This window comes from Hemitrygon akajei, chromosome 23 (assembly GCF_048418815.1).
Source record: "Hemitrygon akajei chromosome 23, sHemAka1.3, whole genome shotgun sequence".
NCBI classification, from domain to species: domain Eukaryota; kingdom Metazoa; phylum Chordata; class Chondrichthyes; order Myliobatiformes; family Dasyatidae; genus Hemitrygon; species Hemitrygon akajei.
This window is the reverse complement of record NC_133146.1, coordinates 50,575,311-51,078,701: the sequence shown is the minus strand read 5'-3', so window position 1 is coordinate 51,078,701 and position 503,391 is coordinate 50,575,311. Positions and strand designations below refer to the sequence as shown.

The window sequence follows — 503,391 nt, the reverse complement described above, 5'->3', positions numbered from 1 at the left end:
TCTTAAACTGTGGCCTCTAGTTCTGGACTCACCCATCAGCGGGAACATGCTTCCTGCCTCCAGTGTGTCCAATCCCTTAATAATCTTATATGTTTCAATCAGATCCCCTCTCATCCTTCTAAATTCCAGTGTATACAAGCCCAGTCGCTCCAATCTTTCAACATATGACAGCCCCGCCAATCCGGGAATTAACCTTGTGAACCTACGCTGCACTCCCTCAATAGCAAGAATGTCCTTCCTCAAATTTGGAGACCAAAACTGCACACAATACTCCAGGTGGGGTCTCACCAGGGCCCTGTACAGCTGCAGAAGGACTTCTTTACTCCTATACTCAATTCCTCTTGTTATAAAAGCCAGCATGCCATTAGCTTTCTTCACTGCCTGCTGTATCTGCATGTTTGCTTTCATTGACTGATGTACAAGAACACCTAGATCTCGTTGTACTTCCCCTTTTCCTAACTTGACTCCATTTAGATAGTAATCTGCCTTCCTGTTCTTGCCACCAAAGTGGATAACCTCACATTTATCCACATTAAACTGCATCTGCCAAACATTTGCCCACTCACCCAAACTGTCCAAGTCACCCTGCATTCTCATAACATCCTCCTGACATTTCACATTGCCACCCAGCTTTGTGTCATCAACAAATTTGCTAATGTTACTTTTAATCCCTTCATCTAAATCATTAATGTATATTGTAAACAGCTGCGGTCCCAGCACTGAACCTTGCGGTACCCCACTGGTCACAGCCTGCCATTCCGAAAGGGACCCGTTAATCACTACTCTTTGTTTCCTGTCAGCCAGCCAATTTTCAATCCATGTCAGTACTCTGCCCCCAATACCATGTGCCCTAATTTTGCCCACTAATCTCCTATGTGAGACTTTATCAAAAGCTTTCTGGAAGTCCAGGTACACTACATCCACTGGCTCTCCCTTGTCCATTTTCATAGTCACATCCTCAAAAAACTCCAGAAGATTAGTCAAGCATGATTTTCCCTTCATAAATCCATGCTGACTCGGACTGATCCTTCTACTGCTATCCAAATGTGTCATAATTTCCTCTTTTATAATTGACTCCAGTATCTTTCCCACCACTGACGTCAGGCTAACTGGTCTATAATTCCCTGTTTTCTCTCTCCCTCCTTTCTTGAAAAGTGGAACAACATTAACCACCCTCCAATCAGCAGGAACTGTTCCTGAATCTATAGAACATTGGAAAATGATTACCAATGCGTCCACGATTTCTAGAGCCACCTCTTTAAGTACCCTGGGATGCAGACCATCAGGTCCCGGGGACTTATCAGCCTTCAGACTCAACAGTCTATCCAACACCCTTTCTTGCCTAATATAAATTTCCTTCATTTCATCCTTTACCCTAGTTCCTTTGGCCACTATTACATCTGGGAGATTGTTTGTGTCTTCCCTAGTGAAGACAGATCCAAAGTACCTGTTCAACTCATCTGCCATTTCCTTGTTCTTCATAATAAATTCACCCGTTTCTGTCTTCAATGGCCCAATTTTGGTCTTAACTATTTTTTTGCTATTCACATACCTAAAGAAGCTTTTACTATCCTCCTTTATATTCTTGGCTAGGTTACCTTCGTACCTCATTTTTTCTTGGTGTATTGCCTTTTTTGTTATCTTCTGTTGCTCTTTAAAAGCTTCCCAGTCCTCCGGTTTCCCGCTCATCTTTGCTATGTTATACTTCTTCTCTTTTATTTTTATACTGCCCTTTACTTCCCTCATCAGCCACGGCCGCCCCTTACTCCCCTTAGGATCTTTCTTCCTCTTTGGAATGAACCGATCCTGCACCTTCTGCATTATTCCCAGAAATACCTGCCGTTTTTGTTCCACTGTCTTCACTGCTAGGGTATTGTTCCATTGAACTTTGGCCAGCTCCTCCCTCATAGCTCCATAGTTCTCTTTGTTCAACTGTAATACTGACGGAGTGGGAAGGCTTGGCCAGGCCACGCCACCTCAGATAGAGTGGAGGCCTCCGAGCTGGCAGCCACTCTTAACTCCCTGGTGGGAGTGGCCGAGAGACCATGGCTGAAGCTGGGGGTGTTCTCAGGAGCCACACCTACTCCGGACGGGGAAGTTGGCTATGAGACCTGGATCAAACATACCTCCCTGTTGTTAGAGGAGTGGCCAGGCTCGGATGAGGAGAAGAGACAGCGATTGGTGGGAAGTTTGAGGGGCGTGGCGGCCAAAGTAGTCCGTGAGAAACTCGTGGCTTCATTGGAGAAGTATTTAGAAGTTTTGGAGGGAGCGTTTGGGTTGTCAGGGGATCCCTGGCTGCTTTTAGCAGAGTTTCAACACATGGTGCAACAGAGAGGGGAAAAGCTCTCAGAATACACATTTTGGCTGGAGAGAATCCTTACAGGGTTGTGGCGCCGGGGGGTAGTGAACGCACACGACATGGCGAGAGTGAGAGTGAGTCAGATATTCAGTGGTTCCCTGGCGTGGAGGTGACAAGGTGTCGTGGAGTCTTCGGCAGTCTTATAAAATAAAAAGGCCCCCCCCCCCATCTCTTGGGCAGCTGATTAGAGAGGTGCGGGAGGAAGAGAGAGCGTTGCGACGGAAAAGGGACTAGGGCCACCGGGAGCGATCCTCAGTGGTACCGGAAGTGGTGGCTGGGTGGAGGACCGAGAAACCCAAGGGGAGTAGGGACCCCCCGTTTGAGGGGAAGGACAGGGAGAGTACCCCCTTCGGGGGATGACCTGCGCAGTGGGCTGGGAGTGGTGGGCGTCCCGGGAGAGGAGGGGCGGCGGGTAGCGTGAGCTATAACTGTGGGAAAGAGGAGGCATTTCCAGCGGGACTGTGACCGGCCAAGTGTGTGTTACAGCTGTGGGGAGGAGGGACACTTTCGGTGGGATTGTGAGAGACAAGGTGTCCCGCGGAGGGCAAGCCCCCGGGCGACTAAGAAGGGAGAGGTGTCGGGAAACCTAGGAGAGACTCAGTGAGGGAACGGACCGGAGTGTCTGGAGGAACACGTTCCCAGAAATCAGCCGGGGACCACCGGGTGCCCACGCCTCTATTCCGGATGGGCTGGTAGGACCCCGTTCCAGCATGTGCCTATGGATAGAGGGAGTTTACGCAAAAGTCATTCTCGACACGACATCGTAGGTTTCTTTATTGTACCGGTCGTTCTACAGCAAATATCTAAAGCACTTGCCAGTAACCCCATTTGACGCACTGGAGATTTGGGGTGTGAGCAAGGGTGATTACCCGTACAATGGGAACCTGTCAGTGAGATTGGAATTCTCGGAGGGCGATGTGGGAGTGCCTGAAGCTATTGAGACGTTGGTGTTGGTGTGTCCGGACCCGGTGGAAACCGGTGGTGCTGCCCTCCTGGTGGGGACTAACTCCCCCCTTGTGCGACGGCTCCTGGGAGCCTGTAAGGAGAAGGCGGGGGAGAACTTTCTGGAGACTCTCTCGGTACACCCAGTGTTTTGGGCGGTGTTCGAAAAAGGGGGCTTCTTCCAACCCCAAGGGCTGGATCCGGAGTGCAAACGAGGGACGGTGTGGTGTACGCAGGCGAGGCCTAAGGTGATACGACCAGGGGAGGTGGCACTCGTGATGGGGATCCCCAGATTCCCCGGAGTGCCAGCGGGCAAAGCCCTGTTAGTAGACGCCCCGGACGATCTCGAGGGGGAGAAAGAGATCACCTTTAAGAGGGGAATGCTGCTGGCACATTTGTTCCCGGTGACGGTAATGTCTGGTGCACTGGTGAGGGCCGCTAAAGGGGAAGGATTGGAAAACAGAGGAAAGCTGACCGCTGAGGCCTTTAACTTTGGGGATTCTCCTGTGCCGCCGGAGTGGAAACGTAGGCTGGTGGAGAAGATGTTGAAGTTGGAAGATGTCTTTTCATTTTGATGTGGGCTGCTCCAAGAGCACTCACCACACCATCCGAGTGACTGAGGACACCCCGTTCAGAGAGAGGTCACGGAGACTGGCCCCTGCAGATGTGGAAGACGTGCAGCAGCACTTGTGCAAGTTGAAGGAAGCTGGAATCATCGCTGAGTCCCGAAGCCCCTATGCGTCCCCAATAGTAGTGGCACGGAAGAAGAATGGGAGGGTGCGCATTTGTGTGGACTACAGGACTTTGAATCGGCGAACTGTCCCTGACCAGTATACCGTCCCAAGGATCGAAGACACACTGGCCTGAGTGGAGCGAAGTGGTTCAGTGTGCTGGACTTAAGAAGTGGGTATTACCAGATCCCGATGAGTGAGGCCAATAAAGAGAAGACAGCCTTTATCTGCCTGCTGGGGTTCTTTCAGTTCGAACGAATGCCCCAAGGCATATCAGGAGCCCCAGCCACCTTTCAGAGGCTCATGGAGAGGACTGTGAGGGATATGAATCTGCTCGAGGTGCTGGTGTATCTGGATGATCTGATAGTGTTTGGATCTACTTTGGAGGAACATGAGGAGAGGCTGTTGAAGGTGTTAAGCTGGCTTAAGGAGGAAGGGTTGAAACTTTCCCTGGACAAATGCCAGTTCTGTAAGTCGTCGGTCGGCTATGTTGGCCATGTAATTTCATGAGAGGGAGTGACTACTGATCCGACTAAGATAGACGCTGTGACCACCTGGCAGAGACCCCAGAAAGTGAGCGCCCTATGCTCGTTTTTGGGGTTCTGTGTGTATTACTGGCGATTTGTGAAAGGATATGCTAAAATGTGTCACCTGTTGACTCAGCTATTGTGTGGCTATCCACCTGCGGGGAAGAAAAGGAAGGGGGAGCGGGGGCAAGACGTGGTAGAATACTGGAACCCGGCAGAGCCTTTTGTATTGAGATGGGATGATAAATGTGAAGAGGCCTTCCAATCTCTGAAAAGGGCGCTGACCCAGGCCCCGGTGTTGGCTTTTGCTGATCCCCAGAAGCCATATGTGCTGCACACTGATGCCAGCCGAGAAGGTCTAGGGGCTGTCCTGTACCAGGAACAGGGCAACGAATTGAGACCGGTGGTGTTTGTCAGCCGAAGCTTGTCGCCATTTGAGAGGAACTATCCCACTCACAAGTTGGATTTGCTGGTGCTGAAATGGGCGGTGGTGGACAAGTTGAGCGACTACCTGTACGGAGCCAAGTTTGAGGTGGGAACGGATAACAATCCTCTCACTTACATCCTGACTTCGGCGAAACTGGATGCCACAGGACATCGGTGGCTGGCAGCTTTATTGGTATATGATTTCAGCCTGAAGTACTGGCCGGGAAGCAAGAATGTCGATGCGGATGCTTTGTCACGTCGGGAGCCTGGGGAACCGGAGACGGACAAGGAGTGGGAGAGCATTCCTGCCCCTGGGGTGAAAACCATACGTCAGTTTGCTATCACCGTGAAGACCGAGGGAAGGGGGAGGCCAAGGCGAGCAGTGGACCCCTGGGGGCTTTTGATGACACCCTGCCCCAAGTTTACTGTGACCTGACTGCACTGAAGACTAAACAGTTGCTGGAACTAAGTCTGGGGGAAGTGGCAGCTGCTCAGTGAAATGACCCTGGCCTTGGCACTGTGTGGAGAGCGGTAGAGAAGGGGGATGTGGCGTTGGCTGAGAAGGCGAAACACCCGTCCATGCCTCTGTTATTGAAGGAGTGGCCTCGGTTAAAGTTGAAGAACCAAGTCTTGTACCGGGTCACGTCGCCTCTGGACCAACCCCGGCATTGGCAGCTGGTCATGCCTGAGAAATATCGGAAGACTGTGCTCCAGGCCCTGCATTGATGATTCCGGGCACTTGGGGGTGGAAAAGACCTATCGATTACTCAAGGACCGGTTTTACTGGCCCCGGATGAGGGGGGAGGCTGAAGAATATTGTAAGAAGTGCAGTCGTTGCATCAGGAGGAAGACCCTGCCTGCGCTGGCGACTCCTTTGTCGCTCTTGCAGAGTGCGGGACCCCTGGACCTGGTGTGTATGGCTTTCCTGTCGATTGAACCAGACACCAGCAACACTGCGAATGTCTTAGTCATCACGGATCATTACACTCGATATGCTCAGGCGTTTCCCACTAAGGATCAGAAAGCGACTACAATAGCGAAGGTGTTTCTGGGAGAAGTACTTTGTTCATTATGGCCTCCCCAGGTGGATCCATAGTGACCAGGGGTGGGACTTTGAGGGCCACCTTATCCATGAATTACTGACTATGCTTGGGGTTGAGAAATCCAGGACCACCCCCTATCACCCGCAGGGTGATCCTCAGCCCGAGAGGTTTAACCGGATACTGTTGGTTATGCTCGGGACGCTGGAGATTGGCCAGAAAAGTAAGTGGAGTCGACACATTGGGCATTTGGTTCACTGTTACAATTGTACTCGCAATGACGCTACAGGGTACTCGCCCTATTATCTGATGTTCAAGCGGGAAGTGAGGTTGCCCATTGACTTTTGTTTTGGGACTGAAGAGGGTGAATTACCTGCGAAGCCATATCTGAAGTATGTGTCCGATATGAGGAGAGAGTTGAAAAGGGCGTACGAGTTGGCCGAGGTGGCGGCCACCAAGCAGAATCAGAGGAATAAGAGGAGATATGATCAGAAAGTGAAGTTCGCTCAATTATTGCTGGGAGACCGGGTCCTTACACGGAATTTAGGACTACCTGGTCAGCACAAGTTGGCGGATCGCTGGGTGGCCACCCCCATGTGGTAGAGAGCCAGATGCCGAATCTACCTGTTTACCGGGTGAGACCAGAGGATGGGAAGGAGCTTGTCAAGGTACTCCATCGGAACTGCCTGCTGCCCCTGGGTCAAGCAGTGTAGGTGGATAAAGAGCCAAAGAGGGAGGTTACGCCTATTACAAGGACTCTGCGAGGGCGCGGGGCGGGAAAAGAGCCCGCTGTGAAGAGACTGGGCCGGTCCTCTCTTCCCCAGAAAGAGATACCGATTCTGAAGATGACGATTCAGATGTGTGGCCCCTGTTTCCATTTGCTAATTCTCCAGTACGGGAAGAAGAGGCTCCTGGCCCTTCCCCCACTGAGATAGGTGAGAGGAGGGAGGGTGTTGAGGGGCAGACTGAGATGCAGCTGGCAATGGGGGGGAGAGAGGGTGGAACCTGAACGCGAGACAGAGGGCTCTCAGGTGAAGAGGGATCCCAGTGAGGGAGAGGGTGAGGGTCTGACAGGTCGATCTGGGGTATCCCCTGTAGTGTCTGAGGCAGAAGGGTCGGCAGAGGGGGTACGGAGGTCTCAGAGAAGTAGGCACCCCCCAGAACGGTTGACATATGCAGTGCCAGGAGAACCGAGTGTGATCACTACCGCCCTTGGCAGTTATGTCACTGCTTTCTGCACCTGGGTTGGGTTTTGTGTTTTGCAAGAAGCATTGGGGAACTCTGTTAATGTCATGAGGGCATGACATTTGTTGGTGAGGAGAGAGTGTACTGTGTATATTAATCAAAATGGCCTCTTTGTTTGTTAGAAGTAAAACTGCTTCTTTGTTATGCTAACTGGTGAGGGAGTGCTTTTCTTGCAGAGCATTCTCGAGGCTTCTCGAAGCTTGTATGGGTTAAAGTTGCTGATAACGGGGTTTGTATTCATTTGTTAACCAATTGGGTTGGATGTTATTTTCTCTTGTGGGTCTGGGAGCTGGGATTGTGCGGTCATTTTGGGAGTCGGGAAGAAGACGGCGAGGAAGGTGGATTGGTGCGGCACTGATGGTCGATCACCGAGGGTGGTCCCAGGTGCGCGGGTCGTGGAGGTCGGCGAAGAGCGAAGAGTGGTCGGAGGGTTTGATGATTGAGCTCCAATGATGTGCACTAATTGACTGAACTCTGATACGTTTTGGCGCCTTTTCTTTATTTTCTTTCCCTTCATATATATTGTATTGTTATTAATCACTTAGTTCTAGTAAGATTTATAAAGTGTATTCTGTAAACGTACCTGGCGTGAGCTTGATATTGTGTGTGCGAGTTTGTATTAGCGTGTATTTCACAGCATCCACGTATACAGGAGGCGGGGTTTGGTGGGTGGACGAATTTTCCCTTAGACATACACCAGCTGGTCGCGTAAGCATTACATTTATTTAACTCTTGAGAGAATAGGGGAGTGTGCCTACAAGGCCAGTTTTCTGTTCTAAGTGTCAGATGTGGGATTTCCAGGAGACTACCAGCCTCCCTGCTGACCATGTCTGCACCAGGAACACCAAGATGCTGCTCCTTAGAGATCGTGTTAAAGAACGGGAGCTGCAGCTCGATGACTGTCGGCTTGTTAGGGAAAGTGAAGAGGTGACAGACAGGAGCTACAGGGAGGTAGTTTCCCCAAGGCCACAGGAGACAGATAAATCAGTGACTGTCAGGAGAGGGAAGGGAGAAAGTTAGATAGTGAAGAGCACCCTGTGGCTGCCTCCATTTTGAGTACTGTTGGGCGTGGATGGGGGGATGACCTACCTGGGGGAAGCAACAGCGGAGGTGCCTCCACCACTGAGTCTGGCTCTGTAGCTCAGAAGGGTAGGGAACTGAAGAGTATGGCAGCAGTAATATGGGACTCTATAGTCAGGGGGACAGATGGACAGATGGGCAATTCTGAAGAAACATGGATGGTAATTTGCCTCCCAAGTGCCAGAGTCCACAATGCTTCTGAACACGTCCACAATACCCCGTAAAGGGAGGGTGAGCATCCAGAAGTCTTGGTACATATTAATACCAATGACATATGTAGAAAAACGGAGGAGGTCTTGAAAACAGAATACAGGGAATTAGGAAGGAAGCTGAGAAGTAGGACCTCAAGAGTAGTAATATCGGGATTGCTGCCTGTGCCATGCAACAGTAAGGATAGCAATAGAATGAGGTGGCAGACAAATGCATGGCTGAAGATTTGGAGCAGGGGACGGGATTCAGATTTCTGGATAATTGGGACCTCTTCTGGGGCAGGTGGGACCTGTACAAAGGGGACGGGTTGCACTTGATTCCAAAGGGGACCAATATTATTGCGGGCAGGTTTACTAGAGCTGTTGGGAGTGATTAAATGAATATGGCAGGGGATAGGAACCAATATGATAGAGCTGAGGATGACCCAGCAGGTTGACAAGTAGATGATTGATATTACATGAATATAACAAAGGACAAGCTAATGATTGGGAATAATGCAGAAAGAGCAAAGAGTTAAATTGTACCACAGAGGCAAAATTCAAAGCATGAAGAATGCAGAACTGAAGGTGTTGTATCTAAGTGCATGTAGCAATCGGAATAAGGTGGACAAACTCATGGCACAGTTAGAGATTGGTTGGTATGACATTGTGGGCATCACTAAGTCATGGCTGAAAGAAGGCCATAGCTGGGAGCTTAACATCAAAGGATATACTTTGTATAGAAAGGACAGAAGGGAAGGCATAAGTGGTGGTGTGACTCCATTAGCAAGAGATGGAATTACATCATCTTGAGAAAGTTGTGACATAGGGTCAGAGAATGTTGAATCATTGTGGCTGAAGTTAAGAAACTGCAAGGGTGAAAAAACACATTATGGGAATCATATACAGGCCTCCACATAGTAGCAAAGATATGGGGTTGAGATTGCAAAGGGAGCTGGAAAAGGCTTGTAATAAGGGTAATGTCACAATTGTAATGGGAGACTTCAACCTGCAAGGGGATTGGGAAAATCAGGTTGGTGTTGTATTGCAAGAAAAGGAATTTATTGATAGCCTATGAGACGGCTTTGTAGAGCACCTTGTGCTTGAGCCTACTCAGGGAAAGGCTATCTTAGATTGGGTGTTGTGTAATAACTCAGATCTTATGAGGGAGCTTAATGTAAAGGAACCCTTAGGAGACATTGATCATAATATGATTGAATTCATACTGTAATGTGAGAGGGAGAAGCATAGGTCAGATGTATCAGTATCACAATGGAATAAAGAGAGGAGCTTGCTCAGGTGGATTGGAGGAGGATACTGGTAGGGATGACGGCAGAACAGAGAAGGCTGAAGTTTCTGGGAATAGTCCACAAGGCGCAGGATAGATAGACCTCACAGAAGGGGAAGTTCTCAAGTGGCAAGGGTAGGCAACTATGGCTGATAAGTGAAGTTAAGGATTGCATAAAAGCCAAGGAAAGGGCATATAAGGTAGCAAAAGTGAGTGGAAAGTTGGATGATTGGGAAGCTTTTAAAATCCAACAAAAGACAACTAAAGAAAACTAAAAGAAGGGAAACGATGTAATATGAGGGCAAACTAGCCAAAAATATGAAGCAGGATACTAGAAGTTTCTTTCAGTTATATATAGAGTAAAGGGAGGTAAGAATAACTATTGGGCCACTGGGAAATGATGTTGGTGAGGTAATAATGAGGACATAAAAAGGGTTGATGAACTTAATAGGTACTTTGCATCTGTCTTCACTGTGGAAGGCACTAGCAGTGTGCCAGAGGTTCATGAATGTCAGGGAGCAGGAGTGAATGGCATTGCTATTACTAAGGAAAAAGTGCTAGACAAGTCACCTGGACTTGTCCACCTGGACAGATGGACTACATTCCAGAGTCTGGAGAGAGGTTGTTGAAGAGATAATGGATACACTGGCCATGATCTTTCAAGAATCACTTTGTTTCTGGCATGGTCCTGGATGACTGGAAGATTGCAAATGTCACTCCGCTCTTTAAGAAGGAAGGAAGGCAAAAAAAAAAAGAAATTATAGGCCTGTTAGCCTAACCTCAATGGTTGGAAAAATGTTGAACTCTATTATTAAGGATGAGGTTTCAATGTACTTAGAGACTAATGATAAAATAAGACAAAGGCAGCATGGTTTCTGTAAAGGGAAATCTTGCCTGACTAATCTGCTAGAGTTCTTTGAGGAAGTAACAAGCAGAGTGGTCAAAGGAGAGGCAGTGGCTGTCATTTACTTGGATTTTCAGAAGGCATTTGATAAGGTGCCACACATGAATCTGCTTAACTTGATAACATCGTATGGTGTTGCAGGAAAGATACTGGCATAGACAGAGGAATGGCTGATGGGCAGGAGGCAGCGAGTGAAAATACAGGGGGCCGTTTCTGGTTTGCTGCTAGTGACTAGTGGTGTTCCCTAGGGGTCAGTCTTGGGACCGCTACTTTTCACATTGTTTGTCAGTGATTTGGATAATGGAATTGATGGCTTTGTGGCAAAGTTTGTGGATGATTATAAAGCTAGGTGGAGGGGTAGGTAATGCTGAGGAAGCGATGCGATTTCAGCAGAACTTGGTCAAATTGAAAGAATGGCCAAAAAAGTGGCAGATGGAATAGTGTTGGGAAATGTATAATAATGCATTTTGGTAAAAGGAACAATGGTGTGCACTATTATCTAAATGGGGAGAAGGTTCAAACATCAGAGGTGCAGAGGGACTTAGGAGTCCTAGTGCAAGACTCCCAAAAGCTTAATTTACAGGTTGAGTCTGTGATAAAGAAGGCAAATGCAATGTTGCCAAGGGGAATAGAATATAAAAGCGAAGAGATAATGCTGAGGCTTTATAAGACACTAGTCAGGCCATGCTTAGAGCATTGTCAACAGTTTTGGACCCTATGTCTCAGAAAGGATGTATTGTCATTGGAGAGAGTCCATAGGAAGTTCATAAGGATGATTCCGGGAATGAAGGGGTTAACACACGAGGAGCGTTAGGCAGATTTGGACCTGTACTCGCTGGAATTTAGAAGAATGCGGGGGGAATCTCATTGAACCCTAATGAATGTCGAAAGGGCTAGATAGCGTGGATGTGGAGAGGATGTTTCCTGTGGTGGGGATATTCAGAACTAGAGCGCACAGCCTCAAAATTGAGGGTGACCTTTTAGAACAGAGGTAAGGGGGTTTTTTTCAGCCAGAGTAGTGAATCTGTGCAGTGCTCTGCCACAGACTGTGGTGGAGGCTGAGTCCGTGGGTATACTTAAAGGCAGTATTTGATAATTTCCTGATAAGGCAGGGCATCAAAGGATATGGCAAGATGTCAGGTGTATGGGGTTGAAGCGGATCCAGGATCAGCCATGATGGAATGACAGATCAGTCTCGATGGGCTGAATGGCCTAAATCTGCTCCTATGTCTTATGGTCTTAGTGAATCAAACATGCATTGGGACTGGAAATTATTTTCAGGGCCAATGGGGAAAGGGTGGTTGTAGAGTGACTGACATGCACAGCATGGAGTCACAGAGTCATCAGAGCACAGAAACAGGTCCTCCAGCCCAAAACGTCCATGCTGACTGCATTACCCAGCAAGCTGGTCTCATCTGCCCTTGTTTGGCCTCTCGCCTTTGATATCTCTCATATTCATGGAAAATATGAAACAAATGGAATTGAAAACTTCTGCCACAGACCTAGCACAACCTTAATGGACTGAATGGCTACACAAAATGACTTCGCTCTGTGTTATAGGAAGTATCAGAAAATATGAGAAAATAGTAAATAAAAAAGAGAACTTCCTAGAATATTTAGTATTTGTTTTATTTCATTTTATTGAGACACAGCCTGGAACAGGCCCCTCCAGCCCATTGAGCCTCGTCACCCAGCAATCCCACAGTTTAATCCAAGCCTAATCGCGGGACAATTTACAATGACCAATTAACCTACCAACCAGTACATCTTTAGACTGTGGGGGGAAACCGTAGTACCCAGGGGAATCACACGAGGTCATGATGAGAACGTACGTGCTCCTTATATTGTTCTTCCAATATTACCAAAATAATATTCAAATGTGGTTTACTTTATTTTGAAGTCTACTAACTTCAACATGTTAAGTAAGTAAAAAGGAACTTGTTTAGATGGATGCTGCCTTTGTGAACGGGTTTCTTTCTGAAGTGCCCTTGATGGTGGGGAGACTTGTGGCCATGATGGAGCAGGCTGAATCCGCGACCCTGCTGCAGCCTGTTTCAATCCTGTGCACTGGAGCCTCTATAACGACCAGCAATCAGTCAGCATGCTGTCCATGTAGGTGCCTGACAGACAGTTGTTCAGAGTAATAGTTCCAAGCATGTGTTCCACGTATGTTTCTCTGCAGAACGTGTATTACTGAGAAGGCAGTAAGAGAGCAAACACTCTTAAGCAGATTATTTGCTTAGTACTGACTTGGCTGTTCTTGCATTGTCTTTTGATTAATGGGTATGTGTGGGATGTCAGTTCTCCCCTTCATCCACTTTGTCAGAACTAACCCAGGCAGTAAAAGAAAGTCAAGAAGAAATCAATTGAAAATTCAAAATAAACTTCTTTACCTTTTGAGTGGTCAAGTTTTGGACTCATTTCCATGGAGAGTAGTTAGAGCAAGTGGTATTTAAGAAAGCTAAATAAGCATAAGAAGGGGATAGGAATAGAGGATTACCATGATAAAGTTTATTGAAAAACTTTGGAAGGAGGCTTGCTTGAGCTAAACTTGCTTGCTTGGACTGGTCAGGTTGAATGGCCTCTTTCAAAGCTGTAAGTTCCTTGGATAATGGTGTAGAGATACATCTTTACCAAAGGAGGTGTAAGGTGCTCCTTCCCCCTGCAAGCCTGCAGATCACCCTTGGGCAATGTGTAGCACCTACTTAGTACCCACCCCACCCCCAAATCAGGGTCATGTGAAACCATGGGAGCAGATAGTCGATGGTCGTATGAGCAGCTGGTGCACGTCACAAGGACTGGCAATGTGACCACTGATGACAGGTGGACAATCTCTAAAGAAGTTTGATAATGGCTGGGCGGGGCGGGGGGGGGGGGGGCGCGGGAGGTTATCCATCTTGTAAAGACACTGTCTAGAAGAAGGCAATGGCAAAATCACTTGTGTATAAAAATTTGCCAAGAACAATGATAGTCATGGGAAAAATATGATTGCCCAGGTCAAGTAGGACACAACACATAATGATAATGATGATGAAATACCTCGTAATAATCTTCTGATGTAGTTTCTATAAATGAAAGTTAAAGGCTACCTTATTTTAGAAGTCTTTCTATCTGGAAAATTAGATATATTCCAGTCTTGCTTGATCGTAGAATTGCTTGAGCCTAAGCATCTTCAGTAATTAAAGACATTTCCCAATTCCCAATATCTGCTCAAATGGTTACATGGCCCAAGAGCCCAATTTGATTCGATCGCTCCAAGCCAAGATCTGAAGACCGACACTCAGCAACTTAGGAACCGTTTCTTCCCCTCTGCCATTAGATTTCTGAATGGTCCACGAACCCATGAACACTTCCTGACTATTCCTCTTTTCCATTATTTATCAGGGAGTCCAGGGAGGGTAGCGCCTCTGGTGAAGGGGCTTGTTGTGCCCATTCTGGGGCAGGTCACTCACCTTTGGTCTCTATGGGACACTCAGCTCTCATCTGTGGTTCCTAGAAACTGTTTGCATGCAACAGCAGCCACACCCTTGTTCACTGCTTCGACAGATGGGCTAAACCAGGTGAGGGTAACTGGCAGCTTCATTCCCCAGTGAGATAGGGACTTGCCTGTCCTAGCATGTGAAGTCAGCTCCAGCGGACAGGGCGGATGAGATCCAACGGCCAGGACGGTGGCACTGTAATGGTCCTTGGACAATGAAGGGCATGACAAGGCACAGAACACATCATGGTCATCCACTGCATCCAAGGAAGACCCCAGTTGGTCATACCACTGGACTTGGACTTCTGAGGTCAAGAGAGTAGAACTGCCCCAGTGCAATGGTTTTTGCTCTTTAAAGACTCTCCTGCACAGGCTTCCTGTCATCTTCCTGACCAACAACTACCACTATTTCTATACTTTTATCATTTGTAGTAATTGTTATGTATTGGATTGTACTGCTGCAAATTTCATGACATATGTCAGTGATATTAAACCTGATTCTGATAATATGTAGCCCTTTAAGAACTTAAGAAATAGAAATAGAATAGGCCATCCATGTCCTTGTGTGTGCTCAGCCATCAATACAGTCATCCTGTACTTTACCAGTGCCGCTCTGCTGAACTCATTTTGCAACCCTTGATTTCCTTAACATCCAAATATCTACTGCTTTATTTCTTAAATATACTCAGTGACTGAGCCCTCACTGCCCTCTTGGTGGGAGAGTTCTATGATTCAGTATCCATCCGAAGAAGAAACGTTTTGTCTTCATCTTGAACAGACAACCTTTGAGATTGTGAACTCTGGTTTTGATACTCCTGCATCCCAAGCCTAAGAATTTTATAGGTTGCAATGAGATCTTTTTCCTCAAAAATGCTTTGACCTCTGAGAGGACCACAACCTTTTTGTGTTTTGCAGAGCTATGTTGGCTGGAGTCACGACTTTATGCTTTGGCTCTTGGTAGCGTCATCCATGCCAAACAGGTCCTAGGGTAGAGGACAAACTAACAGTGGATGACCAATCTTCCAGGTTCTGGGGTTCAGTGAAGGGCTAACAACACTGACTGGTAAAACAAAGCTGTTAGGGAAACAGTGATGAAGAATCCTTCTACCCTGGACTTCCCTGACTGACAGTAGTAAAAACCGAGAGGAAGCTACTGACATGCCGAAGGAAGCCATGACCACTGCCAGAGATGGAGGGCCTTCATTGCTGCCCTAAATGCCAGCAGTATAATGGGCAAAAAAAAGCGTAAGAGCTCAGGGACTAATTGTTCTCCCCTCAACTGACAAACCCGTCATCTCCCAAATCTATCTACTGAACTTCATGGCGTGCCCGCTATCAGAAATATATCCTTCCTTAGGAGGGGAGAATAGACCTATACATAACATTTCAAATGAGTTCTCAACGGTGCATTACATAATTGGAGCAAACTTGTTGTACATAAATCCTCTTGGCCAGCATTCCATTTGTTCGTTGCACTGATTCGAGGTACCTCTGAACATGAACAGCTTTCAATCGCAACATTTAAAAATGCTGCAAAGAATAAAGTATTTAGGTCTAACTGTCACTACTTTTATATCATCTGCTTGGTTATACTGTGTCTTTTTGTAACCAGCAGTTATACCAGATTAAATAATGCAGATTTATATTCTGAAAATAGAGCACCAGACCAAATATCTACCAAAGAATGAACGTAGTCATTGTCGTCACTTGTTCCATGGTAGCGTAGTGGTTAGCACAACGCTTTACAGTATAGGCGACCCAGGTTCAATTCCCACCACGGTCTGTAAGGAGTTTGTATGTTCTCCCCATGACGCTTCCAGCCTCCCACCCACTGAGTGACTTTCCTCCCACAATCCAAAGACAGGATGGTTTATCATTGCAAATTGTCTCATTGTTAGGCTAGGATCAAATCAGGGATTGCTGGGCCGAAAGGGCCTACCTCCACACTGCATCTCAATAAAATAAAAAATTAAACTGTAAAAGCAAACCACTCGTGATACAAGGCATAAATTTACCAGGTGCTGTAGTACTAAAACATGCAGACAGAGAAAGTCACAGCTGGGATCTAATGCTGGCTGAGAGAACAATGGATGAACCAATAGGTGACCCAGCACAACAGGGTTAGGGAGAGATAAATAAAGTTTGATTCCTATCATTGATTGCAATTAGATTTGAAGCTTGCTCCCTGAGAAAAGACTGCAGGGGTGCAGCAAGTATGACAGGGATGAAATCGATGTTTGGTCCAGCTTTTATCATATCTTTTCGATCTGAAGACAATATGGGAATAAAAGGCAGGAAGTAAAAATAAGCAGACACTAGAATGTGGAAATATTGTATGAGAATTTAACTTTCAGTTGAGCTCCAATACCTTCAGCATGAGATGGGTAAGGGGAAGTGTACGGTGAGATGTGTCAATGCACCAATATGACTGATTACTGTGGTTGGGGAGGTGCGATTGTCCTGATGCCCTCCACCATTGTGTGTGTAGGTCTCCGTTAGTCTCGATAGACCACGGATTTGCGCCTTGGAAAGTTTCCAGGGCGCAAGCCTGGGCAGGGTTTTTTTAATGGAAGACTGGCAGTTGCCCAAGCTGCAAGTCTCCCCTCTCCACGCCACCGATGTTGTCCAAGGGAAGGGCATTAGGACCCATACAGCTTGGCACCGGTGTCGTCGCAGAGCAATGTGTGGTTAAGTGCCTTGCTCAAGGACACACAGGCAGCCTCAGCCAAGGCTTGAACTAGATAGATAGATAGATAGATACTTTATTCATCCCCATGGGGAAATTCAACTTTTTTCCAATGTCCCATACACTTGCTGTAGCAAAACTAATTACATACAATACTTAACTCAGTAAAAAAAAATATGATATGCATCTAAATCACCGTCTCAAAAAGCATTAATAGCTTTTAAAAAGTTTTTAAATAGCTTTTAAAACTAGCGATCTTCAGATCACTAGACCAACGCCTTAACCACTTGGCCACATGCCAACACCCTCCACCATTAAAGAGCTCATTAACACACTAAAAGGGTTAACCCCTTGAGGGAAATTATGAAAGATCATGAGGTACCAAGGAGATACCTAACCCCAATATTTTGAACCCCATCAAGGACTTCAAAAAAAGAAATCTAAAAAATATAAACAAAAAACAAGAAAACTTTTATTTTTCCCTTAACATAAATAAAGTATTTATGCACATTTGTATACAGGCTGTATTTTTATTCTAGATGGTTAATAAGTTTTTTTTTCCCAACAGCAAAACAGTGTCACAGTTTGTAAGACAGGAAACAGCAATAAATAATAACTTAAAAGAAAAGGAAGTTGTACTGGATCATTGCATCTACTCATGTCTAAAATATTAAATTTTGCCAAAACCATCTAATGCTGTGTATAGCAAATCATGACAGTTAACTGGGTTAGAATGCCAAATGAGCAATTATAATAAACTAATAAAACTATCTTTCATTCTATAAGTTACTACTTATAGAATTTCTTGCGAAAGGTGGCTGTGAAGGCCAAGTCATTGGGTGTATTTAAGGCAGAGGTTGACAGAGTCTTGATTGGCCTGGGCATAAAGGGATATGGACAGAAGGCAGGAGATTGGGACTGAGGGAAATGGATTAACTATGATGAAATGGCAGAGCAGACTTGATGGGTCAAATTACCTAATTCTGCTCCTATATCTTATGGTCTACTTCCATAGGTAACTGGCTTCTCAAATGCCAAATGAAAGTTTTGTGAACTGATCAAATTATTATTTTTTTAAATAATTAATTTCTTTTGCCAAGGATGCTGAATATTGTCCACCTATCAAGACATGTTATGTTGGCTATCATTAAATTTTAAGTTGGCAAAAATCAGTACAAAAAACTGAGTTGGCTAATGTCCAAAATTTGAGAATGAAATATGGTTTATAGCTTTCAGATTTCCTATGATCTTTCTGATATGCAACATCCATCAAAACAAGCTTTGGCAGACTTTTAACATAGATCAAACAGGATTTCAAAACCAAGGTCACAATCTTCTTGGAGTGAGTGGTATAAATGTGATCTTCAGTTTTAATACTGATGCCCTCCCCAGGATTAACATGAGTTCACAGATTTATGTATTAATAATATTATACCACAAGAGGCCATTAGAGTGCTTTGTAACAGGCGTTTGTGGGGAAAGGAAAAGAATTACCGGTCTTAGATGTTAAGAATGACACAAATCACTTTTATGTTTTGTTTTTCTAACAGTTTTAGTAACAATTTCAAACTTTGTGGAACCATGACATTGATACAAAAATAATCATTTTCACATGTTCACTGCGCACCATGTATAAATAAAAGACAGTATTGAGTCTCGGGGGGGACCAACTGTGGTCTGTTTAAGTAACTCTGGTTCTAGGAGAGCAGTAATTAGGATATGAACACCAGGAGGTGCTTGGGACGTGCTGTTATCCAGCCTCATTCTTTTCGTTTGAAAACCAGCACTGTTATGCTACTTCCAGTTTTTCCACCAAAATGGAATTTAGGCGTTGGTAGTTCCTCCAGCAACTCTAATCCTGTAATAAAACGAATAAATAGACTGTCATCGTACATGGCAGTTACATTACAGATAACTCCTATCCCCAGAGTCACTGCAGCTGTGGGAAACAGATTTCTCCAATGCACACAGCCAGTGGCAAAGCACAAAGTGTGCCTTCAGCACAGCTCCACTGACTGACCTCTGTCCCTGCTTCTGTAGTTTGCATGTTCCCCTTATGACCACGAGCCTTCCCCAGGTTCTCTGCCCCCCCCCCCACATTCCAAAGGTATTATGAGTTGGTGGGTTAATAAGGATCTGCAAATTACCACTACAGTAGTTAGACGGAGTTGATTGTCTTGCGAGAGACTATAGGTTACATGAAAAGAAATGAATAAATAAATAAATATGAATTATATTGTAAGAGACTTTAAACGTTAAATAATTGGTGAGAAACTATCTGGCCCAAACTAATTACAAGCTGTAGGCATTCAAAGTTATTAAAATGTCTTTGCTGGGCTCAGCTTTTATCTGTTTTGGAGCAGCAGATGTGCCCCGGTATAATCCTGAAGTCTCAGCACTAGACCTGTAAATCGTGAAGGGAACAAGTTAACTTTTAACTTCTGTTGGTTTTTCTTCATTTGCCCTCGTGATCATCTGAGAAAAGCTGGTAAGGCCAGATTATGTGATCCAAAGACTCACTTTCAATACTCTTTCAAGTAGTCTTTAGGGGTCAAGTTCTCAATATTAAGTTTTATTTGTACAGTTTGTCTTCTTTTGCATATTGATTCTTTGTCTGTTTATGTATAGTTTTAATTTATATTGTATTTCTTTCCTTTCTGTAAATGCCCGCAAGAAAACAAATCTCTAGTTAGTGTATGGTAACATAGACGTACTTCGATAATAAATTTACTTTGAACTTTTGGAAAATTAGTTGGAGAGCAAAAGAAATGCAATTTAGGAATCTAAGCCTTCCTCAGAATCCGGTTTCATATACTCCTGTTCCAATATTTGTTGCAAGCACTATCTCCAAATCAAGTGGATGCAAGTCCTTTGCAAATAACATTATTACTTTCACAGACAATTAACATCCTAAATTCCAATCCATTTTTCTCGCTTAAACCAATAAATCAGACTTTCAGCTCTCTCAAACTCCAAGATTCCTATCAAACTTACTAATCACATCCCAAGTGACTGTGACATTGATTATCTTTTTACTTTAGCCAACAAACTTTGACATGGTTGACCACACCAGCTTTCTCTAGGTCCTCATATAGTTGGGTGGGGCTGCCAGGTTCAATTCGTATCTGACCTCCACTGCATCCAGGATGTCAGATTTCTTATCCAATAGGTAGGAGCAAAGGTTTCTTCTGAACAAATCTGGAAAGCAGGAGCAACCTTTGGTCCCTGTCACAAACTGTCCTTTAACAGCTGACTCCATTTCCCCCTGAAAACCGCCCAAAACGGAACTGGAGTGCAATCTGAGCATATGACTGCACCATCATTAATTCTGCTGACCACATCACTCAACTCCGCTCAAATGCTACCGGAATCTTCATTAAAACCTTCCTTTTCTCTTTAACACTGGATCTTGCCGTATGCAACATAAACTGCAGGTTATTGCCTGTGTGCTGGTTCATGTGATCTCCTGATCCACTGCTTATCACACACTGAGCCAGGCTGAGTTCACTGGTGGGATGCAGTTCATATCTGGCCTTTCAACTTTACACCACCACATGCACTTAATGGGGCCACTGACCTGGATTAAGATGATAACACAATCTGTCTTTTAAATTTTAATTCAAGCTGAGTGTTTTAAATTAATTTTAGTATTTTTAATTACATATTTTATTTAATATTTGCATGCTTTTAATTGTGTATTTCCATCTATTTCCACTGGTTTTAGATATATGTCATTACCAGAGATATTTTAAAATGGTTGGAGACCTTTGGCAGCAGGCAGCTGGCCAGAGTGGACCAGAGCAGGGCCTCATGATTTGGCCCATTCGTCCAGTATTCACATACAGAATGGTCACAGTGACAAAGCATAGTAGAATTTTAACCCTGTAAAAAGGTCTCATTGGGGAATAACATGGGGAGGTGCTCCTGGTCATCTCCCTTCATGAACTGCAGATTACTGCTACATTCTAATCTGCATGAAGTTCCACTCGCCCATCGACCTGTGCCCTCTGAACTACACAAGTTCCTACTTAAGCAAAGCCTTAAGTTTTAATACTTCTTCACATTCCCCTCTAGACTTATACCGTAAACTTTCTATGCACCTCAGATTTAGTCCTCTTGATTCCCTTTAATTTAGTAGTTCACTATCGGTGATTTCATCTTAATCTTCTAAAGTCTAATGTTCTAGATCTACTTCTCAACCTCTCTTTCTCTTTTTCATCCTTTGAGACACTCCTTGAAACCAACCTAGGAAAGAGTCACTCTAACCTGGACAGCCAATGACATTCATCATCATCATTATGCACTGTGCTGTATGATGTCATCATCATATGCCATGTCATATGACATGGGCGATCATGGTCTATGACAAAATTTTCTACAGAGGTGGTTTGCCATTGCCTTCTTGCGGGCACTGTCTTTACAAGACTGGTGACCTCAACCATTATCAATACTCTTCAGAGATTGGCTGCCTGGTGGCAGTGGTCGCACAACCAGGACTTGCGATATGCACTGGCTGCTCATACGACCATCCACCACCTGCTCCTATGGCTTCCTGTGACCCTGATCAGGGGACCAAGCAGGTGCTATACCTTGCCGGCTTGGAGAGGGATGGTGTGCCTTAACACCACCTTTGGGAAAGACATATCTACAATCCACCACAATGGCATTAGCATCACCAAAAACCTCACCTCCGGTACCCTGATGACTACCATTGACTAGAAAATTAACTGGACCAACGGCTAGGAGAGCAGGTCAGAGGTTGGGTATCTAACAATGAGCAACTCACCCCAAAGCCTAGTCAACATCTACAAGACACAAGTCAGGAGTAGGATAGAATTTTCCCCAAATGAATCCAGCACCAAATTCCTGAGAAGCTCAATGCCATCTAATACCGAGCACCCACTTGATTGGCACACTATGAACCACCTTAAACATTCACTCCTTCCACAGTGACACACTGTTACTGTTAGGGTGTTTTTGTGGTTAGGACATAAAGCGAATATTGATTTCAGTGACCAACCTTCAGATCTGAATATGCATTGAAGATTAAAAGCAAAAATTTGTTACTTGTGTGTATTTGGGTTTCTGTATTATGGGTGCGAAGGAGGGAGGTATCAAAGGGGTGCGTATTTCAAAGGTCAGCATTGTAAATATGAATTTGTTTGAGCTGTCCTGAATTCTTCTTTGAGCTTCAGCACATAAACTGATGTGTAGGGCTGGACCAAGAAGACCTTCCACCGAAAGGGTCTCAATATAATGCATGCTGTATCTTGTTTTGTTGAATAAGGAGGCTGCTTCATACCTACCAGTACTTTTCTCCAGTGGCTTCATTCACACAACAGTCACCACAGTGCAAACTGGCTGTAAAATTACTCACCTTGGTTATTTTAACACCACCTCCCTAATCTGCGGTCTCCACCAGCAAAAAGGACAAACACAGCAGGTACAATGAAACTGCCCACCTTCAGTCTCTTCTCTTTGTCATAACTATTCTAACTTGGAAGCTTATCAAGTGTCTACATCCAGGAACTCCTTTCCCCTCAGCACTGTGGGAGGACCTTCAGCAAAAGGACAGCAGTGCTTCAATGAGCAAATCACCACATTCTCCGTGATAATTAGAGGTGGAGATAAATTCTAGACATGTCAAGAACACCTGTTCCCAAAAATACCATTGAAAGAAAATTTAATAATGCTCTTGCAAAATGGTTTTCAGCAAAAAGTAAAAAGGTCAGATGGATAAAATGTACCTCTGCAGCTGAGGATCCTGCTTTGATACATTCCCGGGCACACTTCCGAAACTGTAGGAACCACGTATCTATTTATTGTCTGTCTATATTGCATTTGTGTTGCACATCCTCTCACTCAGGGTTAAGGCAATTAGTCATGTGGATAGCGAGCGGTGTGCATTGTCGGGTGGTGGTTAAAATAAATGAATATAGTCAGCTGCTCACCTGCTTGGCAGCACGGAGAGGAGGTGAGTCGGTAGAGCATATTTATGTTGACCATTCGTCCTTGTTTGGATTTGATCCAATTATGGAAGAGTCGAATGATTTTGCTATTGGTTTGTAATAAAATTTTAAATGTACTTTTTTGACTTGAATTCAGTTAGTTGGAAGCATATCATATAGTGCGTTACTCCCTCATTTAACCTCTCAGCGACTTTTTGTTTCTTTTTAAGCTGTTGCTACAGAAACTATAAAACTAATCATTTGAAACAACAATAAAATCGGTAAGGAGATAATTTACCTTCATTGAAGTGATTGACAAGTTCTTCTTTCGTCCAGTTACACGATGTTATAAGGAACAGCCCTCCATTCTTCAGAACATTCAACAAGGACTGGTGATAACGTCTCAGTTTCTCACCCGGGTTGTCAAAACTAAGACTAATGGCATCAAAAGTTCCCTTGTCAATGCAAATTTCATAATGGGAAAGATAAGGGGCTGGATTCAAAAAGTCTGCCACCTAAAGGTAAAATAAAGCAATGTTAACTGATTCCTGGATGCTCTTTTTAAAACATTTTATAAATCAGCATGGTAGGTAGAAGGGGAAAAGAGTCTCACACTCACTTGTGAATGTAATCTTGCTTCTCTAGAAATGATCACGATTACAAATTATAAATAAAGTGGATTCTGGTTAATTGGGGCCTCGCTTAATTGGGACAGCTGCTGATTTGGGATAACTCTTAAAGAACAAAGCTAATCGAGAATATAGTCAAGATTCCCTTTGCTTATTTGGGACACTATGCCACAGGAGACTATTGCTAAAGTTTCTAACCAGCACCAGTTGTGTGCACTTGCATGACCGTTGAAGCACTACACCAGCTTTAAAATAGGGTCAGTTGCATGTCTTTTCAAAAATTTAATTTTGTCATTGATAGTTGGTGAGAAATAAGCAATAAGATGATTCAGATCTGTTTTGCTCACTGTGCTTTCAAGTATTCAGGTTTGGAGATGGCTGAGAGTGAAAATGAAACAATTTTACTACTTCGACAAGTTAGGACCTACGAAGAATTTGAAGGCATCGACAATCATCTTGAATGCTACAATGAAAATGAAGATCTGGAGGATGCAACTGTATGAAGGCAGTCCATTATCTCCACTAGGGGTTCACGCTGACTTTATTCATTTGCAGCCAATCAAAAGAACACACCACGTACTATAGATGACTTCCTGTCAATAACTATTCAGAATAACAGTTTTATTGTACAGGCAGTCTCCAGGTTACGTACAAGTTCCGTTCCTGAGTCCGTCTTTAAGTCAGATTTGTACGTTAGTCGGAATAAGTACATCCGGTATTATTTAGCGTCAGTTAGTCAAACGTTTGTCTTAGTATATAGTATATATTTTACCTTTCTATGCATATAAAACACTTAAGAAATGTATGTATTCCAATAATTAAACCACTGCGTTGCTTAGTAATAACTGTAGCTTTCATCGGAGCAGGGCCTTTCACATACTCCACTATTCTCACTTTATCCATTATCCTTTAAAATTGTTCCGATCGTTGACCGACTGTAGCCTAACGATTTTCCAATGACCGATGGTGTTTCACCTCTTTCCAAACGCTTTATTATTTCCACTTTCTTTTCAATCGCAATCGCTTCCCATCAATGGAACAGAAACACTGCGGGCGGCGGGTCCTGAGCTCTGCTGGGTCCTATGGACCACCGCACTGAGACAGGCTAAATGGGACAAGTGGGGGCTGTGCTGGGTTTGGGTATTTGATCCTCCACAATATTCCGCGTGGGAATTTAAACTGGAGGTGGCAGTGTTTCTTTTCACAAGATCGAGTTTCAAGCTCGACATCAACCCGGCACAGGAGCGGTCTGTCACTGGATCGAACTCGAGCCCGGCGCTGATCTCACTGCGGCACCAGCCGACTGGGACAGGGGGGGACAGGGTCAGGGTGAATCTTGCTAAGAAAAATTTAAGCCAAATACAAAGTTAAACACTCAACACAGTGTCAACGGCAATGACTTAAAGTGGCAGATGGTGTCACGATCTGACTTTAAATGGTGGACGGCGTCGCGTTCTGACTTAAAATGGCGGACGGCATCGCGTTCTGACTTAAAATGGCGGACGGCGTTCTCCTTCCTCGGTTCGTAAGTACGAGTTATCCGTAAGTTGGACGTTCGTAACTTGGGGACTACCTGTATTGCAGTGGTCTTATTAGTGTCCTAATTTGTCAGGTATTTTATTTAAATACATAATTTGTTACTCAGTTCAATGGTATTTTGTCTTTTATATGTATTTTTAACTATTTCCATGAAACTTCAGCTAATTTGGTCAGCTGCCGAAATGTACTGATCCTGAAGCATCCCAATTAAATGGAATCCACTGCATTACTAATATTCTAAGTTAATTAATGTGACAGCATTTAATTAATTGACATTTCTGTGGTAAATGTTATAGCTGGTTAAGTGAGAATTCCTTCAATACTTGACATATTCGTGAACAAATAAGAGAAGAGGTTTTATTACAATGACTAAAAATTTGAATTTGAACTGTAGACTACAGATTAAAATTTTATTAACTCATGGTAGAAAAGGAATTATTGTTATATAGTGCAGACACAATATCGGTTTTATTATTGCCAAATTCATCTGAATAAGCAGTTTCAGTATCTGATTTCCATATCATCCACTGCACTTAATAACTAGCATTGCGTTGTCAGGGTATTTGGAACAACTATTTGCTGTCAGAACTATAACATTTTGCATGAAAAGGCATCAAAGCTTTTGCATGGATCAAGGAATTGCAGAGATAAAAATAATCATGACATCAGAACACACCCCCTTCATTCACTGTAACACCAGTCAATTATGCCCACTTAATTATATTAAAAACTGCTCAGCATCATAGCTAATCAGATTGACAAATCCTCCTAAGGAGAGATGTGCAAGCTAACTCCCAGTGCTTTTGAAATCTTCAGACAGCCTTTCCCAGATTTCAGTCTTCCCCAAAGATAAGTGAAGAACTCATTAAAGTGTGATCTAAATACAAGTCTGCCTGCATTGTAGCTGACACTTTACAAAGATAGGTGAAAAAGCAAATTACAAGGTAGATTCAGTCTGCAGAAGGACATTAAAGATTAAATACAAGGGGAATGTCTGCAAATGTAATTCAGTTCTCATGGGCAACGCACACAAAACACAAGTCAACCAGCAGTTGACATTTCGGGCCAAGGCCTTTTATCAGGACTGCAGGGGAAGAGGGAAGAAGCCAGAATATAGAGGAGTGAGGAGATGCTGCCTGACTTGCTGAGTTCCTCCAGCATTTTGAGTGTGTTCTTCAAGATTTCCAGCATCTGAAGTATCTCTTGTGTCAGTTTTCATGGGGTGAGGAAAGAGGTGTAAATAATTAGAGGGAGTGGAGAAAATGTTTGTCTGAGAAAACATCAATAACTAGAGCATAAGACAAAGGAGCAGAACAAGGCCATTCGGCCCTTTGAGTTTCCTCTGCCATTCGACATTGGCTGAGTTATTATCTCATTGTTTGATTTATCCATTATGATATTTTAAATAACAAGGTTTGAAGTGAAAGCTTTGATAAAATCCATACCTGAAAATTCACAGACAATATCCCTTCCTTTTCAGCAACAGCTTTAGCAAGCTCTACAGCAGTGGATGAATTATCAATTCCAGAAAGATTGGTAAACCTAGCTTTTGCCTTAAATAAATAACAAAGTACCAATATTAGTTAAGAATATAATTAAAATATGAAATGGCAGTCTTTAATTATGAACTCTGTTAAAATTACACACATTGATAAATTTTTAGATTTGAGGATTTTCACATTTGACATGTTCTCAAATTTTGATAATTATGGAAATCTCAAACCTATTGTTCCTGCTAATTAAATTATACCCTTCAGCAATGCAACTGCATCCACTGAAATCTTTTGCACGAGACAGCACAACACAACACAAATTTGACAATTTTCAAATTTGACAATTTGAAAATAAGAGCATAATAAATAGACAAAGGAGAAGACCATGTAACGGATGTTTTACTCAGTGCCTCTTCCTATTCCCTGCTTCCCACCTATTAATCAATCCACAGTATTATCTTCGTCTCATATGTTTGAGAGGCATATAGTCACAGCACAGAAACAGGCCCTCAGGCCCACCATCTCCATGACAACCATCAAGTGGCTGTCCAAAATCATCCTATTTGCCAGCAGGTGTGCTCTAGATATAAATGCTTTGGTGATTCAAGTACTTTGTAGTTACTTCTTAAAGGTTGTGAAAAGTCTGGCCTTCCACTCAACAGTGCATTTCAGATTCTAACCCTCTCTGAGTGAAATGATTCTTCCCCTCTAAAACTTTTCCCCACTTCCCTAAAACTAGGCCCCCTAATGTTAGACACCACTGATACAGGAAGAAATTTCCTACTACCTACCCATTCTATCTTATTATCGTCTTTATGTGCCATGTCGTATGACATAGGAGATCAGAAGTCGATGCCCCAGCTATTGAAGGTAAGTACCCCATATGCCTTCCTTACCACTTCAGTCACCACCTTCAGAAACACTTAGACTTGTTCACAGAGAAGCCTCAGGGATTCCTTTATTATTCTTATGTATATCCTGCTGTTATTCATGACTATCATTGTTCTCGGCAATTCTTTCTACAGAAGTGGTTTACTCTTGCCTTCTTCTGGACAGTGTCTTTACAAGACGGGTGACCCCAGCCACTATCAACACTCTTCAGAGATTGTCTGCCTGGTATCAGTGGTTGCATAACCAGGACTTGTGATGTGCACCAGCTGCTCATATGACCATCTACCACTTATTCCCATGGCTTCACGTCACCTTGATCGGGGGGTGAGCAGGTGCTACACCTCACCCAATGGTGACCTGCAGGCTAGTGGAGGGAAGGGGCAACTTACACCTCCTTTGGTAGAGATGCATCTCCACCCCACCACCCAAGTTTGAACGTCTCTGTCAAGTCTTTTTAATCTCTTCTACACCAAGGAAAAGAAATCCTGCCACAGTTGAAAATGTTCCATTCCATGCAACATCCTGGCAAATATTGTCTCTATGTCCAAGTTCAGGTTGAATTATCATTCAACCATGTATGAATACAGCCAAATGAAACAGTGTTCCTCCTGGCCAAGGTGCAAAACTTATTACCAACAGCACACAGCGCATACGATTTCACAAAAATATGCAGTCACAAAGAAAAATAATAAACATAGCCCAAGTCTCTGAGTGCCATGACTGTAGATTTATGGTCCAGCTTGTTCGTCCACTGAGTGACCACTGGAGAGCAGCATGGACAGGAGGGGTCAGCCCACAACTGTTGCGGATTCCACACCGCCTTGGCGTCTCCTCTCCCAGTCGGCTGCAGCAGGCGGCCCTGTGGCACGTGCCTACTCCTTGCGACAAGCCAGGCAACGCGGCTCCCCTGCTAAGGAATCCGTGAACCAGACTTGCAGTGTTCTACGTCACCAATATCTCCAGAGCAGAAGTTCCCAACCTGGGGTCCATGGACCCCTCTGTTAATGGTAGGGGCCCATGGCATAAAAAAAGGTTGGGACCCCTGCTCTAAAGCAATCACAACCTTCCTCACAATGTAATGACCAGAACGGAATGCAATACTCCAGCTGTGACCTAACAAATGTTTTATAAAGTTGGACCGTTACTGTTCTGCGTGTAGTCCATACCCCAGCTCTTCCTCACCACTTCATTTACCTGTGCTGCCACCTTCAGAAACACTTAGACTTGTTCACAGAGAAGCCTCGGGGATTCCTCTATCATTCTTTATGTATATCCTGCTGTTATTAATATTCCAATATGTACCTTGCATTTATCAAGATTAAATTCCATCTGCATTGCTCTGCCAATATAAAAATCAGGAGTGGCATAGCGATAGTACATGCATTCAGTCTTTTTCCCATTGTTCGGATTATCTACCTAATCCATCTATCTGATACAGCACAGAGTAGGCCCTTCAAGCCATGCTGCCCCAATAACCCCCGACAACCCCGATTTAACCCTAACTTAATCATGGGACAATTTACAATGACTAATTAATCTACTCAGTACGTTTTTGGCCTGGAGACTGGAGAACCTGGGGAAACTCAAGCATTCCTCAGGGAGGACGTACAGAGACTCCTTACAGAGGACACCGGACTTGAAATCCGAACTCAGGTCATAGGTTGAAGGTGAGAGGGAAAGATCTATGGGAACTTGAGAGGCAACTTTATTTATATAAAAGATGGTATCTCTGTGGATTGAACTCCCAGAAAAAGTGCTTGAGGCAGGTACAATAACAACTTTTTTAAAAAACTGTGGGACAGGTACACAGACTGGAAAGGTTTAAAAGGTTATGGGTCAGCTGCTGGCAAATGAGGCTAATTTGGATGGGCCATCTTGATCTGCATGGGCCAGATAGGCTGAAAGGCCCAGTTCTGTGCTGTGTTACTCCATCATATCAACTGGTCAATATCATCTTGTAACTTACAACTATCCTCCTGTTTTGTTTAGTCCCCTCCTACGGGGCACCATGTCAAAGCCCTTCTTAAAGTTGAAATACACCCTATTTACCTGCAGCCTCTTACCTGTTCTATTAGTTGCAACCTCAAAAATCTATGGTATTTCTCAAATATGATTTCCTTTACATTAATCCATGTGGACCTTTATTGCTCCAATTCTGTTATTGTTTCCTAATGTCCTATTATCACTTCCTTCATAATGGATCCCAGCATTTTCCCTACTACTGATGTCAATACAAATTGTTTGTCGTCCCCCATTTTTACTCCCCATCCTTTCCTAATACTAGATTAGATCTGTATAATTCTACAAATGTGAATTTTAAATAGTCAAGATGCTTATTCAGCTCCTTAAAATACTATATTAAAAAACCATTTTAGCTACACAAGTATAATTACAGCATGTTTATTAATCTTAGAACATTCTAAACTTGCTTCTAAATTTTAAAGGTACCTAGATTCCAGATGCATCTGCCAATCAACCTGTTTGAAAGGCAGTGGATTCCAGTTAATTGGGCCATCATTTAATCAGGGAAGCGGTTAATTTGGGACAAATCTTAAACAACAGAAACTAATTGGGAAAATAGCTGGAATTCCCTTTGTTTATTTGGGACACTACGCAGATAGGAGACTGTTGCTGGACAGTTTCTAACTAGCGTCAGTCTCATGTCACGGATAGTTGGTGAGAAATAAGGAGTAAGATAATTCAGATCTATTCTGCTCATTGCGGTTTCAAGCATTTAGGCTTGGAGATGTGAGAAACAGCTGGGAGTGAAAATGAAATGATTTTACTGCTTCAACAAGTTAGGACCTACGATGAATTTAAAGGTACCGACAATCACCTTGAATGTTGCAATGAAAATGAAGATTTGGAGGATGCAGTCATTGTGAGCATTGTATGAAGAAAGTTCATTATCTACACTAGGTGTCTGCCCTGATGTTGTTCTTTTCCAGTCAAAGGAACATGGGAGCATACAGTGGATGAATTCCTCTGTCGATAACTATTAGGAACTAATACACAGTTTTATAGTGGGACTGATAGGGTTCTAATTAGCTCCATGGTTCATTTAAATACATAATTTGTTACTTAATTATACAGCAGTTTGTCTTTTTATACCTTTTTTTTACTATATCCATGAAAGATCAACTAATTAGGGCAGCCGAACAATTGGGCCAGAATGTGCTGGGCCCTCATGTATCCCAACTATTAAGAGCCTCTGTATGTGTATATGTACATAGAGTGTTGCAGCCTGAACAGGACTGCCAGATCACATACAATCAGCAAGCTAGAGGCCAAAAATGATTTGGAAAATAGTATTCAATATATTGCAAAACAACGTGCATCTCGATAGAATTCCTAACATACAGAGGTATTTCAAAGCACCTTCCATGACCTCCGAACTGACAGCGAGAGAGGTTTAGGAGGGTTACAGAGTACCATTTTAAGGATAGAAAGCAGAATGTAGGAAAGGACACCTGAGGTGGGCAGGGTAAACACAGTCAAAACGACGACTGTGAGCAGAACAAGGAACAGGAACCAAACTAATACTAAATGATCAGAAGGCAAAGACAAGATTATCCAAGTGTTTACAGCCCCAAAACAACAAGAATAACAGTGATTCAAGATTCAATATTGTTTATATTTGTCATTACTCAGTACATGAATGCTAATAAGAATGAAATTATTATTATCCTGTATCTGAAGCAGCATAAAAAACACAAAATAAGCATAATGAATACAATGAAAATCAAAAAAACACAACAATAGAGATGGAATCCATTAAAATACAATTATACAGTATTGTGCAGAAGTCTTAAGACACACACGAGAGAGAGCGCGCGAACATGCACTAGGGTGCCTTAAGACTTCTGCACAGTATTGTGAATTTGTCGGGAACAAAGGATATTGGGAATGGTGAGGGCAGAGCACCATGGGAGGGGTGTGGGACAGGTGGCAGGGAAGGAGTACCAGGGACAGGGGTTGGGGGGGGGGGGGGGGGGGGTGGCTGACAACAGTGCAGACACACCCAGCCCAGAGACACCAGGGAAGGTCATTTGAGTCAAACAATTGGTTTAGTGATCATTACAGAATGCCTCTCTAGTGCTTCCCACTCCCCCTTTTCCAAACCAGGATTCCCCTCTCCCTGCCCCCTTCCCACTCTCAGTCCACCCATATCAGAATCAAGTTTATCATCACTCACATGTCATGAAATTGTTTTTTTTGTGGCAGCAGTACGGTGCAATATGTAAAATGACTACAATCCTGTGCAAACGTCTTAGACACAAGTACCATGTGTAGACTGGTTTTATGTACATAAAATGATGCTGGGTGTTATTGATTAGTGACTGGAGGTGATGGTCAGCCTGATGGCTTGGTGGAAGCAACTGGTTTTGAGTTTAGGGATCCTGGCGTGGATACTCGACATAACCTCTTCCCAGATGGGAGTGGGACTAACAGTTCATGAGCAGGGTGGGTGGGATCCTTCACGATATTGCTGGAATTTTTCTGGCACCTTTCTGTTCACATGTCCTTGATGGTGGGTAGGCTGCTGCTGGTGATACGTTGGGCAGTTTTAACTGATATAGCTGATTGTAGAGAAGGTCTAATTTAGGCTTTGATTAAATGACATGGCGGCGAGGAAGTCCACCCCTCCTACAAATGACCAGGTGCTGTGTCTCACCGTGGCCAATGTGAGAAGAACCCTGTGCAGGGTCAACCCACGGAAGGCTGCTGGACCAGAAAACATCCCTGGTAGAGTGCTCAGAGGATGTGCAGACCAGCTAGCAGATGTTCTCACTGACATCTTCAACATCTCCGAGCAGCGCCACCATTCCAACGTGCTTCAAGGCTGCCACCATCGTCCCCATGCCGAAGAAGTCTTCAGTGTCCTGCCTAAATGACTACCATCCCGTTGCACTCACATCCATCATCATGAACTGTTTCGAGAGGCTCGTCATGAGGCATATCAAGACCCTGCTGCCCCCCTCACTGGACCCCCTGCAGTTTGTGTACCATCCCAACCACTTAACAGCCGATGCCATTGCCATCACCCTCCACCTGGCCCTAAACCACCTGGACAAAAAAGATACATACATTTGAATGCTGCTCATAGACTTCAGTTCACCATTCAACATAATCATCCCTCAGAAACTGATTGGAAAGCTGAGCCTACTGGGCCTGAACACCTCCCTCTGCAACTAGATACTAGACTTCCTGACTGGGAGACCTCAGTCAGTCCGGATTGGAGGCAGCATCTCCAACACCATCACACTGAGCACGGGGGCCCCCCAGGGCTGTGTGCTCAGTCCAGTGATGTTCACTCTGCTGACCCACGACTGTGCTGCAACACACAGCTCAAACCACATCATCAAGTTCGCCGATGACACGGCCGTGGTGGGTCTCATTAGCAAGAACAACAAGTCAGCTTACAGAGAGAAGGTGCAGCGGCTAATGGACTGGTGCAGAGCCAACAACCTGTCTCTGAATGTGAACAAAACAAAAGAAATGGTTGATGACTTCAGGAGGGCACGGAGCAACCACTCCCCGCTGAACATTGTGGCTCCTCGGTAGAGATCGTTAAGAGCACCAAATTTCTTGGTGTTCACCTGGCGGAGAATCTCACCTGGTCCCTCAACACCAGCTCCATAGCAAAGAAAGCCCAGCAGCATCTCTACTTTCTGCAAAGGCTGAGGAAAGTCCATCTCCCACCCCCCCATCCTCATCGCATTCTACAGGGGTTGTACTGAGAGTATCCTAAGCAGCTGCATCACTGCCTGGTTCGGAAATTGCACCATCTTGGATCACAAGACCCTGCAGCGGATAGTGAGGTCAGCTGAGAAGATCATCGGGGTCTCTCTGCCTGCCATTTTGGACATTTACACTACACACTGCATCCGCAAAGCAAACAGCATTATGAAGGACCCCATGCACCCCTCATACAAACTCTTCTCCCTCCTGCTGTCTGGGAAGTATTCTGGCTCTCATGACCAGACTATGTAACAGTTTCTTTCCCCAAGCTATCAGACTCAATACCCAAAGCCTGGATTGACACCTTACTGCCCCATTGTCTTGTTATTATTTATTGTAATGCCTGCGCTGTTTTGTGCACTTTATGCAGTCCTGGGTTGGTCTGTAGTCTAGTGTAGTTCTTTTTCTGTGTTTTTTTTTAAATGTAGTTCAGTCTAGTTTTTGTACTGTGTCATGTAACACCATGGTCCTGAAAAAACATTGTCCCATTTTTACTATGTACTGTACCAGCAGTTACGGTTGAAATGACAATAAAAAGTGACTTGACTTGATGCTGACTATAAAGACAAAACCAAAGACTTAACTCAAACAAATTAGATTTTACTTACATGTTTTCTTGGATAATGATATATACTTACTAGCTCAACTAAAAGAACTCCATTTCCAGTCCCAATATCCAACATGGCAGCATCTTTTGGAATATTATGCTTTTCTAACCAGTTTAGGATGCGATCCATACTTTCTTCACCAAACCTAGAAGAAATGGGGCTTGTGACATTTGCTGATTAATTAATCCACAATACTAAACATTTGTCTTCGAACATGAAACACAGCCTATTTATCAAACAAGTGCAATCATGGCAGCAGTGAACCACATACACACAAGACCAATAAAATGTCATTAAATAGTAAATACAATAAATATATTAACCACATTTATTGTTGACCAATCCTACAGTTCTTCAAGAGTTTTTAAACTTAAAAGACACTAATTTAAAATATAGCTTTGAATATTTAATCAAACATCATTCTTTCTCTTCCCACCACTAATTCACTTTCCTGAATATATTTTACCCTGTTTTGAAGAAAAAGTTGTCCAAATGAGTCTCAGGCTGTTCTCTGAACCTTTGCCTAGGTTATACGTATTAAACTATAAACCTATAAAGAAAGCATTATAAAGCTATTAAGTAATGGATCAGATCTTGTCTTAAACGTATTTGTGAGATTTCAAACTAAGTTCCAACTAAGAGCACAAAAATGGGCAGCTTTACCCTCCCACTGCTCAGGATTCAGAGCGGGCTGACTGTTTTCTGATCTTCTCTGTACTCAACCGTAAATCACAGTAAAAAATATTTATGTTATGACATAAATATCTCAGTAATATTTTAAAGGATTTTAAAGTCGTCATTAGAATGATGAACATTAAACGTTAACATAAAATTTCAGCATTGGACAGGCTATCATAGAAGAATGGCTTGCTGAGAATATTCCTACTGGGAAGCATTCATAGTGTTCCCTTTGAGTGTGAAGGGAATTTCTAAGGTTTTTAATATTTTTCCATTAACAGTTCAGTACATTTTCAGATGTGATTATTTTGACACAAATGACAGTGTTGGTATTGGAAGGGTACCATTTAGAGAAAACAAGCCAAATCACTATTTTCTGTAACATGACCCCACCATTTACCCATTGAATTCCTTGTTATAAGTGGAAATGATGTTCCTATGCGATACTTTTATTGCATTAAGCCATTTTAACAGTGATGACAAAGATGCCCACTGCCAACGTTTAACAGCTAGGGTCAATATTAAACCAAAGGGATGGACACCGATCAATACACTTCGTCAGCTTTTATTTTTATTCAATACCGTGGGTCAATAGGATTTGGATATGACATCACTACGCTGACTGGGTTGGCAGTCACAACCAAATCCTTCCTTTGCCATGCCCTGTCCAGTCCAAGAGCATGTGAATAGGCAATCCAGATTCCAGCACTGTTGCTCATTGTCTGCAAGGCTCATGGATTATAAAAGGCACATCAGGAAAAGGGATGGGATTTGAGGATCAAAGTACATGGAGTGTAAATGATCGGGGAGGGGGGTCTAATGGGTAAAAGTCCAATGACTTAACAGAAGTGGAATAAAGGCTGTGGGTCTCTTTAAGGACCACATGGCTACTGTGGCTCCCCACAAGGCACCGTGTCAATGAAAATGCACAACCAACACATTTCACTGTATCGTTGATGGATTTTAATATATTTTATCCCATTTTGAAGATTGTTTTCCTTTAACTTAAATAGCTAGTAGAGTTGGTAGAGGGGAAGAGTGGATAAGTATTCCTAATGTCCACTCTATGCAAGTCATGGTGTCCAATTAATTTTGCTTCTTACCAAATCTCACTTGTTTCTCCTGATTCATTGAAACCCTTGAGTTCCCTTTCATAAGCATGGTCCCAACTGCAAAGCAAAAAAAATCTCAGAATTAAAACTTCACATCAATATCTGGTGTGATACAGATCAATAATTCATTTAATTACAAGCCCTTTTATTAAAAAATAAAATGTTATGATTTACTTTTTCTCAAAAACTGTGCTACTCTACTGTGGAGTTTGGACTGTGATTTTGTTTCCAATAATAGTTGTATATTTGGTATTGAGTATTGGATTAAAAGTGATGTTGATGCTTAGTAGTCATTAGATTTCAGGAGACACTAAAACACTCATATCAACATGGCAACTCTGTAATTTGCAAGGATATCAAATTCTTCAGTAGGTGGAAGACACTTGCACATTAAAGTTATACTTATTAATCACCTTACTTTCGCTTTTAGATTGAATTCCAAAATGTATGAAATTGCATAAGTAGTTTGCAGAATATTAATTTTTAATCCATGAAAATTAAGTTCATAGCATTTTAAGAATTTATAGGATGTGTGCAATGATGTGAAGATCTTATTGATTCAGCCATCCATCTCTCATCTTATCTGGAAATTTAAACTGTTGTCATTCCTGGTCATGACAAAAAGTCTTCACTCGGAAACATTAATTCTGCTTTTCATTTCATAGGTGCTGTCTCAATCATATTTCCTGCTTTTATTTTACCTCAGTTTTAAAGTTCACACCAGAGCTCACAATCCCTTCCAAGCACTCCTGTACCTGGTGTTCATTGTCCTTCAGAGATGCTTGACATGATCATCCCAAATATAACGGCTCACAGTTGTACCTTCAGCGCCGAGGCCCCTGAGGAAGTTGCAGTAAGGCAAGGACAGCCTGGGGCAGTTGTAGTTAAGTGAGACTGCTAGAGACCTCTGTTTAGATAGGCTGGGATCACTGCAGCAATGTGTACTCAAGCCAAACAAATGATAGATAGATAGATAGATAGATAGATAGATACTTTATTCATCCCCATGGGGAAATTCAACATTTTTTCCAATGTCCCATACACTTGTTGTAGCAAAAACTCATTACATACAATACTTAACTCAGTAATAATATGATATGCATCTAAATCACTAACTCAAAAAGCATTAATAATAGCTTTAAAAAAAGTTCTTAAGTCCTGGCAGTTGAATTGTAAAGCCTAATGGCATTGGGGAGTATTGACCTCTTCATCCTGTCTGAGGAGCATTGCATCGACAGTAACCTGTCGCTGAAACTGCTTCTCTGTCTCTGGATGGTGCTATGTAGAGGATGTTCAGGGGCCTCTGTAGTGAGATTTTTCCAGTTGTCTTCCTAAAACATAGTGTCCCTTTACATTATAGGGGGTGTTGAAGACAGACAAAAATCAACATAATAGAAGGATGTGAAATAAACCTAACAACTAAAGTTCTATTGTCTTTACTAACTTCAAAATATCATCGTCTGTCCGCTTGAAGTTTCGATTGACTTTTAACTCCTTTATACTATTGACAATGATGAATGTCCGTTTCTGATAAATTCTGTGTAAAATAGCAGTTTCTGTTCAAACTTCAGAACACTGTGGGTGACAGGGGTCATCCTGTTCTTCTGCACAAGTAAAATAAAAGAATGCTTGTGTCGTAAGAGTGCGAGTGTTTGGGGCTCAGCTACTTTAGTTACCTTATTTTATTCTCGGTGCTGACACACCAAATACTTGAATTCCCCAAATATCTTCATCTCACTTTCTCCCTGTCCTTATTTATGAGCTTTATTCCTTAATCTCACCACTTTTAACTAAACTTTTGATTGTTTGCTTCATTATGGCTCAGTGTCATATTTTAAAACTTTTGTGAAGTTTCTGAGGATTGTGTCTCTTGGAAAACCAGTTGAGGCACTGCATTTGGCTACCAGAATCTGTTCAACAAAGACAGACAGACATACTTTATTGATCCCGAGGGAAATTGGGTTTCGTTACAGTTGCACCAACCAAGAATAGTGTAGAAATATAGCAATATAAAACCATAAATAATTAAATAATAAGTAAATTATGCCGTGGAAATAAGTCCAGGACCAGCCTATTGGCTCAGGGTGTCTGACACTCCTAGGGAGGAGTTGTAAAGTTTGATGGCCTCAGGCAGGAATGACTTCCTATGACGCTCAGTGTTACATCTCGGTGGAATGAGTCTCTGGCTGAATGTACTCCTGTGCCTAACCAGTACATTATGGAGTGGATGGGAGACATTGTCCAAGATGGCATGATAGCATCCTCTTTTCAGACACCACCATCAGAGAGTCCAGTTCCACTCCCACAACATCACTGGTCTTACGAATGAGTTTGTTGATTCTGTTGGTGTCTGCTACCCTCAGCCTGCTGCCCCAGCACACAACAGCAAACATGATAGCACTGGCCACCACAGACTCGTAGAACATCCTCAGCATCGTCCGGCAGATGTTAAAGGACCTTAGTTTCCTCAGGAAGCAGAGACGGCTCTGACCCTTCTTGTAGACAGCCTCAGTGTTCTTTGACCAGTCCAGTTTATTGTCAATTCATATCCCCAGGTATTTGTAATCCACACTGACCCCTTGGATGGAAACAGGGGTCACCGGTGCCTCAGCCCTCCTCAGGTCCACCACCAGCTCCTTAGTCACACAAGAAGTTACTGAACCAAATTAGAGTACAGGTGTCCCCCGCTTTACAAATGTTCACTTTACGCCATTTCGCTTTTACAAAAGACCTACATTAGTAACCTGTTTTCGCATTACAAAGAGGATTTTCACTTTTACGAAAATTTTTCCCATATAAATTAATGGTTCTTCGCTTTACGCCATTTCGGCTTAAGAAAGGTTTCATAGGAACTCTCTACCTTTGTAAAGGTGGGGGGGGGGGGGCACCTGTATACACATTGTGGGTTATATCCAAGCATGGACTGACCATCTTGGCATGACAGAATAATAATACACAGTAGGAGGTTATGGGTGAGGATTGGCAGGAACTGGCCAGTGGGATACTTTCCCATCTTCCTGTTGCTTCACACAGTAACACAACCCCAACCTGGCTCAGTCAGGGTGATGATAACAAGCTACCACAGTTTTACAAATCACAGTACCCAGACAAAGACCATTGTTCCTGTAGAAAATGTATCCTTGTTTAAGATGTGATCTACTGGGGAAGAAACATCAATCAGTAGTAAACCCAAGACTTTCCTGAGCATGTCTGACCTGAAGTAGGAAGATTTCATGAGATCTGTAATCAAATGGCCATTCAGCCAACAACAGAAGCCAAAAATTCTGAAGCACAGTAGTGTAGAGCTTTGGCCACAAAATCACCAATCTCATTGGACATTTATGGGAAGAGGAGGACATACCAGTACACCTAAGAAATGCTGTGACAGTGACCATTTTAAAGAAAGTGGAGAAGTCTGATTGTGGTAACTGCAGAAGCCAAAAAGAAAGTCATTGCCAGGGTCCGCAGGAGCCTTCTAGGCGCTGAAGAGCCTAATTCAAAATCACAAGTGGATTGCGTCCACCAGGATGTACATTGGGTGTGATCTTTAACATGTAAAGCCCCCTCACCGGGCTTGTACGGAAACTTGGCTTATTAGCCGGCTCTGCTAACAGCCACTGGGGTCAGCGGAGAGAAGGCCACCTTCCTTAAACAATATACGCCTATGGTCAATGTGATTTGGGTCCAACCAAACTGGAAAGTTGGGATGTTCCGATTAATGAACCCCGATTTGAGTGAATGCAGTGAAAAGACTGCCCAAGCACAGTTATCTGTCAGCAAGAAATTACAGATCGTACATCGCATACAATTATAAAAAGGTGTATTTACTAATTTCAGCTTTATCAACCTGTCACTGAGAGGAAAAGAAAAATACAAAAAATAAAAGGGCCCATTACAATTAAACCAGTCTAAATGTGCACATCGTTGGAGCAGATTGTCCAAAAGCTGGGTATGATCCAGCTCTCAGAGCTGAATCCTCATCAACAATCTCCAGTAGAACTTCCCATCTTGGACTCCTTCAACTTGCGAAGCACTCCTTGCAATCACATCTTCCCATTGGACTGAATCCTGTGGCCGTCTCTCCCAATTCTCTCCTCTCTACATCTTCTGCCAAAAAGACCTCAAATCCCACCTGTGTCCATCACAAATCTCTCTCCACCCAGCTTTCTCTAGAACATTCTCCCAATTCCTCCATCCTGATTGGCTGATTCAACATTCCAAAGTTGAAACATCACAGCCCCTTATCTTTAGCTGAACACCCAAACATGATATCAGCAGGACACACTGCTTCTACAGAAAGCTATTGAATGAAATAGCCTACAGCATTAGCAATACAAATCTAGACAAGGCTTTCTTCAACCTCACTAAAGCCTTTGATTTTACCAGTCAGGAGAAAACGTGGAATACTCCTCCTCAAAGTCATCCGAATTTTACATTTGCTCCAGAATGACATGTAAGCCGTGATTTTTTAAAGACTGGAGTAGAGCCAGGCTGCAACTTTACGCAATATTTTCCTCGATCTTTATTACTGCAACATTTATACATTGAGATACAGTGTGGAATTGGCCCCTCCAGCCCAGCAATCCCACGAGTTAATCCTAGCCTAATCACAGGACAATTTACTTACCAACTTACCAACCAGCACGTCTTTGGACTGTGGAAGGAAACCTGAGGAAACCCCCAGTCACAGAGGAGAAAGTACACTCTCCTTACAGACAGCGGTGGGATGTGGCTCACCTCAGCAAACTAGTTCCCTTTGAAGTGTAGGCGATCTTCAGAATTCATGGAAAACCATTTAATCTATAGTAACTACACTCCACAACATGGGCCATTCAAACCTTATTAGCTGACGTGCCAGTAGGTAATGTCGGTGCTCAGGCGACCTTGAAGACAGCTCCAAATCACTGTCCACTCATTCACTGAGTGAGTTACACCCAACATTAGGAAGGTCTAAAGTTCTCTATTAAACTGTCAGTCACACTGCCCTCCAATAACTGGGGTTTACAACAGAACGCATGAAAGGGCCAGTTTCCGTGTGTCAGGTCAGCTTCTTGGCAAGAGCAGACGTCCATAATGAAGTTTACCACAGTCTTCAATGCAACAGAGAGGCCTCTGGTAAATAAAGGAAAGGGAGATTTTGAGGATCGGGACCTCGGGCACCCAGGAAAGCGCGCTATCATCGGCAGTGGCAAAGGTTGAACTTTTAAATCTTTAATTTCTACCCATCATTGTGCACCTGCGACCGAGTCAACCTGCAATAGGCACTGAATAAATACCAGTTCTGCAAAATTCTCCACAGAATTCGGCAGGTTGTTGTCCGCAATGGAGTGAGGAGCACTTTATAGTATCGGTTAGGCTAAGTTTGTCAAACCTTGTCCTGACAGGGTGCTCGCCGTACTACCGATAGCCAGCATTTTACCAACATACAGTATTATGACTCTGATGATAATTAGCGACCACCGTGCGGCCTCGAACGAAACGGGTCCATCATGAATTAAAACCACACACACAAACCGCTAGCGGAAATGCGTGTGTTGTTTGAATTTCCAGCATCTGCAGATTTCCTCATGTTTCGTGGAAATTGGTTACACGTGGGACTTTTATTCTCCCCACAAGTTGCATGCAGTCGCTCGGACTTTTCAAAATGAATTCCAGCAACTACTATGCGTTACCGTTGTTCAGTACACACAGTCATGCAGCAGTAATTTAACAACCGAAATAATTAACAAATCTAGCAGTAACACATACTACTCTTTCGTTCCTAACTTGGAGGGTTGGAAGTCAACATTGGACGAGGACTGGCTCTCATTACGGTCTCCCTCCAGCCGGACAACACCATGTGAACATCCATCCTCCATGACTTGTTAACAAAGGAAGTACAATTCATTTGACCAAACGGTAAATGGGATGTGACATCTAAGGAGGCTGCCATATTTATGACGGGCGAAATTTATGACTGGCAAAGCTAACACTTTCGGTTCGCCGTCTCCATTGTAACATCATAAGAGTTCAATGAGATATTGCTATCAGAATTGGAAAGTGTTAAAAGCAGTTTAAAAGACCACAGCAGTTGTAAGGAGGGTTCGCATATTCCAAACAAGCTGAAATCCTTTTCCGGGTCACATTTGATATTTCAGCCCTACAAACCTTCCAAGCATCGAATGAAATAAGATTGATTTTTTTGGGGGAAAAATTCCCTATACTTCTTTGAAGCGCAATGTTGAGAAAAGACAATCTAACATTAACTACACACCAAAAGAGAAATTAATCCAAGACGACCCTGTTGAATAAACAATATCTTAAATCATTAGCTTTTGACAGAATGTTTTGAACTCCAAGGCAACACATACACAAAAAGCTGGAGGAACTCAGCAGGTCAGGCAGCAGATATGGAGAGGAATAAATAGTCGACGTTTCGGGCCAAGACCCTTCATCAGGATTTTCTTATATTTGTTTTCAACTCGCTTGCTTTTATTTGAACTTGGGTCCATGACTGGGGAAAAGACAGCAACAATATCTAACAAGAGAAAATCTGCAGATGCTGGAAATCCGAGTGACACACTCAAAATGCTGAAGGAATTCATCAGGCCAGGCAGCATCTATAGAAAAGAGAAAACAGTTGATCTTTTGGCCTGAAACCTCTAATGTTTACTCTTTCCATAGATGCTAGCTGGCCTGCTGAGTTCTTCCAGCATTTTCGTTCCAGGATGAAGGAGATGTCTTCCTTTTTTAAACAAAGGGGCTTCCCTTCTTCCACCATCAACTCTGCTCTCAAACGCGTCTCTCCCATTTTCCGCACATCTACCCTCACCTCATCCGCCCATCACCCCACTCGGGATAGGGTTCCCCTTGTCCTCACCTACCACCCCACCAGCCTCCAGGTCCAACGTATAATTCTCCGTAACTTCCGCCACCTCCAACGGGATCCCACTACCAAGCACATCTTTCCCTCCCCCCCCCCCCTTCTGCTTTCCGCAGGGATCGCTCCCTATGCGACTCCCTTGTCCATTCATCCCCCCCATCCCTTCCCACCGATCTCCCTCCTGGCACTTATCCTTGCAAGCGGAACAAGTGCTACACCTGCCCTTACACTTCCTCCCTCACCACCATTCAGGGCCCCAGACAGTCCTTCCAGGTGAGGCGACACTTCACCTGTGAGTCGGCTGGTGTGGTATACTGCGTCCGGTGCTCCCAGTGTGGCCTTTTATATATTGGTGAGACCTGACGCAAACTGGGAGACCATTTCGCTGAACACCTACGCTCTGTCCGCCAGAGAAAGCAGGATCTCCCAGTGGCCACACATTTTAATTCCACATCCCATTCCCATTCTGATATGTCTATCCATGGCCTCCTCTACTGTCAAGATGAAACCACACTCAGGTTGGAGGAACAACACCTTATATACCGGCTGGGTAGCCTCCAACCTGATGGCATGAATATTGACTTCTCTAACTTCCATTAATGCCCCTCCTCCCCTTCTTACCCCATCCTTGATATATTTAGCTTTTCTCCCCCCTCCTTTTTTTTCTCTCTTTCTGCCCATCACTCTACCTGTTCTCCATCTCCCTCTGGTGCTTCCCTCCCTCTTCTTTCTCCCGAGGCCTTCCGTCCCATGATCCTTTCCCTTCTCCAGCTCTGTGTCCCTTTTGCCAATCAGCTTTCCAGCTCTTAGCTTCACCCCACCTCCTCTGGTCTTCTCCTATCATTTTGCATTTCCCCCTCTCCCCACTACTTTCAAATCTCTTAGTATCTCTCCTTTCAGTTAGTCCTGATGAAGGGTCTCGGCCCAAAACGTCAACAGTGCTTCTCCCTATAGATGCTGCCTGGCCTGCTGCATTCCACCAGCATTTTGTGTGATTTGCAGTGATGTCTGACAAACTTGGATACTATTTATTACCAAGTTATTTGGAGGGTTATGGGCTGAGTGTGGGCCAGTGGGACTCGGTAAGAGTAAGCGTTCAGCACGGACTAGAAGGGCCGAGATGGCTTGTTTCCGTGCTGTAATTGTTATATTGTTATATGGTTATTTAGAGCAATATTTAAAAATAAAAAGTGGAGAAATTTATATTGAAATTATCAATTGAACATCCTGTGAAGAAAGATGACAGAACATTTGAACTTGAATTTGAAAACGTCAATATTATCTTGAAAAGGGATTTTTTAACAATCGTGCCTTTAAGATACCACTTTTTCTGATAAACGAAGATCTTTTTTAAAAAAGTAATTGGAGATCAAACTAAATTGCTTTCCCCAGAGTTAATAATAAACTCCAAAAATACACCATGAAGTGAAATGAGATCCAACATAAAGTGTCTTGGAAGTTCGTGGTAGAGGTTAGGCTGTTCGTAAAACAAAAACCCTTTCGTAGGGCAAACTGACGCCTTTTCCAGCTCGACCTGCTGAGCTCTTCTAGTATTTGGTAATTGTTTTATTATTGTCACATGCACCGTGGTACAGTGACAAATTTTGTTTTGCATGCCAAAAATACACATCACTTCACAACATCAGTGCATCCGGATTATACAAAGTGAAGAGCAATATAGAATATTCAACCACGTGGAATATAGTGACACCGTTATCGAGAAAATGTAGGGCAGGTAACAGGTTCAAGGGCCACGACGAGTTGGATTGCAAGGTCAAGAGTCTCTCTCTCTCCCACCCCCTCTCGCTTTGTGGGGGCGGAAGTGACCCGGCTGCGGGGCGGAAGTTGGATGCTGATAACGGTATCGGTATGAAACGGAAGTGCCCGTAACGCGGGGGTGGGAAGGCTGGAAAAAAATGGCCGCCTCCGTCTCGGGCTATACTTTCAGTTCTTTAGTGTACCACCATGCCAACAGCTCTTCGGACCATGTAGGTATCAGTGATGTAGTAACCGAGCGGGTCTACTGAGAGCAGAGGGCAGGGCTGAGGTGCTGTACCCTTGTGGCCCGTGAGCGTTTTAGTCTGAGGAGAGGCCGAGCCTCTGGTTCCTGTTACCCGGAACCCGGGCCTTGTCCTCCGCTGGAGGTTTCGGTTTGTTCGACGATAAGAGCCGGTATCGAAGCCCCTCGAGTCGGCGACGGGGACAGGTTGGCCAGCCGTCTGCCTCCAGTAAGAGGCCAGCACAGGCCGAACACTGGGGCTGCGAGGGTGAATCCGGTCGGGGAGTCGTTGCTCTGCAGTCTGGGTGGGATGAAGCAGTTGATTTGGATGCGCTACTTTCCGCAGGGCTTTTCTTCTCTGTAAAACTTGCATATGTCATTGAAACCTTGAAATCTTTCTTTTTAGTCAAGGTTTTCGATTAAAAAATAATTTTCGGTAAGATACAAAGTGCATAGAGGACTTGTTATGTTTATTTTTCTGTATTAACTCTAGCTCATGACTCCTTAAAACACTAGTTAGAATAGAGTTAATTTAAAATACAAACCGTTGCTCTGTTTTATGTATATTAGCGTGTTTAGACGGTGCATTTGCGTCAAATATCCACAGAACTGTTGTTATGATGAGTGTGGTGCTAAATGTGCATAACCATGATGATGATGTTTTCCCCACTGAAGAAGATTGAGCTCACCATTTTTAGGCAACTTAATATGCAATGGCTTCACAACTCCATCAGAGGAGTGGTTTCCTTATATCGTGAAATAATACAATTTTATTCTTATTTCGTCTGCACTTTAAATTAATGTTTCGCGTTTTGAATTTGTTTTTCTTTCCGATTACTGTTTTAACTTATTTTTCTACAGGAAGGATTTCTTTTGGGTGATGTAAAACAGCTTGAGACTTTCAGTATTAGTGACTCGCATATCAGTAACACAGAACTGCTGCAAGTTATAGGTAAGCCTTTTGAAATAAGATCAGTTTCTCACTAAAATAAGGACCTGCAATTTGTTTGCACCAAATTTAATGTTTGTGATCTACAATGTTACAAAAATCATTAGATTAATTGCACAGTTGCCAGATTCTAATTAAGGAATACATTTATTTTCAGATTCTAAACAAGTTATAATGAAATGTTGTAAGTTGTTTTCAGAATACATAATTGAAGGTGAGGAGTAATGGATGGCAAAAATGTCAACTGTCAGTTAAACAGATCTGTATTGAAATTTCACTCAGAAGTTAATTCATGTACAATATGTGCCAAATTTGTAAGTAATGTTGAAATTGCATTGTTTATAAGATTATGTAGCAGCAGCAATTTACTGTATTTTCTCCTATAAAACAATTACCAAAATTTATCCAATAAATGTCGAGGATTTAATGAGTTAACATAATGGAAATTAGGATCTGTTCCTAGAATTTGACATTGTTACACTTCTGTTGAAGGTGTCTATTTTGCAAAATATCTCAAATGATTTTTTTGTGGTCAGCTTTATTTAATATTTTCTCAATACATTATTTTGGAAATCGTGTATCTTGCTTACATTTTGCTATACATTAGTCATATAATTAAGGTGACAGATCAAATAGAAAAGACAGGTTGTTTTCATTGCACTAGTGTAAAACATGCTGTACACATGTAATTTTCTCTTAATTCTTTTAAAATTGGGAATAATGTTTGTTAAGATTAGGAAGCATTCTCATCTCCAAAATAGAAAAATCAACCTAAAGTTTTATTTTTTGGGGGCTTGATCTTAAAATATTTGAAAATTTGATTTGAAAATTGAGATTTGAAAATAAGGTCTTAATTTGTATTTTATCATAATCTATGAAAAGTAAAAAGGAATTTGCATTCTAATGCCCTTGATGTAATTTTTGAGATGTTGTTGAAGTGGAAGAGAAAATTGGCTGTACTTCCATTCTTAAACTAACCAATCTAGAATTTAACTGGTTGTTAACCTATAAGAAGTGTATTTATTAGAAAGTTATTTTAGCAGTGTTTAAATGCTTTCTACATCTATTATTTTCAGTCATTGATTTAAAGAATACTGTTAAACAAAAGTGACCATAATGGTAGTATTTATCCACATTTGTAGTACAATTTGAAAATCCAATAATAACTGTCAACAATTCACCCGATGCGCATAAATTATTTACTTAAGTGAATTTGTAAATATTAATGAATTAGCAAAGTAGCTTCCCTGTAAAATTTGCTGGAAAAAGCTATGCCTCGTATGGGGTGCAAGTAATGTTATTAAGAAATGATATTTAGCAGGCTCTCTGAAGTTTTTAAAAAAAAGTCATGTATTGTAACTTACAAATGATGTGATGGGAGAGATGAACTCACAAAACACGCAGATATTCATTTAATCTTTGGTGCACACTTTCATTACACAGCAGGGCAAAAATTAAAGATTGGCCAGTGGCTGAAAGTTAGCTTCTGGGATTACTAATAAAAATGACCAGCATCACGATGCCTGAGACTATTCAAAGCAAACGTAAATTTATTTTGGGCATTTTGATTTTGTGTGGTCTGTTATTCTGTTTGCAAGTCATACTGGATAAAAACATCTTTAAAATTGAATGAATATTAGGAAAATTTAGCAAATCAAGCAACATGAAAGGGACAAGTTAACTATTAATATTTCAGGTTGATGATCTCTTTCATCATGTTATTGACCTGAAATACTCTTTCTCTACTGACGTTCCTGACTTGATGAATATTTGTTGCATTTTCCCTTTTTCCAGATATCTGGTATCTATATTTTTGTGCTTAGAGGTTTAGCTAATGTAACAAGGCTGTGTGGCTTTGAACAAAGAGAAAATGCTTTAGGTTCTTCTTCAATTTTACTTTATTACATATTACTTGTAATATATTATTTGTGAACAGGTTATCCAGCTCAATCATCACCTGGCATCAATATCCAATCTGGACTATGTGAATCTAGACCTGCCCCAATGGTTGCAGATCTATTCTTAACTACCAAGTTAGTCAGTTTTATTCTAATGTCTACATTAAGACAAAAGGCAAACTGGACAGAGTAACCAAGTGACATTCATCTGTTTATTTTCATCCTTTGTTTTAATGTAGATACAAAAGGAATATTTATCACGTGCATATATAGATTAATGACATGAAATTTACCAAGTTCCCTTGTTTTTTGAATTTGGGCATTTGAATGTACCTGCCAGCTTTGTGTACCTTGCTAAAGTCTTCCTTGTAAATGTCTGAGGTCTGGTATCTACATTGGGAGATCTGTCCTACAGACTAATTCAACAATTGGTGTACCCACAAATCACAATTGCAACATGTCCAGCTCCTCCATTTTAAGTCCCGGGTACTTCTGATCCGTCTGTAGAACAACCCCCTCAAGGGTTGCAGTACATTATACTTGTAGCCCAAAGAGTCATCAGTTCAAACATGGGCAAGGAAACTTATTCCTGGTTAACATCCTCCGTCATCGCACAGCTGATCAATCAATTCTTTTTCACCTAGAAGAATCAGTAACAGTAGCGGGGTACAGAGTATACTCCAGGGAGTTACAAGGTCCATAATTAAGACTGCCATGGAAACCACCACCCAATCTAGCTGGAGGTGTAATTGTCAGATTTCTTCTACTACTGTCATACAGATTGCTTTGAGTATTATCTATAAAACGCACAGCATTTAACCATCTGAACTACTCCAAACCCTGACTTCTGTCACCAAGAAGGCCAAGGGCAGCAGGCATTGAATCACCACCTGCATCTTCTCTTCCAATGTCTATACTGTCTCAGTGTTTCATTGTTGTTGGAGTTAAATCTTAGAACTCTCCACCAAACATCATTGTGGAAGTACTTTCTTGTAAAACTCTGCAGTGATTCCAGAAAGTGGACTATCATGTTGAAGGTAATTGGGGATGGAATGCTGATATTTCTTGCATTTGCTAACATCCCAAAAAATGGATTAAATATAATAATTACATATTATTAATTTACCAGAATTGTAGGAGTATACATATAAGACTGAAGACATGTTGATAAAAGCAGTAACGTAGCTACTCAGCTCTATTCTATCATTTGAAGTGATGTTAGCTGTTTTGTGCTTTGCTACCTTTATCATGTTCTGGATTTCAAAAATGTTTCAGCATGGTCAGGAATGTACTCATTATAGAGTAGAGAACTGTAGAATTTACGCTCTGCCATCAGTCTCAAATAACCTAACCTATCTTGAAACAAAAACAGTTTTTCAGGTGTTGAAAACCTGAACAAACAACAGAGGATGCCGTATATATTAATCAGGTCAGGCGGCGCTGATAGTGAAAAAATAAAAAAAGCTAACTTTTCATATATGTGACCTTTCAAGATAATTAAGGAGGAAAGTTAGAAATCTTTTAAGTTGGAGAAAACAAAAGAATGTGCCTGTGGTGGTGAAGACCAGAAGCAGTTATGTGACCCAGTTGTGATGCTGATTAAATGAGTCATAAAGTCATAAAATTGTATAGCACAGAAGAGGTTCAGTATTTATCTGAAGTGGTGAAGTTAATGTTAGTTGGGAGATCAACCCCTGGTCTCCACTCCATCACTTATTTTTCCTTTTGTTCTCTGTAAGTCACATTTTCCGCTCACCATCTCTACATTTTAGAACCTCTTTGTTTACTAACATTGGTCTACTGTTGGAAGGTCATCTATTTAAAATGTTAAGTTTTTCCAGAGATGTTATTTGACCTTGCAGCTTTCTGTTAAATTTTCGGATTTGCAGCATCTATCATATTTTAGTTTTGCTTTTTTTCGAAGAATGCTGTTCTGCAGTTTAAAAAAAAATTAAACCTAAGATCTGGTAACCACATCCAAAGATAATACCTTCAGTAAGGCAACTTCAATAAATTTATGAAGTAGATTGCAAGAGTATATTTTCAGTACACTGCTTAATTGCATGAATCCAGTTATCTATGCATGACATTGATAAGAATTTTAGCCAAAATGATCTATTATCCAGTTTGTTGTTCTTTCATTTGTTATGGCAATAAATCTGATGTCACAAAATTTGGACTGTACTTGTAAATATACAATACCGTGAAAACTTCTCAAGATGTGTCACGGAAGCATTATAAGCCAAAATTTGGCTGCTTGACTTGAGATATGAAAGCAGTTTTGCAAAAGGTAGATTTTAAAGTGTTTAAAGGGAAGCTGATTTTCAAAACCAGAAGTGGAGGAGTGCTGATTAATATAAGGATGGGCAAGAGAATGGAGGGATTTTTTGTGTGAATTGTTTTAGATCTGAGCAATTCTTACTCTGCAGCCGATGTGGGTTTGCACATACAGGAGTGATGGGTGGGTTTAGACCACCCTTTATGCTGAGGGCCCTACCATTAACCAAGGGGTCTGTGGACCCCAGGATGGGAATCTCTGGTTTAGAGAGACCTTTGTAATTAGGTAAAGTAAACCACATAAAGCTGTACATTTAGATGTTTGCTAAATCTTCATTTTTGAAAAACTTTTAATGTCTATTGGATTAACATTGTTTTCATAGCTGTTTTTCTCCTTTTTCCTTGCCAAGGAAGTAAGTGATCCTACAGTGAGGTCTGTCTGAAATGCACTGTGATGATTAAAATAATCCATGAACTGCACCTTTTAAAATAGCATAGGCATTTCACTGACTCAAAATAAATACCTAAAATATCCTGTAATATGAATAGGATGGCAGACATTTCTACTGAAACTGCAGAGCTGCTTCCTGAAGTACAAGTGCAGAATGAAATTCCATGCATTTTATTTTCCAGCAATTTTCTAAAGCTTCAGCAAAATTGTGGTTTAGTCTAATATATTTTAAAAATTAGTCTTAATTTGAAAATGGGCAGCAGAAACATAGTTGTTAAACTCACTGTTCCTTAGATTTAATATTGCTGGATGGTTTCTGGTGGAAAATGTGGAAGTTGTAAATCCAATAATCTTAGGTGTAGTAACTGCTGCTTGTTTCTGTTGGTGATAATCTTCAATCTGCTCTATGATTTATCCAGTCAGTTTAGCAATGGTAAAAATGTTATTCTGTGCAAAGTTTAATAATTTAAGTATTAAAATGTGAATTTACTTTGGTTCTTTTACAGAAATTCATAATCATGAGCCTGGTTATCAACTCTTTAGGTAAGCTAGTGTAATCTGCTTTACTAATTCTTAATAATCATAGAAATTGTGAATAGTTTTGGTTCAAAGGCCAAATTTGCTGGTCATTCCAAATGGTAGATGAATCCTTAAATCAGTTTCTTTTCTTTCCTGTTAACTGCGATATTCTCAATGTTGTTCATCTGCCTTTTTTTTCCCTTGGGTTACAGTATCGAATGTGTTTCTCAGTTGAATTGTTCACTTCTTGTTTCATCATTTCCTCTACTTTTTGTCATCCGGGGGGGCCTGACTTAAGCTCCCTTATCTTTTCTAGGTTATGTACCTAGCCTAACATGCTCTTGAAGCATCTCTTTAAGGGTAATGGTTGTTCTGCTGCAGTTATAAATGCCATTCTTAATTATATCTTTGGCTAGTACAATAGGGACATTTAAGAGACTTTTAGATGGGTACATGGATGAAAGAAAAATGAGTGGTTAGGGGCTATGTAGGAGGGAGGGTTAGATTGATCTTGGAGTAGGCTAAAAGGTCTGCACTTTACTATGTTGTATGTGTTGCTAGCTTTAACAGCTTTCACTCTTTTGGAGATAGTACTCTAATTAAAAGCTCAATTTTAGATTGACACTGTACCCTTTCCATACTAATTCAGCAGTGTTTCCTTTCCTCAGATCAAGTAAATTTTCCTAAATGGATTTCAAAAAAAATCCTGCATGTAGATAGTTGGGATGTCCTTGCATTGTTATTTTCTAGTTATCTGGTATAATTCCTATGCATGTAGGAGAGTTGGGAAACAAATATTTCTGCAGTCTCCACTCCTATTTTCAGCTTTTGAAACCTTATCTGTCTCAATGTGATGTTATCTTCATTTCAACTTCACTAAAACAGATTCTGCTCCTGACCCCTCAGCATTCTCCTTTAACAACACTATACAATTCCTATTTAGTACCTTTCTCCCACTATTCCATCTTTCTAAACACCTCATCCTGGAGTGTTATCCTTATCTTTTCTGCTTTGAGTCTCTTTAGGATGTGTTGATGGCATAAATTGCTTAAATATTATGCAGCCTCATTTCCTTTCCATCTGTTCTTGCAAGGCTTTCTCCTAGAGTTATTCACAATAAACATCATTATAGAACAAATAAGGAGCTTGTGATAAATGATGAGATTTGCTTTACCTTGGGTGCTGAAACATCTTGTTTTGTTTAGTCAGCACAGACCTGGTTTACATGCAGAATCCTCTGTTTGGATGCCCTCCCGTTTCTATTCCCCACTGCTAGATTTCAGGCTATCATTGCTGTTCCACTACCTATTTAACCTAATTAAAAATAAACTGGAATGTTCTGCATTTAGCTGTCAACTCAAATCTTCTGCATTTCAAGTGTTGAAAAGACTAGAGCCATAAGGGATTCCACATTTGCTACTGATTATATTATTCTTGAATACTTATTAGGACCAATCCTTGGTGCAACCTCTACTCTCTAATTTATCCAAACCAGCATAAAATTTTCTTCTTTCTCTTTCACCTTTTCTTATGCCGGTGTGAAGTGTTTCCATGTTGATGCATGGATTTCAAAATAATCATTCTCTAGCCCTGCCCCATTGCTTCCTCCCAACAATCTTCTGTTCCTTCAATTTTAAACTGTTGGAATTCCACTTTCTTTGTTCTACTTTGTATGGCAAAGTTTTCAGTTTCATTTGTACTCCCTCCTCCTCAAAAACCTTTTCTTTCACTTCCTGTGCTGTACCCTTATCATCTGCCTGGATTCAACATGTGAATCTATGGAATATTGTCTTTTGTTGGAGATACTGCATGTCAGATTTTGATTAGGTTGAAGTTAACGTGCTCTCCTTTAAGAAATTAAGTTTCTCCAAGTGCCTATAATTTAGTGTCTTTTTTGTTGTTTCTCAGTGCTTCCTGTCTGTAGATATTGAACTTACTGGCCTATAGGTGCTTGGGATGTCCCTGTATTCCTTTTTTTTAAAGAATGAAACATTTGCCATTTTTTGGCCTTCTGGCATAATTAATTACATCAGGAGACAATTGTAAATTTTGATAAATATATCCAGAATCTTCACAAAGTCCTAGAGGGTACGGTCAGGCTCGAATTCTCAGATGTTCTGACTTGTAAGTTTGGAGAGGGCTAAACAGGGCATTGAATGACATTTGAATGGAAAATGCTGTTGGAGAATAAAATTGATTATATTTGGCATATGAAGGGTAGCTACTCAATGAGGAATGTGAAGCCAGCAGTTAAAACGCCACTACATCTTTTTTTGTTTTATCTTCTGTCTTGCCAATTCAGAAATCTCCAAATAGCTTCACAGCATCAATTAATGACATTCTTGTAAAGAGGTGCTTAAATCAGTAAATGTAGAAGTTTGAAGTGCAAAGACAATTTATTGAAGTTCCCAAATAAATTTAAGCCTTTCTTTCAATAGACTTTTTATTGATTTTTTAAATGCATTTTCTACAACACTACAAATAAAAAAAAAACCCAGAACAAGGTAGAAAATTAGTACAGTGCAAGATAAACATACAATGGTAATACAATACAAAAAAAGATAATTGAGAAAGCACCCAAATTGAAGTCATGTAAAGTTAGTATCCTCCCCAAGCCCCACAACAAAAAAACTCCAGACCAACCAAAACAAAATGTAGAAAATATAAATCAGAACATTCAAACCCCCAAAACTGTAAATACACTTGAAAGCAGAAGATAATAATGCCTACTACCAAAAAAAAGAGCCGAAAGCAAGGGACTGAAAAAAAAAACTTAATTAAGAGGAAAATTATGAAAATACTCAATAAAAGGTCCCCAGACCTTATGAAACTTCATATCCGAATTAAGAATTGAATAATGGATTTTTTCAAGGTCTAAACGGGACATGATATCGTTAAGCCATTGAGCATGCATGGGTGGGGCAAGATCTTTCCATCTAAGGAGGATTAGACGTCTAGCCAGGAGAGAAGCAAAAGATAATATTCGACATTTAGTCGAACTCAAACGTATATCTGTCTCACCCAAGAAACCAAACAGAGCAATTAAAGGGTTAGGTTCTAAGTGGTGATTCAGAATACAGGATAAAGTTATAAAAACATCTTTCCAAAATTTCTCTAAGCTAGGACAGGTCCAGTACATATGAATAAGAGAAGCCTCGCCACTTTTGCATTTATCACAAAGAGGATTAATATTAGGGCAAAATCGAGATAATTTAGATTTGGACATATGGGCTCTATGAACAATCTTAAACTGTAAAAAGCAATGGCGAGCACAAAGAGAGGTTAAATTAACCGATTTGAGAATCGAGTCCCAAACCTCATCAGATAAAGGGATATTTAAGTCATGCTCCCAAGCCATTCTAATTTTATCCACAGGGGCACGCTGTAAGAATGCTAATTTATCACGGATAAATTATATTAAGCCTTTACCCAGTGGATTAATAGAAAGAAAGAAATCCATAGCATTTTTCTTGGGCATTTCAGGGAAGTTAGGAATTAAAGGATTGATAAAGTGTCTGATTTGGAGATATCTAAAAAAAATGGGTATTAGGCAGATTGAACTTAGCAGAGAGCTGTTGAAAGGATGCGAAGCGATTATCGATAAAAAGATCTTCAAAATGTCTAATGCCCTTCCTATACCAATCATAGAATGTTGAGTCATACATAGTAGGTAAAAAAAGATGATTATGTAAGATAGGACTAGAAAGGGAAAAACCATAAAAACCATAAAATTTCCTAATCTGGGCCCATATTCGCAAAGTATGTCTAACGAGAATTAACAATTAGTCTAGACAAACTACTAGGGAGTACAGAACCAAGAAGTGCAGAAATAAATAGATCTTTAGTGGAATTCAGCTCCATTGCTACCCAATTAGGGCACTCAGATTGGCTAGGAAAAAAAGACCAAAAGATAGTGCAACGAATGTTAGCTGCCCAGTAGTATAAACGAAAATTAGGTAAGGCCTTGCCACCCTCTTTTTTAGATTTTTGAAGGTAAACTTTATTAATTCTAGAACGCTTATTCTTCCACAGATAAGACAAAATAATAGAGTCAATACATAGATACAGCAATTTGATCCAAGAGGTAAAACTTTGACCAAAGTCAAATTTTTCTAAAACTGCAAAGAGGTAGTTCCACTCTATACGATCAAATGCTTTCTCCGCATCGAGAGAAATAACGCATTCAGGAATCCCAGTTGAAGGTGAATATAAAATATTAAATAAATGCTGTATGTTAAAAAAAGGAAGACGGTTTTTAATAAAACCAGTAATAGACTTCTGTAGACATGTAGTGTTAATGTGCTATACAAGCAGCTACCTTGATGTGTATTGATAGTTGTAGTTTGCAAAACATCCACATGTGTGTACACTCTCCATATCATACTAAGTGAGCAGAGAGAGAAATCTTTCTAAAACTATTTTCCTAAGCATCCTTTTTTATTGGTACTCTTGGAAATTTGTTAATACTGAAATACTTTGCCAAATCTGGCATTAATATCTTAAATATGTTATTTTCAGTTTTTATGACTATGCAGGAAGAGTTAATGAAGAAAGTCTGGATAGAATTCTCAAAGGAAGGAGAAAAGTAAGTGTTGATTTGTAACTTGCATTTTCTTTCTTTAAACGTTGTAATGTAGGGTTAGACCATTCAGCTCTGAACTACTTACAACAAATATTTTTTTGTTCCATACACAATTTACTTCACTTCGACACGTCATTGTTTCTAGCATCCACAGCTTGTTTTGAGGAGATAATTAAATTACCTCACTATCCTTAATGCAGAACAAATGCTTTCTGATTTTGTGTGTAACCAACATGACTTTAACTTGTTGACATATCTCTTGCCAGAGAACGTAATTCATAATTTGGAACACCTCCATTCACCCCTTGGCCTTTTGAGCTCTTAAAAAGACAAGTCCAAGTTTATATAACTAGACTACATAGATGCCTGATGTTTTGGAGAACCTGCTATATAAGCTTGCTTTCATGGGGTTTTGGACTTTGCAGTAAATCCAGTTCTCCATATAAGGTGATGGTTTGATATAAACAAAATTTTCTTCCTTTCAAAGAAATTTCATGAGCTTTTGGTTTCAATAGGTACATTTAATGTCAGAGAAATGTATACAATATACATCCTGAAATTCTTTTTCATAAACATCTATGAAAACAGAGGAGTGCTCCAAAGAATGAACGGCAGTTAAACGTTAGAACCCCAAAGCCCCCCCCCAGCTCCCCCTCCCACATATAAGCAGCAGCAAGGCAATTACCCCTCCCCACCCCACCAGCAAAAAAGCGTCAGAGCCCTCCACCACAGACTTTGTCTATCCAAGATTTTTTGTGTTGTCTTGTGGAGGATCAGAGAGATCTTGGGGCAGTGAGGAGGATCAAAGAAGTCTATGGTGTGTTGGCATTCATCAACTGTGGGATTGAGTTCAAGAGCCTTGAGGTAATGTTACAGCTATATAAGGCCTTGGTCAGACCGCATTTCAGTTCTGGTCACCTGACTACAGGAAGGATGTGGATTCTACAGAAATAGTGCAGAGGAGATGTACGAGGATGTTTCCTGGATTGAGAATAGGTTGAGTGATCTTGGCCTTTTCTCTTTGGAGTGATGGAAGATGAGAGGTGACCTGATACAAGTGTATAAGATGAGGAGGGGCATTGATCGTGTGGATAGCCAGAGGCTTTTTCCCAAGGTTGAAATGGCTAACATGAGGGGCATAGTTTTAAGGTGCTTGGAAGTAGGTACCGAGGGGATGTTGGGGTTGAGGTTTCACACAGAGTGATGGGTGTGTAGAATGCACTGGCGGTGATGGTGGTGGAGGAGGATACAATAGAGTCTTTTAAGAGAGTCCTAGATTAAGTACATGGAGCTTAGAGAAACAGAGGGCTACACGGTGCGGCAATTCTAGGCAGTTTCTGGAGTAGGTTACATGGTCAGCACAACATTGTGGGCTGAAAGGCCTGTAATGTGCTGTAGATTTCTGTGTTCTATGTATTAGATTCTTTGTGTTGCAATGCAATGAGATTGAACTATAGAACATATAATAGTATAGCAGTATGAGTCCTTCCATCCACCATGTTGTGCCGATGTATATAAACCATAATCAAACTGAATCTTCCCTCCTACGCAGCCCATAACCCTCAACTGTTCTTAAGTCTGTTGCCTATCTACGATTCTTTTAAATGCCCCTAAATGTCTCTGATCCAATAAGGTGCATATATGTGCATAGTTTCCAGACTTGCCTCCTTGGCATGTTGTAAAAAGAAAATCGCGTATTTGTTTTGGTGAGAGCAATAATAATGGATTTAAAAATAAAATGGTTAGCTTCTCATTCAGAACTTCCTGCAACCTTCACTGACGCCTTTTCCTTTCAGATATGTCTATTTTCAGAAATATATTGCACTGTGTTTATTTTAAACAAGTTTCATACCCACAAGTCCTAATTGCTTATTTCCTTTGTAGAATGTTATTGGCTGGTACAGATTTAGAAGAAATACACTGCAGCAGATGTCCTACAGAGAACATATTATCCATAAGCAGCTGACAAACATCCTCGGAGTGCCTGATCTAGTCTTCCTTCTATTTAGTTTCATCTCCACAGCAAACAACTCAACGCATGCTTTGGAATATGTGCTGTTTAGACCCAGTCGCCGGTAATTAATATCATCTTGATTAGTCTAAGATTCATGGATTATTTTTCAGACCAAAAATCCTTTATGATTAAAGATAAATTATTTATGTTTTTAAAAATTTTTTCCAATTTATTCTCTTTTATTACTTCATCTCCATAAACCTATCATCTTCCACATATTGACATGATGGTGGATGTGTACAGAATATAAATAAATATTTAGTGCAGGTCATTCCTAGATTGTGGCATGGTTCTGTTCCTGTAAACTATTCATGACATTAAAAAAATTGCAATTTAAAAATGTGATTTCCCAGGTGGCAGAAGATGCCAAATACATTTGACTGGTTTCCCAAATACTGCTTTTTTTTAAATATATGGACTATATATAAATCAGGCATTTGTGTATTCAGTTTTTTTACTTTTTGTATTAACTCTGTAAAATATTCTACTTTTCATTTGAAGGTATGATCAGAGAGTTTCACTCACAATCCCTAATTTGGGGAACACTAGTCAGCAAGAATACAAGAGTTCCTCAGTGCCAAATACATCATGGAATTATGAGAAGGTTGTTACAGAACATGGGTAAGTAGTAAATAACTTTCAAAATGTTCCAGCAAGTAATACAATGAGAATGTGCAGTGATAGCTTGGCATTCATATTGAAAGTTATTTGATGGTTCCTATTTTCAGGCTCTTAACACTTGCATTCACCATATACAACCCTGAGATTCATTTTCTTGTGGATATAATAAATCTATAGAATAATAGCAATAACAGAATCAATGAAACCCTGCCCAACTCTGGTGTTCAACTAGTGCAGAAGTCAACAAATTGCAAATACAAAAAAATGAAATCATATTGGGAAGATGAAATGAAGTCCTTGAAAGTGCGTCCATTGGTAGTAGGGAGTTATCCCCTTTGGTTCAAGAGCCTGATGGTTGAGGGTTAACTGCTCCTGAACCTGGTGGTGTGAGTCCTGAGGCTCCTTTAGCTTCTTCCTGATGACAACAATGAGAAGAGACCATGATGCAGCCAGTCAATATACTCTCCCATAGGTGTTAAGATGTGTATTAGAAAATAGCTTCAGAAAGGCTTTTCTCTAATTTTGTATTTCAGGACATGGGTGTCATTTTCCTAGGCGGGAATTTATTACTCAACTCTAATTGCATTTGTGAAGATGGTCATGAGCTGTCACCTTAAACTGGAGCGGTCCCATTTCTGGTGTCAATACTACCGTTGTATTATTTGACTAAGAATTCCAGCAATGAAGGAACTGTGTGTTTCAAAATCAAGGTTGCTTTCACTTGAAGGAGAACATGTAGGTGAAGGTGAGAAGTTTTTAAGATGCTGTCAGGTTACCCTAGGAAGAAGCTGTAATGCATTTTGTAGTGGTAGGCATTACAGCTGTGATTCCCTGATAGGGGAGGGAACGTACAGTGGCAAGCAAAAGTTTGGGCACCCTGGTCAAAATTTCTGTTACTGTGAATAGCTAAGTGAGTAAAAGATGAACTGATTTCCAAAAGGTATAAAGTTAAAGATGACACATTTCTTTAATATTTTAAGCAAGGTTACGTTTTTATTTCCATCTTTTACAGTTTAAAAATAACAAAAAAGGAAAAGGGCCCGAAGCAAAAGTTTAGGCACCCTGCATGGCAGTACTTAGTAATACTCCCTTTGGCAAGTATCACAGCTTGTAAACGCTTTCTGTAGCCAGCTAAGAGTCTTTCAATTCTTGTTTGGGGGATTTTTGCCCATTCTTCCTTGCAAAAGGCTTCCAGTTCTGTGAGATTCTTGGGCTGTCTTGCATGCTCTGCTCTTTTGAGGTCTATCCACAGATTCTCGATGAAGTTTAGGTCAGGGGATTGTGAGGGCCATGGCAAAACCTTCAGCTTGTGCCTCTTCAGGTAGTCCATTGTGGATTTTGAGGTGTGTTCAGGATCATTATCCTGTTATAGAAGCCATCCTCTTTTTATCTTTGGCTTTTTTACAGACAGTGTGATGTTTGCTTTCAGAGTTTGCTGGTATTTAATTGAATTCATTCTTCCCTCTACCAGTGAAATGTTCCCTGTGCCACTGGCTGCAACACAAACCCAAAGCATGATCGATCCACCCCTGTGCTTAACAGTTGGAGAGGTGTTCTTTTCATGAAATTCTGCACCCTTTTTTTTCTCCAAACATACCTTTGCTCATTGTGGCCTAAAAGTTCTATTTCAACTTCATCAGTTCACAGGACTTGTTTCCAAAATGCATCAGGCTTGCTTAGATGTTCCTTTGAACCTTTTGAATAGAACTTTAAATAGAACCTTTTAAAGAAATGTGTCATCTTTAACTTTGTGCCTTTTGGAAATCAGTTCATCTTTTATTCGCTTAGCTATTCACACAGTAACAGAAATTTTGACTGGAGTGCCCAAACTTTTGCATGCCCCTGTGTGTTTTAGAATGCTGGATGGAGTCTCAGAAGTGCACTGCTTTGTCCTGGATAGTTTGAGCTGCTTGAATATGGTTGGAGCTGTGCTGAAACATGCATGTAGAGATTATTGTAGTTTTAACTTGGTTGAAAGATTTTGGGGTATCAGAATAAGTTGCTTGTGGTGAGGTACCTAGACTTTGACCTCATTTTGCAACCACGATAGTTCTATGGCTGGATAAGATGAATTTCTAATTGGTGGTGGGCTCTTAAGATGTTGGTGGTTGGTGATGGTAATGCCACTGAATGCCAGGGGTAGGTAGATGTTGGCCTGTCTTTTTTGTCAATTTTCAACTTGCGTGCGAATGTTCTGTGTCTTCATTTTCTAAGCTGTGAACAGTCTACAATCATCAGAGAAGATTTCCACTTATAGCCTTATGATGGCTAATTATGAAATATCGTTGGACCTAGTACCCTGCCCTAAAAGAATACCTGCAGCGACATCATGATGTCATGGTCAGTCATTCCTTCTTCAGCTCAGGAATTCTGCACTTAGGTCCACGTTTACAAGGATATGAGTGAGATCTGGGGCTGAGTAATTCTAGTGAACTGTAAGGGAGTTCATGATCAACTTTCAATTTATATTACTGTTGAAAACGCCGGTTATTTCAGAAGACCAACTGGAAGGCCAGATTGGATTGTTCTGCTGTTTGTGAACAAGGCACTTTTCCATAATCAGGCATATGCTTGTATTGCAACTATTGGAGCAGCTCAGCTAGAGGCACAGCTGGTTTTGTGGTGTAAATTTTCAGCATTACAGCAGAAATATTGTTTGATCTTGTAGCTTTCTCTGTATCTCGTATTCACAGCCATTTTTTATATAATGTGGATGAGTTGAAAGTCAACATCTTATGTTGTGATGTTGATCTTGCAAAGAATCTCAGATTAACGTGTAAAGTCACAGTTTGATTATCTTGCATATCCTGTGTATTACATTTTGTTTATGATGAACTACATGTTATTTGACTGTCTTATCTATTATGAACAGATTAATTATGATCTGTTAGATTGCCTATCTTTTTATTCAGTGTAATTTGAACATGATCTGTAAGTGAGATTTAGAATATAATAATGTAAGATTAAGACTGTAATTGTGTTAGTCAAGTTAAGTAAGTATGAAAACAACACACACTAAATGCTGGTGGAACACTGCAGGCCAGGCAGCATCTATAAGGAGAAGCACTGTTGATGTTTCGGGCCAAGACTCTTCGTTAGGACTAACTGAAGAGAAAGATACTAAGAGATTTGAAAGTAGTGGGGGGAGGGGGGAATGTGAAATGATAGGAGAAGACCGGAGAGGGTGGGATGAAGCTAAGAGCTGGAAAGGTGATTGGTGAAAGTGATACAGAGCTGGAGAAGGGAAAGGATCATGGGACGGGAGGCCTTGGGAGAAAGAAAGGGGGATGGGGGGAGCACCAGAGGGAGATGGAGAACAGGCAGAGTGATGGGCAGAGAGAGAGAGAAAAAAAACAAACAACTAAATATGTCAGGGATGGGGTAAGAAGGGGAGGAGGGGCATTAACGGAAGTTAGAGAAGTCAATGTTCATGCCATCAGGTTGGAAGCTACCCAGCCTGTTGTTCCTCCAACCTGAGTGTGGCTTCATCTTGACAGTAGAGGAAGCCATGGATAGACATATCAGAATGGGAATGGGATGTGGAATTAAAATGTGTGGCCACTGGGAGATCCTGCTTTCTCTAGCGGACTGAGCGTAGGTGTTCAGCGAAACTGTCTCACCGTCTGCGTCAGGTCTCACCAATATATAAAAGGCCACACCGGGAGCACCGGACACAGTATACCACACCAGCCGACTCACAGGTGAAGTGTCGCCTCACCTGGAAGGACTGTCTGGGGCCCTGAATGGTGGTGAGGAAGGAAGTGTAAGGGCAGGTGTAGCACTTGTTCCGTTTACAAGGATAAGTGCCAGGAGGGAGGTCGATGGGAAGTGATGGGGGAGAATGAGTGGACAAGGGAGTCGCGTAGGGAGCAATCCCTGTGGAAAGCAGAAAGAGGGAGGGAGGGAAAGATGTGCTTGGTATGTCTATCCATGGCCTCCTCTACTGTCAAGATGAAGCCACACTCAGGTTGGAGGAACAACACCTTGTATACCGGCTGGATAGCCTCCAACCTGATGGCATGAACTGTGGTAAACTATGTATACCTGTCTGGACACGCCCCCTGTTGACTGCTCCTGTGGCTCCTCCCACAGATCCCTGTATAAAGGCAATTGGGGCACTGCTCCTCCCTCAGTCTCCGAGATGTCGTGCTCCCTTTTGCTGCTAATAAAAACCTATCATTCACTTCCAGTCTCCGAGAGTTATTGATGGTGCATCAGGCATGAACATTGACTTCTCTAACTTCCGTTAATGCCCCTCCTCCCCTTCTTACCTCATCCCTGACATATTTGTTTTTTTCTCTCTGCCTGTTCTCCATCTCCCTCTGGTGCTCCCCCCTCCCCCATTCTTTCTCCCAAGGCCTCCCGTCCCATGATCCTTTACCTTCTCCAGCTCTGTATCACTTTCACCAATCACCTTTCCACTTCTTAGCTTCATCCCACCCCCTCCAGTCTTTTCCTATCATTTCGCATTTCCCCCTCCCCCCACTATTTTCAAATCTCTTAGTATCTTTCTCTTCAGTTAGTCCTGACGAAGGGTCTCGACCTGAAACGTCGACAGTGCTTCTCCTTATAGATGCTGCCTGGCCTGCTGCGTCCCACCAGCATTTTGTGATTGTTGTTTGAATTTCCAGCATCTGCAGATTTCCTCGTGTTTGCTCTTTAAGTAAGTATGTATGTGTTTGAATCAATCCTGAAATAAGGAATGTAGGTGATGTAAGAAGTTTGGTTGTAATTATTTTGGCTTAATTTGATACCTTTTAAATGACTGAAGTGACATTTTGAGGTTACAGAAAAGATTACGAAATTAAATGCTATATAATTTTAAAAAGCTTAGTTGTCAATACATTGTCTTTGACTTTTGAATTTGGTTTAAGAATTTGTAACAGCATTTTCATTTAACCATGAAATGTATCAGTATTTCACTGAAGCCATCATAAAATAAGCTGTTAGATCTTAAATGCAAAACGTGGAGGTTTACTTGGTTGATATACTGATCCATATATAATTTAAATGTTGCCTCTACAGAATATCATCTCATTTCCTAACCAGCATCTCATTTCTACAGTTAAATTTTTAACCACTCATAATGAGAATATAACTTTAACTATTAAACACTGTATATACAGTTTCAAACTTCAGTTAATCTATTTTTATGTTTTTCATAAAGAGCTGAGTTCTTTGACAAAGATGGTGTGATTAAAGATATCAGGGCTATTTATCAAGTGTACAATGCACTGCAAGAAAAGCTGCAAGTAAGTTACTTTCCTAAGGGAATTAAATGACTAAGCCTTAATACGCTTTGTTAATTCATGTTTGGTCTTGTGATGAAGTGTGAAAAAGTACACATTGTTTTAAGAAAAAATCTGCATAAGAACTGTGTATGTTCTTGCTCAAACTTTTGAAATCCAAAGATAGTGCTTTGGAACAAATGGTCTACTCTTATCCTTCCATCTTCCAACCTCAGACTGGAAGTAATCAATCTCTGCTATCTTACATTGATATTAAATTTCCTCTCTAACCCATGTTGCTGGCCTGCACTGTTTATCATCTCCAAATCTAAATTCTTCATTCCTCTCTTTCAGTGCCCTGTCCTGCCTTGGCCTCTCACGCTAATTTTAACATAAAGCCCCCATAACATTGTTTTCATGGAATGATATCCTCTTCTGTATCCCCAGCTTCCTGTTTATGCTATTTGAGCTTTCACCCAATTGACTTAACATTTGGGACTTGCCTGTATTTGTTGCTTGCTTTTTATCCAAGTACAGCTGTAAAGCACATTGAGATGGCATATCAGTTAAATAAATTTAATGTTGATTTAAATTGAACTATGTAGTAAAAATAATCTTTTAACATTTTTGTAGACTGTGTGTGGAGAAGTGGAAAAGAGTGAGCAAACAGTTGAAAGTTACCTTCTAGAAGTGGATAAATTGAAGAAACAAATAGCACGGAGGAAAAGGGAGATTAATGAGGAAAAGAGTAAGTAAATGGCAAGTGTAAATTGCACATAATAGGTATAAATGTTTGTTAAAGAAAGCAATGCCAAGTGGCTTTAGAGTGATAATTTCTTGAACAAATATGAACAGTAATGTGTTACTCTTGCATGGCCAGAAGTATGCTGTCCTGAATAAATCACAACAAATACAGTATATTTGCTGTTTTTTAAAAAACTCAAGCAATCTATTTATCCTGGATATTAAAGGTTTTGGTACAAGTGTTTGCAATTAAAGGGAAAATTGAATCTGGTTTATTCACACTCTGTATGATCCCATGTTCTGTTGTGAATATACAGCAATGTAAATCAGTATGCTTTGATTAAATTTGTAGGTTTTGACAGGTTCACTATCATTCCTCGATTGGTTTCAAAATTTGAAACTAAACATACAAAATCAAATTGCTCACTCTGTGTCCAAAATCAATACATAAAAGATGTCACCAGAACTGTGAGCTGGGGGGTGGGGGGGGGGCATGTTGGAGGTAGTGGAGTCTTGAGTTGCAAGTATAGGTTGGTGCCTTTTTCCCCTTAGTGCATAGAACACTGAGGGTGGCCTTACTGTGGTACAGCTGCAAGAAAAGGTTCATACCTTTGCATTTACCTGGTTTTCTGCATTAGTTACTCATAAGTTGTGGTCTGATATTCATCTAAGTCACAGTAATAGACAAACACAATCTGCCTAAACTAATAATTGTACTTTTCATGTCTTTATTAAACACATTGTTTAATTATTCCTAGTGTTACGTATTCAGGCAACAATAATTATAGATGAGTTAGACGAAGGGTTTTATAACAAATAACACGTTTATTAAACACTGATAACAAACCCCCTTCAAATGTAAACAAACCTAAACAATGATCCGAGCTCAGCTGCTCAAACAGTCCTTAATAGCGTTGCAGTCCCAAACAGTCTTCAAAGCGGTATTGAAAAAAAAATTCTTTAAAGCGATATGCCGACAGTTCAAAACCTCACGGTACTTTTAAAAGGAGAGACTTTTTTAAAGCGATGTAAATTCTCTTCCACGTCGATGTCCTTCGATTCCCAGCGTCGAACTCCCACGTCGAATTTTATTAAATATAACAACTTAAAGTGACTGACCTTCCTTCCACAATATTCTCAATCTCCCGCTTTTTCCAGCGGAGACTATCATGAGAATAGTAAACGAAATCCTTCCGAATGAGGATCACACAAGGTCGAAGTCAATCCATCGAAAATCGATTCTTCTCGATGTCCATCTTCCAAACTTCACTCTCCATCAGCAAAGAAACCGTTGGCTCTGACCTTTTAAACTTTAGGCATTATATAAAACTTCATTTTTAACTAAACTGCGTCATCCCTTTAAATCACGCAGTGACATGAAGTCATCTTGGCAAATCTAGCCACGAACTGCCCCACCTGACAGGGTGGGTCTCCCTTTTATACCCTGTAGAAAAAACCTGTCACATGACCTCTACTGGCGGGAAAATGACATCACTCCACCATTACCTCATGTCCAGTATAACTTCCAACCCCAGTCACGTGACAAGGGTACCACTGTCACGTGTCATGGGTACGTAACACCTCCCTCCAAAAAAAACATTTTTGGTCTGACAAGAACAAAAATTTTAACAATTACTTACAAAAAAAAACCCCAAAAAAAACAAAGGTATAAATTATATAACATACACAATATACAATACAGTAGGAGTGTTACAATAAAAAAAACCACTCCAAAAAAAAACATTGTACATTCAACATCGAGATAGACAATCAGCAACCACATTATCTTTACCTTTAATATGAGTTATCACAATATTGTACTCTTGTAACATCAAACTCCAATTTAACAATCTTCTGTTTTTGTTTTTCATCTTACTCAGAAAAACTAACGGATTATGATCAGTGTAAACAATAAGTGGTTTTTGAGTTGTACCAACATATACCTCAAAATATTCCAAAGCTAAAACAAGAGATAACAATTCTTTCTCTATTGTTGAATAGTTTCTTTGATGCTTATTAAATTTCTTAGAAAAGTATGCTACCGGATGATCAACCTCATCACCCTCATTCCTTTGCATCAATACTGCTCCCGCAGCTTCATCACTAGCATCTACAGCTAATGAAAAAGGTTTTCCAAAGTCAGGTGCCTTAAGCACAGGTTGTTCACATATCATTGTTTTCAATTTTTCAAATGCTTCCTGACAAAACACTGTCCACACAAACTTCACATTCTTCTGCAGAAGGTTAGTTAATGGAAGGGCAACTTTAGCAAAATTCTTACAAAATTTTCGATAATATCCTACCATTCCCAAAAATCTTCTGAGAGTTTTTTTCCCCGTCGGAGTGGGAATTTCTAAAATTGCCTGAACTTTTGCCTGAACAGGAGCTACCTTACCTTGACCCACAACATAACCAAGGTAAGTCACAGTAGCATGTCCAAATTCACTCTTGGCTAAATTAATAGTCAAGTTAGCTTTTGAAAGCTTTTCAAACAATTTCTCCACCGCAATAATGTGTGCTTATTATAATGTGTAGGTTAAGACCTACAAGTATCTGGGAGTACAGTTGGACGAGAAGCTAGACTGGACTGCCAACACAGATGCCTTGTGCAGGAAGGCACAGAGTCGACTGTACTTCCTTAGAAGGTTGGCGTCATTCAATGTCTGCAGTGAGATGCTGATGATGTTCTATAGGTCAGTTGTTGAGAGTGCCCTCTTCTTTGTGGTGGCGTGTTGGGGAGGAAGCATTAAGAAGAAGGACGCCTCACGTCTTAATAAGCTGATAAGGAAGGCGGGCTCTGTCGTGGGCAAAGTACTGGAGAGTTTAACATCGGTAGCTGAGCGAAGGGCGCTGAGTAGGCTACGGTCAATTATGGAAAACCCTGAACATCCTCTACATAGCACCATCCAGAGACAGAGAAGCAGTTTCAGCGACAGGTTACTGTCGATGCAATGCTCCTCAGACAGGATGAAGAGGTCAATACTCCCCAATGCCATTAGGCTTTACAATTCAACTGCTAGGACTTAAGAACTTTTTTTTTAAAGCTATTATTAATGCTTTTTGAGTTAGTGATTTAGATGCATATCATATTATTACTGAGTTAAGTATTGTATGTACAACAAGTGTATGGGACATTGGAAAAAATGTTGAATTTCCCCATGGGGATGAATAAAGTATCTATCTATCTATCTATCTATCTATCTATCTATCTTCCCAAGTATCATTTCCTGTCACTAAATCATCAATATAAGCATCAGTATCTTTCAATCCCTGAATCACAGAATTAATCATCCTCTGAAAAGTACCTGGGGCATTCTTCATCCCAAATGGAAGAACATTATACTCATATAACCCAGATGGAGTTACAAATGCAGAAATCTCTCTACCTCTGTCCGTTAATGGAACACACCAATACCCTTTCAATAAATCAATCTTTGTAAGGAACTTTGCTTTTCCAACTTTATCTACACAATCATCTACTCTAGGAATTGGATATGCATCTGTTTTCGTTACAGCATTCACCTTTCTATAGTCCGTACAAAACCTAATACTACCATCAGGTTTTGGCACCATAACACATGGCGAACTCCAATTCGAGTTAGAATGTCTAATAATATCATTCTCTAACATATATTCAATTTCTTTCTCAGCAAGTTCACATTTTTCCATGTTCATCCTATATGGATGTTGTTTAATAGGTTTGGCATCTCCAACATCTACATCATGTGAAGCTATAGTAGTCCTTCTCGGAACATCTGGAAACAAATCCTTATACTTAAAAATCAATTCCTTCATCTGTTGTTTCTGCTCTAGCTGTAAATGTGCTAATTTCTCATCCATATTTTCCAAAATAGTCGAATTAGGTAACCTAACAGAAACAATGTTAGATTTAGAATGAAAGTCAGATGAATCATCTATCATGTTCCCAGTTAAATCCAACTCATTCTCACTAACCACAACAGTCACAGTATCAGATTGTTTCTCAAAATATGGTTTAATCATATTTATGTGGCAAAGTTGTGTTGACCTTCTACGATCTGGAGTTTTTATTACGTAATCCACATCATTAACTCTAGACACAATTTCATAAGGTCCATGAAATCTAGCTTGTAAAGGATTTGTCTGCACTGGGAAAAGAACCAACACCTTATCTCCAGGCTTAAACATCCTCATCCTAGCTTCCTTATCATACCAAGTCTTCATTTTCTCCTGAGCCAACTTCAAATTTTCCTTGGCTAAGCTACAAGCTTTATGTAACCTGTCCTTAAATTTCAAAACATAGTCCAACAAATTAGTATGCACTTCCTTACTAATCCACTGTTCCTTCAATAAAGCTAAAGGTCCTCTAACTCTATGCCCAAACACAAGTTCAAATGGACTAAAACCTAAAGATTCCTGTACCGATTCCTTTACTGCAAATAAAAGTAAGCTTATACTCTCATCCCAGTCACCTTCATTCTCCACACAATATGTCCTAATCATATTCTTGAGAGTAGAATGAAACCTCTCCAAGACACCTTGTGATTCTGGATGGTATGCAGACGAAGTAATTTGCGTAGCTCCCAATTTATAAACTATCTGTTGAAACAATCCAGACATAAAATTACTACCTTGATCAGTTTGTATTTCCTTAGGCAATCCAAAATAAGTAAAGAATTTTATAAGAGCCTTCGTCACAGTTTTAGCTTTTATATTCCTAAGTGGTACTGCCTCTGGAAACCTAGACGAAGTACACATGATAGTCAACAAATACTGATAACCAGTTTTTGTCTTTGGTAATGGACCAACACAATCTACAATAACTTTAGAAAACGGTTCACCAAATGCTGGAATAGGTTGTAATGGAGCTACTGGTGTAACCTGATTTGGTTTACCCACAATTTGACAAGTATGGCACGTCTTACAAAACATCGCCACATCTTTTCTTAAACCAGGCCAGTAAAAATGTTTTAAAATCTTGTCCACAGTTTTCCTTACCCCTTGATGTCCACCTAAAGGCACACTATGAGCTAAAGTCAAAATCTCATTCCGATAAACTTTAGGAACAACCACCTGGTAAACAACATTCCATTCCTCACTTGCAGGAATTGTAGGCGACCTCCACTTCCTCATCAACACTCCTTTTTCCAAGTAATATCCTACTGACACCTTCTCAATTTCACTACCTAGTAAAGCTTGTTCCCTTAATTTTATAATCTCAGGATCTCTATTCTGCTCTGCTATCATCTCCTTCCGAGACAGAGATAAATCTTCATAGTCAGACTTACTCCCAGAATCTTGTTCAAACAACGAAGGTAAGAAAGTTTCTGACACATCCTCAAAACTCAAATCCTGAGTTGAACAGTCATGAGTAACAACCTCATTCTGCACATCAATTTTTTTAGCCATAGCTCTAGTCACAACACAAGAAGAATCTGTGTTAGAATTCACCTCTGGTTCCTCTGATTCCATTGTCAAATGCACTTCAGGAAAAAGTTGTCCACCTGCCAAGTCATTACCTAACAATAAAGAAATACCCTTCACAGGTAAGCTATGCTGTAATCCTACCTTAACAAATCCTGTAACTAACCCTGACTTTAAATTTACTTCATGTAAATGTACAGGCATAAAATCACTTCCAACACCTCTTATGTAATTTACCTCACCAGTATCACTCTCTTCATTAAACTTCAACACACTATCTAACATCAGTGATTGAGAAGCTCCAGTATCCCTAAGAATTTTTATTGGCACCAGAGTAGATCCTTCTTTCAAGGATACAAACCCTTCAGTTATAAAATGATCATATCCCTTTCTAACTTTGTCAGACTCTAACAAATCCTCATTTGTGTTTACCAAACCCTGTAACTTTACAGGTGCTTCAGTATGTTGCACACAAGCATCTGGAACTGCTTCCTTCTCTTTCTTTTTCAATTTGAAACAGTTAGCTATTACATGGCCAGGCTTCTTACAATAGTTACAAATAAGACCAAACTGTCTTTCCTTCACAGGTTTTCCTTCCTCCTTACCTCTCTCATTAACCTCTGATTTAATTTCTAATTTACCTGGAGTCTCCATATTATTTTTCCTCTTGAAAATTCTACCCTGAGGAAATTTATTCTTATGGATTAAAACATACTCATCAGCTAATCTAGCACAGTCCTGCAATTTATCAGTATCCCTCTCATTTAAGTAAGTCCTTACTTCAACAGGAATGCTTCTTTTAAATTCCTCCATTAAAATCAGCTCTCTCAATGTATCATAGTCCTCATTTACATTTTTAGAAGAAACCCATCTCTCAAAACACATAGCTTTATCATAGGCAAATTCCACATAAGTCTTTTCCACAGACTTTTTCAAACTCCTGAATCTTTCCCTATACGCTTCTGGGACCAATTCATATGCTTTGAGAATATTCGTTTTCACAATATCATAATCTAATGCTTGCGCAGCAGTTAAAGCTGTGTAAACGTGTCGTGCCTTACCTTTGATTACACTCTGTAATAACACTGACCATTTATCTTTCGGCCACTCTGACATCCGAGCAATAGTTTCAAAATGTTGAAAATATCTCTCCACTTCTGTTTCACTAAATGGAGGGACCAATTTAATTTCTTGGCTAGCAACAAACGGTTTTTTAGAATCAGAAGACTGATTCTCAGACCTTAAATTCACCATTGCATATTCAAATTCTCTTTTCTTCTGCTCAGATTCCAATTTACACCTCTCTAACTCTGCTTTACTTTGTTCCAACCTCATTTGTTCAATTTGCAACTGCATCTCCAGATTACTTATTGGAAACGATTCTAAAATCGATTCTTCAAAATGACCCGAAGCCACAAAATGTGATGCGATCTTTCTCTGTATTACAGCTTTTGATGTATTTGGCAAAATCCCTTTAAGATGCAACCGATTAGCAAGTTCAGAGACTTCAGTTTTTTTCGCCTTCGCTAACAAATCCGCGACTGGCGAATCCAGAAACTCATCAATATTCATCGTAGCCGAATACCACTCACAAGCGAATCAAACAAAAAAAAAAATCGAGCAATCCCCGTTACCAAAACACCAACTCAAAATTCAAAAAGCTTATTAAACTCAAACAATTCAATTCCGGACGTAGCCCCCATATTTATGTTACGTATTCAGGCAACAATAATTATAGATGAGTTAGACGAAGGGTTTTATAACAAATAGCACGTTTATTAAACACTGATAACAAACCCCCTTCAAATGTAAACAAACCTAAACAATGATCCGAGCTCAGCTGCTCAAACAGTCCTTAATAGCGTTGCAGTCCCAAACAGTCTTCAAAGCGGTATTGAAAAAAAAATTCTTTAAAGCGATATGCCGACAGTTCAAAACCTCACGGTACTTTTAAAAGGAGAGACTTTTTTAAAGCGATGTAAATTCTCTTCCACGTCGATGTCCTTCGATTCCCAGCGTCGAACTCCCACGTCGAATTTTATTAAATATAACAACTTAAAGTGACTGACCTTCCTTCCACAATATTCTCAATCTCCCGCTTTTTCCAGCGGAGACTATCATGAGAATAGTAAACGAAATCCTTCCGAATGAGGATCACACAAGGTCGAAGTCAATCCATCGAAAATCGATTCTTCTCGATGTCCATCTTCCAAACTTCACTCTCCATCAGCAAAGAAACCGTTGGCTCTGACCTTTTAAACTTTAGGCATTATATAAAACTTCATTTTTAACTAAACTGCGTCATCCCTTTAAATCACGCAGTGACATGAAGTCATCTTGGCAAATCTAGCCACGAACTGCCCCACCTGACAGGGTGGGTCTCCCTTTTATACCCTGTAGAAAAAACCTGTCACATGACCTCTACTGGCGGGAAAATGACATCACTCCACCATTACCTCATGTCCAGTATAACTTCCAACCCCAGTCACGTGACAAGGGTACCACTGTCACGTGTCATGGGTACGTAACACTAGTCCAGACTGGTAAAAGTATGTGAACCTCTAGGGTAATGCCTTCTAAAACAACTGTTTGTGTCAGGTGTTCCAGTCAATGAGTTGAGATTGGAGGTGTGGGTTGTAAAGGTGCCCTGCCCTATGAAAAAGACACAGAAAGTCAGGTTACTGACAGTCCACCCTTCTCAAGAAAGATCGCCAGGCCTCAATCAAAACAATTTTCAGAGGGCCTTAGAAGAATTGTAGAGATGCATGAAGTTGGAAAAGGCTACAAAAGCATTTCTATAGACTTGAGTGTTCATCAGTCCATGGTAAGAGAAATTGTTTACAAATGGAGGAAATTCCAGTACTGTTGCTACTCTCCCTAGGAATGGGAGTCCTGCACAGATCACACCAAAAGCACATGTGTAAGTAATGCAGAAAACCAGGTAATTGCAGAGGGTTCACAAACTTTTTCTTGTAACTGTTTATAAAATCATGGAGCTGGGGGAATAGAGAAGGTGGATTGCCGTGGTTGTCTTAACAGTTAGGGGAGTCTAAAACTAAAGGACAAAGATTTAAAGTGAGAGGGGAAAGATTTAAAAGGGACCAGAGGGGAAGCTTCACACAGAATGTGGTGGGTATGCAGTGCCAGAAAAAGCTATAGAGGTGGGTGCATTTAGAATATTTAAAGATATTTAGAGGTGTACGTCGATAGCAAAGATTTGGTGAGATGTTGTCCACAGGCAGATGGGACTAGCTTGGATAGACATCTTAGTTGGTGTGGAATAGTTGGGCTGAAGTACCATGCTGGAAAACTATGGTTCTATGATTCAATTAAGGCATGTCACTGTGCTTGCTTTTGTATGGGTGCAAGGTGCTCTTTTATTTTTATTAAACCGAGGGTAACCCAGTGCTTAGTGCTGTGCTCTCGAATTAGCAAACTCATTCAGAGAAGGCAAGTGTCACTGGTAAGTTCAACAATTCAGAATCAGAATTGGGTTTATTATCACCGGCATGTGACGTGAAATTTGTTAACATAGCAGCAGTTCAATGCAATACATAATCTAGCGGACAAAAAATAATTATAAATAAAACATAATAATGAACAAGTACATCAATTACATATATTGAATAGAATTTTTTTTTAATGTGCAAAAACAAATACTCTATATTTTTTATTAAAAAAGTGAGGTAGTGTCCAAAGCTTCAATATTCATTTAGGAATTGGATGGCAGAGGGGAAGAAGCTGTTCCTGAACCGCTGAGTGTGTGCCTTCAGGCTTCTGTACCTCCTACCCGATGGTAACAGTGAGAAAAGGGCTTGCCCTGGGTGCTGGAGGTCCTTAATAATGGACGCTGCCTTTCTGAGACACCACTCCTTTAAAAATGTCCTAGGTTACTGCCTGTCTGTGAAGGTCATAGGTGTCTATTGTTGCAAACTGTTGTAATCTGTGGAGTAAACTGTTTCCAAAAATCTCTTACTTAACATCTCAAAACTGAATGAATGACAACATACTTCCTAGTCAGACTAATCTATAGATAAGTAAGGAAACTGTGACATCATTTTTGCTCTTATTGTCATTTGCTAACCTGGGTCTAGGGCTTGAGAGATGACAAGATACTTATGCAACTTGTGGAATTCTGCAGCTACTGCTGGAGTGATTCAGTGTTTAATCTGGTGGATAATATTTTATTAAATCAAATAATGGATGTTCTAGCACAGCTAAGGTTTGTATCCCTTTGGTGGTATAGATGGTGTCCAGAGAATGGTTACTTACCCCAGAATACCCAGCTTCTCAGTTGACCTTTTTCCTTGGTGTTTGAAGTTCTGCTTAGTTCTGAGCCCTAGATTATTAGGAGTGAGTTTGACTACAATGATGAGTTCAATCGAGTGAAAAGAATTCATCTCTCCAAGGGATGAATTGTTTCCTTTAGTGGAGCTGTAAATTGAACTGAAAGCTACAATCATCACTAAATATCCCAACTTTTGATCTTTGAAGATAAGACCATAAGATATAGGAACAGAATGAGATCATTTAGTTAGGCTATCTTAGCCCATTGAGTCTACTCTGGCATTTAGACATGGCTGACTTTTTTTAGGAGCAGTAATGAAGAACTTCCATGAGAAGGTGCCAAAGATAACATGCCTGAAAACATATCCAAGTTATTTTTGTACACAGGCAGTCCCCGAGTTACGAATGTCCGACTTACGGACAACCCGTACTTACGAACCGAGGAAGGAGAACGTTGTCCGCCATTTTAAGTCGGATGGCAACACTGTCTGCCATTTTAAGTAGTTGCCGTTGTCACTGTATTGAATGTTTAACTTTGTGTTTGGGTTAAATTTTTCTTAGATTCACCCTGACCCTTTTCTCCCCCCCCCCCCCAGTCGGCTGGTGGTGCAGTCAGATCAGCACTGGGCTAAAGACCGGAGGCTCCCGAGTTCGATTTAGTGACAGACCGTTCCCGTGTCGGGTTGATGTCGATCCAGTGACTCCCGTACTGTCCGTGCTGGGTTGATGTCGAGCTCGCAATTCGACCTTGTAAAAAAACACTGCCACTTCCAGTTTAAATTCCCACGCGGAATATTGTGGAGGATCAAATACCCAAACCCAGCACAGCCCCCAGTTGTCCCACTTAACCTGTCTCAGTGCGGTGCAGTTTAGCACCCAGGGAATTCAGTGTGGTGGTACTTGGGACCCAGTGGACCTCGGGACCCGCCGCCCGCAGTGTTTCTGTTCCATTGACGGGAAGCGATTGCGATTGAAACTAAAAGCGGAAATAATAAAGCATTTGGAAAGAGGTGAAACACCATCGGTCATTGGAAAAGTGTTAGGCTAGAGTCGGTCAACGATCTGAACAATTCTAAAGAATAATGGATAAAGTGAGAATAATGGAGCATGTGAAACGCCCTGCCCCGATGAAAGCTACAATTATTACTAAGCAATGCAGTGGTTTAATTATTGGAATACATATGTTTCTTAAGTGTTTTATATGCATAGAAAGGTAAAATATATACTATATACTAAGGCAAACGTTTGACTGAAGTTAAATAATACCGGATGTACTTGTTCCGACTTACATACAAATCTGACTTAAAGTCAGACTCAGGAACGGAACTCGTACGTAACCTGGGGACTGCCTGTCTTTAAAGCAGAAATTGATAGGTTCTTAATTATAACCATATAACAATCACAGCACGGAAACAGGCCATTCCGGCCCTCCTAGTCCGTGCCGAACTCTTAATCTCACCTAGTCCCACCTACCCGCACTCAGCCCATAACCCTCCACTCCTTTCCTGTCCATATACCTATCCAATTTTACCTTAAATGACACAACTGAACTGGCCTCTACTACTTCTACAGGAAGCTCATTCCACACAGCTATCACTCTCTGAGTAAAGAAATACCCCCTCGTGTTTCCCTTAAACTTTTGCCCCCTAACTCTCAAATCATGTCCTCTCGTTTGAATCTCCCCTACTCTCAATGGAAACAGCCTATTCACGTCAACTCTATCTATCCCTCTCAACATTTTAAATACCTCGATCAAATCCCCCCTCAACCTTCTACGCTCCAATGAATAGAGACCTAACTTGTTCAACCTTTCTCTGTAACTTAAGTGCTGAAACCCCGGTAACGTCCTAGTAAATCGTCTCTGCACTCTCTCTAATTTATTGATATCTTTCCTATAATTCGGTGACCAGAACTGTACACAATATTCCAAATTTGGCCTTACCAATGCCTTGTACAATTTTAACATTACATCCCAACTTCTGTACTCAATGCTCTGATTTATAAAGGCCAGCGTTCCAAAAGCCTTCTTCACCACCCTATCTACATGAGACTCCACCTTCAGGGAACTATGCACTGTTATTCCTAGATCTCTCTGTTCCACTGCATTCCTCAATGCCCTACCATTTACCCTGTATGTTCTATTTGGATTATTCCTGCCAAAATGTAGAACCTCACACTTCTCAGCATTAAACTCCATCTGCCAACGTTCAGCCCATTCTTCTAACCGGCATAAATCTCCCTGCAAGCTTTGAAAACCCACCTCATTATCCATAACACCTCCTACCTTAGTATCATCAGCATACTTACTAATCCAATTTACCACCCCATCATCCAGATCATTTATGTATATTACAAACAACATTTGTAATGTCACCGGCCTCCATCCCGATAAACAATTATCCACCACTACTCTCTGGCATCTCCCATCTAGCCACTGTTGAATCCATTTTATTACTCCAGCATTAATACCTAACGACTGAACCTTCTTAACTAACCTTCCATGTGGAACTTTGTCAAAGGCCTTGCTGAAGTCCATATAGACTACATCCACTGTCTTACCCTCGTCAACATTCCTCGTAACTACTTCAAAAAATTCAATAAGGTTTGTCAAACATGACCTTCCACGCACAAATCCATGCTGGCTACTCCTAATCAGATCCTGTCCAGCCAGATAATTATAAATACTATCTCTAAGAATACTTTCCATTAATTTACCCACCACTGATGTCAAACTGACAGGTCTATAATGGCCAGGCTTACTTCTAGAACCCTTTTTAAACAATGGAACCACATGAGCAATACGCCAATCCTCCAGCACAATCCCCGTTTCTAATGACATCTGAAAGATCTCCATCAGAGCTCCTGCTATCTCTACACAAACTTCCCTCAAGGTCCTGGGGAATATCCGGTCAGGACCCAGAGATTTATCCACTTTTAAATTTCTTAAAAGCGCCAGTACTTCCACCTCTTTAATTGTCATAGGTTCCATAACTTCCTTACTTGTTTCCCACACCTTGCACCATTCAATATCCTTCTCCTTAGTGAATACCGAAGAGAAGAAATCGTTCAAAATCTCTCCCATCTCCCTCGGCTCCACACATAGCTGACCACCCTGATTGGTCAGGGTGTCAAAAGTTATGGGGAGAAGGCAAAAGAATAGAGTTGAGATGGATAATAAATCAGCCATGATGGAACAGTGGATCAGATTTGATGGGCCGAATGCTTAATTCCACTCCTATATCTTGTGCTCTTATGGTTTAAAATCTCAACCATCTTCCTTTTGTGTATGTAACAATTGTCATCAGAGTTGCCCTTTGATTCTTGATCCCCTCACTTTGGCTGGAGCTCCTTAATATCACACTTAGACATATGTGTCCCCTATCAAAGATGTTATTTCAGGCCTCACAAGATCTCATGTTTATTGGTTCATATAAGCAGAATCCAGGTAATGCACACATGGGTAGATAATTAGCAAGTGACACTTAATATTGCTGATACTTTTAGAGTAAGCAGTTGCATTAATTGGCCTCATTGGATTTTTCTTTTTTGTATACAATCAGCAACCAGTGCTGTCACCTTACTATAGCTTGTACCTGTTCACACTTGTAAAACAATGTCCCAGGGAGATTGAAATTAACCTTTGCTCACATGGGCCTCATTGGATGGTGTGGCCTCATTAGGCCAAAAGAGCCATTTTGCCATCCTGTATCTCTAAATAACAAAGAATGAGTTTAAACATTTCTAAACCTGCAGCAAAGCGTAATATTTAGATCTTGAATAGTAGTGGTATAAGGTCATTTCCTTTGAAACATCTTGATCTGAAAACTTTGCTTTGCTTATAAATTTTTAGTTATATAAAAGTACAGCACAGAAGTAGGCCCTTGGGCCCATCTGGTCTGTGCTGAATCAATTGAAATTGCCTAGTCCTTTTTCTTTTTAAATCTTTTTATTAATTTTAAGAAAAACATAAGTGAAATATGAATATAAAACATTTGAGAGTACATAATTAATAGTTTAAATAGACAATCAGATATGTAATAATCAATATATAAGGCCTCCCAAACTCATAGTATTTGAAATTGCCTAGTCCTATCAACCTGTACCCGGGCCATAGCCCTCCATACCCCTCCTATCCATATACCTGTCCAAGCTTCTCTTAAATGTTGATATTGAGCTTGCATGCACCACTTGCACTGGCACCTCATTCCACGCTCTTACAACCTTCTAAGTGAAGAAGGCTCACACAGCTCTAGTGACCCAGGTTCAGTTCTGATCTCTAGCACTGTGCGTGTGGGGTTTGCATGTTCTGTGGTTGCCTGGTATATTGGTTTCCTTCCACATCAGTTTGTTCGTTATGTGCTGTGTCGTATGACATAGGTGGTCATGGTCTCTCCGTGACCATCTTTGTTCGGCATATTTTTCTAAAGAAGTGATGTGCCATTGCCGCCTTCTGGGCAGTATTGTTACATGACAGGTGACCCCCTCACCCCAGCCATTATCAGTGCTCTTCAAAAATTGCCCCGGCATCAATGATTATATAACCAGGGTTTGTGGTATGCACCAGCTGCTCATACAGCCATCCACCTTGCCCAAGCGTGACCTGCAGGCTAGGAGAGGGAAGGAACACTGTATACCTCCTTTGATAGACATATCTCCACCCTGCCACGTTACCATCAGTAGGTGGATTAATTGCGATCTCAGGATTGTTACCTGTGCCACATGCTAATGAGGTCAGAACTAGGAAGGTTATACGGTTTGACACATGGCTATGAGTTGTTGTAAGAGGGAGGGCATAAGATTTTTGATCATTGTGTTCCCTTCCAGGGAAGGTGGGGCCTGTATAGAAGGGACAATTTGCACCTGAACTGGAGGGGGACTAATATTCTAGTGGGAAGTTTTGTTTATGCTGCCTGTGGGGTTTAAACTAGAGTTGCAGGGGGATAGGATCCGGAGTGCCAGGACATTTGGAGAGTTTGTGAAGGCAGATGTTGGTAAGACCTCAAAGTCAGGAATCAAAGGGTTGGGCATGGTTTGACTAGTGTCCCCAGGTTGTCCATAACATTGTTATAGTAGGTGAGTTTAACTTTCCACATTGACTGAGAATCGCATACTACAAAAGGACTAGATGAGATAGAGATTGTCAAATGTGTTTAGGAAAATTTCCTTTATCAATACGTAGAAGTCCCAACATGACAGCATGTGATACTGGATCTGCTATTAGGGAATGAGACAGGGCAAGTTGCAGAGATCTTAAATGCATTCTTTGTATCCGTATTTACTCAAGAGACAGATAGTCTATAGAAGTGAGGCAAAGCAGCATCGACTTCAGGGAACCTGTACAGATTACAGAGGAAGATGTGTTGAGGCAAATCAGGGCCTGACAAGGTGTTCCCTTGGACCCTATGGAGGCAAGTGCAGAAATTGCTGAGGTCTGAGCAGAGGTATTTAGCGACAGGAGAGGTGCTAGAGGATTGGAGGATAACCAATGTTGTTGTTCTGTTTTTTTTTATTTAAAAAAAGTCTCTAAACATAAACCAGGAAATTATAGGCTGGTGAGTCTGCCATCAGTTGTGGGAAAGTTATTAGAGGGTATTCTAAGGAACCGTATATGTAAGTACTTGGATAAAAGTTGATTGATTAAAGATCATCAGCATGGCTTCGTGCGTGGTAGGTCATGTCTAACCAATCTTACAGTGTTTATCAAAGAAGTTACCAGGAAAGTTGATGAGGGCAAGGCAGTGGATGTTGTCTACATAGACTGTAGTAAGTTATTTGATGAAGTCCTGCATGGGAGGCTGGTCAAGAAGGTTCAGTTGTTTGGCGTTCAGGATGAAGTAGTAAATTGGATTAGACATAGGCTTTGGGGGAGAAGCCAGAGGGTGGTAGTAGGGGTTTGCATCTCTGACTGGAAGCCTGTATGTAGTGGTGTGCCACAGGGATTGGCACTGGGTTCTATGTTGTTTGTCATCTGGATCGATGATGATGTGGTTACCTGCATCGGAAAATTTGCAAGTGACACAAATATTGGGGTGTAGTAGACAGTGAGGAAGGATATCATGGCTTGCAGAGGGATCTGTATCAACTGGAAAAATGGCAATGGAATTTAATTATAAGGAAAGATTGAATAGGTTAGGACTTATAATTTTGTATACCTCTATCAAATCTCTTCTCAATCTTCTACATTCCAAGAAATAAGGGATATAGACAGGGTAAATGCAAACAGGCTTTTTCCATTGAGGTCAGTTGGGACTACAACCAAAGAACATGGGTTAAGGGTAAAAGATGGGAGATCTAAGGGGAATGAACATGAGAGTGTGGAACGAGCTGCTAGCACAAGTGGTACATGCAAGCTCAATTTCAACATTTAGGAGAAGTTTGGATAGGTTTCAGTGCAGGTTGATGAGTAGGCAGTTTAAATGGTTTCAGCATGGACTAATGGACTGAAGCATCTGTATCTGTGCTATACTTCTCTATGATTCTAATTGGACATTGTAAATTGGCCTTGGTGTAAAAATACATTTCACAATAAAAAAAAATTTAAGAGGATCTTTGGAGTACTATGCAGTTTTACTTTGCCTCTGTGAAGTAAATTAATATGTATAATTTTTTTTTCTAAATCTATTTAGAACTTCAAGAAGCTGCACTGAATAGAGGATTAGCTGAAGAAGATTCGGTATGTGTGCCTAATCTGAGGACCAGTCCTGAACAAGTAATGGAAGTACATATGCAAGAACGTTTGGACTCTATTCCTACTCTGTTGCCTAATTCTGATGTCACTGCTAGGGGCAGTTCGCAGGGGATGAGTGGTACTTTGGTGACTCGGTTACAAGGTGTGGGATCTGCTAGCAAAGCTTCAGCAAGCACAAGTGCTCCAAACTACTATGGAAATCGAATGGGGAGTCCCCACTCACAAAAAGCACATGAAGATATTGTTAATAAAGAAGAGGACATTTATGAAAGCTTGCACGAACCTTCAGAAACATCTGACAGTGACTACACTGCACTGGGTGAAATGTGTCCGAATTCACACTCAAATGAAGACACAAATCAAACATCACAAATATAACAGACTCTCGTGGCACTAATTTGTGATGCACATTTATTTTGAAGGATGTGAGGAAGGATAGTTTTCAGCCGAGCAATTGAATCAATGTGTAACAGGAAGGCTTCTGTGTGCAGAAAACATTAATAACCTACTTGAATGTTTATTGCCTTGTGCATAGTCTGATTTCAGATAAATGGGATGTAGGATTTTTCTGTACTCTTAGAAAGGTTCACATGTTGCAGCCAAAAATTGCTTCCAAAGGCACAATACCAACTATAGACACAATGATAGCACCAGAGTTTTTTTTTAAAAGTGGTATCACAGACTTAAATCAATTGCTGCTGGGTCTGTATCCAATGAAGAGTTTGTTTTAATTTGACAATACCATACTACTTGCACTATTTTGTTTTTTGTCTTTCTTTTTTGCAGGTTCACAAAAGGGAACATTGTCAGCGGCCTTCAAAATTCAAAACCCCATTAGGAGCCAAATTAGTGCTTTTTCAAATCTTTGTAACCTATTTGGAACAGAGATTGATTATATAATTGCTTTAGAATGCACGTTGTGAGGTTATGTGACTAGGACTGTAATATTTGGAGGATTTGAAATTTTGTAGTGTAATGTATCACTGCATCTAACATTCAGTCCTTTTTAAAAAAAAAATGGTGATGTAATTTGCCAGTATGTAATCCAAAACAGCTTCGATATCTTCAATTATGTGCCTGACTGGTAGTATAGCAAAATGTGTACATATATATATACATACATATATATATATATATATATATATATATAAAGTAATCTGCTCACTGCTCCTGTTTACTAGAATTATTGCTATATTCCTTTTGGGTGCTATAATTTTCCCCCCAATTCTGTTTGCCAAATTTTAGTTTAGAATTTTTAATGAGGAAAAGTTTCGGTATGTTTTTAAAAAAGAGCCATGGGAGTCAATCAGAGATATAGGAATATTATTGGGGTTAACATAAATCTTGGATGGAATTACAGGAATTAATAATTTAAAGTTAATGGCTTTTGAATATTCCCAAAATGGGACTAAAATTTAAGTCTCATTAAATTTAGTAAATTTGTTTACTTTGGGTTAGTTGTCAAATCTTTGGGTGACAATCTTTTGTACAAACTGGGACAAAGTATTGTGTACAACTTGTTTTTGTTGTAATTCACAGGGAGCTTTTATGTTCGTTTATGTACTCTGTCCTGTACTCAGGAATTGTGTGTGTGTGTGTGTGTGTGTGTGTGTGTGTGCGCATGTGCGCATTTTAATGTAAAATGAATGTAATACATCCTGTCAACTTAAAAGTAATATTAATGACTCCCCAAGCAGATTTGCAGTCTGAAGGCATCAACAATGACTTTTTTTCATTAGGGTTTTACCCAATTCAATATGTTTAAGTGTGTTTGAAGGAAAAGCACTTTGTCCCAAATTTTTGTTTAACCTTTTGATTTATTTTCAAAAACTGTACAACACCAAATATCCTGCAGTTTTACAGTAAGTGGTTTGATATGCTTAACAACTTAACAATTCAGTTTTATAAGAGAAAAGCAAGTATTCTTGAAAATAATTTTGTATAATCAGAGAGAGATCATGTTTAGATTGAACAAGAATGTGAATATTGCTCTTGCCATCAAATGATTATGGGAGTTTGCACAAATTCGTTAAATTAGTTACCATTTATAGAAGAACTTGATGGATATTATTTAAAATTGGGCAATAATAGGTCATAAATTATATAATGTAGCTGTTAAAAATAAAATTATCAGCAGTAAAAAAAAATTGGAAGAAAATTGTTTCAAGCTTCAAAAAATCAATTATGAGATTAATATATGATTAAAATGCATTGAGATGCAGTGGTACTGAAATATTTCATATCAGAAAAAATGGTAAATTGCATTATTCCATTTATTCTCTACATTTCTTGGACAGCTAAATATAGGGTCTACACAATACTTATGGCTATAAAGTTAACTGGTTAGCAACAATGGAAGTGGTACACTGATGTATTTTTTTGGAGTATTCTGAGAAGTTAATTTTCCCTGTTAGAGATGTATGACTGATTATGATTTAATCTCAAGGCATTACTTACTGCCTGTTACACCACTGGTGTTTGGGGCAGCAATGAAGGTCCTCCATCACTGGCAGTGTTCAGGGCTTCCTTCATGTCAGTAGCTTCCTCTCTGTTTTCACTGCTATCAGTCATGAAAGTCCCAAGTGGAGACTCAGGAATACTGTTACACTCAGATGTAGAAGGATTCTTCATTGCTGTTTCTGTAGCAATTTTGTTTTACCAGGGTTGTTAGCCCTGAGGTGAACCCCCAAACCTGGAGGACCTCTTGTCTGTTCTCTACCTTTTGACCTCTGGTATAGGTGGCCTGGCCAAGAGCCAAAGCCAGTCAACATAGCTCCGGGTCACTGAGGTATGCAAGCCTCCCAACCGTGCCGAGATTGTGGTCCTCTTGGGAGAATATCTAGACGTGGAACAGTGTAATGGTATCATCATGCACAAGTGCTTCTGTCAGCACTGTAATCCCTCAACATTTCAAGCACCAAAATTCACAATTACATTAATTCCTGTCAGTTTTAATTTTCAGTTTCAGAATTTTATGTCAGAACTCACACAGACTTGACTAAAATCAATGCTCTCATTACGGTAGTTTAAATTTCCATATCCTCTGGCCTTAAATTTGTTTAATCTGTTTGTGATTGTACCAAATGTATTTTTCAGCATTTAATAACTAGTCTGTGAATCTGTTTAACTCATTAGTTTTGAAAGCCAATCTCTGTGTAGACAGTAACAAAAATATAATGACTAATGCAGACTAATCTAGTCCTATCAAAGCTTGAGAAAAAAAAACTATTATTTGCTAACTGTAATTGTTGCAGTTATGCAACACATTCTAATTTCTGCATTATTGATAGGTTTTCTTAAAATAAACATAACTGCTTTTTATTTGACTATATGCAGTGTCAGTGCTTTTTCAAAACGTATGAAATATTTGGGCTAGATTTGCATTACTGCCTTTTGGGGGTACATGGAATGCAGTATGATTGATACTCAGTGAAGTTTTTGGTTAAAGTTTATTGTCTAAACTGCAGGAATTATATGCCGTTGTTTAGCCACATTTTTCAGCCTGGCATTGCACAGATAATTTCTGCACAGCAAGACAATCATTCTTACTGACCAAATCTTTCTCCAAAATTTAACTCCTTACTGGTTTGAAAATTACTAGCATTATGCTCAATTTATATCAATTGTTTCCATGTGATGAGGGTTAGAAATTGCATACTTGCTCTACCTTTTAATATGTTTAAAAGAATTCCATTAATTTTGACCTAGCCTATGGTACAGAAATACAAGATTACTGATGACAGTGACGGCACTCTTATCCTAATGACACAACTAGAGAGATGATTGAGTTTTGAATACCAGTTGTGGTATTTAGTAAAACATGTTTAGATTAGATTATGAAATATATTCACTGGCAGATTTGAAAGCTGCAGTGAACAAACATTAGCACTGTTTTGTCAGATAAGTATTTGGAGTTGACAAATTAGTGCTAAATGGAAATGTAGAAAGTATGAATATGCAATTATTTTGAATGCATATACACAAATACTGTATGAAAAATCTGTAAAATGAGTAACAGAGGAAGTGACTTAATAGATGTTATCTTCCCTGTCCTTGGAAATAAGCAGTTGAAATAAAAAGTTTGAAATACTGATATATTCCCATCTTGTTCTCCTCCACCTCCCATTTTATCTCCATTTTCTCCCTTGCACTGTGATTGAATTCTCAGGTTTTGTCATTGAAAACAGTTTCAACTGCCAGTGATCTAAAGTTCACTCCAGTGATTTAAATGATTGAAGTTGTGAAACAATGTAATTTTCTGTAAAGTACTTCAGCTGAAATAAAAGTACACGGGTGATGCAGCAGGTATGGAGAATGAAACATTTGTTCAAATGGCAGTTTCCCAAGAAAACCTATTTTAGAATTTTGCAATAGAAATTCCAGTTTTGATTGCACCTATCAAGTAGCCATCTAAATTTTTTGATTGTTTAGTGATGTGAAAAGTTTTTAAAATACTTCGTTTTAATCCAGAAGCCTAATTAATGAGTATACAAGCCTAAACTACTGATTTTCAAAATAATACACTTTAAGCAGATTCACATTTTAATGCTTCCCATAAAAGTTGAATTGTACTAAACAGTAATATTACTGTAATATATGTAAATATTGTAATTATGTAATATTGGTATAGGAAAAGTCTTTTGAGGTGAAAACATCCAAGTATAAATGTAAGTGCATTTTCCCCAAAAATATGGCAAAAATTGCATGAATGGATAGGGCATTTTGCTGTTGTATTCTACATTTAAAATATTTACTGGTAGTTCTATATCTAAGATTTATTTGGCTTAAATTACTGGATAAGAGGTGCAGCAGTAACTATAGTTGTCTCATAGCTCTGAAGATCATTGTTTGATATACCACTTTTCCTGTATTTGTAATTTATGACCTTGCAAATCACTCGGATTTCTCCTGGGTGCTCCCCTTTCCTACGTGCCAAGTATGTGCTGGTAGGTTAGTTGGCCACCATAAATCTCAGTGTAAAAGATTCAAAGGGGAGCTAATAGGCACATTGGTGGCATTTCCTTCCTATAACTTGTTCTCTCTCTTGAGATAGATTGCTTGCTTAAAAGCCAAAGTAAATTTATTATTGTATTACTATATACAACTTAGATTCACAGTAAATTTCAGAAACAGAATGGGTAACCAATGTGCAAAAAAGAATGCAAATACAAGAAAAAAAATTTCAATAAGATGAATTCATGTAAATGAGCCAGGTTCAGTAAGAACAATTCAGTGGTGAGGCAAATGAAGTTACCCCCATGCAAAAATGATTGTGGGGTAATAACCGTTACTGAACCTGTTGATGCGGGTCCTGAGGCTCCTGTACCACCTTCCTGATGATGGCATTGTCTGGCTTGTGTGGGTCTTTGACGATGGATACTGTTTTCCTGCAACAGCACTCCATGTACATGTGCTCAAAAGGCAAGGAGGGCTTTGTCCATCATTGTATCTTGTATGAGTTAAGCACAATTACCTTCATTTGATACCCCAGTACAGATGAAGTGATCTATGTTGGAAGTGGGATACAGACCTCCAATATCAATTACTTTACACTATCAAGTTTGCAGCTCTACTAACATTTCACACTTGTCTATAGCTGGATGAAAAATAGTCCTGGCTGGAATCTACTGATGGTAATATAATTTAGAGTCTCAGTTGTGACTTAGAATTGAACAATTTATTAAATGCAAAACCACTGCAAGCTAAAGATGCATCTTGAAATTTAGAAAGGATCTATCACCATCATATTGAAAGTTTGCACAACTTATACATACAAAAACTGATGCACAGGTTGAGTCTTAAGTATGTATGAAACTGGTTTTATTCCCAAGCAACTTGCCTTGTGTATCCTTCCTTATGATGAATAAATAAATGTCCTAACTACCCCTGGGAAATGTTTCCTCTATTTAAATCCACTTCCAGGAACTTCAAAACAATAATAAATCATCACTGGATTAAAATAACATCTACCTTAGATTCTATTCTTATAAAAGTCCAATTAATTCCAGATAAAGTGATAGGTTTTCAATCCATAAATTTTCCTAAAGACTATTACAGGGTCTTTTGGAATACAACAGCCATTATGGGGTAAAATTGGGTTCTGGTATATCACATCCTGTATCATGGAACTATGTGGTATAAGTGATCCAAATGGTGCACCTTGCTACAGTTGGAGAGAAGGCTGCTTAAAATCAAAACTATGATCTAAATGTTTGTCCCCAAAAAATAGTATTACTTAGAGTTATGAGCCTGGTTACAGAAATATCTCTACAAAGAATAAGTGCTCCAAAAAGTGATCAAAAGTAAGTTCTTTAATTATTAGCCATATGAATTCAACGTAACACAAATCTTTTTTGATAAGTGTTTCTACTTGATTAACAAGTAAATAATTAACAAAAATCTTACAAAAAATCTGTGCAAGGAAACTGATACTTTGAATGCAAAGTAAAAATATAGTGAACCAACGGGAAAACAATTAAAAACTAAGATACAAATTTCAAAAACTTGAACAGTCAGTGATACACAGAACTAAATAAAGACCCTTCAGCTCTACTTGTCTATGCTAAGATCTTAGGCTTCCTTCCTGAATTAGTCCCATTTGCAATTTGTTAGAACTAATATAATCCAATAAAATATGCAGCATACCATGACATATTACTTTCTTACTGATGTATCTTTGAAGATTTTCAAGTTACAGAACTACAATACCCTATTTAAAATATTTTCTAATTCAAACAAAATTCATATTCAGTGCACTTCACAATAAAGGGACTAAAATCAGGATGCACTAGCTATAATCCTCAATGTCTTAAAGGCAAAGGCACATACATTTAGTTAAATGTTCTCCAAAAGGGAAAAATATGGTAAACTCAAATTACATAATTTTACAACAGAAATGATAAGCAAATATAGTATGCATTTATTCATTATGCCTTCACTGATAATCTCTAGTTTGATTCAAATTATAAAACCACAAAGGAAAAAATTAAAAAGGATTGTTTTATGTGCTGCTATTGTGTAAACTGAAAAGCAGTTTTAACATCACTACATGGATAGAATTAATTTCAGTTCAAATGTACAAGAATTTTAAGGTACCTCTATACTTGTTTACTTAATATTGGAGTGCAAGTCCCCTTGCCTCTAGTTCCAACTAAAATTGAAAATTCTATTAATGCAAATCTACATATTTAAACTCTCTAATCTGCACATGTAATGGACTTGCATATCTGGACATGGAAGTTGACTCTACTGCACATCAATAAACCCTGGTTTTGTCCTCTGCTGTAATGTATGGAAAAATGTTTATCAAGCCGGAGTACACAAACATCAGCAAATAGACCATACTAAATTGGAAGTGATATTAGTGATTCTTCTTGACCTGGCCACAGGGAAAGCTCTTCCTCTGAATTGACTGTGGCATCATTTGAATTGTACATTTTTCTTCCAAAATTTCATCTAAAACATGGTACCTGTGGAAATGTAACCTTTCCTCATGGTTCTGATCTATTCCTGAGATTGATGAGCTTCTAACTAAATCTTTTCGAAGTGTGAAAAAGGAATGAACTTTGAAATTTTGCATCAAGATCAATTTGGTAATGTTGTTTCCAACAACATATCTAATTGTTGACTGAGTAGGGGAAAATTATAGAAATATTAACTTGAGATGGTTTAATTCCTAGAAATTGATCCACATTGTGATTTTTCATTTGGCAAAGATACATCTGTGTATATGTCACAAAAAGCAAGATAACTTTTTTAAAATTCTTTTTCCACTCCAACAAATTCTGAGAATGAATTTGATTCTATACCAAATTTTTGGGTAATGATTTGTGAATTCTGTAATGATGAATTTCCATTAACTGAACCATGTAGGATGGTCTGCACATGGCTTTCTGCAAGGACCCATGAAAAGTGAACTAGAGGGCAAAATTCTGAATCCAAATGGATTCAGAATAAACCAAACCAAATGATCTACATTTAAAATATCAAGTAGATTTAAATGCCAAATCTGAAGCACTCGAGTTGGGAACACATATGGAATTCCTTTCTTTCTTTTTAAATCTTTTTATTAATTTTAAGAAGAACATAGATGAAATAAGAATACAAAGCGTTTGAGAATACATAATTAATAGTTTAAATAGACAATCAGATATATAATAATCAATATATAAGGCCTCCCAAACTCACAGTATTTATGTAAAAGAAACAGAAAAAGAGAAAAAAACACCCCCAAAAAAAGAGAAAAAACTAACCAACATGGGCCAATTATATAATGTTAAATACATACAGTAGTGCCAATAACTCCGAACCTCCATCCAAATAATTGAGGATAATAAAAGTAAGGTTTAGGAAAAGAACATTTAACTCATATGAAAATGTTGAATAATCATATGGAATTCCTAAATCTTCCCCAGACGCAGAATATAGAACTTAAATCAACACAAAATAGTACAAGGCCTCAAACATTAAGGATAAAGATTACAGAACTTGATATCTGTTACAGTACATTTATATTTCATATTTAGTACAATTGCACATCTTTGGAAAGCAGATCCTAGGAATTCAATGCCAAAAGCAGGACTGTGGTCTGATAGATTCCAACTGTCACTGAACAGTCCTTCAACTTGAGAGCAAACCTGCATTCCTTGTCAATATTCCCTTTTTGGTTTTATTCTCCTCATGCTGATCCATAGACGTCTGAACAGATTTCCACAGTGCACGGATATTTCCATCTCCAAATCCAGAGGCACCCTTTCGCTCAATGAGTTCAAGAAAAAAAGTCTCTTCAGAAAATATTGGTTTTGTAAACATTTGCATGAGGTACCTACAAAGGAAATTTTGATCATAAATGTTCACAAAAATATCATGAAACTCAATTCTACATGCCAAATCAGAACCTGCCTCGTCTCTTGTAGAAATCAATTTTGCTAATTCTAAGAAGGAACTATAGAAGGGGGCCATGTAAGTAGTGAGCACTGGACGAGAATAATAGGATGAAAACCACCCCTATTCACAAAACCAGCAAGCAACATACATTGTTTGATAATCAAACTTCAAAAATTATTCATTCCTAGTTCTGAAACTAATACTAGGAGAAATAAAATAGCAAACCAGAGAACATTGGAAGGTCTCAGAACAGCACAATTTATAAATGAAATTAGTATGACAATCTCAGAACGAGAATGGCACTTAAAAAAATTATTGAAATGTGTGAGCTATTTTGATAGCTTTTTAAGTGAATGCTTGAATGTAATTCTTAATACCCAAAACTTCTACCGTGATGTAATAAAGGGTGACAAAGACTTTAAAATGCTGCTCATTACCAGCGCCCAAGTACTATACATTTATGCAGGAAATATGCATTTGGAATCTAGCCACAGGAATCTTTGGGGGTAAAAAAAAAACTTTGCAGAGATTAACAAAAACATTACAGGATTTTTAAGATAGTGGAAAATGTCTAGTCTGCTCACTTTCATGCATCATAGTTTTCTAAAATTAACATATTAAACTTCTCTCCTGATAATAAACTAACATTGAGGCATATCCTGCAGTGATACGTGCATAAATGCTGGCACTCCCAGCCTTTTCTTATCAGTTTAGAGCACTGTGGCCCAAGATGCTTATTTGGTTTCCTATTGTTTCAGCAGGGAGTTTCTTTAAACCATTAAGCACACCCACGGGCCTTTCCATTTCTGGAATCTCACAGCCATTGTCTCTGACAGAACTGACAAGTTGATGTAGCTGATCTGAGGAATGGCACATAGTACAACAGATTTTCTGAAAGACAGATACTTAGTTTGGAACCACTCATTTTGGTTTTTGAAACTACTTCCAATCTCAATTGTTTACAAAATTTAATGCAAAGAAGCTATGGAGTCTTGACTACACTTAAAGTAGCATCTAATATGAATGCCAGACAAAATAAAAGTTATGTATGCCTGAATATTGCTGTTGCAAAAGGTACAAGTTTACAGGTTCAGATTGCCATTGGTTGCACTTCTGTTCCTATCAATGTTCCATTGAAATGGTAGAACAACTTGTTTCTGAATCTGAGCCAACAATATTGAAAAGACCACACAGAGAAGAGTTCTTAAAGACAAACTAGGAACAGGCGGAGATCCATGAAGATATGGACTACAAACATTGCACAGCAAAACACATCGCACATACAGGCAGTCCCCGGGTTACATACGAGTTCCGTTCCTGAATCCGAAGTTGGATTTGTATTTAAGTCGGAACAAGTATATCCGGTATTATTTAGTGTCAGTCAAAAGTTTGTCTTAGTATATATTTTACCTTTCTATGCATATAAAACACTTAAGAAACGTATGTATTCCAATAATTAAACCACTGTGTTGCTTAGTAATAATTGTAGCTTTCATCGGGGCAGGGCCTTTCACAAGCTCCATTATTCTCACTTTATCCATTATCCTTTAAAATTGTTCGTATCGTTGACTGACTGTAGCCTAACACTTTTCCAATGACCGATGGCGTTTCACCTCTTTCCAAACGCTTTATTATTTCCACTTTATTTTCAATCGCAATCGCTTCCCATCAATGGAACAGACACTGCAGGTGGCAGGTCTGACCTGCGCCAGCTCCTGAGGTCCACTGGGACCTAAGGACCACCTTACTGAATTCCCCGGGTCCTAAACTCCATCGCACTGAGACAGGTTAAATGGGACAAGTGGGGGCTGTGCTGGGTTTGGGTATTTGATCCTCCACAATATTCCGCATGGGAATTTAAACTGGAGGTGGCAGTAATTTTTTTTACAAGTTCGAGTTGTGAGCTCGACATCAACCCGGCACAGATGGTATGGGAGTCACTGGGTCGACATCAACCCGGCACGGGAGCAGTCTGTCACTAAATCGAACTCAGGAACCTCTGTTCTCGAGCCTGGCGCTGATCTCATTGCGCCACCAGCCGACTGGAACGGGGGGGGGGGGGGGGGGGGTCAGGCTGAATCTTACTAAGGAAAATTTAAGCCAAATACAAAGTTAAACACTAAACACAGTGTCAATGGCAATGACTTAAAATGGCGGATGGCGTCGCGATCTGATTTAAAATGGCGGACAGTGTTCTCCTTCCTCAGTTCATAAGTACGAGTTGTCCGTAAATCGAACGTTCGTAACTCGGGGACTACCTGTAAGTTCAGAAACTTCAGAAAACATGTAAAAAAAACACTTTAGAAATATTCCATTTAGAAAAGGAACGGTGAAACAATCCCAGCACCCCAACAGCAAATATGAATACAGTGCTTTGATGTTTCAATTTGCCCAGATACAAAAAGCATCCAATGACACTGGAACTGATAGTTGACTGGATTTCAGTGACACGTCTTTGTGCTAAAGCAACAGCTTTTTACAAAAGCTACTGAATGTGCTGTAATGGTGCATTCAGTCCATAAATGCTTATTAGCAAGGAAGTTGAAGGATGTGATGTTTGGTTTTGATGCAGATTATAATTCTGAAAATAGTTTTCTTTTTGTGATTTTCCTAATCAATACAGGTCTTTACCAGCTTACAAATACTCCACTTAGGTTCAGCCTGAACGTACAAACAGGCATTTGAGTGAAAGGCAGGGTACATTTGCTGGCTGCTCGGAGGCTGCAGGCATCTCTTCCCATGCGGAAACTATTTTTGGCCAAATTTCCGAGTCACAGACTGTTCAGGTTAGAACTTTTCACAGGAACAGCACCTTGCTGTAACTTTGGGAGGTTCTGTAATGTTTCACATCAGGGTTGAAGGAGGTCGCAATCTCAGAAAGGAAGTCAAGCTTCAGTCTCAGATTCAGTTTGCTGACAGCTGGAGAATGTTCACCATGCTTGCTGCCATAACAACTTGCATTTCATACACATCTTTAATATAATAAAATGGCTCACCTCACCTAGAAAGAATCATCGTGCTTGATAAGTTACAATAGATGCTGGAAGAGCTACTTTTGATAAGCATCTTAGAAGATGTAGGCAGAATACCAGAGAAATTAAGAATTTCAGAGTTTACAAACTAGGTAGCAACAAAAATTTGATTTCCAGAAAAATCAGACATACGTATTTAATTATGGAGATGTAACATGGAATAGACTCTTCCAGCCCTTCAAACCACGCTGTCCAGCAATCCTGATTTAACCCTAGCCTAATCACAGGACAATTTACAAGGACCAACTAACTTACCAACCAGTAGGTCTTTGGACTGTGGGAGGAACCCAGAGCACTCAGAAGAAACACTCACGGCACATGGAAAACATACAAATTCCTTACAGGCAGCAGCGGGAATTGAACCCAGGTCACCTGTTCTGTAAAGCGTTCTGCTAATCGCTACACTACCATGCCACCCCTCTTTCAGTATTCTCCAATTAGAGGATCCTAAAGCTAGGGAAAGTGACACAATACAGTCCAAATTGTTTGGGATTTCTTAAAGGGCAACATGATTCACACCTTGCCAATAATTAGGGCTTCGGTCTCACATCTCAAGATGCAGGCTTGATCCTGACTGAGTACTGACTGCATGAAGTCAGCACATTCTCCACATGAGCATGTGGGTACTCCATATTCTCCTCACACCTCTAAGGCGTGCCTCCTATAAATCAAGTGCTAGTGTAAGTAAATGTCAAAAAAAAAAACAATAAAAAAGGAGGGAATTATTGGGTATGTGAGAGAACAAGTTTGAGAGGGGGAGGTGGGGTGGAGAGAGGAGGATCGATGCAAAATAAGGAGAGAGAATGGGATTGGTAAGTTTTTTTGTGGAGAGCAGATGGATCAAATAGCTTCCTTCAATGTCACAGTAAACAAGAGTGAGATTTTCAAGTCAAAACTTGCCAGACTGCTAAATATCACTGGTCAAAACTTTGAGGTGGATATTGAGTAATGGCCAAGATTGCCTAAACACAATGTCCCTGCATACTTTCCTGAGAGACTGTGGTGGTATTGAGCTGTTCAGGTTACCCTGGTTGTGTTTTTCTCATCAAGATGTAAATCAGAAAGCAGTCAGCAAAGATGATTATTTTATTCAAATTTTTCTTCAAATATTATTAATGACAGAAAACTGACCCAGAAGACTTTAAATATTGTCTCAAAAAACAAACAAACCTGTTTTTGTTATCATCTGGCCTGTGACATTCAGCTTCTTTACAGTGCTCACCATCAACCTCTGAATCGAGGAGAATGCCATATCGTGAAAGCAACTCTGGATCTTCTCCTACTTTCATGATCTCCTGCTGTTTGTCAATCTGTAAAAACATGGCAAAGGCAAAAGAATTTAGTACAAATTTGGTCTACCCAAATAGAATATTAAACTTTTAATACCTTATAATTAAAATACCTAGATATAAAAAACAATCACAAAATGTAATTAAACACTAGTGGAGAAAGTGACTCTATTCAATAATTTATGTCTTTCAGAAACAAGTACTGCAAATTATTTTGCAATTAAGGCCCAGGATCTAAAGCAATAATTGGTCACTATTCGGGGGGTGGGGGGGAATATTAAGAAATGGTAAATGCAATGTTAGATTAAATAGAATCATTGGTAGTCTATTTTTAATTTCATTAATTTTAAGAAGCACAGAAGTTTATGCCAATAAATTGTTGGTGGTGATTAGCTTTATACCGACAACCACTGTGCATACCAAGTGACAGCACAATGCACACGTTCCTCCTGATCAAAAATGATTTAATGTGTAAAAATAACCCAGGTCAGAATTTTGCAATCAACAGCAATGGAATGATACTATCACCCACATACATTTCAGGATTTTTGAGCAGCCAAGTATTTAAGCTTAATTTTCAGCACAACTAACTCTACAAAGGATCTATGATGTGTACAAAGATGAAAAATGATAGTTAGCTCTTCATTCAGACTGCAAATTCCTTTCAAGGAATTAGTGTAGTTCAAGGAAAATGGACAAAAAAAAAGCTTCTGTTTAAAAAAAACATAACGAAGTTATAGAATAATTTAATTTTCATTAAAACTTCTGGAATTAGATTACCGTATATTTGTATAAAACTGGTTTGTGCTCAACTTCAACAATCATGAAGTGCCTTGAGTGGCTGGTAATGGATCATACAAAATCCCACCTTCCAGTTACATTGAACCCTTTCCTGTTGGCCTACTGCTCCAAACAGCCCACTGATTATATAGCCTCAGCCTTTCCCACCTAGAAAATGATGCCACAGGCATCAGTCAGGATGTTGTTCATCGACTTCAGCTTGGCACTTAGCACGATCATCCCTGAGAGTCTGGTAGATAAACTGTCCCAACACCCCTTTTAGTAACTGGATCTTGGACTTCTTGATGGAAAGACACTAGTTAGTCTGAGTTGGCAGCAGTAGCTCAAGCTCGTCATGCTGGTCACTGGTGCTACACACCCCCCCACCCCAGGGCTGTGTGCTCAGCAAGCTGCTGACTCATGACTGCATGACAGATTCAGCTCAAACCTGGAACTGTGCAGTGCCGGATTAGTGATTTTGCTGAATCACAGGTTGTTATGTTAGGATTAAATAAACACCTCTAACCCACCTGATGATCACCTCATCCTACCTTTAAAGTATCCTGTAAATATAACAAGTTGGATAATAAAAAGAAACTACAAATGAAAAGTAAGTAAAATTTACTGAAGTACAGCACAGGCAAAATACCTTAAGACTAACAAGTTACACCTGTGGGTTCCTGCAGTGTTAGAGCAGCCAAACACAGTGATAGGTTGAGAGGGTGAACAGTTTTAAGTTCCTCAGCATACACAGAGGATCTCACGTGGTCTGTACATACCGGCTGTGTGGTGAAAAAAGCACAATTGCACCTCTTTCACCTCAGACAGTTGAAGTAGTTCGGTACGAGCCTTCAAATCCTCAGAACTTTCTACAGGGACATGACTGAGAGCATCCAAACTGGCTGCATCACTGCCTGGTAGGGGGACTGTACTTCCCTCAATTGCAGGACTCTGCTGAGAGTGGTGTGGACAGCCCAACACATCTATAGATTTGAACCTCCCACTATTCAGGACATTTACAAAGAAATGTGTAAAAAGGGCCCGATGGGTCATTGGAAACCCGAGTCACCCCAACCACAAACTGTTCCAGCTGCTACCATCCAGGAAACAGTACTGTAGCACAAAAGCCAGGACCAACAGGTTTTGGGACAGCTTCTTCCACCAGGCCATCAGACTGATTAATTCATGCTGATACAATTGTATTTCTATGTTATACTGACTGTCCTGTTGTACATACTATTTATTATAAATTACTATAATGGAGATGTAATGTAAAGATTTTTACTCCTCATCTATACAAAAGATGCTAGTATTAAAGTCAATTCAATTCAATGATGCAAACGCGAGGAAATATGCAGATGCTGGAAATTCAGGCAACACACCCACAAAATGCTGGTGCAACGCAACAGGCCAGGCAGCATCTATAGGAAGAAGCACAGTTGATGTTTCGGGCCAAGACCCTTCGTCAGGACTAACTGAAATAAAAGATAGTAAGAGACTATTGATACCAGCCACTCAGATGAAACAAAAAAGGGGAGAGGTCCTAAAAAAGAATGCAGGGAGTTTGTTAGGAAGTGAGAAGCAGGACCTCAAGACTAGTAATCTCAGGGTTGCTACCTGTGCCACACAACAGTGAGGATAGGAATTAGAATGAGGTTGCAGATAAGTGTGTGGCTGAAGAACTGGGACAGTGATTCAGATTTCTGGTTAGTTTGGACCTCTCCTGGGGCAGGTGTGACCTATAAACAAAAGGGTAATGTCACAATTGTAATGTGGACTTCAACATGCAAGGGGATTGGGAAAATCAGGTTAGCGTTGGATCAGAGGGGGAATTTGTTGAATGCCTAAGAGATGGCACTTTTAAGAACAGCTTGTGCTCGAGCCTATCCGGGAGAGGCCATCTTATATTGTGTGTTGTGTAATAATCCAGATCTTATCAAGGAGTTTAACGTAAAGGAACCCTTATGAGACAGTGATCATACTATGATTAAATTCATACTGCAATTTGAGAGGGAGAAGCACAAGTCATATGGGCCAGTATCACAATGGAATAAAGGGAACTACAGAGGTGAGAGAGGAGCTTGCCCAGATTGAGTGGAGGATATTGGTGGGGTTGATGGCAGAACAGAGGTGGCTGAAGTTTCTGGAAATACTTCACAAGGCGCAGGATAGATATGTCCCACAGAAGTAGTTGCTCTCAAATGGCAGGGGTAACCAACTATGGCCGACAAGGGAAGTTAAGGATGTTATTAAAGCCAAGGGCAGGGCACATAAGGTAGCAAAAGTGAGTAGGATGCTGGGCAATTGGGAAGCTTTTGAAATCCAACAAAAGGCAACTAAAAAAGAACGAGGGAAAAGATGAAATATGAGGGCAAACTACCCAGTAATATAAAGCAGGATACTAAAAGCTTTTTCAGTTATATAAAGAGTAAAGGGAGGTAAGAATTGCTATTGGACCACTGGAAAATAATGCTGGTGAGTTAGTAGTGGGGGTCAAAGAAATGGCAGATGAACTTAATAGGTACTTTGCAACTGTCTTCACTGTGGAGGGCACTAGCAGTGTGCCAGAGGACCATGAGTGTCAGGGAGCAGGAGTGAGTGTCATTGTTATTACAAAGGAAAAAGTGCTATGTAAACTCTACAGTCTTAAGATGGATAAGTTACCTGAAATGGAAATTATAGACCAGTTAGCCTAAACTCAGTGGTTGGGAAAGTGTTGGAGTCTATTATTAAGGATGAGGTTTTGGGGTACTTGGAGATTAATGATAAAATAAGTCAAAGTAACCATGATTTCTGTAAAGGGAAATCTGGCCTGACGAATCTGTTAGAGTTCTTTGAGGAAGTAACAAGCAGGGTGGAAAAAGGAGAAGCAGTGGATGGCATTTACTTGGATCTTCAGAATTAATTTGATATGGTGTCACACAAGGCTGCTTAACAAGGTAATATCTTTGGTGTGACAGGAAAGATACTGGCATGGATAGCAGAATGGCTGACTGACAGGAGTCAGTGAGTGAGGAAAAAAGGGGGCCTTTTCTGGTTGGCTGCCAGTGATTAGTGGTGTTCCTCATGGGTCAATATTGGGACTGCTACTTTTTAAATTGTTTGTCAATGATTTGGATAATGGAATTGGTGGCTTTGCAGCAAAGTTTGTGGATGATATGAAGATAGGTGGAGGGGTAGGTGGTGCTGAAGAAGCAATGCCATTGCAGCAGGACTTAGGCAAATTGGAAGAATGGGCAAAAAAGTGGCAGATGCAATACAGTGTTGGGAAATATATGATAATCATTTTGGTAAAAGGAACAATATTGCAGATTATCTAAATGGGGCAAAGGTTCAAACATCCGAGGTGCAGAGGGATTTAGGAGTCCTTGTGCAAGACTCCCAGAAAGTTAATTTACATGTTGAGTCTGTGGTAAAGAAGGCAAATGTAATGTTGACATTTATTTCAAAGGGAATCGTATATAAAAGCAAGCAGGTAATGCCAAGGCTCTAGAAGACACAAGTCACGTCACACTTGGAGTATTGTCAATAGTTTTAGGCATCAACAGAAAGGATGTGTGTCATTGGAGAGAGCCCAGAGAAGGTTCACAAGGATGATTCTGGGAAAGCCTTTACTGCAGGAGTATATGAAGAAAGTCTTGCTACAATTGTACAAGCAAGACAATTTCTGAAATAATGTTTGCAGTTTTGACTTTCATGAGTAAGGAAGTATGCACCTTACTGCAACAAAGATTAACTAGATACATTCCTAACATGAAAAGATTACCTCGAGGAGTGATTAAGACAAATTGGCCTATATTCTCTACAGTTTATATAACCTCACTGAAATATAAGAGTTTCCATGGAGGCTTAACATGGTGGATGCTGTGAGACTAAAGGCCCTAGAACCAGACAGTAATTGAGTAAAAGGGGTTACATACAGAGCACATTCTTACCAAAAGTAGTCCATACATCAATGTCATAATAGCCAGAGATATGGAAAAGCAGAGATTTCTTCAGAACAATGCAGTTCTTAAGACAGATGTGAAAAATTCTTCCTTCAATCCAAAAATTTATTTAAAAAGTTGGATGATCATAAGTGATACCTACTCAAGAATTATGCTGAACATAGTTAGTGCAAACCTATTGATGTTTGACTCATTCTTCAAAATAAAGAAAAACACAAACTTAATCTTAAATCCTAGAAGAAACCATTTTATATTACCTTTTGAGATATCGTGTTTTTATTTCTTTTGTAAACTATTTAAATTTTAAGTCAGTACCTCTGTGTAATATGTAGCAGGAGGGGTAAAAAACTGAACCCCAGCATCTACAAGAGATTTGCAGGTGGAAACTATGTCACTGGTGTACAATCCCACATGCTGTATTCCTGCTCCACGGTGCTCCTCCAGAAATGTGTCAACTTGGTTTTTACCTAAGCACATACACAAATTATTTGTAAAAATATCTAATAATTCATTACAATTTTCAACATTAGTGTCAGGCCAGAACATCAGCTGGTTGTGATTAAAATTTAATTTAGTTTAGCAATATTTAATTTTCCATCTTACTTACATAGCAAGATACAAAAGAGAACAAATATCATTTAGGCAATTTGGTGGAACAAGTAAGAGTGGCTAACTATCTGGAATGACAAAGAAGTTGCAGAATAAAATTGAATCTATATCTATTACAATCCTTTAAGAAATTTAATTTCTCTTCTCCTTACACACCATTGCAATCCAATATAGACTTTTCCCCAAATGAGTTATCAACATAATTTAGAAAACATTGTTAAATGCACTTCAAACTACACCAATAAAGTTTGGTTAATTTATAGGACAAAAAAAAAACCTATAATGTTGCCCAAATCTTGGTACATGTTTGTTTAAGTTTGAGATTCAAACTGTTCCAAAGTATGATCACCAGTAAATACTCGGCTAACAAAACCATGAGCTTTATACTTTATTACTTATCTGTATACATAACAAGTACACTGCTTGATTTACTATTTCCTTCTGTTGTCATTTTCAAGGTTGCATCACCACAATTTCCATTTTTGCCCATGGCTGTTAAGATTAGGCATGCTGGATGATTTCAGGCCCAACCTTGGAAATTATGCAACCAATTCTTTGTACTAATACTGCAGATCGAACTCATTTATCTTTGTGCAGAATTTCTCATTTGTGCAGTTATTTCATCTTGTGCAACACTATCACGTTTAATAATGTAAATTTAAATGGATGTTCCCTTTTAATGTATTAAAATAATTTACCTTGATGTGCATTACTTCTCATACTATCAGTACAACACAAAATTATGAAAAGCAATAAGCAAATTTGTTGAGATCAAACTAGCCCACTATCAGGATCATATTAAGAAAATATTTGCATAATTTAAAGTAGAAATATCCACGATCTTTTATAGTGATCACACTCAATGTCTTTACAAAGCAGGAAGTATCTGAATATTAATTCCTAAAGTAAGGTTACAGAGCCATCATTCAACAAATAAACATAGTGTCTATAAAAGTATTCTCCCCCCCCCCCCCCACTTGGCAGCTTTCATGTTTTATTATTTTACAATAATTTCACATTGTAGTTAATTTGGCTTTTTGACGCTGATCAACAGAAAAAGACTCTTGGGTGTCAAAGTGAAAACAAATCTCTACAATGTTATCTAAATTAATTACAAATATATAACAAAATAATTGATTGTATAAGTACTGACCCCCTTTACTATGACACCAAATCATCACTGGTGCAGCCAACTGGTTTTAGAAACCACGTTTTTAGTTAAATGGAGATCTGTGTGTAGTCAAGGTGTTTCAATTGTAAAAATACACCTGTACCTGGAAGGTCCAACTGCCAAGTTAGTATCCTGGCAAAAACTATACCACAAGACAAAAGAACACTCCAAACAACTCCACAAAAAAGGTTACTAAAAAGCACAAGTCAGGGGATGGACACAAGAAAATTTCCAAGTCACTGAATATCCCTTGGAGTAGAATTAAGTCAATCATCAAGAAATGAAAAGAATATGGCACAGGGGTAAACTTGCTGAGAGCAGGCCATCCTCAAAAACATGCAAGTAGGGGACTAGTGAGGAAGGCCATTTATGACAACTCTGGCAGCCAGGCAACTGTGATACAAATGGGATGTAACCATAATAGCAGGTCACAGCAAGTGTATATATCATACTTAGATTTCACCGCATCACTTTCCCCACCAAAGCACAAGTCAGCAGCATGAAAGAATACACTCCATCACCGAGTGTTATCCTCATTGCACTCATACAAGAGGCAACACACCACCACCATTCAGGGTAAAGTAATCCACTCGATCAGTTCTTAAACTACCTGCTTAAAAAAGATTTTCCATCACTATAGGCACACAATGACTTCAGTATGAGCTACCAGCAATGTTAACCAAGGGACCCTTGGCCATATTTCTGAACACCATGGCAAGATGGTACAAAGGCACACCATCATACTGAAAACACCCTGATGTGTACACATCTTACCATTCCTTCAACAGAACCATGTTTAACCTCTAGAATTCCCTACCCAAGAGAAATGCAAGTGTGTTCTTAATGTACCCCCACCATCACCTTTCCAAATACAAAAAGCATGTTTCTTCTCCTGCTTGTCAGACTGAAGTACATACTGAATTTACTTTGTATAGTTATTTAATACTAAGGTAATAATCACTGTACTAGCATCTTCCCCGCCATCTCTCTGGTATTCTCTCACCTCCAGATTTTAAAGCACAGTATTAATGGGATAAAATACAAAAATCAAATCTTCACCAGAACCACTATGGAGGTGCATGTCCAAAAGACTTTTAATCTTCAGAAAACAACAATGTTAATACATAGTCTCTTGTAAAGAAGATTTGCAGTAAATTTTCAAATTACTAATTGAAATGAAGACAATCCACTCCAAGGCCTGAAAGCATGAAACTGGGCCTCAATCCAGTACAGACAGAACCAGTGCTATTTATTATCAAGAGAAGTAACATTGCTGTTCTTAATCATGTTTATCCTTCATGGACACAAAAAAAACAGTACACTGGCTTATAATTTAATCTCAAATACTTAAAGTTCAATAACATGTTTGCACAAATTAACTGCCAATCACTTCCAATTTTGAAGAAAACTAAACACACAAGATGTTTAATTCTTCTTTATGCCCATTTCAAATTCTATTCTGTTATTCTTTCATAAGACAAACTTCTTCCTCCTGAAATGCCAAATATATCCTTCAGTTTTAACTTTGTCTGATTTGTAAATGCACATTGCCTGGCCAATGTTTAAAACCTCAGAACCTCAAAACCGACACTGGCTCCCAACCTGACTGTTTCCAGCAGTTTCCATTTGAATTCCAGATTTTTAGCCTCTAAATTTTCAGTTTCCATTACAGTTATCAGATTAGCAGGGTAGATACTCAATGAACATTTCCTGTTATTAATAACTGTTTAGCAAATGAAGCAGTCCACACTTGCGAGTAATAAGACCTAGGTAGCATTTCAGTATGCACTGATAATGGCAACTAACTACCCCACCAATTCTTAGGTAAAGTGACTGGCAAAAGGTTGGCAGATGGAATAAAACTTGTAGAGTGTAGTTACCACTTTGGGAGGGGTAAAAAACAGAAAAGTGTTGCTTACATGTGAAGTACACAATGTTGCCAACAGGGACCTCATACACAGTACTTAAAATTACTATAGATGTACAGCAAATACTTACGTTAATAAAAAACTAGACTTTGGCTTTTATTGTCAAAGTTGATACACCTTGCTACAACAGTAGAGAACATTAATCAGCTTACGTGTCCTGCAAATAGATTTGGTTCCATTAGTTAAGGAGGAGTGTGGATGGAGACAATTCAAAGACGAATTGTTGATTATCAGTAATGTAGCTGGAAGAACCCGAGCTGGAATTCTGAAAAATGAAAGATGATCTTGTTGAAATATGAACCTGCGGAGGCCTGGCAAGTTAGATGATCAGAGAATATTTCCTCTTGCTTGGTTTCAGAATAAAGGGCAACTTGGTGAGGAGAAATTCCTTTTCTCAGAGAGTCGAGAATTAATTGGTTCTCTATGACAGTTAGAGGGGAAAAGTACTATATGTTCAAATTTGAGACAGTAGATATTCAGCTTATATAGGTTAAGCAAGAATATTAAACAGAGGCCAAAATCTAAATGAAATAGAGAGCTCTGCTCTTTATTTATATTGTTTGTTATTTCTTAGAAGAGTTTCTAACCACATGGCAGATAGTTCTTTTGGAGATGTTGGGGGGTGGGGGTGGGGTTGGTAGTGAAGTTCAACCTCATCTTGAAAACTCTTAACGCCCATCCAGAGGGATGGATCTCCACTGCTCTGGATAAGCACAATTCCAACAGTACTCAAGATGCTGAACACCATCCAGGACAAAGCAATCTAACTGACTTCCTCTACCTTTGGCACAGTGACTACACTGTGTACCATGAACAAAAGGCACTGCAGTTACCTGTTAAGTCTATTCCTCTCAAAACTGATTTCTACCAAGAATAAGGGCAACTTATCATGGGAACCTCATACAATTCAGGTTCCCATCAAGCAACAGACCATACTGTCTTGGAAGTATTTTAGGTTTCCTTCATTATCACTGGAGCACCCTAGCCAACAGCATTATGTACCTTCTATATGGCAGGATTGGGCGACTCAAGGAGTTAGAATGAAGAACAGTATAGCAATTGAAGGGCCCACAACGTTATGCCAACCTTGATGCCAATTTATATTAAATGTGCTCCTCCGTTGAATCATCCATACCCCCTATTCTCATATTCAACCACTTGATTCCACTAATAGCCCAATAAACTATACCAGGCACCTACCACACATGGCACTTTGGAAACTTCAGTTTATCACAAGGGAACACATACAGATCAGATCCTAAACTATCACAACCACCACCGAAATGTATGCAAGAAGAGCTGGAGAGCAGAGAGACACTTCAGCACAGTGGAGCTAAAGGATAAAGGAGAAACATCTCTTTAAAGTATCCACATGAAATGGATACCCAAGTAATGTCATACAAATTTGTCTACGAGGTTGACAACGCACCTGAAAATTACCCATCAAGTTGTTCTTCCATATATTCCAAATATCTTGGAATTTAAGGTCCATTTGCTCCAATTTTGGTCAAACACAAGCCAACAGCCACACTGAGGATACTTTTCAGACCAAAAGAACAAACCAAGGTATTGGACAAGAGCAATGTGGTCTAGAAAATCCAAATGAGGGGACTGCAGTAAATATCATGTCAGCCAAACTGGGAGAAAACTATCCATGATCATCAATTGGCTGTCAAGTAGCGTGACAAACTCTCCCTCTTCTCTACCCATGAAGAGCAAGAGGGGAGCAAATTCGACTGGGTATCAGTGAAAGTCATGATGCAAACATGCCGCATGCAAGAGAATTCCTAGAAGCATGGTTTTCCACAAACAATTCTGTAAACAGACATGAAGCAGATCCTATTCATGAGCCAATGTGAGTAGAATTCCATTCCATAACACTCAAAGCTTGCTACACAACCAATTGGCAATGATACTTCTTCCCCTACATCACAAATGAGTTTCTGTAAGGACAACTAAGCAGCTGATTGACAACTATATAATGGCAAAGCTTTCAGAGGACACAATTAAAAGAGCACTGCGGATGTGTCCTCTTATGGTGACAAAACATTTACAAGTAAATTGCTAAGATTGGAGAACAGCTTGACCCAACCCTTCTCCGCATAATAATAAAAAATGGCCCCTCACCTTACCTTTAAACTTCCCTCAAAGTTCAGCCACTATCCTTTCAAAGACACTTAGGATTGGGTGACAAATGCCTACCTTGATAGTAATGTTATGTTCTAAGAACATCAAGAAATGAACAAAATACAGGTTAAGAACCAATGAACTAAAGATGAAATTGGAAGAACCTTTATCCACAAAGCAATTATAATCTGGCTGGTGGCACCTTATAGGGTGACAGATGCAGATTAGATTGTGATCGTCTGTTTAGTATTTAATAGGGAAATAATGCAAATTTGATTAACTACAGGCAAAATTGACATGACACTTTGATGAAAAAGACACCCAGTGATTCTATTGTTAAAATATTTGGCCAAATAAAAATCATTGGAGATATTACATGGAAAAATATCTGAAACTATGCATACGTAAAATGCAGCTTCATTTAATTTTTTTTTAAAGAAATGACTTTTTTTTAAATATAAACACAGAGTAATGTTTGTTGTACCTTGACAGGATAAGGACTCAGCAATCACAAACTTGCAGTCTGTTTTCTTTTCTTCATTTGAAGAGATTGACATACCAACTTCACTGCATTTCCAATATTCCATAGCAGTCAAGCGCAATCCAATGTCATTCCCTTGAATGACATAACCATTGTCTACACTTTCATTTCTAGAAAAATAAAAGGTTTGACACTATTACAATTCAAATGATCCTAATAGAGACAAGAGGGCATACAGAAGTGAGATATATCAGCTAGTTGAGTGGTGTCATAGTAACAACCTTGCACTCAACACCAGTAAGACCAAAGAGCTGATTGTGAACTTCAGAAGATAGGGCGAAGGATCACAAACCATTCCTCAGAGAAATCAGAAGTGGAGATAGTGAGCAATTTAAAGTTCCTGGGTGTCAAGATCTGAGGATCTAACCTGGCCCCAACATATCAATGCAACTATAAAAAGACAAAGGCTATACTTCATTAGGAGTTTGAGAAGATTTGGTTTGTCACATAAGACACTCTAAAACTTCTACTGATGTACGGTGGAGAGTATTCTCATAGTCTGTAGCACTGTCTGGTACAGGGCAGCTACTGCACAGGTCCAAAAGCTGCAGGAAGTTGTACAATTAGTGAGCTCCATCTTGGGTACTAGGTCCAGTGATGTGAAATCTAATAAAGCATTAATGTTCAGTTGGTTATTCCTAAAAAACACTTACAATCAATTTTTAACTGTAAAAGTTGAACCTTCAACAAATATTTGTATCTATAATGTAAAAATGTTTATTACACAGTGCCTGGGAGAAGTGGATTAACAAAAATAGAAATAAAAACATAATAAAACACACCATGGAGTGGAAATAGGTTTGAGTTCATAAAAATGGACAGAAAAAACACAAGATGTTAAACACAGGTCTTAATTGTCTTACATTAGTACATTGTGCATTGTCCTGAGGTAAAGTCACACGAGAAACATTAACTCCATTTCTAACTCAACTAATTGTTTGAATGGTTCCAACGTTAGTGCTTTGTTTTTGTTGAACTTCAGATTTTTCAGCACCTGTGGTGCATTTTTCATTTGATGTTTGTAATTTGTGAAAAGTCCCGCAGGGTATCATTACTGTTTACAGAATAAACACCAGCACCAAAATTATTGCTCTGACAACCTTGTAAGGTTTCAGAGAGACATAACAAAGACTTTAACGGCAGGACACACTTGTAAACCTGAAGTGAATCCTTAAATGCGAGCAATGGATCGGTAGTTACAAAACACCATCATATTCCCTCCACCGCCATCGCTACATTTCCAAGTAACTTATCAAGTCACAAGGGGAGTGATGGAAACCTTTGCGTTATTTAAAGCTTCTCCATCAACACTCACCGATTAATGAGAAAGCGCTGGAAGCCGAAGCACGTCCGGTACCAGTCCATGATGTAGTTGCTTTGCCCTTGAGGGCACGCATAGGTTATGTGATCAAAATGAGTGATTGCCACCGGACCGCCGGCCTGCTCCGGAGACTGGACGGCAGCTACAGGGCACGGACCGAAACCGGGGAGGAAGTCTCCGAAGTAGTTGCTGCGGTCGATGAGAGTGTGACGGACATCACCTACCACCGACCCCAGCACAGAATAAGTGACCGAACCCAGCTCGTCCTCCACCGGGCTCGGTGGCACTAAAACCTGGCAGCCGAGGCGGCTCAAGCTGAGTGTCGCTCGCTCCACGTCCTTCACCTCGAACGACACGTTGCAGGCGGTGTCCACCACATGCGCCGGAGCCGCGTCGTACAGAAAGCCCTCCGGCCCCGTGCACCGGCCGCCCGCGCTCTCGTTAACGATGAGCGCGGCGGAGCCCCTCCTGAGCAGCGATTGCCGAACACCCGGCGTCTCCCGGCGGCCGCACAACTGGAAACGGAACGCCCGCACCAGGTGGCGGACCAGGCGCCCGCTGTCGCTGACATGGAAAGCAAGGTGACTCAGTCGCTGCACCGGGACCGCCATTAACGAGCATGGAGGGTCAACTGGGACGGAGTGAGCGGGATATCGGGTCAAGGAAACTAATGAATTAGCGAATGGTGGGGAATTTGAAAACAAAGCAGCAAAGACCGGGAATACTCTGCCGGTCAGGCCGCGTCTGTGGGAAGAGAAATCAGAATCACACCGCAGTCTCAGGACACACGTGTGGAGGCGGAGCTCACGTTTGGCCAAGCCCATTGGTCGAAGCTCACATGAGGGTCAAGCCCATTGGTCGGAGCTCACATGAGGGTCAAGCCCATTGGTCGGAGCTCGCATGAGGGCGGATTATTTGCTCCGAGCCGGCAGGTGGGAATGAGCAATGGATGTTTCGGGCCGAGGCTTTGCACCAGTTCATTCCCCCTTTATAGATGTCGCGTCAGTTTCTGAGGTGCTCGAGTGTTTTCTGCGCGCTGCTCGAGATCTGCAGAACGCCTGGTGGTTCGGGGCGCGAGCAGCTCACGGGGGACGGGGCGTGGAGCCAGGGGAGGAGATGATTGGAGGAGGGGGCGGTTCCCAGCGCACACGTGACAGCTGGTCGCGCACGGACGGGAGTCGTTGTCACGTGGGACAAGTGGGACCGCCGCTCGGGCAGAAGGCGGGGTTGTTGAATCACTTCGGACGCGATGGCCCAGCCCCAGGTAACGTAGTAATTATAAATGGGCGTAGACCCTAAGGCGATCTTGGAAGAGCCATCCAAACCCCTGCCTGAAGAAGTGAGTTTAGAGAGAACACGAGGAAGTCTGCGGATGCTGATGGTCTTGAGCAACGCGTACAAAGTGCTGGGGGAGCTCAGCGAGTCAGGCAGCGTCCCCAGAGGGGTAAACGACTCGGGCCGAGAAACTTCATCAAGAGTGGAAAGAAATGGGGCAGAAGCTTGTAATAAGAAGGTGGGAGAGGAGAAGGAGTACGTTGGTAGGTGATAAATGAAACCAGGTGAAGAGGAAGGGTGGAAAATTTTAAAGCGAGACTTTTTAAGTGTATTGGGTGGGTGGGTGGGTGGGTTTGGCTTTAGGTTTTAAGGCCAGGTAACCCAGGCAGCAAAAACACACAATTTATGGATGTAAAGTTTGGAGTCGGATGCGGGGTTCCTGAGAAAGGATTGATCGTGTTGATTCCTGCAGTCAAGCTGGGGAAAGTGATTCAACATGGAAGTGTTCGGCTTCTTTAGCGTTAGTGCAGAAATAAATGTTGGGTTGATGATGGATTTGGGTAACCTGTAGTGGCATTGCTGTCTTTTCTACTGCTTGCATCTTTTCCAACAGAGTCAATTAAAAGTATATGAACTCCTCACCAATAGTTGTAGTTGATTGGGAACCCCATGTTTAAGCTTGTTTCTATCAGTTTATTTATATGAGTAAGTGAAAATGTAAGATATGTCAAAAATATTCCCACTTGATTGTAAATTTATGTTCATGTTTCAATATTCAGATATTTTGTATAATAGTTCAACAGTTACATAATAAAACATTTCTGCTTTTTGCAAGTTCTTTATGATTCACTGTTTAGCCAGTTTGAGCCCTGATGATAGGTCTCAGCCCCAAGCATCAATTGTTTATTCCTTCCATAGATGCTACCTGGCTTGCTAAGTTTCTCCAGCATTTTGTATGTGTCTCTCAAGATTGCCAGCATCTGCAGAACCTCTTGTGTTGAGGAGCCCAGGATTTCTTTTGAAGTGATATCTTTTGAAAGCAGGTAACAGAAGACATATTCATAAAAATGCAAAGACTGCAGATGTTGGAATCTGAAGCAATAAAAGATGAAAAATACTCAGGGTCAGGGAAATGCTGTTTTTTCATCCATTGTGTGTCATTTAATTGTGTGCAAATCTATTGACCTTGGCCCATTGTCCATTGAAGATAATGCAGTGGGTTCTGTTACATGCTCATACATTTTCACTGTTTATGATTTTACTTGTTCTTTTCTGGCATCTTTATGTGTAAATATCCTTGATGGTGGGTATGCCAGTGCCAGAGATGCTTTGGGGATGTTGCCTGATCACCAAGTTCCTTCATTTAGCTTGTTGCTCCAAATTTTCAGCATCCTCATGTCTTCCCCCCCCCCCCCCCAATTCTGATGAAAGGTTATTGAACTGTAAATTTTACTTAGCACTTATTTTCTAACTTGCTGAGTATTTTCAGCAATTTCTCAATTTCAGATTTTACAGTGACTCAAAAGATGTGGAGTTTTGTATCTCTCAATTCCATCTTCCATGTAAAAAGTGAAAACATCTGTGCAAAGTGATCTCAGGTACAAACATAAAACAGAAAATAATTTATTGCATAAGTATTTACTCCCTTTAATATGACAAACCAAATCATCACTGGTGCAACCAATTGGTTTTAGAAGTCACGTAATTAAATGGAGATCTGAGAGTCATGGTGTTCAACTGATTGTAGTAAAAATATATCTGAATCTGGAAGGTCCAACTGCTGGTGATTCAGTTTCCTGGCAAAAACTAAACCCTGAAGACAAAAGAACTCTTCGAGCAACTCAGGAGATGGACAAAAGAAAATTTCTAAGTCGCTGTATATCCCTTGGAGTACAATTGAGTCAATCATCAAGAAATGGAAATAATATTGCACAGGGGTAAATCTGCCTTGAGTAGGCTGTCCTCAAAAACTGAGTGACCATGCAAGAAGAGGACCAGTGAGGGAGGCCACCAAGTGACCTATGACAACTCTGGAGGAATTACAAGCTTCAGCAACTGAGATGGGTGGGACTGTGCCTACAACAACTGTTGCCTGGATGTTCCACCAGTCACAGCTTCATGGGAGAGTGGCAAAGAGAAAGCCAATGTTCAAATAAACCTCATGAAATCTCAGCTAGAGTTCGCCACAAGGCACATGGGAGACTCTGAAGTCAGCTGGAAGAGGGTTCTATGGTCTGATGAAACCAAAATTGAGCTTTTTGGCCATTAGACTAAACACCACACACCATCATAAATACATTCACCCTGCAGTGAAGCATGGTGGTGGCTGCATAGTGTTGTGGGATGCTTCACTGCAGCAGGTCTTGGAAGGTTTGTGAAAGTAGCAAATTGCAGGGAAGTTCGGGAGGAAAACCTGATGCAGTCTGGAAGAAAACTGCGACTTGGAAGATGTTTTTCCAGCAAGTCAGCGGCTACAAGTATAAAGCCAAAGCTACATGGGAATGGCTTAGAAACAACAAAGTTACTGTCGAGTGGCCAAGCCAGAGTCCAGACCTCAATCCAATTGAGAATTTGTGGTGGACTTGAAAAGGCTGTTCACTCATGATCCCCATGCAATCTGGCAGAGCTTGAGCAGCTTTGTAAAGAAGAATGAGGAAAAATTGATGTGTCCAGATGTGCAAAGCTGATGGAGACTTATTGACAAAGACTCAAGGCTGCAATTGCTGCCAAAGGTGCATCGACTAAATATTGACTTGAATGGGGTGAATACTTGTACAATCAATTATTTTGTTTTATATTTGTAATTATTTAGATCACTTTGTAGGGATTTGTTTTCACTGTGACACGAGAGGGTCTTTTTCTGTTGATCAGTGTCAGAACGAGCCAAGTTAAATATGCTGATTCAATGTTGTAAAACAATTAAACACGAAAACTTCCAAGGCTGGATGACTGCATGACTAAGAGATAGTGTTTATGGTTTTTTTTTTTTTGAAGGAGTGAGTGACCATTAAAAATGAGCAGTGACAAAGGATCCAGAAGTGATGGAATCTAAGTAGATTCTAACCTTTTTTATGTCATGATCTAATACCATTAAGTGAGGGGTCAGGAGACTCTGATGTAGATGTTTTCAAGCTAGATGAGTCAAGATAACGTTATCCAGATCTTTTTGAAAGTGAAAATGAGAAAATCACAGAGGATTAACAAGCCTTCACTCCCTTAACTCAGCTGGCACTAACTACCTTTTGTATTTTCCAATCTTTCTTGGTCTTTCTGTTCTATTCCTTGCAATTTCAAGGAATCTAACTTTTCCTTGGTCTGATAAAAGGTAATTGATATGAACTGTTTCTCTCTATATAGATTCTGCCTCACCTTCAGTTTTTTCTCAAGCATTTTCTATTTTTAAATCCCAGACAAATTCGGATGCCAAGATTGTGAAAAATTTAGAGAAAAGAGAAATATTCTGCAACAGAAATTGCATGGTGCTCACTTTGATTTTATCAAAGAAAGATCATTGTAAGAGACCATCTGGATAGCTTCATTTCAGAACTTCACTTTTTATCCCTGCAACTCAGTACCATGCAAAACTCGTTGTGAACCTCACAGATGAGAGGAATCAACAGTTTCTTTCAACAACTGAAATTCATTGAGAGAGCATACTTAATATTTCAGAAGCCTCCTCTGGCAAACTATTGACAGAACACCAACTTCATCACAAATAAAGTGGAAATACGTTCTTAATGACTGTGATTTTTAGGTACAGAGCTGAAACTTGGTAAGCGTATGTGAGATATCTCATGGTACCACCAACAGCTGAAGAACCTTTAACATTTTCATATATGAGAGATTAACTGATATCAGCATACTCTCTAAAAGGAACACATCAAGCATTGAAGTAAAGATTATCTAACATAAGGTCGTTTACATCAGTCAAATCATACAGATACTCAGCTCCCAATTCTTCAAACTAGCTTTTTTTTCCCTCGCAGCTCCATCATGAGGGTTGGGGAAAAAGATCGTCCTGAAGGTGTAATATCAATGCCAACTCATGGACTGTCATAGACTGGGAGCCTGCTGCAAGAATCTCTGCAACTTGAGACCAGGATGGCAACAGGGAATGATATAGAAGGAATCTAAGTTTATCACTATTGGATGAGATCAGCAATCTGCAGACTCCTTGGAATATACCATTGTTGGTGATTTGAGAAATTACATTAGACATAAACCATTATTGTTTGGCAATGCCCTTCAGCCCAAAGTGTTAATTTGCATAGAGGAGAGCAGATGGGCAAGGAGACCTCTGTAATTCTAGGTGAGAAGTTTTTGCTCTGTAACACATCTGCCTGCATCTTTGTAAATTAGAGAGTATGCAGTGTCCATTGGAGTGCTTGAGGCATTTTTGTAACCCTATGACTAGAGTACTGTATAAATTTAAAAACTGAGCATTCATGTAGCAACTGGTAGTGTGAGCAGTGAAACAAATAAAACACAAGGCCTGTTTCAAAGGGAGATAGAACTTTACTGTTGGATGTATGTTGTAACATTGAAGAAACAGATCAAATGAGTTCTTATTCAAAGGCATTGATATAGTAATTAATGGAAGGCAATAAAGACAAGATAAACTTCTGTTAAGTATCACATCAAGCTTTAAGGAATAGTAGGAACATAACTGATTTCATTGTTTTAATTAGGTTGAAAAGTATAGATTTCTGAGGAAAGCAAGGTTGGATTGCTCTGGGCGCCATGCTGATTTGCAGAGCTTGAGAGTGGCTTCAGGCCGAACAGCAAAATCTGGGCCTGGAGTGTGGTCTGTGCTGGAGCCTGGGTCCTAGTGCAAGGTAAAATGTACTCTTCAGACCATTTAAATTGCAGCCCAGATTGGAAGTGGGAGCTGATTTTGCTCACTCTCCGTGATAGTCACTCCTATCTCCAGGACGCGGAACCTTTCGCTGTTCTGTTGTTGGGTCAGTTTAAACATTGGCCCAGATAGACCACAAAGGCAGGGTGTCGGTCAGGACAGAGCTGATTTTGCTCGTTCTCTGCAATGGTCATCTCCGTGATGCTGAAGCTGTGAAGACTGTCTGCTGATGTGTTGAACTGATAAGTGGAACTTCAGGCTTTCTCCAAGTTGCTCTGAAGTTCAGATCTGAGAACACAATTTTGGTTTGGAATGCTGTTTTTCACTTCGATTGTTTGCAATTTTTTTCTTGCATATTGGGTGTTGGTCTTTTATTTTTACTTCTATTCATTTTTTTTCTTTAACTGGGTTCTTTTAGGTTTCTTGCTTTGTGGCTATCTGTGAGCAAGGAAATTTCAAGGTTGCATAATTTATACATTCTTTGATAATAAATGAATCTTGAAATATTACATGTTTTCCCTTTGGTATTGTTTAAATCTCTGAAGATAATCAGGTTAGCTCATTATTCACATATTATTAAACTTGTACTGACCACAATAAATTAATCTATTTAAGAAAATAGACAAAACTGCAGATGCTGGAAGTCAGAAATAGAAGACAGTACAGTGGAGCACAGGTACAGGCCCTTCAACCCACCATGTAAGTGCCCCTAATGCTTGCAGAAAGTCTGCATCCCTCTATTCTCTGGCTGTGCATACTTACAGTATGTCTAAATACCTATTAAATATGATCATTGTGTTTGCTTCCACCAACTCCCTTGATAGTAGTTTCAAGGTACATACCACTCTTGTTTAAAAATGCGTGCCTTACAAAGCACTTTAAAATTTTCCTCTCTCATCTAAAACCAATATCCTCTACCATTTGACATTTCCATCCCAGAAATGAACTCTATCTACCCTGACTATGTCTCAAAGTTTTATATTTCCATCAGATTGTTTCTTAGCATCTGACACTCCAGTGGGGAAAAAAAAATCCAAGTTTGTCCAACTTCTCTTCATATGTAGTACTCTCCAATCTAAGCAGCATCCTGGTGAATCATTTCTGCACCTTTTCCAAAGCCGACAATGTGGTGACCAGAACTGCATCTTCATACCCCATTTGAAGAAGGTAAGCATGCAGTATGTTTTCTTTACCACTCTATCTACTTGTGTTGCCACATTTAGGGAGCTATGAACTTGCAGCCTAAGATCCATCAGTCCAATGCCAGAATGTAAGAGTTCTGCCATTTACTGTACACTTTCCTCTTGCATTTGCCCGAAAATGGAATGCCATCTTTTCCAGATTAATCTCTATCCTTTGGCAATCTTCCTCACTATCCACAATTCCACCGATTTCTTATTTATCACATCTGCAAACTTACCAATCAGACCACCTACATTTTCATCTAGAACATTGGTTGAGCTTATATCACAAACAATAAAGGATCCGGCATTGATCCTTGAAAAACACCACTGGTCACAGTCTAACTAACAGCCCTTCACCACTATCCTCTGTCTTCTATGACCAAGCTAATTTTGTATTCATGTGACAAATTCCTCATGGACCTTGAGTGACTTAATCTTCTTGACTCGCCTTCCATAAATGATCATGTCAAATGCTTTAGTCAAGTTCAAGTAGACAACATCCACTGCCCTACCTTTTGTCAATCATCTTCATCACTTCCCTAAAAACTGAATCAAATTTGTGAGCAGGACTTTGTCCACACAATGCCTACTGACTTTCTCTGATATGTCTATACTTCTCCAAATTTGACTAAATCCTGTCTTAAGAATTTCCCTAGCACAGGAGGTAGGATGTGAAAAAAGTATAGGCTCACTGGCCTATAATTTCTTGGTTTGTCACTATTACCTTCTTAAATGAAGAGAAAAGACATTGGCTTTTGTCCAGTCTTTCAGAAGCTCACCTGTGACAGAGTAGCTCAGTTAAGGCTCCAGCAGTTCCTTCCTTGCCTCCTCAGTATCTTGGGATAGATTGCATCAAATTTTGGAGATTTATCCACTTTAATGTTTTTCAAGAAACCCAACACCTCCTCCTTAATATTGACAGAGTATCAACAGAACTGCCGACTGGTGGCACAGTGACATCAGCGCCGGACTCCAGAGCGAAGGTTCCCGAGTTCCGGGCACGCCTTCCATCTGTGTTGGGTTGAGTGTTGAGCTCGCAACTCGGTCTCATTTTTTAAAAAAACACAACTGCGCTGTGGGAAGGACGTGGGGGACCACTGACAGAATCTTTCCTCCAAGACAACCACTTGGGGGGATAAAAATGGTTGCTGAGGCTCTGGCAGAGTATGGCAAAATAACCCATCCATGATTTCACCATCATCTATCTATGTTCTTTGGTGAGTCCAATACAGTGTACTCATTTAGGACCTTGCCCACTTCCACTGGCTCCTGATACAGATTCCCTTCTTTGTCCTTGTATGGACCAACCCTTTTCCCATCTATCTTTCTTTTAATGTAAATATCAAATAAAAATTAAGAAGTGCAGCAATTACCAGCATATCACACAGTATCTGTGCCAGGGAGCATAGTGGGAATGAGATGGTGAATTAAAGAGCCAAGCAATTGTAAATTCACAGTCATTCTAGCAGACAAAAGCCAGGTGCTTTGCAAAGAAATTTTCTAGTCTGTATTTGCTTTTCCAGTGCAGAACAGAACTCATTGTCAACACCGAATGCAATATACTAGATTGGAAGAAGTGCAAGTGAATTCCTTTGGTCTTTGTATGGTGAGGTGTGAAGAGGTGAAAGAACAATTGCCTGCGGTTGCATGGAAATTGTCCTATTTGGGGAGTGTTTGGTGGCAATAGAAGAGTGACCCAAGGAATTTTGAACCGTTTCTTTGTAATGAAGTTTGAGGAGCTCGAGGCATGGTGCCAGGCTAATAACCTCTTCCTCAATGTCAACAAAACAAAAGAGATGATCTTGCACCACTTACACCCCTCGTTACATTGACAGCACAACCTCTCATTGTCCCATCATATTCAATCAGGGAAGCCTCCACTTGATTGTAAGGAGGCTGAAGAGGGCTAGACTATGCACATCCATACTTGCATCATTCTACATACTACATCATACTTGCAGTAGTGAGCATCCGAACAAGCGGCATCACTGCATGGTATGGAAACTGTACCGTGGTGGATAGGAAGGCTCTACAATGGGTCATCAAAACTGCCCAACGCATCACTGGCACCAGCCTACCCACCACCAAGGACACGTATACAGAAAGGTGCCAGATAAGGGCCAGTAATATCATGAAGAATCCCACCCACCCTGCCCATGGACTGTTTGTCCCACTCCCATCAGGAAGGAGGCTATGTAGCATCTACACCAGGACCCACCAGACTCAAAAACTGTTACTTTTGCCAAACAATAAGGTTATCAACGCCTCCACCTACTTGCACACCCCCAACCACCACTACTTTGTCATTTCCTGTCAGTCATCTTATGTACAGACACACCTGTGCCTATTGTCACTTTATAGACATATAAACAATCTATATACAGTATATAAGCTATCGTATGTATTTATATTTATTGTGTTTGTGTTTTTATGCTGTATTGGAGCATAACAATTATTTTGTTCTTTACACTTGTGTACTGGTACAGTAATGACATAAAACGATCTTGAATCTGAAAGGGGAAAGGAATGTACCTAGCATGGGAAACTTGTTGGAGTCAACAGAAATTCCAAAGAATGATCTGTTGAATGCAGAGGCTGGTAGGGCTGAAGGTGAAGACCAGGAGAATTCTATTCATGCTCTATCCAAGAGAAGGTGAGAGCAGAGGAATGGGAAATAGATGAATTTTCGTAAATCACTCTGTCTGTTAAGGTGAAGGTGATGCCACAGTTCAGGAATAAGAATGGCATTTCAGAGGCACCTGTGTAGAATATCAAATACTTTGAACAAATATGACAGATCAAGGAACTAGTACAATAAAAGGCAGACCTTTCAGAGGGCAGGATGTGACCGTATAGTTCAGATTGCTCTTGGAGTCTATAGATTTGTCATGAATGTTTGCAGCTTACATCTCCTCTGAGAAGGCAATAGAGAGATCTAGAAAGAGTTAGAAGTGAACCATTTGAAGGCTTTTCTATATAGAAGGTGGTGTGGGAGGCTGTTTAGTCAAGATAACTGGAAAATCTGTGGTCTTGTACTGGATGTCTATCCGTCCTTGGCTCTTCCTTGAGAGTACTTGCTGGCTAAACGTGGCCTTACTTTGAAATATCACAATAATTCATTGGTTTAGGAAGGACTGCAACATTAATAAAAAGAGTGGATGACAAGATTAGGAAAATGTACTTTAAGTAATAGGCCAGGTCAAGCTGGCTGTAGCTGGTGACTCTGAATATAACTAATGCCACTTAGAAATTCATTGATAAACAAGTTCCAGATCTATACAGGTCTGCCATAAATCTACCACAAGTGGAGTGGCAGATGCTAATGCATCTTTGCCAGGGCATTATGCCTCTGCAATCCTACAACTGTCAGACCTGATGTAGGATTAAGATCCATATGTTTGAATGAGATTTACTGATCTGAAGATTAAGATAAGGGTAAGTTTAATATTTACTTATAATGTTTTGAAAATTTTTCATTGCTTATTGATGTTTTAATGTTTAAAATAATTTAAATATTTAATTATATAAACATTTTTTAAGGTTTTATAATATCCCTGCATTTCAGAGGGATTTAAAATTTATTATAAAACCTTACAGAGTTTGATAGTGTGGGAAGAAGGGAGCATTCCCACTCCGTTTTCTTTAAAAGTCTGTCAAGTGTATTCTCAAAGCAAGTCTCAACAGTATATTAGCTGAAAGTGAGTTGCACCTTTGCTACCTGACTCTAGGATCATGAGACAAGGATGACTGTACCTGCATATCTGTACCAGGATATTACAGGTAAGAATGCAGGGGTGTTAGTCCAGGCAGTGAGCTGAATCCAGCCTATTGGCTTTTGAGGAGGTTTAAAACATCTCCATTATGTAAATAAACAGAAAAAGACTACAATTTCAGCAATATCACTTGATAAGTTATCTATCTGATGACAGATGACTTAGAAATAATCGTTCTTAACGCTCCTAATCACAATGACGTATGAGAGTTAATATTTCCATTGGTTCGGTGTCAAATTGATGAAACAGTATCAATTACATAAACATCAGGTATAAATGACTTTGGGTACATCAATGCAATTAATCCATTTCCATTTCACTTCTGCATCTGGTTTCTATAGATCACATCATCCCTTAGGATATCATAAAGTGCTTTGCAAAAACAATTAAGTACTTCTGGGATATAATTCAAGCGCACTTAGTTCATTACAGTTCATGACCGAACTTCAGACCTTGGGAGTTGATGCCTTCCTCTGCAACTGGGTTCTTGACTTTCTGTCCAATGGATTACAATCAGCAAGGATAGGCAGCAACACCTCCACCGTGATTACTCTAAACACTGGTGCTTCACAACGTTGCGTCCTAGGGCCCAACTCCCTGTACATTTGTGATTGCGTAGCCAGATTCTTCTCGAACTCCAGCTACAGCAGAGGTTCCCAACCCAGGGCCATCCATGACATAATCCTTGGGAATCTTTGATCTGCAGGTTTGTAGATGATACCACTGTAATGGGCCGCATCTCAAATAGTGATTAGGCAGTGTACAGGAAGGAGATAAAGAGAGATTAGCGACATGATGTCATGGCAACAACCCATCTGGTAATGTCAACAAAAGAGTGGATTATTGACTTCAAAAAAGGGAGGTGGTGCAAGTGCTCCTGTTGATGTTGAGAACTTCAAGTTCCTAGGTCTGAACATCACCTGTCCTAGTCCAACTACGATGCCATGACTAAGAAAATTCACCAACGCCTCTACTTCAGGAGGCTAATGAAATTTGGCAAGTCTCTATTGACTCTTACCAATTTTTATCAATTAACCATATTCTGTCTGGATTCATAGCAACTTGGTATGGCACCCGGAGTACATGTGACTGTAATAAACTGCAGAGAGTTGTGGACACAACAGTAAATCACAGAAACCAGCCTCCTTTCTATGAACTCAGTTTCACATTGTCCATATCTCACTCTTCCTTTTCTTAACTGCTTTATCTCCATCTCACGGTTATGAGAACAATCAATACCCATTACAAACCTAAAGTCTCCTACCCACCCTACTTCTGATAAGATTTCCATTCTATTCTCCCTGTTTCTTTAGCTCTATTTTGTGTATTCTACTAACATTCCACAGCAATAATTTCATGATTTATTCCTTTTTAACCACTTTCTCCATCCAGCATAGTTGGCAGGGCTCACAACACAGCTGTCTATTACACTTCTGCTCTCACACTCTTTATTTACATGCAGAACAGGTGCAGATTTCCCTTTCTTGTCCTTCACTCCAAAATCCACATTCAACAAATGTGGAATCTATGTAGTTTGTACTACTGTCAACATTTTTCCCTTCCCTCTCCTTTCACCACTAGAGAGGAATTTTTCACTCTGTAAACCCCTGGTTTAAGCTCAGTCTTCACCTCTACACCCCAGCTTTGGTGACTACTTTTCAAAAACCCTCTAGGCTGCAAGTGGGTCCTGAGTTTACATTCGCCTGTCACATTTATTTTCTATTGTTATCTTTTGTCTTTGGCTTCTTACACTATTTAAACTAAGTCTAATATGAGCCTAAGAAAGAATCAGAATCAGGTTTAATATCACCGGCATATGTCATGAAAAGTTAACTTTGCGGCAGTAGTACAATACATGATATATATTTAAAATGAATTAGCCGTAACTATATATATAATAGTTAAATTAAATAGTGCAAAAACAATAATAAAAAGTAGCGAGGTAGTGTTCATGGTTTCAATGCTAATTCAGAAATCAGATGGCAAGGGGAAGAAGCTGTTCTTGAATCGCTGATATATCTTTTGAAATAGCACATTGCAACCCTCAGAACTCAAATTCAACACTTCCAGATAATCGGCCTTTTCAGATGACATGGTAACTATTTTACTTTGGAGTTTCAACCCTGTAGCATTTGTACATCGGCTGTGTTTCACTCTCATCTGTTCTTATTCAATTACTTCTGTTTATATCTTCTCGAGACAGATCAGCTGCGATTAACAAGCCTTTACCACCAACACTTGCGTCAATCAGTCTCGCTTCGTTCCCTTTAGCCGAGATTCGCCCGACGCATCGACTCGAAATTTTAACTTCTCTTCATGTATACTGCCTGACCCAAGGAGTATTTCCAGCATTTTATAGTTCAGGTTCAAGTTTAATTGTCATTCAACCATATACATGTATAGAACTCTAGATTTCCAGCATCTGCAGAATCTCGTGTTTAATATTAGCACATGTATGGTTTCAGATTTCAGATTTCAAGTATCTGTAGATTTTTGTTTTGCTGTTCAGACCGATTTTTTAAAATGCTGCTGAAAGTAAATACCGTTGTTGAAATAATTATAAAACTAAATTTAAACTTCCAAGTTATATGATTTCCACTATTCCCGTATCGGGTCAATAACCAAACCGATATGATCGGAACGGATCCGTTGAAATGATGCTCCGTGCGATGCTGGTTAGATTTTAAAGATCCTTCAAGTCAAAAGGCGTTATGATGAGTCAGCCCGGCTAAAGTTCTACAAACTTTCTCACTATTAGTGCGCACAGACTTTCATCAGCTGAGATGCATTCTACGAGACCAAACTGTGTGATGTAATCGTAAGCCAATCAAAATCCGTGAGAGTGAACGTCACGTGATCGACAGCCTGTACTCCCCGACCTCTCATTTTGTTTACGCCTCGTCGTCAGAGCCTGGTTACTTGAGGTGACGTCCATCCCAAAACAGCAAGGACGGCTTTTCCGATTGGTCTTCCGCCTGAGAAGGAGCAAGGTCCAATCAGAGAAGCATGTGAGCGTGAGGTGCGGTGTGACGTTTTAAATATCCCAGCAAACTTTGTCTTATGTTGTCTTTGCCGTCGCCATTAGAGCCGAACGGAGGAGCGAGGGGGAAAAAAATGACATAAAAAAATAAGGAGGTTGGGGGGGTGGGGGGAGCAGGTGGAAGCCGGAGGTCGCCGGTCGGACGGAGCGATGGCTGTGAGCGGGGTTTTTGTTTGACCCAGCCACCATGTAAGGAAAAGAGCGGCGGCGGGGGCAGTGGGGTTGGGGAGGGGGATGTGTGGGGAGCGGATCGACTGGAACGGCGGCAGCGGCTGAGGCGGCGGTGGAGAGACGAAAGAGAGCGAGAGTGCGCGGGGAGAAGGTCTGTTTGTTGTGTGCAGCCCCCTTCTGACCCTAACCTAAGTATGCAGCGGCGGCGGCGTGGAAGTGCAGTCCCAGCGCAGCTGAATGCGAGGCTGGTGCCCGAGAACTGGAATTAGGTAACTGCTGGTCAATCAGTAGCGAAAAGTGAAATCCGGAGCTCAATCGCGCTATTTAAGTACCCTGCGCGATGTGACAGAAACTGATCTCGGCGAGGGGCAGAGTGAGGTCATACCTGCTTAAATCTGATGCTGTTGAAGTTCAGGGAGTATAGGACGGAGCCCGACACTTTTAGCAACTAAATTAAATGGACACGTTGTGCGGACAGGTTCTAGCTAGATCTACTTTTGTGTTTAAGGTTTTGTTTTCAAGTTTTGAAAAGTTTGTGGTTGATGTGTGATTTCGGTTATGATCGTCAAATCCCTGTTTCGCTATTTGTATTTAGATGAGTTATTGCTAATCATTCTTCTGTATCCATAAAATATGCTATACAACATGTGACTATCCATAATTATGAACGTTTTTAAGAGTTGAGCTGCGTCACAGAACGCATCCCATTTTGGCATACTTTTTTCAACTTGTTCTTTTGCCAATTGCATTTGCTCTAGATCAGATGTCACGTTCATTAAGGTTTGCATCCCTCGAATGAATTGCCTAGTGTTTGAAGACTATAGGATCAACAAAAAAAAAGCATTTGTAGACGTTTTGCGGAACATTGCAGTCTTGTTCAGCTGCTTTTACAGTTTGAGGCCATTGTTTAGAAATGCTAGAATAGTATGTACATCTTCAGTGTTTATTTATAACGTTTGTTACATTATATTACAATAAATCATTCTACTTGCCGTGCCAGCCCCTAATCTGCTCCTAAATCCAGTGCTGCAGTTAAGTTAATGCATATCAGCTGAACTGCGAGTGTTACAATATGTTGCTCTCAATTTGGAATTACTTGATTTGCATTTATATCTATTATTGTCATTACTCATTGCCCAATAATTTTAATATAGCAATGTAATTAGTGTAAAATTTTTGACATATTCCTTCAATGTTTTGATCTAGTAGTATTTCTACTAATTAAATGTATTTAATCACACAATATGCAGTTTGTTTAGAAACAGTGCACATAGTAATGTACAAATAGCATTTGAGATCTCTTGTTGAAAAAGGCCAGGCTGTTTTCAGAAACAATAGTCACTTTACTTGTTATCAGTGTTTGAGGAATCCACACTGTTCAGTTTTGTCTTTTGCATTGTATTGTCTACTAATTTGTTTTTCAAGTTTCTAATTTATATAGACATTTACACATAGAAATCCAAATGTCTAGCATCACTTTTCCTTTCTGGTAAAAGGAATAATTTCAGTAAGCTTGCATCTTGGTCAAGCTTAGGACAGATTTGTAGAAATCGATCAGAAATTTTGATATTTTCTGCAGATTCAGAAAAGTTAATCTGTACCTGATCTGATTACCTCCCAGTACTTTGTGTGTGTTAGATTTCTAGCAACTAAAGCATCGCTCATGTTTAAAGTTGGTCTTCAAATTTTTTTTGGAACATGAACATTTTGAGTGTGAACTACATCTTAGAAATATTATGCTCTCATGTACTTCAGTTTCTGAATTACTAGCAGCAGATTGCTTTTGTTGAATTTTTACAGTATGTTACTGAACAGCTGAATTTTGAGCCCACCTGCCTTGTACCATTTTCTACTTGGAATGATGTAGCATGTCTGTATTTGAAAACTAGTTTGCATAAGTACATTTTTTTAAATGGTCAAAAGTAGCCAACTTTGCATGTCAGGTATAATTTCTAGTTTTGTAATAATAAAGATGTGTTCTGTGGTTTTGGTGTAATGAATTGGCAATGTTTAGATGGTTGAGAGTTGTGGAAAAACTGTGAGACCTGTCCTGAAGAAGGGTCCCAGCCCAAAACATTGACTGCATCTATTTCCAAGATGCTGCCTGACCTGGGTTCCTCTAACACTTTTTTTGTGAGTTGCCAAAAAATAATGTTTTAAATAATACAATAAGTATTGCCAGTGGACAATACTTTATACTAAAGTTCTATCCAAATATTCATGTCCAAACTGTAGAAATAATGAGCTAGTTCCCTCACTGTACAGGCTTGCATTATTTGAAATAGGGAATCACTTATTTCATTAAAATAATAAGTTATAAATAACTATTTTGTAGATTTTACAATCTAGCATGAGTAGAAGGGGAATGGGAGTTGTGATCTGAGCATGTCTTAACTGTAAAGTTTCTTTGTACAATTGTTTCTCATCTTGCAATTCATTTTAAAAATTCTGTGTAATAATGTTTGCTCAGTGGGATGGTTGGGGAAGATGTCTGTTTTAATGACAATAGTTAATTTTAAATTTTGCAGCCTCCAGTCTTGCAAAGGAAACTGATGCGAGGTGTAGGCAACGATGACTGAATATGGAATAAAGTGGGCCTGCGAATACTGCACGTACGAAAACTGGCCATCTGCAATCAAATGCACTATGTGTCGTGCACCGAGACCCAATAGCACCATAATAACTGAAGATTCAATCAGAGGCAGCTCAAGTGATCTGAATCAAGATTGGGATACCACAGGTATAGAGAGTAGCAGCAGCCCGCTGATTTGTCCAGACTCTAGTGCTAGACCAAGAATTAAATCATACAATTCAGAGAGTGCAAGCAAGTGGTCATGTCACATGTGTACTTACTTGAATTGGCCAAGAGCAATTAGATGCACTCAGTGTTTGTCTCAGCGTCGGACCAGAAGTCCTGCGGACTCCCCTCAATCATCTGGTTGTATTTCAAGACCAGTTCAGGCTTCTCAGGACCCTTGTGAAGAATACAATGACAGAAACAGACTAAATACAAAAGCACAGCATTGGATTTGTGCAGCTTGCACATATGAGAACTGCCCGAAGTCTCGGAAGTGTGCAGTCTGTGACTATCCGAGGCCTAACAATTTGGAAGCAATTGAATTTGCAGAAGCAGAGGAGGCTTCATCACTAATAAATGAGCAGGACAGGGCTCGATGGAGGAGCAGTGGCAGCAGTGGTAATAGCCAAAGGAGGTCTCCTCCTGTACCAAAACTTGAAACTGAGATGAAAATGGACTTTCAAAGGATTGAGCTAGCACCTGGAGCTGTTTGCAGTAAAGGAGATTTGGAAGTAGATTTTAAAAGACTCAAGCAAATAAAGAACAGAATGAAAAGATCAGACTGGCTCTTTCTCAACGCTTGCATGGGTAGGTCTTTTGTAAACTTCAATTTTGAAATTTGCACTTTATTTGTTGTCAATGGATATAGCTTAATAGAATTCTGTATCTTTGTGAAGGAACATTTTGTGGTGGAGATGTCAAGATGGTATATTTAAAATTGAAAAACTGATGTTTGGATTATAAGTAATGGTTAATTTTGCTGCTTTTGGTTATGAGCACAAGTTTGCCATAATTATTTAATGCAAGTCAATATCAGTATAGAATTCATTTTCCAAAGAAATCAGAAAATCTGAAGTACTGGACTCCAGTGACTCCCAGAGTGGTCATGTTTTTATTAATTTGATTCAGTTTTTTTCTGTTGCAACTAAAATATGATTAGCAGATAGCAAAGCAACACGTTATTCCTTTTTAAATTTGCAAATTTTTTTTACGTCATATGAACAAGGAATTGGTACTGTGCTAATTAAACCATAGCACTGTAGCGGTGTGCTACATGCAGCGCTGCAATAACGACACGGAGTCGGTGAGCTGCAGTTACAAAAGAGGTTTATTCAAACTTTGCGGCCTCGCTTTAAAGCCTTCCTGATCCCACCCTCCCCGGGCAGGAATGCGTATTCACAGTCCCGTCCCGCGCGCGGGCTTTTCCCCTTGCTGGTGAAGCAGGCTTGGCGCCCTCTTTGGGACCTGCCTCAATGCCGGTGCGCGCCGCTTTGTGAGCCGGTTCGAGTGCGCTGGGAAGTGGGTCGCCACATAACCCCACCCCCCCAATGTCCACTGTCTGGGTCGGACTCTGTTTGGGAGGTCTGCCTCTGTGCCACGGTGCCTGAATCTCGACCGGCTGCGCCAAGTCCACATGGGCCGGTTTGTGTCGGTACAACGTGAAAACCTCCTCTTTCCCCCCCAATGTCCAGCACGAATGTGGACCCGTTGTTTCTGATCACCGTAAGCGGCCCCTCGTAGGGTCGCTGTAGCGGTGCCCAATGTCCGCCCCGTCGTACAAAAACGAACTTAACCGGAATGACGGGGCGGGGTTGGCCGGTGGTGACGTCACAGAGTAGGGTCCTCTCTCCTGGGCCTACGGGGAGGTCCTGGAGCTGCAAACTGGAGACTGCAGTCCTGTAACTAGGGTTCTCCTCGTCTGCCTGCTCGTCCTCATCAGGGCAAACAGGGGGCGCATGATTCTGGCAGCTGAACGGAGGAAGCGGTGGTAGGAATTCACCATACCCACGAATTCCTGAAGGCCTTTGATTGTGTTGGGTCGGGGGAAATGGCGGACCGCGTCTACCTTGGCGGGCAGAGGGGTTGCCCCGTCTTTAGTAATCCTGTGGCCCAGGAAGTCGATGGTGTCGAGCCTGAACTGGCATTTGGCCGGGTTGATTGTCATGCCGTATTCACTCAGTCGGGCGTAGAGTTGACGGAGGTGGGACAGATGCTCCTGACGACTGCTGCTCGCTATGAGGATGTCGTTCAAATAGATGAAAGCGAAGTCCAGGTCGCGTCCCACCGCGTCCATTAACCGCTGAAACGTCTGTGCGGCATTCTTTAGGCCGAATGGCATGCGGAGGAACTCGAAAAGGCCGAAAGGGGTGATGAGTGCCGTTTTGGGGACGTAGTCCGGATGCATCGGGATTTGATGGTATCCCCAGACGAGGTCTACCTTGGAGAAGATCCGTGCTGGCACAGGGTAGCGGTCCGGTGTTGTAGCCTCGTTCAGCCTGCAGTAGTCGCCGCATGGTCTCCAGCCCCCTGTTGCTTTGGGCACCATGTGCAGTGGGGAGGCCCGTGGGCTGTCGGACTGCCGTATGATCCCCAATTCCTCCATTCTCTTGAACTCCTCCTTCGCCAGCCGGAGCTTGTTCGGGGGAAGCCTTCGAACACGGGTGTGGAGGGGTGGTCCTTGTGTCGGGATGTGGTGCTGTATGCCGAGTCTGGGCATGGCTGCCGTGAACTGCGGTGCCAGAACCGATGGGAAATCCGCCAGGAATCTGGTGAAGTCATTGTCGGACAGCGTGATGGAGTCTAGGTGTGGGGCCGGCAACTGGGCTTCACCCAGGGAGAACGTTTGAAAGGTCTCAGCGCGGACCAGTCTCTTCCTGGGCAGGTCGACCAGTAGGCTGTGAGCTCGCAAAAAATCCGCTCCCAGGAGCGGTTGGACTACGGCGGCCAATGTGAAGTCCCACGTGAACCGGCTGGAGCCGAACTGTAGCTGCACCGTATGGGTGCCGTAGGTCCTTACTGTACTGCCGTTCGTGGCCCTCAGGGTGGGACCCTATTCTCTGTTGCGGGTGTTGTAACTCATCGGAGGTAAGACGCTGATCTCGGCTCCGGTGTCGACCAAAAAGCGGCGTCCCGACTGCTTGTCCCAGACATACAGGAGGCTATCCTGATGGCCAGCCACCGTAGCCATCAGCGGCGGCTGGCCCTGGCGTTTCCTGGGAACTTGCAGGGCGGGCTACAGCGGCGGGCTTCTGCGCCCCACCGCTGGTGGTAGAAGCACCATTGTTGGTTGGTCGCCTCTCCCCTGCCTCTGGGGTTAGCGGGCTCTGCAGCAGGGCCTGGTCTGGTTTGCTGCCGGGAGCGTGTCCTGGTGATCTGTGCGATGGACGCCCCACTCTCCTTGGCTTTCCACAGCAAGTCCGCCCGGGCCGCCACCTTCCGGCGGTCACTGAAATCCGGGTCGGACAGCAGCAGGCATATGTCCTCGGGCAGCTGCTCCAGGAATGCCTGCTCAAACATGAGGCAGGGCTTATGACCTCCGGCCAGGGACAGCATCTCGTTCATCAAAGCTGACGGTGGCCTGTCCCCCAAACCATCCAGGTGCAGTAAGCGGGCAGCTCGCTCACGCCGTGAGAGTCCGAAAGTCCTTATGAGCAAGGCTTTGAATTCTGTGTATTTGCCGTCCTCTGGGGGCGATTGTATGAACTCCTCAACCTGGGCGGCTGTCTCCTGGTCGAGGGAGCTCACCACGTAGTAGTAACGTGTGGCATCCGAGGTTATCTGCCGAATGTGGAATTGGGCTTCTGCTTGCTGGAACCATAGGTGAGGTCGCAGCGTCCAGAAGCTTGGCGGTTTTAACAAAACTGCATGAACAGATGCGGCGTCGTTCATCTCCAGTCCAAATAGTGTTTGGGCCGTCAGGGTCACCAATTGTAGTGGTGTGCTATACGCAGCGCTGCAATAATGACACGGAGTCGGTGAGCTGCAGTTACAAAAGAGGTTTATTCAAACTTCGCGGCCTCGCTTTAAAGCCTTCCTGATCCCGCCCTCCCCAGGTGGGAATGCCATAGTCACATATTCGCAGTCCCGTCCCGCACGCGGGCTTTTCCCCTTGCTGGTGAAGCAGGCTTGGCGCCCTCTTTGGGACCTGCCTCAATCCCGGCGCGTGCCGCTTTGTAAGCCAGTTCGAGTGTGCTGGGAAGTGGGTCGCCACAGCACAACACTTTCTATTCATTTGTAAGTAAGCTCTATTTTAAATAGTGACATTTTAGATAGATAGATAGATACTTTATTCATCCCCATGGGGAAATTCAACTTTTTTCCAATGTCCCATACACTTGTTGTAGCAAAACTAATTACATACAATACTTAACTCAGTAAAAAATGTTAAATCGATGTTAAACCGATTTTGTAACCACCTCCATTTTTTTAAAAAAAAAGCTCAAGTAATGAATACATTTTTGACGTGCTTTTTAATTACAAAATTAGTATGAACAATGTAAATTCATGAGTTTGAGACTATGTTACCGCATCCATTCACCAAATACTTTTTCACCTTGAGAAATACTTGCTCAGTGTTGGTTCATTTAAACTTTTAGGAAAAGAGGAACTTCATTACTTGTCAAAATGGGTCATTAAGTGGGCTACTCTTGTTTGTCTTGCTGACAATATATGCTCTGTGTATTTATGAATATATGCTTTATATATTTCGAGTTTCAACCACAAAACATAACTTTAGAATTTGCAAATGTGGTAATACTGAGAATAAATTCTTATATTCTCAATTATTACAAGGATTCTTTCTCTTGCTAATGAGATTATTTTGACAGGTTGAGATCTAGAAATAACTTTAAATTGTATAATTTGATATGCAAAGTTTTCATAACATGTTCATAATCCTTTATCTCACTTTGGCAGCAAAGTTTACATTTACATTGAAAGATATATTGATCCATATAAGTCTGTAAACTCATTTTGTTGACAATAGACTTGCAATCAGAAATTGAATTCCTTTTCTATATACAGTGGATTTTGATTAATTAGGACATATTAAGACCAGTGCTTTATGGTCCAATTATGTGGCTGCCCCAGTTAGCCGAAGATTCATAGAAATAGTTAAAGTATTAAACAAAAGGCAAACTACCATTTAACAGTATCTATTGAAGTGAAATATAGAACAAATTAGAACACTACCTATACTACTACAGTATGATGAAATTGTATCAGTTCCTATAATTATCAGTGGAGCAATTCATCTGGTGCACACTGCCATGTTCTTTTGATTGACTGTAAATGAACAAAATTAGTACAGATACCTCATGCAGATAATGGGCTGCCTTCGTACAATGCCTTTGATAATTCCATCCTCCAGATCTTCATTTTTATTCTTTGTTGATAAGGGAAGCCACTATTTGTTGATACTTTCAAATTCTTTCTCATTCCTAACTTGAAGTAATGAAAATGTTTCTACACTTACAGGCATTTCTAGCATCTCAAGCCTCACTGCTTGGAACTGCAGTGAGAAAAACAGTTTTAAGTTGTCTTAGTGCTTATTTCTTGCCAATTATCAGTGACAATGTCACTGCTTTTTGAACATAAACACGCCCAACTGACTCTATTTAAAAACTGTTTGTGCTGAGTATGGTGCAGTGTCTAATGGCCTCAGGTGCACGTGACTGATGCTAGTTTAGAAGCTATTCACAAACAGTCTCCTATCTCAATTAAACAACATGGTGTTTCAAATAATTAAAGGGATTAGTTTTTGTTCTTTGAGAGTTGCCCTAAATGGTGGCTGCCCTTGTTAACCGTTGGCCCAATTAACCGGAGTCCACTGTATTTGTTTTTGTACGAGAATGCATTTAATTTTAAAATTTTATGATTTATTCAGCCAATATGAAAGTGGTTCATTTGTGCCATGCTCTGATTTTTACACTCCTCTTAGTTACAGACTTGGTGATTGATACTTAGTATCTCTGTAATATGGGTTAAAATAACAGACTGTTTGCAACTTTGAGGTGCCAAGGGTTAGAATGTAAAAGTCTCTTACTAGTGGTGCCAATATCTACAAATGGTTTTTATTTTCCAATTCAGAGCAAAGCAGGATAATGTTTTCTGTTCATGGTCCATTGTGTACTTTGACCAAGTGCATTTTGATGATGAGCAGTGAAATAAACTCTTGGGCTTCCTGGTGGGTACAGGTATCACTTTTAACTGATGTTTCGATGACAAACTCTGCAGTCATCAGGGATGATGCCTAGGTATGTCTAATCTGGTGGTGTATTTACCCCATCAATTTCCGGTATCCCACCTTGTTTACAGCCATATTCAAGTTCTTACTTGAAGGGGTCCTTTGGCTTTATTAAAATTCTTTTTCTCTAGTTTTATTTTAATGGCTTACTTTACCTGGCAGTCCAGAACCCATTGGTGTGTGCCATCGAAGTCAATACTATGGACATTGCGAGTGCACTGTTTTACTACCACTAATTTCTCCAGATACATCTCCTGTGGTCCTTGATGCGGGTTTCCACCATGTGCCCCGTCTGGCCGATATATGCTGCTTTGCATTCACATGGAATCCTGTAAATGCCAGCTGTCCTGAGGCCCAGGTTATCTTAGATCTGCATAAGTTGCAAAGTGGGACAGTGGAAACCTGATTGGATGAGGACTAACCAATCAGGAGGAACAAGTGATACCACTGACTAGACATACCTAGGAATGGTCCCTGACAAACGTGAGTTTTGTCATCGAAATGTCATTTAAAATGGATACCTGTACCTGGCTGGAAGCCAGTGAAGAGCTTATTCAACATATACACCGAGAAAGCACAAGATTCTTTTTCAGTATAAGGAGTTTTTAAGTTAAAATGGTACACATCCTTTGTGGATAAATTTAATTGGTATATACACATCAATTGAAAATTAAGCAGGATAGAGAAATGCTGTACAGAAAAATGCCCTATAACCTACTGAGTGTGTGTGGACTATCAGGCACCCGATTTTAAAATAATTTGAATTTAGCTTATTGTATTCTACTTGCAATCCAGTAAACACATCCCAGATTCTACTGGGGCAATTTGTAGTCGTCTGCTAATTTACCAATTTGCACAACTTTGGGATGTGGGAGCACCCAGAGAAAACTTATGGTGTCACTGGGAGAATTATTTTTCTCCAATGGCATTAAAATGTGACAAAATGTAAGATGTCTGTGTTTTACTTTTGTTCCAAGTGTTTGCTTGATCTTGTAACAGTATACTGTTCACTAATCCTTGTGTTGTTGAACTGTACAAGACAATTTGGCAGATTCTGTATCACTGAACACCTACGCTCGGTCCGCCAGAAAAAGCAGGATCTCCCAGTGGCCACACATTTTAATTCCACGTCCCATTCCCATTCTGATATGTCTATCCATGGCCTCCTCTATTGTCAAAATGAATCCAAACTCAGGTTGGAGGAACAACACCTTATATACCAGCTGGGTAGCCTCCAACCTGATGGCATGAACATTGACTTCTCTAACTTCCGGTAATGCCCCTCCTCCCCTTCTTACCCTATCCCTGACATATTTAGTTGTTTGCCTGTTCTCCATCTCCCTCTGGTGCTCCCCCCTCCCCTTTCTTTCTCCTGAGGACTCCCGTCCCATGATCCTTTTCCTTCTCCAGCTCTGTATCACTTTCACCAATCACCTTTCCAGCTCTTAACTTCATCCCACCCCACCCCCTCCGGTCTTCTCCTATCATTTCGCATTTCCCCCTCCCCCCACTATTTTCAAATCTCTTACTCTCTTTCCTTTCGGTTAGTCCTGACGAAGGGTCTCGGCCCGAAACATCGACAGCGCTTCTCCCTATAGATGCTGCCTGGCCTGCTGTGTTCTACCAGCATTTTGTGTGTGTTGTTGTTTGAATTTCCAGCATCTGCAGATTTCCTCGTGTTTGCTGTTTAGATTCTGTATAATGCTTGCATTTAGCTGCTTCAGAAAGAGTTGATTTTCTACTGTTTTCAGCTCTCAGTCATCTGTGTTCCCCTACAATGTAATTCACTGGTCAGTATCGAAGGAAATAGCAAAAAAAAAAGCCTTGGAAATTCTGTGCAAGGCTTTGAAACTTGCAATTCAGGACTTTCTATTTCTTACCATACACCTTGATTGCGGAAGAAAAATGGGGAAGCTCTACTGTTTTCAGGTATTTGTATTTGAGCACCCCTCCCACTTGTGTTATGAAGTTACAGAATGATACAAGGGCACTGTATTTCCTACTGTCTTAAGAACTCTTGTCTCTTGTTTCCAGATGCCTTCCAGATAGCTACTAAAGATGAGCAGTTTAAGTGCCGTGACTAACCTTGACCCTGATTCTGATAGTAGTAAGGAATCAGTGTTTTAAACTTTTGGCTCCAAAACATGGTGATTATTTTCCAATCAAATTATTTTAACAGATACTGTACAGGAAGTTATTCTCGTCTCATTTACAATTTTACATTTTTAAAAAGAGAATTCACTAAACATCTTTTTAAAAATAAAACTAATAATCTGATCAAAGCATTGATTGCTTTAACTGTGTTATCTCATAGGAATATAAATTTATTTCAAGCAAAATAAATGTGTTTTTAAAGGCAACACGAGTGAATCTGCAGATGCTGGAAATAAATGAAAACACAAAATGCTGGCAGAACTCAGCAGGCCAGACAGCATCTATGGGAGGAGGTAGTGACCTCCTCCTCCTCCCAATGATGCTGTCTGGCCTGCTGAGTTCTGCCAGCATTTTGTGTTTTCATAAATGTGTTTTTAATGTATTTTACTGAGTTATGTGATTTACAAACCTTGCATGAGAAGTTTGTAACAATCCTTTGCCTTATTTTCTAGTTAGAACAAAATTTAACAAGAGTGCACAGAATTTAGGTGTGGGAGGGGTGGGAGAATGCTGATGCAAAAGGTAAACATACAGTCCATTGAACTCACTGGTGTAAGCCTTCAGTTTTGGATTTTTGAAAACGGTGACACTGAAAGCTTTTGAGACAAAATAATTGGTAATTGACCCTTCCATCATTGAAAACATCAGATTATTTGATTGAAAATGTTTTCCTGTCTTTAGTGTTTCATCATAAAGATTTTACTTCATTACATGATATAAGTAATAACCAGAAACTGAAATGAGTTATATTATGGAAATTTTCCTCAAGTTTAAATGCTGTAGGAGGAAGTTTATGAACCTTGAAATTAAAACAAGCACTCAGTTATCACTGACAGAAACTACTGATCTTGTTGGCATAAAATTGCTCAAAGAATTAGTTTCATGGAATGGACTCAAACAGTTGCTTTCATTCAATTTAATTATGAGTATATTGTGCATGGAGCGGGATTAAAATAGCTTGTGCAGGCAGTCATGTCACATGTTGCACTTGTTACTTAAATAAATTGTTACCAGCAGTTGGCTACTCTATTTGAGTATTCCATCTTGGGTAATACACTTGTTTAAAAAAAAATTAAGCTTCATCATCTAAATAGTTGGGGAATAGGATCTTTTGAGAATTCTGCTTTTGAATATTTTGTGAATAAATTCTGATCTAAGGGCCTCTTGTATTGCCAAATAAGGAGATTCTCATTCCTTGCTGGTTTGTAACCACTCACAGTCAGCCATAATGTTTACTGCAATGACTTGTGGATTAAACTATGAACACACTTGAGAACTTGGCAGCAGTTGTGCATTTCTTTTCATTTTTATCGAGGTGTGCAAACTCACTTGCATGGGATAATAATTCTTAATAGATTGCTACCTGTATTCTTTGACTATTAGATCAAACAGGTTGTATTTAAACTCTCTGTAGCATGTTAAATCTTTTCATCTGAAAGGAACATTTTAGATTACACTTAACCTTTTTGTAGTACCTGAGATGGAATATTCCAGTGAGACTGGAGGACTGTTTGTAACACTTGTTGTAAGTAATGTGTTCAAAACATGATTATAGAAACTATTTTAATCTCGATCCATGCACAGTGTACTTGAATAAAATTGAATGAAGTCAGTTGATTGGGTCCATTCCATGAAGCCACGTCTGTGAGCAATTTTATACCACAAGATCAGTCGTTTCTGTTGGTGATGACTGAGCGTTTGTTTTAATTTCAGTTTAAACTTTCCCCTACACTATTTAAACTTGTGCGAAATAGTTCATACATTGTTTTTCCTCTCCTCAATATTAAATTTTAAATTGTAAGTTTTATTCCATTTAACTTCTGGACAACTTTTGTTAAAAGGCCATTAGTTTTATTTGACAAGAGAAGAATCCTAAAATATTTGAATACTCCGGTAGAGTATCATCTTTATTCTGAATGCCAATTTCAGATTTTCACAACCATCCACCCTTTGTCAGTTGCCCCAATGTTTGCTGCTCACCAAATCCCTATGGATCCTGCTGAACTGATATTCGTCTCTTCTCATCCAGGATGTCATGTGACAGATCCTTTGGATTTGACACTGGCAATAAAGTCACTGCATGCTAGAAATCCTTTTTATCAACTTAAAATGGTTATTAAGAAATATGAAAAAATATGCAAGGATTAAGCATGACTAAATATTTAAATTGATTTACACCTTGGACACTGAAGTGTTTAATTGCAAAATAAATATAGCAATTCAAATCCAATATAAGTCCAATTATCAAAAGCTAGCAGTATTCTATCAAAGTACAAAACATATCAAATGTACTTTTCTGTGTACTGGATATTCAGAATTAAAATCCTTACATTGTGTGCACTTAATCCTACAGGCAAAACCAAGGTCAGCTCAGTGGCATTGCTCAAATTGAGAGCAAACATATCCTAGCAGCCACAAAAGCCACATTTGATTATTTTCAGCAGTAGGTGTCACAGATTTTGCCCCATGTTTTTACTTTGTGTAAGACAGTGTTGCTCAGTGGCATGTTAGGGGATATAGAGAAGAGCTGGTGAAGAATGGTTTCCCATCATATTTCATCAGACTTGCTGTCTCGTTATTAGCATTGTTATGTATTTAATAATTCAGTAATATAAAAAAATTGATTAAACATTCTTTGTTAAAATAATTCTTTGTGGGTTATATGTAAAAGTGCGTAATGGCATATGACAGCATGTCATGTGCGTGCCTCGCTTAAAGTAAAAACAAAACTAAGATAGTTATTCCCAGCTCCGTTTTTGCTTTCAATTAATTTAATGTTTTGGAGTTTCAAAACTTAACAGTGGCAATGAAGAAGTTTTAAACATACAATTACCTAGAGCAGCGTGAAGTGGTTGAGTAAAATAAAAGCAGATCATCAAGTTTTTATTCTTCACAAGGGGATTAAGTTGTTCAAAGTTTTTTTTAAAAGGGCAAAAAACAGACAAATCACAGGTTCATAAACAGTGAGTACCGGATGATGATGACAAAAAGCAAGCAAAGATGACTGACTGCATCAGAGCAATAGACTCTACATAAGAGACAACTGGGTATTCTCCATTTGTTTTAAAACAAATGAAATTGCCAATGAGAAGTGAGTGCATTGGATTTACAGAAATACAGTTTGCTCCAACCAAACCAGCCAAAATGAGCTTTGCTGATATGAAAGTAAAGCAGGAATATTTAAAGCTGAAACCATTGTTGATTGCAGAATACTTTAGGTTTCATAAGTGGAATCAAAAGGAAGGGGAGTCCATTTCAGCATATGTGCCTGAATTGAAGAAATTATTTGAGCATGGTCAGTTCGGGAATGGACTTAATGATGCATTGAGAGTTTGTGGAATCTTACAAGAAAGCATTCAAAAAGGCTCCTAACTTAAAGTTCAGAAGTACAAAGTTCAAAGTAAAATTTATTATCAGAGTACATAAAAGTCACCACATACAACCCTGAGATTCTTTTTCCAGGGGTGTACTGAGCAAATCTGTAGAACTGTAAATAGAATCAATGAATGAGTAAGTGCATAGAAGGCAACAAAATATGCAAATAGAAGTAAGAAGCAATAGATAACGAGCATGAAATAACAAGATGAGGAGACTTTAAAGTGAAATCACTGGTTGTGGGAATATCTCAATAGATGAGTGTAGTTATCCTCAAATTGTGTTACCATTGTGGCAGTGGCTCACAAAAACCAGACCAATTCAGATTTGAAGGTGAAATTTGCAGGAAATGCAACAAAGGGGACACATACAAAGAGCATGTCTTGCAGACAAAAATAGACTGCACAGCGGAAAAAAAATAAGCTAAGAGGTCAAGTTGTAGTTTCAAAAAGAGCTCAAATCTGCATGCTGTTGATGAAATAAGGGCTATGGAAAAGGATAATGCTGATCTAATTTCTCAATTAGCAAATTTAACAGATACAAGAAAGTAGATGAAGAAAAAGGAAGGTGAGGAAAACAAGACAAAAAGTTGAAAAGACAGAGTACTTTGGGGGGGGGGGGGGGGGGGGGGGGGAGAATGAGAATGTGAGTGGCATTGGGACCATAAGCGAAACCAAGAATAAGGGAACATGACCAGGAAAGGGATTGAGAGCGGTATAAAGAATCAGAATCAAGTTTATTATCGCCAGCATGTGTTGTGAAATTTGTTAACTTAGCAGCAGCAGCAGCAGCAGTTCAATGTAATACATAATCTGGAAGGAAAAAAAAATAAATAAAATCATAGTAATAAGAAATAAATTACAGTGTATGTTTACTAAATAGATTAAAAATTGTGCCAAAAAACATATTAAAAAAGCGTGGCAGCATCTAAGGGTTCAATGTTCATTTAGGAATGGGAGGATGGCAGAGGGAAAGAAGCTGTTCCTGAATCGCTGAGTGTGTGCCTTCAAGCTTCTGTACTTCCTACCTGATGGTAACAGTGAGAAAAGGGCATGCCCTGGGTGCTGGAAGTCCTTAATAATGGGCATTGCCTTTCTGAGACATCGCTCCTTGAAGATGTCTTGTGTACTTTGTAGCCTAGTACCCAACCCTCTGCAGCTTCTTTTGGTCCTGTACAGAAGTGCCCCCATACCAGACAGTGATGTAGCCTGTCAGAATGCTCTCCACGGTACATCTATAGAAGTTTTTGGGTATTTGTTGACATAGCAAATCTCTTCAGATTCCTAATGAATTATAGCTGCTGTCAGGACTGGGAGACAATCGAGGATTGAAGTGGATTCAAAGAGAAACGTCAAGAGAAGGAGAGAAAGGGTGTCCAGAGCTATCAGAAACACTTCCTGCAGCCTTGGAAGTCAACTCCTACAACCATCAGAGGGCCCAGATCCTGAGATTGTTTTCATAGCCACAAGTCTCACCTGCCAAGCAGTGACACCCCGCTCCCCCCACTCTGGTCAGGAAAGGCGTTATTCCACGAGAACAAGAAATCTTTAGGCCTGAATGCAGCATTTTAAAATTTACCTGTATGGATGTGTGTGTGTGTATATATGTATCTATAAAAAAACCTACAGCACAATACAGGCCCTTCAGCCCACAAAGTTGTGCCAAACATGTCCCGACCTCAGAAAGTACTAGGCTGTCCTATAGCCTCTATTTTACTAAGCTCCATGTACCTGTGTAAAAGCCTCTTAAAAGAATCTATCGTATCTGCCTCCACCACCGTTGCCGGCAGCCCATTCCACGCACTGAGTAAAAAAACTTACCCCTGACATCTCCTTTGTACCTACTCCCCAGTACAAACCTCTGTCCTCTTGTGGCAACCATTTCAGCCCTGGGAAAAGGCCTCTGACTATCCACACAATCAAAGCCTCTCATCATCTTGTACACCTCTATCAGGTCACCTCTCCTTCTTCGCTCCAAGGAGAAAATGCCGAGTTCACTCAACCTATTCTCATAAGGCCTGCTCCCCAATCCAGACAACATCCTTGTAAATATCCTCTACACCCTTGCTATGGCTTCCACATCCTTCCTGTAGTGAGGCGACCAGAACTGAGCACAGTACTCCAAGTGGGGTCTGACCAGCATCCAAAATAGCTACAACATTACCTCTTGGCTCCTAAATTCAATTCCACGATTGATGAAATCCAATGGACCAAACGCTTTCTTAATTACAGAGTCAACCTGCGCAGCTAATTTGAGTGTCCTATGGGCTCAGACCCCAAGCTCCCTCTGATCCTCCACACTGCCAAGAGTCTTACCATTAATACTATATTCTGCTGTCATATTTGACCCACCAAAATTAACCACTTCATACTTACCTGGGTTGAACTCCATCTGCCACTTCTCAGCCCAGTTTTGCATCCTATAGATGTCCCATTATAACCTTTGACAGCCCTCCACACCTTTGTGTCATCAACAAACTTACTAACCCATCCCTCCACTTCCTCATCCAGGTCATTTATAAAAATCACAAAGAATAAGGGTCCCAGAACAGATCCCTGAGGCACACCACTGGTGACTGACCTCCATGCAGAATATGACCCATCTGCAACCACTCTTTGCCTTCTGTGGTCAAGCCAGTTGTGGATCAACAAAGCAATGTCTCCTTGGATCCCATGCCTCCTTACTTTCTCAATACCGGCACAGACCTGCCCTTGACAAAGCCATGCTGACTACTCCTAATCACATTATACCTCTCCAAATGTTCATAAATCCTGCCTCTTAGGATCTTCTCCATCAAATTACCAACCATTGAGGTAAGACTCACTGGTCTATAATTTCCTGGGTTATCTCTACTCCCTTTCTTGAATAAAGGAACAACATCTGCAACCCTCCAGTCCTCTGGAACCTCTCCTGTCCCCATTGATGATGCAAAGGTCATTGCCGGAGGCTCAGTAATCTCCTCCCTCTCCTCCCACAGTAGCCTGAGGTACATTTCGTCTGGGCCTGGCGACTTATCCAACTTGATGCTTTCCAAAAGCTCCAGCAATCCTCTTTTTTTTTAATAGGATTAAAAATGAGGATTTTAAAAAATACTACATGCTCAAGCTTTTCAGTCTGCTGCAAGTCATCACTACAATCACTAAGATCCTTTTTCATAGCGAATACTGAAGTAAAGAATTCATTAAGTACCTCTGCTATTTCCTCCGGTTCCATACACACTTTCCCACTGTCGCACTTGATGGGTCCTATTCTTTCACGTCTTATCCCCTTGCTCTTCACATACTTGTAGAATGCCTTGGGGATTTCCTTAATTCTGCCCGCCAAGGCCTTCTCATGGCCCCTTCTGGCTCTTCTCCTAGTAGCCTTATAATCTTCCAGATCTCTAACGTCATCTAGCTCTCTGAACCTTTTGTAAGCTTTTCTTCTTGACTAGATTTATTACAGCCTTTGTACACCACAGTTCTTGTACTCTACCATAAATTCCCTCTCATTGGAACGTACCTATACAGAACTCTACACAAATATCCCATGAACATTTGCCACATTTCTTCCCTGAGAACATCTGTTTTCAATTTAAGCCTCCAATTTCCTGCCTGGTAGCCTCATAATTCCCCTTACTCCAATTAAACACTTTTCTAACTTGTCTGTACCTATCTCTCTCCAATGCTATTGTAAAGAAGATAGAATTATGATCGCTATCTCCAAAATGCTCTCCCACTGAGAGATCTGATACCTGACCAGGTTCATTTCCCAATACTAAATAAAGTATAGCCTCTCCTCTTGTAGGCTTATCTACATACTGTGTATGTTTTCATATTTTGTTGTTTCATAACATTGTATCACAGTGGGTTTAGTTTGGCTTTTTTGGCAGTGGTCACAGGAAAAGACTCTGCCATGTCAAATAGAAAACAGATCTCTACAAAGTGACCTAAACTAATTACAAATACCAAACACAAAATTATTAATTGCATTAGTATTCACACCATTTAATATGACACACCAAATCATTACTAGTGTAGCCATTTGGTTTTAGAAGTCAAATAATTGTTAAGTGCGAGGTCATCCACTTTAGAAGGAAAAATGAAAGAGCAGATTGTTATTTAAATGGTAAAAAAATTGCAGCATGCTGCTGTACAGAGGAACTTGGGAGTACTTATGCATGAGTCACAAAAGGTTGGTTTGCAGGTGCAGCAGGCTATCAGGAAGGCAAATGGAATATTGGTCTTCATTGCTAGAGGGATTGAAATTAGGAGCAGGGAAGTTATGCTGCAACTGTACAGGGTACTGGTGAGGTCGCATCTGGAGTACTGCGTGCAGATCTGGGTCTCCTTGATCCCAGATCTGGTTGATTCCAGAGATGAGGGGAATGTGAAGAGATTGAGTCGCCTGGGACTGTACTTACTGGAATTCAGAAGAATGAGAAGAGATCTTATATAAAATTATGAAAGGGATAAATAAGATAAAGGCAGGAAAATTATTTCCACTGGTAGGTGTGACTAGAACTAGGGGACATAGCCTCAAGATTTGGGAGAGTAGATTTAGGACAGAGATGAGGAAGAACTGCTTTTCCCAGAGAATGGTGAATCTGTGGAATTCTCTGCCCAATGAAGCAGTGGAGGCTACCTCAGTAAATATATTTAAGACAAGGTTGGATAGATTTTTGCATAGTAGGGGAATTGAGGGTTATGGGGAATAGACAGGTAGGTGGAGATGAGTCCATGGCCAGATCAGCCATGATCTTACTGAATGGTGGAGCAGGCTAGACAGGACAGATGACCTCTTCCTGCTCCTATTTCTTTTGTTCTTACAAGTGGAGTTCTATGTGCGTCAAGTTGTTCCAATTAATTGTAGTGAAAATACACCTGTATTGGGCAGGTCCAACTGCTGGTGAGTCAGTATCCTGGCAAAAACTATGCCATAAAGACAAAAGAACACTCCCAATCAACTCCACAAAAAGGTTGGTGAAAAGCACTAGTCAGAGATGGATACAAGAAAATTTCCAAGTCACTGAATATCCTTTGGAGTTCAGTTAAGTCAGTCACCAAGAAAGAATATGGCACAGCTGTAAATCTGCCGAGAGCAAGCCATCCTCAGAAACTGAGTGACTGCATGAGAAGGAGACTAGTGAGGGGGGCCATCAAGAGACTTATGACAGTTCTGGAGGAGTTGTAAGCTTCAGTGGCTGAGATGGAAGAGATTGCATTTCCCCAGTGGCAGCTTTATGGGAGAGTGTCAAAGAGAAAGCCACTGTTGAAAAAAATACTCAAATGAAATCTCAGCTAAGGTTTGCCAGAAGGCATGTGGGAGACTCTGAAGTCAACTGGGAGAAGGTTCTATGGTTTGATGAAACCAAAATTGAGCTTTTTGGCCATCAGACTAAAATTCTAGGTTTGGCGTAAGCCAAACACTGCACATCATCAAAAACATGCCATCCCTACCGTGAAGCATGGTGGTGGTTGCATCATGCTGTGGGGATACTTCAGGCCCTGGAAGGCTTGTGAAGATAGAGGGTAAAATGAATGCAGCAAAATATGGGGAAATCCTGGAGGAAACCTAATGCAGTCTGCAAGAGAGCTGTGACTTGGGAGAAGATTTATTTTCCACCAAGACAATGAACCCAAGCATAAAGCCAAAGCTACAGAGGAATGGCTTTAAAACAATAAACATAATGTTCTGGAGTAGATGTCAATTCAATTCAATGTTCAGATGTCAATTCAATTGAGAATTTGTGGCTGGACTTAAAGGGCTGTTTACCTACGATCCCCGTGTAATCTGACAGAGCTTGAGCAATGTTGTAAAGAAGAATTGGGAAGTAATGCAGCGTCCAGATGTGCAAAGCTGATAGAGACCTATCCACACAGACTCAAGGTTGTAATTGCTACCAAAGGTGCATCTACTAAATACTGACTTGAGTGTGGTGAATACTTAAATGTAATCAATTATTTTGTGTTTTATATTTGTAATTAATTTAGATCACTTTGTAGAGATCTGTTTTCACGTTGATGTGAAAGAGTTTTTCTGTTGATCAGTGTCCAAAAGCCAAACTAAATCCATTGTGAAATTTTGTCAACCAATAAAACATGAAAACTTCTGGGGGGGGGGGGGAGGTGAATACTTATTATAGGCACTGTGTTTGTTTATGTATATAGTATACTGTATATATTCAGTATACTATGCAAGTTGAGATGCATTCCATATTGAGTTGGAGTTTTAGCTAAGCAGGGAGGAGTGTTGCGTGTTTAATATTTCAGTAATATTGTACATGTTGATCAACCATTTAAGTAGTTATTACAGGTTACACGTAAAAGTTTGTAAATGGCACACGTCCTCATGCCACCAGGTCATACATGCGTGCCTTGCTTAAATTAAAAAATGAAGCTAAGGTACATTATTCCTGGCTCTGTGTTTTGTTTTCAATTAGTTTAATGTTTTGGAGTTGCAAAACATAACCATATATCCCTGATGACTGATCAGATTAAAAATCCAGGCTCTGTAGTCCCTTTGAGGTTAAATAGATAAGCACTTTATTGGTAGATTAAAGAAGTTGGTTTGTTCTTTGATACTTCTATAGATAATTTGCAAGTTTCTTGAGGTGTAGGTACTTTTGCACCTCTTCCTCTAAAGCAATGCATTCTTCCTTAATTACAACCAAATCAACATTTCTGACTGTCTTCACTGTATAATCTCTTTGCCTCACAAGAAATAATAACTTTGCCTGTTTTTAAGGTATCCAACCACGAATAATAATTAAACCTTTTTTTTCTGCTTGATATATTGTCTGCCCTGAATAAAGGCAGGCAATATGCAATTCAATATTATCTACACTTAAACAGAAAATTGGATAAGCTACTTTCAGTCATAGGATCCTTCTTCTCAATCTGCACCAAAAATAAAGCAGCTTTCATCCATAAAAGCTGTGTTTAAAGTGGTCTAACCTGTAAGTGGGCCTTGCTGAAATCTAGTTGTTGTCTGTCTATTGAGGATAATTTAATGCACATTTACTGAAGCAACAGCCCAAAATAGTGTTTGGTTTTGACATTTTTGGGGGACTAGTACTGTGCCACAATAGGATCAGTATGATGTGCACAATGGAATAGGGTCTGCATGATCAGGCTCCTCAGTGTTTGCCTAACATTGTAGACACTAGTGTTTACCTAAGATTTAAGTGAAAAAATAATTTTCTAGTCATCCACACCTTTTGTAAATTTTGGGTTAAGTTGCCATGTTTTTAATGGGCAGAAAAAAATTCCGTGACAACTTTGCTTTTTGTACAGTGAGCTTTGAAGTCATTCTGGATAATATTTTTTTAAAAAAGAGTTGATGAGAAGAAAACAGGCACATTTGAGTGTCTGGTATTCCTTATATTTGCCTTCCTCTTTCTCAAGCTCTGCTTCCGTTCCTTAATAAATGGTATTACTAAGAATATGAGAATTAGAAGCAGAAGTGGAATATTTGGGTCCAAGCACTAGTTGCCAATCTTTTACCTGTGTACTACTTCTTCCTGGTCTAAACTTCATTTTTTATTTTTTTATTTTTCCATGACATTTAACTTAATTACTATAATTCAGTTTTTCCTCTATTGCGTATTTCATTGCACTGCTGCTACAAAGACAAAAAATTTCATGATATATACCGAGGATATTAAACATGATTCTGATACAGCATGGAATAGGCCCTTCAGGCCATACTGCACAGCAACCCCTGATTTAATCCTAGACCATTCTCGGGACAGTTTAGAATTAACCTACCAACCAGTACACCTTTAGACTGTGGGAATAAACTACGGTAAATAACCAGGGAGAATGGATGGTTGTGTTATGAACTAAGTGTTGGGATCTGGAATTTTGCATGCATTGGCCTGTGATACAGAATTGTTCATGGAAAACCATGCTTCTAGGAATTCTCTTGCATGATGTATGCTTGCTTGCACCATGATTTTCACTGATGCCCAGTTGAATTTGTGCCCTTCTTGGTCTTCATGGGTTGAGACTAGGGAGAGTTGGTCATGCTGCCATTCAGCCAGTTGATGTTCATGGATAGTTTCCTCCCAGTTTGGCTGACGTAATATTTGCTGCAATCCCCGCATTGGATTTTGTAGACCACGTTGGTCTTGTCTAGTTGGTTGGTTCATTTGGTCTGTAAAGCACTCTCCTCACATTTGCTCTTGGCTTATGTGTGACTGAAATTCTTTGTTCTTGGAGCAGTTGGGCTGTCATTTCTGAGATAGTTCGAATGTATGAAAGCACAACCTGGTTGGTGTGTTGTCCACTCGTGGGCATCTTTGTATGAAGTTCGTGGATATCTGTTTCATGTGACTACTTTAAAGAGATATTCTCTTTATCGTTAGTCAGAACTAGGAAAGTGAGTAAGCAAGTTATTTGCAGAGAAAGTAGAATGGATAAGATAAAGTGAGTATAAGCCCAAGGTTCTGAGGGGTTGAGCTGTTAATGAAGTACTCCTCTTGATTGATTAATGAGGGCAAGTGAGTAAGGTAGCATACATTCTATGACATGAAGTCTGTAGGAAATGTCCTCGGGTCAGAAAGTGCTAATTGAGCAAAACTTCTTTAGAAGAGCTTGGACAGCACATCTTGAAATTCCAGTCTGCGGTGAAATTTCTGCTTGAGGGGTGGTCTTGTATCCTGTTGATATGATCCAGCAGGTGGTAAGAGTGGGCTCCCCCACCTCCATCCCTCTGACTCCCAATACAGGAGCCCCTCAGGGCTGTGTACTGAGTCCCCTCCTTTACTCCCTGTATACCCATGATTGTGTTGCCACCCCCAGTTGTAATTTGATAAAATTTGCCGATGACACTACATTGATTGGCCTTATCTCAAACAATAGTGAGGTGGCCTACAGTGAAGAAGTCATCTCTCTGACACAGTGGTGTCAAGAAAACAACCTCTCTCTCAAGTGTTGCAAAATTAAAGAAGCTGGTTGTGTCATAGAGGAGGAATGGAGACAGGCTAACCCCTATTGATATTAATGGATCTGGGGTTGAGAGGGTAAACAGCTTTTAAGTTCCTCAGCATCCACATCACCAAAGGCCTCACGTGGTCCGTACACACCAGCTGTGTGGTGAAAAAGGCACAACAGCACTTCTTTCACCTCAGATAGTTGAGGAAGTTTGGTATGGGCCCCAAAATCCGAAGAACTTTCTACAGGGACACAATTGAGAGCATCCTGATTGGCTGCATCACTGCCTGGTATAGGAACTATACCTCCCTTAATCGCAGGCCTCTGCAGAGAGTGGTGCGGATAGCCCAGCGCATCTGTAGTGGTGAACTTTCCATGATTCAGGGCATTTACAAGGACAGGGCCCGTAGGATCATTGGGGACCCGACTCACCCCAACCACAATCTATTCCAGCCCTGCCATCTGGGAGACAGTACCACACCATAAAAGCCAGGACCAACAGGATCCGAGATGGCTTCTTCCACCAGGCCATCAGACTGATTAACTCACGCTGATTTGAGAGTACTCTATGTTACATTGACTATTCTATTTATTATAAATGACTATGATTGCACATTTAGATAGATGTAACATAAAGATTTTTACTCCTTATGTATGTGAAGGATGTAAGAAAAAAAAGTCAATTCAATTCTTGCCATGGTGTAAGAATTGTTGATTTGAAGATTAAACTGTCACACCTGCCACACTGACATTTTTAGTTTGGTTGTCTTTCGCCTAGTTTAAGTCCTTCTCTACCTGTTTCTGTTTCAGTTAATCAAAAGATTCAAAGTACTTTTATTATCAAAGTATGTATAAATTATACAATATTGAGATTAATTGTATGTTATACAACCTTTATGTACTTTGAATCAGTTTAGTTCATCAACTCATTAAGTCATTGATCTGTTTGCTATCTTTGTTTAATCATGGGCTTTATACCTACAAAGTAATCAAGTTTTACTTTGATAAGTGGTTTATTACTTAATATGTTACTTTCTTTAATGAAATATAAAAATTTCACTAACATTTAATTTTTTTGGAAAATGAAAGCTTGGAAATCTACTCCTCAGCTTTTTTTTCTCCAGTCCTGCCAAAGGGTTTTGGCCCGTAATGTCAACTGTGCATTTTTCCATAGATGCTGCCTGGCCTGCTGAGTTCCTCCAGCATTTTGTGTGTGTTGCTCAGATTTTCAGCATCTGCATATTTTCACTTGTTGAAATCTAAAATTTGCTCTTTTCTACTGACACACTAACGCAGAAGACAAAAGTAAACATCTAAAACAAAATTTATATAAAAATCTAGCATGCCTAAGACTTTTGCTCAGTGCTGTTATGTGTACTGTGTAATTTATATACTGTATCTATCTATCGATATATATACACACATATACACACATGTCTATATGTATATAATACACACAGTAGTCACTTTGAGGTAGCTCCTTTATCTCATAAAGTGACTGCTTTATTATGCTTGCAGTCATCTGCCACACAACTGCTCACTAGATCTTTATTTGTTTTTGCACCGTTCTCTGTAAACTCTAGAGGCTGCTTTGTGTGAGTAAGTAGACAATCACCCGTATTTTTTTGATTAATTCTAGATCAAACGGGTTGTAACTAAATTCCCTGAAGCATGTTAAAATATTTCTGTCTTGATTGGTTGCAGCAGTTTGATTAGATAACTTTTAAGGTGGCCTGAAAAGAACATTTCAGATGGTGGGGGTTAACCTTTATAAGTGACAGAAGTATAATGTACTTAGTATAAAGTATTCCAATGACAGTAGAAGATTGTAACATATATGTAACGTGACAAGACTGAATGTACAAACTATTTTAATCTTGCTCCATCCACAGTGTGCTTTATAAAAAAAATTGAATGGAAGCATTGATTGGGTCCATTCAGTGTGTGTGAGCAATTTTATACCAACAAGATCAGAAGTTTGCCAGTGATGACTGAGTGCTTGTTCTAATTTGAAGTTCATAAACTTTCCCCTACACCATTTAAACTTGTGGAAGATAGTTCACTGTTTTAGTATTCTCCCTCTTAATGTTGAATTTTAAATTGTAACTTAATACCATTTAACTTGTCTTTTTTAAAAGGGCATTTAACAAAAGTGGAATCTAGCATACACTCAGTGGCCACTTCATTAGGTGCACATGTATACCTTATTAATGCAAATTTCTAATCAACCAATCATGTGGCAGCAACTCAGTACACAAAATCAAGCAGATAATGTCAAGATGTTCGCTCAGATCAAACATCACAATGGGGAGGAAATGTGATCTAAATGACTTTGATTGTGGAATGATTGTTGATGCCAGATGGGCCGTTTTGAGTATCTCAAACTACTGATCTCCTTGGATTTTCATGCACAATAGTCTAGAGTTTATAGAGAATGGTACATGAAGTGAAAACTTCCAGTGAGTGGCATTTCTGTGAGCAAAAATTTTTTGTTAATGAGAGAAGAGTATAACCATACTGGTTCAAGCTGACAGGTTGGTAGCAGTAACTCAAATAAACACGTATTACATCAGTGGTGTGCAGAAGAGGTATCTCTGAATGCACAACAAGTCAAACTTTGAATTGGAAGGGCTACAACAACAGAAGACCACACTAGATTCTATGCTTGTACCTAATAGAGTAGGTTGTGTGTGTGTTATACATTGCCTTGAAAAAGTCTACAGCCTGTAAAACTATTTTCACATTTTACTGTCTCATTTTCTAAATTTAAAATATATTCACTAAAAATTAAAAACCAAAATTGTGAGGCTGAAAAACTACTTATTCTCTTTGTAATTAAGCTAACTTTCCTCAGGTGCAATATGCTATGAACCTTACCAACTCACCCAATTCGTTGATGCAGAAAATTGGAGGATTGCCTGAACAAATACCTCTCTCTGTGTATGGTCCGACAGTATGGTAGATTTTCAATAGACCAAACCAAAATGAAGACAACAGAGCATTCAAGACAAGTCAGGGAAATGATAATAGAGAAGCACAGATCTGGGGAAGAATACAAGAGCATCTCAAAAGCACTAAACATACCTCAGCTCAGTGCAGTGCATTGTGGAAAAAGTGGGAGGGGGAATATGAAGCCACTGCCTAGGTCAGTCCACCCTAGTCGCCAGGAAGAATGGCAAGGGTAAGAGAGGCTACTGTGATGCCTACAGTCATTCTGACTGAGCTGCAGAAGTCAGTGGCTGCAGCTAGAGATGAAGTTCATGGCTCCACAATCTAAGACCTTGCACAAAAAGAATATTTATGGAAGAGTGACAAGGAAGAAACCCTGACTTTAAAAAACCCAGCATATCCTTGCTCATAAAGACATTCAGAAATGTCACTTAGAAGATACTGTAAAGGTGTGGAAGAAGGTCTTGTGGTCGATGACACTGAAGTGGACCTTTTTAGCCTCAACACTAAGTGGTCCATCTGTACCACTTAGCCAGGTAACTTCATCCCTTCCGTAAAGTATGGTAGAGGTAGCATCATGCTGTTGGAATGCTTTTCAGCAGCAGGGACTGGAAATCTGGTCAGGATTGATGGGAAGATGAATGCTGCTGAATACAGAGTGATCCTGAATAAAAACTTGCTAGTCTCTTCCAGAAACCTTAAACTGGGGAGGAAGGTAGTCTTGCAGCAGGGCAACGACCCAAAGCACACTGCCAGGCATCAATGGAGTTGCCTAAAATGAAGAAGAAAATTGATGTCCTTGATGGCCCAGTCAAAGTCCTGACTTTAAGGCGATCAAACATCTTTGGCAAGACCTCAAGGTTGCTGTCCATTGCTGCTCCCAAACTAACCTGACAGAGCTTGAGCAATTTTGCAAAAAGAATGGGTAATTCTTGCTCCATCACATGGTGTAAAGCTAATAGAGACTTATCCAAAAAGACTACCGGCTGTCGTAGCTGCGAGAGGTGGTTCAACTAAGTACTGAATAAAGGGGATGAATACTTTTAAACTGCTGACATTTCAGTTTTTGAATTTTTGGTTTTTTCAAGCTTTACAATTTTCATTGATTTTTTGGGCTTTACTGTGTGGGGAGGAAGGAGCATGTGATTCACACACAAAAAAATTCTCTGTTAAATACTGTAGATCAAAATTCCTGTTCGTAATAATCATTTATGTGAACAAAGGGTTGGGGACTAGTTCAAGGCTCGGTATAATATATAAACTATATTACCGTAGATTCCGGACTACAGAGCGCACCTGATTTTTAGCCGCTGGCACTAATTTTAGAAATAAAATCATTTTTTTAAATGTAAAGGCCGCACCGGATTTTAGGCCGCACCGGATTTTCGGCCGCAGGTGTCCCACGTTGTAATATGAGATATTTACACAGAAAGATATTACACGTGAGGATTTTTTTAACTTTTAATTAAATCCATATGGTAACAAAAACAAATACATATTGCAAATGCTTTTTTTCGAACCGTGCCCGTACGCGGCTACTTTTAAATATACGTTGCGTATACTTCTTTACTGAACAACATTCCAATATCTCCTAACGACTGGTAAAAAATATATATACTGCAGCCTACCAGGAAAAGTTATTGATACCTTTAACTTAAAAGCAGAGTTCGCTCGGATCCAAAGCCGCTCGCGTAATGCCGCTCCCCCCCTCCTTTCCGTTTATCGCAAACGGCATTTAAAAGCAGATTTCGCTCAGATCCAAAGCCGCTCCGCCGCTCGACCCCCTCCTTTCCGTTTCATCGCAAACGGCATTTTCCCACAAGACGCCGCGAAACCGGGTGTGTCGTCATAGCATCCCGCGATGTAGTACAGAAAACAAATATAGTTTAAACTAAGAGGGTAGGTAGCACAATGCTTCGAGTGTTTTCCATGTTGATGAGGGTGAGTACAAATGACTGATTTACAATAATTTAATTGTGAAAGTGCGCTTGATTTATCGTACAATTTCATTGGACCTCTGTGAACTACTCATCAATTTTATTGGTCTACTGTTACGAGGCAAAATGTTTACGAGGCGGCATGAAAAAAAAATGCATTAGCCGCTCCGGATTATTGGCCGCAAAGTTCAAAGCTGTTCAAAATGTGGGAAAAAAGTAGCGGCTTAAAATCCGGAATCTACGGTATACAATTTATTAAATATAATATGTTGTTGAGTGATGCTCTGTGTGTGTGTGTGTACGCGTGAGCCATTTCTATTGGTTACCGATTATGTAATCCGCGATTGGTTCGTAAAAAATCTGATTAGGTGATAATTGCTGAAAAAGAGTAACAATATAGATAACTAATATTTCATTCGAAGTTGCATTGATGATGTTGGCCAGCGGAACAGTGAAATATCTGCAAGCTAACAATCCAGCTTGGCAGCCACTCAACAACAACATCCTCAGCCTGAGTTACACAAATTTTTTCCAATATCTTAAATATAATATATATAATTGGAATAAAATGAGCAAAATAGTGGGGTAGTGTTCATGGGTTTACTGTCTTGGGTGGAGGGGAAGAAGCAGTTCCTAGAACATTGTTCATCCTATCATAATAAATTTACAAATTTTGGTAGAAATGCAAGACAATGAGAAGCGATCATAGGCAGTAAAATGATGCTGTTAGTAGTACTGCTTCAAACCTCCAGTGATCCAAATTCAATGCTGACCTCAAATGCGATTTGTATGAAGTTTTATTCATTCTCCCTGTGACTACTTGGGTTTCCCTCAGATGTTCTGACTTCCTCCCACATCCCAAATGCATGCAAGGTTGCATGCCATGCCACTGTAAATTGCCATAAGTGTGGGGGAAGGGGTTGACGTGGATCAGGAGAGAATAAAATGGGGTTACTATAATTAAATGGTCGATTATCAGCATGAACTTAGGCTTTTGAGAATACTCCACTTAGCACCATGGAGGGTTGCACAGAAATGGGTGCTTTAACTGAATGTGGGCTATTCAATTGGATTATCCTTAAACAAAACAGGAACCAGAAAATAACATTTTGAAGTTTGGAATACTGCCTTAATTTGTGTGTGGGCTGTGAATTGCAAGTTCAGCACACCATGAGACATATGAAGGTATTTTGAGTTGAACGTTGTTAATTCGGCAGAACAGTAAAGTTGAGATGGGCATATTTAATTATTTTTAGATCTCCAAGTGAGCTGCTAATTCCAGATTATTTTGAATATTTTTCAGTGGAGCACATGCTTCCAATTTCTGTTTGTTGCTTGCTTCTAAACTTAAAACTTGGAAAACTGCCATTGTTTAAAAATAGGAAGATGTATGCTCAGGCAGATATCTTGTTTATAATATTACTTAAACTGTACAGGATTTTCAGAAATCCTTCACCCTAACATTCATCAGCTACCTAAGCAAGTTACTGATAAGAACATTTAATGGTTTAAATTGAAAGTGCATTTGTTATTATTAATTTCCAAAATAATATGTATTTTGATTTTGTTAATTTTCCTTTTTCTGTGTAATTGATGATTGTCTGTGGCCACTCGTAATAATTGAATTCCAACTTGATTTTTATAAAAACTCTAACACTGCTTAGCCACCAACGAGTAAAACTTTAGATGTGTGGACAATTTAATATGTAACAAGGTCTGAAAAATATAAGAGGCAATCACCCAATATCTTGAAGCTGTCGTTAAAAAAGAAATAGTGAGGCATCTGGAAAGAAATGGATCCATCAGGCAGTTGCAGCATGGATTCAACAAAGGCAGGTCATATTTGGCAAGCTTGCTGGAGTTCTTTGAGGATATAATAAGCACAGTGGATAGAGGGTAATAGATGGATGGTATTTACTTGGATTTCCAGAAGATGTTTGAAAAGGTGCCACATAAAAGACTTGTCCATAAAATAAGGATGTATAAGAATTGGGGGTAATGTATTAGCATGGATAAAGGATTGGTTAACTAATAGAAAGCAGAGAGTTGGGATACCTGGGTGTTGCTCTGGTTGGCAATCAGTGGTGAGTGGTGTGCCGGAGGGGTCAGTGCTGGGCCCGAAACGGTTCACAATATACATTAACGATCTGGAAGAGGGGACCGAGTGTAGTGTATCTAAGTTTGCTGTTGATACTAAATTGAGTAGAAAAGCAAATTGTGCAGAAGATGTGGAGAGTCTGCCGAGAGATGCAAGTTAAGTGAGTGGTCAAGGGTCTGGGCAGATGTTGATAAATGTGAGGTCATCCACTTTGGAAACAAATGAAAAAACAGATTATCATTTAAATGGCAAAAAAAATTGCAGCATGCTGCTGTGCAGAGAGACTTGGGAGTGCTTGTGTATGAATCACAAAAAGTTCAGCAGGCTATCAAGAAGGCAAATGGAATGTTGACCTTCATTGCTAGAGGGATTGAATTTAAGAGCAGGGAGGTTGTGCTGCAACCGTACAGAGTACTGGTGAGGACGCACCTGGAGTACTGCATGCAGTTCTGGTCTCCTTACTTGAAGTAGGGTATACTGGCTTTGGAGGCGGTGCAGAGGATGTTCACCAGGTTGATTCCAGAGATGAGGGGAATAAGGAGAGATCGAGTTGCCTGGACTCTGCTTGTGGAATTCAGAAAAATGAGAGGAGATCTTACAGAAACATAAAATTATGAAAGGGATAGATAAGATAGAGGCAGGAAAATTGTTTCCACTGGTAGGTGTGACTCAAACTAGGGCACATAGCCTCAAGATTTGGGTGAGTAGATTTAGGGCAGAGATGAGGAGGAACTGCTTTTCCCAGAGAGTGGAGAATCTGAGGAAATCTCTGCCCAGTGAAGCAGTAGAGGCTACCTCAGTAAATATATTTAAGACCAGGTTGGATAGATTTTTGCATAGTTGGGGAATTAAGGGTTATGGGGGAAAAGGCAGGTAGGTGGAGATGAGTCCATGGCCAAATCAGCCATGATCCTATTGAATGGCGGAGCAGGCTTGATGGGCCAGATGACCTACTCATGCTCCCATTTCTTATGTTCTTATGTTATAATTTTAGCTATAATGTTAAGTAGAACAACATTAATTAGTTTCAAGGGGGTTTGCAATTTTTCTGGTCAAAATTTACAAAATAAACAGGTCCAATCACAAATAGAAGTTGAATGAAAGATGGCAGTCGATGAATAGGCAGTCAGAATCTAAAATTACAGCTGAAATGTTCAATTTATGTGACTATTCTTTACTGAATATATGCAGGATTAATTTTACTTTTATTTGTTAATGCTAGATGTCTGATAACAAAGCTTGCTGAGACTCTAGTTGTCTAAACCATTAAATATAAAAATAACTTATACAATTTTACATCGGATCACTTTCACTTTTCCCTAATGACAATTGTATTAAAAAGTTGTGGATATTGTTTTTCAATATACTATGGAGTATTTTGTTTATCATTAAGGTTAATTTAATCTTGGGTGCCACATTCAATTGCATCGCTGTTACATTTTCTCAAACACTTCATTTCTTCTCTGTATTGTACCATCTATTCCTAGCAATATACCGTAGATTCCGGACTACAGAGCGCACCTGATTAAAAGCCGCTGGCTCTAATTTTAGAAAGAAAATCAATTTTTTACTTGTACAGGCCGCACCGGATTTTCAGCTGCACCGGATTTTCGGCCGCAGGTGTCCCACGTTGTAATATGAGATATTTACACAGAAAGATATTACACGTGAGGATTTTTTAACTTTTAATTAAATCCATATGGTAACATAAACAAATACATATTGCAAATGCTTTTTTTCGAACCGTGCCTGTAACGCGGCTACTTTTAAATATACGTTGCGTATACTTTTTTACTGAACAACATTCCAATATCTCCTAACGACTGGTAAAAAATATATATACTGCAGCCTACCAGGAAAAGTTATTGATCGCCTTTAACTTAAAAGCAGCGTTTCGCTCGGGTCTAATGCCGCTCCGCCGCTCGCCCCCCGCCGTCCCGTTTATCGCAAACGGCATTTTTCCCACAAGACGCGGCGAAACCGGGTGTGACGTCATAGCATCCCGCGATGTAGTACAGAAAACAAATATAGTTAAAACTCTTCTAACTTTAACTAGAAAATGAATTACTAAGCGAAAATATTATAAACTAAATAACTGCCATAAAGGCAGCACAATGCTTTTCTTCAAGTGTTTTCCATGTTGATGAGGGTGAGTACAAATGACTGATTTACAATAATTTAATTGTGAAAGTGCGCTTGATTTATCGTACAATTTCATTGGACCTCTGTGAACTACTCATCAATTTTATTGGTCTACTGTTACGAGGCAAAATGTTTTTGGCGGCATGAAAAAAACCATGTATTAGCCGCTCCGTATTAAAGGCCGCAGAGTTCAAAGCTGTTCAAAATGTGGGAAAAAAGTAGCGGTTTATAATCCGACATCTACGGTACTTGCTGTGAGCAATTTGTACTTTAGGAATTCTTTGTTTCTGTTTTTAATTGTAATATCAATTGGTTGCCTATCATCGAGGAAAGATGAATGTTTGATCTAATTTTGATAAATCTTTAGAAATCACTTATCTCTGCTTCTGCTGTCATGCCTGTCATTCTAGGTTCACTTTGTTAAAGGTAGAAAAATTCTAGAAAATAGTTTTTCTACAGCTAGGTTCATTTTTTCCCCGCCATTAATGTTAAGGTCCTGTTGCCCATTTTCGTTTTATGCATATTGCATTTTAGTTACAGTGAATAACATTCTTTAGCAAAGTATTGATCTATTTTTCATTTTCTCCCTCTCCAATTAATAAATGTTGTTTTAGTTTAAGTATGCGTCATCTTGTTAAGCCTTGCTTTGTATTTAACGTATCGAGTATTGTAAATTTTAATGAAGTTTTGAACAATCTTTTTTCTGTTCATGCCTTTCCTCATCCTGAACCCCCCCCCCCCCAATAAAACCTCTGTTGTTAATTGAGTGAGCTGGTTTTCTTTCTTCATTTTCCCAATTAAAGATATTATTAGATTGTTATCAAAGTCTGTCTTTGGCTACCCTACCAGTAAGTGCTCACTAGCTTGTATTTGCTTTGCATTAGTGCCCAATCAAATACTGCCCAAATAAGCAGGTTCAATACACTTTTGCACTGTCATAACACTGCCATATGTGAAACACTTTTTGGCTATTCAACATTTTAATTGAATTGTAAGCTGATTCCTGACCTCTGCAGCATTTTCCGCATTATGCCTTGCTCTCTTTTATGATAGGTTTTTAATGTAATTTCTGTTTTCTAGATCAACTGTTTCGACTTCTGCTTTATCTGAAGTGTACATGTGGAAATTATTTCCTGAATGCTCATTGGAAGTGTGCTTCTTTCTTGTATCTAGTGTTATTACTTTTGCATCTTAATGTTTGTGTCCATTCTTAGTTACGTTTCTGCCTTGCTATCTCCTTCAGATCATCATTTGTGGCCACATATATTGACCTCATCCACTCAATTCAGCCTTGGAAAGATTTTTTTCCTGTACCTGTATTTCCCTGGCCTTCTTTAAAAAAAAACTATCTCTTTTTATGTGCAGGGATGTTTTAATGGCTTTTTAATCGTAATGAGCTATCTGAAGCTATTACTGTGCTATTACTGTTCCCCGTGCGTAATTTTCCATATGAAGTCATTGAACATTTCTGTGAACTAACTCATTAGCAAGTGCGGTACGTGAGTTAACAAATACTATTTTGACACAAAATATTTTAAACTTTTTGCCTTGTTTAAAACAAAGTGAGCTAATCTATTAAATTGAGCGGCAGGCTGCTTTTAGCTTTTTAAAATTAGATGACATTAGTACAACAGTTCTTGGGAAAGAAATAAGTGTAGATGATGTTTGATTTAATTATTTCTTCATTACAGTGAGCTGTGTTTGATTTAAAATGAAGTCACAGCTGCCTTTTCCTAAATTGCCTGTTATGAAACATGAAATAAAAATTCAGCAGTTGACAAAACTTTGCTGAAAAATATGCCGTCATTGATGAAGCTTCAAGATATTTTGCTTGCATTTTAAATGATCTGTGAGATGTATCTTTCCCATCCACAGGTATTCATATTGAACTTGCCTTCACATATCTTCTAATTTTCTGTGATGGGGTAAGCTGCAAGCTTTTTCCACTGTCAAAGAATTTTTATTCCTTCTCTTCCAAGCTCCCATAGTATTTAATAAGTTCTTTTAAAAGCATCTTATTTGCTCTCAATTCAGATTTAACTATGTTATCAGAATTAAGAGTTGAAACACTTTTTGCCATTAAGCAAATATTTAAAGGCAGAATCTATAGGTTCCATTTAGCAAGTTTTTAAAAAAAAAGTTGTCCTTTAACTGTTTATATTTTGAATGATTTCTAATCATTTACTGTTTTCATAGAAATGCGCCAAGTTCCAAATTCTGTGTCTTATGTTGACAAAATCAGTATGTAGCAATATTTAACAGGTATCTTAATTTGCACATTCATTGTATTCTGCAGGAGTAGTAGAGGGGGATCTGGCTGCAGTGGAAGCTTACAAGTCATCTGGAAGTGACATTGCTCGTCAGCTTGTATCCGATGAAGTACGTCTGTTGAATCGACCTTCTGCTTTTGATGTAGGTTACACCCTTGTACACCTTGCTATCCGTTTTCAGAGACAGGACATGCTGGCAGTTTTGTTGACAGAGGTAAGTTGATCAATAAAACTTTTCTGTATTTTAACCACCCACTTAAAATGACCCACATTTCTGTTGGCCAAAACAAGAGTTGATATCAAATGTATTGCAGGTTAAGTCTAGTGAATTTTGTAAACTAAAATAGAGGGAACCAATATAAATTCAAATTACATCTTCTACTTGAGGTACATATTAGTAAGTGTAGCATTCAATTTTTTTTTCACCATGAAATACCATGGCAGATATTTCTGGGAATAATACAGAAGGTGCAAGATCAGTTAATTCCAAAGAGGAAGAAAGATTCTAAGGGGAGTAGAGGGTGACCGTGGCTAACAAGGGAAGTCAAGGACAGTTTAAAAATAAAAGAGAAGTAGTATAACATAGCAAAGATGAGCGGGAAGCCAGAGGATTGGGAAACTTTTAAAGAGCAACAGAAGATAACTACAAACCCCACTTCCAGAACAGTTGGGATATTTTCCAAAATACAATAAAAACAAAAATCTGTGATATGTTAATTCACGTGAACCTTTATTTAACTGACAAAAGTACAAAGAAAAGATTTTCAATAGTTTTACTGACCAACTTAATTGTATTTTGTAAATATACACAAATTTAGAATTTGATGGCTGCAACACACTCAACAAAAGTTGGGACAGAGGCATGTTTACCATTGTGTTACATCACCTTTCCTTTTAATAACACTTTTTAATCGTTTTGGAACTGAATATACTAATTGTGGTAGATTTGCAATTGGAAATTTTGTCCATTCTTGCTTGATATAAGACTTCAGCTGCTCAACAGTCCGTGGTCTCCGTTGTCTGATTCTCCTCTTCATGATGCGCCATACATTTTCAATAGGAGATAGATCTGGACTGGCAGCAGGCCAGTCAAGCACATGCACTCTGTGTCTACAAAGCCACGCTGTTGTAGCCTGTGCAGAATGTGGTCTGGCATTGTCCTGCTGAAATAAGCATGGACGTCCCGGGAAGAGACGTCGCCTTGATGGCAGCATATGTCTCTCTAAAATCCTAATATATGCCTCAGAGTCAATGGTACCTTCACATACATGCAACTCACCCATGCAGTGGGCACTGATGCACCCCCATACCATCACAGATGCTGGCTTTTTGCACCTTTCGCTGATAACAATCAGGATGGTCGTTTTCATCTTTGGCATGGAGAACTCGACACCCGTTTTTTCCGAAAACTAGCTGAAATGTGGACTCATCTGACCACAGCACACGGTTCCACGGTCTTTCGGTCCATCTGAGATGAGCTCGGGCCCAGAGAACTCGCCGGCATTTCTGCATAGAGTTGATGTATGGCTTCCTCCGTGTGTAATACAGTTTCAAGTTGCATTTCTGGATGCAGTGACGGACTGTGTTAAGTGACAATGGTTTTCTGAAGTACTCCCGAGCCCAGGTGGCTATAATTGTCACAGTAGCATGACGGTTTCTTAGGCAGTGCCGCCTGAGGGCTCAAAGATCACACGCATTCAATGGTGGTTTCCAACCTTGCCCTTTACGCACTGAGATGTCTCTGAATCTTTTCACAATATTATGTACTATAGATGTTGAAAGACCTAAATTCTCTGCAATCTTGCGTTGGGAAATGTTCCTTTTGAACTGACTAACAATTCTCTCACGAATTTTGGCACAAAGGGGTGAGCCACGACCCATCCTTGCTTGCAAAGACTGAGCCTTTGATGGATGCGACTTTTACACCCAGTCATGATACCTCACCTGCTACCAATTAGCCTGCTTAATGTGGAGTCTTCCAAACCGATGTTACTTGAATATTCTGTGCACTTTTCAAATCTTATTTTAACTCTGTCCCAACTTTAGTTGAGTGTGTTGCAGCCATCAAATTCTAAATTTGTGTATATTTACAAAATACAATTAAGTTGGTCAGTAAAACTATTGAAAATTTTTTCTTTGTACTTTTGTCAGTTAAATAAAGGTTCACGTGAATTAACATATCACAGATTTTTGTTTTTATTGCATTTTGGAAAATATCCCAACTGTTCTGGAAATGGGGTTTGTAAAAAGGCAATACGGGGAGAAAAGATGAGGTATGAAGGTAAGCTAGCCAAGAATATAAAGGAGAATAGTAAAAGCTTCTTTAGGTATATGAAGAGGAAAAAAATTAGTTAAGACCAAAGTTGGGCCCTTGAATTTATTATGGGGATCAAGGAATTGGCAAATGAGTTGAACAGGTACTTTGGATCTGTCTTCACTAGGGAAGACACAGACATCCTCCAGATGTAATATTGGCCGGAGGACCTAGGGTAACGGACGAACTGAAAGAAATTCACATTAGGCAGAAAATGGTGTTGGGTAGACTGATGGGACTGAAGGCTGATAAATCCCCAGGGCCTGATAGTCTGCATCCCAGGGTACTTAAGGAGGTGGCTCTAGAAATCGTGGGCACATTGGTAATCATTTTCCAGTGTTCTATAGATTCACGATCAGTTCCTGAGGATTGGAGGGTAGCTAATGTTATCCCGCTTTTTAAGAAAGGAGGGAGAGAGAAAACAGGGAATTATAGACCAGTTTAGCCTGACATCAGTGATGGGGAAAATGCTGGAGTCAATTATAAAAGATGAAATAGCGGCACATTTGGATAGCAGTAACAGGATAGGTCTGATCAGGCAGTGAAGAAAGCTAATGGCATGTTGGCCTTCATAACAAGGGGAGTTAAGTATAGGAACAAAGAGGTCCTTCTGCAGTTGTACAGCGCCCTGATGAGACCACACCTGGAGTATCATGTTCAGTCTTGGTCTCCAAATTTGAGGAAGGACATTCTTGCTATTGAGGGAATGCAGCAGCGTAGGTTCACGAGGTTAATTCCCGGGATGGCAGGACTGTCATATGTTGAAAGATTGAAATGACTGGGCTTGTATACACTGGAATTTAGAAGGATGAGAGGGAATCTGATTGAAACATATAAGATTATTAAGGGATTGTACACGCTAGAGGCAGGAAACATGTTCCCGATGTTGGGGGAGTCCAGAACCAGAGGCCACAGTTTAAGAATAAGGGGTAGGCCATTTAGAATGGAGTTCAGGAAAAACTTTTTCACCCAGAGAGTTGTGGATCTATGGAATGCTCTGCCTCAGAAGGCAGTGGAGGCCAATTCTCTGGATGCTTTCAAGAAAGAGTTAGATAGAGCTCTTAAAGATGGCGGAGTCAAGGGATATGGGGAGAAGGCAGAAACGGGGTACTGATTGTGGATGATCAGCCATGATCACAGTGAATGACGGTGCTGGCTTGAAGGGCCGAATGGCCTACTCCTGCACCTATTGTCTATGAGGCTTAACATCTTAAAAAAAAAAGTTCTGCTGCCTGGATGGCTAGATTTACAGATTAAATTTAATCAGAAACTAGCGGTGCTGTGTATTGCTTACCCTGATCACCTGATTAATATTGCACTGTCAAAAGTTACTGCTGTTGAAGAGCTGAGAGACTTTCATCATTGGTTGTGGGGTTGCTTTTAAACATGCAAATAAGCTGAAGGTGTTGATGTACAGTGTGAGAGATTTGCAAAATAGACAAACTTGCTATTGACTTCTGTTATGCTGCATAAGCCGACAATTTGCTCGTCATGAAAATACTGCATTGGTTGCACTAATGAGTCTCCTGAATCATCCTGAATTTGTCAAGAAACTGAAGAAAAATAAACATTTTTGATAGTCCAATTTTACATACCCTGAAGGCATTGTCAAGAATTTGAGATCCTGCTTCCTGGATGGCTAGATTTACACAGATTAAATTAACCAGAAATTGGTCCTGCTCTGTATTGCTTAACCTACTCACCTGATAGATATTGCACTGTCAAGAGTTACTACTGTTGAAGAGCTGAGAAATTTTTCATCATTGGTGTGGGGTTGCTTTCAAACATGCAAAGTAAGCTAAAGGTGGTGTTTTACACATGGAAAGGGCATTAGATTTTTCCATACTATTTGAAAAGTAAGCTAAAGGTGGTGTTTTACACATGGAAAGGGCATTAGATTTTTCCATACTATTTGAAAAGTAAGCTAAAGGTGGCGTTTTACACTTGGAAAGGCATTAGATTTTTCCGTACTGTTGCCACCATGTCTCCCAGTGCACTTATTGGATTCTGGCAATCAAAAATTCCTAATCAAATGCAAAGGCTCTGGAGACTAGAGAATGCAATTGATTCTAGAAAATCTTACAAACTTGGAAAAAGGGAGAATTAGAATAAACTTGCCAATAATTTGGCACTAAATTGAACACATTTAGTGTTCAATGATGAATGAGATAAAGTTGTATCCTGTAACTTCTGATTGTTCATGCTAAAGTTTTTTTTAAATTTTGGAAATATCAGCCAGGTTTTTGACCTCTTAAGGTAAATATTGATGCATACTATCACTAGAGATAAGGCTGATTTATACTTGTGCATCGCATCTATGCAGTCCCTTACGCCGTAGGGTGACATGCACCTCCTCAAAAAAGTAACTCATGCGACATGGCAATGCAGGCCGCACCAACTGTGACTTGTCTGCTTGGTAGCATCGCATTTCCTTCTATGCATTTTCAGTTGCTTCTTCTCCGCCATGTCTGTACACCGATATGAAATAGCTGAACCAAATCGTCAAATCTACCTGCCGACATGCGAAAATGTTTGAAATGCATTTTCTCGACCATGTCTCTCATGAAGAAACTCAACACAGTGGCATAGAAACCCCACCGCCAACTAGTGTTTTGGTGTACACCGATGTTTGCTCGATACGGCGTAGAGCCTACGCAGAAGTGAAAATCAGGGCTACAGCGTAGCCCGTACGAGTGCTTCAGCTGTTTGAAACCAAAGATACAACTTTACATTTCAAAGAGTGTACTGCTGTGGAAGCATGCTTGTGCCTGACAGTGTGAAACAGGATGTGTGGTGGCTTTTAGGAGCAACAACCAAAGCTCACTGCTCAGTTTCAAAGTGATATGGAAAACCTTTGAATAAATCAATGTTCAATGCAGTACACTTATATTTTTTTTTACCTCCAAGAGAGCATTTGTAATCTAGAATTTCTGGAAAAAAGTTACTTGTTTGAGGCACCACAATAACCCTTTTCATTCTTTATTAAAATGAATAATCTGTTATACAGAAAAATTAAGTTTCTTGTCATGAACAAAAACAGGTTTTGAAGTTAACTAGGTAGAAGTTGATTTCAAAACAAAGCTACTGATTTGTGGATAACAGAGGAAACAGATGTTGCAGTGACAGTATAGAAGTTGAACACTGAAGATGGCAACATTTAAATAAGATTACATACAATTCATTATATGACTTAAAAAAATTGCTTCCCCATTGGTTGTGCATTGTGAGTGTAAATAACTTGCATTACATTTAGCCAAGTTCAAAAATGCCTTTCGTAGGCATTTTTAAATCAGTTGGGGAAGATGTCAATTTGGTTGTGGAATATGAAGTGTTGCCTTTTGAAAATGTTGACTATAGCTAGAAGGCTGTTATCCAAACAGTAATGAAAAAAATGTGTTAGAAAATTGAAGTGAACATGTAATACTGAAACCCAGTTTCCTATTACTGAGAAACCTAGTTACAATTTGGATCAGTGACCTGTGATATGATATAAACTACCATTGACCTGAAACATTAGCTCTGAGTGTTGCTAGTATTATCAAGTTTCCAACATCACCAGGGATTAGTTTTTGCTTATTATGTGTTGAAACAATTTAATTTCTGAAGTAATTTAATAATTTATGTCTGTGTGCTTTTTCTTCAGGTGTCTCAGCAAGCAGCGAAGTGCATCCCTGCAATGGTATGTCTGGAGCTTACTGAACAGATACGGCGTGAAATAGCTGCATCACTTCATCAACGCAAGGGAGATTTTGCTTGCTATTTCCTAACTGATCTGGTGACATTTACATTACCTGCAGGTAACAACTATATTCAAAGGGATGTATCAGATGATTTGACTCATAATATGTCGCCTGTTTTAATAACTATCAATCTGAAACTGAAATCAATTGTACATGCTGAGGTATTTTTATTTGAAGAAGTGAGTGTGCATTTGAGGTAGGATGTAATATGTTATCAGTAATATCATCTTTCTCAATGTGAAGTGAGAAATGTGCTCTGAACAGGTGGAATTATAATTGGATGCATTGATTTCCCAACACGCATTAGCACCAAGTCAGACTATGCTTTTTATTTTACAATAGCAATTTATATTCATTTAGTGCTTTTTGTATGTTTAAAAAATTCTTAAGAATTTATGGGATGTAATCAAACAAATATGTCTGAAGGTTCAGACATACAGTAGCTTTAACCATAAGAGATCCCAAGACTGGAACTTTAAAAGGCTATTTAAAGGAGATTTGGGAAGCTGGTAAAGTGGAAGGATTAAGGCACTTCAACCAGGCACATCACTGATGTAAGCAACATTATTTTAGGACTAAGTTAACCATTGGGTTTTGTTTTTTATTCCCAGCAGCTGCACGGGTCGTCCATTCAAAGAAATCTCTGTCATCATTTAACATTTTAAAGCAAATTCTACCTATTGGTTGAATAATATCTGCTTTGATGATTTGGTTGAGTTTGTTCAGTTGCAAGTTGAATCCTGCTGAGATGTAATCCACAATTCAAATTGGCTGGCCTGCAGTGCTTGTCACTGTTTGACCCCAAACTCCTTTGGCAAAAGACAGATTCATCTGGAAATTCTGCTACTAAAGTTCACTGACTTCCATTCTCTTTCATGCAACTATATCCAAAGTTCTGAGCCTGATACATGATTTGACTGTGATTAGTGTTACGGATTCAGCAACAATAAATATATGAGTGAGGCAGGGGTTTTTGTAACAAATAACATGTTTATTAAACACTGAAAAACAAACCACTCACGTAACCGGAAATCAGCTGCTGTGCGGCAGCTTAAACAGTTCTTAAAGCAATGTTGCAAAAACAGTTCTTCAAAGTAGTATTGCAAAAGTTCAAAATGCTTACAGTCCATTTAAGGGAGAGACTTTTTAAGACAATTTAAATTCTCTTTCACGTCGTGTTGTTTCGATTCCCAGTCGAACTACTTCCCACGAAGAATTTAGGAAGATGAAGAATGAAATGGCTTAAAGGCACTGACCTTTACAAAACTGTTCCCAATCCTTTCTGCTATTTACAGGGATTAACACGGGCACAGTCAACGAATTCCTTCCAAATGAGGATCAGACAAGGTCGAACCCGTTTCACCATCGAAATAGACTTTCCTCGATCTTTTAACTCTCGAACTCCAATCTTCACTCTCCACTGATTCTCAACTAGCAGTATTATAAAGAAACTGCTGGCAATGCCCTTTTAAACTTTAGGCATTAAATAAAACTTCCATCTTTCAACTAAACTGCGTCATAACATTAAATCACGCAGTGGCATGAAGTCAACATGGCAAATCCAGCCACGAACTGCCCCTCCTCACAGGGAGGGGTCCTTGTTTTGAACCCTGTAAAAAAAAACACCTGTCACATGACCTCTACTGGCGGGAAAATGACGTCACTCCACCATCACAAAACCATTACCTCGTCCAGTATAGCTTCAACACCTATCATGTGACAAGGGTACCACTGTCACGTGTCACGGGTACGTAACATTAGTTTCTCCAGTATAAACTGATAACCTTATAGTTTGTGGGTATAATTGGCATTGGTCTCATTCTGTAAATAAGAGTAATGTTCCCCTAATCCTAGTTGCTTCAAATAATGCTAGATTTATTTGTGCTCTTACTTGAGACCATTGCAACCTTTCACCTATATCATCATTGCCAGCACAAACAGAATCTGCAATCTTGAATTAATGACTGTCTTCTGTAATCGCCCTCTGTATCTTTAGATTTTTTTCTTGATTTGAAGTTCGACAATGCAAATTATTTAAAAGTGATCTTTTATCTGTGAAATTTGGTTCAAATATTCTTAGTTCAATATTCTTATATGTACTGTAATTGGGTATTTCCATCTTGGGCTTGGTTATTTTCTATAAGAACTTTTATTCCTATGCAGTTTACTGCTGCTGTTTGAACATTCTAACTAAGCTGTACTTTTTTAATCTTTTATTGAATCCCCAATTACTTATCATAAAATGTATATTGAATGTGGATGAATAAGTTGGTATACACCTGTCTACCAATCTCCCTTAAATCCACAACCTGAAGACTAAATGCAATTTTGCAAGCAAAAACAAATTGTAAATTAATCCTATTTTATTTTCCCCACATTCTGTCAGCTTCCCAGGTTCCAGCATTCTCCAACCACACAGTAGGGGAAATCTTGATAATTGTTTATTATTAATATATATTATCTACTGTTAAGTGACTAATTAGGGATGTGAACAATTATCTATTGTTGGAGTAACTGAGTGCAGAAGAAAGGCAAGTTTATGCTTCAGATACATTGATGAAACTACATCTGGAGTACAATATAAGGTATTGATTGTTGTCTTAATTGAACAAAGATGTTAATGCATTGAGAGCAGTTAGTTTGTCTTATGGCTAAGCTTGTATTTGCAGGAGTTTAAAGAAAGAGAGGAGACATGATTGAAACATGAGTGAATTTGAAATGTATTTCCTCTTGGGGGCAGGGGAAAATTTAGAAAATATTTCTGAAGATCATGAGCCTACGTAACTCAATTATAAAAGCAATGTTTCTGAAGATTTTTTTTTCAGCAGAGCTAAACTTGGATATACAGAATACTGCCTCCAATGATATGTGCCAAAATAATAACAGATAGAGTAGGCCTGGCGGGGGTGGGGTGGGGGGGGGGTCTGAGTAACCAATTATGTTCCTGTTTTTTATGTTCATATACTTGCGTGCATCATTTTATTCAACTGAAGTATTGTATTTTGGGAAGTCAAATAAGGGTAGGATTTGTACAAAGTCTGCAGATGCTGGGAACTCAAAGCAGAACATCTTGGGACTAGAAATCAATAAATGTAATACAGGTATCAGCATTTGCATGATTTAACCATGGTGCAAATGTTCAGTGCATTACCTACTTTTTTGGCAAGCTTTATATTATTCTAAGATGGACCTTTTCAACTATGTAACTTTATATTTAACCATAATGCTAGATGTCTTTGCGCTGCTGCATTTTGGGGACAAACTGTGGTTATGCCCCCAGACAACAGGAGCATCCAGTCTGCCTCATATGATTCACTATTTCTTTGATATGCACTTCTGACTTCTAGATTAGATTATCCCATTATTATAAAGAGGAAAACCAAGGGTATTCTGTAAATATTCAGGGGATTTACAGGAGCGTTACATACCAAGACCAGTCATTATAACCATTCAGAATGTAGTGGTGAACCAACTTTCTGACTATTCAAGTCCACCTGATGGATGATTGGGAGTGGGGGGTGGGGAGGAAGCTCATATACAAACTGAGATTGTGGCAAGTTACAATATAAAGCTTGCCAAAAAATGTAGGTAATGCACTGAACATTTGCACCATGGTTAAATCATGCAAATGCTGATACCTGTATTATATTTATTGATTTCTAGTCCCAAGATGATACTTTTCTAGGATGCTCATGCCTCTGAGGAATAAAACAATAACATTTTCAGTGCTAGTAGAATGAGTGATGCCTCTGGGGATCTGTTTAGTTATTTCTGAACTCTGTGGTTACTGAATTCAAAAGTTTATTGATTTAACAATGAAAAATTTTAAATGAACGTCAACATGTACGTGATTCCAGATTTCTGTTTTACTGTTGATTCTGAATTGGATATCTAATGTTCATTCTAGTTTATTGTCATGGGTTTACATATCACTGACCAAATGCCATGAAAATTAGCTTTTTGCAGCAGCACATTATATTACAAATTTGCATAAATTAACATTTGTATATAACTTTCAAGACAAAATAAAAATAAACATTACTAGATTACTGCAAGTTCAATCAAATATAATACAAGGTAGAGTTAGGGCTTTTCAGGCCAGTTCAAGACCCTAATGGCAGTGGGGAAGATGTTGAACCTTGAGGTGAACTGTACCTCCTGTATGATGACACCAACGAGAGCAGAAGGTTTTACTGATGGATGTCGCCTTCCTGAGATGTTGCCTTTTGTAGACGGTGGAGAGAGCCAATGGAAGCTCATCTAGCTATCCAGCATGGTATTTTTTATGGAGGTAGCTTGAGGAGATATTTTTACTTGAATGAACAGAGTATCCCTTAAGGGAGTATCTGATATGCAAGGAACTAACCCAGCAGGTCAGTTGACTTATTCTGTTCAATAGTTGATACAGAATCAGTTGTTATACAGTTAATAAGAAAAATCTGAATCAGGTTTAATATCACTGGCATATGCTGTGAAATTTTTTTTGCGGCAACATAATTTAAAAAACTGAATTACAGCAAATATAACTTGGTAGTTAAATTAGTGCATAAAAAGTAGTGAGGTAGTGTTTATGGGATCAATATCCACTCAGAAATCGGATGGAAGAAGTTGTTTCTGGATCATTGCATATGCATGGCATCATAATATTTTTTTTTGAAAAAGATGAGGGGGCAATGGGGAGCTGTGAAACAGCTTGATATCAATGACAGAATAAATCATGCTAATTCAGGTATTTAGAAATTTTTTCAGTGCCAGTAAAAATGTCTTGTCAAGTTCCTGATGAAATCACATCTGCAGTATTGTGTACAGGTGTTATCTCTTATCAAATGAGCAATGTATTCACAAAGAGATAGTGCAATTAATTTCAGCAGATTTACTTACTGGTGGGGAGTTGATGACAGAGATTAATCAGACTGAGTGAGATATGTCTGTGTTGAAGTGTGCAAAATTTTCAAAACTTGACAGGGTAGATACAATGTTTTATCCTGGCCAGTGGCTCTCAAATTTTTTTATGTATGCCGTGGACCAATATCATTAAGCAAGGTGTCTGTGGACCCCAGGTTGGGAGCCCCTGACCCTAGCTAAGGTATCTATATGTAGTGATCATTGCATCAAAATAAGGAGAATCAACTTCTCATCACAACTGAGATATTGAAATCTTGTTGAAATGAAGAAAATTGCGAACCTAAGGAAACTACTCAAGAGCTGACGAGTATTAGTCACCAACGATGTTACAGACACCAATCAACAAATCATAATTCAAGTAGTATTAAATAATAGGCACTTGCATTTTGAGTTTGTATAAGTATGCTGAAGCTGATCAAACATTTGAAGTTGTTTGAACTGATTCTATTTACCATACTTCACTGCTTTATATAAAGCTGATTTTTTTTTGCACTTAAAAATGCAAGCATTGATCTGCAGAACAGCAGACTGCATAGTACAAGTCCCAGTGATGATGGTTAAGAGGCAATTATTCTACTTTGCTGAGAAGTCACATAGAAATTCACTGCCAGAGCAGTGGCTATTTGTAAAATTGTTAATTAATGTTCTGTGCAAGACTGAGGCAAAATTACACTTTATCAAATTATTTTCAGGAATTTTGAATGACTAAGTAAAAAAAGCCTATCCATTTTCTAAAATCATCTGTACACTCCAGATGAGATTCATAATAGATAGTGTTCCGCTAAGGTTTGTTAATGTTCTAATTTGTACTTACTTAATATAATACTTAATATAACATAATGATTGTATAAAGTAATGCATTAAATAGAATTATAGTTTTACAGCACAAATAGGCTTCACTTTATTGTGCCCATGCATATTTTAAATAAGGATATGTCCATTACACTGAAATGAAATTGTGGATGTAAATTTTGTGGCTACTTTCATATTTTGGGATGTTTTTAAATAGTGAAGGAAACTAGTTTAATATTGACTGAATCTGTAGTTATCAGATATAATAATCCAAAATCAGCAGATTTGATGTTGGGGAAAACTTTGAGTCAGGTTATGCTCGATCAGACTTGGAATCCGGACTTGTCACCTGCTCAGTTTGCCCATCTGGGTAAAGAATTTTGGGTGAAATAAACTCTACATGTGATGAATTGAATTGAGAAGGGTTAAGATTTAGATTTAATTAATTTGGATTCAAATTTAAATAATTAAAAATTAAAATGAATTAATTGAAAACATCTTTAAATTAATAATTTAACAGCATCTAAGATAAAGTAACCTAACAGTCCTGGCATAAAACTTTTTATATATATATTTATATATATATATATATGTGTGTGTGTGTGTGTGTGTATATATGTATATGTATATATATATATATGTGTGTGTGTGTGTGTATATATATATATGTGTGTGTGTGTGTGTGTGTGTATGTATATATATCTTCTCTTCAGCTTTTTAATGCCAAGTTCAGTGGAAATCCACCAGAAAAACATTTCAGCATGTATATTGTATTCATTTCTCTGACATTAAATGCACCTTTGAAACCTTTGAATAAAAATGAGCCATTAGGGTATAGCCACAGAGCAACGTATATGTCATTCAGCTACGTAGGTTTGCAATTCATCATGCAATTTAAGCCCTAAATGATTTATCTTCAACCTGGATGCATCATTTTTACTTCATTTGTATCTTTGAATTTTGAAAGAAAAAGGAACTTAGTTTATGTAATAATTTTGCCTGAGCTTGCCAGTAGCACTTTACATAATGAAAATGCTTTTCTAGATAGCAGCCAAGATACCAATTTTAGTTAAAATACCAGTCACAGTTAACAGTAGTACTTGCACTGATGGTTCTTGGATGCTCTGTTGATCATGAAGCTGTATGATGGTTTTAATCGCTAAATATTAGCTGTTAATCCAAAGGTCAACTGCACTAACCTAGATTCCATTGACACCTCACTGCAAAGGACAAAAATAATTCCTATTTATGGAGGCATAAATTGACAAGGAGCAACTAATGCTGATCAGCTCAAAGCAGATTATGTCTTGAGTTCTTTGAGCGAAAGCGTTAATTAATTTTTGCAAATGTCGCATTCTGAGCACCTGTTTCAAAGCTGTAGGTAGAAACCAGGATATGGTTTATCTTTGATACTTCTAGATATACCTTGTTATGGCTGTGCAACATGACAGCAACTTTCAGGGACACTGATGTTCTCTTTTCTAGGACTGACTCGGACTTTAATTGGATGTGAGAGGCTAGAAGTGGTAAACTTTTCAAAATTATTCTTCAGCTGGTGCCAAATGAATGACAGGTTATGTTTAAAAACAAAGGATCAATATATAGAACCAAAAAGGACTCTGCTTGCAAAATAATAGATCTGAATAAATTGTGTAAAACTACTTGCTGTAGAAATTCACTAAAATGACGTTTGTGTATGTAGCTCATAAGTGGAAGATGTAAAAAAAAATAGTTTTTGGCTCATAAAAATGAGATTTGCAGATTTGAAGGAACATCTTGATCAACACACAATGTTGGAAGAACTTATCAAGTTAGACAGCATCTATGGAGGGGAATAAACAGTCAATGTTTCGGACTGAGACCCTTCATTAAGAGTGAAGAGGAAATATGCACAAGTCAGGGGAGGGGGAGCAGTAGAAACTGGAAGCTTTGAGGTGAAATTGGGTGAAAGGGTGTTGGGAGAAGGATGATGCATAAAACTGGGAGCAGTTGGGTGGGAGAATTAAGCAGAGGTTAATGGGCTGAAGAAGGAATCTGTTAGGAGAGGACATGGAAGAAAGGGGAAGGAGTAAGGGAACCCGGGGCGCTGACAGGCTTGTGAGGAGAAGAGAAGGGATGAGAGGGTTACCAGAATGATGAATTGAAAATGGGAGGAGGGGAAATTACCAGAATTTGGAAAAATTGATGTTCCTGCCATCTGATTGGAGGCTACCCAGATGGAATTTGAGATGTTGCTCCACCAACCTGAGTTTGACTTCATCATAGTATCGAAGAGGACATAGGCAGACATGTCAAAGTAAGGCTAATGAAATGGGAACCTTTCTATATTGGGAGCTAGAGCATAAAGCAGAAATTTTTGTTGTAATTGTATAAAGGTTTGGTTAGACTACCGTAGATTCCAGATTTTAAGCCGCTACTTTTTTCCCACATTTTGAACAGCTTTGAACTTTGCGGCCTTTAAAACGGAGCGGCTAATACATGATTTTTTTCATGCCGCCTCGTAAACATTTTGCCTCATAACAGTAGACCAATAAAATTGATGAGTAGTTCACAGAGGTCCAATGAAATTGTACGATAAATCAAGCGCACTTTCACAATTAAATTATTGTAAATCAGTCATTTGTACTCACCCTCATCAACATGGAAAACACTTGAAGAAAAGCATTGTGCTGCCTTTATGGCAGTTATTTAGTTTATAATATTTTCGCTTAGTAATTCATTTGTTAGTATGTTTTCTGTACTACAGCCCGGAATGCTAGACGTCACATCCGGTTTCGCCGCGTCTTGTGGGAAATGTTTGCGATAAACGCGAAAGTGGGGGGCATTACGCGAGCACATCAGCCGAGCTCATCAGACCCGATCGCATCAGCCGAGCTCATCAGACCCGATTAGACCCGATCGCGTTACGCGAGCTGATTAGACCCGATCGAAAACGCTGCTTTTAAGTTAAAGGCGATCAATAACTTTTCCTGGTAGGCTGCAGTATATATATTTTTTACCAGTCGTTAGGAGATATTGGAATGTTGTTCAGTAAAGAAGTATACGCAACGTATATTTAAAAGTAGCCGCGTTACGGGCACGGTTCGAAAAAAAGCATTTGCAATATGTATTTGTTTTTGTTACCATATGGATTTAATTAAAAGTTAAAAAATCCTTACGTGTAATATCTTTCTGTGTAAATATCTCATATTACAACGTGGGACACCTGCGGCCGAAAATCCGGTGCGGCCTGTATAATTAAAAAATTGATTTTATTTCTAAAATTAGAGCCAGCGGCTTTTAATCAGGTGCGCTCTGTAGTCCTCAGTATTATTACTATGTTCAATAACTTCTTGATAGTGTGACCATTGGAACTCTGGCAACATTTGCAGTGTTGCCAGAGTTCCAATGGTCACACTATCAAGAAGTTATTGAACATAGTAATAATACTGAGGTTTTGGTATTTCAAGCAAATTGAGAAAATGCAAAGAGGCCTTTTCTGCTTACGATGGCAGGGAATATCTGGTCTGTTTCAGAATTGGGACCTTAAAAAAACAAAACTTGGAAATTTATAATTTTGATGCCAAAAGAAGAATTTAAATGTCTGATCTCATTTCTTAGAAAGAAAGTTAAATATACTGTTGTTCTTTATTACAGATGGAATATAGTACAGTGGTGCTAGAAAGTTTGTGAACCCTGTATAATTTTCTCTAGTTTTGCATAACTATGGCCTAAAATGTGATCAGATCATCACACAAGTCCTCAAGCTAGATGAAGAGAACTCTCATAAATAACAAAAAACATTATACTTATTCATTTATTTATTGAGAAAAATGATCCAATATTACATGTATTTGTTAGAATGTATGTAAATCTCTGGGGTAATGCCTTTTACAAAAGCTATTTGGAATCAGATGCTCCAATCAATGAGATGAGATTGGAGGTGTGGGTTGTAGAGGTGCCCTGCCTAATAAAAAAGACACAAAGTCAGGTTACTGACAGAGCCTACTCTTCTCAAGAAAGATCTGTTTATGTGCACTACACCTTGATCAAAGCAGCTTTCAGAGGACTTTAGAAGAAGAATTGTAGAGATGCCTGAAGCTGGAAAAGGCTACAAAAGCTTTTCTGAAGCCCTGAGTGCTCATCAGTCCGTGGTAAGAGATTTTTGTCTACAAATGGAGGAATTATAATACTTTTGCTCCTCCCCCGGGAGTGGGCGTCCTGCAAAGATCACAGCAAGAGCACAACATGTAATGCTGAAAGAGGTAAAAAAAAAAAAAAATCCATGGCTAACAGCAAAAGATCTGCAGAAATCTGTAGAACTTGCTAAAGTCTCTGTTCAAGTGTCTATTGTAAGATAAATACTGAACAGGAATGGTGTTCATGGAAGGACACCATAGAAGAAACCACTGCTCAAAAATGTTATTGCTCTGTGTCTCAAGTTTGCAAAAAGCCACCTGGATGCTCTGCAACACTTTTGGGACAATGTTCTGTGGACAGATGAGACAAAAATTGAACTTTTTGGCAGAAACACACATTGCTATGTTTGGAGGAAAAAGGGCACTGCACACCAACACCAAAACCTCATCTCAACTGTGAGGCATGGTGGAAGGAGCATCATGGTTGGGGCTGCTTTGTTGCCTCAGCTGGACAGCTTGCAGTTGTTGAGGGAGCAATGAATTCAAAAATTGTATCAGGATATTTTTCAGGAGAATGTCAGGGTAGTGTCCATCACCTGAAACTTAAAAGAAGTTGGATAATGCAACAAGACGATCTGAAAGGCGAGAATAAGTTAACAACAGAATGGTTTAAAAAGAACAAAATTTGTGTTTTGAAATGGCCAAGTCAAAGTCCTGACCTTAATCCTGTAGAAATGTTGTGTGGAAGGACCTGAAACAAGCAGTGCATATTAGGAAGCCCACCAACATCCCAGCATTAAAGTAGTTTTCTAAGGAGGAATGGCCTAAAATTCCTCCAAGCCAATGTGTTGGACTGATCAACAGTTACCGGAAATGTTTGGTTGAAGTTATTGCTGTACAAGATGGACACACCAGTTACTCAAAGCAAAGGTCCGTATACCTTTTCCAATGTATACATGTAACATTGGATCATTTTTCTCAATAAGTAAGTGAACAAGTATAATTTTTTGCGTTATTTATTTAATTGGGTTCTCCTTATCTAGTTTTAGGATTGTGTGAAGATCTGATCATATTTTAGGCCATTTATGCAGAAAGAAAAATCTACAGGGTTCATAGACTTTCTAGCACCATTATATAAAAATATCATAATCACTAATGTATTGGTAAGGCCACACCCAAAGTACTGTGCACAGTTTCAGTGCTGGTTTCCTAAGTTGAGGAGTACTGTGGAGGCAGTTAGGAGCTCTCCAGCTTGATGTCTGGTGTAACTGGATTGACAAGTGTGATGTTTGACCAGGCTGTGTCCATACTCATTGGAGTTTGTAACAACTTAAGAGGATGTTGGTGATTTGAAAAAATAATTTGAAGAAGCTTAAGTAAAATGTACCAGAAATTTTGTGTTTTTCCTCATTTTGAAGAAGAGTATAAGCTTTATTCAGAAAATTGCTTTAGTTAGATTTTAACTGACAAAAACTGCTGGGAAATGTAAGCAGGTGAAGCAGCACCTGTGAAAGGAAACTGTTAACTTATCAAATCTTAGATCTTCAGAGTGAGAAGGAAACAAATGAGACTGGGTGACAGAGAAAGTGAAAGGTGGGCAGTAATGGGAATTTCTCTGATAGGGTGAAATATTGTCAAGGAGCTACTGTATTTAATATGTTGTTAATGCTGTAAAGTCTAATGTTGTATAGCAAAAAAACTGCTGGAGGAACTCAGCAGGTCAGGTAACAGTATTGTTTACAGGTCTTAACTGTGGAGCAGAAGGGTGGTCAACACATCAGAACACATCATTGTGTCTCCATAATTTTGTATAGATCGAATCAAGGGCATGTCCAGGAGACCAGACTGTACAAATGAGAGGAGGAGGAAATGGGCAATTGTAGGTAAAAACAGCCAGCCCTGATACAAACGGGAACAAAAGATGGTTGATTAAAGTTTGAGAATTCAGTATTTAGTCTAGTACATTGCAGCGTGCCAGACAAAACATGAGGTTGATTCTTGCTTGATCTTGCATTGGGGCTTAATATAGCAATCCTGGAGGTCCCAGTCAGAGGCTGGAGTTTGAGTGGTAAGTTGAATTAAAGCGGCAGGCATGTGAAAGCTTTGGCTCATTCTAGCAGAATGAGCACAGACACTTAGCAAAGTGAATACCCAATCCCTGGTTTTCCCAATATCCAACGTGAGCGAGACCACATTGTGAACAGTCAGTACTAGACTGGATGAAATGCAAATTAATTGTTGCCTTTTTGGGTAAGAGTGAGACCCTGGATGATGGGAATAGAAGAGGTGAAAGGAGCCTCATTGTTGACTGGATTCAAAAACGGGTTACTGATATTAAGGCAATTGGAATTATGGTGAAAGTCTGGAAAGTTATGTTGAGGTAAGAGATTAAGTGCCAGATGACAAATGACATGGTGCTTTTTCTTCTCTTGTGCATTTTTTAAAGCCAAAATCCATCTATTATCAAGAGCTTAGCAGTTTGAGCACCATTAATGGGGGAGAAGAATTGTTAATACGGGGTTTACACCAGAAACATTTACAATTCCTTTGCCTCCCCCCACACCTCAGATGTGAAACAGATTGCTTCTTGCTCCAGATTCCAGCATCTGCGGTCTTGTATCTCATGTCTTCTTACTTTCCATTTGGGCAGAAACTTTTCTGTGTATTCATTAGAATTCTGAATGCATCTTAGTCTTAAAAATATTTTTACATTTGCATTTAATCCTGCTTCATATATTATCTTTCTACTTGTTCCAAATTTTTATTAATTACTTGTTGCTGATGAGATTAGCAATCCTGAATGTGCAAATGCAACCTGTTCCTGTGTAGAACAAGTTCTGTCAAGTTATTGTTGTTATAATTTTCTATTCCTTTGCAGTACGATTGACAATTCAGATGTGAATTTTATGGATGCTTTCTGAATGTTAGAACATTGATATTCATTTAATTATTTTGTAACTGTAGTCATTGTGGAAGCTTAATTTCCATCAAACCTGCAATATTATTATTGAACCTTTACTTCTAATATATGCCTTAAACATGTGAGCGAGTAAACAAAAGGAGAAAGGGTAGGGGAGGGGACCCAAGGGGAAGTAATAGGCAGATAAGAAGTAAAAGGTCAGAATGGGGAATAGAGGAAGGTGGCCTGATGGTATGAATATAAATTTTTTCCAGTGAACAAAATTCCACCAAGTTCCCCCCCCCCCCCCCCCACCACTTCCGTCTACTGACCATACGTTGAGAATTGGGGATGTTAGCTAATTGCATAATGTTTCTATTCACCTGTATGCAAGAAGTTCTAGATGTGCACAACCTTTATATTCAGTGGCTACTTTATTAGATATCTTCTGTACTTAATAAAGTGGCCACCAACTATAAATCTTATAGATTACATAAACCTTCCTCTCCGTTACCATGTCCCACTGAGCCGGCTCCCAAACTTTAAGGTTTGATGTGTTGTACATTCAGAGATGCTTCTCTGCACACCATTGTTGTAACACTGTTGGCTTCCTGTTAGCTTGAACCAGTGTGGCCATTATCCTTTGACCTCCTTAGCAAGCTGTTTTTGCACACTGGATGCTTTTTGTTCTTTGCACCATTCTCTGCAAACTCTAGCGACTATTGTGTGTGAAAATCCCAGGAGATCAGCAGTTTCTGAGATGCTTAAACTACCTTGCCTGGCACCAGTAATTATTCCACAGTCAAAGTCACTGAGTCATATAACTTCCCTATTTTGATGTTTGGTCTTAACAACAATGGAACCTCTTGACCATGTCCACATGCTTTAATGCATTGAGCTGATGTCACATGATTGGCTGATTAGATATTTGCCTTAACAAGCAGGTGTGCTGGTGTATCTCATGAGGTGGCCACTGAGTATGTAGCAAGTCACAATCAGAGGCCATCTCCAACTCGAGTCTTTTAATTACTAGCCTTTGATACTCAGTGATTTTATCATTTATGAATCCCTCATCACCAACATCCTGGTGGTCACTGTTGACTGGGAAATACGTTTGGACTATCACACCCCCCCCCCCCCCCAAAGCCTGTTCATTATCAGCAGGACTGAAGACGACAGCATGATGGTAAACTCCTTGAGCAATTATGGATGAGCAATAAATGCTGGTCTCGAACATGGAATAGAATGAATAAAAATGAACATATGAAATGGAATTGCATAAGTGCTTTATGGTCCAGGAACTTGCTAGATACCAGAAATTTTACGTATTTGTGGATTGGTGTTAAGAATGAGTGAAATTGTATGATCTGAATTTGTCATTTATTTCTTGCAGATGTTGAAGATCTCCCACCGTCTGTCCAGGAAAAGCTGTTTGATGAGGTGCTTGATCGGGATGTACAGAAAGGTAGTTTTTAAAATTCTATTTAAATTGATAATATTTCTGACGGTTATTAGAGTTTAGTTAAAATTATACACTGTGTATGTCTTCCTTGAATGGTCCAGGATTAATTTGGAGCAGTGCAAAGAAGTGGTCTACTATGTGAAGTAGATCACTACCACCCCACCAGCCTCCGGATCCAACGTATAATTCTCCGTAACTTTTGCCACCTCCAATGGGATCCCACTACCAAGCACATCTTTCCCTCTCTCCCCCCCCCCCCCTTCTGCTTTCCTACGTGACTCCCTTGTCCATTCATCCCCCCCCATCCCTTCCCACTGATCTCCCTCCTGGCACTTATCCTTGTAAGCGGAACAAGTGCTACACCTGCCCTTACACTTCCTCCCTCACTACCATTCAGGGCCCCAGACAGTCCTTCCAGGTGAGGCGACACTTCACCTGTGAGTTGGCTGGTGTGGTATACTGCATCTGGTGCTCCCGGTGTGGCCTTTTATATATTGGTGAGACCCGATGCAGACTGGGAGACCATTTCACTGAGCACCTATCCTCTGTCCGCCAGAGAAAGCAGATCTCTTAAACAGAGTCTGTTACAATGGTCACCTCTTTCTATGTCTTTGGTAGGTCGTATTAATGTTGTTAAAATGTATGTTCTCCCTAAACTTTTATATTTATTTCAATCAATCCCAATTTTCATTCCTAAATCTTTTTTTGATTCCTTAGACTCCATTATTTTGTCATATCTGTGGAAGAACAAGCGCTCTAGAATTAATAAAGCTTATCTCCAAAAATCTAAAAAAAGAGGGTGGCATGGCTTTACCTAACTTTCATTTATACTATTGGGCAGCCAATATATGCTGTGCTACCTTTTGGTCCTTTTTCCATGGCCACCCCGAGTGCCCTAATTGGGTGGCAATGGAGTTGAGCTCCACTAAAGAATTATCTATCTCTGCACTTCTTGGCTCTGTACTCCCTAGTAGTTTGTCCAGATTAATAGTTGATCCTCTTGTTAGACACACTTTGCGTATATGGGCTCAGTTTAGGAAATTTTATGGTTTCCATGGTTTTTCCCTTTCTAGCCCTATTTTACATAATCACCTTTTTTTACCTACTACGTATGACTCAGCATTCTGTGATTGGTATAGGAAGGGCATTAGACATTTTGAAGATCTTTTTATTGATAATCGCTTCGCTTCTTTTCAACAGCTCTCTGCTAAGTTCAATCTGCCCAATGCTCATTTTTTTAAGATATCTCCAAATTAGACACTTTATTACTCTTTTAATTCCTAACTTCCCTGAAATGCCTGAGAAAAATGTTATGGACTTATTTCTTCCTATTAATCCACTAGGTAAAGGTTTAATATCATTTATTTGTGATAAATTAGCAGCCCTACGATGTGTCCCTGTGGATAAAATTAAAACGGCATGGGAGCACGATCTAAATACCTCCCTATCTGATGAGACTTGGGACTCGATTCTCAAATCGGTTAATTCAACCTCTCTTTGTGCTCGCCATGGCCTTTTACAGTTTAAGATTGATCATAGAACCCATATGTCTAAATCTAGATTATCTCGATTTTACCCTAACATTAGTCCGCTTTGTGATAAATGTAAAAGGGGCGAGGCCTCTCTCATTCATATGTACTGGTTTTGTCCTAGCTTGGAGAAATTTTGGAAAGATGTCTTCATAACGTTATCGTATATTCTGGATCACCACCTAGAACCTAACCCTTTAATTGCTTTGTTCAGTTTCTGGGGTGAGACAGATTTACGTCTGAGTTCAACTAAGTGTCGAATATTATCTTTTGCCTCTCTCCTGGCTAGACGTTTAATCCTCCTTAGATGGAGAGATGTTGCCCCGCCCACGCATGCTCAGTGGCTTAACGATATTATGGCCTGCTTAGACCTTGAAAAAATTCATTATTCAGTTCTTAATTCGGATTTAAAGTTCCATAAGGTCTGGGGATCTTTTATTGAGTACTTTCATAACCTTCCTCTTAACTAGGGTTTTTTTTTCGGTCCCTTGCTTTCAGCTCCTTTTTTTGTTGGTAGTAGGCATTAATATCTTCTGTTGCTAAGTGTATTTACAGTTTTGGGGGTTTGATTGTCCTGATTTATATTCCCTATACTGTGTTGTGGTTGGTCTGGAGTTTTTTTTTTGTTTGTTGCGGGGCTTGGGGAGGATACTAATTTTACATGTCCTCAATTTGGGTGCTTTCTCAATTATCTTTCTTTGTATCATATTATTATTGTATGTTTATTTTTGCACTGTATCAATGTTCTTCATTTCGATCTGGGGTTTTTCTATCTGTAGTTATGTAGAAAATGTATTAAAAAACTAATAAAAAGAAAGAGAAAGCAGATCTCCCAGTGGCCACACATTTTAATTCCACATCCCATTCCTATTCTGATATGTCTATCCATGGTCTCCTCTACTGTCAAGATGAAGCCACACTCAGGTTGGAGGAACAACACCGTATATACCGGCTGGGTAGCCTCCAACCTGATGGCATGAACATTAACTTCTCTAACCTCAGTTAATGCCCCTCCCCTTCTTACCCCATCCCTGATATATTTAGTTGTTTTTTTTTTCTCTCTGCCCATCACTCTGCTTGTTCTCCATCTCCCTCTGCTACTCCCCTCCCCGTTTCTTTCTCCCTAGGCCTCCCGTCCCATGATCCTTTCCCTTCTCTAGCTCTGTATCCCTTTTGCCAGTCACCTGTATGGCTCTCAGCTTTACCCCACCCCATCCGGTCTTCTCCTATCATTTTGCATTTTCCCCTCCCCCTCCTACTTTCAAATCTCTTACTATCTCTCCTTTCAGTTAGTCCTGACAAAGGGTCTTGGCCCGAAACGTCGACAGCGTTTCTCCCTATAGATGCTGCCTGGCCTGCTGCATTCCACCAGCATTTTGTGTGTGTTACTATGTGAAGTCCTGGGTTTGCCTTTTTTCACCACACCCAGCCACCAGTCTCTCGCCCTCCTTCTCTTTTTCTTCCCCTGCTCATGTGAAGAAGCAGTTTAATGGTTTTAATTACGTGACATGCTCCAGGGAGTGTATGGCCTATATCTGTCCCATAAGATGTGCAGGAGTGGGTCAGTTTTCTTCATTCCTGCTGTCAGCAGTTAATTGTTTGACCTTTGAGTACAAAAGTCCAATTTATTATCTATTTGAGGATTGACTGTCCGGAGATTTATGAACTAACCCATGCTCTTAAGGTAAGTGCCAACCACTTGCTAACAACTGGAGCATTGAAGACCTTTTTTCTTTAAATAAATCCAATTATTTCATAAGTGTCAATATTGTGATAAGGTATTTTTGATAACCTTTAATTTGCAGATTAGTTGGTTATTTTAAATCTCATATTCTGGATTTGTAGAATTAGAAGAGGAGTCCCCTATTATAAACTGGTCTTTGGAACTTGGAAGCCGTCTTGATAGCCGACTGTATGCTCTCTGGAATCGCACAGCAGGTGACTGTCTGCTTGACTCAGTACTACAAGCAACGTGGGGTATTTATGACAAAGATTCGGTTCTGCGGAAAGCTCTTCATGACAGCTTGCATGACTGCTCACATTGGTATGAGTTTTAACTACAATGTTGATATTTGCAAAGAAAGTTTGTTCAGTTCAATCTATAAAAGTGCTCCAGCAAGTTCTTGTAATTGACTTAAAGCAAGTAATGACACTTCAAACTAACATTGTAATTATTGCTTTTATAAAATTGTTTCTGTGAATTGATATAAGTTTAGAGATTGCTCTTTAAAGTTCAGGATCTTGTTAGCTTGGTATCCTTTCTGTCCATACTGGGACTTGCCTGAGCAATGCAGAAGATTCCAATAATCTATTGTAATAGCCCCCCTCACCCCAAAGTCCAGCAGCATGGCTTTAACAGCTAATGAGGGGCATGCATCAAAAAACAATATATGCTTTCACACACTTGAAAATTTAATTTATTATTCTATAGGCTTCGATGACCTATCAGTCCAGTGATTTTGGCCTATTCCCATATTTCTTTTTACTGAGATTGGTCATATTTGCTGTTGTCCTAATTGAGTCTTAGCATTCTACTTTTCTATACTAACCTAATTCTTGGAGCTGAGAGTTTTTTAAATCTAGTTGCTTGTTGTCTTTCTAACATCTTTTAATATCAACATTTATTTATTGTTTCAAAATCTTGTATACACCAGTGGGTAATGAAAACCAAAGGGTGGAAATTTACAAAAATAATCATGTTCACATTTGCTTTGAATCTGAAGAAATTAATACAGCTGACTTACAGTGTAAATTAGTTTATGCTTCAATCTAATTTCTATCCAGCTGCTTAATAGACATAAAAACTTGCAAATCAAAGTAGGAAGGTTATTCCTCAGTTGTTCAGCACATTAAGGTTCTGAAGCTCTGTGTGCAAATCTTGTCAAATTTAAATAAGAATGTTAATACATAATCTTAATTCATGTACACAGGAATGGGTGGATTTTTCTTATGAGGTGAGGCTATACAGGCTAGGCTTAGATCCACCAGAATTTGGAAGTGTGAGGGATGACTTGGATTGAAGCAGACAAGTTCCTAAATGGTTTTAATGGAGGAGTGTTTCCTCTTGTGAGAAAGTCTAGACTTTAGTCACTGTTTAGTGGCTGCCTGCTCCCCTTCACAGTTCATCTTATATCAATTAGAGTGCTATCAAAATGCTGTATATTAGTGGTGGTACATGGGCTTGTGCATCAATTAACTAGGTTCACTATTAGCTTCAATTAGAATGTGTTTACTGGTGATAAGTTTGTCATATGGATGTGAACATAGCTGAGGTCTGACTACTGTTCATGTGGCTCTTAAAGATGGTATTTTAATGTATTACGTAAGTGCAAGCTTTATGCTTATTCTTTATAGCGACTTTTTTGTTAAACTATTCATTCCTTCCTGATACTTATTTCATATTTAACTCGCCAAGTTGCAGTTTCATTTTTAGTAAGTTGGAATACATAGGATGTTTCAGTACAATCTAGCACCTCCTGCTATATGAGTTTGAAAACTCCCATCTCCTCCATCCTTGCCTGATCTAGCTTGTAATCAACTTGAAACTTACCCTAACTTGAACAACACCACCGTGCTCTTAATGCAATGAGATCCCAGAGAAGAGCTTGCTCTACTAGGTACATTTTGGATTTGTGCATGGTGGAATTTCATAGGTCATTAGAATGGAACAGTATGGTCTCCTAACCACTGATTGGATATCCCTGCCCTAGCTACTTCTGTGTTGAAGAGCAAACTGTAAGGTCAGTGGTACTATTTGCAGACCTTACTTTCATATATACAATTATTGCATCTAATCTTTTTCCTTGTTAGGTTTTATACACGCTGGAAGGAATGGGAGTCTTGGTACTCTCAGAGCTTTGGGTTGCATTTCTCTCTGCGGGAGGAGCAGTGGCAGGAAGATTGGGCATTCATTCTCTCTCTTGCAAGTCAGGTAAATGACATTACTGCTGACTTCAAAAAGACTCAGCATTTGTAGTCATGCTCTTTGGAACTTTTCACCTGCAGTATACCACACCAAAATCGCCAGTTGTTTAACCTCATTCTCTGGTTAATTATGGTGAAGACTTTTACAGTCAGACTTAAAACATTTCAAAAGCAAAAATCTGCAGTTCAGACGTTTTCTGGCAAGCAAGTCTATGACCTTTCTTCAGTTCTGTTTTTATTTTGGACAAGCATGCTCATCTCTCCTACTTGGCCATTTCTTGCAATAAATTTAAATCCATAATTTAAACAGAAAAGAACTTTCATCAGAGTAATTTCAACATTGAATGTCAACTTTATCTTCAAACTTCGGGGTGTTCCCTTCACTTGGCAAGCAAACAGTTGCTGATTGTGGGCCATGGTTTGAATGTCTGGCAATAAAACAAAATATAAGAGGAGGTTGCCCCTCAGGCTACTGTTTGTTTGGTCAGGCTATCATTCTCTTAAGTCTTTTTGTAAAACATAATTTCATAATTTCAGCATGATATGTGCTGTTTATTTGGTGTGTTTTTTTAGTATGATAGTACAAAAGTATGTTACAACTTTTCAATTAATTTTGGTTATTTTCTGTACAAGGCACTTCATCTGCTTCATGTTGACTGTAATGAGGAATTCCATGTTTTGAATGCTCTTTTTTATTTTGTACTGCTTTAAAAATGTTCCACTACAAGGATTCCATTGTACTTAAATTTGTCTGCTTTCCTGGCATTTATCCCTTGCTTACCATCCCATGACCTTCTTTCCCTTTCCTTGGCATGCATCTCCCTCTGCACCATCACAATGTCCAATCTCCTGCATACCGTATTCACTTTGCTAATGTCCTAATTTAATTGATCAGCATTTTTAACTAGCCTTATCATATGGTGTTTACTTATGTTAATTATTCTCACCAGTAGATTGAATTTTATTGTTCCAACTAATTAGGTAAAAATAATTTTTTTTGTTTAAAAAATGCATAACCATAAAAATCATTTATAAATATTTGGAAACTTAACCACACAGGCGCTATAACACACACAGCAGAGTTGAGAAATGCTTCAGATCCTTAGTATCCCAAATTTGAAGTGAGGACAGGAGGTGACAAGTAGTTCATACAGCACTATAATTTGGAAAGAGAAGTGTTGAAACAAGTAGATAGATTAAATCGGATTAACTGTTAACTTCATTTAACAATACCGTGCACAAGAGATAAGGAAATGGGCGCAAGTAATGGATTGTTGAAGTCCAAAAATGGTTAACAAAAGCATTGACTGCAAAAATATTTAGCTGGTATCTTGCATGCACTTAAATCTAGTTAGATACTTTTTACAATGGTTGATAATAATGATTCTTAATTTCCTACAACAGTTCAAAGAATGTCTCTTGAGCAGTGATAATATTTTGTGCCTAATGTGGTAGAAGTATGTGTTAATTATATATAGGTTCTGAAGAGGCTCGGCAATCAGCTGCTTAAATCATTAGATCAGTTTGTTTTTAATATGTGAAAATGAAAGTGAAGGGACTAAAGAGAAATGTAAATTGGGTGAGACTAGTGCTATAGGTCATGGGTTAGTGATGAAAGATGAAATGTTTAAGGGAAACATGAGGAGGACTTTCACTCTGGGTGATGGAAGTGTGAGCTGCCAGTGGATGGATTCCTGTTTCATCTCAACATTTAAGAGACATTTGGGTAGGTACCTAAACTTAGGAGGGGTATGGAGGGCTATGTTCTAGGGTGCAGGTCATAGAAACATAAAGAACCTACAACACAATACAGGCCTTTTGGCCCACAATACTGTGCCGAACGTGTGCTTACTTTAGAAATTACCTTGGGTAACCCATAGCCTTCTGTTTTTCTAAGCTATACAGAACCCTACTGTATCCGCCTCCACCACCGTCACCGGCAGCCCATTCCACGCACTCACCACTCTCAGCGTGATTTTTATAAATGACCTGGATGAGGAAGTAGAGGGATTGATAGTAACTTTACCCCTGACATCTCCTCTGTAACTTCTTCCAAGCACCTTAAAACTGTGTCCTCTCGTGATTGTCATTTTACTCTGGGGAAAAAGCCCTATCCACATGATCAAAGCTTCTCATCATCTTATACACCTCTATCAGGTCATCCTTTGTCGCTCCAAGGAGAAAAGGCCGAGTTCACTCAACCTGTTCTCGTAAGGCATACTCACCAATCCAGGCAACATCCTTGCAAATCTCCACTGCACCCTTTCTATAGTTTCCACATCCTTCCTATAGTGAGGCAACCAGAACTGAGCACAGTACTCCAGGTAGGGTCTGATCGGGTCCTGTTTAGGTGTAACATTACCTCTCGGCTCTTGAACTCAATCCCACGGTTGATGACGGCCGATACGCTGTATGCCTTCTTAACCACACAACCTGCGCAGCAGCTTTGAGGGCACTATGGACTTGGACCTCAAGGTCCCTCTGATCCTTCACACTGTTAAGAGTCTTACTATTAATACTAAATTCTGCCATCATATTTGACCTACCAAAATGAATCACCTACACTTATCTGGTTTAAAATTCATCTGCCACTTCTCAGCCCAGTTTTGCATCCTATTGATGACCCACTGTAACCTCTGACAGCCCTCCACACATATCCACAACACCTCCAACATTTGTGCATCAGCAATTTACTAATCCATCCCTCCACTTCCTCATCCAGGTCATTTATAAAAAGCACTAAGAGTAGGGGTCGCAGAACAGGTCCCTGAGGCATACCACTGGTCCCCAAACTCCATGCAGATTATGACCCCTTTACAACCACTCTTTGCTTTCTGTGTGAAAACCAGTTCTGGATCCACAAAGCAAGGTCCCCTTGGATCCCATGCCTCCTTACTTTCTCAATAAGCCTTGCATGGGTTACCTTGTCAAATGCTTTGCTGAAATCCATATACACTACATCTATTGCTCTACCTTCATCAATGTGTTTAGTCACATCCTCAAAAAATTCATTCAGGCTTGTAAGGGTTTTGACAAAGTCATGCTGACTATTCCTAATCTTCTTATGCCTCTCCTCTCAAGACCTTTTCCATCAACTTACCAACCACCGAAGTAAGACTCAGTGGTCTATAATTTCCTGGGCTATCTCTACTCCCTTTCTTGAACAAGGAACAATATCTGCAACCCTCTAATCCTCCGGAACCTCTCCCGTCTCCATTGATGATGCAGAGATCATTGCCAGAGTCTCAGCAATCTCCTCCCTTGCTTCCCACAGTAGCCTGGGGTACATCTCGTCTGGTCCTAGTGACTTAACCAACTTGATGCTTTCCAAAAGCTCCAGCACATCCTCTTCCTTAATGTCTATATGTTCAAGCATTTCAGTCTGCTCTAAGTCATCCCTACAATTGCCAAGATCCTTTTCCGTAGTGAATATTGAAGCAAAATATTCATTAAGGACCCCCACTACCTCCTCCGGTTCTGTACACACTTTTCCACTGTCACACCTGATTGGTCCTATTCTCTCATGTCATATCCTCTTGCTGTTCACATACTTGTAGAATGCCTTGGGTTTCTTTAATCCTGCTCGCCATGGCCCCTTCTGGCTCTCCTAATTTAATTTTTAAGCTCCTTCCTGCTAGTCTTATAGTTTTCTAGATCTCTATCATTACCTAGTTTTTTGAACCTTTTGTAAGCTTTTGTGCTTGACTAGATTTTCAACTGCTTTTGTACAGCACGGTTCCTGTACTCTACCATTCTTTCCGTCTCATTGGAATGTACCGGTGCAGAATGCCACACAAATGTCACCTGAACAGTTGCCACATTTCTGCTGTACATTTCCCTAAGGACATTTGTTCCCAATTTATGCATCCAAGTTTCTGCCTGATAGCTTCATATTTCCCCTTAGTCCAATTAAACCTATCTCTCTCTAATGCTATGGTAAAGGAGATAGAATTGTGATCACTATCTCCAAAATGCTCTCCCACTGAGAGATCTGACATCTGACCAGGTTCATTTCCCAATACCAGATCAAGTGCAGCATCTCCTCTTGTAGGCTTATCTACATACTGTGTCAGGAAATCTTCCTGAGCATACCTAACAAACTCCACCCCATCTAAACCCCTCGCTCTAGGGAGATGCCAATCAGTATTCGGGAAATTAAAATCCCCCATCACGTCAACCCTGTTATTACTGCACCTTTCCAGAATCTGTCTCCATATCTGCTCCTCGATGTCCCTGTTATTATTGGGTGTCAATAAAAAAAAGTGGAGTTATTGACCCCTTCCTGTTTCTAACTTTCACCTACAGAGTAGACAATCCCTGCATGAGTTCCTCCTTTTCTGCAGCCGTGACATTATCTCTGATCAGCAGTGCCATGCCCCCACCTCTTTTGCCTCCCTTCCTGTCCTTTCTGAAACATCTAAAGCCTGGCACTCTAAGTAGCCATTTCTGCCCCTGAGCCATCCAAGTCTCTGTAATGGGACAACATCATAGCTCCAAGTACTGATCCACACTCTAAGCTCATCTGCTTTGTTGGGACTAGGAAAGTTAATAGTTTGTCATGAACTAAGTGGGCTGAAGGACCTGTTTGTGCTCTACTGTTCTTTGACTATAGCTGAATCATGTGTAGAGTGGGGAAGGGAGAATTAATATTTCTAGGTAAAACCTAATTACGTCTGATCTCATCAGCTGCACGATTACAGATGTATGTATGTTGTATGATGTTTCTTGCTCCAGAGGAACAGCAGAATAAAAAATTAAAGCTCAGAGATTGGGAGAATGTGACATACCTTTTACCAAAATTTCCACATTTGGTATTCCTGGATCTCCCAACAACTCTGATTTAATTTAGTTTATTGGCATATACAACATGCTGCATTGAAATTCCTTGCTCGCATGAATCTCAGAGTAAATAGTATATCTGTGAAAATGAGAAATCTGTCTGTCATAAATGCATGCAGAATTCTAGTCTTAACAAGATTGTATTCATATTTTTCAAGTTGGTCGTCGATTGCATGATTCCCAATTCTCATTTTGTTTACAAAAGATATGTTGGAAACATTTAAAATGTATCTTCTATATCTTTACATAAGAGATCAACCTAATTTGAATTCATTTATTTTTTTCACTTTAGCCTGGAGCCAGTCTAGAGCAGACCCACATTTTTGTTTTGGCACATATACTTCGCCGACCAATTATAGTGTATGGAGTAAAGTACTATAAGAGTTTCCGTGGCGAGACTCTGGGTTACACACGATTTCAAGGTAAGGAGTTAGCAAATGTCAAACTCATTTTGTCTACTGATTGTTCCACACACTGCCTTGCTAATGTTTCTAAAATAGAATGGCACATGTTATACAATTCGATATTATAAACTAGACTTCATAATCTTCTGACCTGAATTGTTCTTACTAAACCAAAGCTAACAGTTAAGTTGGAATATGATTTCCCAGGCTATATAAATGTAAATTTTTGCAATGCCATCAGCCAATCAAATTTGAAAACTGCTATCAGTGTGGAGGACATCATTCTTACTAGCATTGCATATTTCTTAAAGAATACATTATTTTTAACTCCATCATGTTGATAAGATTTCCTTTAAGTAAAAGGAATTCACTGAAAAATCCACGTTACTAACTTTATTTTTACTTTTTGTTGAGTGCACAAGTATTGATGTGGAGATTAATGATTTAAATAGCTTGTTGAAGTTTTGTCACATAGTATGGTGTTTATATTATTAGTAATATTTATTTCAGTTCCCTCCCCACCTGGTTCACTATACACATTACTTCTTTTTTCTGCCTCTCCACACAACACCCCACCTCTGATGTAGTTTCACTTGTTACTTATCAGTCCCTTCCTCAGCATTTACCTCTCAAAACTTGGCTCTATTTGCCTATTCCTACCACACTCTGTCAGGTTCCATATATCTGCCTTGCCTCTCCCTCTCACTTTTATATAGTGGCTATCATTCCTCTACAAATTGATTTGTTAGGTCGTAGGATCACGAAGGTAGCCTATATCATGGAGAAACAATGCTATATAATTGTTATATTCTGTGTTTTAATACTGTTGGTCACATGCTCTAGAATGCAGTGACAAGCCTTGTTTGCAAGTTGTCCTTACAGATAATTTCATAAATCTACTGTAGGTATGCAAAAGATGTACTTCCACTATTTGCATCATTATTTATTAATTTGCCCAACACTAGTTTAAGGAATTTTGTGAATCATTTAAATTGCATATAGTTCATTAAAGCTTTAATTTATAATACTATTATTGAATTTTTAGTGCAAAATAACAAAGGGGCTTTTGTGCATTCATGTAATATGGACATGGAAGGGAGTGCTGCCATCTGTTATCCATTCCCAATGCATCTGAGCTAAGAAGCAGTTAGGAGTCTAAACATCATTGTCTAGTGGCCCAATAAGAACAGCAGATTCCTGAGAAGACTAGTGTTCTGAAGTAGTTTGTACATTTTAATTAAATGTAAAAGGAATATCTTCTTTCACTGTGCAGAATGCCTGCATAATTTGCATGATGTTTATAATCCTTTACAAATCAATATTATGCTTTTCATCATCTTTATGCAAATTGATACTTGGGGATGTGCTCCATCAGTGTAGGTTTTTGTGTAGTGGATTGGTAGTTCGATGCAATCAATCCTTGCATCGGTTCGGTGGAATAAAGTCTTCCAGCTGAGAGAAAAAGACTTAAATGTAGTTTACAATCTAATAACAGTTGGTGTTACTATAAATGGAGGAGATGTGCAACTTGAGGGATGAAATTTTGATTGGTTCATTTAGCCCGATTGTAATCATCTAGTTATAATTGTATCCTTCCCTTCCAGCCCGTTAAGTATTTGACCTTGTGTCCCGAGACATTTTTCAGCTATGTAAGTAGGATTGTTAAAAGAGCAATTAGGTGTTTTTAAAAGATTAGTGGAATTACTTGGATGAAATTTAGAAATTGTAACCTGTTTAATTATTCCACACTTTATATACTTAGAGAAGCACATCACATTGTAATAGATATATAAATAAATTATACACACTAAAATGCTCTGAGAAATAGGCAAGAACTTTAGAAGGTGCATAAGTGCATGCCTGTAATAGGTGGAGCTGAAAGAAAATGGTGCCAGTGATCAAAAACAGTAGAACTATTAGTAAAATTGTTGTTAATTAGCATTAGTATTTGATGAGTTTATTTTCTCCTTCTCAGGTGTCTATTTGCCTTTGCTATGGGAGCAGAGTTTCTGTTGGAAGAGCCCTATAGCTCTTGGGTATACAAGGGGCCACTTCTCTGCACTGGTTGCTATGGAAAATGTTGGCTATGACAATCGAGGTGCTGGCGCCAACCTAAATACAGATGATGATGTCAACATTACCTTCTTGCCATTGGTGGACAGTGAGAGGAAGCTATTGCACATCCACTTCCTTTCAGCTCATGAGGTTTGTTTTTTCAACTTTTATGACACAATTTGCTATAATTCGAACCTGCTTCAGAAAATAGTAAAATTTACCTTGAGCAATTGTAGCAGTTCACTTGTTTGTAGCAGTTCTATGTGATTGAATATTATAGTTGTACATGGAGTTTCACTAACAATTTATAATTATCTGGATCGAATAAGCAGACTCAATAAGCCAAATGGCCTAATTCTGCTATAATGTCCTGAGATCTTTTTGATACTTTTATATAGAATATTGCACTTTACTTAAATAACTTGGTCTTTATGGCCATATTTATAATAGTTAAAAGGGATTTAAAATGGCTAAGATTGATAATGCACTAAGATAATGTTATTTATGTTAAGGCGTAATGCTGAAAACACTGGAGGTGAAATATTGCGCAAAATACTAAAAGTGATCATTGCCAAGACCTTGTACAACTCCAACAAAATACTCTTTATCCTGCACTTGAATCCTCTTATCATGAAAGCTGATTGTAATATTTGCCCTGCTGACTCCCTGCTGCAATCCTATGTTTACTTTCAATGATCAGTGCACAAGGGCACCCTAGGTGTTGTTGCACCTATTTTCCTAATCTTTCACTGTTTCAGGTAACCTGCTTTCTGTTTTTGACTTTGAAGTGAATAACTCATAAGTGAACTTTTCCAAATCACTCTGAGGCTTCTCAGCATCATTAGTGATCAATTCCATCTGCATGTGGTTTGCAAATGTGAAGATATTACCTGTTAATTCTTCATCTAAATTATTAATATAGTTGCAAGAAAATATTTGTGTATCCTTTGGAATTACCTGGTTTTCTGCATTAATTGTTCATAAGTCACAATAATAGACAAACACAATCTCCCTAAACTGATAACATACAAACAATTGTACTACTTGACAATTCTGAGTGCACCATTCAAACAATCACAGTCTAGGTTCAAAAAAAGTATGTGAACCTCTGGGGTAATGCCATATACAAAAGCTATTTGTAGTTCGGTGTTCCAATCAATGAGATGAAATTGAAGGTGTGGGTTGTAGAGGTGCCTTGTCCTATATAAAGAAAGATGTACAGTCAGGTTATTGACAGTGCCTGCTCTTCGCAAAAAAGAGATATGTTTATAAAGGCACCATGCCTTTATCAAGCCAACTTTCAGAGGATCTTAGAAGAAGAATTGTAGAGATGCATGAAGCTGGAAAAGGCTACAAAAGCATTTCTGAAGCCCTGTGTGCTCATCAGTCCATAGTAAGAGATTTTGTCTACAAATGGAGGAATTACAGTACCATTGCTACTCTCCCTAGGAGTAAGCATACTGCAACAATCACAGCAAGAACACAACTTGCAATGCTGAAGGCAGTGAAAAAGACCCAAGGGTAACAGCAAAAGACCTGCAGAAATCTCTAGAACTTGCTAAAGTCTCTGTTCATGCGTCTACTATAAGAAAAGCACTGAACAAGAATGGTGTTTGTGGAAGGACACCATGGAGGAAACAACTACTTTTTTTTAAAAAATTGCTGCACGTCTCAAGTTTGCAAAAGACCACCTAAATGTTCTACAGTGCTTCTGGGACAAAGTTCTGTGAACAGATGAGGCAAATGTTGAATTTTTGACAGAAATGCACCCTGCAATGTTAGGAGGAAAAAGGGCACTGCATACCAACACCAAAACCTCATCCCATGTATGAAGCATGGTTTGGAGCTGCTTTGCTACCTCAGGGCCTCAACAGCTTGCAATCATTAAGGGGGCAATGAATTTAAAATTGTATCACAACATTTTTACAGGAGAATGTCAGGGTAGCATAAGTTGGATGTTAAAACAAGAGAATGATCCAGATCACAAGGGGAAATCAACAAGATGGTTTAAAAAGAAGAAAATTTGTGTTTTGATAACCTGAAACAGTTTTGTATGGAGGAATGGTCTAAAATTCCTCTCCATTGTGCAAGACTGATTAGCAGCAACAGGAAACATTTGGTGGAGGTTATTGCTGCTAAAGGAGGTTCTACCAGTTATTAAGTACATGGGTTCACATAATTTTTCTAGTCTGGACAGAAAGATTAAACAATATGTTCAATAAAGCCATGAAAAGTACAATTGTTTTGTGTGTTATTAGTTTAGGCAGCTTGTGCTTGTCTGTTATTGGGACTAAGATGAAGATCTTACCACATTTTGAGTAATTCATGTAGAAAGCCAGGTAATTGCAAAGGGTTCACAAACATTTTTCTTGCAACTGTATATGACTAGCTCAGGCCCCGGTATTGATTCTTTGATATGTCCTTTAGACATTGCTTGACGATTGGACAAGGACCCATTTATTCAAAACTCTGCTTCCTGCTTACCATCTCTTTATCCATGTTAGTATCCAGTACCCCATTCCCATTTGTTTTGATTTTATGCACTGATCTTAATCTTCTCTGAATTGGGCAGAAAGTGATTCTCTTCGCTTCAATTTCTATGTCCTTATATATGATAGTTGCCCATGTTTCCTTCAAATGAGTGATCCTTTTGTTCCATTTTTGCCCTAGATGTACCATTTCCGATCTATCATCAGAAGTGCTGTTCCCCATTCTACTTCAGCCAAACATTATCCCATATCGTTGTAGTCTTGTGTGTTCCCCAGTTTATAGCGTCTGCTATTTCTGATGCCTTTAGTTTGCTGAGTTATTAATTATTTGAAATGACTTTCTGCAGATTGGTAATGAGGACCAGCAAGAGAAACTACTGAGGGAATGGCTTGACTGTTGTGTCACCGAAGGTGGAATTCTTGTTGCACAGCAAAGGAGCTCCCGTCGACGCAACCATCCATTAGTTACACAAATGGTGGAGAAATGGTTGGACCGTTACCGGCAGATACGACCATGTACTTCACTTTCAGATGGTGAAGAAGATGAGGAGGAAGATGATGAGTGATGCATGGTATCTGATGGAGTCATGGGCATTACTTTGTGCAGAAGCCTCCAGATTGGACTCTTCTAGCTTGTTGTGCATCATGGAAAGTTTGGATACCAAATAGAAGTTCCATATGAAGTCTGATCGTTGGCAACAGAAAGGCTGACGTGATGTGCCATGTTAAAATCAGAACTGGCAAAGTTGGACAATAAACTTTATGCTTAAATTTACTTTAATGTTAAGAGAGCTTTTTTCCCCCCAACCCCCCCCAGTCTGTACATCCTTAGCTATAAATGTACTGCATGTGGTTGTGTAAGAACTTGTGTAACAAGGGGAGGGGGGGAAAACTATACCAGCATCTAAGATAATTGAATTCGTAATGGTTTCCAAAAAAGGGCACTTAAAGACTTTTAGGTTCTGGTTTGTTCCTTCTAGGTTTATTTTATTACAGTCATGTTTTTAAAATGCATGTGCATATGTTCTTTGAGAGAGATTTTAATGCCAAATTATGTTGCAGAGGGCCAGGGACATGCATTGGGATTAGAAGAGATAGGGCATTATGGATGACAAAAACCACCATGAGAACAAGTGCATGAGTGTTCTTTTTAAATTCAAGATTGAATACTATAATGAAGTAAAATCTCTAAGGAACAAAATGGAGATGTTGCGTTGTATTGGAAAGTGTTCACCAAATATTGTCTTTGTTTCCAGTTTTTTTTTTAAAAGACTTGCTCTATTTAGAATAGAGTCAGCTAATTATTGTTTTCAAGTTTGCAGAGGTCATTCATGTTCTCATCTCTTCACTAATGTTCACTACGAAAACCTAGTTTAGACCCGAACTCTGCCATGAATTTTGTTCTGATAAGCCTATTTATTTAAGTGACCTGAAGATATGAGGTGCTTTTTTCCCATAAAATTAAGTTCAGAACCAATTGTGTGGATTTTGTTGATTTGTTTACTCAACCCTGATGAAGAATTTCATGTTGCACAAATACATACTCTTGCTGTGAAAACGTTGCTGAATGTGCTGTTGACTTTTTTTTGTCTATGCAAATGTTGTGCACCACTGCAAAGCCAAAGGTTTCAACTTAACAAGGGTATTATACTGCAGTTGCATGTGTTTCACATAAGTTTTATAATTCTCCTCAGTACATTTTTGAGCTTTACAAGGGACACTTTAAGTAATGTTATTCCATGCATTTTATGCAAATTGAGTTTACTGTGTAATCCCTACAGTACTTGTCACAACAGCAACCATGCAAATTAAATTACATTTGATGTGAAATATTTAGGCGATGAGTATTTAATAAATAAAATTGCATATGTTTAAAAAGACACAAATAGAATTGTAACCAAAGTATACAATAGGCACAAAACATTTCTAAAGTTTGGTGTCATTTTAAAAGTAACTTATGAAGGAAGTTGAATCCAAACATGATATGGTAACTTGTACTAATTCATTGTATGCTTGCAAAATACAAGTGCATATATGCAATCTTTGGTTGAAATGTATGTGCTCACAGGCATGCACATAGCCTATTTAATTGCTATAAATTAATATTTGTTTGCATTGAGATCTGTTGATCTGCAGTACGTATTTGGTGATGCATCTATGTAACTTTTTCAGCATAAGTCAGGATGACTGACTGGATTTTAAATGGAGCATGAAAATGTCCTAATGTTTCTATGTGTAGCTTTAGAGTGCATTGTTACGGTTTTATTTATTAACATGACATATTTAAACAATTATAGAATCTCATTGTAAAAATTCATCCAAATCTTATGACTTACAAGCAGTACTGACAGTAAAGGAATACATACATTTTCAGTATCTGTCATTTTGTGGAAGTGAAGGCCTAATAGTCTAATGTCTCAAGGAATTTTGTACTTTCAAAGGGTATTTTCCCCATTCTGGTTGTGAATTTTTCTCTTATTCAATTTACATAACATTTCCTTGAAAGGAAAAGGAAGCAATCTGTCAGTTTTAAGTGATCAAGTCAATGATTGTGTCTTGGCTCACCTCACAGCATTAAGTAACAGGAAGGTAGGGAGAAATTGGAAAGAGTTGATCAGAAAGTAAATATATGGTAAATACATTGAATAAAGTGATGTATTCAGGTTTGCAAGGAAAACTGTGTTCAGCAATATATTAACAACTAAGAATACAAATATTTTTGAAGCACCAGTGTCAGATTGTGTCTTTAAAAATTAGATTGAAGTTCCATGAAATTTATTCGATTTGAGCTCATAACTATGCTTGTGTTATTTTTCATAAAAGTATTCTAAATTATGTGGCTTATATCTTTTTTTACCTTGTAAGGAAGAAGTGGGGTAGATAGCCAAGATGGTTGAGCATTGAATGAAAGGTATAGGTGCTACTGAGAATGTACCAATGGAAAAAATGATCAGATTTTTAAAAATGTACCATTTAGGGCGAAGAATCATTCATGGCTAGGCCATGAGAAAAATTCTGCTCTTTATGTTGATGACATGAGGTCATGGAGCAAACAAAGTCCCTTTCTAATTTATTATCTGAAAGGTAGCTGCATCTTGGCAAACAAATACTTGACTTAATTTTTAATGCCTTAATTCCTGTAATTAGATTTTAAACCCACAACATGACTTCAGCAATTGTGCTATCAATTAAATCATGGCTGCCTCCTAAAGGCAGAAATCATTTTGATTGATCAGTTTGTTGGTTGTAACACATTTCTTCTGCTGTTTTATTGTAGGAAATTATAAAACTTTTGCATGGATTCTAATGTTAATTTTTGGAAACAAAAATGCCCCATTTGCCCAGTATCACAATGGAAGACAGTTAACTAGTTTTCTTGCTACAAATTAAATCTACTGAATTCCATATGGTTTAAAACAGTGTTTTCTTTTCCACTGTTTTATCTTGATCAATAATTCAATTGGTGGTTATATAACAGGAAAGTGGAAGTTTTTCTAGTTTCATTCTCTAAAATAAATTTGGTGTGTGCTACAGAACAGAGATTGATGAAGGTCAATGGGTTGTTGCTTATTTGCTCATGCTGCTGGTTTGCACAACAGCCATGAAGATCGTATTATATATAAAGATCTGTATTTTGCATATAATTATGATGAAATATCCTAAAAATATAAATATTAAAATGTAACATTCTGGCTCAACCTAATCACGTGAAAAGCACATATTGTACTTCAAATGTCAGTTGGTGAAAGTTTAAAAAGTGTATACATGCCCCAGAGCTACTTTTGTCCTAACAACTTGGTGTTTAGCTGGTTCTTGCAGGCTGATCAGATGCAATTTTTCCTGCTGATGTCTATCTTCAAATTGTAGCTGACTAGAGGAAAAAAAACAAGTTAGAGGGTAGACAATTATCAGAATCTTGTATCAATTATCAGAAGAGTTGCTCCAGACTAGAGTGTACAGTATATTTGTATATAAATATTGCACCTGTATTTGTTAAAAAAAAATCATAGACCATTTATTTGGATTTCTTTCTGCTGGAGCTTACCTGAAGCATTTGAATTTCTTTGAAATATCAGGTAGATCAAACTAATCTTTTGCATGATAAAAGTCAAATTTATTATGTGCATGTCTGAAGTGAATATTGCATTCAATATAAATTAGGTCAAAAGCAAGCAATGAAGTTAAAATTCTCAAAGTTGTCTTTTGAGCAAATGGATTCTTAAATTCCTTGTTTCTTGTGTATTATTCAATTATTCTCACATTGTTAGTTTTAATTTTTGTACTTGGAGCACTAAAATATTAATGAATGTAATAGCTATGCCCAGGGAATTACTGTTTTACAAAATATAAGCATTTATTCTTCCTAAACATTCAGTGTACATTGAAGTTCTACAACACTTATGCCATTTCCATTGGCTACAGTTGGGAATCGCACAGACCCATGATTGTGGATACTTTGTTTTGCCACACCCAAATTTCTACCACTCACCTACACAGCAGATGCAATGTTCACCAGCCAATTAATGTAATCACTCACACCAACTTTGGATGCGAGACAAAATCAGCACCTGGATAGTTCAAACTCCATACAGCACCAGAGGTGACAACTGAACCAGTGTTGCTGGAGCTGAGAGGTAGCTTATCCTTCATTTGTGTTTGTTGCATCCATAACATTCTCAAAGAAGCAGGTTGTGTTACTTTTTTATGTAAAAGAAACTAGAAACCACCCTAAAACTGACTCAGGGAGTAAGTTGTCTTTAAAAAGTGTGGATTGTGAAAAATCCATCTCTGACTAGTACAGGTGAATTTCTTACTGATGAGCGTTGTATTTTTCTATGTTATTGTGGACAGTTGTTAACCATGGATATTACTTTGATCTGTTGTAGTTACTGCCTTAGCAAATTCCTCAAAGCCATCTCCATTCACATACCCCTGCCTTCCCCCAACCACACATTCACTTTTGCTCACTCTTGTAACTCGCTTTGGCATTTTTACCTGGAATCTTATTCATTCTCATCTGCATATTTTATTTTCCTTGTTTTTAATCCCTGTATTAGGGTAGCCTCTTATTTTTCACACAGTGGCCTTTTTCTGATCTGTGTTTCAGTTTTACTTATTTCTACCAAACTTCTGAAATCTTTAGTCTGGTTAAGAAATTAATTTGTCCTGGATAAAGTCCTTCTAGTTTTTCTCTGCTTTGCTTTTTGGGATTAGTTTCACCATTTATGAATGAAAGGAAACCCTTTAATCCCAAAGGATTATTTTCATTGATGAGGATTTTTTTCGTATCTAGACAGTGCATAGTCATTCTCTCTCTCCTTTCTATTGTAGGAACTTGTTCAACCCTAAAGTGTCAGCTTTGCAGATATTACTGTTATTCCGCTTCTGCTTCGGAACTGTAGTGCTCAGTGACTTTTAGGGTGTTACACCACACTAGCAATTTTTCCTAATATAGATTGCTAAATCTGATGTGCCTTGAGTGGGTGTGGTGGTGATAGCAGATTGTTGTATCAAGCAACTTGGAGGTTTTATTGATTTTGAAATGTCTTCAAAAATGAAGGGCATTGCTGAAATAGGGTCCCAAATGGGGATTGCCTGCTCCAGTTTCCGGGAAAGGGAGTTGTCCTGTGAAGTACTTGTAAGAAAGGCCTTTCCTTGCCCTTCAGCCAAAGATATCTTGGACGACTCCTGTTCCAATTCTGGGTTGTGCCATCGACAATATAGAATCTTCTCTAGTTTTAACCAAACTAGAGCAGAAACCTTCACCTCTGGAAATTTTATCTCTAATAGTGGCATTTACAAATTACAATGCAATAATCTAAACCAGTTTCTCCAACTCTATGCAGGTGTGTGACTACCTAAATGGCATTTTTGGCCTGCTTTTCTGATACAAGACCATAAGACATTGGAGCACAGCCCATTCAGTGCTCTACCATTCCATCATGTGATATCCTGTCTGTGGCCCATACCATATAGATAAGATGATGCAATTCAGTGGGGAAGGAATGAAATACTCATTGCACAAGAGCTAATGCCATCACTTTATAATCAGGAAAGGCATACTGTTCAACCATAAACATTGTGAGGTATGTATTAATATTCCCATTAGAAACCTGATTAAGAATTCATACTTTAATCAATGTTTCTGCTTTACAATTGAATTTCCATTCTGTAACTCCAGAATCTTGTCTATTCTTCATGTTACACTGTTTTCTCAAATGCAAATGTATTTAGCAAATTTTTGAACCGAAGTAAAAAGGTCAGCAAATTTAAAGAAATCAACTATATTAGTAATAACATCAATACTAACTTTGAAAGTTTACAGGATCTAGCCAGGATTCAGTCACATAAAAGCATTTGCAGGTGATAGATCACTTCACTTTTACAGAAAATGGAACACATGAAATAATTGCCTTAATATTTTCAGCAGAATCCAGCAAGTCAACATGGAATATTGTCAGTAAAGTCATTTGTACAAGGCCAAAGGCTAGATAACCCTATAGTGATTCTTAACACACACTGTATCTTTCACAGTAAAATTGGGGTTTTAAAATATAACAGCATGCAGCACAGAGCTGCCATTACTTTCCGTACTGATTTTTCTGTACAGGGTGGTGGTGAAGGCCATGGTAAGACCTTCCATCTTAACCCTGTGCACATTCCCACTCCCTTAGTTCATCTTTCCTATTTCCCTCATGGTTTCATCTGCTCAACCTTAATCTGTTGACAGGTTTCACCTCTTATCCACCAGCTTCTGTTTCACCCCTTCCTTTCAGTTATACTGACTATTCCTCTCTACACCAGCCTTTCTCAACCCTTTTGCCTGGAGGAACCCTTGAAATAATTTTCAGTTCTCAGGGAACACTGGCATAAAAATTATTACATCTACAGCTCACAGTACATTAGCATGATCAATAAGTTGCAAGCTCATAAGGTAAACATAAGTCAGTTCTTTAACTGAGATTTATTAAGCTAAAATAATTTTTCTAAAGGTAAGCTTGATAGATTTAATTTCAAGGTTGTAAATTTATTTTAATCAATGCTCTTTACAGCATGAAATTTTATCTCTAATGTTAAGCACTGTCCTGTGATGTCAGGATTTTCTATTTTAACAAGAGAAACAAAACCTCTGATGGAACTAATCACTGAATGGGGAACCATCAGTACAGATACCAACACAGTTCCTCTAAGACCAACCTTTTATTTCCAGATATGAAAACCAAACATTAACTACTTCTTGGCCTTTGCCTTGTTTTGGGCAGTTCTTAGCAACAGAAAAAAAGTTATCTCGAATTTTACAAATGATACATCACATTTATTGGTGAAATCTGTTAACCTGTCAATCTGGATAGAAAAGCTGTTGTTTTTCGGTTTATCACAAAGTCTCTTCAACATCATGTAACATGCCATCAATATGTTGACTTACCATATGGTTTGAGAGTGAAACCTTTTGAATTTCTCAAACTGCGTCTTGTCCTTGCATTTTCCCTCTATAATTTTACATCTGTCATTATTATTTCTCGCCGACTGTGTGACCTTTTCTGGGTAATAAGTTCTAACAAATAACTTGCTTCCTGCGTCTTTTTACTGACTGTGATTTTATTAATGAAAGCTTTATTCTGTTTGAGCTTGCTGTTTAGAAAAATGAGCACTCTTATGTGTCATATGGCTGATTTGTAGTTAAGTGTCTTTTCAATTTTGCTGGAGCTATTGTTGCATTTGTAAGTTGCTTGCCACAACCTAGGTACAATGGAATAGTACTTGGATCACCACTCAATGTAAAACCCATTTGTAAGTAGCTTCCATTGCAAAAAAAAAATTGTATCAGAAAAACGGCATGATAAATAACTAAACAAGAAAACAGCAAAAAATACGAAAACTTAATACAATTCACTTCTAACCTACACAATCCACCTTTTGCAACGCTTACAACAACAAGGTAGCGGCAGGCCAGCAGCTGAACGGCGGCGCGTAAAATGTCATTCTTTAGAATGAAAATTTCCCTCCAATATTCTACTACATTGGTAGCTTGTTCACTCCCTTAAGTCAGTTGGTGACATGTAAAAGTATTTGGGGGAGGTAATTCGAGATGGAGAGGCAGACGTCACAGCCCAAGTTGGGTGAGTCCAGTCAATGCTCGGAAAACGCATTTCTCGTTCCTCATCAGCCTACTGTTCTCCCCTCTACGTAGCATAGCACTCACCAATTATCAATAGCCTTTAAAACTATCTCGCATCAACAACTGAGAACAAATACTGTCCTGCTGTACTCTGTCACACTGGGCTGAGAGACCTCTAACACGCTTGCTAACGGGGCTGTTCGGTCACTGTCCTGCACTGCGAGCACTAGAAACACTGACTATTTTCTTTTAATCACAGTCTCTCATGGAACCCCAGTTGAGAAACCCTGCTCTACACTAACACTCCAAATGCATAGTCTTTACTGGCTCTTTGCCTCTGACCCACTGACTTCTTCCAAAAGTTTTTTTTTTGTGCAAAAGTTTACATGAACTTTGATTTCTCCAGCTTCCAGTACTTACTCTCTCCTTTCTTTTTCCATTCCCCATTCTAGCTACCTTCTCACCCGCTCAGCAGCTTGCTCTGGCTCCCCTCCTTTCTTCCATGGTCCACTGCCCATTCCTATTAGGTTCCTCCTCCTTCACTTTATCCCTTCTGCCTATCACCTCATAGCTTCTTACTTCATCCCCCTTCTCCCTCATCTCCTTCCTCTTCTCACCTTATTCTGGCTTCTGGCTCCTTCCCTTCCAATCCTGATGAAGGATCTCAGCTCTAAACATTGCCTGTTTATTCCCTTTCATTGATCCTACTGGACTTACTCAATTCCTCCAGCATTTAATGTGTTATTCAGGATTTCCAGCGTATGGTGTGGGGTAATGAGGCTGGCCAGGTAACTGACCTTTCAGTGGGAGAGTAGTTAGGAAACAATGAGCAGAAATCCTTAACATTCAGGAGGAGAGTTTTAAATTGGAGTAGGGCAAACTACGGGGCATTAGGTGGGAACTTTTTTTAATTGGGAACACTTTTTTTGGCAAGTCTGCATCAGACATGTGGAAGGTTTTTAAAGATCAATTGTGCAGGATACTGTAAAGGTACGTTGCTGTTAGATGGAAGGACTGGGATGGAATGATAAGAGAACCTAAAATGTCCAGAGACAGGATGAATTTTGTCAAAGAAGAAAGGAAAAGTATGTAAAGCTTCAGAAGTTGGGATCAAATGAAGCACGAGGAATATAAAGAAGCCAGAAAAGAACCAATGAAGCGAAGTAGGAAGGCCAGGAGTGGCCATGAAAAATCCTTGGCAAGTAGGATTAAAGTGAATCTCAAAGCATTCTATACATGGATCAAGAGTAAAAGGGTAACTAGGGAGAGCGTGGGACCACTCAGGGATAAAAGGGGAACATTTGCTTGGATGCCAAGAATTTGAGTGAGATACTTAATGAGTACTGTACTTTGCTTTAGTATTTACCAAGGAAAATGGTATGGACGACCAGGAGATCAGTGCTGAGTGTATAAATATGTTCAGGCGTTTAAAGGTCAAGGAGGACGAAGTGTTGGGCCTCCTAATGAGTACTAAGGTGGATAAGTCCGCAGGGCCTGATGGGACTTACCCCAGGTTATTGAAGAAGACAAGAAATGAAATTGCTAGGGGCTCAACCAGTATATTTGTGTCCTCTCTAGCCACATGCAAGGTCCTGCAGGACTGACAAGTGGCTAATGTTGTGCCTCTGTTTAAGAAGGGAACAAGGGAGAATTATGGGAACTATAGACCAGTGAGTCTCATGTCAGTTATAGAGAAATTGCTGGAGAAAAATTTTAAGGATAGGATGTATGAGCATTTGGAAACCCATGGCTTAATAAATAATAATAATAATAATAATAATAATAATAATACTTTATTGATCCCGAGTGGGAAATTCTTTCATTACAGCAGTAACATTTAAAAGCACACTTAGCAATGTGCAGACTTAACTAATAATAAAGTAGAGAATAATAATATACACAATAATAATGTACCAATGTGCAATAATAATGTATGGATTAATGAAGCAGAGAATATTGTACTATGATGTCACACAGAGATGAACTGTTGTATCTGCTTATTGCATTTGGTAGGAAGGATTAGGGAGAGCCAGCATGGCTTTGTGCAGGGCAGGGTTGTGTCTTACCAACTTGACTGAGTTTTTTGACAATGTGACGAGAGAGATTGATGAGGGCAGGGCAGTGGATGTTGTTTACATGGATTTTAGTAAGGTGTTTGACAAAGTCCCTCATAGGAAGCTAATCCAGAAGATTGAGAAGCATGGGGTCAGCGACGAATTAGCTGTTTGGATTCAGAGCTGGCTTGCACGTAGAAGACAGAGGGGGGTGGTTGAAGGGGCTGAATTGAACTGGGGGCTTGTAATTACTGGTGTTCCGCAGGGATCTGTACTGGGGAGTCTGCTGTTTGTGATGTATATAAATGACCTGGGTGAAAATGTAGATGGGTGGGTTAGTAAGTTTGCAGATGATACCAAGATTAGTGGAGTTGTGGGTGGCGTGGAAGACTGGCAATGAATACAGCACAATATGGATCAGTTGAAGATATAGTCTGAGAAATGGCAGCTGGAGTTTTAACCCAGATAAATGTGAGGTGTCGCACCTCGGTGCTGTGCAATGCTGAAAGTGAGTAGAGAGTAAAGAAAGAAGAATATTTGGTACCCAGTAAATACAGAATGAACATTGAAATAGTAGACGAGCAATGACCTTAATTTAGTATCATTGATGCTGAGTGGGATTTGGCAAGTTAAATGGAAACCAGATAGCTGATCCTGACCCATGTCTGATATAGAAACATGTGATGTAGTGTTGTTAATACAATACTTTGAATTGCTTGCTTAGTGATGTTGATATATTATCCAGATTTAGGTTTTAGGTGCTAATATAGTTGGTATATGAAATCTATGGGTACTATTGATTGTTTTGGCAGGAGTTTTTTTTAATTGAATTTAAGGCACCAACTAACTTGGAATTAGTTTGACCCCCTTCCAATCCCACTATCATCACCTCCCTGTTGAAGGAGACCTACTACACTTTGGCTAGAGTCCAGGGATGGGCCAATTACAACGGAAGTTGGACTTCTTTGACATCAGTGAAATTCCACCTGTTATTCATTTCAGCACGAGTGAGAATCTGTATCATGCTCCCTAGTATCAAATCTATTTACAAATATCTGGCAACATATTAAATGAATTAAGCTGTGAATAACTACCTGTCCATCTGTGACTCTCTATGACAGTCTGCATTAAGGATCTCATTTTTCATTGTGTTGACTAGCTTGTTGACTTCAGTCTGGGAGACTCCATGGACATGTTTAGTATCCTTCAATCTCTTACCAAGCCAAACTGGCAGGGGTCTCTTCAATCCCAGAGCATGTGGTCAGCCTGCATATTTTGTTTGGTAATTGTTTACAAGACAATTTATTCATTGGTATCTTGAAAGGTACAATGGATAAATTGTCCGTCTGTACTGAAAAAATCATTCATTAATTATTGTCATACAGAGTTTGGAGACGAGCCCTTTCTACAAACTTATCCATGCTGATTGTGTTGCCCAGCAAGCTGGTCCCATCTCACCATACCCCCTCAATCTCTCCTATTCAAGTACTCGTCTAGATAGCTTTTAAATGTTGATAATGCGCTTGCCGCCAAGCAGTATTTCTAGTAGCTCATTTCAAATAAGCACCATTGTTTACATAAAGAAGCTGTCATTGATGTCCCTTTTAAATCTCTTGACTCTCATCTCAACCTAAACCCTCCCGTGTTTTTTTTTTGCAACCCTCTCTAACTCAGGGCCCCTGGTAAATCCATTCTGCATTCTTGTTTAATAATACTTCCTACAATGGTAGCCAAAACTGTACACAATATTCTTGTGTGTTGTCTCACCAGCATATTATGTAATTAAACTGTACAACTCAGATACTCTGTCCTGACTGAAGGTCATCATGCCAAATACATTGATCAATCTATCTACTTGTGATGCTGCTTTCAGTGAACTGTGCATCTTCACTCCAAAGTCCCTCTGTCCCATAACACTCCTCAGGGCCTTATCGTCCACTCTGTAAGTCCTATCCTGGTTTGATCTACCAAAATGCAATACCTCACATTTATATCAGCTCACATCAAGATCCTCTGTATTTTTTCCATAACCTTTTCCGCTGTCCACTACACTCATGTGAGTATCATTTGCAAACTTACTAACCACACCTTGCACATTCACATCCAAATCACCTGCATAACTTAAAAACAACAAAGATCTTCGCACCACCCCTCGTGCCACATCCCTAAACACAGGCCTCCAGTTTGAGAAAACAAACCCTTGACCATCACCCTCTGCTTTCGACCACTGTGCCAATTATGAATCCAATGCCCCTTGGATCCCATGTGACCTAATGTTCCAGACTAGCTTACAATGAAGGACCTTGTCAAAGGCCTTGCTAACTTCAACATAGATAACATCCACTGCCCTACCTTCATCTTCCCTCTTGATTACCTCCTTGAGGAAGTCCAAGAAATGTGTACAATATGACTTCTCATGGACAAGCCATGTACAAGTTTTTCAAATACATTTCCGCAATTTCCCATTTTGGCTTAAACAATATTTTGAGATTTTCCTTGAATTTGCAGTATATTTCATAAATGACAGTTTAGTGTCAGTTAATAAATCATTATAATTTCTGCATCTGTTTATGTTTCAGTATAGGAACAAAAATTATTACCTTGTAGGGTCACTACAGCATACAACCAGGCCCTTCAGACAATCTAGTCTGTGCCAAACCATTAATCTGCCAAGTCCCATCGACCTGGACCTGGACAACAGCCTTCCATACCTTTCTCATCCATGTACCAATCCGGTCCAAACTTCTCTTCAATGTTGAAATCAACCCCAAATCCACCACTTGCATTGGCAGTTTGTTCCATGTTTTCACTACCTTTTGAGTGAAGAAGTTCCCCCTCATGCTCCCCTTAAATATTTCACCTTTCACCCTTAACCCATGACCCTTAGTTGTAGTCTCATCCAACCTCAGTGGAAAAAGCCTGCTTACATTTACCCAATCTCTAACCCTCAGAATTTTGTATACCTCTATCAAAGCTCCCTTCAATCTTATATATTCTAGGGAATAAAATTCTAACCTATTCAATCCTTCCTTATAACTCAAGTCCTCCAGTCCAGGCAACATCCATATGAATTTTCTCTTTACTCTTTCAATTTTACTTACACCTTTCCTGTAGGTTGATGACCAAATCTGCATGCAATATTCCAAATTAGGCCTCACCATTGTCTTCTACAATTTCAAAATAACATCCCAACTCCAGTGTTCAGTACTTTAATTTTTGAAGGCTAATGTACCAAAAGCTTTCTTTTCAGTCCTTTCTACCTCTGATGCCACTTTCAAGAAATTATGTTATCTGTATTCCCAGATCCCTCTGTTCTACCACACTCCTCAGTGTCCTACTGCTCTCCGTGGAAGACCTATCCCGGTTGGTCCTCCCAAAGTGCAACTCCACACACTTGTCTGCATTAAACTCCATCAGCCATTTCCCTGCCCATTCTTCCAGCTGGTTCAGACCTCGCTGCAAGCTCAGGCAGTCTTCCTCGCTGTCCACTACACCCCCAATCTTGGTGTCATCGACAGATTTGCTTATCCAGTTTACACACAATCATCCAGACTGCTGATATAAAGGACAAACAACAACAAACACAGCACCGATCCCTGCAGCACTTCACTAGTCAAAGTTGGAGAAGTAGCCATTTACTACCACTCTAGTGTCTAATCCAATTTACTACATCATCTTGAATGCCAAGCGACTGAATCTTCCTGACCAACTTCCCATGAGGGGCCTTGCTAAAGTCCATGTAAATAACATCCACTGCCTTGTTGACATCAGCTTTCCTGGTAACTTCCTCGAAAAACTCTAAGAAAATTGAGTCTTTTGAAAGTGCTGCAGAAAAGCTTCAACACATTAAATGAGCTTTCACATTCACAAAGGACTTGGGTAGAATTATTTTAGATCAGTTTTTTGAATCTCTGAACAATTTTTTAATACTCCAGTACAATCTGTACATTTGTCAATTTCCTTTTAGAGCTGCCAGAGGAAGCTGCAGAGATAGGTACACAGCAGTTAGGGATATTTAGACAAGTAAATGGACAGAAAAGGTTTAGAGCAGAGGGTTCCTGGAATGTATGGATTATTTCTTTTATAGCAACACGTATTGATCTGCTACCTGCACTTGTGCTGTTGACTACGCATGTGCATTGTTCTCTCTCTCATTGCAGTGTGGGAACACCAGTTAAAGCCATCTCCCTCGTGCACTCTTAGTTAATTGATATGTAGTTGTGCACAGACACAACAAATTGGCGACAACTACGAACCTGAATGTCAGAGAATATCATCATCTGCACTGACAGTTATGGGACGAAACAGCAAGAGTTAAACAGCGCGAGAAGGCCGTCACAGACGCTAACAAACGTGCAAGTACAGTGCATAGTAACAGTGAAAGATGTGCTGAATTTGAAGTGAAAATAACTTGGTGATGGCTTCAGTTGGGAAAGTTGACTAATAAAGGCTGGGAGTCATATATCGGGAGGGTTGAACCGTACTGTAATGCGAACAATGCGGAGGAGCAAAAGAAATCCCCTATGTTTCTTAGCTTAATGGGTCCAAGGGCATACATACAGTCTCTTACGCAATGTAGTAACCCTCACAAAGCCAGCAAGCAAGACGTTCAATAAAATTGTTACAATTTTACAAAATCGCTTGAGCCTTAAACCGCCAGCAATAGCTGAGAGATTTCGATTTTACAAAAAGGAACCAGTCAAAAGATGAAAGCATTTCTAAATTCATTGCAGAACTGCACAAACTTTAGAGATGGACTTTCTGATACATTAAGGGACAGTCTTGTATGTGGCAGACATAGTCAAAGCATTCAAAAGAGGCTACTGTCCAAAAATGGAGTCAGACAAAGGTGAACTATCATACCCAGAACTGCACAGTATAACTGAAGCAGATCACACAATCATCTGGATCATACTAGATGAGAACGGTGTAGAAGTGAAAATGGAGCTGGATACAGGGTCAGCTTTGCCCGTAATTCCAGAGGCTGACTACAGCAGACTGTTTTCTAAGATGCCGTTAGAGAAGACCTCGGTGATGCTAAAGACTTCCAGAGAAAGGCAAACTGAAAGTAAGTGTGATGCATGGAGGCCAAACACAGCAGTTTATAGCTTTATGTGTTGTAAAATAGAGGGCCAGCTCTTTTTGGACATGAACATTTGAGAAAAATCCAACTAGACTGGCACTCAATCAAAGCTCTCAGGGTGACATCAACAGGCAACAGCAGCCCAAATGGTAACAATAATGGCACAGTTACTTAATGCTAATGAGAAGATGTTTGAGAAGCAGATTGGTAAACTCAAAGGCACGAAGACCAGAATTGAACTGAATGAAACAACAACACCAAGATTCCATAAAGCATGTCCAGTTCTTTACGCACTGCATCCTAAAGTGGATGCTGAACCACAAAGCTTGGAGGTGTCTGGAATTCTCTCCAAGGTCGAGTGGAGCGATTGAGCCATGCCCGTTGTCCCAGTGATCAAGTAAGGGAAGGCCAGTGCCATTCACATGTGAGATTTCAAAGTGAGTATCAGCCCAGTGCTGCATTCCCTGACAAAAATAGAGGACATTTTTCGGTAGGCGGGGAAGGGGTTTTAAAGATTGACTTCTCACAAACCTATCTGCAAATGGAGATTGAGGAGTCGAGCAGGAAGTTCCTCACAATCAACACTCACAAGAGACTGTTTCAGTATAATTGTCTCATCTTTGGAGCAGCATCAGCTCCAGCAATTTGGCAAAGAGCAATGGACCTAACACTCCAAGATAATCCAGGAACACAATGTTACCTTGATACCTCATAGAGACTGGCAAAAATGATGAAGATTTGAATAGCTCAGCAGAAAGCCGTTGATTAGACAATCAAGATTTGAATAGCTCAGACTCAGCAGAAAGCAGCTGATTGGGCCATTGAGGCTTCGACGAGAAGAGGCTGAGGATGAGCTTCACTCCAAGTGAGGTAAGGCCGGGTAAGTTCCTTTCAAAGGAGAAAGTTTCAAAAGTTGAGGCAAGTATTGGGTAGGTCATGGCAGCTGAGATCAGCCCCGTGATTTGTTCATCCTGCAGCATGTGGGAAATCAGGGATACTTCCAGTGTCCCTGACGACTATGTGTGCAGGAAGTGTGTCCAACTGCAGCTTCTGGCAGACCGCATTGAGCGTCTGGAGCTGCGACTGGATTCATACTGGAGCATCCACGATGCTGAGAAAGTCGTGAATAGCACGTTCAGTGAGTTGGCCACACCACAGGTAAAGGCTACACAGGCAGAAAGGGAAGGGGTGGCCACTAGACAGCGTAGCAGTAGGCAGGTAGTGCAGGAGTCCCCTGAGGTCATCTCCCTCCTGAACAGATATACTGTTCTGGATACTGTTGGGGGAGATGTCTCATCAGGGGAAGGCAGCAGCAGCCGAGTTCATTGCACCATGGGTGGCTCTGCAGCACAGGAGGGAAGGAAAAGGAGTGGGAGAGCTATAGTGATAGGGGATTCGATTGTAAGGGGAATAGATAGGCGTTTCTGCGGCCGCAAACGAGACTCCAGGATGGTATGTTGCCTCCCTGGTGCAAGGGTCAAGGATGTCTCTGAGCGGCTGCAGGACATTCTGGAATGGGAGGGTGAACAGCCAGTGGTCGTGGTGCACATAGGTACCAACGATATAGGTAAAAAACAGGATGAGGTCCTACAAGGTGAATTTAGGGAGTTAGGAGATAAACTAAAAAGTAGGACCACAAAGGTAATAATCTCTGGATTACTACCAGTGCCACGTGCTAGTCAGGGTAGAAATAGGAGGATATTTCAGATGAATACATGGCTTGAAAAATGGTGCAAGGGGGAGGGATTCAAATTTCTGGGGCATTGGAACCAGTTCTGGGGGAGGTGGGACCGGTATAAACAGGACCAATGTCCAAGGGGGAGCGTTTGCTACTGCTGTTCAGGAGGCTTTAAGCTAATGTGGCAGGGGGATGGGAACAAGTGCAGAGAGACAGAGGGGTGTAAAATGAGGGTAGAAGCAAAAAGTAGTAAGGTGAAAAGTAAAAGTGACAGGCAGGCAAATCCAGGGCAAAAAGCAAAAAGGGCCACTTTTCAACATAATTGTATAAGGGCTAAGAGTGTTGTAAAAACAAGCCTGAAGGCTTTGTGTGTCAATGCGAGGAGCATTCGTAACAAGGTGGATGAATTGAATGTGCAGATAGTTATTAATGAATATGATATAGTTGGGATCACAGAGACATGGCTCCAGGGTGACCAAGGATGGGAGCTCAACATCCAGGGATATTCAATATTCAGGAGGGATAGACAGGAAAGAAAAGGAGGTGGGGTAGCATTGCTGGTTAGAGAGGAGATTAACGCAATAGAAAGGAAGGACATTAGCCTGGAGGATGTGGAATCGATATGGGTAGAGCTGCATAACACTAAGGGGCAGAAAACGCTGGTGGGAGTTGTGTACAGGCCACCAAACAGTAGTAGTGAGGTTGGGGATGGCATTAAATAGGAAATTAGAAATGTGTGCAATAAAGGAACAGTAGTTATAATGGGTGACTTCAATCTACATATAGATTGGGTGAACCAAATTGGTAAGGGTGCTGAGGAAGAGGATTTCTTGGAATGTATGCAGGATGGTTTTCTGAACCAACATGTCGAGGAACCAACTAGAGAGCAGGCCATTCTAGATTGGGTATTGAGCAATGAGGAAGGGTTAGTTAGCAACCTTGTCGTGCGAGGCACCTTGGGTAAGAGTGTCCATAATATGGTGGAATTCTTCATTAAGATGGAGAGTGATAGTTAATTCAGAAACAAAGGTTCTGAACTTAAAGAAGGGTAACTTTGAAAGTATGAGACATGAATTAGCTAAGATAGACTGGCAAATGATACTTAAAGGGTTGACGGTACATATATAAAAGGCAAGCATTTAAAGATTGCATGGATGAACTACAACAATTCTTCATCCCAGTTTGGCAAAAGAATAAACCAGGGAAGGTAGTGCACCCGTGGCTGACAAGGGAAATTAGGGATAGTATCAAGTCCAAAGAAGAAACATATAAATTAGCAAAAAAAAGCGGCACACCTGAGGACTGGGAGAAATTCAGAGATCAGCAGAGGAGGACAAAGGGCTTAATTAGGAAAGGAAAAAAAAGATTAAGAGAGAAAGCTGGCAGGGAACATAAAAACTGACTGTAAAAGCTTTTATAGATATGTGAAAAGAAAAAGATTGGTCAAAACAAATGTAGGTCCTTTACAGTCAAAAATAGGTGAATTGATTATAGGGAACAAAGACATGGCAGACCAATTGAATAACTACTTTGGTTCTGTCTTCATTAAGGAGGACATAAATAATCTTCCGGAAATAGTAAGGGACCGGGGGTCTAGAGAGATGGAGGAACTGAGGGAAATACATGTTAGTAGGGAAGTGGTGTTAGGTAAGTTGAAGGGATTAAAGGCAGATAAATCCCCAGGGCCAGATGGTCTGCATCACAGAGTGCTTAAGGAAGTAGCCCAAGAAACAGTGGATGCATTAGTGATAATTTTTCAAAACTCCTTAGATTCTGGATTAGTTCCTGAGGATTGGAGGGTGGCTAATGTAACCCCACTTTTTAAAAAAGGAGGGAGAGAGAAACCGGGGAATTATAGACCGGTTAGTCTGACATCGGTGGTGGGGAAAATGCTAGAGTTGGTTATCAAAGATGTGATAACAGCACATTTGGAAAGAGGTGAAATCATCGGACAATGTCAGCATGGATTTGTGAAAGGAAAATCAAGTCTGACGAATCTTATAGAATTTTTTGAAGATGTAACTAGTAGAGTGGATAGGGGAGAGCCAGTGGATGTGGTATATTTAGATTTTCAAAAGGCTTTTGACAAGGTCCCACACAGGAGATTAGTGTGTAAACTTAAAGCACACGGTATTGGGGGTATGGTATTGATGTGGATAGAGAATTGGTTGGCAGACAGGAAGCAAAGAGTGGGAGTAAATGGGACCTTTTCAGAATGGCAGGCAGTGACTAGTGGGGTACCGCAAGGCTCAGTGCTGGGACCCCAGTTGTTTACAATATATATTAATGATTTAGATGAGGGAATTAAATGCAGCATCTCCAAGTTTGCGGATGACACAAAGCTGGGCGGCGGTGTTAGCTGTGAGGAGGATGCTAAGAGAATGCAGGGTGACTTGGATAGGTTAGGTGAGTGGGCAAATTCATGGCAGATGCAATTTAATGTGGATAAATGTGAGGTTATCCACTTTGGTTGCAAGAACAGGAAAACAGATTATTATCTGAACGGTGGCCGATTAGGAAAAGGGGAGACGCAACGAGACCTGGGTGTCATTGTACACCAGTCATTGAAGGTGGGCATGCAGGTACAGCAGGCAGTGAAAAAGGCAAATGGTATGTTGGCATTCATAGCAAAAGGATTTGAGTACAGGAGCAGGGAGGTTCTACTGCAGTTGTACAAGGCCTTGGTGAGACCGCACCTAGAATATTGTGTGCAGTTTTGGTCCCCTAATCTGAGGAAAGACATTCTTGCCATAGAGGGAGTACAAAGAAGGTTCACCAGATTGATTCCTGCGATGGCAGGACTTTCATATGACGAAAGACTGGATCGACTAGGCTTATACTCACTGGAATTTAGAAGATTGAGGGGGGATCTTATTGAAATGTATAAAATTCTAAAGGGATTGGACAGGCTAGGTGCAGGAAGATTGTTTTCGATGTTGGGGAAGTCCAGAACGAGGGGTCACAGTTTAAGGATAAAGGGGAAGCCTTTTAGGTCCGAGATGAGGAGAAACTTCTTCACACAGAGAGTGGTGAATCTGTGGAATTCTCTGCCACAGGAAACAGTTGAGGCCGGTTCATTGGTTATAATTAAGAGGAAGTTAGATATGGCCCTTGTGAATAAAGGGATCAGGGGGTTTGGAGAAAAAGCAGGTACAGGGTTCTGAGTTGGATGATCAGCCATGATCATACTGAATGGCAGTGCAGGCTCGAAGGGCCGAATGGCCTACTCCTGCACCTATTTTCTATGTTTCTATGAAGAGCACCTCCAGGACCTCGGTAAAGTGCTTACCAGGCTGAGTGATTATAGTCTGCGCACAAAGAGAGAGAAATGTGAGTTTTTTAAGATTAAAATCTCATATTGTGGACGTCATTGACAAACAAAGCTTTCGTATGTCACAAGACTGAAGCACCTAAATCAGAAAATGTGTCACAACTCAGGTCATACTTGGTCCTCGTAAACTACTACCAGCAGTTTCTCCCAAACATTGCGACAGAGCTGCACCAATTGAACACGCTGTTTGCAGACAGGAGCAAAGTGGGAATGGTCAGAAAAAGCATTCAAGGAAACGAGACTAATAACATCTGATGAACTGCTCACCCATTATGACCCATCAGACTGGTGTTAGATACGTCCCCTATGGCATTGGAGCTGTTTTGTCACACATTATGAAGTATGGATCTGAACGCTTGATTGTGTTTGCTTCAAGATCACTGACGAGCGCAGAATGCAACTACACACAAATCAACCGAGAGGCCCTTAGACGAGTACAGGGAATAAAAAAGTTCCACCACTACCTTTGCGGACAAAAGTGTACTCTAGTGACAGATCACTGGTTCCTTGTATCTGTTTTCAATCGCAGGAAGGGAATCCCAGTGATGTCTGCTATCCAGTCACAGCGTTGGGCACTAATCCTCGGAGCCCACTCTTATGACATAGAGTTCAAGGGTACCAAACAACACAGCAACACAGAAGGCTTGTCATGTCTTCTAGTACCGTATTGGCAACTGAAGAAGAAAAGTCTTCTGACCCAACAGAAGTGTTCCACACAGCATTGGTAGACTAGTTGCCGGTAACAAATTCTGAAATACGAAGGGAAACAAGGAATGACCCGACATTCTCAAAAGTCCATGACATCACCATGCAAGGATGGCCAGCTCATGGAACCTTATGTTTCCAGAGTTCTCAGCAAGATGTGATGTCAAAGAATGTTGATGTGTGGATCTTGTGTTGTGGTTCCCTCTACACTGCGCACCAGACTGTTAGAGAACCTGTATGAAGGACATCTGAGTACAGTCAAGATGAAGAGTCTCGCCCGGAGCTACGTCTGGCCGGGATTAGATAAACAGATTGAAGGCTTGGTCAAAAGCTGATCGGGATGCCAAAAAGTTCAAGATGCACTGTTAAAACTGTGGGAGAAGCTGTTGTCACCATGGTAAAGAGTACATATTGAATTTGCTGCACCATTCATGAACTCCATGTTTCTGATTGCTGTGGATGTTCATTCAAAGTGGCCGAAGGTTACTCCAATGAAGTCAACCACGTCAGCAAAGACTGTCTCCACTTTGCCAGAAAATGCTTACCAGAACAAATTGCGAATGACAACAGACCACAACACGTCAGAAGAATTTCAACTGTTCATGAAGAAAAATGGCATCAGACATTTCATGTCAGCTCCTCACCACCCAGCAATGAATGGGTTAGCTGAAAGGTTTATGCAAACCTTCAAGAAGTCCATTAAAGTGATCGACAAGGAAGACTTTTCTCTACAGCACAAGGTGGACAACTTTCTGTTTGTGTATCGGAACTCTGTTCATGAGAGGACAAATCAATCACCTGCAATATTGTCCATGAGCAAGAATCAGATCTTGTATAGGCCTCCTGAAACCAGATCTACAAAGGGAAGTGCAGAATAAACAATTCAGCCTGTTGCCAACTGAAGCAGCAAGGAGCTTCAGGTTTGGATAGTAAGTCCTAGCGCACGACTACTGAGAAGACAAGTGGACACCCAGTAGGTTAGCTACAAGAACTGGACCACTGATGTACACAGTGGATGTTGGAGATCAGACATGGGGATGTCACGCGGACCAGATACTGCATGCTCAACTGAAGAACTCACCTGAGTCAACTGTATGCAACAAGATGGACACATTACAGTCAGCGGACTTACCTCTCACTGATGATGTCACAGTAACGTGATACTGGAAACTGAGAACGTTGTCATAGACAAGACATATATCAAACCTGATACAACTCCACAGATCCAGAGGCGCGAAGAGAACTTTATCATTGATAAGACACCTGATGCCACTCTACAGGTCCAGAGGCGCTATCCTGACAAAAACAGAGCGCCACCCAAAAGTCTGAACCTTTAGCACTGTGAAGTTAATTGTGGACTGTTATTATGAAATCACGTTTATTTGGAATATAGATCTGTGAAAGGGAAATTGAATGTTTTGTACACATACAGTTTAATGTTAATCTAAAGGGGGAGGACAACCGATCTGTTGTCTGCGCGTGCACATTGTGCTCTCGCTCTCTTGTTGCAATGTGAATACACCTGTTAAAGCCATCTCCCGTGTGCATGTTTTTATTTAGTTGATATGTAGATGTGCACAGACACAATTCCCAACCTGGGGTCCATGGACCCCTTGCTTCGTCATATTGGTCCATGGTGTACAAATAAAGGTTGTGAACCCTTGATTTAAAGAGATATGGACCAGTGTAAGCCAGTAGGTAAGTATCTTGCAAGAGCTGTACTGAAGGGACCCTTACTGTGCTGTACACCTCTGGCACCAGTTACTGTTTTACAATATTTGATCATTCAGCTGATGTTTCATCACGTTGTTCACATCCACCTATCTGATTGAAGTTTGAAATGATAAACAGCATGAATGAAATAACAAACTGCTTGAATGGCAATACTTAGTAACACTAGGTCATTAGTTTAGAAGGCACCTAAGATCTGATGCTCCCCCATTTCCCGAGAACTGGTTTTGAACCTGAACAGGCTTTGAAACAAAGGATGATCCACAACATACACACCCTTCATTTTGTTCCTCATGTTACATAATGTTTTACACCTAATGCATTTTTCTAATTTTGAATCATAAAAAAATTATCTGCTTCTAATCCAAATCATTGAAGGCTCTAGCTAAATGATTGATACTGTACTTAAAACATTAAACCTTGTGATAATTGTTGATACAATAGCATTTTACCTTTTCATTAAGTAACAAAAACTTGTCATGGTTACTAACAAGATTATGACTCATCACCCAATATATAATAAATATTATATTGTACAAAGGCTTATCTTTTAAGTGACTGAATTTTAATATTAATGGAATAAATTGTTTTTTTTAAAGTTACTGTATATTCACCAGCCATTGTGTTGGAGCTGCTAATATTAAATATGGGTTTCGAGGTTAGTGAAATACTGCCACCTAGTGATCAAAAACCAACCAACAAGGCAAGTAAAAATCTGTTTTCTAAACACTTTCCCTCTTTTCACCCGCTTTTGCTGTGCTCCCCTTCCTCAACTCCAGGGGGAAAAAAAGCCACACGTAAGATTATTCACTACAACAAACTACACCAAGATAATGTGCCTGTGGGGAAGATACCTTGGCAAGTTTTCTCCTACTGCATGGCAGGCAGCAGCTGTGGTAAGGTGGGACAATGTACTTGGACAGAAATATAAATGTGACTGTGCCTCATTCTGGTGTAACATATTTTTAACTGCAGACAGCCAGAAACGATTTTGAAGTACCATGGATTGATGATCGCTTTGCGGGGCACATGAATTAACTCTGTGCGCCTGTCCCTGAAATTCTAGTGACCTGTATGTCTGCACTGAACAGCGAAAGCCAAACTTGAGGCACATCTCCTCATCTGTTGCATGGGCACCTTCAAGTCACTTTCAGCTTCTGATCTTTCCTGCTCTTTCTGCCCTATACTGCATGTGCAACTGATGAAGGACAAAGTTCTAGGTATTAGATTATTGTTTACCACCCATTTTGACGTGCAGCTCCCAGGTTGTACATAGCAGGGGTACTGCGCCGGAGAATCACCTTTCAAAGGTTGATTGGACGAGGTGGTTTGCAGGCAAATAGCTCACAGGCCTGTGAGGTAGTGGGAGCTCAAGATCTCCATGATCCTGTTAGAGAAAGGCAAGGCAGCTAGGAGTAATGGAGCCTGGATAATGAGAGATTTAGGGACCCTGGCCAGGTTGACTCTGTGGTTAAGAAGGTATACAGTGCATTGGCCTTCATCAGCCGTGGGATTGAGTTTAGGAGCTGAGAGGTAATGTTGCAGCTATATAGGATCCTAGTCAGACCCCACTTGGAGTACTGTGCTCAGTTCTGATCACCTCACAATAGGAAGGATGTGGAAACCATAGAACAGGTGCAGAGGAGATTTACAAGGACGCTGCCTGGATTGGGGAGCATGCCTTATGAGAAAAGGTTGAGTGAACTCGGCCTTTTCTCCTTGGAGCGACGGAGGATGAGAGGTGAATAAGATGATGAGAGGCATTGATCATGTGGATAGTCAGAGGCTTTTTCCCCGGGGCTGAAATGGCTAGCACGAGAGGGCGCAGTTTTAAGGTGCTTGGAAGTAGGTACAGAGGTAGATGTCAGGGTTAAGTTTTTTACACAGAGAGTGGTGCGTGTGTGGAATGGGCTGCCGGCGATGGTGGTGGAGGCGGATACAATAGGGTCTTTCAAGAGACTCCTGGACAGGTACATGAAGCTTAGAAAGTAGAGGGCTATGGGTAACCCGAGGTAATTTCTAAGGTAAGGACATGTTCGGCACAGCCCTGTGGGCTGAAGGGCCTGTATTGTGCTGTAGGTTTTCTATGTTTCTATGAAAAAGGAGGCTTGGGTCAGGGAGAGGCAGCTGGGATCAAGCAAAACCCCAGAGGACTGTAGGGGATGGAGAAGTGGAGGAGTGTACTGAAGAAGAAATCAGGAGGACAAACGATAGGCATAAGACCATAAGGAATAGGAGCAGAAGTAGACCATTGTCTGTTTTGCTGCTCGATCACGGCGGATTTTATTATCTCCCTCAGCCCGGAGAGTGTTGCCAGAGAAGATAATGAAGAATACAAAGAGATTTTATAAATATTAAGGGGGAAGGAGTAACTAGGGAGCATATACAGCCCCTCAAAGGCTAAAGGAGATAGATTTGGAGCTGCAGTTGATAGGCGTGAAGATTTCAGAACCAATAAATTAAATAGGATTGGTCTAACCGGCAGTCTGGCATTACATCTGATACGGATCTGTATATTGGACTGGGCATGGGAAGGGGCAGGGAGAGGGGAATCATGTTTGAGAAAAGGGGAAGGGAGAGGGGAGGGAGAAGGAAGCACAAGACAGACATTCTGTAATGATCAATAAACCAATTGTTAAGAATCAAATAACCTTGTTTAATGTCTCAGGGCTGGGTGTGTCTGCACGTACACCACTCCCTGGTCCCGCACCCCTCCCGTGGCATTCCATCCTCACCATTCCCAACATCCTTTGCTCCCGCCAGATTTACTGAACCGCCCTCTGCTCCAAGTTGACAAAACAGTACTGTGCAAAGGTCTAGGGCACCCTCGCTATACGAGACTTTTGCACAGTCCTGTAGATAAGGTGAATTTCCATTCCCCTCCCAGAGTTGGGAAATCAAGAATTGGATGGCATTGGTTTAAAGTGAGAGGGGAAAGACTTCATGGGAACATTTTATGGAGGAAGAAAACACTTTTATCATTAAACCTTTTTAACTGAATAGTGGTATATATATGGTCTAAGCTGCCAGAGGAAGTGTGATTGAGGTAGATACAATAAGAACTTTTAAAAGACAGTTGGAGAAGTACATAGTTTGGCAAGGTTTAGAAGGTTTTGGGTCAAATTCTGATGAATGAGGGACGAGCTTGGATGGGACACTTTGGTCAAAAAGTACCAGTTGTGCTGAAGGACGTTTCTATGCTGTACAACTCGATATAAATTTAAAGCCAGTGACTGCTGAGATTGCATTGGCTTGTAATAATTGGGCCACTTTCAAGCACTAAGAGAAACATGCAATGTAGCCACAGGTAAAGCCAAGGGGGGGGGGGGGTTTGCAAATATGAAATTGAGGACGACAATTTCTGATGGCTGGATAAGTCCAGTGTGGATATTGTTGTCAAAGTCTTGGAGGCAGCACTGAGGAGTTTACAGCTGGACTGTAGGGGACTGAAGAAGGGGAGAAACAGAAGGACAAGGAGGAAGAAGATATGGAGGAACATGGAAAACTCAGACTTGATCCAGAAAAGGCAGAAATGGTCTGTCTTTGTCAAGAGTTATTACTCTCGGAGTCCACGCTAGAACTTGTGCCCAATGAAAGCTGTGAAAATTTTTGTATAAAGTTAATTTGCTGGCCATTCCCTTTCCAAAGACAAGGGGGAAAAGAAAACTTTAATTATTACATTCTTTAAAATGTGTAAGGAATATCAGGGATAGCAATAGCTTAAAAATGTACATCTGCACCAAGGAAATGTGTGAAATATTTAACAGTTTAAAAATCTGGAATATATTTGAAAGTGTCAGGAAATATTTTGAAATCTGTGTTATTTTCAAGAACTGCTGACAATGAGACACATGCAAACAATAATTGCAATAGTTTTAATTCTTTATATTTTTTCACTGTTAACACAAATTGTTGAAGAAATATAGAAATTGAAAGACTGACTTTAAAAAAATGATTTTCCTGCAATTGGAAACTGTCACTGCACAGCTACCAAAAAAGTTTCAAGTGAAAAAGGCTTAACACTAGTAATGTTAACCCAACATGGCAGCACACATTTAAACAACTGAACAGCAAGTTTATGACACAATTTAACAAACGTTAATAAAGAGCTTTCTAGTTTAAATGAGAACACATTAAGCCGAAAAGAATGTTTAAACAAGGTTTTTCACACACGCATACTTTTGATCTCCATATGACAACCCTTCTTTTAAAAGGGTAGATTAATATCCAGGTACAGCAAGCATCTCTTCCCTCCCCAACTCACAGCAGTGGTATGCGCTTTCCATAGATTCAAAGAAATCACTTGACGATTTGCTTTTCCTGATTTAAAAAAAAATCTTTAAAAACTCCATACAAGAAATGATTGCTAGAACCCTATAAAATAGTAACAGAGGAGAATCACGATAAACACATTTAGCAAAGGTAAAGGTTTGAATCAGGAGTTTGGACTATAATAATGTGCAATACTAAATTCATCTCAATTAGTCTTTCACTCAGCAACTGAATATAACTAAAATAAAACACTAGAGACTTGTTATCTGAAAACAACATTAAACAAAAATTAAGCTTTAATGAAATCTGTTTATGTAACTTGAGCTGCTGTTTTTAAGTGAAATCAGGCGACAGTTTGATAACGTCCAGTGTGTTGAGTGCCAAGAAAATCTTTGATAGTGGAAAAGTTTAGAAATGAACAAAAGCTTTGTGTGGGTAGTGCTATGACCTGGATCAGTTAGAGGAGTGAATGGGAAAGGATTTTAGAATTTGAATCTGTTGTTCCATCTGACTTTCACAGCTAAGTGACCTGCTTAATCTTATACTGAAAGAAAATCTGCTGTAACCACGTCAACCCCTCAAGGTCATGACGAGTTGCAATATCTAGTATTACAGCTCTTGTCTCCTGCATCATTCTCACTGGTAAGAAACTGCATTGATGTATCTGAAAATAAACCTGTTTGATTCATATGATCCACACGAGGTGAGTTCTTATACTAAAAAAAGATTATGACATAGAGGGTTTTTTTTTTGTTCAAGAAATGGGAGACACCTTGAGGAACAAATGATCTGAAGCCAAACTTTCCAACAAATAATACAAAAGGTTTTGTTCCTGAGATGAAGGGAAATGCTTCAAGCTACTTTTATTGAAACTCCACACCTAAGGCTACCATTTTCTGTCAATAGCACATTTCACTCTCTCTTATCACCTATCGAACACTTACTTCAAATTATAAGAAAAAATCTACCCAGTAAAACTTGTGATCAACAGATAAAAGATATGAAGAAACGTGACACACATTTATCAACAGGGACATTTCATCGGAAAACACACTTTGTAAAATACTTCTTAGTTTGTGTTGAGTCGAGGGAATTCTCTTGAGTTTAATGCAGTTTTCAGTCCCATCCTTAGATAACACTGACTTCTCGAGGCTGGTAGCTGTAGAGAGTACAAATTCCTAGAAGAGTTTCAAGTCTCAAATATCCTATAAATATTCCATTTTCATAATGATATTTTGGGTGTCTCTTGGTCCCAACCCTAAAACTGGATGAGCTCTGCATTGTGCTATTGCTCAGTGGTGTGCTCTCTGTCGCCTTCGTGTTTTGTGGGCTGACTGGGGGATGGAGTGTGTGACGGATGCACTACTGCGGGAAGGTTGTGGGAGACGGTCACTCCACCGGGAACCATTCCTTCCATGGACGCTGGGATTCCAGCAGACGGTACACCTACTATACCAGGAGGGTACCTACAAAGGAAGGCAGAATCGAGTGAGTATGCGACCATCAGAAGGAGCAGAGAAGACAGCCTCGGATCTTGATCCTGCTACAGATTAACCAGTCCTCTCTTTGTTCCACCGGCCAATCAGTGACCAAAAACATACCTCAAAGCCTAAAGCTGAGATTTTACTTTTGTGTAGCCTGTAAGTCATGCCAGGCTCTAAGCAGCGTTATGTTCAAGACAAACATTAAATCAGCAGCTGAACAAGGTTTGAAGAAACAGCAACCACAAAAAAAATGCAGGCTTGGAGCAGGAGGGTGGAGGTCAGTTAAGATGAACTTCACTATAATGTCCCACAGATGAAACTCTGCTGGCACACTATCTTTCATTGTCTATGAAAAATAGGCACCTTGTGAATGAGATTACACTTGAATAATCAGCACTGTCTACGGGCTGAATCAACAGCATGAACCAGTACCTTCGTGACTGAAGGCGAGGCAAGGAAACAGCAGGGATTTGGGGGGTGGGAAGGGGAGAGGATAGATAGAGAGACGCTTCACATCACTTCATCTATAAACATATACTTATTTTCCTTACCTTAATGCATTTTATCAGCAGATGATAGCAGCTGCTGGCTGAAATGGTAAACTTCAAATATCAATATAGGAGGGTTTTTGTGAATGAGGAGAGCTCACAACAATTAGTCTTTTCCCTATTGATTAAACAGAAAAGGAGTTTGTTTTCTATTAATGGGCAATGTGCATTCTGCTGCCAAGATGGAAATGCACCAAACTCCTTTTTTGCTGCGTTTAAGCCAGAAGCAGGTAGCCTCCTGTCCATCTCCCAATGACAAAAAACCTTTGACCAATTCTCCAAAAAACTTCAGACTATGAATCTAAAAGCAAATTTTAGTAATTTTAATAGCTATTATGTAAAACCCTCCTGAATCTTGGCTCAGCACCCTGCATTTCATTGGCAAGAAATTAAAACTTCACATGAATAATGACAGAAGTTGAACACATGACAGGAAGAGCATGGCTTAAATTGAAGAGGGGCAACGTTGCTGGGCAAAGTAAGTGAAGCCAACTGAATGCCTGAAGTTGGATATCCTATAACATTATCATTTTCATGACTTGCTAAAATTATATTGCATCACCAGTAATTTATATACAAACATTCAACCATATATGTATAAAATTATTTTGTCCATTGTTCTAACTTAACCATTGTGCAGTCGGTTAAAATACAGAATAACAAATTAATAAAGAGCACAATGTGAAACTTTTGGGCGATTTAGATATCCAGCAAAGGTCATAATATCCAGTGAATGCATCAGAATTTGAATTTGAAGAAAAGACCTTTCATAAGGGACTAGTCAATTAGCAATGGTTAACAGATAATATGTGGTCAATACATGTCTTTAATTATTACATTATAAAGCAATAGGCTTCAGCCTTCGTATAATCTGGTTTTCTAGATTTTAATGTAATCTGTTAGCAACGATACTAAGCAAAATCATAAAGTATCTTACAAATATTCCAACTGTACCTGTGAAATTATGTTAAATCGTAGGGTAAATTGGCATCATTCCACTTCTGCAAGCAATGGGTTTGCCTAACTATTAAAGACAATTTCTCCAGTTCATTGTGAATAATGTTAACTGTGTGACACTGGGACTAGATGATGTTTTGACTGTACTGCTGTGGTGAAGAGGACCTGGTTTTAAAATCTGTTCTGAGAGATGTTCAGGATCACGTGGATGTCTCGTATGTGAACTGAAGTCACAAACCTGTGGCTCATACAGCAGAAGTATTAACTGCCTGTGATGTCAGAGGGCTTAGCTTCTCTAATGATGGAACATTGCCAGGCCATCCTCTCCGGGGTCAAATAAAGATGAGGAAATTTCAGGATCACCTCGGATTAAATTAGGGGTTCACTGGGCAGCTTGGCTCAATGGACCAGAAGGGCCTATTCCATGCTGTATCTCAATAAAAAAAAAATTCATCTTTGGAGCTTAAAACTGCAAAGGTATTCTAAAGCTACAGGTAAAGCATTTCTCCTTCTCAGCAACACTGTTAGCTGGCAGCAGCACATAGAACAGTGTTTTGCTGATCAAGGATAATAAGGAAACTAGGAAGAAAAGTGGGATTGAAATCATCGGAAATCCATGACTCAAAGAGGCCATTCAGTCCGTCATATATAGGGCTGGAGAAGAAAGGGCTTTACCCTTCCCACCCACCTGGTTTCACCTATCACCTTCTAGCTGGCCTCCCTCAGCTCCTTCCACCCTTTTATTCTGACATCTTCTCCCTTCTTTTTCAGTCCTGAAGAAGGGTCTTGGCCCAAAACGTCAACTGCTCATTCATCTCCACAGACGCTGCCTGACCTGCTGACTTCTATCGGAATCTATGCGTGTTGCTTCACGTACGGAATACGTGTTGGCTACATGAGCTACAGATCCCTACCCTGCATTTGTAGCCTTCAGACCGTTCCTCTTCAAGCACACCCCTTAGTACTGTGGCTAAATGGGATCAATTAGAGTGACCTGTGAAACCAGCTATCCATCACAACTATTACCCTTTACTATCTGCCAGTGGGTCACGTTTACTACTCTCCCATGGATCTTAATGGTTTTCTTCTGCAGTGGATGGCCACAACGAGCTCTGAACTCCTGGCTTTAAAACACATGTAAATTGCTTTGTCCTTGTAAACATCATGCTCTTGAAATGTTCAATCTACTTAGCTACACTCAATCTTCTCTTTAAGAAACTGTGCTGACTCGCCATAATTAATCTGTGCTTTTCTGGAAAGTTTGTTGTCCCTTTGAATGCACTCCAATAACTTGTGCACACGCGTTAAACACATTTATCTGTACTTCCTTGCTTTATCCCTTCCTGTAGTTAAATTAGGCTTGAGTATTTACTGCATTAACTAACTTTACACATGCACAATGTGGTTAAATTACTGGACTAATACCCACACTCAAAAGTGTAATTTCTATCATGACTCTTAAGGAATTTAAATCAAGTACTTACAGTGTAAATGGTTATCAGGAACAGTGACTATGAAACTATTAAACGGCTGGAAAATTAGATAGGCTTTTGCATAGTAGGGGAATGAATGGTTATGGGGGAAAGACAGGTAGGTGGAGATGAGTCCATGGCCAGATCAGCCATGGTCTTATTGAATGGCGGAGCAGGCTCGACGGGTCGGGATGGCCTACTCCTGCTCCTATTTCTTAAATTCTTATGTAAATGCCACACCCTCCAGGGCAGGAATTCTGCAGTCTTCACTGTCCAAACCCACCAATGTGGTTGACCCTTGCAGCAAACGCAGGAAGCACTCAGTGGTTCAGAAGGATAGGGCAAAGAGTATCTAACCAGAAACGTTAACACTTTCTCCTTTCACCTCTGCTCTCTGACCCGTATCCAGTACTCTCTGCTTTTTCATTTCAGAGATTTCTATTATTTACATCTTGTTTTTGTTTTTGATTTTGGCTAACTCTTAAATTGCCCCCTGAAATGGCAGGCAAACCACTCACTTCAGGGATCAATTAGGGAGAGGTAATAAATGCAGTTCCTTCCCAATGTTGCCCGTATTCTGTGAATGAATGAAAAGATGATCTGATTTAAAAATGTGCACAAAACATCCTCTTACCTGTAGGTGGCTCCATTGAGCTCTGGGTGGACAGCCTGCTGGTCCATTGTTGGCCAGGCAGCAGTTGTAACAAAGTAATCCTTATTTACACAGTTTCTTAAACTGTCTGGGATTCGACCTGCAGCAATCAGGAAAAAAGGTAACAAAATTAATGAATTACAACCATGCATCCTTGAAGACAACTAACATGATAATTATTTTCCTCAAACTGTCACAGTCTAAGATTAAACAAAAAAAATTGACCAAAATCTGAAAACTGATGAAAATATTTACAATTTACATTGAAGAAGGATACATCATATAATTAGATATATGAGCACCATTATCATTATATTTTCTGAAATTATGGCTGTCAAGTGCTCTCACCTGTAATAGCTCTACGAATCTCAGTGGCAGCTGCTTCTCTCATCTCTAGGGATGCTTGCTCACTGTACCAGGATGTGTGTGGTGTGCAGATCAAGTTGGGCGCATCTTTCAATGGGCCTTGTGTGAAACTGCGTGGGAATAAAAATAAAGAGTCTGTCTGTGCATTCTTCTCACGAGTCCATTAATCCAGCAACTCAAGGCAAAGGTGATGCATGAAAGACAACTACCACATTGCCGCGAGGTTCCCAATGATCAGTGGCAAAGTCAACATAGTGGCTCCAGCAGCACTGATGTTAATGCACCTGTCTCCCTCATTCCCTCTCTCACACAGGGTATGCCAAAGTAGCAGAATATTTGATGGTGACTAATAAGAGAAAGCAAGAATGAGCCACAGGGAGGAAGTTAACTGCAGGGTTAGACCATATACAGAACAGTAAAGCATAGTGCTGGCCCTCTAACCCACTCCCGGATCAAACTAATCCTTCCCACGTAGCCCCCCATTTTCCTACTAAACTTACACTTCGGGTTCTGTTAAAGTCACACCCAAAATAAATACAGAGTGGAGCAGCTTAGGGGTCATGTTGCTGGACTAGCAGTTCATTGATTGTAGAGAAATTTTACTGGCTAATGGTACAGAAATATGTTCAAGTCTCATCAAAGTAGGTAGGGATTTAAATAGTTAAATTATCAAGAAACAGCATGAGTAATAGTGTTTGCATTTTGGTTAGAAAAGAAAGTCCCATCAACTTCACTAATTTGCCTGCATGGAGAAAATCATTTTCTTGCACGACTCGTCTCCATACCATTGATGTTGACTCAGCTGCCCTCTGAACTGGCAAGCACGTATCTCTTGGGCAAATTAGGGATGGGATTAAACTCTGGCTAGACTTCTTTAGGAGTTGGATGTTACCTAAAGATTCTGGCATACCTCTACAGATACACTGTGGGGTGCGTGCCGACTGTTTGCATCATCACCTGGTAACAGAGGCTCCAATCCCCAGGATCGATAAAAGCTGCAGAGGGTCATAGAGTCAACCAGCTCCATCACTTGCGCACTATCGAGGACATCCTCAATAAGGTGGCATCCATCATTAAGACCCTCAGCATCCTCCTCACTGCTGCCATCGGGGAGCAATGATGGCGTTCCCTCCTGCACTCTGACTGGGAAATTTCATCAGCGTTACAATGATAAACCAGCACCAGGGAGCGTTGGGTGAAATCTTCTGAGCCTGAAATGGATATTTCCGTGTCCTGGTAAGGGATCTCAGCCCCAAACATCGACTCTTTACCCTTTTCCATAGATGTTCCCTGACCTGCTGAGTTTCCCCAGCACTTTGTGTGTGTTGCTTAGCATTTTAGGATCAGCTTCTTCTGCTTTCCCATCAGATTTCTGAATGGCCCAGAAACCCTTCCCCACTATTCCTGCATTTTATTTTTATTGTAACTTAGCGTAATCTTTTTATGTCTGGTACTGCACTGCTGTCACCAAACACATTTCACAACATATGTCAGAGATAATAAACCTGATTCTGATTCTTCCCATGACATTCACATTCAAGGAATGAAAGATTAATACATCATATTGAAACTACTTTTTCTAGATTCTCTCACAGTCACATAATAGTGGCAACTCCTACCGCAGTGTACAACCAACAAACAAGTGATCTTTGATGGAAGAGCTGGGGCTGAGAACATCTATAAAATCCTGATTAAACCCATTTATTAGTGGTGCTGTGTAAGTGATATTCTATTCCTTCCCCCAGCGATGAAACACGGTAATAGAGACACGAGGAGATCTGCAGACGCTGGAAATCCTAAGCAACACACACAAAGTGCCGGGGAAACTCAGCAGGTCAGGGAACATCTATGGAAAAGGGTAAAGAGTCGATGTTTGGGGCTAAGATCCCTTACCAGGACACGAAAATATCCATTTCAGGCTCAGAAGATTTCACCCAACGCTCCCTGGTGCTGGTTTATCATTGTAACACTGATGAAATTTCCCAGTCAGAGTGCAGGAGGGAACGCCATGCCTTGTGGACCACTGCAGAGGAACTTCAGGACACCTGCTGTAGGGAATTCCTGGTTTGCGACTTGGTAAATTTGGAAGTTTGCAGAAAAAAAAACTCCATTCTTAGTTCCCAGACAACCCACGTCCTGATCTGTATCCCCCACTTGCCCTAAAGCTGAAAGTATTATGATTGAGGGTCTGAGATAAGACTATAAGCCACTGGTGCAGAATTGGGCCATCCAGCCTAATCATTGTGCTCCGCCATTTCATCAGGATTTATTTTCCTACCTCAATCCCATTCTCCAGCCTTCTCCCCATAACCTTTGATGCCCTTACCACTGAAGGACCTATCAACCTCTGCTTTAAACATACCCAATGACCTGGCCTCCAGAGCCATCCCAAGGACAATGAATCCCACAGATTCACCACATTCTGGATAAAGAAATTCCTCCTCATCTCCATTCTAAAGGGACATCCTATAACTCTAAGGCTATGCCCTCTAGTCCTAGACCCTCCCAATGACGCAAATGTCATCTCCATGTCCATTCTGTCTTGGCCTTTCAATATTTGGTTGGTATCAATGAGATTATCCCCCCCCCCCCCCCCATTTTTCTAAACTTCAGTGAGTATAAACCCAGAAACATCAAACACTCTTCGTAATGACCAAGTACATTAACTACTTGGTCAGCCATTCCCTGATCTTCTTCTGGACACGTTATACTTTATTTTCTTACAACTAACCTCCCTCCCTCCCCATCCCAAAGTTCTCCTAAGTACAGATCTTCCACACCCAACCATAAGGACAGCCCAGCACATAATGTCTTCCCAACAGGAATCGCATCAGTGTATATGTTACAAGTTAAAACTCCAACACAGCAACGTGTTAAATACCGTGTTCTGGCTCTAGCTATGCAAACGATTTCCATTTTGTTTTGAAAAAAATCTTTAAAGAAAACATCACCTGCTGATAATACTGTATGTTTAAACATTCTTGAAAGTTACCCCATAGCTAGGTCACTTGCTGAATGAAACTAAAATTATTTAATAGGGACAAAATACATTTTGAATAATTAAATGTTACCCTTGTCATAAATCATCTATATCATTGAACTTTGACCTCAAGCCATTAACATTACTGACAGTCATTTTGCATGGTAATAAAGCAGCTTATGTGTCCTTGTCTTGAATTTCAGCTTCATATAATTTGCCATATAGTTTCCGATTTTCAGTATCTGTAGCTTTTGAGATTGGTGAGTAGACAGGAAGCCCACATTGCTGTGGAAACTAATTGGACCTGCCACTGTGGCACATCACCACCTGAAAGTGATGTTAGCGATTTACACCATAAAGCTGAAAGGACAGCAGAGAGTTCTGGTCCTGACACTTACGTTCATTCACAAGGACATCAAAATTCAGGAACTACTTGGAAATCCAGCAAAACAAAATTAAGCTGCAGGTCACCAGACTAGATGCTATTCACCGAGATGTCACTAATATGGAAATTCTTGGGCAACAAATGGAATTTGTCTTTATGGGCATTATTTAGTCAATGTTGTCCTTAAGTCAAAATTTAAAAAACACTCACTATGGTAATCCTACCCTCACAACATTGTAATGAACGGCATCAAAAGCACACAAGACTGATAAGAAAGAACAAAAAGAGGAGGGAGAGGAAACTAGTTCTGCTATCCATAGGGAATATGAATGTATACAAGTCTAGTATTGTGGGAGCTTGCACACATGCAGGGGCATTCATCTGTAAACTGCCGACAGAGAAGCAAAGATATTTCAAAATTATTTCAACACAATAATCTGATTAAAGATTTCAGTTAACTCTGTAAGTGTCAAAAGCAGCTGTGCTCTATCACGTGAAGTTTTTGCATAGCAGAGCCAGGACAAAGTTATCTGGTCTTGGTTCAGTTGGGTAATACAGTTCTTTCAGCACAGTGAGGAGTCTGACTTGAAGGCCACAGTAAGGGAAATTATAGAGAACAGGAAAAATTTTTTTAAAATAGTGTTTCTACAATCTATGTCTGATTATGCTTGACTACTTATACCCAACATCACAATGTCTAGTAAGTGCAGTATAGGAACAGCTTCATTTTACTAACAATCTGATGTAATCTCAAAATGAAACCACTTCCTTTCTGGCAGTCCTCTTCTTCATCTTCTTCCTAGGCAGTCTTGGGATCAAGAGTGATTTGCTTCTACGTCCATAGTTTTGTGAGTGGCTGATAATGTCAATATGGAAAAGGCAGATGCTTGCACAGATGGGGCAGTAGGTGGCTGATGAGGTGAACAGGGTGCTGGGCTACTGTGGCACCCTGATATACATATTTACAAAAAAACTGTTACAAAAATTTACTTCCTTTCTATTTTCTCTTTTTTCATTAATTTTGCACAGCATCACCCAACAGACTAAGTGCTGGCAATGAATCACCAGATTATTAATTATTCACATGACATTATAATCTTACATTGGTAGGAATTTCCTATATAATATAATTTCACATGCTACTGTGTGTCGTGGTCAACCATTTCCCATCACAGTTTTACATGGTCACTCTTATAATGATATATAAGGTGGTCATTCAGCCCATCGGTCAATGCTATAAATGGAAGAGCCACCAATTAACAGAACTTCATACTGGATCCTAGCCTCAAACTGAAAATCCCTCCATGTCTTTCTCCTTCCCCATCCCTATAATGTCTGCTACACACAATATAAAAGTAAAGGTAAGATTTCTCTCCATGCCTTGTTTGGAGTATAGGGTGACAATCTTGCTGTTTCTTTAGCATTTGTTTTTTTACGAGGCTGAGTTGCTAGCTTGATGCTCAACCCAGCACAGGTGGAAAGCGTGCAAGGAGCTGGCTGGATTTGAACCTAGGACCTCTTCTGAAGTCTGGGTGCGGATACTACCGCACCAGTGGCACCAACTACATACAACGTACATCTACAGTAACGGGCAGATACTGTACTTACAATGCTAGATGAAGTAAAGGTATGAATTTAGATATGCTTAACCCTTAAAACTGCCGGACAACGAAGAACGTTCATTCTGCAAAAAATCTGGAACCCGGGTGAACAGCAAAATGTCTGACTCAGGTACTTTGACAGAGTTTCAATAATATCTTAAGTTTTGGTTAGGTGCTACTGAGAATCATAAATGAAATAATAGGTAAAAATACTACAGTCAATGTATATGCTATTCTGCGGATGATACTATGTACCACAAATCAATGCCAGGTTATAACATGTCAGGAACAGTACAGCTGTATGAAACAAGAGTTCTAAGCAATCTCTAAAGCTCATATGCAGGTTAAATTGGCATCTTACCTCAAGTCAGAAAAAACGATTGGAAATCACTGAGGATGAGGGAGCACTACCTTTACTGTCCGCTGCCCTTCACTTCCTTTGCAGGGAATAGGATTAAGTAGAAGCTGCTGTGTGTATCAAGTGCCTGCTCTGATCCTCCTGCTTTAAAGGTTATTTATTTATTTATCTATCCTTTTTTTTTATTGAGATAGAGCACGGAATGGGCCCTCCCAGCCCTTTGAGCTGTGCCACCTTGCAGTCCTCAGAATTATCTATTGCTTCATCACGAGACAAGTTCCAATGACTAATTGACCTACCGACCTGTACATCTTTGGAAACTGGAGCACCTGGAGGAACCCCACGCAGCCACGGAGGAGAAGGTAGAAACTCCTTACAAGGAGTGACGGGAATTGAACCAACGTCACCAGTGTGCCTACCACTACAGCATCACTGGTGTGCTAACCACTACGCTACCATGCCACCCCCATTACATTTTAAATGATGTAAAACCAGAGAGTGGAGACAGGGTTAAGTAGTAGGTACTTACAGCTAATAAAATTTCTGAATTTCACCTTGCTTATTATATAATTTTGATTGAGTTGGAAAGTTTAGTTTGGAGTTCTTTTTCGAATTCAGCTACTGGAGTAAGGAATGTTTCTACTCAAGATGTTTACTTGCTTGAATAATTAAACAAGGGTGATTCTTAATGTTAATATTTTTCAGTTGTATTTAGTTATTATCCACAAAATGCAAAGTAAAACACTTCAACTTTTGTGTATACAACACTGATAAAGAAAGGCACATTTGGCATTCTTCAATTGAGAAATAGCTAATTACACTCAATTTGTAACAGCTGTTCTGCTCCCAAAAAAAAAAGCTGCACTATTTTTAATCTCATCCTTATCATGGTTGACATATATCGAAGAAGATGGCAAAAAAAAGCTCCATTATTGCGGGGGGGGGGGGAGCAGACAAAGCACATTAACCATTGTCCATATTTAAAATCGTCACTCAACTTCATTTGCCCCATTGTTGAAATGTTCCCATGGACTATGGACTCACTTTCAAAGACTCTTCATCTCACATTCTTGATATTTATTGCTTATTGAGCGGTATGGTAATGTAGTGGTTAGCATAGCACTTTAAAATACCAGTGACCCACTTTCATTTCCTGCCGCTGCCTGTAAGGAGTTTGTATGTTCTCTCCATGACAGCTAGGGTTTCACCCCACAGTCCAAAGACGTACCACTTGGTAGTTTAATTGGTCATTATAAATTGTCCTGTGATTTAGCTAGGATTAAACTGGCGGGCTCGAAGGGCCAGAAGGGCCTACTCTGCACTGTATCTCAACAATTAATTAATAAATAGTTGTTATTATTTTCCTCTTTTTGTATTTTTCTTGTACAATTTGTTTCTTTTGCACACTGTTTGAATGCCTAAGTTGGTGCAGTCTTTCATTGATGGTTATTATTCTATTATGCATTCACTGAGTATGCCTGCAAGAAAACTTATCTCAGGGTTGTAATGGTGACATATGTGTACTCTGATAATAAATTTACCTTGAACTTTAATCCTTTCAAACTGGAAAATATTACAGAAGGAAATGAATCTGCACATCCCAACTGATGGATATTATTTATCCAATGTATTCTAAAAGTGATGATGCCTCCATTACAGAAAGGTACTTTCAAGATCCTATCGTAATCAAACAGCATTGCCCAGGAATTCTGGTGTGATCTGACAATGGTCTGGACAGTGCTGCGTTTATACTAGGACTTTGGGAACAGGGATTATAAATGAAATGAACAAATAAAGGTGAGAGGTGTGTTGCTCCTGGTGATGGGTCAGTGATCAGGTGAAGGAAAGTCAATCTGGGCATTGGGGAAGTGTTCAAAGCACTCTGCAAAGATCGGAGAGATGTTGGGTCAGTGAGCAGGTGAAGGAAAGTGAACGTGGCCATTAAGTGTTCAGGGCTCTTTACACAGATCGGAGAGAACAGCTACTGAATTGGGAGTGGAAGTTAAGAGGCAGAGCCATTTTGGTGGGTGAAGGAAGGAGGCAGAGGTTTGGGCTAATCAGGGCATTGAGAGTAACAAGTCCGACAAGGGGTTAGGGCAGGGGATTCAAAAGGGATCTTTTTATACCATTAACCGTGGGGTCTGTGAACCCCAGGTTGGTAATTCCTGAGCTAGAGGCTGAAGGATGAAAAGCAATAGTGGTCTTCATTTGACAGGGCTAGAGTTTACCACTGGTTGTGAGGAGGCATCTGATCCCATAGGTTGCTACAATGTCATCCACAAAACAATGTCCTTACAGTCATCAGAAGGAGCAGTGTGTGGGGAATGGGTGTTTGACATCAATGCAGAAAGTATTCTACTAGGATACTGGAGTGGTGCAGAATGGCTATATCACATATCATATTTTGGTATGCGGTAAGAACCACTTTGACGCTAACCCTACTCTGGTAAGTTTTCCCCACACTTTCCATCAGCTCTTCGCCTTCCCTGTAGAAAGGGTGTTTGATGGTCAGCACGGACTCGATGGGCTGCATGGCCTGTTTTCATGCTGCATTTCCCAAGGACTCTACTGCTCCCCAACCAAGCTGCACGTCCGTAGGCTACGGTGTAAATAACACCTAAAGGAGAGCCACACAAAACCCCACTCTGCAAATTCCACTCGCGCTCAACACCGCAGGTCTGGTTTGAACCCAAGTCAGGGGAGCGGTGCCGCTCTGTCTCCGGCACGACCTGATTAGTTTTACATCTAGCGTCGATGTCTCACCTGAAAGGTTCACTCTCATGGACATCAAGAGCAGCTCCTCGTATCCTTCCCTCTTTCAGGCCCTGAGCTAATGCCTTCTCATCGACCAATCCGCCTCGCGCTGTGTTAACCAAGAACGCGCCCTGTCTCATCTGAGGACCAAGCACAGCAAGAGTTTACTCCAGGAGATGATTACCAGAGTCTATAATGAGAAAACAATTACCATGGTGTCTGCTCCCACGATGCACAGTATGTCTGGTTTGTGCATAAATCCAATGCAGTGTGGCTTTATCGTGTGTAATGTTGTTTAAGCGTAAGGAGAATGAAATAATTGTGACTCTGGCAGTGAGCCCCCAATAAAATAAGAACACTTGGTCAAATAATGAATAGATTTTTAGATGGTGTCAGTAGTGCTCTATTTAAGAGTAATTTTACAAAAATTTCAGTTGTTGCATGTCCACTTTTGTGGCAACTTTATTTCTGAAGTTCTGATGGAACCACATCACTGGGGTCACGTTAGTCACCAACAGGATGATCTTCCTTGCATTATTTCAGAAAGAAATCCATTTGTGTCACACTCTATCACACCCAAAGGTTAAACCTTGTCTAACTGCTTGCATTTGTTGGTTTTCAGGCAACTTATGTGCAAAAACAGACTTTTTGATTTGTTCTATTTTTTGCCTTAAGTTAACCATTTTCTCCAGAGGACAGTAAGTCATATTGCCTGTGGTTTCACTGCTAAGTGAAACGTACTAATGTAGAAATTATTATGTACCTTCTTACTTCTCACACTGGTTATCAGACCAGAGTTGGTAAACCTGAACCTCCCTGGACAGAAATACAAAACATTGTATTCCTCACAGAGTATTGTTTTTTAACTACATGTCCTGAAGACTGCATTGTAATTATTTAAGCCGAAAAAATAAACAAACTAAATATCAAAAAGCAGCAAAGATGATAACCCTAAAGGACACAAAACAATAGATAAGTGTATTCACATAATGCTGACCTTCATCCGTATTTTGGAAGGTTTCTTTTCAGAGTCTTCATGAACTGACTGACGCCGAAGCTGATTAGACAGCTCCTTCCCGGAATACCAATCACTGGGAACCAGCAGGAGCAACATCCGAGTCATTCAAGAGGACTGACCTGCTGATTTTACCTCCAATCCTAAAAGCTGCCACCTTGCTGCATCAGCAGGATCTAGCCAAGGTTATGAACCTGCCTTGTAGACAGTTACCACTGTGTCCTTTTACATTACACAGGAGCTGTACGCCACATGGAGCAGGCCAGTGGGCTACCCGCTCACTAGCTGTCTATCAGATACAGCACAGCAGTGTAATTGTAATACCATGGCCACAAATTCCACTAGACAGAGCATGCATTGCTCTCACTCTCCAACCACTTCGACCATGAGAGATAGGAGCACAATTAGGCCATTCGGCCCACTAAGTTTGCTTCACCATTCAATAATGGCTGATTCTTTTTCCCCCAACACCATTCTCCTGCCTTCTCCCCCTAAAAGATAATTCCCATTTCTTAGACAAAATGTTCTACGACAAAGCAAGGAATACCAGCCATTTTGGCTCTGTGCGTACACAGGATGTTTGCTTTCTCTTATTAACGACATTTTACTGTATTATTGTTAAAAGCTACAATTGGAACCGATATCTTAAACATTCTAAGAACACTCCAGCACTTGTGAGCCAGCCTGCCATGAGGATTACCTGTTTGATGGTGAAGTCATTAATAAGATGGTGGTTATGTTCGTTCAGGTTGCAGTGCAATGAGACACAGTCACTCTGGTACAGCAGGTCCTGCAGAGTATAAACGCGCTGAACGCCCAGTGCTCTCTCAATTCCGTCCGGCAAATATGGATCGTAAAATATGATATTAAACCCAAAGATTCTAGCTCGAACAGCAACGGCCTGGCCAACGCGACCTACAAAACACCAAAGTTTTTCAATAAGTGGGGCTTGGAGCAAGTACCTATAACTGAGGTTATCAAAGCCACCATTTCAGTACACTTATGTAATCATTTTTAACAAAATGAATTATCCCAAAGAACTTCACCCCAGTGATTGTGGGCAAAACTGTTATAGCATAAACTTTGCACAAAGACATTTCAAAAGAGACTTAACAAAAGGGAGATAGAAAGGGTGCTCTTCTTTCACAGTAAAATATCAACTGTGCGACTCACACAATTAAATGCAGAAAAAGGCTCTATTTTGCCAGGAGTGGCAAGCATGATTGCTAGTCTCTATGCAAGACTCACAGGATTCCTGCAGAGAGAACGCTTTGCTATGTTCTCAGCGGCCTTGCCTGGGTTAAGAGCAGGAATATGGCAAACTGGCTCTCCGTCAATTAACAGAAGAACAGCATCTGCAGAGTCTCTGAAGGTGCTAGTGGCTGGCATTTGCCAGTGTTAACACAGGATAACAGGAAAATGGGACTGCAGAGGGAAATGAAAAGTGAAGTTAAAACAAACGATTCCTTATACCTGAAAATTAAAAAAACCATGCCCGTTATGCTTGGTGTATGAAATAGTGAATGAAAACGTATTACTGACTGTGTTCTTCCACCACTCGGCTCTGTCTTTGAATTCTGAAAGGAACAAGTTTAATTTAAAAATTACCTCCTTTATCTCAGTATACAATTTGTGCTCATCTCTCTGTTTATGGTTATGCAAATTTGGTGTTAAAAAACCTTCCCTGAATCTATAACGCTTTAAGAATTTTTGAAGTGTCTGGAATTCAGGTGACTCCATTTTCTTCCTTCGAGCTGTTGATCTTGGGGGCCTTTATTTACGTCATCGTGAATCCCAAGAGGTATTTTCCTTTTAACGCCAGGATTTCATAGCCAAACTTTGGTATTATTATAGAGCTGTGACCACTGATGACCTACGAAAGATAGTGGCAAACAATGTACTTCTGGCAAACAACAATGTACTTCTGGTCGAAAACTGTAAGATGTTCCCAACTACAGATCAAATTACGTTGCCTTAAAAGGATGTTTTTTTTCCCCAATTTGGTGTAATAAGTTGTTTAATAACGGTCTCATTTGCAACTTGTTGTCATGGCAATTCCTGGTGAAATGGATTTTTAATTGGGCATGACTAGGACAACTGTCATGGCCAGGGCTAAGGGGCCTTGACAAATACATAATGAAGAGTTTCTGATAAAGAAGAACAGCTGCAGCATAATCACTAGGTCATTAAACAAACGGCTTAGAAATTGGATCCAATTTCACGCCCATTGGGAAACTGGCCTGCGCACTGTTGTCACTTAATGCGAATGGCATTTCCCCTCAATATCCGTCGTGCACCTTATGACATAACAAGTTGCCCACCATTTGTTTACTCCTTACTACAGCCACTAGAAAGAACACTGTGCAAATATTTCCGATAAGGTATTAAGTAATAGGTCTCTATTTGACATTGATAATCTGTGAGCCTGTATTTTCATTGCTTTGGATGTGTGAAACCTACCGTAATCACTGGTTGTCCCATTATTGACTGCAGCCTTATTTATTAAATGCACAGTGGAATCAGATACTATGGTGACCGTCTCACTGACTCTCCCTTCCCTCAGAGTGATGTGAGGCCACTAGCAGATGGGACTCATTCTAGCCTTGGGATGGCATGGTGAGGGAGGCAATGCTAACTCACAGGAATTCCGAAGTGTCTCCACTCCGCCACCCTCTCCTCACCTTGTAATTTCTGTCACCTTCACAGTAACCTGTCATGCAGTTGTGTTGTGGATGCCACGGGGAGTGGCCTTTAAAATGTAGCCCCCCCCCCCCCCCCACTTCGGTTAACAGTATGGCAAAGATGGCGCTGTGGGTAGGTTTTCATTCGGGTAGTGCAGGAAAAGTACACGTCTTGCTTTGGTATACATTTTAAAATGTAAACCAACTTCACAGAGTTTTGAAGGGATCTAATGGCATGTTACTAAACATAGAATACAGTACAACACAAGAACAAGCCCTTTGGCCCACAATGTTGTACTGAACTAATTATGCCAGTGACACAGAATCCCTTCTGCCTGTGCAAGGTTCATTTTGCTTCATTCTCTACAAATTCACGTACCCATCTAAGAACCTCTGAAATGCCTCGATCTGCCTTCACCTCTGGCAGTGCTCCTGGGCACTCACCACTTGCTGTGTAATAAAACTTGCCCTGCACACCTTCTATGAACTGCACCCCTCCCCCATACCGTAAATGTATGCCTTCTAGTATGAGACATTTCAACCCTGGGAGAAAGATATCTACCTATGCCTTTCGGAATTCTATAAACCTCTCCCCTCAATCTCTGCTGCTCCCGGAGAAAACAGCCCTAGTTTGCCTAACTTTTCTTCCTAGCTCATGTCCTCTAATGTGGGCAGTGTTCTGGTAAACCTCTCCCGGAGCATCTCCTTGCGATAGTCCAGGTGCCACCTAACCAGAGCTTTATAAAGTTGCAACATAACTTCCTGACTCTTGAACAATGCCTTGACTGACAAAATCAAGCACGTTGTATGTCTTCTTTACCACCCTATTGACAAGTGCGGCCACTTTCAGAAAGCTGTGGATTTCGACCCCAGCACCTTCACTGTTAAAGGTCACAGTGCTAAGGATCATGCCAGTAATTGTGTTTTTGTCATATATGTTTGATCTCCCAAGATGCAATACTACACAAGGTTTAAACTCCACTGCCATTTCTCTACCCACATCTATAACTGAGCTATATTCCACTATATATCCCTTGGCAAACCCTCTGCACCAGGGGTTTGGTTAATGGTAGGGTTCCACAGCATAAAAAAGGTGGGGAACTCCTGCTGTACACTATCCACAATGCATCAATTTTCTTATCATCAGCAGATCTACTAACCCACCCATCAATGTTTCCATCCAGCTCATTTATGCCATATACAATATGTGTTCAGTGCACCAAAATGTGCTCTCTCCAACGTCTTGGCAAATATCATCCCATCCAGTATCACAGGGGCTTAAGCTGTTGAGAGACAAACTGTAATTCATTTGTACATCCCTGGAAACTGAAGGCCAGTGGATTTGCAGGCTTGCATATGATGACAAATAATCAAGTGAACATCTTCGTCAGTGGGAAATCAGCTTATTTATATTCTGAAAAATATAGCTGGACACTCCACTTAATGCCAGTGTTAAGTAGTTTATTTAAAAACCAGCATGAAAGTACCACTGTTGATAAAATGCAGCTTTACTAAGACTAAGTGTACCAGCCTAGTCATTTCCTGCAGCCTTGGTGACTCTGCATTGGGCATGGTTCGTGCAGGTTTATCAGCCAGCCTGACCACTAATGGCAGGCCAACTTGCCTTGCGACCCCGGCCACATATACTTGGAAAGTTGAACAGCATTAGGAAAGCTAACTCAACTCTCAGGCCAATGGAGACATTTCTAACGCTGACCGGTCTATGATCAGTTCAAATTGGACATAGCCCTCACAGTTTCTGAAGTCCATGTAAAATTCTATATTCATTGAATAAACTCACTAAGCACCGGCTGCCATCATGTGCAACCGATTATTGTCACTCATTTTCTGTTCTCCAATCATACGTGACCGGAATATATTGATGTGCAAGATATTCAGTGTAGACTTATTTACAACTTCTTGTAACATTAATTTTGTTCAGCACTTGAATGCAGTGGTAAGTAACTCAGCAGAGCTGAACTTGTTTAGTTAGCCCCCGGAAATTCTGCCAACTTTTATGGTTGAAAGAAGGAACATTTCCAGGCAAGAAGGCAATTGCAAAGTAGATATGCCATACTCGTTTCCCTTGACCTTTCCTTCAGTGTTAATGATTGGCCAAGTGCATTCAACTTGCATTTAAACATTTTCACTGTTAATGCAGTAGAACACAGGAACGCAGTCACTTTAGTAAAATAACAGAACGGTTGAACAGAGATTCCCAGTCAATAGCAGGGCTCTGCGACAAGAACAATATATCATGTGTTGTACACGTTGTCGGTTCACAGCTCTGAGAAAACTCGGAGTGCCTGGAGTTTTTGTCCTCTGACTTGCCGACTCTCCCACACCACTAATTGGCATGGGGGGCCCAGAGGTTTCATATGTGCATTCTCTCTTCCAGCTTCTGCAATCAAAACAGGTCAAGAAATAAAAAAGGCACTAAAACAGTTCATTTAAAAATAAGAAGAATTCTCTTGAATCCACTGTAAAGCAGAACAAGTTAAATACTTTTTGGATAAAACAAGTTACTTTCGTATGAAAGCGTCTCCATGCATTCCTTGAACTGTAGAGAAGTTGGAAGAGCATTAACCAGTATGTTAAATTTAAATCGTCTCGGTTACTGAATCAGAGTTCATTTGCCTCATTTCCTGTTTTCAGATGAAGAAATTAGTATCTGGCCAATACTTGACTAGAGTGTCACTTCCTTTTTATTCATGAACATTTACAGAAATAAAGTTTGTTATTAAAAGTAGTTACAGTAAATCATTTCATACTCCTTAGGAGAGCAAATGAGCTTCCTGGAACACCTTCTAGAGGGAGGCAAACAAAACAAATTCAGCTAGACTGTGACCATCAGAATGACCAACACATTACACTTTCTTTTGTTAAAATTGAATACCTAACTACAAGTTCAAACATCAACACGCTGCCAACCCATAATGCTTCAAATGCACTAAATGTCCAGAGCTCATCAATAAACATTTTAAAATATAGCCAACAAGGTGTTTTGAACAAGATGTATTTAGATTACTTGCTTGTTTGAGGTTTAGCCAACTTGGACCAACATGTCAACATCAAGACAGACATCGATCCTTATAACGTAAGGACTGCACTACCTAGAGCATATTTCATGCAAATTATAGAATACATGCATATTGATAGAATGGGGTGAGATTAGTAATACTTCAATTGGGAAATCATGGTTATTAAACCTTAGTTTTCCATCTTTTTCACATTAATTGACAAAGGTTGAGAATCCTCATGTCTTGACTACTGTTTCTGTCTGATACACTGTAGATCGGATCTAGTTGATGTTAGGCTCTGAGGCAGACTGACTGAAACCTAATTATTTGAATCACTCCTCTCTCCTTTCCTCTCCTCTCCCTTATTTTTGCACCAAGTTTCAATTGTAGGAAAATTCTAGTTAAACTTCAGTCCATCAGACAATCCCCATTTATTGTCAATGATTTTGCTCTATCAGCTCATTCACTCCCTTCAAAATTTTCTTCAGCAAAAAAACATTTCTGAGAAGTAATTTGTACTCAACCTCTAGTGTGGCATTTCAAAATTAATGAACTGTCACTGTGATAAGCTTCCAATCAGCTGTAGTAATCTTAAATCTTCCTGATACTGCCTAGAGATTATTTTAACCAAAGCGACACTGTTATTTACGTCAGTAGCATCTCATGCTGCAAGGGAAGAGAATGGTGCTAACCACCACTACTTGTCAGAAAGGAACGGGAGAATTACCCGCTGGTATCCCATGGAAGCTGTCCGAATGATACCACTGCGAGATCCGACCACAATTCAAACCTAGTACATCTCCTCTGTTAGGCCAAACTTAGTGGGAATAGGTGCCACCTGGGAAAAGTGCATGGAAATAAGTCAGTCCAGAGACAAGTTAGAGAAGACTCTGGAAAATTCCTTAAGCCCAGGAGTTAATTAGCTCATCAAGGTTAAGGCCCTGGAAGTGATTAAATGGCATTAAAATCTACCCATGACACTTGCACAGTAACACACAACTACCTTATATAGGAATCAACTTTAACTTGTCTGTTCTTCCCTGTTGCTTACCAAAACCGATGAGTCCAAGTGTTTCGCCCCGGATTCTGGCAGCTCCTGATGCCACCTCTCTGATCTGCTCGACACTCTGTACTCGGGTCCCCTCACGCAGCGCCTGATACAGCCACGTGTTCCTTCGGTATAAGTTAAGAATGTGACAGAGGGTGGAATCGGCTGTCTCCTCCACAGCTGCAGCCGGGATGTTACACACGGCAATCCCTGTGCAAGACATGGCAGAACATAAAGTTCAAAGTAAAGTTATTATCAACGTACACATACACTATAGAGTAACAAATTGTTACGCTATAATATTAATAATACTAAGAACATGAGTTGTAGAGTCCCTGAAAGTGAGTCTATGAGTTGTGGAAGCAGTTCAGTGTTGGACTGAGTGAAGTTATCCACTCCAGTCCAGGAGACTGATTGTTGAACGCTACTAACTGTTGCTGAACGTGGAGGTGGGGAACCCACGGCTCCTGTACCTCCTTCCCAATGGCAGCAGTGAGAACAGAGTGTGGCCCGGATGCTGGGATCCTTGACGATGGATGCTGCTTTCCTGGGTCAGTGCTCCTTGCAGAAGTGCCTAGTGGTGGGGAGGGCTTCTCCTGTGTTGGACTTGTGGTATCCATCAATCTTTGTGGGCTTTTTCATTCTTGGTCAAAGGTCTTTCCATACTAGGCTGTGGCTGTGGATGGGGGGAGTTGTTGCAATCTGAAATCAAATGGTTTCTTCGTCCACAAATGAGGAATATGGAATCAAAGTAAAAATCAAATGTTTAATGGTGCCTTTCGGGGGCACACGCACAGAGAACTGAGTGATAAAACTCAAAAACAAAAAGCGTGATTTGTGCCCCAGTTCCCAAGGCACTGGCAGGCACTTCCCACCAGTGGCTTTGTGGCGGAAGGCAGTGGCCAGCTTGGGGTCACAGAGGGGGCAGCAGCTAGTCTGCGTACACAGATTGGGGGCAGTGCTTGGAATAGGGACTGGTGGCAGGTTTGGGGTCCTGGAGAGAGAGAGGCCCCTGTCACTTATGCTGCTTGAAGGCATTGCAAGGATACTGGGGTTGGGATAGGTGGGATTTTAAAGATGGAAAGTGGAATTCGACTGGAGGCAAAGGTTGTAGGTTATGCAAAGAATTAGGAGACTCAACTTGTCTCAAGGTTGGAAGCACAAACTTTAGACAACTGTTTTAAATATATACTTTTTTAATGGCCAGCATGACCCACAGTTCAGTTGCGCTGAGAAAACCCAACATCAGGAGGAACTACTACAGACCAATTCATTGAATCATTTTTGGTTCTTTTATTTTAATTTTGTTTTCACATGGTTTACGAACTATACTCTGCTAAAGATACCTTCGACATCAGTTTTACAGTCCCATGGTTAAACAGGCTTTCTTGAATGAAGCCCAGGAGTACTAATCCATTTGATTTTTCAACACATGCTGTAACTTCACCACATTTTGCCTGAGGATGTAGATTTAACCTAGGACATGGTTATTCTCCTACACAGGTTCATATTCTTCAGCCTAAATCAAGACATCTACTGCTGCCAGTCACAGGAAGAATCACAGCATGGACTGACTGTATCCTCACTCAATGACAAAACTCTTCACTTTTCTGTCAATGCGCAGGAAAACAGTGACTTATTTCATGACCTGCACTAGCTGGCTGAAGGTGAGATTGTCATTAAATTGAAGATTTTGCTGTGAGTTACTGTAGAGCCGTTCACTTTATTCATTGAGCCACCATAGGAATGACTAAACATAGTTTTAAAAATCTGATGTAACATCATAACTGGCTTCTAGTCTCCCTGTGAGATGGGTTACATCTCTCTGTCTCATGTTACTGAGAGAGCACGCGCGCGCCTGTGGCATATTGGACTGTTGGGTAAACAAGTTTTTTGTTGACTGCAGATCATGGCCTCCCTTTGGGTGCTTTGCTTTTGCTTGGTGGGTGGTGGACTCCGATGCTTTTTTACTGAAATGGATAGCGGGGAGGGAGGAGGCTGATGCTTTTGCTGCTGCTTACTTGGGGCGGCGAAGGGGGCTTTGGTGCTCTAACGTTTTTCTGTCGTTCATTCTTTTGCGGTTGTTTTTTATGGATGTCTGTGAAGACTAAGTATTTCAAATTGTATACTGTATACATTCTCTGATAATAAATGGAACCATTTGATTTGATATGCACTTCTTGTCTCGTTTTCCCAATTAGAAATTCCCACGGTTGCGTTTATAATAGGATCTGCTTAGGAGCTCAATACCACCACATGTGCTTTACACCAGCAACTAGATGCTGTACTTGGCTTCAAAACTCATTCCATTCAGAGCTACTGTACAACACGATCAATACGACAATTTGGAGTGCTCAGTATGTGCAACTGGAGATAAACTTCTGGAAAACGGACAACTTCACTGCAGATGAACCCTGCGTTGGCTCTTACAGAAGGGCACAATTGCATTGTGAGTGACACACCTGGCCAGAGTAATTATAAATATCAACTCAAAAGTATGTGATATAAATAGAAATGTCAAAGTCCCGGATTACATCATTATTCAAATTGCGCCTAGGTGTTAAAGCTGCAACACAACTGAAGACAATTGATTTTGGCTCAGTCTGTGCACTGCAATTGTGAACTGATTATTTTTTTATTTAATGTCATCTTACAACAACTATCATTAGGTAGAAGGACTGGGAATGTAATCTGCTTCTATACACTCACCAATAAAACTCACCACATGGATGAACGGAAATGACAATCTAATCACCGTGCTTTTAGCAACGCATATCCTACTCTCTGGATGCTGACTTTCTCCTATGGTTTATGAAACCAGGAAGAATGTCTCCATCAGTCAGATACTACATCCTGGCTGTCTAGATGCCCAAGCATGGGCAGTAGAATATGGAGAGCAAGGTGCTGCCCATGTAGCAAGCTCCCCCTCTCCATGCACCTGATGAACCCAGAAGAACATCAGAGACCGATTCCATTTGGTCTCAGCAGCATTGCAGGATGTTGCCAGTCAGTGTTAAGCTCTATGTAGGAGGTTTGAGATCTTGAAACCAAACACCTGGAAAATCTTTTGTTTAAACTCTTAATCTCTCCCTCAGTGGCATAATATTCACTCTCAGTGTGAATCAAGAATCAAATATGAATAATGGACACTTGGACAAACCTTCAGAGGCCCTCAGTGACCCACGTAAGATCAAAAGACGAAGGAACAGATTTAGGCCATTTGGCCTGTAGGATTTGCTCTGCAATTCCATCATGGCTGATTCATTACCCCTTCCAATTCCTTTCTAACTTCTCCCCATAACATGTGGCGTTGTTACTAATCAAGAACCTATCAACCTCCACTTTAAATATCATGTCTAAAGAATCATTCAGTGCCTTCATGAGAGTCAACAAAAAAGGTTTTGAAACATCGTTGAGGGAGTGAACTTGAGGCATTCTTACCAATCTCTAAAGTATCTCTGTGGTAGTTTAGAAAGTTAAAATGAAATTTATCTCAATATTTCCATAGGAAATAACTATTCAAGCTACAGCTGAACCTTCATTTCCAAGCCAATAGCAGAATAGTTCTATTAGGATAGATATGAAGTTCCTTGATGCTTGCAAGTTGAAAATCCATACAGGAGTTCAGCATTCATTGGTGTATCGTCATGCACAAATCCCTCTGTATCTTCTTTCACGTAGCAGCATTCTCCCTGAGTCAGATGAGTTACTCATAGGTTCCCTGCTTTCCTCCCACGTTACAAAGATGAGCAGGTTAGTAGAATACCTTTCTGTGAATTGTAGTATGTAGATGACTGGGAGTTGTGGAATATGAGGAGAATAACAAAGGGATCTTTTTAGATGTAAATCCTTTTAAATGTAAATATTTTATGATTGGCATGCACTTGCTGCACTAAAGGGTCTTGCTGGATCACTGCATAACACCATGACTTTTATCAGTTTCTTTCTTAACCAGGCACAACCTGAGCAACTAAATATTTATTTATTTCGCTATTGAGATACAACAGCAATAGGCCCTTCCGGCCCTTCAAGACACCCTGCCCAGCAACCACCAATTTAATCCTAGCCTAATCACAGGACAACTGACGATGACCAATTAATCTCTCAACTGGTATATCTTTTGACTGTGGGAGGACACCGGAGCTCCCAGAGGAAACCCACGCGGTCACGGGGAGAAAGTACAAACTCCTTACAGGCAGCGGCGGGAAATGAACCCCATCACCTGTACCATAAAGCATAGTGCTAACCACTATGCTACCATGCCACCCTACGGGAAGGACCTGCGGGAGATCCTTCTTTCCTTTTGGGAAAAGGTTTATAAAATGTGTTTAAGAAAATTAATCCACAAACTCTGGTGTTCCTAAAGGGAAAAAAAATCACTGTTTGTTGCTTATAAAAATGAGTAAGAAAGTAGCCGAATATTTAACACCATAACCGCATTGGATGAAGCATAGACTAATTGTGTTGAAGGCCCTTTTGGCTTGTACGATTTTTTTTACCCTTTTACTATTCTATCCTGGATAAATATTCTAAAATTACTCCATATTTCCTGAAATGGGCAGATGGAGAGCTTGTTCCCCAGAGTAGCTTCTAGTCTCAAATCAGCAGTCTGGAGTGGCCAGACTTCTAAAGATTCCCGCCTTTCACAAGAAAGTCTTCAACAGAGTATAAACTCGTGCACCCTTCTCCCGGCACCGTATGGTGCATTGAGTCAAAAAAGTCCAAAAGAAAAAGCCTACAAAGTTGAGCTGCCAGGCACTGAATAGAGCCATAAATAAATGGAACAACTGCAGATGTTAAGAGTATTAGTTAGAAAATATAAAATGCCCCATTGAGAATAATGTTTAGCAAGTGCTTAGTTCAGTATCAATATTTAAAAGCCACAATTCTGTTAATGCTGTTTTTGTTGTTGAGGCGGAATGTAATGGCAACAGAAATGCAATATAAATATCACATCGGCAGCAGTCTCCCTGCTAGTCCTAGAAAGCATTACTATCCATCACTGTCACTTGAAAGTAGAACTGGCAGGCTGATGCTTGCAGTTGTAGCCGCAGTTTGTAACTAACAGTGTTAAGTGGTAAATGCTTCGACCTCTGAAGAAAGAGTGCTCCTTAGGGGATATTTACACTCTTCCAATCTGTCAGACACTGTACATCTGTCGTATATACGTACGCTGGAATTTAGCAGAATTACAAGGTTAGCCACATACAGTTAACCAACAGTGAATAAACAATTCTCCGGACTACTTATAGACTGTATTGAATAGAAAGAACAGCTATGGGAGAAAGGCGGATTTAACATTTCTTCAATGCCCTTCTTCTTCTCCTGGGTTGATGCTTACAAGTTGGTTATTGCTCCCATTTCCCTTTGCTGCTTTTAGCAGACAGGTACCCATAGCATTTAATGTTTAGGTAGGTTTTGATGACTCACAACAAGCACGATTAAAAATATCTTGACTGGTTAATGACAAAGCAATGTAACAAGTATAGAAAGTTCTAGGTCCTTCTCAGGTGAAAAAAAAAAGATAAAATAGTGAATAGTATTAACTTAGATAATAAAAATAGAAGATGCAAGGAAAATGCAGCAGTTCAGGCAACATCTGTAGAAAGTGTAACAGATAATTAACATTTCAGGACTGGGACCCATTATATTTACAGTTTTTTTTTTAGCAGCTGTGGCTTTATTGACATGCATTAACTCAGACAGCGGTTTTAACCTCACAGTCTTACTCTGTGTGCTTCTATGGAGTGGAATCAAACAGCCTCGACAAGTCAGTGTTCCTGATGTGTGCTGAATTAACTGCTCTTTCGGTCAGGTCAGAGTTGGTTGTTCCCCAACTGCAGCCTTGGGCTAGAAAAAGAGAATTGCTTTTCACTTGAGAAAAGCTCAAGCGTGGAGGCAAGATCGGGCTCCCATTGCTCACTGTCACTCACTGTAGTGATTCAAGGATGTACAATCAACATTCGGGTTAAGATACAGCAGTGTTGCCAATATTTTCATTGGCGTCACTATCTCATGGAAAGAATAAATGGGAGAACTAGAATTGCTTTGCTTAAAACATGTGTGGAATGGTCAATAATAACTTGAAACATTTTGTGGGCCTTTGTGTGTGGTGCATTAATGGAACTAATAGGATCAATTACACAGTTAATGGTAAGGCTTCACAGAATAAAAAAGGTTGGGAACCACTAATTTATAGGCATATAATGCAGCTTTAAAGGCGGCAGAGTGGAGATTCATCCTGGTTACGTGACCACTGATGCCAGGCAGACAATCTCTGAAGGGTATTGATAATGGCTGGGGTCACCCGTCTTGTAAAGAAGCTGCACAGAAGAAGGCAATGGCAAACCACTTCTGTAGAAAAATATGCCAAGGACAATTATGGTCACCATGACTGCCTAAGTCTTGCAACACAGCACATAAGATGATGATGAACACAACTTTTAAAACTCAAGCTATTAGCAATGGGAAGGTGTATCTGTGACAAAGATAGCAAGTAAGTGGATCGTTGCTTCAGTTAACATCAATGCATCTGAAAATGGGTATTGAGTATGACAGGTCTTTTCTCCACACGCATCTGAACTGTGTTATTACAAAAATGATATTGTATTTGTAGAGCATTTTTAAAACAGAAATATTTTCCAAAGCAAAATAAGATGTTCAGCCAATAGAGGAAGTATCATAATCTTGCCTTGTCTAAGGAAGCAGAAATCTGAATAAAGACATGTTTTTCCTAGAATTGAGAAAATTATATTTTATTTCTAATAATGAAGGGTTAAAATAGATGGAAACAGTTTAAAGGATGAGTGACTGTGATAGGTTACAAGATTAAATATAACATACTTAGGATAATGTTATTTTTTATATGAGTGGTTGGGGCACTGTCAAATGCTAGTGTTTGGTGAAGCAGGTATGTCAGATTTTTAATATGTTATACAACTCATTGAAGGGAAAGGAGATTAATGGGAAGGAAGCATGCGATTATGTCTAATGTTTGCAAAGAAGATACAGCTACATGGAATTTTTGGACAAAGTGGTTTGACATTATGTTATAACTTATGTTTAATTATGAAGTATCTTGGAGAAGGAGACTGAGGTGAAGAAGTGATAGGGATTGGAGCCAAAATTCTGAAATGTATGCCATTGATGGCATTAAGTTCCAGCTACCAGAGGGGATGAAAAGACGTCAGAGATGGCAAATGGAGGGGTGGGGAAAAAGACTTCAGGTCTGAAAAAGACCCTAAGAAATTGGTGAGGCATCACACAGTGATCAGTTTTGAGTAGACAGTGTGGTGAAAGTACCAGATATGAGAGCAATTACACAAAGCCTGACTGAGTGTCAGGAGAGGGGTAGAAATAGGACTAGAAAGATTAAAAATTTAAAAAAAGGATGTTATGAAAACTAAAAAGATTACAGTTAGAGAGGGCATAACAATCATTCACTTGTCGCAGAATATGCTTACTTCAATTTCAAGAAACTTGTAACTTAGCTAGACATTATATTAATTAAAAAAACAGAAAATGCTAGAAACATGCAGCAGGTTAGGCAGCATCAGTGGAAAGCGATTTGATTCAGATACCCAATCACAAACAAGAGAAAATCTGCAGATGCCGGAAGTCCAAGCAACACACACACACACAATGCTGGAGGAACTCAGCAGACCAGGCAGCATCTACAGAAAAGGGTACAGTCCGAGTTTCAGGCAGAGACCCTTCATCAGGACTTCCAGCATCTTTGATTTTCTCATTATATTTGTGAGCAATTTGATTCTCAGTGACTGCTTTGAGGTATACTTTGATATATCTGTTTCCCTACGCCCATATTTTGATGGGATTTCACAATGCTGGGTTTTACTTTCTACTAAGTTGTGCTTTCAGATAGTGAGAAGCGAATGTTTGAATTGCTACATATGCTGGGCTGTTTGCACAATGGGATATTTAACAAAAACCTCAGCAACCAGCAGCCCAGAATACCTGGTAACAGCTCCATCTCTGCGGAGCCACCTGCATCGCTGTCTGACCTGACAGCTTATGCTATCAAAGACTTGTTTCACAATTTTTGTCTCCAAAACCAGATATTTAAGAAGACTGACATAGATTTGCTTCAATATTAATAGAATTTTAGAAAGTGAAACTTATAACAACGTAAAATTGCAGAGAAGTGAAATGAACAAAGTTCAACTAAACGAGTGATTAGCGCAATGCTTCATAGCTAGGCGATCACCAATCAGGGTTCAACTCTCGCCGCTGCCTGTAAAGCGTTTGTGTGTTCTCTCCATGACTGTGTGGGCTCTTTTGAGCGCTCTGGTTTCCTCCCACATTCCAAAGGTGTGTAGTTAGGGTTAGAGTTAGTGGGTTGCTGGCAATCTAGGTTGCCGTTATAAGCATGACAATCCATGAGCACCATCACCGGCACAATCTCGATGCTTCACACCGCGTGTTTCAATGTACATGCGACAAATAAATAATCTTTCATATTTCTCTTTCTACTTAATTAGGCCTTTGGGCCCATCGAGTCTGCTCCTTCGTTTCATCATGGCTGATCCATTTTCCCTCTTAGCCTCAATCTCCTGGCCTTTTCCCCAATTCCCTTCATGCCTTGACCAATCAAAAATCTATCAGCCTCTGCCGTAAATATACATAAAGACTGGGCACCAACAGCTGCCCGTTCCCTGAATTCCACAGCTTCGCCACTCTTTGGCTAAAGAAATTCCTCCTTACCTCCATGCTAAAAGGAAGCCCCTCTATCTGAGACTGTGTCCTCTGGTCCTAGATCATCAAATATTAAGTTTGATACGCCAGTCGTATAAAGGTAAAAGACCAGACACAAAGAGTAACCAGGTCCTCAGCTCAGAACATTATGGAATGATTAAAGACTCAGAGCTGAAGACCCAAACTGATCTTGCCTGTGTTCTGCATCCGTGTCCTGTAGTGTGCAGGCTGGGATGATGTTCGTATTGCAGTATGGCAATGGCTCTGTACAAACCGCCCATCAGCTGCCAAAGCCATCAAAGCAAGACGATGCATAGCTGCATTTCTGGTGCAATGCTAATCTTCAAAGAAATGTGCTCAAAAGAATTACGAATTATTTCTTTTATAGCTTGCTGTTGCTTATCTACCATTTGCATCTTTGAATCTAATTTCCCCAAAGCAATGTGGCCTTCAACCGTCTTGTGTTGATCTGTTGAAATTTAAGATCCTCGTTTCAAGCTCAAGTTCAAAATGAAATTCCATGTTATGAGCACTCTTCCCCAGAGAATCCATTACTGTAAGATTACTAATCTATCCTGCTTCATTACATAAAGTGCTCTGTTCCCTAGCTGATTCCTTGACATCTGTTTGCAGAAAATGGTCTCAGATGTATTGCATGAATTGTCCTACTTTTACTAATTTGGTTTGCACACTGTTTAGGAAGATTAAGGTCCCCAATGATTATTGCTTATCCTTGTTTCATGCTCGTTTAATCCAACAAAGTATACTTCACCCAACACTATGATTACAGTCCCACACTTGGTCACCTTGCATTCCTATAATGATCATTAGATAAAGTCCACATACCTCTACTTATGTCATTAATTCATCTACCTTGTTTAAACATTTTCCACAGTCATACATGTCACTGCTAACTTTAGTGCTTTACTATTTCTCACTGTTTGTGTGGATGGGAGGGAAATAAGCTGCAGAGAGCTGTAAACCTAGTCAGCTCCATCATGGAAACTGGTCTCTGTTGTATCCAGGACACCTTCAAGGAGCGATGTTTTAAAGAGGAGGCATCCATCGCCCAGGTCGTGCCTTGTTCTCATTACTACCATTGGGAAGGATGTACAGGAGCCTGAAGGCACTCACTCAACGATTCAGGAACAGCTTCTTCCCCTCTGCCATCTGATTCCTGAACAGACATTACACCCACTAGCTCACTTCTTTTTATTTTCCCCCTATTATTATGTATTGCATTGTATTGTTGCCACAAAGACAACAAATTTCACAACATATGCTGGTGATAGTAAACCTGATCCTGATGTGGCATAGTCACCGTGCGCACCACCTCCATTATTATAATGTACCTTCTCCTGATGCAATCTGCTTATTTTTACCCATATCACTACTTTTCTCTACAGCTTTGGCTTCTCAGAATTATTATTATTTGCCTGCTTCTTCCCTCCAACCATCTTATTTGTCTCCAATTATTAATTATCCTAATAGGTTGATTTGTTATGATGGAGGTTCCAGTTAGAGTTGAGTCTGTTCTAGTTTGCTTTCTCCATCAATGGCAACAGTAAACTTGTGGCATCTTCTGCTCTAATTACACAGTCATGCACTTAAACCTCTAATTTCCTTGACAAAATGCTAATTTGCATGTAGTTCAGGACAAAAAAAAACAGAGATCACCACCTTCCACAAATGTGAGATGTTTTTTGAACACTAACTAGAGCTTTTCATTTCCTCAATGGAACCTCAGTTTCATATCATCCCATGTTGTTGGTTATTGTAGAGGTCAAAGTTGAACCTCTCCCCAACACCCAATCTCCTTGTTTCTTTTCCCCACAAATTTTATTCTCCAATCAATTTTATTTCCTTCTACACCATCACTCCCTCAGTACTGATCAACAAGCTTCAAAACCTGGGCCTCTGTACCTCCCTCTGCAACTGAATTCTTGACTTCCTTATCAGGAGAACACAGTCAGTGTACACTGGTAAACCGACCCCTACTCGCTGACAACCAACATTGGCAGACCTCAAAGATGCATGCTTAACCTACTACTCTACTCTCACTACACTTACGACTTCCAGTCAAGAAGATGTCCATAATTAAGAACCCTCACCATCCAAGTCATACCGGCTTCTCATTGCTACCATGAGGGAGGAGGTAAAGCAGCCTGAAGATGCACACTCAGCATGTTCGAGCCTTGATTTGTCAGGGTATGAAGGATTTTGGGGAAAAGGCAGGAGATTGGAACTGAGAGGGAAATGGATGAGCCATGATGAAATAACAGCAAATTCAATAGACCAAATGGCCTAATCCTGCTCCTATAACTCATGATCTTATGGTCTTCCACTCCACCATCAAATATCTGAATGATGAATCCCTGAACACTACCTCACTATTTTATCTCTTTTTGCACCACTTATATTTCTCATTGTAAGTTACAGCAATTTTTAAATATTTTGCTCTGTACTGCTGCCTCAAAACAACAAATTTCACGACATATGTCAGTGATAATAGACCTGATTCTAATTCTAATAAATCCAATGTTCTTCTTTTTAAAAAAAAAATTACACCAGTATACAATCAAAATCAATGAACTGTATCTTGTTCATCTCGTCTCTGCATATAGCACTGCTCTACAAGACTTCGCTTGCTAGAGTTACATTTTTTGAAGTGTGGCTATGTTGTTAAACAGACACACCAGCTGGCTAACGGTGTAAATGCAAGCATCTACAGAGATGAAGAACCAGTTAATCTTGTTTTGGATTGAAGGACCCTCTGCAATTGGTGCTATGTTCAGTGAACAGACAACAGAAGTAAAATAAGACATTGCAAATATAAATAGTGCAGAATACCAACAGTGCTAATATTTGCACTCTTCATTACTGTTCACTAAGCCCAGTAGGTAAGTAGTCATTGAAGCTGGGGAAGTTACTTCCACATTGCATCCACAAAACCATGCTTGAATAGTATTTTAACAAAAGAATGTAACTGTAGGGAAACTGACTGTTTAAGGAGTGTCAAGAGAAATCCACAGCACATATAGTGTAAGTCAAACAAATTCCTCTCAATGTGGTTTACTGAAGATGTAGCAAATCACGGGTCCAGGTACTTCTACGCTCCTTCAAAAGGACCAAAACCTTGTTGTAGTTTGGGAGCTTGTGTGCCTCATATGACCCAGAGATCTATGATGGCCGGAATCAGGGCTTTATGCTTTGGCCTCTGGTAGGGTCACCCATACCAAACAGATCAAAGGACGGAGGCCAGTTTAAGAGTGGTCCACTGATCCTCCAGGTTTGGGGGGGGGGGGGGGGGCGGGTTCAGCTCAGGGCTAACAACCCTGACTGGTCAAGCAAAACTGTTATGGAAACAGCAATGAAGAATCCTTCTGCATCTGAGTGTGACGGTATTCCTGAGTCTCCACCCAGGACCTGCATGATTGACAGTAAACCGAGAGGAAGCGACTGACATGACGAAGGAAGCCATGAATGCCTCCAGAGATGGAGCACATTCATTGTTGCACTAAAAGCCAGCGGTGGAACATGCAAAAGAAAGAAGAAGAAATACTTCTACAGATGTACTGTTGCAAGTTTCCTGACTGGTTGCATCAAGGCCTGGTATGGCAATTGAGTGCAGAAATGAAAGAAACTGCAGAGAGTAGTGGGCTCACCCAATATATCAGGGGCACATCTCAGCCCATCATTGGTAGCATCCACATGAGGCGCTGCTTTAAGAAGGCAACATCTATGATCAAAGGTCTCCACCATCTGGGCCATGACACCTTCTCGCAGCTGTATGAGATACAGAAGCCAAGTCCCGCATAACCAGGTTCAGGAACAGCTACCATTCAACCATTTCATTCTTGAACCAACAACCACAACCCTAATCATTATTTCAGTATAGCTGTATCATGACTATTTTGGTCACTTTACAGTACAATGGGCTTATTTTTGGTTTCAATTGTTGCCTTTCATACAAAAATTATGTATAGTATATACTTTTTCTTGTAAAAGCTGCTTATCTGATTCTAAATGTCCGTGATGCTGCTGCAGGAAAGTTTTTCATTGCAATTGGGCATGCATGTACTTGTGCATATGACAATGAACTCAACTTTGACTTTGGCAATCATATGAAGTTCATGGAAAGGGAATCATGTTTGACTAACTCACTGGAGTTCTTTAAAGAATTAACATATTGTGGATGAAGGGGAAAAGGGAGGTACTTCTGTGGATGTACCATGGAGAGCATTCTGACAGGCTGCATCACTGTCTGGTATGGAGTGACTACTGCACAGGACCGAAAGAAGTTGCAGAGAGTTGTGGATTTAGTTGGCTCCATCTTAGGTACTAGCCTACAAGGTGCTCAAGACATCTTCAAGGTGCGATGTCTCAGAAAGGCAGCATCCATTATTAAGGACCCAGCACCCAGGGCATGCTCTTTTCTCACTGTTACCATGAGGTAAGAGGTACAGAAGCCTGAAGGCACACACTCAGCAATTCAGGAACAGCTTCTTCCCCTCTGCCATCCGATTCCTAAATGGACATTGAACCCTTGAATACTACCTCACTTTTTTAATATACATTATTTTTGTTTTTTGCACAATTTTAATCTATTCAATATATGTTAACTGTAATTGATTGATTACTTGATTTATTATTATATATTACATTGAACTGCTGCTAAGTTAACAAATTTCATGACACATGCCGGTGATAATAAACCTGATTCTAACATTCTGATTATGCTTACATATTAGAGTAAAGTGCCATTCGTTCATACATGCCATGTCATATGCTCTACGAAGTCATGGTCTTTCCATGACCCAGATTGTTCTTGGCAAATTTTTCTCCAGAAGTGGGTTGTCATTGCCTTCTTCTGGGAAGTGTCTTTACAACAGAGGTGACCTCAGCCACTATCAATACTCTTCAGAGATTGTCTGCCTGGCATCAGTGGTTGCATCACCAGGACGTGATAAATATCAGCTGCTCATAAGACCATCCACCACCATCTGGTTCCATGGCTTTATGTAACCCTTATCGGTGGAGAGGTGTCGGGGGGGGGGGGTCCTAAGTGGGTGTTACACCTTATCCAAAGGTGATTTGCAGGCTAGTGAAGGGAAGGAGCGCCTTATACCTCCTTTGGTAGAGATGTATCTCCACTCCACCACCCAAAGGTACCACATTACTGTTATTACAAAAAATGAAAGCTCAATGTATAGAAGTTACCAAGTTGGAAAAGAGATTGGCTGCCTAACAGGAAAGAGGAAATACGGGTTTTTGGAAAGATGTAGCAAGTGGCATCTCTACTTTCAATAGTTTATATAGATGACTTGGATGAAGGCATTAAAGGTTGTTAAATCTGCTGATAACACATAGAAAAGCAGGAATTAAGCTGTAAAGATGACATAATGATATAACAAAAGGACGTAGATAGATGAAGTGAGTCATCAAGGTTCAGGCAAGTGGAGTAGAATGTAGTGAAAGCTAAAATTGCCAAATTTGTTAGAATAAAAGCCCATTATTTAAATGGTAAGAGATTGCAGATCTCTGAAATGCAGAGAGATTTCATTACCTTTGTGCATGATTTGCAGAAGGTTAATATGCAGGTAAAGCAAGTAATCAGCAAAGCTACCGGACTGTTGTTGTTTATTATTAAAGTAATTCATTATTTAGAGTAGGGAGGTGTTGCTTCAGATACATGGCACAACAACCAGATCACATCTCAAGTTCTGTGCCTGTACTGTTCTCCTAATACAAGAAAGGATACAAATACATTGGAAGCAGTTCAGAGTAGGTTTACTAGAATAGCATCTGGCATAGGTAGGTTGTCCTAGGAGGTAAGGCTGGAGAGGCTAGCGTTGTATCTACTGGAGTTTAGAAACATTAGATATTATTTGATTGGAACATACATTATCCTGACAGGATGACATCATCAAGACAGGATGGAAGTGGAGAAGATGTTTTCTCTTGTGGGTGAAATTAGAACTAGGGACACTGTATAAAATAAGGGATTGACCACTTCAGAGAGAGGTGATTTTTTTTCATATCTCATTGGGTCTCGCCTTTTACTCAGTTGTATGAAGAGCATCTGAATAATGTTAAGGCAGAGATAAATAGGCAGTGATGTTACTGGGAGGAGTTAGGAATGCAGAGTTTTGGTCCTAATTAGATCAGCCATGATCTTACTGATCGGAGGAGGTAAGTTTGAGGGGCAGAGTGGCTTAATTCTTATGTTTAGATCTTCATACACGAGCCCTTTATTAAAAAAATGGTTCAGCATGAAGAAATCCTTTTGACCTCACTGTTTATAGTCATTCTTCATGGAAACAGGCTCTTTAGCCCAACTGATCCACGTTGACCAAGACTGGCATCTAAATTAGTCTCATTTCCCTATGTTTAGCCCGCATCCCTCGCAACCTTTCCTATTCATGAACTGTCTATGTTCCTTTTAAATGTTGCTAATGTACCTACCTCAGCCATCCTGTGGCAGCTTATTCCAAATATCAATACCCTCTGGGTGAAAGAGTTGTCGCTTAGGTTCCCATTAAATCTCTCTTACCTCGTCCTAAGCCCATGTCCACTATGTCTCAATTTCCCAACCCTGGGAAAAAGCACTGCACATTAACCTCTGTTCCTCATGATTTTTGTTTCACCTCTGTAACACAACCCTTCATTCTCTTGTGCTCAAACAAGAACAGCCCCAACCTCCTCAACATCTCTTATAACTCAGCCCTCGAATCCCAGTGACATCTTCATGACTCACCTCTGTACTCTTCCCAGCCTCATTAAAACTGAACACAATACAGTATTCCAGTTCAACTCCAACAATATACAACTGCAATCTTACATCCCAGCTTCTATATTCAATGCCTTGAATGAAAGCTAACACGTCAATTTTTATAGGAGTACCATTGAGAGTGTCCTGACCAGCTGGATCACTGTCTGGTGTGGGAATTGAAAGGCATCTGACCACACGTCCCCAAAAAGGACTGCGAGGACTGCTGAGAGAATCAGCAGGGTCTCTTTTTCACCTATTAGAGATATTTATCAGGAGTGCTGCATACACAGGGCCTTAGCATTGTCAATGATCTTTTCCATCCATCCAACAGACTCTTTGACACCAACCCCCAACCATCAGGCAGGAGGTACTGTAGCATTAGGACAAGAATTGTCCAGGCCATAAGATACTGAACAACCTGCCACAACCCAGGTCTCAACACATGTGAAGTGCCAATAATGTTATACTGTTTACTTATTAACTTGTATCGTCTATGCACCTTATTATTTGTTAATTGATTTGTGGTAATATTACTTTATGTGTTATGTATGTGAGTTATATGTACACCGTGTTTTGTACACTGGTGTGGAGGAATTTTGTCTCGTTTGGCAGTGTATATATGTATGGTTGAGTGTCAATAAACTTCAACTTGAACTTGACATCTTCACCACACTGTCTACTGTGACAGCACTCTCAGAGAATCATCTACTTGCATTCCTCAATCTCTCCATTTTACAATACTCTGCAAGGTCCTACAGTTGACTGTCAAAAGTTATTACCCTGATTTGTTGCCTTTCCAAAAGCAACACTTAGCTAAAGTAAATTCCATTTGGAATTCCTTACTTATCAAGTAAAACAGAGTTCATAGTTCCACTAACGTGCCTAACTCTGTAGGTCTAATTCCTTTATCCAACACATATAATTGTTCTTATTCTCAAAGTACCACATTGTCTTGACCCTCTGAGCAACCCAGAATCTAAATGGGAATAAACTGTTAAAGATTTCAGTTCCAGGAACTGTGTGTTCTGAATTAGCTTGCTCCACTATCACAGCAAACATATTAAGCAAAATATTTAGGTAATAACCAATTAAAATGCATCTTTACATTCAACATTGTATCCCATTTAAAACAAATCAGACATTACAACTTGGTTCTTTGTTCAGTTTTTAATCTGGCATACACTTAAATTAGCATCCTTTAATCATCAACATTAGTCAGGGCTGTTTTAGAGAGCGCAGTTTATTAAGGGCACACTGCCAAATCACTCTTATGACCTTCAGTTTGGTGCAAGTCTTCTTTACAAATAGTATTGAAGACAAAATAACGACATGATTCCACGAGTTGGATTCTTTCAAAGTACTAATGGTAAAAATACCAAACTTTCTTTTCTTGATCAAATGCACTGCTGCTCTTCCATTAGAAAAGGAAGAATATTTTCTAAAGGAATTCAGAAATTGTATTATCCTCGTGCTAAACTGGTGTCCATCATAGGGTTATAGAAAAATACAGCACAGAAACTGGCCCTTCAGCCCATTTAGTCTATGCTGAGCCATTTAAACTGCTTACTCCCATCAACCTGCACCAGGACCATAGCTGTCTATGACCTACCATCTATGTACCTCTCCAAACTTCTCTTAAATGTTGAAACCAAACTTGCATGCTCCACTTGTGCTGGCAGCTCATTCTATACTCGCATGACCCTCTGAGTGAACAAGTTTCCCCTCATGCTCCCCTTAAACTTTTCACCATTCACCTTTAACCTACGGCCTCTGTAGTCCTACCCAACCTCCGTGGAAAAAGCTTGCTTGTATTTACCCTCTCTATACCCATCATAATTTTGTATACCTCTATCAAATCTCCTCTCAATCTACTATGTTCCAAGGAATAAAGTCCTAACTTATTCAATCTTTTCTTATAATTCAGGTCCTCCAAACCTCACAACATCCTTGTAAATTTTCTCTGTACTCTTTCAACCTTATTTACATTTTACCTATAAGGTAGGTGACCAAAACTACATACTATACTCCAAATTAGGCCTCACCAACATCTTATACAACTTCAACATAACATCCCATCTTCTGTACTCAATACTTTGATCTATGAAAGCTGAGGTGCCAAAAGATTTCTTTAGAACCCTATTGGTCAGTGATGCTACTTTCAATGATCTATGGACCTGTATTCCCAGATCCCTTTGATTTACCACAGTCCTCAGTGTCCTACCACTCACTGTTTAAGACCTCCCTGATTGGTTCTACCGAAGTGTAACACCTTGCACTTGAATGCATTAAATCTAGATTTGGGTTGTCTCAAGTTACTCTTTGTACTTGTTTAGAAACTACCTTATCCTGCATTACAACAATTACCTAACTCAGCTGGACAGCTGTGCTTTCTGTCAGACTCCTCTGATATTTATTTAATATTGATTTAGAGACACATAGTGAAACAGGTCCTACTGGCCCACCAAGCCACGCTGCCCAGCAACCCACCAATTTAACCCTAGCCTAATCACAGGATGATTTACAATGACCAATCAACCTACTAACCATTATGTCTTTAGACTGTGAGAGGAAACCTATGCATTCACGGGAAGGATGTACAAACTTTCTTACAGATGCCCTGAACTGTAATAGCGTTTAAAAACGCCAGATTTTTTTGTAAAAAAGCAATTGTACAAATGAAATACATCATTTTTTATACTGTATATATGTTTGAAATCGCCCAAGGAATTTCTCCAACAGACACTTAGAAGGAAAATTTAGCAGCAAGACTTGAATCTCCCAGTGGGTACGTTTGGACACATGGAGTAAGACATGTATACTCTATGAGGTCATTGCTTAAACTCTGGAACTCATAATTCCATAAGATTTTTAATTGCTTTGGTAAACCACAATCTAGCACAGGTAACTTTTGCTCACAAATTTTCCATGCAATGGCGCCAGTATAAAGTTATAAAGACTTTTACATCTGTAATTCACATTTGTTATTCTGATGAACACAGTGTTGTGTTTTAAATGGTGTAAACATGACAAAAAATCTTTAGCTTCCATCAGCTGCAATTTGGAACAAGAAATGACCCATGGCAGCCCATTCTTTCAAAAAAAAGCAGTGATTTGTGGCTAACGTGCCAAGATACAGGCAGACCCAATGAATGCGAGACCATGTCTCTTGTCTGAGCATATTCAGTGAATGTGGAAGGATAGATGACTAGGAGTGGTAATTGCAATGATCCTTTATCTTCCTCAGACACAGAGAGACGCACGGGCAAATTGCAGCAGCACCACCATCTTCTGAGCGATAAATTATCAATTGCTTCATCTAACGTGGCTGACGCACTGGGAAAAACACAATTGTGGCGATTCCAGACAAGGAGTGGCAGCACAGCACACGTTCAGTTACTTTTCTCAAAACAATTCTCACTTGGGTACCGCAGAGCCTTGCCAAATTGTTTCTACTCATTAGATTGCCTGTGCTTATAATTCATGCAAGACATTACTTGCTCCTTTAATGAATTATAGACGCTCTTTATTGATGTTTTGCATCTGTTCCATTGCAGACTCATAAATGACTTTGCAAATCACATATTACAAATATATATGAAAAGGTAGTGTTGAAAATTATTGCTTGGACTTGACTCACCGAGCTCTCCTGCAGTCTTCACATCAATGTTGTCATATCCACTGCCTATCCGTACAATTATTCGCAGGGCTTTGAACTTTTCCAGATCTTCTCTGGTCAGGGTAATATTGTGGTACATTAATGCACCTACGGCTTCATTTAAAACCTATACAGAGAGAAGAAATATTAACCACTGTTAATATAAAGAGACGTGATGGTTGATTCAGTGCCAACTTTAGCCCCACGAGCTTTGAATAAACCATCTGCAAAGATGCACACATCTGAAGCTCTAAAATGATAGAAGAGGCTTATTGGTTTCATATGTATAAACTTTGTTTGTTGAACTCCAATGCTACATTTAACTACAAAAGCATTTATAGGCAGCAAAGCTCCCCAGTTTCCACCAATGCATAAATTCAAAGTATAGCAACACACACAAAATGCTGGAGGAACTCAGCAGGCCAGGCAACATCATGGAAGAAAGTACAGTCGACATTTCGGGCTGAGACCCTTCAGCAGGACTGAAGAAAAGAAGTTGAGGAGTCAGAGTAAGAAGGTGATGGGAGGGGAGGAAGAAACACAAGATGATAGGAGGGGTAGGAGGGCAGGGTGAAGTAAAAATCTGGGAAGTTGATTGGTGAAAGTGGGCTGGAGAAATGGGAATCTGACAGGAGAGGGCAGAAGGCCATGGAAGAAAGGGAAGGGGGTGGAGCAGCAGAAGGTGGTGATGGGTGGGTAAGGAGATAATGTGAGAGAGGGAAATGAGAATGGGGAATGGTAAAGGAAAGGGGAGGCGTTACCAGAAGTTTGAGAAATCTATGTCCATGCCATCAAGCTGGTGGCTACCCAGATGGAATTTAAGGTGTTTCTCCAACCTGAGTGTGGCCGTGCACTGACATGTCAGAATGGGAATGGGAAGTGGAATTAAAATGGGTGGTCACTGGGAGATCCTGCTTTTTCTGGTGAACAGAGCATAGGAGCTCAGTGAAGCGGTCTCCCAATCTACATTGGGTCTCACTGATATACAGGAGGCCACACTGGCACCACCAGATACAGTACAATAGGTGACCACAACAGACTCAGGTGAAGTGTCAACTCACCTGGGGAGAACTGTTTGGGGCCCTGAATGGTAGTGAGGGAGGAGGTGTAGGGGCAGGAGTAGCACTTGTTCTGCTTGTAAGGATTAGTGCCAGGAGGGAAATCAGTGGGGAGGGATGAATGGACAAGGGAATTCCATGGGAGTGATCCCCACGGAAAGCAGAAAGTGGGGGGGGGGGGTAGTTGTGTTTGGTGGTGGGATCCCATTAGAGATGGCGGAACTTACGGAGAATTATGTGCTGGACATGGAGCTTGGTGGGGTGGTAGATGAGGATAAGAGGAACCCTACTCCTGGTGGGCTGGTGGGCAGACGTGTGCGAAATGGAAGAGATGTGATTGAGGGCAGCATTAATGGTAGATTTAAAGTACACTTTGCTATCAGATGTGTGTAAATGACAGCTTGGTACAAATTCCTGTAGTTTTTAAATCTGCAAAAATATTCAGTGAGAAGGAAATGTGCTGTTTCAAATCTGAAAAGGATTTGAGGTTCCCTGTCAGGTCTGTCCCGGTTCCTTTCCTTGGTAGCAGCAAAATGCACCGATGTCGGCCCATGGTCTCCTCTTGTGTCAAGATGAGGCCACCAATGGGGTGAACGAGAACATCATGTTGTCCATTTGGGTAGCCAGCAACCCAATGGTATAAATTCCACCCCTCAATCCCCCCCTGACATTTACCTCTTCTCACCTGCCTATTACTTCACCCTGGGTACCCTCTTCATTCCCTTTCTCCTGTAGTCCTCTCTCCTCTCCTATCAGATTCTTTCTTCTCCAGCCCTTGACCTTTCCTACCCACCAGGTTTCACCAGCTAACCTCCTTCTCCTCCCTCCAGCCTTTTATTCTGGCATCTTCCCCCTTCCTTCTCAGTCCTGAAGAAAGATCTCAACTGAAATGACGACTATCGGTTCATTTCCACAGATGCTGCCTGGCCTGCTGAGTTCCTCCAGTATTTTGCGTGCATTGCTGAATAATGAATCTATGGTGATTTAACTTCAGGGCAGCCACAGAAAGTACAAGATATTCTAAAGTTTGATGTTATAGAGAAATTAGTCGGCACTTATTACACAACACTAATTGTTCATGAAAACGGAGTGATACTTGTGCTACTAACAGTTTGCAGAATTCCTCCATGTGGTTACAGCTCATATGAAAGTAACAGAAAACCTGGCTGAAATTATTTGTTCTGCAACGCCTTGTTGAAACACTGTTGTTCACAAATTGTGATAGGCTGCAGTGTTTTTACCTCCAAGAGGACCACAACTTGTTGTTGGGTTTGGAGGCCTGCGTGCCTCAAAGACCTGGAGAGGTATATTGGCTGGAGTCAGGGTCTTGTGCTTTGGCTCTTGGTAGGGTCACCCATGCTAAACAGGTCAAAGGGCAGAGGCCAGACTAAGAGTGGCCCACCAGTCCTCCAGGTTTGGGGGTTCAGCTCAGGGCTAACAACCCTGACTGGTCAAAAAGCAGTTGTTATGGAAACAGCAATGAAGAATATTTCTATACCGACAGAGATGGAGGACATTCATTAAGTAAGCAGTCTTTCTAGGGCTTCAGCAGGATAGCTTATCTATCCTCATCATAAAAGTTGGTACTACACAAGCCGCAGAGTGACTTGAAATGCATAATATCTGAGTCCTGAGTCAAACACAAACACTGTATTTACCTCACCGAAATGAAACCACAACATTTTCCTTCTCCCAAACTTCAATTAACTAAGGAGTAAACATGCTGTGACTCAAGTTACAAACTATGAATCAGATTTATTAAAAATTGCCTTTGGGCAAGAGCAGGAAATGAATACTGTGATTACGGAGCTTAAAAACCTGAAAATAACAAAATAATACCACGCACTTTACTATCTTCTTAGTAATCTGCTCATTAAACAGAACAGATGTGTGAGGTTTGTCTACTAGAGAAAAAATCCTTAGTCTCTATCATAACTGGCGCAACTAGAAATGAGTGCAGTTTCAGAGAGGGCAATCAGTGCCTTTAAAACTGGATGCTGGAATGTAGGGAAGAAAATAATGTTTTCTAAACTATGACCCAAAGAAATCAAGGAAGGAGGATAGCAGCAGTTTCTGGAATTCAAACACGAATTTAGTTCAAACTAAATTTCACTTGCCATTTCACTAGAGAGGTATGTAGACATGCGTGTTAAAAGGAAAATGTGGAAAGGATACAGTATATAAATTATACAGTCAACTTTTTAAAAGCCATGCACGATCAGGGAGAACTAGCAGTTCACAAAAAAGAACCTTTGAACATGGCAAACAGTTTGATGGAACTGTTTGGAATGAGCATTAGGTTTCTTCTAAAGAGGCACAGAATACAAAAACAAAGAAGTTATACTGAGCGTTAACATTTTAACTCTGGTTAGGCCTGAGCAGCAAAACTGTGTTCAGTTCTTAATGTGGGAGTTGAATGGCAAGGAGAAGGGCCAATTAAGTGGGAAAACACAGGGAGCTAGGATCACTCGCCTTCAATCACAGAAGATGGAGAGGAAGTTATGGGCAGTAACTGGTTCTAACAGAGAAGGAACAAGATGCTTCCACGGGCAGTAAGATCAGTAACCAAGAGACGGAAATTTAAGAAAATCAGAATCGTAAGGGAGATATGAAATAATTTTACACAACAATTTGTTTGCCCCTGTAATTAATTAAATCTGTTTCATCAACAGTTTTGCCGGACATTTCCAAAGGGATTTGGGCATATGCTTAAAAAATAAATTTTTGCAAGCCTTTCTAGAAGCAGCAGGAGAGATAATTGCTACAAAATGCTTGCACACTTGTGCTGAATGGCTCACTTCAGTGCGTCTGAAGTTTTCTGCATCGAAATTCATTTGCCCCAGACTAGGAATCTTTTCAATAACAAGCTCACTTTTGATCACTTTTTTATTCCATGGACCCCTACCATTAGCCGAAGGTTACGTGGACTCCAGGTTGGCAACCCCTGCTTTAGAAGAAAGGTGGTCTTCATGGGATTTACAAAACTGATTTATTTCTTAGTTAAAGGCCAGGGTCAGGGCACAGGCAGTGGAAGAAGTGAGGTTTCGAGAGTAAAATCAGATGGCAGTCAATCCCAGCCTCTGTGATTTGTCATGAGGCTGCAGGGCGTATCTGAACAAAATTCAGTCAGAAGTATTCTCGGTGCGTTTCATGGAAATGTGCCACGAGATGGTTACAACCTGGCCAAAAGCATAGGGTGGCCCCAGGAAAATAGAATAAGCCCAACATCCTAGGTGTGAAGAGATCAGGATCTTAATCCAGCCTAATGCATTCCTTATTAAACAAAATAATTTATAGCGCAGTAAGTGGACGGTGATCTGCTCCTGGCAGAATAACCTCGCTCACGTCACCACATAGAACTTGCTTTCCACCAGCCTCATCTGCTCTGACAGTCTGAGAGGAAGCTGCATGATACACCTTTCAGCAGGAATACTATGCAGTGACACTAACTTCACAGCTGTTTCACTTCCGCAGTCATTTCTTTCCTTTGCGCACTTCAGAAACTACCTCCCTGGCGTGCAGTTTCTCCACCGACGGATGAACGAGTGCCACAGGTCCACCATGAGCATCACTTTAAATTTAAAGACGTCATTTCTTCCCTCCGATGCTAACTATCACGGGCGAAGTTTTTCTGCGCCCAGGCTGCACACACCGCCAAATGCTCCATCCAGATGGCAGGAACTATTTCAAGCCCGGTGGGGCCAGTGCCAGAGGCGAATGACAAGCGATTAAGAATTTCATCCCGGACTTCTGAAGAGAGTGATGACGAAGTGTTCTGATATGAAACATGAACTCTACTCCTCTGTCCACAGATGCTTCAACCGGCTGAGGGTTCTTAGCATTGTCTGCTTTTCAGTTGTTGTGCGTACAGTACTGTGCAAAAGTCTTAGGCCCATATAGGGTGTCCAAGACTTTTGCTCACTACTGTATGTTGGTTAAAATAGGAAGGTTCAGAAATAAGAGTACTTAGCTTTGTATTAGCTCACTGGAAAGACATAATACACCGTATATAACAGAAGTAGACTCATCGGCCCACCTGATCACTAAATATCCAGAATAATTCCATTTACCAGCACCTGGCCCACAGTCTTCTTTGTACCATGGCGAGTGAAAGGTTCTGCCTCTTCCACCTAAGGACAGAGCTGTTCAGATCCAACATTCCTCAGGTGAAAAAGATTTTCCTCAGACCCCTTTCTAAACTCCTGATCTTAAACTTTTGTCCCCCTGGGTTTTAGATACCTCCGCAATGGCAAGAAAGCTTTTACTAACTACCCTGTCTCTGCCCCTCCATCTTGTGTACCTCATTAATGTTCCCCTCTCTAAGCAAACAGCAAACTCAATCTCTCTTTATAACTGATGCACCCTAACCCAGGCAGTGTTTTCCCTGTCTCCTTCCTATTGTGTGGTGACCAGAACTGCATACAGTCCTCTCTGTGGCCCAGTCAATGCTTTATAAAATTGTACCAGAACCTCTCTACACTTTCATTCTTTTGTTTTGGATTTCCGGTACCTGCATCTTTTTAATACATTAATCAAATGGCTGGTTTGAAAACCAAGTGGTACATTTCAAACAAATAATCGTTTATGCACAGAAATCCTAGATTGTTAGATGAGCACAATGAAGGCAAGTGACTGCTTTGGCATTGCTAAGCCCATTGTACCCAAGACATACAACTTGAACGGGTGCTGCCATCAGTAGCTTCAGGAGGGATTGCGAGGGGGCATACCCAAAGATGTAGGTACTTCGATCAGAAATTATAGCTGTGTACTTGGGTGCGCCGTGCAGCTGACTAAGGGTGACAGGCAGATTTGAGAATGTGAAGTTGGGAAATGGAGATGGTCGTGATGGGTTCTGGAACTGGAGCTGGATGAGAGCCGTGGAGGCGGAGGCCCAAAGCAGGCAGATTTTGGAAATGGGTGCATAAAGTGAGCAATTTCAGGAAGGTTGGAGGAGAAGCTCTGGTGTTATCTGCCAGACACTGCTATGGCCACACCATAACACGATATAGTCTCGACTCCACAGCAGTGGTGCGAAAGGAAGGCCAATTGAAGAATGACGACAATGCCTTGGGGCTGTGAGAGTGATTATAGCCGGGGAGCGGTCAGTTCAATTTACAGAGAAATACAAAAATGGCCTAGAAATGTTAGATACCTTGTTTCACTCTTGAAAAATTAGTTTTTGATTTCAGGTGCCTATGCATTGGCAGCTCCTTACAAACTTATTTCCTGCGTCAAAGCTACTACAGCAAGCCAATATTTCCTTCCATCAGCAGAAAGTTAAACACATTCCAGCGATTTATTTTGAGCCAACTTTACGAAGCAAAATATCAGTTAACCAGTGGAGGCTCAGACTCTAATGGACACAGAAAATGCCTGTGGAAAGAGAAACAGCTAACGTACTAGGTTGAAAGGTCTAGGACTTGAAGCATAAGTGCTTCTTGTTCCACAGACGCTGCTGCGTCTGCAGAAAGTTCCTAACATTTTCTGTTTTTGTTTCAGATTTGCAGCAACTTAAGTTTAGTTTTTATTTTCAATAGCTCAAACTATTCAGCACTTAGAAGCCTAGAAATTAACTTGCACAAAGCCCCATTCCCAGTAAAGAATCCATTTGGTGAGACAAAAAATAAGTTCACAAAATATCATTCAACATTCTGTGCATTTCTGAATGATTCCATCCCAGTTGAGCGGACATCTTATTGTGAAAAATTTGTTGACCCTGTTTTAGTCAAAAATAACAACGGTCATGAACAGCCCAAGAGTCATTACTGGTGAGATTGTTCCGAACTATGACTGGCAAGAAAATAATAACTGCTTTGAAAAATGTTAGTTAAAAGGTCGGGTACATTTGTTAGTAAGCGGCAATAAGTAGACTGCTGCGTAACTCACTGCCCAATAACTATGTTGTCTGATGCAAACCAGAATCCCAATCACCACACACACCTCCAACGGTTTTCAAGCAAATCTCTCTCAAAATTAAGCGGCCAGAATTAAGAGAAAACTAGCAAAAAGAGAGATTGCTAATTATACCTGCAATGAGACTAAACATCATGAAAAAGAAACCTAACCAAAGAGGTGGCCTGCTAAGTCCGTCCCACCACCCATCTCCTATCATTGTAGCAGACATTCATTCTCCAGCCAGCTGCTCCCACCAGCTGCAAGAGCAAGGTGCACTGTGGTGAGACCCTCTGAGGGGATACTTCCTGAGGTCAGAGTGATTAGGAAGGATGAAACCAATAGAGGAAATCGATCACTAGCATCTGCTCTCCCTGATATGGAGTAATGCCATGGAATCTTAGAGATTAACATGATGCTGCCACAGCTCGGAGAGTCAGAGTCCAGACTTCAATCCCAGCAACCTCTGTAAGGAGTCTGTACATCTTCCCCTGTGGAATGTGTGGGTGTTCTCCAGTTTCCTCCCACAGTCCAAAGACATACCAGGTAGGTTAACTGGTCCTTGTAAATTGTGCCGTGATTCGATTAGGATGAAAGTGGGATCGTAGGGGCTGGCTGGGCAGTGCAGCTCCAAGGGATGGAAGGGTTTATTCTGCACAGTATCGCTAAATAAATAAATAACTGAGCCCACCTACGTGCTTTTGGAATTAACGCTAATGAATTTCACTATTTCTTTAAACAGCTTTTTGCGACACCATCAAGTAGATTGCCAACATTGTTTGTACACCCAAAAAATCTCTAGGCCAATGCTTTTAAATTTTGCCAAAATACATGCCTCTATCTACATGACAGATTTCTTTTGAATCACATTAAATTTTGTGTAGAAGTGGTGTAAAAAACATAAGGAAAGCTTGTTATTATTTTCAACCAACTGAAAGTCAGAGACCTTCATCTACATGAACTAATTATAATTTATCAAATTCTGACAAGAAATATTTTTATCACAGTGCAGTATCTACTTTCCTGAATCTAATTAGGTTCTTAAATCAAATTACTAGAAATACAGGTTGAGCACCCCTTATCTGAAATGCTTGGGGCCAGAAGTTTTTTGTATTTTGAATAATAGAGATAGTTGGTTGGGATCACCACTGTTTCCAACTCTGAATTTATGTACCACCGGTAAACTTTCTTTGTTTTACACTTGTTCATCACACATTACATATGCACTTAACAGTAAAAATTACTACATAACATTAAAATAATGAAGATAGAATGTGTAACAAAAGCAGCTCAGAAGCATCAGGAAAATACCTGAATCAGCTGTTGAACAACAACAAATAAATGCAGACTTTCCGTCTCCACCTACAATGTCGTGTTTTGATTAAAAGGTTACCATACACTGTATTTGTATTTCACATTTTTTAAAGGTTTTATGTATAGTATAAAAACAATCAACGGTGTAGACTTGTTCTGGTGTTAGATTTTCATCAGTGACAATCTTGGCAAACTCTTCAATGACACTTTCTGTTGCTTCATCATCAGCTGATGCTTTATCACCACAAATCTTTAAAAAAAATTAATGCTGCGCCTTTTCTTAAATTTCTGCCACCAGCCTGCTGAATATTTACAGCTACCTTCAATTTTCAGTTCGGGGTTGTGATATATCTTTGCTTGTTTTATGATCAGCATATCGTTCAACAGCATATGTTCACTCTGACGCTGACCAATCCACTCTTTCAATGCACGAGCGATATCTTCAGTTTTCGCTTAACGCAATCTTTCTATTTTTCATTAACTTGTGTATATTACATATGTGAAGTCACTTCTCAGAACTGCCTGTGGTGTGCCAAGACCTGCCCAACCTTCCCAGTGTCTTGTGAAATTTTCCATCTGTGACATTGTGTCAAAAGGTGACCATTCGTGAGGCCCTGTGGGACTTCACAGTAGCAGAATTCCTTTCCACCACATGGTCTGTAGCCACATGGCTCCATAACCAACAATCACAGGAACAGGCCTTTTCAGATCATCAAATTTAGACTAGCTCAATGTACTTGCAGTTGGCAAGAGTAATGGCTCCAGTGAAAACACTTCTCTATCAACTTGCTCATTATAGCTATACTTATCCATGACAGCACTGGCAGGGCTGATCATCTTCACAGTCCTTGTGAAGATATTGTCCTACCTTCACACTGAGGACTCCCCCTCCTATTATTGCGTGAGTCTACCAAAGTACCACATGGTACAGATTCAAAGCAGATCCATCCAGCAGCTCAAAAGGTGACCATTCACGAGGCCCTGTGGGACTTCGCAGTAGCAGAATTCCTTTCCACCACATGGTCTGTAGCCACATGGCTCCATAACCAACAATCACATGAACAGGCCTTTTCAGATCATCAAATTTAGACTAGCTCAATGTGTAACCAGCTCACTTCTCTCCCTCCCCACATTTTTGCAAATCCTTTCTCCTCTGATATTTATCCCACTCCCTTTTGTATGCTACAACTGAATCTACATCACTGCTCCGCAGCACATTCCAGACCCATAACAAATCCTATAAAAAACTACTTTCCTCATGTCACTTCTAAATCTTGAGTTGGCCACTCTCCTTGCCCCCTCCTCACCCCCCCCCCCCCCCCCAGTTCTTGACTCCTTCGCAAATGAGAATCGTTTCACTGTATCTACTGTCTGTACTTTAATGACTTTAAGATCATGGCACAAACTCCTCTGTTCCAAGGAGTATCGCACTTTCTCCAGTCTAACCACATTCCTCATCGTGGGAATAATTTTTGTGAAACCCTCCTGCATGCTCGCCAAAGTGAAGCAAAGAATGTAAGATTTTGGGAATCTGAAACCCCTGGATAGAGGTGCACATGATGATAAGAGGTAAATATCCAGTGGATAGCCAGAGACTTTTTCCCAGAGCAGAAATAGCTAATATGAGGGAGCATAATTTTAAGGTGGTTGGAGGAAAGTATAGGGGGTTGTCAGTGGTAAGTTTTTTTTTTACACAGGGAATGGTGGGTGTGTGAAGTACACTGCCAGAGATGGTGGTAGAGGCAGGTACATTAGAGGCATTTAAGAAACTTAGGTAGGTACACGGATGATAGAAAAATTGAGGATTATGTAGGAGGGAAGTATTAGATTGATCCTAGAGTAGATTAAAAGATAGGTACAACATTGTGGGCCGAAGGGCCTGTATTGTGCTGTAATGTTCTATTTTCTATGTTCTATGTTAAAACCACAGAATGCCAGCAACACTCATCAAGTGTAGTGAGAAATCTAGATGATATTCCAGGGCATCAAGAGGGATCACTGACCTAACATGTTGCCTGTTACTCTCACCACACACAAACTGTCTGATCTGCTAATTTTTTTTCAGTGCTCTCCTTATGATGAAGATTAGAAATAATGCAAAACAACATCCCAGGGATAGTACTAGGTACAAAATTGAAGTGCCAACCTAGAGAAACTGAGGTAATATGTAGATATTTGTGTGCAAAAGTAACATGGCTGAGATTGACACAAGTAACCTCACAGCTAATGGACCAGCTCAAAGCACTCAGTGTCAAATAGTGATGGACAAAAGAGATGAGGGAACTGCAGACATCTTTACAGTTGCAAGAAAAGTTTGTGAACCCTTTGAAATTACCTGGTTTACTGCATTAATTACTCATAAAATGTGGTCTGATTTTCATCTAAGTCACAATAATAGACAAACACAATACTAACACACGAACAATTGTACTTTTCATGTCTTTACTGAACACTTTATTTAACCATCCACAGTCCAGGCTGGAAAAAGTATGTGAACCCTTGTATTTAATAACTGGTAGAACCTCCTTAAGCAGCAACAACCTCCACCAAACATTTCCTGTAGCTGCTGATCAGACTTGCACAACAGTGAGGAGGAATTTTAGACCATTCCTCTATGTTTCAGTTCATCAATATTACTAGAATTTCTTGCATGAACAGCCCTCTTCAGGTCATGCCACAGCATCTCAATTGGGATAAGGCCTGGATTCTGACTTGGCCATTCCAAAACCCAAATTTTCTTCTTTTTAAGCCATTCTGTTGTTGATTTACTCTTGGTGTTTTGGACCATTGTCTTGTTGCAATATCCAACTTCTATTAAGCTTTAGGTGATGGACCACTACCTTGACATTCTCCTGGAACACATCTTGATACAATTTTGAATTCTTTGCACCTTCAACGATCGCAAGCTGTCCAGGCTCTGAGGCCCCAAACCGTGATCCATCGTGCTTCATAATTGGGATGAGGTTTTGGTGTTGGTGTGCAGTGTCCTATGTCAGGATGCTGTTCATTGACTATAGCTCAGCATTTAATACCATCATTCCCACACTGAGAAGTTGCAGAACCTGGGCCTCTGTACCTCCCTCTGTAATTAGATCCTCGACTTCCTAACCGGAAGGCCACAATCTGTGCAGATTGGTGATAATGTAACCTCCTCGCTGATGATCAACAATGGTGCACCTCAGGGGTGTGTGCTTAGCCCACTGCTCTACTCTATATATACAAATGACTGTGAGGCTAGGCATAGCTCAAATACCATCTATAAATTTGCTGATGATACAACTATTGTTGGTGGAATCTTAGGTGGTGACAAGAGGGTGTACAGGAGTGAGATATGCCAACTAGTGGAGTGGTGTTGCAGCAACAACCTGGCACTCAACGTAAGATGAAAGAGCTGACTGTGGACTTCAGGAAGGGTAATACGAAGGAACACATACCAATCCTCATAGAGGGATCAGAAGTGGAGAGAGTGAGCAGCTTCAAGTTCCTGTGTACTGATGCACCATCAATAACTCTTAGAGACGGGAGGCAAACAATAGGCTTTTATTAGCAGCAAAAGAGACCACAACATCTTGGAGACTGAGGGAGGAGCAGTGCCTCCAATCACCTTTATACAGGGGTCTGTGGGAGGAGCCACAGGATCAGCCAGCAGAGGGGCGTGTCCAGACAGGTATACATAGTTTACCACATGTACCAAGATCTCTGAGGATCTAACCTGATCCCAACATATCGATGTAGTCATATAGAAGGGAAGACAGCCACTGTACTTTATTAGGAGTTTGAAGAGATTTGGTATGTCAACAAATACACTCAAAAACTTCTATAGTTGTACAGTGGACAGCAGTCTGACAAGCTGCATCACTGTCTGGTATGGAGGGGTTACTCCACAGGACCGAAAGAAGCTGCAGAAGGTTGTAAATCTAGTCAGCTCCATCTTGGGTACTAGCCTACAAAGTACCCAGGACATTTTCATGGGGCGGTATCTCAGAAAGGCAGTGTCCATTATTAAGGATGTCCAGCACCCAGGGCATGCCCTTTTCTCATTGTTACCATCAGGTAGGAGGTACAGAAGCCTGTAGGCACATGCTCAGCGATTCAGGAACAGCTTCTTCCCCTCTGCCATCCGATTCCTAAATAGACATTGAACCCTTGGACACTACCTCACTTTTTTTTTAATATACAGTATTTCTGTTTTAGCATGTTTTAAAAAAATCTATTCAATACACATAATTGATTTGAATGCAGCAGGCCAGGCAGCATCTATAAAAAGAAGTACAGTTGACATTTCGGGCCAAGACCTCTCGGCCCGAAATGTCAACTGTACTTCTTTCTATAGATGCTGCCTGGCCTGCTGCGTTCCACCATCTTTTTGTGTGTGTTGCTTGAATTTCCAACATCTGCAGATTTCCTCAGGTTTGCGTATGTAATTGATTTACTTGTTTATTTATTGTTATTATTACTTTATTTATTTTTTTCTCTCTCTCTGCTGGATCATGTATTGCATTGAACTGCTGCAGCTGAGTTAACAAATTTCACGTCACATGCCAGTGATAATAAGCCTGATTCTGATTCGAACTCTGATTCCCTTTTTACCTCCAAACATAGCAGTGTGCATTTCTGCCAAAATGTTCAACTTTTGTCTCATCTGTCCTCAGAACAATGTCCCAGAAGTGCTGTGGAACATCCAGTTGGTCTTTGCAAACTTGAGATGTGCAGCAATGTTTTTTCCTGGAGAATGGTGATTTTCTTTTTGGTGTCCCTCCATGAACACCATTCTTGTTCAGTGTTTTTCTTATAGCGGACACAAGAATAGAGACTTTAGCAAGTTTTAGAGATTTCTGCAGGTCTTTTTGCTAATACCCTTGGGTTCTTTTTCACCTCCTTCAGCAATTATCGATTGGAACACCAAATCGCTTTTGTAGAAGGCATTACCCGAGAGGTTCATGTACTTCTTTGAACCAAATCTGTGATTGCTTAAATGGTGTATTCAGTATCGATGAGAAGAAGTACAATTGTTTGTGTGTTATTACTTTAGGCTACTCGCCTGCCACCTGGGAGGCCCGGGTTCATTTCCTGGCCAATTTATCAGTGTGTCAAGTGGCTGTTGTGACGCGTCTGGTGTGGTAGTGTAGTGGGTAGTGCTTGTCGCTCTCACTTTCAGCTTCCACTGCCAGCTAGCAGTCTCAGGAAAAGAAGAGCTGAATGCATAAGTCTTCCCTGTCGATACAGAGTCTCTCCAACAGCAAGCCTCATGTAGTGCCTCCTCACTGGTGACACCTGGAAAAAGACTCCAAGTCAGGCTTTTGTACTTGGGCTGAACCTCAGAGGATGGGGAGGAGGTCTGGCCCCTGAATATGTAGCGTTCAGGCCCATCAGCATGTGAACATGCCCGGCTGCTCGTGAACCAGATCCCAAGCTATGGGTGATGAGCCCCACTGCCTCGTTGGCAGCTTCAGGAGAGTCAAAGGATACGGGAGTAAACCCAGACAGAATATCTGGAGTGGAGCCCCTAAGATGGCCGGACGTCACTGAACATCCTCCCGGCAGTTCCTGCAGCCAAGCTGGTGCTAAATGTATTGTTTCACTTTCCTTTGGGCTACACTGGTGAAGCCCAGAGGGGGATCTTGACGCCTGGGCATCCCAGGATCTCCATACCTACCGCATAGGATTGTGCCACCCATAGCGCACATTCTATTGCCCGTCGAGACAGACGGATACCATCCATCAATCAATCAATTACGTTAGGCACATTGTGTTCGTCTGTTATCGTGACTTAGATGAAGATCAGGCCACATTTTATGAGTAATTACTGCAAAGCAAACAGGTAATTGCAAAGGGTTCACAGACTCTTTTTTTGCAACTGAGCATCTTCAACAATGGCAGAGCCTAGTTTAATGTTAAAGGCAACAGTGTTCAGTCATCTGCACTTGTCATTGGCCAGAAGTGTCACCATGGCCGTCCTTGAGTGGCCAGTATCACAGAAGCCAATCTTCATCAAATTCAATTATCTCCTCAGGGTATCAAATAACTGCAGAAGATATTGAGTACAGCGAAAGCTCGGTGAAACCCACGGGATGCTTCGGAGTTCACAGCTACTTTAGCCAATCTGCTCCAGTGCCTCTAAAAGGTGTTCTACTCACCAATAACATGCACAGTGATTCTAAGATTTAGTTTTGTCAGATACATTTGACTCCAAACCTCATTACAACTTCGGACAAAAAAGCTGAGTTCTGGAGATGAAATGACAGGAATTTCCCTTAACTACTGACAGAATATAACCTAGCAAAATAAAAACCACTCTGAAGTAAGAGTAACTTCTCCTTTGGAGGTGTCATACTTCGAGATAGAAAGATGATACAAAGACAATAATCTCCGCTTAAAGCAACATTTTAGGGAATTCATCAAGAAAACGCCAGGCACTCAACCATCTTAGACCAAGCCAGGTTCAGGAATAACCTTCCCTCATCTTATGAATGACTTTTCTTCCACTTTAAGAAAGAAGTGGGGATGCCTACTGCCAATTCCACTGTGTTTAAATCCATTGCTAGTTTCTCAGATCAGTCAACAGTTACTGGTCAGCGACAATTAACAATCGCACCGACATTTGACAGTGACCATTTTCAGAGTGAGTTTGACCACTTCCCCTTGATATTCAGTGGCACTGTCAAATCCACCATGATTAATGCCCTGGTGGCTACCGTGAAATAGAAGCTTAACCGGGCCAATAAAAGAGCAGATCAGAGCCAAGTTATCAAACGACTCAGTTCCTGATTTCACAAAACTCAATTCAAGAAATTGAAGGATTACTCTCGACTTGCCTGGAAGAGTGCTGCTCCAGCAACAATTAAGAAGCCCAATCCAAGGATAAAGTAGCCTGTTTAATGGGCAGCCCGTTTACCACCTTAAGTTTTCATTCCTTTGACCCAAGGCTGCACTGAGTACCATCTCTACAAGATGTAATGCAGCAATGAGGCAGGGATTCCCAACTATTTTTAGGCCATGAACCAAAACTATTAAGCAGGGGGTCCGTGGACCCCAGCTTGGCAATCCTGCACCAAGGCTTCTATAACTGCAGCTGGTAAAACCATTCTCACTGTCTAAAGCAGGGGTTCCCAACCTGAGTCCCACAGACCCCTCAGTTAATGGCAAGGCACCATTGCATAAACAAGGTTAGGAACCCCCGGTCTAAGAGGGTAAAAGGAGCAGGTAACTAGATACATTAAATCACACCTCACCCTCAAATGGGAAAATATCATCATCTAAATTACAGAGATACCACATGGAAACAGCCCATTTGACTCACCGATTTTGTGTCAGACATCAAAGCTCTATTTACACTGAAGCTGCCTTGATCCATTCTACTTTCCCCAATTTCTCATCAACTTCCTCCAGTTTCTATTACTCACCCCGAAACAGAGGCAGTTAACCTAATACCCTGAAAGTCTCTGGAACGTGTGAGGAAACTGGGGAGACCCACATGGTCATAGTGGGAACGTGAATTTATGGTGAGGGGGGCAAGTTCAAAGGAGATGTTCAAAGGAGCTGAGGGGCAAAGTGGATCAGCCATGATGAAATGCTGGAGCAGGCTCGATGGGCCAAATGGCCTAATTCTGCTCCTATACCTTATGGTCTTACGTGCGGGGCCAATTGTTTTTGTTCTACTCAGAGGGTGATGGGTGCCTGGAATGTGCTCCCTTGGGTGGTGGTGGAAGCAAATACAATAGTAATCAAGAGGTTTTTATACAGGCACATAAACATGCATGAAATGGAAGGGTATGGGCATTGTGTAGGCAGAAAGCATTAATGGGCATTTGATTATTAATTTAATCAGTTTGGCACAATATTATGGGCCACAGAGTCTATTTTGTAATGTACTCTTCTATGTTCTATGTGCAAACTCCACCCAGGCACAAGCGGAGATCAATATTGAACTGGGGTTGCTGAATCATCAGGCAGCAGTTCTGTATCAGCCAGAGGGCAAAATTAATGGAGATCTATTGTAACAACACGGTGGGCAGCTCACCACGGCTGCAGCTGAGGCCAGCGGCTCACCATCACCTTCCGAGCAAAAATATGGGGTGAATCGTTAAACGCTGACTTCGGCAACAGCACTCGCAATCCAGGAAAGGAGCACATTCGTTGTTTAAGCTGTCACAGGGTAGTGTGTCGCAGATACACTGATATACTGAGAGATACGGTCAGATCAGGCTGCTCGCATACAGCAAGTCAACAAGGGATATTGTATCCATATCGCAGTTAGCTGTAAATATGCACATAAGTATCATCACCTGGTCTAATAAACTTAACAAAATGCATCAGTAGAAAGTTAGTACAGGTAGTTCATGGCATTACATCATCAACAAATGCTGTGTTGCTCGGATTTCCAACATCTACAGATTTTCACTCGTCTGTGCATCAATGAGGCCAGTTTTTGTTTTTAAAAAAATATATATTGTTGAAAGGCTAAGGATTTTTAAATTTGCTCTCAGAATTTGAAAACTATGACAAGAATCCAAGAGTCACAAACACGACAAAATCTGCAGATGCTGGAAATTCAAAGCAACACCCACAAAATGCTGGAGGAGCTCAGCAGGTCAGGCAGCATCTATGGAAAAGCAGTCTCGAAGAAGGGTCTCGGCCCGAAGTGCGGACTGTTTACTCTTGCCTGGTCTGCTGAGTTCCTTCAGCATTTTGTGTGTGTTGCTTAGGAATCCAGAAGTACTGCCAAGCAGAGGAGAATTTCAGAGCTTTGTAACAAGGCGAGAACAAAACCACTTCAGTGGGTAGACGGGAAAATGGAGAGAACATGAGCTGGACAAAATCAGAACCACATTACTTGATGTTAAAACTGAATGCTACCTTTTCATGAATCTCCTGAGTAGATTGTGCGTCACAGAAAGCAACAGTTGCCATGTCCTTCAGGATTGGCATCTCCACGGTACAGTCTCTGCCATCCAGCAGTGCCACCAGAGGGCGCGGATGCATTGGTCCATTCATAATTTGAGGACGGATACCTGGAAAGAACAAATGAATGTGAACTATTATTAAAGGCTAGCATAAACAGGGACATGCATTCATCCTCAGCAGACTGAAATCCAGCAGAGAAAAGGAATGTAACCTGTAAATCTGAAAGCGCTCCCATTGAAGTAAAACCCTGTATTAACATCCAGGGCACCAGTGTGTGCTTTCCTTGTGAAATACGGTAATTTCAAATTCTGAAGTTCCATACTTGGAATGAAAATCTGTCCTCTGTCTCCTCATTATTCTTGACTATTATTAGCAATCAATTTCATTTTTAACGAATAAAAGGTGCCCATGAAAGTCAAGTTGGTAAATTCGGTTTGTCCCCATCCTGTGCTGTCAACAGTTGTCAACCATGCAGAATGTATAGATTCATTCATACTGTTTTAAGAATATTGTATTTATTTGTGGGATGTGCTGGTCAATGGGTGTGATTTGGTACAAAATGGTTATCATTAGCACTAATATGGCTTTAGTTATGTGTGCGTGATATTACTGTTACCGATTTCAGTTGATGTTCTAAAGCAGGGGCTCCCAGCTTTTTATTATGCCAATGAGCCTTACCATTAATCGAGGGGTCCATAGACCCCAGGTTGGCAATCCCTGCTCTAAAGAGACAGAGAGATAATACATACATCTTCTGACTGACATTCAACTAATGACTGAAAACATCTTACTTTGCTGAACATTAATAACACGTACACAACTGAAACATGCCACACATAATCCATGCCCAACTATCACACTTCCCCTTACAGGAAAACTACTTTACTCCATACACACCACATTCAACGTAAACAGTTTTATGTAACCTCTCTATTGAAGCTGCTCCTACTATAAGAATAAATAAACAATATTAAAATTGAAATTCATTACACAGCTATATCTATCTGCAACTCAGCTCCAGCAGCTGAAAAACGAGGGCAGCAATATGGGAACACGAACACGTTAATCAGACTAACTGTACTGAACTTCTAAAGAGCTGGCAGAGAATCAAAGGGCAGAATGGCCTCCTCTGTTGTTATATTTCTTCTAAAATCAATGATAAGTTAAAGGAGCAAGAAACTAGATTCTTAACTGAATTTTATACTAAAGACCATAAAGAAGTAGTTTCACACGGAGTTTCTTAATCCAAATTTCATCCTCTCTGCTACTGAGGCATTGTGTTAAAGGGCTTCATTTTGGTTTACAAGCACACTTGAGAGAAGATGTCAAAAGCATTTAACCTTGAAGACTATTGGCAGATGCAGAGAGATTCACACATGTAATAACTTAATCTGACTCTTCCCTCTTCTCTGCTCCACCATTCCACTAACTGGAGGAGAACTGAAGGAGCAGACAAGAATCTAAATCTGAAACACTTCTAACAAATTTATTTATCTGAAATACTGGAAAGAGTGAGGTTTTGACTTTGACCTCTGCTGAAGGAAGAACATCGTGCCCGTGCTGTGCAAGCAGAAAATGCAAACTCGGAACAAAATTTTCCTTTGCACTGTGGAAGGGGAAAAACTTCCCGAATCAGGTCCCGTTTGGTCATGGGCTGATGGAAACAGGCAAAAATTGAAGGTTACCTTCAACATTCTGGCACCCACATGAACAAACTTCACATTTTAAAATGTTGAATCACTGACTTCTTTTATCCAGGAGAGCACAGTGCCAGGATAAATGGTGACCAAGTGAAATTTTAACTGTGGTCATGTTTTTCTTAATGTGTGCACTTGAATACATTGAGAATAAATGCTGGCATTCTAAGCTTGGCTTGCACCTGGACAAAACTTTGGGCTAAACCACTGAGGATGAAAAATGATGAAACCATTTTAGACCATAAGACCATAAGTTATATGAGCAAAATGAGGCCACTTGGCCCATCGAGTCGGCTTTACCATTTCATCATGGCTGATCCATTTTCTCTCTCAGCCCCAATCTCCTGCTTTCTCCCCTACCCGTTCATGCTCTGACTAATCAAGAGTCTATCAACCTCTGCTTTAAACACAGCCAGTGACTGGGCCTCCACAGTGGCAACAAGTTCCACAAATTCACCCCCCACTGGCTAAAGAAAATCCTCCTCATCTCTGAAATGGACGTCCCTCTATTCTGAGGCAGTGTCCTCTGGCCTTAGGACTCTCCCACTATTTTGAGGTGGTTTTGTACAAAACCCAGCCACAGAAGGTTTCCCAACACCTGCACAAGATCGCAGTGCTAAGAGCTGTTGCCATTAGGCAAGATATCAGAATAGCTTCAAAGCAGACAACAGGTACGTACATTTGTAGTAGTTAAGTTTGATTTTTTTCTAAAGTCTATTGGCAAAAATATCCCCAGTGAGCCCGGGGACAGCTATGAACAGTGTTTCACACTATCAAATATTCATGAAGGCAAATCAATCAATTTACAGCTTGGTTTCACATCAGTAATTATATTCTGGGTTTGCTGGGGGGGGGGGGGGGACATGTAGAGGGAGAGGCATGAGGGGCACTTCTCTGAAATATGAGCCAGCAACAGAATTATTTCTGGGTAAGCACATGTAACGGGGCCGCTGGTATTTTAATAAAATTTAATAGTGGATGGAGGGGGGATGGTGTGGGGGAGGAGAATCTTAACTAGCCTCCCACATGCTCTAGTTCCCTGTGGAATACCTCACCTCAGCTTCAGCCTCTTGGGCAGGGGGAAGTGAAGATAAATGGTCAAAATGTCGCGCTGCCAATTACTGTAACTGCATCGTGAAACGCAGAGCTTTTTGTTTTCAAACAGGCACATTTATAAGCTAGAATAATTTGAAATGGAAACAAATTAATATCTGATCCTAAAATTATACTGCGAATGCAGCAGAAATCAGACACCAGTGAACCAAATCCAATGGAGTTCGGCATGGTGCAATTCTTCTTCTGGTAGCAGCACTTCATGCTGAGTCTCTGCTGTCTATTTAATTCTAGTTGTACCAAGATGAGTTTAAAGAAAATCTTCAGCAATGTCTTAACACCATGGCCACTTACTTATATCTACTACATCAGCAAAGTTAAAAGCACCTCGGGCTGGAACACATGTTTGCATTCTTTAGTGCTATTCCACTCAATACTGAGAAACCAGAAAACCTGCTCAATCTGCCTGACAAGAAAATATCAAAAATATCAAATACAAAAGCTAATCCAGCAGCTGAACAGGTTTCAAACTGCTAAGTCGCTATAATAATACAAGGATCTCACCACAACAGGGCACAGCTTTAAACGTGATTAACGGGGGCTATCAAAATCCGAATAAGGTTTAATATTGCAAAATTTGTAAACATTGCGGCAGCAGTACAGTGCAATACATAATAGAGAAAAAAACTCGATTCCAAAATATATATATGAAATAGTTAAATTAAATAAGTAGTGCAAATTATAGAAATAAATAAATAGTGAGGTAGTGTTCATGGGTTCAATGTCCATTCAGAAATTGAGTGGCCGAGGGGAAAAAGCTGTTCCTGAATCATCGAGTGGGTGTCTTCAGACTTCTGTACCTCCTTCCTGATGGTAGCAATGAGAACAGGGCATGGCCTGGGCGATGGGGGTCCTTAATGATGGACGCTGCCTTTTTGAGGCACCGCTCCTTGAAGATGTCTGGATACTCTGGAGGCCAGCGCCAATGACAGAGCTGACAAGTTTACAGAGACCATTTTCTGCTGCTAATTTAAAATTAAACAATATGAATCAAAGTGATCACTGCGCCATTTGCTCAGCTTCGTTGACTATCTGTGAGTAGCTGGAAAATCACGTGTGCAAATTGCAAACTTGATCATTACGAAGGGAAATAAAGAAAATATCACACAATCAAAGCAACAGAACATGCAATATAGTCCAAGCTTAACACATTCTGCCATTTCCTCTATCTGTCCCTGCAAGGCAGTGAAGTTGTGAATGTCCCTTTGATTTGGTTAACAGAGACGCACAGAATTTTGCCGATGATACTCCATCTGGTAAACTGGCAAACCACAGATGATAAGGTTGAGCAGGTCGTGGGTCTGCAGCTATTGGGCATTCCTGTCAGGAACTGCTTGCAAAGTTTAACGGGTTAAAAGGCATCATCTCTCCAACAGAAAGAATGAAAACCAATAAACATCACATTGACCCAAATCCGTACGATGTAATTCAGAGGCACTCCCATGACGCTGCGGTATTCTTTTCAAACAACTTTGGCTCTCAGAAGATGAGGAACTGGCAAGAGGAGTGCAGAGACAGCAGGTTGGCAGAACATCTGTTCCTTCTACGACTCTATCCAAACATTCAGTCATCCTGCATCTCCGCTAATTATTTAAAATGCTGTCACTGCACATGTCATTTTTCTTCATCATGCTAAATACCATTTTAACTTATGAATGACTGTGGCAGCTGCAGACAAGATTGGCAGCGAAAATGCATTGCACGAAGACATGAATAATGCAGTGAAAATTGCATTTGTGCCAATGTCAATATCGCATGTTTTTTTAGATAAAGTAAAATTCAATTACTTTAATCACAAATATTATTTCTCCCCCCTCCTCCTGAAACATATTCCCAAGACTAGTTACCTACTAATGGATAATAACTCCTTCAACAGAAGGTGAAAGGTTAACAAACCATAGAGTTATTTCCAGAAAAGCTGCATACTTGCCCATGCTTTTTAATCACTCTACTGACACCACCTCAGAATGTGCTGGGAATCTGCCATTTTGTAAAGGGCAGGCCTTGACCTTTTCCCTGATCCTATTCAAAAACTCTAACAGTACATAATTTCCAGTTAGTTCGTTCACGTTTCACTTTTTAATTTTGAAAATATTTCCATTAAATGGCTCTGTTGTTGGTACATTTCTTTCGTGGGGCCTCAGGCAGTGTACCATTTTATTATCACAGCGTAAACAGAGATAGTGGTTAATGTTATTCGGCTGGGCTGAAAGTGGATGGGGGAGGAAGAAAGGAGGCTGCTCATATTGAATGCATAATGAATGCTTTATCAGGCCAATGAGAAAGGTCAAACTAGAAACTCCTGAAAACCCACAAACCCCTCAATGTAAAAATTTATAATAATCCAAACACCTTTATGATCAATGGCAGAAACAAAGGGCCATTTTAAAGGATCTTCTTCATGGGTAGGGTTCCTCTTGACTTAATACACTTTCTCTTTCAAGGAACATAAAGGAAAAAATGTTGCTTCCTCGTTTGAAAATAATGTTCCCTGTTGTGGCTTGGCAAGTGTAGCCCCTCGCAAAGATCAGCAGCCTCTCTGTATGATCAATATTTGAAATGAAAAGGATATGGGGAAAAAATAAAAGTTATTGAGTTGAGTTATATAAAAAATAAGAATTGAAAATGGCTTCAAAGCCAATGATTATCCAAACTAGCTTCAGTTTGGTGTTTGTCTTGCAAATCAGAAAGACACATCAATCTTAAGTTATGAAGAAAGAATATAATTAAAAACTAAACTCTTGTTTATCCCCTATATCCTTTTCATTTGAAATATTAATCTTATGGAGGGGATGCTGATCTTTGCGAGGGGCTACACATGCAAAGCCACAACAGGGAATATATTTTCAACAGAAGAAACATTTTCCCTTATCTTCCTTGAAAGAGAAAGCGCTCAGTAGTGTGGGCAGGCTACTGCATTGCACTATAGTAAATTAAATGAGGTAACTCGCACCTCTGCCGTTCTGTTATTTTGCTGCCAGATTCATCTTTCCATTCAGTTTAATCTTTTAATGCAAGCTACTGTATTACTGTCTAGATTGCAAACACACATAATTATTCAACAGGTTAAGGGTCAGATATCACTTCAACTAAATGAATTTCAATTACACCACGTCCTACTCAAAACCATGTCCAGGGAAGGAATTTTAAATTGGGGGTTTGCAAACTCTCAGATACCGGAGAGTGTCCGAGGATCTGCACTCAGCTCTGGAATGAAGTGCAGTGGGAAAAAAAAGACAGGAGGAAAATCACTTTGGAGTCAATAATAGACACATCAAGAATGTGTCCTGAGCTGGGCTGTCCTCATTACACACTCTGATGTGTTTGTTGTGAGGGGCTTGAATCAGGAGGGACAAAACTAATTCTTTATCAACACTTGTTTCAGGTCAGTATTAAAAAATAATTAGTTCCAGATCAACTGCTCCGAAATTAGGAAGTTTTGGGAAGTTTAAGTTTATATGTTGGGAATTCTGGGGTACAACACATAACTTAGTAAATGGATGCAAGGATCAATTTCTCCTTCAATTATATGTCTTTAGTCGCAAACACAGCTCTTAATTTCAGTTGTTTACTGGGAAGCAAGGCTGTATTTTATTCTGAGGAGGGTTCCGAGTTTCCACTGTCTACAGCACAGAGAACTCCACCTCCCCCTCAAATGAAAAGCTGAACAGCTTGTTGCATGGAGCACACTGTATAAAGTGTCTTTGTTTTACTGCTGATGCACAAAGACTGCTTGTCCTTGCTCACGTCTCTTGCTCTTTGCCACCCAGTCATATCCTATTCCAATGCCACCCTGCCAAGTAAATTAGAGCTTACTCCTTGTTAAATAGCCGCCTTTGTATTACTGTAATGTCCCTGGTACGATCTCACAGAAAAAACAAAAGGGAAGCCATTTCTCTAATTCTCATTAATCTCCATTGCATGCACCACAACAGAGCTTAGATGGTTTAAATGTGTTAAACTGCAGCATATGAAGTGCGCATAAACAGGCTACAGGCTCATCAAACACACACACACACACACTCTCTCTCTCTCTCTCTCTCACACACACACACACACACACACACACACACACACACACACACACACACACACACACACACACACACACACACACTCATATACTCAAATGGAAGGATTAATTCACTAGTATAAACCAAACGTTTACAGTTTGAAAAGATGGTGCACAATTATTAAACAAAGAGAAAAGAAACAGGAAGTTTTCCTTGCCTGGAAAATGTTGCTTCCACATTCTTCACATTAATACATTGATAAGAGTCACACATGGTACATGGCAGCGGAGGAAAACAGAAATTAAAAAAAAACACAACAGGCAGACACTCAGTGTTCAGGGTCTAGTTCGTAGCCTCCGTCAGTACAACTACAAGGGATGTCTTCGATCAAGCAGTTCCCCCCCCCCCCCCCCCCCACAGCTGCAACATCTCGAGACAAATGTCTCTTTGAACACAAATAGAAAAGAAAAGGCTTTTGTCCTGGGCGCTGAGGAAAGGTCCAGGCTCCCCTAACACGGATACAGTCACCTTCACACCACTGTAAACTCCACAGTACTCACGCCGCACTGTGCTGAAGCTTTTAACTAATCACAATTTATTCCAACCCCTTGAAAAATCATGTGAGCCAGCCTAAAAAAAACACTTAGAAACCAGACACGCTGAATGTGCTTTTTAAAGTTATTATTTGATTTTAGTTTTTAATAGCCTGTTGTTTTTCCTGCAGTTCTGATTTACTCAATTTTATTTCACACAACAGTTAATTCCAAGTAGGAATTTGAAGGCTTTGGTAACTCTTCAGTTTTTGTATAAATTTCTGTTTCCTTCAACCTACTCCCTTCATGACCCCCTCCCCCACATTCATTTCCAACCTCTTGTCTTCATACGGCCTATCAACTGGGAGGGTGAGGATTCCAGGGTCTTGGAAGTGTCTTTAACAATATAAGCAATGGGCAGATGGCAGGACACGGTATCTATCTACCACACCCACCAATACGCCCCTCATCCCTTAAGTGAGATGCCGCCGAGATGGCAGGGCAGTAAGGCAGCAAGATATCCAAGCAGATGGTGGCAAGTTGAATATGAGAATCAAAAACCTGAAGCAGAATTATTTAAAAACCCTGATTCAGTACTTTTGATTGCAATCCTAGCTGATACAGATGCTGCTAGTGCAACGTCACTGACAGCCAACGACTCAAGTTGCTGCACATCCTAAACCATTCCAGAAAGCTTACAAAAACACACGCAAAAGACAAAGTAGAGTCCCTGACGGGATGCTGCCCAATTGGGACCATCTCTAGCAGCATGTTATTAGTTAGAATCTGTGCCGACCGTCTCCAGTTCCCAGGTGTGTAACAGTGGCAGATGAAGAGGAAATTGGAGATTTATTTTAGTGGGAGTATCATTACGTTTATGTTTGGATTTATTTTAGAAGCATTTGTAAGGCAGGCAAGTACAGCGCGTTAACTGTAAATTTCCCGAGTGTGAGGTAGAATTTAGACAGGGTAAGAGTAGGGTAGTGGCTTGTTAATGGGAATATGGCGAGAATAATATAGGACTATGTTTAGTTTAGTGGTTCGATTTATTTATTTAATGCCCTTTGAGCCGCCCAGTAATTCCCCGATTTAATCCTAGTCTAATCACGGTACAATTCACAATGACCAATTAACCTACCAAACGGTAGGTCTTTGGGAGGAAACTGGAGCACCAGGAGGAAACCCACACTGTCATGGGAAGAATGTACAAATTCCTTACAGGCGGTGGTGGGAATTGAACTCCGGTCGCTGATACCATTCTGCTAACCACTATGCTACCGTATTATTAGGTGCTTGATGGCTAGAGCAGATTCAGAGGTTAAAAAGCATGTATCCATGCTGTATGGCTGACTGTAACATTTACCTTAAAACAAAGCCAATATATTTACTGTAGTAATAGCAGGGTATAGATTTAACTCAATGATAGAAGAATTTAAAGATATCCATTTTGAGTACAGATAAAGAGCCAAGGCTTGTGCTCCCTTTGTTCCAGTAGGTTCAGATCAGCCCATCATGGGAGAAGAAATGGGAAAGTGACATGCACAAAACGCTGCAAGAACTCAGCAAGTCAGGCAGCATCTCCGGAAATGAACAGACGGTCAACGTTTCGAGCCCAGAACCTTCTTCAGGACTGGGAAGGAAGGGGAAGACGCCAGCATCTGCAGAACTTCTTGTGTTCAGAAGAAAACGGGAATGAGCCGAATCTAGTCCGTCCTGCCATTCACAAAGCGATGGGGGATTGATCACTCAGCCTTTGCTATTGTATTCTTCAGGTACATTACTACTGATTTTTATTATTTTGGGTTAATTTCTTGACACCTTCGCCCATCAGAGATCTATTCATGTCAATCTCAAAATTCAATAGCACACACCAGCTCGATCTTTACACCTTCTGATTCCACTAAGATTATGGCATTCAGATCAAGAATGTAGAATGAGCCACCTCAGCCTTAAAATGAGGCTAGTTAGGAATTAACCCAGCAAGCATTATTTTTCAGGTAATGAATACATCAAGCTCGCTTTCCCGAAGAGATGGTGGATGCCGGATCGCCTGAGAATTCTGAGATTGACATGAATGGATCTCTGATGGGCGAAGGTGTCAATAAATTAACTCAAAATAATAAAAATCAGTAGTAATGTACCTGAAGAATACAATAGCAAAGGCTGAGTGATCTCTTCCTGTTCCTAAAGGTTTGCTCCAACTCCAGTGCAAACTCATTTGTTAACACCAAAAACTTAATGCAAATTCTTCAGCTTCTCGGCAATACCATCAGAAGATCTGTGTGAAGTGAGTGTGTGACAGATTTATCAGAGAGGGTGGAGCGACGCGGCGGGGGAGTGACGCAGAACGGGGTGCAACGCAGGGAGAGTGGGAGTGACACTGAGAGGGGAGAGCAATGCAGGGAGAGGGGGAACAATGCATTCAGAGAAGGAGCAAAGCAGAGAGAGCGCCATGGAGAGAGGAAGCGCAATGGAAAGCAGAAGTGCATCAGCGAGAGAGCACACGACAGGCTGAGAGAGTGCGACAGAGAGGGGGAGCAAGCGCGGCAGAGGAGGGAGCGAGCGCAGCGGGGGGAGCGAGTGCGGCAGAGGGGGGAGTGAGTGCGGCTGAGGGAGGGAGTGCGTGGCAGAGAGGGGGAGCGAGCGTGACAGAGAGAGGGAGCGAGGGAGACAGAGGAAAGGAGCGAGCACAACAAAGAGAAAGCAAGCTCGACAGACAGAGAGTGTGTGTGACAGTGAGTGCGGCAGAGAGGGTTTAATGTGTATTGTCTTTTAGTAGTGTAGTAATTGTTTTAGTCACTGGTTGTATATATAGCACTGAATTTGTAATAAAGATATTTTGTATATAAAAAAAGAGTGAGCGTGACAGAGAGGGAGTATGTGTGACAGAGAGAGGGAACAAACGTAACAGAGATGGAGTGCACAGCAGAGAGGGAGAGAAACAAACCTGTTGAGCAGGTTTTGCTATAAACAGACATCAACCTAATAGATTTAGAACAATTCATATTTTTGTTGTGAGGAACGTTGATCCCTTCCTGAGTTTAGCAGAAATGTTGCAATGATGATGAGGTGGCCAAGAGTTACTGGAGCCTGCAGTTGCCTCCAGCTGTGCTCACGTCTGACAGCACTGTACTCGGTCAAAACTGAAGTTGTTCTGACGAGCACTTTCTCTTTCCTCATATGTAAACAAATCGTGAGAAGTGCCTCACTAAGGACTTTTCCTTACACATGAGGTCTTAGTAAAATGATGCAAGTCCACCTTTTACAAACCCCATGGGCAAAGTCACTGCTTTCAACACATGGAAATATAGAAATCACATTTACACATTTTTACACACCATGTAAAGAGCCAGTACACTTTTAAGGGCAAGACCCTCAACACCGTTGATGAGCAGAGGGAACATAACCCCCTGAAAGTGGCTACAGGGGTTGATAGGCGGTTGAGAAGGCAGATGGCATGCTTGTCGAGGTACTGAGTTCAAAATCGAGGAAGTAATGTTCCAGCTTTATAGAACTCTAGTTAAGTCACAGCTGGAGAATGGCATACAGTTCTGGTCGTCCCATTATCAGAACAATGTTGAGGCTTTAGAGAGGTTGATCAAACTTATGTTGATTTCTCTGCAGAGGCTGAGGGGAGATCTAATAGAGGTTTATTAGGATTATGAGAGGCATAAATAGAGCTGACAGACAGTATCTTTTTCCCAGGGTTGAAATGTCTAATACCAGACCGGCATGCTTTTAAGGTGAGAGGGGGGTACTTTCAAAGAAGTTGTGAGGGGCAAGTTTTTCACCACATGGGAAGTAGTGGATGCCTGGAAAATGCTCCTGGGATGGTGGTAGAGGCAGGAATTGTCCATTTCAGATACAGGCACATGAATGTGAGGAAAATGGAAGGATATGGGCATTGTGTAGGCAGAAGAGATTAGTTTAGTCAAGTCATATACTTGGGAAAACATTGTGGGCGATACCTTTCTCTTCCTCGTTAGTGAGAGAGAGGGCCTGTTGAGATGTCAAAGTGCTGGGTCGGACAGTAGTTTCTGATGGACTCTGTGGGCTTGATATTGCATGGGGGGTGGTGGGAGGAGCTGGAGTAAGCGGGGGAGGGGTGATGCTTTTGCTGCTGCTTGTAAGTGGCGGGGGAGAGATGGCCTTCAGGTTCTGACGTTTTACTGTCATTTATTCTTCGGGTTATTTATTTTTCTCTCACTCTGTTTCATGGATTTCTGCAAAGAGTAAGGATTTCAGTTTGTATACTGTACACATTCCTTGATATTAAATGGAGCCATTGACCCACACTGAAGGACCATTTTCTATGTTGTACTGTTTCATGTTCTATAATGGTACAGGAGGAAACCAATTGCCCCATTATACACTATGCCAGCTTCCTGGCGAACATTCCAATAACGACATTCCTCTTTTCCTGCAGCTTTCCGTCATACAAGCCCAACAACTGCACTTTCGTTCCATTTTGCCATAGGGGTAACTTGCCATAGGAGTAACAAGCATGGATTAGGGAAATGTGAGGAAACCAATAGACCCGGAGAGAACTTGCACTGTAGTGGAGAGAATGTGCAGAGCCAGCAGCTGATACAAAGCCTGAAACTAGGTCCCAGAAGCTGTGAAGCTGTCGTGCAACCAGGCCTCAGATTATCCAGAACTCTCAACTAAGTTTAAACTCTCAAAGTACCTCAGGTAACTCTACTAAGTGAGCACAAGAGTTTCTGCAGAGGCTGGGAATCTTAAGCAACACAAACAAAATGCTGTAGGAACTCAGTAAGTCAGTTAGCACCTATAGAGGGAAATGATTCTTAGTCTGGCTTGTGTCCTCTTCCTTTCCAGTCCTGATAAGGGTCTCAGCCTGAAATGTTAACTCTAACAAGTGAGCACTGAATTGTTGCCACACGACCCAGTTAAACAACACACAGAGTCTTTATATCAAGGGTAAAATATTGAACTAAATTACAATCACAACACAGATGCTAGAAAGCTGGAATAAAACCAGGTATAGTAAACACTGATCAGGTCAGACAACATATGTTGAAAAAGACACAGAATTAACTCTTCAGGTCAAAGAACTGGGAATGTGGCATCGTTAGCATTTGTTGGTATAATTTTAAAATGCAGCAGATGTTTCAAAGCTGTGCCATCATTCCTGTTGGACTAACATACTTCCTTGAGGACTGGGAGTATTAAAATCTTCTTGAATAAATTGCTGGATATTGTTCACTAGGTGGCTGTGCAGGTCAAGTCTTTGGATATATTTAACGTGGAGGTTGATAAATTCTTGATTAGTCAGGGCATGATGGACTACGGGGAAAAACCAATAGATTGGGCTGAGAAGGAAAATGGATCAGCCATGATGAAATGGCGGAGAAGACTCAATTGGCCAAGTGGCTTAATTCTACTCCTATATCTTACGGTCTTATATCTCTGCAAAAGGTGGAGACTTTTACTTGCTTCAATTAAGGCTGCCAAGAGATAGACAGAGTCTGTGAATTAGAAGAATTCACATGGAGAATTCTTCCATGGAGAGCTGCTTGCTGCTTGTTGAGTACTCGAAGCACTTGAACGGTCATCATGGAAGATCCAAAGACTGGTGACACAAAACCCCACTATCATAACATCAAAAACAGAGAAGAACACATGTCAGCTGCAACTTTAATAACAAGCTCTCAACATTTTCCAACCTTTTTTTTTGATTAACACCACCTTGTAAATCCAAATGCCCCTGGATTGGCAAGTTTTTTTTTCACAAGTTGCCTTGCTATTTATCACATGATCTATGGGCAATGGTTTAGCATCTTGGTAAAAAAAAAATGGCTGCTGGCACAAAATACACTAACCTGCTCTTTTATCAGAAAGAAATTTAGAGATTAAGTTTGTCAGAAATACATGTTTATTGAACTCAGAGAATGGAGATCACCAGAATCCGAGCCCTCTCAGTTGTCTCCTCCAATATATGGTGGGGAATGCTGGAGGAACTCAGAAGGTCAAGCAGCATCTCTGGAGAGGAATAAACAGTTGACTGTTCAGGATTGATGAGAGGTCTGGGCCTGAAATATCCACTATATATTCCTCAAGATCAGGGGTTCCCAACCTTTATTATGCCATGGGCCCCTACCATTAACCAAGGTATCTGTGGACACCAGGTTGGGAACCCCTGCTCTAGATGTTGCCTGTCCTGCTGAAACCCTCCAGCACTTTGTGCGTGTGTTGTTCAAGGCTCCCAGCATCTGCAAAATCTCTCGTGTGTTATGGTGGGGTATGAAGTACTTTGAGGGGATCCATTTGCCAGAAGAGTGACAAACCAGAAAAATGGAAGAGTAGACCAACAGCTTGCAAATGAGATTTAAGGCAATGATTTGCCATAACTGAGCCAAGGTGTACTCAATACTGCATCAGCAAATGTGGTAAGAAGTGTGAGATTGGTTTTGCTATTTAGTTTGATAAGCTGTTAATCTGGTTATTAATCACGATCACTTTTCTTGTTAACTCTCTCACTGACCTTAACTTTACTTCAAAATTCAATCTTGCATTCTATAATCTACAAAAACACAACGATGAAACTATTAGAAAATGAAATAATAAAAAATCTTGGAAATAGCAACGAAGGAGTCATGCACAGAGAACAAAAAAAGAGTTAATTCTGAGGTCATTCAGAACATATTCATTGACCCTTGTTGCTGAGCTCCACAAATCACTGATATTATATTAGTTTTCCACTTCTCTGAAACTCCTCGTGTACCAGCTCACAACTTCTCTCAACTAGTTCACATTGGTGCTCTTCCCACAGACATCCACCATTAATGCATCAAGGGAAATAGCCTTACCGTTCATCACATGGGAAATATATTCTTTCAAGGTACTTTGTCATTCATCACTCCCCAATCTGCAGAAATCTAGCTGCCGATGTCTCCTGCTTCAACCCTGCCCTACCTTGGCTTCATTGTGTCTTTGGTTCACCTCCTGCTTTTCAATCTCATCCAGCCTCAGATGTACCTGCCCTTCGCCTTCACTTCCACCTCCCAACTCTTGATGAAGAGTCTTAACCTTCTTAATATCACAATGAACTCTTACCCTATTCTGACTGAGCTACTATAGGAAAAATCCTGTCTACATCTACTCTATCCAAACCTTTCGTTATTCAACATGCTTCAAAGATATGCCCCCCACCCCATTCTTCTAAATTCCAGTACAGGCCCCAGAGCTATCCAATGCTCTTCATACATTAATTTTTTCATTCCTGGAATCTTTCTCATCAACCTCCAATGGACACTCTCCAATGCCAGCACAACTTTTCTTCAATAACGGGCCCAAAACTGCTCACATTACTTCAAGCACGGTCTGAGCAATGCCTTATAAAGCCTCAGCATCACATCCTTGCTGTTCTATTTTAGTCCTCTCAAAATTAATGCCAACATTGCATTTGCCTTCCTTACCACTGCCTCATCCCTATGGGGAATCCTGCTCAGGAATCCCAAGTCCATTTGCACCAATGATTTCTGAATTTTCTCTGTGTTTAGAAAATAGTCTATGCCTATATTCCTGCTACCAAAATACATGACCATACACTTCGCTACACTATATTCCACCTGTCACTTCTTTGCCCATTCTGCCAATCTAAGTCCTTCTGCAGACTCCGTTTCCTCAAAACTACCTGCCACTGCACCTATCTTCGTATTGTCTGCAAAATTGGCCAGAAAGCCATCAATTCCATCATCCAAATCACTCACACGTGACAAGGAAAGAAGTGATCCCAACACCGAACAGTGCGGAAAACCACTAGTCACCAGCATCCAACCAGGAAAGGCCCCCTTGATTCCTACTCTTTGCTTCCTGCCAGTTAGCTAATCTCCTATCCATGCTAGTATCTTTCCTCTAATACCATGGGCTCTTATCTTGTTAAGCAGCTTCATATGTGGCGCCTTGTCGAAGGCCTTCTGAAAATGCAAGTAAACAACATCCATTGACTCTTCTTTGTCTATTTCGCCTGCTATTTTCCTCAAAGAATTCCAACAGATTTGTCAGGCAAGATTTCCCATTAGGAAAACCATGCTGACTTTGGCCTATTTTATCATGTGCCTCCAAGTACCCTGAAACCTCACCCTTAATAATGGACCCCAATGTAAGTTAAGATTTAGAGAAATTGTTTGAAGCATAGGAACTTTACAGCCAAACTAACATTCTCAGATCATGAAGGCAATTTCTATCTCATAAGAATCTGCATGTAAGAAGTTACACTTTTTTAATATAGGAGTTGAACCGATTATATAAATTGTTCAGGTATTTAAATAATTGTGAAGAAACAGGCCAAATTTTACCAGTCTTTCTGATATTCTATACGTCCACTAATGAGAATGTTGGCTCTGTGCAACCATATGTTTTCCATTAGTTAGATTATGCCTATAAATTCTGACATATTCTAAAAGCATTTAGCATCAATCTTGAAGAAATTATATTGAATAACAATAGCACAGAACATGTGTGGAAGTATCAGAAAACAGAACACATTTGGAAAAGCAGCCTGGCATCTTACGTTTGCTCAAGAGGGTGATAAAATGCATTCATATTAGGAATTAAGTGTTACATGTTGCTGTCGTACTAACTGCTGTAAGATAACGTAAAGACAGACCTGCACTCCGCAGGTGGGGTCCACATGTGCAGCTCAGTAGGTGGTGCTTGGACTGACTTTATGTCTGGTATTAGCCAGCTGGCCTCTCAGTATATGACAAAATATCAAGATAGCTTTGGTGTGCCTGTACAAAGATTGTCACACTTGTAAAGTTTGGCTGGCATTGAATTACTAACAAGGGGTCAAGCCAGTTTAATTGCACTGCAACATGCACCGCAGTGCTGCAATTACATTTTTGTCCAGTTAATGCTATTTGACTGTAAAAAGAAACAAGTTCAAACAGATGGACGTTTCTCCTTACAGTGTACTGACAGCTTCTCTCTCTCCAGCGACAACACGTGCTGCTGTAGTACTGATCCAACATTTTAGATCACTGGCAAACCTATTCAAGGAATAAAGGCAAAGCCTTCTCACTCCAAATTAAGGCCAATAAATGTCAGACTGTCATTTTGCATCACACTTACTAAACCATGCACGCATTTAACACCTGGATTGGTGAACCTACGTAGGTTTCTTGAACCAGTCAATTTAACTGAGTACTATCTTTGGTCCATTAATTGAATGCTTTGGTAAATGACTTATTGAAGTAAATTGATTGTCACACTATTTTAATTTTAGCTGACGAGCATGTAGATTATTTCACTGCCTTGTCAATGGTCAGATGAGGTATAATTGATGTGGAAAGCAGCTAAATAGAATTTACTGGAAAATGTCTGCTCTGGGGAAGACAGTCAAAGTTTAAAGTACATTTATTATTAATATATGTAAACATTATACAACCTTGAGATTTGTCTCCTTACAGGCAGCCACAAAACAAAGAAACCCAATAGAACACGTTAAAAAAAGGACTGCCAGACACCCAATGTGCAGAAAAAAATAAACAAATCGTGTAAATGATAAAAGTAAGCAAATAGCATTCAGAACTGAGGTTTTATGAAAGTGAGTCCACATACATGAAGACAGGCATCACTGCAGCCGGAGCAGGCCGCAGCCTCAGTTCAGCACAGAGCAGAGCTGAGTAAACATGTGGTGGAGCAAACAGAACCAGCCCATCCCTCGCCTGCGGTCCCCACACTCTAACCTTTTCAATCTGGCCGTCCTCCATTCAGTCAGCAGTTTGACCTCTTTCATTCGACAGTGGCTCCGAAGCAGAGCTTGCTACTATCTTTGACTCAAACAGGAAACTATTTTCAGGGAAAAACTGAAGTTGAGAAAAGGCAGCAAACCGAAAAAAAAAAACGAGGAACCAAAACAAGCATCATCCGCCAGGATTGCAGATCAATTCCCACTGAATCTTTCAGTGCAATCTGACTGGAAATCACTTCCACCGAGCACACTTCCAACAATTACCGGCTCACAGTGCACCAACTGGGAAACCGAGACAGGCATTTCCTGCTGTCGGCTAGTTTTGTGATCCTGACCTGATTTCCATGCACGAGGTAATTTCCCCAGGACACAGGAGAACTTGGACCTACGTTGCTCTGGGTTTCTCCCTGCAGGTCACACCTGGGACGAATAGTCTTATAAATCCAAATGTTCTGTTTTGCAACTTCAAAACTAATTCAAAGGAAGGCACTGGAGTCCGAAATACAGGTGCAACTTCAAATTTACTTCTTAGCGAGGTGCTCACGTATCACATGGTAGCGTGATGATGTATGTAATTCACATAGTAATACACATAACCCGTATAAACAAACAGGAATGCTTAACCAAGACTATGCACAAGATTACTCAAACATTACTTAAATACACAACACCAACGCACAAGGAGAGCAAACTACTCACCTCTGTTTCCTGGACCCTTCCCATTCACCTTAATGCTCTACGGATAGCCTTAATATTCCCAGTCTCCACACTGGTTCCCACCTTTTGTACTGTGGTACTGACATTTCCCATCCTTCCTGAAGCTCACCTTGTTGCAATGCCAATCCCTCTAATACTTGGGGCAACCATTAATACCTTAAAACAAAATACCAAAGATCTTCTCCCCTGCATGAGGGCTCTAACATAATGTTAGTTTTATATCAGTTTTAAAAACTCTTTTGTCTTTTAATCAAATTCTATGAAATGATTGTAGTCAGACAACATTTTTCCTGCAAGTCACACCCATACCCAGTTCTTTATTCTTGAAATACTTTGTTAATAGTTATTCCACCACCCACTGCACAATTCCAACTGGCCAGCACATGTACAGGCTGGGCTGTGGTACCAACAACTTCTGCATTGAAGGGGTGTCCACCAAAATGACCCATTGGCACCAAATGCTGTGCCCTTTTAAGGCAAAAATCTTTTAATTCCAACCACTTCACAAGCTGAAAACTTTCCACACAGTTTTTTTTTAGAATAAGTCAAAATAACTCTATATCCAGGAAGTGCTGGACACAGATATTTACTTACAGGTTTTTTGCAGTGAAATTCAACTCTAGCCTCCCCTTCTGAGAAGGTACGGCAGAGAAGGAATGGGCAGGAATGCATTTATCAATATAACTTCTTAATACACAATCTTGAACAAGCCACCTTGAACAAGCCACATCTATCAGGCTGGAGTCCTTGCAAAGTCCAAATGGAAAGAAGGAATAAATTGTTTAAGAAGCCTATGACATTGTTCTGGCTTTATTGTGAAGATCTTTATTACTGTATTAATGAAAATTTTAAGAGGCCAACACAAAGAGGGCAAACTTGCTAACGTTGCATTTTGCAAACACCAGCTTGTGTTACTAAATCAGCAATTTTGTCCTAAAAGGCATTCAAATGATGCTGATTGTCCTGACATGGAGTTAGAAATATAATATTGCTCCAACAAAAATTCAGCACATCTTCAGGTACAATCTGCTTAATTTCGACTCCACCCAAAAATTATCAGCTACGGCAGCATTCCAGTAAAAGAATTGCCAGCCAAGCAAACATTCACAACTTGCATCTTCACAACACTTCTGTTGCTAGATCTGACTAGTTGCTGTCCTAACAACACAGGATACATTGTGTTCCAGGAAATAGCTGATCGTCACTCTCTGTAGATACGCAGACTGTTGTTGCTCTCAATACTCTTATCTCAGTAAACAGTAGAGCTGCTTACAAAACACATCCCAATTTTCTACTAAAACGTTGATCGCAATGTGCCGGGAAACACTACCATTTTTGTTCATTCATAAATAATTGGTGGAGAAGCAAGTCCAATCATGACACAACATTGTTTACTACGAATCGCGTAAGTAAAGTTTAAATCAGTATCTCAGGTGTTTAGTTAAGTGATTTCAACACTAGTACTAACTTTTATACAATGTGGTGTTCAGAAAGTTCAAAGAACTGAACTAGTTTGAAACTATTATGTATTTCAGGCGGTCTTAATCCAACTTTTTTTAATTGGGCAGTTTCCATCTAGCCTAAAATGCAGGCAATCCCCTGCAAATTGTGCAGCATTAGAAGGCAAAATTAATTCAAAGACTGCTCTGGCCAAAAATAAAAACACGCTAAAAAGACATGCAGATTTGCAAGCTGTCAACTAATTATTCACATCGTCAATTTATTTGGCTGAAATAAATCAACCAATTCCCCAGATCTGTGTGTGCACCGGATATCTTGTTTGCCTGACATGTCAGATTAAGTTGCCTCAATCCTGCATGTCAGATAAATGAGACAGCTCACAGGATGATACAACAGCAAAAAGTGACAAATGATAGCAGCCATGTAAAAAGGAGATTGCAAATTGCTGTTATTTGCAACCCATTCAGCACCGAGAGATAAAATAGGCACTCTGAATTCTCAAGCAAATATGGGGACTTGCTTTTTCACTGTATTCTTTCTAATTACATTGTTCACTCTTCTCGCTTTTCCTTGGTCGCTGGTATAAAATTTCATGAGTACTAATCGACCAGTGCGTTCATCAACACACAAAATACTGGAGTTGCTCAGCAGGTCAGGAGGCAAATAAACAGCGGATGTATCTCACAGGTAGATAGGGTAGTTAAGAAAGCTTATGGGGTGTTAGCTTTCATAAGTTGAGGGATAGAGTTTAAGAGTCGCGATGTAATGATGCAGCTCTATAAAACTCTAGTTAGGCCACACTTGGAGTACTGTGTCCAGTTCTGGTCGCCTCACTATAGGAAGGATGTGGAAGCATTGGAAAGGGTACAGAGGAGATTTACCAGGATGCTGCCAGGTTTAGAGAGTATGGATTATGATTAAGGGAGCTAGGGCTTTACTCTTTGGAGAGAAGGAGGACGAGAGGAGACATGATAGAGGTGTACAAGATATTAAGAGGAATAGACAGAGTGGACAGCCAGCGCCTCTTCCCCAGGGCACCACTGCTCAGTACAAGAGGACATGGCTTTAAGGTAAGGGGAGGGAAGTTCAAGGGGGATATTAAAGGAAGGTTTTTCACTCAGAGAGTGGTTGGTGCGTGGAATGCACTGCCTGAGTCAGTGGTGGAGGCAGATATACTAGTGAAGTTTAAGAGACTACTAGACAGGTATATGGAGGAATTTAAGGTGGGGGGTTATATGGGAGGCAGGGTTTGAAGGTCGGCACAACATTGTGGGCCGAAGGGCCTGTAATCTGCTGTACTGTTCTATGTTCTATGTTCCGGGCTGAGACCCTTCATCCTGTTTATTCTCCTCCACAGATGCTGCCTGACTTGCTGAATTCCTCTGGTATTTTGTGTGTGCGTTGCTCTGGACTTACAGCATCTGCAGAACCTCCTGTGCTTCTAAGTGCTGATCAGCTGCTCGACTAAAAGCAGCACTGCAAGTGATTGCTCTTGTTCTGTTTCCATTAAACATTCCCTTTCTTCTTGTGGAGATATCCAAGTATTATTCGCCTTCTAATCCAACTACGCTGAGGCCAGTTAAAGTGGCGTGGTGCTAAATGTTCCTACTGACGCTTTTTCTTTTGCCTAGGGACGTGTTAACATGAAGAATACCAGACCATCAATCCATTCCATACCGATTCACAAATATACAACAGGGAAGGAGATTTGCCATTTCTGTCCAAGCTGACTCACATATAATTGCAGTTTGCAGCATATGTGTGATTGTCAGTCCTCTCAGAACACATTCATATTCCAGATTACCACACACTCAATGGCCACTTTATTCGGCACAGGAGTAGACCCCAGTGTCGACTTCTGCTGCTGTAGCTCATCCGCTTCAAGGTTCGACATGTTGTGCAGAGATGTTCTTCTGCACACCACTGTTGTAACGTGTGGTTGTTTGAGTTACTGTCGCCTTCCTATCAGCTTGAACCAGTCTGGCCATTCTCCTCTGACCTCTCTCATTCACAAGGCACTTTTACCCACAGAACTGCCACTCACTGAACGTTTTTTTGTTTTTCCTCTGTAAACTTTAGAGACGTTTGTGCATGAAAATCCCAGGAGATCAGCAGTTTCTCAGATACTCAAAGCACCCCATCCGGTAGCAAAAATCATTCCATGATCCAAGTTACTTAGATCTCATTTCTTCTTCATTCTGATGTTTGGTCTGAACAACAACTGAACTTCTTGACTACGTTTGCATATTTTTATGCATTGAGTAGCTGCCACATGATTTACTGATTACATACTTGCATTAACAAGCAGGTTACCTAATAGAGTGGCCACTGAGTGTGGTTTCCCTTAGAAAAAAATGTACTTGGTTCTAACAGGGGCCACCTAAATGCCCACTTTGCAACACACACAAAATTCAGGAGGAACTCAGCAAGTGAGGCAGCATCTACGGAGACGAATAAACCGTCGATGTTTTGCTTCTTCCCATCAAACCTGACCAGATTTACAGTCTCTGCTGAAAGGCATCCCCATAACATAATGCTAACTCCACCATACTTTACAGTAGGGATGGTGTCATCTGGCTGATGTGCAGTATAAGATTCACGCTACACATACTGCTAAAAAAAGCATAACCTTGCCTGTAAAGTGTCACTTAGAAGTGTTACGTACCCCGTAACTGAGTCACTTACCAGCAAAGATAGAGAGGTCCGTTGAAGTCTGATGGTACTATTTTTAACAGTATTTATTGATAAAAATACACAAAAATAATATCACTGCAAACATACAGATAATATACGTCGTCAATACTAAATCAAAAAGCGCGGGTATAATAATAATCAAATAAGAAATAACTCTATCGTTGTCTAGGGGATAATGTATTGTCCGATGGAAATATAAAAGTCACTCAAGTTCATTCAAGCTGCAGGCTGCAGCCTTTGGTTGGAGTCAAGAGAGAGAGTTTAAAACTTGCCCATTCCTTTTATGATGTCAATCCTTCGAGTGTCGTTGGGGCTGATTTCTCCTTTGTTTTAGCTAAAGCCGTTCTTCCGTGGTAAGGCCCACCAATTCCGAGGCAAATGGAAAAGGACGCACGTGGACTTTCCACCGGCTTTCGCTATTACGCTGTTACAGGATTTCTAGCGTTTCTTCTGGTGCGTCTGAAGGGGCCGTTCCCCAGACCCTCTTTTATCCCCGCTGACGGGGTCTCAGATGTCAATCAGGGTGGAATGATGCCATCCCCCCAACCAGCCCACAGAACCTGGAGCAGTAAGGTGCAACCTATGACCTTTGTTTCCACCAGTCAGTGAAACAAGAAGCAAAGCCCACAGCAGACTGGCAAGGAAATCTGAGTGAACGGATCCACACAGACACTTCAATGTGTTGCTGACTGCAGCTGTCCACTTGTGTGCAGTACATACTCTGTCGAGTGATAAGCCCGTGCCTTGCTATGGCCTGATGCCATTCAAAGCAATGGACCCTATCTGTGCTGATAACCATGGGAGTATAGAGGCAGGGGAGAGGAGTGTGGCCACATATTCTGAAGGCAGGTGGCCTCTCACCATGCACACTTCACTCACCACTGCAGCAGGCTTGCTGTATTACAGTGCATTTTAAGGCTGGGATCTACTTCGCACAAATCCTGGTGGCACAGAGGCAGGAACTGACATTACTGAAAGCAGCCGTCAATGGGGGCCCAACTGGCTGCATTGTAATCAATGATCAGTGATCTGACCTGTTCTCCCCCACCAGCTCAGAAAGATGTGGAACTGCTCCTGAACTGGGTGGGTGAGCCTGGGGGTGGGGAGTTTCAGATACAGACACCTGACCTGCCACATATTCTGTGCTTTCACTTGCAATGCACAGACAGGAACACACTGACCTGCAAAAAGCACCTCACAAGGGGGTTCTCTTCCAAATCGCCAGCTAAGGACAAATACGATTCAGGCCCTTGTCACCTTGGCCTCTCTTTTTGGCTCCATCAGTCTCTCCTTTCCCCGAGTCAACCAGTTTCCTGACTCCCACCATCTACCACTAAACAGCATCAAACTAAAAGACAGAGAAGATCTGCAGAAGCTGGAAATCCGTGCAGCACACACAAAATGCAGGAGGAACTCAGCAGGCCCAGTAGCATCTAAGAAACGAGTACAGTTGATATTTCGGTCCTGCCAAAGGATTCCTAGATGCTGCCTGCCTGAGTTCCTCCAGCATTTTGGGTGTGTTGCTCAAACTAAAAGCCGCCTAGGTCAAATGTCAACTGTTCTTGCGTGATGATCTTACTTTGAGATTTCTGTTCAGCCCTCATCTTTGGAACTTGCAGCTCTATGGACCTTTCTGATATTTTGTGATCTGAAAGGCAGTCACAGAAATTTCAGTCTCCGGCATTAGCTCTAATCTTCCTTTCCTGCATATGGGCCAGATGGGGGATTGCTGTTCACCAAAAGATGAGGTGCAGGCCTTGAATCCAAAACAATGAATTACTCCCTGCTAAATGACATATCACGTTCAAAGTATATTTATTAACAAAATACATTTATTATCAAAGCATGTATGCGGTATAGAAGAAGAATAGCCCTTAACTTGGCAGTGGAGTTATCGGGGCACCGTCATGATGGTGTTTCCGCAGCAAGCTATTCTTGTTTTTATGAGGCTGAGCTGCTAGCTCGACGCTCAACCCGACTTGGATTCGAACTCGGGAACCTTCGCTCCGGAGTCCCGGCGTTGATATTATTGCACCACCAAGCGGGACATGTATGCGATATACAACCCTGAAATTCGTCTTTTGCACAGAGAGTCATGAAACAAAGAAAAACCATGGGACCAACCCATTGAATGAAAAACTTCAAACATCATAGCCCTCTTCCCCCCCCCCCCACGTGCAAACAAAATTGTGCAAAAGGCAAGAAAAAGAATCTAAAATACAGAATATAAAACACAAAAGACCAGTATGTAGTCTTACCTCAAACAATGAGGTCATATTTGGAACATCGAACGCTGTATTCATGACAAACAAAATCAGCTGAAGAACAGCTAAATTTATTCCAATTCTACTTGCTCAATGCCACACTGTATTATTTCCTTTTAAAATATATTTTATATTAAACAGCGCATCATTTAAGGGGGCCTTCTGTGTTGAATTTGAAATAGCATTTTATCAGAACTTGGAAGTTTATTTTGGGCCTTTTGTTGTTTGCTGAAAACTGGAAAGAGCTAGACTGGTAAAGGGGAGTGGCAATGAATTGAAACTGTTCCTTTGTTGTGTATTCCCGGGGTTGTGCTATCAATAATCTCTTCATTTCTGAATGCTTAAGTGAATTATTGCTCAATGATAAAGGAGCTATTTAGCATTTTCTACTCATACAAAGCAACGCTGAGAAATTTGATCTCATTTTGAAAGCACTGGACCCGTCAATCTCCAACAATTTTTCTGACATCAAAAAGTTTAGATATCAATAGACATTGAGGTTTAATTCCTCTCAGTCTTCAGACACCTTTAGTCTATAAAGTACATGGAAGACATGCTATCCTTCCTGAACCAGAGTGGATAACTTCACTCACCCGAACCCTGAACTGATTCCCATCACCTATGGACTCACTTTCAAGAACTCCACGACCTACGTTTTCAATATTATTTATGGCTTATTTATTTATTATTTTTGCATTTGCACAATTTGTTGTCTTTTGCACATTGTTTTTTTTTTGTCCATCTTTGTAATTTTCTTGGATCCTATGGTGTTTCTTGTTATTTGCTGTGAATGCCCACAAAAATGAATCTCAGGGTAGAATATGGTGACATACATTTTATTTCGATAATAAATTTACTTTGAACTTTGATACTGCACACAACATTAAATTCAAGGGATTTAGTTATCATTGCATCTGTAGTTAAGCAGGCACTCCTTAAAGATTACAGAATGCAGACATTGTGGGAATTATATCTTTACAGCTTTGAGCAACTTTCAGTTACCATAATCAAGACTCTGGGAAAGTTGGTGACTATCCTTTCAGTTGAAAAACTAGCAAAGCAAGTGGCATCCTGTGGAAGTACAATTATTTCCTGTAAGTAACTTGGAGAACTGCAGTTGATAGTTGCTAAATAAAATACGAGGGTCACTCCCCTCCCAGGTTAATGAGGAACTTAAAATTTCAGTAACAATGGAAAACTAAACAATTAACATAAATAAGAAATAATTAACTACCAGTACTTGATGGCCAACAGAAATTTTCTGAGAATTAACTACAAATACCTGAACGTATCAGTTAACTGACCTGTGTACAAATAGAGTACGGACATTATCTGAATTATACCTTCACAACTTTGAGCAACTTTCAGTTACCATAATCAAGACTCTGGAAAAGTTGCTAGTAAATTGTATATCAGATTTGAGACTGGGGACAAAAAAAAACTCAGTAAGGATCATAAAGAGGAGTTAGAGTAGAAAAGAATAAAGCAATGAACAAAGAGATAAATATGAGAGTGAAGGGGCAATGAAGCACGAAGGAACTGACAAAGGCCTGAAACTAAGTGGGGAAAACATCTGTGTGGAAGCATTTCACACCATCTGAAGAAGTTTCCCCACTTTTAACAGCGACATTGATTAAGTTAGCCCTTCACCTTTGAATGACACTAAAGGTGCCTTGGGCAAAGCACTCCGACATTCAAACTGTGTCATTTCATTATCATAGAAAGTTTTAAAAAGCAAAGAAATAAAAGCATTTCCTATGAAAGTAGTGAATTTCCTTTGCGATTTGTCAGAATGCACTGCTCAGATATCTAAACTTCCACTCTTCTTTTGAAATGTTATTGAGGTACAGCTTGCCATGTTTACAGGAAACTGGGGAGCTACATAATGAAACAATAGTTTGTGTAACAAGGCAGATTGAAGAAGAGATTGGATTTCCTGTGCATGATGGAAAAATGAAGGAGGTTGGAAAACTGCAAACGGCAGCAATTTAGCTGCAACAAACATACCTTCCACTGTGCAGTATATGCTGGCAGTTCAGAACCAATCTTGTTTCCACCCATCCAAACTCTGCCGAAGTTGGGCTACAGTCTTCTGCTCCAATTTCAGAACTATTTTTCAATGTGAGGACAGATCAGGTCTCATTTTCAGCTCAGAGGGTCTATATAAACTTTGTGGATTCTGATCCCTGTGACTTGATGGCAAAATTACCAAACAAATATTTTGCAAATCGAAGAAGTATTTGCCAAGAACAAGCAGGCTTTTGTTACGAGAAGGATAACATCTGTGACTGTGCCAACAATGTATTTTCACCCATCCCCCTCCTACTTCAGGACAGAACTATATACAGAAGGCAGTACTGTGCAAAAGTGTTTTTATATATATATATAAAAAAGAGAGAGAGAGAGAGAGAGCGCGCGCGCTAGGGTGCCAAAGATTTTGCACAATATTGTATTTGTCAACATGGAGCAAAGAGTGAGTTTGTTGGTAATGGTAAGGATGGAGTGCCACAGGAGGAGTGTGAGACAGCTGGCAGAGGAGTGCCAGGGGAGGGGAGTGGTGTGGGTTCAGACACTGAGCTGAGCGAAGGGCGCTGAGTAGGCTACGGTCAATTATGGAAAACCCTGAACATCCTCTACATAGCACCATCCAGAGACAGAGAAGCAGTTTCAGCGACAGGTTACTGTCGATGCAATGCTCCTCAGACAGGATGAAGAGGTCAATACTCCCCAATGCCATTAGGCTTTACAATTCAACTGCCAGGACTTAAGAACTTTTTTTAAAGCTATTATTAATGCTTTTTGAGTTAGTGATTTAGATGCATATCATATTATTACTGAGTTAAGTATTGTATGTAATGAGTTTTTGCTACAACAAGTGTATGGGACATTGGAAAAAATGTTGAATTTCCCCATGGGGATGAATAAAGTATCTATCTATCTATCTATCTATCTTGAGTCACCAAGCAAGTCATTTGATTCCAAACATTTGGCTTATTGCCCATTACCAAACGTCTCTCTGGTGCTTCCTGCTCCCTCCCCTCTCCCTTCCCCTTTAGGCAACCACAATTCCTATCTCCCTGCCCCCCTTCCTACTCTCAGTCCACAACAGAGACCCATATCAGAATTAGGTCTATCATCACTCGCATATGTCATGAAATTTGTTTATTTTTGTTGCATTAGTACAGTGCAACATATAAAATTATGACAGTACTGTGCAAACGTCTTAGGCAACCTAGCTATAGATATGTGCCTATATATAAATTTCTGTTACTCAAGCACATAGCTGACAATTTCCTAAATAAAACTCCAAACTCAATATAGTTACATCCGTATTTTTGATTCCTACAGTTCCAATTTTTGATTTTTTTCTCTTCATGTTAATGAATAAACAATCACCAAAGAGCGAGAAAATTACTCCTTGCATTCACTTACAAGCCTAGTGCATTATTTGAAAGACATTCTTCTGAACGCTATTAAAATAATCATTAACCTGTTTGATTTTAAATGTGTTTGCTCCCCTGTTAAATCGCAGAAGAATATCATACGGAAACATTAAGCGATAATAACATTCATAAGCAAATGTTGTGAACAGTAACTTCTCAATGGATATTAAACAGAATGAATTCTTAGTATCTGCCATTTCAAAATTTCACTACACTGTGATGCATGAAACCGTTATTAAGGATGCAGTGCAGCATGTGTAAATAGGTGCATTTTGATGATGACAATTAGAAAGGCAGAATATAAACTGTGATCTGGTAAAAGCCTGCCCACAGCCAACTGCATGCATCAGCCTTAAGTGCAGAGCAACATGCAATCTTTGAGAAAAATGTAAAATCTATGATAGTGCGACAATACAATTTAAAGGATTTTCTTTTGAAAGTTGTGGCAAGAAGCATTCATATATTTCCAATTTCTGCCATTCGATGATGCTCATGTATACTATTCAGGTCAGTTACTAAGACAAGTGTGCAAAAAGGGCCCGAAGGATCATTGGGAACCCGAGTCACCCCAACCACAAACTGTTCCAGCTGCTGCCATCCTTAAAACAGTACCACAGTGTAAAAGCCAGGATCAACAGGCTCCGGGACAGTTTTTTCCATCAAGCCATCAGACTGCTTAATTCATGCTGACACAACTATATTTCTATGTTATATTGACTATCCTGTTGTACATAATAGTTATTATTACTCTAAATTTCATTTTGCACATTTAGACAGAGATGTAACGTAAAGATTTTTACTCCTAATATATGAGGATGCAAATAATAATGTCAATTCAATTCAATGTCAAACAGACTTTTCTTATTGAAAAAAATGCACTCAAAATGCTTGGAAGCTATTTATTCAATAGTAGGGAAGTCCGATTCACGGTAGTTAGCAGCAACCCGGGTTCAATTCCCACTGCTGCCTGTAAGGGATGCTTACAGTGGCTGCGTGGGTTTCCTTCGAGCGCTCAGGTTTCTTCCCACAGTCCAAAGAGATACCAGTTGGTAGATTAAATGGTCATTGTAAATCGTCCTGTGACAAGGCCTGGATTAAACTGGTGGACTGCTGGATCGCACGGCTCAAAGAGCTGGAATGTCCTGTTCCACGTTGTATCTCAGTAACGAAAAAGTATTACTCATAAGTGGCAGTGAGGATGTTCAAGTTCAGAATATTTCATTTTTTTCCACTGAAAGTTCTATTTAGCAAAACCTTAAAAAATGCAGCTATACAAACATAATGGACACAAATGCTTTGAAGTATCCTGGAGACAGTAACTCAAAATTAAAACCCCTTTCTTTGTGGGTTTGACTTCCGATCATTCCAACTGGACCAGCTCAACAATAGAATAAGCATGCCAAAGATCAAATTAATACTTCACCCAAAGTATTCAGCAAAATGGGCACTATTCTTGTTTTAGGAGAGAGTTGTCAAGTTGACAGGAATTAACTTCTTCAATAACTTAGCACAGCTTGCCATCATATTTTAACTTTGATATTCCAGTGCAAAGGTCAGTGGAGGGCCTTCTGAATCAGTGAGGCCCAGTGAAGCTAAGATGTCTATACCCTCAATGTGAAGTTACTCACTGTATGCATTCAATTAATACTTTATTACTCCCAATGACGTTCATACTGAATACACAGGCTCCCAATATTTAATGCATTAAATTTACATTAATCTTCATCTTCCACAGCGTGAATGGTCCCTTTTGACTGATTCATCCCTAGTAACATCAAACTTTGATCTTTAATGTAGATACCGCTTTTCCCTTCCCATAGCTATTGTTGGCACTGCCTTAAAATCCAGACTCTGCAACTACTTTACAAAACCTTTCCTGTTGTTCTATTTTTCCACCACCTTACAAAACTTCACAAAGCCCTTCTCAACCCTCAGATTTTCCACATCACTTTAAATCCTCCTTCAAGCTCGTCCTGCCGATGTGCACTCTTCTAGACATTTAAAAAAAAATTGTGCCGTATGTTGTGGCAAGTCTTGTCCCAGTGAAATCAATTTCAGATCAATCCAGAATCCAAGTAGTTGTTTTACATTTTTCTTTTTAAACAAAATATCGATCTTGCATACAATATAATTAGTCAGCTGGTGGACTTCAAGGCAAGTGGTCCTGGGTTCAAATCAGCTGCCATCCAGTTGAGCATTGAGTTAGCAACTCTGCCTCATAAAAAGTAAGACAAATGCTAAATAAATGGGAAGGTTGCCACCTGATGCGTCACAACGCATGGAGAGGAACAACAAATAAAATACCTTATAGAAACAACAAATAAAATACCTGATAATAATTTCTGATTACTCATTCTGAATTCTAATTTGGCTGCCTCCTTTTCATCTCTTCAACGTGATTTAGGCTGCTCAGGCCAAAACAAAAGTAATAATTTCCCTCTGCTTAATCTCTATATTTATACAAACTACCATTTCGCAGCATCCACTTAGAGACCTGTAAACTCAACACAGTCTTTCATGTTTTCTATTTCTAAGGTGCACCAATGCAGTGGGTGGTGGGGTCGAGATATGTCTGAAAGGAGGCATAAGGCGCTCCTTCCTTCTGCTAGGCTGCAAGTCACCCGTGAGCAGGGCGTTTAGTCCCCAGTCAGGATCACGTGCAGCGATGGGAGCAGGTAGTGGATGGTCGTATGAGCAGATGGTGCATATCACAAGTCCTGGTTATGCAACTACTGATACCAGACAGACAATCTATGAAGAGCATTGATAGTGGCTAGGGTAACCCGTCTTGGAAAGACGCTGCCCAGAAGAAGGCAATGGCAAACAACTTCTGCAGAAAAATTTGCCAAGAACAATCACAGTCAAGACCATGATCACCTACATCATACAACACGGCACATAATGAATGAATGAACCAACGCAGTCTTCACTGCTCAGAAAACTTCCACTGGCCCTCCCATTACCTGGAATGGGATCCTGGGTATAAGTTTCTGTTAGGGAACCAACTTCCAGTGTTGTACTGGGGCACAACTCAATGGGGCCCTTTCCAGGTTAAGCTGACAGGTCCTATACCTTATGGGTCCTTTGAGAGCCAGGTAACTAGACTCCCTGTCCCCCTAAGCTTATCAGCTGTCAGAACTGTCATAGTGAATGCCAAGGATATTCAACAACATTCCCAACCACTCAAAAATTATTAAAATTATTATCAAGAGTTACATTTGAAAGTTTTGAATGATTAAATAAAGTAATTCTTTTGAAACACTGGGCAACAATTAAATATGTTTCAATAGACTTAATTAAATAATAAATGTGAAATTATCCTGCATGTACATCTTTGATAATAGCCTTTTCTTTAGTTGGAAATGAATGCTGGACCCAGTGCAGATTTGTCAGCATAATTGCAGTGACATCTCCATCTGTTTGCCCTCGTCCAATGAACTGCACAAGAAATCCAACAGCGAAGCACAAATATACTGCAATATAATCAGCCAGCCAAGTTGCAGTCGAGCATTGCTCTTCCAAATGGAACTTCCTGCTTCCATAGGAAGGGCTGGGTCATTATCTACTATCTTCACTGAAGTGACTTCCTTTTGAATATAAAAGGCTACTCCACCCCCACCATTTCCCCTATATAACTGGTGTACTTCTTTTCCTGGTAATTTCTATTTGGAAAACCTCTTGCCTCAAGATGATGCCTTTGCCCATGTTGGATGGGATTCTTCTTTTGAAGTTTTCAAATCTACCTCTAAATCTAATTTGGGGAGACGGATCTCAGGGTTGTATACTGCATACATACTTTGATAATAAATGTCCCTTGAATCTTGAGCTCTAGTTATTCCTTTCATTATCAATTACTTCAGTCCTATTATGATCCATCACCTCAATCAGATGTGACTTGGGTCTTTAGTAAACTGCCCAGATATTCCTGCCCCTGCTTTATGAGCAAGAGCACTTCCAATTCACACTCCACCTTGATGATTCAGAACAGGATACCGATGTGATTACTTACAATCGTCCAACTGGCCACCAACTCCATTCTGGAGACTCAAACTGCTTCTCCAGAGCTTTTAGGTATTTAATTCATAAATTAAATTTATGTATATACTTCTTTTAGATTTAGTTAATTGTTTATTTAATAGCAACATACAAAGCGTAAATAAAAGAAAAAATCTAACACTAACCACCTATCTACTAACCACTTATAATATTCACTAAAATTATAAACTAATATATATCTGTACAAGAGAAATACTGGAGGTGCTGGAAATCCAAAGCAACACACACAAAATGCAGGATAGCAGGTCAGGCAGCATCTATGGAAATGAATAAGCAGTCAGTATTCCAGGATGAGACCCTTCTTCAGGACTGAGAAGGAAGGGGGAGGATGCCTGAATAGAAAGGTGGGGTGAGAGGAAGGAAGATAGCTAGAAGGTGATGTGTGAAGCCAGGGGGAAAGGAAAGGTAAAGGTCTGGAGAAGAAGGAACCTGATAGGAGGGAGGGTGGACCATGGGAGGCAGGGAAGGAGGAGGGGACCCGTGGGAACGTGATAGGCAAGTGAGAAGAGTTAAGAGGCCAGAACGGTGAACAGAAACGGGGGGGGGGGGAGGATTTTTTTTTACCAAAAGGAGAAATCAATATTCATACCATCAGGCTGGAGGCTCCCCAGACAGAATAAAATATGTTGTTCCTCGACCCCGAGAGTGGCTCCATTGTGGTACAAGTTTCATACACTAAGCTAAACTGGACATTATTTCAGAATATTCTCCCTTGTGTTTGGCTAATTCTGCTTTTCCATCTCTGCTCTTTCTCCCACCCTTAACGAAACCCACCCATATTATTATTTCCCCTCAGGTTTGCTTCTCTCTCAAGTCTAATTCAACTCATTTCCTTTCTCCAAGCCAGTAAGCACATTTCCAATATTTTGGGTACAATACAAGCTCGGTTACTGTTGAGGCAACAGTACTTGGACTCGTGTGAAGACAGGAACTCTTCCCCAGTGCATGAGTATGTTGGTGTGAGAGTGCTGGCTTTACACTTGTCACATTTCACATCTGGACAACCCACTGACATTCATTGTCCAGGCTTGTGCATCAAGAATGGCCACTTATCTGAGATAATGAAGGGTTGCTGGCACCAGTGGAAGCAGATCCCAGCAAGTGCACTTGGGAGGGTGAAAAGAAATCGTAAACACACAACAGATTCAAAACACTCACAATTAAACAATCAAACATAAACCCAATTAATCATGCAATCCCTTTTGCAAAAAAACCCATTTTTATTATCAGCACTATATATAGTCACTGCAACTCTCTGCCACTTCTCTTCCCTTATACTGTTACACAGAACTCTTCAGACAGTCTGTCCTGGGTAAAATCATTCTACAAGCCTTGAACCTCGAGGTCAGGATCTGTTTTTTTGAGATGTAACAAGTAATTGAAATGCGGTGCACAGTAAATAACATTAATTAGGGGCACAAATGTGAACGGATTACTGGGCACCCAATGCGAGCTTGCACACTTCCACTTTTCTTTCAAATGTAGTCCACAATCCAATGTATGACCGTAATATCTCTAATTAGCGCTCCTTTGTACAATGTGCAAAAGGCTGCAGACACCCTTCAGAAATAGTTTAAAAACCTGAAAGAGAACATTTCTGGAAAATAAACAGGATTTCAGAAGGATAAATGTTAGCGTTTGAACGCCTTAACAAACAGCAGAGCTGGGGTGATTTCAGCAGCTTCAAGCAACATCTGCCAATAGAAATGAATGCTTCAAGGAAGCATTACAGTAAACACACAAAATGCTGGAGAAACTCAGCAGGTCAGGCAGCATCTATGGAAATGAACGAACAGTCGATGCTTCGGGCCCAGAGCCTTCTTCAGGACGGAAAAGAAAGGGGGAAGACACCAGAAGTAAAAGTGGGGGAGGGGAAAGAGGCTAGCTAGAAGATGATGGGTGAAGCCAAACGGGTCGGAAAGGTCAAGAGCTGCAGAAGAAGGAATCTGTTAGGCAAGGAGAGTGGACCATAGGAGAAAGGGACCCAGTGGGAAGTGAGAAGAGGTAAAAAGTCAGAGTGGGGAATAGAGGAAGGTGGGTGCAGAATTAGTTTACCATAAGGAGAAATTGATATTCATGCCATCCAGAGGCTCATACGGTATTCAGTGCTGAGTGGAGAATGAATATAGAAGGGAAAGGTATATTTGAACACATCGGCAAACTGTTCCACATAGTTTCCCACTTAACTGGAAAACGTAACAGCCCATTAAAGACAAATGCAAATATTCCAATCCTCTCCTCATTAACTTCAAACTATATGAATAGCAGCAAAATGAATGAAAGTAGCAAAACAAATCGGTCAGGTCCCCTAATAAAAACACTGGTCAAAATATTCCATAGAAATGTGTTAAGCATTCTTACCACAGTGTAAGCTTAGCAAAAGTTCAAGCCCTTAATGTCAATATGACCCAAGTCATTATTTCTGAGTGGTTCAATTTAGCATTGGCTGCCTAAAGCAGATTCAACACAATAGCAGCTCCTGTTTTATTAGTAATAATACTTTAACTCATAAATACAAATGAGCATCACATGTCTGTGTGACAGGGATTCTGATTGCATGGTCAGCGTGCTCACCAAATGACTTCACCTGTAGCGCTTTAATATAAATAAGTTATTGGAGTAAAGTGATAGTCTATAAATTATATATTCTGCTGATCAACAGGATGTGAGAAGCACAATCTCAAACTAGCTTCCAGTGAGGAAATAGAGGGATAGTGTGTGACATATACTGTCTATGTACAATACTGTGCAAAAGTCTTAGGCACCCTAGCTATACATAAGTGTCAAAGAGTTTTGCACAGAACTGTATTTGTCAGCGTGGAGTGGAGAGCGAGTTTCTAAATATGACGGGAGCAAAGGATGTTGGGAATGGTGAGGGTGGAGTATTGTGCGAGGGGTGTGGGACAGGTGGCAGAGAAAAGTGCCAGGGGCAGGGGATGGGTGGTGTGGGTGCCGATATACCCAGCCTTGAGACACCAGGCAAGGCCATTTGATTCCAAACAATTGGATTATTGATCCTTACAGAATGTCTCTCTGGTACTTCCTGCTTCCTCCCCTCTTCCTTCCCCCTTTCCCAACCATGATTCCCTTCTTCCTGTCCCCTCCCCACTCTTAGTCCACAATTGAGACCCACAGCAGAATCAGGTCTATCATCACTCACATATGTCATGAATTTTTTTGTGACAGCAGTACGGTGCAATACACAAAATTATTACAGTACTGTGCAAAAGTCTTAGGCACCCTAGCAATATATATGTGCTTAAGACTTTTGCACAGTACTGTATTCTGTAGGCCATACACTGTACTTCATCACAATAACCTTTAACTTCTAAACCTCATTATTACATTTTCTCAACATACATTTAGGAATGTCACAGCTAGTAGATCAGTTATCTCATAATCCCAGCACAATCCCGACCTCTGGTGCTATCTGTGTAGAGTGAACGCAGTCTCCTTGTAACTGACTGTGTATATCCTCTGCATTCTTGCCAAAAATGACTGGGTTGGTAGGCTAATTGGCTACTGTAACTTTCCCATTGTAGACTACCCCTAGTACTGTATATACTGTAGTTAAGTGCTACCGTTTGGGTGGAAATTGTTCAGAATGCAGAGACAATTCAGTGGGTTAGCTTAGGATGGGTGCCACAGTGGTCATCACAATGCTTTTACAGCTTGTGGCGTCGGAAGTTGGAGTTCAGCTCTGACGTCACTTGTAAGGAGTCTGCACATCCTTCCTGTGGACGTGGGTTCATGCACATGCAGGCGCCAGCTGATACGAGTCACCTGCCACTCATTTCTAAATCAAAACTTGCAGCCTATTTTGGTGATGCTGCAAACCTAATTTAGCCATGAACTCATGGGAAATATGGAGGCGGTGAAATCTTGAATAACTTTAAGCAAGAAGGGGAAGTGGAAACAGCAGCAGTTTACATGAACAAAGGGTTAAAATGCATTTCACTAAATTGTTTCTGCTGCTCTGCTTTTTGGGCCCAGCCTCCTCTACATTTCCTACCATCCACTTGGGGACTACTGGGTCTCTAAAACTTCTTCCACCAAATATGACCAGCCAGTCGACTGGCTGATATACCGACTGTCACAGTTAGGGAATAAGCGTTCAGGTCTTGACATATCAACACGATAATTATCCTGCAGATCCTTCCACTAGTCCAAACTATTCTCTAAAGGAAGAATGCCAAAGCAGAAAGATTATTATCGACGTCCACATAATTAAGAGTCAATTCTTAATTCAGCAGACTGGCCATTGGCTATGTGCTACCCTTCCTGGCTGAGTTTGCCTTGGGTTCCTTGCAAGTTCAGCAAAATAGGAGACCAGCTACAGAGCCCTGAGGTACAAAGGTGGGGACATGACAAGTTTTGGAGCTTTGCATCAGAGAGGGCTGGCTATGAGGGGGCAACAATTATGTTGCTGATCCTGTGCGAGAAGGTAAATGACCAAGTTCGAATGGACTAATTCTGCTCCTATATCTTATGATCTTATAGAAAGATAATAAATCAGTCATGATGGAATGGCAGATAATGGAATGGCTAATACTGCTCCTATGTCTTATCCAGGTAAAGTTAAAATCTGTCCCAAGCCTTTTATAGGCTCATCAGGCTGGTGCTTGTGCCAGTTTATGCCATGAAGCAACTGAGAGTACGAGACTCCACCCCAGATGATGCCAGTCTATCACGAAGTTAACCCCCAGCATTTTGCCGGTACCCATTTTCAGCTGGGTGGACTGGAGTAATGTGTGACTAAGTGCCTTGCTCAAGGACACAACGTGCTGCCTCGGCTGGGGCTCGAACTCACGTCCTTCAGATCGCTAGTCCAACGCCTTAACCACTTGGCCACATGCCACTAACTTCTTATCCAACATGCACAAAATGCTGGAGGAACTCAGCAGGTCAGGTAGCATCTATGGAAATGAATAAACAGTCGACATTTCAGGCCAAGACTCTTCTTCAGGACTGAAAAGGGGAAAGACACCGGAATAAAAAGGTGAGGGGAAGGGAATGATGTCTTATTTTTTTAAAGGCTCGAATGAGATTATGGCTGACCTGCCTGTGATCGCCACATTCCTATCTGTCCTTGATAACATTTTGTGCCCTTACTCATCAAAAATCTATTTCTGTTTATAAATTTTCAAATATTCAGTTTCCGCTATGCTCAGAGGAAGAGTGCTCCACAGACCCACTGCCTTGTCAAAGAGCAATCTCTTAATGGTGTTAATGGAGTAATTAACAATCAGTTCCAGGCCTACACACAAACAGCAGCCACTTACAGTTAGTTCTTACTTCCTTCCTTAGGAGTCTGTGGAGATTCAGCATGGCATCTAAAACATTGCAAACTTCTAAAGGTGTGTAGTGGATAGTATATTGACTGGTTAAATCACAGCCGGGTATGGAAACACCAATGCCTTTGAATGGGAAACCCTACAAAAGGTAGTGGATTTGGCCCAGTACAGCACAGGTAAAACCCTCCCAAACATTAACATGAAACACTGTCATAGGAAAGCTGTAATCATCATCATCATCAGAGATCTCCACCACCCAGGCCATGCTCTCTTCTCACTGCTGTCATTAGGCAGAAAGAATAAGAGCCTCAGGACTTACACCAGTAGGGTCAGGAACAGTTATTAGCCCTCAACCATCAGGCTCTTGAACAAAAGTAGATAACTACACACACTTGCCTCATCATTGAAATTCTTCCACAACCAATGATCTTACTTCAAGGGTTCTTGACCTCATTATATCATGTTCTCATTATTTACTTCTATTTATTTATATTTGCATTTGCAGTTTGTTGTCTTCTACACTCTGGTTGATCTTTCATTGATCCTGTTATAGTGACTACTCTGTAGATTTGCTGAATATGCTCACAGGAAAATGAATCTCAGGGTGGTATAAGGTGACATATATGTACTTTGATAATAAAAAATTACTTTGAACTTTATTGGTGGAAACTGTTCTTAGAAAATTTCATTAATAGGTTAAGATTAAAGGAACAGAGGACCACAATGATTTCTGAAAATGCAGCAAACATGATTTAGGTGAACTAAAAACTCCTGTTTGCTGCTAAACATTGACTCATTAGTTATTTATAACGGTGCAACATAATACATTTAAGAAAAAAAAACTTTCCATTGATGAATAATGTAGTTACCTATCTTGGATAACTAACCAGTTGACTCAGGGGAAGGCAAAATCTTCTGGCTTATCATTACACGATAGAAAACTCATCTCTTTTGTCTCCAGTTTTGTTGCATGCTATTGATTTAAAGACTACAGATAGCTTTCTAGTTACTCACAGATTAACATTTGCCTGCAGTAATCAGTCTTGACGGCTAAGCAATAATCCTCTCTTTGCATATGATCCTCTGTTACAAAACAACACTTGGATAACAGGCTTTGTACAATGTATGCAGACCTGCTGGACAGGTACTATTTTGAGGCATTCCTTACCTATCTGGTCTCATGCAGACTCCTTTTTTCCATATCCGTTCAAATAATGTCTCCTGATAGCCTCGTTTAACCACACAATCCTCCCAGTTGCCACCCACACTAATGTTGGGGTTAGCACATGTGCGGTCTAATCTCCAAATGGAACAGTCATCTGTCACCTTGGCAGCCAATAACATCAGAAAGATACAGCTGTTTGGAATTACAGAGCAGATGTGCAAAACACTACAGTTTCTGGATCTGTACATTTAAAAATACATTTTCAGCGCAGTCCAATATCAAAGATGTTTGTTGTTCAGTTCACAGTTCTAATCAGCAGCTGGCCCATGATATCAAATCTGAATATTTGACGTGTTTTTTTCCCCTATTAAATATCAAGCTTCTTAAATTTCGTTGCCCCAGTTGTGGTTCAGCCAAATTACGACTTTAGTTAGTGAGTGTGCTTATGCATACTGTCTCATTCCACACAGTGACTGCTGTGTTTCATAAAGGAGCACAAAGCACAAAATTGCCACTATTTTCACTCCAATGCAAGCAGGGAGCTGTATTTTCACCTGACGCTCATGTTGCATTGTGAGTATTGTAGCGAGCGGTCTGCACGAGCATACTTCATCGCCTATACAGGGACAGCAGAATAGTCTCCAATTTCCAATGAAAACTTTAACGACTAGAAAGAAACACAGCTATTTTTCTGTCATTAAAACGTGAATGTGTCGCAGCTGACTACTAAAATTTGGTCTTACTTTATCGAACAGGCTTTTAGGCTTCCTGCTGAATCAAAAGGCAAATGTTCTGCTCAGTGTGATATAGAGGCAGAGGGATGGTCAAATTACTGGTCTAGTAATCCAGAGGCCTAGAATGACAACCTGGAGGCCTGGTCTGACAATCAAAGAAAGCAGAGATAAAATCCCAGTTGTGGAATTTAATATTCTGTTGATAAACTGAAACTAAATCCAAAAATCAGTACATTAGTAACAATGATTACACTACTACTGGTTTGTTGTAAAACACACATCTGGTTCACTTATGGCCTTTAGGGAAGAAAATCTGCCATTCCTCCCTGCTCTGTTCAATATACGACTCCAGACCTTGATGTGATGGACTCTTACCTGACACCTGAAATAGCCAAGCAAAAGCATTCAGTTCAAGGGCCGTTTAGAATGGGTAATAAATGCTGGCTTTTCCAGTAAAAGCCACATACTGAAAACAGATAAATAAATGAAACGAAACATGGAAAGTCACTGGTCTGTGTAGAGTTAGCTGACAGAAACAAGGGTGAAGGTGTATGCATTAAATTTCCACTTAAATCCACAAGTGATCTGATGACTACGCAAAAGCGGTTCTTGCTTTAATCCTTCCCCTTCTAGACTATTAATACTGTTTGTTGTCATATGAATAAGATTGCACAGCAGCTTTGGGGGGGGGGGGGTAACTTTACCCCTAAGCAAGCATTCAAAAGTAGCTGAAGGAATACACACAAAATGGAGGAACTCAGCGGTCAGGCTGTATCTATGGAAAAGAGTACGCAGTCAATGTTTCCGGCAGAGTCCCTTCTTCAGGACTGAGATGCCTGAATTAAAAGATGGTTGGGGGAGGAGTGAGGAGGGGAAAGAGGCTGGCTGGAAGGTGATAGGTGAAGCCAGGTGGGCCAGAAAGATCAAGGGCTGGAGGAGAAAGAATCTGACAGGAGAAGAGAGTGGACAATTGGAGAAAGGGAAGGAGGAGGGAACACAAGCGGATGTAATAGGCAGATGAGAAGATGTGGAAGGTCAGAGTGGGGATTAGAGGGTGGGGGCGGGGGTGGAATGTGTTCACCAGACAGAAAAAATGATATTCATGTTGTATTAACTGTATTATTGTAAAAACATTTATATTTTTGAATGATCCCATTCTCTCCTGGCATAGCCTTTTAAAAATATTTCCAGTGAAAAGTACATGTTAATTGTCAAATACTCGACAATGGAATTAACTTTTCCATGAATAGATGTGAATAACCTTTCACCCCTTCCATCTGGAATACTTAAGCGTTTACACTATTTCAATGTGATTTGAACAGCTGTTTTTGACTCTTGGATAGGGAAGAGATGTTTTGATACAATTTCATTGTACATGAATAAATGCTGCTATTTTTCGATTTCCCTAGATCTAAAAATAAAATGAAAATTTTCACTTGCAGTTTTCAGCATTTTTTTTTTAATCAGCTGTCTCCAGCAGTGCAAAATATAAAGCTGTCAAAATGGGTCTATTTCCTGATGCTTGACTTTTAACCACATCTATAGTTTCTGGCCAAGGCAACAGCACTTAGAAGCATCATTGATGTAGGTGGTAAACATAAGAAGTCCAAGCATTCTACCCCACGTTACAGGCTGTCAATCTCCTTTCATCCAATCCTCAATATATGGCAATATTTTAATCCCATTTCCACATGTTTTGATTTGGAGTAATAACCTCGAGTGGCTTCTCAAGCTATATGAAAAGTTAAATACACCCTCTTTAGACATTATACTCTCAAAATATTCTTAATCAATATACCAAAGTGTAATATGACAGTGTTAATATTGTCCAATAATATTATGATTTTCCAAGAGCTCTTTAACCCTGATAGATTTGTCCTATCTTTCTTTCCAGTGGAAAAAAATATAAAAGATTTCCATTTTACAGTGCCTATCAAGCTACAAACATGTTTGCCAGCAACTAACCTACTCCTGATGTAGTAGTGGTACTACAATGATATCTTGAGTTGAGTGTGATGTTTTCCCCAGAGGTTGTCTATTGGTGGGTCTCCATGTGGCTGTACAGGCTGACCCGGGATCTATATATTCCTAAGGGCTAGGGTCTTCCAGACCTCATAATCCTGCCACTTTCACCACCTGCTGATCGCCAAGGGACTTAATCCAGGATGCTAGTGTGGATCCCTTCATGGAGAAGGCCTGTGCGTGACTTTGTTTCAGGTAGGGAGGCTGATGCTCGGGCAGCCACCATGCACAGTCCTTGACTGCTCGGTGGCATGGGATGCAAGACGACTGGGGACCCTTCACTGCTGCAGTCTTCCTCTACTCTCCCTGCTGAGATGACTCTTATTGTACCTCTGCAACTTCAGCGCAGGAAACACACTGGCTAATTCGCACTCAGCAAGCTTCAGCTAACAGTAACTTGACAAGAGCAGGTAATTGGTTTATAGCGATATTGATTGAGGAATATAAATTACTGCAACATCTACTATCCTTGCTCTTCATCAACAATATTTCCATGGGGCATCTGCCTAACATTCTTTACAGCAGTAGAAACAATCACAATTCTTTGAATCTCGACACTGATCACTTTGCATGGAAATTCTTCTGCACGTTCTCCAGGGCCTTCCTAAAGGTGTTCGGAATGGGACAGTGTACTACTGCAGAAACTAATGACGGTAAAGGTCAGCAGCTTTCTCAGCTCCCCCAACCCCACTTCATCCTGTTTATAACTTTTTATATCTAGCCACCTATTTATATCATTTAGTTTTAACTAACTTTCACCACCCTTGGTTAAATGTTATTTATTTATTTATTGAGCTACACCATGGAACAGGCCCTTTGAGCAGTGCTATCCAGTGAACCCCGTTGTAACCCGAGCCTAATCACAGGACAATTTACAATGACTGGTACGTCTTCGGAATGCGTGAGGAAATGGGGAGCACCATGCATTCCACGGGGAGGATATACAGACTCCTTACAGAGGATGCCAGAATTGAACTCCAAACTCTGGAACGCCCCGAGCTGTAGTATGGTCGTGCTCCTGCGTAATTTGTGTTGTTACACCATACAATGTTGATGGTATTAATGACCAGGCTTCTGAAGAATGGAAAATTAGGTATTTAAGCAACTATTACCTCAAAAAGACTCTTTCATTTTAATCTTGAGGTGGACAATGAACTTGCTGCTGATTTCTCCAATTTTAATGGCAAGCAATGGCACTTTTATAATTTAAATTATTGAACACCATCTGGTATGGAGGGACCACTGCACAAGATCAAAATAAGCTGCAGAAAGTTGTCAACTCAGTCAGCTCCATAGGCACTGGCCTCCCTAGCATCCAGAACATCTTCAATGTACAATGCCTCAAAAAGGCAGCGTCCATCATTAAGGACCCCCATCATCCAGCACATGCCCTCTTCTCACTGCTACCATCAGGAAGGAGGTACAGAAGCCAGAAGGCACACACTCAATGAGTCAGGAACAGCTTCTTCCCCTCTGCCATTCAATTTCTGAATGGACACTGAGCCCAGGAGCACCACCTCACTACTTTTTTTTCTCTCTTTTTGCACCACTTATTTAATTCAATTATTTTAATACATAAATATATTTAATGTAATTTACAGTTTTTATTATTATGTATAGCAATGTACTGCTGCCACATAACAAATTTCATGACATATGTCAGTGATATTAAATCTGATTCTGATTTTGACTACTCCATGCTTTAAAGTGAAGTCATTGATAAGATTTTATTCTGAAATCTTTTGAAGGAAGAAAATGAAGTAGGATGTCAATAACGGTACAAACTGGTGACAATCTATTTTCGATTGACTTATTAATTAAAGTTGAACAAACATCGTTAACTATAGTAACTCAAAAGTAATTAAAGCCATGGAGGGAGTTTTCAGCACACTAGTCTGCAGTTACCCCATGGAAACTTTAGAGCTGCACCATTATTTCATTGGAATATTGTGGTGAACTACATATACCTGTCTGGACACGCCCCCTGATGACTGCTCCTGTGGCTCCTCCCACAGACCCCTGTATAAAGGTGATGGAGGTCTGAGTCCGGCCTCTCAGTCTCCAGGATGTAGTATGGTGGTCACTCACTGCTTGTTCCTTCTTCCAGTCAATAAAAGCCGATACCTCGCTTTTACGTCTCAGAGTGAGTTATTGATGGTGCATCAAATATACTCAAGTTCAAGTTATGATTTGTTAGTCTAGAGCAAGTACCATACAAGATTTACTAGGAGCTATTGTTCTGTGGTCAGTACTAATCAAAATGCACAACATTTCGCTTATTGCCATGCATATTGCTTGGAACTCCATTTTTAGACACTAATTATTCACATTATTACTGTCCACCCGCACCCATACAAGGTACACTGCTCATCCTGGAAAAGGCATCATGTTCTCCATGAGAATGCAGCAGCGGTCTCTATAAAATACTGAACACTTACTGTACGATAATCGCACTGCAGACAAGATCAAGACGACTTAATGTTTCTCAGAGGAGAGTGCTTTTTTACAATGGGCTGACATGGTATTTATTTTCCTGTGTTGAATAAGAATTTGGAAACCAGGATGACTCTAAAGACGACGGGAAGAAGTGTGAGAGGCAATTTGTTTTAAACAAAGACTTTTAAGGCAAAATGTAAGATTGGACTATAATAAAACTAAAGGTGTCTCATATGAAATAACTTGTGTCTCTGTAATACTCTATTTTGTCATCCGTCTACATGTATCTTTTTGATAGCTCAATTCAAGCAGGATTTTAGTGGCCTGCTAGCAAGAGAATTTATTTTTTGTGAGAATGGAATGGACATCCACATAATCTTCAAAACCCACTGAGTATTTTACACGACTCCTAAGCTTGTGATCAATATCAGGGTATTAGTAATTGAGATTTTAACATATCTGATTGCATCTTGTTATCCACATGGTATCATGGACAAATCAGTTCCTCTCACAGGTCTTGACTTGATCTCCACAAATACATCTGAGACAGACAATTTGGTTGGGTTCTTTTTTTTGTTTGTTGTGTGGTTATCTCTCTGCCATTAACCTGCAGGCAACAGCCTCACCTTCCAGCTCAGCTATCTGCAGGCAGCTCCCCTTCAAGACCATTCAGGTTTTAACTGGTTTTTTTTTATTTTTACAAACATAAGTCTCCTAACCATACCCAAGTTTCTGCTGAAGGCCTTTGTTATGACCTAGACTTAGGTATCTGCAAGACTGAGAAGGAAAAGAGGATTACTCATGGGAATTCTAAAAATTAAAGTAAGGTCTTAATAACCATGTTTGTGAAAGACTGAAAATTAGATACTTAAGCAATTATTGTCTTAAAATATATTTTTAAGATTAAACCATCTATAAAAACAACTTGTGTGAATCACGGTTGTGTGTTTGGACTTGGCATGACTTTATCCATGTGTTTAAGTAGGCCTCTAAACCCTCAAAGCTAATAGTGACATTTTCAAATCAATTAGTTCAACCCACTTTATAATCAAACTGTCTTCTGTTCAGAAATGAGTGACAGATAAAAAAGACTCTTTTCAAGGCATATCAGGCGAAAATTTTCCATTTTCAAAAACATTAAGCAATGAGGTACAAGAAAAAAAAGATCTTTCAGAAACTTAAAACAAGATCCTAATCAACAAGAGTTTGTATTTAAAAAGCAAATTCATTATAGAAAAATATAAAAATAGTGTATCACAGGAATCTAATTAAAGAGAGGTTAGGTAACAGCAGCAGAGGAGAGAATTGGGGTAGGTGACAATAATAATAGATTTTTGGGAAGAACCCTTTCAGGGACAAGAGAGAAATGAAGAGGTAATAGTAACAACGCATTGAGGAAATCAAGATCTTTTGGCCCTCACAGCTGAAGATGAGGACAATAATGATGGTTCAAACAAGTAGGCAGAACAAACAGAAAAAGTGAAAATATTGTGATATGTCACTGAATAGGGAGCTTAGTGATCTCTCTCATGGAATAACAGACAGCCAAGTACAAGATGCGGCCAATCCTAGACATACTTAAAAAAATCAGTGCACCTGTCTATTGACAGCCTCGGGCATTGCAGCTTCTACCCTGATTTTTAGTCAAGGCTACAGTAGGAAGAAAATTTCAGTGAAACATTCTTACTACAGTGCATAGCTTATACATAACCTGGTGCCAATAACCCATTCTCTCTCCTTCTAATCCTCTATTCTCTTTCTACGGGGAGAAGTAGCATCCAAATGAAATAACTGTTCAAAGTTGATAATAAAACATTTGTTATTAAAGTGTGTATATTACATACACGAAAAAAAGAAACCCAATAGAACCCATTAAAAAAAGACCATCAAACGCCCAATGTGCAGGAAAAAAACCACAGAAACAACAAAAGAAAGCAAGTAACTGAAGTTCATGAAACTGAGCCCACAGCTGCTCAGTTATCAAAGTAAATAGGTTGGCATATGCAACCCTGAGATTCATTTTCTTGCAGGCATGCTTAGTATATCCAATAACCATAACAGAATTAATGAAGGACCACACCAACAGGATGGACAACCAGTGTGCAAAAGACAACAAACTGTGCAAGTACAAAAGAAAATTAAAATTTAAATAAATAAATAAATAAATAAATAAATAAATAAATAAATAAATAAATAAATAAGCAAGCAAGCAAGCAAGCAAGCAATATATATCGAGAACATGAGATGAAGAGTCTTTGAAAGTGAGTCCATAGGTTGTGGGAACATTTCAGTGATGGGGCAAGTGAAGTTATTCCCTTTGGTTCAAGAGCCTGATGGTTGAGGGGTAGTAACTGTTCCTCAACCTAGTGGTGTGAGTCCTACCGCTCCTGTTCCTTCTTCCTGATGCCAACAGCAAGAAGTGAGCATGACCAGGATCATGCTCTCCTCACATAAACTGTTGCTGTCAACCAACATTTCTTGCTCATTGATGGCTCACAGCTGGTGGTTTTCAGCATGGAGCAAGGTGAAAGGGAAGCACAGCAATGAACTTGGTATGGGGCTGAGCTAGCATAACGACGAGGGGCAGAAAGGCTTTGGAGGAGCTGCTTATGGTGGTCAATAAATAACATGAGGGAAAATGAAGTCTAGATCAGAAAATGGCATGAATGAGGGTTTTGTATCAAATAGCTGAGGCAGCAGCTGGTAAATGTAATCTAATGGTTCTGGAGATTGGAGGCCTTTCTAATGGAGCAATTATGAAGCTGCAGTCTTGCTCCACAGGATGCCAAGGTTGTAGAAATTCTGACTCAATGCCAGATGAAGAGCAGGAAGGGCAATAACATTGATGACAAGGCTAATGGATTAGTACTGGAGACAAAGGCCTGTGAATTCTGTCCTCCTAATATGTCCAGTGGCATGGAATGCAAAATAAATGGGGAACCTTTACTGCTGTAGCCTTCCTCCACCTTCACTGTCATTGTGATCTGATGTCAGCTTCAACCAGTTCCATGGCAGAGGTTTTGGTTAGATGTTCTTTATCTGAAACCTCCCCTAGACCTTACTGCCATGGGTGACCCCACCAGGAGCTAAGATCCAGACGACATCACTCTCAGGATCTGAGGGACGCACAGGTCTCTCCACCATGACAAAGTGACGATCCTTGGAGAAGATGATGATTGCATCACCATCATCGCTAGACCTAAATTCTGGTACTCCTGCTCAATAGCAGCGTGATAGTACTTTCATTAGCCAGTTTGTCACCATCACCCCAGAGGAGCCAGTGATAGACACCTACAGTACCACAATTGAACTTAAAAATGGTTAGTTTGTGTAAAAGTGGAGACAACCCAGTTCTTAATAACTTCTATGTTTAGTGTTTAATATTTAAAGAATCTCAGCAAATATTTACATCTTATCATTATATTTTGTTTTATTTAATTCTCATGTAATCTTTGATTCCTTAGTCCCCTGAAACCTGATGTTTGCTTATGTGGCATCATTCAACTTTGTGCTGCTGAGGGGAGGGAAAACTGTCCTTGCTGAATCTTGTAGGTTCATACTCGTCCAGGGAAGATCACTGGGCAAAAAGTTGAAATGAGAACTCCTTTGCTTTAACCAACACAACATAACTAATTGAGCACACACCGATGACCTCGTCTGAGAGTTTCTGCTGCCCTGCATAACTTGAGTATTTTCATTGCTGATCATGCTTTTAAAATTTTTTCTCAATAATGCAGTCCAGTTTTTTTAAAATATAAGTTCATAGAAATATAATAAATTCCATCTGCAGCAAGCCAATCTTCTTCATATTAATTTTAAACATTAAGTTCTCTGAAGTAAGAAATTTCACCTGTAACAAGCCCATGTTCTTTATTTTCATTCATGTATATTAAGGGATGAATAAACTGCCATTATAAAATGATGTATCACACAATGATGGAAATTTCCTGGAAGGCTTAAGAATTAATAAAGGTCAACTCAATTCTACTTTTTTTTTAAATAAAAAGACAAGAGATTAGTGGTTCATTACTTTTGTTTTTGAAAATGAATATGTTACATGTATCATATTACTAGTATGAATAATAATTCTGATGATTGGTTAATGTTTTGCATGAATAACTGCATACATCAAAAATCCAAAAGCAATTTTCTCCAAGTCCTCCTTTGGTTAAACCTTTCAGCAACTAAAATGAGTCCATAATCTCTCTCTGATTATGGTCAAACCCCCTGTAACCTAGCAACACACAATTAAGGAATATGTTTTCAGATCCATTCTGCAATCAGGCCATCATCAGCTAAAATTACTAGAGCAACGAATGTTAAGCTTATGCAAACGAGTTTGTTGCAGTTACTTTTTTAGTGTAAAATATGAGCAATCTGACATAACATTGATCAGTATTTTCACCTCCCTAAGTACAAAAATAGCCATAACTAAGATAAACAATTAATAATACATTAAGCAAGGCTAGAAGACAAAATATGATCTATAATGACGGAGGTACTGTACTCTGGATGTACAGGGAGAAGGAAGACGGTGGCTCTGGCTGGTGCGTGTGGAGGAGAGCAGGGCAGAGACAGTGGGAGGGAGAGGAGGCAGAGGGAAAGAGAGATGGAGAGGAAGGGAGAATTTGGGGGAGGGTGTGGGAAGGGGATGGGGAGGAGAGAGGGTGGGGGATATGGAACAGGAGAGGGAGGTGGAAGGGGGATAGGAGATAGGGAGAAGAGGGAGAGAAGGGAGGGAGAGAAGAAAGAAAGGATGTGAGAAGGAGTGGGGAGTTGGGAGGAGGGGAGAGAGGGAGGGAAGAGAGGAAAGGGAGAAGAGTGAGGAGAAGGGGGACAGGGAGGGGGATTAGAGTTAAAGGGTGGGGGTGGAGTGTGGGAGAGAGTGAGTGCTTTTAGCAAGTACTGATATGAAGTAGTTTACACAATAACATATAAGGTTCAGAATGGAACATGCGAAATAAGATACTAAATAGATGGCCCAGTAAATCAAGAGTGAAGCTAATGGTGATGAAGTGAAAAAGAAGTTGACTAGTAATTCATCACTGAGATTTTTTTTTGAAGTGCACAATTAATATTCTTAAACCTACCATTATTTCTTCAATAAATTCAGGGCCCATGTATTTAAATTGGATACACAGGTAACAGAATTAGATGTCTATTTCTCTCTGAGTCATTTGTTGGACTTTGCTGTAGAAAATGTTTTGGGTTTTATTGCCACTGAATATCTGTCGGCAAATTGAGCTTTTTAAAAAAATTTTGTCAAAATTTTGACATCTTGCCAGCATGGAATTGCCATTCAGTTATAAATGAAGCAACTTCCATTCAGTGAGGATTTCAAACTAACAAGACGTGACCTTGCTACAGATATTTTTGTTTTAGCATTCACTTATATCATTAGCTTGGCTAATGTGTATATCAATAGTGAATACGGTCTACCTGCTGTGATTATTATTAGGATGAAATGTAGTACTGCAGTTGTGGTTTCTCCTGAACTACTCCAGTGTGTTTTCATATCGTTAGTTGCAGTCACGGGAACATTCAGCATTGATGAGATGTTAGCATGTACACCAGTCTCCATTTCTCTCATGGAATCTGATGTACGGGTTCTGGTTTAGTAACTTATTAAGTATTTGGGTATTAAATATTGTAATCAGTTGTGACAGGATAAGTGTCTTTCCAGGGGTGCTCCATTAAATAACTTGTAAGCAGCAATATAATAGTGAACAGTCAGCCTCATGTGTAGACTGTTTGGCAGTCGACTGCTCATCATTGTCGCAGGCCCGGCAGTGATTATTCTTGTCTGAAAGCACATTGTGTGCTTGTGACTTTAATGAATTTTAATGAGTATTTCTATAGTGCAGGAAAGACATCAATGATGCTATTTTGTCAATATAATTTCAAACCAAGGGAATATGATAGCACTGTTTGCATATTTCATTGCAGGTTTATTGCAAGGAGAAGGTCGATTTGTGTTTGTCAAATTTCCCACCCATAATGAAGTATTTTATCTCCACTTAACCTGCAGGTAGAAATAGATATTGCAACTTCCCTGCAATGTTTGCACGAATTGTTTATATATATATTTTATAGTACTGTGCAAAAGTCTTAAGACACATATATATTGTTAGGGTGCCGAAGACCTTTGCACAGTATTGTATTTGTTAATATGGAGCAGAGAGCAAGTTTGTAAATCTGGCGTTGGGAAAGGGTGTAAAGAGTGTTGCCAATGGCAAGGGTGGAGTGCCGCGGGAGGATGTGGGACAGGTGGCAGAGGAGTGCCAGGGCTGGGGGTGGAGCGGGTGCAGACACACCCAGTCCTGAGGCACCAGGCAAAGTGATTTGATTCCAAACAATTGGTTTATTGATCGTTACAGAATGTTTCTCTTGTGCTTCCCGCTTCCTCCCCATTTTCTCAACCATGATTCCCCTCTTCCTGTCCCTTCCCACTCTCAGTCCACAATAGAGACCCATATCAGAATCAGGTTTATCATTATACACATATGTGATGAAATTAGTTTATTTTGTGGCAGCAGTACAGTGCAATACATAAAATTACTACAGTCCTGTGCAAAGGTCTTTGGCACACTAGCCATATATATGTGCCTAAGACTTTTGCACAATTCTGAAGCAAGCTACAGCCCTCTCATCTGGCAAGGGTAAATCAAAGAGGACACTTAAAGAAGTTTTGATAATAAAGAGGGGCATTAAAAAGATGAACAGTGAAATATTTTTAGACACAGGAGCAGAATCTGGCCATTTGGATATTGAGTCTGCTCCACCGTTCAATCCTGGCTGTTCCTTACTCCCCTCCTCAGCCCCACTCCCCAGCCTTCTCCCTGTAGCCTTTTTTGTGGAAGTTCAGAACAATGACCACAACACAAATAATCATGCAGGAGTACTTTAAACAAAGAGTAGGAAAAACCTGGAGCTCAGTAGTAAACTGAATGGAACGGCAGATGCTGAAACCTGAAACAAATATCAGAAAATGATGGAAATACTCAGCTAATTATGCAGTATCTGTGGTTACGAAATAGAATCCACTTATCCAGATCAGTATGCAATTTGAATCCTATTTCACTTATGCCTCGTGTATTATTTTCAACTTGTTTCTATTTTTGGGCTCTTTATCTTATTTGAAGTGTGTTATCCGCATTGCACATTTTAGTAGCTGTAGGTCTCTCCATCACAACGGTTTTGTTGTGCAGTTCTCCTGACAAATCTCAACATGCTCATATACCAAAGGATGCTTATAAGGGCTTGAGGGGAAATATGTTCCAAGCTGTCTCTTTCAATAATGCTTTCCCTATTATTTTATCTGCAGCTATTTGTTTTGTTCCTTTCCCCTGCTGCTTTCATAGCCTTGTTTTGTTGTCATGCGGTTTTATGTATTTCTAATTTTCCTTAAGTGCCAATCTCTATTAAAGAATGCAGATAGATGATCGTTTCCAATTGTATAAAGAACCTTGTTAGTGCTTTATCTACTAAGAGGCAGGTGCCTTGTGGATCTGTTGTCTCACTATTATACATGCCATCGTTTTGGCTGTTTGTCTGATGGTTCCTGTTCACTTATTAACTTTAATTGTACAAACATTGCTGTTTTTTTTTGTTATCCTGTCGGCTTTTTTGTTTTGTCTTTTCTCCTGTTTGTCTCCTGCCTGTTTTTCCTCCCCTCATTGTTCCCGCTCTTGAAGCCAATGAATTTGTCCCAGCCAGTCCCAGTACCTCACCGCTCTCCACAGCACAGCCTCCGAGTCTGGACTGTGAGGACCAGGAGGTCATAAACTGTGGGCATGAGCAGGTGGTGGGGTCAAGGGGTAGTGGGAGTGGGTAACAATGCTAAACTGAGCTTGTCCTCAATCACTTATGGCCATCGTAAGTTGTGGGTAACAGAAGCAGAGTCGGGAATTATTAGAGAAGATAGTGGCAAGTTTCCTTCTGAGTGCGCTGCAAGTCAAATCATAAGCTATAGAGTGAAGACATCCTGACCAAGCATTGGTGAAAGATCTGCCATGCGTGTTTAGATCAGGCATATGCACAACCACAAGGGCAAGTGGGGCAAGAATTAGAGCTGATGGTGCTGGGGTAGAGACGTGTCCCAATCAAAGGAGGTGTAAGGCGGCCCTTCCCTCCACTAGCCTGCAGGTCACACTTGGGCAAGGTGTAGCACCTCCCTAGCCCCCTGATCAGGGTCACGTGAAGCCATGGGAGCAGGTGGTGGATGGCTGTATGAGCAGCTGGTGCTTATCACAGGTCCCGGGTATGTGACCATTGACAATTTCTGAAGAGTACTGATAATGGCCGGAGGTCACCCATCTTGTAAAGACACCACCAGAAGAAGGCAATGGGAAACCACTTTTGTAGAAAAATTTGCCAAGAACAATCATGGTAATGGAAAGACCATGATCACCCATGTCATATGACACGGTACTAGAAGCCTTTTGTAAGGAAGAATGAGCAGAAATCCCCCAAACAAGAATTGAACGACTCTTAGCTGGCAACAGAAAGCGTTTACAAGCTGTGATACTTGCCAAAGAGGCTGTTACTAAGCACTGACCATGCAGGGTGCCCAAACTTTTGCTTTGGGCCCTATTACTTTTTTGTTATTTTGAAACTGTAAAAGATGGAAATAAAAAAAGTAATATTGCTTAAAATATTAAAGAAATGCGTCATCTTTAACTCTATGCCTTTTGGAAATCAGGTCACCTTTTACTCGCTTAGCTATTCACAGTAACAGAAATTTTGACCGGGGTGCCCAAACGTTTGCACACCGCTGTATTTATTCTGGCATCTTTCCCCTTCCTTTCCAGTCCTGACGAAGGGTCTCAGCCCAAACTCAGCATTACATGACACACGAAAAAGACCTTTGCTGTTCCTTGCCCAAGGGAAAATAGTTTTTAGGTGTGGGAGCAGTGAAGTTTATTTAGTTCCAGCTCATTATTGCTAGTAAACCTCAGCTCATTCATTTTCATAGAAGCTGGCTGACCTGCTGAGTTCCTCCAGCTTTCTGTGTGTCTTACACTATTTGTCCTATAAAACATTGTCCTAGGTTATCATACAATAAATCCTGTGAGTTTTACAATAGCATGGTGGGCAAATTAATATACCTGCAGTCTGCAGATAGGAGCATAAATCCCTCCAAAGTAAATCATTCAAGTTATTAAACTAATAAAAAAACTAACATCAGTAACTATGAAATGATGTTTGTTGTAAAAACCCATCTGGTTCTAAAATATCCCACAGGGATGAAAATCTGCCACCTTTATTTGGTATGAGCTAAATGCAACAGCAGGTTCAACCAATGTGGTTTTTTTCTTAACAGCCTATTTCAGGACAAATTAAATGAATTGTAAACAAGACGTTTATATCTCACAATGGAATAAATACGTAAAAAAACCCCACAACGTCCAAAGCCCCTGCGCCCTTTAGATAAGAGAGTTTGTTAGTGGATTAGGTAATTACCTAGCGTACATGGAAGACGCGAAAGTAAAATAATGCTGTTAGTCGGAAATGAAAGTACAAAACACCGGAAACGCAGTGGGTCAGGCAGCATCTGTGAATAGAGTAAACGAGCTAACGTTTTTGATCATTGACCTTTCATCAGAACATAGAAGGTTTGCTTGTTAACTGACAGAACCCCAGGATAAGTAACACATACTCTAGACTCAGTACTCAGAAGGATCACAGAAAGCGGATCAGGAATTAAAGAGAAGGATATTGTGGATTTACAATAAATCAAGTAATGAACTCAGGCAGCAGGCACTGGACTGTTGTTTAACTGCTTGGAAGCTTCAGGAGTATGAAGCTAAACCTGTGTATGATCAGAGACGATATTAACAGAATGAATTAAAGGATGATTCACGGTTCAAATGAACCTCCAGGCTGAGGATTTCTTTTGGACAAGACAAGGGTATCGACTTTAACCTTGATTACTCAGTAGAACCTGAGTGTAAATTAATAGTTCAAAAATTGACAAAGGTGGGTTAGCTGCTTATTAGATTTCCTAGCAGCCTAGAGTTGACAGGTGGATCCAGAAAACCAATGTTTCCTCTCCAGTCAGGAGTTGCCTTTAATAAGACTCGGCTATGAAAGCAGATGTGTCCCTCAATGTACTGTCATTGAGCAACTGGTCCAATCGGCCAGCAGAACGGATATTTTTCAACTGGGAAAGTTTTGCACTTGTGACTGACATTTGACCCATTAAGCTACGCAGTTTTCAGGCCAAGAAACCCCATTAATACTCCAGTAATGAATAGTCTTCACCCAATATCAAATGAACGTTTTACATCCTAAACAGATTGCCCTTTTTGACTTAAGCTGAAACGATTGCTTAAGTATATTTATAGAAACCAACCAAGGAAGTAATCCATAAATTGACTTTTCCCATCAGAACATTCCACTGAGAGGGAGGTCTGAAATTTTTGTTATCAGCTTGGAACAACACACTGAAACAACATTTTAAAAATCTGCAGGAACTACTCAAGTTGTATTTAAAATTAAAAGAAAAATGCTTGGCTACTTATCATCCGTCACAGAAGTGGCTAATTTTGCCCATCAAAATAAAGAAATTGCTGAACATTCAATAGCGAAGTGCAACAGTATCATACCACTCAATTGGCTTGGGATTTCCATTTTATTTATTCTTCTCTTTGGAGCTGAAAGCAGCAAGGGCTGGGTGAATTTGAAGATTTAATATTCTGCCATCCTCAACCAAACAATAGTTCTCAACTTCTAGTAGCTTAATCTGCATGTCTGTCAAAGCAATGGCTCAGAATAATGATGTTCACTGTTCATTATTCTGTGGAACTAACAGCAACTTCTGGACTTCTGAATGCAGGGGTCCAGTAGCTTCTGGCAGTGATCCACTCTTCCTTCCTCTAAGCTTGCTCTAATTTTTTTAAAAAGCTGTGTGGATGAACCATTGCTCCATAGGAAATTTTTAACGGCCTGAAAAATATGTGACACTTTAATAAAACATTGTCTAAAAGAAAATTCCAGCCACCCAGCAACGATGGCTATGTGCACAGGGGCATTTCAGTTGCTGCGCAGCTGCACACCTTAGAGGGAGCAGTGCTGTTTATGATCTTTTCCACCAAACTTGATGAAATCACTCAAAATGCTGCAAATTTGAGCTATTTATGAACAAGTCCCACTGTAAAATATCTTGAAAATCTCACAGTCGATTACATGTAGTCTGAATGAATTATAATGGCTTTCTAAACCAAATTGCTGCTTAGCAAACTATTTGGCTCCAAGGAAACAAATCTATCGTGATATTCTGAAATGACAAAGGATTGTAAAATGAAAACGAAATGAAATTTCATGTTCATGTTTAATCATTTACTTGCCAATCTTTATTTAGCAATTGAAATAATGTTAAGAAGTTTAAACAAAAATTAATCTTCTGGTTGAGAATTGCTTTAAAAGAAAGGGGATTGGCTAGATAAACTATGACTACAACACAGGTGTCGGGGTCCCCTTGAACTTGTAGTTGAGCATAGTTGGCATCAGACAAGGGACCAGAGTTCACCAGAGGTAGGCTGCAGTGTCTCTGAGGGAAAGGTTAATGTTATTGGTAACAACAATAACTTTAGCCTGTCACTACAAGTTCAGGGTGAAATAACTGGTTAACGCACCTTAATCAGGCTTTTTTAATACTATTAAAGGGCTTCTAATAAAATGATAATTTTGCATCTGAATACTAGGCTGCATATTTAGATAAAAACAGTCCAAGCAATATAAACTGCTATCAAGGCAAACTCGATATGCAGTTTGTATTCATATACATGTAAATTCACCAGAGTCAATGCCCTAATACTGTTAGGGTGTCTTCTGGAGTTAGGGTATATAGCAAATACTAATTTCAACAGCAGCCAGTCTTCAGACCTGAACGTGGATTGCAGATTGAATTTAAAATGCAGCTCTGAAAAATGGTCTTCCTGAAGCTGCATTTTGGGGTTGATTTCAAACAAAGGAACACTCCAGTTGACCTCAGATGCCTGCATATGCATGAATATGGCCCAGAATCAGTGGGAATTAACATTCACTTTGGGTGTCTGGAGTGTGGGTGTGAAGATGGAGGTGTTTGAAAATTACATGTGATTCAAAGAAAGCACTGTAGATACATTTTAACTATAGAATTGTCCTGCTGTTACCTTTGACCTTTAGCATATAAAATGTCATGTAATATTGGATCAGGCAGGCCTCTTCTTCCGAGAGTGTCTCAATATGATCCCTGCTGCTCATTTTGCTGAATAATGACTTCTATATCCACTAGCTTCAGTGTCTCTCTGGTTGCTTTGTTCAGTCACAACAAATACCAAACCAATAATTCTCCAATACAAAGTAACATGGCAAAGTCTTGTTTCGCTGTTGTTGCATTGTTGCTTGATGTGTTGTGTGTTGTCCTGTTGAGCATTGTGGGCAAGCTACGTTGGCACTGGACTGTGTGGCAACACTTGCGCCCAGAACATCCTCCCGATGGGGAGATTTTAAACTAGTTTGGCTGGGGGATGTGAACCAAAGTGATAGGGCTGAGGATGGGGCAGTTGGTACACAAGTTGAAGCAGTGTGTAGTGAGACCGTGATGAAGCACAGACAGAGCTCAGGGTTAAATTGCAGTCAGTGGGATGAGCTGAAGTGAAACGTGGGGGCAAAATGGAAAAGGGTGATGAATACAGGATTGAAGGTGTTATATTTAAATCCATGTAGTGTATGGAATAAGGTAGATGATCTTGTAGTGCAGTTAGAGATTGGCAGTTATGATCTTGCGGTCATCACTGACTTGTGACTGAAAAAAGGTTATAGATGGGAGCTTAACATACAAAGATACACATTCTATGGAAAGGACAGGAAGGTAGGCAGAGGGGACAAAAATTGAAATCAAATCCTTAGAAAGTGGTGACATAGGATTGGATGATGTAGAATCCATGTGGGTAGAGTTAAGAAACTGCAAGAGTAAAGAGATCCTGATGAGAGTTATATACAGGCCCCCAAATGGTAGCCAGGATGTGGGATATAAATTTCAATGGGAAATAGAAAATCCATGTAGTAAGGGCAATGTTACAATGGTCATGGGGGATTTCAATATGCAGGTAGATTGGGAAAATCAGGTTGGTTCTGAATCCCAGGAGAGGGAATATGAAGAATGCCTATGGGATGCCTTTTCAGAGCAGCTTGTGGTTGAGCCCAGTAGGGGAAAGGCAATTCTGGACTGGGTGTTCTGTAATGAACCAGATTTGATTAAGGAGCTTAAGGTAAAAGAACCCTTAGGAGGCAGTGATCATAATACGATAGAATTCAGCCTGCAGTTTGAGAAGGAGAAGCTAAAGTCAGATGTATCAGTATTACAGTGGAAGAAAAGGAAATTACAGAAGCATGAGAGAAGAACTGGGTAAAGTTGATTGGAAAGGGACACTATCAGGGATAATGGCAGGAGAGCAATTCAGAAGGTGCAGGATAGATACATCAGAAAGTTGAATAAGTATTCTAAAGGAGGGATGAGACAACCATGACTGACAAGGGAAGTTAAAGACAGCATAAAAGTAAAACAGAGAGCACATAATACAGCAAAAATTAGTGGGAACTTAAGAGGATTGGTTGGATAGCTTTTAAAAACCAGCAGAAGGCAAATGAAAAGGCCATAAGGAGAGAAAAGATGAAATATGAAGGTAAGCTAGCCAATAATATCAAAGAGGTAACCAAAAACTTTTTCAGATATATAAAGAGTAAAAGAGGTGAGAGTAGATATTGGACGGCTAGAATTTGATGCTGGAGAGGTGGTAATGGGGAACAAAGAAATGGTGGATGAACTTAAAATAGTAGTTTGCATCAGTCTTCACTATGGAAGATACTAGCAGCATGTCAGACATTCCAAAGTGTCAGGGGCAGAAGTGAGTGTAGTTGCTATTACTAAGGAGAATGTGTTTGGGAAGTTGAAAGGTCTGAAGGTAGGTAAGTCACCTGGACCAGATGGACTACACACCAGGGTTCTTAAAGAGGCAGCTGAAGAGATTGTGGAGGCATTTGTAATAATCTTTCATGAATCACTAGATTCTGGAATGGTTCTGGCAGACTGGAAAATTACAAGTGTCATCCCACTCTTTAAGAAGGGAGAGAGGTAGAAGAAAGGAATTTATAGGCCAGTTAGTCTGACTGCAGAGGTTGGGAAAACGTTGGTCTTGATTATTAAAGATGAGGTTTCAAGGTACGTGGAAGAGCATGATAAAGGAGGCCAAAGTTAGCATAGCTTCCTTCAGGTAAAATCTTGCCTGACAAATTTGTTGGAATTCTTTGAGGAAATAACAGGCAAGCTAGATTGGGGGGGGGGGGGGGTGCGGTCAGTGGATTTAACAAGGTGTTGCATATGAGGCAGCTTAACAAGATGAGAGCCCATGGTATTACAGGAAAGATGCTAGCATGGATAGAAGACTGGCTGACCAGCAGGAAGCAGAGTTGGAATAAAGGGGGTCTATTCTGGTTAGCTGCCCGTGTCTAGTGGTGTTCCACTGGGGTTGATGTTGAGACCGCTTCTTTTCACATCATATGTTAACAATTTGAATGACAGAATTGATGGGCTTTGCAGTCAAGTTTGCAGATGTTACAAAGATAGGTGGAGGTGCAGATGGCATTGAGGAAACAAAGAGTCTGCAGAAGAACTTGAACAGATTGGGAGAATGGGTAAAGTGGTGGCATTTGGAATATAGTTAGAGGAGTATTTGGTTATACATTTTGGTAGATGGAATAATGCCATAGACTATTTTATAAACAGAGAGAAAGTTAAAAAATCAGAGATGCAAAGGGATTTAGGAGTCCTTGTGTAGGATTCCCTAAAGGTTAACTTGTAGGTTGAGTCGGTGGTAGTTTGGCAAGAAAGGCACAAGCAATGTTGGCTTTCATTTCGAGAGGACTAGAATATTAAAGCTGAGGCTTTGATCCAATTGCACTTGGAGTAATGTGTGCAGTTTTGGGCCCCTTATCTGTGAAAAGCACATGAGTCGGGGAATGAAAAGGTTAACGTATGAGGAACATTTTATAGCTCTGGGCCTGTACTCACTGGAGTTTAGAAGAATGAGGGGAGATCTCATTGAAATCTATCAAATATTGAAAGGCCTAGATACAGTGGATGTGGAGAGGATATTTCCTATAGTGGGCAAGTCTAGGACCAGACGGCACAGCCTCAGAATAGAGAGATGAGAAGGAATTTCTTTAGCCAGAGGAAAGGAGAATCTGTTGAATTCATTGCCACAGCCAGCTGTGAAGGCCAACTCATTAGGTATATTTAAATGGAGGTTGATATGTTCTTGGTCAGTAAGGACGTCAAAGTTTACAGGGAGAAGGCTAGAGAATGGGGTTGACAGGGATAATAAATCAGTCATGAAGGAATGGCAAAGCAGACTGGACGGGCTGAATGGCCTAATTCTGCTCCTACATCATATGGTCTAATTTCCATCATTTTCCATCATCTACTTTCCAACATCGTTTCCTAGCCATCATCCTGAAATGCCCCTGACTCTGTGGGTTTACTTGCAAGTTCTCCAAGTATTTCCCATGTAGTATAGAGTTGCCATGATTTACTTAGCATTGAACTTTGCTTATAAAAGAAAATTTACAGCCAAGGTTAATAAATACCTGTAGATACATCCTCTCATCAATTCTAGTTTCTGAATAATAGATTGCCATCAAAAATACCTTCTGCCATATCGTAAGTGCTAAAAGTTATCCAAATTGGAACAGTTTTCAATATCACAACCAACTTTCAATCACTTATTGCTTAATACTCACCTGGGGGGAATTATTGAGATGCCCATGACTTCATAATGTCTGAGATCCAACCTGCTCTTGCTAAACAGGAAATCTGTATAATACTGCAACTTAAAATCGGCACATAGTTTATTTGAAAGGGTGTGGCTGGAAATATGTCCAACTATTGTTAAAATTATTTTGTGAAGAACTTTCACCAACCCAATTGAATAATTGGGGGAAATTGAAGTTCAAAAATCTAACAAGATTATCTGGTAAAAAGTAGGTGCGTTCCGATATGACTCATACAGTATTGTGTAGTCGTGTCTGATAGCATTTTCCTATTTGAATGCCAATTCTCTGAACTCTCCATGGACAGTGGCCTTCATGTTGGACAGAGTGTAACTAACCACCTTTACATTTAGTTACTTGTCTAGTAGCTAGTTTTCTTAAGACATGCAATGCCAGGTCTATCAAAGGTTACTGACTATTTTCCTGCTCAACCACACTTTTCAAAAAAAAAATTAAAATAGACTACATGCTTCCTGCCAGGGAAACAAAGAAAGCAGGCATTGTACCTCAATAAACCACAGAGAATCAGTTTTCTGTTGTGGTATGGGTAATCATTCAGTATTGCTTATTTAACATTTTCCCTTGCAATAAAAATAAATCTGATGTCCTGTTTGAGATAATTGAAGGAGACTTCTAATTGAATCCAGATGTAAACCTTAATCAATATGCTTACACAGATTAATTTTTTTTGTGATATTTTTGGTACTGGCTAACATTGAAGTTAAATTCTTGCTTCATTATTTTAACACAGTTATTATCTTTGGATTAATAAAGGGCAGACAAGAATTTAATCCTCCAAGAGGACCACAACTTGTTGTGCTTTGGAGGCTTGTATACCTCAATGACCTGGAGAGCTATGTTGGCTGGTGTCAGGGTCACCCAAGCCAAACAGGTTAAAGGTAGAGGACAGACTAAGAATGGTCCACCAGTTCTCCAGGTTTGGGGGTTCAGCTCAGGGTTAACAACCCTGACTGGTAAAACAAAATTTTTTCAGAAGCAGCAATGTAGAATCCTTCTACATCTGAGTGCGACGCTGTTCCTGAGTCTCCACCCTGGACTTGCATGACTGGCAGTAGTGAAAACCAAGAGGAAGCTACTGACATGATGAAGGAAGCCCTGAACACCACCAGATTTGGAGGGCCTTCATTGTTGCCCTAAACGTCAGCGGCATATTGGGCAGTAAGTAAGTAAGAATTTAATATGAGTGCATTAACCAATCCACTGAAATAGTTCAGAAGTGGTATGAAACACAGTACTGCTAGTGATTAACTGCTACTTTTATAATACATTCTTCAAAAATGTTGCTTAAAACTTGACTTTCTTTCCTGTCCAATAAAAGATTTTTAAAAATGGATATTTTATTATACATGTTAAAGCTGACTGATAATTGCTTCTTTAATTGTTTTTAGATTATTTTATTGTTTTGCAGCATACAGATCTATAGATACAACACTGAGAGCTCATGTAACAAAGTGTTATAAGAATATAATCAGCCTTAGTCTCTTCTGTAGCAAATCAATGAAAGCACAATGGCAAGAGGATCAGTTTATAGACACATATGAGCTGGTCTAATGAATACTTGACCTACAGGATAGAAATATTCTGTATCATAATGATGGCTGCTGATTTCTCTACAGGGAGAATTGCATGCTACAATAATATAGTGGATAGACCCACCTTGACACAAATTATTGTATTAATAGAAAGACAACTGACCTAATTAATTGAGAAGATGCAGATCGGCACACACAGGGATTTTCAATAATCTTTTTTGATAATGTGTGTCAAAACAGTGAAACAAAAACAATGGCCATAAAATGGAAAAGAAAATCAATCAGCCTCTGGTTTCAATCCCTTTCTGCTCACAAGCATAAAAAGAAAACAAGAGATAAAAGCACTTAAGTAGGAGTGATAGCACATATATCAAACACAGCTAGAATGTAAAAAATGCATTACTTGGTTCAGGTGATGCCATTGTGGAGACAATGACTGGAGGTCCAGTACGTCTGGTCACTTTTGGGTTTGCAGTGTTCACCAGCTGGTAAGCCGAGCTTGTAGGTACCAGTGTGGACTCCACCTGCGTTCCTGGCTTTCGGAGAATCCGAGGACTGTTGTGCGGGCTGTGCATAAAAGACTGATTTGAGCTGCGCTCCCTCGTCATCAGTTCTATGGGCACAGTGTAAGTAGTCGAGTAGGCAGTCTTGGGCCCTGGATTTGGAGTGGCCTGCTGTGTATTCATTGCTATTCCGGACTGAGCGAGGTAGAGAGGCCCTGATCGGAGGTTCTGCAGCCCCATTGGGGTGGGACTGCTGTAACCTGTCAGGCTTGGAAAATGGCCCCCAAGTCTCCCAGACCCAGAGGACCCATAGTTAGCAGTTTCGAGGAGATGTTGGGATGGGGCACTGGATGGCCGGCGGCTCACTTCGGCCAGCCTGGGTGACATTGGTTGCAAAGCCATTGGTAGCTGCTGAGCTGTGGGATTATCCATCGGAGGGACCACCCCTGCCGGAACGCCATAGTCATTACGCATTAGCTCGCTCCTGTGACTGAAGCTGTTTGAACGCGTTCTCATGCGGCCGCCACTGCTCTGCAGCTCCTGCCGCAGCTGCATGTCCACCTTGCAATTGTGGGCGAGCCGCGACAGCAATCGGGCCTGACCCAGGTTCGGCGCCACAGACTTGATATCATTCTCCTCTAGCATGGCCAGGAAGCTGGTCGAATCGAAGCCTTGCTGCAGCAGGTTTGCAATTGTGCTCTCAGATAAACCCTCCAAGCGCAGCAGCGCCAGAAACTCAGCTTTGTTGTCTTGCCCGGGGATTCCCACAGGAAGGTGGCTGCGGGCCAGCATGGTGTTGTCATAACCATCATAAACGGGCTTTGAAATTAAACCGTCCCTGTGTGCGCCATAATCAGACATCATTCGAGTTGCCACTCCTGGCCTACGGCTTTGGTTTAGCGTGCTAGGGCACAGCATTCTATCCAAGCTGTTCTCACACCGAGACCCAGTGGCAGGATCCACGACTAAGCATGTTGGAGTAATCTGTCGTGTGCTGGTGGAGTCCAGTGGCTGACCAGAGGCAACACTGTACATCTGCTTACCAGAGAGAGGTGGCGGTTCAGCCCCGTAACGAGGGAGAGCGGTTTCAGCGCCATACCTGGCGGGAGAAGGATCTCGGCTACGTATTTTCTGTCCGTCGTGAACCAGCTTACCAGAAGGATCATGGTACACTCGGTTTACCTCAGGAGGGGGAGGGGGCCTCCCCTGTGAGTGGTCCCAAGACATTCTCCCACTTGACATCCCATAATTCGGCGCTGATCTGCTCAGCATATGATCCCTATAAAACCGTGCCTCTTCAGATGGCCTAAGCGCCACGCCAGCCTCACCATAGTAATCCTGTGGAGGCACCGAGTTGCGTCCGGTCATCACGGCCTGCTTTTCATGGGAGCAAGAGAGATCGGACTCAGAGGATTTTCTCACAAGTCTGTGATCATACCGACTGGGATAATCTTCATCAAACCCAGAATCTGGATGGCTGTAATGTTCGTAATTATGTTCATACCCTCCTGCAACGTCGCGACCGTGAACTCTGACGCTATCACTGCCGTCGTAGACACCGTTGCTGGAGTAGGTCAGCGAACCTCTTCTCCTGCTAGGCCTCTGGCAGTCGTATGCGCTGTTGTTGTCCCAGTTGTCTTTGTACCATCCGCTAGAGTCCCAGCTCTGAGAGCAGCCAACAGTTGTATGCTTGCTAGGGACAGGCATTGGAATAAAATGACTTCAGCTTAGTTAAAGAGGCGGGACCTCTGGTTATAAAACATGAAACAAAGCAGGCTGGTTTCACCTGAGCCCCAGTGGGACTCCAGAACCAAACAACTGCAGGTTTTCTATTACAAAGTACCGCTTGAATTATTAATCCAAAGAAACATCAGAAGAAACAAAAAAATAACGCACCTTGTTACCAAGCCTCAATCCACGATCAAATGAAAGATCCTCTTTGTGTGTCAGCTTGCAGATAGAAAGGGTAGATTCTTTAATCCACACATTTATCCTTTCCTGCTTGGGACACTGCTTGTGCAGACAACTGGTATGACAGGGCTCATGGATTAAGCACTATATTAAACCAGTAAAGCCTTTGCTCTTTGTGACATCAACCGAGCTCATTCCAAACCTTACACTGGTCATATGCTGCAGATTCGCAATTTTTAAAATGAAGCCACTAAGCAATTTCCTAGCAAATTGCTTATGCGTTCTGCATTTTTTAAATGTTGCTATAAATGGAGGACCTTATACTTTGTGGTAAAAAGGGGAAGAGAGAATTAAAGAGGCAAAAAACCCTGACAATCCCTCACTGTCAGCACAATTCAAATCCATCTTGATGAGATACTAATCCAGCAAAAATAGCTGGAAGTAAATTGCAAGCAAAAGGGAATGTTGATAATATAGAAATTTAAACCGCATAAGCAAAGAATTAGAATCATCCTTTCAGTCTATCGACATTTTATGGTTTTTTTGCGCATGAAATGTGAAAATTCTGGAAATTAAAATTAAATTGAAATTTATTTTGTATTTAAATTAAATTTAAATTTTAAAAAAGTGAAAAATGTGGAAATTTTCCTGCGCCATGCTGTAATTGTTTTTTTTAAAATTTTCTAAGCAAAGTCACGTTTGCTAACCCATATCAACCCACCTCAAGATTCAACATACATCACTACCACGAAGAGAAAACATCTTTTGCCAACTCTCAAAAGAAAATTGATCAGAATGTAATCTCTAATTTGCAGCCTTGTAAACAGAGCAGGGGTCAGCAAACCTCAGGGAACCAAAACCAGAAGGGTTAGGATTCAGCTGCACCAGTTCCTAAACAGACTTAGTGAATAATACACTTGCTGGTTAGGTTGATCTAAACATTAACAAAACAAATAGAATTCATTTTTTAAACCTCAAACGTCACCATAAACGTTCACCTATTTACGTGTGAAGAAATGTGATATTCCATAAATGATTATTTTGCATTTTATTTGACAGTTTGACAGGGGATATTTTGGTACTTTCTTTTACCTATTAACAATTGTTGTCTCGTTTTAATTTCCCATTGAGGAGCGTGAAAACATGTATAGAACTTGACTCCAAGGGAATGCTGTTTTGCACCCATTTGCTTAGGGTGATAATTGGTCAATAGATAACAGACAGTGGCCACCTAATCCCACGCTGTGAGAGCAGACAATAGCTCCCTCCAAGTAGTGAGGGGGGTGATGCAAATCATCAGAAAATATCCAAGTCCATCGTCACCATCATCTGAAGAACAAGTGGTACATTGATTCTGAAAATGAATTTGGTGACAACCTCCATCAGTTCCAACTCAATTTACAGGACAATCTTAATAGAATGCTGCAAATTTGCAAATATAGTCTCTTCCATGAAATATTAAGGAGAACTGTAAAGGTTGAGTGGAATGATCAACTACAGCGTCAATGTTGACGAAGGAATTTCCGGCCTGTCACTAGTAATTAAAGTAGAACCCGTAATCCTATCATTTCAATGGATGGAGAAGATTGCTTTCTGATTCACTGTTGGAGCCTATTGAGTTCATTAATTATGCAGCATTCATTAGAAAAATGTTTAACCTTTCACTGCTCTCAAAAGATTTTTCAGCATGATGCAGTACTTCAAATACCATACCCAAATACGGTCCAAAAGAACGTGGAGTAAATGTATGACACATGGATCACTGTTTTAAGGAGATGAAGCAATAAAACAAATGATCAAAAAATGTCAAAAAGGATGTTTAAATCTATTTTTGAAAAGTTTTTAAAACTCTTCACTGGAAGCCCTGCTTAACCAGTGGACAAATAATCATAACTGATTTTATAAGAACAACAGCATCCCTAGATCTATCACTTTACTGAGAAACAGAACAGTAAAGTGCCGTGAAAAATTACAGAACACGAGAAGAACTTCATCCTTTATCAATGATGGTTTCCATATTCGGTCTGGAAAATGTCAAAGGTGGACAATTAACTATGGCTTAACTTATCTTAATTAATTTGAATAATATACTTACAACGTTGTTGAATTAAAATGTCTCTTTCCATCTCAACCAGACTGCTAGCTCAATGGCCAGAAACTAATGGAACAGTCAGCTTTGCTGGCACTCTGTCTGGTTCTCTTTCCTGGAGTACTGCCATGGATGGAAATTTCTGTGATTCTCTGCCGTTGAAATTAAACCCTGCTTAAGTACAGTGACACAGAATTTGACAGCTGCATGGCCAAACAGTACTATGTCTAAGTGAATCACTGGCTGAAATTGAGAAAAATGTAGATGTTTCCTGTAGGATGTAATGATAAGGAAAACGGAGCTGCAACTGGCAGGCACCAAGATAAACATATCGACTAAAGTATTATTTTAAAAGGAAATAAGTTTGAGTTCAAGTTTAATTATTATTCAACTATACATGGATACCCACGAATACGGCCAAACAAAATAATGTTCCTATGGAGCCAAGATGCAAAACACATAACCAACAGTCATACACAGCACAAGGCACATATAAGGTAACAAGTAAATATACAGTCACACATAAACAGCCCAAGTCCATGAGTGACGTGTCCTGTAAATTGATAGTGCATGGGTGTTATTGGCAAGAATAAGCAGTTCACAGCAGTTGGCAGATGAACATACACACACTATCCAGCTTATCATTGCACCATGTGAACGCTGGAGGGTAGTACCAACAGGAGAGGCCAGCCCCCCCCCCCCCCCCCACCCCACCAACGCGGCATGGCCGCCGTGCTACACCGCCTCCGCCATCTCCTCTCCTGGACTGCTGCAAAGTGCAAGTCTGCGATTTGAGGCAGAGTGCTTGCCGCAAACCAAGGCCACGCAGCTCCCCCGCTGCCTGTCTCTCCAATAATCAAGGGAGATGAACTTGACAATGTTTTACATTACCAATGTCCAATAGGGCCTTGCAATTGCAGGAAAAATGTCCAAGGCAATCACCCGTTGTTGGACTGCACATCACCTTCACGCACCAACTCCGATGCCGTTCTGTAGCATGCAGTACCACTAATGTTAATTCAAACAATGGTGAGCAGTTAAGGTGTCTGATTGTAACTGAAGTCCCTAAGGTGGTGAGCCGTAAACTGTTAACTATCTAAATGAGAGATACCCCATATCCCTGAACCACGGTTGCACATTTCAACTCCAAGGGGAAAAACCCACTACTGATGCTGCATTCCCTCACAGTGACTGTACCTATGATTCATGGAACAACCTTAAAGTCGCCATTTGTGCAAGAGACTACAGTTTGTTTGCCCTCTTAGCACTTAAACAGTGCTAATGGAGGAAAGAAAAGTGGAAAAAATATACAGATGAATGCTCTGTTCTACCAAAACAAAACACACACACACAGCAACAAACTTGGCAGAGATGCTGAAAATACCCTGAGCCACCTACATGTGGAATCTGGCGGCTGAAAACAGGCCAAAGCTGTATATAAGTGTATTTTATTTTCAAATGGTTGCTGCTTGTTAATGTAAAAATAGAAATGGCAAATAGAGACCTCTATTATCAAATGGTGCCTCACGCCCTGCAACATAGATCTTAAGTATGTGCTAGGGATTTTTGTAGTTCTAATTAATTTGCCTGCATGTAATAGTGTGGCAAATGTACATGACACTGGCTGTAAGGACTATGACACTGGTCTTTATCAAAGCTACCAGAGATATATATGATCCTGAAGCCAAATGATATTGTAAAAATAATGAAACAACTACACTGACCAATTATGGCATGTGGTAATGAACTGCTGGGCATTCCAGCTGTAAAAATGGACAGACGTGTTGTTTTATGTTGCATGCCATAGATTTACCATTGCAGTGCTCAGATATATTAAACAGCACAGCATATAGAACACGAGGCATTAACAGGGGCTGAGGGAATAAAATATAGGAGTTTTAAATATTTGAAAAGCCTCTTTGTCTGGACCATTGATGAACACCATGATTCTACAAACCCAAACTTAAAAAAAATCTAATCACAAGGTAAACATTGGACAAGAAAGAGCAGTTATGCTTTAGTCGATTTTCTTGTTTTAGTCGAGTTTCTTGTCTCTACACACAATTCATTGGAGGAGACAGCATGGCACTAAAAATCCATTCACTAGGAAGTAAATGAACAACTGTGTGCCACTAATGATAATTTACTTTGCCACGTAAGAACTTCACTGTTTACAGAGCTCATGTCTCATTAACTAATCATGCAAAGCTTTAAAGCTGCAGAGACAACTCGGGCTTTTTGTGGAAAAGATTCGTTCACATCAAGCTTTCTAACTACTGATGTGCCTAGAATTCACATTTCTTTGAAACACTGGAGTGTGTGCCAGAGACTGAGAGACAGGAGTGAGAATGGAATGGATATATTAATGGTTTTGACTAATGTTGAAGTGATAATTCTTTTACCACTGAATTTTCACTTTATTCATCGATTATGGGCATTCATTCTCCAAGAGGACCACAAACATGTCGTAGGGTTTCGAGGCTTGTGTGCCTCAATGACCCAGAGAGCTAAGTTGGCTGGATTCAGGGCTTGATAGGGTCACGCATGCCAAACAGGTCAAAGAGTAGAGGACAGACTAAGAGTGGTTCATCGGTCCTCCAGGTTCAGAGGCTTATCTCAGAGCTAACTGACTGGTCAAACAACATTGTTATGGAAACAGCAATGTAGAATCCTTCTACATCTGACTGCGACGGTATTCTTGAGGCTCCACCTGGAACTTGCAGGACTGACACTAGTGAAAACTGAGCTACTGGCATGATGAAGGAAGCCCTGAACACCACCAGAGATGGAGGACCTTCATTGCTACCCTAAACTCCAGCAGTGTTATGGGTAGAAGAGATGGACATTCACATTTATTGTCTATTTTAAGCTCTCTTTTGAAGATGGCAATTAGCTTATATGGAGTGGGACACGATTGATTTAAAAAAAGTCAGATTTAGATAAGAAATCATTTTACTAATGAGGAATACCAAAATTCTCTTCTACTCTGCATGTATCATTAATGCCAAACCAGCAGGAAATGACACCAATTTCTACCTGTCTTGTCTCAGTGGAGGAAAACAAGAAAATTTATAACACTCAATGCAAACCAGAATGAACTCAACTCACTGCAGACTTCACCCTCATCTTGGTTGTGGTGTTGATGTTCAGTAGAACATTAGTGGATGAAGTTACTTAGAGCTTGGTAGGGGTTGGGGGGGGGACAGGGGATGCACTGTAGCTTTCTTCTAGTTCCTGTTCACTTCAGTCATTTGCAATTTGGAATCTCTAAATGATATTTAAATCTAACTCTGGCATGCCAACCTAGATTCTGTTGCAATCAGGTGAAACTCTGCATTTCACTGCCACCAAGTGACGTCGTCTTGAGTTATTTTCTGTTTTTCCTTTTATTCCGTCCGGGAGTGGAGGATGTGGCAGGTTTGATATCCTGGCATAACCTCAGACTCTGCAATTCAACACTCCACCACTCTTCTTGCCTTGTTCTTTCACCCACGTCCCCAGGCTCTAACTGCTCCCATTCACTTAATGGCCCAATAACCTTGTGGACAGCTTACATCCATTGTCAGCCTGGGACATTGCTCATCCTAGCACCAATTCTCTTTCCAGGTTCTGATGTAAGGTCTTCAAACTGAGCTATTGACTCTAATTTTCTTCCTACAGATGCAGCCTGACACCTGAGTATTTCCAGGGTTCTTAGTTTTTAATTCTGGTCCAAGGAATTGCACTGGTGTCAAAGTTACAGCATAGTGTTTTTCCTAGTTTTTAAATGATACTCTACATGCTTTCTTCTTGTCAAATCAACCTCGCAATCGCTAAAGTAAAAAAAAAATACCAGAAGAGAAAAATTGGTAAACTGTATTCAGTGTAGAGTGTACCGATCCCTGTGGAAAGTGGAGAAAAGCAGTGAGGTACAGAGGTGTTTGGTGCTAGGATGAACACTGCTCTGCTTTCATCTATCCTTTATTGTATAACCATAGTTACACAAAGTCAGCTGGTGGCGTAGTGGCATCAGTGCCGGATTGGGAGCGTCGAGCTAGCAACTCAGCCTCATAAAAAATGCCATCACGATGACATCTCAATGACTTTCTTTCTTCTTCTTCTTCTTCTTCTTCCACGAAGTAAATGCATCACAGTTAGAGCTTTAAGACTAGAGGTCAGGTTGCAACAGACAACCAGACTAACAGAACTAGGCAGAGATAGAAAAGCCAACACTTGCAAAGAACACACTAGAATACACTGAAACTGTCAGCAAGACCTGCCCTTTGTGAAGAATCCAAGGGTTGATGGCTCCTGCTGAACTTAACCTTCCACAAGAAGCAGTGGTGCTACATGGCAACACTGTTGGTTGCTCACAAATCGATGCTACAATTCACAATGTTTCCCAAAAACAGGATGAAAGTGTTTCAAAGTTCAAAGTAAGTATATTTCAAAGTACACATAAGTCACCATATACAACCCTAAGATTCACTTTCTTACAAACATAAACAAATCCATAATACAATAACCCTCAACGAAAGATTGCACCAATTTGGGCGTTCAAAGACAAAAAAACTGTGCAAAAAAAGGAAATAATAATAATAATAATAAATAAGTAGGCAACAAATATCAAGAACATGAGATGAAGAATTCTTGAAAGTGAGCCCATAGGTTGTGGGAACATTTCAGTGAGAGGGCAAGTGAAGTTATCCCTTTTGGTTCAAGAGCCTGCTCCTGGAAGAGTGGTGCTTTATTCCAAAAAGTCATCAAAAACATCCAAGACTACAGCCATTACTCAGACTCATCACAGAATGTTGCCAGAGCGCTTTGGGTGGTTCCATTTCCTGAGAGTTGCACAGTATTCCATTGAGTTTTATTTGCACGTTGCAGCATGAAACATCATTCCCATCACATAATTACTTACAAAAACTGTTACTAATGACTGCCAGACTCTGTTTTTTTACAGCTGTATCTAAATAGTCTTAATAATAATTAAGTGTCTTTTAATGAAACCTAGAATAACTGGCCAATACAGACAATCTTCGATAGCAATACTTCACCCGATGGTGTGTCCCATGCCCTATAAAATCCATGAACCCCAATATACAATATACTTTAGGCATAGCTTTCCAAGATATATATCTACACTGTCTAAACATGCTCTACAATAGCATGGCATGGTAGTGTAGTGGTTAGCACAACACATTACAGTACAGGCGACCCAGGTTCAATTCCCGTCGCTGCCTGTAAGCAGTTTGTACGTTCTTCCCGTGACCGTGTGGGTTTCCTCCCGGTGCTGTAGTTTCCTCCCACAGTCCAAAGATGTACTGGTTGCTGGGTTAACTGGTCATTGTAAATTGTTCCGTGATTAGGCTAGGATTAAATCAGAGGATTGCTGGGCGGCGTAGCTTGAAGGGATAGAAGGGCCTATTCTGCACTGTATCTCAAAGAATCAATATATAAATCCAGGCTGAGTACATTTCTAACAACAGGGAAAAGTTCCCTGTAAGATAGATACGGCATTTCATCTAAGTTGCTGGACAATTAAAGATCTTTAATCTTTTATCTTAAAATGCACTTACACAGACTCCTGCAAGTGCCCTGAAGTAAGAAATATTCTTTAAAAGCTCGGTGTACTAGCATCACACACACAAAACCAAACATAGTTGCCTAAGTACGCCACTGCAACATACCGCCAAAACATTTTGGCTCGATTTCTACTTGTCACACAACATGGGTGAATTGGAATTTGTTTATTAATATTACATGTACTGAGGTACCGTGAAAAGCTTGTCTTGCACGCGGTTCATACAGAACAATTCATTACACAGTGCACTGAGGTAGTACGAGAATGTAGAATAAAGTATACAGGCTACAGAGAAAGTGCAGTGCAGGTAGACAATAAGGTGCAAGATCATAATGGGGTGAACTGTGAGGACAACTGTGGTAAGGAACCATTCAACAGTCTTATAACAGCAGGATACAAGCCAGCTGGATGACTAAGAACACATTGTAGAACTGCAGTATTCTTGATAAAACAGCAGTTAGGCTTTGTTATTGACTACTGAAATCCTCAAGATGATTCTGTTTGTAAGAGGATCTCAGTGACTACCTCAAACACGCTCTCAAAATGGAGTGTCAAACTGAGGACTCAGCTCTGAAAGGGTTAATCCTAATCAACTGACTGAAGCTTATAGAGACAAAATACTCCTTGCCAAGATGATACACCGTCAAGACTGCAGCCCCCAAAACATAACAGAAATAAATATGCGAACTGGAGCATCCAGATGTCCGTGCTAACTGAAAAGCACAACTACTCAAATATGGCTGCCATTCAAATGGATCGACAAAAATGCAAAAGTTTCATTGAAAATTTAGGTGTTAAGAAACAGTCATAAAGCACTATGGCACAGAAACAGGTCCTTCAGCATCTTTGGTCCATGCTGAACTGTTATTCTACCTAGTCCCATCGATCTGCACCTGGGCCATACCCTCCATAATCCTCCCATCCACGTACTTATCCAAACTTCTCTTAGGAGTTGAAATTGAACTGCCATTCACCACTTTCACTGGAAGCTCATTCCACACTCTTCACCCTCCTCTGAGTGAAGAAGTTCCCCTTCATGGTCCTCTGAAACATTTCACCTTTCACCCTTAACCCATGACCTTTAGTTCCATTCTCACCCAACCTCAATGGAAAAAGCCTGCTTACATTTACCCTATCTATACCCCTCATAATTTTGTACACCTCAATCAATCTCATTCTCCTGCACTCCTAGGAATAATCTATTCAACCTTTCCCTATACTCTGTTGCTTAAGTCCCAGTAACATCCTTGTAAATTTTTGTGTTTTAAACTGTTTACATTCTATTTTTGAATTCTCTAAGTAGCTTCCTCAGTACTAGCTGGAGTGGAAATTAGACCAGTATTCTGGGTACAAGCATGAGATAAGGTGTCCTGCAAGCTTGAAAAGACTGCCACTAATATAGTGAAACATTTCCAAAAATAGGGAAATACGGCTACTCCAAACAAAAGTAAGCACATTTCGGATATTCATGAGACAAGATAATTTCCAGAGTAGATGATGAATTTAGACCTGTGCACAGAATCCAGGAAGAATGGAAAATGCAGGCCCAAAAGCTAGCATCATCCCAGAGGAACACAAGGCAACCAGTTAATTCGGACAAATCATGAATAAAGTTAACTGTAAGAATATTCGCCAAATTTTAACTTATTGACACTGAATGGGCTCTGCATATACAGAGTCCAATATTGTCACCAATTCATATCAATCTTAGATGTAATCAACTAGCTCATGCTGAATTACTATTTATTTGCATATAGGCAACCCTGAGTTACGGGCCAGTGGAGTTCCTGGAAAATGGGATGTATCGTGACTTTCTGCAATGCAAAGCTGTGTTGAAAAAAAAAGTTTATGTCAATTTACTTTATTTCACATAACTTCCATGACACAGAATTCTATTTATTTATTCATTGAGAAACAGTGCGTAATGGGCCCTCCCGGCACTTCGCACCATGCCGCTCAGCAACGCCCAGTTTAACCCCAGCCTGATCTGTTCCATGATGTTTACTCCATTCTCCTCGGTGCTGTGGCTGTGTCCTGCTCCGGGCTCAGTGTCTGTGAGCTTCACTGCAATTTGCCCCGCTGTATGATGAACAGACGCTGAGGCTGTGGGCCTGCTCCGGCTGCTGCAGGCTTCAGATTTATGGACTCAATTTCATTCTAAGTGCTGTTGCTTTATTGTGTGCATAATTTGTATTTTTCCCCTCTCTCTGCACATTGGGTGTTGGTCTGTTTTTTAAATCGGGTTCTTTCGGGTTTCTTGTTTTGTGGCTGCCTGTCAGCAGATGAATCTCAAAGTTGTATAGTTTATACACTGTACAACAAAGATTTTGCATCCTGAATACCTTTAGGTGTACCTTTTGAATTTTGGGCTACTGATCATGAAAATCACCATGAAATTACCCTATCATGTACCATTTTTTAAACAAACTTATGTTTATTATTTCAATTCATAATTCAAGTCAATTAAAATGTTGCCTACAATGTAAGCTGTAGTTTCCTATCTTGTCCAGGCATGCTTGGGCATGCTTAGGCGGTGCAGCTGCTACACGGCAAGACAGGTTTTAGTAATAATTATTGGGTTCAGGACCGCAAGGATGGAATTTGCTATCACCAGGCACAAAAATTTCTATGAAGGATTTTGATACTTGAGATAGATGCTTCCCAGATTAACTGATGCCAAGATTAAGGAAAGCATTTTTGTTGGTCCACAAATCAAACAGGTCATCAATGACAGGCAATTTGAAGAATTTCTAGTGGGACCGGAGAAAATCACATGGAAGGCATTCAAGGAAGTTGCTGAAATTTTTCTCAGCATCTACAGAGCAACAAACTACATGCAGCTGGTTGAAAGCATGCTTCAAGCATATAAAACCATGAAATGCAATATGTCACAAAGGATTCATTTTCTGCATTCCCATTTAGACTTCCCTGCGAATCTTGGTGCTGTTAGTGATGAGCATGGTGAAATGTTTCATCAGGACATTGCGGTCAAGGAGAAAAGATACCAGGGCAACTGGAATCCATCAATGCTGGCGAATTATTGCTGGATACTTAAGCGAGAAGCTTCAGACATTGAGTACAAATGAAAATCATTAACAAAATATTTTTAACTTAGTTGAACTATTGCAAAGCATCAGCACCATTATGCAATTCAAAACATTATATTCAATAAAAGTTAATTTGTTGTTTCTCCAAATTCCTACGTGATACAAGTATTCTGAAATTATATTTGTGTTCATCATCAAGCAGTCTTTCATAAACAAAAAAAAATTCTGAGGAAGCAACACTTCTGAAAAAATTTGTTGTCCAGTGTAATAAATGTACTTTGAACTTAATCATGGATAATTTACAATGATCGATTAACCTACCAACTGGCACTGTGGGAGGAAACTGGAGCTCTCAGAGGAAACCCACGCAGTCGTGGGGAGAACGTACAAACTCCTTAAAGGCAGCATGGGAAATTTTATTCCACAGCAGTAATATTTGGGTACTGATTTGAGATTTCAAATTTCTATTATCCAAATGGCTGTCACGCAGAGCCTGCCTGTATCTCAGGGCCTCTGAAGTCAAATGAATGACTGCCAGTTTGTAGTTTTGCTGTCTGGCTTTTTCTAATGCAGGCACCATAGGGTTAATCTGCTCATTTAGTACGTTGTTCCGATCTTGATGGGAATTTCATGGTGTAAATGCTAATATAATTCAAACCACTTGATGTTAAACAATTCAAGGACTCAACATAGGCATCATTAACTCCCAGGCACAGACTGGCTGATAAACCCCAGATGGTTCTATGACGAGCGATAAAGATGAAGGAACTAAGGATTTATCAGGTACCTTTGATAAATTATTCTGGCCAGGATTTTTATGCACTCCCAAGATGATCTTGGGTAGGGAATTCCGTGATTTTGAAACAGTATTTAACCAAGAAATAAATGCTCAAGACAGTTGGCTTGTAGGCAATGTTTTTGCTGTAGCCTGTCACTGATACTAATTACTAATGCTAACTGCTGCCAGTACAGCTTTATGCATGTTGTGAACATATTGCCAGCTCTGGTCACTTCACTACAGGAAGGATGTGGATACCATAGAGAGAGTGCAGAGGAGATTTACAAATATGTTGGCTGGATTGGAGAGCGTGCCTTATGAAAATAGGTTGAGTGAACTTGGCCTTTTCAACTTGGAGCGACGACGGATGAGAGGTGACCTGATAGAAGTGTATAAGATGATGAGAAGCATTACGGTTCCTAATGTGGATAGCCAGAGGCTTTTTCCCAAGGCTGAAGTGGCTAACACAAGGGGGGTCATAGTTTTAGGGTGCTTGGAAGAAGGTACAGAGGTGATGTCTGGGGTAAGTTTTCACATAGAGAGTGGTGGGTGCATAGAATGCACTGCCGGCGACAGTGGTGGGAGCAGATACAATACGGTCTTTTAAAAGAATCTTAGATAGGTACATGGATCTTGGAAAATTAGAGGACTATGTGGTAGGTTAATTCTAGAGTAGGTTACATGGTCGGCATAACATTGTGGGCCGAAGGGCCTGTAATGTGCTGTAGATTTCTATGTTCTATGTTCACATATTTTATACTTTGGTTGAATTTTAAGAATATCACTATTCCGGACTTATATTTCCTTTGAGTTCACCAACTAATGCATCCATTTGACCTATCTGATTACTTACAAGCAGCAAAAAAAATCTTTGCAAAACGAACATGTTGCTCTGCCCCTACACCTCCTCCCTCACTACCATTCAGGGCCCTAAACAGTCCTTCTAGGTGAGGCAACACTTCACCTGTGAGTCACCTACTGAATCCTCTGCTCCCAGCGTGGCCTCCTGTATATCGGTGAGACCCGACATGGATTGGGAGACCACTTTGCTGAGCACCTATGCTCCGTTCGCTAGAAAAAGCCGGATCTCCCAGTAGCCACCCATTTCAACACTTCCCATTCCTATTCAGACATGTCAGTCCATGGCCTCCTCTACTGCTGCAATGAGGCCACACTCAGGTTGGAGGAACTACACCTTATATTCCATTTGGGTAGCCTCCAACCTGCTAGCATGAACATCAATTTCTTGAACTCCCCCCCCTCCTTCCTGCTTCCCTCTCTCACCTTATCTCCTTGCCTGCCCATCATCTCCTTCTGGTGCTCCTCCCCCTTTCCTTTCCTCCACGATCTTCTACCCTCTCCATCTCTTTCACCAACTTCCCAGCTCTTTACTTCATCCCCCTCCCTCTTCCTGTTTTCACCCATCACTTGCCACCTTGAACTTCTTCCTCTCCTCCCCCCACCTTCTTACTCTTTCCTTCTCAGTCCTGATGAAGGGTCTCAGCCTAAAACGTCAACTGTTTACTCTTTTACAAAGATGCTGCTGAGCTCCTCCAGCACTTTGTGTGTGTGTTGCTACTCTGAGGAATCCCATTACCTCATCTTAATTTAAGCCCTTACCACAATGGAAAGGTTAATAAGTAAAATATTTTCAAATGATAATTTTGTTCAACCCATTCATTTCTCTAATCAGCCAGTAGAATTACACCTTTCAGTTTGAGTTACACCTAACCAACGAGTGGACACTTGCTGAGCTACACCAGTGTTAGCTCTAAATATTTACCTTGCTTTCAATGACTGTGCTTCCCTGATTATCACTTCACACCTTCACTTATTTTTCTATCCCTCATGGATTATAACCTAATATAATTATTTTCCATTCGTAGTTCTACTTCTGTATTCAGGTTGAAATTCACCTAATCATTAGAGCATCCCAACAACTACACCACCTCCCTGTGCTTAACACTTAAAAGTGGAGGATTTTCCAGGGCTGCATTCAGGAGCATCAGTTCTGAGAATTAATGCAACAAATAGAGAGCAACTAAGATAGAGTGCACATTTATAGAATTGCTTATCAGCATACATTCTATCAACTATTATTTCTAGATGATTCAATGTACATCAAAAATAACTTTCATTTTCAACACAGATTTCACCTTGGTCAGGAGTTTACTGAGTGAAATGTTTCAAAGTTCACAGTAAATGTATTAGCAAAATACATATACGTCATCGTATACAACCCTGAAGTCATTTTCTTGCAGACGTACTCAACAAGTCTACAGAATAATAACCATAACAGAATCAATGCAAGGCTGCACCAACTTGGGCGTTCAACCAGTGTGCAAAAGACAACAATCTGTGCAAATACAAAAAGAATAAGAATTAAGTCAAGTTTGTTGTCATTTAACTATATGCATGTATATAATGTATATATCCATTTAATCTATATAGAAACGAGACGTTTTTCTGAACTAGGGTGTAAAGCACAGTAGTACACATACCACACATTACACGCAATGACTTATGAAGGTAAGGATAAAGTCTACAGATAAATCACATAAATAATAAGTTGAAGTGCATAAATATTAAATATTCTAAGGGACAGAACAGATTAGCCAGTGACATTTCGAGTATGATGTGGCAGGGAGTGCAGAAGCCTTATATCCTGGGGGAAGACAGTGTTTCCCATCCTGATCATTCATGTTTTTATACATCAGCATCTCCTGCCTGATGGTAGAAAGTCAAAGAGGATGTTGGGTGGATGGGTGGGATCTTTGATAATACTAAAGGCCTGGCTTACGCACCATTCCTGATAAATTTCACCGATGGATAAATAGATAAATAAGCAATAAACACTGAGAACATGAGATGAAAAGTCCTTGAAAAAGTGTCCATTGGTTGTGAGAACATTGCATTGATGGGGGAAGTGAAGTTGAGTAAAGTTATCACCTTTGGTTCAAAAGCCTACATGGTAAATGTTTGGCTGCTTCTGATGTGCTACATTGCTGTTCTTGGGGCGAAATTCTCAAATCTGCTACAACTTTGTAACTTCTTTAACACTGAAGCAATTTAGCAAAGATACTGCAGTTGTAATCTAAATGCAGGCCCTCTCAATGAACCTCTTAAACTGCCTGGACAATAAAGATCTACCATACAATTATTTTAGTATGAGAACGGAATAAGAGTACTCAGTGGATTTATGGGTTCAATTCCATCTAGCATGTTCAAGTGTCTTATGTTAATACTTTGTTCTGCATTACGCTGTATTATCAGCGACTTCAGAATGAATTGGATGTGGTCTATAAATAATGTCTGTTGAACTTGAATCAGTACAAACTCCTTTGCTTTCATGTCTGAACACTCACTGTGGTCTAAATCCAACTTTAAACAGAACAGATAAATAAACTTCTGTTAGAGCATTTTTTTGGAGTTAGAACACATAACAAATAACTTCAGCAACTGACTCCAGCTACCAGTCTTCAGATGCGATTATGAATTGTGTATTAAATCTAAAACGCAGCTCTGAACAATGGGTTCCTGAGTACCGTGAACCACAGATAACTGGACGACTTGATGATACTGATTAAAATTCATTTAGATAACTGTGGTGTGGGTGCAGACCGTGAGGTGTAAAGTCTGTGTGCAATTCAAAGAAAACATTGTGGACGCATTGTAAATATGGAATTGTACTTTGATCTTTAGCACATAAAATGCCGTGTAGCTTTAGGTCAGGCAGACATTTTTCCTCCGAAAGGGTCTCCCTCTGACGCCTGCTGTATCTCATTTTGTCGAATAAAGACACTGCTTTATATCTACTAGTACTTTTCACCAGTGACTTTGCTCATGCGACCAACAACTTCTATGTATAAAGATATTCAAAGATCAGGAGCATATTGCAGAAAATGCTTTAGTATTTCCAAATATTTTTAAAATTCATTTTTCAGGATGTTGAAACACTAATATTAGCTCCTGTAATTGCTCTTGAGCAATATGGTGCTGGTTGAAAAGCTTCATGATTCAGCAATAATTAGTAGTAATATATTTCCATACCCTGGGTGTCAACATCTTTGAGGATCTACCCTGGACCCAACATATCAAGGCAGCTACAAAGAAGGTATGTCAGTGGCTATATATATTTCATTAGGAGTTTGAGAAAATTTGGTGTCTCTAAAAACACACTCAAATTTATACAAATGTACCATGGAGAGCATTCTAACGGACTGCATCACTGTCTGGTATTGTGGGGTGGGGGGGGGGGGGGGGGGCTACTGCACAGGATTGAAGTAAGCTGCAGAGAGTTGTAAATTTCATCAGTTCCATCAAGGGTACTAGCCTCCATAGTATCCAGGACACCTTCAAGGAGTGAAGCCTCAAAAAGGCTTCACTATTATTAAAGACTCCTATCACTCAGGTCATGCCTTGTTCTCATTGCTACCAACAAAGAGGAGTTACAGGAGCCTGAAGTCACACACTCAAAGATTCAAGAACAGTTTCTTCCCCTCTGCCATCTGATTTCTGAATGTAAATTGAACCCATGTACACTACCTCAGTAATTTCCTCTCTGTTTTTGCACCACTTATTTATTTTTTATACCAAGCCTCTAACCTGCTCTTGATATCACTGTATTTATCAGTCTGATTCTGACTGATGATTTTACCACTGAATATCAAGGGTTATTGATCAGATTTTTTTGGAAATGGTGACTGCACTGCATTTGTGTGGTGCAAATGTTACTTCACTTATCAGACCTTGCTTGAATATTTTCCAAGTTCTGCTATTTGAGTCTTAAACGATCTTCCTTTCTAAGGAGTTGCAAATGGAACAGAGTGGTGCATAATCATCAGTATACATCACTGCATGATCCAGCAATGGAAGGACCTTCACTGTTGGTGTTGAGCCCAGGATAATGCAATGAGGAACCCCTCAAACGTTGACCATATGGTAACACTGGAATGATTGATATCTAACAATCACAGGCATCTTCTTTTGTTCAGGACTTGGCACCAACTATCAGTTCCACCAAGGCTCCTTGATGTCAAATGTCAAGAAAACATATACACCTCCCCTCCGGCATTCATCTCTTTGATGTATATTTGTGATAGGGTCTTGCAAAACTGTGCATAGATAAGCAGATTATTGATGAGTAAGTACCACTTGACAGCACTGTCACCACGGTTTTTGGTCATTCAAAGTGACAGAGCAGTAATTAGTTGGTTTGGATTTGTCTTGCTTTCTGTAGACCAAGGGGTTCCCAATCTTTTTTATGCTATGAATCCTTAATCAGATTATCCAAGGAGTCAGTGGACCTCAGGTTGGGAACCCCTGCTGTCGGCTGAACTTACTTATTATCTGAGTAGTTTTTAAACATGGTCAGGTCGAATGCATTATTCAATAATGTTGCTGAAATATATATATTTCCTGATCTTGTTTCAGATAGTTAAAGTTTAATATTTCAGGCTTCGCAAAATCCAGAACAGACCCTGAATTGCAAATTAAAGCTCAGTTTCACCAGGCTCATTTACTGCAAATCAGAACTTCTGATACTAGCTCTCCTTGGTTATTCAACGGCACTGCAACAAAGTGTTAATTCATTTTTTAGCTTTTAAATTATAAAATACTTATGTTGCCTGTACATTCAACAAAAGCAATGAACATAGTTTGCAATATGGCAGAAGGTGTGCAAGGGATGAAGCTGACAGTCGCTACATTAATCTCAGGAAATAGCAGAATCTGATTTAGAAAGTTAACACTCAATAATATTGGAAGCATGGAGCAAATCATTTAATGGCCATGAAAATAACCTGGATGGCACCAAATAAACTGGGTTTGATAAGATGAATATCATATTTGCTCAGTGCTCTTATCTGGGCATTTTAATGCCAGCCACTAACCGTACGATGTGAAATCTTCTTCTTCGGTGGCAATGTACTCCTAGCAACACACTTGTCCAAATGACATCAACAGCAGTGCAAGGCCCAAAACACATCAACAGCAAAATCTTCAAATTTTGTAAAACTTGGTCAGATTGAAGATAGCAGCCTTTACGATTGATGAAAAGGGTGAACTAATTGTTCTTTAAAGATCCAGTCATTTCTAAGCCTGCATCATTGAGAGCAGCAAACTACTTCATACAGACACAGCCTATCCTGCAAGCTGCTCACATTGAAAGTGGACTCTTCCTTTCATCATTAAATATTCAGCTGTAACCACAACTGACCTACAAAGCCTACTGGCCTAGACTAACACTCTTCTTCATGGATGACCGGGGCACGAGGACCAAGTCATTCACCCTCAGCTTGCAGCTGCAGGACATTCAAGTCTACTGATATATACCACATCTCACTTCTGCACAGGGGAGGTCACCACACTTTCGACTCCACCAGATCAGAGCAGCTGCATCTCCATCAGCCTACAGAAGCAGGCGAGAGATGGGGAGGGGAGGGGGGAGGGGGTTGAGAATAGGAGACAAGGTTGCTGCAGTCCTTAGAAAAGCTACTCCTGCTGTAGCCTTGGATGTCCTCAGTCATGGTAGGCCACAGTTTCATGACAGAGAACATTCCGCACCACTTTCCTCAGTAGAGGATTGTTGTCTCCTGTAACAAATCCTCATTCAACTCTTTATTTTATCACTACAACACTGACAATTCTACTCTTCATGGCCCAGCCTGATAATGTGATCCTCCAGACTCTAGTTCTCCATCATAACCTTATGAGCATGCTCCCCACCTCAGGAATTACTGGTGCACCTATCAAGGAAACAGTATTAACATAAGAAGATAAGAAACAGGATCAGGAGTAGGCCATCTGGCCCATCAAGACTGCTCTGCCATTCAATAGGATCATGGCTGATATGACTATGGGCTCAACTCCACCTACCTGCCTTTTCCCTATAACCCTTAATTTCCCTATTATGCAAAAATCTATCCAACCTTGTTTTAAATATATTTACTGAGGTAGCCTCCAATGCTTCATTGGGCAGAGAATTCCTCAGATTCATCACTCTGGGAAAAGCAGTTCCTCCTCATCTTTGTCCTAAACCTATTCCCCTGAATTTTGAGGTCTAGAGGAGCTGGAGAAGTGCTGATGTCATTGTGTGCCTGTACCTTTGAGGAGATCTCATCTGTGTCTAAATGCTGGCAGCAGCAAGAAATTTGGCCATTTCTGCAACAGTATGGAATTGCTCAAGGGAGCCCGATTATTAGGCTTTTTAAGTAGCACCGTTTCATGACCTTTTCAAAGCAGCTAAGCTAGTTAACAATGCTTTAATACCTGAGAAATGATGTAGCTGAATTTCTAAACCAAACCTATAATAAAAATGGTTAGGTTAATAGGTCAGATGCTGACTCACTCGTGCATTTTGTGCTCACAGATGTCTCTTTTGGTTGTTATTAGTACATTTATCCAAACAAAAACTGACTCTCTGCCGTAACAATGAGGAAACAGAAATATACAACAAACCATTCAGGATGTCTAAAATGCTAACATTACATATCATATTGTGATACACACCAGACAAATATTAGTTACTACTCAAAGGTTTCAGTAATAAATTTCCTCTATATCACGGCTAACCTGGGATTTCTTCTCTGCACATCATCATTGATAAATGTGATGCCTGGACGATAGTCCACAAAGGAGGAATGGTCAGTTATCACGGTTCAAAGTCCTTAAGAGTTAACTTTGTTACAATTCTCCTTCCAGGCAAGTTACAGCAATGTCTTCATACTCCCAACATGAGATTGGGCATAAAGGGGGTGAAATATTTTTGAAACACATTTGACAAATGAATTATAGCACGAATGGCATGATCCGTTTTACAATTACACTTGTACCATTAATGCAAGACCACAACAGTCTTCAAATATAAATAAATACAAATAGGACAATAAATGACATTTAAAATATATAAAGTATATATCTTGATACACATCTGTATGATATTTAACAATTTATGTGCATTAAGTTCATAATATATTACAACCTTTCTCCCCCGCAAATACTGGCCTCTCAGCATATACTGTCCAAGGATGCACGAACAATAAATCAAATTTTCAAATATTAGAACACTTTTCATCATAAATGCTACATGTCTTGTTATATGCAGATCCAGTAAAACAGCATACATATGGTCTGCAAGCTACCAACAGTTCTACACCCGTAAAAACTACCGCAAAACATAATTTCAACCAGATATGCATTGCCTCATTAGCTGAATCAACTCATTAGTTAACATCTCTCCCATAGTTTGAAGCATCTTTATTCGAACAATGAAAACTCACAAATATTGACAGCTTCATAATCACCATTAACATTTGCTCTCGAGGAAAGCAATTTTTTTTGGTGCCACTTTGCAGACATTCTATGGTCCAGATTTATTTACTATGGATTGGAGAAAGCATCTTTCGTGCAAGTTTTGGATAAGGTTTTCAAAGTACAAATTTTCTATTAATTTGTTTTGAATCTTAACGTGGCGCCAATAATGCACGAAACACAATGATACAATAGGCTGCTTGCATCTCACACATACGTTTTATTAACCTTCCTGTATCTGAAACATGAGTACGTACCTCTCCTTGTTGCTGTTTTCCCTGTCAGACAGCTGAGTTCCTCTGCAAGCCGCTGCTGGTTTCCCCACCAAGCCCCCGCTTTAAAAAATAACAAGAACATAAGGATCCTATTGTTTGATAATACACGTCTTTCATTGTAATTAGCAGTAAGGGGAGAGGGAAGTAGATTTTTAAACTATTTATTTGATTTGCACTCATGTTATATGACCCCCCACACACAAACACACACACACTCACACATGTGTACAGTATGCGTGCATGCACACACACACACAAACGTGTACAGTATGTGCACACACACACACACACCATGCATGAGATTTGCTTGCTTTATTCTCATATGCAAAGTTTATGAAGCACCGACACTGAGCTAATCCAGTCAGTAATTCAGACACTCTGATTAGGTTGGGAAGTTATCTCATATCAGGACTGCCAAAGCACTTAAATGGGAATTGTAATTCTTATAAAAACGCATATATTTTCAAACAGATTTTAAAAAGAGTACATTATGAGTTTACAAGTTATTTCTCCTGCACAGTAACTTAAAGTTGCCATGAACAGCAGGCTAACGAAACCGTAACACATATCAGCAAAAGAGTTCATTTCTAGTGGAACAGCATTCAACAGCATCATTAAATTGCACTTGTATATAATTTCTGGTTAGAGGAACATTTTCTTGCATGATTCTGGCCTTCCTCTTACCAAATGTAGAAACACTAGAAAAATTACAAAAGCATTTCTGGTGGGAGGGTAGAACTTTCAGTAAAGAATAAATGGATGAGGGTTCCTTTGTTTAAAGACAATGGAGATTGCTGGATTGACTGAATGGGAAAAGGGGGACAGTGGTGGTGACCTGATAGAGAAAAGGTACAGAGGAGGATTTTAGACTGTGGTGAGAATACAAAGCTGAATTATTATATGGACATAGCTAGTCCCAATAAATCCAATCAAGTAATCAAGAAAATCTTTTTTATATGGAGTGGTTAGACTGTGTAATCCATACATTGATTGAGATGAACAGCACAGGAACATTCAATGAACAAAGAATAATACAGGCCCTTTGGCCCACAACACTGTGCTGTCCTTTCTCTTTCTGCAGCTGTGATACTATCCCTGATTAGCAGTGCCACTCCCCTCCTCTTTTACATTCCTCCCCATCCCCTTTGAAATGTCTAAACCCTGAAATGTCTAGCAGCCATTCCTGCCTTTGTGACAGCCAAATCATACTCTAAGTTCATCACCATTGTTCCTACTACCTTTTGCATTAAAGTAAATGAATTTCAACCCATTTATGCTCAGTCCACTACCTATCCTTCTGCGCAGTCTCTTCACACAATGCTTCCACGTTTACACTAAGTGCTCCATCGTCTGACCTATCACTCTGGCTCCCATCACCCTGCCAATCATGTTAAACCCTCCCCAAAAGCTCCAACAAAGCTGCTTGCAAGGATATTGGTCCCTCTTGAATTCAGGTATAAAAGGTACTTTTTGTACAGGTCATATCTTCCCAGAAGTAATCCCAATGATCCACTAATCTGAGCCCTGCCCCAGCACCAATTCTTCATCCACACAGTCATGAGCCAATTCATCCCATTCATATCCTCTCTGGTGAGAGGCACAGGCAACAACCTCACGATTACTACCCTTGTGGTCCTGCATTTCCTTCCTGGATCACGCTTCAAGACTTCATCCCACTTCCTAGCTATGTCACTGAAGAGCTACAACTTTAGCCTTCCTCTTGGCACTCTTTCCAAATAATTCCTTGTGAGGATTGTTCAAAATCCCACTGAGAAGAAATTTGGGTCATTTTATTTCAATGGAACCATGTAAATAGATGTTATTGTTGCAATGGTTTGATCCAGGCGGTGCGGGGTGGGCAGGGGCTGCAATTTCTCGCTCCTGTTGATCTCATGTTGTAACCAGATCGGGCTCTGATTTCATGACGGTGAGAACCCTCTCTTACACCCAGACTTCACCAAGGCTGGTGTATCACTGCTCTCACAGAAGCAGAAAGCAGCTACCCCATCAGATCCATGCATGCATCAGCAAATATCAAAGGATAATTACACGAGAAAAGGTTTAAAATACTTCAGTGTTTATTACAGATTGAATAGCATCAGGGACTGAAAACTGCATCCACATGACTGTCTTCCCAGGTGGGCAAAAAGAGTTCTGAAATTGCAGAATGTAGTTCCTGAGAGATTAACTAATTGATAATACTGGGTGGAATACAATTAAGTTAAAAATGCAATTCCTTTAAAACCTTAGTAATGGCAACACCTCAATTCACATGACATCACACTCATCACTGCAAGAGCTTTCCTAACCCTGGCTAATTACCCTTGCTCAAAGACCAAAAATGATAATAAAAAAAAAGTTTTTGAAGAACAAAATCAGAGAAAAAAATAAACAAAATAATGACTACTGATTTTCAAACAGCTAGCAACTCAAAAGATTGAGTAATTAGTGGGAACCTGACAGAGATCAATGATTGGACCTCCGTTGAGAAACACTTCTCCGTGTCAATGCGTCCTAGGTCAGTTCACTTGCTGCCCTGGCAGGGGCAACTTAATTGGAGCTAATGACTGTTCTCACTCCAGATCCATATCCTGCCAGCAGATGTGCTTTCCTCAAGCAATTTGTGTCCCGATTTTCAAAAAGAATGAAAGCACAGAGGGGAAACATAGCTTTAAGTAGTCCTCATATATAGCTATAAGGTGTAACAAGACAAAAAGTACCAAAAAGTAATATGTAATCAGCAGCATTCACACACATCTTATTTTAGCTCAAGAATTTCGCTGATTAGATTGAATCAATGGCCTGACATAGCAAGATCGCAACCACAGCAGTAATTTAGGAATATCTGGCCAGGATTTTGAGCCAGCACCGTAAGGACAAAGCAACAATACTTGGCAGTTCACCTAAAAGAGTAACACCTCAGGAAATGTCACACTTCCTTGATAATTTCCCAGAATTATAAAGTTCTGGCTGTGGACTTAAATATATAATCTCTGACCCAGAAGTGGGATCAAGCAAATTGTACCAAAATTTTAATTTAAGTGCTAACTTTACCTCAGTACAACCAGCGAGAAGCAGGTTAGTTACACATCCACATGGAATGTTTTTGCAGGAAAGCAGCATCCATCCTCAAGGACCCCCACCTCCCCAGGCCAGGCTCTCTTCTCATGGCTGCCATCAGGAAAGAGGTACCACAGCCTCAGGACTAACACCACCAGGTTCAGGAACAGTTATTACCCTTCAACTATCAGGCTCCTGAACCAGCAAAGGTAAATTCACTCAGCTTCACTTGTCCCATCACTGAAATGTTCCCACAACCTATGGACTCACTTACAAGGACTCTTCATCTCAAGTTCTCGATATTTATTGTTTATTTATTTATTATTATTACTTTCTTTGTGTATTTGTACTTTGTAGTTTTTTGCACACTGGTTGTACACCCTGTTGGTGCGGTCTTCTATTGAGTCTATTACAGTCATTGCATTTAGTAAGTATGTCTGCAAGAAAATGGATCTGTATATGATGACATATATGCAACTTGATAATAAATAAATTTACTTTACTAATGTCATTGGGTGGCTATGTTAATCTGGACAGAAAGACAGCAATTTGACTGACATCTACAGGCTAAAGGTGGTATTTTCTTACTTAGCACAGTACAGGAAGAGGCCATTCTGTCCATTAGATCCATGCCAGCTTCCAGCAGAATATTCTATCATCCCATTTGCCTTGGCCTTTTCACCTGTGGCACTGCAATATATTCTCCCTCACATGCCCGTCAACTCTCCCTTGGTTGTTTTATTAATTGGGTATGCCAAGGGGGTAACTTGCAGTAGCTAATTAACCTACCAGCATATCATTGGGATGTGGGAGGAAATCAGAACACCAGTAAAAGCCATGTGGTCACAGGGAAAAAATACCATTGCACACAGTCAGCACCCCAGATCAGGACCAAAGTGCTTCGAGCAGAGTGCTGTTGAGATTTCCCTGTATACTTCACATATAGACAGGAGAAACCAAAGCGCACCTTCACCTCCGCCAAGGTTGGAGCCCCCTTTCCCCCCCCCCATGAAAGGTCATGAACCTGAAAGTTTACAGAAGCTGCTTCACTTGTTTCCTGCATCCTTATTTTATTTATTGATTGATTGATTGACTGAGATACAGTGCAGATTAGGCCCTTCTGGCCATTCGAGCCACGCCACCCAGCACCCCCCATTTTAATCCTAGCCTAATCACAGGACAAATTACAATGACCAATTAACCTACTAACCGGTACGTCTTTGGACTGTGGGAGGAAACTGGAGCACTAGGAGGAAACTTAAAAACGCACAAACTCCTTATCACCACCACTTGATTTCCAGCTCCCGGTGCAGTTCAGATCTTCATTGTAATTTACTCTGAACTTTTACATGTTAAGTTTGAAGGGCAGTACTACTGTTCCAATCTCTACTTGGCTTCAACACTGAGTGTTGCTGCAGGTTTAACGAGACAGCGGGTGGCTTTATTCCTGGTGGAAAGTAAGGAGATCAAGCAAAAGTTGCCCTTTGATCTACGTTTAGTCAGAGGAAGCATCTGAAGGGTAAAATAATTGGAAATAATGCAGAATTGTGGTGGAGAAGAGGGAGTATTTGGCTACGTGAGTTCAATAAATGCTCCAACACACTTTCATTGCTCGTGACTAACTTGCAGAGCAAGAAACTAATGCTCAATCTCATTCAATTTTGTTGTCAGCTGTGTAAACAGACAGATGAAGGCGCTCAACATTCTGAAGTGCAGTTCACTGAACTGGTCCCCTTTAAGAGAAAACGTCAAATTAAGGATCACAGCTGGAAATAATCTGCAATCATAATCAAATCTGCAACTGTGGAATTCTTTACAACCATTTGTTCTCTTGTTCCAGTTATTTTCAAATCAGTAGCTATCAGGTCTGATGAAAAACATCAGACAAGAAAGGCAAATTTCTAGAAGGTAGTTCTGCCTATTTGTACTTTTAACTTGTCTTCAAAGCCACTTCTGTAGAACAAGAATGCATGATTACCCTCAAATGATGAAACTGAGTTTAATAAATCATGGGTAAAGGGATTGCTTAAGCTGCTTTGAGCATATTTGCTACAAAGCAAAGTACAAGTGGAAGACAAGACATGGAAACGTTGTCTAACTTTCAGATTTTGTCACCCACCAGCTCTGTTTTCACCACAGCAATCACTGTGAAAGACCTTTGCCAAACTGAAAATGAGATGTTTCTGTTAGTATGATCAAAAGAACACTCCCAACAAATTGATTTGGAATTGTAATCTCCCCCATACCTGTGTAATTTTCACCAATCCCCATGCACTCTCCCCATTCCCATTCCATTCTTCTCTTTAAAGCACTGGTTCACAGTGGGTACAGGTTGGCGTGTTAGAACTCCCTGCTGTTTCTCAACCATTGCTGGCTCTATCTCACTGAATATCCGAGTGCCAACCGGTTACTTGGCCAGAATAAGGAGGACAGCCAAGTCTGATCGTTTCCCAATTTATTGTCTTTACAGCACATTTGCCAGCAGGGGCCACTGCATAACAATGTGAGCAGGCAACCAGGCTGAACTTAACCTGCACTTCCCCTCGAGCAGTTGCCTGCAACCAATTGTTCCATCCTCTCTGCTCACCCTCAGAATAGGAACTGAAACTGGGAACACATGGGAATGGACTAACCCACTGTGATTCTAGTCAAAGAGTTAACAGAACTGGATTCAAAATGACCAACATTTTTCAACCCACCAAAACAAGCCATTGCATTGTTAAGCGAAAGGACTTTGGGCACTTTACTGTTAGGAGTCTTGAGTTATTTACAACGCAATCGATACCACTAAATGAACTGTGGGAGACCAGTCCACAACCACTAACTGAACCAAAAAAAACGAAGCTAACCATGATACAGTAAAGATAAAATGACACGCATTAGGAAATAGATAGCCAAATGAAGGGGGCATTTCAATGTGTCCATGGGTGATCACAACTTGTCCAGAAGGAGACATCATTTGTGTCTCTGCGTGTGTCTTTGGGCTGTCGTTTGCTCCAATTTTATTCATCTCACAGGAAGTCACAGTAAAGTTGATGCAGAATTCAAACCATGTTCAAATCAGCCTGTGATTGCTTTGCTCTTTTCTGTTACTATTATTAAAATATATAAACCATAACATAATTTCAGGTAAGAAAATTACCTCAGAGAGATGACCCAAGGGAAGACAGCCATGCAAATAAATTTGTCCCGATAGCATGACATTTTCTTTTTTCTTTCATTCCTATGGCTTTAACTAACACACACGGATGTAACAGGTGACCTACTCTAGGTGGTAGCTTTACAAAATAGAGCGAGAGCCTTGAGAAAGTATTCAACCCCCAACCCTTTGTTCACATAAATGAGTATTACAATCAGGGATTTTGACCAATTTAACTGAGAATTTTTATTTGCCAACTGCATGCTCCTTTTGTTTTCCACAATGGAGCCCAAAAAACAGTGAAAATTGTAAAGCATGTAAAACTTTGCAGCATTCAAATTCCCATCCATCCTGACCAGATTTCCAGTTTACTGAGCATCAGCCAGGATACACCATCCTTACTATAGAGTATGGTGGAGGTAGCATCATGCTATTGGGATGATTTTCAGCAGCAGACACTGGAAATCTGGTCAGGATTGATGGGACGATGAATGCTGCTAAATACAGAGAGATCCTGGATAAAAGCCTGCTAGCCTCTGCCAGAAAGCTTAAACTGGGCAGGAAGTTCGTCTTTCATCGGGACAATGACCCAAAGCATACTGCCAGGGCTTCAAATTCAGAAAATTAATGTTCATAGGTGACCTGTCAGAGTCTTGAGCTTAACCTGATCAAAACTCTCTGGCAAGTCTTCAACAGATTGCTGTCCACCGTCGCTTACCAACTAACCTGGCACAGATTGAGGAATTTTGCAACAGGGAATGGACAGATCTTGCCCCATCACGATGTACAAAGCTAATAAGAGACTTATCCAAAAAGATTACTAGCTGTAATAACTGTAAGAAGTGATTCAACTAAGTACTGATCAAAGGGGGATGAATACTTTTGAACTGCTGACATTTCAGTTTTTGAGTTTTTAGTTTTTCATGCGATAAAATCTTCCGTTTTTTTTGGGGGGGGGTCTCTACTATGAGAAAAATGAGCATGTGATTCTCAGTCACATTGATCAAAAATCCTTGGTTGTAATGCTCAATTATGTGATCAAAGGGTTGGGGCCGACTATTTTTTCAAGGCACATTTTTTTTTACAGGTGAGCGTTCAGAAGATTCCAGGTGCCGTTGTATGCTGCCAACAAATATTCTTCACTAAATCAGATGCATTTTTATTCGATAAAACATGAATAGATACTTTAAAATTAACATAGGCTAGTTCATGTTCAGTGCAAGTTCAGATTCCAAGCCTTATATAAAAAAGCAGATGACACTCAGAAAAGGAGAATGAGGTAGGGGAGATGATGCCCATTCCCATACTTAAACTGGACAATATATTGGAATTACATTATATGGATTACATTATTAGAATAATGGGAGGAAATTATTTTCTTGGCTTCAACATGAGCAAGAAATACATAAGATTAGCACCCACTATTCACTTCAACCCACTTATCATCCCATTGAAAATATTAATTTATTTATTGAGATACAGAGCAGAATAGGCCGTTCGGGATCTTCAAACCACACTGCCCAGCAATCCCCCAGTTTAACCCGAGCCTAATCATGGGACAATTTAGTGACCAATTAATCTACCAACCGGCATGTTCTTAGACTGTGAGAGGAAACCGGAGCACCCGGAGGAAACCCACATGGTCATGAGGAAACGTACAAACTCCTTTTATCACCTGTCTATTCCTCTGCAGAACCGTTCCCACCAATGCACCTTCCCATTAACTAGCATAAAGATTAGAATATAAAAAATACATTTCATTAAAAAAAAGATATTGTAGTCAAGAGTTAATCAAGTATATCCATTCAAAGCTTGGGTTCCCAACCTGGAGTCCATGGACCTCTCAGCTAATGGTTAGGGTTCATGGCATAAAAAAAGGTGGAAACCCCTGATTGAAAGGAAAGTCAGTTAATACCCAAATCCATTGTCTGTGCACTTTACCTGAGGCTACGAAAGTCAGAAATCATCTTCTTGCAGGGCAGTGTTAGATTGTGTTGGTTGTTAACACAAATGATGCATTTCATTGTGTGTTTTGATGCATATGTGATAAATAAATTAATCAATCCAAATCCTACACAGGTTGATGTGGCTGTTATGTTGACCGAGCATTTATCCTACAGCCTTGAGAGAACATCATGATCAATCAGTGTATTATATACTGCTGTGCAGAGAGGCACACTAGACAATGCAGGGAGCAGGGGAATAAGTAATCGGTTCCTGTCTTGGTCACTCTACTCAAGGGAGAAATGTTAACCAAGGCAGAAGTAGTCCCTCCTCTTCTTCAACTTATTCCTTTACATCCTGCCTGACAAAATAAGGTTGCTAAATATACAAGCTCAGTTTGCCTATTCCCCCTGATACAGCAAACTCTCCATCCCAGGAATCAATTTGGCTGACTTTCCTTGTACACCCTCCTTGACAGGGAGACCACATCTGAACACCATATGCAAGGTACAGTCTTACCAAAGCTCTAAATAACTGCAGCAAAATGACTTCAGCCGTTTACACTAATCCTTTTGTAATAATGGATTTAGTTTCTAACTTCTTGCAGTATCTGTACACTAACTTTCCATGATTCATGTGTAAGGACACCTACTTTCTCTGAATGCTTCAATCACTTGAAAACAAAAATCCTACTTTTTTTAAAAAAGCTTTGTCCCCCAAAGTCAGTGTCCTCATATTTCCAAGTTATATTCCAGCCACCAAGTCCTCGTTCATTCTCTTAACCTGCTATATCCCACTAAGGCTCCGCTGTGCCATTTGCTTTTGTACCATATTCAAACTTCCTATTTTACAGGTATTTCCCCTGCCTAAATCACCAACATAGATCATGAAAAGGTACCCCCAGTTCCTGCAGCACTCCACAATTCCCCTTTTCCTAACCCGGCCAGCAGTCCCAGCAAAGTAACTATCCCAGCAGTCTGCTTTCAGGACATTAACCAACCCTCATTCCATGCCAGTATCTTAGCCCTATTGAATTTTATTTACTAATTTCTTCTGCAAAACCTTAGTGAAGGCCTCCTAAAAGTTCAAATTCCTACATCCTCTGACTCTCCCTCATTTATTCTGTTCCTTACAACTTCAAAAAATAACTAATTGACAGGTCAAATATGATTTCCATTATCAAAGATACTCATCACCTGGGCCATGCGTTTTCTCGCTGCTGCCATCAGGTAGAAGGTACAGGAGCCTCAGGACTTGCACCACTCGGTTCAAAAGCAGTCACCAGCCCTCAGCCATCAGGCTCTTGAACAAAAGGGGATATCTACACTCATCCATTGAGATGTTCCCACAACCAATAATCTCACTTTAAGGACCCGTTATCTTGTTATTTCATGCTCTCGTTATTTATTGCTATTTATTTATATTTGCATTTTCACAGTTTGTTGTCTTCTATGCCCTGCTTGACCTTTCATTGATCCTGTTCTAGTTACTTTTCCATAGGTTTGCTGAGTATGCTGCAGGAAGAAGATTCTCCGGGTTGTATGTGGTGACATGTATGTATTCTGATAAAAAAATTTACGTTGAACTTTGATTTCACTCTGTCATTGTTTCATTAGTAATGGATTCTCACAGTTTCCCTACTATTGCTGTTAAATTATCTTCAGTTCCTGTTTTCCTCTACTTCTTTCTTTAAATAGGATTACATTTAATCCTTTTCAAACTCTATAACCATGTTCCCACCATCACCAGAACCACTTTAATGGGATGCAGGTCATCAAGCCTCCAGTCACATTAATTTGTCCCACATTTTATTCCTAATGTTTTTCAGCAGCTATTCACTCCAGACCGCTACGGTTTTCTAGAAGTTTTTTAGGTCTTCTTCCACGAAGACAGACACAAAATATTTGTATAACTTCTCTACCGTTTCCTGTCTCAGTCTGTAAGGGATCAACACTAACTTTTGTTAATCTTTCTCTTACATTTCTGCAGAAGATCTCCCAGTCTGTTTTTATATCTCTCAGTAAATTATTTTTGTAGTCTATTGTCCCTTTCTTATCAATTCATTGATCTTCCTTTGTTGAATTCTGGAATTTTGCTAATCCTCGTTACTGCACTTGACTGCAATATTACGAACTTTTTCCTTTAACCAAATGTGATTTTCAACTTCTCTTATATGCCATGACTAGACCACTTTTCTGTTGGGTGGCTGAGTCTTAAAAGGCTATCTATTTGCTGAAATCTATGTAATTTTAAATGTAAGCCATTGTTGCTTACTGTCTAAACATTTAATATAGTTTCCCCAATCCACCGTGGTCAACTCAAACCCCATCCCTTTATAGACTGATATAGCTAAACTTAAGATCTAATATCATTCATTATGTGCTCTGTCATATGACATGAGCGATTATGGTCTTGACCATGATGGTTCTTGGTAAAGTTTTCTACAGAAGTGGTTTGTCATTGCCTTGCCCTAGGCAGTGTCTTTACAAGATGGGTGACCGCAGCCTAATATCAAGCTGAAGTAAATTATATTCAGCCCCTGTATAAAATTCTATCATATTATTATCATTCTTCTCTACAGCTTCCAGTTTACTAACTTACCATGTTCTTATTGAAATACATTCACTTATTTAGCGATACCACGCAAACAGGCCCTTCCGGCCTAATGAGCCTCACCGCCCACTAGCCTAATCACGGGATCATTCACAACGACCAATTAATCCACTAACCGGTATGCCTCTGGACTGTGGGGGGGAAACCGGAGCACCCAGAAGAAACCCACTCGGTTCATGAGGAGAACGTACCAACACCTTACAGATAGCATTGGAATTGATCTCCGAATTCTGGAATGTTCTGAGCTGTATTAGTGTTCTGCTAAGCGCTGCAGTACTGTAGCGCCTCATACGCATGACTCTACAGCGTATACCATCTACTTAGCCAACCTGACAAGTCCAGGTTATAATTCATCCTTCAAACCGCACATTACTAAACTGACAGCCTAACCTAGCAGACATAATGACCCCGGTGTTCCTCAATTACTACTACTACTTTTGCTAAAGACCATATAACCATGCAACCTGCTTACCTTCACAAATTCGATCTAATCGCTGTCGCTTCACTTTGTGCTTGTCCATCAGAGATGTCAGCCGTGCCACTTAAAGAAATCCTTTCGCTATAACAAGCAAACAGCCTTTCAAGTTGTTCACTATTCAGAAGAATCCACTGGAGTGCAAGTGCATAACTCTATCCCAAAACCTGAAAATATTAACAGACAGGAGTAGTTAGCGAGACTGCAGCCACATGGATATTCAAAATAAAGCCTATACTAAGTCGGTAAAACCTCTTTACTGATGTGCTTCATCAAGGCTTTTGTTAGGGTAGCTCAACACCCAATAAATAAAATTTGTCAATTATGCTGACAAATAAAGAGCAATGGGAAATTTGAACCACGTTTATTTTAATTATTCATCTTTTGGGATACTGAAAATCACGGGCAAGAGCAGTGTTTATTGCCCATCCTGACCACCCTTGAGAAAGTGATGGTGAATCCTGTTTACCTTCCAGTGAAGGTGTTCTTACAATGCTTTTGGAGACAGAGTCCCATGCTTTAGTCCTGGTGACAAAGAGGAAATGGAGGAACAGTATATTTCTATGTCAGGATAGTGGAAGTCTTAGATGGGGAACTTGCAGGTACTATAATGTCCATCTGCCTTTGTTTTCTATAACTAATTACCTTACTAAATTTGAAGCTTCTTGCTTTCCGTTTGGCATGGAGAAGATGTTTCTCAATCATAAATACTGAGGCTTGCAATAGGAAAATTACCATGAGTGGCATTTTGACTCTTTAAAGATTTAACTAATCTTTAAATCCTGCAAAAAAAGCTATGTGTCTCACATAAGGAAATTAAAAAATATACAATAGTTTTACACTGAAAAAATATTAAATCTTCTACATGTTTTCTGACCTTTGTTGCAACCTTGATTAGGCTATTAAGTTCTGGGGCCTAATTCATGAAATGGTTTAAGTAATGCCTTAAATCCAGTCTGCCATTTATACTTTGTTCAGTCTGATGTCAGGGTTTGAAACCCATACTAACTTTGAAGCCAAGTTGAGGGCACATATGTAACTAAAACTCATATTTGGTGTATTTAGTAATCCCCCAGTAATAAGCTGACACATTATAGAACCAGAATTAAGTGGTGTGACATACCACAATGCATCAGGCACCCTGCTATTGTTATTACAATTGTAGAGTATGACGTCAGAACAATCACAGTCGAGCAAGAGTCCCTCACAGTTCGATATTCAAGCAATATAAAGTTCAAGGTACATTTATTATCAAAGTATTTACACATTATACAACCTTGCGATTTGTCTGTAAGGACAGGAAGCCACAAAACACGGAACCCAAAAGAGCCCATTTAAACAAAGAAGACTGGCAAACAATATAAACAGGGACTCGAAGCTTTGGCTTTGATGAATCACTTAATTCAGCCGAGACGTGAACTATTGCTGCTTTGCTCTTGTGAGTAAGGTTACATTAGGACCTAGATTAGTGCTGAAATCTGAGTGTCAATTTCAAAACAAGTTTTACATCCTTTGTCGACAGTCTTTGAAGTGCTTACAAGTGTATCAACGTTAGATTCTCCTAACATCAGGCACTGTGTAAGCAGCAGTAACAACCTAGCAACAAACATTCCCAATCCACAACTTTCATTCCACATTATTTTTTATTGTGCACTTCAAGCCATACCACCCAGAAACCCCCACCCCGACTTAACCCAATCACAAGACAATTTACAATGACCAATTACCCTACCAACTGGTACGTCTTTGGACTATGGAAGGAAAGCAGAGCACCCAGAAGAAACTCATGCGGCCAAGTGGAGAACGTACAAACTCCTTGCAAACAGTGGCCTTTGTAAACACTGCCAGTTAAAGAAATGGTTTGCAATGAGACGGACTTCCAGTCCATAACATAAAACTGTAGTCAGCAATAGCTACCCTTCTCTTAGCCCAATGGAGCTATTGGAGAGAGCAACCGCCACAAAACTGCCTTCAATCTTCGTCATTTAACAGGACTAAACAAAACAAATGCTGTTGTTACAGTGTGGGAATAATTTTCTGCTGTCAGGAGACAACACTTCCTGACTATATTTGGTGCTTTGTGTTGTGCTTTTCACATGGTTTTCACAGATTAGATTCACCAACATTAAAACTACCACAGCATCACCATGTTGCTTCACTATTAGATCAATGTCTTGTTTTTGCAAGTTCCTCCATTTATAATCTTGATAAAATCTGCTGCAAATTGCAAACACTTACAACTTTCTATATCTAGGGAAATTAGACTTAAATTAATGGATGAGGCAAAATATTAAAATAATCTAACTAATATATTTAACCACTCAGGTCATGCTCTTTTTTCGCTGCTGCCATCAGGAAGAAGGTACAGGAGCCTCAGGACTTGTAGCACCAGGTTCAGGAACAGTTACTACCCCTCAACCATCAGGCTCTTGAACCAAAGGGGAATAACTTCACTCAACTTCACTTGCCCCATCACGGAAATCTTCCCACGACCTATGGACTCACTTTCAACATAGAAATTTACAGCACATCACAGGCCCTTTGGCTATCAGTTTGTGCCAACGATGTAACCTACTCTAGAAACTGCCTAGAATTTCTCTATTGCATAGCCCTCTAAGCTCCATATACCTATCTAAGAGTCTCTTAAAAAGACCCTATTGTATCTGCCTCTATCACAATCGCTGGAGATGCATTCCACGCACCTAGCACTCTCTGTGTGAAAAGGACTCTTCATCTAATGTTCTCAATATTTCTTACTTATTTATTTATTTATTATTTCTATTTTTTTTAGTATTTCCACAGTTTTGTTTTGCATACCAGAGTTGAACACCAGAGCTGGTGCCATCTTTCACTGATATTATTATTCTAATATGGATTTACTGAGTATGCCCACAAGAAAATGAACCTCAGGGTTGTATACGGTGTAATATTTGAACTTTGCTAATGAAATTTACATTGAACTTTGAAGTATGTAGACCAATTGAAGGTAGAAAGTATTAAACAGGATGCCATTTAACCCATTGCATTCCTGATTGCCTTTCAGAACTACTTCCCACTGTGTAAGATTTCACTCTTCTTTTTTGACTTCAATGCTTCAAATGTTGAGCTACTTTTGTTTTAGAAGCATCACTGGAGTCTCGAACAACATTATTTCTGAATGTACTTTTTATTGTCCCAACACTCTGTATGAAAGAATTTGGTGTTATGATATTCAATTTTTTATGCAGTGAAGATAGTTTCTCAATATACACCTCAACACATCAGTATCTAACTTCGAATGTCATTAATGGACCTTTTAATAATTGTACATTTAATTAAAACAATGATGATCACCTGCAGACTCAGAGTACGCAAGGACTTCATCTGGATTTTTAAAAGATCCATTTACCTCAGTTTGTGGACAAGTTTTATTAATAAGATTGAGAGTCGTAGAGCACAAAAACAGGTCCACACTGACCATCAAACACCCACTTATACAAATTCCATTTTATTCAACATTTCTTCTGATATACCCTGACAAACCGCTTTTTGCTTAAGCCCATTTGTTGTTAGAAGTGAATGGAGTATTGTATGATGTAGACATTCCTTAAAATATAAATGAGTTATGAATTTGAATTTTAATGCCGCTGACTCGTTAGGGTGCATGTCTCTGAACAAAAAAGTTCATAATGCACTTTGTCCAGCCTTTTCAAAAGGTATTTACCTGATTTTGCTTTATAGAAATGCAGACTGTATTATAATTATAATAGTCTCTAGCATCAGGGGTGTCAAACTCATTTTAGGTCATGGGCCGGATTAAGCAAAATGCAGCTTCATGCGGGCCGGATCAGTCGGACGCGTGCGAACGCAGCTTTCGTTGCCTCCGTTTTTTCAGCCTGCTCTCATGTGTCTCAGTCTCTGCTATAACTACAAAGTGTTTCACTTTACAAATTCTGTTTCTTATGAAGAAGACTGCCGAATAAACACTAAAAACCCTGAAAACCTGGTACCTGAATAAACTCAGCATTAGCCATATCATACGCCATAGGTGCTTCGATTACTGGGGCCAGCTTTAATAGTAATTTGATATTATCTCGCGGGCCAAAGATAATTCCACCCGGCCCGCGGGCCTTGAGTTTGACATATATGCTCTAGCTGAATTGTCAGCGTAGTAACAGACCCAAAGGAAACACCCCTCACCTCTTAGTGTCTAAAACTTGCAGGACAGTTAATGCACAACTGTACAATACTGAATTATTCCATCATTCAGGAAAATGTAAAAGTTGCTTTAATCTTGCACTAGAATACGTACTTAAACAAAATTAACGGCATTCTTTTATTTGTTGCACAAGCCAGCCCACCTTCTAATGCAGATGTATGTCAGAAAAATAGGGAGCAATTCTTTATATCTTAAAATATACTTTATCAATTAGAACAATTGAGGCAAGCTGCATGTTTACTTAAAAGTCAGAATCTGTTGCTGAGAAGAACTTTGCCTGGGCAATATAAAAGATTTCACTGCCTAAATGTAGAATTTTAATTACAGATTTTAATGAAGTTTGCAATGATATAAAAACAGCCATGTGCAATGATACAAAAGCCAACCAGGGAATGCAAACATCTCAATTCAATCTGGACTTTTAGTTGTCACTGCTTTAACCAATTTAAATATAACCAGTATTAAGTTTGGTATAGATTAGATAAAGCCTAACTCAGAATTTAGAGAAATATCATGTCTTGAGGTATATGCTAAATAAAAGATTTAAAATCAACATGACTTACAGTGATCTATAATACGTACACAACGCTGGAAGAACTCAGCAGGCCAGGCAGCACCCGTGAGAAAAGAGTAGCCAACGTTTCGGGCCGAGACCCTTCATCAGCAATGGGGGGGGGGGGGGGGAGGGGGGGAGAGAGGGCCGAAGCCCAGTAATAGAGATAGGGGAGGGGGTAGGGCCTAGAGGCACCAGGTGGAAAACCAATCAGAGGAAAGATAAAGGGGGGAGGAGGAGGGGATAAGCATGAAAGAACTGTAGAGATAAAGAAGCAGGAAGTTGAAAGGAGAGAGAGATAGAGAGGGACCTGGGATAGGGGAAGGGGGAGGGGGAGGGAATTACCAGAAATTGGAGAATTCAATGTTCATACCACCAGGCTGGAGGCGGCCATGTATGGACATATCTAGATGGGAATGAGAGGCAGAGTTGAAGTGGGTGGCAACCGGGAGGTCCCGTCTATTGTGACGGACAGAGCGTAGGTGCTCGACGAAGCGGTCCCCCAATCTGTGTAGGGTCTCGCCGATGTAGAGGAGGCCGCACCGGGAGCACCGGATGCAATAGATGACTCCAGCAGACTCGCAGGTGTAGTGTTGCCTCACCTGGAAGGACTGTCTGGGGCCCGGAATGGTGGTAAGGGGGGAGGTGTAGCATTTGCGCTTGCAGGGATAAGTGCCGGGTGGGAGTTCTGTGGGGAGGGACGTGTGGACCAGGTAGTCGCGGAGGGAACGATCCCTGCGAAAAGCTGAGAGGGGTAGGGAGGGAAAGATGTGCTGGGTGGTGGGGTCCTGTTGAAGGTGGCGGAAGTTGCAGAGGATAATGTGTTGGATCCGGAGGCTGGTGGGGTGGTAGGTGAGGACAAGGGGAATCCTGTCCCTGTTGTGGTGACAGGAGGATGGGTTAAGGGCTGAAGTGTGGGAAGTGGAGGAGATGCGGGTGAGGGCATCTTTGATGATGCCAGAAAGGAAACCACGATCCTGAAAGAAAGAGGACATTTGAGAAGTCCTGGAACGGAAAACCTCATCCTGGGAGCAGATGCGGTGGAGACGGAGGAACTAGGAATAGGGAATGGCATTTTTGCATTGGGCAGGGTGGGAAGAGGTATAGTCAAGATAGTTATGGGAGTCAGTAGGTTTGTAGAAGATGTCAGTGGATAGTCTGTCTCCAGAGATGGAGACCGAGAGATCAAGAAAGGGGAGAGAAGTGTCCGAGATGGACCAAGTGAATTTAAGGGCTGGGTGAAAGTTAGAAGCAAAATTGATGAAATTGACGAGCTCAGCATGGGTGCAGCAAGCAGTACCAATGTAGTCGTCAATGTAGCGGAGGAAAAGTTGGGGAGTGGTGCCAGTATAGATTTGGAGCATAGACTGTTCCACATAACCCACAAAGAGGCAGGCATAGCTGGGGCCCATGCGAGTGCCCATGGCTACGCCCTTGATCTGGAGTAAGTGGGAAGAACCAAAGGAGAAGTTATTGAGAGTTAGAACAAGCTCCGCCAACCGGAGGAGTGTGGTGGTGCTGGGGAACTGGTGGGGTCTGTTATCCAAAAAGTAGCAGAGGGCTTTGAGGCCTTCTTGATGGGGGGATGGAGGTGTATAAGGATTGAACATCCATGGTTAAAATGAAGCTATAATGCCTGCATGTTTCTACAAAGACAAAAGTTTGGGAGACTTCTGTCTAAGCATTCACTTGTTTGAAAAGAAAACCGTGGGTATGGATTGCTGGGATATATTGAGGACCTGCTTATTATTTTGCATAATGTAAACCTCTCAACTACTGACCACCAAGCTTCTAGGTGGTAGTTCCTTATTTCACTTCTGATGGCATGTATGCATAGAAATACTTCCTAGTGTGGAAACACCAATGCCCTTGAATGGAAAGTGCAACAAAATGTACTGGATATGGCCCAGTCCATCATGGGTAAAGTCCTCCCCAACTATTGACCATATCTATACGGAGCATTGTCGGAAGAAAGCAGCATCCATCATCAGGTTCCACCACCCCCTTGACATGCTCTCTTCTCACTGCTGCCACCAGGAAGAAGGTACAAGAGCTCCAGGACACACACCACCAGGTTCAGGAACAGTTAGGAACCATCAGACTCATGAACCAGAGGGGATAACTTCATTCAACTTCACTTGTCCCATCACTGAAATGTTCCCACAACCTATGGATTCACTTTCAAGGACTCTTCGTCTCATGTTCTTGATATTTATTGCTTATTTTTTATTATTATTATTATTTACTTCTTTTTGTATTTGCACAGTTTGTTGTCTTTTGCACATTAGTTGAACGCCCATGTTGGTGCGGTATTTCATTGATTCTATTATGGTTATTATTCTATTATGGATTTATTGAGTATTCCCACAAGAAAATGAATCTCAATGTTGCTAATGGTGACATACGTGCACTTTGATAATAAATTTACTTTGAATTTCCACAGGTATTTATCTAAAAGCCTGTTCTGTCAAGGGTCTGTCAATGGGTTTGGGATGCCAAGTGGCACAACAGGTAGAGCTGCCACTCAATTCCAGCACTTAGAAACATAGAAAACCTACAGCACAATACAGGCCCTTCGGCCCACAAAGTTTGCCGAACATGTCCCTACCTTAGAAATTACTAGGCTTACCCATAGCCCTCTATTTTACTAAGCTCCATGTACCTATCCATAAGTCTCTTAAAATACCCTATCGTATCCGCCTCTACCACCGTTGCTGGCACCCCTTTCCACACACTCACCACTCTCTGCATAAAAAACTTACCCCTGACATCTCCTCTGTACCTACTCCCCAGCACCTTAAACCTGTGTCCTCATGAGGCAACCATTTCAGCCCTGGGAAAAAGCCTCTGACTATCCACATGATCAATGCCTCTCATCATCTCATACACCTCTATCAGGTCACCTCTCATCCTCTGTCACTCCAAGGAGAAAAGGCCGAGTTCACTCAACCTGTTTTCATAAGGCATGCTCCCAATCCAGGCAACATCCTTGTAAATCTCCTCTACACCCTTTCTATGGCTTCCACATCCTTCCTGTAGTGAGGCGACCAGAACTGAGCACAGTACTCCAAATTGGGTTCTGACCAGGGTCCTATATAGCTGCAACATTACCTCTTGGCTCCTAAATTCAATTCTACGATTGATGAAGGCCAATACACCATATGCCTTCTTAACCACAGAGTTAACCTGCACAGCTGCTTTGTGCGTTCTATGGACTCAGATCCCAAGATCCCTCTGATCCTCCACACTGCCAAGAGTCTTATTAATACTACATTCTGCCATCATATTTGACCTGCCAAAATGAACCACTTCACACTTAAAGTTCAACCATGTCCTTCACTGTTATCTCTGTGACCAAGTGAGCTCCCTCTGGATGCTCCAGTTTCCTCTCACATCCTAAAGGTTGGTAAGGTTAATTGGCCACTATAAGTTGCCACTAGCGTGTACATGAGTGGCAGGATCTGTGCAAAGTTGACAGGAATGTGGACAAAACACTTGGGATTGGTATAACTTTAGCATAAGTGGGTGACTGTTGGTCAGTATGGATTTAAGTGTCAAAAGGCTATGTTCCCATACAGTATAACTTGATAACTTCAGAGATTGAATCACTTCCCTGCATTTCTGTACACATGCCAGTATAAGAGGTCAACTTCCAATAAAGGATGTATATGCTAGAGGCAAATTGTGTTTGACCAGCCGGAATGAATTCTACTGATAAAGTGACATAGAAAGTTGATCACTGAGTTGTGGCAGAAGTATCCTAAATTACTTTTTGGAACATATTAGACAAAGCCCACTGAAAGAGTGATCAGCAAAAACACTGGTCTGTGGCATAACAGAATCCAGTGGTAGCAGATCAAATCCTGACTTAAAGTTTGAAAACACAAAATCATCGTGATCAGACTGGGATGAATACTTGGAATACAACATCTGTTAATGCCTCAGATGTGGATATGCAAAGCAGAATTTGATAAGTTACAGACGACCCAAAACTCAAAGATATGGTAAAGGGTGAATACAGAAGTAATAGATGTCAAGTTGACATCAATAAGCTTGCAGGAATGAGCAGATAACTTGTGAATGACATTTAATATTCAGCAGGGTATATGATACAAAAAAGAAGAGAGGCAAGGGGATGGCAGTATTTGAATATTATGCAAATGCAGTGAGATTTTTGTATATCAGTATATGATCCTTTGCAAGTCGCGGAATATGTTGAGAAAATGGTCAGTGAAGCAAATAGGATCCTAGACTTCATATGTAGAAGGCACTGAGAATAAAAAAAAACACAAGGGTCATAATCAACACTTATAAAGTAAGAGCTAGGCTACGATTTGCTTAATTCTAGTCACTAGTCCTGAGGAATTTTTAGGGCCCCAGAGAGAGTACAGAAGAGATGTACCAGAATGGTTTCAGAGATGAAGAATTTCAACTTCCGGCTTAGAGGATCTGGGGATGTCCTCCTTGGAACAAAAGAAATTAAAGGGAAATTTAATAGAGGTGTGCAAAATCACAGTTGGCCATGATACTGTGAAGACAAGTCTTTTCCATTGGCAGATAGTTGAAGAAGCTAAGAACATTGGTTCGAAGTGGGAAAAGATACAGGAAGATTTTTCATAAAATTCTGGGTGACTGATTCAGAACTCATTTATTATAAGGATGATGGATACAGAATTGATCAGTTTTCTACAGGAAGTTGGATAGTTGGGTATTTGAAACATCACATGGAGATCAATGGGTATCTAATCACAGATCCTACAGGACTCAATGGACCAAATGGTTTCTACCTCTCAATAATAATGACGTGATTGCTGAGCTGTTTCTGATTCAACTGTCCACAACCCCACCATCTGGTGTAACAAAATACACAGAAATCTACTATTATTTCTCATGACAAAGCTATGACTTGTTGAGTAGATCACATCCAGAGAGTATTTATTCCCTGTTTTACAGATCAAAGTTACTAAGCAACACAGCAAAGCTCAAGCCAGACCAGACCATGTTCAGTAGCAATCAACCACTCTTCAGAAAACAGTTGTGAATATCCTGAGCTTCAGCCTATGACCAAGTTATTCCTATGGTCAACGCTGGCAAGAGGTCATCCAGTGACCTCGGACAAACAAAAGAAAATATGCAGATGCTGGAGGAACTCAGCGGGCCAGTTTCAGACTGAGACCCTTCATCAGAACTCTGAAGAAGGCAATTGCAAGGTTGCTCTGGAAGAGCTATAAAATGATATTACTGGAGACCAGGTTATCTAAAAGCACATGTTTTGTAAAAAAACAAAGGCATGAGCCACTGGAGTTCTGTATGTTGCAGAATACAGAAGAGCAGTTGTAACCTTCAGCCAACTAAAAAAGAGGAAATAATATATAGACACTGATGGTAGCTTGCAGGATTATTTTATTTGTCAGAACATCAAATTAGTATTCTAACTACTGAGAATCTTAAGAGTTCTCACTGGCTCTTCATGCAGCCTCGGATTACCTGGACAATACTGAAACTTATGTCAGGTCACTTTTTATCGACTAGAGCTCAGCACTTAATACAATCACCTCCTACAGGTCTGATCTAAAAGCATGAGTCTCTGAACCTACCTCTGCAACTGGATCCTCAATTTCCCCACTGGAAGGCCCCAATCCGAGCAGATCAGAAGTAACATCTCCACCTCACTGATAATCAGCACTGGCACACCTCAAGGATGTGTGCTTAACCCACTGTTCTGCTCTCTCTACACCCACATCTGTGTGGCTAATCACAGCTCAAATGCCATCTATAAATTTGCTGACGACACAATTATTGTTGGCAGAGTTTCAGATGAAGATAAGAAGCCATACAGAAGCCCGATATACCAGCTAGTTGAGTGATGTTGCAGCAACAATACCAAAGATCTGACTGTGGACTTCAGAACGGATGAGACGAGGGAACACACAACCAATCCTCATAGAAGTGGAAAGCGTGAACAACTTCAAGTACCTGGGTGTCTATCTGAGGATTTGTCCTAAGCCCAACATATTGCTGCAGCCACAAAGAATCACAGACAGCAGCTATATTTCATTAGTAGTTTGAGGAGACTTGGTATGTCACTGGCAGTGGGGGGCGGGGGGGGGGGGGGGGGCAGCGGAGAAGGGCTACAGCACCGGATCAAAATAAGCTGCAGAAAGTTCCATCATGGGCACTAACCATCAACAAGGATCCCCATCACCCAAGACTCATTGGAACATCTTTCTCATTGCTAACATCAGGGAGGAGGTACAGGAGCCCGAAGGCACACACTCAACGATTCAGGAACAGCTTCTTCCCCTCTGCCATCAGACTTCTGATAGGACAGTGAGCCCAGCAGCACCACCTCACTTCTTTTTCACACTACTTGATTTAACTGTTTAATATACAGAAATATACCTGCTGCAATTCACAGTTTTTATTATTATATATTTCAATATACTGCTGCTGCATAACTACAAATATCACAACATACGCTGGTGATATTAAAGCTGATTGTGACTCTGGGAACGTGAAGCAGTTGGATTTTTCTAAGCTCTCATTCCAGGTTCACAAGCGATGCAATGATAAGGCAATTGGACCTCCAATATGGCGTGTGCTCATTTACTGTACAGGCTATACTCCCTCCTTATTCTCATAACTAATTGAAAGATTCCCTTCATTCAGTACTCAGCACAATGATAAGTCGGAAAACTGGGAAAGACAAAAGCATTCAGAACTGCAGAACTAAAAGTACTATCAGACAAAAAATTAATTAGTACTCAAGGAAATAAGAGTCGTTCGAGTTAAATGTTTTATTTTAGACACACAATAATCATCTTAAGACTTGGTAATTGTGTAATAATTCTCATTTCCCTCTGCACAGTGGGTGTTTTCTCAGCAAATCATGAAAGAGGCTTTCAATGATACTTTGCATACTTTTATGAATAAACATCTCATAAACCCTCTGTGTTGAGCAAATTCTGAAGGAGAATTGAGAGACAAATCCAGGGCAATTAGACTGTGAAAACTGCTTACTGTGAGCCTCCAACGGTTGCCCTTTCTCCCACTGGTTAACCTTCTCTTTGGTGCCTTGTAACACTAACTACTAATTAACTGCTGGTGTAAAATGCCTTCCTGCCTTCCTCTCCACCCTCCCACTCTTTCCCCACCTTTAAACCCCACATGCATGCCAGTGAGAACTGATCTTGCAAATTTAGCTTTCAACCACCTGGGCTCCCCTGGACATCATGTTCCTAAACAGACTGCATGCCACGGCACAGCTCCCAGTTATTTAAACTCTTAAAGTACTCTACCTCAGATCAGTTTCAGCTGCTGAGCCTTAAAATTTACCAGTTCATGGCAGAAGTTTCACTCACTTGGGGAGAGCTAAATCTCTTTGCTGCTTCGGGGTCTTAGGCTGACCTCCAACTGCCTGTTTCTGCTAAATTCAGTTCTGCAAATCTCCTTCACATCCAAAGAAAGACTCAGAATGTGGCCCTACAAATAGCTTCACCAAACCGATTTCCAGAAGTGACTGTTAGGTCATCAATATTCCATACTGACTCCACCCCCCACCCCCACATCAACTGTATCCATCCCACCACAACAGATTATTGTCTCCCCCCCCCCCCCCCGCATTCTCAGTTCACTGTCAGAAAATTATTGACTTACTTTTTTCAGAATATTGCTGTGTATTCTCTCTGTTTCCATTTCTTTACACAGTTCAGCTGCCAGACCCAAGCTCATTATTTCCAAGATCAACTTTTTCCTCAGAAAAACTCAGCTGCACTCTGGGCTATTCTTATTTGCCTTTGTTTCTCCCTTCTTGATGTCTCTTGTTCTTCCATTATTCTACCCTTTGTTCCCAGACCGCTGCTGCTTCCTCAGATTTGGCTCTCGCTTGCACATTCACCCGATGCCTTTCTCACCATCGTCCATTTGGACCCATGGAAGCCGCCCCATAAACAGCCATCCCATCTGTGCTACCCTATTTGCTCGCCACATGCTCAGGCAGCAGTTACCGCCATGACCATCTTCATCCCGCACAGAACAAACTCTACCAGTGCTGCAGTCACCACCTCTCTCCACTTCTACAACATCTGCCCACTCTGAACAAGACCCTTGCTACAAAAAAGGTGGTCTTGACTGGATGCAGGCTATGGGTGAGGAATATTTCTGGTGCTGCTTCACGCAATTATATGTCCAACCACTCGCCCTGCCCTGTGCGTCTTGATTCATCACCAATTAAAAATCCTCTTTTTCTGGCAACTCTAATATAATTCTTCGTTTGTAGGTGATCATGGTCTTTCCATGACTATGATTGTTCTTCAGAAGTGGTTTGCCACTGCCTTCTTCTGGGCAGTGTTTTCACAAGACGGCTGACCCCAGCCATTATTAATACTCTTTCAGAGATTGGTTGTGTGGCATCAATGGTCGCATAACCAGGACTTGTGATATGCACTGACTCTTATACAACCATCCACACCAGCTTCTCCCATGGCTTCACATGGCTCTGCCCAAGGGTGACCTGCAGGCTAGCAGATGGAAGAAGTGCCTTACACCTTCTTTGGTAGAAATGCATCTCCACTCCGTCACCCACAATATAATAAACATTTCACTAAAATTATGTTGATGTCATTCCCCCTGAACTCATGGCACCAACAAATTTCTCATCCTCAGTGATTGATTTAGACCTCGAGACAAATTTCTGCTCTATGCCAAGTTCACTGCTTTCCCTGCCTCCCTTAATCACTTCACATAAACATTCCCACCGCACAATCTCAGCCAAGTGTTGACCTTGCCTTCTCATATCCCATCCATTCTCCCACTCAGTCACCATTATGGTCTGCACAGACTGCTTCCTTGTGCTGCTTGCTGCCCACAGTTCCCTTTCCTGTCTCAACTCACTTACCAGTGTCCACCCTGGAAAATAACTTACCCAATTCACTTACTGTGGCATTGTGAAAATCCCACTTGGCCCTCCACTCATCAAAAGACTCCTGCCACTTCAGTTCTGCTCAACCACACCTTCACTTTCATTTCTGCTGCCTCCGATATTAAATTTGTTCTTCACTCTCACTAAGGCCTGTCCCCACAAAGTGGGCTTACCTCCATCATCTTATGTCTATTATTAAATAGATGTAGTGGGATGGAAACATACCAAAATAACATGGACATGGTAAATCTAAATACATGAAAATCTTATATCCAGTGTCCCCCAATCATTCCTGGAATCTACCAGTCTCCTTCGATACACATCACCTCTTTAAGGTTACTTGAGAACACACCACCATTGAGCATAAGTATGTTCATTAGCACCAGTCTCATCCCCACCACATGCTAGAAATTGAGATGTTAGCCCATATTCAGACCAAGATAACAGAAGTTATGTCCCATCCCAACACCTGAGTAGTCACATTGTCAAGTTCGCCGATGATATGACAGAGGTGAGGATCATCATTGAGAATGATGAAATAGCCTACAGAGAGGAAGTGGTAGGACTTCAGGCCTGATGCCTCACATCACTCATACCTCCTTACACACAGCAGTGTGAGAAACAAGACTGGATGACATGTGGACAACAGCCTGGTATCCTCTCGACCTGGATTCTAACTCATGCTCAATCTGCCTCTCTTCATCTCTTCCCTTTTCTGGCAATTGTTGGGAGACATTGCTGGCTCAGTTTAATCCTAGTAGTATCCAAAACCTTGAGCTCAAAAAGACAGCAAAGTAGAATCTGAACTGGACAAGTCCTAAACACAATGTGGCTGCAAAAGGACAGAGGTTATGAGCCCTGCAGTGAGTAGCCCATTTTGTAACTCCTCAAAGCCTCTCCAATATCGACGAGGCTCAAGTCAGCAGTGTCATAGAAGTATCTACATTTCTGACCATAAGACATAGGAGCAGAATGAGACCATTTGGCCATCATGTCTACTCTGCCATTCAATCACAACTGATTTAATTTAATTTTTATTTATAGAGATACAGCATGGAATAGGCCCTTCCGGTCCTCGAGCTGTGCCATCCTGAAATCCTCCAATTTAATCCTAGCCTAATCACAGGACAATTTACAATGACCAATTAACATACCAACCAGTACGTCTTTGGACTGTGGGAGGAAACCTACGCAGTTACGAGAGGAACGTACAAACTCCTCACCGACAGTGGCGGGGATTTATTTATTTATTTTCCCTCTCAATCCCATTCCCCTGCCTTCTTCCCCATATCCCCCATGACTTGGCCTCCCCAGCCATCGGTGGCAATGAATCCCATAGATTCACCACCCTCTGGCTGAAGAATTTCCTCCTCATCGTTGTTCTAAAGGGATTCTGAGCCTGTGTCCCCAACAACATAGCAGCCCACTTGATGGGCAGCCCATTCACTCATTCACCACAGCCGCACAGTAGCAGCAGGTCGTACCATTTACTGCGTACACCACTGCAACTCACCGAGACTCCGTATACAGCAGCTTCCAAACCCACGAGCTCTACCAGCTCGAAGACGGAGGGCAGCAAAAGCATGGGAGCACCACGAGCTGGAAGTAGCCCACCAAGTCACACACCATCCTGACATCATCCTTCACCGGCATTGAGTCAGAGTCCCACGGCTCTCGCCCTAACAGCATGGTGGGCATAACCCGCACCGTAAGCACTGCAGTAGCTCAAAGCGGGCAGCTCGCTACCACCATCTTCTCAAAGGCAGCGAGAGATGGACAACTAAATACTGGTTCAGCCTGCAAAGCTGAACAAATGTGGGAAAGGGAATGATTTTGCCAGTGCTATGGACAGTACTCAGTGACGTTTATGTATGAATTTATTGACTGATGTGCTTCACACAATCTGCATTTCATCTGACCTAAGAAGCTTTCTTTCTTACTTTGCCTGTAACGAGGGAAATTCCGCACTTGCCCTTATTTGTTTATATTGCTACTATTTATTTTCATTGGAAGATATTTAGCTCTGATACTACAGACAAATTTGAAAGCTTGCTTACAGAGGGCCCTTGCCAACATAATTATTTAATTGGTCTGTACTATCAACTATAAAATCAATAAAGCTTAAAGGGGAACTCCACTTATTTTTACCCAGAGTCACCAGGGTCTGACTTCTTTCCAGAATGTCAACATTGCAATGTAGAAAGGAGGAAGAAAAATACAACGAGCTTTATACAATGTATGACACAACTAATTTTCATGGAAAGAGGATGAAAAAAAGAGGAAAAGCAAAAGCACAGAGGTGACATATACTACAAGCCTTGTAGGGCTGATTTTACATGAAAAAGTTTCTCTTTTACTGACAAGGTTAAATACTTCAGAACCTGAAAGAAGCCAGACTGTTAAGAGTAATTAGGGATGTAAAGTGACCCAGTTCATGTGCCTGTCCTACTTTGTGCAGATTAGTGCCACAGTCCTTGCAGAGAAACGTTAGGACAACGTTGGATGGATCCTGGATACCTGACCTTTAGGTCAGTGCCCTCCTTCCCAAGTTGTCATGATAAACAGCAACATTCTCTACCTAAAAGTGACAAATTTCAGTCCATCACAAAATTACACAGCCAAAGAGATGGGTCAGCTATAACCATCAAAATAAGGAATTTCAAAACACAATGGAGTGATGTTATTTTACCTCCTAAAAATGAATCTTGTTCTTTGTTGTCCTTAGCAAAGGTAATCAGTAATTGCTGGAAGCTCCTGCAGCTACTGGTTCGAGGTAAACCCACAATCCAGCAACAAGTCACAGAAAAATCCATTGTCAATACCAAAAGCAACTAAATAATCGCACCAAAATCCCCAGTTCTGAACAACTGCCACTAAAAGCACACTTTGGCTACTGAACTCTGTCTGAACACTCAACTATTACGGGGAGAAAGCAGGAGAATGGGGTTGAGAGGGATAATAAATCAGCCATTTTTTTTTTGGCAGAGCAGACTTGATGTACCAAATGGCTGAATCGGCTCCGTCGTTTTATGGTCTTACTTGTACTTATGATGGCCCTTTTTCGTAATCAAACGTGGGTTTCCACACTTGCCTGGATGAGTAGGCAGCAATGTGAAGTATTACTCAATTGAGACTGTTTTCATAAACTGATAAAATTTCTGTTTTCTTATCTGTGTGTTTTCTTATCACACAGCAAATTATGTTACAGTTTCTGTTTACAGCTACACTCTGAGAATGGTGTGAAGGCCCCCTTGGACAACTGTGGTCTTGAGTCATTCTCCAATAAGTGTCTTCAATCTGCCAAGTATTGTTCCAAGTTGTTCAGCTGCATCTAAAACCTACAACAGCCACACATTCAATAATAAAGTTGCTTGTGGTCAACCTATTCATTTCAGTTTTCAGGTCTCCAAACTATAGCTCAGCAAGACAGGAATGTTTAAATACACCAACAACGTCACAACTTTATTTAGCTGGACTTGCAGTTTGCAGCCTCATGTGTCCAATCTTGTTCCTTTAGTCTTCTTGGGTCAATAAGCACCCGTTAAAAAATTCATGAAGCATATCACATCCTAAAATGTGTGAATTTGCTTTAAATTCTGTCCACTTGAATTGAGAAAAATACCGGCTGATATAAATAATTAGTGACTCTGTTCTGGCACACCAGCACCGATGAGTTAGCCTTGAGCATTTATTCTGCCACAACTAATCCTTTTCCTCTGGTGGCTGTGAACTCTAACAGATTCAGCACAATACTCATGACCTTCAACAGATGCACAGTCGAGAGCATCCTCACACGCTGCATCAGTGCAGGGTACGGAAAATGTACTGTGGTAGACAGGAAGACTTTAAAAGGGGTAGTCAAAACTGCCCAGTGCATCGCCAGCACCAGCCTGCCCGCCATCAAGGATATGTATATAGAAAGGGACTGCAAGAAGGCCAGAAATATTGTGAAGGATCCCACATACCCTGCCCATGGGCTGTTTGCCCCACTCCCATCAGGGAGGATGCTTCGTAGCATCCATGCCAGGACCACCAGACGCAAAAACAGTTACTTTTCCCCAAGCAGTAAGGCTGATCAACATCTCCACCCACTAACCCATCACTCTACAACCCCCAGTACCTTTACTTTGTCATTTCCTGTCAGAGTCACTTTAAGCCCAGACACTCTTGTACCTAGCGTGACTTTGTGTACATATAATCATAATAATAAAAATGCAATGTATTTATATTTATTGCATTTTTATTATTCTGTTCTTTACCTTTGTGCTTTTTATATGCTGCATCAGATCCTCAGTAACAATTATTTAATTCTCCTTCACACTTGTGTACTGGAAATGACATCGAACAATCTTGAATTAACACCTGCCTCATGGAGTTTGTTTTCCACTAACCTGGATTAAAGGCCAGGGTTAATGTGGGAGCCTAACAAAAAGATCTAAAACACTGGTGACAGAACATCCATTACCAGTATGGATACTCATTGGAACAACTTAAGGGCAAGAATCAAGGACACCACAGAAAAGGGAAATTATAATTTGCAGTCTTTCCTACAGCATATTGACAATGAATAGGTTACACCCCACCCTGACACACACACACACACACACACACACACACACACACACACACACACACACACACACACACACACACACACACACACACACACCACCCCCCCCCCCCTTGTATTTTCTGTTTTTCCCCCTCTGAAGATTTTCACGCCTATTTGCTATCTTTCACCATTTAATACATAACTTGGAAATGAGTAAGAAGTCACCATTCTCCAGTTCCTTCGATCCCAGAGAGGAGGCAATTTTTTACCGCTCAAAAAGGGTGGTGAAAATCGCCACCCTCTGCCAAATACCACACCTATTTGTAAACTGCAAAGCTCTCCTTTGAAAATCCACTGCTGTAAATTAATTCTGCAACATTTTTGAACATCAGAACTTTGATTTTTTAAAATTCCACACAGAAGATGAAGAGTGTGCCTTCAGTCTCCCAAATCCAATAAGTTATTGTAGGCTGAATTTTTTTTCCCAGTACAAAGGGAAAACGATACATTTTGAACATGATGTCATGTAACATTTGCTTAAACTCAGTTTTTGCCATTTCATTTCAAATGGAGCAGAAGAAATTAAGCAACTACCGAAGACTGCAAGAACATTATTGGAGGATTTAATGTAGACATTCGTTTGAAACAGTGTATGAAAATACAAGAATGTTGGTAGAGGCTGGGACTGGAATTCAGACTGACAAACATGTACTTTCCAACAAAGAATGGTGTCAGGTGCAAGAGCCTAGTTTATTTCCCAATGCTCTTTTACTGAGGCACACTGAAACTGAAGGAGTCCGTGGTTGAAGATAGCTAATTTAGTGCAGACGAGGAATCAACATGGGGCGATGCCACATTGATAGATTTAAAACCCATGTCTAGATTTGGTCAAATTGTTAACGAAGTAAACGGAAAAACCAACGGTTCTTTAATAAATTATTTGTCCACAACATGTTAAGAGGATGAATATCCTCAGTCTGAATATTTAAGGAATCTTTTCATAGACATTCTTCACTGGAGAGTCAAGTGACCCAAACCTCGTACAAGTTTACAAGCTTCCTTTGTGAACAATTGGAAACATTGCAACCTTCCAGATGCGTTGATATCCAAGGCTGATGCTCCAAGCAAGCTAGGACAACATAATAATCAGCCTCACACATAAAATGCTAGAGGAACTCAGCAGGCCGGACAGCATCTACAGAAAAGGGTAAATAGGTTCTGATGAAGGGTCTCGGCTGGAAATGGCCTTGACTGCTACTCTTTTCCATAGATGCTGCGTGGACTGCTACGGTCCTCCAGCAATGTGTGTGGGTTGCTTTGGCTTTTCAGCATCTGCTGATTTTTTTCACGTTTGTGATAATAATCAGCCTGGTTTATGTGCAGTTCCCAGCAAAGTACTCTCTAAAAATATTAAGACAATGCAAATACAAAAGGATTGAAAAGCAATTAACACCATGGAGTACATACGTAGTGTGTTTACACTGGCACAAGTTCACCTGTAGTAAAGATAAATTGCTCCAATCCCAGCAGATTCATTGGACTCTGCTATGGAAATGGTTGAAGGCTAATAGTTCAATCAAAATTACTTGTACTTGAAAATTTTCTCAGGATTAAGACTTGCCAAGTGAAAGGAGCTTTAGATACAGCCATTTGAATACCTCCAAACGTTTTCAACGTTGCAGCTCAAAGGCAAGAATATTTGCACTAATGTCGTCATGAACTTTGACATTCCTGTGCATCACTGCAGCGTGAGCAGTTTCACTTGACTTCTGCACAATGTTCCAAAACAAGAACATTACATATCAAGAGTTGCGCACAGTAGAGACGGGCAGCGGTTCTTTATCATGGCAAGGAACACGCCAACGCCTAGAAATTCATTAATGCCATTTTACTGAAACAAGTTAACAACTTTTAAAAAGTGCTGAAGAAAGTTTTAAAATTTACTCATACCAGTTTCAAAACCATGCAAAATGAACCAGACAATGAACCCATGACACCACATCGGTAATTTTGTTCTTTTTCCACTACTAATTTAATTTCCTATTATAATTTATAGTTTGTTGCATATTGCACTGTACTGCTACTGTAAAACAAAACATTTCATGGCATATGTCACTGATAATAAACCTGATCCTGATTTTGATTCTGATTCTGATTGTGATTGTGTCTCTCACAAGTGACACTGCTTTGCTTCAACAACAGTGGGTATTATTGGCAAATTTCCTCCATTAGTAGTAACCTTTCTCACATTTTTAAACTCAGGAAGGGTCACTACACAAGCAGCCAGATTAATAACAATACAAAAAAAAGTATTGGCAATTAATGAGGATGGGAAACAATGTAATCTGTTGGCGGGGGGGAAGCAGAAAAACTGGCACAAATTTCTGAAGAGCTCCGAGCATAAGAGGCAGAATCTATGAGTAAAGGGCAATCGTGCAAGAAAGCAGTCATCTCTGGAATCATGAGCACCCTCTATGAATGGCCGCACTTTTGCCAGCCCTGCACTGCAGTCAGATGCCACTTCCAGACGTGACTGCAAAAACCACAGTCATCGTAAATGGAAGATTTGTCAGATTACCCGCTGAGGTTCTGCCACGCTGCAGAGGAAAGTAAAATGTTATTTGCTGCATTCAGCAGTCACAGAGACAGTGACTTGCAGAGAACGTGCAAATGCCGCATGTAACATTCTGCTTCTCTCTGCTGCCTTGCGGAAGTCAAGACAAGCTGTGCCAGCAAAGTTGAATTGTTCAATGTGACATTTCCATTCACACATGGAGAGTGCATTTGGCTGCAGCAAAGGGCTCCTAAAAATGCAGGCACTTGGCTCGTTACCTACAACTCTGTGGCAACCAATACCCTTCACATTTTCAGTCATTTGTCTTCTAGTTAATCTGAGCTTTTCTCTGCTTCCTATGGCATTTCTGGACATTTAATGTTGAGGAAGAACCTTTTGAAAGAAGCTATCTCAAAGTGACCAGGATCCTTTTCCAAAGTTTATTTGAGCTATGGCTGGTGGAGATGCAGGTTCAATGCTGACCTCAGGTCTTATCTATGTGGAGGCTGCATGCTCTACTTGAGACTGTATGGGTTTCCTCTGGGTCTTCAGGTTTCCTCCCATATCCCACAGATGCGTGGGTTGGTAGATTAACTGGCCACTGTAAATAGCACAATTGAGTAGGTGAGACATAGAATGGGTGGAGTGCCGATGAGAATGAGGGGAGAGTAAAATGGGTGCTTGATGGTTAGCAGAGATGTGACTGGTTCAAGGGTTCACTTTCATGTGGTTTGACTCTATGACTAAGAAATATAGCATTGTAGGAACACTATTGCCCTTCTCCTTCTCCTTGGTCTATCCATACAACTTCTTAACCAACAGATCTCCAGAGTCGGGATGCACAGCCATTCCTCATGCCCCATCATCCTCAACATGGGTGTCCCCCAGGGCAGAGTGCTGAGCCCCCTGGGTTCACTCGACTCAAACGCCAAACATTCAAGTATTTGCGTTGTCAAAATTTGCCGATGACACAAGAGTGGTGGGCCCGTCATCAGCAGTGATGGATGGTTTCCGTGGAGACTGAGGAGAGTGGGACAATGCACATCGGTGCTCACATCATTCTACGGATGCGCAGTAGGGAGCACCCTGAGAAGCTGCATCACTGCATGGCACGGAAATTGCACTGTGGCAGACAGGAAGGCTCTGCGACGGGTAGTCAAAACTGCCCAACGCACCGCCTGCCATCAAGCTCATATATACAGAAAGGTGCTGGAAAAGGACCAGTATCATCATTAAGGATCCCACCCACCCTGCCCATGGACTGTTTGTCCCATTCCCATCAGGGAGGAGGCTACGTAGCATCCACACCAGAGTCACTTTATGTACAGACACTCCTGTGCCTAGCATCACTTATAACATTCAATTAATACATCTATATTTATCATATGTATTTATATTTATTGTGTTTTTTATTATTGTGCTCTTTATCTTATTGTGTTTTTTGTGCTACATCAAATCTAGAGTAACAGTTATTTCATTCTCCTTTAGACTTGTGCCCCAGAAATGACATTAAAGAATCTTGAACTTTATCAGTCAACAAATGTTGGAGAGATGTACCTGACCATTCAGACGGTACTCAGTTTTAGCCCTCGGCATCATTAAAAGCTGCACAGTAACGCTAACTGTGATTTAGGCTAATATTGCTCAAAGTTCAAAGTAAATCTAATTATCAAAGTACATATATGTCTCCAAATACAACCATAAAATTCATTTTCTTGAGGGCATACTCAATAAATCTACAGAATAATAACCACAACAGAATCGATGAAAGACTGTCCAACTAGTTGCAAATCTCTCCAGAATCTAAATCAACAGGGCATACAGAATTATTGCCACAAAGCCCCCATACCTGACTAGGGATTCTACAGCCAGTTCACCATCACATCTTGATACCCTCAAATGGAAAATATCTCCTGCATCATTCCCCACCTCGTGCAACACGGGCATTTTCATTCAAGAGCTTTGTGGCTAAAAGGCAGATGAGCATTGCGTACGTAACTATCTGCTTGCACAGTACTGTAAATACATGAACAGAACTATATTCTTGCTCTCCATATACTACTCCATCACACATTTAACACAAACCTTTTTTTCCCCCTTGCAAACTTTGTAAATTTGATTCAGCTTAACTTCGATAATAATTGTAAAGTGAAGGTGTTAAATATACCCTGCAGGAACAAGCCTGCACATGCTGCATGGCACATATCTCAAACACACAACAAAGATTTGGCTTTTAACTACGAAATGTCAGAATGCAAAATATCTAAGCTTCTCGTTCAAGGGTTTGAGATTCAGACAGACAGACAGACATACTTTATTGCTCCCGAGGGAAATTGGGTTTCGTTACAACCGCACCAACCAAGAATAGTGTAGAAATATAGTAATATAAAACCATAAATAATTAAATAATAATAAGTTAATCATGCCAAGTGGAAATAAGTCCAGGACCAGCCTATTGGCTCAGGGTGTCTGACACTCAGAGTTGTAAAGTTTGATGGCCACAGGCAGGAATGACTTCCTATGACGCTCAGTGTTACATCTCGGTGGAATGAGTCTCTGGCTGAATGTACTCCTGTGCCTAACCAGTACATTATGGAGTGGATGGGAGTCATTGTCCAAGACGGCATGCAACTTAGACAGCATCCTCTTTTCAGACACCACCGTCAGAGAGTCCAGTTCCACCCCAACAACATCACTGGCCTTACGAATGAGTTTGTTGATTCTGTTGGTGTCTGCTACCCTCAGCCTGCTGCCCCAGCACACAACAGCAAACATGATAGCACTGGCCACCACAGACTCGTAGAACATCCTCAGCATCGTCCGGCAGATGTTAAAGGACCTCAGTCTCCTCAGGAAACAGAGATGGCTCTGACCCTTCTTGTAGACAGCCTCAGTGTTCTTTGACCAGTCCAGTTTATTGTCAGTTCGTATCCCCAGGTATCTGTAATCCTCCACCATGGAGGAGGATTCAGCTAGGACTGGAAATGATTTCTCTGGTTAGAGTACAATGGAGGGAATGAGAAAATGCTCCTTGTGACCTTCAGTGTATTTAAAAATGAAGCAAAGAAAGCACAGGTGTGACTCAGATCACATTCAACCATAATGTACTGAGAAACAGTTAATGCGTTGCAAAACATAACGTGAAACAAAATTACACCTAAGACATGGTTGCTGCTTTCTCAAAGTACATCTTGAATGCCACTCTAGATCTTTTCACATTACAGTGACTGCATTGTGAATGATCAAAACGAGTTCTGGAGTAGCTCCGAAAATTCACATTTTTGCCAGCTGCCTTGGAGTCCACTTACCTGTAATTGTATAAGCCTTGATTAGGACTTCTATTAGAAACACGGGACTGAACCGAAATCATTGCACAGTTCCCTGAGTGTGGCTCCACTTCAAATACAAGTGGCTGATTCGAAAAGATGAGGTGGTTTTCCCTCTCTATGTGAAGATTAAAGTTCAGATAGATGCACTAAACAGCAATTACATAAATAGCCTGAGCTTATACTTCTACTTAAGCAAACAACTAGAAAATGCACAGCAACAAATGTCAGATGCTGAAAATTTGAAAACTCCCCAGAAAGTGTTGGAAGCACTCATTGAGCCGTATCTATACAGAGAAACATTTTCCAGGAGCCATCATCAGAATTGGAACAAGCCCATTTTGGATTGCAAAGAGAACAAGAGTGAAGAGAACAAGTAACAGAGGGATTGTCTGTGATCAGGCCCAAGTTTTCACCCTGATAATGGCTTAAATACCAGCAGCCCAAGGACCGTGTACTTTTTTCATTAATACAAGTTCGTTATCCATATGTGGTTTTAAGGAAAATTGGCCATTTAGTAGTTAACATTACTGATGCTAGTTTGATATTTTCAATTTATTTAATTAACAAGCTTTTAACTTTATGTCTCCAGGTTATTAGTCCAGAGCTCTGAATTAATAATCCAGGAGCACAGCTTTCAGTTTATTGCAACCAACTGCGACATCACATTGTCATTACCCAAACAGGTTCTGCCCCACAATAGGATTACCAATCTGTGGAAAAGATGTGGGTTTTAAATAAAGATGCAAGCATAAATGTTTTCAGAAGTAAATTTACCAAAAATAACAATCACTTCTTTTAAAAAAAGAATGACGTTTGAATTTTCTTTTTGTTATTTATGTATTGCACTGTACTGTTGCTGAAAAACGGCAATTTTCACGACATATACCCACGATATTTAACCTGATTCTGACTTAACATAACAGACTCTTAATACTTTTAGACCAATCAGATCCATTTTTCTGTCATGCAGACAGGTCACTCCCAGAAAAACTGGCAAGAATTTAAAGGCACTTGTCATGATTTTTTTCCCTCTGTATTTTGGGCAAAGTAAGAATCGATCTACCTTTCTGATTTGTTTCTTTTAAAAGACAGAGGAGTCCAAGGACAAGAACATTGTACACCACTGCCGATAACTCTGTCACTGGGCAGCCAGAAGAGCTGGGAAAAGGCTCCTTAAGTGTCTATCATTCTGTGCGACTGCCAATTGAAGAGGTGTCTAATGGCTGAATAATGGGACAGATTTATCTTTTGGAGCAAGCATCCCTTACATCCCGAGGACACAGAGCAAGATGTTTTTGAGCTGTACTAGAAAGCAGTAGGCCTGTTTTCCAATCACCAAAATCAATAGAAAAGAAAATGCAGTGAGCAATATGACAGAACATAGAACAATACAGCACAGGAACTCGCTTTTCAGCGCATAGTGTTGCACTGAACTAATTAAATTAGTAATCAAATGCCCCAAATGAACTCCGTTCTACGGACGGCATGGTAGCATGGCGATTAACACAGTGCTTTACAGTACAGGTGACCTGGGTTCAATTCCCGCCGCTGCCTGTAAGGAGTTTGTACATTCTCTCCGTGACCGTGTGTGTTTCTTCCCACACTACAAAGACATTTCAGTTGGTAGATTAATTGGTCATTGTAAATTTTCCAGTGGTTAGGCTAGGAGTAAAGCTGGGGATTGCTGGATGGTGTGGCTTGAAAGGCCTTAAATGTAGGCCCTCTGGAATTAGTCAATTCAACCTTGGGGAAAAGATACTGGCTTTTATCTCTCTCCATGCCTTGCAGAATTTTATAAATGGTCTACGGATTCCTATTTCCCATTTTGAGTTATGATCAAAGACTGATTTCTCCAGTGACATCAAATTGCAAGGCCCAAATAAAATATGCTCTGTTTCCATACATAATCTAAAATGTTTGTACTCTGAACTCAGCATTTTTTTTTGGACTAACTCCAGCCTTTCAAATATAGGTCATATGAACATTAGATTAGCCTACAGACAGGTTCAGAGCGAGTACGCCCAATAGCAGCTGGCAATTTTAAGAGGGAAGCAGCAGAATTCATGTTCTCCCTGTTGTTTATTTAATATCTAAGAGATGTTCGAGTAATCTTGTGTGTATATATAGGTCGATTAAGCACTTGTTCGCTTAAATACGTTAATTGCATACATTATCACGCTACCACGTGATACGTGCGCGCCTCGCTTAAAGTGACCACAGAGTTAGACTCACATTTTGGACTCCCGTGACTTCCTTTCAATTAGTTTAATGTGTTAACGTTACAAAACGTGACGCTGACACTGCAGGTTGCTGATCAAGGCGAGATAAGGCCGGAGGTATTTGTTTAGTTTACTTAGTGACACAGAACCGAGTAGAGGCTCTTCTGGCCTTCTGACACACGCCGCCCCAGCCACCCCACAATCCAAATTAACTCAACTTAATCGCGGGACAACTTACAATGAGCAATTAACCTTTGGTCTCTGGACTGTGGGAGGAAACTGGAGCACCCGGAGAGAACCCACGCATTCCACGGGCAAGACATACAGAGACTCCTTGCAGAAAGGCGCTGGACTGGACTCCGAACTTCGAACTTCGGCATGTCCTGAACTGTAACAGCATCACACTTACTGTGACATTACTGTTCTTCTTCCACCAACAACTCCAGCCTTGGTAGAACAGCTGCTGTGAAGTCTAGCTTCAGTGCTTCTTGCAAAAACAGGTCTAGGACTGGTGAGTCCTGATGAATGGTCTCAGCCTGAAACATTGACTGTTTATTCCCATCTATAGGTGATGTCTGACCTGCTAAGCTCCTCCAGCACATTCCGTGTGTTGCTCTAGATTTCCAGCTTCTGCAGCACCTCTTGTATCCTGGACAATAATGGGTTGTACTCATTTTATGCCCTGCATATATTTGCTCCTGCCCATTCAGCACACAAATTCAGGGCAGCATCACTGATTCGGTGATGTCATCATTGCTCTACATCTGTAAAGCAAGTTAATCAACATTGACCTTAGGCCCAACATTTTTAATTCAGTAAAAAAAAACATTACCTTCCAGCCAGCCTCTTTCCGCTCCCCCCACCGGTTAATTCAGGCATCTGCCCCCCCCCCCCACCCTTCCCTCTCAGTCCTGAAGAAGGGTCTCGGCCCAAAACGTCCAGTCTTCACTCTTTTCCAGAGATGCTGCCTGACCTGCAGAATTCCTCCTGCATTTTGTGTGCTTTGCTTATCACTCCCAACGCCACATTCTACCCAAGCAATTGAGTGCAGCCGGGGGTTCGAACATTACAATTTAGAGAGGTCAGAGTATATCTCTGAGATACAGTGTGCCAGGAATTGAGCAAATGAACACGCGTCCCTCTAGCCTGGATCGAGTACACGGTAGTGAATGAGGTGTCAGAGTTCAGAGTTCAATTCTGGCCTCTTCTATAAATTTGCATCTTCCTTCCCAGGTGCGCATGGGTTTCATCCCACAATCCAGAGGGTCATTGTTCATTGTCCCGTGATTAGGCTAGGGTTAAATCGGTGGGTCACTGGCCAGCACGGCTCAAAGGGCCAGAAGGGCCTGTTCCACGCACTACATCTCAAAATAAATAAAAGTTTAAGCCCTGCTCCTAGAGATTTCAAAAATAACCACTATATAAAAGTGACAAAGTGCTTCCAAACAAAACAGCTTCTACAGATAAACTCAGCACACCACAATCTGTTGTCAGCCACATTTAGTGTTTTAGCAGCCAGTGGTGAGAATGGTGGCAGATGTACCCTCTTTGTTATTTTGTTAAGCAATCAGGGAGCTCGCCTACAAATGCTGCAAACTTATTCCGAAGGAGCAAGAGAAAATGGCTGCCCCTGTCACCAAGCTGCTTGCCTATTCTATCTCTCTCAGTCATTTGTTGTCAGGACATTCCTGCCCTTGCCAGGTGCTGGAAAACACCAAAACTATTTCTGTTTATACATTCACCTCATCAAACTGAGGTAAAACCTGTCCTTAAAATCACCAGTAGAAAGGGATAAGGGCAGGCGAACACTTACTGAGTGCAGTGTATTTAAACTGTTCCAAGAGGAAATCCTACTCAAACTGATTTGAATAGGATGCTGAAATTATAAAGACGGGATTGTTTCGTTCACTGGCATCTTATTGTAACTCATTTACTCCACAAGATGCACACAATCTGTGTTTCAATGCAACAGCTTGAACAAGTATTGTTCCATCACTGTTCGGATACAGTTACTAAAGCTAGACTGGAGCAAGTTTAGCAAGCGCTGGCTGAATACCAGCAGCACATCCAAAGTAGTCATTTTTCACGCTTAGAGAGAGAAAGTTGGCAGAACACTCTGGGCCGAGGTTCCCACTAGCCTGCAGGCTCCAAAACCACTCGCAGTATTCCCCATACCATCTCAGCAGGCGTTGGGTTATTTGTGAGACTACAGAGAACAGGCGGCACGAACAACAGGTGAGACCAGCTTACTCAGTTCAGGCCTGGGAAAGAACTCAAACCCTTCCTGCTGATAGTGGGGCTCGGCACCAAACCCAGCGAGATCAGATGGCAGCAAAGGAGTTAGGAGTGCCAAGGACAGTGAATAATAAGATTCATTTCAAACGGGGATTCAAATAAGGAAACTTTACCTAAATAGCGATAAATTGCCTGCACAGGAGCAAAAACAAACAAATAATATTGATGAATTGTTGTAAGGCAAATAAAACAATTCCCAACAGTAACATTTAAAGATTAAAAGAAATGAAAGATTGCGATGTTTTCCAGATGACATTTTATTCAATTACAGAATTGATGCCCTTTACCGACACTTCACAAAATTCTGTAAAGGACCAGTATGGTGCCTGTAATGGACAAAGGACTTGAAGAGGGAATCCAAAGCAACACACATAAAACACTGGAGGAACTCAGCAGATCAAGCAATATCTTTGGGAAAGAATAATTTTAGGCTGAGACCCTTCTTCAGGACTGTGAAAGAAGCGGGAAAATATCAGAATAAAAAGATGGGGGAGGGGATAGAGGCTAGCTGGAAGGTGATAGGTGAAGCCAGGTGGGTGGGAAAGGTCAAGGGCTGGAGAGGAAGGAATCTGATCGGAGAGGAGAGTGGATGACTGGAGAATGGGAAGGGGGAGGGGACCCAGGGGGAAGTAATAGGCAAGTGAGAAGATGTGAAAGGTCAGTGTGGGGTATGGAGGAAGTATGGAGGTGTTGGCATCCTTTCCTTTGAGGACAGAGGTGCAGTCAGTGGCAATGCAACGGTGCAGACTACTAACGTCACACCCTGGGGTTAAGAACATCCCTGGTCCAATCTGTTGGCTTTAGGTGCCAGTTCAATAGGATTCCCTGCTGTCCAGCATCTCCAAGGGTATCACAGTAAATCACATTAACGGACATTGAGAGACAGCAAACTGGTGCAAAATCAGTCAGTGGAATCATTGATATAAATAGATAAAAGGTAAAGGAAAATGTCCTGTCTTCAGTGCATTTGAATTATTCAAAATGAAATTATAATTGAATTGATTTCAACAGGATCAAAAGGAACATTTTCTGAATATTTCATGGGGTGGTAAATGAAACCTGGAATCTGCATATATAATTGTATAAGCTAACATTTAACTTTTATCTGATATTTCGACTATCATTTGAAACATATGTGCGAAGAAATCAGAATACACACAGAATTGAACTTACAGGGAAACCAAGGTCCAAGGCAGTAGCTTAATGTGATATATCCTGTCACACAGATTTCAGGCTACAAGCATTTCATAACGAGACCAGTTTGTAAAAATCTTAAATTCACATTACCGGTAATTCCTTTGATCCCAGCGGAGAAGCCAGCAACCAGCAAATAGCATCCATAAAAGGCACAATTAATCACTGACAACAACGTTGGAATTTCCACATTAAAATAAATACAAGGAATTTGCAATGTTCCCACAGGTTTAATACCAACAGTTTTAGAGTCATTAGCACTACTAAATCTTAGTTAACATATTTACTTCAGAACTCATGAGGACCTATCATTACAACAGTAAAATCAAAACTTTGTTTACTTCATATTTCAATCAGTTCATTCTGCTGACCACAATCGCTTTGCTAACAAATTCCTGTCTCAAGCATTCAAATTCCTTCTCCCCCTCCATGAATGCTCTCTTGGCCTCCCTTGCTTTAAACTTTGTAAACACCAGCATAAAAAGTGAACATACTCTTCCTAGAAAATCCGTAATCTCTCAAATTTAAAGTCTCATTCTTCATCTTTAATTTTCACCATGTCATTTCACCTAATAGTCATATATCCCACTCTTACCCCTCTAACTTGTTTCTCTGTTACTCTCTACATAATGCCTCCCTTTGTTCCTATGAATACCAGAGAATAAATCACCAGAATTTCCTTCCCAAATTCCACCTTTCAAAAGTGATCTTTCTGACAAACCCTTCCAAAGTTCTCACATATTTACCCAGTGCCCACTTTTGCTTTGCATCTCTCAGTGTCCTTGGATCTTTATTAAACTGAAAAGGTGCTTCATAATTTCAAAGTGACTTCAGTTGTACATCATGGAAGTCTACAGTTCCTGACCCATTCTGAAATTATTAAAGTAATTCAAACAGCAGATACGAACTTAATGTTCTGGATCTTATTTTATCATTGCGAGCAACTGAATCTCAATGCTTTTCGAAGTTGTGCTCTTGTCAGAAGGAAATAATGACAACTAGTAATGGCAGCTACTACGGTACTTAAGAAGAGCACCCTGACATCTTGATCAAACTGACATTCATGTGCCAGTCCAGCAGTATAATAGAAGCTGTTTGCTGCAACTCCTTTCTATTTGTACCATATGTCTGGATCCCTTAGCAGTGATGCATTGTGCTTTTCTGCCCTGCATTAACTTTTCTCACAGTGAGAGGCTCCAATTAGACTGCGTGACCACCACTTCTAATAGGAAGTAACTCAATCTAAATTTAGCTATTCGGAAGACAAGTCTGTCAAACCAACCACAAGGAAAAAAAATCATTTGAGCCCAGATATCATTCCTGTACCTTCCAGTTGAAAGCAGGCAACAAATTTCCACAAGACTAAATCCAACCAGTGTGCCTCACACCACATAATGACATACTGAACCTCACCAAAATAGATGATGCAGCCTCTCGGATATCAACTACAGCTCAGAGTGAAAATATCTTGAGTACGTAGATTGATAGATGTACACATATTTTGATGCCCTTCTTCTGTTACACAGTTTTAGGCAGAATTTCTCATAATACTCTTGTATTCTGATCCAAATCCAAAACAAGCTGAATAAAGCAGGTACTTACAAAGACAGGCCAGCAGAAAACTAATTTTTTTTCTTGGTTTCAGTGTTTTATGTTTAATCTTCAGCAGTATTTTTTAAGATCAGCAAACAGAAACTACTCCCACTACACTTAACCTTCTCTATCATTCAACAAGGCCATAGCTGATCTAGTGCCACATGCAAATCTGCCCAAACATCTGCTAGTCTTCTCATTGAATATACTCTCTGCCTGAGCATCCAAGGTGGAATTGAATAAACACAGAACAGTACAGCACTGGAACAGGCCATTCAGCCCACAATGTTGTGCTGAACCAGCTAAAAAGCAAATCAAAAACCACCCAAACACTAATTCCTCCTACCTACACAATATCCATATCTGTGCGTCCATCTTACTCACATTCTAAACATCTAAACATCTCTTGAAAGCCTCTGCTGCATTTGCCTGTACCACCATACCAAGCAACACATTCCAGGCTTCCATCACACTCTTGAGTAAAAAAATTAACTCTCACATCCCTTTTGAATCTACTCCCTCTCACCTTCAATGCATACCCTCTGATATTTGACATTTCAACCCTGAGAAACAGATACTCCCTCCTACTGTATCTATGCCTCTCATTAAGTTAACTAAGATACTAAAGCTACTCAATTAAGGACATTACTCATCACAGGTTGAAACACCACCCTCCCCCGATCTTGGCACTGTGCCTCCCAGACTTAAACTCTGTAGCAATGAGAAACAGCTCCTCAATATCTACCTTGTTAACCCATATTGTCTCAGTGAAATTCTTCTGAATTGAAGTATGGCGCCACCTTCTACAGAACAAGCTCCTCATCCCAGAAATCAAGCTCGTGAGTCAATTGTGCACTGACTCCAAAGTAAATCCTCTTAAGACAGACCCAAGCTGCACAGTCCTCCAAATGAACTCCCACCACTGCCCTCTGCAATTTCAGCAAGTCTTCCTTAGTTTGTATATCAAATACTTAGTTTGACATAAAGGCCAAGATGTTTTTCTAATTGTTTACTGTACTTCAAATTTATATTTCACATCTCATCCACTACCACAGCAGGAGCTCTACTGCTCTCGAGCTTCTCACTGTTACAAACAAATCTTTTCTTTATGCTTTCTACCAAAGTAATCAAACTGAGCAGATCAAAATCAGCTTCTTTGTAGAAGTTTGTGCCAGAGACCCTCTCAAAGTCAGGAGTATTTTCGTAGGTCAACAGGCAGCAACCAGCTCTTTTGCCTTCTACTTTAAGTAATCCCTTATTTCCTTACTTCTACCAGATCCTTTCAATCATTTCCAAAAACTCAGACCTCTCCCCATCAAATACTCAAGCATTCCACAACCAAATCTACCCTCACCCCCTTTCTCCAGAAAATCTCTGAATTCAGATCTCATGTGACCATCCAGCTCCATCTTCAACATTTGACAATAACATTTAACTGACCACGAATCACATTAATTTTATTTTGCTTCTCTAAACAGATGCACAAAAAGTGCTGAAGGCAAAACCTGCAGAATTGCATTTTTATGAGCCAAAAGCTGTATTAAAATGCAGGTTTAAAAAGATTCCTTCTCCCACAATTTTTATTAAATCAAACATTAAATGTTCAACTCTTAAACAAATGCTAGGTACAAAGTACATTTATTATCAAAGTATGTATGCAGTACACAACTCTTGAAATTCACCTTCCACACATACAGTCACGAAACAAAGAGGAACCATGGAACCCGTTCAAAGAAAAGAAAACATTAACGACTCCCTACCCCTGTGCAACAAAAACAAATTGCACAAGCAGCAACAAAAAAAAACAAGAAAAAACACAGGATATAAAACACAAAATCAAAAGACATATTTCAGTTCAGCTCTGTGTTCATTATCTGTAGGCTGCCCTGATTCAAAATCGCCCAGACTAGCCACAAATAAAGAGCAACCGGAAAACGTGAATTAGAGATTCACGTGGCATAGAGATTGTGTGGCAGTATGTGGCCACGCAAGCAACAGAGACATGGTTAGACTGCAGAAATAGTGGCTGCATAAACATTATTTGATATTCTTTTAATAGCAGTTCTCCACTTAGTAACTCAAACTGAACTATTATTGATAAGATATAGTGCCCCTTGCAAGTGATGTTGATAAGAATAACAAATTCTCCTCAAACACACAGAAATGAACATCTTGATTAGTATTATCATCAATGCCATACCACTGCTTTCAAAAATTCAAGGGATTTCACCATTACTTTACAGTAACTAAATGCGCCAAACTGCCTAACTTCACTGTGGACTACTCCACTTTGGCAAATGCTCAAAACATAAAGAGAATTTTTGGGAAGTTTTATACTTTAATTACAGTGTAAAGAAATAGCCTGCTACATAGCACCGAGTGTTAATATTCTCATATGACACATGGATGGGGCATACTAACAAAACACTGTGCAAGGTCACATATTATTTCAGCATGCAATATTCCTGACAATCTCTACACTGCTGGAATATATGATTAGCAGGATATTATTTTACCAAATCACTTCCCCCCACCCCACCTCCAACTATACTCAGACGGGGAGAAATGGTGAGTGAGCGAACCAAGTGAAAACTATCCACACCCATACGGCTCAAATTGAGGAAGGGGTATAAATTCAAAGAAAAGTCTTTGGTCACACTGCTGAGACGATGCACTGGACTGCACAGTGGTTTCAAGATCAGTTGGAATATTTGCCCATCTCACTGAAAGATTTAAGTATCAGAGATCAGTGACCCTATTGACAAGCAAAATGGTGACAACTTACCCATGAAATTTTCAATCAAGATCCCTGTTGAGAATTGATGGTTAAATGATATTTTCATATTGTTATTAAATCAGCATCTAGTCTGCCAGATGCCTTCACGCAGTTTCCACGTGCAACTGTGAGGAGATGACGGGGAGAGGCTGAACTTTAACCTACAACTTCTTGCTGTACTAAGTCAGCCTCCACAGTGACAGCTGTCTGGTGTGAATCACACTGTGCTGTGTGAAAGGGTGGATCTGCACTGTGTCAGGGACTAATCTTTTTAATTAAGACTATAAGACATAGGAGTAGAATTTAAACCATTGAATCTACTCTGCCATTCAAACATGGCTGATTTATTTTCCCTCTCAACCCAATTATCTTTACTAATTAAGAACCTAACCAACCCCCACTTTACATTTACCCGATGACTTGGCCTCCACAGCCAGTCGTGGCCATGAATCCCAGATTCACCACCCTCTGGTGAAATAAATTCCTCCTCATCTCTGTTGTAAAGGGACTACTTTGTATTCTATGGTTGTGCCCTCTGGTCCTGGACTTGCTCACTGCTGGAAACTTCCTCTCCACGTCCACTCTATCTAGGCAGTAGGTTTCAATTGAGTTACACCTCATTCTTCTAAACTCAAGTACAGGCCCAGTACTATCAAATACTCCTCATATGTTAACCCTTAACATTCTCATAAACCTCTTCTGGACCCTCTCCAATGCCAGCGCAATCTTTCTTGGATATGGGACCCAAAACTGCTTACAATACTCCAAATGAAGGCTAATCAATGACCTATAAAAACCTCACTGACACATTTTTGCTTTTACTTTTTAGTCCTCAGGAAATAAATGCTAACTGATTAAGAACACAACATCCAATAATATTTAATAATGCATAGATGCAAAGAAAATATATTGTAACTGGTGACAAACGACAAGCAATGATGTTTTCCTCAATAAAACTTTCAAGGAGCCTACAGCAGGATGATGTCAGATCATTTTGACACACTCCCATATTCAATTTGCTCTGCTCCACCAGTCAAATTCCACTCTGAAGGCATGACAGAGGTTATTGTGTTTTATAACCATTAAGAGGAATAGATAGAGTGGACAGCCAGCCCCTCTTCCCCAGGGGACCACTGCTCAATACAAGAGGACATGGCTTTAAGGTAAGGGGTGGGAAGTTCAAGGGGGATATCCGAGGAAGGTCTTTTACTCAGAGAGTGGTTGGTGCGTGGAATGCACTGCCTGAGTCAGTGGTGGAGGCAGATACACTAGTGAAATTTAAGAGACTAGTATACAGGTATATGGAGGAATTTAAGGTGGGGAGGTTATATGGGGGGCAGGGTTTAAGGGTTGGCACAACATTGTGGGCCAAAGGGCCTGTACTGTGCTGTATTGTTCTATGTTCTGTAACTCCAAAACATAAAACCAATTGAAACAAAAACACAGATCTGGGAATAACACGTACTAGTTCTGTCTTCCACTTTTAGTGAGGAATGCACTTATGGCATGATGACATAAGGCCATTCACATACTTTTACATATAACCCACAATGCAATATGAAAGTAACAAAGATGCTTAATCAAATAATGTATTTACAATATTACTCAAATATAACTGGAATATTAAGTACACAACAGTGGCAACACTTCCTTATTTTATAATGTACCATTTTGTGTCTGTTGTTAGAGCATTAAATAAACCCACCCATACAGGGACAGCTTACAACATTGACTGAAACAAAGACATGTCCCCCACGTGATCTGATGCTGATCTGGTCTCAATAATGGTGGCCCAGTCATTAGTAAACTGCCAGGGAACAAAGTTGTTGCATCCAATTCATACCACTAATGTCAATGGCCCTGCAAACAACACCATGTCTTACCTGTTAAAAGGTGCAGGCAAAGGTTTGTCATTCTCTCTTGATATTGTAATTAGCAAGTACAACCTCCAAAGAGCAAAGGGAGGCAGGAAGCATTCTTAACCCAAGAGTCAGCAGCTGGAGAGGTGTCAGACAAAGTATGGGCAACAGGGATGAGGGGTTTGTGGTAGGAGCAGGGGAGTAGGAGGGGAGACTCCTTAGGGGACAGATATTTGGCTCACCTACTCAGTATTGGCTCTCAAAGCCGCCCTATTTTCTCAAATGTTTCTGTATTACTTATTCACTCAGAAGCTCATTAACCCCTTATTCTCCTATCGTCAACAGTGGAGTGGACATTGGCCTGGGCAGCTTAGACCAGGAGAAGATACTTGACAGATTATTGCATATGTATACGATGGATCTTCTCCCCAAAGCAGTGTGAGGAGGGAATCAGCAATAATGTGCAACTGCTCTGCACTGACTTTGGTGGATTACTGCCTGTTACGCAGTTGGCGTTTAGGGCAGCAAAGAGGTTCCCTCATCTCTCTCTATCTTTAGCCATCTTCTCTATTATGCTCGAGGTGTGGTTCATGGTCCTCATTCCTGCCTCCACAGTATGGCACCAAGTTGTCTTTGGTCTCTTGTGTTTCCTCCGCCCTTCCGGGGTCCAATGAAGTGCTGTCTTGATGATAGAGTTGGCCTCTCTTCTCATCACATGCCCAGCCCATCTTCAGCATGTCTTGATGATGATTGTAACCATATCCTCTCGATACTGAAGGAGTGGGGTGTGGCTGGAGATCTTTTTTGGCCAGAAGATACGAAGGATCTTCTGGAGGCTTGTGGTGTGGAATGACGACAGCTTGGCAAGGGCACTCTCTATCATTGACCAGCATTCTGGCCCATACAAGAGTGTGGACACAACACAGCTCTGGTACAGCTTCACCTTGGTGTGGACACTGTACTTCGTTGATCCCCATATGTTGCTCATTGATTTGAAGATGTTTCTAGCTTTGCTCAGTCTGCACTGGATATCATCCTTGGTCCCACCATCCTGCAGTGTAGTCCAAATCAATGGGTGGAAAAATTACATCTTCCCCGTCTAGTCTGGAGTAAAACCATTCTTTCCAGAAAACTTGTGTGCTGTACAGAACATGCTGAGGGATGCACTGAGGCACGTGCAACCAGTTCAAACATTTTGCGGGGAAAGATTGCAGTCCAAAGTCCTTCTGCCATTAGACATTGAGGAGCTAAGCCTTGTGTAGAAGCCTCACAAATCCTGAAGTTTGAATCATGCCAGAAAACTTGGAGAGACAATGGCGTTTCGTACACAGAATGTGCTAATGCACAAATATACAAAATCAATCAAGCAATGAATGTTTAGACTGAATGACATGATGTATGTAAAGAGTTTCATGCACTGTAGAATAATGGTTAGCACAACACTCTACAGTACAGGCGACCTGGGTTCAATTCCCACCGCTGCCTGTAAGGAGTTTGTACGTTCTCCCTGTTGCCGTGTGGGTTTCCTCCTGGTGCTCTGGTTTCCTCCCACGGTCCAAAGACAAACCAGTCGGTTGATTAATTGGTCATTGTACATTGTCCCATGATTGGGCTAGCAATAAATAGGGGGATTGCTGGGTGGCATGCCTCAAAGAGTCAGAAGGGCCTATTCCATGCTGTATCTCAATCAATAAATAAATAAATCAATCATACATTTTACAAATAAAGTTTATTTTTAAATAAAAAATGGTAATGCGTAGGAATCAAGAATCAGACCCAAAACCTGCAGTATAAAAGCAGAATATTGCTCCTGTAAAAAAAGTATGTCTTATTGATGCAAAATAACAGTTTTAAAAAACACAGGTTGCTAATTATATTCACTGAAGGCTACCAACTTACACAAATTAGATTTAATAAATCAATTTGCCTAAAAATTAATTCCTGGTCACAAACATGCCATATAGTAATATTAGTATATTAAACACTGTCTGAAAATTAATTTCTAGGTAATTTTAATGTAAATTAGGGTTCAGAATGTGCAACAATTGTCAAAATGTACTTTCACTACATTGAGAAACTAAGCAAAAACCTCAATTTTAACTGAATCCCTTGAATCCCGAGAGAAAACATCCCACAACATCACTACCATAAGGCTCACACAACTTTAGCCCCAATTTTCATTCCAATATGGCAGTTGAGTTGTCTTCTTGATTTAGTCAGGAAGTGGAAAACTCTCAGAACCCCCAAAAGTATCTTAAGAGAGTATATAACTTTTAAAATAAAACACTCAGACATCAGTATTGTGAGGGGAAATTAAGTCCCCACACAGCTGAGAGTAAGGAGCAAGAAGTGTGGTCCCACAGCAGCTGAGGGAGTGTCCCCTGTCAGGCAGAGGCAGTTAACAGGGCCAAGCAGAATGTAGGGCATACTTCAACCGTTCCACAGGACTAGTAAGGGCAAGCAAAACTCATCAACAGTGTTTCATAACTCCCCTCTTCCACTCCCTCCCACCGCTAACCATAATTCGTGTGACAGTCACAAAAGTGCACTGCAACACCTTCATCTTTCCAAACACTCATTTTGTTCTTTTGTTCTATGACTCTTAGAGGCACCGCTCCCCGAAGATGGCCTGGATACTATGGAGACTACTGCCGATGATGGAGCTGAATAATTTTACAAAGCCCAGTGGCTTACCTTGATTCTGTGTGATCGCCCCCACCTCCCCATACTAGATGGTGATGCAACCAGTTAGAAAGGCCCACCACAATGTAATTTTGTTTCTACACACCACTCACCAACATTCTGTCCCTACTTTCTAGGATTTGCAATACCAACAATATTACCATAACGGTGGCCTTTTGGACTATGGGATTATACTTGCTGATGTATTAATGTCAACACGTACTTAATTCACATACTGGTTCATGAAAATGATTCCAGGATTGAATGGTTTGTTACCATAGAACTTTACAGCACAGAAACAGGCCTTTTGGCCCTTCTTGGCTGTGCCGAACCATTTTTTCTGCCTAGTTCCACTGACCTGCACCTGGGCCATAACCCTCCAAACCCCTCTCATCCATGTACCTGTCCAAGTTTTTCTTAAGTGTCCAAAGTGAGCCTGCATTCACCACTTCATCTGGCAGCTCATTCCACACTCCCACCACTCTCTTCTGTTCCTACATTTTATGGTCTTATGGTCGTAATTAAAGATGCCCTCGGGGAGAAAGCTACGGCAACAATTCTCCAGGATCTCTGTCGTCTACATTTTTGCGTCCATTCTTGGAGGGCCAACATGCAGATTTCCCACATGAAAATGATGCTTACAAGAAGAGAAAGAATTCTCAAGGAAAAGCTCTAGTTGCTTTTATTTTTAAAAAAAAGAATAAATTGTGAAAATACAAAATTAAATTATCAACCTAGAAGTCAACATAAATCATTCAATTCTGCAACACCTACAGAATGCTCATCAGGTCAGGCAGCATCTATGGAGGGAAATGAACAGTCAACATTATGGACCAAGACTCTTCATCAGGATAACTGTGCTTCTGCATAGTGTGAATGTTTCTGGAGCTTTACTTAAAATCTTCCTTGTCATTGGGAAGGTGCTGATCAAGCCTCCAGAGGTATGGATCAAGAGGTGTGACTCATAGACCAAAGCTGCTGGGACACAAGCCAGGGCCTGATCAACCCTGGCTGGGTCGCCTGGAGAAGGGTGTCTGATTTTGAAAGATTCCAAAAACCCAGTGACCCCAGGTTACCTCACTGACGATGTGCCCCAGCGCATTCCTAACATGTATCTCAGCATGAAGAAGTTGCCCACAGCAAAAATATAATATTAATTGCCCAACATCCCAACAATAGTCAGTTGCCATGGCATCAATAAAACATTTGTCTGTGCAAATATCGACACGTGTCATTTTCTGGCAGTTACTACCAAAAGGAAACAAATTACCAAAGTAATTAAATTAATATAGAGGAGGTAGTGCTAACATGTTCAGCTGTGGTGGGAGTCGGTAAGGGAAAACAAAAACAAGAAATATATATTAAATGATAAGATCATTGTTAGTAGAAAAATTCAAACAGGAAACATGCTTTCAAGAAATAAATTTATTAGAAGAATTAAAAGAATAAGCAACAGACATCGTCAAAGCAAAATCCCACTCACAGTTCAAACCTATCAGGATACAATTAATTTTAAAATTAGATCCCCATTGAAAAAGTGAGAGCTATCCAAATTTAACATAATTTAATCAGGGCAGATACATGAGTATTAATCTGTTTACACTTAATTTTGATGACAATGCTGCTGTAACACATGTCCAAACCAGGAGGCCTGAGAATTGTAAAGGTTCAAAGGTTTATTTTATTATCGAAATATGTATGCAGAATACAACTCTGAGATTTGTCTTCTCCAGATAGCCACAGAATATAGAAAAAAACGTGTTAGTCATTAAAAAAAGACATCAACACCCCTCCAACACACACACAAAGAAAAAGAAACATAACTTGTAAACCCCAACCCCCTCACACCAAAAACCAACTGATCACCCGCTTGGAACTTGGAAACAAGAAAGGAAATACAGAAGACTGCAGAAGAGTTTATAAAGTACAGTGCACATGGCAACATCCTTCATTTCTCTTTCACCAGGAGACTGGGCGAGTCACAACCTCACAAGGAAGGCAGTCGTTAAAGGGATGACAGACGCACAGCTCAGCAATTTCACGCCCCCCCCCCCCCCAGAGAAAGCAATGTCCTGTTTGACATTGACTGTTGAAGTACCCAAAAGGATTAACTCAGGACCTTGCACTGTATCAGATCCAACATCGAGAACACAAATAATCTGGAATCTCTTTCCATATGTAAATTAGAACCCTTGTGCCCATAAAAGGACAGTCATCAGGAATACTTGAAAACTTGGCAAACTACTTTCCACAACATCTCCTTCAGCCATCCTTGGCAGGTAGATTTGTGTCAAATATGTACCCCATTTTAAACAGTTCTTGCTGGCATAAATAATGACTCGAAGCATCTGAAAATTTTTGCATAATCCTTCCCAAGTTGCCTCATATAGCTGGTGAATAAAGTTAGCTTAAAAAGTATCAAATATCGTTTTCAAAGTGCTAGATAAAATCTCGAAGTGTGAATAACAAGGGTATTTAGATCTGATGCAAATTATTAATACTTTCACATTCTCGGCAAAGCATAAGAAAAACAGAATGGTGCTCCTTCTAGACAAATGGTTTTAGAAAAAAAACAGAGGGTTCTGTTTCTCAGAGTTCTTTGGCAAGTATAGTCAAGCAGTATAATGATCCCTGATCTTTGAACCCAGCTCACTACTGAGGTCTCTCAGTCTGGCAAGTAACCCACTGGGAATCCTGAAGAAAATTTGTCAGCTCCACTGTGTCATGTTTCTACTCAGACACAAGCAGAACCAACAGCCATAAAAAGGTACAAACCCATAGCGCAGACTTTTATTTCCTCTAGGCTGCGCTGGGACTTTCAAAGGAAACCATAACACAAAACAAGCAAATGTAAGAACAAGTATTTCTTTATGGAAAACAAGAGGGTGACAGTGGCAGTCAGAAAGTTTTATAAAGACAACTATATTCACAGCTGAATTAAAACCAGAACTTAAAACTTAAACTTCTAAAATTTTTTTTAAAGAGAACAAAGGTCACTATCCTATTTATTGGAATTTACTGGTTGTAAGTAATATTTAAACACAGATGCTGAAAATCCAAAGCAACACATAGAGAAAATGCTGGGGGATTTCAGCATCTATGGAAATGAACAAATAGTCGACATTTTGGTCTGAGACCCTTTTCTGGGACTGAAAACCTGTCAGCCCTGAAAAACAACCTCAGCTCAGAGCATCGACTGTACTCTTTTCTATAGATATTGCCTGGCCTGCTGAGTTCCTCCAGCATTTTGTGTGTTGCTTGGATTTCCAGCATCTGCAGATTTTCTCGTTTAAGACGTGTAGTCTGCGTGGTTTTACTTTGGTCAGCAAGAACTATTTGGACTTCGTTTGAATGCTCAAATGGAGCATGGTAACAGCTTTTGAAATCTTTATACACTAGAGTAAATCTATAGTAAAGTGTCTCTTTAACATTTTCCAAATTTTGGCAATAATGTGAAGAGATTGTCACTGCTTGCCTTAAAATATTGATCCAACACAGGATGCTTGCAATTTTCAAAAAAAAAAGCAACCTGAAATACAAGAATTTTATCTAACTTGTTAAATTTAAAAATGGAACTAAGCAAGTAACTGCTGGGACTGTCTAGTTACTGTAAATATAAATCCCTTGTGCAGGCATTTACTTAGTCTTCTCAGTTAAGTCTGTATTAACATACAGGTAGGGCATGATCATGGCACTGGTACAATGGGTTAATACTGGAAAGCCCCCAAGACATTAGGAAGCAGGTACCCATGGGGCTGTTAGCAGAGCTCACTTAATCGGTTGTGCTGGGATTGTAATTAACTTTGAAATGTTGGGACCTAATGACCCAAGGGCCATTGCCTTACTCAGAACACCACCAAATTTGGTTCACCTTTGCCTAATTGTTTGATGAGAATCTCTATGGGAAAGCCTCTCCATGCACCACAAGATTAATAAATATCAGTAACATCTCCACACTCAGCACTGTGTGGCTTGGCACAGCTCAATCGCCATCTATAAATTTGCCAATGACACTACAGTTGTTCACAGAATCTCGGATGGCGACAAGGAGACATACAAGAGACAATAATCTTGCATTCGTTGTCAGAAAAGCCACGGAACTGACTGTGGACTTTAGGAAGGGAATGTCAGAGAAAACACTCCAATCCTCAATGAGGGTTCAGCAGTGGAAAGGGTGAGTAGCTTCAAGTTCCTGGGCATCAATATTTCAGAAAATCTGTCCTGGGCCCAACACATTGATATAATCATGAAGAAGGAATACCAGTGGCTGTACTTCATTAGGAGTTTGAAGAGATTTGGCATGTCACCAAAGACTAGCAAATTTCTACAGATGTACAGAGGAGAGACTGGTTCCATCACAGAAGCTCTAATGTACAGGATCAAAAGAGGCAACAGAGAGTTCGAGGCACAGCCAGCTACATCACGGGCACAAGCATCCCACCATCGATGACATCTTCAAAAGTCAGTGTCTCAAGAAGGCAACATCTATCATTAAGGACTTTCACCATTTGGAACATGCCCTCTTCACATTACAACCAATATGGAGGAGGAGCAGGAGCCTGAAGACCCATTTTCAAGTTTAAAAATAGCTTCCTCCCCTCCACTGTCAGATTTCATAATGGTTCATGGAGCCATGAACATTACCTCACCTTTCCCCTTTCTATTTATTTATTTTTTGCAACTACTAGTAAGTTTTATGTCTATCACTGCACTGGAGCAACAAACAAATTTCATGGCATATGTCAGTGATAATAAAACTGATGCTGAAGTGGTGTGTGTAACTAAACTAGATTATAAGTAAAGGTGCATCGCCCATGACACTCGTGTTTTTAATACAATTCATTGCACCAATGCATGAAATATTGAAAACAATTTAAAAGTTAAATGATATCATTTCCAATAAAAAAAAGAATTAGCAGCAGGTTAAGTGTAATAATAGAAGCTGAGCTGGATGAAGAGCCGAGGAAGAAGTTCAGGATTTAACCTTGAGATCATTAGCCCACTGTCAAGCCAGAAACGTAACAATCACAAGAGCTCTGGGACTCAGCAGAATGAGAATCTCCCACGATGGGTATGAGTCAAGGTTAAACTGCCTGCCACAAAACATTAATTACGCATAGTCAATGAAAGTGGCTCATCTTTTCCTTAAGGTTGAAACTATCTATAATACCCCCACAAACAGATAGGGCATAAGAACAGGATTTCCTGACTCAAGATGTCATATGAAGATGGAGAATTAGGCAGCAAGAAAGCTTGTGACAGAACACACCTTGTGCTCCACCATTATAATTATCTATTTCCTTACAGATGCTTCTTAATCACAGTACAATACAGTAAGTAAATATACAGAAAAAAGTAGTTGCATCGTAGCTGAGATCCTATTCTAGATTTTGAAAGCAAAAATAGATTATGAATTGAGTGCAAGATACATCAAAACAGAGAATTAGACCCTTCACTCTGCAGGACCAGCAGCAGACTTGGTCTTAGCTTCCCATAATTACAACTTGGTTGTAATTCTTATGATGGAGGGAGATGCTTCACGGTGAACCGATCGTATTTACAGATGTTACCGCTTACTAACGCAAACCTGCTTCTCCAGCTGCTTACAATGTGCATGGCCATGACTTATAATTCTTGGATGAGGGATGGATTAAACCTGGCATTTCAGAAGAGGTGGAAAGCAAATCAAGGACCTTGGAACATTCTCCCCAGATGTAAAATTCCAGTGAGCTCAGCAAGGGTTGTCCCACAATCCCAATGAACATAAATAATCCCACTTTTAAAAACATGCTAACTTTATACTATACTGTGCCAAGAACATTGGATTTCAAGAAGTTTGAGGGTACACTCAGCTAACTGATTGGGTTGCAGGCTTTGTACCACTGCCTAGTTCCAGGTTCTCTTGAATCAAAAGCAGTCTCTAGAAGCAAAAAAGCACAGTATCCTCTTCTGGGTATGTATTAGTACAGGATCTTTATACTCCACTAAGAGCTCATTGCTCTTGCCAAAAGACTCCAGACACGTGACTACAATGCCAACAGTAAGCAGCTTGTTTATCTGACTTCCAGGCAGAAGTACTCAAACTATAAATAGGCTGGATCAGTCCCAACGCTCAAGAGTTTAACAGAACTGTGAAGGTAACAAAGCCCAAAATGATTTACAGAAGAGTCCTTGAGCTCTCTTTACAAACACAACTGAAAGAGCACATTCTTACCAGAAAATTTACATGCACTTAGACAAAATAAATAGGCTTGCTTTGAAGATACCTCTCAGAATGTATTAGATCTGGATGAAGTATTAAAGCAATTCCAGAAAGACTCTGGAGCCCCATCTTTTGTTTGATATGTGAAAAATACAAAGATTAAACAGTTTCTCCATGATCTCAACAGGTCCCTGAAGCAACTTCTTTTCATAGTTGACGTGATTTATTTTTTAGATGTGCAGTGCAGTATAGTCCCTTCTGGCCCTTCAAGCCTCACCACCCCACAAACCCCAACGACTCTGATTTAACCCTAACCTAATCACGGGACAATTTACAATGACCAATTAACCTAACTGCTACGTCTTTGGAGTATGGTAAGAAACTGCAGGACCCGGAGAAAACCCACATATTCCACGGGGAAGACACACAGACTCCTTATAGAAGATGCTGAAATTGCACTCTGAACTCCAATGACCCTATATCTATTAGCACCTCGCGAAACACTACACCTGTTAAATAATGTATTGGGTAATGCACGGTACAACTTGGGCTAAACACAGCTTCAATATACAAATGAGGAATCCCATTACACTTAAAATGCAATTTAGGGGGCCCATAGGCATTATGATCTGCGAAAGACTGATAATATTCTAATCCAATACATCTTCATAAGATTTGGAATGCTTGTGCAGGGCTGCTGCAATCTTATAAAAATGGACATGAACGTTAAATTGGCTTTCGTCCTTCACACCATCATTTTGGTTTACGTTTTCTGCACATCAGAATTCATCCAGAATCAAATTCACGTGAGGCTTTAGACCAAGGGTTCACAACCTGAGATCCATGGACCCCTTGCTTAATAACTTTGGTCCATGGCATAAAAAACAGGTTGGGAACCCTGCTTTACACTGTAGTAAGCCTATACTACGGAGAAGAAGCTAACCTTGGCTTAGTTCAAAGCAGGGTAGAAAGACAAGGAAGGCAATATCACACAGGCAGAGAATGCCTCTGAAATCCATCCGCCTGGTACTTTTCTTCTTTTCAAAATGTGAGGTATTAGTTTTTAGTTTGATTGACCATGCTGAATATTTACAGCATTCCTTCAGGATAAACAGCTCCATTAGTTAGTTAGCACCACGGCCCTCATCAAGGTAAAGGGAAGGTCAATAGAGGAGCATCAGGTTTTTGGTTGCAATCAGCTAGCACCAGACAAAGACTAAACCCCAGCTTTTCTTGATCCATATCTATTTAATTACTATTTATTGAGATACAGCCCTTCCAGCCGTGCTGCCCAACGATCCTGATACGTCTTTGGACTGTGGGCGGAAACCAGAGTACCCAGAGGAAAGCCAAGCGGTCACGGGGAGAACGTACAAACTCCCCACGGACAGCAGCGGAAATTGGCCCTGGATCGCTGGTACTGTAGTAACCACTACACTACCGTGCTGTGTACTAAGAGTGAATCAGCGACAGCTACAACAGCTCTGACTTCAAGTTGCTGAAACACAAGCAGCTGGATCTCACCAAAGCATAAACAGGAGCTAAATTTACTGGCTTTGCAGGGTCATGGATATGCATCCATAATCCCACTATTTTCTAGATATTATTTGAGGTGAGTGTGAGGAGCCTCCTGCCCATCTATCTCTCCCCATTCACCTCACCAATTACCCCAACCTGGGTAAGTAACTGCCACCGTCAAAGCCAAATCTTACGAATCAGCGTTCTCTCAGTAAGAAGGTCATATTAATACCCCGCCCACCTCGATGCTAGTCCAATTCAATAATTCTACCCAAAAGGGATATTGAAGTAATTCAGGATTCAAGGCACATATTAGACAAATTCAACACTCTCACAAATTCTCCTAAAAACATTAAATTCAATGTACAGAAATCCTATTTCCTGAACATATAATTTTTTCTTCAGTTAAGAGCGTCAAGTTTCCCAATCCTCCTTGTGAGTGAAATGCGTAAGAGAATACACAAAGACCACAATCAGCTTTTATAGTAAACTAGCTCATATCAGCAGTGGGCGAACATCCAGAGTTGATATGATCAAGCTCCCCGCCCAGCACCCCCACGCTGAGAATAAGGCAAGGAATTCTGGCTTCTTGAGCCTGATGACCAGTCAGCAACTCTGAGTGTTAAGCAGCGGGTGAGGAGTGGGGCGGGCTTCACTATTACAGTGCTTCGGTTCACACAGCTTGTTCCTGACTGCACAATGCAGTGGGGGGCAATTCAGGCAGAGAGGGTGTTGACACCCATTTAGACAGAAACATGATGCAGAGCAAGGACAGATGACTTCCTCAGCTTCTTATTAGGAAAGATGGCTGGTGTGAAGAAAATACAGATCAACTTGGACGGGGCAGGGGAGGGGCCAGGAAGGAACGGGGGAGAGAACTGTGACAAAAATCTTCATTTTACTCACTCTTATGATGGCAAAAATCAGTAATATCGAGAATTAAAGCAATGAGGCACTGCTGCCTGAGACTCACCACAACTGCCCTCGTTAACAAACCATGCCACGGCATCATTTTTGAAAGTCTGCCCACACAAATAATCATTGCATATGAAGCAAATATTCAGTATAAATAGCCCTTGCATGAACAACAGGTTTCAGTTTGGTTTCCATTTTTATTCTACCAAATCCTTACGTAAAGCAAGTAGTTCCATTTCCTTTCGGGTTGGGAATTGCACTGATGTGCGGCAGCACTGGACTGCTGATGTGTTGCAGACAGCAACAAGGGCTCTCTCTGTCACTGGACAAGAACAATTCTTGCCTTCAAATCTCCTATCCTGGTGCTGATTATGAAATGCTGTTTCAACATTCATTCAATGATTAGAATTGAATTGACTTTATTTCTTATATCCTTCACATACATGAGGAGTAAAAACCTTTACGTTACATCTCTATCTAAATATGCAATCATAGTAATTTATAATAACTTATAATAAACAGAACAGTCAATGTAACATAAAAATACACTCAAATCAGCATGAGTTAATCAGTCTGATGGCCTGGTGGAAGACGCTGTCCCAGAACCTGTTGGTCCTGGCTTTTATGCTGCGGTACCATTTCCCGATGGTAGCAGCTGGAACAGTTTGTGGTTGGGGTGACTCGGGTCCCCAATGATCCTTCGGGCCCTTTTCTCACACCTGCCTTTGTAAATGTCCTGAATCATGGGAAGTTCACAACTACAGATGCGCCGGGCTGTCCGTACCACTCTCCGCAGAATCCTGCGATGAAGAGAGGTACAGTGGAGAAACACGTGGTTCTTCAATGTAAATGTTACGTCACAAATACAAAAAATGCTGTTTGTTCAACCACAGATGCTGCCTGACCCACTGACTCTTTCAGCATTTTCTGTTTTTCCATCTTATGTTTCAAAATAATCTGAGCTTGTTTGTAAATACTTTTCTTTGTTACCCAATTACCCATTCTTAAAATTTTATTCCAACTTTGAAACCAACGGAAGATTGAGTTTATGGTGTAAAAAGTTGATCTGAATCCTACAGGAAGTGTAAGGTCTTGGTTCTCTAATGCTGCATATACCTGATCTCTGAATAACCTGTGAATGCAGAGCAGCGTATATCGGCCAGACGAGGTGCACAGTGGAAACATGCATTAAGGAGGATAGGAGGTGCATTCGTTTGGGGTACCCAGAGAAATCGGTGTTAGCAGAACATCACACACACAATGTCTACAAGGTTGACTTCAATAGCACAGAACTAATGTGCTGTGCCAATGGCTTTGAATAAGAATTTCAACAATGACGAAGGTCTCGCTCTTAGTAAGACCTGGAGTAGAATTCTTAACAAGGTGGAACAATGGAAAACTGATTGGTTGAGGACTAACCAATCAGGAGGAACAGATAGCAGGAGTTGAGAATACAGTATATTTCACTGGACTAGACGTGCCTGGGCATCATCCCTGATGGAGATGGTGGAGTTTGTCATTGAAATGTCAGTTAAAATCGACACCTGGACCCAGCTGGAAGCCTGAGAAGAGTTTATGAGTCATATACGCCAGGGAAGTACTAGATCTTGTTTTATGCTTGAGTAAAATGAAGCTCCTTATTGCTCCCACTTTCCTCTTCAACTCTCTTCTGTCCATTAAATTTAGTTGGCATTTTCTCCACTGCAAAACTTCTGTGCCAGGGAGAAAACTAAACATGTCCTATTGGTTACATACCACCAAGGACTGAAATTTTCCTCTGCTTCGGATATTTCTATTTTCCCTTCAGAATTAGAATCACCTTTAAACTCAATATTATCCAATCACAACTCCTGCAATCTAACCCTTGATCATTAACAGAAATTTTAATTAAAAGCCTGCCACTGAATTGGACTTTGAATTGCAGATAGATAACTGATAATGGTTCAAAGGTTACAACAAACTTAAAGGTTTCCTCCTATATTCCTTAGGTATTCAAATTCTTGATGATGTACATTATAACATGTGAATTTACAGAATTAGGTATGATTACACTAGCAAAATCACAAGATCTGGTTATAATGCACTTGTTTACCTTTGATAACCAAGACCAAAGGTAAACAAATTTTTATGCAGTAACTTTACTTGAGGCTCTTTTGAAATTTAAGTCAAGTGACATTTGACTGTCTATTCACATCTTATATCTCAGTAAATATCTAAACTATAAAAAAAGCTGAGACTACACAATTGACTCACCATCTGTGCAACAATATATGATCAGTTCATTGTGTGTAAGAAGCTTTTCTTCACTCCACAAGCGTCTAATGCAGCTAAACTTAATTTTATTAAGGACTGCTAGGCGTGCTTTGCAGTAAAAGACGCTTCCAGTTTCATAAAATTGCCCAAATTTGCTCCAGATTTTCTGTGCACTGAGAAGTGAGAGTGTAAACAAATGCACGTTGCCAGCTGAACCTACAAGCCCACCCATACAGGCCGGAACAATGTGTTCATTACAACCTTGGATTGGATGAACCTCAAGTCCCTTGCCAACCTTCAGGCAAAAGCTTCAATTATAATGTTGTTCTCAGCTCCAATGTTATGTAAATTGGATGAGTTCAGAAAGCCAGCATTCCAAACAGATTGCAGCCAGTGATATCCAACAACTAAAACAGATGATCAAGTTATTTACTGTACTGTGGGATACTACAGGGTAAAAGCTCCTGCCCCATGTTCTATGCTGCAAGAAGGTGTCCAAGCTTCATTGTTTGTAAAGGGTTATGAAATAATACAAGTCATTAGTTTGAAGATACAAACACCACCACTGTTCTTCCAATGGGAGTGAGTAAAGTTGTTCCCAAGGTCACCTTTGGCTGGCCTGAACTCCTTTTGCTCTCCAGTGTCAAGTACACCATGGTCATAACTGGTTAAATAGCTGACAGGGGGAAGAAAAACTTTGCCATTTACATTTCCAGTTTTTGCACGTCCAATTCACTGTGGGGTTTTGTTACATTTTGTGTCATTAGTGCCTTAATCTCCGTGACATTTCAAATTTCTACTCAATTTAAATATGAATACAGCTGAATTTTGAAAAGCACAGAGTCTAAGTAATTGGCCAAGAAATGTTCATCCTTGAAACAGGCTTCTGCTAAGCTCAGGTATAAATCTAAACAGGACTCCACTGTAATGTCTGGATTTAAAATTAATCTTCAGGAAACATTTTACCATATCAGTACTGTCCACTCTTTCCAATGAAAAAGGAGAAAATTACAGAGAGCCACCTGCTAATAGCAGATTAAATTAATTACAGGTTAAATGCATATCACTGATCACTTAGTGATGGCCAGCAATTTATTTCGCAATGAAGCTTTAATACCTGATTTTGTAAGCGGTTATCTGGTGAGGTTATACTCCAACTAGCATGACAACATGACACTTAAAATGTAAATAGGGTGAGTGGGAGGTTATGAAATCCAAAAGGAGGTGGGAGTAAAAAATTGATTTCTCTGACCAATTATGCCCATTTCCTGCATACTCACAGGGCACTGCCATGGGGCAATACCATAGGCTGCCATAATATATGGGTAAAAGAAACAGAAAGCTTATCCAATTACTGATAACACTGGACAACAAAGATTTTGTTTTCTGAATACTTCTGGGTGTACCTGATGGATTTTGGGCAGCTGATCATGACAGTCAGAATCAGAATCCAGTTTATTATCACCGGCATGTGGTGTGAAATTTGTTAACTTAGCAGCGGCAGTTCAATGCAATACATGATAAAAAAAAGAAGGAAAAAAAATAAATCAATTACAGTAAGTATATATGTGTATATTAATTAGTTAGAATAAAAGCAGTGCAAAACAGAAATAATATTAAAGCAATCATCATGTAATTTCCCAATCACCTGCCATTTTAAAAATTGCCTATATTTGTTATTATAATTCATAAGTCAAGTCTGAATAACTGATGCCAAGATTAAGTAAGGCATTTTTGTTCGTCTGCAAATCAAACAGGTCGTCAATGATTGGCAATTCAAATAATTTCTATTTGTACATGAGAAAATCACATGGAAAGTATTTTAGGATGTTGCTGAAATTTTTCTTGGCAACTTCAGAGCACTAAGCTATTTGTAGCTATTTGATAACATGCTTTAAGCATATAAAACCATGAAGTGCAACATGTTATTAAAGATTCATTTTCTGCATTCCGATTTTAACTTCTTCCCTGCAAATCCTAGTGCTGTCAGTGATTGCATGGTGAAAGGTTTCAATAGGACATTGTAGTCATGGAGAAATGATATCAGGGCAACTGGAATCCATCAATGCTGGTGATTATTGTTAGACACTTAAGCGAGAAGCCTCAGACACTGAGTACAAATGAAAAGTATTATCAAACCATTTTTAGCTTAGTTGAACTATTGCAAAACATCAGCACTGTTATGCAAGTAAATGCATTATATTTAATAAAAATTAATTTCTTGTTTCTCCAAATTCCTACATGATATAAGTAGTCTGAAATTATATTTGTGTTCTGCTTCAAGTGGTCTATCATAAACAAAAAAAATTCTGAGGAAGCAACACTTTTGAAAAAAATTGTTGCCAGTGTAAGTGAGGAAGACTATCAAAGCTTACAGCAGCAACTAGACCAGCTGGGAGGATGGGCTGAAAAATGGCAGATGGAATTTAATGCAGACAAGTGTGAGGTGTTTCACTTTGGGAGGACAAACAAGGGTAGGACTTACACTGTGAATGGTAGGGCACTGAAAAGTGTGGTAGAACAAAGGAATCTGGGGACACAGATCCATAATCCCTTGGAAGTAGCATCCCAGGTAGATAGGCTCATAAAGAGAGCTTCTGGCACATTAGCCTTCATAAATCAGTACTGAGTACAAGAATGAGGATGAAAATCTACAAGGATGTTACTGGGACTTGAGGACCTGAGTTATATGGAAAGGTTGAATAGGATTTTGGATTTATTCCATGCAAGGTAGGAGAATGAGGGAGATGGGTTAATGCAAGTAGGCTTCTTTCACTAAGATTGGGTAAGACTAAAACTAGAGGTCACAGACTAAGGATAAAAGGCAAAATATTTAAGGGGGACATGAGGGGGAGATCTTCTTCACTCAGAAAGTGGCATGAGTGTGGAAGGAGCTAGAACATTTAAGGGAGTTTGGATAAGTACATGGATAGGGTATGGAGGGCTTTGGTCCAATTGGAGTTTGATGGGACCAGGCAGAATAACTAGATGAGCTGTTTGTGTTGTAGTGTCAATGACTCTGTTTCTCCTACAGTAACACACACAAAATGCTGGAGGAACTCAGCAAGTCAGGAAGCAGAAATAAACAGTCAGTGTATCAAGCCAAAACCCTTCATCACCCCTCGACAGCCTGTCAAGCTGAATTCCTCCAGCATTGTGTGTGTTTCTCAAGATTATCAGCATCTGCAGAATCTCTTGTGCTTATTTCTATTACAATAATCCTTGCTAGAAGAACTCCAATATATTTATCAGTTTTGAAACAACCAATAAACTTCATCTTCAGCATTTTGATTTGCATTCACATTGATACTATCACAAGCTAAGGCACCGTAGAGTGTGAACGTGAGTGCGTGCGCGTGTATGAGAGAGAAAATTGGTGAGTGGACCAATTGACTCAGCTCCCTCCAAGGCTATTCATTGCTAATCACACTTCAAATCTGCTGCAGAGATACACTGCTAGCTTTGTCAATGTTAGCCGATGCCTTATTTGCTGTCTTCCTCTGCTTTTCTTTTTATTATTGTTTGCACAATTTGTACTTTTTTCTCTCTCTGCACATTGGGAGGTTGAAGGATTTCTTTTTTTACGGGTTCTTTTGGGTTCCTTTGTTTTGTGACTGCCTGTAAGGAAACAAATCTCATGGCTGTATGATGTGAGTACACTTTGATAACAAATGAACTTTGAACTTTTCATTTTACTCAATCTGACTAATTTAGTCATACAGTGCAGTCATGTCCATGTTGGCCTACTGTGTCCAATCGATACCTTCCCATATTAATCTCATTCACCAGCACTTAGCCTGCAGGCTACTATCCTTTGGCAATTCAAGTGCTCCTCCACCCTTCTCACTCTATTATTTGCTTATATCACTTGCCCAAGATAGGGATGCTCTAAGTGCCAGTTCTCCACTGCTCTCTCTCCCAAATAGATACGCTCTGTACACAGAGGAATTATCCAAAGTTAATTCTTCTTTTGGAGACAATTGGTTGGTAGATAGGGGAACCATGTGCTCCTCAGCTGATTTGATATCTCTGCAAGATTCAAGCAGTGTGGCATTTTTCTAGATGCTGTTCCTCTTTTTGAGCAGTATAGAATTCCCCAGTTGTTTACTGGTTCCTTACGATTATCTCTTCGCATGGAGCTTAAAGTTTGCTTCAGGAGTCCGAGTTGTTGATTCTCTATGTACTCACTCTGAAACACTGGTATTGACCAGCTTTGTGCTCTCTGCTTCTGCCTTAACAACAAAGCAGATAAACTAACACTCATTTCCAACCAAAGAACATGATTGTAGAAGTGTTTTTGGTCTGTTTTGCCTTCTCTTCCTATGTTATCTCAGTACCTCTTCATGTTTATACAAAGTAATTAAAACCACAAGTAAAAATCATGAATACCAAAGGAGTGAACTCCAACAAAAATAATTTTATAAATCGCAAACACGAGGAAATCTGCAGATGCTGGAAATTCAAACAACAACACACACAAAATGCTGGTGGAACACAGCAGGCCAGGCAGCATCTATAGGGAGAAGCGCTGTCGATGTTTCATGTCGGATTTCTTACTATCTTTCCTTTCGGTTACTCCTGACGAAGGGTCTCAGCCCGAAACGTCGACAGCACTTCTCCCTATAGATGCTACCTGGCCTGCTGTGTTCCACCAGCATTTTGTGTGTGTAATTTTATAAATGATTGACTTCTGAAACACTAATCATTTACTGATGGCTTGCAGGGGAAATATGAGAAAATGATGGTGCTGATACAGAGGTGCAGCCAGCAGGAACGCATTAAAAAAAGTATTAAGTCACAGACCAATTGATTTCTTCACTAAGTTCTGATTAGTCACTCAGTCCTATATCCAGCACAAATAAGGGTAGGGCTGAAATTTTTTTGGTACAATGCTGTGATGGGTGCCTTTTAAGTATTTGATCCACTTCATCTATATTGTAAAACAAACAGGACACGTCCAATCAAGCAGATTTCAACTACATTTGAAGAATCTGCCTTCCTCCTGCATCCCTTCATGCCCTGACCAATCAAGAATCTATCAACTTCTGCCTTAAATATACATAAAGACTTGGCCTCCACAGCTGGCTGTCTGAAAAGATTCCAAATTACTTTGACTGGGTGTCTCAGGGCTGGGTGCACACCCCCTCCTCGCTGGCCACCTGGCCTACACCCCTCCTACAGCACTCTGCCTTCAACATTCCCACCAGATTTACAAACTCCCTTTCCATTCCACATTGACAAAATCTTAGGCACCCTAGCTATATATATGTGCTTAAGATTTTTGCACAGGACTGTATACAGTTGCTGCACCTATTTGAAATCTGAAGGTTATTTCATGCTCCATTACCAGCACAGTTTGGCCTGCCTTTTAAATAAAAGCCTCTAAGCTCTGGCAATCTCCCTAGTTTACAGTTTGCACTAGCTGGAGTTGGCAGATAAACACGAGTCAGAAGGGACCAGATTTCCAGCATCTGCTTAATATGTTATTATGCAGGAAAAGTAAAGAAATTGGGTCACTTTGGTCATTTCATTTGCAAATATATGTGGGGACAAGTGAATCAGGCACGTGTCCACGTTTGTGTTCAGTCAGCAATTGGCAGGGTTGGGGGGGGGGGGGTGGGAGAGAAAGTTGTTCTGCAATCATTTTCTTCAGTTCACATTGCATTTATGCCAAGTAGCAGTAAGCGTAGTTACTTTATAACTCTCCAGTCACCATATATTTACAGACTGCAATAATTTGCTTTGTGTACAGTGCTTACACCGGCAACTATAATGATACCCAATCAACGCTAGAGATACAATCCTCTCCAGGAAACAAATCCACGCAATGCTGAAGGTACTTCTTTCGTTGAAATTACGATGCCTGTAATAAATGGGAATAGCCAGTGCTATAGAGAAAATTACATTCAGTCTCATTCTTATCCGCAAGTCATTAATTTGTGATAAATGAATTATTGCAACTATTGCTGAAATTAATGCTATTCATAAAGTAACTCTAAATAGTTTAGAGTGAAGCTGTAATGATTAAGGAGTTCAATGTTTCTATCAAATATTCTCTAAAAACTCATTAAGTGTAAACTACTTCACCCCCTATAAGTGTATAAAACTGTCTTCTCCTTCAGTAATTTATTACACCATAAGACAGCTCATGGCCTAAACTATTACATGCTTCCAATTAGCTGCTTGCAGCTTTTCTCTGAAAATTTAATGAGATAACACCATATAAAGCTGCTGACTTAAGATACTGTGCATAGCTCTAGTATCAATGCAGACACTCAGCAAAACACACTTCAGCTGCATTTTGCAAATTCCATTTAAAAATAAATTGCATTAGAAGCAGTTGCGCTTGTGGTTTAAATGGAAGTCTTCCTTTCAGCAGAGATTAGAATGTTTCAAAGACGATCAAAGTCAGAAGGAAGCAAAGAGAAAAACGATTAAAACCATGGTTTTAAAAAAGAACATTTGTTAATAAAAACTCACTGACAGCACAGCATGCAGGTTAATCAAGCCACAAACGAAAGCCTTTAGTCACTTCAGGATTTATTTCATTACAAACGGCATCAAATTTTAATAAGGGTATTAGAATCAAACTCACCAGATCACTATTGTGCTTTATTTCAGTGCACAGACAATGCCCTTGAATGAATGGTTTAAATTTGTTACTGTACCAGAGGCTTAAATGATGAAAGCCTTGGCCTACTCCTAATTATCTCTCAAAAATTACCTAAACCACTTAAAGATTAGATGACTCTAATTTAATTTATAGTTTAGTTGCCCACTGACATTACCATTCGTTATATTGAATATATTCGTTATATGTTCTTTAAAACAATTGAGCAGTGGCAGTTGATTTTGAACTCTTCTGAATATTGGTGTCTTTGGAGGTGCGCTGCCAGGAAGAAAACAGAAATATAGGAGCAGGAGAAGTCTCTTGGCCTCTGGTAGTCAGCTGAAAACAATACATGATGCCACCACAATGGATTTTCTTTTGATAAATATATATATATATATAGCTAAAATGACAATAAACTTGTCTTGATGACTCTGCAACATGAGGGTCAAAAGTCTATCCTAGATCATGAAACATTGAAGCCCTCACATACACAGTTCTTCAATGCTGTGGAAAAATTACAAAAACGCCCAGTCATTCGGGTTATACTAACAAACTCATACAAATATTCTCAGTGGCAAGGTCAGCATTACTAAAAATTGTCAACATATTTTTTCAAGGTACCATACACTTGAATCAAAAATTTACCATTAAAAATCTGTCGTGTAATAGGTAAAGGGTAAAATTCACACTGGTATTCCCATCCGTTTCTCATTCTGAATTTCTGCTTATCCAACTATCATTGCCAGTTGGAACAGGGCCAATGTCACACATGTTCACACGCATATACACACGTTCACACTAGAGTGCTTCTTTTTCCATTTTTACCACTCTGCAATAAGAGGAAGCAAGAAGAAAGATGATAACAGCTTTAATACCCGCAGCTAGCTAGTTCGTTCAGGCAGATAAAAATAACCTTGTTGACTAATAATAGTATCTTCAACATTCAAGGCTTAACGAAGCATTTCAGAAATTGATGTAAGAGTTAAGGAAAGTGAAATGGGTGGGGTAACCAAGGATGTGGTGAAACAGATAGGTTTCTGGAAAGTTTTCAAAAGTGGAATGAATTCCACAAACAGACAAACTGGGTGGCTGAAAACTGCAGGAATTAGGTGGATAAAGGGAATGAAGTGCTGAATAAAAGCAATGGCATCAAGAATTTTCACACACTACAATTTGAATGCTAATATAACCGAGAAAAGGCTTGATTTGAACTGTAAATTGCTTACCTTTTCTGGAACAGCTTCAGATAGGGTGGCACAGTAGCAGAGTGGTTAACACAATAGTATCAGCGACACAGTTTCAACTCCCACTGCTGCCTGTAAGGAGTTTGCACGTTCCCCCCCATAACTGTGTGGGTTTCCTCCCACAGTCCAAGGACATACTGGTCAGTAGGTTAATTGGTCATTGTAAATTGTCCCATGATTAAGCTAGGGTTACATTAGGGGTTGCGGGGAGGTGTGGCTCGAAGTCAAGAAGAGTCTGTTCAGCATTGCACCTCATTAAATAAAAATGAAATAGATAGATAGATAGATAGATAGATAGATAGATACTTTATTCATCCCCATGGGGAAATTCAACTTTTTTTCCAATGTCCCATACACTTGTTGTAGCAAAACTAATTACGCCAACCTTCTTAGGAAGTACAGTCGACTCTGTGCCTTCCTGCACAAGGCATCTGTGTTGGCAGTCCAGTCTAGCTTCTCGTCTAACTGTACTCCCAGATACTTGTAGGTCTTAACCTGCTCCACACATTCTCCATTAATGATCACTGGCTCCATATGAGGCCTAGATCTCCTAAAGTCCACCACCATCTCCTTGGTCTTGGTGATATTGAGACGTAGGTAGTTTGAGTTGCACCATATCACAAAGTCCTGTATCAGTTTCCTATACTCCTCCTCCTGTCCATTCCTGACACACCCCACTATGGCCGTGTCATCAGCGAACTTCTGCACATGGCAGATCTACACATTTAGATTTCAGCCACTGCTCACTCTTTCCCAGAGTTATTAAAAGTTGATTTCTGATAGGCACTTTGCTGACAACACTTCACAACTGATGTTACAGCCTTAAAACTGGATTAATGGATCTGAACTCTGCTCCTGTCCTTGGCGAAACTGGACTAGACAGTATTCACTTCGGGGTGGCTGTCACTTTCCTAGTCTCATGTGTAGACACACTGATGCCATGCCCATCTCTTCCTTGGCATTAGAAATGAAGCAATAGTATCTACCCCTTTGGTTTGCATTTATAATTCAGAGGCAAAATAAAGCAACTCTCACAGTAGGCAGGTAAAGAAGTGTGAATTAATGGGACATCAGCACTGCCTCATATCCCCTACTGAGTTTTCAATGCTTCACTTTATGAATCATCACTGGCTCTTATATTATTGTAGTTATTCACAATATTGATGCCTACTGCCATCTCCATGGACATAATGAGGTTGGACTCTAGAAGAAAGAGGCTACTTGAAGATGTGGACTGTGTCACGATGGCTAATTGAGAGGCGTGGAGGGACAGGGTCCGGAACGCGACCAGAAGCAATCAGCGCTCTGCATTTGTCTGTTTTCTCATTTCTCTATGGTAGCCAGAGCAGCTGTAGAAAAGGTTGCTCCTTCTGGCTCTGCCACACTTGCCGATGCAACAGAATGCCACTGTGAGTTATTCGCAGCAACAGCGAGCTGAGATCCTTTAACTCCACTTTTCCAGCACTTGCAGCCGCTTGTGCCCGAAATGTTGTTCATTTCAACAACACACACACACAGGATGCTGGAGGAACTCAGTAGGTCAGGGAACATCTATGGAAGGAAATGAACAGTCTGTGGCGGTCCGCACACACGGGGCTCGAACCGCCATCGGGGGCTGCAGGCAGACCCGCTCGGGGCGGACCTTCTGGGGATGGTCTGACATCACGTCCGCCCCGTTGGTCGCAGGGACCCACGGGAGGGGGGATTTAAGCGCGCGAGTTTGAATCAGTAAAGCCATTCCGAGTTCAGCTCTCTCTGCCTCCGTGTGTTCCTTTCGTAGCATTTTGCACCCCACTATATTGGTGACCCCGATGTTCCAGACGGCATCTGGAACCAGCGACTCCGCAACCAGCCATGAATCTGAGCAATTCCCACAGCGCGGTCGCTCTGAAGCTTCTGACTTTCTGGGCCACTCAGTCACACGTTTGGTTCGAGCAGGCTGAGGCCCAGTTCAATATCAGAGACATTACGGTCAATGCTACGCGGTATTACTACGTGGTCAACGCGCTCAACCAAGAGACGGCAGGCCAGATCATTGACTTCCTACGCCAGCCACCAGTGGAGGACAGGTACACTAAGCTTAAGGTGCTCTTGATCCGTACTTTCGGACTCTCCCGCCGCGAACGGGCCATACGGCTCCTACACATGGATGGCCTGGGCGACCGCAAGCCATCCGAGCTCATGAACGATATGCTGGCACTCATGGACGGCCATAAGCCGTGCATTCTATTCAAACAGTTGTTCCTCAAGCAAATGCCAGAGGACATCCGCCTCCTCCTCACGAGTGAGGATTTCAGCGACCCGCGCGGGGTCGCGGCTAAAGCAGACGTCCTTTGGCAGAGCAAGCAACGTGGAGCAGCCTCCATTGGCCTAGCCACAGTCATGCGCCCCAGAGTACCGGCCCCACAACCGAAGCCGCCAAGACCCACAGGGGGAAAAGACGAAAGTTTGGAACAGTGGTGTTTCTATCACCAAAGATGGGGCTCAGGCGCGCGCCGCTGCTGTCCATCATGTGCTTTTCCGGAAAACGCCAGGGTCAGCTGTCGCTAATGGCTACGACGGCTGGCCACCGAGACAGCCTCCTGTACCTCTGGGACCGACACTCCGGGCGGTGCTTCCTGGTAGACACCGGGGCCGAAGTCAGCATACTGCCCCCCTCTCAAATATGGACACTCATAACGCGGCCTCAGGCCCCGAACTCACCGCCGCAAATGGTACCAGTATTCGGACGTACGGCCTGTGAACTATCGCACTGCATTTCGGGTCCAACCATTTCACTTGGACTTTCACGTTGGCAGCGGTGTCACAGCCAATACTAGGGGCAGATTCCCTACAAGCCAACTGCCTCCTGGTCGACTTGAAAGGCCAGCGTTTAGTCCACGCCGAGACATTCCAGACTTTCCAGCTCAGAGAAGCTAAGCTACCGGCCCTCCACCTGGATTCCGTGACCCTCTCGGGTAACGAATTCGCCAGGGTGTTAGCGGAATTCCCCTCCGTAGTCACCCCGCAGTTCTCCACGGCCGACCCCAAGCACGGCGTGCAGCACCACATCCCCACGCAAGGACCGCTGCTGCACGCCCGAGCTCGCAGGCTCCCACCCGACAAGCTCCACCTCGCCAAGGAGGAGTTCCGTAAGATGGAAGAGATGGGAATCGTATGCCGCTCAGACAGCCCGTGGGCATCCCCGCTGCGCATGGTGCCCAAGTCCGCAGGAGGATGGAGGCCCTGCGGAGACTACAGAGGACTCAACGACACTACAACTGCCGACAGATACCTGATACCCCACATCCAGGACTTCTCGATGAACCTGCACGGAGTGACCATCTTCTCCAAAATCGATCTGGTCAGGAGATACCATCAGATCCCTGTGCACCCCGACGATGTGCTCAAGACCGCCCTCACCACCCCGTTCGGCTTGTTCGAATTCCTGAGGATGCCTTTTGGTCTCAAGAATGCAGCCCAAACTTTCCAAAGGCCCATGGACTTGGTGGGACGCGGCCTGGATTTCACTTTCATTTACTTGGACGATATCCTGGTGGCCAGCAGTTCGCACCAAGAGAACGTGGCACATTTGCGCCAGCTCTGCCAACGCCTGAGCGACCACGGACTGGCAATCAATCTGGCAAAGTGCCAGTTCGGGCTGACGGAGATCGACTTCTTGGGCCACAGAGTCAACCGACGTGGCGCAGTTCCCCTACCGGACAAGGTCCAGGCCATCCGCCAGTTTCCCAAGCCCAGCACGGTCAAGGGCCTGCAGGAGTTCATAGGGATGGTCAACTTTTATCATCAGTTCATGCCGGCGGCAGCCCACGTCATGAGACCCTGATGGCCGACAAGGCCAAAGAAGTGGCATGGGACGTGGAGTCCATAGAGGCATTCGAGCAGACCAAGGAGGCGCTGGCGAAGGCGGCCCTCCTAGTGCACCCGAGAGTCGATGTACCCACGGCACTCACAGTCGACGCTTCCGACACAGCAGTCAGCAGAGTCCTGGAGCAGCTCGTTGAGGATCAGTGGCAACCACTCGCTTTCTTCAGCCGGCACCTACGGCCACCAGAGGTGAAGTACAGCGCCTTCGACAGAGAGTTGCTAGTGCTCTACCTGGCTGTCCGGCATTTCCGGTACTTCCTCGAGGGAAGGGAGTTCACCGAGTATACGGACCACAAGCCCCTCACCTTCGTACTGGCCAAGGTATCGGACCCATGGTCGCCTCGGCAGCAGAGGCACCTGTCCTTTATTTCAGAATTCACCACGGACATCGGCCACATTGCCGGGAAGAGACTTTTACAGTGGACCGCCTCAAACCAGCGCACTTGGACATTGAGCAACCAGTGAGAGTACCTGCACTGCACCGGCAAGGCCGGCTACCCAGGCAAGCCACACAGACTGGGGGCTCCACTCCCCCGATGGACGTTTCTGGGGGGGGGGGGTGGAGGGTGGTGTGGCGGTCTGCACACACAGGGCTCGAACTGCCATCGGGTGCTGCAGGCAGACGCACGGCCCGCCCGGGGCGGACCTTCCGGGGATGGTCTGTCACGTCCGCCCTGCTGATCGCAGGGATCCATGGGAGGGGGGATTTAAGCGAGCGAGTTTGAATCAGTAAAGCCATTCCGAGTTCAGCTCTCTCTGCCTCCGTGTGTTCCTTTTGTAGCGCTTTGCGTGCCACTACAAGTCGACGTTTTGGAAACGCAAACATGAGGAAATCTGCAGATGCTGGAAATTCAAGCAACACACACAAGATGCTGGTGGAACACAGCAGGCCAGGCAGCATCTATAGGAGGAAGCAAAGTCGACGTTTCGGGCCAAGACCCTTCGGCAGGACTGGAAAGGAAGAAGGCATACGCCAGAATAAAATGGTGGGGGAGAAGAGAGGCATAAGTTGGCAATAGGTGAGTTCAGGGGACACAGAGCATTACAGCCCTTTGGCCCAATCAGTACGTGCCAACCACAGTGCCCACCCAGCTGGTCCCAGCTTCCTATTTTTGGCCCATAGCCCTCTAAACCCCACTGTTCCACGCACCTAACCAAGTACTTCTATATAGAGGGGAAAGTAGGTGGGTGGGGAAGGGTGAATGAAAGGGAATAAAGTGGAGGTGAAAGTTAGGAGGTGACAGGCGGAAGAAGAAGAAATCTGATAGGAGAGGACAGTAGGCCATGGAATAAAGACCTGACCTGCTGAGCTTTTCCAGTGTCGTGTGTGTGTGTGTGTGTGTGTGTGTGTGTGTGTGTGTGTGTGTGTGTGTGTGTGAGTGTGTGTGTGTGTGTGAGTGTGTGTGTGTGTGTGTGTGTGTGTGTGTGTGTGTGTGTGTGTGTGTGTGTGTGTGTGTGTGTGTGCGCGTGTGTTTTTCACCAATATACCTGCTCACATTTTCACTGTAAATCCAATTTCTGGACATTTAATCCTAATTCAGTTACTCTACCAACATTAAAAGGACAGAGCAGATCACGAATAGCATTACATCATTACCACAAGGAGGCATCAGGGTACTGTGGCCATTGCCATCCTTAGGCTGAAAGATATTAAAATAAAAATCCACCTGCTCTCTCAGGTGGATGTGAAATGTCTTATAGCTTTATTTTGAAGATTTATATCTTGCCAATATGTATCACTTGCTGAACATCATCATATTGTCTGTCATGACCTCCCTATATTATAACAATGAGCTAACATACTGTACTTCCTTTGTTATAAGGTATTCTTGGACGATTAAGAAGGGGTATGAAACACTCTGCCAATGGCTAATATGCACATCTAGGCTGCTGCAATGTGTCATGTCCCAGAATGGTCTAGGATGACATTCCCCTAATCCATCAATGTCATACAGGAGATGCTGTGCATCACATCACCAAGGTTTAGCTCGAGGCATCACCTAAACCAGACCCTCCTTTCTGATGAAGAACTAAGAGCAGGAGGAGCAGGGAAACAGCATGAACCACAAGTCATACACTATCTTCATTTGAATATCTGTTCTTGCATTATCACTTGGTCAGAATTCTTGGATCCATTTATCCGGCAGTTACTTAATTACTGCCCGTTATGCTGCTGGAGTTTAGGGTAGCAATGAAGGTCCTCCATCTCTGGTGGTGTTCAGGGTTTTCTCCATCATGCCAGTAGCTTCCTCCCCATTTTCACTACCGTCAATCATGCAGGTCCCGGGTGGAGACTCAGGAATACTGTCGCACTCAGATGTAGAAGGATTCTTCATTGCTGTTTCCGTAGTAATTATGTTTTTCCAGTTAGGGTTGTTAGCCCTGAGCTGAATCCCTGAACCTGAAACACCAGTGGACCACACTTAGTCTGTCCTCTACTCTTTGATCTGTTCGGCATAGGTGACCCTACCAAGAGCCAAAGCATAAAGCCCTGACTTCAGACAACAAAGATCACCTGGTCATTGAGGCACGCAAGCCTCCAAACCCAATGACAAGGCTGTAGTCCTCCTGGAGGATTTATCCAAAAGTATTGAAGGCATATCTTCACTACAAAGAGCAGTGGCTTAAGAAGCCAACACACTGTTTGAGAAAGAATTAGGGCTGCCCACATCACATGAATTAGCTCATTCATTCATTCATTTGTTATGTGCCATGTCATATGACATGGTGAACATGGTCTTTCCAGGATTCTGATTGTTCTTGGCAATTTTTTTGACAGAAGTGTTTTGCCATTGCCTTCTTCGTGGCAGTATCTTTACACGAAGGGTGACTCCAGCCATTATCAATACACTTCAGAGATTTTCTGCCTAGCATCACTGGTTGCATAACCAGACTTGTGATATGTACCGGCTGCTCATACGACCGTCCACCATCTGCACCCATGGCTTCACATAACCTTGATCGGAGGGTCTAAAGAGGTGCTACACCTTGCCCAATGGAGACTTGCAGGCCAGTGGAGGGAAGGAGCATCTCACACCTCCTTTGGTAGAGATGTATCTCCACCCCTCCACACAAAATTAGCTAGACATATCATTAATGAGGTCCGCACTTTATCACATTCTGGCATTGACTTGTCTGCTACTATCAATAACAGAATGATGCCATATGTTGAAGGCCTGGTTCATCAGGAGTTTGTTGTTCCAAGTACAACAATACCATAGCCAAATCAACACTGCTGGGCTTAGAACCACTGATTGAAAAACTTACAAAATCTGCAATTCCACATCCGGACATCCTCTCCTCTACATTTGTGGGGGCAGCACAGTAGTGTAGCAGTTACCAGCACCAGCGACCCTACCATTGTCTGTGAGGAGTTTGCACGGTCTCTCCATGAATGAGTGGGTTTCCTCCGGGTGCTCCGGTTTGCCCCCCATATCCCAAAGACATATAGACTAGTAAGTGAATTGGTCATGCAGATGTCATTGGCAGCAGACATCCCACCCTGCAAAAACTCACTTCAGGGAGGTAGCACCATCAATTTGCAGGAGACTCTCAGGAGAGGTGGGATGTCTGCAATAGAGCACCTTAACAGCTAGCCAGCTAGTATAAATAACGTTAGCTATGCTAATGAATGAATGACACCTGTTAAACTCACCTCAACGTGTCTTTTACATTTTAACCCACCAAGGGCAATAGAAAAGTCACTGTTGCAAACAGTGCAGCCAGCGACACTGTCGCTATTTTTGACCCCTATTAGCCAGGGGTACACTTTAGTGTAGTCTGGGATGAAGTATGTTTGATATTTTCTTTTTTTGGAACACTCTCCCATGTCGCGCTCTCTCGCTCTCAAAAAAATTGATTTCCGGGATATTGTATATAATTTGCGGGCATCAGGGAGCTGCTATTAATATGCGGGAGACTTCTGGAACTTCCGGGAGAGGTGGGGTGTCTTCATTGGTCAGTGTGGGCTCTTATGGCCGGATGAGTTTGCCTCTGAGCGAGATCTCTAAATAAATAAATACATAAATAAATGCCTGGATATTATTTAGAATGGCAATTAAGCCTCCTGCTGGGTCTGAAACTTTCCAGAAATAAATCACAAATCCATGACACATGAAAGTCATTTGATAAATCTATTCTTGTCAGTTACTCTTCAATTCCCCATATACAATTCCAGAACCATTTAGGGAACCCATAAATATTAGTTGGACTACCATTAATTTGGATTTTAATTAATCGGTCATCATTCTTCAATACAAAAATCTATTTCAATTTTTAGTTTGGATATTTATCAATATTTATATTGCTATAATAAACAATCCACGTGATAACACAAAAAGGAAACATCCTCTCACACCATCTCATTAAAAGCAGTAATGAATAATCCAGAAGGATTCTGCTTGGAATACAGGACAGAAAACTAATTATCTCAAGGTCAGGCATCTCATAATAAATATCACCTACATTCATGAAATGCTCTGGTATACTACATTCCATCTACTGTATTTTCAAAACCTGTCCTACCAGTTGCAAGAATTATGACACTCCCCCTCCCCCCAACACAGACACACATACTTTTAACATATTATCAAATTAAGTTTGACAAGGAAACATTTGGCCAGAAACTTGGTCAAATAGTCAGAGGATCTGTCCTGGGCCCAGCTTATAAGTGCCATTACAAAGGAAGTATGGTATCACCTCTACTTCCTTAGAAGTCTGCAAAATTCAGCATGATATCTAAAATTTTGAGAAACTTCTATAGATGTGTGGTGGAAAGTTTCTCAGCTGGTTCTATCACCACTTGGTATGGAAACACCAATGCCTTTAAATGGAAAGTCCTACAAAAAGTAGTGGACACAACCTTCCTATCACAGAGCACATCTACATGGAGAGCTGTCGCAGAAAAGCAGCATCTATCATAAGACCATAAGACAAAGGATCAGAAGTCGGCCATTCGGCCCATCGAATCAGCTCCGCCATTTCATCATGAGCTGATCCAATCTCCCCTTTAGTCCCATTCCCCCACCTTCTCACCATAACCTTTGATGCCCTGACTACTCAGATACCTATCAATCTCTGCCTTGGTCAATACACCCAATGACTTGGCCTCCACTGCCGCCCGTGGCAACAAATTCCACAGATTCACCACTCTCTGGCTAAAAATTTTTTTTCGCTTCTCTGTTCTGAATGGGCACCCTGCAATCCTCTCGTACAATCCTCTCATGTCCTCTCGTACTAGACTCCCCCCCCCCATGGGAAATAACTTTGCCACATCCACTCTGTCCATGACTTTCAACATTCAAAATGTTTCTATGAGGCCCCCCCTCATTCTTCTAAACTCCAAGGAGTACAGTCCAAGAGCGGTCAAACGTTCCTCATATGTTAAGCCTCTCATTCCCAGAATCATTCTAGTGAATCTTCTCTGAACCCTCTCCAACGGCAGCACATCAAAGAACTCCCACCACACAGGCCATGCTCTCTTCTTGCTGCTGCCATCAGGAAGAAGGTACAGGGAGCCTAAGGACCCACACCACCAAGTTCAAGAAAAGTTATTACCCTTCAACCAATAGGTTCCTGAACCAGAGGGGATAACTTCACTTGCCCCATCTCTGAAATGTTCCCACAAACTAGGGATTTACTTTCAAAGGACTCTTCATCTCATGTTCTCAACATTTATTGCTTATTTATTTATTATTCTTTATTATTATTATTATTATTATTATTATTTATTATTGTTTTCTTTTATATTTGCACAGTTTGTTGTCTTTACATTGGTTGTTTGTCCATCCGTTTGGGTGAGGTCTTTCACTGATTCTATTGTGTTGGATTTATTGTGTATGCTTCCAAGAAAACAAATCTCAGGGTTGTGTATGGTGACATATATGTCCTTTTATAATAAATTCACTTTCAACTTTTGAACACCAAGATGGGAAAAATAGAGATAAAGAGCATAAGGATGAAATTCTAGAACTCAGGGCCCCGGCAGTGGAAGGAATGGACACCATCAAATGAATGATTAAAATCTGGGTTGTATTTGAAGCAATAAACTCCTGATGCACGTAGCATCATTTTGTTACTAACTGAAATAGTCTAAGTCAATGCCAACAATACAAAAGAAATTTTGCATCCATTATTAAGGATCCCCACCACCCAGGACATACCCTCTTCACACAGTTACCATCAGGAAGGAGGTACAGAAGCCTTAAGGCACACATTCAGTAATTCAGGAACAGCTTCTTCCCCTCTGCCATCCAATTCCTAAATGAACATTGAACCCATGAATACTACCTCACTACTTTTTTATTTCTTCTTTTCCTGCACTACTCACATACACACACTCAGACATCCCACCTCTCCCGGAAGTTCCGGGAGTCTCCCGCAAATTGATAGTGGCTCCCTGACACCCGCAAATGATATACAATATGCCAGAAATCCATTTCTGGGAGAGTGAAAGCAGGAGAGGGAGAGGTGAGTTTAACAGGCATCATTCATTCATTAGCATAGCTAATGTTATTTAAACTAGCTGGCTAGCTGCTAAGGAGCCACTCTATTGCAGACATCCCACCTCTCCCGGGAGTCTCCCGCTAATTGATGGCACTACCTCCCTGAAATGAGTTTTTGCAGGGTGGGATGTCTGTATACTTAATGTAACTCAGTTATTTATTTATATTGTACTGCTGCCATAAAGTTAATACATTTCACAACATAATCTGATTCTGAAATGGAAGAAGATAGCTTGGAAGAACAGTAGAGTTGAAAGAAGTTTGAGGTTATGAATGGGTATGGCAACAACAGCATGTTGCCTTATGAGGAGCCAATCTATATTAGAGAGCATATGACTAATGACTAAACAGAAGTTAAGGACCAGAGAGCAGAATTTCACAGAAACTCAACATTTACAAAGGGTTAATTATGGGAGGCAAACTACAAGTGATATGAAGTCAAGCCTAGCCTGAAAACATTAACCCAGAGGGAAGTCTGGTTTATGTTGCAGGAACCATTACAAGAAAGTTGAGATTAGTACAGCATTTAATAAATCTGCCAGTCAAGTTTACAGTTAGCATTACAACTTATACAAGTCACAAGAGGTATTGCAGATGCAGGAAATCTAGAGCAATGTACACAATGTGCTGGAGGATTTCAGCAGGTCAGGCAGCCCCTGTGGATGGGAATAAACAGTCAATGTCTCGGCCCGAAACAGCAATCCATAGATGCTGCCTGACCTGCTGAGCTCCTTCAGCACATTGTGTACATTGCTAATACTACAAGGAAGCTTCATAGCCTCCCTAGTGCTCCATATAAAATGCAAAAACTTCTTAACAGATTATTATAATAACCAGAAAAAAGACTTCTCCATGTTCACTGTTAATATTATAGAAGGAATGCAGTTATCAGCCAAAACAAGCATCACATTCAACATAAATGTACAGGATTTCATTCAAAAACATTTTTTTTTGTAATTAGTTATTTTTCATTGGTACAACTTGTGAAGATAGTAGCCACACAATAACTGGCGAAAACAGAACAAAATGAGGATATACATCATGCTATACTGCTTCACAGCCCAGCAAAATAATAGCAATAAATTCAAGTACAGTACACATGCTTGACTTGTTAAACCAGTCACTAGTGGTGTCATGAAATGAGACAAGGGTTCTCACTGGGGCAAAGCCATGGGGACCACCTTGGCTTTGCTTGAGTTGACTAGGAACAGGACGTCAGAATGTACAACAGTTTTGAACAAGATTACATGAGGCTTGCTTAGTTTTAAGGAAATTAAGCCAAAAATAAACGAGACAAAAAGCTGTAATTGAAATATTTCTGCAAAATAGTGGTGTAAATCAAACCATTTAAAATCTGGACAATTTTTTGAGAAAGTTTTCTCAATCACTATTTAAACTAACCCTTTCCCCTTCCATTAAGTAACAACACAGAAACATGGTTCTTACTTTTCAGCAACCTATTGCTGTATTTCATTCTGGGAAGTAACAAGTATATTTTCCAAAATAACAAAATTATTTTTTCAAACCTCAAAGGAAAAGATTACTTAAAGGAATTAAGGCATCAAACCAATTGATTTTTTGTTGAAAAAAATAACCTAATTACACGCAGTCAACGAACTGTTTCAATGGATGCTGGCTAACATAGGCTCCAGAACAGTAGCTCATTCAGTTTGTAGGTATGCTAGCTTCAGCACTCAGAGAACAATCATAAAAAAAATAAAGTATCTCCTTTCAAATTAGATGATGCTTCATTAACAGCTAACTTCATAACTCAGAATGTTACAATTCACTATTAAATAATGATTCTTGGTCTACATACATGCATAGAAGATCTCCATCAAACCTCATATAAGAACAGAATATCAAAGGATCAAAGGTTCATCTTATTATCAAAGAATGTATACAGAATACAACTCTGAGATTTGTTTCCTCCAGATAGCCATAAAATACAAAAAAACCATAGAGGTAGCTGAAAGAAAGACATGAATCATGCACCCCCCCACCCCCGCATGAAAAGAAAAAGAAATAAAAACTTGCAAACTCCAAGCCCCCCCAACCCCTCCCTTGCACAAAAACTAACAGATCACCCAGATGGAGAAACAACAACAAGAACATCAAACCCCAAACCCCAGCTCACCAATCGGCAACAAGAAAGATTGGGCAAGAACACAACAAAACCAGAGAACTGAAAGAGGCCAATATGAACAACAGTTCGTTTGAACTACATCCAATCCATAAATCTCAGTATTTCGATATTCAGAGTTTCGGAATTCCAAGAGCATTGGCCCCTCCGAGGGAAGCGACTCGAACCACTCGCTCTCCTCCTCATAACACAGGAACAGGCCCACAATGTTGTGTCAGAGTAATTAAATTAGAAATCAAATGCCCAACCAGATGAACTGTGTCTGTGTACACTATGTTCATATCCTTCCATTTCCTGCACATTCCAAGGCCTATCCAAAAGCCTCTTCAGTGTCTTTATCATGTATACCTCCACCACTAACCCCGGCAGCTTTGCTCCACACATTTCCTTTGAAGAATAATTCCATTGAAGTAAAGTTTTTGAAACTCTTCAAACACACAGATAAATCTATACTCTCTCACTGGGTCCTGTAAAAGACCAGAAAGTTGATCATCTCCAACACTGTAGGGTTGAAGTCATACAAGTAAAGGCAAAAAATCTAACTAAAATTTTCATCTTTGAACCATTCAAAGCAAAAAAAAATTAAAGCAGTGAGACTAAGACTGCCATTTTGGATTTAAGAATATAAATCAATTTAAATACCTCAGAATAAAGTTCTGCTCTTGTGCAACCACATTAAAGAGACATTTGCTTCTTTGCTCAGTGAAATCTCCTCAAAAGTCAGCATCCCATCAATACATGCAGATTAGTAGTTAGCAAATTGAAAACAAAGGAATTATTGAACTTCTCAACCTTATGAAATTCCAGGCAACAAGCCATACTGGCACATGACAAAGCCATCTAAACTGACAAGTCTTCAGGTCCAATTGTTGCTATGGCGATTATCATTTGCAATGGCTTGCCTACCCAAATAAAATGTGTTCTAGAATTACACAAACAAAAACGCTTCGTTTTTTTGTTAATTTTTAATGTCAAGGACAAGCGTTCAACTTCTTAGTCAACTAACTATGTCACATGATTAGTTGCAAAACTTTATGATGACAGTTTCACAGCAGTGTAAATTTAAACTTCACTTTGGTCCAAACTCACATCTAAGGTAGAGTTCAGAAATTGTTTGTAATAATTCATGAATCACTCTAAAGTTGCCTCACACCAATTTCTTTGCCAACAAGCATTCATTTTCTGTTACATTTTCATTTTCTGGCAACTTCAACCAGGGCAGCTTCAGGAGTGTGCTACCAAAATACTACCTGCATATCTCCTGGCTCACTTCTTAGGGTAGTACTACTGAAGTATTCCCCAATACTACATCAAGAGCACCTCCTAGGCAACACCCCTTACACCCTTCCCCACCTAAACTTTGGTAAATCGAACCACGAGGTTGTACTCTTCCCTGCACACAAGTATAAGCTGAAACGCGAGGATCCAGTCATTCAGTGCTGGTCTGAGGATATAGATGAGTTTCTTGAGTTGGTGGACTGGTCCAGGTTCAAAGACTCAAGAGCCGGACTAGATGAGTATGTCACCACCATAATGGACTTTATCAGCAAGTGCATGGTGAACTCCATACAAAAGATGTCAATATAGGTGTTTCCAGACTGGAAATTATGGACAATACATTCCCTACTGAGGTCCAGGACTAGTGTTCAAATCACATGATACTGACCATAACCTTTATAAAAATTCAAAGTATGACCTCCATAAAACTACCAGTGATGCCAAGAGACAATACCAGTCCAAGGTCAAGTTCCAGACCAGCTCCAGTTGTGGCAGGGCCTACAGGCTACAATGACTGCAAAACAAACTCAGTCAGGCAATATGGGGGGGGGGGGGGGTGGGGGAATGCATCCCCTCCTGGTTATCTTAAGGTATGTTTTGACCAGAGAGGAACGAAATATCACCATTTGTCCTGACAGCCTCTAACGCAGCGGAATCCACAGTCACCATTACAGATGTAAGAAGTCTTCTACAGAGTGAACCCACTGAAAGCATCTGGCCTGGGCTGGGGGGAGTTATCCCTGGCTGTGTCTTTAGATCCTGTGCAGATCAGCTGGAGCAAATACTTACACATACTTTTAAACTCCTCCTGCTTCAATCTGAGGTTTCAATTTAAGAAACCATTATCATCTCTGTACCTAAGAAAAATGGGTGGCAGAGTAGAAATACATCTCTACCAAAGGAGGTGTAAGGCATTCCTTTCCTCTGTTAGCCTGCAGGTCACCCCTGGATAAGGTGTAGCACCTGCTTAGCCCCCAGATCTGCTATGGGAGCAGGTTTGCCAAGAACAACCTTGGTCATGGAAAGACAATGATCACATGAGCAGCTGGCTGTATATCACAAATCCTGGTTATGGGACCACTAACACCAGGCAGACCATCTCTGAAGAGCAGTTATAATGGCTGGGGTCACCCATCTTGTAAAGACACTGCCCAGAAGTAGTCAATGAAAAACCACCTCTGCAGAAAAATTTACCAAAAACAATCATGGTCACGGAAAGACCATGATCACCTATGTCATATGACACAGGACATAACGAATGAACCTAAGGAAAACAATGACTACTGTTGATTGCTCTGACATCCACCAACAGAAAGTGCTTCAAGAGCAGGTTATGGCATTCCTTAACTCCAGTCTTCCAGATCACCTTGACCCACTGCAATTTGCATTAAAATAGGTCGATGGCAGATAGCATCTCGCTGACTTAAGTTCATCTCAGGAACATCACGACAGTAAAGAGACCTATAATAGACTTTTGTTTATTGACTATAGCTCCACCTTCAATCCTATAATTCAAAGCAAACTCATCTCCAAACTCCTAGACCTGTGACTCCCTGCCTCCATTTGCAGCTTTATACTCGACTTCCTGACCAGCAGTCTGCAATTAGTAAGGATAGGCAGCAACCCCTGCCACGGTTAACCTCAAACCTGCTGCCCCACAAGACTGCATCCTCAGTCCCCTACTCCGTGCACATTCACGACTCTGTGGCCAGGCTTCGCTCTAGTCCCATCCACATTTGCAGATAATATCACTATAATGGGCCACATCTCAAATACTGATGAGTCAGTAATACAGGAAGGAGATAGAGGGCCAAGTGATATAGATAGATAGATAGATACTTTATTCATCCCCATGGGGAAATTCAACTTTTTTTCCAATGTCCCATACACTTGTTGTAGCAAAACTAATTACATACAATACTTAACTCAGTAAAAAATATGATATGCATCTAAATCACTATCTCAAAAAGCATTAATAATAGCTTTTAAAAAGTTCTTAAGTCCTGGCGGTTGAATTGTAAAGCCTAATGGCATTGGGCTTAATAACAAACTTTCACTCCATGTAAGCAAAACAAAAGAGGTGGCCATTGACTTCAGGAAGGGTGTTGGTGCACATGGTCCTGTTTATATCAGAGATGCTGATGTCAGGAGGATGCAAGCATCAAGCACCTAAGAGTGAACAGTACTCATCCAACCACTGTGATGCCACGGTCAAGAACGCTCACCAGCAACTCGACTTCCTCAGGAGGCTGAAGTCCCTTCTGATCCTCACCAACCAATAGCAGAGAGCATCCTATCCAGGTACATCACGGCTTGTTATGGCAACCGTTTTGCTCGTGACTGCAAGGAACTACAGGGAGTCATGGATGCAGCTCGGCACATCACTAAAATCAGCCTCTCCTCCATGGACGCAGTTTACACTCCTCACTGCCTCAGTAAAGCAGCCAGCATAATCAAAGTCGTCAACCACGGCAGACATTCTTCTTCCCCGTCACATCGGGAAGAGGATACAACTGTCTGAAAGCATGTAACACCAGGCTCAAGGACACTACTGTTATAAGAACAGTTCCTAGTATGTTGCGATGGAATGTTGACCACACGATATATCTCATTGTGACTTTGTGTCTTATTTGCTACTTGCACTGCACTTTCGCTGTATCTGCCGGTTAACTGTCGGCTAACTATTACTTGGATTGCACTACCTGTATGAATAATCTATATTTTCATTTATATTTATCATTATTATTGTTATGAGCAGAGAGACAACATCTGCGGGAAGTAAATTCCTTGTATGTGCATAGGTACTTGGCGATTAAAGTTTGATTCTGATTCTGATTCTGTACAACTTTATTCTGCAGGATGCCTTTAGCTATATGTTGTATTAGCTACTGTATATATTGTCTAAATGAAAGATGTTAATTAATGCTAAAATATAATTTCTAAAGATAGAAAGCTTAAATTTTATAGTCACAGAGTCATAAGAATACAGCACAGAAACAGGCATTTTGGCCCATCTAGCTCATGCCAAAGCCAGTTAAACTGCCTACTCCATGACTTACTCCATAGCTCTACCATCCATGTACCTATCCAAACTTCGCTTAGACATTGAAATGGAGCTCGCATGCTCTAATTGTGCCGGCAGCTCATCCCACACACTCACAGCCCTCTGAGTGAACAAGTTCTCCCTCATGTTCTCAATAAATTGTTCACCTTTCCTTGTTAACCCATGACCTCTGATTGTTGTCCCACCCAACCTCAGTGGAAAAGCCTAGCGGCATTTACCCTATCTATCCCCGTCACAATTTTGTATACCTCTATCAAATCACCTCTCAGATGTGTCCTTTCTGCTAGGATCACTCTGATCATCAATGGCTCAGGTATTTCAAAGCGGTCATCTCAGAGATAAGCAACATTCTGTACAAAGACATTTGGTCACACCCTCATATTTGGACTACCTTCTCCATAGAACGTAAGGTCACGATGACTCCATTCACCCTAATAGGTGCCGACAGTCCCACTCTGGATCTTGTTGATACATTAAAGTGTCACCCAAGCAACGTATTCATGTATAAAATTATGTTACGTACTTTGACTGCAGTAAGAGGTATGATTGTGGATTTGACAGCTTCACTGCCTTCTCATGAGTGCAGGTAGCCATTGAAGATAAATGGAAATTTGATAAAGGCAATTCAAATTATGGTTTGGAACACAGCAAAATACTTCTTGTGAGCAAAACCAGAATGAAGGTTAAATGCTGAAGGGCTGCGAATGGGAGATTTTTTTGAAGATGTGGAGTGGTGAAGCTCAGTACAGCACTGACAGAATTAATGATTGAGGCAGAGATATTAAAAGATATAAGATATTAGTATGTTGCAATAGCAACACTGCTAAGACACTTTCAAAAGGTTTCTTTGTGGTACTTGTCAAAAAAAAATCAAAATTGTAAAGGCTGTAGAGCAAGTGTTTATTAACTGGTGGCACTCTGAGAAAAGTAATTTTACACACTAGCTCTTTTATATTACACATCACAAAAATTCAGCAACATTTCAACAATTGGTTCCATCTTTTTTAGTCATTTTTGAAAATCAATTTTGAAAATCAATTCTCCATTCTTTCATGGATCCATTAAGATAGCTAGGTTGTAGTCAAAAGAGAAACGGATACATGCTGCGAACAGAATGAGGAAAACTTAGAAGAGCTGTGGAAAAAGTGTAGGGAAGCTTTTACAAAAAGTCACCCGAAACACAATGACCTACATCTTATGTGCATTATTCCATCATTTCTGAGTGTATAATATGCAAACCACCAATTCAAATCCTCCACCATCCTACTCCTTTACTGCAGAATAGTTCACTATAGCTTATTCTATGGGTACATGCAAGAATATGTGAAACCCATTCATGAGATTACTACTTGGATGCATGCCAGTGAACAAAAAAAAAACCTTTCAAATCAGGTAACAGGTAACAAATTGGCCCTAAAATATTGAATTTGTTAATAAAAATAACTCTCAAACAAGGATTTTTTATTTTTTTCATACAAATTAACAAAAAAATAATAAGACAAATCACAAGGAGAAATTGCACCCCAAGAGCACAGATAAATGATGTTATGATGATGATAAATGATGGAAGACTACATCCAGAACATAGAGTTTGGGATATCTTATCTAAGGAATGCTAACCTTGCTTTGGAGGCAGGTCAGGGAAGATTCACTAAGTTGATTTCTGGGATGTAGGTATCAAATTTTTCTATGTGCTGGATTGTAACTCTATAAACTGTGTTTTGCAACTTGGCCCCAGAGGAACAATGTTTTGTTTAGCTGTATGCATATGTATGGTTGATATAAACTTGCACTTGATCTTGAGGAAAACTAGGCCTATTCTCACTGGAGTATAGAGGAACAAAAGGTGGCCATGTTGAAACATGTAAGATTCGAATGTGGCTTCACAGAGTAGATCCTAATACATTTACTACCCTGGGGAATCTAGAATTAGAGTCATAGAGAAGTACAGTACAGAAGCAGGCCAATCAGCCCATCCAGTCTGTACTGAGCTATTTAAACTGCCTAATCCTATTGACCTGCACCAGGACCATAGACCTCCATACCCCTAATATCCATGAACCTATCCAAACTTCTCATAAACGCTGAAATCGAACTTGAATGCACCACGTTCGCTAGCTGCTTATTGCACACTCTTATGACCCTCTGAGTGAATAAGATCCCTTATTTTCCCCTTAAACTTTTCACCTTTCACCCTTAACCCATGACCCTCTAGTTGTAGTCCCACTCAACCTCAGTGGAAAAAGCCTGCTTGCACTTACCCTATCTAGAGCCCTCATAATTTTGTATACTATCAAATCTCCTCTAAACCTTCTACATTTCAAGGAATAATGTCCTAACCTATTCAAGCTCGAACATGAGGCAGAATATATGATAAATGAAAGAATTCTTAGCAGTGTAGAGGAACAGAGGGATCTTGGGGTCCAAGTCTATTGATCCTTCAAAGCTGCAGTGTATGTTGACTGGCTGACATTAGTTGGGGGAATGAGTTCAAGAGCCACGAAGTAACGTTGCAGCTCTATAAAACTCCAGTTAGAACACACTTGGAGTATTGTGTTCAGTTGTGGTAATCTCATTATAAGGATGTGGAAGTTTTAGAGAGAGTGCAGAGGAATTTTTATCAGGATGTTGCCTGGGTTAGCAAAAAATAACTTAGGAGGAAAGGTTGAGTGAGCTATGGTTTTTTCTTTGGAGTGGATGAGGATGAGAGGCGACTTGATAGAGGTGTATAAAATTCTAAGAGGAATAAAGTGATCATCCAGTGAATTCATGTGAAGATCAGATTCATCACAAGCCCAATGAATGGCAGAGCATATTAGAAGTCACAAGGCCCAAACCTGCTCCTATTTCATATGTGCAGTACTTATATACAAGTCCCTAAAAGACCTTCAGGTGAACTTTCAGACCTTATGGCTGAATAAGTGAAATGGTTTTGTTGAACTCCACTGCATAAGTTGATGCCCAATTGCCTACCAATTTCAGTTTGATGCATTGTGAATAATAGATCTGAAACTCCAAGGTTTGCTTTCTCAGATCTGTACTAAATTAAGTAATTTTATCCAACCACTAACTGGATTGTTAAATGAAGACGCCATGCCTCTGGGCGAGGGAGAGTCGGAGGAATTCACCAGCTGTTCCCCAGCAATTAGTCAGGGATGCAACAACACCTGCACAGAAGAACATGTGGCTTCTGGTAAGGGCAAGCCTTGGCCCTCTTGAAATGGTTCACAGTCAGAAAACTTATTCTCACTGTCTGAGCTTGCTTATTCGCCCACCCACGTCTTGTATTAAATATCTGGAATGCTCTTTTAACAATATATATTTAACTGTTTAATCAAGGAACACAACATGGAGACAGGGACATCAGCCCACTTCAACTCTGCTTCACATTCCCATTCGGATATGTCCATACATGGCCTCCTCTACTGTCATGATGAGGCCAAACTCAGGTTGGAGGAGCAACACCTCATATACCGTCTGGGTAGTCTCCAGCCCCTTGGCATGAACATTGAATTCTCCAACTTCTGGTAATCCCCTCCCTCTCCCTTCACCCATCCTAGTTTCACTCTGCCTCCTCCTCCAGCTGCCTATCACCTCTCTCATGGTTCCGCCTCCTTCCACTACCCATAGTGCTTTCCCCTTACATTCCTTCTTCACCTTTCCTGCCTATCCTCTCCCTGCTTCCCTGCCCCACCCCCTGACCTTTCCCCTTACTGGTTTTTCACCTGGCACCTACCAGCCTTCACCTTCCCACCCTCCCCCCACCTTCTTTATAGGGCCCCTGCCCCCTCCCTCTTCAGCCCTGACGAAGGGTCTCGGCCTGAAAAGTTGACTGTTCATTCCCACGGATGCTGCCCGACCTGCTGAGTTCCTCCAGCATGTTGTGCGTGTTGCTTTGACCCTAGCATCTGCAGAGTATTTTGTGTTTACCATCAGCCCAATGAGATGGCACTGACCGGACACCCATGGTCCAATTAACCCACCAATCAACCCCGAGTGTCTTTGAAACAAAGGAAGGAAACCCAGCCAAGAGAAAATCTGCAGATGCTGGAAGAATAGCCCAGGCAGCACCTATGGAAAAGAGTGAACACAGTCACAGGGAGAGCATGCAGATTCTACACAGACAGCAAATGAGTAACCACAAGGTCAGAAATGCATTCCCCTGGGAGGACTCAGAGGTGATATTACTCCAGCAAGGTCAGGATAGGGAATAACGTAAAACAGATACTAGCTGTTGCAAAGTGTGACAAAGCAAGGCCTATGGAGGTACTCGTCAACATTAGCAACTCTATCTTGTATTGACAAAATTATTTGTGATGTAAATCAACACCCTAAAATTTGCATTACCAGTACAAATGGTCACATTTACTTAACACTTGAGCAAAACTATGCCACACATGAACTTCATCTCAGATAGTCTGCATCTCTTTCCTCAGTTTGAAGGACCTATCCTGACCTTGACAATCATCGTAAATGTATTTAAACTTCATTTTCTTCATTAACGGTACGGTGCAAAAGTACTTTTGCACAGCGCTGTATATATAAAAAATATGTCCTGTTGGGCTTGGCTTTTTTGGTTTAACTGGTCTGCACTGCAAATAGATGTTGGATTCTAAAGGAATCAAAAAATTATCATTCAGAGACAATAAATGCAGAGCAAAAGGAAACAGATATTTAAGACAAAAGTGACAAAATGAGGTGTGAGAAATGGATATGACAGTCACAACTGAAAGAATCTGTTATTTTGATTTTTGAAGATTTTGAAAATGCTGATATATCAATAGGATAATCACTGCAAAACAGATATTTTGGAATGATAAAATCAGTCGGCTGAATTCTTTAATAACAATGCCAGATTAACTTGTGAAAAATTCTATGGGAATAACAACTCTGAAGATAAAATTATAATGCAAGTGTGTGTGACCACAAGAATGATGGGATTGGACTCATCAAACAATACCAATATTCATTTTAAATCACCTCAGTGAATATACTCACAAAATCCTTACAGATCAACCTTAAAGGATTTTAATTTCCTTACTCCCTGTTATAATGGCATTAACTGAATAAGTTCAAAAAACTATAAAAATTAATTCCGGTGATATCTATCATTTTATATTTACTACTTGTAAAATCTATCAGAAAAGGCCAAGCACAGCACACTAAAAGAGTAGCATCTTAGAATTAAGACTTAGACTTGGCAAGCTATTAAATGCTGATGGATGGAGGGATTCAGCCTATCCTCAGTTTTAACTGGAATAACACTGATGCCATAAAGCAAGTTTAACCGTGATTTGAAAACACAGTGGTCATCACTACCTTCCATCCAGGCCATCTTCATGGTACATTGGCTCAGGAAGGCTAATAGTATCACCAAGGTTACCTACCATCCCTTCCACTTCCTGGGTGCCACTACACAGGATCGAAGTAAGCTGCAGAGAGTTGTAAAATTCGTTAGTTCCATCATGTGCACTAGCCTCCATAGTATCCAGGACACCTTCAAGGAGCAATACCTCAAAAAAGGTGGCGTCCATCACCCAGGACATGCCTTGTTCTCATTGCCACCGTCAGGGAGGAGGTACAGACACCTGAAGACACACACTCAACGATTCAGGAACAGCTTCTTCCCCTCTGCCATTCGAATTCTGAATGGACGTTGAACCCATGAACACTACCTCACTACGTTTTTTATTAATTAACAAATCTCATGACATATGCCGGTGATACTAAACCTGATTCTGATAGAAGCTTGAAATCCCAGATGACCAGGCTCAAGGACAGCACCTTCTCCACTGCTCTCAGTTTTGCTGCAATGTTCCTCGACTTTTTCTCCTGTCCCTCTCAGTTATTTAGTTACTGTCAATTTAGCATTTCCTTTGCACAACTTCAGACTGCACTGCGGCCATTGCACCATTCCCTTGTTTTGCTCTCACCACTGTGTTTATTGATTAATCAGGACCACGTATACTGCTCACAGAGTGCTTTGACAGCTGGTAAACTGGGGCATGGGTTAGCTGCCTGGCAAACATATTTATGGGCAGATTTCACCTCTACTTTGGGTCTGATATCTATTCAGTGAGGGCTTATCCAAAGCTGTTCACATTTGGGCGCTGTTCAAATCAAGAGCAGGGTTCAGTGGGCAGGTGCCCACCAGCTCTGACAGGGGCAACTTGAACAAAAGTTTAACACTAATAGGGCAAGGAGAAAACACTAATTAAATATCTATTTAACACATGCTGCACTTCAAAGAGATATAACAGGCAGGATATAGACTTAAAGGTAAAAAAAAAATTACAAGCCTGACCTTTCAAATGTAGAAGCTACGAAACACCTCCACAGGCTACGTGCAGCGGAAATTTGGAACTTTTTTCTACAAATGCCAAATGATGCTATATCAATTACTGATCTTAAAACCAAGATGGATATATTGTTATCTAGAGTAGCAAGGGATATAAGGACTTAACTGCCAAACTGAGACCCCAGCCCACTCATACTAGCCATCTCAATTCATCGTATTAGTGGGCAAAAGTCCCTCAAAACTCTCAAAGACAACTGCCACCAGTGAGAAGAATTCAGCCCTCCCTCACCTCCAGTCCCAACACTCTGGCTTTCTAGGCCGGCGTTTAAATTGCCCAAGCACCAGGTAGGGCCTCGCTCTAGGACCTAGATCTTGGCTCAGGGACACGCTTGGACCACGTAGCCTGAAGCCGTTCTTGAATTCACCAAATCAGCTCGGTGCTTGGACCGATCCACCCTCTCACCCGGGTCAAGTGGAAGGGCATCATAACCTTCCCACGTGGACTCCTCTCCAAATCGTTTGCTCCCATCTGCGACCCTGTTTTGAACATATTGCCCCTCGGCTTTGCGATGCACCCCAACGACCCATCCTTCAAATCAGCTTTGCCTCCGCTTGTTTCTTCACTGATTGTGGTGATAGCTGACCACAATTTACTTCAGAAAGGTGTTATTAATAATGATTTTAGCCATATTTCTTGCTATCTGAACTACCTGTAAGCTGTCATAAGGCCTCAGTAGCGCCATGTTAAACTGTAAGTTTTAAATATAGTGTCTTTTATGTATCGCACTGTACTAACACAAAACAAATTTTTCACAACATATATCAGTGATAATTAACCTGACTCTGAGGTAGTTAAGCCACAGTTCAACAGTGGCCTTATAAAATGATAGTTTAAAATATTATATTGGAGAGGCTTCTGCAAAAATACAGATGGAGGAAGAAAATGACTCTGCTACCTCCGTAACTTCTCATGGACTGATTTGAAGCAGGGAGGTATCTGTGTTCTCAGAACTACAATAGCAGTGTGTGAAGAAATGTGCTGTAGGCTTAGCATCACAGCTGCTGAAGAACCTCCGCCCCACAGGCCAACTCAAACAAAGCTATCGCCTTCAACAGCTCAAAAACTGATCTGCTGTTTCTTGGCATCATAAAGACAAAACTCATGACTATGCATAAAATGCTAATTTCTATTTGGCTCGTGCTGAGGACCACTCAAATACAAATGATGCAGACGCAGAGTTAGTTTGGATAAGATAGAGCAACTGAACATTATTCCACCCAAACACAAGATAGATCAAAACACAAGAGATTCTGCAGATGCTGGAAATCCAGAGCACCTCACACAAAATGCTGGAGGAACTCAGTTGGTCAGGTAGCATCTATGGAGTGGAAGAAATAGTCAACGGTTCAGGCCAAGATCTTTCATCAGAACACTCCTCAGTGCTGGTGAATGGTCTCGGCCCAAGCCGTTGACTGTTTACTCCCCACCATAGATGCTGCCTGACCTGCTGAGTTCCACCAGCATTTTGTGTGTGTAATCAATTTAATGCTGGATAAAAGCTGCTCAGTTCAGCATTACTGAGCTCCAGCAAGCAAATGACAAATAAGCCAAGATGTCAACCCTGATTGTTATCCAATGTTATCTATGCATGTCAGCTATGGCAGTGTTTGCATGCCATTACTTCCTATCGGGTGAAATTACATCACAAATGGCTGTGATGCTTCACTCCCCAATGAGCTCAATGCCTTTTATACATGCTTTGAAAGGGAGAACAAAACTACACCTGTACGAATCCCTGCCGCACCCCTGTGAAATCCATCTCAGAGGCCAATGTCAGACCACCTTTCAAGAGGGTGAACGCACGCAAGGGGTTGGGACCTGATGTTGTACCTAGCAGGGCACTGAAAACCTGTGCCAACAAACTGGCAGGACCCTTCAAGGACACGTTCAATCTCTCACTACTGCAGTCCGAGGTTTTCACCTGCTTCAAAGGGGCATCACCATCACGGTGCCCAAGAAGAGCAGGATCACATGGTGGCACTTGCACCTACTGTGATGGAGTGCTTTGAGAGGTTGGTCATGGCAAGAATTAACTCCTCCATCCACCCACTGCAATTTGCCTACCGCTACAACTGGTCTACAGTGGATGCAATCTCACTGACCCTCCACTCACCTTGGATCACCTGGACGATAACAATACCAAAGTCAGGCTGCTGTTTACTGATTACAGCTCAGCATTCAACACCATCACACCCTCAGTACTCATCAACAAACTTCAAAACTAGGCCTGCGTACCTCCATCGACAACTGTACCCTTGGCTTCCTTACTGGGAGACCAGTCAGTCCAGATCAGAAATAACATTTCCTCCTCACTGACAGTCAACAAAGATGCAACTGAAGGAAACATGCTTAGCCTGCTACACTACTCTCTCTATACATGACGTGTGGCCAGCCACAGCTTAAATGCCATCTATAAATTTACCAATGACACAGCTATTGTTGGCAGAATCTCAGTTGACGATGAGGGGGCATACAGGAGTGAGATAGGCCAGCAGGTTGAGAGGTGTTGAAACAACCACCTTGCATTAAACATCAGCTAGACCAAGGAATTGATTGTGCACTTTGGGTCAAGGAAGTCAGAAGATCACACACCAGTCCTCATCAAGAGATCAGCGGTGGAAAGAGTGAGCAATTTTACGTTCCTGGGCGGCAACATCTCAGTGGATCCATCCTGGACAAAACATATTGATACAGTCACATCTATATCTTATTAGGAGTTTGAGGAGATTTGGTATGTCATCAAGGATTCTAGAGAATTTCTACACATGTAAAATGGAGAGCATTCTGATTGGTTGCATCACTGTCTGGTGTGGAGGTGCCGATGCACAGAATCAAACTAAGCTGCAGAGAGTTATAGACACAGCTAGTTCATCATGGACATTAGCCTCCCCACCACTGAGACCATCTCCAAAAGGTGCTGCCTCAACAACTCGGCTTTCACCTTGAGGATCCCTCATCATCCAGGACGTGTTCTTCTCGTTACTAACATCAGGGAGGAGGTACAGGAGCCTGAAGATGCAGAGCTTCCACTGCCAGGTTTCCTCATGGTCCAAGAACCCATGAATACAGCCTCTTTTTTTGCCCCATTTATTTGTTTTTTTAATATATTTTAGTTATTTTAACTGAGAGTAATGTCTTATGTTATTGCATTGTATTGCTACCGCAAAACAGCAAGTTTCACATCAGTGATAATAAACCTGATTCTGAAGATGTGCACATGTAGACCTTTTAAAAAACTAATTAATTTGTTGAGATACAGCACAGAACAGGCTCTGCCAGCCCTTCGATCCATGCTGCCTGGTAACCCCCGATTTAACCTAGCCTAAGTATGGTACAATTTACAATGACCAATTAACCTATCAACCTGTACCAGCACCCGGAGGAAACCCATGTGGTCACACGAGAATGCACAAACTCCTTACAGGCTGCAATTGAACATGGATCCCTGGTACTCTATAGAGTGTTGTACTATGGTGGCATCCGTCGGTCTCAAGAGACCACGGATCTGCGCCTGGAGTTTCCAGGGCGCAGGCCTGGGCAGGGTTGTATGGGAGACCGGCAGTTGCCCAAGCTGCAGGCCTTCCCCTCTCCACGCCACCGATGTTGTCCAAGGGAAGGGCACTAGGACCCACACTATCGTGACGTGTACTAAGAGTGAATCAGAGACTGCTACAGCAGCTCTGACTTCAAATTACTGAAACACAATCAATTGGATCTCACGGGAGCACACACAGGAACTAAATTTATTGTCTTTGGAGGGGCATCCATTGTCCCCCTGTTTTCTAGATATTGCTTGAGGCTCCTGCCCAGCTATCTCTCCCTACCCACCTCATCCATTACCCCAACCTGGGTACACAACTGCTGCAATCAAAGCCTAACCTTAACAATCAGCAATCTCTCAGTAAGTAAGTCATATTAATACCCAGCCCACCTTGATGTTGGTCCATTTTAATAATTCCACCCAGAAGAGATACTGAAGTGATACAGATATAAATAAGGTTCAAAACAGCCTGCCCCAAGCTGGCAGAAGGAAGGCGAGTTTCTTTCCAAGAAAGCATTCTCTTGAAGTTGGGAAGAGTGAGAATATGCCTGCCTGCACCTCAATGTGTGCACAGAAACAGCTCAGCAGCATTATCAATTCAAATTAGACATCATCCTTCACAACGATCCATTCTATGGTCTTCCCTGATAAAAAATACTGCCTTTGTGATGACTCAGAGTCAATTAGAACATTCTCATCTGCCCTCCTCCACTGGCAGATTCCCACAGCTGCAGCACCAGTGTTGGACCGTAAACGAGACACAGCAGAAGACGTCACAGGCTTATAGTTTATCCTATACGAGGCCAGAAGCCACACTTTGGAGCACTGTCAGTGGTCCCGTTTCTCACACACCACATTTTAACCAATTACGGACAAGTTTAGACTCTCTGTCTTGATTCAACGCCAGTACTTACGGAAAGTAAAAACAAGCAATCAGTGCCCAAATATCTATCACACCACACAAAAAAACAGTCTCAGTAAAATTCTCATTAGGCAGAATACCCAACACTAATCAGCTATCTGTTGATAAAAGTTATGGACTGGCTATTACCATATTATTATGAGTTTCAGCCTGTGGTTTGTAGCAATGCGCATAATCAGGGTAAAGGTAGCATTATGTCTGATCTGTGTTTTAACTGCGAGTTGTACATGTTGTCACTGGTGTTGGAACCTTAAAAATTCCAACCCCCATGTACCAAGATCCCTCACTACATAAGGAAGATAATTTTGTTCAAAATTATCCACTGTTTTATTGAGAATCATGTTTGTTATCACTGCCATATGTTCAGAATCAGGTTTAACATCACCTGCGTATGTCATAAAATTTGTTGTCTTTGCGGCAACAGTACAGGGCAATACATAATAATAAAAACTGTAAATTACAATATTTATATATATAAACTTTAAGCTAAAAAAAATTAAATATTGTAATAGAGGAATAACAAGGCAGTGTTCACTAGCCATTCAGAAATCTGATGAAGGGGAAGAAGCTGTTCTTAAAACATTACTAATGAACTATTTAATCTACAAGGTCTGCATCTTTAGCTTTTGTTGGCACATGCCAACTTTGCTTTTTCTCTCCATATTCTGTTACACTTCTGAAATGAGGAGGAGGTAAAAATCGCTACCTATCTGAAAGACAAACTGAGCCGACTCAATGTGTGCACACAAATGTCTCAGCAGCATTATCAATTCAAATTCGACATCACGCTTCACAATGATCTATTCTGTGGTCTTCCCTGATAAAATTTCTGCTTTTGTGACTCAGAGTCAATTAGAACATTGCTTCTAGCTGTGTAAAAAAAGGCAGGAACCTCATTACGTTTCATTAGAATCCAATTCTTTCACTGCAGAGACTGCTAAAGGATGTATTAAGGTGAATGGGTGATATTAGAGGGGAAAATAAAATGGCCAAGATAATTTTTGCACCATAATTTCATTTTAGTTAAGCCGCGGAAAAGGTAACAATTGGTTTTCTCTACCCACCCCCTCCAAAATCAATCACAACCCAGTGCATAAGAGATTCAAAGATTTGTTAACTTATTTTTTCTTCTGCACCATGCTCATGCAGTCTATCAGGATTTAGCAGCAATCTTCCATTCGAAAGCAACACACACAAAATGTTGGAAGAACTCAGCAGGCCAGTCAGCATCTATGGAAATGAATTTACTGTTAACGTTTCTTTCTGAGACCCTTCTTCAGGACTGGAAAGGAAGGGGGAGGGGATGCCAGAATAAAAAGGTGGGTGGGGGGGGGAGAGAAGGAGGATAGCTAGAAGGTGATAGGTGAAGACAGGTGGCTAGGAAGATAAAGGGCTGGAGAGGAGAGTGGACTATAGGAGAAAAGGGAGGAGGAGGGGCATCAGGAGGAGGTGATAGGCTAGTGAGGAGAAGAGGTAAGAGGCCAGGGTGGGAAATAAAAGAAGGAAGGGCGAGGGGGAAAAAAAGTGGAAAAAGATTACCAGAAGAGGTAATCGATCTTCATGCCATCAGGTTAGAGGCTACCGAGACAGAATATGAAGTGATCCATTCCAAGGTTAATTATCTGCATCTAACAAGCCCAAGTCTTTGCAAACTATTCCACTCTTACCCTGCTCCCTCCAGACCTCAGGTTTGACAGCCTCCAGAAGCCCACTATAAACTACCTCGTACTCAGGTTCACAGCGCGAGAAAATATTCAGTGGCAACTGACATCACTGAGTCAGTCAATGAGCAATGCTAATGGTATGTTATCAAACAGCTTCTCATGAACCATGCATTTCCGTGAAATGATGTCTGAAATTATGTCAACATTTCTCAATATAAGCAGGATGATTTCTTCCACAAAAGGCATTGGTGGAGATGATCAGATCCATGTTTAATGGATTTTATCTATTCTGGTCAAGAATAGGACATTGTTAAATACACCTGCGAATATTAGGATTTCACTATGAATACTAATCAAACAAATCTGCTGATTAGAGACAGACGATGTTAGGATATTTTTGGGGTTAGCACATACAGCAAATAACTTCAGCAACTAAATTCAGCCACCTATCTTTCAATCTTTATATGGACTGTAAATTAAATTTAAAATGCAGCTCTGGGTTCCTAAAAATTGTGAACTACATTTACTAGGAAGACCAGACAACGCTGATTTAAAATTCATCTGGATGTCTGTAGTGAGGGTGCGAAGAGGGAAGCATGAAGGTTGTCTGTAATTCAAAGGAAGGATTGTGGATGCATTGTAAATATGGAATTGTCCTTAGATCTTTAGCATATAAAATGTCATGTAGTGTTGGGTCAAACAGGCCTCTTCCTCTGAAAGGGCTCTCAATATGATGTCTCATTTTGACAAATAAAGAGACTACTTCAGATATACCAGTATCTCTCTCCAGTGACTCTGTTAATGCATTAACAGACATCAAGGCAGAACCAATCAGAGAAAGCTGGTAAAGGACCCAAGAGAAACAAATATCCCAAGATCCAGCTAGCCATGCCTAGATCCATCTTTGCACCAAGAAACATGCATTTACTTTCTGAAGTCTGGCTTTAAACGCAGCTAATGCAGGCAGAAATGAAAATCTTGCTTTTGTTCTCTGCAGGAAACCTTTGGGTCAATTTCCACCTGCTGGGTGAACAGCAGGTGTCCGATGCACGAATAAATACAAAGATGCCCATAATTCAGCACAATCTGGCAATCACACTTAAAACACACATTGAAGGGGGTTGCTTTTGTACACAGTGAAGTCTTCAGCAGCGCAGGAAGATTTCGATTGAATAGTCAGAATTAAAACACCTGGCCGTCCCCACTTTATCTGAATCAGAACTCACAATTTCTGGTAACAGTAAGCAACTCTTGCTCTTATCAAAGATGCCACCTTTTACATGAAACATCAAGACACGTCTGCATGTGGATGTTTAAAATGAAAATAACAGGGAACCTTTCGAAGGACAGGGAGTTCAAAAAAAAGTCAAGCAAAGGTTATCATAAAACTATTTGCAATTTGTGATATCTTACTCTGTATAATCTGACTGCTGTGATTACCTATGTAACAACTGTAGTCAACAAAGACATAAATAATTCACTGGGCACACTGTGCTTTGGAGCTGCATAAAGGTGGTAGTTAAATATAACTTCTTTCCATCACAGTACACCTGGTTTGACAAGAAAGTACCTTACACTGAGCCACAACACTGAAAGTTTCTTCGGTCAAAATACCCTCACTTTGCTTAGATATAAAGGATATAGTGTCTAGCGTTTACCTCACAAAATTACCTTTGGGCAAACTTTTGTGAGAAAATACATTACTAAGCTATGTTATGTTTACGTGCACAGAAGAAATCTTACCTATTAGACTGTATTCAACTTAAAATTTTTAAAATGACAGATATTAAGAACGAAAATCATTTTAGTACCAGGCTGTGGTTCACAGCGAGAATGAAAAAAAAACATACAATGAAATTTGCTATGCTCCAGTTATAATTAAAATATACATACACAGAACATATGGGGAGGTTTACCAGAAATATAACATCAATTACCAATCACGTTTGTGAACCTTTTCAGTAAAGAGGTTATCATCGCCGTATAAGGTTTGTTTCCATTCTTTGACCCAAAGGGACAGGGATACATTTTGAAGTTGGGCCATTCAGGAAAGGAACTTGCAAGTGAAGGAAAATCCGTAAACTGAATCATCCGGTCCTTCAAGCCCATTCTTTTAATAACTTCAAGCTTCCAAGCACAAGCTTGAATTATTGCCAGAAGGAAGCCAAGGGTTGTGTTAAAATAGATTATTGGAAGTGAAATTATCCTTTTTTTTGTCTAACACAAACCTTCAAAATAAAAGCAAAGCCTCTCTAAAGCTCGAGTAGCCGAGGCTGCATGCTGAGATGGGAGGGTGAACATTTTCTACTCTTGAACACCCGCTGGCAACTTTACTGATTATACAGAGGAGTGGGATTGTTATGATGTCACCCACTGTTAAAAATCAAAATGCGTTCTTCCATGCTAACACAAGACAAATAAAGGATCAGACAGCAGAGGCTCAAGAGGGAATTGTAATGGGAGCAAAACACACACTGGAAACTAATTGCTCTAACGGCAATTGTGGGCACAATCAATGTAGGGGGTAAGGTAAAGGGAAGATGAGGATAGATATGATTGAATTTTGTCAGGGATTTATTTCTCCTTGTTGTTAACATCCCTGCTCCAAATTCCAGAAATCTCAGATGTGCCCTTAACAATAACCCGGCATTTTTGTTTCTTTTCCCATTGTCACACACATGGAGCAGCTCATAGACATTGCTATCCATGCAAAAATAAACAGGTTGCAAAACTTAAAAGGTTGTGCTTGGAAGCTTAGAATTATTAAAAGAATTGACTAGAAGATCAAAATGATCTAGTTTATGGATTTGCCTTCACTTGCAATTTCCATTCCCATACGGCCGAATATCAAAATGTATCCCTGTTCCTTTGGTTCTAAGATTGGATACCCCGCCCCCCCCCCCCACTGCAAAGGTTCACAAGAGTGATTCACTCTTACAAAGCAATTAGAGGTGGGTAATAAATGTTTTTTCCCTGCTACCCACCTATATCCTGTGTGTATATTTCAATTAGAGCTGGAGCCTAGCAAATTTCATTGTGCACCTTTTTTTCTCTCTGTGAACTGCAGCCTGCTACTAAAGATTTTCATTCTTAATATCTGTCATTGTTAAAATTTCAAGCTTGACAGAGTCTATTAGGTAAGATTTCTTCTGTGCACTTAAACGTAACATAGCTTAATAATGTATTTTTTCAGATAAGTTGCCCAAAGGTAATCTTGTGAAGTAATAGCTACACACTATAACCTTTCTATCTCATCCAAGTGACGATATTTTGACCGAAGAAACTTTCCACGCTGTGGCTCTGTGCAACGTACCTAAAAACGAAAGGAAAAGTTGTGACACAGTTGTGCAGTAAATAATAGTTGCTGCTGCACAACTCCAGGTACCAGGGTTCTATCCAGACTCTGGTTCCCTCTGCACACATTCTCCCTGAGCCCCATGGGTTTCCCTCAGAAGTTCAGGTTTTCTCCCACATATGCACAGATGGATTGTTCTGGCTACCACAAATTCATCTAAATGAAAGTGGAGAATAGGAGAAAGTTAATGAGCTCTAGAGAGAGCATAGACTACAGCTGAATTTGGGGGTGTAAGACCAATGAGAATGCTTCGAGAGCCAGCACAGAGTCAATGGGCTGAACGACCCTCTCCACTGAAACAAGAGTAACTTGCCGAGGCTCATATGGTACTGGTCAGATGGCACTTGGAGTATTGTGAGGGGTATTGGCCCCTTACTAGCACCTTGCCAGAAAGCATGTGATGGCATTGGAGAGGGTCCAGAAGAACTTCATAAAAATGATCCTGGGAATGAAAGGGTTAACATATGAGGGCCCTTTGGTTACTCTGGGCCTGTACTCGCTGGAGTTTAGAAGAATGAAGGCGGATTTCACTGAAACACATTAGGCTTAGATAGAGTGGATGTGGAGAGGGTAGCGGGGAAGTCTAGGACCAAAGGGCACAGACTCAGAATAGAGAGGCATCCATTTAGGACAGAGATGAAGAGGAATTTCTTTTGTTAGAGATGGTGAATCTTTTTGAAAATTTGGTGCCCTTATTTACAAAAGACAGGACTAAATATATAGGTGCTCTGAAGATGAAACAATTGGTTACTTGGGGAAAGAAATAAATATATATACTAAAGTTATTAAGAACTCCATGGAGCATGTGGAGATCTTCCAACAACCAGGCACTCTTTCTTTTTTTTTCTTTCTTACTTTCTCTTTTTTTAAATAGGGAAGTTAGGGGGGAGGGGTTAAGGGGAGGGGGGAAGGGATATATACATTTTTTTCCCACACTTGTAATTACTTAAAAACGCAATTAAATAAAATTTAAAAAAAAAGAGATGGTGAATCTGCGCAGTCCATTGTCACAGACTACTGTGGGGGTCAAGTTATTTGGTATATTTAAAGCAGAGGTTGATAATTTCTTGATTAGCCAGGGTGTCAATAGTTATGGGAAGAAGTCAGGAGAATGGGATTGGAGAGATAATGGATCAACCATGATAGACTGGCGGAGCAGACCTGATGGGTCAAATAGCCTAATTCTGCATCAACTGTATGCCTTTGGGTCTTAAGAAGTTATGGTGATTATGACTTGTATGTGTTGAAAAAGGTGGGCCAGAATTGTGGGGTTGTGATTGGCTGAGACAACTGCAACCTGATTGGAGAAACAACCATCATTTGCATATGATATCCCCTGCAATACAGTCAACTGAAAGTGGATTAGGAAAGGAACTGGATGATGCCACAGCAGGATTCAAGGATGGCACTGCAAAACTCAAGCGTATCAAGAATAAAGTTGTGTTACCTGAAAATGCAAATTCAAGTTTTGCAGAGCCCATACAGTTCCTTATACCATCCATGAAAAGGTAGTCAGTGAGTTAGATCACATGGAGGTTGAAGGAATTCTTTCCAAGGTTGAGTGGAGCCCAGGGACAATGCTAAAGGTCCCAGTAGCTAAGAAGAATACGTTGGTCAGGATCTGTGGTGATATTAACGATACCATCAACCCAGAACTGAAAGCAGATCAATACCCTCTACCCAGGATACAGGATACCTTTGCAAACCTTTCTGGAGGGAAACACTTCAGCAAAGTGGACTTAGCTGAGGCCTACCTACAGATAGAGATGAAAGAAAAGTCCAGAATTTCTCACTATAAACACTCACAAAGAGCCTCGTTGCTATAATAGGCCTTCTTTTTTGAGTAGCATCAATGAAAAACCAACCAGAGTACAGAAGACAATAAACTGTGCAAATGCACATAGAAATAAATAGCAATAAATAATGAGAACATGAGATAATGAGATAAAGAGTCCTTAAGCTGAGATAATTGGTTGTGGAAAACATCTTAAGGATGAGCGAGTGAGTGCAGTTATCCCATTTTATTCAAGAGCCTGATGGTTGAGGGGTAGTAACTGCTCTTGAACTTAGCGGTGCAAATCCTGAGGCTCATGTATTTTCTACCTGATGACAGCAGCAAGAACAGAGCATGGTCTGGGTAGTGGGGATGTCTGAGCTTGCTTTAGGAGGCAAATACAGGGAAATAAGCACCTAAAATAAATAGAAATTAATTCATACATGCCGTGTCTGTAAATGCCAGCTTTGTTATACTCTGCAACATCTCACTCTCTCACAACAATGATCCTGGGTATAAACAGCATTTGATGTTATTAGCTCCTGTTTGCTCAATAAGATTAACAGGTCTGCAAGAAAATAACACTTTTTGATGAGTGGCTGCATCATTTCGCACAGGTCAGTTTCTTCAGTGTCAAGTCATCAGCAATAAGTGTAGCAGCAGTTATGGAATTGCTGACCTATGTACAGATTGTAGAGGACTTTTTTTCCACTGACTTTAAAACCTGGATTAAGTGACAACAAAAAAAGATGCTCTACAGCATACTTAATGTTTTCAGTATCCCTCCTCTCCAGTTTAGGAGGATGAATGCGGCAAAGACTTGAACTTTAAGCTCTTGCTGTTAAGAAGCCTGAACTTCAAAGTTAAAAGTAATGTTTCATGCACGGCCCCATAAGAGATTGAGCTACTGATTATTGTTATGTAACAGCAGTCATCATAATGGTTTATTTGAAAACTTGTTGAAGTTAAGGCCTTGTCAAAACATTTACAGACTTCAAAATTCAAGGTTCAGAGTCAATTTTATTATCAAAGTATATACATGCCACCATATACAACTGTGAGATTCATTTTCTTGAGGGCATAGTCAGCAATTCTATAGAATAGAAACTACAACAGGATCAATGAAAAAATCAGCTAGGGTGCAGAAGATACCAAACTGTGCAATTGCAAATATAAATAAGTAGTAATAAACAATGAGAATATGAGATAAAGAGTACTTGAGAGTGAGTTCATTGGTTGTGGGAACATTTCAATGATGGGCCAAGTGAAGTTGCGTGGAGTTATCCCCAACTTCACTTCCTCTGGTCAAGACGGTGCCAGCAGTCATCAGTGGCATCCTGATGACTGCAGACTTTCACATGCTCTTAAGATGCATCATCTTACTGCAGGTAATGCAGCACAAATTAGGGTCTTCATCAACTATTATTCCAATCTCTTGCTTGCACTTACTGTCTTTGAGATGCTATATTTACATCTTGTCTGTTCAAGAGAACAGGTGGAAGAAATCCAATATGAATTGAAGAGAAACGTGCCCTACTTGCCAAACAATATGTAATGCATCATTTGGTCGAAAAGGAACCAACTACACACTTGCAAGTATTGAGTACTAGATTAACTATAAAGTCAAATCAGTAGCAATGGCACGAAGCACCAAGGCTTCACTTACAGTGCCTATAAAAAGTATTTAACCCCCTTGGAAGTTTATGTCCTACTGTTTTACAACATCCAATCACAGTGGATTTAATTTGGGGTTTTTTTGGCACTGATCAACAGAAAAAGACTCTTTCATGTCAAAATGAAAACAGATCTCTACAAAGTGCTCTAAATTAACTAGAAATATAAAACACAAGATAATTGACTGCTCAAGCATTCATCCCTTCAAGTCAGTATTCAGTAGATGCATCTTTGGTAGCAATTACAGCCTTGAGTCTGTGTGGATAGGTCTCCATTAGCCTTGCACATCTGGACACTGCTACTTTTCCTCATTCTTCTTTACAAAACTGCTCAAGCTCTGTCAGATTGCATGGGGATCATGAGTGAACAGCCCTTTTCAAGTCCAGCCACAAATTCTCAATTGGATTGAGGTCTGGAAAGTGACTTGGTTGCTCCAAGCCATCCCTGTGTAGCTTTGGCTTTATGCTTGGGATCATTATCTTGCTGGAAAATAAATCTTCTCCCAAATTGCAGTTTTCTTGCAGACTGCAACAGTTTTCCTCCAAGATTTTCCTGTATTTTGGTGCATTCATTTTACCTTCTACTTTCACAAGCCTTCCAGGGCCTGCTTCAGTGAAGCATCTCCACAATGTGATACAGCCACCACCATGCTTCAAGATAAGGATGATGTGTTTTTGATGATGAGTGGTGTTTGGCTTATGCCGAACATTAACGTTTAGTTCAATGGCCAGAAAGCTCAATTTTGATTTCATCAGACCATAGAACCTTCCTCCAGTTGACTTCAGAGTCTCCAACATGCCTTTTGGCAAACTCTAGTCAAGATTTCATTTGAGTTTTTTTCCAGCAGCAGCTTTCTCTTTGCCTCTCTCCCATAAAGCTGTGACTGGTGAAGCACCCAAGCAACAGTTGTATGCACAGTCTCTCCCATCTCAGCCACTGAAGCTTGTAAGTTTTCCACAGTTGTCATAGGTCTCTTGGTGGCCTCCCTCACTGGTCTCCTTGAAATGTCACTCCAGTTTTGAGGATGGCCTACTCTCTAGACAGATTTACAGCTGTGCCATATTCTTTCCATTTTTTGATGATCAACTTAATTGTACTCCAAGGGATATTCTGTGACTTGGAAATTTTCTTGTATCCATCTCCTGACTTCTGCTTTTCAGTAACCTTTTATGGAGTTGCTTGGAGTGCTCTTTTGTCTTCACGGTGTAGTTTTTGTCAGGATACCGACTCAGCAGCAGTTGGACCCTCCGGATACAGGTGTATCAATCAATTGAAACATCTCAACTGCACACAGGTGATCTCCATTTAACTCATTATGTGACTTCGAAAACCAATTGGCTGCACCAGTAATGATTTGGTGTTCATATTAGAGGGGGTGAATACGTTTTATAGACACTGTACCAATACTACATCCTGATTGCAAAACAATCTAAACTGTTAACACAGGAGTGCATTTACCGATATTCATACAGGAAGAGAGATATGGAAAGAATTAGTCAAGTACACTTTATTTCCTCTTATCCTCAAATGTTTAGTCTTTCTTTCCCAAGCGACAAAATATTTTTTATAAAGATAAACACATTTAAACAAATAGAAGAGCAAGTAAACCAACTCATTGTATTCTGCGATTTTACATTTACTCAAACCCTTTGGTAATTCACAAAAACATTTGATCTGCATCTGTACTCATGAATAAATACCACCAATAAGATAGATACCCATGATGAGTATGGGGGGAGCTACTGCACAGGATCGTAGCAAGCTGCGGAGAGTTGTAAAGTTAGTCAGCTCTAGCGTGGGTACTAGCCTCTAGAATCCAAGGCATCTTCGAGGAGTGGTGCCTCAGAAAAGCGGCTCCATCATCAAGGACCCCCACCACCCAGGACATGCTCTCTTTTCATCGTTACCATCAGGAAGCAGGTAAAGAAACCTGAAGGCATGCACTTAGCAATTCAGGCACAGCTGCTTCCCCTCTGCCATCCAATTTCCAAATGGACATTGAACCCATGAACACTACCTCACTAGTTTTTTATTCATTTTCACTTTTGCTGTACTTACCTCAATTCAATTATTTTTTATACACACACACTGCAATTCAGTTCTACTTTTCATATTTATCATGTATTACACTATACTGCTGCCACACAGTTAACAAATTTCAAGCCATATGCCAGTGATATTAAACCTGCTTTCTGATACACCATGTCATGCTCTGAGGTCAAAGAAAGGCAGGACATTAAGAGGCATCAATGAGGTGCTTTGTACACCATCTGGTGGTCCAAGTGTTTCTCTTGCTGCCTCAGCTGCAGGGAAGTGAGCAACCCAAAGTGATCAAAAGATTGAGGCAGTGAAGTTCAGCTGTTTATTGGGGTCCAGCATCGCTTAACAGCAAAACCAAGAACAGGATTACAACTCACAAACAAGAGAAAATCTGCAGATGTTGGAAATCAAAGCAACACACACAAAATGCTGGAGAAACTCAGCGGCCAGGCAGCATCCATGGAAAAGAGCATAATCGACTTTTCGAGCCGAGACCCTTCAGCAGGACTCCAGAAAAAAAAAGATGAGGAGTAGAGTTCAAAGGTGGGAAGAGGGAAGGGAGAAACACGAAGTGACTGGTGAAACCAGGAGGTTCCCCCTCCCCACCTTTTTTTCTCTCTCTGCCCATCACTCTGCCTGTTCTCCATCTCCCTCTGGTGCTCCCTTCCCCCTTTCTTTCTCCCTAGGCCCCCTGTCCCATGATCCTTTCCCTTCTCTAGCTCTGTATCCCTTTTGCCAATTACCTTGCCAGCTCTTAGCTTCATCCCACCCCCTCCGGTCTTCTCTTATCATTTCACATCTCCCCCTCTCCCTCCTACTTTCAAATCTCTTAGTATCTTTCTCTTCAGTTAGTCCTGACGAAGGATCTTGGCCCGAAACGTCGACAGTGCTTCTCCCTATAGATGCTACCTGGCCTGCTGTGTTCCACCAACATTTTGTGTGTGTTGGGTGAAGTAGAGCTGGGAAGTTGACTGGTGAAAGAGATGAAGGGCTGGAAAAGGGGGAATCTAATAGGAAAGGACAGAAGGCCATGGAAGAAAGAAAAGGGAGGGAGGAGCACCAGAGGGAGGTGATGGACAGGCAAATAGATATGGTGAGGAGGAAAAAGGGGATGGAGAATGGTGAAGTGGGGGCACTACCAGAAGTTTGAGCAATCGATTTCATGCCATCAGGTTGGAGGCTACCCAGACGGAATATAAGATATTGTTCCTCCAAACTGAGTGTGGCCTCATAGCGACACTGGAGGAGGCCATGGATAGAAATATCGGAAGGAGAATGGGATGTGGAATTAAAATGGGAGGCCACTGGGAGATCCCGCTTTTTCTGGTGGATGGAGTGTAGAGGCTTGGCAAAGTGGTTTCCCTATCAACATCAGGTCTCACCGATATACAGAAGGCCACACCGGGAGCAACAAACACAGTATGTGACCCCTACAGACTCATAGCTGAAGTGTTGCCTCACTTGGAAGGACCATTTGGGGGAAAAAGAATAATTTATAAAGGTTCATCATTCTTGTTTGAATACAAGTCATAGAATCAGTAAGTCGCACACCAAATAAACAATATTACTATGTCAACTGTCCATCCCAGTGTCTAAAATTCTGTGCCAGTAAGGCTAGAGAATCGACACATTTTGAGAAGGAGAGTGCTCATAGGTGAGGAGAGAGCACGACTGAGATACAGTGAGAAACAAGAGTGAGTGAGTGTGTAAGTTATTCATCAATCAAAGAAAGTTGGTGTTTGGTATCAGGAGTACACGAGTAGCTGGGAGGGGTGTGCAATGAAAGCCAGAGAACCACTGCTCTAGAGAAATAACAAGAAACATACATTACCTTAATGAAGTTGCAAAAATACCAATTCATTTTTTCCAATTTGCCTGAGGAGACAATGGTCATGATAGAGATTGCATCAGTTACCAACCACTGATTTCACTGTACTAAATCTATCTGGGAAAATGCTGCAGAAAACAGCAGGATCATGAATGAATGACAAGGATTCGGTGGTGGAGAACGCAATGCTTTCCATTTATTTCCAAGCCGTTGGTTCTAACCACACTTTTTTTTTTGTTATGACTCATTTCCATCGACTTGTTTTTCAAACTTCCATCAGAGCTTAAAAACAGTCAGTGACAGCAGTGGCCTGTTTCAGAGGCAGAAGTGAGCAGCTTTGAATCAAAGCACCACGTTGCCTTTCTTGTTTCTCAGACCACGTCTCCAGAAATGAAGCACGTGCAGGGAACTCGCTGCTGCTGTCAACCGGCTTTTGTTTTAAATTGTTTTTTTATATATATATTTCCAATTGTACATCATCATCCTGACCTGGTTCCAGCAGAGACGACTTCTTTTGTGACAGGGCTGGCATTATGGTGGATAACGACTCAAAGCTGACAGCTTAAAAGGGACACAAGCTAAAGCACACTGCAGCTCCCACGGTTTTTGCTTTCGGTTTACGTCATGTTCTTTGCAAACCACAGGCTTGTCTCTGCTTATGTAACCCTTCCATAATTCTGTTTGTGCGGTTTTAACACCCTCTTTCAGAATACTCTCACTGAACAGTGATACTTGCAGTGTTAACACTGATGACATCTAAACTCTTCGAAATGCCTTTATCCTTATAACTTCATTAATACAGTTCAACAGTCATCCCCAAGAGCCAGATCTGCTAAAGTTACAATGCACAATAATCAACACCTATTCCTTGCCGATTTTGTACAAGTTAAATGCTTTGTTATACTAGAACTTTCTGTTCCATGTTGTCATTGTAGACAAAGCCCCTGTTGTTAACAGGATAATCCATCAAAAAAGCTAAATAATTCTCGGTACTGCCTGTTCATGGATCAAGCTTGAGTTTTTTCCATGAATGTATGGCACACTTTGTTACCTTTATTCTTGAGATGAATTAGTTGTCATATAGAAGCAGAAAAGCAAAAATTCCTCCAACTTCTTTCTGAATAGACGGAGATGGTAATTTGTACCTTTTGTACTAAAGATAGTGATGATCATCTTTGATCAGGGATAATGCCATAGGTGTGGTCTGATTGCTGTTGTTGGTGTACCTGTAACAATTGGGTAAACCTGCTTGTTATTTAACAAGTTGTAACTTTCTTTCTGCTTAAACTTGCAGCTTCAAAGCTAGCCCAACGACTACTTCACCTTAGGAATTTTCTCAGGTTTAAGGAAGACATACTTCTATTCTGATTCCACTCATCAGTCATCCTAATACCCAAACTGGGAACAAGTGAGTCTGCCACAAGTGGGACAGGAGGTGCCTGATAGGACAGGTGGGTGGGTAGTTTTTGAGGTAGAACACTCCTTCTGCCCTTTAAACAGAACCTCTCTCTCTCTGACCTTTTACCTCTTCTCACCTGCCCATTACATCTCCTGGGGCCCCTCCTCCTATGGTCCACTCTCCACTCCTAACAGATACCTTCTTCAGCCCTTCACCTATCACCTTCCACCTTCTAGCTAGCCTCCTTCCCCCACTCCCCCGGCCCCACCTTCTTACACTGGCATCTTCCCCCTTCCTTCTCAGTCCTGAAGGAGGGTCTCGGCCTGAAACATCGACCATTTATTCATGGGCGCTGCCTGACCTGCTGAGTTCCTACCACATTTTGTGTGTGTTACTGGACCTCTCTGTATTCCTAATCCGTGGGCACGATTCACAGTAACAGCTGGAATATCACTTCTTCACTTTGAATGGTCATAGGTCAGCAACAACTAAGGATCAATGGGGATGTTATAAATTTTCCAAGAAAGCTTTGAGCATGTGTCTTGAACCCTCTTCAGACACAGAGGGGGAAAGTCCTGCCTCTTTTGTGCTCAGCCACTCCCTGCCTTCAGCAGCAGAAAAAGTTGGAGCATTCAGCACTTACATTGCTAAATCTCTCCTTTGGTTGTTGTCTGTACTCTGGTTGGTCTTTTATTGATCCTGTTATGATTACTATTCTTTAGATTTGCTGGGATTGCTCACAGGAAAATGAATCTCAGTGTTGTATGTAGTGATATATATGTACTTTGATAATAAAATTTACTTTGAACTTTTCCTATTATTAGATTCATGGAAGGAAATGATGACTCTTGGAGAGTGAGGTAGGACAGGAGCTGAAATGGATGAATTTTAGTTTTAAAAGGTTAGTTGGTAAAGAAATCAAGGGAGTTTAAGGGTATGAGATTGAAGTTGCCAATCAAATAGCAAAAGAAAATGCCATGCACCGAGAAAACTGGAAGGATTTAGGATTAACACATTTTTTAGTGTGAAAGCACAGACACAAATCACAACAGTGCTGGGAAATATCAGGCTTGCATTCAACTTTGCACAAAATAGCACAAAGCTGTATTTATATTCCATGTAGTCATCTATCCCTATAACAGCATATCCTCCTGATCCATTCTGCCTTTCATGTACAAGTACTTTTCTCCATTCCCTTCAAATACGTCAGTCTTTTCACCTTACTGCTTGTTGTGGTGGCAAAATCAGACGATGCACCCAGCTACATCTGCCAATATAAAACTCAAGTGGTCTGTTGAATTTTAATGACCAATTTATTTTTCACTCTGATATTTTCTCCAATAACCTTGATTTCATCATCTTACATCTTACCCATAGGGAAATAAATGGTGGGCAAATGATGACTTCTGGTGTGCAATAGTTACGTTGTCCCTGAAGCGTTAAACTGCGCACCACAATTGGCTGTACAAAAGTGAAGAAAAAAAAACTTTTTTTGAGAAAAAAATCCACAGGCTTCCAACTTAGTTAGGTTGTTCTGCAGTTAAAGAACATTTGAAAAGGATTTATTTTTCCCCTGGGAGTTTAATGTTAAAAAATGTGTGTCACAGATGTTTACAGCTTAGTGAAGAGTAGCTGAATCCAATGGGAGATAGAATGCCTGTTTTCCAATATGCTCCAGTATTAAAGAGGAATTCTTAATTGTAGAAAATTATACCCGCTGATATGGAAGCTCGTGAATAATGGAAGCCACCTCCAGAATACTGGAATTCACAAGGAGGCATTCTGTCTTGAATTTGATGATGTCAGCGGGAGCACAGAGGATGCTAATAAAACAGAAGTAACAGAGCATTCAACACACAACCAAAATGGAAGGGCAGGTTTCAACCCTTGTGGCCACAGGGAACATACAGTTCAAACTCAGTGATGCACTTTAAAAAAAAATCTGTGGAAAACTGCTAAATATAAATTGCTTGTCTACAGTTTAACAGCAACTACACTTCCAAAGTTATTCATTGGCTCTGAATCACCCTGTGAACGTTAAATGTGCCAACTAAATGCAATTATTTACTTACAAATAAAAGCAGGCAGATCACAAAATTCAATTAAAAGCTTGACGATACATTTGATGTACTAAGACTAATTAGAGTGAAAATTACAACCATCTCTTCTGGATGCTCCTGTGCATATTTTTATTATTCTCCTAGGTTCTGCAAAACTGTACAGATGACACAGTGAAACATACAAACAGTTTTGGCCATCAGGATGTTAAAGAAAAAGTAATCAAACTGTTGGGCAATAGTGAAGAGAGCAATGAAACTTGTTTGCTTTCAAAAGTACATAATATTTGGGGTATAGACATTGCCAATAAAGCCATCATTTAATGCCTTGACGAAACTGCTGAGAGGCATTTCTCTTTAAATCCATTCACACAATCATAATCCTCAGTCCTGAAGAGGGGACTTGGTCTGAAACATCAACTGTTTATTCATCTCCATAGATGCTACCTGACCTGCTGAGTTCCTCCAGCATTTTGTGTGTGTTGCTTTGGATTTCCAGCATCTGCAAAATTTTTGTGTAGAGTCAATATCCCATTGACACTGCCGGTTTTAAGTTCAAGGACGTTGATCTAACAACAATCTATTAGAGGCAATATATGTCCAGTTTAAATGGTGCACAATTTCGATAGCTAAAGCTTTTCCAAGTGCTGATACAATAGGAGGAGAAACCCCGATACAATTACTATCACTAAAGAAATAGTGTTTGGCAAACTAGTGGGCCTAAATATAGACAAGTCCCCTGGTCCTGATGGAATGCATTCAAGGGTATAGAAAAAAAAGGTGATAGTTATAACAGGGGCATTTGTGATGTGATAACTTAACAAAATTCAGTGGATTCCAGAGGTTCTGACAGATTGTAACGCCACTGTTTAAAAATTATGCAGGCAAAAGGCAGGCAATTATAGGCCACTTAGCTTAACATCTGCAGCTGGGAAAATCTTGAAGTTAATCATTAAAGATGAAATAGTGAGACATCTGAATAGAAGTGGCTCCATCAGGCACACAGAGCATGGATTCAGAATCAGAATCAAGTTTATTATTGCCGGCGTGTATCATGAAATTCCTTAACTTAGCAGCAGAAGTTCAATGCAATACATAAAATAGAAAAAATAATAACAATATATAAATAAATTACAGTATACATATATTGAATAGATTAAAAATCATGCAAAAAAAACAGAAATAATATATATTTAAAAAGTGAGGTAGAGTTCACGGGTTCAATGTCCATTTAGGAATCAGATGGCAGAGGGAAAGAAGCTGTTCCTGAATTGCTGAGTGTGTGCCTTCAGGCTTCTGTATCTCCTACCTGATGGTAACAGTGAGAAAAGGGCATGTCCTGGGTACTGGAGGTCCTTAATAATGGACACTGCCTTTCTGAGACACCGCTCCTTGAAGATGTCCTGGGTACTTTGTAGGCTAGCACTCAAGACAGAGCTGACTAAATTTACAACCCTCTGCAGCTTCTTTCGATCCTGTGCAATAGTCACTCACCATACTAGACAGTGATGCAGCCTGTCAGAATGCTGTCCACTGTACATCTATAGAAGCTTTTGAGTGATCAATGGTTGTATCATCAGCAAATTTATAGATGGTATTTGAGCTATGCCTAGCCACACAGTCATGGGTATAGAGAGTGTACAGCAGTGGGTTAAGCACACACCCCTGAGGTGCACCAGTGTTGATCGTCAGCAAGGAGTTGTTATCACCAGTCCGCACAGAGGTCTAGGCTCTGTAAATTCTCAATCAGGATTGTGGGAATGATGGTATTAAATGCTGAGCCGATGAACAGCATCCTGACGTAGGTGCTTGTGTTGTCCAGGTGGTCTAAAGCCGTGTGGAGAGCCATTGAGATTGCATCTGCCATTGACCTATTGTGGCGATGGGCAAATTGCAATGGGTCCGGGTCCTTGCTGAGGCAGGAGTTCAGTCTAGTCAAGACCAACCTCTCAAAGCAATTCATCACTGTCAATGTGAGTGCTACCAGGCAATAGTCAATAAGGCAGCTCACATTATTCCTCTTAGGCACTGGTATAATTGTTGCCTTTTTGAAGCAAATGGGAACTTCTGCCCACAGCAATGAGAAGTTGAAAATGTCCTTGAATATTCCCTCCAGTTGGTTGGCACAGGTTTTCAGAGCCTTACCAGGTTCTCCATCAGGACCTTCCACCTTGCGAGGGTTCACTTTCTTTAAAGACAGCCCAACGGCCTCTGAGACAGAGATCACAGGGTCGTCAGGTGCAGCAGGGAGCTCCATAGCTGTAGTTATATTCTCTTCTTTCAAAATGGGCATAGAAGGCGCTGAGTTCATCTGGTAGTGAAGCATTGCTGCCGTTCATGCCACTGGGTTTTGCTTTGTAGGAAGTAATGTCTTGCAAACCCTGCCAGAGTTGTCGTACATCCAACGTCAGGAAGGTCTGGTGCTGTCTGACAAACCTATTGGAGTTCTTTGAGGATATCATGAGCTTAATGGACAGAGGGAGAACAGGTGGATGTTGTATACTTGGATTTCCAGATGATGTTTGTGGTGCTGCATAAAAGTCTTATCCGTAGGAAAAAGATACATAGAGTCGGCGGGGGTGGGGCGGGCAGCAACGTAGCAACATGGATTCTGGATTGATTAAGCCATAGAAGACAAAGAGGTGGGAGGAATGGGTGTTTCTCTGGTTGGCAGTCAGTGGTGAGTGGAGTATTGTAGGGGTCAGTGCTGTTCATTATATACTAATGATTTAGAAGAGGGGACTGAGTATAGTGTATCTACGTTCACAGATGACACTAAATTGAGTAGAAAATCAAAGTGTGGAGAGACTGCAGAGAGAGAGAGAGAGGGATAGGTTAAGCGAGCAGGCAGAGGTCTGGCAGATTGACTACAATGTTGGTCATCCGCTTTGGAAGGAAATCTAGAAGAACAGATTACTACTTAAATAGTGAAAGATTACAAAGGGACTCAGGAGTGCTGGTGGATGAATTGCAGAAGACTGGTTTGCAGGTAAAACAAATGGCAAATGGAATGCTGGCCTTCATTGCCAGGGGGTTGAAATTAAGAACTGGTGAGGCCTGGTCTCCTTACTTGAGGGAAGATAGAGATGGTGCTGAGAAGGCTCACCTGGTTGGTCCTGGAGAAGAAGGGATAACCAATAAGGAGGGATTGAGTCAACTGGGACTATACTCACTGGAATTTGGAAGAATGAGAGGGATCTTATCTTCTGTTCCAAATGCACTGTGGCAATTCATTCCACGCAACAAAACTCTGCAAAAAATGTTCATTATCACTCTTCCTAATTATAAGCTGATGCATACACACCACTGATGTACCAACCAGCTGAAAATATTCTAACAAATTTCATCATAATATTCTAAATCTTAATAAATATCACCTACCGAGTTTTCCGCTGCACTGAGCACAATCCCGATATTAGATCTCCCCGCGTAACTTTGGCACTCAATACCTGACAACACGTAGTGAATCAACACTACAGCAACAGTAATCCAACCACGGTACAGACAGATAGATAGATAGATAGATAGATAGATAGATAGATAGATAGACAGATAGATAGATAGATAGATAGATAGATAGATAGATAGATAGATAGATAGATAGATAGATAGATAGATAGATACTTTATTCATCCCCATGGGGAAATTCAACTTTTTTCCAATGTCCCATACACTTGTTGTAGCAAAACTAATTACATACAATACTTAACTCAGTAAAAAAATATGATATGCATCTAAATCACTATCTCAAAAAGCATTAATAATAGCTTTTAAAAAGTTCTTAAGTCCTGGCGGTAGAATTGTAAAGCCTAATGGCATTGGGGAGTATTGACCTCTTCATCCTGTCTGAGGAGCATTGCATCGATAGTAACCTGTCACTGAAACTGCTTCTCTGTCTCTGGATGGTGCTATGTAGAGGATGTTCAGAGTTATCCATAATTGACCGTAGCCTACTCAGCGCCCTTCGCTCAGCTACCGATGTTAAACTCTCCAGTACTTTGCCCACGACAGAGCCCGCCTTCCTTACCAGCTTATTAAGACGTGAGGCGTCCCTCTTCTTAATGCTTCCTCCCCAACACGCCACCACAAAGAAGAGGGCGCTCTCCACAACTGACCTATAGAACATCTTCAGCATCTCACTACAGACATTGAATGACGCCAACCTTCTTAGGAAGTGCAGTCGACTCTGTGCCTTCCTGCACAAGGCATCTGTGTTGGCAGTCCAGTCTAGCTTCTCGTCTAACTGTACTCCCAGATACTTGTAGGTCTTAACCTGCTCCACACATTCTCCATTAATGATCACTGGCTCCATATGAGGCCTAGATCTCCTAAAGTCCACCACCATCTCCTTGGTCTTGGTGATATTGAGACGCAGGTAGTTTGAGTTGCACCATATCACAAAGTCCTGTATCAGTTTCCTATACTCCTCCTCCTGTCCATTCCTGACACACCCCACTATGGCCGTGTCATCAGCGAACTTTTGCACATGGCAGGACTCCGAGTTATATTGGAAGTCTGATGTGTACAGGGTGAACAGGACCGGAGAGAGTACGGTTCCCTGCGGCGCCCCTGTGCTGCTTACCACCGTGTCAGACCTACAGTCTCCCAACCGCACATACTGAGGTCTATCTGTCAAGTAGTCCACTATCCAATCCACCATGTGAGAGTCTACTCCCATCTCCGTTAGTTTGTGCCTTAAGATCAGTAACAGCACAGACTCAGTGTCTCCCATTAAACCATATATACACCTTTCTTCACCAGCTTAATAAACAGCAAGTTATTAATTTTTTTTACAAACACTAGCCTCTATGCACCTGAACAATCTCTAACAGGCGTATAAAACAGACAGCAGTAAAGAGAGAATGCTGTGTGTGTTGCCTTTCCCACTGATGACAAGGTTCAAAGATCTTGTAGTGTCCAGCAGCCTTTGCTGTGAATCATGCACAGAGAAAACTTTGCTAATGCCACTGCCATCTCTCAGTATCGTGGTTACGGTAGTTGAAGGGCACATCTTAAACAACAATAAATATCTCAAATTCCCTTTCAATCCTGCACAAATTACCCTTGCCTGGCTTTCTACAACACAAAAATACTTCTTTGCTTGTTTGGCAAAATCTATTAAAGAGTTTTAGAAACGAACAATCAGATAAGCACATTCCAAGTCCTTCTGCCTTCTCAGCTCTGGAACAGAATAACAAAGTACAAAGTACAATGTAAACTTTATCATCAGAGTACTGAAATGTCACCACATACAACCCTGAGATTCTTTTTTTTGCAGGCATATTCAGAAAAGTAACTCTAAACAGGATCAATGAAAGATCAGAGTGCAGAAAGACAATAAACTGTGCATATGCAAATATAAATAAATAGCAATAAATAACGAGAACATGAAATAACAAGATAAACAGTCCTTAAAGTGAGATCATTTGTTGTGTAAACATCTCAATAGATGAGTCCTCTTTTGTTCAAGTGCCTGATGGTTGAGGGGTAGTGACTGTTCTTGAGCCTGGTAGTGAGAGTCCTGAGGCACCCATACCTTCTACCTGATGGCAGAAGTGAGAAAAGAACATGGCCTGGGTGGTGACGATCTTTGATGATGGATGCTGTTTTCCTACCCAATCTTTTTAAAAACCTCTTTAGAACTTAATCCTGGTGACAAGTCTTTTCTCCATCTCATGTTACTTTTCTTTTACCCCTTTATAGTTAAATCCCTAAAGCTGTGAGCTGCAGTGAAGCCAATGACATCCTTTTATTTCTGTGACTTTTGCTCTCAGAAACAAAATGGACTCAGAAGGTACAGTCTCACTCTGTCAATGCTTTCCATCAGTCCTTGACATACACTAAATAAAGCTGCCAGAACTGTCAGATAAAAATAAAGGCTTGTTTATTTTAACTATATGCAAACAAATACAGGTACTATACAATCTCTTAATTCTGGATTGATAAATCATCACAAGCATTTAGTACTTCTAAGCAATTTTAAATACAACCACAACTAGATTGGGCTCTTACCTCCTGTGAGAGAAGGAAAACAAAATGAACTACAGGAACTGACATCAAAATCCAAAACACAACACACAAATTTTCCTTCCATTGTTTTTATAATAATCAGTTCAAAGTCTGTATATTTTGCCTTCCTGGGATTCTTTTAAACAGAGGAAGCAGGCAAAATTCTCGGATCTAAGAAGTGTTTGCTTTTTGAAAACCAAGAAAATATGGGTCTTGAAAACTAACTTAATTGCAGAGCAGAAAATTAATCCTGAATAGATTTGTTGACTGCGGAGCAAAAATAGAATGCCAATAATTTAATTCCCTTGATTCAAGTTCAATGGAATCTTTTAATTGTTATGAGTATTGGCTTTTAAATAGTTGCATTAACTTCTTAAAAGCCTAAATGCTTTTGAATAATATTAAAGGAGACACTAAATATTCACTATATTTGTTAAAGTTTTATTTCAGCAATTTTATGAGCAGCCCATATTTGAATAATTCTCCTTCTTCACCGAATGAAATCTGATGCTCTTTGTAGGACTGACCCTCCTGGTAATTCAGTACTAGACTAGGGATGTCACGCAACATTACATCAATCCATGATACAGGCACTTCAGACTTTGCAACTATCAAAAGTGAAGGAATTCAAATTTTAAAATGAAACACAAAATATCTGAGGAGATTCCATGGGTAGTCAAGCAGAATGCTGGAGTGAGACTTCATACAGATTTTCAGATTTGTAGTTAAAGTTCCAATAATTTTTAATTTTTCATGACACAGGAAGGGTGTGAGTATCCCCACAGAGTCTGCCATTTGGTTTAATCCTTTGCACTATCAAAATTAATGTCCTGAGGTAAACAATTTTAATATGATGCAAGCCACGAATATGCTCATAATTACACAACTTATCACTTCAGTCAGAGTGCTGAGAAATATTTTGTGCAAAATGAAATGTTCATATTTAATCTTCACTATCTGGAAATGCCAGGGCATTTAATTGCATCGTAATATGTCCTGCAGATAATCAAACTCTAACTGCAACATCTTATCATGGTGCATTCGAAAAGGAACATTAGATTTATCCACTTAGAATGCCATTATCTTGTTCCTGCAGCAGATAAAACCTCTGAATGGCCAGCACAAATCAACTAATCATCTCAGATTCTAAACACCATCCTCATTCAAATCCACTGATGAACTAATTAACCTCTCACCTCATTAATAATGTAATTAAGTCAACAAGACATATAAAGATAGCTTGTCCATTTTCAAATCATTGCATTGAGAAAACACATACAGATAAAAATTATTGCATAGAGGTAGGCGAAAACTGTAATAGGATCTACTGAGTTCACCTCCAGTTAACATACAACCTTTCAGCCTGATTAAGCTGGTCACGTCCTAAGCAATGTGACTGCGGTTTCAGTTATTGTGACTTACTTACTATTAAAATTAACCCATTCTTTAAATCTTGATAATTGCTCTTCATCAAATATAAATTTGATCTTCATCAATGCAATGGTGCCACTGAAAATTCTTTAAAATTTACTTTACAAGCTAATCTATTATGCAATGCATGAAGAGGTAATTGCCAAAAGTGCATAAATTGGTAGTTTATTGTTCAGGAGTTCCCCATAAAACATGTTCGTGCAGTCTATTGAAACCTACATCAGCTGATTCTTTATGTGTTTTCAACATCTGGAGGTATTAATTCTCATTTATCATTTAATGCAAGTTATATGATCGCTGTAAGAAGATTAAAACCATCTTCTAAAAGGAAGTGTAAGAAAAGTCTCGTAAAATCTTATACATATTAGAACTGGAAATGAAGAACGAACGAGGTATCTTTGGAATTCCCCACTGATTATTAAACTGTAGCATACAATTTATGAAATTACACTACATATAAATAGAATCAAAACTTTTATTCATTGAGATATGGTGTGGAATATGCCCTTCAGACCCTTTGAGCCGTGCCTGCCAGCAAACCCCGATTTGACTCTAGCCTGATTATGGGACAACTTACAATGACCAGTCTACAAACCGGTATGTCTTTGGGCCGTGGGAGGAAACTGTAGCACCTGGAGGAAGCCCTTGTGTTCACGGGGAGAGGTCATGACTAGACTGAACTCCTGCCTCAGCAAGGACCTGGACCCACTGGAATTTGCCTATCATCACAATAGGTCAACGGCAGATGCAATCTCAATGGCTCTTCACACGGCTTAAGACCACTTAGAAAATACGAACACCTATGTCAGGATGCTGTTAATCGACTATAGCTCAGCATTTAATGCCATCATTCCCACAATCCTGATTGAGAAGTTGCAGAACCTGGGCCTCTGTACCTCCCTCTGCAATTGGATCCTCGACTTCCTAACTGGAAGACCACAATCTGTGCAGATTGGTGATAATATCTCCTCCTCACTGATGATCAACACTGGTGCACCTCAGGGGTGTGTGCTTAGCCCACTGCTCTACTCTCTACATACACATGACTGTGTGGCTAGGCATAGCTCAAAAACCATCTATAAATTTGCTGATGATACAACCATCATTGGTAGAGTCTCAGGTGGCGACGAGAGGGCGTACAGGAGTGAGATATGCCAACTAGTGGAGTGGTGTCGCAGCAACAACCTGGCACTCAATGTCAGTAAGATGAAACAGCTAACTGTGGACTTCAGGAAAGGTTAAGATGAAGGAACACATACCAATCCTCATAGAGGGATCAGAAGTGGAGGGAGTGAGCAGTTTCAAGTTCCTGGGTGTCAAGATCTCTGAGGATCTAACCTGGTCCCAACATTTCTATGCAGTTATAAAGAAAGCAAGACAGTGGCTATACTTTATTAGGAATTTGAAGAGATTTGGTATTTCAACAAGTTTGGAGGCCCAGCATGCGTGCTGAAGACAAGGCTAAATCATTCACAACCACTTTCGGCCAGAAGTCCTGTGTGGACAATCCCATTTTCTCCTGAGATCCCCATCATCATAGAATGCAGTCGTCAGCCAATTCTATTTAACCAGATGGCAATAAAGAAATTGCCGAGTATACTGGACACAGCAAAGGTTATGGGGCCAGACAAGGAACTGGCTAAAGCACTGAAGATCCTCACTCCAAATCTAAAGGCACCTCTAGCCGAGCTGTTTCAATAGTGTTATCATACTGATATCTAACTCATAACATGGAAAGCTGCCCAGATACATCCTGATCGCAGAAAACAAGGAAAAATAAATAATCACCTTCCGATCTCCTTAGAGTCTCTCCCCCTACATGCACTCGCTCTACCCCCCAATCTACATAGTAAAAAAACAAGATGGAATACTTACCACTTTCTGGACTAATGCAGTTGCAACCATTCTCAGGAAACCCTGTCTATTTTACTGGCACTCTACCCTTCGCCTGAACTACAGACATGAATAGTCTGCAGCGTGCCTCATCCCAACAGCACACTGCAGTTATCTGCCTGGGCTCTTTCACCAAGGTCACCGAATTACAGGAAGGATATTAATAAGGTTGAGAGAGTGCAGAGAAGGTTTACAAGGATGTTGCCGGGACTTGAGAAACTGAGTTACTGAGAAAGGTTGAATAGGTTAGGACTTTATTCCCTGGAGTGTAGAAGAATGAGGGGAGACTTGATAGAGGTATATAAAATTATGATCAGTATAGATAGAGTGAATGCAAGCAGGCTTTTTCCACTGAGGCTAGGGGAGAGAAAAAAAACAGAGGACATGGGTTAAGGGAGAAGGGGGAAAAGTTTAAAGGGAACATTAGGGGGGGCTTCTTCACACAGAGAGTGGTGGGAGTGTGGAATGAGCTGCCAGTTTAAATGGTAAATGCAGGCCCACTTTTAACATTTAAGAAAAACTTGGGCAGGTACATGGATGAGAGGTGTATGGAGGGATATGGTCCAGGTGCAGCTCAGTGGGACTAGGCAGAAAAATGGTTCGGCACAGCCAAGAAGGACCAAAAGGCCTGTTTCTGTGCTGTAAAGTTCTATGGTTCTAAGGAGAAACTGGTATGTGCACATGAGCACCATCACTATCAGATTCCACTTTCAAGTCATACAACTTCCTGACTGAGAAGTGCAATGATAAACCTTCATTGCCTCTGGGGCTAAATCCAGAACACCCATCTCTAGACGATGGTGAGAATGCATACCCTAGAGGGCTACATCAGCTCATGACAGCGACTCCCTCTCTCAAAACCAATTGGGAATTGGCAATAACTGCTAGCCTTTATTGCCAGTAATAAACATCAAGGTTGAGGGAAATAAATAAAAACACCTCTACTTCCATAATGCATGGAGTTTAAAATTATATCCATCTATTCAAATTCTTAGCCTCCTCTCCACCGTTTTGATCTTTTCCCACCTTTGACAGTGCACTTTCAGTCACCTAGACAAGCTCTGAAATTTATCCTCACAAACCTCGCTTCAACTTTAAGATGCTCCTTAAAACCTGTCACATTTTTGAGAGAACCTTCTAATACCTCTTCCTTTGGTTCAGAGTCATTGTTTTACCCGTTCCAGTGAGGACCACTGGGCGTGTCCCCGCCAAGAGTACCGGGTGTGTTCCTATATTAAAAACACAAGCTGCTTCTGTCGAACATTTCCCATTGACCTCCAACAATACTGAATGTACACTAAAAAAACTGCTGAGATGCGAGCGAGTTGGCACAAGGTTTATAAAGTTACGTGCAAGGGCATGATAAAGCTGCAAAGGTGCAGTCACGCTGAACAGCAGCTAAATTGCAGTACAATGCAAAATCTGGAGACTCTTGCATGTTAAGATTTAAACTGGACAGAGGTAGGGTAAAACTGATTGCAATTATAAACAGCAGAGGGGTCTGCTCTGTGTACAAATTCAATATCTGTCCTTGCTGCCAGCAATATTGAGGGGAGGGGCAATGTTAATTGTCAACTGAGTGAAGAAATCAAAAGGCAATGCATTTCCAGAAAATAATTATTGCTTAGCAGCAATTTTGGTGTCTCGCGTTCCAAACAGTTAGCTTTTAACCATTCATGGTTAAATATTCAGTCAACTAGTTAACAGAAACATTGAACAATCACAGTAAAGTGGAGATGCCCTTTTTTGAAGGGATTTATAAGTAACATGACCACCCATCGCCTTGTTGTATGGTCAAAAGCCTCTCCTTATGACCTGATTAACTCCCACTCATTCCAATAAACTTGTAATCCTGGGGGCCTTCGACATCTTTGAACCAGACTGAAGGTGAAAAGTGAATGAAATTTAATAATTTGCCACTGAGGAGTATCTCAAATGCCCAGTTACTGTAAAAGAATTTCTGAAGAGGCCATAGTTTTATTAATTGTTTAAGCTAACTGATACACAGACTCTATTAAAAGCTCTTGTGTTAGGTTAGGGATCTTTGATAGGGTTTGATCAAAGTACACCAAGGTATAAATCCCCACGAAAATACTGTTTAAAAATACTTACAAATAACCAAAACCTTAACATTTGAAATACAACCTACCTCCCCAACACCATCACAGATCAGCAACAACTGGACAAAATCTCATGTTTATTAAAATACACACACACTATGTAAGAAGCAAATCAGATTCTTTAAACCAACGACAAATATCAAATTTCTTGATAAAAATGCAGTACTGTGCAAAGGTCTTGGGCACACATCTTGGTAGGGTGCTTAAAAATTTGCACAGTTCTGTAGTAATTTTATGTATTGCACAGTACTGCTGCTGCAAAAATAAACAACAAACTTCATGACACATGTGAGTGATGATAAATCTGATTCTGATATGGGTCTCTATTGTGAACTGAGAGTGGCATGGGAGCAGTGAGAGGGAAATCGTGGTTGGAAAAAGGGGAAGGGAGAGGGGAGGGAGCAGAAGCACCCTGCAATGATTAATAAATCTATTTGGAATCAAAAGACCTTGCCTGGTGTTTCAAGGCTGGGTGTGTCTGCACCCACGTCAACCCCCCCTCCCCCCCCCCCCCCAGCTCCTGGCACTTCTCTGCCACCTGTCCCACACCCCCTCCCACGGTGCTCCACATTTATCATTCCCAATATCCTTTGCACGTGCCAGATTTATAAACTCGCTCTCCGCTCCACGTTAACAAGTACAGCAGTATTAGTAGTAGTACAAAGTTTGGGCACATACAGTGGCATGCAAAAGTTTGGGCACCTCGGTCAAAATTTCTGTTACTGTGAATAGTTAAGTGAGTAGAAGATGAACTGATCGCCAAAAGTCATAAAGTTAAAGAATGAAACATTCTTTTCAACATTTTAAGCAAGATTAGTGTATAATTTTTGTTTTGTACAATTTTAGAGTGAAAAAAAGGAAAGGAGCACCATGCAAAAGTTTGGGCACCCCAAGAGATTTCAGCTCTCAGATAACTTTTACCAAGGTCTCAGACCTTAATTAGCTTGTTAGGGCTATGGCTTGTTCACAGTCATTGTTAGCAAAGGCCAGATGATGCAAATTTCAAAGCTTTATAAATACCCTGACTCCTCAAACCTTGTCCCAACAATCAGCAGCTAGGGGTTCCTCTAATTTCCTCTGAAAATTAAAACAAAATGATGCCCACAAAGCAGGAGAAGGCTATAAGAAGATAGATAGCAAAGCGTTTTCAGGTAGCCGTTTCCTCAGTTTGTAATGTAATTAAGAAATGGTAGTTAACAGGAATGGTGGAGGTCAAGTTGAGGTCTGGAAGAACAAAAAAACTTTCTGAGAGAACTGCTTGTAGGATTGCTAGAAAGGCAAATCAAAACCCCCATTTGACTGCAAAAGACCTTCAGGAAGATTTAGCAGACTCTGGAGTGGTGGTGCACTGTTCTACAAATATGACCTTCATGGAACAGTCATCAGAAGAAAACCTTTCCTGTGTCCTCACCACAAACTTCAGCGTCAGAAGTTTGCAAAGGAACATCTAAACAAGCCTGATGGATTTTTGAAACAAGTCCTGTGGACTGATGAAGTTAAAATAGAACTTTTTGGCCTCAATGAGCAAAGGTATGTTTGGAGACAAAAGGGTGCAGAATTTCACGAAAAGAACACCTCTCCAACTGTTAAGTACGGGGGTGGATCAATCATGCTTTGGGCTTGTGTTGCAGCCAGTGGCACGGGGAACATTTCACTGATAGAGGGAAGAATTAATTCAATTAAATACCAGCAATTTCTGGAAGCAAACATCACACCATCTGTAAAAAAGCTGAAGATGAAAACAGGATGGCTTTTACAACAGGATAATGATCCTAAACACACCTCAAAATCCACAACGGACTACCTCAAAAGGCGCAAGCTGAAGCTTTTGCCATGGCCCTCACAGTCCCCCAACCTAAACATCATCGAAAATCTGTGGATAGACCTCAAAAGAGCAGTGCATGCAAGACTGCCCAAGAATCTCATAGAACTAGGAAGAAGCCTTTTACAAGGAAGAATGGGTGAAAATCCCCCAAACAAGAATTGAAGGACTCTTAGCTGGCTACAGAAAGCGTTTACAAACTGTGATACTTACCAAAGGGGGTGTTATTAAGTACTGAACATTCAGGGTGCCCAAACTTTTGCTTCGGGCCCTTTTCCCTTTTTGTTATTTTGAAACTGTAAAAGGTGGAAATAAAAACAGTAATTTTGCTTAAAATATTAAAGAAATCTGTCATCTTTAACTTTATGCCTTTTGGAAATCAGGTCATCTTTTACTCGCTTAGCTATTCACAGCAACAGAAATTTTGACCAGGGGTGCCCAAACTTTTGCATGCCACTGTATATACAGCTAGAGTGACTAAGACCTTTGCACAGTACAGTTGACAAAAACAGAAAATACATTTAGAATATTCTGACTTACCAACTAATTTTGCAATAAGTGATTTCTCCTTTTTTCTAACACACTAAAGGACAGAACACAACTTCCACGTACTCCTGGTCCTCAACTGTTCTCATTCAGTTTATTACAATTGCCTTTCTATTGAATCATTAGGCTCAAACGAGTCACATTCCAGACCATATACTGGCGTGTCTAGCTATGCAGAATGTGCAATTTGGACTCTAAATACGTTCAAAAGTGTAATCTGCACTAAAATGAAAACTCAGTCATATTGCAGTAAGGACAAGCAGCAGGTACTAACCATTTACCAGCAATATGCAAAACAGCTGTATGGAGACAATTAGTTTGGATTTTTTACATATTCATATCATAAAGACAGTCAAACAAGCAGAATTACTATACCTGGGCTATTAGCACATTGCTGATGCATTCTCAAACATTTTACTGAAGAATGTTAATGACTAATTTCATTGCTGGCAGAAATAGCTTGGCTTTCTGAGAAAATGTAAATGGTGCTATGAATTTAATTGTCATCATAACAGAGAGAGATGGTATAAAACCGTACAGAATAATCATCCGTATAGTGCGGTTGCGGTTGATAAGTTAAAAAGAGCAAAGATGAGTTGTTAACGCAAACGATGCATTTCATTGTATGTCTCAGTACACACGTTATAAATAAACTTGAATCTTGAATATCTTCACAAAAACTGACTGATTCAGGTATTGACTAATATGGGGCCCTCCGTTGGCTGGGGTCGACCGTGAATATTGCGTCCTGGCTGTCGACGTGACACGCAAGCCAGGGCAGTTTGATATGGAGAGCAAGCTGTTGTTGACTAACAGCAATAATAAAAAAAAATGCAAGGTGTGAGCATAGTTCATAAGAACGTCTCAGATATCATCTCAGAGAAATTTAATCAGTACAATCTCTCCAAGGTAGAGACAAAATATTCCAAATAACTGTCTTCAAAGCACACAGAGTGTACTTGTGTAAATTGCTGTTTTTGTTAATTAGTGATTTAAGAAGATAATTTTTTACATAAAACAAACAAAACGGTTGTTAATCACCAGTTAAATGGCAAATGCTGGTATTACAAACTATAAGCGGCCTGGGAAACACTCATACATCTAACACCACGTGTAGGTGCATGGAACGCACTGACAGGCTGGTGGTAGAGGTAGGTGCAGCAGGGACAGTTACGAAACTCTTAGTTAGGACATGGATAAAAGAAAAATGCAGGGCTATGGGGAAGGGAAGGGCTAGATTAATTATACTAGACAACAAAGATTTTGCTTCCTGAATATGTCTTGGTGTATCTTATCAACTTTAGGCTGCTGCTTATGAAAATCACCCTAAAATTTCCCGAAGATGCACTATTACCTATATTTGTTATTTCAATATGTAATTCAAGTCAATTGAAACATTGCCTGCAACGTAGACTGAAAAGTTTACTATCTTGTCCAGGCATGCCTGGGCATGTTTAGGCAGAGTGGATGCTGCATGGCTGGACAGGTTTTAGAAAGGCTATAAATTTCCATGAAAGATTTCAATATTTGAGACAGATGATTCCCAGTATAACTGATTAAAGGCGGCATTTTTGTTGTTCCACAAATCACATAGGTCACCAATGACAAGAAATTCAAAGAAATTCTAGTAGGACTGGAGAAAATCACATGGAAGGCATTCAAGGATGTTGTTGAAAATTTTCTTGGCAACTACAGAGCACCAAAGTACATGCAGCTGGTTGACAACATGCTTCAAGCAAACAAAACCATGAAGTGTAGCATGTCACTAAAGATTCATTTTCTGCATTTCCATCCCTGCAAGTCTTGGCACTGTTTCACCAGGACACCGCTGTCATGGAGAAACAGTATCAGGGCAAATATAATCCATCAATGCTGGCTGATTATTGTTGGACACTTTAGTGAGAAGCCTCAGACACCGAGTACAAATGAAAATCATCAACAAACCATTTTTAGCTTAGCTGAACTATTGCAAAGTGTCAGCACTGTTTTGAAATTAAATGCATTCTATTCAATAAAAGTTAATTTCTTGTTTTTCTAAATTCCTATGTGATACAAGTCATCTGAAAGTACACATTTGTGTTCAGTTTCAATTGGTCTTCAATCATTGATTTCAGTCATGAACAAAAAAAATTCTGAGGAAGCAACACTTTCTAACGAATTTGTTGTTCAGTGTTACAGAGTAGGTTAAAAGTCTAGCACAACATCATGGGCCAAAGGGCCTATACTGTGGGGTACAATTCTATGTTCTATGATTTAAATACTTCAGTTACTTTTATCTTATGGGCAAAATTATCACAATGAACACGGGGTGAAGGAAAATAAATGGCTATCAATAGTAAAGTGCATACCAGGTCATCAAAAAAAAATTTTAAATCTCAATGAATGAAGTACAAATAAGCATCACTGTTTCAAGCAACTTCTTTATTTTAATCATCATTCCACTCCCTGTACTTCTATGGTGATGCAGTTTCCCAATCAGAAACAGTTCTTGTGTGAGGAAGCCTGAGCATTAACATCAATGAGCAACATACACAAGGAGATCAGGGATGAATTGCCTGTGCTGATTCCCAGCACAGAACTCCAGAGTGCACTAGTTCAATCAATGCACCAGCTGCCTCAGCACTTAAGCAGGGCATGAAGGTTGGAGCAGGCATACATTGACATCATTATTGATATATCCGGGAACAAAAGGGTTAATGTATGAGAAGCATTTGTTGGCTATGGGCCTTTACTTGCTGGAATTTAGAAGAATGAGGGGGGAATCTCATTGAAATCGATTGAATATTGAAAGGCTTAGACAGAGTGGATGGTGGAGAGGATGTTTCCTATAGTGGGGGAGACTAGGACAAGAAGGCACAACCTCAGAAGGATGTCCCTGTGGAATAAAGATGAAGTGGAATTTCTTCAGCCAGAGGGTGGTGAATCTGTGGAATTCATTAGCACAGACAGCCGTTGAGGCCAAGTCACTGGGTATATTTAAAGTGGCAGTTGATAAGTTCTTGATTAGTAGGAGTGTCAAAGGTCACAGAGAGAAGCAGGAGAATGGAGTTGAGGGGGATAATAAATCAGCCATGATAGAATGGTGGATCACACTCGATGGGCCAAATGGCCAAATTTTGCTCCTACATCTTATGGTCCCACAACAAAACAAATCCTCATCTTGTCAAAGCTGTAACTAATAGTTTGAAATTTGTTGTTCTGCTGTGGAACACTTACTGCCTGAAGCTCTTACTCAACGGTAAGTGGAGCTTTCATTTCCTCACAACAGTCACTGATGTACTTGAACAGACTCTTGGCATTATCGCTCCTGTTGAGTCAATGCGTTTAAGGCTCACACTGCCTCCATGACTCACAGGAAAATCAAATTATTTCTGGTGTTGTCACATTCCCATAAAGTGCATTAGTCAATTTCCTATTGAGGGATTATTTGAGATGACGTCTATCAGCTTCTCGATAGACCAGACCTGTCACAACAATCAAGAGCGGCCACAGTTCCCCTTCACCTAGTGAGCTTTATCTCCACTGATAAAAATGGTCAGGGCATAAACAAGGCAACGGCCAACAAAGTTTCAATTATTTTTTATTTATTAAAATACAGGCGGAATAGGCCCTTCGAGGCATGCCGGTCAGTAACCCCTGATTTGATCCCAGCCTAAACACGGGACAATTTACAATGACCAAATAACTTACCACCTGTATGCCTTTGGACTGTAGGATGACCCAGAGGAAACCCACGCACTTACAGGGAGAATGTACACACTCCTTACAGGCAGCTGAGCGAACTGAACTCAGGTCACTGGAACTGTAAAGCGTTGTGCTGACCATTATGTTACCATGCCACCCCAAAGTTCTGCTTGGAAAGGATTTTGCTGACAAAAATGTGTCACGGATTGCTGCTGCACCACCAGCTAGCAGCAAATGCATCCCCCTCCTCCTCGTTATAACAGGGGCACCGCAGTAGTGTAGCAGTTAACGCGACGTCATTACACCTTGGGGCGACGGAGTTCGGAGTGCAATTCCGGCTCGTGTTCCAATAAGTGGGTTGCTGGGCCACCGTGGCTCTTTAGGCCAGAAGGCCCTGTTACCACACCACACTGTATCTCTAAATAAATAAATGGCCTCTTTTGACCTCCCCCAAGATGTGGGAAGATCCTCATCCAACAGTGTGCAATAATGGTTACAGTTCTGCATGTTAACCACAAGTTCCAGGGCAGTAGTTTCTGTTACTGATGAAGTTACCTCGCACAACAGTGCAATCTGACAGGCTCAGGAGGAAGAAAAAGCTGCACACTCATGTAGCCACTGGCACTGAGATAAAAACGAGCTACATCGCTTCCGTCCCCTCGGTTCACATCAATTTAAGAATTATTGGACATTTATTCAACTCATTTGAAATGTGTTTATTAGATAATGGAGTACAATCTCTATTTCACCTCTTAAACCATTCATAACAAACTCATGGTCAGCTTGAATCAGAGTAATTTAAATATAATTCCCAAAACTGAGCATAATATACTCCTTATATCAATAATTAAAGACAGTGGGTACAATCACTTAATGCTTTGTTCCACTCCAACCATTACCAAAACCTGTCAGCTCATTTATTTTACTGCCAAATAAAAGTGGCCAAGCACTTACATAGTGCTGGTAGTAAAATGAGGAATTGAGTCTTCTCAAGGAAAAAAATTGCTCTCTGCATAAAACCTTCCGGCACTGTTTCTCATTACAAGTTACAGACTGCAAAAGATTAGTATCACTGCACCTTCAAATGACCTGCACAGAAGTTAATACCCCTCAGATACATCAAACAGACTCCAAAACATTAAGAATGAAGCTAGTTATCAGGCTGAATACCGAACTAAAGGTTTTGAAAATGCACATCAAATGGTCATTTAATTGTATTAATACTTAAAGCAGAACGTAGACAACATATGCAAATTATTAACTTCTACCTCTTAATCCTTTCTGCGCTGTGTCGCATCGGGCGGTAACCTTGCCATTTTTTTTGCATTTTGTCTGGTTTTTTTTACGAGGCTGAGTTGCTAGCTCGAAGCTCAACCCAGCACGGATGGAAAGCGTGCAAGGAGCTGACCGGATTCGAACCCGGGACCACTCCCCTCAAAGGCTGGTGCAGATGACACTACACCACCACCAGCCGGCTAACTCTAATGCAGATAAATTAATATCCCTTCTAAAAACATCTGCTACAATTTTTTTTAAAGCATTTATACACTGATATCAGTAATAATTTTGGGTGCTCATGTGCCATTAGTAATAATGTACATTGTCTTACAATTAACTGATAACTTAGCTGCTTATTGTACATGTCTCTTCACAAATATAGATAACTTTTGTTTTTAAATTAAAATCATGTTTTAATTCTTAAATTTCAATGTAATGACAGTGATCAGAATTACAGAAGGTATTTAAGCTCTCTCATTACATGCGTTTTCCTTCTCTGGATTCATATTACAGAACATCACCAGCTTGACAGCCTGCTAGTCAGAGATAAAGAATAATATGCAAGGAAGTCTTTTAGTCCCAAATGTTGTCTTTCACCAGTGAGTCACAGCATTAGATTCACCACCAGGGAGTTAATTCATGTCATCACAAAATATGCACCAAGACAACTAACTTTGGTCAACAGAGATTTTGCTTCCTGAATATTTTTTGGGTGTATCTTATGGCTTTTGGGGTACTGATCATGAAACCACAAAATTTCTTTGTTACCAGCATCGCCTATATTTGTTATTTCAATTCATAATTCAAGTAAGAATAACTGAAATCAAGATTAAGGAAGGCATTTCTGTTGGTCCACCAATCAAACAGGTCATGAATGACAGGTGATTCAAAGAACTACTAGTGGGACCAGAGAAAAGAGCACGGAAATCTTCAAGGATGATGTTGAAACTTTTCTTGGCAACTACGGAGCATCAAACCCGTAGCTGGTTGACAAGAGGCTTCAAACATACAAAACCATGAAGTACAACTAAAGATTCATTTTCTGAATTCTCATTTGGACTTCTTCCCTGTAAATCTTGGCACTGTCAGTGACAAACATGCTGAAGGGCTTCATCAGGATACTGCTGCCATGAAGAAACAGTATCGGGGCAACTAGAATCCATCAACGCTGGCTGATTATTGTTCAACACATAAATGAGATGCCTCCGACACTGAATACAAATGAACATCATCATCAAATCATTTTTAACTCAGTTGAACTATTGCAAAGCATCAGCACCATTATACAATTCAACAGATTATATTGAATAAAAGTTAATTTCTTCTTTCTCCCAATTCCTATGTGATACAATTAGTTTGAAATTATATTAGTGTTCGGCTTCAAGAGGTTTATCATAAACAAAAAAAATCTGAAAGAAGCAACACTTCTATAAAAAATTTGTTGCCCAGTCTATCAGTCCATAACATAAAAGCATGGACTTGACTTCTCAACTAATAGAACAGGGAAAGGTTGGTTGGGATAGGGGGAGACATTTCATTGGTAGAAAAACAGGAAAATGTGTAAGAGAGAGGGAGTGGTAAATGGAGCAATGGTAGGCAGTCAACTGAGATTATCTGACATCAACCGATGGTCTGAGGTATGGTAGCATCATGGTTAGCACAGCGGTTTACAGTACAGGTGACAAAGGTTCAATTCCCACTGCAGTCTGCGAGGAGTTTGTACATTCTCAAATTGTGGTTCTTTCCACAATCCAAAGACCTACCAGTTGGTAGGTTAATTGGTCATTGTTAATTGCCCCATTAGGCTAGGGTTAAATCGGGGGTTTGTAAGCTGCCACACTTGCCATAGCCTATTCCACGCTGTATCTCAATCAAACAATACGTAAATAGATTACGTGGTAAATATGCAAGATTCTGAAAGTTGTTCAAAAATTAACACTTGAGGCTAAATAGATGCTTTATAATAAATCAGCTTCAATCAATAAGTAAAAATTGTAGCAAATAGATTTAACAGAATAAGTGCCTTTTTCTCACTCCACCTTGTAAAGTTTCTAAAAACAAGATTCAGGTGCTATGTTTTCCCTGAGATTTTTGCAAAATCAGCAAGCAATTGAGAGAAATATATAATTCCAGCAATGATAAGTTACCTCAAGAAGGAGAAGTCTCACAATGTGGAGTGAAACAGCAGAGGACGCAGATGAAATACTTGAACACCTGTTTGGTTTAATATTACATCACAGAATATTGGACAACCAACACACAGCTGCAAGCGACTCTCAAACAATGCAGCCTTTGTTTGCCCAAGGAAAATAAATAACTAAAGGCAGTCGAAAAGCTTGTTGACTGCAACTTCATTAATCTGTCTATCTGCAAGGGGTTACTCGAGCTTCGTTCATCATTATTTTTCTACAGTTCTCTTTGTAATCCTTTCAAATAGAACTAACCAATAAAACAGGAAAAATTCCTTGCATAATGCATTATTCTATTAGCAATCTTTCTGAAATAAATAGAACTTATACATCAAAATTCATCAATTATAAATCCCTCAGATTTTTTTACATCAGCATTCATCAACTATAAATCCCTCAGATTTTTCACGTGTTATTTCCCAACTATCTGCATTCAGAAATGTAGATCAAGCATGTATAATTTGTGCCAATGAGGAAAACCAAGAGAAAAATAACTTTTATTTAAGTTGTCACAGAGGTGAAGCAATTGTTACAAAAGACAAAGCAGATACACAATGATGTTATTATCAAAGCTTGAAAGGCCAGGTCATGAGGTAGAAAATCAAACACGTTACGCAGACTGTCAGGATGACTAGACACATTAACCAGGAAACATGGGTGATGGTAATGCTTAGCTCTCTGTATGCTCAACAGCACTAAAACACGTCACAGAAAAAAGTTCCACATGTCTGTTCTTCTTGGTGACAAACACTCAGAGCGGTAGCCTCCAGCAGAAGACTGTGGGTTCAAAACCCACTCTGGGATGGAAAGACTAGAGAGAAATCTGTGCAATGCCAACAAAATTCAGCATTAAACCAAACAAGTCCCATGTAAAGCCATAAGATACAGAAGCAGAATTAGGCCATTGAGTCTACTCTGATATTCCATTATGGCTGATTTATTATCCCTCTAAACTCCATTCTCCTGCCTTCTCCCCATATCGTGATGCCATGACTAACCAAGAAAACATCAACCTCCAATTTAAATATACTCAATGACTTGATCTCCATAGCTATCCATTGCAATGACTTCTACGATTCACTGCCCTCTGGCTAAAGAAATTCCTCCTCAGTCCTACTCTAAGGCTGTGCCCTCTGGTCCTATAGGAAACATCCTCTCCACATCAACTCCAGTGAGGCCTTTCAATATTCAGCAGGCTTCAATGAAACCCCCACCCCCATTCCTTTAACCCCAGCAGGTACAGGCCCAGACCATCATACACTCCTTATGCATTAATCTTTTCATTCCCGTAATGCCTCCCATGGACTTCCTCGGACCCTCTCCAATGTCAGCACAATTAAAACAATTCTATTTTAGTGCTATTTGTGGGAGGTGCATAAACTTGTTCTCATGTTATCAGCGTTACAATGGCCAAAACAGTATGTTACATACATATTATTTTGTTCATTGTAACCTTATAACCTCACCTCACCTCCAATCAGGGCCCAAACAGTCCTTCCTGGTGAGGCAACGCTTCACCTGCTCATTTGCTGGGATCATCTATTTGTGTTCAGTGCTCCCAACATGGCCTCCTCTACGTTGGTGAGACCCTCGTAAACTTGAGGACTGCTTCATGGAGCAGCTCTGTCCCATCTGCCAAAAGCAGTACTTCCTCGTGACCAAACATTTTAATTCTGATTCCCATTCCCATTCTGATATGTCAGTCCGTGGCCTCCTCTTATGCCACAATGAGGACACCCTCAGGGTGGAGGAGCAACACCTTACATTCCGTCTATATAGCATCCAACCTTATGGCATGAACATTGATCTCTCCTTCCAGTAAAAAAATTCCCTTCTTCCTCCCTTCTGCTTCTATTCCCACTCTGGACTATTAGCTCTTCTCACCTCCCTATCACCTCCCCATGGGTTCCCTTCTCCTTCCCTTTCTCGATAGTTCACTCTCCTCTTCGAGCAGATTCCTCCCTCTTCAGTCCTTTACCTTTCCCACCCATCTGGCTCACCTATCACCTTCCAGCTATCCTTCTTCTCCTCCACCCACCCTTTTATCCTTTCCTTTCTAATCCTGAAGAAGGTTCTTGGCCCAAAACGTTGAATGTTTATTCATTCCATTGATACTGCCCGATCTGCTGAGTTCCTCCAGCCCTTTGTTTGTGTAGTTACATAATTGTCAACATTCACCATTCTCCTGAATGTACACAAATCCTTGTAGACATTTCTTCTAGATGCATTTTAAAAATGAATGGGCATTTAACTTGCCTTGTAAATATGAGTAAGAGACCAAACAGCAATGGAGATAGTACAATGGAAAGGGGAAAGCACATTGATTCAATGCAGATTAGAGGGTGGGACTGATGCAGAACAGCTGAACAGACAGAATGATGAAATGCCAACTCAGGAAAACAAGCCTCAACTATTGCCAGCACTTACATTTAACAAGCTTCATGCCCTTGCAGAAACGTTAGTTCATCTCTGAGAGGAATTGGCAGGATTATTCGTACATGACCAAAAAAAAACTTGCCACGAGTCTATTAAGAGTGTGGACAGCATTTATGGTAAATTGTAGACAGTATTTATGGTAAATCGTAGGCAGTATTTATGGTAAATTGTGGACAATTGTCACCTCTACTATGAAGAACTTCAGAGTTGGGAAACAAAGTGAGAAATCAAAAGTGATGAAAGCAAACAAACATAAACAAGAAATATGACTGAAGTTCAACTTTCAACATCTTCCAATGATTGAAACCTTACTGCTTCCATGGTTGAAACTAACTCCCATTTTTAAAATCACAAAAGCAGCACAGGATTGAAATCCACCTTTTCCACAGTCATCTTCATACTGCACAGAATCAGAATCACAATCAGGTTTAATATCACCAGCATGTCATGAAATTTGTTTTTGCCGCAGCAGTGCAATGCAATACATGATAATATAAAAAGTGAATTACAGTAAAAAATATATAATAGTTAAATTGAATAACTAGTGCAAAAACTAGAAATAAGAAGTAGTGAGGTAGTGTTCATGAGTTCAGTGTCCATTCAGAAATCGGATGGCAGAGGAAAAGGAGCGGTTACTGAATCATTGTGCGTTTGCCTTCAGGCTTCTCTACCTCCTTCCTGATGGTAGCAACGAGCACAAGGCATGTGCTGGTTGATGGAGGTCCTTAATGATGGATGTTGCCTTTTTGAGGCACCGTTCCTTGAAGATGTCCTGGATACCACAGAGGATAGTGCCCATGATGCAGCTAACTAATTTTATAACTCTCTGAAGCTTACTTCAATCCTGCACAGTAGCAACCTCCCCGCCCCTATACCAGATGGTGAAGCAAACAGTTAGGATGTTTTCCAAGGTACATCTGTAGAAATTTGTGAGCGTCCTTGGTGACATACCAAGCCCTACCAAGAGCACAGGTATATTATTTGGAAACATTTCAATAATAAGGTACAAGTCACTACCATGAGACCCCACAAGATACTACAGCTTGGTGCAGAAAGAGTCACTACTCCGCTGCTTTTTATGCAGGAATTAAGCAAACTAATGGATGAAAATACAGTATTCATTAACCAAAGGAGTCAAATATAAGTCTCTAAAATTATACAGTTAAACACCCATAGTCCAGCACCTTTTTGACACAGGTACAGGTAGAGGACATTACCTATCTTATTAGATATAATTCTATTCATACGAAAACACACCTAAATTTTATTTAATTTTACAGTTTAGAAAGTAGTTTAATAAACTTCTCAATGGAGCCAGCAAGGTTAAAAGGATTGGAAAATAAACAAACATTCTATACTCTTTCTGGCCACAAACCTAACAAATTACCTGAATCCACCCCTTTGCAGGCACACATCTGTTCGAGCACTATGCCCATCTGCACACTGAAACCCTGGCTATGGTAGCACATTGCACTAGTTCACTGCACATCCCAGACTAATGGGTGAATCAGATGCCAGATAACCAGGATTTTCAAACAATCAGGTCTAGATGATCAGAATTTTACTGTAACTGTTCAATCTGGATTTAAGTCGACAAACGCCAATTCACGCTAGATGGTTGTAAAATAATTCCTGCTTGCTGCTGTTCATGCATCTTGTTTGAAAGAAATATTAACTATCACCACAGCAACCTTCCTTTGATTCCCCAATCTAAGTAACTTCTCCTTCTTAACTTGATGGCATCCAACAATCTGTCAGAAGAAATTTCTTACTTGTTTCAAGATTTGAACAGCCTCTGAAATCATCACAATAACTGGAGGTAGTGTATGTACACAAAGCTTCAGCTCATATATGCGTAATGTTTCATCGCGTTCTGGTGTAATGGCATAAACAACATGGTGCTGAAGTAGAATTTCTTACAATGGAGTGTCTAGCACATAGAAATCACATCCGTTTCTTTCACAAGTACTTAATTTCTTTTCAGGATCTAAGCAGCACTGGCAAGGACAGCACTTACTACCCATTCTTAGAAAAAAGATGTCTTCCTGAGAAAACAAGCTGCCTTTTTGAAGTGTTGTTGCTGAATGTTCTCTTGCAGTGCTGCTGTTCAAGAAGAACAAAGATTCAGACCTAGAGGCAATGTTGGAACAGTGATACATTTCTGAGGTAGGATGGTAAGACACTTGGAGGGGAATCTTCATGTGGCCGTTTTCCCACACACCTGCAGCTTTAGCCCTTTTTGGTTGTGAAGGTCACTAGTTTGGGCAAGTAACTGTATTATATTTTAGACATGCTAGACGCTTCAACACTGTGCACTTGTGTTGGAAGAGACGGGTATTTAGGATAGCAGATGGAGTAACAATAAGGATGGCTGTTCTGCCTTGGATGGCATCAAGCTTCTTGAGAGTTCTTGGTGCTGCATGTGTCCTGGCAAGTGGAAAGTAGTCCATTGCACTCTTGAACTGTGGCTTAGAGATACAGGAAGGACCTTGGGACAGCAGGGATCCTGTCACTCCCTGCAGGATACCCAACCTGTTAAAAGGTTTGGATATGGCCAAGTTCAGAAAGTGAGAGACACTGAAGCAGGTCAACAGTTCACTGACTTTAATGAGAACTGCTGCAGATTCTAAAAGGAAAACAATAAACGCTAGGCCAACAGGGTCATTAATTAAAACTCTCAAACTGAAAGTGAACGCCAACATTGTGGTTGGAAGTATTAACTAAATATTAAGTGAACACCACTCCTTGATACCGTCAGTCAAAAACAAAGATGAGGGCAAGCAGGGAGAATAAAGGTTGCTGTGCTTTTGGTCAAGTCTCAACTGGACTAGAATGAAAAGGGAGTTAAATACCATCATAATGGGACACACATTAGCAAGAACATGCATACCAATGAGTGCAATTGTCAAACCTGGTGCACAGCCCACCTACATGGGTGCTTAGACCCTACAGCAAGAGTCTGTGGTTGTAACACAGCCACTCAAAAACTCATAGAACCATGTGGTTGGTCCAGTTGAGTTTTTATTCAGTGGTGAGCCCAAGACATTGATAATGGAGGACTTGGCAATGGTAATAATACTTAAAGTGGTTAGAATTTCTCTTATTGAAGACAATCATTACTAGAAGTCTGGAGCTGCAAATGTTGCTGCTAAGTGTCAACCCAGACTGCGTCACCCATCTCATGCCTGACTGTGTTCTGATCTTGCTGCACACAGACCTAAATAACTTCTCTTTCTAAGAATTCTGAAGGGAAATGAACCCTACTCAGGTATATCTCAGATCATGCCTTGCTCTTATTGCTACCATCAAGAATGAGGTACAGAAGCTTGAAGGCACATACTCGCCAATTCAAGAACAGCTTCTTCCCCTCTGCCATCTGTTTTCTGAACGGACACTGAACCCTTGAACACCACCTCACTACTTCTTTATTTCTATCTTTGCACTGCCTATTTAATTTAACAATAATATATATTTACTGTAATTCAGCTTTTTAAATTACATATTGCATTCCACTGCTGCCACAAAGTCAACAAATTTCACGACATACACTGGTGACATTAAACCGATTCTGATGGAAGGAAGGCCGGTGGTGAAGTGGGTGAAGAAGGTTGAGCCTATGCTGAGGTATTCTTGCACAGATATCCTAGGGAAGGGATGATTAAACACTAAGAACCACAAATATCTTCATTTATGTATGACTCTAATCGGTGGAGTATCTTCTGCACGGTGAACACTGATCTTAGCTTTACCCTGATGTCACTCAATCGAATACCCAGTCACTCTCACTCAAACTCCTAGGAATTCAGCTCCTTGGTTCACATCGGGACTAAAGGCTGCAATTAGATCTGAAGCCAAGTGGTATCAAAATTGGACATTGGGAAATAGATAATGGAAACAATGGAAATAGGTAACGGAAACAATTGCCCTTAATAGAATTGTCAATAGCAGTTTCCATCAGCTTCCTGGTATTGGAAGATAGACTGACTGGGTGGTAATTAGCTGTATTGGATTTGTCCTACTTTCTGTGAATAAAACACAGTGGAGCAACTTTCCACCTTGTTGTAAATGTCAGTATTATAACAGTACTGAAATAGTTTGGTTAGAGGTGCAGTTAGTTCTCGGAATCAGGAAAGCAGCTAGGGTGATGACTGATCCCATTGCCTGCCCCGTTGTACCCAGTTCCTTCAGACACCAAACAGCCAAAACTGAATTGGCTGAAAACTTACTTCTATGATAGTAAGGTTCAGGAAAAATAACCAAGCTTAACAGAATTAATCAAATAAATGTCAAATTAGCAAAGAGTACAATTTCATACTTATTAGACAGATGTTTAAATCTGTATTTATGGATAAAGGAAATTTAATGGTAAGTTTGATTCCAATTTCACAGTTTAGATGGACCAAAAGGCAGTAGTTGAGACAAAAGGTTTATATGATTATCATACACAAATGAATCTTGAGATGCCCATCAAAAGATGCACAAAAAAAACCACTCAACTATACCAGACAACAACAATTAGCTAACAAAAGCAAACCATCTTTAAATCTGAAGTATGTTTCACAATTCTGTGCATTGTGGCTCTCTGTACCTTAATTCCATTTAACCGCTCTCCATAACCCAATATCTATCAACCACAATCTTGAAAACAGTGGTTACCTCAGCATCATCCAGTTTCAGCAGAGCTTTTGAATCCACAGCGGTGGAAGTACAGTAGGTGCTTCTTGAGTTCACTTACAGTAAACCTAACTCTTGAACTCCCTAATTACATTCAGCATTTTTACATTTTTAACATCACTCCTCAACCTCCTAAAGTCAAGGTGATCAAAAGCAACCTTCTTATTGTGCTATTCCAATGAATCTACACCTCTTTCAAAATTTATGCACCATTCCTCAGGTGTAGTACTATGTGTAAAATCTGAGGAAAGTTTTAAAATACCCTCCTACATTACTGGATCTTAATTTACATTTTCTTCTTTGCAATTAACCCCCTCAGATAGCCACCAATGTTCTACAAGACTTTTTGATTTTTTTTATACATTTGTGCACAAAGTTTTAAGGATATGTACATCTAAACTCCTTTTCTCTTCAATGGCTCATCATCACTTCCCATGAAGAATTCCAAACTCTCTCGCTCCAAACCAAAAGCAGGTAACTTTACACTTCCCTGCACTGAACTCCAGCTTTCAATTTTACTTAGTCTTGTTCAACCTAATTAAAACTTAGCACTGCCATCAATACAAACGACTATGCCTTCTCATTTAGATTTGCAAACAGGATAATAAAAACATCAATCTCCTCTTCCAAATCAGTGATATAATTGATTAAAAGCCGAGGCTCAAGTGCAGAATGTTGGGAAGAACGACTTGTCAAGTCCTACCTATCAGTAAACATTCCTCTCTCTCTCTCTCTTCATCAGTGGTGTAGTTGCTAGCACAATGCTTTACAGTACAGCCAAGCTGGGTTCAATTCCTGCCACTGCCTGTTGGAGCTTGTACATTCCCTGTGATGCTCCGAGTGCTCCGGTTTCCTCCCGCAGTCCAAAGACCTACTGATCGGTAGGTTAATTGGTCATTGTAAATTGTTCTGTGATTAGGCTAGAATTAAATTGGGGGATTGTTGGGCAGTGTGGCTCAAAGGGCTGAAAGGCCCTATCTCAATAAATAAATATAAAAACTTCAGCTAATTACCAGCGACTTCATATACTCCACATATTGAGTTAAAACCATGTTCTCCACTGACAGAAGTGTGTTCCACTAAGTAGTTGGCAGTTTTTGTTTGGAAATGAGGATAAGGACAGAAGAAGTCTATGCATGTATTTCAATTATCTGCAGATACACCCCACAGAGTATACTCTGAAGCTAGACCCAGAAAACTGCCTGGTAGTGTACCAACTCTATACACAGAAACTACTGCTTAATATCCATTCCCATTGAAACAATGTGGCTTAAATGTTTTGGTTTTGAGAATCAATTGTATTAAATTTACATTACATTTGAAATCCATTTTTATCTCCCTAATAAATCACCAAATCAATTTAAGAATAGTCAAACTGCTTTGAAATTTCTTAAATCAATCTCTATAGAAAAGTCAAACTCTGCAGCCATTTTAATTATACAGCTGCAAACTCAATCTGCTGTTAATCTATTTGTGAAATTAACCAAGGTTTCTATTACTAATTCATAACGTTTTACTTTCCCTTGCTCAACTGGAACAAACTGGTACAAACATGTTCTGGTATTTCATATCACTATTTAATCATTTACTAACGTTATAAATCTGACAAACTGACTATTGTCTGCTTAATGCTGTTACACATTATATATAGATCCTACAAGATATATTGCCCAAACATTCGGCACACAAAAGAGTAACAAGTTCAGGCCCATACCCTGTATCACTTTATTTCTCTCGTTTTATAATGTTAGACGTAATTCTAAAAAAAAACACCCAAAATACATAATTCAACAGACAGTATGCATTCTGACCATAAGTGACCCTGGATTAACATAAATGCACCACCTTCAGCATATTAACTGTGAAGGAGTATTTTAAAAAGAACCTCTGGAATCAAATTTCGTAGACTGGCAGTATTTTTTAAAAAGGATAAACTTGCTGGGGGAGGGTGGGGAAGCCTTTGTTTAAAATACACACAAAACCTCATATGCTTTTACCAACAAGGGAAGTTTGGATAGGTACATAGATGGGAGGGCTATGGTCCAGGAGCAGGTCGATGGGATTAGGCAGTTTCAATGGTTTGGAGCAGACTGAATGGGCCAAAAGCGTCCTGTTTCTGTGCTGTAGTTTTGCTGTGCTGTAGTAAACCACCAAACTTTATAATAAACATATGCTCCAACTTTACAAAATTAATGCACCTGTGTTACGTCAATCACAATCGCCATAGTGTGAGGACGATCATCTAGAAGGGACTAGAATTGTTTGGATTTAAAAATCTTCAGCATCAGAATGGCAGATATCTAAAACCGAAAATATTTCTTACATATTTTTCCAAAAGCATGTATCCAGTAATGCCAAGGGGAATACCTCAAATTATAATTTCTATGCATCTTTGTAAATGTCTCTGACATGATATATAAACTCCCAAAAGGGTGCAATTAACTTAACATTCAAGGCATATAACCCCCCCCCCCCCAAACTTTCCTTTGGAAACGTGGATAATCTAGTTTCTCATCATTAGAAAGCAGCAGGAAGCCACTGTACAGCGACATTTACTTCCCTACATTCCAACTGTCCTCTCAGCATTACTGACAAAAAAAACACAAGTTGAGTTGGATGGGGGAAGATAGAAAAAGTAGCTGGAGACTCGCAGGAGCAAAGAGGGAAAAAGAGGGAAGACAGAGGCCAGGGAAAAGAAGTTAGGGGAGACAGAAAACGATCAGAAGGAAAAGAGAAAGATTAGAAGGGAAGTGTGTTAAAGACTATGGCAGCAAGGAACTATTGGTAAAGGCGGTTGGTGACAAATTGAGATTTGTTTGTTTAGGAGACTCTGGGTCCTGTGTGGAACGGGGTCTGAGGCTGATTGAGGGGGCAGGCATGTCTGAACCTGGACCTGCACCATGCAGGTATTTGGCTTAAAAAGGTATGGGTAAAGGGCTGAACAGAAAGAGCACAATATAATTAATTTGGAATATGCAGGATAATAGGCATAGGCATTCTTTATTGTGGGTGAAAGAGGGAAGAAATACTAAAGGGGTGCCAGATCCATTTGTGGGGGTTGCAGGCAACTCAGTGGGGGTGGGGGTAGGCAGGAGGGCAGACCCAGCGGCTGTTCCCATTAAAAGGGAGGAGGAAGATGGGATGAGAGGCTCCTGAAGGTAGGGCCAGAGGGGGAAAAGGGGGGGAGTGAGGAAGAGCGGGCGGGAGTGAAGTGATGGAGAGAGAAGTGAGAGAATTAAGTTAAGGAGGGGGCTGTGTTGGCGGCGAACGCAAGGAGTTCGTGCATGGAGTGCGAGAGGCGGCCTGACCGCAGGGGGCGGGGTGGGGGCGTGTACAAGGTGGAGGTGGGGGGTGTGAAGGAAGGAAGGAAGGAAGGAAGGAAATAAGGAAGGGAACGGATTGTCCGGGGAGGGTGTCGCTGTCGCCAACCGCCCAGCCCAGCCCTGCTCCCGGTACCTGTGCGATCACCGCCCGGTTACAGCCCGTCCCTCGGCACCAGTATCTCCATCACTCGGCGGACCTCGCTCACGCTTGCCGGCAGCTCCCTCCGATCAGCTGGTCCCACATCAGAAAAAGAAAACAATTAAACTTAATCCTCGGACTGCAGCCTGTAAGATCCGAGCGACAGGACCGGTTTCTCCCCCCGAGTGGGGGACGACAGCCGCTGTGAGAGACAGAAGCAGTCGGGGAAGGAGAGGACGGAGCGGCCACTCTGCTGTCCCGGTCCTCGGTGACTCCTGGCGATCGGACTTCCTCCTCTCGCCCCCCGCCCCCTCCCTTCTTGCCCCCCTCGAACACCCCCAGCAGAAGAAACCAGCGAGTTGCAGAGAGCGAGAGAGAGGAAACAAGCGGGCCGGGACCGGAGGGGGTCTGGCTGGGCTGGGCTGGGCTGGCTTCGGCGGGCGGGCTCTGCCACAAACCAATGACACAGCCCCACATGGACAACCGCGCCTCCAACACTCGCACAGCCGCTCACTTTTACACTTCTCCCGATAGCATCGACATGGAGACAGGAGCCACCGACTCCTTTCCCGTGCACGGAAAACTACACAGCACCGCCTACAAACCTCAACTTTCCGAATGCAAGGTTCCTCGTTAAAAAAAAATACGCCGAAATAAAATCTGCTTCGTGAACTGAAAATATTCTCAACAACCTCACTTTTTCTTTGCAAATACAGAAAAGCATTGCATTCACCATAACGAAAGTGAGGTGACCCAAGTTTTCCGCCTGTCTCGCATCAAGACTTCAACAGCTCGCTTCTGCTCGTTTATAATTTTTTTTTAAAAAACTTAATTAAATTCATTGGGAGCAAAACTGCAGACTTAAGTCAAAAATATATTTTGGTTTTTTTTTAATTAACAATATTGACAAAACAATCCCTTCAAACTACGTTACAATTCACGTTTTTAAATTCTAAACATTTAAAAGGCAAATAAAAACGCTCTACTCTTTTCCTATCCGGCTGATTTAAAAAGTTGCAGCGTGCATGTATCAGCATTGTTTCCAGTCCCGATGCAGGGTTTCGATCTGAAACGTCGACAATTCCTTCTCTATTGACCCCCACCCCCAATGCTGCCAGACCCGCTGAGTTCCTCCAGCGCTTGGTTTACTGCTCTTGTCTCATCCGTTGGTTATATATTTATATGCAGCGAGTCTGTCGGATTGGATTTGGAAGGTCTTAGGAACAGGAAAGTTCCGTTCTCACTGTATAGCTGTCTTACTAACAGTTTCGGGATTAATCCTACCACATCGCCAACAGCGTAAGGCAACATTCTACATAAGCGTGGGCAGTACACAAGGACTGGTGAGGTTATGGAACGCATTGTCTGACAATGCGATAGAATTACGCCAGCTTTCGAAGTGAAATGTTAAATACCAGAAGCGAGAATTCAAGTGAGCAGTGGGGTCGGTCTTCGAAAGAGCGGAACAGCCTACATTGAGCAACACACACACAAAATGCTGGAGCAACTCAGGGTCAGGCAGCATCTATGGAAATGAGTAAACAGTCGACATTTCGGGCCGAGCCCCTTCTTCGAGACTGAGAAGGGAGAGGGGAAGACGCCAGAATTAAAAAAAAAGGCGGGTAGCTGGAAGGTGATAGGTGAAGCCAGGTGGGTAGGGAAGATAAAGGGCTGGAGAGGAAGCAATCTGTAGGAGAGAAGAGTGGACCATGGGAGAAAGTGAAGGAGGAGGAGAGCCAAGGGGAAGTAATAGGCAAGT

At 40.7% G+C, this 503,391-nt stretch overlaps 5 protein-coding genes across 16 annotated transcripts; 2 read left to right on the top strand and 3 right to left on the bottom strand.

Annotated features, from left to right (window-relative positions):
* Nucleotides 1–17,344: 17,344 nt before the first annotated feature.
* eef1akmt2 (EEF1A lysine methyltransferase 2) lies at nt 17,345–41,428 on the bottom strand. Of its 2 annotated transcripts, none has more exons than XM_073027616.1 (6): nt 41,283–41,428; nt 35,526–35,591; nt 33,775–33,889; nt 26,456–26,563; nt 23,141–23,357; nt 17,345–18,752 (listed from the first exon to the last, which is right to left on the bottom strand). In XM_073027616.1, the coding sequence occupies exons 1-6, from the start codon at nt 41,390–41,392 to the stop codon at nt 18,655–18,657; spliced, it is 714 nt and encodes a 237-aa protein (XP_072883717.1). In that variant the 5' UTR covers nt 41,393–41,428; the 3' UTR covers nt 17,345–18,654. The 2 variants fall into 2 exon arrangements, with proteins under 2 accessions (XP_072883717.1, XP_072883718.1); XM_073027617.1 differs by having other exon boundaries at nt 41,301–41,421.
* Nucleotides 41,429–44,259: 2,831 nt separating this feature from the next.
* abraxas2 (abraxas 2, BRISC complex subunit) lies at nt 44,260–84,357 on the top strand. The gene is made up of 9 exons (XM_073027615.1): nt 44,260–44,384; nt 45,257–45,347; nt 50,477–50,513; nt 55,008–55,074; nt 56,956–57,146; nt 57,587–57,706; nt 62,874–62,958; nt 63,568–63,682; nt 79,995–84,357. The coding sequence occupies exons 1-9, from the start codon at nt 44,313–44,315 to the stop codon at nt 80,432–80,434; spliced, it is 1,218 nt and encodes a 405-aa protein (XP_072883716.1). The 5' UTR covers nt 44,260–44,312; the 3' UTR covers nt 80,435–84,357.
* Nucleotides 84,358–87,888: 3,531 nt separating this feature from the next.
* Nucleotides 87,889–106,715, bottom strand: hpdl (4-hydroxyphenylpyruvate dioxygenase-like). Its single transcript, XM_073027614.1, has 5 exons — nt 105,682–106,715; nt 104,310–104,476; nt 98,306–98,457; nt 93,145–93,284; nt 87,889–88,880 (listed from the first exon to the last, which is right to left on the bottom strand). The coding sequence occupies exons 1-5, from the start codon at nt 106,509–106,511 to the stop codon at nt 88,676–88,678; spliced, it is 1,494 nt and encodes a 497-aa protein (XP_072883715.1). The 5' UTR covers nt 106,512–106,715; the 3' UTR covers nt 87,889–88,675.
* Nucleotides 106,716–119,845: 13,130 nt separating this feature from the next.
* On the top strand, nt 119,846–191,594 carry LOC140715431 (ubiquitin thioesterase ZRANB1). Of its 3 annotated transcripts, none has more exons than XM_073027612.1 (10): nt 119,846–120,003; nt 122,514–123,370; nt 154,674–154,861; nt 160,605–160,758; nt 174,809–174,880; nt 178,252–178,450; nt 180,217–180,337; nt 185,462–185,591; nt 187,549–187,778; nt 190,465–191,594. In XM_073027612.1, exons 2-10 carry the CDS (start codon nt 122,557–122,559, stop codon nt 190,681–190,683), a joined length of 2,127 nt encoding a protein of 708 aa, XP_072883713.1. In that variant the 5' UTR covers nt 119,846–120,003; nt 122,514–122,556; the 3' UTR covers nt 190,684–191,594. The 3 variants fall into 3 exon arrangements, with proteins under 3 accessions (XP_072883713.1, XP_072883712.1, XP_072883714.1); XM_073027611.1 differs by lacking the exon at nt 119,846–120,003 and adding an exon at nt 120,040–120,254; XM_073027613.1 differs by lacking the exon at nt 119,846–120,003 and adding an exon at nt 120,046–120,136.
* A 497-nt stretch (nt 191,595–192,091) lies between these two features.
* Nucleotides 192,092–501,955, bottom strand: LOC140715429 (C-terminal-binding protein 2). Of its 9 annotated transcripts, none has more exons than XM_073027606.1 (11): nt 501,627–501,955; nt 369,149–369,318; nt 357,903–357,980; nt 274,671–274,825; nt 257,533–257,677; nt 238,415–238,621; nt 232,363–232,577; nt 230,657–230,787; nt 222,552–222,679; nt 222,186–222,303; nt 216,683–218,556 (listed from the first exon to the last, which is right to left on the bottom strand). In XM_073027606.1, the coding sequence occupies exons 2-11, from the start codon at nt 369,195–369,197 to the stop codon at nt 218,376–218,378; spliced, it is 1,407 nt and encodes a 468-aa protein (XP_072883707.1). In that variant the 5' UTR covers nt 369,198–369,318; nt 501,627–501,955; the 3' UTR covers nt 216,683–218,375. The 9 variants fall into 9 exon arrangements, 8 of the variants coding, with proteins under 8 accessions (XP_072883704.1, XP_072883707.1, XP_072883709.1 ...); XM_073027608.1 differs by lacking the exon at nt 501,627–501,955 and adding an exon at nt 483,904–483,921; XM_073027607.1 differs by lacking the exon at nt 501,627–501,955 and adding an exon at nt 448,989–449,096.
* Nucleotides 501,956–503,391: the final 1,436 nt, after the last annotated feature.

Bases quoted from the DNA above. Each gene is read 5' to 3' on its own strand.
- eef1akmt2 (XM_073027616.1), bottom strand. From the start codon at position 41,392: ATGGAGGATGGATGTTCACATGGTGTTGTCCGGCTGGAGGGAGACCGT. The intron at 35,592-41,282 runs GTATGTGTTACT...TTTGCTTTGCAG, and splicing joins AAGTTAGGAACGAAAGAGTA to TTGGGACCATGCTTATGAAA. The intron at 18,753-23,140 runs GTAAATTATCTC...GTTTTATTACAG, and splicing joins TGTCAATCACTTCAATGAAG to GATTAGAGTTGCTGGAGGAA.
- abraxas2 (XM_073027615.1), top strand. From the start codon at position 44,313: ATGGCCGCCTCCGTCTCGGGCTATACTTTCAGTTCTTTAGTGTACCAC. The intron at 55,075-56,955 runs GTAAGTGTTGAT...TTTCCTTTGTAG, and splicing joins TTCTCAAAGGAAGGAGAAAA to AATGTTATTGGCTGGTACAG. The intron at 57,147-57,586 runs GTAATTAATATC...TTTCATTTGAAG, and splicing joins CTGTTTAGACCCAGTCGCCG to GTATGATCAGAGAGTTTCAC.
- hpdl (XM_073027614.1), bottom strand. From the start codon at position 106,511: ATGGGCTTGGCCAAACGTGAGCTCCGCCTCCACACGTGTGTCCTGAGA. The intron at 104,477-105,681 runs GTGAGTGTTGAT...TTATTTTTCTAG, and splicing joins CAGCGCTTTCTCATTAATCG to AAATGAAAGTGTAGACAATG. The intron at 88,881-93,144 runs GTTTGTTTGTTT...TTTCCTTTGTAG, and splicing joins CCAGATGATAACAAAAACAG to GTACCTCATGCAAATGTTTA.
- LOC140715431 (XM_073027612.1), top strand. From the start codon at position 122,557: ATGACTGAATATGGAATAAAGTGGGCCTGCGAATACTGCACGTACGAA. The intron at 154,862-160,604 runs GTAAGTTGATCA...CTTTTTCTTCAG, and splicing joins TGGCAGTTTTGTTGACAGAG to GTGTCTCAGCAAGCAGCGAA. The intron at 178,451-180,216 runs GTATGAGTTTTA...TTTCCTTGTTAG, and splicing joins TTGCATGACTGCTCACATTG to GTTTTATACACGCTGGAAGG.
- LOC140715429 (XM_073027602.1), bottom strand. From the start codon at position 337,654: ATGCCTGTCCCTAGCAAGCATACAACTGTTGGCTGCTCTCAGAGCTGG. The intron at 257,678-274,670 runs GTAGCATTCAGT...CTCTCTGTATAG, and splicing joins CTCAGGAGATTCATGAAAAG to GTTTTAAATGAAGCCGTAGG. The intron at 222,304-222,551 runs GTGAGAGCACTT...TGATTGCTGCAG, and splicing joins GATTCGTAGAGCTATTACAG to GTCGAATCCCAGACAGTTTA.